Source organism: Trachypithecus francoisi, unplaced genomic scaffold (genome assembly GCF_009764315.1).
Source record: "Trachypithecus francoisi isolate TF-2019V2 unplaced genomic scaffold, Tfra_2.0 Lachesis_group2, whole genome shotgun sequence".
NCBI lineage: Eukaryota > Metazoa > Chordata > Mammalia > Primates > Cercopithecidae > Trachypithecus > Trachypithecus francoisi.
The window spans coordinates 85,003,276-85,579,991 of NW_022681465.1; the positions used below are offsets into that span (position 1 = coordinate 85,003,276).

Consider the following 576,716-nt stretch of genomic DNA (forward strand, 5'->3'; position numbering starts at 1 on the left):
TAATTTTGCTAAACATTACTCTGAAACTGTTTTTCCACTTCGATCCTTAGGTCTTTATGAACTTCACTATTCCCAAACAAGCTTTCAAAGATAACATATGTGTCCTAAGAACTGCAAGGGCCCTGAGTTTGTCTAAATAAAATACAAGAATCCAGTGCAATTTTAATTTTCAGTTTAAAAGAACCAACTCCAGAGTGAATTGTTAATAAGGTATAACAATGTGTGTGCGTGTGTGTTTTTTAACAATTAACCTTCCCGAATCCAGTGCTTACAAATATAGTGTTTTGTTTTTGTTTTTGTTTTTGTTTTTTTCTTGAGATGGAGTCTCACTCTAGTCTGTCGCCCAGGCTGCAGTACAGTGGTGCAAACTCGGCTCACTGCAACCTCCGCCCTCCACCTTAAAGTGATTCTCCTGCCTCAGCCTCCTGAGTAGCTGGGATTACGGGTGCCTGCCACTGCGTCCCGCTAATTTTTGTATTTTTAGTAGAGTCGGGGTTTCACCATCTTGGCCAGGCTGGTCTTGAACTCCTGACCTTGTGATCCACCCTCCTCGGCCTCCCAAAGTGCTGGCAGTACAGGTGTGAGCCACTGCTCCCAGCCTGCAAATATAATTTTTAATTTACTGTCAGTCTGAGAAAAAGGCTGGGATAAGATAATCCTCCTCAAATAGTCACTAGCCTTACCAAATTCTGTGTTGTGGGCCTTGAATCAGCCTTCAAATATTTGATGCTTCCTTTTTTTTTTTTTTTTTGAGATAGAGTTTTGCTGTTGTTGCCCAGGCTGGGGTGCAGTGGCGCTGTCTTGACTCACCACAAACTCCACCTCCCGGATTCAAGTGATTCTCCTGCCTCAGCCTCCTGAGTAGCTGGGATTACAGGTGTGTGCCACCACACCTGGCTAATTTTGTATTTTTAGTAGAGATGAGATTTCTCCATGTTGGTCAGGCTGGTCTTGAACTCCACACCTCAGGTGATCCACTTGCCTTGGCCTCCCAAAGTGCTGGGATTACAGGCATGAGCCACCGTGCCCGGCCCAAATGTAAGTTCTAAACATCCAAGCTTCTCTAGGCTCATTAATGACCAGTCTCATGAATCTTGTACTGAACTAGAAGCAGAAAAAGGATTTCCATTATACTGTTACAAATGGCTACAAATATGGAGGACTCATTATGTGGAAAGTATTATACTGTGGTTCTATATGTGTGGTCTTTGCTCTCACCATATTCCTGCAGAGTGAGTATTACTCCAGTTTTCCAGATGAGGAAACCAAATTGTCTAGAGGTTCAATCATTTGTCTACATACCAAATAATGGAGCATATTTTAAACTAAGGCTGCAATGTATATGTTCTCCTTCTTATTGAAGAAGGTCCCCATCCTGCTGAAGAAGAAAACCTGAAACTTCTTTTACTACCTCTATCTGCCAGGAAGATGGAAGGCTAAAGAGCTCTTTCTCTTCCTTAGATTTTGATCATCACTGATTTCCTCCCTGGAATAGGAGAGTCGTTATACTCTGAAATTTGTATATGCACGATATGGATATAGGGAATATAAAATATATGTACTGTGTAAAGGACATGGGTGCCTTGTTTTGTGTGCTTAGGATGACATTTGATTAAACAGGTGAAATGCAACCATTTTCGTATATGAAATAGCATCCCCCTTTAAGACAACAGCCTTCTCTGAAGCTTCTCTTAAAGCTCTCCTTGGATTATTTTTATTCTGACTTGACAGGAGCTACTGGCTACACACTCAGTGGGTAGGGATGAGAGCCCCAGACTCCAGTCCTGAGTGCTAGAGTATGCTGAGGATTATACAGTCTTCTTGAGGTGGGAGTGAACTGAGAACTCTGCAGAAGAAAATAGCTTTTCCTTCTGGCTAATAGATGAAAAGAGTCACCCCATCACATCAAAGGTACCCATGTTCATCTGCCTACAGTGAGGCTGTGGCCATCCATCTGCGATGTCACCAACTTGGCAGCTCAGCCAGCCACATCTGGAAAAGTTAAGTGCGCTGCAGAATTAACACATGTTGGGGAATGTCCTCAGCACAGCGTACTGACAACAGGCTAACAAAATGTCTTCCTCTATTTGCATCAAACCTAATAAGTTACTTAAAAGTTAAAGATTCAAGGGTTAGAAAAGTTATTGAAGAGACTATGCATGTATTATAGCCAACAGTGATTCTTTGAAAAGTAAAACATGACAGGCCCAGAAGGGTTAATGAGATCCATAAAAAGGGTGACCAGTTCATGGGAAGCCAAGAAGGGATCTGTGAGGAACAGGTGTGTGCACCCTAAGAGGACAGAGGCTTTAGGTATCCCTCTTGGCCAGCACCTAACACACCACACAACTCTCCATCTATCTTATCATAGTCTGAAATCCTTCTGGAGAACTGAGCATGTGCACTTTCTGAATGACAGCCCATGTACCCTAAAAAGTTATCGTAGCTCCTCTCATCACCCTGCATTGTTTCAGTTTTCTATGTCTAAATTCCCAGAAAACCCCTCAAATCAGGATCCATGCTTTAAGGCTTTATATATGTATTTGTTTTTGTAGATTTGACAGTCTTGAGCATGGTGCCACATGAAAGACACCATGTAGTAAACTCCACTTGTTCCAATTTGGCATCAGATGTGACAGCCCGGTACAAGGACAATGGAAGTAGAAAGATAATCCTGCAGTAGCTCTGACCTTGTTTTTCTATAAGGTCCTCAGCTAAGGGAAGGATTCTCTCTTATTCTAAAGCCTTCTCAAATGTTGTTCTTTCTGTTCATCCATCCATAAGCACTTTCTATTAATTTAAAAAGATAAGCTTTCTCCATGGAGCCCCAAAGTTCCCAGCACACCCTTCCTGATATGTCCTCTTGGGAATTTTGGAAAAGAAAAGGAAGTTTATGGCTGGGGAAGGGGTGTGCAAAAGAAATTCCTTTGCCTTTCTAAAAAGTCTTCTGACTGTGGGGGCAGCTCCACGGTGCATTTAGCTCTCAGGTTCCTCTTCCATCCTTGCTCAATCTCTGATTTCCCTGTGCTCTTTTCAACTGCTCTGTGTTTCTTTTCAGGAAAGAGTCATTTGGAGAACCTTTGCCATGGTGTACTTCACCCTCCACAGGGAGTTGGTAAGGCAAGGAACTTTGTCAGAGGTGAAAGTTCAATTTAGGGATTGGCTGTTGACTCTAATTCGAGAGAGAGAGGTCTGGTAAAACAAAACAAAACAAAACAAAACAAAAACCAGTAAGACAAGACTTTCCCTTTTTCACACATGGACTGAGAGAAGACTCTTTTTAGGAAAGCTCAATTTGATCAACTTTCTTTTCCTAAGGAACTGTGGTTGAATCTAGCTACCTAATGGAAGGAATGACTGAACAAATGCTAAATGAGGCCCACGTGAGTGGTTAAGTGGCAGAAGTAGAATTCAACTCTAGATCTCCTAATCCAGTTCCCTGGTAGTTTTGCATTATTTGGCATGGCCAGTGGGCTGTGTGTGGTTCCCTAGGGCCATACCACAGTACGTACCACAGCTGAAATAGATGAGCTCGGCCAGGAGGGGTGGCTCATGCCTGTAATCCTAGCACTTTGGGAGGCCAAGGTGGGCAGTTCACCTGAGGTCAGGAGTTCAAGACCAGCCTGGCCAACATGGTGAAACCCCATCTCTACTAAAAATACAAAAAATTAGTCGGGCATGGTAGTGTGCACCTGTAATCACAGCTGCTCGGGAGGCTGAGACAGGAGAATCACCTGAGCCCAGGAGGCGGAGGTTGCAGTGAGCCGAGATCGCGCCACTGCACTCTAGCCTGGGTGACAGTGCAAGTGAGACTGTGTCTCAAAAAAAAAAAAAAAAAGATGAGCTCATGGAGGTCTGAGTAGCTCCCCTTTCTATACCTATGTTTAATCTAAGGACATGATTTTATTTGAAGAAAGAGTTTCATAGTGAAATAAAGATTGCCTTGTCTATGCCATGTGACCTCCGATTTTAGGAAGATTCTACTAAGATAAACTCTGGAAACTATTCTCAGGTAGGTCCGTGTGCACTAGTATCCTTACTAGAGACCTGGTCTGGTTCTTTTAGTCCAAAAAGCCATATCGGAATAAAGAGCGTTTACCTTTGGGCCACTGATTCACACACATGTGAATCAATGTCCCCCTGAATGACTGAAGAAGTTCTAATTTGTCATTTTGCCATTTCTGACAAACACTGCTGAGATTTTAATATTTATTCTCTGTAAGAATGGCAGTGTGGTTCTGAGTGTGGGCTTTGGTCAGAAACCCTGGGTTTGCAGCTGGCTCTACCACTTACTATGTCACCTTAGGCAACTTAAAAAACAAATCAAAACAACAAAACAGAATAATATTTTTAAAAAATCTTTCTGTTTTTTAGGGCTGAAGATGAAGTGAGTTAACATGTTTAAAGCACAGAGTAAGTGCTCCATATGTATTTGCTGCTATTGTTATTGTTGTTGTCATTATTATTTGAGGGACCCATGCAGAGGCCTTGCATCATTTCTGGCATCAAGTTCAAAATGGGCTCAGCCTCATCATCCAAAAGCTCTACATTCTTGGCTTAGGCCAGTAAGTTGTTGCTGTCATAGGTAATGATATTTAGAACAGAGCTGGACCCACAATAGCATAAGCCTGGTGGACTCAGTGTATGAGTGATTCACCTCTGGAAAAGAGTAAGCTGGCAACCAGCTCCCACTTCCCCAAAGTGGTGGTGGAGCTAACAATGGCAGCCAGAAGCACTGTTCTCTCACCAGCAGGCAACTGCAGTCATTCGATCTGCTGTAGTTGGCTCAGCTAAAACTCACACTTCCAATTTTCACACTATCTGTAAACTTTAATTCGAAAGACTTTTCTATTTAATATCAAACAAGTGAGAAAAAAATCTCATCAGCTCATCAGTGCTGTGCCAGACTTTCATTGGGATATGGCAGCAACTGGAACTCAGCTGTGCAGAGAACTCAGTAGGATTTCTCAAATGGCTGAGTGGAGAGCAATCCATCAGCTTACTGAAATCTCACATGCCATTTGGTTTAAATATTAAGGTTCCTTTGAGAACCAGAAGGGAGGCAGGATTACAGTCTGTTAGCCTGGGCTCCACATGCTGCAATTGTCACAAATATACCTCTTTTCAGCAAGAGGGGTCACTGCCAGCCCCAACTCCACTTACCAATCAGGCCTGGACTTCCACATCCCCATCAACCTGTCCCTGAGATTCAACCCATAGTACAGACTGATAAACAGTCCAATAGGCCGGGCGCGGTGGCTCAAGCCTGTAATCCCAGCACTTTGGGAGGCCGAGACGGGTGGATCACGAGGTCAGGAGATTGAGACCATCCTGGCTAACACCGTGAAACCCCGTCTCTACTAAAAAATACAAAAAAGTAGCCGGGCGAGGTGGTGGGCACCTGTAGTCCCAGCTACTCGGGAGGCTGAGGCAGGAGAATGGCGTAAACCCAGGAGGCGGAGCTTGCAGTGAGCTGAGATCTGGCCACTGCACTCCAGCCTGGGCGATAGAGTGAGACTTCGTCTCAAAAAAAAAAAAAAGCAAAAACAGTCCAATAGAAATATAATGTGAGCCACCACTGGGAAGCACATGTCATTTTAAATTTTCTAGTAGCCACAGTGCAAAAAAGTAAAAAGAAACAGGTGAAATAAATTTTAATAATATATTTTATTTAACGCAACATATCCAACATAGCTCCATTTTATCATGTTACCAATATAAAAATTAAAACTGAGATATTTCACATTTTTCGTGCTAAGTCTTTGCAATCTGATGTGTGTTTTATATGCACACACACCTTTGTTGGGGCTAGCCACCTTTCCAGTGTTTAATAGTTACTATATTGGACAGAGCAGGGCTAGGCTGTGGACTAGATTAATTCCACACATTGCACTACATCTCGAAGCAGCAGGCCAGTGGTGAAAACACCCAGCTGAGTCTGAGGAAGGGTCTTGAGAGGCTGAGAAGAATTGAGAGGACCCTGTGAAACAGAATCTGTCACCACAGCTCCTTTTGAAGTTCATTTGTTTGCAATAACTTTTATAAACATCATTGCCCCCTCCCCTTTGTTTAACAGTTTGGGGACCCTATTTATCTCTGATGGAGAAGCGTATTATTTTCTCAGCTGCAAACCATGTTAATTGGCCAGTACATAGATAGGAATGTGGAGTAAACACCCCTAATACATTTAATGCTTTTAATGACTTTTCCAGCCCCATACTGTAGATATTGTATGGAAGTGGGAGAGGAAGTCCCCTCTTCCTGCTTAGGATGACAAGCCCCTGTCTACTGCAAGGAGGTGGTGGGGTCATAAATGCATTCTAATGTGAATGCATTTCAAAATTTGGAGAATCCCTTGTTCTTTGCTTTTATCTGACACTCAGATAACTTGGATGATTTGGCCAGAGTAACCGCGAAAATGCAAGTTATCAGGAGTCTTCGAGACAAGATAAGGATGGAAGGTTGTTGTAGTGCATAGTGGCATTTGGTTAAAGCATTAATTTTTTCTCAGGAGAGTCACTCTGCCAGTTGCTTTTCCTTCCATAACACTGCCAGTCTTTCAGCTCTCAGGTCACTGGTGGCCTGATCAATTCCAAGGGACAATAAAAAGGTCTTTCTTTTCCAAAGTGGGAGAAGATCGGTTGTGAAGAAGAAGGAAAGGCAAAGGGGAAAAACGCCGACCCAATCTCTGGCAAACCAATTGTAGGAACAAATACCTATGTGAGTTGAAGATCTAGAAATTGGTTTCCATAAAACTCTCCTGTCTTGTGCCCACTGGAACATCTTCCTAAAACACAAGGGTAGGTATAACATAGTTTCATGTCTGTTGGCTTAGAGCATACTATAATCTTCTCCACTGAGTCATAAACTGCTTTTCTTCAGAGTCCTCAGTATGACCCTGTTCCTTTTCCTCAGATCCAAATCCTCATTCCAGTTCCAGAAGGGTTTTTCCAAAGGGCAACACAGCAGTAGGGCACACAGAGCCCCAAGACTACAGAAGACCTGCACACTCCAACTCCCAGGCAATGCTCAACCGCAACTTCAGGAAGAACACACCTATCTCGGATTGAGTTTATTAGCACCTAGAAAAAACAAATTTCCCTATTCTGAATTCTCCTTCATAATTGTTCACCCTCTTCTGCCTTTTGCTGCCCACAAACAATTAAAAATAGTGATGGTCAGAATTGCCTGGGGAGCCTGTTAAAATACAGACTCCTAAGGCCTCCCATTCACAGAGATTCTGATTCAGTACATCTAGGAGCATGGCCCAGGAATCTGCACTAAGAGTATTTCAGGCTTTTTTTTTTTTTTTTTTTTTTTTTGTCAGTTGTCTAGAAACCATGCCCTTGGAAGCCTTGCAGGATGTCTGCTGGAATAATGCTATTTCAATGTCAAGAGTATAATGTCAATATCAATGTGTAGGGTTTTTTTTCCGTGCATTTAACAGGTAGTGTTATGATTTCAAGATTGTGTTGTATTCAAGGAGGTGTACTTATGCATCTTCCTGATCCCCAATAGACAAAAAAATCATTAAAAGGATCTATTTTTTTAATTCCCAGAAGTTTCAAAAACCATCTTAGAGGGCAGCCAGACTTCATCCTGGGTTACCAGAGCAAGGTATCTGCTCATTACATTGCCCCTTGCTGGGAAGCATCAAAGGGATTGCCATGCTCCTGTGGCCTCCTTCCAGGAGTTTCTTATGCTTTGTACCATGTGACCCTGCTATCCTGGCCATAGTTGATGGGACTAAGGATGGGTGCTCTATCTGGAACCTGCATCTATAAGATGGCAGAGACTTATAAGTGATCAGTCCAACAAGAGTGCTCTGCACTAGAGAATGACTGGCATATCTTCCCTCTCAGTTTGCATGCATCACAGAAAGGGGAAGTCAGCTAAGGGGAGGTCAGCAGGCAAAGTAGAGTACACAGCAATGCTGTATCAGCATCATCATATGGTGGGACACCAGGGTGAGCAACTGCAGTAACTCACAATTTAGTGTGTAAGAGCTACCATACTATAGCCATTGTAAGAGCTAGTATTTATTAAGCATCTACTACTGGGCAGACAAAGTGCTAAGTGTTTGTCTTTCTTTCTTTCTTTCTTTCTTTCTTTCTTTCTTTCTTTCTTTCTTTCTTTCTCGTTCTTTCTTCTTTCTTTCTTTCTTTCTTTCTTTCTTCTTTCTTCTTTCTTCTTTCTTTCTCTCTCACTTTCTTTCTCTCTCTCTCTCCTCCCTCCTTCCCTCCCTCCCTCCCTCTCCTCTTTCTTTCTTACTTCTTTCTTTTTTCTTTCTTTCTTTCTTTTTTTTCTCAGAGTATTTCATTTGACCCATATAAAGACCTTATGGTTATGTGGTATGAATTGTCAACATTCCAGCTGGGCGCAATGGCTCACGCCTGTAATCCCAGCACTTTTGGGTGGTCAAGGCGGGTGAATTGCCTGAGCTCAGGAGTTCAAAACCACTCTGGGCAACATGGTGAAACCTTGTCTCTACTAAAACACACACACACACAAAATTAGCCAGGCATGGTGGCACACACCTGTAATCCCAGCTACTCAGGAGGCTGAGGTGGGAGGATCACTTGAGCCTGGGAGGTGGAGGTTGCAATGAGCCAAGATCATGCCACTGCACTTCAGATGGGTGACAGAGTGAGACTCTGTTTAAAAAAAAAATTGTGAATATTCTCATTTTACAGATGAGGAAACTGAGCCTTGACAAGGTTAACAATTTGCCCAAGGTCAGCAAGTAATTTCAATGCTGAAATTCAAACCCAGTTAACTTGTTTCAGAGCTCATATGTGTATTGAGGACAGGGCTGGCTACACAATTTGCAGAGACGAGTGCAAAATGGAAATGTGGGACTCCTTGTTCAAAAAACTGGGAAAAAGTGACATTGATATAAAGCCTTTTCTTTTCTTCCAAGGTTTCGATCTTGCCTAGTCACGGTTATTTCTATTTGCTAGCCAATGTCATTCTAAATCAAGAAAAATGACACATTAAAATTATTAGCATAAATGTTACCATTCATCTTTATACTGTGTAATGTCAGTTTTAAATGCCAGTTGTAGTTGTAACTCATAAGCAGAATCATTGAAATTGCACAATTGAGATTTTATAGCTCATACATACATTTGTATTTTGCACAAAACTAACTCATCTGTTTTTTATTTTTGGGTTTTTTTTTTGACACAGTCTCACTCTATCGCCCAGGCTGGAGTGCAGTGGCACAATCTTGGCTCACTGCAACCTTTGCCTCCAAGGTTCAAGTGATTCTCATGCCTCAGCCTCCTGAGTAGCTGGGATTACAGGTGCCTGCCACCATGTCTGGCTAATTTTGGTATTTTCAGTAGAGACAGGGTTTGACCGTGTTGGCCAGGCTGGTCTTGAACTCCTGACCTCAAGTGATCCACCCACCTGGGCCTCTCAAAGTGCTGAGGTTACACACGTGGGCCACTGTGCCCAGCCTCATCTGTTTTTATTTGACTTCTTGATACATGCATATTACACCAACACTCTACTTTTGGCTACTGACAAGTAAGGAAGGAACTGAAAAGAACAGGAACTAGGGGTTGTCCTGTCTCCCCCTTCTTTCCATGGCATTATTTTCAGTGTAAGAGGTTGGTTAATACAGGGAAGTTAAACAGATTAGAAGGGATATGATAGGCAGCCTTGTTTGTTGGTGTTTCTTAGAATGCCATTGCCTTCTTTCTGCATTTGAAACAAGTTCAGATTCAGATGGAAAGCATGGCCTCTGAGGGATGTCAGTGTCCTCTCTTTCTGGTGATAGACTCAACACAACTACTTTGTATTGTTTTGAGTCTTGCGGAACTCTTGTGCATCACGGGCCCATCCACCGACATTCTGTGCCCAGGGGACATTGGAAATGCTGTAGATGAACAGGCAGACAAGAACATGCATATTGCAATATCTCCTCTATTTGCATGAAGGCTCCATTGCCCTGTGGACTTTACTTATAATACAACACAAGTGCTATAATAAACTTATGAAGAATTCCAAGATGTTGACAGCAGAGCATTAAGCCAAACACAGGGCCCTTCTGAACACAGGACATTGTGTGAATGCGTTAGGTCAGTAGGCCCCAACCTTTTTAGCATCAGGGACTGGTTTCGTGGAAGACAATTTTTCCATGGACAGTGGGAGAGAGGAGTCAGGGGTGATGGTTTCAGGGTGAAACTGTTCCACCTCAGATCATCAGGCATTAGATTCTCATAAAGAGCATGCAACCTAGATCCTAGCATGCACAGTTCACAATAGGGTTCATGCTCTTGTGATAATCTAATGCTACTGCTGATCTGACAGCAAGTGGAGCTCACGGGTAATGGTCTCCTGCTGTCCACCTCCTGCTATAAGGCCTGGTTCCTTACAGGTGAGTCTGTGGCCCTGGGGTTGGAGACCCCTGTACTAGGTTGCACACCTGTGAAGCTGCACCTGAATGGGATAATGACTAGTAGAGAAGTTTTTGTCATCTAGCTGTTGTTGGATGATATAAAGTCCTACTGCCTCTTGAAATATGCAGTTCCTGTTAGCCCAGCAGCCCAGTCATGCAGCCTCAGAAATGGATACCTGCCCACTTTATTTGTTTTTGGGTTTATTCGTTGGCTTATAATTAAATCCCATTATCTGAGGCAACTAGAGTGTGTTCAACAAAGCACTTTCTGGGAAGCTTGTGGGGCTCCTCAGACCTCTGGAACTCTTCCATGAGTGGGTGGGAATAGCACCCTGCAGAACCTTTGCTCATCTGCCAGTATCATGCGGTTCACCCAATCACCTCTGGAGGCATCCAAGCCTGTGTTGGTTGTTCAGGATCAAGGGGCTGTGGAGCGATGGGTTGGTAACAAGGTCAAGGAGGCTGGTTTTCATGTTCTTTCTTCATTACCTCAGCTCCTCAGTTTGGCCGTAGTCATTTTGTTGTTCCTTCTGACAAATGTTCTCCTGCTACACCTCTCATATTAACACATTTCCTTGCCTCCCTGTTACCTGTGACCACCCTAGAGCTTCTCCTTTCAACCCACTCTCTGCCCAGGCTGCCTTCCCTAAGTAAATGTTTTGATTATGCTGCTCTTCTTTAAAGCATTCAGTGGGCCCCCACTGCCCACTACATTTCATTCCATTTCCTCATCCTGGCTTCAAGGCTCTCCACAATTTGATTTCAGCCTACCCTCCCCTTTGTGTTTTCATTCTCTCCTTATGGGCAAGGGACTACTATGTATGATCTCTGCCTCTTTTGCACCTCTACTCTTTTTCCTTTCTCCCCCTCCTTTCACATTTACTTTCTATACTGGATTCATCACAAGTACATAGTGTTTATTTGTGTCTTTCCACTCTACAAAAACATATATAACATATATTGCATAACTATCCTGTGGTCAGCATCATGTAAAGGTGGAAGGGAAGTGTTTGAGTAAAACAATTTAGTGCACAGAATTAAATATTGTTGGCTATGTGCAGTGGCTCCTACCTGTGATCCCAGCATTTTGGGAGGCCAAGGCAGGCGGATCACGAGGTCAGGAGTTTGAGGTCAGCCTGGCCAACACAGTGAAACCCTATCTCTACTAAAAATACAAAAAAATTAACCAGGAGTGGTGGCAGGTGCCTGTAATCCCAGCTACTTAGGAGGCTGAGGCAAGGAGAATCACTTGAACCTGGGAGGCGGAGGTCGCAGTGAACCAAGATCATGCCACTGCACTCCAGCCCCAGTTGACAGCGTGAGACTCCATCTCAAAAAATAAAAAGAATTAAATATTTTTCAGTTCTCCTACTTCCCCAGAAAATGATGACCAAAGCTGTTTTGTTTGTGTAAAGTCTAGCTAGAATGTAGGTTATCAGAAAAGCAAACCAAAACAAGATTTCATTTTCACCTATTAAATTAGGATAGATGAAAATAATTCCGGCCAGGCATGGTGGCTCAAGCCTGTAATCCCAGCACTTTGGGAGGCCGAGGCAGGCAAATCACGAGGTCAGGAGATCGAGACCATCCTGGCTAACACAGTGAAACCCCGTCTCTACTAAAAAATACAAAAAAAAACTGGCCAGGCGTGGTGGCGGGCGCCTGTAGTCCCAGCTACTGGGGAGGCTGAGGCAGGAGAATGTTGTAAACCCGGGAGGCGGAGCTTGCAGTGAGCCGAGATCGTGTCACTGCACTCCAGCCTGGGTGACAGAGCAAGACTCCGTCTCAAAAATAATAATAATAATCATAATAATTCCATAGCCCAAAGTCACAGGTAACAGAGAAATAGGGGAACCAGCCTGTAATCACTGGTAGGAATTATGAATTGTTACAGCTCAGGAGGGCAACTTGAGAACTATGTCTTAAAAACTTTCAAAGTGTTTACAGTTTTTGACCCTGGAATTCCACTTGTAAGTATCCATTCTACAAAAAGCATCAAGGAATGTGCACAAATATTCTTATACAAAGACATTTAAAACAGACATCCAAACATCCAACAATATGGAGCCAGTGCAATAATGGTATTGCTAAGTGCTAGGCAGCCATTAAAAATCATGTTTTAGGAAAAAATTCAACAGCATGGAAAATGCTTCTAATATGTTAGTAAATAAAAAGCATGTTCCAAAATAATATGCATAGTATGACCCCCATTTTATAAAAGCACATAAAAAAATTAAAAGGATATACATCACAGTGTTAATGTGATTCTTTCTAGGATTAGTCATTTTCTATTTTCTCCTTTGTATTTTCCATAATGAACATGAATCTCTTTTATAATCATTGATGGTAAAGCTCACCTTTTTGTAATCCCAGCCCAATATTTTAAAATATATGACTTGGAACCCTTGTCTTCAACTTGAGGTGGTTAGCTATTTACAAATATTTATGAGATGTGCTGTAGATTTTAAAAGAAAACGAAGAGACATAAGCATTGTTCTTCTGTGACTATAAGTGAATGATGACACAGAAAGTAGAACCAATGACCTCTGAAGAAATAATCATATTTAAATAGGAAATATTTAGTCCTGAGCACTATATCAGATTAAATTTACTTGGTTTTACCTTTCTTTAATACATATAGCTCAATGCCTTGCACATAATATACATTCAATCAGTGTTTGTTGAATGAATAAATCAATGTGTGGGCAGTTGAATGATGAAAAATGGAAGTTCTGATGCTACTGGAAGGAGGTGTATTTACTTGATCTACAAAAGCTCCATGACCAGTGAGACTGGGTTTCCAAGACCAATGTTGTAGCCATTATATAAATTCATTGGCTGTAAAACCTCACCATTTGCACCTCCCAATCTACCTCAGCTCTTGCAGAGCTTTCTACCTCGGAAATGCAAAGTAAAGATGCTTTCAAACAGACATTACTGGAATCATCATCGTCACCATTTATTGAATGTTTCCTGTGTGCCAGACACCATGAGAAGCACTTTATGTGCATGATTTTATTTAATCCTCATTATAACCCTGTAAAGAAGGCATGTGATCTCCACTGTGGACAAGAGAACTGAAACACAAACATTTAAATGTCCAGTGTCATGTAACTAGCAAGGAGTCCAGCCAAACTCTAAGCCAATTCTAGGTGACTCCAAATACTGGGATTAGTCACCATGCTACAAACCTCATTCTTGGAGTGAGGACACAAATTTTCAGTGGTGATTAACATGCCAGATGGACACATTTCTTTTTTTTTTCCTCTTATTTTCTTTTTCTTGGTGTTATCTTTAATTTTAGCTATTCTGGTGAGTGTGCAGTGCCAGTTCATGGTAGTTTTTATTTGCACCTCACTACTAACAAACTTACTGACCAATTGGATATCCTCTTCCTTTGTGAAGTGCCTGTTCAAGTTGTTTGCTAATTTTTCCATTGATTCTTTTTTTTTTCCTTAGCAATTTACAGGAGTTCTGAATAAATATCCTGGTAACAGTCTTGGGTTTGTGTTGAAAATATCTTCTATTCTGTGGCTTGTCTTTTCACTCTCTTCATTTTCTCTTTTCTTTCTTTCTTTTAAAACTTTTTGGGAAAAATGTCAATTACATATTTAGAGGCATGAAAGGGGGTAGGGGAATGTCAGTTCCACATTTAGAGACAGAAAACAAGGTATCACTATCCTCCTTCACCATGATTTGGCTTTAACAGCTGTCACTCACGAACAATCTTACTTCATCTAATCCCTACCTACTTCTGTTTCTCTCTCCACCTAATAGATTATTTCGAAGTAAATCTTGAGCATCATAATATTTCATCCATAAAGATCTCAGTATGTGCCCCTAATAAATAAGGACTCCTTTAAAAAAATACACAACCACAATTTCATTATCATGCCTAAAGGAGCTTAGTAATCAAGGATTTCTTAATTCATAAAATATTCAACAAGTGCTTAAATTTCTCCAATTGTCTCAAATTTTATTCTTTTATATTTTGCCTGTTTGAAACAGAATCCAAATAAGCCCCATACTCTGTAATTGGTTGATGGAGCTCTTCATACCCTTTTAATCTACAGATTTCCTCCATTTCTTTTTTCCATCTTGCCATTTAGTAAACCAGCTCATTGTCAGTCAAATTTTCAATAGTCTGGATTTTGATTATTGTGTCACCATGTGTCATTTAACCTACTCCTCTGTTTCTGTATTTTCTACAAATTGTTAGATCCAGAGGGTTGATCAGACTCAGGTTCAATTTTTTGGCAAGAATACTTCCTCGGTGGTATTTCATACTTCTATCTGGAAGCACATAACTATGCCTGGTTGCTTCTGTGACATTAGCAGATGCTGATGACCACTGCCCCTTATTTCATTAGGAGCAGACACCCAATTACAAACCACACATTTTTATTAATCACTGATATTATATGACTTCATTGGATCCTACTGTTTTACTTAAAAATTGGTCTGGAGGCTGCATCAGGGGAGAATTGCTAGAGCCTAGGAGTTAGAGGCGAGCCTGGGGGAACGTAGGACCTTATCTCTAAAAAATAATCCTAAATTAAAAAATAAAAAATTTGGGTGATTCTGGCAGGGCGCGGTGGTTCACGCTTGTAATCCCAGCAGTTTGGGAGGCCGAGGCAGGTGGATCACAAGGTGGGGAGTTCGAGACCAGCCTGGCCAGTATGGTGAAACCCTGTCTCTACTAAAAATACAAAAATTAGCTGGGCGTGGTGGCAGATGCCTGTAGTCCCAGCTACTCAGGAGGCTGAGGCAGGAAAATCGCTTGAACCCAGGAGGTGGAGCTTGCAGTGAGCCGAGATCGGGCCACTGCGCTCCAGCCTGGGAGATAAAGTGAGATTCTGTCTCCAAAAAATAAATAAATAAATAATAAATAAATAAATAGGGTGATTTGAAATTAACAAATGGAATGGAAATAGAGAGGTTTCTATTTCAGTTAACTTTTGTGATCTGACCTGAACATCTGGGCCAGTAAATGGCATAAGGGATGTGTCATGGTTCTCTAAGGGTCACATCCAGCACGGGGCTTAAGACTGGTGAACAGGAACAATATGGCCTTTAGGTGTTCAAGGAAATGTGAACAGTGTTGGTATAGATTTTGTAAAAGTGTTCTAAATCCAAAATGTGTTAACTCCTGCTAAAGGAACGACTTTGCCCAAGTACCATTTTGGAATAAACCATGGTGTAAAGGGGTCTCTCCAAGTTCCCAGTCCTCGATGACAGAAAATCAAAGCAGCCTCTTGAAACCCAGTTAAAACTCCGTGCTACCTTCCTAGGTCGAACAATAACAACGACAACAAAAACCCAGCATGTTATATGCTTACAGGTTACTGCCTCTGTCTGGGCATGTGAATCGTGGCAGACATGCAGCAGCCTTAACTGTTAGGTGGAATAAAACACAAGAGACTACTGCTGAATAAGAATTTTCCTCTTGCAGATTCAACATTCAACATTTCAAATATAAGTCATTTGTTTGATCAACAGACAGGATGAGACAAGGCTGTTCTAGAGGAGGCAAAGCCCTTTGAATACAGAGAGGATGAAAAGAACAGTAGGTAATTGACAAGAGTTTGGTTTTGCAATTTGGAAGCACCTTTGTGTGCTAGACACACGCTTCAGTGTTGTAGCACAAAAATAGCAAAAGAAAAGGTACTAGCTTTACAAGGTTCTATTTACAAAGATGCTTAAAAAGAGGCAAGATCTTCACTATGGTTAGATTTTTAGTTTTATTAATGGTCGCAGAAGCTAAACAGCATTCAAAAACAATTCTAAATTAGAAGGGCTAAAAACCAGAAAATAGGACCAAGAACAAATTTTTTTTAAATCTAGAGACTGAAATTGCAATTTTAATATAATAAAATCCCTCACCCCATCTAATTCTCTATGGTCGTAAAAATAATCCAATTTAACTGGTGTTATAGGAATTAAAGTCCTACAAAGACAGAGACTAAGTATGTCATATTTACTGCTATAAATCCCTGGTACATAGTAGGTGTTCAACAAAAAGCGTGTTGCATTAATGAATAAAGTCCTAAAAGTGTTAAAACCAAAAGTTCCAATTGTGAAATAAAACTGTACAATGCTAAGTTGAATCTCGAGAAGCTGTCATCTCAAAAATCCTGTCGAAGCTGCTTAATAAAAGTGTTGCGTTGATGCACTCCATGTCTAGAAAGTTGTAAAACAACTGGAGAAGGTCCAGAGACAAACCTGACTTGCTCCAGATTACAGAGAATGACAGCCAGACTTACTGTTTGCATTCTTTTCTCTGCCTTTTGGTGAGCCGTTTCCATTCTAACAAAATCTTCTCATTTTTAATATTTATATGTCTAATGATTTAATGTCATACCACATCACTCTGGACTTCGAGGTGCCCTGGACACGCATTTTTCTGATTTACCTTTACACGAATTATATGCAAACTGGCCAGAAATCAATCATTTCAACAAGAACTTTTCAGGTAAGAATTGTGGTCTTACTTCTCTCTCCAGAAATAGCCTTCTTCACAGACTCCGTTTAAAACCAGCTCCCTCCACCCCCATCTTCTGTAAGCTTGTCCAGACATGGGGTACATCATTAGGCCAGGTCTTCCAATCATTCCCTTGCTTGCAAAGCAATCATTTATAGGCGTTTGGTGTTTTGTCTGACATCTGTTTGATGCTGGAACTCTAGCCTTTGTCTCAATGAATCACTTGTCAGTGAAAGTCCATTGTAGGCTGGATTTCACACTTTCAGGAGGGGTTTGCCTGTGATGGAAGTGATCTTAGGCTTTTTGAAATAACCAGCTCCCTCCGCCTCCCTATATTCCATGAAGAAACAGGAAAATGAGAGAGTCTGGGGAACCTGGTGCTTATTCAAGGCTTATTTTGATTTGTTCCCTTGGGTCTGAGCCAGGCTAGCACCTCTGGGGACTACATTGCCAACTCACCTCCATGGTTGAAATGTTGCTGCTAGAAAAAAACCAGGCTGAAACATTCATGTAGGATTTTTTGAGAGCATCAGATAAAAGGAAGAGATTTTTGAAAAACAAAGAAGGAAGGAAAGAGGGAATTCACCATTATCTAGTAGTTTGCAGAAGATCGTTTTTTAAAAGTGCAGTGGAATGGCTGTACCCACCTTGGTCTATGTCTAGCTGGAGCAGTGGGAATAAGGTGTTGGACTGGATTATAAACCTGGCTGAGTCTAGCAAGGCATTACATCTAGAAACCACTTTCTTTATTCTCCAAGCAGGGTACAAGTGACTTACAAGGCATATATGGTAAGTGAAGTTTACCAGGCCCACACTATTCCCTTGTAGAAAGTGATTATTCCTCTAGAACGCCCTATGGGAATTCCTGTGTGCAGTCAGGACTTGAGAAATAGAGCAAGAAAGGGAAGGGTCAGGCTAAGCCTAAGAACACTGTAGTTGGCCTTTCTAAACCAGGAGCCAGTGAATACTGTCAGGCCTCTGAGCTCAAGCCAATCCATCGCATCCCCTGTGACTGGCACGTATATGCCCAGATGGCCTGAAGTAACTGAAGAATCACAAAAGAAGTGCAAATGCCCTGCCTCACCTTAACCGATGACATTCCACCACAAAAGAAGTGAAAATGGCCGGTCCTTGCCTTAAGCGATGATATTATCTTGTGAAATTCCTTTTCCTGGCTTATCCTGGCTCAAAAAGCTCCCCCACTGAGCACCTTGTAACCCCTACTCCTGACCGCCAGAGAACAACCCCCGTTTGACTGTAATTTTCCTTTACCTACCCAAATCCTATCAAATGGCCCACCCTTATCTCCCTTCGCTGACTCTCTTTTCGGACTCAGTCTGCCTGCACCCAGGTGAAATAAACAGCCGTGTTGCTCACACAAAGCCTGTTTGGTGGTCTCTTCACACGGACATGCATGACAAATACAATACGTTTTGCAGAGCAGAGCTGGAATGTGAGATGAGATTATAGAGAAAAATCTGATAGAAAAATAATGGGCTTTGAATTTCTCTTTGTTTCGTAAGGAAAGATGCTAAACAGGGCATATTGGAGAGATTCTTCTTCGTGACTTTTAACTTCTTTGCTTGGTTTCACAGTAAGTCACATTATGGAGAAGTTGTTACAAACAGATGAACCCCAAGGAAGGGAAGTCAGAATTTCCAGATCCGATGAGACAGTGGGTGGAAGAAAAGCTTTTCATTTAAAGTTTTAATTCAAAGAGAATAGGAAAGGGGAGGGGAAAATGACAATCCATCTGAGGCTTCTAAGGGATCCTTTTCATGTTCCTAAATGAGTACAAGGGGGTATGGGGTAGGGTGCCAAACCTTGGGCTCATCAGTCACTTCATGCATCTAACTTGAAAAACATCTAACTCTGAGATGCACATAATTTAATCATGCTGATTCACTGGTGACCAAAAGCTGTGAGCCCTTGGGAGCCAGGAATTCCCAACATGATGTGGTAATGCATTTTACAGCATGAACTTCAAATCTCCAGGACCCAGGCTGGGGAACAAGACAGGGACTCTACATTCTAAAGTTTCTGCATAACAAAGACAGACCCTCCCTTCTAAATGCATTGAAAATGAGGGATCCCAAAGGGCAACTCTCACTTCCAGCCCCACCACCCCACATACCTTTTCATTTCTGTTTGCACCATTAGGTCAGGAGGTTAATGAAAATGCACTCTAAAGTTATAAAGAGGATGAAGCCAGGCACGAATATTAGATTTCCATTCAAGTCTGAATATGCAATCTGGACATGAAGAAAACCCCATTTGCTTCAAAATCTTACAGTTCTGTTCACATTTACTTGGATAGGACTGAGATTCTTAGGAAGTTGATAACTGCTAATTGCCTGCCCTAGAAATAAACCTAGGAATGAAGGTTAGATCCCAGCTTAGAAGTGAAATGTTGCAAGCTCTCTGTGTAGTCAAATACTAAGTGACGATAATGTTGCATTTGGGAGCAAGCAAAAGCTGGGATTTAAGTTTTTCATTTTCAATTATGTATTTTTTTTCTTTTTCTTTCTCTCTTCTTCCATCTATCTACTACTTGATTTTTCTTTCTTATTCTCTTTTTTTATACTTTCATCCTTAAGGACGGATCTGTAAATGCACAGTATTTCCTCTTGAGTCACTTAAAAATATTTCTTAACAACAGCATCAATCACCATTAAATGAAATAATTCACTGCACCAAACTTTGCTACTCAAGTTAACAGCAAATATTATAAAATAATCCTTTGATTGAAGGATGATGTTTTATAATAATATCTTGAGACTGTTCACACACTCCGAAGGAACAGCTTCCATGAGAGTAAATTGCTGCTGAAGACAAACCAACTGGAAAAGATACTTGCTTTTTGTTTTGTTTTGTTTTTTTCTTTTAAGGTTTTCACAATGGCTTCAAAGGAAATGCGAATTAATCATTTGTTTTGGCCCAAGAGCAGCAGAACTTATTTTGGAGACAAACAGGCAACACAAACGTAAACGGAAATCTGGGACTCCCAAATGCTAAAGCTGAAAGGAGTTAGTCTGAAAACATCAATTCTACTCAGCGTTTATTTTTCATTTGAAGATAGTGGAAATCATAGAAATCATGGACAATACAAGTTGGTCTTGCCTGGCAAATGTCCACATGAATCTGTTAGCCTTTAAGTACAGGTACAGTAATTTTTAATAGAAAGACAGGGCAACATGGCAGTTAATTAGCAACCAATACTGTCAACTACAGTGGATACAGTGTTTTACCATATAAATTAATTGCCATTACAAAAAGGCAACTGCTTTAGCTAACAAGGTACAAAAACTGGAAACGTCCATAAATATAACAAGAAGCTAGGTGAAGAAATACATAACAGACTGTTTTTCCTGTATAATATTTGAATATGCAAACCAAGACACCTGTGGCACTTTACATGAAAGTAGGAATAGGACGTACACTCCCACCCCCAGCCATCCCACCCACCCCACCACCCACCCACCCATCCCCACCCTTTCAGGCCCCACCCCACCCCCACGTGGATTTCCAAAACCTGGCAAATTCTAGGGTTACAAGGACAGGATGCCTCGCGGAAGCAGCAAGACGGCGATCCGACCTGCTAGACAAAGAGGGAGCCTTATTGACAGTTGTAAAGCATTAGGCGTCAGACAGAAACTTGTCAAAAACAGCTGTTGTTGGGTACTGATTGATAATGTTTTCATTCTGACGGCTGAGACGCTGCAGACAGTCGTGGGTCTGAGGAGAGGCCCATCACTGGCGCACACATGAACACACACACACACAGACCACGGGAAGTCATTTAACAGATGGCTTAGGAGCACTCAGCCACGGCGTCTTAAAAAGACAACATTCTACATTTAATGAACTTGCAGGGAAAGCAAGGCCTAATAATCATTTATTTCTCATAGAAGGTGAGCACAACAGGACAAAATAAAAACAGGAATTGTGTAACTGCTCATCGGAATAAAAGTTTTGTGCTGCTCACGGATTACACAGTGTTAAAAATATTCAAGGATGCTGCAGACAAAATCGTATACGAATCACTATGGATCCTTCCTGATTCATGGCATTAAAAAAAAACTTAAAGAAGTGTTTGATGTTTCAAAGGTAATGATTTCATTACAATCACAAGATTAAACCACAAAAACTATATTTAAATGGCATTAAGGGTCTGAAGTCTATCTTTTGGAGAATTACCAGGTATTATGTCATTCTGTAATATAATGTGAGTCTGTGGTATTTGGGTATCAGTCTATTTTACTTAAAAGTTACAAACATGTTTTTATCACTTGTGTAGGGAGCAGTTGTTTTTTTTTTTTTAAATCATTTGGCCACTTAGTATTTTAAGTGGTTAAAGTCTACAAAGTATGCCAAAGAATATTTCATCTATGAACCTCAATATGCATAGATTTTTTCCTGATTTAGAAAAGATCAAAGGTGCTAAACCTTAGCAAAACTGTACATTTATCCCTATGTAATTTTATAATTTAAATTAAATGGAAAAAAACTAGTTCCAGACTGAATCTGAGTCCTAATATTATTTACTTGCTGCAGCCCCAGCACAATTTTAAGAGCACATTGAAACCCCTGAAAATAGAGGTTTATAATAGAAATACTGATAAACCTTTAACTACTAGAAGGCATTAACAGACTCCAATAAACTATAGTAGCATGTAATGAATGAATATATAGATGATTCTGTCTTTGTTATCTTTGTCAAATTCATGCCAGCTTAAACCCTAACCAGTATAAATTATACTTTTTCTGCCTGTTTTTAAAATTTTTATCTATTATTTTAAAAATTATTTTCTCTATTTTAATCAAACATTTGAAGTTTTTAGAAAAAGATACCTATGTTACATTGCAGCTTGACTTTATGCAGGCTCATCTTTCCATTAAAAAATATTTGAGGCCGGGCGCGGTGGCTCAAGCCTGTAATCCCAGCACTTTGGGAGGCCAAGACGGGCGGATCACGAGGTCAGGAGATGGAGACCATCCTGGCTAACACGGTGAAACCCCGTCTCTACTAAAAAATACAAAAAGCTAGCCGGGCGAGGTGGCGGGCGCCTGTAGTCCCAGCTACTCGGGAGGCTGAGGCAGGAGAATGGCGTGAACCCGGGAGGCGGAGCTTGCAGTGAGCTGAGATCCAGCCACTGCACTCCAGCCCGGGCGACAGAGCGAGACTCCGTCTCAAAAAAAAAAATTTGAAGACTCGACTCAGTCAAATGCAGTCTGTGATGCATGCATTGTACCTAAGTTTCCTCTAACTGTTCTCAGAAACTGAAACAATGTCTTTGCTCTTAAAAGAGAGGAGACTTCAGATATAATCAAGAAAACATTATGCAACTTGTCTCTTAAGCTCTTCAGAGCTAATTTTACTATGGCAGGATATTCCTTCCTGATAAGGGGATAATTAAGTTTTTGATGCTCATTTTTCTCTCATAGTCTATAAGTTCAGTATACAAAAAATAATAATGATAATAATAAAAGTAAGATAAAATAAAACAAAACGCCCAAGAGATCTTGAAAATAATATACATATTTTGTGGAGTCCCAGTCACATAATACTCCACTCCCAAACCCAGAAAAAAGGATCAAGGTCTTGTGAGTCTTTTTGAGTTCTTCAAAAGGGATTTGATTTCCATAAGCCATGAACTCCATCCGTTTTAGCATAGAGTATAGAAGAGATGCTTAGAACAACAGAAGGAAGAGACATGCGGTGAAGATAATTAGTGGTAAACAGAGAATAAATTCTCTCTCAGTAGTGTGTGCTTGACGTTAATGCCGATGATAATTCATCTGATCTACAGAATATTCACTTTAATAGAGAGACGAGAGTCTGAAATGACCAGAGAAAAATAGATACTGAAGCCAATATAGTCTTGATACCAAAATAAAATTAAAATGAGAAACTAACATGGTAGGTTCAAGGCCTTTGGGAGCCTGTTTTCTTTGCCAGATTTCACATTCTTATAGCTTCATGGTCTTTTTCTTCTAACAAATTAATCAGCTGAGAGAAGCTGTCTTTCAGTGCATCCATGTCGTCCAGTGAGCAGGGCTGTAGAATCCAGCGTTTTCCACGTGCAAGTGGTTCAAGTTCAAAATATTTTTTGATCTTAAGAGGAAAAAATAAAGATAAATAGGTTATTAATCATATCAGAAACTTTCTCATATCAAAATTCTGAGGGACAAAGTAGGGGAATTTTAAGGTGGAATTTATATGAACTGTGATGCCTATGACTTTGCAGTGTGGATGTCTGTTCACAGCTGTTGTTATAATGTGGGTTATATATTGTGACCTGGGAGTGTTTTCTTTAGAGGTGAATGATCTGCATGCAAGCCACCATTCCACCCATACATTTAGCAGCATGGGAAGTCTGATGAAGTCGGAGAAAAAATTATTTGCACTATGGCACTAGGTAAGACACACTGCAGATACCAAAAGATTCAATTTAATCAAAATAATTAGCAGAGTAGCTTTCACTATCTCACCTTGCTGACTTATTAAATTGGTGATGACTTACAGTATGTACTATATTGGTTACTCAAGACGCAATTATTTTGATCATCAAGCACATAACACAACAAGAATCTAATTTAAATAATCTTTTTCTCTTTCTCTCTTAAATTTCTAGTATCTGTTTCTGGGACATGATAGCGTGTTTTCTAGGAAAGGATAGAAACTGCGTGTATGTATGTATATACAAACTTACATAAATTTACATATATGAATACAATCGTCTAGTTTTTTTTTTTTTTTTCTTTTTCAGTCCTGAATTTTCTGGGATGGAAAAAGCAAGAACTTATAACAGGTATGTGCTTAAAAACCTGTTCAATTAATAACCAGTCGGCCAGGTGTGGTGGCTCATGCCTGTAATCTCAGCATTTTGGGAGGCCGAGGCGGGTGGATCACGAGGTCAGAAGATCGAGACCATCCTGGCTAACAGGGTGAAACCCCATCTCTACTAAAAAAAATACAAGGCCGGGCGCGGTGGCTCAAGCCTGTAATCCTAGCACTTTGGGAGGCCGAGACGGGCGGATCACGAGGTCAGGAGATCGAGACCATCCTGACTAACACGGTGAAACCCCGTCTCTACTAAAAAAAAGCTACAAAAAACTAGCCGGGCGAGGTGGCGGCGCCTGTAGTCCCAGCTACTCGGGAGGCTGAGGCAGGAGAATGGCGTGAACCCGGGAGGCGGAGCTTGCAGTGAGCTGAGATCCGGCCACAGCACTCCAGCCTGGGTGACAGCGCGAGACTCCGTCTCAAAAAAAAAAAAAAAAAAAAAAACAAAAAATTTAGCCGGGCGTGGTGGTGGGCGTCTGTAGTCCCAGCTACTTGGGAGGCTGAGGCAGGAGAATGGCATGAACCTGGGAGGTGGAGCTTGTAGTGAGCCGAGATCGTGCCACTGCACTACAGCCTGGGCGACAGAGTGAGACTCTGTCTCAAAATAAAATAAAATAATAAAAAATAAAAAGCCACAAGTCACTCTTACTATATTGGCCAGCATATTGACTAATGGCATTTAGTATTACCAATTCCTGGCTGTGAATAAATAGGAAATTATTATGGCTTCTAGAAGTATTGATGATCTTCTCTCAAAAGGTATCATAAAACACAAAATTCAGGAAGCTCCCCACTCATACACACTGTATCATACAAAACTAGAACATTATATTTATTGCCCAGCAAGGTTTTACATAACATCAAGCACAGTCAGTAGCAACATCAAAAGAGACACTGTTCAAAGATGCTCTTGGCTAGCAAATTTCATTCAATCTCATGTGTCATGAAAAATTCCAGTGTCTTACCTTAGTCAATACTTGACCTAGAAAAAAAAAGTATCTCCAGTTTAAATGCCATACTCAAATACGGTTTTATTTTGCCAGTACCAGTGCAGACTACTGTTTGTTGACAGTAGAAATATGCCATCCAAATTGGTATTAATATGTTTGTACATTTTTTCATATAAGCCAGAAGACATATATCTCTCTATATAAGAAATACTAAGCCATTATGCTAATTTAGGAACCAGAAATATGCTAACATTTTATAGTTCAAGTGTGTCCAAAAAGTCTTCTTATCAATGTCCGCAAGTTCATAATAAACACTAATTTTCTTTTTTTTTTTTTTTTTTTTGAGGCGGAGTCTCGCTCTGTCGCCCGGACTGAGTGCAGTGGCCGGATCTCAGCTCACTGCAAGCTCCGCCTCCTGGGTTTACGCCATTCTCTGCCTCAGCCTCCCGAGTAGCTGGGACTACAGGCGCCCGCCACCTCGCCCGGCTAGTTTTTGTATTTTTAGTAGAGACGGGGTTTCACCGTGTTAGCCAGGATGGTCTCGATCTCCTGACCTCGTGATCCGCCCGTCTCGGCCTCCCAAAGTGCTGGGATTACAGGCTTGAGCCACCGCGCCCGGCCAATAAACACTAATTTTCAAAAAAACCTGTGAGAATTACAAGATCCTCATTAATTCTGATTCTGAAGATTATGAGCATCTCATTTGCAGATCAGAAAATGGGAACACAACTTCAGAACAATTTTTTGCCCGAGGTATTTTATAAATCATGTTAAGAGGATTCTTTTTTCTTTTTTCTTTAAGATAGGGTCTCACTCTGTCACCCAGGCTGGGGTGCAATGCTATGAACACAGCTCACTGCAGCCTGGACCTCCCAGGCTTGGGCGATTCTTCCGCCTTAGTCTCCCGAGTAGCTGGGACCATAAGTGCATGCCACAACACCTGGATAATTTTTAAAAAATCTTCTGTAGAGGTGGGGTCTAACCGTGTTGCCTAGGGTGGTCTTGAACTCCTAAGCTCAGGAGCTTCTGCCACCTCAGCCTCCAAAAGTGTTGGGATTATAGGTGTGAGCTACCATGCCCAGCTTTAAGAGAATTCTTGTTTACTGAAAACACAAACTCCATTCTTTTAGCTTGTTTTCTTTAGGGCACTGAAAACAATTGACATCCAAGACAATCTGAAATTCCTGGTGCAAAGACCAGTATCAGAGACCAACCCAACCCTGCAGAGGGAAGAACTGCCAGTTAGCTGAGCAGGGGGCCATTGGCCAACAGGGGAAAAAAAAGTAGGGAGGAGGGACTGGTAGGGAACCCTGGCTAAGTCCACCCTTAGAAGGAGGTGGGGGCTGCTCCAAAGAGCTGAAAATCAGAGCTGTTGGTCTTGTTGCTTCTGCCACAATGTAAGGCTGCAGGTTGTGTCACCAAGCTCAGAAATTGGGACCACTGTGCTTATGATGCAATCTAGTATTTGATCAATAATGCTTCCCATCAGATGAAGTATGCAACATCCAAAATCTACTACATAAAGGAAGTTGTGCCCTTGCTACATTTTATAAACCCAAATCCAAAAGGACAGCATTTTAAGTATTGCTAATGACTGAGAAAAGGGCTGGTCATAAGAAATTCAATAACATTAAAATAATAATTGATAATAACAGGAAGGCATCTCATTAACAATACTTCCTCTGAGTGGTTAATTTAAAAATCATACATAATTGATCCTGGTAGCATATTTACAGTTAATTTGAAAACAATGTTGGATTAAAATAATCACAAAGTATATCAGTAACATGTGATATTTTACAATACCTACCAGACATAAAACAGTGAAGTTTAGCTATCTGTTAAAGGTTGGTTTCTAGGCAACTGAAAATATAGTCTATCACACAGGCACACATGGAAGATAATACAGATGTCTAAAGGTAGACATGCTTCAGAAGTTGTTCCTGCTGAATACTAAACATGAGAACAAAGTGGAAGTTACAATGACAGAGTGGTCATCAGATAAAGGGGCCTAGTGGTGTTAAGCTAACAAATATGGCTGGGTAACTTGAGATTTTCAGATCCATAACCTAAGTGGGTATCTAACGCTGCCATATTCACTCCACTGGCATCCACAGGATTCCACACAACTCTACATTTATGATATCAATTTATAAACAAGTTTTGCCATTTCACTAATATTTAAGTACAGTGAGTGACTGTTGCTGGAACATTTATTAGCTTTTCATTACTTGGAATTTCATGTTTCTAAAAACAAATACTGTGGTACAGAGAGGAGAAGATGAGGACTTTATGTTCTAATTCCGACTTTTTTTTAGCATGACTTTTTTTTTTTTTTGACAGAGTTTCACTCTTGTTGCCCAGGCTGAAGTGTAATGGAGCAGTCTCGGCTCACTGCAACCTCTGCCTCCTGGGTTCAAGTGATTCTCCTGTCTCAGCTTCCCAAGAAGCTGAGATTACAGGTGCCTGCCACCAGGCCCAGCTAATTTCCGTATTTTTAGTAGAGACGGGTTTTACCATGTTGGCCAGGCTGGTCTTGAACTCTGACCTCAGGACAATCTACCAACCTTGGCCTTCCAAAGTGTTGGGATTACAGGCCCGAGCCGCCATGCCTGGCCTAGGATAACATTTTTATTTTGTTATCTTACATTGATCTGATCTGAACTTCAAATTTTACTTTCCCTATATTATTACAGTAACAATTACAGTCACATTTGAATTGTTCACCATTGCTTTTTTGTCTTTATATATGTTGATGTATACATTTTAAAGAATAGTGTTTAACTTTGAACAACGTAAGTCATATACTTAACATCTGACATTATTATTAAGGTTTAAAAAAAAAAAAACTGCCTGTGATGCAAGGATCTATTTTTTATGATGGACATACATTTTTTTAAGGTCATTTACTTATCAAAATGAACATTTTAAAAATGACTGAAGAGAACATGAACCTAAGTCTTTTGACTACTTTATCTGTTGCTGAACTAGCATGGTTAAGTGAAAACTTCTTGAATAAGGAGATAGTGATTGTTTCACATTGGCCTTTGGAGACGACACTTGGGAGAATGACATCAGAATACAGCTGTCTGACAACCTGTGGTCATTTAGCTATTTTCAGGATAGCCACAGAGAGTGGGCATTTATTAGTAGCCATGTGTCCACCCTAGAGATAGGAAAACAAAGCTACCACCAGCAGCCAACCTATTTTAGCCCTGTCACCAGAGCCTTTCTCCACTCATGCCACTGCCGGCTGATTGGCATGACTGCATTCCATTATTCACACATCGCATTGACTGTAAAGTCCCAATATAACAGAGACAACTCGGCACCATCTCACTGTTGCTAATGTTTGTAGCAGCTGTTAAACCTGAGAGACGTTACATAGCACCGGAGACCCATTCGTTGGGTAGGAGATGTCCTTTCTGTTTCCTTGAGTAGTAAAATCACAGTATCATCCTTTCCTAGTTCCAGGATCTCTAATGGGGTAACGATGCTCTCTGATTTCCCTATCATGCCCTTACCTGAGATTCTAAATTTTGACTTCCAGTTCTTGCCAACTTGGTGTGACTAAATTTCTAGAAGGCATGTGAACAGTTTTGAACTTCAATAACAGGTCTTTCCTTTTTAAAAACCTGCAAACTTCATTTTATTTCTAATGGTAGGCTGCTTGTTTTTCCTCTGTTTGTTATTAAACCAATAGTGTGTGCCCAGAGTTGACCTAGTTTTCCTGTAAGCACTCTGGGGAGCAGGGGGACAGAGCAGTCCAGGAAGGGTTTACTTAGTGTTTGTGTGTGAAAGAGAGTCAGGTTCTCAGCTCAGATATTTATAAACAGAGCTTTGACCCACAAGAACGTGTTGTGAGACATGGAGAGCCAGGGTGTGTGACAGTTCCTTACTGCGTGGGACTCTGCTCTGCATCATAGAATACACCACCCCTAGTTCTACTGAGTTAAATGCCATTGGCAACAACCAGTCATTGCTAAAACTGAAAACAACCTGCACCCTCCCAAGCCCAACACATTCCCTGGGGGGTCCTGTCCGTTGGGAACTGCTGCTCTTGCCATGTGAAATACAGGTACCTCTCACCCTGTATGGGGCCATTAGCTTATTTTTTCTGCATAGTCACCACTGGAGATGGCAGCTGGATATCTGCTTTCCCACTCTCCCCCAGATGCCCCGCTACACACAATGCCTATGTTCCCTCTGTGAAAAACTAGTGGATTATAACTGACCCTTCTAAAGCCTGCGAGGCAGTTGTGGTGGGGTGAGGATCTATCTAAGGAGCTTTGGAAAGTTTTGACCTAAAAGTTGGCTTCCCATAACTTCATTCACTCAGCTGCTCTGTCCTGAACGAGACTGTGGAGAGTGTGGGAAGGCAGCTCGGGTGCCAGCACTCCAGGTGCCAACAAACCGGGCTCCACTGAGGACAGAATGCTGCAAACTGAAAACAAAACAACAACCGCAATGGCCTGAGAAGAGCACTGTCCTCATCATTTGTATTATAAGAGTACAAGGTTTTCCCCCATGGGCTTTTTAGTGATCATAAAAGACTGTTTAATACTGCACAGTTTACTAAGGGCTTTTTCACTTATTTATAGCCCTTGGACTTACTTCCACTGGAAGGCAGAAAAGCAATGGATTCCAGTAAAGAGGGATATGATTACTTAGACTAGTTCTTAAATCACAGAACTCAATTTGAATAAAAAGTATCTGGATAGAAGACTATTAAAATAAACTTTAAAAATAAAGGCACATTCTTTCTTTATCTCTGGAAAAGGAACCAGGTCTCATGAAGGAGTCTAGGCTGACAACTTTAGCTCCTTCAGACTGATAGTGATAAGTCAGCTAATGAAGATGACTGAGTGAGTAATCAAACCAAATACAAAAGGCCAGGAAAAAGAAGTACAACTGTGGGATGTGACAGGGAGAAGGGAAAGCTGGAAGATGATACAAGAGAACCTGACTGTTAACTGTCTCGAACCACGTGGAGCTATTACTGCTTTCTTGTAAGTTTAAATACACAGTGTCCATTGCATAGCCTGTATTTTTCAGAGATCTATAGGAATCATGGTTTTGAGATGGATTCACATTGTTCTGTTATTTATTATTATTATTACTTTTTTTTTTTTTTTAATTTAAGAAATAGGCCCTTGCTCTGTCGCCCAGGCTAGCGTGCAGTGGCACAATCATAGCTCACTTCAGCTTCGAACTCCTGGGCTCAGGCAATCCTCCCACCTGAGTCTCCTAAGTAGCTGGGACTACAGAAGTGTGGCATTATGCCCAGCTAATTTATTTTTTATTTTTTGTAGAGACATTATCTCATTTTTTTCAGGCTGGTCTTGAACTCCTGGCTTTAAGTGATCCTCCTGCCTTGGGTTCCAAAATGCTGGAATTACAGGTATGAGCTACTGTGCCCTGCCTATACTGGTTTTAAACTCTCTGGTAAAAGTATGGTCTTGCTCCAATTAATAGGATGCTAAAAGAGACTGAATGGAGGCAAAATTTTGTAAGACCTTTTCCATGACTGTTACAAAGAGAATGGGACTTTCCTTGTCTATGTCCTAGCACCTTTCTTTAATCACTAGAGTAGATAGACCTATTGTGTGAACATGTCACATTGGGGGAAAATACTTGCATTGAAATTTTTCTCAGTGGTATGGTGGGGTCCATTGATATAGGGCTGGCAATAGCTGATTGGGTGCATTCTCCTTCCAACTCCGGGTACACGGATGTCAAATTGTACAAGTCATGAACGTGGCCATGGTTTGAGTATTTATACCATAGAAACCTGCGAGTACAACAAATCAGGACTTTTTTTCTTTTTAAAGAATTACATTTAGGCTGGGCATGGTGGCTCATGTCTGTAATCTCAGCACTTTGGGAGGCCTAGGCGGGCAGATCACGAGGTCAGGAGATCGAGACCATCCTGGCTAACACGGTGAAACCTTGTCTCTACTAAAAATACAAAAAAATTAGCCGGGCGTGGTGGCGGGCGCCTGTAGTCTCAGCTACTCGGGAGGCTGAGGCAGGAGAATGGCGTGAATCTGGGAGGCGGAGCTTGCAGTGAGCCGAGATCACACCACTGCACTCCAGCCTGGGCAACAAAGCCAGACTCCATCTCAAAAAAAAAAGTTACATTTACCATCACACTACTGAGTGTATACATCTTGTATGTGTATTTGCAAAAGGGCCCTCCCGCTTTGCTGCCTTCATTACAGAGGCTCATGAAGCCGGCTTAACTGGGTAACCTTCAACAAAGTCAGAGAAAGCCATGCCCATGCCATGGCTTCAGGACAGGGTCTGGAGATAAAGTGGCAGGGCATCATTAAGATTCTTCAGAGTGCATTCTTGGCAGCTTGTTCAAAGAAAGGTTAGTTTAGAGAGCAGCACCAGCTGTTCCTCTTTTCATTGCAGGATTTTGAAATCCTTAGAAAGGTACTAAATATGTCATTCAAGGCAGAAATAAATGATACAAATAAAAAACCAATTTGCAACAGTCCCCCAAATATTATAACACAGAATGGATATTATTTACTTTTTACTGAGTGCTTAATAAGGACCTGAAAATGATGACTTGATGTTAACTAATATCACAATACTACTTTGGGAGTGCATATTTATTTCAAAAAGACAGTAAGTATAAAAGCATAGTTCTCATAAGATGCTTCTTTCTTAAGGATACTAAAGTTCAGTGCAGCCTACCTGAATAATTGAAAACCAGACAAATAACTGCAAGCAATCACCTGTAACTGAGCCTCGCTCTTACTATAAATCTTCTTCCCCAGTCAGTAACCTCTGCTATGTATACGGTGTTATTTGTTGTGATGATAATTGTGTAGAAACCCAGTCTTCCAAGGCATGGGAGAACTCAGTATGTCCCAGAATAGCCAAACAAAATGATCCCATTAGCTTTGGTGGTAGGACCTAGGATCCGGAAAACATTCTCGTTTTTGCTTAATCTGACTACCAGGAAGTATAGAGCAAACATGTCTTTTTTCTTTTAATTATTATTTTTGGTATACCTTAGGGGCTTGTTTTATTCTTCTATCCAACAGGCTGACTTGTAGATAACCACTGTGAGAGGCACAGTTATGTATGGGTGCTTCTTGCCTTCAGGGCCTAATGAAAGACATCCAGTATTCCCATATCTGTACCCTTCTCTACTCCAGTTATTCTATCAGGCCTTCTACAGCCTGAGGGATTCCTGCATCCAGCCCTTTGCTCCAATGACTGCTTCCAACCCAAGGCTCCTCCATCCACAGGTGGAAAGGATCAGCCTATAAATACTCTCTCATCTTTTAAGACCAAGCTGACGTCCTCCTATCACCTCAAAGGGATCACTTATTATATAGAAGCAACTTTTGAATTATATAGAAGGTGTCTTAGTCGCAGAGGCCATCGTTGGTTGCCTCCCCATCACCCAGGCACCATAAATTCCCTGTAAATAAAGTTTTATTAGAACTCAGCATACTCATTTACTTAAAGTATTATCTATGGCTGCTTTCACGCTACAGTGGCTAAGTTGAGTAATTGCCACAGAGATGGTATGTCCCACACGGCCTAGAATATTTACTACCTAGCCCTTTACAGAAAATAAAAAGTCAATCCCTGGCCTAAAGCATTCTGCAGCCTTCTGCTTTGTCTAGCAGGGAGGCCCAAGGAGTGCTTGGGAGGAGCCTGGGGCATCAGGCTTCCTGTGCCTCAGTTTGACCTCAAATTGCTAGACTTCCTCTTCCCTGCTTTAGTTCACACTTTAGTGGGACAGAGGATTTGGGTTTTCCAGCTTGGCCGGGCTCCAGTTACGACTTCAGATGCTTTGAATTGTAGCCAAGCTGGCAGCAGGGTCATCTCTCATTAAAGAAAGCCATATTTTATTTCCTCTCTGTGTTTAGCCTGTGTTTCTTTCCTGTATGTAGAGACTTGTTAAAGACCACAAGAACAAGCCAGGGCACAGGAAGTTTTCTTACCAACTCCCCTAGTACTGCTCCCCGTTAGGCATGTGATCAGTGACCTGTTAGTTTGAGGCTTTTGGTGCCCTTGAGGATGACTTTTGGTGTACAGCAATACTAGTTATTGTTACTTTGCAGTTTTGAAAAGGAATATACAGTTTGTTAAATTTACAACATCTGAAGCCTAGCTTTTCCTCAAGTTTTTATGTTACACTTAAAAATTTTAATATTCTATCTACATAGCTTTTCAATTTTAACAATTACATTTATGGTGTCTTTGAATACTCTTTAGGTCCATTTATAAACTAAGTTCATTTTTAACTTCATTTTATAATTCCATTTGTAAGTTTAATATGTTCAGTTTTCTTTTTAAGCATTTCAGCTGTTTAACAATCAAAACATCCTCAAGTGGTGGAGAATCTTAAATTTTTTTCCATGAATTTTATAAATTCAATGACTCTCAAGTTCTGGTACATTCTAAATTAGAATCACAAAGAGAATCTACCAGTTTGATCTATGTGTAACATATACTTCAAATGAAAGTATTAATACTGTGGGGTTAATTATTTTATCACTTTAATTTTAATTTGTAATTTTTTTTTTTTTGAGACAAGAGTCTTGCTCTGTCACCCAGGCTGGAGTGCCATGGCACCATGTCAGCTTGCTGCAACCTCCACCTCCCGGGTTCAAGTGATTCTCGTGCCTCAGCCAACCGAGTAGCTGGGCTTATAGGTGTGCACTGCCATGCCCCGCTAATTTTGGTATTTTTGGTAGAGACAGGCTTTTAATGTGTTGGCTAGGCTGGTGTTGAACTCCTGACCTCAAGTGATCCGCCTGCCTCAGCCTCCCAAAGTGCTGGGATTACAGGCGTGAGTCATGACGCCCAGCCTATTTAATCATTTTTATACTCTTAATGTTAAATCTTCCAGGGTAAAAAGGTAAATCTTCCTTTTCATTAAGGAAACAATTTGCCATCCCAAATGAAAGGGGTTATAATTCCACATAACTTGAGGTTCCTATCTAATTGAACTTGGGTTGGGATTGGTTTCCTTTTTTTCAGACGGAGTCTCGCTCTGTCGCCCAGGCTAGATTGCCATGGCGTGATCTCGGCTCCCTGCAAGCTCCGCCTCCCGGGTTCACGCCATTCTCCTGCCGCAGTCTCCGGAGTAGCTCGGACTACAGGTGCCTGCCACCATGCCCGGCTCATTTTTTTTTTTTTTTTGAGACGGAGTCTGGCTCTGTCGCCCAGGCCTGAGTGCAGTGGCGCGATCTCGGCTCACTGCAAGCTTCGCCTCCCGGGTTCACGCCATTCTCCTGCCTCAGCCTCCCGAGTAGCTGGGACTACAGGCTCCCGCCACCACACCCTGCTAATTTTTTGTATTTTTAGTAAGAGACAGGGTTTCACCGTGTTCGCCAGGATGGTCTCGATCTCCTGACCTCGTGATCCGCCCGCCTAGGCCTCCCAAAGTGCTGGGATTACAGGGGTGAGCCACTGCACCCGGCCTGAACTTGGGTTGGTTTTCAATCAAAATTTTTGGGGATACTCATTGACAAGTCAGCCCTTTCAAAAAATAGTTATTGTAACAACTCTTTGAAAATTTCGGTCTTCAAAGGGGGTTGTTTGCTGCTGGATACAAGTTATCATTACCTACTTCACTGTCTACTCACAGAAGTGTTACTCCTGCCTAAGATTCTAGGTAATTTCTTCCACTACTTGGTTGGACTTTATGTTTCTTTAGCACATGTTTTACTATCTTTCCATCTTGCTCTACAGATATTCCATGTTCTTTTACTGATAATTTGCATACTATAAAATTCATCCTTTTAAAGCATACAATTCAGTTGCTTTTAGCATATTCACAGGGTTGTGCAACCATCATCACCATCTAATTCCAGAACATTTCTGTCATTTAAAGAAAAACACCTGAACCATTAATAGTCATCCTCCAATTACGCTTTCCTTCAGCCTTTAGCAACCACTACTCTACTTTGTTTCTTTATGGATTTGCCTATTCTGGACATTTCATATAGATCAAGTCATGTAATATGTGGTCTTTTGTGTCTAGCTTCTTTCACTTAACACAATGTTTTCAATGTTCATCCACATTGTAGTATGTATCAGTACTTCATCCCTTTTTATGGCTGAATAATATTCCCCTGTGTGGATATATCCCATTCTGTTTATCCATTTATTGGTTGATGAACATTTAGGCTGGTTCTACTTTTTGGCTATTATAAATAATGCTGCTTTTTATGAGCAGTTTTGTGTAAACGCATGTTTTCATTTCTTTTGGGTATATATCTAGGGATGGAATTCCTGGGTCATGTGTTAAATCTATGTTGTCAAATGCTTTTCCTGCATTTGACATGATCTATTAGCATGTCTGTATGATTGTTATCTTATAGTCTATTAATATAATGTGTTGCACTGATTTTTGTATGTTGAAACAACTTTATATCTTGAAATAAACTATGCTTGATTATCATATATATAATTCTCTTTTATATGTTGCTGGATTCATTTGTTAGTACAGTTGATCCCTGAACAACATGGGGGTTGGGGTGTTGACAGCCACACAGTCGAAAATCCACGTATAATTTTTAAGTCACCCAAAACTTAACTACTAATAGCCTACTGTTCACTGGAAGCCTTGCCAACTACACATATTTTGTAATTGTAAAAGGGGATCATTATAAACTTCTTCACTGTCTTCATGTTAAGTAGGCTGAGGGGAGGAAGAAGAAGAGAGGTTGGTCTTGCTATGGTGGCAGAGGCAGAAGAAAATCTGCATATAAGCGGGCCCACACAGTTCAAACTCATGCTGTTCAAGGGTCAACTGTATTGGTTGAGAGAGTTTTGCATCTATATTCACAAGGAATATTGGTCTTTAACTTTTTTTGTAATGTCTTTAGTTTTGGTATATAGTAATCAAAGTGGCATGAGTTGGGAAGCATTCCCTCCTCTTCTATTTTTTGGAACTGCTTGAGAATTGGTAAATATTCTTTAAATGTTTGGTAGAATTCAGCAGTGAAGCAAGGGTCCTGGGCTTTTCTGATGGGAAGGGTAATTCAATGTTTTTACTTGTTTTAGGTCTAATTTTGATTTCTATTACTTCTTGAGTCAATATCAGTAGTTTGTACCCTTCTAGGAATTTCTACATTTAATCTAGATTATCTAATTATTTGGCAAACAATTTTTTTTTTTTTTTGTATGCCTTCATAGTCCTTTAAATTTCTTTTTTTTGGTTTGGCTTCTGCCCGCCCCCCGCTCTCCCCTCCATAACAGACCTCACTCTGTTGCCCAGGCTGGCGTACAGTGGCACTATCGTGGCTCACTGCAGCCTCAATCTTCCAGGCTCAGGTGATCCTCTCACCTCAGCCTTCTGAGTAGTGAGGACGACAGGTGTGTACCACCATGCCTGGCTAATTTTTGTATTTTTTTTGTAGAGATGGGGTTTCATCATGTTGCCCAGGCTGGTCTCGGACTCCTGGGCTGAAGCAATTCTCCTCTCTTGGCCTCCCAAAGTGCTGAGATTATAGGCATGAGCCACTGCACCCAGCCTGCCCCTTTTTATTTCTGCAAGGTTGGTAGTTGTGTCTCTTCTTTCAATCCTAATTTTAGTAATTTAAGTTTCCTTCATTTTTGCTTTGTTAGTTGATTAAAGATTTGTCAAATTGGCTGGGCGTGGTGGCTCACACCTGTAATCCCAGCACTTTGGGAGGCCGAGGCAGGTGGATAGCCTGAGGTCAGGACTTTGAGACATGGCCAACATGGTGAAACCCCATCTCTACTAAAAATACAAAAAATTAGCCAGATGTGGTAGTGCATGCCTGTAATCTCAGCTACGTGGGAGGCTGGGGCAGGAGAGTCGCTTGAACTTGGGAGGCAGAGATTGCAGTGAGCTGGGATCGTGCCATTGCACTGCAGCCTGGGTAACAGCGTGAAACTCTGTCTCAAAAACAGATTTGTCAATTTTATTGATCTTTCAAAAAAACTAACTTTTGGTATTATTGACTTTCTCTATTGTTTTCCTAATTTCTATTTCACTTATTTCTAGTGTAATCTTTATTATATTCTTTCTTCTGTTTGTTTTGGTTTATTTTGCTCTTTTTTCCCCTACTTTCCTAAGGTTGAACAAACATTTAATTTTAATGGCATTTTAAGAGCATTCTGTTAGACCTTACTCCCATATATATTATTATGTTTCAATTTCTAGCTTTTTTGATTGATTCAAGCAAATGAAGTTCTATATTATTTTCCTTGTTTTCTTATCTGGCACGGCTATACTTCTTATAGGTGTTAAAAATAAAATCCAGTTGGATTATGTCTCTCTCACATTTTGATTGTTTCCGTATTCAGAAGAGTTAATGACATATTCCAAGTTACAACAAGAAAAAATGTAAATGATCTGTTTTTCAATCAGCAGATAGGACTTCTAACCTTACAAATCAGGAACAGAAGAGTCCTCCTTACTTTTTTCTTCCCTACATCTATTTATCCAATTCTACATTTTGGAGTCCACTTGTAGCAACCACTTCTAGTGACAAATTACGAGTAACTGAATGTTGATGTTTGGTAGAATTAATTCAGCAACCCCTTCTAGTACCAAATTATCAGTAACTGAAGAGGCCTGTGGTTGACAGAAACAGAATGCCGAACTTAAACTGGCCTAAAAAGATGAAGAGGATTTATTTGTTTATAAAACTGAAATATCCCCTGCTACTGTGGGCCCAGTGGATTCAGAAGTTCATAAGGTCATCAAAGCTGAGGTTCAGTTTCTAGGTAGCTTCTGCAGGATACAAATGCTGAAACATAGCTGATACATGAAGAAATAGCCAAGAAAACTGCAGAAAAATAGGTGTGACTGAACCACAAATCCCTGAATCAAGCTATGCCAAAGGCCTGCAATCCATGAGCTTTTTAGTTATAGGAATGATTATACTCTCCTTATAACAGGCATTATAAATAATTACTGTATAAATTAATGGGTTAGGCTATCAAGACTCAATGCAGATGAAGCATCTCCACAAGTCTCTGGTGAACTTCATTTTCAGTTACAGCATAATCCAGACTTGGATAATTATCCCTATTTTTTTCATGTGTATGAGTTCTCAGTTCCTTGAGGGCATAGACAATAAAAAAAAATTTTGTATTCTCTAGCGTTCTCAATATAATATGAGACACAAAGAGGATACTTATTTGAAAAAATAGATTTAAAGAGCTGAGCTACAATGAAAAAGACAATAAAATAAGTACTATATTTCATTCCATGTTAAAATGTTAGTAAAAGAAGAAAATTGAAGATTGGAGAGAAGTTACCAGTCTTCCCGATTAATCAAGCCAAGATTTCATGAAGGAGGTGGGATTTTACATGAAGAGTTTCAAAACTGTAGATCTAATTGGTTCAAATGATTACACATATGCCTACGGGCAGCTGCAATGAATCGTGTTGCAAACAGCAAAGTAAACAACCTATCCTGGAAAAGAGAACCACTCCAGAAATCTCAAGACCCACATAGGACACTTATGTTTTGAGCTATTCCTTTAATCTGTGTCCAAACAAAGCATCTAATTCTTATTTCAGAGAATGGAAAGCTCTGACATATGTAAAAAGAGAAGCATCAGTACACTTGTCTTTGCATGCAGGTGCAAGCAACAGACTTCTCAATACCGTATATAACATAGTCATTAATTACAGAGGCAGCCAGGTTCAAGAGCACATCATGTTCTCTTCCTTTTTCTCCTCTCCTCCTCTCCTTCCTTTCTGTCAATCATTTCCATTCCACTCTTGCAAAACAGCATTCATTTTTGGTATCAAGTACTTTTAGGGTATTCTACTTGATTTTGTATCTTCTGTTTTGGGGTAATATGTGGTTATAATTTGACTTCACTTCAAGAAAGCAAATATTGTAAGTAGGAAGAAACCTTTTCAATGAAAACCTTTCTCCTGGCAACAGAATAAGGTTGTTTGAAGAGTCCTACCTATATGTCTGCAAGCTAACAAAGTATGTACTAGGCAGGAAAGGGAGTTAATGAGTGAAAGCCCCAAACACATATCAGAGACAACCAATTAGCTTGTCTGAAACACAGGCTTGTAAAGCTATCAGTATCTTATAAAATGGTCTGCTACACACGAGTAAAATGTTGTTTAAATGGCTTGCTTAACTAGATGCATTCACCATGAAATTGATTCTTTTAAGTTTTTTTTTTTTTTTAAACTTAATATCCATTAAGTGTGCATATTGAAACGGCTAGGCGGGTGGGTGGGTGGGTGCACATCCTGATATTACAAAGTGCAGGTTGAAGATATGAGTTCCGTATTTTATGAGCTTAAAAAGTATATGAAAAAGAAAAACAACTCATCATTACCAACAATTGTGTCTGCCTCAGTAACTGAAATGTTTCAATACAATTGGATTATTCCTCCTTTGCCTTGCTAAAAGCTTCAACTGGGATGGCTAGATGTGCTCTGAGGACATTCCAGTGCTGAGAATTTATGCTTTTGTGTTACAGCAAACAATGTTTTCCCACCATAGCCTTTGATTCTGCAAAATAGCATGAGAGGAAGAAGCCCCTGAGCCTGGTATTTTTCAAATCCAACATTTTCCTCGGAGTGAACATCAAATTACGTCCCTCTAAGACCTTACAAAACATTTGAGGTAACTTAACATTAGCTGACAAATGAACAATTCCCGATTCTATTTCACATCCTGAATTTTCTTAAAAATCTACTGTATATTTTAAAATGGATTTTTGGCCACACCTCATATTCAACTTTTTCTGTTATACAAGGCTCTGTGCCACAAATACACGACAAACAATTGCTACTTGATCAGACAACCAGGAGAACGTGATTTGATTTTGTCGAGTCTAGCTATTTTCCCTGCTTATCCAATATTGGCACCCCTTGTGCACTTTATTAAATTACTGTCAACTGGCCAACTCAAGGGATTCTCTGACTCAACAAAATATTAGGGAGAAATGTATTTTGTCAATGGTTACAGACTGTTAAAGGCACAAATACCTTTTAAAAACAGTTTCTATACACAAGGTTATTTGGCTTTTGTAATGGAATATATGTCCCCTGTCTCAATCTCGCAGCTGTCGGGTATGAAAAAACAACAGCAGTAGTAACAAAGCAAAACGTTAATATATGGAACCCAAATAAACATGTTTAATATTGGCCTTGTGGTACTATGGCAGCACTCTGTCCTAACAACGACAACATTTAGATGCTGGAGCAGATTCAAATTCTTGGGCCATAAACAGGAGACAGACAAATATGGCAAGCCACGCGTTGCTCTGCCACCAATGGAGGGTGCCAATGGCCCTGTCCAGATGCAGAGATATTCAAGGGATGTGCCTGTCAGCAGTTTGTCCTCTGGCTACAGCAAGAAGCCACCATGGAAACACCAGAAGGAAAAGAAAAAACAGGAAGGCATGCAGAACTAGGGGAAAGAGGGGCAGGGAGCTGAGGCAGAAAAAGCTGACAGAAGCCTCAATAGCACATCTGAGCAAGGACAACAGGTAACAAATGGGCTTGTAAGCAGGTACCATGTTAGTCATGGGAAGAGAATTTCTTTCCCTGCTGGCAATACAGTCAGGAGCCTAATATCCTGGCAACTGAGAAATATGAGCTTGGAAAGAGGCTTGCTGGCCGTCTAAAGAAAAACTAAGTGGTAATCCGTCCCGAGGAATTTTAGCCAAAAAATCCCACACAGGACTAGTTGAGCTCAGTATAAAGCCTGTGAAAGACATGTCTCAAGAACATTCTAATCAGACATGAAGAGAACACCAGAAATAAAGGTTCAAAAAGCCATTGACTGGGATTTACCACAGCATTGGGAGTGTGGCCTTGGGTCGTAATTGTCATCCATGACTAGTTAAAACACTAGTTCTAAACCAGGGAAAGGAAAGGCAACTGTACCTTCCCAGGGGACATTTGGTAACGTTTGGAGATTGTTTTGGTTGTCACAACAGGGGGTGGGGAAGCAGAGCAGGTGGTTACTACCGGTATCTAGTGGGTAGAGGCCAGGGAGACGTGGCTAACATCCTCCAATGCATACGGCAGCTTCCCCTCTTACCTCAACAAAAAATTATCTAGCCCGAAAGGTTAATAATGCCAAGATTGAAAAACCTTGCTCTGAACTGATCTTCTAAGGCAAAAATCAAAGAACAAATCCCTGTTAACAATTCAATCCACAGTTTAGCAGAACAAACCATCAGACTCACTCCCTGGAACCAGGAGGAGATTTAGAAAGTGGACTGAGACGGTAGACCAGGAGCTACGTCCAGGAGCATCACAGGTCGACAGCTCCTATTCTCCATGCTTCTTTCTGGCTCAAAATGAATAATCAGCAGCTCTTGGGGGGGGCCAAGTCAGTACAACAAATTGGGCTGAAACAAGTGTGCCAAGGAAGTAGCCACCTTTCACTCAGTCTACACAGTCACTGTTTTGGGCTCTGGGGATACAAAGGTGAACATAACAAGTCCTGGCCCTTATGGAGCTTACATGGTAGTCGGTGAGATTGACAGATATCAAGTAACTAAGTAAAGTCAGGTAGGAATAAGTGACATGAAGGAAAAGAAAGTACCACAGCAATAATAACATTTGCTATACAACTAATCTGAAGGAGGGACAGAAGGCAATATATGGGTTAAATATAAAGCAGCCATAGATAAGGACAAATCTATAGTTGGGTTCAAAACAATAGCGCATAGAGCTATGATAAAAGCTCTACTGATTAGTCTCCATCTAATCACCTCGGATCAACTGACTCTTCATTGTCCTAGACAAGACAAATGATTGACGTTGCCTACACAGTGAATGTTCGTGACATGCCACCCAGCATCATGGTAATTAGCTGGTGGATGTTGACAACTGGCGAGCTGCTTTTTAGTATGTCTGCTCATTTCCGTCCCTAGGTTGCTTCACAGCTCTCAAGATGGCAATCATATTTGTTATCAAGTAGTATAATTAAATGTGACACCAACAGATAAAATATGAACTTGAGAATTTCTATTTCTATGAAAAACTAAATGGAATGGTCCAAAGAACTTAATAAAGGTGAGTCACTAAAACCAAACTGCTATTGGACTGGATTTAGATAAAATAAGTACAAAGGACTGAGAGGGAAAGATGCAGATTGCTTCCCAAGTATCTTTAACTTATAGTTCCATTTTAAAGAAACAGAAGCTGAAAACTCATAGGTAATGGCTGCTTAATAAAAGAAATATAACACACAACTCTGATTAGTGGCCACACATTCAGATAAAAGGCCTTGGCCCAACATTAAAAGATTAGTACCTTTGGTATGTTTAAATTAAAATAAATTATTTAGGGGGTATGTGTGTGTGTGTGTGTGTGTGTGTGTGTGTGTGTGTGTGTATTTATTTATTTATTTTCAATGACTTCCCACTTCAACCGGTTCCTTTTATTTTAACCAGGCTGGAGTGCAGTGGCACAATCTTGGCTCACTGCAACCTCCACCTCCCGGGTCCAAGAAATTCTCTGCCTCATCCTCCCGAGTAGCTGGGATTACAGGCACTTGCCACCATGCCCAGCTAATTTTTGTATTTTCAGTAGAGATGGGGTTTTGCCATGTTGGCTAGCCTGGTCTCGAACTCCTGACCTCAGATGATCCGACTGCCTCGGCCTCCCAAAGTGCTGGGATTTACAGGTGTGAACCACCGTGCCTGGCCTTTTAGTTAGTTCTTGATTAACTATTCAACTACCAGTTCAGATCAGGCCAGATGAGTGGGCTTTTAACTTCATGTTCTGCTCTAAATTTCCAGTCACACTTTTCATCATGTCTGAATCAAAAGCATTCTCAGAGGGGAAGTCATTAACACCCACTTTCAGTCTGAAGTTTAGAGTGTTACATAAAAGCATGTCCACTGTCAGAATCAATACTAGTGTCTATCACCTCAAATCCTTTTTTGTGTGAGTCGAGTATAAATAAATAAAATTAAAATACTCAAATCCACACTCATGTGCACACCCCCACACTCCTACAGTTTCCTATAGAAATATACATCTCTATGAAAGCATATTATGGTTATAATTGAAAACCTTGTTACTAAATATAATGTTAGTTAAAATATTAAACATAATGTTATTCTGAATGTATTTGTAAAATATTTTCTAAATAGAACTTATTCTAATTTTCTAGACCCAGAACAGAAACAGAATTATATTATAAAGTATACCCACCAAGAAAATGTCCTGAGCTTTTCTTAGCCAATGCCCTGATTACAATCTTCCACACGACATTTCTTTAGAGAACAGGTAATCTTAGTGCTTTGCAGAATAGTCGTATTTTACCTTGAAATTATCATCTGTTTCTTTCCCACACTTATCAAATTCATTTTTCCTTTGGTAAAATGCCAATTCCAGAACAGCACTTAAAAACAAAAACCATATAATTCCAGTGCCTGACAAATGATAGCCTGTACCAATGATCTATTTTTAACTAGAAGTGTTAATAACAAAATAATACTAAAGGATACATGTAAATGGCATTTGCCTTTATGTGTTCACAAACTTACTTTTAGTTCCTGATACCCTGTCTTCATCACATTTAGCATAAGGGGACTTATATGTCAGAGTCCTTGAAATAGGGTTTGTAAATCTTAGGTGCCTAGTCACAGCATCTAATCCTTCACTGAAGAAAAGGAAAAGATGTGGCTCTAGAGAAATCAGGATTTCCTTGTCTGTTTGACTGTAGCTTCTCATCTATCCATACAACACATGTAACCTGCACACTTTTTAGCAAGTCAATTATAGCTTTCATAAAACATACGGAAATGCCGAAATCTCTTGCAGTCGCTGAAATACCTGAATTCTGACTTCACATATGAAGTCACAGACACCAAATATGTAGTAACCTACTTACAGGTTGAACTGCTGTTTGGTACCATAAGAAGGGACAACCTTCTGCCAATCTGATTTGATAAATCTTAAATGTATCTGGTAGGTTGCAGGGCTTGGATCAGTAACAAAAAGCATTGTACTATGGGATGGGGGTTTGACAGGTTCCAGCATGACCACTGGCCCTGTAAATCACCAAGATATGGTTTACCTCCTACAAAACCTGGGGAAAGAGAAAGAAATGGAAGCGATTAAGAGGTACAATATAATGGGGGGAAGTTCTGCACATGAGGTGGATGTGGAAGTGAACTGAACTCATTATTCTCTTTCTTGTTCCTCTCACTTTCTCACAAAGTATGTTATTAAGCAAAGGACTTATTCAAAGCACTAAAAGACATAACATATTAACTAACACTCATGGAGGAATCTAAAAGAGTTCCCTAAATGAGCAAATCACTCTGTCCTTATAGGCAAGTCTCAATTTGCAATGGCTTGCTATCTTAATGGTTTTAATGAAATATTATAAATTAGACTCATAGTTTAAAGAAATTCATTTGTGCTGCATCATAGATGTTTAAAAATATTTCTATATCTGCACAAAGCATAAAAAGCTCTCTGGAAAATCATGAAACCCTTGCACACTCAATATTCCTCCCCACCCCACTCCTTCCCATCTGCCAGCTGGGTTTCATTTTAAGAATTTCACACTGAATATAAAGTGCTATTTTGACCATGTGGCTCCAGAAATGTGAATTTATAGTCTATTCAGCTTGTACGCAGGTGATTGACAGAGAGGGGATTAACCAACTGGATGCGATGAAGCTGCCGCCTCTTCCTTCAGGTTACTCTAAGTTTCCATGCAAGGATGGCCATCCTTGCATGGAAACTTAGAGTAACCTGAAGGAAGAGGCTAGCAAGAAGTACAGCTTCCTAGCAGGGGACTTACTTTTCATTTAACATTTAACATGGCCACCAGACCTTGAAACTATTTTCTCCATGTTACTATTCCTCCTACATTCCATCCATTTTCCCATCTGTAAAATAGGAATACTGAAGTTGGCTTTCTTAGACATACCTTGTGGTGATGTCCTACTGATACATGATACATATCTATAATTACTGGTCTTCAGGTTTAAGAGTCAAGATTTTGACAAGTGTGTGTGTGTGAGCATGTATGTATCCGGTTTTCTTGGGTGGGGGGAGACTAGAGGGAATGGGCATGGAGAAGAAGGCTGAAAGGTTGGCTTAGAGTTCCTTAATATATTCTTACTCTCTGTGTGAGCAATGCCCGATAATTCAAATATGGAAGAGACCCTCTACACACAGTATTTCAGATATTGCTTTGGGCATCTAGAAATGTTTCAGATACCATTGCTATTTAAGATTGCCACATAAAGCAGTCCTATTTTTTCAACAGTTAACTATCTTGTTTCAGACTTCTCATCCTCAAGCATCATCACAGGCAAGAAAATGATGTCATAACTATAGACAATAGTCCCCCTTTACATACAGTTCGCTTTCCATGGTTTCATTTTCCTCAGTACAGTATAAAAAGATATTTTGAAAAACAGAAAGAGAGACCACATTCGTTTTCATTACAGCATGTAGTTACAATTATTTTATCATTAGTTACTATTGTTAATCTCTTACTGTGCCTAGTTTATAAATTAAACTTTATCATAGGCATGTATGTATAAGAAAAAAATAAAGTATCTATAATAGGCCTTCTGTATCCGTGGTTTCCACATCTGTGGATTCAACCAACTGTGGATTGAAAACACTGGAAAAAAAATTGACATGTACTGAACAGGTAACAATTTTTTTTCCCTCATCATTATTCCCTAAACAATAGAGCATAACTAGTTATGTAGCATTTACATTATATTAGGTATTATAAGGAATCAAGTGATAATTTAAAGTATATAGGAGGATATGCATAGGTAATATGCAAATACTACACCATTTTCTTTCACTGACTTGAGCATCCTCAGATTTTGTTATTTGAGACAGGTCTCAGAACAAATGCCCCATGGATACTGAGGGACAACTGTAAAGGGTTTGGTACTATCTATAGTTTCAGGCATCCACAGTGGGCCTTGGAGTGTATCCTCCGTCAATAAGGGGGGATCCACTTGTATTCAGATTTCAAAATGTTTCTTTTTTGCAACTTTAGGTCATGCTGTTCCTGGGATTCTGTACACTCACTAAATGCACAGGAAGTAATACCATAAACCAGATGACTTCCCTATTTGACAAAAGATCAATGAAAGGATATTCGAGTGTTGACTTTTGAGAAGGGTGTGTAGGATGTATTCAGATTTGATACTGTGACACTGGAGCTAGTCTCAAAATTAATGAGCGTATCTAAACCTGTATTATATACACAAAAGTTGGCATCGGATGGAAGATGACATCATTTGAAAAACACATGCTTATCATATCCCATCAAGTTTGGTCCTGTTCAGAACAGGAAAAGTTCCATTTATAGGTGGAGTCTTCGGCTTCTAAATTATTCAGGAGAGTAATAACAATGTTCCCCTCCCTTCCCTCAAGACAGAGCAAACAAACAAACAAGTACACTATAGAAAATCAATTATAATTAGGGGAAAATTGCTCCTGCTTGCCAGCAAAAATAAATATGGCTCCATTGAAAAAATCACTAATATTATACATTGAAGTTTTAGACACATGCTCCGAACAATTAAGAAAATTATTTGAGCACAGAAAAAGGTATGGAAGAAGCCACATCAAACTGATAACACTGGATAATAACCTTGGGGATTAAGGAGGGAAAAGATGATTAACTTTTACATATCTTTATGTATCTCTGAATAATTGGACTTGAAAAAATAAGTGACTATAGTTTTTGTATTTTAAAAAAAACTAATAAAATAAAAACATACAGGCTGGGCACAGTGGCTCATGCCTGTAATCCCAGTACTTAGGAAGGCCTACTTGGGCGGATCACCTGAGGTCGGGAGTTTGAGACCAGCCTGATCAACATGGAGAAACCCCGTCTCTACTAAAAATACAAAATTAGCTGGGCATGGTGGTGCATGCCTATAATGCCAGCTACTTGAGAGGCTGAGGCAGGAGAATCGTTTGAACCTGGTAAGTGGAGGCTGCGATGAGCCAAAATCACGCCATTACACTACAGCCTGGGCAACAAGAGCAAAACTCCATCTCAAAAAAAAAAAAAAAAAAAAAGGTGAAATAAAATAAAAATATAAAAACATACACACGAACACATCAAAGAGCAGAAAGAGAATTAGAGAATTTAAGGAAATAAAAATACACTGTATTCAGAGACACATCCAAGAAGGTAATCTGGCTCACAGTAGAAGCCCCATAAACATGAGTTGTATGAATGTGAAGCACACAATAGCTGACAATATAAACATTCTCCTCATACAATAGTATCTACTTATGTAACACAGATAAATATAGTTGCTTTTTAACCATCATAGTTAAGAAATATGGATTTTTATCTTATCTAAGCACTTTGGGGATTTAAATTTTAAGTCAATAATAATTTATAAGAGTTTTTTTCTGGAAGGTGAGCAACCTTTCAGGCAGGCCAGAAGACCCTCAGGATTCTTAACTTTCACAATGAAAATCCAACAACTGCCCACAGGGCTGCAATGTTTATATGTGGATTTTCCATAATTAGTGGCACCAGCTCTTCAGGCCTGGACAGGAAATAAAATCTCCAACTCCCTGCTCTTTATCAGACCTCCTGGGAAAAGTAATCTTTAGAGAAGATCATTGAAAGGGCCAGATCATCCATCTTCCTCTTCCTCTACAGGATGTCTAATGCTATCCTTGAATGAAGCTCAAGTATGTCCTGCTGAAGGCTACCAAATCACTTTATGGCATTTTAATACTAGGGTCTCAACCTTACTTAATGCCACTTTAAGGAAAGGACACAAGAAATTCAAAACTAAGCTTACTATAACAATGTTGTGAATTACTCATCAGATCACTCAATGTCTTCTACAGAAAATGTCTTCTTAGAATTATGCTCGAACAGCTTTTATTTTCCCTGTGGAAAACACACTCTCCTTCTTTTCCATAATGAGAAATAATATGTCGCAGATCATGATTCCCCTGCCCTTTCATTTTTCAAAAACCCAGAGCAACAAATAGGAAACTCAATTGGAAAAGTGATTCCACTAATTGGAGTAGGGTTGAGCATTATTATAGTTGCCTTCTCTTTGTTCTGATCTTCTTGTATCTCAATATTTTATTTTTACTATTTTCATGTGAGTCACTTTAAATACTTTGTAGACAGAAGCAGTGGACTATACAGACAAAATAAAAATAAAGTAATATCTCCATCTGGAGCTGAACAATAACATTCAATTATCTCTTCCCTTGGCATAATTGCTTAACAGAATACACCAAGCTTCATTGAAAGTCACCAATCTCCAATCATTCTTACTATTTTGAGGGCTGCTTAATTTTACCATGGAGTATGGACTCCAGTTTTATCAGAATTGTCTTGGTATGAGAAGCTTCAACTTAAGTTCACTCATTTAAAAAACTTTAAGAATATCACAGTAAGAAAAAATTCTTCAGTAGGTCAAGTACCTTATAGCAAAATCCAAGGGACTGTTCAATTGTTTTATTATATAAAATGAATGATGCTTACAACGTCATTTTTTCAGAATCTTTCCTTCCTTCCTTCTTTCTTTCCTTTGTCCTTCTCTCCTTCTTTCCTTCTCTCCCTCATTCCTTCTCCCCATGACTGTGATATTTTCAGGTGATAGGATTTTAACTGGACTGTAGAGTTCTTACTATCTTATAGATCAGATGTTAGATGTCATCTGGCATTTTTTTAATTGTTTGTTTCTCCAAAGTACCTTTAACTTTTTTTTTTCAATAGGCTTTTGGGGAACAGGTGGTGTTTGGTTACATGAATAAGTTCTCTAGTGGTGATTTCTGAGATTTCGGTGCACCCATCACCTGAGCAGTGTACACTGTACCCAGTGTGTAGTCTTTTATCCCTTACCACCCACCATCCTTTCCCCCAAGTCCCCAAAGTCTAATATGTCACTCTTATGCTTCTGTGTTCTCATAGCTTGGCTCCCACATGAGTGAGAACATACGGTCATCTGGCATTTTTAATACCACATGATCAAATCCAACAACACTCTCCAAAATAATCTTTCAGGGTAGTGATGGTGGAATCTCAAAACAGTAAAGTTAAGGTATCTTTAGCCATAGGATTCTGGCCAAACTGTGAAATAAGTAAAATCTGCCTTTATTTCTTTTTCACCTTCCTTTCCAAGAATTCCTTCCAGCAATCTGAAGTCTCTATATACCTTACTATGTGTCAGACTTTTTTTTTTTTAATGGAATACTTTATGAATTTGCATGTCATCCTTCTACAGGAGCCACGCTAATCTCTGTATCATTTCAATTTTAGTATATGTGTTGCCAAAGTGAGCATCACACACTCTTTTAAGATTGAAAATATACATATTAACTCATGAATCCTCATGTCAGTCCATTGAGGAAAGTACTATTATTATTCCATTTTTCAAAGCTAGGACACCAAAGCTTAGACAGGTTAAAGAATATGTCCAACCTATGGAGGCAAGACACAATGGTGGTGGTCTGGTCTGAGAGCCTGTATACAGTAGAAACATGTGCTTGGTATCTAGTATGCTGCACACTGAGCTAACAACAAAAAAGCGGGTTTCAATGAAAAACACTGATTAATAACAGGAAGTGAAATCCAACAGTATGTAACTTTAGGTATTTATAGTAGGGTTGGGATGAGATTTGTTGCAATGCCTCCTGAAGTCCCTTAAAACTCAGTCCACATCAGCAGCCACTCCTTGAGAGTATTGCAAGTAGAACAAAGCATTTTAAACCACAGAATCCTTTCAATGTTTTTATATTTCTCCACTATAATCCTGCAGCACCCCTCCTCCAAAGGGCAGCACCGAATGAACGGACACATGACACATTGATACGATCAAGGTTGACTGGTGGCTTCCCACATATCATGTGGGGTCCCCAAGTGGCTAAAGATTGGTAGAGTATTGTGGAACCCTCAGCGATCTGGATTCAACTTAGACATTCATTCATTCAACAGATATTCAACAGGAACCTACTGTGTACCAGACACTCTTCTACAGACTAAAGATAGAGTGGTGAACAAAGCAGAATAAACCCAAACTTCTAGCTACTTATATTCTAGTGAAGAGAGACTAAATAAATGTGATAATGGCATAAAGTACTAGAAAGATGAAGCAGGAAGATGCATGGGAAGTCTACAATTCAAAACAGGGTGGTCAGGCCAGGCATGCTGGCTCGCGCCTGTAATCCCCGCACTTTTGGAGGCTGACGCAGGAAGGTCATTGGAGGCCGGACTTCAAGGCCAGACTAGGCAACAGTGAGACCCCGTCTCTACAAAAAAATTTTTTAAAAATTAGCCAGGCATGGTAGCATGCATCTGGAGTCTTAGCTACTTGGGAGGCGGAGGTGGGAGGATTGCTTGCGCCCAAGAAGGCAAGGTTGCAGTGAGCCATGGCTGCACCATTGCATTTCCCTATGGGCAACAGAGTGATATCCTGTCTCAACAAAACAAAACAAAGCAGGGTTGTCATCTCTCAATACTCACAGATCCTATCGCCTTAACTTTCTAGCCAAACCGAGTTCAATCACTCCTTGAACTCACTTTGCCCTTCCCAAATATGAGCTCTTTGTCCAAGACATTTCTTTTTCCTAGAAGGCCCTCTGTCCTGTGTCATGTGAGGGGTAGTTTAGTTAGTTAACTGGACTGAAGCCAAAACTACCTATGTTCCAATCCCTTCTTTATTACTTACTAACTGCTTGACTTTGGGTAAGTCCCTTAACTGCTCTCTAGGCCATAGTTTTCTAATTTGGAAAATGGGTATAATAATAATGACAAGAACAATAACACCTATATCACAAGGTTCATTGTGAGGCTCAATTGAATTAGAATATTAAAGTGCTCAGAATAGTACCTGGCACTTCTACTACCATGACCTCAACTAAATTTCTATCTGTGCTTAAGACCCAATTCAAATGCTACTTCTCAATCTCTAATCACAATAGCTGAAGGTGAGATTTTCCTTCTCTGAGATCCTGTAGTCCCTTGGTTTTATCACTCTAATGGCATTTAACCTGTATCATTGCAAGTATTCACACTATCTTGAAGTACAATTATATACATGTGAAGTATAATTATTATATGTGTATGTATATTTATAAACAGCCTCTTCCCTCCTGAAATTACAGCACCTGAGGGTTTAGAATGAACATAAACTTTTCTTCTTCTTCCTATCTCCTCTTCTCTTCTGTGAGTGTTTTAATCAGTTCATTATTTATATATGCCAGAGAGTGGATAGGAAAAGGAAAGGGAAATGAAATTAGCAAGTGCACGGGCCCACACACACACACACACACACACACACTTTATAGTTCTGTATTAGTTCATTACACTTAAATCTCCCAATTTTTTTGATCTCCTTCTCTGAGGAAAGCTTGGTGGTACAGCAGTCTATCCTCCAAAGATTCACAATCCAAATCGTGTAGAAAGCCTTAAGGAAAAAAAAAAATTCCTCTCACTTAAACAACTTAAGCCCCAACCCTACTTGAAACTATGCTTTAAAGTGCTTGCTGTCTCCCCAAATATACCATGTATTAATTTTCACACTTCAAGACTGCTACTTATCCACCCGATCCATTCTGGAACCTCCTTCCCTTCCCTTGTCACTTCTCTTGTTTGCTTTCCTCGCTCTCCCTTCCCTGAATAATTGACTGCTCCCTCAACCCAAGTGATACATAAACATTTGTCCATTCGTTTTCCCTCTTCCTTGCTAGAGTGCAAATTCTTTGGGATGAAGACAGACCTCAAGGCTCAGAGAGCTTTGCCCAAAGCAGACCCTCTCACTCATCTTGGCAAATCCTGCATCTGGAGCAAGGCCTGAAGTGGGGCAGATGCTCAGAGTGTTCAATGAATGGAACTGAATGAGCTGCTAATGAGAATAGACAAAGGAATTTCTTTTCTTTTCCTTCCTTTCTTCCTTCCTTCCTTCCTTCCTTCCTTCCTTCCCTCCCTCCCTCCCTCCCTCCCTTCCTCCCTCCCTCCCTCCTTCTTCTTCTTTTTCTTCCTTTTTTCTTTCTTTCTTTTTTTTTTTTTTTTTGAGATAAGAGTCTTGCTACTTCCCCCAGGTTGGATTGCAATGGTGCGATCTCAGCTCACTATAACCTCCACCTCCCCGGTTCAAGCAATTCTCCTGCCTCAGCCTCCCAAGTAGCTGGAATTACAGGCATATGCCAGCATACCCAGCTAATTTTTGTAGTTTTAGTAGAGACGGGGTTTCACCATGTTGGCCAGGCTGTTCTCGAACTCCTGACCTCAAGTGATCAACCCACCTTGGCCTCCCAAAATGCTGGGATTACAGGTGTGAGCCACTGGGTCCAGCCAGTCAGTCAAAGAAATTTCAGTCCCTTCTTCCCTCCCTTGTCCTTGCCTTCTGAGCAGAGATGCTGGGCACAGAGCTAACCAAACCAAACTACTGGAGGGAGGAGAGACACAAATACTTCCTAAAACAGGCTGGACAGGAGGATCTATAGTTTTTATTAATTCGGTTTGTTGGGGGCTTTATCACACACAAGGCACTGTGCTGTGAGAGAGAAAGACAAACAAGACCTGATACTGCCCTCAAAGTGAAGGGAAGAAATGTAAAATAAGCATCCCTGTCAAATTTACCCTTTTTCTTTAGAATGATGTTGATCCAAGACAAATAGTCTTAACCAGGGCAATATATATTTTAAATTTCATTGCAGTAAGAAAGAGAAACGACTTGATTTCAAGTCAGTTTTTGATTTGTCAGGTGAATTTAAGTGATTAACCTCTTGGTTCCCAATTTGGCTTCTATTCCAAGGTAGAAATTCTAAAACTTTTTTTTTTTGAGACAGGGTCTTGCTCTTTCACTCAGGCGGAATTGCAGTGGCATGGTCATGGCTCACTGCAGCCTCGACCTTCTGGCCTCAGGCAATCCTCTCATCTCAGTCTCCCGAGTAACTGGGACTGTAGGAGCACACTACTGCACCTGGCTTTTAAATTTATTTTTATTTTTTTCAGAGAGACTGTCTTGAATGACTGGGCTCAAGCGATCCTTCTGTCTCAGCCTTCCAAAGTGCTGAGATTACAGGAGTGAGGCACTGCACCTGACCTGAAATTATAAAACTTACTCATAAAATACCCAGAACAGATTTAATTCAGAGAATACCTTAATCTCAACGTGGCTGTGTCCAGGCGAAGTCAAAATGTAATACAAAAAAAAGAAGTAGAAAATTAGGTTCCAACATAGACACCAGGGCTTACTTGAGGATGGAGGGTGGGAGGAGGGTGAGGCTTGAAGTACCAATTGGGTATGATATTTACTACCTGGGTGACAAAATCATTTGTACACCAAAGCCCAGCGACACACAATTTACCTGCTGCGGGGAAAACAATCTGCACATGTAACCCCCTAAACCTAAAATAAAAGTTGGGGGAAAAGAAAGAAAGAAAGAAAATTAGGTTTCAGAACACAAAGTATTATTATTATTATTTGGAAAGTGCCTACTAAGACAGGGAGGGGCAGGCAACATGTTCTTCAAGGCATCACTACCAAGCCTGCCCAGCAAATACACAGCTAATCTAGAATATTCTGAGAGAAAGATAAGGGTACAGGGAATCTTATATGAAACAAGAAAAAGGCCAGATGATTGATACAGCCTCCAACATAATTTCCCCTACAGGCTATTAACAACACAAGAAGGCCCAAGGCATTACTCTGAGCAAATTAAGACCTGACAAGTCATGTAGGAAACTCTTTCAAACATCCCAACATTTGATGTTTTACCATTTCATTTTACTCTGCATATCAAAGAGATGGCTTGCCTCTAGCCTAGACCTCTGATATTCAGTAATCACTCTATTCACATTTACATGAAGGAAACCACTACAAAAGAAATACACAAAGCTTCAGTTTACTCTGGATTCAATATCCTACGGGAAGACAACAGTTTTCATTTCCTTTCCTTGCTGGAGAACAAAAGCATCAGATAGGAAAATCTGTCCTTTTGGAAAAGGACCAGCCATTTGTTCTCTGGAAGTCCCCTGAAAGTAAGCAGATAAGGGAAAGTGGATATCTGGACTTGCCTGAGAAAAGCCTTTTAGGTCCAATTGTAGCAACTTATTTGAGAGCTGCAACTCATTAAGTGTGTCTCTGATATCACTTCAGATATGAAGGTTAGTGAAACATACCAATAGATTGAATCATCAAAAAATTCTCCTAGGAATTTGAACACAGAAGATTTGATGGAGAATTACTCTATTGGCTCAAGCCTGGATGGGCCCCTAGTGGAGATAAGATACAGACACCTTTTCGACAAGGGTTTCATTCTTCAGAAATAGAAGCTCAAATTGAGAACATTCCCTCAATCCCTCCACATTATCATCACAGTTTATTAGGCATCTACATATACTCCGTAGGCACTAACTAAACACATAAAATCTAAAGTCTCTGCCTTCACAGAGCAGACAACTTAAGAAAACAACCCCACCTCCTGCTCCCATTCTGGGGACTACACATCAGAAAACAGATCTCTTTTTACAAATGCGACCAGTTTATTTCCTTAAATCCTTATTGATTCAGGAAACAGTGCTCTTCAAGTCTCTGGCTTGAGAAGAGCAGTTAAGATTAACCTTTTCTGATACTCAAGCTGCTGGATATCTTCTTTGCATTGCCTCTAGAAGGATTTAACATTGCTCTAATCCCTCATTTATCAAACTCCTTCACCAGAGGGGTGAAGGGGGCTCTTTTGCTCCCTAATTTATGAGTCTGCCAGGAATACCTTGGCAATCAAAACTGAAGCTGCATTCCTCAAAACGCTCGTGGTAAATAGACACAAGGCAGTATTGTGCTTACACATACTGCATATTCTGAGTTATCTATCTTACACTCAGGCTCAAAGAGGCTCTGAATTTCCCATTCTTAGAAACCATACGACCTATGCAATAAGAGCATATGGCCATGAGATAGCCGAGGCTTCAATCTGTACCACAGCCAAGAACACTAGATGCCCAAGCGTATAACTACTAATGAATTAAGAAATAATGCAGATAAGTTGTCGAGAGAAGGAAAATATAGAAAACCAATTTAGAAAAAGCAGATTTTATTTATTTATTTATTTAGACAGGGTCTCACTCTGTTGCCCAGGCTGGAGTGCAGTGATGTGATGATAATTCACTGCAAATTTGACATCCTGGGCTGAAGCAATACTCCTGTCTCAGCCTCCTGAGTAGCTGGGACAACAAATATGCACCACCATGCCTGGCTAATTTATTTATTCTTTTTTATTTTTTGTAGAGATGGGAGGGTCTCACTATGTTGCCTAAGCTGGTCATGCACTCCTGGGCTTATGTGATCCTTCCACCTTGGCCTCCCAAAGTGCTGGGATTACAGGTGTAAGTCACTGCTGCCAGCCGGAAATCAGACATTATAAAGGTATCTGGCAATTGGGTAATAATCTAAAAATATTTACATAAATGTGATAATGAGAGATGAGGGTGATTAGATTTGGGGGGACATGGAAAATAAAGCTTCTCAAACTCAGCAGAATTTCAACAATTATCCAACATTGACAGGCTTAAAAAACACAAATAGGGACTGCACACTAATAAATATGAAGCTCCTAAAATCTGGTTTTAAGGTAATGCCCTACAGACCATTGACAGTTAGCAAACGAAATGAAAGAGTCTGACAGTTAGCAAACGAAATAAAAGAGTCTGAGCATCTGGAAGAAAAAGAGATGACATTTTGAAATATATCCTGTAATTTGGTGAGGTTGACAGTAAACAAACAAACAAAAAAACTGCATTCTTTTTGAAGGTCCATTAAACTTGAAAAGTAACAACACAAATCTACAATCTAATTACACAATTAAAATTAGTACAAGGAGATATACAATTATTTTTTAACTTCTGGATTTCTACTGGACTTTTTGTTTCTTCCACTGGTTTTGTCTTTCACTGGGAAGGAAAAATTCAGTGGTTTATCTTATAAACACCAGGTGCAAGTGAACATTCACTGGGCAACTGTACAGGACATAATACACCCCTCATAACACCTCCCTATCCAGGCTTTTGTTATAGATCACTGCCAATCGCTGTGAAAACAGGAACCATATTGCAAAGATCAGTAGTCATACAGTTTTCCTTAACAAATTCAAATACTACATCGTAAGTCTAAGAGGTGTGTGCCAAAGGTGTTATCCAATATATTGAGTAGTAAATAGCAAAGCCCTCCCCATCAGATTTTCTCAACTTGGAAGGAATTAGGGAAGCCATTGAAATGAATGCAGAATGGTTTGCAGAACCGTAAATATTCATGGTAGAATCTACAAATGTAACACCAGCTACTCCTTGTAAAATTATCTGTGCTCCTGCCAAGGGAACTCACACTCCAGTGGAGTGCAGAGGAGTATAAATACATTTACCTTTCTTATGAAGACAAGAAAAAAGATCAACCTAGTGCTTTCTATAAACAATAATACGAGTGGGAAGAAAGTGATTGAGGGAAACAAAACAGGATGGGAAAGGGAAAAAAGGAAAGGTTTGAGTATGCCTGTGTGTGCACTTGGAATAAACAGCTCCGATTAAGGCGAAAGACCTGCAGCAGCTGCTGCCATGGTCTATTTCTATTGAATGGCAACAGGGAGGGAACAAGGGGTGGCAGACGGAGCTAACCTTTATTGAGCACCTACTATTCCATGCTGGGTCCTGGAATACCATGTGTTTGGATCAGCCCACTCGCTTCTTAAAGCAACCAGGGACATTGATGTTTGAGTTGTCGCTTTTGTTCCTTTTATCAGAGCTGTGCAACTTGAACTAGAAAGATCACTGTCCTGCCATTTTCTAATCATGTAATCTTCAACTGACGAGACAGTAAATGTCTTTAACTTTCTAATTTTTTTTTTTAAATAAGGGAATAACAGCTGTCTTTGAAGGGTTTGGGTATAGATTGGGCACAAATGTAGGTAAAGTATTTAGCACGGTGAATGCCCAGAGTAGGTGCTCAAAAATTGGTAGTTTTATGAATAAAATTTATAACTACTTAATAGAAAGCTGTAATTTGTGAATAACATTTTTTAAAAAATGAAAGTATCATGCTAAAGCCCTGAACAATCCTTCCTTCCCATAAGTACCTTCATAACTTTTGGGGCTCTATTTTACCCAAATTATTATTTTATTTTTGGTAGAGTAGCACAATTTTAGAAACTTTCCCCTCATATGTGTAGGGTTGGAAGGTAATTGAAGACATGATGAAAGGGTCTCACACTATGTTTTTCATTCTTGGTTTCAACTTGGTGTATATCTTTCTTGGTTGCCTTTCATAATATATGTTCTTGTCATTTTGTTAATAAATGGCTCTTCAACACAAAGTGAGTGCTTTTATGGGTTCTGGATAATTTGTACAGTCACTGAGCAACTGCCAAATGGTGAGCATTATTGTGGTTGCTGCCTGGTGCTTCTGGAATTTTTTTAAAAAAGTATCTGCCAGCAGGTGCGGTGGTTCATGCCTGCAATCACAGCACTTTGGGAAGGCTGAGGAGGGAGGATCCCTTGAGCCCAGGAGTTTGAGACCAGCCTGGGCAACATAGTGAGACTGTCTCTATTAAAAAAAAAAAAAAAAAAAAGGGAGCTGCCTACTTATGACATGCCAGGCACTGTGGTAAGTGCCTTAGATAACTGTGGCAGAAATTGCTAGTGCACAGCAATATCCGTGTCTTCCTCTTCTTCTAAGGCAAAAAGCTATACTACACTTCACAGCTTCTGCCAGGGTTGGCTGTGGCCAGGTGACTGACTCCTGGGAGTGGGGGCACAACTGATGTGCACAACCTCCAGGCCTGGCTCAAACTAAACTTTTGTGATGTCCCCTTTTTCTGTGCACAGTCCTTCTCTCCCTTTTCATAAGTGGTTGAATAAAGTGGCCCCAAGGACCTAGAGGAGAGCAGAACAAGATAGAAGACATCAGGGTCCTTGAATAACTACAAGGAGCAGAGTGCCCCCACTGATCATATTGGACTGTCAGGTGACTTACAGTGGCAAGCCATCGAGACTGTAGGCTTTATAGCAACTGTATTACTCTAATACAGAAACATTTTGCCACTTAATTCTCATTACAGCTCTGTCAGGTAACGTATTATCACCTGTATTTAACTCATATAGGAACAGAGGCTCAGAAAGGTAAGTCACTTGTTCAAGAGCAAGCAGCTAACAGGTGAAGAAACTGACACTCTGCCCTTGCTCAGTGAAACTTCAGGACCCATGCTCTTACTGATGGTAGTCTACTGTCCCCCTAGTAGCTACTGTAACTATGGAAGTACAAAAACCTATGTGATGGACATTTCCCCTTTTAACCTTGAACTTACGTTTCAGTAATAGAAACATTTTATTTTCCCATTAATTATAATGGAGAGTAGCAAAAATTAACAAGAACTAATTTTTGTAGATGATTTCACTCAGTGAGTGACAGAATAATGTGTATAAAATACTAAAAGCACAAGGCAGGTGGATCACTTGAGGTCAGGAGTTCAAGACCAGCCTGGCCAACATGGCGAAAGCAGTCTCTACTAAAAACACAAAAATTAGCTGGGCGTGGTGGAGGGTGCCAGTAGTCCCAGCTATTTGGAAGGCTGAGGTGGGAGGATTGCTTGAACTAAGGAGGCAGAGATTGCAGTGAACTGAGATTGCGCCATTGCACTCCAGCCTGGGCAACCAAGAGAGACCCTGTCTCAAAACAAAACAAAACAAAAAATCATTAAAAGGAGACTGCTAGACTGCTCTGACTAAAGCAAGGCTGGGGTTGCCAGGAATGAGCAGTTTGACAATCACTACGTGCCATCACATCGCTTCTCAACCCTGAGCTATTCAGATTTCTTTTGTTTTTAAAACAAAAAAATGTCTAATTCAGTTCTAGAATTCAGTTTTGCAGACATACCAGAGCTATGCACCGAAAGTTAATGTACATCTTGAAAGCAATATGTACCTTAGCGACAAGGTAAATCCATCAATATCTGCTTATCAAACTACTTCCTGTTTTACTTAACTTGTAGAGTAGCACCATGTGTTCTGTCAGTTAATTATTGACCCTCAGCTGGCAGCCACTTGGTAATGAAAAGACTGTCTTCTGGTATGCCTTAGTTTGTGTTTCTGGTATGGCCATCTCAGCTTCCATTCTCTCCTTTAAGTCTGAAGTCTATATTCAGCTCTGTTTAGTTCAATTAACATTCACTGTTCCCTAGCCTGTGTTTAGTAATGAGGACACAAACAAGGTTCAGGCCTGGTCTCTGCCCTAGGACCAGGAGAACAATCCAATAGTTCACCACAAAAAGATCACTGTTCCAGTTCAAATAGTCCTTGCATGTCTTCTTATTTTTTAAATGACAATGACTATATTAGCTTTGAGGCATCATTCTTGAATGTCCACTAACTTTCTGTGTAGATAATGTTTAGTACAAGGGGAACATTTAAGATATTAAAGATGGGGTATGTCATGGACACTAACCAACCAGAATGAATGTTGGTGGCAGTGCTGTAGCGCAGTTCTAGAGGCTCTCTACCAAGCCAGGAGTTACTGCTTTGGTTGTGGAATTGTGGAGCAGCCCAAGAGGTCCCAGAGGGGAGGAAACAGGTGGCATTCAAATGGATGGGCTAGTATGTCAATATCTTAACAAGCAGTACATTTGTAGTGATGCACATTGATGGAACATTGCTTGACTTGTGAACACCAACTCCATAGGAAAAGGACAGCCACTTTTCCATCTCTGCTGACAACTGAGCTGTGTAGATCCTGAACCAGAAACACAAGAGGAAAACAATCTGAAAACTGTCTATTCCCTTGAACACTTTCACTTCCCTTTATGAGCATTTCAAGTAGAGCAACACTCCATAAATGCTGCTGACTGACTGATTGACATTTATTGAATAACCAGTGTATACAGAATATGTTCTGAGAAACTTATACAGAAAATACCAGTGACCTATACATACTCTCATTTATTTTGATGATTTTTAAAAAGTGGCCTTTTTGAGGTGAGTCTATATACCCTAAAGAAGTCTTCTCAAGACACAGGGAACTTCAAATTCAGGGCAAGCAAGTTTTGGAAAGTGACTGCCCCTTCATCATTCGGGCTCCGGTCTTCGACGGCTGCCACTGGTAACGGTCAGCCAGGATGGAACTCCTGAAACTCAAAACAAATAATCACCTCCCACACCTGAAACAAGGTCCTTTTGCCTCTCCAACTTGAAACACAAGTTTGTATTCGTGGTCTGATTTTTGAAGACCATAAAACTTTACATCTGCATAAAATATGATGCAGCTGCTTCTGAGGGGCAGGCTGTTCCCTGTCCCCACCCCATTGTCCCCTTCTTGGTGAAAGGCTACTTGGTAAAATGATCTTTGAGTACTAGAGGTGAATTATACCTCCTGTACAATTGCTGGATGTTGTCGGATGCACAAATATAATAGGTTGTCAAGTGCACAAAGCTTTCTCAAATAAGCATGATTTACCTAAAGGCATCTCCTTTACTAGTAACCTAAACTGATTCTTTTCAACCTAAATGAAATTCTTTCAGTTCTGGTATATTCTTGAGCATGTCAAAATAAAAATCTCATAATATGTAAAAAACTTATCAAGTTTTATTTTTAAGCAATGTATTTTTAAAAATCTGATTATTTTTCAGACCAGGTAAACACCGTAAAGTTAAAAGACTTATAACAACTTGTAATTAAAGCTTAAGATCTGATCTGAAAAACCACTGAAGGAAAATTTTCAATTAGAAAGCAGAACGTTGAAGATAAATGAGACATGACTATAAGTTCTCTTCCTGGCGTTAGACTATGAGTTAGACTATGACTTTCAGGAAAAGGAGGTAATAAAAGTGTCGGGAGAAAGGTATTTGTCTCACATTGTGTCAGATTTCCGAAGGCCCATGAGCACCTTGAGAAGTAACAGCTGGGAGGAGCAGACTGAGAGCTTTAGCAGCTTTTGGAAAGTTGCCATTATGTCTCCTTAGCTTTCTTAAAAAGCATTCATTTGGTGTTGTCTTTTACTTTTATTAGTTTAACAAATTTTAGCAGATTGTCACACAAGCCACATTATGGGAGATATTCCCAATTTTGTTGATTACTTTTCAAGCCTTTCTTAGTGCTACTTTAATTATTCTAAACAGCACTTGAAAACTGTTTAGATAAATTGAAAATAAGATTCATTCCAAAGAACTGATATGGAAAAGATCTTAGAGTCAGAATTTTTGAGCCAGAAGGGCTCAGAAATCATCTAGTTCAACCTCTCATTTCACAGTAAGGAGACTGAAAATGACTAAAGCCAAAGTTGGCTAGGAGGGTTGAGGGCATGAACCTAGACTCCTAACATTTAGTCCAATTTTCTTTCTACTCAGTGCCAGTTCCACACTGTTTTTCATTTTTCATTCTCACTCAAAGGCTGCTCACCGGAACTCCCCCTGTCCCTCCTCCCAACTCTGGGCAGCAACCAAACTGTCTTTGGCCTAACAAGGGTGTACAGGGACTTTGATTCTCTCCCAAGAAGGAGGTATATGCATTCATTTGGCTCTCTCCTTTTTATAGCTCCTGCTCTTTCTTTCAATTCTTATCAAATACAATGTAATTTGGGAGCCCCCAATACCTCAATCAGTATTTATAAATTTACAGAGAAGGGAAGGAATTACATTGAAATTAGAAAACTGTTAAGTTAGACATATTAGACACAATAAAGAATTCAACTCCTTCAAAAAGTGCTTATAAGCATCTTTTAGCATTTTCACAGAAGTCTCCTACTGCCTTTAATAAAATCTGTTTCCTCCCAAGCTTCAGTTTTCTTTTCTTTTCTTTTTTTTTTTTTTTGAGACGGAGTCTTGCTCTGTCGCCCGGTCTGGAGTGCAGTGGCCGGATCTCAGCTCACTGCAAGCTCCGCCTCCCGGGTTCACGCCATTCTCCTGCCTCAGCCTCCCGAGTAGCTGGGACCACAGGCGCCCACCACCTCGCCCGGCTAGTTTTTTGTATTTTTAGTAGAGACGGGGTTTCACCGTGTTAGCCGGGATGGTCTCGATCTCCTGACCGCGTGATCCGCCCGTCTCGGCCTCCCAAAGTGCTGGGATTACAGGCTTGAGCCACCGCGCCCGGCCCAAGCTTCAGTTTTCAAGACAAAACTAAAATTCTTTATTTGTCCTATATTGCAGATACTTCAACTTTTTTCTTGAATTTTTATTTGTTTGTTCTTGTGCTACTTCCTAACTTGGGACATCTAAAAACCTACAGTTTCATAATTCTATTTTTATTTTATATATATATATATATATACTTTTTTTGAGATGGGGTCTCGCTGTGTCACCGACGCTGGAGTGCAGTGGTGCAATCATGGCTCACTGCAGCCTCAATGTCCAAGCTCAGCTGATCTTCCCACCTTAGCCTCCCATGTAGCTGGGACCACAGCTGCATGCCACCATGCCTGGCTACTTTTTTTATTATTTATAGAGATGGGGTCTTGCTGTGTTGCTTAAGCTGGTCCTGAACTCCTGGACTCAACTGCCTTGGTGTCCCAAAGTGCTGGGATCATAGGCGTGAGCCACTGTACCTAGCCTTTCATACATTAAGTGAGGTCTGGGGCAGGGTACAATGGCTCATACCTGTAATCTCAGTGCTTTGGGAGGCCAAGGCGGGAGGATTGCTTGAGGTCAGGAGTTTGAGCTGCCTGGGCAATATAGCAAGACACTCATCTATACTATACAAACACACACACACACACAGACACACACAGACACACACACATATATTTTTTTACTGGGCATGGTGGCATGTGCCTGTAGTCTTAGCTACTCTGGAGGCTGAGGCATGAAGATTGCTGAAGCCGAGGAATTCAAGGTTGCAGTGAGCTCTGATCATACCACTGCACTCCAGTCTGGGTGACAGAGAAAAACCTTGTCTTTAAAAAAACAAAAATAAAAGCAAAAAAACCTTTGTTTTTAAGCAGTGAAATCTGTTTTTCAAATGATATCTTACAAAGAACTTAAATATGTGTTGTAAATATAGGAGGAATTCTCTGACTGAAACAAGGGTTAGGGTCTACCAATTATATATTGTTATGAACCTCTATGTCCTTAGTCTCTTTTCTTTTCCTTTCCTTTCCTTTTCTTTTCTTTTCTTTTCTTTTCCTTTCCTTTCCTTTTCTTTTCTTTTCTTTTCTTTCCTTCCTTCCTTCCTTCCTTCCTTTTTCTCTTTCTTTCTTTCTTTCGTTCTCTTTCTTCTTTCTTTCTTTCCCCTTTTCCTTTCCTTTCCCTGCCTTCCTTCCTTTCTTCCTTCCTTCCCTCCCTCCCTCCCTCCCTTCCTTCCTTCTTTCTTTTTTGCTAACTATACACTGAAATAAAGAAAGACATTTTAAAAACATCTAAAGAAGATACATCATCACAAGCCAAGTATCTTATTGTATCAGGCAAACAAAAACCACTCCAGTTATTCCAAGCTAAGGAATGTAATACAGAAAACTGGTTACATAGGTGATAGAAGTACTAAGAGTCTCAACCAAGATAATAAAGCCATCCAGAGATTGCAGGAAGCCACTAATGCCCACAGGGCTGCAGGAATGTGGGGAGGAGGTGTCTTTACTAGATCATAGAAGTCAGGGCCCTCTGGTGAGACCTGGGACCATGCCACAGGGACTTTGGTTCTTTCCCAAGGAGGAGGCATAGGCATTCATTTGGCTCTTTCCTTTTGATAGCTCCTGCTCTTTTTTTCAGTTCTTATCAAATACAATGTAATTTGGGAGCCCCAAATACCTCAATCAATATTTATAAATTTACAGAAAAGGGAAGGAATTACATTCAAATGAGAAATGCCCAGTGGAATCTGGGACCATGGAAGAAAGGGCTGTCTAGTGGGAAGACGAAACCACGGAGGACATGCAGCCACAGTGGGAAAAAGTCCCCCACCCCAGCCACTTCATCCAAAGCACAGACAGGTAACAATATCTCTCATTTCTCCCATACTTGTCCTTCTTCCCCTCAAAATTCTGTCTGTGCCTCCCTGGCCAGAGCAAATCAGAAGCACAATGGTCAGGGAGCCTGGGCAATGCAGTTGATAGGAGAAGGGAAAGGAATTGACATGATAGCAAATTGACAGTGATTGGCTTCCCCTTCTTCAAACTGTTCTACACCAATCAAAAAAACCATTCAGCTGAAACCGATATCCAATCTTACAGAAATCCTTCTGCCAACCAGCTTCATGAGAATGATTCTCTGCCATCCATGCTCTTCTTTCCCTCTACTTTGGTTCACTAGAGGATACTATTCTGTATGGACCTATGGAATAGGTTTCCAAAGGAAGTTATTCAATGGGCCAGGAAAACCCCCCACAAAATTCAGCAGAACAAGAATACAACATGCCTCAAGGTAAAGACCTCTCATGTTGAACTATTTGGTTATACCTTCAGTCACCAAGACCTTTTTGTTAAAAAATAAAGTCCAAAAGCCTCTCCAGCCCCAATATCTTCCTCCATTTTAATTTTACTTTTATTGTGGTAAAATATATATAACATAAAATTGACCATTTCAACTATTTTGTAGATGTAAAATTCAGTGGCATTAAGTACACTCACATTGTTGTGCAACCATTTCCACTCTGCATTTAACTGTTAATTTTCTAACTTGCAGTAAGGGTGTGAATAGGAACTCAACACAGCAAAGATGGACAGAATTCCTCAAATTTCTAAATCCTTCTCTTTTGATAATTTCATCAGCTTCATGTTTCTAAAGAATGGAGCCTTGACATTACCGATATTGCATGTCTGTCCATCTCACTCCTGCCCAGCTCTGTGCCTTGCCAAGTCACAAATGAGGATGGACAGATACACACACACACACACACACACACATATGTACGTATGTGCACTGCCCTTACTTTTTCACCCTTCAGCTAAAAACTCTCTTTCCTAAGTGGTTATTCATTTGGCTCTGTTATTTCCTGCTTAAGCACCTGCCCTGGGTCCCAATTCACCTCGTCTACAATCACCTCTTGAAGCCTTTGGAATAAAGTTTCCCTAGGTCTGCATCAAATTTCCTTCCCTAATTTTTGGCACCGTCCATATCAACTCCGTGCAGCCCTGTAAGTACTGATCACACACTTACTATGTATGTGTCTAGGACCATGTTCTGTTTTCTGAAAAATGGTATGGACAAGGAGCTTAGGGTCTTGGTAGCTGTGTTTGGGACTTCAAAAATAACATAAAAAATTGAGGATGAAGGATCAAGTATAGTGAGGTGAAAACTGAGCATCACTGAATCAAAAATGTATTATTTGAACGAGGGTTGCAGCAACTCAAGGCAGTCTGTAGGGAAGTGGTCTCTGAACTCCCAACAGGCTGGGTTCAAAGTCTGACTTTGTCCTTTACTAACTCTGTGACCCTCGATGTTCCTTTCCCTTAACCACCCTGAGCTTCATCTTCTCCATCTGTAAAATGGTGCTAATAATAACATGTATCTTTAAGGCTATTGTGTGGACTAGGTGAGAGGTAAGGAATTTATTTAGCTCAGTGCCTGGCAGGTAGGAGGCACTGCATAAATGTCAGTGAATATTATTGACTTCCACCCTCATTCTCAGCACAGAGCCAGACTGATGGTAACTAACATTACTGGAGTCTTCATGGAGGAGACAGGATTTGAGATTGACTTTTGATTAGAGTTCAGATTTGGATAGCTGACTTTGAATGCCAGAAAAGATTCCTGGAGAAGGGTATGATTTATGGTTGCGTAGGTAGTTTAGATATTAAATCAGGGCAGTATTTTAGGATTAGCACTTGGATTAATTTTTTTTTTTTTAACTGCAAAGTAAATGTAGGTATTTTGGTAGAAAATCAGTGTCTGTCACTGTTCTAGCCATGATCTTTCTAAAAGGATCCTTCAGCTCCTTAGATCTTTCTTTATACTTCCAATTCTCCAACCTTGCTATGAAGTGTAGATAAAGGATTAAAATTCAGCAGATTGCTTCAGGTTAAAGAGAGGAAGAGGCTTTGCCAAATACTCTTTGTAAGTGTGAGGCACAAATTGAGACTCCATTCTGAGGACTTTTACAAACAAATAGAGCCAGGTACCCAAATTCTACTAATTATATTGATATTCATTTGTAATCATTCCCCCTCCCCTAATGTCCATTCATATTAATCCCCTCGCCCTCAAGTATATGGACGTATTTATGGGATAAACTTGAAAAAAATTTAACAAGGACATTGTTATTCCAGGAAGTGGCTGTCGGGTGATTGGTTCAAGAATATTATACAATGCTCAGCAGAGCTCCCACAGAGCTTCTGTGCTGTCTCTTCTCTCACTTCCAGGTGTTTATACCACATAAAACTCACTGCATTAACCAATGCCGATTCCACATTCAGCATGAAATGATTTCCTACTGTGAAAATGGTGTCATCCAAACATCCACAATAGCTTGGAGGTCTGCTTTAAGACTAAATGAATTTGCCAGTTTGTATAGGGCCCACGTATTTATACTTTAGCAAAAGCACTATAATCTTGTTTCTGAAATTTGTTCTTTTCTTCTAAAACAGAAACACAGAGAACTAAAGAAAGATAATCCTTAAAGTTTTTACAAAGTTAGAGGGAAATGATTCCATTAGTTTCACTTACCAAAGCCATCTAACTCTTTGTTTAGATAAGCATTCCAGATAGAAAATAAGTTCCAAAAAAAAAAAAGAATACATAAAAGCATGCAGATTGGTTAGATAGAAGGGAAAAGGGACAGAGGGAGGAAATGAGGGTAAATATTATTTTTCCCTCAATGGGAGTATTTTAAAGCTAAATGCCCTGCCCTGAAAAGTCAAGAGTTATGTAAAGTATTGGTGGTTATAGTTACTTGAGAAAAGTACAACCTGAATATGCATTTCTCTTATGGGTCAAACAGAAGTCACGATAACTGTGTATCCTTTACACTACTCCAAGATTGTTATTTAAAGATGAGCATAGTGAAAACTTTAATAATACCCTGTGATTTGTCCACTACCCATGTATGCTAGCAAATAATGATTATAAATATTTTTGCCAATGAACTGAATCAGAAATAGGTAACAATTTTAAAAGCAGCTTTTCTGCTATTGTGCAAGATTAATGCCCTTCTATTACATTTAGTTCCAAAAAGATAATTCTCTTATCTGACGGCATTATAAAAGCAAAGTATTTCATGCATGGCAGTGTTGAGGAACTTGGTCATGGGGGACAGGGTGAAAGGTCCAGTGGACTACCATAAATGTGTGGTTCACACCATCAGGGTAGATATACCTGCTAATCTAGCTCCTCAAAGTTCCCCCTACAAGGCAACGGTGTAGCAGAATGCAAATGGGAAATAAAGGTACAGGAAAGCTTGGACTCTTCTATTGCAGAAAAGGAAAGAAAGCCAAGGATGGGAGTTTAGTGTGGGCACACTTGCTGCTAACCTGAAGTGCTCTCTTTACTTATGCTCTGTTCTTAGGAGGGGCTGATCATTTATTAAAGGTTCTTTTTATATTAAACACTAATAAGAAGCCAAATAATTTATAGGGAGTTTCATATTAAGGCTCAATGATATTAAATACCCGGAGAGCCTCGCATAAACAAAGATGGATTACCAGCAATGCTCAAAGTAAAATTTTTATACGATAATAAACAATAAAACATTTTCATAATAAATCTAAAAATCACATACACACACAAGTTGCTTCTTCCCATCCAGTATATACTGTGATTGGTTACCAGGGAGGGGAAGTAAAGAGGCAGACACACCTTTTATTATTTTATCTCTTCAATGTTACCTAAAGACCTCCATCTTAACCAAGCAGCCTATGGCTTCTCCTCCTGTTACTAAAAACCTGCCAACATTTCTTGGTCACCTGAGAGTGTATCATCAGGGAAGCTTGAATTTGGTCTCACCAAACAGTCTGAGAACGAAAGGGTCACTTGAAAGAGATGAAATTTCCCATCCATAGATAAACCTTTCTGCATATAATGTAACTTTCAATAAGCCTGATGAATACTCTGTAAAAATAGATATCACTTCTCCTAGATGTAAGAGAGATATTTATTAGAAAGGGGCAGAGGTATTGTTTTGGGATTAGAGATCATTTCAAAGCGAAGTCAGTACAGAACACACTCTAGGTTGCCTAACGCTCCAGGGGAAATATTTTCAGAGGTCGATTAATGCACATGCTGACTAGAGAGGACATTCCTATGAACAGGAAGCTAAGGAAGAAACCACTGTTTCCTCTACATTATCCAGCATCAGATCTCTGGACACTGTTAATTCAAGTGGTTTCCCTAGAAAAAAGATGCAGATTAGTAGAGGGAATTAAGCTGTATATATACCAATTTAATTTCATGAAATCAGTTTGAAATAGAAGTAGTTTAGCTAACTGGAAAGACTGTTACAGATTCTCTGAGGAATTCTGGGCACTAGATTCACCTTCCATGATTTTATTTATTTTTTATCTATAAAGGATTCCTAAGAATACATGATAATGTTCTTAACAATTGAGTCAAGGGAAAGGTTAAATTAATGCCTTCATCCATCATAAATGGTGGTTATAAATAATCTCAGAATTAAATCCTTATCAACACAAATGTATAAAGTCAGCTTTATTTGGTCTACAAAGAGGAAGAAAAGAGTAACGATAGCTATATAGTCTTCATGTATGCTGTTAGCAAACAGCATATATATTATTATGAAAAAATGTAGGGAAAAAAATCTCCTCAATTTCATCTTTCCTCCAACCAGGGTTGCTGCTCCTAGCCCAATAGGCCACATGCTGCATGACACAGGGGGCTATTTATACCAATTATTGTCTAAATGATGTTCTTACCACTTAGAAAAGATGTACATAGGACACAAACAGTTTGTTACCATTTAAAGCAAATTACTGCCATTTTATTTTCCTGAAAGATTTAAGGAAAAATTAAGTAATTTAATCCCATCAAGGTAGGTGGTGTGCCTGATGCGGTCCCTTACAAATCATTAGAAAGCTTGCTTTTCTTTGTTACTATCACATTTAAGCTTCAAGAATAGTCTGTGTTAGGCAGGCATGACCAAATTGTTATCTTCCTCCTAAAGGAAGCCACAGAAGTCAACACCTTTATCAGCGCCAATCCTACCTCTTTCATCTTTGGTACCTTCACTTTCTTTCACCATTTACCATAGGAATAATATAAAAAATTATGTACCTTTTCCCACATAGTACATTGCTACTTTCTCAACAGCATAAATACCCAACTAAAACCAAACGAAATGAGAATAAGTAGGGGTCAGACATTTCATTTCTTCTTATGTTAGCCCACAAGCCTCTCTTTGTCTCAACTCCAGTAAGTAGGTTTTGTTTGTGTTTGCTTTTTTCAATAACGGTCTTTCAAGTAAGCCTGTAGGCTAGAGGTTTGGGCTTGGGACCTATATATCATCTGTATTCCCTGCCCATCCGGCACAGTAGTTATTTAATTCAAAAAATACTTGAGGATAGGCCAGGTCTACCCTAAATCAGTTACTGGCCTTAGGCTGCCACTCACATTTATGATTATTTTAAATAATGCACAGTTTCTAGAAATTAGTTCACACCTTGCTGGGTCTGAAAATTTAGTATTGTAAAACTGGCAATTTGTATTAACTTGATAAACTAAGAAGGGACAGCCTCAGTGCCCACATATTGCTATATTACAGAAAAATCATAGCCACGAGTGTTTTCAAACAAATTTAAACCTTATAAGGAAGGGAACTTCCGCTTATTAAGAGAGAATCAGGATAAAGGATGCAGAAAACATATGCTTTTGGGGAAGGTGAGAGAAGGCAGTAGAAAACTAAACTTAAAAAGTTTTGGGTACAAATTCCCCCCAGGGAGTGTAAACCAAACGGAACTGAGCAACGCCCACCAGCCCCTAGCCCTGCCAACAGCTCCCCCTTCATAGGAGAGCCTTGCCAGTAGTTTTTTACCTCTGGCACAAAGACCAGTTACAAAATGGACCTACTATTCCCAATCCCAGGCTTTCTAAATGACAAATAAGCAAGGAAGAAAAAAACCTTCTAAGCGGATCACCATCTGGGTTGAGGAATGAATTTACGCCAATGAAGTGGTACTATGAAATTATAAACATTCTGGAAGACTCCGTGCCTTGATCAAGAGTACTGGGTGAAAGCCAAATTTGGAAACAGAAAGCAGGATAAAGCCAATGTTTGCGGTCTTTATCATTCACTGCTATATTGGTTATAGGTAACACTGGACACAGTGTCAGTGTGAAGTTAATGAAGCCTCTGAGATCTGAGCATGTGGCTGGCATTAGCAAAGCAGGCCACAGGGAACAGAGATTTGCAAATAGAGGTTAAATGTGAGATCCTCAAAGATGAAGGAGCTCAAGGAATTGCAGGGGAAAATGTAGAAGAGCTGGGGCAAAGGACAATTAAAGCCCCAATAATCTCCTTTCTCGTAATCCCCGTCATCTCTCAAATGTCTCCAAATTTACTGGGTGCAATAGGGCTTATTTGAAAGAAATCATATAAGCATGAAAATATAAGACCATAGTTATCACAGAGTCAACACTTTAGTTTATAACAATAATAAAATGAAAAGCTTTTATTTAGAATAGGACAAAGCATCTCTGCAGTTCTCTTTTGACATTATTTCTTGGGACAAACCTTAGAGCCTCCCCACAAAACAACAACCCTACCCAACTGTGCTTCATGCTCTCCAAGAATCTTCCAAGGTCAGGGCAAGGAGGTATAGGTAGAATTACTCTCTAAGAGAAGAATTAATCAAATCTCGAAGGAAAAAAGACACAGGACACAGGGAAGGTATAGTTTGAATAGCGTTCTTTCACAGATCTCAACCACCGGAGAAAGGTTTTCTATTATCAGTAAAGATGGAGGGCTGGGAGCGGTGGCTCACGTCTGTAATCCCAGAGCTTTGGGAGGCCAAGGTGGGCAGATCACAAGGTCAGAAGATCGAGACCACCCTGTGTAACACAGTGAAACCCTGTCTTTATTAAAACAAAACAAAACAAACAAACAAACAAACAAAAACCCCAAAACAAAAATTAGCTGGATATGGTGGCGTGTGCCTGTGATCTCAGCTACTAGGGAGGCTGAGGCAGGAGAATCGCTTGAACCCAGGAGGTGGAGGTTGCAGTGAGCTGAGATTGTGTCACTGCACTCCAGCCTGGCAACAAAGCTAGACTCTGTCACAAAAAAAAAAAAAAAAAAAAAAAAAAATAGGCCGGGCGCGGTGGCTCAAGCCTGTAATCCCAGCACTTTGGGAGGCCGAGACGGGTGGATCACGAGGTCAGGAGATCGAGACCATCCTGGCTAACATGGTCAAACCCCGTCTCTACTAAAAAATACAAAAAACTAGCCGGGCGAGGTGGCGGGCGCCTGCAGTCCTAGCTACTTGGGAGGCTGAGGCAGGAGAATGGCTTAAACCCGGGAGGCGGAGCTTGCAGTGAGCTGAGATCCGGCCACTGCACTCCAGCCTGGGCAACAGAGCGAGACTCCGTCTCAACAATAAATAAATAAATAAATAATAAAAATAAAAATAAATAAAAAAAGATGAAGAAAAAGGCCAGGCGCTCTGGCTCACGACTGTAATCCCAGCACTTTGGGAGGCTGAGGTGGGCGGATCTCACAAGGTCAGGAGATCGATCGAGACCATCCTGGCTAACACGGTGAAACCCCGTCTCTACTAAAAATACAAAAAATAAGCCAGGGTGGCGGGTGCCTGTAGTCCCAGGAGGCTGAAGCAGGAGCATGGTATGAACCTGGAAGATGGAGCTTTCAGTGAGCCAAGATTGTGTCACTGCACTCCAGCCTGGGTAACGGTGTGAGACTCTGTCTCCAAAAAAAAAAAAAAAAAAAAAAAGATGCAGAAAAAGCATTCAGACACATCAGAATGAACACTCAAAAAGCTTATCTTCAATATTCATTAAGTTTAAGGATTTCTCCTAATGAGAATCTATGCTTTCTTCTAAGTTGCTTAGTTCAGTTTTAGAAGATGACAGCTGATATAACATATTTTCACAATGACACCTGCAGGTTATTTGCAAAATCTGGCTTAAATAGCAATGACCAAGGGCTGAATCCAGATTTTCAAGATTCTCAAGGTTATGTAAATGACTGCTGTGTGGGCAGAATCCCTTAAACTCTAACTCAAAATCAGTCACTATTGGTAAAATAATTTTTCTTTTACTCTAACAATTTTCATAAAAAGGATACCATTAGATTTCACCTGGGGTTCTGTTGAAATATTGACATTATTATAGCTATTTTAAAAAGACTTTTTGATAGATGTTTATAGAAATGTTTCCTATGCTCAGTACATGCATACAGCTGGTCTATGAAATATTCCCTATGGAGTGTTAACCCTTTATAAAATCTTTAATTATTTGTTACAACAGAATATAATGAGATAAACTGCGTTTATATTCCTGCTGTACTTGGAGGTAGACATATCCACAGACTCTGTAAAGATAAATGCAGAATTCCCGGATGCTGGGAAAGCTGCCATTTAGCTCAAGGCTTCCTTACTGTCATTTCATGAGAAATCTTAAGTATGTAACCACATATCAACTTAAAAGCATAATTTTTATTGTTTAACTGAAATTCTAGGGAGGACAGCATATAAATTGAGAAAAAAAAATAGAAACCTGGCTACGCAGAGCTCTTAAATAAACTTGACAGCTGCCCAAAGACAGGAGATTTAAATAAATGTACATTAAACTCTTACCACTAGACACATACATCTTTTCCCTATAGTGTGTAGGAAGACCAGTTGCAATAGAAGGAGGCCTTGAAGGATGTTATTACCCATTCTCCATCTATTAATAGAATAATGCAGTAGTCAAAAGACTTTCAAAAGATAAAAGCATCATTCTCTCTAAAGTTTTTGGACTCCTGCCCAAATCACAGTCATATTTTCATATTTGTCAGCTCAAAGAGACTCTTTTATAATAGCAAATAAAAATTAAGTGTTCACACTGGGCTTCAAAGCAAAATTCTTTCAGTGATGATGCATAAAGCACAGTATACATCTTTCTTTAGGAAGGCTGACTGCCTCAAATTCAATATTCAAGCTGGTAACATCACAGAGATAAAGCATACTGGTACAATGACTGCTATGATCCGATTTTAAAAAATTAGGCTAATTATGCAGAAAAGCATTCTCATATGGGTGAATCCAGAGCCTTTTCCCAGAGGTGGCATTTTTCAGAAATGTCCTTAATAAAGACAGACATGGAACTGAAGAGTAAACAGTGATAAAAAGAGGAGGGAGGATCAAAATGAAGACTCCTTTAGCACTTGCTGGGTACACAGTAGTCTCAGAGTAAATAATGAAATCAATAAATGAATGTAAAAAAATCTATCAAATAATACAAGCCAATTGGGTGTTACTTGTTTCATGGTAAACATACTCACAGCCTAACACTTTTTCTTGGATTACTTTCCCACTTAGTGAAGGAGCTCTTTCTTTACACCCACTCTCATCCAGAAGCAGTATCTGCCAACCAGCACACACGTTTGTGCAGGACGGAAGTAATGATAAGTTGTTGACTTAAATAAGTTTAAATTATTGACAAAAAATAAAATAAACAGCAGAATACTATTCAGCTACTAGCCGACGAAAGCATATAATAGCAAGCCTGTCCTCTTTAGAGGTGTCTCGCACACATCATTCTGTTTCAGTAGAGTTGGTGGACTTTTACATTTCCCTACAGAGAGGCAACTGGAAATATCCAAAACCTCAGTGCCTGGGATAGTACCCAGAAGACAGTAAGCTCTCAATGAGTTATTGAGAAGAATCCTTTGAAATGTACTTCAAGGTTTTCTGGATTCCTCGGTAAACCTGGAAGTGTGGAGTGGGAGGAGTTTATTATTCACATCTGATCTGCATGTTGACAGCCATATTTCCCCAAAGTAAACAACAACAACCACAGATCCATACAATCTCTGAGGTTTGTTTTTTTGCTTGTTTGTTTTTTTTGTTTGAGACTGAGTCTCACTCTGTTGCCCTGGCTGTAGTACAGTGGTGTGATCTCAGTAACCTCTGCCTCCTGGGTTCAAGCAATTCTTCTGCCTCAGCCTCCTGAGTAGCTGGGATTACAGATGTGCATCACCACATCCAGTTAGTTTTTGTATTTTCAGTAGAGATGGGGTTTCACCATGTGGGCCAGGCTAGTCTTGAACTCCCAACCTCAGGTGATCTACCAGCCTCAGTCTCCCAAAGTGCGGGATTACAGGCGTGGGCCATCGTGCCCGGCCTCTGAGGTTTATTTGTAATCTCAGAGAAGAAAAAGGAAAAAAAAAGAAAATGAAATCATTTATGAAAGAATTAGTTTTCAGAGAGAGGTACATATATTGACACAATGAAACTATACCTATCTGTCTTCATGTTAGGCCTCTTTTCCTAGAAATAATGATTATAAATAAGCAGCAGGGGCCAAAGCTACATTTGTTTCACACTTTCACATTTCGTACTTTATGTTTTTTGTGCATTTACCCTCACCAACTTTATGATGTAGCTGTGATTTTGCCCACCTCACAGTTTAGCAATCCTCAGAGTTTAAACAATTTGCTCAAGGTCACATGGCTACAAAGTGGTAAACCTGAGTTTAAAACTCAGATGTCTGAGTCTAAAACCTACATGCATATATATGACACTACTGTCTAGCTTAGATAATCAGAATCTTGGGGTAATTGCTGGGTCTGGACCAACTTGAGTTTCAATCCTGGCTTTGCCACTTGCTATTGGTATGATATTGAGCAAACTTTTGCATCATTATCTGAAAAACAAACAAACAAACAAAACTTCCAAGATTACTGTGGGAATTAGAAACAATGTGTTTAAAGTATCTGATAGCTGCTCTGGTGGTTGTTGTTACTGTCATTATCATTACAAGGAATGTAGAATTTTGAAATTCTTTTGAGACTATCCAGTTTTCTCATTTTTTGCATGCATTTTATCTGCATATAACCTGAGGACAAGAGCCAGTTAAGCAGTGAGAGTTCCTCTGCTGGGGTTGGCTAGAGGGAAAAGTTGAGACCAGAATTCTGGTCTCCTGTTTCCTTGCCCAGTGTGATTTCTACCACCCTCTGCTACCTATCATTTGTTTTACTTTAAAAAGACTAAACTAATCCCAAATGCTGCTAATCAAATCCAAACCAAATAAGGAAAGAAACTGTTCCTCCTTTGCAGGGAACCATAAAATAGGAATGCAGAAAACACATGCTTTTGGAAAAAATCAACAGAAAAAAACTCAATACTCTTTGGGTACAAATTCCCCCAAGGGAACACAGACCTGACAGAACTGAGAAAACACCCACTGGTAGCAAGCCCTGCCAAGCATTCTCTATCCCTGGGGGCTCAGTGTCAATGGCTTTCACCTCTGGCATGGTGACCAATTACAAAATGGGCCTTCCATTCCTAACCACAGATGTCCTAAATGACAAATTAAGTGTCTGAGAGATAAAAGGTTATCAGAGAATAAGTACAAAATACACATGTGCACGCCTGCGCGTACACACACACACACACACACACACAGCCTGATGTGGAGTTTTAAAAAGTCTCATTTGGCTTTCATCATATTTACACTAGTTTTTCTTTGTCTAGCATAACTCTTATGTCAGTAGTTTAAACAACATTTAATACTTGAGAAAAAAGCCCTACGTGGACGTGCCAAATAAGTACAGTCATGTGTAGCATAACAACATTTCAGTCAAGGATGGGCTGCATATATGATAATGGGCATTCAGAATTATAACACTATAGTTTTTACTATGGCTTTTCTATGTTTAGATACACAAATACTTCCTATTGTGCTGCAGCTGCCTACAGTATTCAGTACATGCTGTACAGGTTTGCAGCCTAGGGACAACAGGCTTTACCATATAGCTTAGGAGTGTAGCAGGCAGGCTTTACCACCTGGGTATGTGTAAGTACACTCTGTGATGGTCACACAATGATGAAGTCACCTAAATGTATCAAAATAATACTAACACCAACCATGATGTGCCACATCTATGTGATCAGGGGTAGACTATGAAATGGCAAAAAAAACTAAAAAACAAAAAACAAAAAACAAAAAACGGGGTGGAGTGGGGTGGGGTGAAGTGGGTATGAAACACTTTAAGGAACTTCCCAGGCCAAACAGTGCACAGCCAGTTTAACCATAATATCGTCACTACTCTGGGGTAAACAATTTCCATGGCCATTCATGTCAACGTCATATCTGTGTTCATATTCATTCTCATGAGTGTAGAAATAACAGTGTTCATTATGAGAGATACATCACACTAAAATGCTAAATTAGTTTTCTCTTGATCCAGAGGCTTGTTAAAATCAACACCCTCAACTAATATGGGGTTCAACATTTAGAAGAACGTACAAACATGCAAATGTTTCATTTTGCTTTTACTTGTGTGGCTCTTCTAGTCTTTTGTGGGGGAGGGTGGTTAAAAAAGGAGTTTATCTATATTTCTCCTTGGTTAACATTCCGCTAAAGAGAAAATCAAAATTTTAAACTGACTTATAATGCCTGTGACACCAAGAATACTTAGTGAGCAATTAAACTATAGCACTATATGCCTACTTTAGGGAACTTCCCTACCACATGTATGGATAAATATTTTTACTTTCTTGTACAAAGAATTAACAAATCAAATCACATTTCCAAAATACTCTGCGCTCATTTTCTTACCAATAATCTTTTCAGTATTTTACATACATCAATCTTCTGTCCAAGATCTTCCAACTATCTCCTTTACCAGGTTGACATTTAAAATGCAATTCTGGCCGGGTGCTGTGGCTCACGCCTGTAATCCCAGCACTTGGGAGGCTGAGACAGGTAGATCACTTGAGACCAGGAGTTCGAGACCAGCCTGGCCAACATGGCAAAACCCTGTCTCTACTAAAAATACAAAAATTAGCCAGGTGTGGTGGCATGTGCCTGTAGGCACATGTTACTTGTAAGTTCCAGTTACTTGGAAGGCTGAGGTAGGAGAATCGCTTGAACCTGGGAGGCGGAGGTTGCAGTGAGCCGAGATCATGCCACTGGACTCCAGCCTGGATGACTGAGAAACACTTTGTCTCAAAAATTAATAAATAAATAAAAATGCATTTCTTATTGGTGCTTACAGTATGCATCACTTGGCAGTCTGGCCATATTAGTGTCAGTTTACGACACAAATTTGTTAGCATCATAAAATTACACTAAAATCCTTTAAAGTATTATCGATTTCCTCTAACTCGGTTACTGTGAAATCAACAAACAATCCATCACTTCCTCTTAGATTCTCACCCAAAAGATATCTTGGTTGCATTTCTTCTAGAACATCCTTCCCTCAACTACACAAATTAAACATATTTCAAGCATCATTAACTGATTAGGTTTACAAAGAGCTCTGAATGAGTTCAAAGGCACTCTGAATGAGTGAAAAGGCTATTGTTCATTTTCTTCAAGTTCCTTCACCTTTCCTTTCACTCGGGAATGAATGTTTTCTAATAATTTTTCTTATGAAAGTGTTACCTATCTTCTGTCTCTTCCCACAGTCTTATATTTCAGGCTAATACATGCATTTCACTTTCTATTTTACTGACATTACTGTTTGTTATAATATTATTAAAATTCTTCTCTTCACAAATTTTTGGACTGAGGAAAATATTCAGTCATAACATTTCCGTTTTGCAAACAGCAAGTTAGATGCTGGGCTGGGCGTGGTGGCTCACCCCTGTAATCCCAGCACTTTGGGAGGCTGAGGTGGGAGGATCACGAGGTCAAGAGATCAACACCACGCTGGCCAACATGATGAAATCCCGATTCTACTAAAAATAAAAAAGTTAGCTGGGCGTGGTGGGGTGCACCTGTAGTCCCACCTACTCCTGAGGTTGAGGCAGGAGAATTGCCTGAACCTGGGAGGCAGTGGTTGCAGTGAGCCGAGATCGTGCTACTGCACTCCAGTCTGGAGATAAAGCAAGACTCTATCTCAAAAAAAAAAAAATAATAAAAAAAGAAAGAAAGAAAGAAAAAGAAAGTTAGATGCTACATTACTCACTATTCCAATGTTCCTTACATTTGAAATCTGTAGATTAATAAAAGACTAAAATCAAATACAGATTCAAGTAAATATGAGCAGACATTTGCATCTTAGGTGTTACCCAGACAAAAACAAACAAACAAAAAACTCTGAGTTTTGCTTGAAAATAAAGTCCTGAACTTTTTTATTCTTTTTTTTGAGACGGAATCTCGCTCTGTCGCCCAGGCTGGAGTGCAGTGGCGCGATCTCGGCTCACTGCAATCTCCGCCTCCCGGGTTCACACCATTCTCCTGCCTCAGCCTCCCGAGTAGCTGGGACTACAGGTGCCCGCTACCACACTCAGTTAATTTTTTAAATATTTTTAGTAGAGACGGGGTTTCACCGTGTTAGCCAGGATGGTCTCCGTCTCCTGACCTCGTGATCCGCCCACCTCGGCCTCCCAGATTGCTGGAATTACAGGCGTGAGCCACTGCGCCGGGCATTCCTGAACTTATATTTTTATTTTTATTTTTATTTTGAGACAGAGTCTCGCTTTGTTGCCCAGGCTGGAGTGCAGTGGCACCATCTTGGCTCACTGCAAGTTCTGCCTCCCGAGTTCACACCATTCTCCTGCCTCAGCCTCCGAGTAGCTGGGACTACAGGCAGGCACCACCACACCCAGCTAATTTTTTGTATTTTTAGTAGAGACGGGGTTTCACCGTGTTAGCCAGGATGGTCTCCATCTCCTGACCTCATGATCCGCCCGCCTCGGCCTCCCAAAGTGTTGGGATTACAGGTGTGAGCCACCGTGCCCGGCCGTTCCTGAACTTTTAAAACTAGACCGACCAGTGCTATGATACTGCTTAATTCCCATAGGCATGTAGCAAATTTGTATTTTCTTAATTTGCTGAAAGAAAAAAGAAAAACACCATAACCTTTTCTCTCTACTTTTAAGCAATTTAATAAAATTAAACTTTGAAAGAGATTGAGTAGTAATCAAAGTTCCAAATATAGCTAAGAAAAAGCCAACTACTCTGGTGGAAGTTATATATATTTGAAGCATTTTTCCTCAATATAACATGGAATTAATAGGAATGCACTCATTATGCATGTTCTAGTATAACCTTAAATGCCCACAGGTTATTCCTAATTTTCTGAAGAAATAAAAGTCACATGGCATTTTTCTACGCTTAACAGAGAACAATGAAGGATTTTTTAAGAAGGGAGAGAAGGAAATATGCATACTTCACTTATGTCCATAACTTCTAGAGCTTTTATGTTTCATATGAAAAACAGAAAATACATTTCTAATGTGTCATCAATTCTTTTGAACTTCTAATAATTTGAATGTACATTTTATAGCAAATAGCTTAATGATCACATCATGCAGCTGACTTAATTCTCAAAATGTCTTTGTAGTTTTATTATTCTGTAAAAGCAAACTGTTTCACTGAAAATTGTACTAGGTCAAGCTTTTACAAGAAAAATATTTATTATATTGTCCATTTAAGCTTACCAATTAATTACCAAGTTTAGTCAATGGGGTTCCTTTGAACTGCCTGTGAAATGAATATTTTATTACTTATTATTATAATAATGAATAGATTTGAAAGATTTTTACCTTAAAACATATCAGTGGTTTATTTCACAATGTTATTTGTTAAACCAAAGCATTAGTCTTTCTTTTCTTCTACTTTTCTCCTTCTTCCCCTTTCCCTTTATTTCTGTACGAGTTTTTTTTTTAATATTTAAGATATGAAGAAATCCAACATTATGCATCATTAAACCATGGCCAAATTCACAATAAAATGTGCCTGCAATCCTTTAAAAAAAGGATTATGTATACAAAACTACGTGGAAAACTTGCTGTTCTCAGAAAAGAACAGAATGAAACAGATAATAAATAAATTTCTACATCCAAGGTAGATCTTTCTTTTAACAGGAGTTCGGGTAAGTTCATACAGAAAAACTCTACAGAATGGGCCTGTCATTAAAAATAAAGGAAGGAAGGATTACTGGGTTTAGATCATTTTCTTAAGAGTCAAAAAAGTTTTTCTAGGGCTTTGGCTAAGTACATGAAGATAAATGATGCCCAATTCTGGTTTTGCCAAATAACACAAGTCTTTTCAGAAACTACAAATTTCAGTGGCTCTGGCAGAATGAATATCAACCTAGGTCAATTCTCCACGAGAAAACCCACAAATTTGCCAGTCCACTTCACATCTCAACTATTAGATAACAGCAGGCAAGATGCATGTTCTTGATGGGCACAGTTGTTTATGTGGGGATTTTTCTTTGAGTTGTTGGTGTTTTCTCGCTTTCTTCCCTCCCTTCTTCCCTTTCCTCCCCTCCCCTCCACCTAATAGAGGGCCCACCTTTCCACAGGGTACTCACCTCTAGCTGTCTCCAGCATTAGAAAAGGAAGTCAGAAAGCTAAGCAAGGCCTGGATCAGGAGAGCTATTTATTCTAATGATGAGAAACCACCTCAGGGCTCTGGGAAGTGGCATGGTCTGATTTACCTATTTAAAAAACCATGAAAAGATTATGGGGCAGGCAGAGGTGAGAGTGGAAGCAGAGACGCCAGGCAGGAAGCAGTTACAAGAATCCAGATAGGAATGGTTGCGGGTTGCTTGGACTAGGGTGGTAATACTGTAGACAGGTTCAGGATATATTTTGAAGGTAAAGCCAACTGGTCTTGCTCATGTAGGCCCTGAGAGAAACGGGGGCCAGGGAACTGGGTAAATTGCGGGGTGGGTGGGGAAGGGAGGGAAGGATGCTACTTTGACTGAGATGGAAAACACACTGGAGGAGAAGTTGGGTTTGAGTTATGTGGGGGCTTCAGGAATCTTTTGACCTTAAATGTAAGATGGCATCAGACATACCAGTGGCACTAGAAGCTGTGGAAGCACGGGAATAATCTAGAAATCGGCCGAGAGCTTTGGCTAGAGATTTAAATGTGGGACTCGTTAGTTTATAGGCATCACTGGTGTATTTCAAACCATGAACCAAGGGCCAGGTGCGGTGGCTCGTGCCTGTAATCCCAGCATTTTGGGAGGCCGAGGCAGGTGGATCATGAGGTCAGGAGATTGAGACCATCCTGGCCAACATGGTGAAACCCTTTCTCTACTAAAAATACAAAAATTAGCCAGACATGGTGGCCCATGCCGGTAGTCCCAGCTACTCAGGAGGCTGAGGCAGGAGAATTACTCGAACCCAGGAAGCAGAGGTTGCAGTGAGCCAAGGTCATGCCACTGCACTCCAGCCTGGGTGACAGAGCGAGACTCCATCTAAAACAAAACAAAGCAAAACAAAACGAAACAAAACAACCATGGGAAAGGTGAGATGACCTAGGATATAAGTGTAGGTGGAGAAGACATATAAAAACAAAAATGAGGCCTGTATTCCACTATTTAGAAGTCAGGACATGTGTGTGATAAGTAGCCGCCAGTGATGAAAGTGCTTCAGGAAGGAGGGGTGGATCCACTGTGGATTGTGTAGCAGTTGAGTCGTGAGAGAACCGATTGGCGTGGCTTCAAGAGGGAAAATGGGAGGGGAGGAAATGGAGGCAAGAAAGAGAGAATAAATATTCTCTCCAGGGGCTTTACTATAAGTATGTGCTTGCAGAGCCAAGACAGAAATTTGCTGGAGGAGGACTGGTCAGCGGGGAGTGGGCAGGGGTGTTGGGGAAGATAAGAAGGGATTTTTAAAAGACTTTAATGGGCTATGTATATAATTTTAACATTCTGTATCCTGATTGGAATAATTCACTAGAGAGAAGAACAAACTGATATGCCAGAAAGAAAATATAACTTCAGTAGGTGAAAGGAAAAAGGATACGGTAAGAAAGTGTGTGCAAAAGGCTAGTAGATTTTCTTTTATTCTTTTCTTTTTTTTTTATGATTTTTATTTTCTCAGGGAAACAGAGAGTGAGGTCATCCATTGAGAAGGTGGAAGGGATATTGGAGGTTTGAGAAAGGAGGAGAAACTATGAATGAGTCCTTCCCAGAGAAGTGACCAGCTAAGATTACTAGAAAATGTGGGGCCCCTTGAGCCTTATGGTCTATTTAATAGGCCAGTCAGGAGTAGTATTGCTGGTTTTTCCTCCTGTCATGGTCAGTTTTTCTGATGCAGGTATGGAGTAAGTGAGTTGAAAAGACAGGGATTGTCAAAGACAGTGCTTAAACATGAGGTTTCACAGGTGGTACAGCTACTTATAATGGCCAAGTCTGGTTGAGAGTGGGTGGTTGAGGTAGAGTGAAAGATTTTTGGAAGGAAAGTGCTCAAGGAACTAAGAGAACCAAAGCTGGATAAATTTTCTACCTGAGAGCTGGAGTTTCCAAGAATGACAGACAGCCATGGGAAGAAGAGGTTTCAAACCAGTGCTCAAAAGTTTCTATGAATGATGGGCAGAATCAACAGGAAGCTGTACAAAATGTGTCCAGAAAGGTAGCAGGTAGAATAGTGCAATGGCTTAAAATTAAAAGGAAATGGAATTTTTAATTTCAAGATAAATGGTCTGGAAGTGGCAGCAAGGAACAAGAAAGACACTCATCTCAACTCTGGACCCCATGGTATATGGGTATGGGAGATAAAAATCACAGCAAGTGGAGGATAGAAAATGAATTAAGTTCCTTTAAGGGATCTTACAGGGCCTTAGAACTATATGGTAAACACTACCATGTCTGGCACAGAGCCACAATGGCTTAAAATTAAAAGGAAATGGAATTTTTAATTGCAAGATAAATGGTCTGGAAGTGGCAGTAAGGAACAAGAAAGACACTCATCTCAACTCTGGACCCCATGGTATATGGGTATGGGAGATAAAAATCACAGCAAGTGAAGGATAGAAAATGAATTAAGATCCTTCTAGGGATTTTACAGGGCCTTAGAACTATATGGTAAATACCACCATGTCTGGCACAGAGCCAAAAACACAACAGGGTTTGAACAAATACTTGGGTTTTAACTAAAAGGAGTTTAAAAGTATCAACTCTGTAGACAAACAGCCTGGATATGGGGCTTTAGGAAAAATCCACAAGGGAGTGATTAAACAGCTTGAGCAAGAGACTTGGAATATATGAGAAAAGGGATGAAATAAAGAAATGACCTGGCCAGGCACAGTTGTTCACACCTGTAATCCCAGCACTTTGGGAGGCCGAGGCAGGAGGATCGTTTGAGCCCAGGAGTTTGAGACCATCCTGGGCAACACGGTGAAACTTCATCACTACAAAAAATACAAAAAATTAGCTGAGTGTGGTAGAATGCGGGAGGCTGAGGTGGGAGGATCACCTGAGCCTGAGAGGTTGAGGCTGCAGAAAGCTGTGATCATGCCACTACATTCCAGCCTGCGACACAGTGAGACCCTGCCTCAAAAAACAAACAAACCAAAAGCAAAAAACGAACAACAACAACAAACCTGATCACCTAGTGAGTAGCTCCTGACTGCACTCTCAGCTATTTTCTATCCTAGTGCCTTATCCTTTTTCTTGATTTCTTTTGTTTTTTTTTTTTTTTTTTTTTTTTTGAGATGGAGTCTCACTCTGTCACCCAGGCTGGAGTGCAGTGGCGCGATCTCGGCTCACTGCAAGCTCCGCCTCCCGGGTTTACGCCATTCTCCTACCTCAGCCTCCTGAATAGCTGGGACTAAAGGCGCCCACCACCGTGCCCAGCTAATTTTTTGTATTTTTAGTAGAGACGGGGTTTCACCATATTGGCCAGGATGGTCTTGATCTCCTGACCTCGTGATCCGCCCACTTTGGCCTCCCAAAGTGCAGGGATTACAGGCGTGAGCCACCACGTCCAGCCCTTTTCCTCGATTTCTTTGCTGATTATTTGTCTGCTTGTCTAGAATTGCTAATTTTCTGATCCACTACAAATGTTATCAGCTTAACTACTATTTCTTTTGCTCGTCACTATATACCTAAGGCCTAGCAAAGTGTCTGGCACATACAATGTCCTCAAAGAATACCAAATGGGGGGTGGAGCAAGATGGCCGAATAGGAACAGCCCCAGTCTCCAGCTCCCAGCGCAAGTGACACAGAAGACAGGTGATTTCTGCGTTTTCAACTGAGGTACTGGGTTCATCTCACTAGGGAGTGCCGGACAATCGGTGCTGGTCAGTTGCTGCAGCCCAACTAGCGAGAGCTGAAGCAGGGCGAGGCCTCACCTGGGAAGCGCAAGGGGGAAGGGAATCCCTTTTCCTAGCCAGGGGAACTGAGACACACAACACCTGGAAAATCGAGTAACTCCCACCCCAATACTGCGCTTTACCAAGGGTCTTAGCAAACGGGCACACCAGGAGATTATATCCCACACCTAGCCAGGAGGGTCCCACGCCCAGGGAGCCTCCCTCATTGCTAGCACAGCAGTCTGCAATCTAATTGCAAGGCACCAGCGAGGCTGGGGGCGGGGCACCCCCGGCCATTGCTGAGGCTTAAGTAGGTAAACAAAGCCACTGGGAAGCTCAAACTGGGTGAAGCTCACAGCAGCTCAAGGAGGCCTGCCTGTCTCTGTAGACTCCACCTCTGGGGACAGGGCACAGCTAATCAACAACAACAGCAACAACAACAACAAAGCAGCAGAAACCTCTGCAGACGCAAACAACTCTGTCTGACAGCTTTGAAGACAGCAGTGGATCTCCAAACATGGAGGTTGAGATCTGAGAACGGACAGACTGCCTGCGCAAGTGGGTCCCTGACCCCTGAGTAGCCTAACTGGGAGACATCCCCCACTAGGGGCAGTCTGACACCCCACACCTCACACGGTGGAGTACACCCCTGAGAGGAAGCTTCCAAAGTAAGAATCAGACAGGTACACTCGCTGTTCAGCAATATTCTATCTTCTGCAGCCTCTGCTGCTGATACCCAGGCAAACAGGGTCTGGAGTGGACCTCAAGCAATCTCCAACAGACCTATAGCTGAGGGTCCTGACTGTTAGAAGGAAAATTAACAAACAGGAAGGACACCCACACCAAAACCCCATCAGTATGTCACCATCATCAAAGACCAGAGGCAGATAAAACCACAAAGATGGGGAAAAAGTAGGGCAGAAAAGCTGGAATTTCAAAAAATAAGAGCAAATCTCCCCCTCCAAAGGAACGCAGCTCATGGCCAGCAATGGATCAAAACTGGATGGAGAATGACTTTGACGAGATGAGAGAAGAAGGCTTCAGTCCATCAAACTTCTCAGAGCTAAAGGAGGAATTACGTACCCAGCGTAAAGAAACTAAAAATCTTGAAAAAAGAGTGGAAGAATTGATAACTAGAATAATTAATGCAGAGAAGGCCATAAATGAATTGACAGAGATGAAAATCATGACACGAGAAATATGTGACAAATGCACAAGCTTCAGTAACCGACTCGATCAACTGGAAGAAAGAGTATCAGCGATTGAGGATCAAATGAATGAAATGAAGTGAGAAGAGAACTCTAAAGAAAAAAGAAGGAAAAGAAATGAACAAAGCCTGCAAGAAGTATGGGATTATGTAAAAAGACCAAATCTACGTCTGATTGGGGTGCCTGAAAGTGAGGGGGAAAATGGAACCAAGTTGGAAAACACTCTTCAGGATATCATCCAGGAGAACTTCCCCAACCTAGTAGGGCAGGCCGACATTCAAATTCAGGAAATACAGAGAATGCCACAAAGATACTCCTCGAGAAGAGCAACTCCAAGACACATAATTGCCAGATTCACCAAAGTTGAAATGAAGGAAAAAATCTTAAGGGCAGCCAGAGAGAAAGGTCGGGTTACCCACAAAGGGAAGCCCATCAGACTAACAGCAGATCTCTCGGCAGAAACTCCACAAGCCAGAAGAGAGTGGGGGCCAATATTCAACATTCTTAAAGAAAAGAATTTTCAACCCAGAATTTCACATCCAGCCAAACTAAGTTTCATAAGTGAAGGAAAAATAAAATCATTTACAGATAAGCAAATGCTTAGAGATTTTGTGACCACCAGCCTTGCCTTACAAGAGACCCTGAAGGAAGCACTAAACATGTAAAGGAACAACCGGTACCAGCCATTGCAAAAACATGCCAAAATGTAAAGACCATCGAGGCTAGGAAGAAACTGCACCAACTAACGAGCAAAATTAACCAGTTAATATCATAATGGCAGGATCAAGTTCACACATAACAATATTAACCTGAAATGTAAATGGACTAAATGGTCCAATTAAAAGACACAGACTGGCAAACTGGATAAAGAGTCAAGACCCAAGGCCGGGTGCGGTGGCTCAAGCCTGTAATCCCAGCACTCTGGGAGGCTGAGACGGGCGGATCACGAGGTCAGGAGATCGAGACCATCCTGGCTAATACGGTGAACCCCGTCTCTACTAAAAAATACAAAAAACTAGCCGGGCAACGAGGCGGGCGCCTGTAGTCCCAGCTACTCGGGAGGCTGAGGCAGGAGAATGGCGTAAACCCGGGAGGCGGAGCTTGCAGTGAGCTGAGATCCGGCCACTGCACTCCAGCCCGGGTGGCAGAGCCCGTCTCAAAAAAAAAAAAAAAAAAAAAAAAAAAAGAGTCAAGACTCATCAGTTTGCTGTATTCAGGAGACCCACTTCACATGCAGAGACATACATAGGCTCAAAATAAAGGGATGGAGGAAGATCTACCAAGCAAATGGAGAACAAAAAAAAGCAGGGCTTGCAATACTAGTCACTGATAAAACAGACTTTAAACCATCAAAGATCAAAAGAGAAAAAGAAAGCCCATTACATAATGGTAAAGGCATCAATTCAACAGGAAGAGCTAACTATCTTAAATATACATGCACCCAATACAGGAGCACCCAGATTCATAAAGCAAGTCCTTAGAGACTTACAAAGAGACTTAGACTCCCATACAATAATAATGGGAGACTTCAACACCCCACTGTCAACAATAGACAGATCAACGAGACAGAAAGTTAACAAGGATATTCAGGAATTGAACTCATCTCTGCAGCAAGCAGACCTAATAGACATCTACAGAACTCTCCACCCCAAATCAACAGAATATACATTCTTCTCAGCACCACATCACACATATTCCAAAGTTGACCACATAATTGGAAGTAAAGTCCTCCTCAGCAAATGTACAAGAACAGAAATTATAACTAACTGTCTCTCAGACCACAGTGCAATCAAACTAGAACTCAGGACTAAGAAACTCAATCAAAACCACTCAACTACATGGAAACTGAACAACCTGCTCCTGAATGACTACTGGGTACATAACAAAATGAAGGCAGAAATAAAGATGTTCTTTGAAACCAATGAGAACAAAGATACAACATACCAGAATCTCTGGGACACATTTAAAGCAGTGTGTAGAGGGAAATTTATAGCACTAAATGCCCACAAGAGAAAGCTAGAAAGATCTAAAACTGACACTCTAACATCACAATTAAAAGAACTAGAGAAGCAAGAGCAAACACATTCAAAAGCTAGCAGAAGGCAAGAAATAACTAAGATCAGAGCAGAACTGAAGGAGATAGAGACACAAAAAACCCTCCAAAAAATCAATGAATCCAGGAGTTGGTTTTTTGAAAAGATCAACAAAATTGACAGACTGCTAGCAAGACTAATAAAGAAGAAAAGAGAGAAGAATCAAATAGACGCAATAAAAAATGATAAAGGGGATATCACCACCGACGCCACAGAAATACAAACTACCATCAGGGAATACTATAAACACCTCTACGCAAATAAACTAGAAAAGCTAGAAGAAATGGATAATTTCCTGGACACTTACACTGTCCCAAGACTAAACCAGGAAGAAGCTGAATCCCTGAATACATCAATAGCAGGCTCTGAAATTGAGGCAATAATTAATAGCCTACCAACCAAAAAAAGTCCAGGACCAGATGGATTCACAGCTGAATTCTACCAGAGGTACAAGGAGGAGCTGGTACCATTCCTTCTGAAATTATTCCAATCAATAGAAAAAGAGAGAATCCTCCCTAACTCATTTTATGAGGCCAACATCATCCTGACACCAAAGCCTGGCAGAGACACAACAAAAAAAGAGAATTTTAGACCAATATCCCTGATGAACATCGAGGCAAAAATCCTCAATAAAATACTGGTAAACCAAACCCAGCAGCATATCGAAAAGCTTATCCACCATGATCAAGTGGGCTTCATCCCTGGGATGCAAGGCTGGTTCAACATACGCAAATTAATAAATGTAATCCAGTATATAAACAGAACCAAAGACAAAAACTACATGATTATCTCAATAGATGTAGAAAAGGCCTTTGACAAAATTCAACAGCCCTTCATGCTAAAAACTCTCAATAAATTCGGTATTGATGGAACGTATCTCAAAATAATAAGAGCTATTTATGACAAACCCACAGCTAATATCATACTGAATGGGCAAAAACTGGAAAAATTCCCTTTGAAAACTGGCACAAGACAGGGCTGTCCTCTCTCACCACTCCTACTCAACACAGTGTTGGAAGTTCTGGCTAGGGCAATCAGGCAAGAGAAAGAAATCAAGGGTATTCAGTTAGGAAAAGAAGCTGTCAAATTGTCCCTGTTTGCAGATGACATGATTGTATACTTAGAAAACCCCACTGTCTCAGCCCAAAATCTCCTTAAGCTGATAAGCAACTGCAGCAAAGTCTCAGGATACAAAATTAATGTGCAAAAATCACAAGCATTCTTATACACCAGTAACAGACAAACAGAGAGCCAAATCATGAATGAACTTCCATTCACAATTGCTTCAAAGAGAATCAAATACCTAGGAATCCAGCTTACAAGGGATGTAAAGGACCTCTTCAAGGAGAACTACAAATCACTGCTCAGTGAAATAAAAGAGGACACAAACAAATGGAAGAACATACCATGCTCATGGATAGGAAGAATCAATAGATTCAATGCCATCCCCATCAAGCTACCAATGACTTTCTTCACAGAATTGGAAAAAAACTGCTTTAAAGTTCATATGGAACCAAAAAAGAGCCCGCATTGCCAAGACAATCCTAAGTCAAAAGAACAAAGCTGGAGGCATCACGCTACCTGACTTCAAACTATACTACAAGGCTATAGTAACCAAAACAGCATGGTACTGGTACCAAAACAGAGATATAGACCAATGGAACAGAACAGAGTCCTCAGAAATAATACCACACATCTACAGCCATCTAATCTTTGACAAACCTGACAAAAACAAGAAATGGGGAAAGGATTCCCTATTTAATAAATGGTGCTGGGAAAATTGGCTAGCCATAAGTAGAAAGCTGAAACTGGATCCTTTCCTTACTCCTTATACGAAAATTAATTCAAGATGGATTAGAGGCTTAAATGTTAGACCTAATACCATAAAAACCCTAGAAGAAAACCTAGGTAATATCATTCAGGTCATAGGCATGGGCAAGGACTTCATGTCTAAAACACCAAAAGCAACAGCAACAAAAGCCAAAATTGACAAATGGGTTCTAATTAAACTAAGGAGCTTCTGCACAGCAAAAGAAACTACCATCAGAGTGAACAGGCAACCTACAGAATGGGAGAACATTTTTGCAATCTACTCATCTGACAAAGGGCGAATTTCCAGAACCTACAGAGAACTCAAACAAATTTACAGGAAAAAAACAAACAACCCCATCAAAAAGTGGGGAAAGGATATGAACAGACATTTCTCAAAAGAAGACATATATACAGCCAACAGACACATGAAAAAATGCTCATCATCACTGGCCATCAGAGAAATGCAAATCAAAACCACAATGAGATACCATCTCACACCAGTTAGAATGGCAATCATTAAAAAGTCAGGAAACAACAGGCGCTGGAGAGGATGTGGAGAAATAGAAACACTTTTACACTGTTGGTGGGATTGTAAACTAGTTCAACCATTATGGAAAACAGTATGGTGATTCCTCAAGGATCTAGAACTAGAAGTACCATATGACCCAGCCATCCCATTACTGGGTATATACCCAAAAGATTATAAATCATGCAGCTATAAAGACACATGCACACGTATGTTTATTGCGGCACTATTCACAATAGCAAAGACTTGGAGTCAACCCAAATGTCCATCAGTGACAGACTGGATTAAGAAAATGTGGCACATATACACCATGGAATACTATGCAGCCATAAAAAAGGATGAGTTTGTGTCCTTTGTAGGGACATGGATGCAGCTGGAAACCATCATTCTCAGCAAACTATGGCAAGAACAGAAAACCAAACACCGCATGTTCTCACTCATAGGTGGGAACTGAACAATGAGATCACTTGGACTCGGGAAGGGGAACATCACACACAGGGGCCTATCATGGGGAGAGGGGGAGGGGGGAGAGATTGCATTGGGAGTTATACCTGATGTAAATGACGAGCTGATGGGTGCTGACGAGTTGATGGGTGCAGCACACCAACATGGCACAAGTATACATATGTAAGAAACCGGCACGTTATGCACATGTACCTTAGAACTTACAGTATAATAATAATAATAATAAAGAAAACAATCAACAGCATTTTCAAAAAAGGAAAGAATATCAAATAAACAAAATAGAGAAAAGCATGGTTAGAAGTAGCCCAATTAAGTTACCTTATGCAGAGACAGGCCGATATGGGTTCAATACTTCTTTTTTTTTTTTTTTTTTTTTTTTTTTTTGAGGCGGAGTCTCGCTCTGTCTCCCGGACTGGAGTGCAGTGGCCGGATCTCAGCTCACTGCAAGCTCCGCCTCCCGGGTTTAGGCCATTCTCCTGCCTCAGCCTCCCGAGTAGCTGGGACTACAGGCGCCCGCCGCCTCGCCCGGCTAGTTTTTTTGTATTTTTAGTAGAGACGGGGTTTCACCGTGTTCGCCAGGATGGTCTCGATCTCCTGACCTCGTGATCCGCCCGTCTCGGCCTCCCAAAGTGCTGGGATTACAGGCTTGAGCCACCGCGCCCGGCCGGGTTCAATACTTCTAAGGATCCCATCTTTGGGATGGAATTGACATTTAGAAAGGAAGCAGTGCAAAACAAATACTGATTCCTGGGCAACAGATCAAGGAGGCTGCAATCTTGTGAGTAGAGGGCTAAACAGCACTCGACTAAGGAGTAAGCTTGGAGTGGCTGAGAGAGATGTGAGTCAGCTCCCTCGTCTCTACTAAACCATCTTTAAAGGCCCCATGTGACCTCATTCCTAAAATGATCCATTCTGTCCACAGTGGCTTTTCATGTTCTGTACTTCCTGATCTAACAGACAATCGCTATTTCCACTGTACTAGCTTCTATATCACTATTAGGTTGCAGCTGTGAACACGGACATATTTGTTGTTTACTGAGTATGTACACGTGAGTTTAGACGTACATTGACATCAGACAGTTTATCTTTTAGATTATAAACTTGTAGGAACAGGGGTTTGTAGTCTCCTTAATGTAATCTTTGGTTCGTTAACTAAGTTTGTTTAGCTCAAGGGCGAAGGTTTAACCTCCAAATGAGTTACTAAGTTGTGCTTTGCTCCACTTTCTCAAACTACCTCCAACTCAGGCATTCTCAGCACACTGAGAAGTATTAAACCAAGACAGAATAATGTAAAAAAAAAAATTCACATTTGAATAAAAATTCCAAACTTTACAATTGCAAACACCATACATGAAAAAGAACAGCAGTGAAATTCCAAAGCACCTGAAAAATGAGTTGCAAAAACAAAAAGGTTTATATAATCTAAAATTCCCGACTGCAGAAATATGTAAATATATATTTAAACTTGAAATATATGGCCATTCCAATTAAATGTAAAGTCAAGTAAATTTATGTTAAAGTAAAATGTAGTGTTCTCATTCCACTAACCATAAACATAGAAGTTTAGCGCTGGGAAGGACCTTGCAGACCAGGCCCCTTATTTTGTAGATGAAGTAACTAAAGCCTAGAAGGGTTGCTGAGGTACCCAGCATCAGACAGCAGCACGAGCCGGCAGCACTGAAGTGGAGACACCACAGGCTTTGGAGACAGATCCATCTGCATTTGACCTTGATATTCCACCCTTTACCTGTGTGGCATTGGGAACCCTCACTCTTTCAAACTTCAGTTTCCTCTTGTATGAATGAGGGATCGTATCGCTATAGTTTATTGAGCAGGCCTGTAAAGATTAAAAGTCATAAACCTGAAGTGCCTAGCACAGAACTTTTGGGCTAAAATGACATAATAGGCTGGGCACCATACCTCACACCTGTAGTTCCAGCACTTTGGGAGGCCAAGGCGGGTGGATCACCTGAGGTCAAGAGTTTGAGACCAGCCTGGCCAACATGCTGAAGCCCCATCTGTACTAAAAATACAAAAAATTTACCCGGGCGTAGTGGCATGCACGTGTAATCCCAGCTACTCGGGAGGCTGAGGGAGGAATAATTGTTTGTACTTGGAAGGTGGAGGTTGTAGTGAGCTGAGATCGCACCACTGCACTCCAGCCTGGGTGACAGAGCAAGACTCGGTCTCAAGAGAAAAAAAAAAAAGACATAATAAATCCAGATTATAGAATCTTTCCCCTAACGGAATAAACTTAAAATCACTGTTAAAACATGGCCGGGCGCGGAGGCTCAAGCCTGTAATCCCAGCACTTCGGGAGGCCGAGATGGCCGGATCACGAGGTCAGGAGATCAAGACCATCCTGGCTAACACGGTGAAACCCCATCTCTACTAAAAAATACAAAAAATTAGCCGGGTGCGGTGGCGGGCGCCTGTAGTCCCAGCCACTCGGGAGGCTGAGGCAGGAGAATGGCGTGAACCCGGGAGGCGGAGTTTGCAGTGAGCTGAGATCCAGCCACTGCACCCCAGCCTGGGTGACAGAGGGAGACTCCGTCTGAAAAAAAAAAAAAAAAAAAAATCACTGTTAAAACAAAACAAAAAAGTCAAAAATATTATCAGAGACCACCTAAGTTAAGGAGAACATCATACCATAATCTGTATAAGTGGTGCCCATGAATAGAAGATTCCTAGGTAAAAAGGGATTGCACTGGAGGTGGGAAAGTTAGGTGGCCAAATTCCTGAAAACAGCCCCCAATATGGGGAAAATGGATCTAAGCTAGCATTTTGGCAGCCCAGGGAGGAGATGGAAAAATCTATCCATATGAAAAGCAAATCAGAACTCACCATTTTGGCTTTTTATGCCTGGGAAGAAAGGAAAAGAAAAGGGAGATGAGTCATAATCAAGCAAAGCTAATTAATTACAGCCAAACTCTATTATAACACTGTATGTAGGAGTCTAACACATTCAATCATGTATGTGGGATCTTATTGTTGCAGAGCTAATGAAACAAGGACAAGGGCTGGGATGAAGGGAAGGAGATAGCCAATTGCCATTTGTGTTAAATCTGAGTTGGTGCTAACATGAGGTTCGCTAGTCTGTATCAGAGTTTACTAGATCTTAAACAGTAAACAAAAGTCTAGCCAAAGAGAACAATAAATAAGGGTGTGTGTGTGGGTGTGTGTGCGTGTGTGTTGAGGGCTGGGAGAGAAGGAGAATTAAAGGCAGAAAATTCCCAGGTGAGGTTCCCTTCCCTGTCTGTGGATTTATAATGCCATGGTAAAAGCATGCAGGTTTCTCCTTTCTCCATTAGCTGGAAAGGGATAAAAACACTTGCTGGGGTAAGACAGGGTGTGGCAAGGGAAGGAGACACCTGGGGCTGACCTTCTTAGCCAAAACCAATGAAACAAATGGCTTGCTAGCACCTCTTTGAATTGGAGGAATAATCCAAAGCCCTATATCTCACTCCTCCAGAGATATATCTGTGAATACGTAGAGCAAACCCTGAGGCAGGGCATTTAATACAATTACTGAGGAAGAGCAAAGCCCAGATCCTACGAACAACTGGGATTGTAGGATCACAGCACACAGCCCAGTTCAACTAACTCTACCTCATCTCCAGCATGTGGGTCTTCAGGTCGACACCTCAAATTGAATGCAGCTCTGGGACAAGACCCCACGGTCTAATTAGAGAAGGTTAAAAAGCAAGACAAGGACAGTTCACCAACATTAGAGAGTGAAGAAAAGATCCTGAGTGAGTTGTTCATATTCAACTGAAGTTTTATAAAGAGAAAAGACTATGACAACTAAGCAGGACTCCCAGAGCAAAGAAAAAAATGAAGGAAAGGGGGAGGGCTGGGAAAGAAGCAAGAATCTAGTTTAGAAGAAAACAGCCCTCTCCACCTCCCCCCAAAAATCTCCATGAGTGCATTACACTATAGGATTACAGAAAATATAAATTAAATGAGACACCAGTGAAAGAACAATGAGATAAAAAGGGAGGTTGCAGAAGGAAACAATCAATAAAACAGTAACACTGTATAACTAATAAACAAATTAGAGAGAAAAGAAATAGAATAGGCACAGGTAAAAGATAGTGACATAGCAAAAACCCCTGGAAACTTGAGATAATGACAGTGAATATGTAAGACGATGATATACAATTTAAGGCCATTTGGGAATGGAGGACAGATAATGACAAACAAATGTAAGTGTCCAAAATGAAGCTGGAACTTAGTAGTAGGTTCCTTGGCAAATATTAGTAAACTTTACCTCACCTAACTCCCACCATCGTGTACGTGAAAACAGTGTTTTATGGTTCTTTTGGTCTTCTATATGACCACCTACAGAAGAAAACAATAAAAATGAACTGATAGGTCTTGTAAAATTTACCCTGATGTCTGTTTTGTAGTGTTAAATTCGGTATTTGTGTAACAGTGGTTCTCCTGGAGAAAAGCATTAGAAATTTGATCCTATACACTATTCTTATTCACTGAACAGAAAAGAGAAATCTGGAAGCAATCTGGTAATATAAAACTATTAGTTTATGCCGTTGGAGCCTTTATCTAACAAATTTCAAAAACAACTACAGTTGTTAAAATAGTGAAATTATTATTTCCACGTGGACATATATTTTTATTAAAAGAACAATTAAGACAGTTTATTTGATATATTTTAACACTTTTCATTAACCAGGGGTCATACACTTGCTAAAATACTTCTTTGGAAGCACAGGTAATATTCAGAACAAGAGCCACAATTGTGCCCACTCAGTATTCCTTCACATTGATCAGAACTCACTTCACTGAGAAGTACTGGACTAAAGGATTTAATGAGACATGCTGCTGAAACATACATGTACATAGCCCAGAGCTGAAGGATTTTATAACAAACTCATACACACACAGAACCACAAATCATTACCTTCACTGCCATTCTGAAGGGAGCTGGCACTTTAGTCATAAAGTTTTCCCTTAAGTTTAGAAGTGTCCCTGATTGCAAATAATATTCAATAAAAAAATTTATAATCTTAAAAAAGATACTGCTAAATAAAATAAGAGCCACATACTGCCTGCCACATGGAAGGTGCTTGATAAACATTAGTGAGATAAATACGCCTCAAGACTCACAAGACAATACAATGATTTAATTCCCATTAGATATAGTATTGTGGAGGACTCTAAATTTCTAAGTTAGCGCTCTTCATTTCATGTTGTTTATAGACTAGCTTTGTAACCAGTACTCTACTCAATATCTGGAGTGTTTGCAAATACACTAAAATAATGAAGAATAAGCCACTGTGTAATTAAATATGAATAATGAAGGCAGTGCTTATAATAGTTTGATTTCTATTGTCAAGTGGAAAACAGGAAGCTGCCTAAAAAGTTGCTGTGTTTGAAAATGGATCCTTTTACAGATTTATAATACAATCAAGGGACCAACTTTTGCAGTTTGTTGTCAAATATTAGGAGATGTAGTTTCTTCATCATTTGAAATGATGATATGGAAGACAGCATGCATAAGATCAAACATATTTTACTCAAAATATAGCATTAATGGGCTTCTTCATATTCCAAGGATGTGTCTTCTTAAACACTGGTTTGTTTCATGGTTCTAACTTTTTTGGAGGGCTTGACTTAATCCAAAAATACCGTGGCATGCCTGCAAGAGTTAACCTCTTATATTTTGAAATAGAACAAAAAGGGAACATATATTCTGACAGGAGAGTCTATTGTAATAGCTCAGAACACTGAACTTTATCAACTTGATGAAAGGTTTCTCCGAGTTTGAAATACTACAAGTAACTCTTCCAAAAGACTGCTCCATATGTGAAGAGTGAAAAAACAAATAAACTAAACACGACCAAAAACTTAGGACTAAAGACTAACAAGTGCATATGAAGAAGGAAAGTGCCTTTGCTCAAAGTCACTGTGCTAACAGAATTACTTGCTTAGTTCACGTGAAGATATTTGTTGGAATGTTAAGTGATGCAGAAAAAAAGGCACTATATGAATCTGAAAAATAAATAAGTAAAACCATAAACACGAATGTTGTAATTTGATGATTATGTGCAAGATCCACCAACTAGTTAAAGTATGTAGTACTCAAGTGTTTAAAATGGCGGCCTGGGTATGGTGGCTCATGCCTGTAATCCCAGCACTCTCAGAGGCTGTGGTGGGAGAAGTGCTTGAGGCCAGGGGTTCAAGACCAGCCAGGGCAACACAGTAAAACCCTGTTTCAACAAAAATTAAAAAAAAAAAAAAAGGACTGAGCTCAAGGTAGTGAGGAACCACTTCTACTAAGCCAGATGGAAATTGCTAAGAACAGACAGATGATGATGTCATGATGGCTGGTTAACTATGGGAGGAGCTGGGGTTGAGTTTCTGTTAACAGTAGGAGAAAAGAAGGACCTGAGCCAGAGGGGGAATCTGAGAAATTCTCTATTTTGGTGGCTAAGCTCACACAGTCTACTCACAGCTTTTTGTCATTTGAATACCAATGAAACAGATTACTTCTTCATTTGAGGGTAATCGTGAAGCAAAATTTCAACTCATGCTCTATCACTACCCATTCCAGGCCACAAATTAAAATAGCCTATTATTACTTTTATGCACACGATAAAGAGATCTTCCATCCCAGGCTTCTCCATGCCTTTTTTTTTCTAAGCAAAGTTCATGTAAACCAGTAGGTCACAGTAAATCCTAAAATGTATTCCCACAGTGAGATACTTGGAACATTTTCCTTCTGGATTTTATTAAACATAATGTTCTAAGCATTATGAGTGCTCTAAGGTATTTCTTGAATAATAACCCAAACTGCAGAGTGAAAGCAAGTGGCAATTAAAATCCCAGAGACAGACGGGAACACTGAGACTAAGAAATAACAGCATCTGTTCCTGACGATGGCTGGACTGCTGATCTAGCTTGGGGTCAACAAACTTGGCCTGAGGGCCAAATCCAGCCCACTGCCTAAGTTTTCATATGGTCTGCAAGAGCCAAGAATGGTTTTCACAGTTTTAAATGGTTGGGGAAAAAAAATCAAAACAATATTAGCATTTTAAGAACGTAAAAATTAGATGAAATACAAATTTCAATGTCCACAAAGTTTCACTGAAACACAGCCAGATTCATTTGTTTACATATTGTCTATTGCAGCTGGGTATGGGAGAGTTGAGTAGCAGAGACTTTGAGTATGGCCTACAAAGCCTATATTTACAATCTGACCCTTTAGAGAAAAGGTTTGCAGACCATGAGCTTGATCAGAACTTCAAATATCATCTGTGGTGAAGGAGCTGGTTTGTTCTGAGTATTTGTTTTCTAATCCATCATAGATCTGAGCTACGCTTTTGTAGAATACAAAAATCATATACTTTGGATGTTGCAGAGATGTCAGATTGCTATAAATTTCCTAAATGCTTACTCTCAATTTCTGTATTTATCTTCTTGCATACGCAAACATATTTTGTGGACTGGCACCAGTCTGCAGATGGTTCTGTGTATGTATTCTTTGTGTTCTCCAGATCACACAAATTTTCTAAACGCACTGATCTACAGAACACAAGAATACGTTCACAGAACTTTTTGGAAAACCTTACTTACTCCTTCCCTATATATTTTTGATATAATGACCACTAAAAATATCAGTTATTGCTTTGTAAATATATTAACTAGATAAAATTATAGTTTTTCCATGAATCTTTTTGAGAGTTATGCTTTATGCTTTAAAATTATAACCCTTGTTGCTTCCTTACTAGCTGCCACATTATATATTTTTACTAGTCTCTTAGACTTTAAATAAAATAAATTTTTTTTTTTTACGTTTTGTACTTTGGGGAATAACTCAAATTTCATAAACAAAACTCTTAGTACAAATGTTTTTTGGACAATCTGTGCTGTGATTTTGGAAATTGTGTGTGAAAAAAGAGAGTGGCCGGGCGTGATGGCTCACGCCTGTAATCCCAGCACTTTGGGAAGCTGAGGAGGGTGGATCACGAGGTCAGTTCAAGACCAGCCTGCCAAGATGGTGAAACGCTGTCTCTACTAAAAATAAAAAAAAATAGCCGGGTGTGGTGGCGGGTGCCTGTAATCCCAACTACTCAGGAGGCTAAAGCAGAGAATTGCTTGAACCTGGGAGGCGGAGGTTGGAGTGAGCTGAGATTGTGCCACTGCACTTCAGCCTGGGCAAGAGAGTGAGACTCCGTCTCAAAAATAAAAACAAACAAACAAACAAACAAAAAAGAAGAGTGAAAGAATTTGAGTCCCTGCACAGACAATAACTGTTTTTTATGTTTAAACTTTTAAAAGGTTGAATAGATTTCATCTAATGCTTGCATTATAATAGTAAAATTCCTTGATATGTCAAAGGCCACAAAAGTAATTTTTAGTTTAGGTACAAAATGTGCCTTGGGCCTGTTTTATATGATACTCCTTAGTTTTCGCACTGCATTAAAAAAAAAAAAAATGTATGTGTAAAAAATCATTTCCATGAAAGTTTTTTTTATTGGCTCAAAGTTAGTAGCAATTTACTTTCAAATTTCAATCTTTACCTCTCTAGGGAAATGCTTAATTCTACTGCAATTTTAGTTTAAGAAATGAAATAATTTCTAAACATTTTTAAACTTTAAGAAAGATGAAACTCTATTATTGTGCCAATGACTTTTTATTATTAGGTGTCAGATGATAAAACATTCAAATAAGAAACAGCACTGGGATTTCACAGTGTCAGTAGAAAGGAAAGTCTATAAAAAGAAACTCAAGGTGTGTTTCAGTATGTGAAAAGAGCAAATAATCCCTAAACCTGTTTTATTTGAAGACAAATAGGAAAATGCTTGCTTTATTTGTTGTTATAGAAGAATGTTGCTGCTAGCAAAGGATAAAATCTCAAAGCAGAGGGAGAGGGAATATAAAACGGCTGTAGATTAAACTCCTGCAAATGTCCACTTTATTACACAGCTCCACTGTCATAAAACAGACAAAATAGTAAGATATACTCATTCAGAACAGTGACACAATGTTTATAAATATTTATATGTATGCTGAACTAGACCATTACTAAAAGCTGCAGCTGGGGTACAGAAAGAAAACTAGGATTTGACTGGAGGCCTTATTTTGCAAATTACTAGGCTCCATGATCCTGTGGAACTTACTTAACCTTTCTGAGTCTCAGTTTCTTATCCGTAAAATAAATGAGATTCTATCTACCTTTGAAGAATTAAGGAGGATAATATACAAGACACATGGTGTCTTGTATAAGGCACCATGCAAATGTAAGGGGTTATTATTATTTAGTAGGGAGCTCAGATAATCTTAATACATATTACATATAAATTTTCTGTAAATAAGTGAACTTTTTATACAGTAAAGTAGATTGAGTTGTTTGTATACATCCTTTTCTAATATCACTATTTCCTGAGGCAGAGAATATATTGAGGTAAATCCTCATTAGAAAATTTATTACACAAAATTTAACCAACTGTAGTTGTGATCAGTGCTACTGATGGTCAGTGTGCTATGGGTGTGAAGCAGGAACACTTTTTCATATGAAGAGGGTGGAAGGCAAAGGTGGTAGGGATGGGTAGGGGCAGGGGTAGGGGCAGTGGGAAATATATTTTGTAATGCTGACACCTGAAGGAAGAGGAGGTGTCAGCCAAAGGAATGTGAGAGCAAACATTTTCTACATTTAATGAGGCAATCATAATTAATACAGATATATCAAAAGTTCTCTGATCCATCATAATATCTATTTGTTGATTCAAAAGTGACAAGCAATAATTATTACATAGGAGCCTTATGCTTTAATGAATTATCTATGATCACTTAGAAACACTAGGTTTTCCATTTCAGACTAAGTAGTGAGATGGTAATGGATTTTTGTTAACCTTATGCAGATGTACATTAAACGTATGGTGTAAGAATAGCATTCCATTTGCAAAACCTGAGATTACTGATTTTCAGATCTTTAGCTGAATACATATTGGTCCAAAGACTTCTCTGTTCCATATAAGCTATTTCTCATCTTCTACTTAAAAAAAAAAAAATCACCAAAGACAGGGGAGCTTTCTTGCATTCCTCTAAGTGGTAGAATTATCCTAATGTTTGGGAATCAGTCCTGGCATCCTTTAGTCCGGATAAAACATTTAAAGAATCATGGTATGACATACAGGCAAGGAAGACCCAGCTACTTCAGTAAGGCTGCTGTATATATCCTCTCTATCCATCATCTTCAAATACATTCCTCTGTCTTGGGATCCAAGCCCTCTGCCAAGGTGTAGAATTTGTATACTGATTTCTCAATATTTGGAGGTGATTAAGCTAAGCAGTTAATACAACAAAAGGAGAATAATAAGGTAATTACTTTCTAAGAATATTTCCATGTTCCATAGCCCAATTCCTCACTGGATCACCTGTCCACTCTTTGAACATCATGTCCCTGCCTTCTCCACTTCCCAGCCATTTCATGTCTACCACAGAACAGTTTCCTTTCACACCAAATGCTTGATAACCTGGAAAGCGAGTAGAAACTCATATTCAATTTTAAGGACTCATGTAAAGAGGTTAGGTTACTGAGAATCCACACAGTGCTAGGCCTCTAGATCAAATATTTTACATAGATAGCCTCATTTAATACTCAAACGGTCAGTAAAATTAGGCATCATTATCCAAAGTTTGCTTCCAGCATACTGCTAACTAGGACCACACTGCCGCTTTGCATAGGAAAGAACATATTCCTTTTAAAAACAGTTCTTAAGTGGAAACTATTTTATGAAAAGAGCATCGATCTAATTTCTGACCTCCACTCCAGTGTTTCCATGTTGCACCAGCTCTTGGGTAACATATGTGCCATACTCCAACATCACTTTCTGGAATCTGCCTAAGAAATAGCTCTGTGGGTGAAAGTCTCTATACTCCTTACAGCATTGAAAGGCACATCTCCTGCTTTAGATTAACTTTATAACAATGTCTTAGTTAACTTGAAGTTCATCTAACAAACATTTATTGAGCACATTTCATGTGCCATACTAGATAGAGACCTTAAAGAACCTGCCCCTCCAGCTAAGGATTGTAAGACAAAGGAAGAAAGCAGCACAGCTGGAAGACTCTACACCCTTCCATTCAATCCTGATACCCCAATAATTTTCTTCCTTCAACAACAATTAGGGTATTTTAGAAAAGGGTAAAATTTTTCGAACTAATCACTTTTCTGCCAAGCTAATACAGTCAGATTTACCATTCCCTCTTTACAGAGATTTATAAATATATAAATATTTTGCAAAGCATACATTGTGAGCTTACGGCAGTATTTTATTAGGATTACAACTGAAATTAAAACTCCAAAACTGGGATAGGTTTTACAGTTTAAGAAAGAATGTTTTGATAAATAAAACACACTTCTAAAACTTACATTTTAAAGAAGAGCAGGAAAGTTATGTTAGCAAAAATGGCAGAGTAGTCACCTCCAAGCACCCCATCTCCCAAGGAAACATTCAAAATTCAAGAAAAAGCTTTCAGAATTAACATTGTCAGAACTCTAGAAAACAGACAAAGGTTTACAGCAACCAAGCAAATGCTGAATCAAGAGAAAGACAATTTAAAAATGGTAGAAAAGCGCTATAACAATTGCATATGTTCTGGCCCAAACCTGTTTCCTGGCTCAGCACAGTCTTAAAGGTAACAGTCTGGATTTCCAGTGTGGGACCCTGGTGCCTGGTTCTGAAGGCTGCACAATGTACCTTATTTGCAAAGAATTGTTTTTGTCATTTCTAACCTATCTAGAGGCTACCTGAAGAACTTTGTTTCACCTAACTCAAAATACATTCAAGGTGGAAACTGCAGCTGCCTAGGACAAAAGATTAAAGTTGAGGCATATGAGTCCCAAAAATATGGAAAGGAAAGCTTTTTTTTTTTTTTCCAGAAAACAGGGCATTGAAAAGTGTCTGTACATACTGGAGAATTTACAAAGTCATGCACATACCCACAGCATGATATACGTTCAAAAAAGACCTGAGAGGTTTTCTTTCCCCCACCCCACTTCCTCTCTCTTGCTTGTGGCTCCTGGCATTCAAGAAAATCTCTTTCAGAACACTACCTGAATAGAAGCTAAAGGACTAGAGCTATCAGAGACCATGTATGATAAAGAATACAGGCCTTGTTTTAATAGTTTAGAAAAGTCACTAAACAAACAGCTGCAGCTTACAGCAAACAACAACAACAAAACCCTGAAGAAAAGAAAGACTGATTACCAGGGTTACCATGTTATAAAAGTCAAAATGTCCAATTTTAAACAAAAAATGTATAAGTCATGCAAAGAAAGAGGCAGTATGGTCCATTCACAAAAGAAATTAATAGAAAGTTCCCTGAGGACAAAAGGCACTAAACTTACTAGATAAAGACTTTAGGTCAGTTGTCTTAAATATGCCCACAATACTAAAGGAAACCATACACACTGCACCAAAGGACATCAGGAGAATGACATATGAACAAAGAGAGAATATCAATAAAGAGATAGAAATTATAAAAAGGAACCAAATAGAAAATCTGGAGCTGACATATGAACAAATAGAGACTATCAGTAAAGAGATAGAAATTACAAAAAGGAACCAAATAGAAAATCTGGAGCTGAAAACTACAATGACTCAAATAAAAAGCTCACTAGAGGGTTTCAATAGCAGATATGGGCAAGCAGAAAAAATAACCAGTGAACATGAAGATAGGTCCACTGCAAGTATTCAACCTGAGGAGCAGAAAGAAAAAAGGATGAAGAAAAATGACCAGAGCCTAAAAGACCTGCTGGACACTGTAACAGTGTACCAACTTACATATAATGGGAAGCCCAGAAGGGAAGAGAAAGAAAAAGACAATTTGAAGAAATAATGGCTAAAAACTCCCCAAATGTAATAAAAGAGACAAATCTATATAGACAAAGAAGCTTGGTGAACTCCAACAAGAATCAATGCAAAGAGATCTGCACCAAAACATCTAATAATCAAATAACTGAAAGCCAAGGAATTTTGAAACAGGGTATTTTTAAAGCAACACATGAGAGAAGGAACTTACCACATACTAGCAAGCTTCAATACGACTAAGAGAAGATTTATCATTGGACACTATGGGGACCAAAAAGGAGGGGGAGAACATTTTTAAAGTGCTGAAAGAAGAAAAAATGTTGACTAAGAATTCCATATATGATTAAGCCATCCTTAAAAAATAAAGCAGAAATTACAACATTCCCAGGAAAACAAACACTGAGGAAGTCTGCTTCTAGTGAACCTCCCTTACCAGAAGGCTAAAGAGACTTCTTTAGGTTGAAACGAAAGGACACTAGATAGTAAGTCAAAGCTATAACCAAGACATAAAGAATGCCATTAAAAGTAACCAAATGGAGCCAGGCATGGTGATTTATGCCTATAATCCCAGCACTTTGGGTGAATTGCTTGAGCCCAGGAGTTTGAGACCAGCTTGGGTAACATGGCAAAAGCTTGTCTCTACAAAAAATACAAAAATTAGCTGGGTATGGTGGAATATGCCTGTAGTCCCAGTTACTCAGGAGGATAAGGTGAGAGAATCAACTGAGCCCGGAAGGTCAAGGCTGCAATGAGCCATGATTGCACCACTGCATTCCAGCCTGGGCAACAGAGTGAGACCTTGTCTCAAAAAAAGAAAAATAGTAATCAAACAGGTAAATATAAAAGCTAGTATATATTTTAAATTTGTAACTCCTCTTTTTATTTTCTACATTTAAAAGACAAATGTGGCCAGGCGTGGTGGCTTGCACCTGTAATCCCAGCACTTTTGGAGGCCAAGGTGGGTGGATCACCTGAGGTTGGGGTTCAAGACCATCTTGGCCAACATGGTGAAAACCCGTCTCTACGAAAAATATAAAAATTAGCCAGGCGTGGTGGTGGCTGCCTATAATCCCAGCTACTAGGGAGGCTGAGACAGAAGAATTGCTTGAGCCTGGGAAGAGGAGGTTGCAGTGAGTGAAGATTGTGCCACTGACTCTGTCTCAGAAAAAAAAAAAAAAAAAAAAAGACAAATGCAAAAAACATTTACATAATTTTAAACATATGTCACCAGGCACAAAATATATAAATATAATTTATGAGTAAAATAGAAAAAGGAGGAGAACAAAGCTGCACAGGAGCAGAGTTTGTATATGCTACTACATTGGTATCAAGTAAAAGTAGACTGTTATAAATTTAGGACATTAATTGTAATACCCATAGTAACCACTAAGAAAACGTCTTAAAAAAATTACAAAAGGAAAAGAGAATCAAAACAGTACACTACACTAAAGCATCAACAAAACACAAAAGAAGGTAGTACTGGAGGAAATGACAAAAATGACATACAGAAAACAAATAGCAAAAAGGTTAAGATTCTTGTTGGTAGTTACTTGAAGTATAAATGGATCAAACTCTTCAACATAAAGGCAGAGATTGGCACAATGGAGTAGAAAACATCAGGATCCAACCAAATACTGTTTATAAGAAACTCGTTCTAGATCCAAAGACAAACATTGGTTAAAGTGTACGGATGGAAAAAGATACTGTATGCACATAGTGACCAAAAAACAATTGGTGTGACTAAAATAATATCAGCTAAAATGATCAAAAAGTTTTACAAGAGAAAAAAAGATATTATGTATTGATAAAAGGGTCAATTCATCAAGAAGATATAACAATTATAAACATATATGCACCAAATATCAGAGCTCCAAAGTGCATGAAGCCAACATTTACAAAATTGAAGGAAGAAATAGAAAATTCTGCAGTAACAAGTGAGGACATCAATACCTCACTTTCAATAATAAAAAGAATATCTAGATGAAAAACCAGTGAGGAAATAGAGGACTTGGACACCATTATAAACCAATTAGACCTAACAGACATACACAGAACACTCCAGCCAATAACAGAATACAGCATCTTCTCAAGTGCATGTGGCACATTCTCTAAGGCAGATCGTATGTTAGGTCACAAAACAAGTCTCAATAAATTTAAAGTACAGTAAAAATTATTACAATTTTAAGTTTTTTAAAAAATTATGTTTTATTTTCAAATGCATTGACTAATAAATGTATAATATTAATAAAAGATGCATAGTTAAGCCAAATGACTGCCAAGATAATACCTATGCAAATTTATGGGCAGAGAAAGGAGCAAAAATCCACCAAGGGCACTTTTTATCTATGTGCTAGGCAGTGGGGACACAATAGAGAATAAAACAAACATAAAATCTTTGCCTTCATAGAGGTCATATTTTGGTGGGGGAGATGATCTATATCTATATCTATATCTATATCTATATCTATATCTATATCTATCTATCTATATAAAGAAACAAAGAGCCTAGTTTCAGGTTCTAATAAATTTTATGTAGAAGATATGCTAAGGTAACTGTGGGAGAGAGTAACCTGGAGGGTTGCTTTTGCTAGGATAAAAGGGGTAATGATAATCTGCCCCTTTTCCTCTGGCACTAGCTATAGAGGTACAGTCCTGTCTTGGGACCTACACGCTTATTATTCCTACTACTTTCTGCACTGATTTGCACCTCTTTCTGTCTTTGATCATTTGTCACCTTCTCAGTGAGGCCTTCCATGCTCATGATCATTCAAAATTGCATTCTTCCTCCCTCCTCACTCCCTGCCCCACTGGCAACTCTCTTTCCTTTCTTCTTGCATTATAACTCCCCCCACTTAGCACTTATCACTATCAAACATAGGACACATTTTACTTTGTTATCTTGTTTACTATTCTTTTCCCTTTACTGTACTGAAAGTTCCAAGACAGGCACATGGCTTGTCCTGATCATGAACAGCAGTGTCTGACATATAGTAGATGCTTGGTAAATATTTGTTGAAAGAATTAATGAGTAGAGATGTCAAGCAGACAGATAGATACATAAGTCTACAGTTCAAGCAAAAGTGCTTGACCGGAAGATATAGGTTTGAAAGTCAAAGAGATTAAAATGGATATTATTTTCTTCAACATAAAGATGTAGAAATTGGTTCAGAAAGGCAAATGAGTATGTACAATGATACATCATCTTCTCATTATCTCATAAGCTGAAGCAAATCTAGCTGGTAGAAGAGATAAACATTTTCCTGGTGTATATTCTAAAGGGATATTAACATTTGAACATTTAAAAACAAGAACACTAAAACACAAAATGAAATAACGTATCCTTAACAGTGAATTTCTTTTTTCTTTTTTTTTGAGGCGGAGTCTCGCTCTGTTGCCCGGACTGGAGTGCAGTGGCCAGATCTCAGCTCACTGCAAGCTCCGCCTCCCGGGTTCACGCCATTCTCCTGCCTCAGCCTCCCGAGTAGCTGGGACTACAGGCGCCCGCCACCTCGCCCGGCTAGTTTTTGTATTTTTAGTAGAGACGGGGTTTCACCGTATTAGCCAGGATGGTCTCGATCTCCTGACCTCGTGATCCGCCCGTCTCGGCCTCCCAAAGTGCTGGGATTACAGGCTTGAGCCACCGCGCCTGGCCAACAGTGAATTTCTTATTGTGATCCTTGATGACAACTCAGGTCAATACAAAAGTAAATGTACTTCAATGAAAGAATCTTATGGCCCAAACCAATGAGGCTAGGGCACAAAGATTTCCTGGGCTCTAACTTAATCTAAGGATAGATTTCAGAATACCTATATAGATTTCAGAGATAGTCTATCCTCCTTTCTATTCTGCTCTGACAGGAGCATTCAGTTCAAGGTTGACCTCTCTTGTGGTTATTTTGTATCGCTAAGTGAACAGAGATCAAGATGTTTTGTAAAATAGGTGCCCAAGTTGCAAGGCTGAAATTTCATCACATAAATATCAATATGTCTGACTTGTCTTCTTGCCAGATAAGTAGCCACTTCACCTCTTTGCAGAGGTGACGGTTAAGTGACTCTTCCAAAGTCACAGCAAGTGGCAGAGATGGAGCTTGACCTCCGGTCTCTGAACTCCCAGCTCAGAGAGTATTCCACTTTCAATCATCTGTGCCCTTTATACTCACATAATAAAAGATATCAGGTCACATTTCTGGAACACTGTGGGTGGGATCCTGAGGCTGTTTTTATCTGTAACCTTCTCCAAAGCACCTATCATTACAGGAAACAGAAGAGGCTTGTTTTTGTCAGGGTTTCTTGTATCTTGTCCTTGTATCGCATGGTCCAAATGTCAGGGCTCTAGGCATCTGCCCTTCCCTTTACAATTTCTCTATCTACATCCAGTCACGGACTGGGGAATACCAAAGATAAATAGGGATTAGGATAACTGCTTCTATATGAAATGTTATGGTTAGGCTTGAAATTTTTTAAATCGCTATTTGGATTAGGAAAAACATTAATAATAAGTAGAGTCACAGACTTTAGAAATAATTATATCCACAAGGATCAAGCATGTGATCTTAAAAACAACAAAAAATTATTCCCTTGGGGGGACAAGGTGGGCAGATCACCTGAGGTCAGGAGTTCGAGATTAGCCTGGCCAATATGGTGAAACCCCGTCTCTACTAAAAATAAAAAAAATTAGCCAGGTGTGGTGGCACATGCTTATAGTCCCAGCTACTTAGGAGGCTGAGGCAGGAGAATTGCTTGAGCCTGGGAGGCGGAGGTTGCAGTGAGCCAAGATCATGCTATTGCACTCCAGTCTGGGTGACAGAGAGACTCTGTCTCAAAAAAAAAAAAAAAAAAATATATATATATATAAAATCATTTCCATTAATTTTATATTTTAAAAGTTACCAGCTGTTTGTGATGCAAAAAACACTTTTAAAAGAAAGAAGCTGTACCTAATCCCATCATCCAAATGGTGGAAGTGAAAATTAAATTTTAAAAACGGGGAGAAATACACACATAGGTTTACAAAATTCCAACAGTAGAGAAAGGCATGAAACACAAGATAAAAGCCTCATGATCATCTACCATCCCAGTCTCACTCTACAAATTAATTATTCTTAATTGCATGTATTATATTTCTGTGTTTCCTTCCAGAACAAAATATCTTTTATGTTATAGAAGTCCGTGTTGGCATGTATTAATTTAATGTATGTCTATTTGCAGAAAAACATACACAAAACAACCCATATTGTTCAGACTTCTATAGCTTGTCTTTTTTGACTATTTTATCCTGAAGGTCTTTCGAAAGCAGCACATGTTTTTTTCAGGGAGTATGTGGAGTTCTATACTACAGATGTAATGTAATTAATTCAACCAGTTCCCTACTGATAGGCATTTAGGTTATTCCAGTTTGTTACTATTATTAGTAACACTTCAATGAACATCTTTGTACACACAGCTTGGTGTACTTTCACAAGGATATTCTTAGGGAAAACTACTGATAGGAAGAGTATAGGATCAAAGAGAATGTGCATTTACAATTTTGACAGGTATTACCAAATTGTTCCCTAACATCCTTGGACAACTTGTACTCTAGCAAACAGTTGGAGACCATAATATCCATAATACTTTTAATCAACAGGCACATAAAATTAAAAGTATGATGTAAATATAAACTACACTTGTGTATGCTATCCCATGTACTCCATCTCTGGGGCTATCATGATTTACACAAGTAATTACCATTAAGTATAATATAATACATCTGGAACTTTATGTTACCAAACAACATTAATTCACTGAGAAAACAATTCACAGTCATTGCTATAGAATCTTCCATAAGAATGATCCTGGGATTGGAAGCCAGCCCGGTATCAATAATTGGAACCATACAAGAGTGTTGTGTGTGTCACTTTTTGAACAGTAAGTTTCATTTTGAAATCTATCTGAATCAGCTTGTGAAATCTCAAAACCAAAACATTTGTTCATCATCTCTACACAAGGATTGATCAGAAATATATAGTAAATGTATATTCCATTTTCCTCAAAAGTAATGAGAAATAATTCATAGTAGTGTTCTAGTTAAATGATGTGAATAGATTTCATCATTTAACTTTGATTCATTTAAACTGGATCAAAGGTCTAAAGGATATATGAAAATTTTGAATTTTAAATTATGAAGACAATTGTCCTATGGATATCAGAAGAAAGGAGACAGAAGGCAGTGGTTAAAAGAGAGTTATCAAAATAAGTTTTTTTTTTTTTTTTTTTTGAGACGGAGTCTTGCTCTGCTGCCCAGGCTGGAGTGCAGTGGCCGGATCTCAGCTCACTGCAAGCTCCGCCTCCCGGGTTCATGCCATTCTCCTGTCTCAGCCTCCCGAGTAGCTGGGACTACAGGCGCCCGCCTCGTCGCCCGGCTAGTTTTTTGTATTTTTTAGTAGAGACGGGGTTTCACCATATTAGCCAGGATGGTCTCGATCTCCTGACCTCGTGATCCGCCCGTCTCGGCCTCCCAAAGTGCTGGGATTACAGGCTTGAGCCACCGCGCCCGGCCCAAAATAAGTTTTTTTTTTAAGTGAGGCCTATAAAGCTAATCTCAGCTTCTTCATTTCCAAGTTATTTGACTTCAGAGAAATTACTTAACTCTCCAGGCTTTAAATGAAGTAATGAAAAGAAAACATTTAGCCCAGCACCTGGCACCTAGATAGTACCACATGAATGTGAATTGCTATTAATCTATAGCCACTATTACCCCAGTATTAACAGTAGGTCTGAAAAAGTAGAAAATAATGTCTCCTAGGATATAGACAAAAAGGTAATAAGGGATGGGAAGAATTTGACAGTAGATGTTTACTACCTAATTAGCACATTTATCCCCTTTCTCAAGTGAACAATGAACATGTTATCTCCAAAGAAGCAGATCACAGTGCAAGACTGTCAGATTTCCACATTATAATTGTGGTTTTCCGAAACTTTTGCAGACTTTGGCATGGTAAAAATACATCTTGAAAGCCTTATTCTGGAACTGAAGAATTTAAGTTAGTCTGCTTTGGGTGAAAAACAGTGTTTCCCAGTAGGATCCAGCACAGAAACTCATAGGGTCTTCTGACATGAAAGGCAAGGTTCAGCTTTATTTCTTGACCCAATTTTATGAATTTCATAAAAAAGAAATTCATACCAAATGAAAATTCAAGAATATAAAATTGACTCTAAAATGTAACTGGAGGCTGGGCGCAGTGGCTCAAGCCTGTAATTCCAGCACTTTGGGAGGCCAAGACGGGTGCATCACCTGAGGTCAGGAGTTCGAGACCAGCCTGGCCACCATGGTGAAACTATGTCTCTACTAAAAATACAAAAATTAGCTGGGCATGGTGGTGGACACAATGCTTCTCAGGAGACTGAGGCAGGAAAATCGCTTGAACCTGGGAGGCAGATGTTGCAATGAGCCAAAATTGTGCCATTGCACTCTAGCCTGGGTGACAAGAGCAAAACTCCATCACACACACACACACACACACACACACCACACACACACACACAGAGTAACTTGAATATTTTACATTCCTTGATAATTGATTGCCACAAGAATTCTGGAAATACTTAGTTCTTCTCAGCAATAAATTTGCCTTATTTTTAAATGCTCTCAATACGAAGACTCCCTTGATTTGACCTTGTAATTTCTCTTTTTATCTGAAGATTGCAGAAGAGAGATGGTAACTACATGGGCCACCTATTCCCACAGCTGAGGCCAACTGTGCAGAAGACTGAAGCCTTTTTCCCCAAGGAGCCTGGCTGTGGCCACAGAGTGCTTCTCAGCAAGTGCTACCTGTTCCTCCCCTATCTTAGACAGGAGGTGACACTCATTTGTCATCCCTTTTACAGAATATTCACTTTACAGGAAGGGCTCACTAAAATAAATTAGTATAATATCCCACTGTCATTTCACTTTCTATTTTTCCTTAAAAAGAAAAAATTAGTATCTTCTCCCTTGAGAAAGATGCCTGAAGATATTTCTATACTGGTTTTAAACACTTAGTTACTTAAACCAAAATTGATAGGCTCCTTGAGACAGTAGGGATTTTCATATTCTTCTAATCTTACTTCTTCCTAATGTAGAAATCCTTTCCATAACATCCTTGATGATTAGACACTGAATTCCAGAGCTAACACTCTAGCAATGTAGAACTGGCTGAGGAGTACCTCAGTAAAAGAGTAAAAGAGCAGTGGATGAAATGTTGGGATAGCTGGGGTTATACTCCCACCCCACTCCTGAAGGTAAGCCACTTATTCCATGTGCACCTTGTTTTTCTTTCCTCTAAAACATAGTTGTTATTTATTGGTCACTAAGATGCCTCGGAGGCCTGCCAGTTTGCAAAACATTTCGTAAGAAAATCTTTGTCAGAAAGTCCTAATTGTTAGAAATCTGCCTCCTTTAACGTCTGCCCAGGCCCTCTAATCTTGACTCTGGAGAGATTTAAACAAGTAGATTTTCACTCAATTGAAAGCTAGGTATCACATCTGCCAGAAGCATTCTTTCTTCCAGACCTCGCAGAGTCCTTAGAATATATTTCTTGTCTGTATATTATTAATATTTCCTTTAGTGTTTAATCAAATGATATAGTGGTTAATAGCACAACATTTATTCATGGTATTTTGGTGGAAGAAGATAAGTGGAAGGTTGAAGTTCTGCAACTCATAGTGTAAGGATTTTAAAGGCTTTCTTTTAGTAAAAGGTTAAACAAAGAATATTCTTTTGGCAATCTGCAACGGATTGACAACAGTTGACATTTAATTAATTACTATTTTTATGAGCCAAGGTTTTGCTCTTTGTAAGATTTCAAAATCCTGAGGTTGGGGGACTTGTGTTGAAATGCAGTGGAAGCCTTAGAGGCCACAGAAGACAGTTGGGTTTTTGGGCCTTGAATTAAATGGGCCATGGACTGTGTGTGCATTTTGGGATGCTATTTCCGTTTTTCTTTTTTTGCGGGGGGACGGGGGGTTTCTTATATCCTTGCTTACTGTTGGTCTGTCTGTTATTACTTCACACTGCTGCCAGCGGACTTGACTATATCAGTGAATCTTTCTTCTTCCAAATTTCCTGCTTCTAATCTACTGTGGGTTTGACAAGCACATAACCAAACATTTTAGAAACTTTTCTGATATTGAAGTAAATGGACTGAGATACCATTTTTCATCTATCCAGTTGGATAAAAATGTAAAATAATTACTACTATTGTGGGAGTGGGGAACATAGACAGACTCTTGTTCTGCTACAGACAGTGTATTAAAAGGTATTACTACTTTGGATAGCTGTGATATTGTGAAATATGTATTTGGTTTTCATCCCTATTTCCTGAAATACAATTTCTAAAATCTTTGGAATCTCCAAAGGGCTGTCTTTTTGGTATACTAATGCTGACTGCTAGCTTTAGGATGGGGCTGGTCACCAGAAAGACAAAGGCAGGATTAGAGGACTGGAATGTGCAGCCCCATGCTCCAACCTCAGGGAAGGGGAAAGGGACTGAACAGCAAGTTGATCACCAGTGGCAATGGTTTAAACAATCATGCCTCCGTAATGAAGCCTCCAGAAAAACCCAAGAGAACAGGGTTCGGAGAGCTTCTGGATGGCTTAACACGTGGAGGTTCCTAGAGGGTGGTACCCCAGGGAAGACACTGAGACTCCATGCCCCTTCCCTCATACCTCGCCCTATGCATCTCTTCATCTGTATCCTTTGTAATGTCCTTTATAATAAAACAGTAAATGTAAATAGGTGTTCCCCTGAGTTCTGTGTACTGCTCCAGCAAATTAACAGAACAAAAAGTGGGAGTCGTGGGAACCCCAACTTGAGCTGGTGATTCAGAAGTTCTGGAGACCTGGACTTGCAACTGGTGTGCTGTCGGGACAATCATGGGGACTGAACCCCAGCATGTGGGATCTGACACTATCTCCAGGTAGATAGTGGTGGGATTGAATTGGAGGCCACGGCAGAATTAATTGCTCACTTGGTGGTGAAAAGAACCCACACATTTGGTCATAGAAGTCTTATTCCGTGTTGACGACTGTTACTGTGGTGGTGTAAGAGAAGAGGCAAAAGGTGGTTTGAGAGCTTTTCCCAAACAATAGCTCTTTGGCAATCTATTTTAAAAGCCCTAAAACAATGCATCCCCCCAAATATGTGAGACAAATTCCACATGCAGAAATCTATCCTCAGAAACTAGATGTACAAGTACAGAAAGATGTACGAATAAGGCTTTGATTATAATAATGAAATGTTGGAAAGATCCTATATATCCACATTTAGGGCACCAGTTCAATAAGCTGTGTTGCAGCCATATAATCATGTCATGAAAAAATGATATTGCAGGTGTATAATTATCAACAAAGAAGTAGGTACATGCTAAACTGGAATATAAGTCAGTTCACATATTATAATCCCCCTTAAAAATAGTCATACATATTGGAATGGAAAAATCTGCAATAATATAGACAAATATTAGTGAAGAGTCAGTCTTCAGTATATTATAATTTCAGGTTTTTTTTAGTTTAAAATTTTTGTTTATTTGTATTTTCTAACTTTTCCAAAACATTACTGTTTTAATTTAAAGCTGGCTTAGACTTCCGTGTACACACAATGAATTCATCACACAAGTTATCTCTTCTCTCTCCAAAATTTCACTAGAATGACAATAAAAGCATGTAAAAGTATTGAGTGATAAGATCAAGCCAAATGGGAGAAGGCAAAAGCAGATGAGAGATTTCAGTGATGAAGATGGAGAGAAAAGTGGTTAGTCTGAGGATATGAAGGCTATAGTGAACTTGATAAAATTTAGAAACTGGATATGGGAGGAGGCAAAGGGATCACAAAGAAAATAAGAATTGGTGTTGGTGCTGCTATTCACTGCCTCTGGGAAAACAGGAACAGTAGGAAGGAAAACAATAGATAAAAATGGATCCACTTTTGGACATCTAACCTAAGACTTGTGAGGTGTCCAGTAGGGTGCTGGACACACAGAGCTGCCTTCAGGAGACAGGTCTGGGAATCATCTGCATGGGAGTGAGGCTGAAGCCAGGGGAGGACATGTGGTCATGCTGGGAGATTTGCCCAGTGATCAGAAGCCAGGGGATGAATCCTGGGGAACATCAACATGTAAGAAGCAGTGGAGGAAGAGCAATCCACAGAGGAGGCCCGCGACAAGTAACTAGACAACCGAATGTGGGGCCAAAGAAGCTATGAAGGAGGGAAATAGAGAAGTGAGGACCAAATGTGATACCAAAGAAGTAGTCCTGTAAAAAAATAGTTATTGTTCACTGATTGTGATGGGTGTAGGGTGAAAAGCCAGATTCCAGGGCTAGAGGAGTAAGGAGAAAATGGGAGGTTAGACATAGACAGTGTTTTCAAGAAGCCTGGCTGTGACTAGAGAAATGAGAGAAGTGAGTGGCAACTTGGGGGCATTAAGTTGACCTTAGGGTTCTGGTTTCATCTCTTTAATATAGGAGAGAGTTAGTACGCTGAAGTAAAATTATATGCACCATGATGTAAAATGATACTCTACAAAACTGGTTGTCTGAATAAATTAATATAGCTTTTAGATGATCGATCACTTTCAACAAGATAGCGAAACCTGGCGTATCTAATTTTTTGTTCTTAATTTTTCTTCTATTTTATAATTATCTAAGACAACATAAAAGCACAGATATTTAAAATGCCAAGCCAGTTTTGAACATTTGTGGGAGGATGAGGCCAAAAAACCCAAACAAACCCTAAAATACAGAAACATCTTCACTGAGACTGGGTTCATGAAGACATCTTAAAACTGAGCAGCATCATTTAATAGCCAAATCAAATACACACTCATTTTCTTGATAAATTAGATGTAACTTCAACTATCGCAAGAAAGTAGCCAGAAAGCAATATTTACTGTAAGCTGCTGTGTCCTACACAATTAGCAGCATCCTAGTGATCTGAGGGGCGGCAGTCTTGGGAGGGGCTTACCTCTTGATATAGAGCATTCATTCATTCATTCATTCATTTAATATTTTTAGTGGAGATGGGGTTTCACCATGTTGGCCAGGCTGCTCTCGAACTTCTGACCTTGTGATCCACCTGCCTCGGCCTCCCAAAGTGCTGGGATTACAGGAGTGAGCCATCGCTCCCGGCCCAATATAGGGCAGTCATTTAAACACATTTTTTGCTACCTGGGCACATCTTATATCTTTTAAAATACGCAGGCTGGGCGCAGTGGCTCACATCTGTAATCCCTGCACTCTGGGAGGCTGAGGTGAGTGGATCACCTGAGGTTAGGAGTTCGAGACCAGCCTGGACAACATGGTGAAACTCCATTTCTACTAAAAAATATAAAAAATTAGCCAGGTGTGGTAGTGGGTGCCTGTAATCTCAGCTACTTGGGAGGCTGAGGCAGGAGAATTGCTTGAACTTGCTAGGTGGAGGTTGCAGTGAGCTGAGATGGCGCCACTACACTCCAACCTGGGCAACAGAGCTAGAGTCCATCTCAAAAAACAAACAAACAACAACAACAACAACAAGAAAAGGCACATACGTGCTAGTGTCTTTAGTAACTACATGTTCACATAACAGGCATGCTTTGTCCACCACAGCGTATTTTTTAAAAACTGAAATACTTGCAAAAGTACTATTAGGTATTCAACAATTTGAATTCCCTAGTTAGGAAGATGGGGCCAAATAGTATCATACTTTTTTCTTTTTGGTAACTGTTCATGGCAGAACTTCAACTACTTTCCTCTTAATGTGGTGTTCTATGCAGTTAGTTTTTCTTTCCGTGTCTATCTTAGAAAGATGGATTCTCAAAAATTAAAAACATGTGACAACAGTGACTTCAGCACATTTTGCCAGGAGCAAAATGCAGAGTGAACAAAGAGAAAGACTAAATAATTTAGAAACATGTTCTGGTGAATCACAGAGAATTATCAAACAGATAAAACCAGGTCTGTTCCTGTTTTCAATGCTTAATATTTAAAAAAAAAAATTATTTCTGCTTTATGATCTCAACAAAACCCACTACAAAGCATGCAATGGGATAGTGATCTCTGAATTTTGTGAGTTGAAAATTTTCCTTAAGTGCCTAGAATATTCTGGAATAAGAAGGTTACGAGAAATTTTGTTTCAATAATAAAAATGTAAGTGGCTAAAACTATTTATTGTTAAAAAAAGAAAAAAAATCCCATGTTTAATCGAGAAGTTGTGACAGGAACATGTGCTGGGGCACTTAAAATACCATAAATTAAGATAAACTTTGCATTTATTGAGCATATGTAAATGAAAATGTGGTTTAACATCCCCAAACCTAGTATGTCTCTTGGCATACTGTAAAGGTGGTTGCATGCTGGATAAAAGGGAGCACCTCGAAAGAAGTGTCCAAAGTGTGGTGCATGTACAAGTATGCATCTAGTTTAATATCTCACAGGCTATAGATGAAGTTTGAGAGCAAACTCCCTCCAAATGATATCAAATATGGCTGCAAAAAATTTTGAAATAAATTTCCATTTTTTAGTTAAAAAAAGATAAAAGATAGCCAATGAAAACAGAAAATAAAAACTGTTAAACATAATTCAATGAGTTTAGTGCATAATAGTTCCTGAATTGTTTCAATAATTATTTTTTGAATGGTATACTGGTCTTCTGGTTGTGCCAACTCCAGGAGGGTACAAAAAAATCCATAAAATATCACTCAGCTTCTACCATATATTTGAAACCAAAATCACGTTTTCTTTGAATAAAGCTTAAACAAAGTTCGAGGTATTTTAATAGTTTACTTCTCTTCCATTCTCTCATCCTAAACACTATAGCAGAGAGTAAGAATGAGTGGGTGAGAAAGAGAAAGAAAGAGAGAACTCTATATTTATTTGCTGATATTTGGTCCTCAAAACTCTGGAACCCATTCTTAATGACACAGATGCTTGGTTTTACCTTCTTGCCCTGAACTACTCATCAAATGTTATTAACGGTTACAGAGAACTCAACGCAACAGACGATTTTGTGTAGATAGGCTGGAGGACAAGTTGACTTATTGGGCCCTGAAAGTTTTCCATCCCACCTTGGGCAGATGACTGTACAGTTTGCCAAACTTTAAAGTTATTATAACTAGTTTCACACAGATGCCAGACAAAACAGACAAGGGATTAATTGGAATGATCACAAATGCATTCCTTCTGAATAAATGAAAACACTCTGGCTAGTGCCAAGAGACATTTAAAATAGAAAACCTGAAACTAATCAATCAGATCAAGTTTAGCTCTTTTTGATATTATAGTTGGGAGACATTTCACTTTATAAATAATAGAAAAATACCTAGGGAGAAAAAAAGAGAGAGAAAAGTTTGATAGCATTAAGACGGAATTTTTGCACTGTCAAAGAGAAGCACCTAAGGAGACAGTATCTTCTGTGGCTAGCATTTTTAAAAAATTATAATTGTTAAAAGTAATAAACGATAAGAGTTATAAGTCTTAAAGAAAAAAGTGAAGACTCAAACTATTGGCTCGATTTTTAAATTATAACATTGAACAAATCAAAGTTAAAGTATAAAAGCCCAGAACAATACCGGGAGATGAGGGCTGTGGTCAGATGTTAGACAGACTATCCAAACAGCTGGAAAAGATGTTGATTCTCCTTGGGAAATTTGTAATGTATTTGACTCATGTTTTCATGGAGCTGTGGATTGTCCTAGGGGGTTTGAAAGAGAGAAAACTTGCCAAGAACTTTATCTGGAAAATGATAGTATTTTACCAGTTTTCCAATTAGACAACAAAAGCATTTAAAGAATAATAACAAAAATACTCAGAAGTGACTAATGCTATCTCTGCAGCACTAACGTTCAGGTTATATGACTAGAAATTATTGAGTACATTATCCTCATTCATTTATACACAGCTATTTCTTAAAAAGGCATCCACACACAAACACCACATGAAGTGATTAAAAAAGAAAGGAGGGCCTTTCATTACTTGAGTTGGATGATATGTTAAATTTCATATTTGGTGCACACACACTGTAAATAACGTGCTCAGTAACAAATCTCCTTATGCACGCCTTGGCATACCTACAGCTAGTATCTGATGCTGAGAGGCCAGAAAGGGAAGATTTGGTAACTGAATTCTTGCTGATGTGATGCAATTTTTTAGCTCTAAACAGCCCTTGCATATGCTTTGCTGAATTTCTTAAAGGTTTTTAATTGTTTGCTTCTCAACAATTGCAACGTTCATTTTCCCAAATAAGTCTAAAAGATGGATTAGGAATCATCTATTATGCATACTGAAATATTTATGGATGAAATAGCATGATACTTGGGATTGGCTTTAAAATAATCCAGTGTGGAATAGGGAAGTATGTGCGAATATAGATTTTAAAAGATTATCCATAAGTTTTTGACTGTTGAATTGGTGATGGATATATGGGGTTCACTACACTATTCTCTCAACTTTTGTAAAGGCTTAGAATTTCTTAATAAATTTGGAAAAAGTTAAAAGAAAAAAGTGGAAATTAAAAAAAAAAATCTCTTGGATCATGAATGTAAATCATTAGGCAAAGCAAAGCTTTCTTCATACTTTTAAATTTCCCAGATGATTAATCATCTGCCCACATTGACAGTCATTCTTCCTCCCTAAAAAAATATAGTTCCTTTATTTTGGATCATATTTTCAATACCACAATTATTTTGATTATTTTAGTTTGTTCCCCAGAAGCACATATATTATAGTAGAAGATATGCTAGACTTTGAGTCCGAAAACTTGGGTTTTAAAATTCCAGTAGTGCTATTTGTTAACCTTGTTATCTTGAATAAGTCATTTAATCTTTCTGGGTCTTAGTACAGACATCTCCTATGCTTGCTTTACAAAGCAAATATTAGGTTGTACCAGGGAACATTTATTTCTTTTTTTGTTCGTCAAAAACAGTTGAATTGTGTCAGTTTCATATGCATACAAACTAATATAAAACATTCTAATTATGACTTTCTTTTAGAGACTTTAAGCTAGAAATAATTGTCTTATTATACAGGCTTACCAACATCACAGGTCAAGGCATTTTCTGTGGAACATAAAACATGAACCTGTTTAAACAGTTAAATCACAAATGAGAATTAGTCTCACCCTCCAATATCAGCATTGTACTAAGATTTCAACGTCAAGGAGCATATAGGAATAAAAGCTATTTGATAGTCTGTCTCTTCCCTTCTGTTATGTACTGGACGTGATTTCAAGTTCCATACTAGCAGAGTTTCCTTATTATTGTGTTTGAGATGACCTAAAGATACTTGAAGACAAATTTCTAAAAATATTAAATACTTTTTATTCTATCATATCCAGCTTGTTTGTGCAACTGTGATATTACTTGGAGCAACCACTATAGAAAAGGCATGAGTGCACTAAATGAGTATTATTTACTAGTGATGACAATGATAGTGACAGCTAAGGGACTGCAATTTATAAGCACAGCCGAGTATGAGAAATCTAAGTATAAAGGTCCAAGAAATAAACAGAAAATAGAAATTTACAGCAGATAGAAAATTGATTTAAAGTTTTTTAACATCAAAAAATACAAGCCTTGGCAAAATAGTGAAGCCCTGTCTCTACAAATAAATATAAAAAATTAGGCCGGGCATGGTGGCTCACACCTGTAATCCCAGCACTTTGGAAGGCTGCTGCAGTGGATCACCTGGGTCAGAAGTTCAAGACCAGCCTGGTCAACATGGAAAAACCCTGTCTCTACTAAATATACAAAAATTAGCCAGGTGTGGTGCCAGGCACCTGTAATCCCAGCTACTCGGGAGGCTGAGGCAGGAGAATTGCTTGAACCCAGGAGGCAGAGGTTGCAGTGAGCCGAGATCGAGCCATTGCGCTCCAGCCTGGGCAACAAGAGCAAAACTTCGTCTCAAAAAAAAAAAAAAAAAAAATCAGGTGTGGTGTCACACACCTACAGTCAGTCTTCGCTACTTGGGAGGCTGAGGTGGGAGGATCACTTGAGCCTCAGCAGGCTGTGGTGAGCCATGACTGCGCCACTGTACTCCAGCCTGAGTGGTAGAGCAAGACTCTGTCTTAAAAACAAACAAACAAACAAAAAAACACAGACTTAAGTTAACTGAGGTTAAATGATGTTTTAGTTTCTGTGAGCGGGCATTTTTAAAAGGTATAAGCTGAAATGATGTGTGTGTGTGTATATATATATATATATATATTTTTTTTTTTTTTTTTTTTGAGACGGAGTCTTGCTCTGCCACCCAGGCTGGAGTGCAGTGGCCGGATCTCAGCTCACTGCAAGCTCCGCCTCCCGGGTTTACGCCATTCTCCTGCCTCAGCCTCCCGAGTAGCTGGGAATACAGGCGCCCGCCTCGTCGCCCGGCCAGTTTTTTGTATTTTTAAGTAGAGACAGGGTTTCACCGTATTAGCCAGGATGGCCTCGATCTCCTGACCTCGTGATCCGCCCGTCTCGGCCTCCCAAAGTGCTGGGATTACAGGCTTGAGCCACTGCGCCCGGCCTATATTTTTATATATGTAAATATAAATGCTTTATTTATATTATGCATAAATAATGCTATTTTCAACTATTTCTCCCTTTTGTATTTGTGGGCATATTATAAAGTCTTTAAATTTTTATGTTGACTTTGAGCAAGGCCCTGCCATTAAAAAAAGAAGAAAAAAGAAAACAAGAGACTAATAACAGAGTTTTGGGTCTGTCTGGGAAACTGATTCCACATAAATAACATTTCATATAAGCTAGACACTGTTTTCCCACAGAAACAAATCCCATGTTAACTTTTCAACTGATTTTTAAATTGGGTACAGCCTACCCTTTAGCGAGCTACTGTCATGTACCCACCTCTTGGCAAGCACATTGACCAGGTTGATCTGGCTGGAGAAGAAAGTGAGCACAGGCAGTGCCTGGGGGGCAGCTAAGTGGCTTAAGTGCCTGGGAGTGTCAATTAGCTCTCCTTTACTTGCGACTTTATCTGGAAAATGACATTTTTATGAGGTTACTAGGTGATTTTTTTTTTCCTCTCAATAATCTGACCTTAAATGTAATCTATAAAACACAGCCTGCCCCTTTGAGGAATTTCTCCCATGTATAGGGAAACATTAATTCTTTTTAAAGCAAACAAAAGTTTCTCTGTACTCATAGTTTTCTGCTTGGAAATCATGTATCTGTGAGCAAAGATCAAAAGCATAGATATTGGAAATAATGGCAGAATTCTTAAGGTCACTATATTAGATACTTTTAGCCTATCTTCTTGTCTAACATCATTTGTATACTTCAATCACTCAAGAAATATTTAATAAACATGACACTGTTCTAATAGTTAATAAAATAAAGAACAAAAAGTTATGTCCTTATAGATCTTAAATGTCCAATTTTTTAACGGATTAATGACTTAACCTCTGCTTTGCTGCACACAGAATTTGAGGCAACTCTAATTCTAGAATTAATTAAAATCTGGTTGAATCTTGAGAGAGTCCTTGATAATCATTGGGGATGTATCCAAGACCTAGGAGAGAAAAAATCTTCTGGCTTCTTTACTGAACTTCCCCATTCCACTTCTGTCTGTCAGGTGGTAATCAGTTATAAGAAGGTGGGCGGCAACAGTACAGAAAAGTCATCTGGTTATGTGCACCTCAGGGAGATGTAAACAAAGGTGCCGTGAAGGAGGCATGAGGGGAACCCCGGTGTATGAGCAGGACTGAGAGCGGTGGTTGTGTGGGCCTGATTACCAGGAAACCAACATCCTCTACTCCAGCCTGAAAATCTAACCTTTTTTTTCCTTACTCTTACAACCTCAGTCTTTCCTCCTTCCCATTCTAAGTATTTCCATCTTTTTCTGTAACCTTTCTCCCATATCAATTCATAAGAGAAGAACAAGAAATAGGTGGGCAGAAATGATGTCTGAGGGATATCCCAGCAGCTTCCAATTAGCTTTGTCACTAAGAACACCTCCAGTCACAGCAAGCTGGGACTTGATTTGGTGACTGTCCATTGCTGGAAATATCTCAGTTTCATTAATCTAAGCACTGTATTCAAAGAGAGCTTGAATAACTTACAAAGGGTCCTCTACTGTTACACTACTCCTCTAAGAAGTTCTCAAGGATCTTGGCCTTTATGGGCACCCTAAATCCTTGGTTAATGTTTGACATGGACATGATGTAGGGCAATAAGCAGCAGCATGCTAAGGACTGAAATGTTCAGATCTAATTCTGTTCCCTCTCTTGGCAATACTTGCTGACTTTATCTGACATTGGAAAGACACTAGGATCATCGAGGCCCATGAGGCATGGCAATGCTAAGGGTCCTATTGAGAAAGAATCTGAAACTGAAGAAATTAAAAGAAAAAAGTGTCATATGATTCTTCTGGGAAAGTACCAAAGCCAGTTGAGGCACAACCATCCACAAGGCTTGCAGGTGGGTGAGTGAGTAGAACATGTTGACCTGACCTGACTAAGGCTGCTGATAGGTCTAGGAACATCAGTACAGCTGGTTGGCCAGGATCCCTGGCTCTGCATATGTCATCTGGTTGTGTAGCTATAATAATAAAAATGGCAAAAAGGATATTAAGTGGCCATACCTTTCCATCAAGGAAAGCTACCCATTGTCACAGACTCATGATACCTTTAGGATTAAAGATTCACACTTCCTGGATTTAGCCTGTGTGCCATCAATGTTCTGTTTATCGGAAGGAAAGAAATTGATTTCCTGATTCCTTAGTTCATTCATCTATTAATAAACATTATTTAGGCACCTTCAAGGTCCCAGATACTAGGCTGTAGAGGCAGCAAAAACACAAATAAGACATAATCCCTGCACTGAGGGTCTAGTGGGGTAGGGTAGCAGGGGAGAGAGGCAACTACACGAGTATCAAAATAGCTGATTAAGTGGCAGGTCAAAGACGCACTAGGGCTGAGTCTAGAGTAGAAAGGAAGTACATGCAGGTAGGAGGAATAATATTTGCACGTGCTCCAAGACCAGGGCAGTGACACCACCCATTTAGGAAACTACAACATTTCACTGGGCTGTCACATGAGCCAGATGGCTCAAAATAAGTGAGGAGGGGCTTCTATGCTGTGCCAAAGAACTTGAACTTTTATATTAACGAATATGGGGAGCCACTTAACTTTAAGCAGGGGACTGAGATGAGTAGATTTCCAGCACAGAAAAAAATGACTTGGGCGAATGCGGAGGGGCAAGGCTGGCAAACAGCCCCAAACCATAGTCTAGAAGATTGCCCCAAGAGACTACTCGATGGAGGCATCATTCACTGAAATGGGACAAACAGAAAGAGAAATGCATTTGAGAGCAAATGAGCTCAATTTCTGGTATGTCGAGTTTGAGGTGGTGGTGCTGGTGCTTCAGAAATGTCAGTAGTTAGAAGGAAAGTTCTATACGTAGATCAAGGGATGCAGGTGTGGGGAGCTGGCAGCATGTGGGTATTGCTTAGTCCTGAAGAAGACGGACAGCCCCTTCAAAGGATGGTATCTTTGAGCAGTAACGAACTTCATGAATTTTTCTGCTGGAGCATTTATACCCAGTAGTGATTTGTCTCTGGGCTATAGTTAATATTTCATTTGTTCTTGTTTATAACAAATATAAATTAATTACCAAGAGACTAACAAAATAGTTTTGTTAACTTTTATCTCCAAATTATAATGTGAAAACTAGGAAATTCGAGGCATAGGTTAGAAAAATATCCCACTAAGAGTGTTTTGTTTTGTTTTAATGTAGCACAGTAGTCTTTTGCATAGTAATTTTTCCCACTTGGGGAACTAAAAGGCTGTCAGTAATAACTGCACTTCTGAGATGATTCCTGTTTAATCTGTAAGTTTTCCCATTAAATCTGTGTCATGAATACCCGGTCTGAGTTTTTATGGAATATAGATCAATATTACCTCAGAATTTAAGTCCATGCAATTTTGCCAAAACAAACTAACCCAAGTGATTGACCCCACTGATAGAAGATATCGTATTTTGAAAGATACCAGAACAAAATATAAGTATTTCAAACCAAGCTTTTTGATGATGAAATTAGAGCAGAAAAGTCTTATCAAGTCTCTGGAAACAAGGTCTGAGAACAATGAATTCAAGTCAGGAGAATCTGGTGCTCTCTATGCAATGCTTCCACTGGTGCCCTGTATGACCCTGGGCAAGTTCCCCGGTCCTCCCCACCCCCTGTTACCAATCTTCCTCCTTTCTATCACTGTGGAGTTTTATAAAGTATTTTATGTTCTTTAGATGAAAGATACAAAGCACACCACTTAAGTGGAAGGTCTGAGGCTTTTCGCCTATAACAGGAGGAAAGACTCACTAGCATAAAACCATCTAAGAGACAAAAACTTTATTTAGTGGTTTTAGTCTCTAGCTAACACCTAAATCCAAAAAGGTCTAGGTCATGTGTTCCCAAACATTTCAATGTAAAGAAAAGGGGAAAAAATGGAACCTAGGGAAGAATCAAATCCTACAAGTGGTATATTGCTTAGTATCCATACCCTGAGAAAATATATAATGCTTAAGTCACTGCCAATTCAGGAATGTTTATGGATATATTTGTATTTTTAATAATCACATGGTATTCACATATATTTTCATCTATATTTGAAATAATGGTATCTGTATGTATGGGACATAACTCCTCAGTCACAGGCAACAACTTGGTTTGCAAAGAGAATAAGAGACTCCTGATGTCAAATCTTAATGCCCACCCAGATGTTCTAAAGACTGAATGTCAAAATCTCTCCTTAGCTTCCCCAAAACTTGTTTTACTATCTACTCCCTGAGTCATCCATTTGTCACAGCAATTAAAAGAAATATCCCAGGCCAAGCATGATGGCTCAACACCTATAGTCCGAGAACTTTGGGAGGCCAAGATGGGAGAATCACTTGAGGCCAGGAGTTTGAGGTCAGGAGTTCAAGACCAGCCTGAGCAACACAAGGAGACCCTGGCTCTACAAAAAAAAAAAAAAAAAAAAAAGAAAAGAAAAGAAAGAAAAGAAGCATCACAGCAAGAGGTATGCTAAAGTCCAGTATTCTGAGAAACCTCCATACAAGAAAATACATACACACACACACACACACACACACATATATTTTACAGAAGGTAACAAAGTACCTCAATAAGAAAAGTGTATTTATAAAATATATCGAAAATCTCCTTTGTAAATACAGTGTTGTCTAAAATATAAAAGCATTATCATATAGTAAGTGGTTCAAATTTGTAAGGGTAGAATATTAACTTCCAGAACCACACAGGCATGGCTACCTTAAGAGATTTTGTGTCTTTATCAAGGGAATCAGTATTCTCACTTTACTCTGTGGGTCAGGTTACTCTGGAGCACTACTTGTTCTGAGTCTATGCTTTCAGAATGGCACATCTAGAAGTGAGTGAACTTGCTCTGTCAACAGGGGAAGCAAACATAGATTATTATACGTTACAATACCTACTCTATTTATCACTTCCTAGGTACCAGGTCTTTATATATATATATCTCATTAAAACTCATGGGCTGGGGCATGGTGGCTCACGCCTGTAATTCCAGCACTTTCAGAGGCCAAGGTAAATGGACTGCTTGAGCTCAGGAATTTGAGACTAGCCTGGGCAACATAATGAGACCTCATCTCTACAAAAAAAATAAACAAAAAAATTCACCGGGTATGGTGGTATGTGCCTGTAGTCCCACGTACTTGGGAGGCTGAACTGGGAGGATCGCTTGCGCCTAGGAGGTCTAGGCTTCAGTGTGCCAAGATCATACCATGGCACTCCAGCCTGGGCAACAGAATGACACCTTGACTCAAAACAAAACCAAAACCAAAACAACAACAACAACCTCACACTGTAGCAACCTCTTTTATTCTCTATTTTTGCAGAGGTGCCAGAAGCAGTCATAGGGCTGGAGAGAATTCTGGCTGGCCTAATTCTAAAACCCCACTCCTTCACTATACCAACACGGCCTCCCATTAAGTGACTGACACATAAAGTTGGGATAATTTTCCCCAGCAAGTGATGCCAAAATAATTTGTTCAGTATCTGCTTGGCAAGTCTGCCTCAGTCACAGTTTAAAGTCTTTAAACTCTTTTTTTTTTTTTTTTCTGTATTTTTCGTAGAGATGGAGTTTCACCATGTTGGCCAGACTGGTCTCAAATTCTTGGCCTCAAGTGGTCCACCTGCCTTGGTCTCCCAAAGTGCTGGGATTACAGGCGTGAGCCACTGTACCTGGCCTAAAGTCTTGACTCTAGCTTCTTTCTTCAACTACTGTTTTGAATGTACAGTTTATTTATTCCTTTGAGTGTTATTGATTTCATTGGCTAATAAACCCATGATTCCTAAATTATACTTTTTGCATTTCCTTATTTATCTTCTCCAACACCTATTTTGCAAAAATACCAAAGCAACTCAAAGACATATTTCATTATCTCTATCTTCCATTTTCCCATTTCATAGTACTAGTTTGAAAAGCAATCTGCAGTCATTATCTTAAGTAGCATCAAAGCAGTGCCAGCTTTGTGCTAAACACTTAATTTGCATTACCTTTTTTAGTCTTTATGATTAAGGTATTAAGTTGGTGTTAGGCCTCCATTTCATAGATGAGGAAAGAGCTCACACACAGCCAACAAGTGGCAAACATAGAATTTACACAGAGGTCTGATGGATGCTTAAGCCCTGAATTTAGGCTCCAATTTTAAGCATTAAACTATACCTACCCAGAATACAAACACAGTTTTTCTCATCAGAAGACACTAATGGTTAAATTAAAAGAGCTGGATGGAGACATGTGAGAAATTATCAGAATTTAATTCTCCATATCTGCTTAACTCCATTTGTTCACTTTAATTTACTTTTAATCCCACAGAGCTAAGAACTGAGGACTGTGAGTTATTCAAAAAGCCCTCAGATTTAAGAGGGAAGAGTAACAAGGGGCTAAGATTACAGCATTGAATCTTATTTCCTAAAATGAAGATAGTTCATCTCAAATGTTTAAGGAAAAGAAAACTCCAAATCAAAGCACCTTACTAATACACCCAAAGGCTTCTCTCAAACTGCCCTGTAGCAAGGCATGGTAGTTCATGCTTATAGTCCCAGCTACTTGGGAGGCTGAGGCCGTAGGGTCACCTGGGCCAAGGAGTTCAAGGGTGCAGTGAGCTATAATTCTGTTACTGCACTCCAGCCTGGGTGACAGAGTGAGACCCAGTTTCAAAAAAACAAAACAACGCAATAAAAAAACTGCCCTGCACCCTTGGCCAGAGGGAATTACTGAAGGAACCTGGCTGCACGGGGGAGTGGTCTAGATTCAAATGAACTTCAGTTATTTCAGAGTGAACCCCGGTTTAGTCACAGTGGCAGAGGAGAATCCCATATATCAAGAAACTGAAAATACAGTAACTAGATCCAGAAAAAAAATCCTACAGAATTTCCTAATCATTATTATTTAACTTTAAATATGGTAGTGAAAAATGAGAAAATAAATATTAGTAAACAATTAAAGAATATGTGAGAATGGTATTAATTATTGCCTTAGGACAATCATCCTTAGGTTGTATTAAATTTTATCCCAGGGCAATGCTGGATACAGGGTAAGCCAGAAGGCACCCTGAAGGTCAGTCATTGAATAAGAGTGAGAAAGACTGGAAAATCTAGTGCTGAGTCTTTCTAGGAGCACACAGGATTCAGAGAACACAGTCTGCAAGCAACTGATACTCTGTGAGCAGTGATGCATATATTTCAGTACAATTATAAAAACAATCACTCATAAGGATTCCTAGTTTAAAAACTCAAAAAACATTTATTTGTGATATCTGTAAGAACTCTTGAAAGAAATCATGCTGGGCGCTGTAGCTCACTCCTGTAATCCCAGAACTTTGGGAGGCCAAGGCGGGAGGATCTCCTGAGGTTGGGAGTTCGAGACCAGCCTGACCAACATGGAGAAACCCCATCTCTACTAAAAATACAAAAAAAAAATCAGCCAGGCGTGGTGGTGCACGCCGGTAATCCCAGCTACTTGGGAGACTGAGGTAGGAGAATTGCTTTGAATCCAGCAGGTGGAGGTTTCCGTGAGCTGAGATCGTGACATTGCATTCCAGCCTGGGCAACAAGAGTGAAACTCTGTCTCAAAAAAAAAAAAAGGCCGGGAGCAGTGGCTCAAGCCTGTAATGCCAGCACTTTGGAGGCCGAGATGGGCGGATCACGAGGTCAGGCTAACACGATGAAACCCCGTCTCTACTAAAAAATACAAAAAGCCGGGCGAGGTGGCGGGCACCTGTAGTCCCAGCTACTCGGGAGGCTGAGGCAGGAGAATGGCGTCATCCCGGGAGGCGGAGCTCGCAGTGAGCTGAGATCCCACTGCACTCCAGCCCAGGCGACAGAGCGAGACTCCGTCTCAAAAAAAAAAAAAAAAAAGAAAATAAAAGAAATAATGGAAGATTTTCAAAGCTAGGGAAGAAGCTTACACTTTTCTTATAGGCAAGAAGAAGCTACCTGAGGCTTATGAGTAGGGCAAGGTTTCAAGAGGGGAATCTTGGAACCAGGACAGAACAGTAAGGAGGAAGTAAGGAGAACCTGGATGACTTTGAAAGCCTCAGAAATGGAATGAAAGCTAGCTCAGGACTGAACACTCCCAGGTTTTCCCATTACTTGATATCCCCAGGCTTTTAAACATTCTTTTTTTTTTTTTTTTTCAATACTTTTCTGGCATACATACGTGTGCAGAACATGCAGTTTTGTTACATAGGTATACATGTGCCATGGTGGTTTGCTGCACCCATCAACCCCTCATCTACATTAGGCATTTATCCTAATGCTATACCTCCCCTAGCCCCCCACCCCCGACCAGTATGTGATGTTCCCCTTCCTGTGTCCATGTGTTCTCACTGTTCAACTCCCACCTATGAGTAAGAACATGAGGTGTTTGGTTTTTTGTTCCTGCGTTAGTTTGTTGAGAATGATGGTTTCCAGCTTCATCCACGTCCCTGCAAAGGACACGAACTCATCCTTTTTTATGGCTACATACGATTCCATTGTGTCTATGTGCCACGTTTTCTTTATCCAGTCTATCATTTTTTTATTTTGAGATGAAGTCTCACACTGTCGCCCGGGATGGTGTGCGGTAGGGCAATCTCAGCTCGCTGCAGCCTCCACCTCCTGGGTTCAAGCGATTCTTCTGCCTCAGCCTCCCGAGTGGCTGGGACTACAGGCGTGCACCACCACGCCTGGCTAATTTTTGTATTTTTAGTAGAGACGGGGTTTCACTATGTTGGCCAGGCTAGTCTTGAACTCCTGACCTCCTCATCCACCCACTTCGGCCTCCCAAAGTGCTGGGATTATAGGCATGAGCCACCACGCCCAGCCTATCCAGTCTATCATTGATGGGCATTTGGGTTGGTTCCATGTCTTTGCTATTGTGAACAGTGCCACAATAAACATACATGTGCATGTGTCTTTATAGTAGAATGACTTATAATCCTTTGGGTATATACCCAGTAATAGGATTGCTGGGTCAAATGGTATTTCTGGTTCTAGATCCTTGAGGAATCGTCACACTGTCTTCCACAACGGTTCAACTGATTTACATTCCCGCCAACAGTGTAAAAGTGTTCCTATTTCTCCACATCCTCTCCAGCATCTGTTGTTTCCTGACTTTTTAATGATCGCCATTCTAAATGGTGTGAGATGGTATCACTGTGGTTTTGATTTGCATTTCTTTAATGACCAGTGATGATGAGTTTTTTTTTCATATGTTTGTTGGCTGCATAAATGTCTTCTTTTGAGAAGTGTCTGATCATATCCTTTGCCCACTTTTTGATGCGGTTGTTTGTTTTTTTCTTGTAAACTGCATCCAGCGGTTTTTCTTATGTAAACTGCCAGTCATGGAATCAGTTGATTCCTAGTCTTTTTAGGATGGAGTATAGTATTATGTAGATAATAAACAGCAGTTTTTGTTAAGATAGAGATTGTATAATCATTTGGTAATTTAGTGTTGTTTATCCAATTTCTAGATTTTTACTGAAGAAACTTGTACACCTGCTTTGAGTTATCAGGGTGCTTTGCTGTACATAAGTATATTTTAAAAATACATTTTCTTTAATTGACTCAATCCTTTTGCATCTTAAAGGAAAAGAGCTTTCAATGTTGGATCTGCTCTCCAAATTTATGTTACCCCCTTATAAGAAACTTCTGAAATTTTCAGTTGGGGACTCTGGTCTCCAAAGCATGTGAGGGAAGGCTGCTTAAATCACACTATCTCAGCAATTTCACTTTCAGCCTTCCATTCTCTAAAAAGAATGCCAGAGAAGGTGCACTCTGGTTCACTCCTGTTTCCCTGTAACTGCTGCATTTTGACAATTTGCATTTTATTTTGGACCAGGGCTACTGTAACTGTAAATTGGTCTACTTTCTTTAATCTGGGACTAGCGGCAAATCATTTTTAATAGACTTTAATTCCCCCTTATAATGAGATATCTGCATTCGACAGTGACTCAACCATGTACTGCCGTAGGCTAGGGTGGATGAATCACAGAAAATAGACGGAAGAAACCCATTAGGGTAATCTCACGCAGCCGTCTGCCAGACTCCGGATGATTCCCAACAATAAAATTTCTAGGACCAGTTCAGCATACTTTTAATGTTCCTCCAAGGATGGAACTGCTAACCCTCCCACCACAGGCTGTCAGGTCATTTGGACAGCCTGCACTCCCACAGTTGTCTTCTCAAGCTTCCATTTATGCTCTCCTTATCCTCACCGCGCCCCATCTCACTACAGAGCTCGAGGTCCACCGAGGCTATGTGCACAAACTTTTCTTCTGGTCTGTTTGCAAGCACTCATATACTTGTAGAGTGACCGCCCTGGATATTAAGGGAAAACTGAACTATATATAAAAGAACTTCTTATACCTTTTAACCCCTGCCATAAAAACTAGAAAAGGACTCATATCATGGATTCATTCTCAAAGGCTGCTGTCTTTTATATGCTCTCCAGTTCTTTGTTTGGTCTAATTCTTTTCTTCTTGCGTTCCTCTGAACTCTCTCCAGCTGTTCCACATCTGGAGTTGAGCTGCTCATAGCTGAACACACTATTCTTGGTGTGGTCTTATTTGATGCAGATAAACCCTGGCTCTTGTTTTCCCTTCATCTCTCTTATCCTGCTTGCTTTTCCCTTTCTTTTGCTTTTTTCTTTGCTTTGAATCTATAAGCTCTGTTTTCGAAATTATGTTCTGGAGAGTTACTCAATTCAGTTCCATGGGCTTGAGAATAATGGTAATGACAAAAATCTCTTTTGGGGCCCCAACACCTATTTAGTTGATAGAGTGATGCCTTTTAGGATTTCCATTTCCCAGTGTTCTACAATTAACATCATCATCAACAATAACCACCTCCATCTTTTTTCAAGGCCAATGTATTACGTGGTAGTAATTATTACTTACCATAATAATTTCATTTCCAGCCAAATACATTATTTTACTTACCTTCTGACTGTTTATTTTCCCCTTGTGTTAATTTATATTTTTTTCTTTGCTAAGGTTAGATTATTCTGCCTTCAATTTACTGAGAAAACCCTTATTTATACATTCAGCCCAACTCCCCCACTTATTTCTTCATTGTCAAAGTGATTCCTGCAATCTTTGTAGGATTGAGAACTGAAAAGGACTGAACCTGTAGCTAGGCCACTTCCTTTGACCTTCAATTATCCTGCCAATTTACCCTCACATATGTAAAATCCAGCTTCATTATTATAGCAGGACCTAGTTAAGGGGTCATTTTTAAATATTGAACTTTCTACTTATCTACGTAAAAAGCTTACCATCTAAATTATTGACAAGCATGGAACAACTGCGTAGCCAGATTCTAGCCCATGTGTTTACATAGAGAGTGAGTACATGCAAATGTTGTACTCACAATACCAAGGCTGCTCCTAATTCTACATAATCAACCTTTTCCACTACTCCCCTCCTCCAAGAACAGCAGGTCTTTCTTCCCACATCTTCACTCCCTATTTGGTTGGGCTCAGATTTTTTTTAAAAACTGTGGTAAAATACACAACATAAAATTTACCGTCTTAACCATTTTTAAGTGTACAGTTCAGCACTATTAAATACATTCATAATGTTGTGCAACCATCACCACCATCCATCACCATTACTCTTTTCATCTTTTAAAACTGAAACTCCTAGGCATTAAACAATAATTCCTCATTTATTTCTCTGCCCAAACCCTGGTAACCACCATTATCCTTTCTATCTGTGTGATTTTGACTACTCTGTGTACTTGATACAAGAGAACCACAAGGTATTTCTCTTTTAATGACTGCCTTATTTCATTTAGCATAATGTCCTCAGAATTCACCCATGTTGTGGCATATGTCAGAATTCCCTTCCTTTTTAAGGCTTAATAACATTCCATTGCATGTGTATATATAGTACATTTTGCTTATCTATTCATCTGCTGATGGATACTTGGGTTGCCTCTATGTTTTAGCTACAGTGAATAACGCTGCTATGAACATGAGTATACAACAGATCACTCTTTTTTATGGTATTTTCAAATTTTCAAGTAGAGTGACAGACAAAATTAACCCCCATATACTCAACTTTAACATCCCCAAATCCAAAGGTGGCTCATGCCTGTAATCCCAGCACTTTGGGAGGCCGAGGTGGGTGGATCATGAGGTCAGGAGTTCAAGACCAGCCTGGCCAACATAGTGAAACATGAGTTGCCTCTATGTTTTAGCTACAGTGAATAATGCTGCTATGAACATGAGTATACAACAGATCATTCTTTTTTATGGTATTTTCAAATATACACAAAAGTAGAGCAACAGACAAAATTAACCCCCATATACTCGACTTTAACATCGCCAAATCCAAAGGTCCCCAGATTTGATTTTCTTGTTTTCAGACACTCAAAAGACAGCCTTCACTGCCTGATGTCTCGCTGTAAGAATTTTCCAGTGGGGCTTGGGGATGACACCCAGTGTCACTAGTCTTTGGATCTGATCACCACTAATTCCCTGTAACCACAGAACTAAGAGAACACATGTCCATATCCAATTGGTGTTTTATTTTTCCTCTCCTCTCACTTACAATTCTGCCAGAAGTTCTAAATAAAAGAATAGAGTACCTATCCACCGTCTTTCAACCCCAACTCTCAAACATATAGTTTACCGTGAATGTCATGTTTCTGCCTATGTTCTGGTAATTCTTTCAAGTGGTCATGACTTCAACTTTCAAATGGTTTCAGGCAAGATTTTAGAACAAACAATACACTGCTAGGGAGAAAATAAAAACCAGCAAAAATAAACCAAAAAGGCAATTGATAATTATTTTGGGAGAAATAATTTATTTTTCAATTTTGACCATCTTTCGTTATTTTGCTTTCATCAGACCTAAGAGTTCAGATAAGATACCTCTAATTTTAATGTGAGCTACAATCTGTGTTAAAATGTAGACTGCCAGTCCCCACTCCAGAGATCTGATTATACTGGTCTGGAGTATAGTCTAGGAATCTGCATTTTATCAAACACTCCAGAGGATTCCAATGCAGGTGGTCTCTGACTATGCTTTGGCAAACACTGAAGAAACAGATGAGGAACATGGAATTGTTGTAAGAATTCTGAAGAGAAAGTAATTTTTAAACTTGGGGTAATGAGGGGACAGCTTCAAAGAGACAGGATTTGAACTTTGCAGCTTTCATTCGTTTAGTCACTGAAGAGAAATTATTAGGCATCTGCTATGTATCATGTTCCACACTGGAGCTACAATAGTGGAGAAGTCTGGCAGAGTCCTTTGCTAATGAGGCTGAGAGTCTACAAGAGCAGGATTTCAGGAGCAAACAGAGGAACCATCATAAAGAGGGGATGGGATTAAGGAATATCCAGTACAATGTTGGGTAATGTTGAGAACCCAAAAGAAATAAATACACATTTATATCTAAGACTAGAAGGGGTAGGGTGGTACAAAAGAAGTTAGTAGAGCGGGAATGGCTAAGGCTTCAATGACAGAGACTGAGGATGGAAACTGTGCAGTGGAGATGGCTGAAAGGAAGTCAGCAGTTATCCCAAGGGCAGTAGAAAGCCCTCCATGGTGTCTAGGCAGGAACATGATATAATTTATGCCTTATGTAAGGAACTACTTCAATAATTATATGCTGACTTGCTTTGGAGAGACTTGTACCAGTGCCTAAACTGACACATTAATACAAAGGTAAGACTTTACATGAGACATGAGAACCAATAATGAATAATAAAGTATATAACTTTAATCTTAATTGTGGGCTATGGATTTAAATAGCAAAAGTACATGAATTTAGTATTTGGGCTAGTGCAATTTAGTAGGGCTTCATGGAAAGGCAGACCCTGGAATTCTGGGATGCCAATAGAGAATTTTAGAGGGGAGCCAGTGCTGTGGTCATTTTCAGATGTAGAGGTGCTGTCTTGCTACTCAAGGTGTGGTACTTGGATCAACAGCATTGGCATTGTGTGGCAATACTATTGTGTTAGAAATGCAGAATTTCAGGCCCTTTTAGATCTCCTGAGGCAGGACCTTTTTAATGAGATCACCATATAATTCATATGCAATTCAAGCTTGAAACGTACTGTGTATAGACGTCCAAATTGAGATGGGCTACACATAGTAAAAGCAGGATTTGGGGGTATGGTTGAAAGGCCAGGGCTGATAGTATTGACGTGAGTTAAGAGTGTAGAAATAATAACCTTTGCTCATAAAAATGGAAGACCTGTCAGAGTATAAAGACAAAAATAAAACCCCCAAACCAAAAAACAACAAACTAAGAAATCATGGGCCTATAGTTTGGGCATCTTTCACAGTGAAGGGAATGCACATAGTAAGAGGGAGAAAGCAGAAAGAACCAGATTAGTCAAAGAAAGACTAGAAGGGGTAGAGTGGTGGTACAAAAGAAGTTAGTCGAGCTGGAATGGCTAAGGCTTCAATGACAGAAACTGAGGACGGAAACGGCAGTGGAGATGACTGAAAGGAAGTCAGCAGTTATCCCAAGGGCAGTAGAAAGCCCTCCATGGTGTCTAGGCAGGAACATGACATAATTTCAAGATATGGCCCAAAGGTCCAAATTATGTTTTGAAAAGGTCATCTTTTTCCTAGAAGGTACGTTAACAATGAAGTATACTAGAGATTTTGTGTAAATGTAGAAATGAATATTGAACTGCTTCCAGAACTATGCAGCCAGGCTGACAAACTTTTAATTAAGTCCATTTGGATGGAGTCGGGTGGAGGGGGTGTCTTGTATTCATTTTCCCTTCATCTAGATCTAGACGCGTCCTTCCATATAATTTGCGGAAAAGGCTCACACATGCACATGCACACGCCCCATCTTTTTTCCAGGCCCAATCCTTTTAAGCTTTTAATTGGGCTTTCATCCCCAGACCCCTTTCACTTTTTTTTGAGAACCAACTCACACATTCTGAATTATCTTGAGTATCTTATCATCTTTAAAGAGAGTGAGAAAGAGAGATTACAGATTATGTGGCTAATGATTCTTAAAAAAGAAGGGAAGCTCAAGTTTCTTTCCATTTAGAATAGAGCTTTGGGTCCTTTCAGAAATAAACTTCTCTGAGGCTGGGTGTGATGGCTCACATCTGTAATCCCAGCAGTTTGGGAGGCCAAGCTGGGAGGATTACTTGAGCCTAGGAGCTCAAGAATAGCCTGGACAACATAGGGAGACGCCATCTCTACCAAAAAAAAAAAAAGTTAAAAAATAATTTGGATGTGTTGGTGCACACCTATGGTCCTAGTTCCTCAGGAGGCTGAGATGGGGGGATCGCTTAGGCCCAGGAGGTCTAGCTAGGCTGCAGTGAGCCATGATTGTGCCACTGCACTCCAGCCTGGGCAACCAAGTGAGACCCTGTCTCAAAAAGAAAAAAAGAAAAAAACAAAAGCTTTTCTGAGCCTAAGATATTTTCAACTTTATAGTTGAAAAAAACTGCATGGACAATAGCCACCACTTAAGTTCTTAGAAGAATTAAGTGAATTGAGTTATAAGTTGCTTTATTATAGTTCTTTAAGCATAACAGCTGCCCAATAAATGTTAGCTTGTAAAGGGTTAAGAATACACACATCATTTAGGAATAGGGAAAAAAAAGAATGAGTTGACATTTAATATTTATAGGGTGGTAACTTACACTTAGTATTGAATCAAGATCTTTAATTTATTATTGAATACATTTTGAGTGCCTAAAATGAGCAGGATACTCTCCAGAAGACAATTTCACAGCATATTGTCTGTTTATCTGAATTGTAATGTTAGACTAGCAAGAACATGAAGTAGGTCAGTTGAAGAAGATAAGCCTGTAAAGGATATAGAGGATGAGAGAGAACCTCAATACCAGTCCAGAGGTGCTGCTGATAGATGAGTTCCCTAGAATTCTAGAAGTACTACCAAGCATAGTGGTTAGTGCATAAACTTTGGGGAGGAGTGGTGAATTTCTGAAAGGCTGCAATCAGCTGAGATAAATACGGAACATCTAGTGAGAATATTTCAAGGTTATTCGGAGGCATCAAGAACTAAACACCAGGTGATCTGGGGCAAGTTATGTGTCTCTCTGAGTTTTAGTTTGCTTATCTGCAAGGCTGATGGGCTAGATAACCTCTAAATGGCTCTTGCAGATCTAACAGGATTTGGGGAGGAGAGTGGATAACCGAAAGAGCCAGGCCCAGTCAGTCAGACCTGGGCTGTAATTCTGGTTCTACCACCCACCAGGCAAAGTACTTAACATCCCTGGGTCCCATTTTCTCCTCTGCAAAATGGAGAAAATAAAATATACATTGTATAGCTATCAAAGGATAAAAGATAACATGTCCAAATTATCTGGCATTTATTAATAATAGACAACTCAATGAAGGGAACAATCATGTTATTCTATGATTGTGTGTTAAATGCACCTATGGCCAAATTTAAAGTGTAGTTATCAATTTAAAGTCTAGTTATCCAGTAACTGACTAAATGGTGATTCTTCAGATTTCAAAAACATTCCTCGCTTTACAAAAAAGATTTATCTCAGGCTCCTCTTAGAATTTGAGTCAATAATCACCCTGAGCATGAGATAGACTTCTAGGATATTTAGATATATCTACCCACTGTTGAATATGAAGTGTGATATCTTCATTCTCAACAAACCCTTACCAGGGAGGGGTGTGTGTGTGTGTGTGTGTGTGGTGTGTGTGTGTCCCCTTGTTTGTAAAGCTCGATGGCAAGTGAGGTTTATAAAGTTCTACGAGGTTTGATTCTCTGCTCTGGAGAAACTGACAATAACTTGTCTCTGTAGGAAGATAGGTGCACAATGCCAAAGAACCAAAAGCCTTATTTTGAAAAGAAAAATGAGAGCGACTCCTTCCACAGAATAGTGTGAATTAATTAGTGTTTATGAAGAATTTTGATATGATTATGCAAAAGGCACTTGGAATGTAAACAGTTTTAAGGGCACTTTGCTGTGTAAGACTAGATTAAGAACAGGGCAGTAATTAGCACTTTGGGAGGCAAGAAAAAGTTTTAAAGAAAGCACAGGCTGGGCACTGTGGCTCACGCCTGTAATTCCAGTGCTTCGGGAGGCTGAGGCGAGAGAATCACTTGAGTCCAGGAGTTCAAAACCAGCCTGGGCAATGCAGTGAAACCCAGTCTCTACAAAAATTTTAAGAATTTGCTGGGCATGGTGGCACACGCCTGTGGTTCCAAATACTTGGGAGGCTGAGGCAGGAGGATTGCTTGAACCCAGGTCGTCTGTAGTGAGCCATGATCACACCACTGCCCTCCAGCCTGGGCAGCAGAGCCAGGCCCTGTCTCTAAAAAAAATAATAATAATAGTTAAAAAAAAAAAAAAAAAAGAAAGCACAGACATAGATGTACCCTGCTACAAAGACAATATGTAAAACCCAATGCAATTGTTATATAAAAGAACGCTCTTAGAGTAGATTTTGTGCAGACGATAAGCCAGGTAAAATCTGGAAATATAATTTCTTTTTTTTAGTTCAGGGAAAGCCAGGTTCCTCGGTATAAGTAAATCTTAAATACATTTTAAAAAATACCAAATCAATTGAAAGTGCTAACAGCTGTACCAGGATGTAAATTCTTAAACAATTAGCTTCATTCCCAACAGGATCAAACACAAGCACACAGCCAAGATATTTTAGCTCCTAAGCTTGGTGCGTTCAAAGAGAATCTTGATTTGAGCTGAGTGTGATCTCCAGATGCAATACAACCTTTCTACACACAGATCTATGGGAAAGCATTTTCTAGAAACAGATGCACCTTGTTTAAAACCAAAGTTGTGTTTCTGAAAAAAGCTGGGTACAAATAGAATTTTAAAAAATTGAATCATATTTCAAATGCCCTGGGGATGCTCATATCATAGGGAACCCAGTTATGAATGTTTTTGCAAGAGAAGAATTATTTTATAAATTGAAAAAGCACCTCTAATTTATTTGCTGCATTGTTTTGAATTTTGTTTTCAAAATTCAAAAAAAATGTAAAAATTTGAAATTATGTGCTAATTATGTGCTTGCCTTTTTTGGCTTATTCTGAATAATTTAACAAAAAAAAAACACCATTTTTTTTTCTCTTTGAATGCTTGATTTTGAAGTACTTGCTTTTAATGTAGTCTTTTCATATAGTCTAATTCCCCTCACTCCCTACCCCCCACCACATGGGTATAATTCCATTTTTGAAATGGAAGCCAATGAGATAACTGAACTGAATGTACTGGAACTTATTTTGTGGTCAAATTTTAGGAACGCATCTGTTACATTTGGTAGGGAATATAGATTCTATTAGATCTAAGCAGAATGAAAGGGAACCAGGGTATGAGGTCTCTATTTGCTGTTGGATAGCTGATATAAAAGGAAATGAAGCAGGCCGTGTGCGGTGGCTCACGCCTGTAATCCCAGCACTTTGAGAGGCCGAGGCAGGCAGATCACCTGAGATAAGGAGTTCAAGACCAGCCTGACCAATATGATGAAACTCTGTCTCTACTAAAAATACAAAAATTAGCCAGGTGTGGTTGCATGTTCCTATAATCCCAGCTACTCAGGAGGCTGATATAGGAGAATCGCTTGAACCTGGGAGGCGGAGGTTGCAGTGAGCCGAGATTGCGCCATTGCACTATAGTCTGGGCAACAAGAGCGAAACTCCATCTCAAAAAAAAAAAAAAAAAGGAGAATTGAAGCAATGAGTGTAAACACCTTGGCTCTGTAGCTGACCCTATCAGGTGGGGAAGAACAGAGCAAAATCAGCAGTATGCTTCTGTTCACAAAATCTTATAGATGTGTTTGATTCAACTCCAAGACACCAAGTTTCAGAGTCAAGCAGATGTTCCCTAACTTTTTATATTTTTATTTCATTCTTAACTGCAATTACTTACTCAAGTATGTGTATACCTTTCAGGTATGCACAACTTCTCAAATCTTGGAATCAGATTGGATAGAGTTGCCTTCATTTCCCATACCAAATTGTTGCCATGCAGTACTTGCTTTTTATCATGTTAACCTCCAAAAACTCAACCTTAGAAAGATATGACATCATCAAAAGGAATGTAGCGCCATCTAATGTTGCAGCTGTGAACTACCTCAATCTAGCAATTCACTGGGTACTTGACAGATATCAAACATTGCTGTGTTTTCCTCTAAAATTTAAAACATCCCCTATAAGTTGACTGTGGTACCCTTGGGTGCCCTGGTACAGAGTTTGGGAACTATAAGTTTAAAGACAAGTAGACTTTCCATTTTCCTGAATGACTGAACAAGGTCATAAGACTTCAATACCTGCTCAGTATACACATAACACACACGGAGGAAATCTATACTTGCTTCTACACACATCTTATACCTAGTTAAAAGCACTGTCATTCCAGGTTAGGTTACAATTTTAAAGGCAATACTTTTATGGCAGTACCTACCCAAATACATTTTTAAACTCTATTCCATTAAATTTCACCTTTGCTTTCACAGATTTGTATCTAGCATGTGATTTCATTTAGGTTATACTAGGAAAAAAAATTTATTTTCTCAGATAACTAAAGTTTTGTGTTGTAATACAATCTAATATCTAGTACCAACAATGTCATTGACTCTACCATTTTAGATGCCCATCCATCTCAAATGTGTAAGGTATCACATACTCAGGCACAACGGCTGTACAGTATTGGTACATTGCATGAAAAGGTCACAGGCTAGGCGTGGTAGCTCACGCCTGTAATCTGAGCACTTTGGGAGGCCAGGGTGGGTGGGTCACTTGAGGTCAGGAGTTTGAGACCAGCTAGACCAACATGGAGAAACCCCATCTCTACTAAAATTATAAAATTAGCTGGGTGTGGTGGCACATGACAGTAATCCTAGCTACTCGGGAGGCTGAGGCAAGAGAATCGCTTGAACCCAGGAAGTGGAAGTTGCTGTGAGCCGAGATGGTGCCATTGCACTCCAGCTTGGGCAACAAGAGTGAAACTCCCTCTCAAAAAAAAAAAAAAAGTTTAAAAATGTGGCAATTTCTTTGTGGAAAAAAGGATACTACATACACTAATGTAGGAGGATGTTAAGTAGAAATGTATCATTTCACCTGATACACATTTTCCTCTAGGAAACACAGTGCAGATTGTTAATGATAGAATAATCCCACTCCTAGTCATTAGCCTTGGAACTAAACTGTTAAATCCCTTCTTTCCTTTGAACATAGCCTATTTATTTCTATTTCCTGTTGAGGATAAACCACTGATTGAGTCACAGAATGTACTTTTGGGCTGGGCACGGTAGCTCATGCCTGTAATCCTAGCCTTTGGGAAGCTGAGGCAGGAAGATCCCTTGGGCCCAGGAGTTCAAGACCAGCCTGGGCAACATAGGAGACCCTGTCTCTAAAAAACAAAGAAGGAATGATGAAGATAATGATGATGATGATGACAGTTTTGCAATCATCTCACAGTTTCCTTTTCTATCTTTGAAATCAAACTCTGTCCTTACATTGCCTATTCCAACTTTCTGCACCTTTTACCTTGCCTATTTCAACTTTCTGCATGTTTACCTCATATTGCTTTTGCCCTGGGGTTCTCCTCCCTCCTTAGAGTTTTATCTGTCTGTGCACTTTCTTTCCTCTCTCTGCTACTTTGCAAAAGCCTCCCACACAATTCTAGGTAATAGCAATTTAACAAAATGCCCTCGGGTGGAATAATCAGCCATCATGATTAGTTAGAGTCAGGTCCTGGCTGAATCTGGGATTAGGGATGGGTGTCTCCTCAGGACCAAGGCAGTCTACAGTCTCAGAAGAATAGAATTAAAGGGAAAATTCCAGTTTCATTAAGTGTGGCATTTTTTAATCAGCAAGTCACAGAACCTTATTACCAACATGGATTAAAATGAACTCCATTTTAATGGCAGTGTGTCCATTGTCAAGATATTTGTGGTTCACTATGGCAAGTAAGTTCATGGGTCCTAACCCAATCCGGCGGGGGTAAATGAATGAGCTGAAAGAGACTAGAATACCCACATTGATAAGCATATCACAATGTAATTACTGAAAAGATGCCACTTTGGGACCCTTGCTCTCTTCTCTAACAGATTTGTATTTTGTTACTTTTTAACACTTCGTCATATAGTATTCCACCTCAAGAATATTTTAGCTCATATAATGACATTTAAGAAAAAAATAGCAAAAAACCTAGAAGCCTTTTCCAGTGCCAAACTCCTTTAGAAAGTTTAGCTTCTGACTAATGCAATGATGCAATGTAATAATACCAAATTCTTTCATAATATTTAGGTGTAAGTGATTACTTGTGGAAACTGTAATGTTTCCTAACAAACCGAGTGTTTCAGGGACAGACCACCCAAATGTATTATTATATAAAGATGTCAGTTACATAATTACATGAGAAAACAACACATTTTACTTTTTTGTTTTTTAACAACAATTATCCTCCCTGGGGAAGAGAGGCTGAATTAGCTGCTTAGCAAAGTGGCTCCTAGGGGCTCCAATTAACTTAGACACATTTAAACTGGATCCTTGATAATGTACATTTAACATGAGGAAAATGAAATTGTGTTTTCTTCCTCCCAATCCCTCACTCATGTCTGAACTGACTTTGCTGAGACCACCAACAGTGTAGATGCATTTAAAAACTGCAACTCAAATCTAAATGTAGGCCATGTATCAGCTGCCTTGCTTTAAAATTTTTTAAAAATTATTTTAAAAGTCATATGCCATTAATACTAATATTAGCGCCATTTAAATGAAAACACACAAACACCAAATCAAACACCTATTTTTATTTCTTTTTATATGAGACAGGGGTCTCACTATGTTGCCATGGCTGGTCTCAAACTCCTGTCTTCAAGTGATCCTCCCATCTCAGTCTCCCAAAGTACTGGAATTACAGGCGTAAGCCACTGTATCTGGTCTAAACATCTACTTTTCTTAATGGGTGCCAAGACATTCTTTAAAAGTAACTGGGAGGCCGGGCGCTGTGGCTCACACCTGTAATCCCAGCACTTTGGGAGGCTGAGGCAGGTTGATCACGAGGTCAGGAATTCAAGACCAGCCTGGCCAAGATGGTGAAAACCCATCTTTACTAAAAATACAAAAATTAGCTGGGCGTGGTGGTGGGTGCCTATAATCCCAGCTACTCAGGAGACTGAGGCAGAAAATTGCTTAAACCTGGGAGGCAGAGGTTGCAGTGAGCCGAGATTGCACCACTGCGCTCCAGCCTGGGTGACAGAGCGAGAATCTGTCTCAAAAAAAAAAAAAAAAAGAAGGAAAAAAAAAAAAACTGGGGATATTTTAAAAATGATGTGCGTGTTCAGTTGCATTTAATTCAAATAATATTTTATAAACATCTGTCTACATTGGGGTGTGCAATAAATGATTTTAAAAATGACTATACTGCTTATGTATAAAACAGAGATATGTTTTAAATATTTGATGACTCACTACTCATAATTCTCAGCATTTTGGCAGATACTTATTGAGTGTCCAATGTCAGAACACAGAGTTACACTACTAAGGTCCAAATAAGCAAAATAGCTACACGTTACTCATCTTCAAGAGTAGTTTATCATAGTTTATCAGTAAGAAAATTTGGCAAAGGAAGAGTACATTTTCATTAAAATGCTCAGTGTTTCAATGAGGATGCTCCTGGCATTTAAGATCTAATTCTCCCTTTTCTGGGGTTGGCCTCGTCCTGGCATTTCTGGCCCCTGCCCACAAAATGCTAGCAGTAACCCCAGTTATAGTGATAATCAGAATATTCCCATACGTTCCCCAAAGTCCCCTAGGCAGGAACAATACTTTCTCCAGTCGGAAACCACTGACCCAAAGAGTCTCTAGCTTAAAACAGAAACAAAAACAGAGTAAGGATGAAATGTGCTAAAGCTTTATTATGTGATTTTAAAAAGCAGGAGTGGTTGAGTGTTCCTTAATAACTGTATATAACTTTACTTCCTTGTCTTTCAGTTTATTTGTAAAAGGTTTGTCTCCTGGGGGTTCATATATTATCAATAATTCTAATGGGCTTCTTCAGAGGAGGATGTTCAGGCAGATGTTCAGAAGGATGTTCAGCTAGATGGGTGAGCAAAAAACCCATTTTCTTATACTTTAGTTAAACTCAGCTGTGCCTCCTAGCTGGGGACAATGGCAAGGGAAATCAGACTGGAGACTAGTGTCTCCTGGGACTAATCTGACATTTATGAGGGAGCTTCTGGTTGAAGAAATGTAAGTACCAGAACAGAGCTGATGCATGTGTGGTCATACCCAACATTAGAACACCCCTTCAGGGTGGGTGCGGAGGCTCAGGCCTGTAATCCCAGCACTTTGGGAGGCCGAGGCAGCTGGATCACCTGAGGTCTGGAGTTCAAGACCAGCTTGGCCAGCATGGCGAAACCACGTCTCTACTAAAAATACAAAAATTAGCTGGGCATGGTGGTGCACATCTGTAATCCCAGCTACTTGGGAGGCTGAGGCACGAGAATTGCTTGAATCTGGGAGGCAGAGGTTGCAGTGCGCTGAGATCATGCCACTACACTCCAGCCTGGGTGACAGAGTGAGACTATCTCAAAAAAAAAAAAAAAAAAAAAGAACACCTCTTCAGTTTGTGACAGGCAGCTAACATCTAGGTCTATATGGCAAATGTTTTTCTTTTGCTACCTAAAAATAGGTTTCTGAGGCTAGTTAGGTGAAAGTCCCCTAGGTAGGAATGGTACTGTCTCTAGTTAGAGACTACTGACCCAAAGAGACCCTAGATAAAAAAAGAATAATGGTAGGCTAATACTTTACACCTGTACCTTACACCAGACGGCAAAAGGCAGCAGGAGCACTGGGATGGACACAGGCCCAACATATCTAAAATTATAATCTTCCTAGTTTTACAGATGGGAAGAAAGAGTTCAGAGATGTTGGATGACTTGCAGACATTCTGTGCGTTTAATAAACCTTCCTTCTCCTGTATCGTACAGCAAGATCTCTTTGCAACATTACTACCTCAATAGGGTGAACAATACATATCTCATCTACCATTTGACAAATTTATGCTGAAATGCAATTAGTTTGCTGAACCTTAGAAAACAACTCAACAAAGTTCTGCCCTTTACATTATAAATCCAGTTCATAAAAACCTTTCAAACGTTTTTCTCCAAATAGTCTGTCTTCTTCTTTATGTCCTGAGCTCAGAAGAGTTCCCTAATCTGAGCTCCTCAACTCTGGTCTCCTCATTCTTCATTTCTTGATATGTGCCCATCGCTAAGAGTTGTCTTTGTTTATCACTCTGGCCACAGCATTCAAAATCTCCAAGCAGAGGAAAGTCTCTCTGCTGCACTATCAATCTCTTTTCCTGTTTCTTAAAAAGCAAATGCAGGGTGCCTTTTATTTCCAGGTGACCCGTAGGCCTTCCCACACCACTTCTTGTTTCACTCTCCCTAAATCCTCATCACCTGATAGTTTTCAGTAACGCTCCAAATGGCAACAGACTACCTCATCTCAGCCCCATAGCATGAGAGAATGAAAGGGACCTTGGAGGCCATTTGATTAACAGGATAACAAGTGTTCTCTGAGAAGCTTTTCAGATTTTTTCAGTGGGCATCTAGGAGCAGGATGAAGGAGGTGGATAGGGAAGGGGGCAGCAGGCAGAATTTATGGTCCTCACCTCCAATTTAGCCAGAACAATTCCACTTTAATCTGTTTTTCTAATTATGCTAAGTACAATTTTATTTTAAAAAGAAAATAAAAAGAGGGATGCTGGTATGGAAATCTCCACTTAAAAAAAAAGAAATGTAAAACCACTAATCTATTTCCAACCATGCTGAGTCCTTTAAAAAGAGCCTGATGTAAACTTTGCAAAAATTTGTGATTAGCAAAGGGTCTTTAAATGCCTAGTCTCTTAGCAATCATACTCCCTCACCTTAAATACTGGCCTGCACCACCAGGAAAAGAGAAAATGTGATTTATTGTTGGATGTACTGGGAGAGGAAGAGACTCATGTTTGACTGCTGATTTTCCCATTAGCTAGCTGCTAAGCCACTTAACCTCCTCATGCCTCAGTTTCCTTGTCTGCAGAATGAGAGCTGGGCTCTACTCAAGCATTTTCTGGCCCCAAAATTCTGGGTTCTATGAACCAGATTTTTGTGAGGGGGACTGAGCCCTATTTATCTGGCTTTTCCTATCTCTTGAATAATGTATCATCTTTTCCAAAGGAGAAGTGTCCAGGGACATCAGGAAAAAAAAAAAAAAAAAAAAAAGAAACACAAGCTTTCATCCAGTCTAACACTAACACCAGGACTAATGGAATGTTTACAGACAGACTAGCTGGCCTCAGCCCTTTAGTTTCTCCCCTTTTATCTTTCTAATCCTCCTTTCAATCTGTCACCCCTCACATCTCTTTCCTTCCTTCTTAGCTCTGCTCAAATTTAGCATACCTTTAAGTGGCTACTGTATGCAAGGCACTGTGGTTCAGCACTTGGGTTATATAAAGATGAATAAGGCACAGCCCTGCACAGAAAGGGACTTCTGTAAGGAGGACAACTCTGGCAGAAACATAAAGGAAAGGTTAGAGATGCAAAATAATAAAAGTGGAATATTTACATAAGAGATGAGGGCATGAAAAGTATTTGAGAACTAACTGGGAGGTGAGAGAGAAGCTGTTCAATATTAATTCAGTGAGTCAATCAGCTTGTTACTTACTGAGCTGTGTTCCAGGCACTGTACTACATGCAGCAGTTACAAAATGAAAAGGCCTGGTCCCTGCTTATGGTCTAAAAGGAGAGACAGACATGGGAATTGGGTTCGGTGCCAACAAGAACCAGGGCAACACCAACCAGAAGAGGGATGTCCCAAAGGGCAGACATGAGTGGGAGGAGATGGAATAAGTACACTCCCACTGGAATCATGAATTGATTTAACATGGCGATGCTGAAGGGATGTGGGGCTAGTGGGGCACTGGTGCATTCACATTAAGCACACTCAGGGGAACATCTGGATCTGGAGTCAGAAGACAGTCAGAGACATCAACACTGAGATGTTGTCAAGAGTGGTGCCATGAAGTGGAAGAAATCTCCTAGGTAGAAAGAACAGAGAATGAAGAGAAGGCTGTAGGACCAACACTAGGTAAGTGTCTATCCTCAAGGAGTAGAGAGGAAAAGAAAACTGAGTGAAGAAGACAGTGAAAGGAAATGTAGTAAAACAAGCAGGAATGTGCAATGCTAAAATAAGCTCAGGAAGAAGGAAACTTCAAATGAAAAGAAATGTTCAAAAATAAGTGGAAGGCTGGGCGCAGTGGGTCACGCCTGTAATCCCAGCACTTTGGGAGGCTGAGGTGGGCGGATCACCTGAGGTCGGGAGTTCAAGACCAGCCTGGCCAACATGGTGAAACCCCGTTCCTACTAAAAATACAAAAAATTAGCCAGGGATGGTGGTGTGGGCCTGTAACCCCAGTCACTCGGGAGGCTGAAGCAGGAGAATCGCTTGACCGGGAGTTGGAGGTTGCAGTGAGCCAAGATCGTGCCACTGCACTCCAACCTGGGCAACAAGAATGAAACTTACTTTCCAAAAAAGAGAAAGAAAGAGAGAGAGAGAGAGAAAGAGAGAGAGAGAAAAGCCGGGCGCGGTGGCTCAAGCCTGTAATCCCAGCACTTTGGGAGGCTGAGACGGGTGGATCACGAGGTCAGGAGATCGAGACCATCCTGGCTAACACGGTGAAACCCCGTCTCTACTGAAAATACAAAAAAACTAGCCGGGCGAGGTGGCGGGCGCCTGTAGTCCCAGCTACTCCGGAGGCTGAGGCAGGAGAATGGCGTGAACCCGGGAGGCGGAGCTTGCAGTGAGCTGAGATCCGGCCACTGCACTCCAGCCCGGGTGACAGAGCAAGACTCCGTCTCAAAAAAAAAAAAAAAAAAAGAGAGAGAGAGAGAAAGAAAGAAAGAGAAAAAAGAAGAAAGAAAGAAAGAGAGAGAGAGAAGGAAGGAAGGAAGGAAAGAAAAGAAAGAAAGAGAGAGAGAAAGAAAGAAACAAAGAAAGAAAGAAAGAAAGAAAGAAGGAAAGAAAGAAAAAGAAAGAAAGAAAGAAAGAGAAAGAAAGAAAGAAAGAAAGAAAGAAAAGAAAGAAAGAAAGAAAGAAAGAAAGGCAGGCAGGCTGGGCACGGTGGCTCACGCCTGTGAAAGAAAGAGAGAGAGAGAAAGAAAAAAAGAAAGAGAGAAAGAAAGAAAAAGAGAAGGAAAGAAAGAGAGAGAAAGAAAGGCTGGGCATGGTGGCTCACGCCTGTAATCCCAGCACTTTGGAAGGCCAAGGCGGGTGGATCACCTGAGGTTGAGAGTTCGAGACCAGCCTGACCAACACGAAGAAACCCCTGTCTCTACTAAAAATACAAAATTAGCTGGGCGCGGTGGCATATGCCTGTAATCTCAGCTACTTGGGAGGCTGAGGCAGGAGAATCTCTTGAACTGTGAGGCAGAGGTTGCGGTGAGCCGAGATCGCGCCATTGCACTTCAGCCTGGGCAATAAGAGTAAAACTCCGTCTCAAAAATAAAACAAAATAAAATAAAATAAAAATAAAAATAAAATAAATGGAAGCAGAGAAGGGTAGGGCACAGTAGGGAGAAGAAAAGGTCATAAAATGTAGCAGCTAGTTAATAAAAGGCCTTTGAGAGAGAGCAGTTTCACTCATATCTATATTGAGTTCATGAGGGTCTTCCTTAGAAAAAAATTGGCAAAAAAGAAAAGCTACACTGCAGACTGATGTATTATAGATTCAAAGAACACTCTTTTCTTTTCCTCTAGTTTTTTTTTTTAAGTTTGGAGGAGGCTCGAGCAAGGTTTTTAGGCGAAGGAAAATAAATGAATCTGCTACAAATTCTCTCCCCTGCCTATTGTCCAACAAAAAACAAAAACACCAACTCTATGTTAGAAGTTTTCAATTTTTTGAAAACCTTTCTTCTGGTCACTAGCTGCATGTGGGGGTGGTAATCTACATAAGTAAATGGACATTGCGTCTGCCTGCAATAACGCCTGGATAGACTCTCACCACAACTGGAGTACATCTGGAATAATCAGTGAAATTATACTGAGTGAGGCAAACAGCCACCCTCCAAAAGGGTTGAAACTGAGGAAAAAGGAGAGACTGATGTCACAACTGATGTAGAAAGACGTGTCATAAATATTAAGACACCTTGGGTAGAAAAAATAAGCAAAAGGGTGTCAAATGCATGCCTCAAATCCAAGTCTCAATTGCAGTGACAGGTAATAGGTGATTGAGCTGCCTCTCACATGAGCAACTCGAGGTAACAGGTTATATAGTGCACAGATGCAGGTGTTTCTTTCAAGATGAATATTGTTTCTCCTAAGTGATGCTGGGAAGGTCAGCTAGAAGGGACAGTAGCAGTAAGCCAACAGAACCAATATTATTTCCAGAATCTGCACTATGTTAAGACACACACATATGAGTATGTATACATAAATGAATATGTACATGTAAATATATATTTATTTTATTTTATTTTGTTTTTTTGAGACAGAGTCTCCTGCTGTCGCCCAGGCTGGAGTGCAGTGGTGCGATCTTGGCTCACTGCAAGCTCTGCCTCCCAGGTTCACACCATTCTCCCGCCTCAGTCTCCCAAGTAGCTGGAACTACAGGTGCCCGCCACCATGCTCGGCTAATGTTTTGTATTTTTAGTAGAGACGCGATTTCACCACGTTAGCCAGGATGGTCTCGATCTCCTGACCTTGTGATCTGCCCACCTCGGCCTCCCAAAGTGCTGGGATTACAGGCGTGAGCCACTGTGCCCGGCCCTATGTGCCTATATATAAATATATATACGAACTGTATATACTAATTCATTTTACATGCACTGATTCATTTTGCATACATGAATTCATTTATTCCTCCTAGTTCTAGGAGACAAGTCCAATTATCATTCTTATTTTACATAGAAAGTGAGGGTCCCACATAGGTTAAATAATTCCCAGCTAATAAGACATCATCCAGCTAAAAAGCAGGACAGCAGTTCTACCCAAGTCCTAAGTCTGTGCTGTGTCAGTACTTTGACAGTCTAAATCCTACCTGGGAGAGATTAAGTTGAGGTCTGATTGATCGATAATTTATTCCCTTTCCTTAGTGTTCCTCTAAAGCAAAACCAAAGATAACATTTCCTTCTTTCTTTCCTTTCCTTCTCTTCTCTCTTCTCTTCTCTTCTCTTCTCTTCTCTTCTCTTCTCTTTTCTCTTCTCTTCTCTCTCTCTCTTTCTTTTTTTTTTTTTTTTGAGATAGGGTCTCATTCTGTCACCCAGGCTGGAGTACAATGGCGTGATCTTGGCTCACTGCAACCTCTGCCTCCGGGTTCAAGCAATTGTCCTGCCTCAGCCTCCAGAGTAGCTGAGATTACAGGCATGCACCACTACACCTGGCTAATTTTTTGTATTTTCAGTAGCGATGGGGTTTCAACAGGTTGGCCAGGCTGGTCTTGAGCTCGTGACCTCAAGTGATCCACCCTTCTCAGCCTCCCAAAGTACTGGGATTGCAGGTGTGAGCCACCGTGCCCAGCTCATTTTCCATTTTAAAAATACATCATCAATCCATTAGAAAAAGCCTCCTGAGAAGGGCTGTCCATATTTCTGTGTACCAAAACCCTGGATGGCAAATCCTGCACTAAAGTTTAACAAATGACCCAGCCTGTCTCTGTGGTACATATAGTAATCACCATATTTCTCCAAGTCTGCTACTTCCTCTGAGTTTTTCATACCCTAGTCTCTGTCTTCCCTTACAAGAAATAAGCCCTGTCCCTAATTCCGAACCAAAAAAGGGAAACGAATAAAACATATACCTAACAAAACATATCCATTTTGATCTGTACAAGCTTGTTCAAATTTCTCTATATAAACCCTTCCTTGACAAATGGTTTAGTGCTGACATATTAGATTTCATAGGAATCACCTCTGTACCAGGGCTGGCCTCATGAGTGTGTGATCCACTGTGCAGTCTCTTGAGACCCCACTTTCAAAAGGGGCCCAGGTTCAGAAGGGCTCTGGGCTTAGATTAGTACTCTGCTGTTACTATCTTGAAATTCTTTTTTTTTTTTTTTTTGAGGCGGAGTCTCGCTCTGTCGCCCGGACTGGAGAGCAGTGGCCGGATCTCAGCTCACTGCAAGCTCCGCCTCCCGGGTTTACGCCATTCTCCTGCCTCAGCCTCCCGAGTAGCTGGGACTACAGGCGCCCGCCGCCTCGCCCGGCTAGTTTTTGTATTTTTAGTAGAGACGGGGTTTCACCGTGTTCGCCAGGATGGTCTCGATCTCCTGACCTCGTGATCCGCCCGTCTCAGCCTCCCAAAGTGCTGGGATTACAGGCTTGAGCCACCGCGCCCGGCCGAAATTCTTAATAATTTTATCTTTGAATTTGTGTTTTGTAAGTGAAGTCAGATGAGCAGAGGATAAACCTTTATATTTTAGTACTTTTAATGGTACTTTTTGCCCGACTTTGAACAATGGGATTTTTATTTTGCACTATGCCCTGCAAATTATGTAGCCAGCCCTGCCTGCAACCCTCTCCCCGAGAAATGGGTTGTGTATGCTTAGGTACTAGACTTACTAATCCACCCTCCCTTTTATTCATTTCCTTGCATTATGTACCTACATTATATATACCGTTGAGGGGAAAGCCACTATCTTTTCCATCTCTATCACAAGCTCCCCATATCCTAGTGCCTAACAGAGTGCTAAGGATGCAGAAGGTACTTGAAAAATATCTGTAAAGTCAATACTCTACTCTAGTTAGACAATTCTCAACCACTCCATGATGACCACAATTGAATCTTTTCTTTTTTTTTTTTTTTTTTTTTTTGAGGCGGAGTCTTGCTCTGTCGCCCAGGCTGGAGTGCAGTGGCCGGATCTCAGCTCACTGCAAGCTCCGTCTCCCGGGTTCCCGCCATTCTCCTGCCTCAGCCTCCCAAGTAGCTGGGACTACAGGCGCCCGCCACCTCGCCCGGCTAGTTTTTTTTTGTATATTTAGTAGAGACGGGGTTTCACTGTGTTCGCCAGGATGGTCTCGATCTCCTGACCTTGTGATCCGCCCGTCTCGGCCTCCCAAAGCGCTGGGATTACAGGCTTGAGCCACCGCGCCCGGCCCTGAATCTTTTCAAAACTTCAAAATCTATCTGGTTCCCAGAACACTATAAAGTATCAATCTCTTTATTCTATGGAAAGCTACAAAAATAATTACCTCTCTTTATAGGCTTGTAAAGAAACAACATTTCATACTAATACAACAATAATAAGTGTATTAGGTTTGTTTTTAAGGGCTTTATTTTCTTTTAACTTTTTGTTAAATCTGAGCATCAAAGCATTTTTTGAAAGTTTACTGTTCCAGCATCTTAGATCCCTAAAGATAGCAACTCAACTAACTTTTCCTAAGGGTTGAATGCTGCTTCATGCAATGCTTAATTTGAGTCAACAATGGCTGAGGGAACATCCTTAAATGCTTATCTCAAAAGGGGCGAATGTAGCTACTGGCCTCTGGCAATCCAAAGGAAAATAACTGAGGTCAAGTTCTGTCTTAAATTCTCAGCACCATTACACCTTGTGCTATTGCTAGATTCTCGTGTTGGCCCATTTTAGGCTCTTAATAATGATACGATTTATATCTCATGACTCAAATTCATTACAGATGGACCATACCCAAGATAAATGCCACAAGGCGCAAACAACTCTTCATCTACTCCACAGCTTCCATGGTTGGAGTCACTGGACGCTAAAAAATCACTTATATGAAAAATACAGATTGAATTGGTTACGTATCTTACAAGACTTCAGGTTCAACAGTTTTCTTTTTCCCATTTTGGCAAGCATAGAGATAGAGAACTCAGAAATGTGTCCTTGGCTACTAAGAGGGGAGGCAGATCCAGGACACACATGTAATAAAGCAAAGCCAATTTAATAATGGTGCCCTTTATCCAAAGATGAATGAAAGACATCAGTTGTCCTCTAAACATTAATGGAGGGACACAAAACCAAAAGGCAATGGTTGAGAGGCAAAGGAAGTGACCTAGAGAGAGTAACAGCATGGGTATTCAGTAGTCAAAATAGTGGAGAATTGAGAAGAGGAACTTGGGTTTGGGGAGGTGTCATAAGGGTAATAAGAGTGTCAATTGCAACTTTTTCACTAGCTTAAAAGAAGAAGTTGTTGATGTTTACCATTAGTTGTAATAATCTAAGAAGGACCAAATGTACACTGTGTTGAGATATTTTAGGCAGAGTAATCAAGATATAGAGAGCATACTTTATTCACACTGTGACTAAACCTAGCACACTGCCAAAAAATAGGATTTGGAACAAATTTTGGAATAAAAACTACTCATCTGTTTTGCAAAAAGAAATCAGAAGCAGCACATCAGTGTAATCAGTAATTTTAAACTTGCCTATTAAGTCAGGACACTGATGGCTAACAGATGCATATATTTGCAAATTTCTTCAACAAAGTTGACATGCTCCGTATCACAGGTCTCTTCTTGCTGCCCTGGAATTTATGTTTCTGAATTTCTAACAGTGCTCTCATTGCTCATGATTCTGAGTATCTCTGTCATTTCAGAGTTACCCAGACTGGTTTCTATTGACCAGTCAAATTCTGCATTGTGAGAAAGCCCAAAAGTAGGCCTTTAACCAGGCCTTGACAGTTAATAATTTTCTGAGTTCAATGCAAATTGAGCAAAAACGATTGGCCATTAGTAGTAGTCAATGGAAAAAGCCCTGCTTTAGTCTGGAGACTAAATGTGTAAACACTCTGGGCTGTACCTGAAGCACTGTGGTGGAGGGCCTGGACTTCAAAATATATTCGGAATGAGCAACTTAGAATGTAGTTTATGAACTAGTTCATTTTGGAAGTTGCAAAATATATTCGGAATGAGCAACTTAGAATGTAGTTTATGAACTAGTTCATTTTGGAAGTTGCACAGCGGGGAAATGTGGTATTCACAGTCGAAGATTTATCTAACAGTGACAGTGAGAATGGAATAATGGAATAACGACAGGTAAGTATGAATGAAGCTGTATCTTTTTGCTTCAAATTTGGCCAACAACCACACATGAGCTGGGAATACCATGGCTACATACCACAGTCCCCTACATCCTCAAACTGGTGACATTTATCAGCCAGTCATTCCTCACAAATGTGGATTGTTATAGACAGGAGTTATGAAAAGGACATGCACATTGAAGATCCACAATTCTGCTGAAGGTCTTTCATGAGAATTTTGAAAATTCCCTTCGAAATCAAACTGTTTTCCCCCAAACAATGCCTGAGCTATGAAAACAGGTTTAAGCTGCCAAGGAATTCACCTGTAATTTTTTGTAGTCTAACGTCTAAAGGACTGGAATGGAATGTCAGTCAGAAAAAAAAAAAAAAATCTATATCTATATCTATATCTATATATATATCTCCTTTGGCCTGGAATTACACTTGAGAAATTTAGACACATCTTTCTTGTGCCACCTCCTTTTAAAAACGAAAAACAAACACCAAAAAATACAGCTAATGAACATACTTCATTAGAAACAAAAGAAATACAAAAAAAAAAAACTGTTAGAAACAAAAGTAAGTGTATCAGTCAGCAACTTTAAATACAAGAAGCTTACAGACTTCCCAAACTAAACATGAAACGTATTAACATGAATCTATTAACAATGTCACACAAGTGTGAATAAAAATCTCTCCATCTTTTCTGCTAGTTTCTCACTAACTCCACCTTAAAATCTCACAAAAGCCTACTTTTATATTTCCATAGAAAACCTTCCTTCAGTAATCAATTTCCTTGCCATCGCTTTGCCACTTAAGTGACAGGAAGAACTTTGTTTACTACTGGACAACATTCCCAGCACTTTATGTATAATAATTTCAAATTTACACACACAAAAACCAGTAAGGTAGTCAAATATTCTTGGCCAGACATGGTGACTCACACCTGTAATCCCAGCACTTTGGGAGGCTGAAGCAGGCAGATCACGAGGTCAAGAGATCGACACCATCCTGGACAACATGGTGAAACCTCGTCTCTATTAAAAATACAAAAATTAGCTGAGCCTGGTGGTACATGCCTGTAGTCCCAGCTACTCGGGAGGCTGAGGCAGGAGAATCACTTGAACCTGGGAGGTGGAGGCTGCAGTGAGCTGAGATGGCCGCACCACTGCACTCTAGCCTGGTGACAGAGTAAGACTCTGTCTCAAAAAAAAAAAAAAAATTTTTTTTCACCACGTTACAGATGAGGAAGCTGTAGAACAGTGAGGTTGAATAACTTGCCCAGTGGCTTCGGTGACAGATCTCGAGTCCACACTCTTACCCACTTATGTATTAATTGCTGCCCCTTTATCACAGAGCCATTTGCACTTACTGGTAAATTATTTTAGAGTTTGGTAGAGCTATATTTAGAGGACATTCGATAAATACTGCTGGATGGTTACAAATTTGTAGGTAGGGGTACGTGCATCTGCGATTACATGTGATTGTGTGTGTGTGTGCCTGTGTGTGTGTGTGCCTGTGTGTGTGTGTGCCTGTGTGTGTGTGTGGGGGGGTGTGCCTGTGTGTGTGTGTGTGTGGGTGTGTGCGTGTGTGTGTGTGGGTGTGTGCCTGTGTGTGTGTGGGGGGGGGGTGTGCCTGTGTGTGTGTGTGTGTGCCTGTGTGTGTGCGTGCCTGTGTGTGTGTGTGTGCCTTTGTGTGTGTGTGTGCCTGTGTGTGTGTCTGTATGTGTGTGTGTGCCTGTGTGTGTGCCTGTGTGTGTGTGTGCCTGTGTGTGTGCGTGTGTGTGTGCCTGTGCACCTGTGTGTGTGCCTGTCTGTGTGTTGCGTGTGTGTGCGTGTGTGTGCCTGTGTGTGTGTGTGCCTGTGTGTGTGCGTGTGTGTGTGCCTGTGTGTGTGTGCGCCTGTGTGTGTGTGCCTGTGTGTGTGTGCCTGTGTGTGGTGTGTGTGTGTGCCTGTGTGTGTGTGCCTGTGTGTGTGTGTGTGTGCCTGTGTGTGTGCGTGTGTGTGTGTGCCTGTGTGTGCGCCTGTGTGTGTGTGTGCCTGTGTGTTTGTGTGCCTGTGTGTGTGTGTGCCTGTGTGTGTGCGTGTGTGCCTGTGTGTGTGTGTGCCTGTGTGTTTGTGTGCCTGTGTGTGTGTGTGCCTGCGTGTGTCTGTGTGTGTGTGTGCGTGTGTGTGTGTGCCTGTGTGTGTGTGTGTGTGTGTGTGTGTAGGATGGGTTATAGCTGAAGTTTGTTTCAATGAGTTCACATACAGAAGAAATGTACATTTTGTTGAGGGCCTACAATGTACTAAGTCAGCATATTGCGTTTTCTGCTAACTTAATCATCAAAACAATCCTGCAAAACAAGTGTTCTCTTTCTAGTTTTTAAATTCTAATGTGTGTTTTCTTTTTATTTTTTCTTTTGAATTATTATTATTATTTTAAATAGGATGAGGTCTCATTATATTGTCCAGGCTGCTCTCACACTCCTGAGCTCAAGTGATCCTCCTGTCTCAGCCTACCAAAGTGCCAGGATTACAAGCATGAGCCACCACGCCCAGCCCGTGTTTGTTTTTTAAACAGATATGGGAACTGAGGCTTAGTGAGGTTAAGCAAACTATTAAATTAATGTCACACAGGTAGTAGATGGCAGAAGACAAGATACCCCTGCTCCAAACATACCTTCTGGTGTCATATACTATTTGCCCTTCTGTTCTCTTTTTTAGTTCCCAAAGACCCAGAGAGCTCAATTGTTCACAGGATCCAGTCTGTCCCCCAGGTGGTTGTACTTCCAATGGTAAAGCATATAATATTTGTCTCATATTTTAACACTTTTAAGAATGCTTTATTGGCCGGGTGTGGTGGCTCACGCCTGTAATCCCAGCACTTTGGGAGGCCGAGGTGGGCGGATCACGAGGTCAGGAGATCGAGACCATCCTGCCTAACATGGTGAAACCCCGTCTCTACTAAAAATACAAAAAAAAAAAAAAAAAGAATGCTTTACTGGGCCAGGTGTGGTGGCTCACCCCTCTAATCCCAGCACTTTGGGAGACCAAGGTGGGTGGATCACCTGAGCTCAAGAGATCAGGAGTTCAAGACTAACCTAGCCAAGGTGGTGAAACTCCGTCTCTACTAAAAATACAAAAATAGTCAGGTGTGGTGGCACATGCCTGTAATCCCAGCTATTCAGGAGGCTGTAGCTGGGAGGAGGCACGAGAATTGCTTGAACCCAGGAGGTGGAGGTTGCAATGAGCTGAGATCATGTCATTGCACTCCAGCCTGGGCAACAAGAGTGAAATTCCATCTCAAAAAAAAAAAAAAAAACTTTATTGACTGTTTTTGTTTACATCTCCCAAGTACTGGCAAACCCCTTTAAATTTAGAGGCTACTGAATCCAGAAGCCTGGTTCCATTCATGGTCTTAGTGTAAACACTGTCTTCATAATTGTGGCCACGGTTGTTTCTGGGCTATAACTGTGGTGACATTTCCTAGATATACCCCAGAAATAACTTTCTTTTTTGAGACGGAGTCTTGCTCTGTTGCCCAGGCTGAAGTGCAGTGGCGCAATCTCGGCTCACTGCAAGCTCCGCCTCCCGGGTTCACACCATTCTCCTGCCTCAGCCTCCCAAGTAGCTGGGACTACAGGTGCCCACCACCACGCCAGGCTAATTTTTTGTATTTTTAGTAGAGACGGGGTTTCACCGTGTTCGCCAGGATGGTCTGGATCTCCTGACCTCGTGATCTGCCCACCTCGGCCTCCCAAAGTGCTGAGATTACAGGCGTGAGTCACTGCGCCCAGCCACCAGAAATAATTTCTTAGCTCTGCTTTCCAGAGTGTCTGAAAAGCCACACCAGAAAAATTAAAACACAAGAACTTCAAACAGTTTGACCATAAATCACTGTAAGAAATATTTTGATATTGAGACGAAGTACACATGGATATATGTGTGTAATACATATGCACAAAAAAGATTTTTTTTTTTACAAAACAATGTGTTCTCTTATAACAATTGAGTTTTTATTTTTAATTTTTTTAACATGAAATCCACAAAAGTCTTTACATGACTCCCTAAGCACGCTGCAACCAACAGTTTGAAAAACAGGGATGGAGAACATATTGTTCCAATTTTAATTAATATTTTGCACAGAATGGAATAAAAAAGTCTTGTTCAGGCAAAATAAATAACATTTATTGATTTCCTTTCATTTATTTGGTCTAAGTGTACTTAAAATGAGGCTGTCATTGTTGTCCATGAGGTGGGGAATAGACAGGTTCCCTTTTCACTTTTGAATTTTGTACCAGCTTTAGTGAATTGTCCATTTGAGAGTTAGGTAAAACAAAATTTTTACTCTTCTGAAAGTCAAATTTTTAATTGGGGCTGGTTCTGCCTTGCTTGATTTCATTTTGTTCTGAGTGTTTTAAGACTGATTTCTGGAAAATGGTTTTTGAAAGAAGAGTAGCGAAACTTCAGTTTTGTGGTTTCTAGAGCATAATTCTCCATTTTCTAAAAGTATTGATCCACCTTGGGGCTCTTTTTCAATCTAACGCACTTTTGTAATCCTCTTTGTGTTTTCAAAATGGATAGCCAATGGTGTTTTGATAAACTTGGTCAATTTCTTTACTACCCTAAAATGCAAGTAACTGGACTTCTAGATTTAAATGTATTCATCTTATTCAAGTAGTATTTCAACAGATTTTCTCCCTATAGCATCTTCAGTTTTTGTCCCCTCTAAAATGGCATGTGATCCTGGCCTTGGATAAAATATTTTTATCTTTAAATCGTAAAAGAAAGAGGGGCCAGGCACGGTGGCTCATGCCTGTAATCCTAGCACTTCAGGAGGCCCAGGTGGGTGGACTGCATGAGCTCAGGAGTTCAAGACCAGTCTGGGCCACATGGTAAAACCCCGTCTCAGTTACTAAAACACAAAAACTTGGCCAGTTTTGCAATGAAAAGGGAAACCAGAAGGTAGCATAGGAGCAAAATATTGACGTGTTAACAGACTGATCATTGCTGCCACTTTCCTTATAGACCTTCTTTTTGAGAAATGCACACTTGAGCCAAAAGAAGATGTCCTGAGTCCTCTATCACTTACATTCTTTCAAATCAAAAGCAGCTCCCAATGTTAGGGGGTCTTGTCTGCCTTCACCATTTGAAAGAGGAAGCGGGCCGGGCGCGGTGGCTCAAGCCTGTAATCCCAGCACTTTGGGAGGCCGAGACGGGCGGATCATGAGGTCAGGAGATCGAGACCATCCTGGCTAACACGGTGAAACCCCGTCTCTACTAAAAAAATACAAAACACTAGCCGGGCGAGGTGGCGGGCGCCTGTAGTCCCAGCTACTCCGGAGGCTGAGGCAGGAGAATGGCGTGAACCCGGGAGGCGGAGCTTGCAGTGAGCTGAGATCTGGCCACTGCACTCCAGCCTGGGCGGCAGAGCGAGACTCCGTCTCAAAAAAAAAAAAAAAGAAAGAAAGAGGAAGTGTAGATTATATGAAAACATCATCAGTCTCAGGAGAGAGAGGGTTAAATTCTGCAGGAGACGCAGACCTTCGGTACATCAGTGAGTCATGGAAAAATGCAGAGACCGGCTCCTGCTTTAGTTCTGCTGTCTCTAAAAGCAGCTATGTTTGATTGTCCTGAAGCTGATATAGCATTTTGTGTCAGAGGAGCTAAATAACTTCTATAACTCAGAAACAGATTTTTTGTTTTTAATGTCGAGAAACTTGTTTAAATGCCAAAAGTCCTCTGGGTACATATATGAAATTTTAAAACACTACATGTAAGAGTGAGGAGAGATGAGGAACCACCTGAGACAGAAATAGTGAGAAAAAGTATCTAGGGAAAAGAAGGTGTGTCTTAATAAATATCAGGCAGACTGTGAAATGTGTATACGAATTGCATTTTAGAGTCTATCTCTTTAGGTGTTAATGCATTGCTACTACTAAATGCATTATTAAAATGGTGCCGATTGCTTAAACCTTTCTACCCAAAGCACTGGATTATGTTATCCAAAATTGCAAAAATACAAACAAACACTTTTCATAACAAAAGTTCTCTCAGACTTTTGACCTCTCTCTTTCTGGCATTACATGAAGCTAGAACTTGTAGGGGTTGGAGAATGTGGCCTCTGATCACTAACCAGGGTTTTCTCTTTACACTGGTTTGTTTACTTATTTCTTCACCAAAGCCAGGGAACGTCCCTTTAGCTACTGCAGCATTTCTAACAGATGCGACAAATCACAGGGGTGTATTTTGACTGCTACTCTGTCATGTGAACAACAGAAACATTGAAACTTTTTCCCAGTCCCTGAGCTTCATCCTTGTTTTCCCCAAATATTTGTAAACTGCTCCAGAGAATTCTTCTTTTAATATTTTAATCTTCTTTCCTCTGCTAGATTGAAATGTTAACGCTTATGTTAATAAAATAAAATTCATTAATTGGAAATAATTTTGCATCTCCATTATATATTTTGGCATTGTCATTTCCGTATTGTGGCTGATTGGAGGTCCGAGAAACAATTTATTTTAATGTAAGATTACAGAACCAGACACTAGAAACTATTTCTATATTCATTATTTTAAGGTTTTGAAAGTGAGCTGATCATTTTCATTAGAATATCCTGGCAGTAGCATTCATGTTTCATTATAAATAAAATGTCTATTAGAATTCATGAAATATAAAACAAAATGTGCTTCATATTATATATGTAAATACAAAGGTGCCTTAATTCTCACTGATCTTTGACAGCCTAAATGAAAGAGCTCCCTGCATTTCTGTGTATTTGCCATCATCGTTAAAAGGCCACGAAGTTGCTTTCGACTTTTTAATCATTTGGGAGAAGGCAGAGGCACTGGCAAGAACTTCAGTCCAAGTAACTTAGCAAAGTTTGTTGCCCTCCTTTTCCTCCACCCAACAACCTAAAATTACCAGCTTTCCACAAAAATTGTAAACTTTCTAACATTCATTTCATTCACTCAAATACAGATTTGCAGGTTTTTAAAAAAATCATATTATTCCAGCATCACTGATTTGTTTAGTTATGAAACACCCCACATTCTATAGAAAGTAACACTTAGGCTTTGTATTACATCTGCTAGGTAGGTAACTGTTTCAGGTCAAAAAACATTATCCTGAACTCTCTGGCTGCTGCAGGCATTCCTGCTTACAACCCTATGGACTGCGAATATTGTGCACAAACTCTTTTGTCTTCAGCCCAAGAGATGGAATTCAGCAAACATGCAGTTGAATTTTTCTATAAGAACAATAATTGCTGCACTACTAAATCTTGCAACTTCTATATTAAGACAAACTTGATGAAAAATGGGTCAAAATTTGAGGCTCAATATCAGCCTCATCTGGCAACAGAGCCAATCCTCAGTAATCTATGGAAATGGCAGGCAGGGAGAGTAGGGAACATCTCCAAAACCCATTTTAGCAATAGTCCAACAGTTCCAGTTATCGGAGCTCTTAACAAAGAGCAAAATTTAAGGTTCTTCCTCAATTCTCAGGCCACCCTGGAGGTGAGGTTAGAGAAAGGGAGGAAAGGGCAGGCTCCTGACTCTCTCTTTACTGAGGAAAAACACAAAAACAAAGACAGAGAGGAGGAGATTAAGACCAACACACGAGGCCACAAAGAAAGGGAGAATGATGACTGTTTTGAAGCGACTTGCATTCTTTTAGCAGACCTGAGTGAAAGGAAAAACACAAAAACACTGCCCCACTCACTTCATTTCTTCCTGAAGGGCAGACTCAACAGGACTAAAAATCTCCTCAAACAGGAGATTTGCTAAATAATCTATGCATAGTAGTAACATTCACCTTACATTTAATAATTACTTTATGAGTGTCAAAGCAATGACAGTGAAGTAAAACAAGTAGATTGATTTTTCAATAAATGAGCTACAAATTTAAGGCTTCAAAAACACTGGTCTAAAAAAAATTGTCAAGAAAGGCAATATTCCAATGGATACTGTCACTGCTAAACAGTCTTATTTCCATTGGAATTATTTAGAGAGTCAGTTAACAAGACATTCAAGACAACCAGTCTCAATGTCTGGTAGATATCACCTCATCTTTGACCAAATCTGGAAGGGAACCAACATGATTCAAAATATTCACCAGACTTGGCTCTGAATAACTGCCAGCTAAATAAAAAATAATAATAACCTGCAATACAAAGCCCAAGACTGTCCAACACCAAGGACATCTAAAGATGACATTGGTCTCTGAAGAAATTATCTCATTATTTTCTTGATCCCAACAATGACTCCATCAAATCAGTAAAATAATAATAATAGCCGGGCGCGGTGGCTCAAGCCTGTAATCCCAGCACTTTGGGAGGCCGAGACGGGCGAATCACGAGGTCAGGAGATCGAGACCATCCTGGCTAATACGGTGAAACCCCGTCTCTACTTAAAAATACAAAAAACTAGCCGGGCGACGAGGCGGGCGCCTGTAGTCCCAGCTACTCGGGAGGCTGAGGCAGGAGAATGGCGTAAACCCGGGAGGCGGAGCTTGCAGTGAGCTGAGATCCGGCCACTGCACTCCAGTCTGGGTGGCAGAGCGAGACTCCGTCTCAAAAAAAAAAAAAAAAAATAATAATAATAATAAAAAAATCAGCTCTCACAAAGACTGTAGAAGAAGTCCTAGTGAAGCAATAAAAGGCCAAATTAGAAGACAGATGTCTGGCCTCTGCCAGGAGTGGAAGAAGCCCTCCGTGAGCAGGTTTCACGATGCAAGGTCAAGTCTCCATGGTGAAAATCAGTGTGGTTTCACAGAAGTTGGCATATAAGGAATTCCATCTTCAGAAATACGTACTGCGAATTCAATATCCAGAGTTCTATACATTATGGCTTTGGAGATTATAAAACTGTAAAATTTAAGTGTTTCACCAAACTTTCACCATTATTACCTCAAAAAGTTATATTATATAGAACTTCAACTTTCTATGACCCGTTTCAGTAATGTCTGCTTCTCTTAAAATGAGCACATTTCTCCTGTTATCAGAAGAGGCTGGTTTTCGTTGTTGTTGTTTGTTTTGTTTTTAAATAAATAACAGAAAAAGGTGTCAGTATTTGGAAATACTATTCTTCATGGGTAGAAACTTGATAGTGATTACATAGGTGGTTAGGGTGAAAAATCACATGAGTTCCATTTTTAACTTATTTCCTAGAACATTTAACCTAAGACAACCTAAGACACAGAAGTTAAAAGGCTTGCTAAGTTAGAAAATTCAGGAGGGGAAGCTTGAATGCAGGTACTCTAACCAAAGGCAGTGGAGGAAATGCTGGTAAACTATGGTCTTAAAAGAGCATAAGGGACAGGCACGGTGGCTCACACCTATAATCCTAGCACTTTGGGAGGCCGAGGCGGGTGGATCTCAAGGTCAAGAGATCAAGACCATCCTGGCCAACATAGTGAAATCCTGTCTCTACTAAAAATACAAAAATTAGCTTGGTGTAGTGGCACGCACCTGTAGTCCCAGCTACTGGGGAGGCTGAGGCAAGAGAATTGCTTGAAACCGGAAGACAGAAGTTGCAGTGTGAGCTGAGATCGTGCCACTGCACCCTAGCCTGGCAACAGAGCAAGACTATTTCTCAAAAAAAAAAAAAAAAAAACACAGCATAAGTGTTTAATAGACAAACCAATATTATAAATTTAAGGTAGCATTTCTAGTGATATCTAACAAATTACCATCACTTTGTATAAAAATAACCACAGAGTTTAAATACACTGTCTATATGTGTCCTTAAAATGGCATGCAAACATTAAAAAATCCTTTTATAGCCTTGTAACATTTCAGATCAAATAATAGCTCTGAAAGAGATGAGAGAAAATACTGTCCATCCCTTTAGATAAGCAAATACTGAAATCTTCCAGAAATATAACTGGCTGATAGCCCTCCTCATGGTTGTTATTGTTTTGTGGGTTCCATGCTTGTATGCATCCCATGAAGTCTCTCAGTTCCCTGGTTCTTATTTGGTCATTCTCCTTCATATCACTAAAGACAATAATTAAGTTTTGTCTTGAATGATTGAGGACTTGCATTATTACTCACTGGCTGCATTTAACCCAGGCTATGCAAGTTGAAAACAAAAAACAAAAAAGATTATTTCTTTTCTTTCTTTCTTTCTTTCTTTTTTTTGAGACGAGGTTTTGCCCTTGTTGCCCAGGTTGGAGTGCAATGGTGAGATCTCAGCTCACCACAACCTCCACCTCCCAGCTTCAAGCAATTCTCCTGCCTCAGCCTCCCAACTACCTGGGATTACAGGCATGAACCACCACACCCAGCTAATTTTGTATTTTAGTAGAGATGGGGTTTCTCCATGTTGGTCAGGCTGGTCTCAAACTCCTAACCTCAGGTGATCCGCCCACCTCGGCCTCCCAAAGTGCTGGGATTATGGGTGTGAGCCACCACGCCAGCTTCTTTTTTTTTTTAGATGGAGTCTCTCTTGCTCTGTCGCCAAGGCTGGAGTGCAGTGATGCAATCTCAGCTCACTGCAACCTCCACCTCCTGCCTCAGCCTCCTGAGTAGCTGGGACTACAGGCATGCACCACCACACCCAGCTAATTTTCGTATTTTTAGTAGAGACGGGGTTTCACCATGTTGGCCAGGGTGGTCTTGAACTCCTGACCTCAGGTGAGCCACCCACGTCGGCCTCCCAAAGTGTTGGGATTACAGGCGTGAGCCACCACACCTGGCCTTCTTTCTTTATCCTACTTTTGAAAATTCAGTTTTAAGGCATCTCTATTAGTTTTTAAAATTGACTATAGAAAGTTAATTTCACTTTACAAGTTAAGAATAGGCAAGCTGATGAATTTAAGTTGGAAAGTTTTATTTCATACAGGGTGAGCATCCCTAGTTAGAAAATCTGAAAAATCTGAAACCACCTTCTCAAAGATTATGACAGTGAGAGAAGTCTAGCATGACTGATTCCATCTTGCTTCTAACCTCACACGCTGGCTGTCCTCACTCATTCCCAGGCACAGGCCAAGCTAACCATTGGAGGAATTTAGTTTAAATTTTAACTTTGAAACAATGACGATACTAGTCGCTCCCTAAAATTGACACTTTCCTTGTTCAGGAACTGAAACTGCCTCTGTAAGATTAATTTTGAAAAGTCACAAGATTAGAATTATGGGAGGGGCCTGAATTCTGGTAAGATGCAGGCATAGCTTACCTTTCTATAAGGCACCAGAGGTCACAAGATTTGTGACTTCCCCATTTGCTACTACAAATAACAGCACTATTGTAGAACTCAAGATTGGTCCTTTGAGATATTTCTTCATCCTGCATCCTGGCAACTGACTGACTCCATCTAGATCTGTGACTCATGACTCAACAGGTTCTGTGGCCCCCACCCACAGGCTGACTCAGCACACAAGGACTGTTCTCCACACCCTTATGATTTCACTTCTAATCAATCAGCAGCACCCATTCCCTTGTCCCCTACCACCCAACAAACTATCCTTGAAAAGCTCTAACCTCTGAAACTCTGAGGAGACAGACTTGAGTAATAACTCCCGTCCTTCCACTAGGCTGCCTTGCAATAATTGAATTCTTTTTCTAATGCAATAATGACGCCTCAGTGAATTGGCTTCATCTGCACAGTGGGTAAGAAGAACCCGTTAGGTGATTACAACATCTGAAATGTTTCAAAATCTGAAACTTTTTGAGTGCTGACATGACACTCAAAGATCATGCTTAAAGTTAATGGTTATTGGAGCATTTTGGATTTCAAATTCTCAGATTAGAGATGTTTAACAAACAAGTGAAGGATCACAGGGAACTTCACCCCAAAACACTGCTCCCTGGTATAATGAGTATTTTGAATTAAAGGCCCTTGGAGAACAACAGACACTGGAAGAGACTTTTTCTCACTCTACCTAAAGACCCAAGGGACCCACAAGGAGAACAACTATTTTTCTTCTCCTCCTGTTATCTTGTACCTATTGCAGAAAAGAAGACCAAAAATGTAAGGACACCTGCGCAGACCCAAAGAGAACTATTTACAAGTTAATCTCTGTTCTTCATCCATTCATTCTCCCAAGTAGTCATTTATTGCCTTTCAATAGAATTCCTCTTGTCCTGCCTCCCATAACCTGTTTTGCCAGGACCCAAGTCCCCATTATTTTTATTTTTATTTTTATTTATTTTGTGAGATGGAGTCTTGGTCTGTCGCTCAGGTTGGAATGAAGTGGCACGATCTCAGCTCATTGCAACCTCCATCTCCTGGGTTCAAGCAATTCTCCTGTCTCAGTCTCCTAAGTAGCTGGGATTACAGGCACATGCCACCATGCCTAGCTAGCTTTTTAAAATGTTATTTATTTTTTATTTTTTAAATTTTTAATAGAGACGGGGTTTCGCCATGTTGGCCAGCCTGGTCTCAAACTCCTGACCTCAGGTGATCCACCTGCCTCGGCCTCCCATTCTTTTTTAATCTCAAGATGGTATATAAGCTTCTGAGCTTCTGAACTACTTTAGGGTGTACGTAATCACTCTGTGGTTCTGCCCTGTGAGAAAGTTAATATATTTGTGTTCCTTTTCTCTTGATCTGCCTTTTTGAATTGATTTCTCAGTGAAACTCCCAAGGGTGAAGAGAAAGTTTTCCCTTTTCCCCTATATAAGTGAAATACAAATATTCCTAAACCCAGGCCGGGTGTGGTGGCTCACGCCTATAATCCCAGCACTTTGGGAGGCCGAGGAGGGCGGATCACCTGAGGTTAGGAGTTCGAGACCAGCCTGTCCAACATGGAGAAACCCTATCTCTACTAAAAATACAAAAAACTAGCTGGGCATGGTGGTTGGCGCCTGTAATAGCTACTCAGGAGGCTAAGGAAGGAGAATCGCTTGAACCCAGGAGGCGGAGGTTGCGGTGAGCCAAGATGGAGCCACTACACTCCAGTCTGGGTAACAAGAGTGAAACTCCATCTCAAAAAACACAAAACAGGGCCGGGCGCGGTGGCTCACGCCTGTAATTCCAGCACTTTGTGAGGCTGAGGCAGGCGGATCACCTGAGGCGGGGAGTTTGAGACCAGCCTGACCAACATGGAGAAAGCCCGTCTCTACAAAAAATACAAAATTAGCCGGGCATAGTGGCACATGCCTATAATCCCAGCTACTTGGGAGGCTGAGGCAGGAGAATTGCTTGAACCTGGGAGGCGGAGGTTGCGGTGAGCCGAGATTATGCCATTGCAGTCCAGCCTGGGTAACAAGAGTGAAACTCCGTAAAAAAACAAAACAAAACAAAACAAAACAAATATTTCCAAACCTGAAAAAAATCCAAAATGTGAAACACTTCTAGTCCCAAGCATTTTGGATAAGGAATGCTCAACCTGTATCAGATATTCAGTTTAAATATCTCCCTAACATCCATACATAAGTTACTCTTTTATTTATTTATTTATTTATTTTTTTGAGACGGAGTCTCGCTCTGTCGCCCAGGCTGGAGTGCAGTGGCCGGATCTCAGCTCACTGCAAGCTCCGCCTCCCGGGTTTACGCCATTCTCCTGCCTCAGCCTCCCGAGTAGCTGGGACTACAAGCGCCTGCCACCTCGCCTGGCTAGTTTTTTGTATTTTTTAGTAGAGACGGGGTTTCACCGTGTTAGCCAGGATGGTCTCGATCTCCTGACCTCGTGATCTGCCCGTCTCAGCCTCCCAAAGTGCTGGGATTACAGACTTGAGCCACTGCGCCCGGCCAAGTTACTCTTTTATTAAGCTGAACATCAGGTAGGCTTTTAAGATTATAAATCTTCATAAAATGATTATGGATATTAGACTTACAGAACTTTAGAGTTGAGACACTTTTTAATAATGTTACCTTAATCATTTTACTATTGACATGGCAAACATTTTAGATGGTCACAACACATTTAGTTGTCCCTTAATTATGTCAATCTTCATTTTATTAAATAATTATGTATATTAGAAAACATATTGAGGTGTGGGTGTGTGTATGGGTGTGTTGCTGATGCTCAGGACACACCATCCCAAAATATAACTGTCAGAGACCAGAATGTGCAACCCCAAAATACACCTCTTTGGCATCTTTTGAGCTGGTTCTGAAAACCTATACTTTCATAAAGGAAATTTCTATCTCTAAAATAAATCTACATTAGTAAAGTAACTGTATCAGGAAGAGGGCTGCTCTATTACCAGAGATACTTTATCTGCATAATAATACAACTTTTATTCACCATACAACTCCATTCCTCATCCTTCTGTAACTTGTGTTACCACCACCCAGAAGGCCTGAGCCCTTTTCCTTTCTGTAGCTCAGGATGTTCTATAAACTTAAATCATCTGACCTTTCCCTTGTCTCATATTTTGTGGAACTCCTTGGCGGATACAGGTAATTAAAGTGGTTTTTTCCTGTTAATCTGTCTTCTGTCAGTTCACTTCTTAGGCTCGGTTGTTGAAACTTCAGAGGGTAGAGAGAAAGTTCTCTCTCCCCTACAGTGTTTAATACATAATTTGCTTTCTTTGAGTTTTTTCCAAGTGTTTGTCGTTCCCTGTCAAGTAATCTTCATGAAATCCCTGTGAAAGAGACAGTAAGTAGACAGTGAAAAAGGGGCAGTCATTGATGCTTTCGGCTATGGAATGAGTGTGGGACAGGTTCCTCTTGCAGGCCAGCTTCATGGGTGTGCCACCTTGCAGTCACCGGCCACAGGACTCATAAGGGCCCACGCTTGCTTTAACACTCTGCTGTCACTACCTTGAAATTCTTTATTTTTAAATACGAAGCCCCACATTTTCATGTTGCTTTAGGATCACAAGTTACGTAGCGTTTCTGCTCCCCGCCGCATGACAATTAATGAACCTCTAAAGAGCTGCAAACAGTAAAATTGGGCTCCATGTTCTTCCTCAGGACTCCACTTATTGATGCGTGCTGAGAAGCTCATCACAGCATGCTACAGACCTCGCTCAAATACAACCTTATTTTCCCACCTCAGTACTGTCTATGTTAACCTCCTCATGCTACACTTTACATATAGAACATTCCCTCCGACTTTTCTGAGGAGTCAAATGCCTTGTAATATCTTCTAAAATACCTTCTCAAAATATATTCTACCATGTTATGCATATACTGTCATCTATTTCCCTCCCTCTTGTTTAAAACAAATTTCTGAGAATGGAGAGATCGATTTCATGGTTGGAAAGACCAACTCCCTAAATGATGATAGGCCAAAGAAAAGCAAAGACAACAGCAAAGAAAGTGAATTTGCCAGCATGGTAATCCTGGTGCGTCCTCTGCTTTTTTCTCAAGTTCTGGCATTGGATTTGCTCTGTCTTTGTCACCTCTGCCCTGTGTTGCATCCAGCTCTCTGTTGAAACTGAAACATCATAACAACAATGAGGATAATAGTATGTATGGAATCTTCATCAGTATATTTGACCTTAGAATCACACCCTTGAGCACAAGAGAGAGCTTAGGCTTGACATATTTCCCTAAAATGATATGTGTGTTCACTCACATGCAAACATGTGCACCCCGGCCGGTCATTTTTATATTAACTTCAAATGAACTGTCATGAAGTGGAGTGAGGCCTGAATGTGCTTTGGTGTTTTCAGCTTGGTATGTGTCTGCCAGGCTCTCCTGGTTCTAAGGCATTGGCACAGAGCTGTCTCACCTCCAGTCCCAAATATAGCTCCACAGACTTACCAGGGGCTCTGCAGTCAGGATTCTCTAGGCTATTATGATGATAGCTTCACTACTAGCTGCATTGTTACCAGCTCAGGTTGACATTCCCACACCACCCGGAAGGAGCATGTTCTGTCAGAGTTTCTGGGGGCAATCAGTGCCTTTGTGGAAAAAAAAAAAAACCCAAAAAACCAAAACAAAACCCAAACCAAACCAAACCGAAACAACAACAACAACAAAAACTCACAATAAACCCTCCCAAAGGGAAGGCTAGAAAAATGAGCCAGAGGCAGTAACCAGGGTCTTTTGAAAACTAGTTTTTAAAAGGCCTCCTTTTCCTTCCCATTCCATCTGTTCTCTAACCCTTCCATTAACCCCCAGAGTCTCTTGTTCTTGCTCTCTTCCCCAGAACTTCAGCAATAGACAAAAGACACTCTCACTTCCTTACACGTCAAGAAAATCGGAATGGACTTGAGTATGGCTAAGGCAAATCTGAGGAGGAAAATTAATAAACCAGCACACTACTAGATAGATACCATAAACAATTAGGATTTGCAGAATAATTCTAAAATAAGAAAAAGGGGTAAACACTTTTTTTAATGCGCAGCATTTAGAACTACCGCAATATCCATACAATCACTAGGTTTGTGCCTGCTGAGGAAGCACATTCCACACGTTCATCATAGTTTTTAAAAAATATCTGGATTCAAATCCACTGGATTCAAAACACACCACTAAGTTTACCTGTGTTTTGGTTTACATAAGCACAAAAACTCTAATGCTTTACAAAACCATTAGCTCAAATGCACATATTTTTTTTTCTGTGAATTTCACTTTAAAGGTTTAGTGGATCGATTTATAATTTGGTGCCTTTTGTCTTTTTCAACAGTATGTCATTAAGTCTTTAATTTGGCGTTTCCTGTAGTCTGCAGTAGGATATATGCTATTTTAAATCCATGGATTGCAGACATAGATGGTGGGTAAAAATCTGTGAACCATAAGTAAATTCTTATAAGGAACATACAAAAAAGATTGTTCTTCAGTGAGACTTAAGCCATTACTTTTTTTCTAAAGAAGAAAAGGCACAAGTTAAGAAAAAGGCACCGTCAAAGACCTTCTGCCCAAATGTGCATCTCCATGAAGTTTCCTGCTGAGTGCATATGAATGCACCGTGATCTGGGAAAAGGATCCAAATAGGATTTCAAACATCCAAAAATTTTAACTCAAACATTTAGGTATTTCACCATGCTGCTATTCATTCATTCACTGATTTTTTTTGTCTTAGTTTAAAGAGATGCTAAACAAAAGGAGGCAAGCTCTACATGTATTTACATTCCAAAACTAAGCTCCCTTCACCATCCCCCAAGTCTGTCATCCCTTCACAGCTAAACAAACCGTAAAGTCTAGTCTTAACTTGGGGAAGAGAAGTAACAAACATGTAAGAAACTTTCTCCCTTTTCTTCAACAAAACAGAATTAAGCACCCAGAGTGATTAATCTATTATAGCTCCCAATGCTGGTTTTTTTTTCCTATGATCTGCACAATTTAAGATAATGCATGTAAGCTAAATTAAGGAACAAGATCAGATTCTTTACTAACTTGGTACTATTGAGTTCTTTATTCTTAAACAGTTTTTTGTCAGCGAAATGCGTTGGCATCTTAACTACTAAATTTAATGAAAAATATGTATGTTAATTTATTTATAAAATTGATGAATTTATTATCATAAAGTATAAGACTTTCTGAAACAGCCTGAAAAAGATAAACAGGTTTTTTTTTTTCTTTTTATGTTATAATGTTCCTAACCCAGTTGAGAAGTATCTAAGTTTGTCGTCTAACTGTGAAGGTTTTTCCAAGTGATTTTATTTATGCCCTTATCCATATATGTCAAAGGTAAGTAAATGACATATTGTTTAAGTAGGTTTACATTTGCTTGGAGATAAGGCTGAAGTAATTAATTCTCTGGTAGTTTTTATTTTTAAGAGGGTCTACATTATTATTTTGGAAGCTTTATCTTAACAAATGATCTGAGAATCTTCATATCTACTTAATGTAGCGCTTGGTAAAACTACAGAGGGCTACACCTAGAAATCTATTATTTGTTGGAAGCATTTCTTAAAAGTCTTCAATTAATATCATATTGAACAACAGTTGAGTACATTGGGGCCATGAAGTCACTGAATTATTTCAATCTCTGATGTATTTACAAATTTTCAAATTTCAAATTTAGATCTTCTGCATATGCATAATTCCAGAAATGTAATAAACTACATCCTAAATTTGAAAAGGAAATGTGAATATTATGACATTCTAATGCTCATGCCAATGTAGCCTTATACAAACATACACTTGATTCTGTAAAAAATCTAGAACAAAAAGTAATATTTATAATTGGGTTGTTATAAACTGAAGAATCAAGTAGGAATTTAAGCACCATCTATTTCCATTTTTAAAAAAACTAGACTTATACTTTCACTGCTTTTCACAACATATCTACAAAAGCATTAAACTCTTTCATCTACAGCACACTTTGCAATTTTTCTCTTCTTCTCACATCTGAAAAGCAAATTAGCAGTTCTCAAATGTGATGCTACAACACCAGTCAAAAATGTAAGCTCTGAGCTTTGTTAAAACTAGTCTGACAAAAACTAAATATATCTGTAGATCTAAAAGAAATAAAACCAAAAAAGTAAACATATGAAGTATTAAAGTTACTTATAAATGGAAATACCTGAAATATTAAAATGAGATTTTAGAAATCAGTGGTGACCCTCTCCCTCTCATACTGTCTGTGGAGACTGTGTGGGGAACCGAGACTGGCACTGGGGTAATGATGTGTCCTTGTCCCTCCTTACAAGGGCAGTGTTAGAGGAGGCCTACTAGTTAGGACTTTCACCAACACCTTGCATTACCAAGGCCACCCCACTGCAGTGTCAGTAGAGACTATACTCAGAGCAGTAAGAATCCCTACCTCTCCCAGAGTGGGGGTATCATGGGAAGGCTGGTAAGGAGCCTGAACTCCTGCCCCTGCCAAGCAACAATGAGGTATCCCTACCCACCAGATGCCAACAAAGACCTAGTGGGTAATCCAGACATCCAACCCCATCCAACAAGTAAAGAGGTAGAGCAGTATCAGAGGACATCTACTAAACAGAAGGTCTTAAAAAGATCCATCCAGAATTTCATGAAATAATAGCCAAACTGTCTAAAATGTGATAGAAAATGACTTGTTATACCAAGAACCAGAAGCATCTCAACTTGAATAAGAAAAGATAGTCAGCTGGGCTTGGTGGCTCACGTCTGTAATCCCAGCACTTTGGGAGGCTGAGGTGGCCAGGAGGTCAGGAATTCAAGACCAGCCTGGCCAAAATGGTGAAACCTTGTCTCTAATAAAAAATAAAAAAACAAAAATTAGCTAGCCGTGATGGCGGGCACCTGTAGTCCTAGCTACCCAAGAGGCCGAGGCAGGAGAATCGCTTGAACCCGGGAAGCAGAGGTTGCAGTGGGCCGAGATAGCGCCATTGCACTCCAGCCTGTGTGACAGAGTGAGATTTCATCTCAAAAAAAGAAAAGACAGTCAAGAGACACTAACACCAAGACACGCATATCAGAAATTTCAGACAAGGATTTTTTTTTTTTTTTTTTTTGAGACGGAGTCTAGCTCTGTCGCCCAGGCTGGAGTACAGTGGCGCGATCTCGGCTCACTGCAAGCTCCGCCTGCTGGGTTTACGCCATTCTCCTGCCTCAGCCTCCCGAGTAGCTGGGACTACAGGCGCCCGCCATCTCGCCCGGCTAGTTTTTTGTATTTTTTAGTAGAGACGGGGTTTCACCGTGTAGACCAGGATGGTCTCGATCTCCTGACCTTGTGATCCACCCGTCTCGGCCTCCCAAAGTGCTGGGATTACAGGCTTGAGCCACCGCGCCCGGCCTCTGACAAGGATTTAAAATCAGCCGTCATAAAAATGGCTTAGGGCCAGGTGCGGTGGCTCCCAGTACTTTGGGAGGCCGAGGCAGGTGGATAACCTGAGGTTGGGAGTTCGAGACCAGCTGACCAACATGGAGAAACCCCGTCTCTACTAAAAATACAAAATTAGCCGGGTGTGGTGGCACATGCCTTTAATCCCAGCTACTCAGGAGGCTGAGGCAAGAGAATCGCTTGAGCCCAGGAAGTGGAAGTTGCTGTGAGCCGAGATGGTGCCATTGCACTCCAGCTTGGGCAACAAGAGTGAAACTCCATCTCAAAAAAAAAAAAGAAAGCTTTAATGAGCAATGATAAAGCAGCATAAAACAAAAGAAAAAATATAAAACACCAGTAAGTAGAAGATGTAAAGAATCAAATATAAACTTTAGAACTAACCAATACAATAACTGAACAATACAAAAGCTCAGTGATGGACTCAATAACAGAATAGCGAACACAAAAGAATCAGTGTACCTGAATTTCTCCAGCAGAACAAGAGAAATTACTCAACCTGAACAACAAAGAGAAAAAGGCTAAAAACAATGGACAGAGCCTCAGGAACCCGTGGGACCATAATCAAAGATTTTGTTTGTGTCACTGAAGTTTCAGAGGGAAAAAAGAAAGAGGGTGTGGCTGAAAATTTCTTCTAAGAAACAGTGGCTGAAAACATCCCAAATTTGTCAAAAAGACATAATGATTGAAGAAGTTTATAGATTGAAGAAGTTTAGAGAACCTCAAATATTTGAAAAAAACATGGAAATCCATGTCAAGATAAAACATAATGAAATTTCTGAAAAATAAAGACAAAGAAAAAGCTTTAAAGCAGCTAGACAGAAAGGGATACCTCATCTAAAGAAGAATAAAAATTAAAATGACAGCAGATTCCTCCCCAGAAACCATAGGAGCCAGAAGGAAATGATGCAACATTTTCAAGTGCTGAAAGAAAAGATCTGTCAAGGCAGAATCTGATTCTTAGTGAAAATATCCTTCAGAAATGCAGGGGAAATCGAGACATACTCAGATGAAGGGAAACTCAGAGAATCTGTCACTGGCAGACCTACCCTAAAGAAATGGCTAAAGAAAGTTCTCAAAATGGAACAGAAACGATAAAAGAAGAAATACTGGAACACTGGGAATAAAGAAAACTGAAAAGAGCAAAAATATGGGTAAGTATTATTGGGGCTCAGAAAACGTCCCAAAGTATGGTGCTTTGGCATCCTGAGTACTTTGAATCAGGGTTTCTCTGACCTTCTCCTCGCCCTCCTCCAGTCCCCTGCTACCCCTGTCTCTCATCTCTTGCCCCTCTTTCCCTCCCAAAGTGGAGGAAGGTGCTTTCTCTGAAGTTCCCTTATCTGACTAAGGGAAGTTCCTCCAGAAGAAATGCAATTGCTTTGAGCCCCCCTCTCTATACTCTTATCAAACAGAGAAGATAAGCTCACAGGAAAGGAGACTAACGGTCAAAACCACCTATTCTGAGGATTGCTGGCTGAGAGACTTTATCCGTATAACAAGACAGCCTTTGTTCATCATACATTTTTCTCCCCTCAAACCCCCATAACCTGTTACCACCTCCCACCAGAAATCCCAACCCCTTATTTCTTTCTGTAGCTCAAAATGCTATTTAAGCTTCGACCATCAGGCCTTTTTTTGAGTCTCATATTTTGTGGGGCTCCGATGTATATGCATGTAATAAATGTGTATGCCTTTTCTCCTGTTAATCTGTACATTGTCAGCTTTACTCCAGAGACTCAAATTATTGAATCTTTGAAGAATGGAGGGAAAGTTCCCTTCACCCCTGTGCCCTTCTCTCTTTAGATATATCATGTTTGATGGTTGAAGAAAAATTAAAACCCTGTCTGATGTGGTTCTCAACATTCTCAAAGAGGAGATGTAAAGAAGAATAAGTAGAAATCGTTGAACTGAAAAATGTAATAATGAAATTAAAAACTCAATGGATAGGCTCGACAGCAGGATGGAGAAGTCAGGTCAGTGAACTTGCAGACTGTAAAACAGGAATTACCCAATCTGAACAACCGAAAGAAACTGGACTGAAAAAATAAAAAAGTATTTAAGACAATTATATTATAAATGAGGAGGGTAAAGGGATATACAGAGAGATAATAATTTTTACATTGGACTTGAATTAGTAAAATGTTGACACAAATTGGTTGTTATAATACAGTGTAATACCTAAAATGACACTAAAAAAACTAAACAGACACATCTAAAAATATTACAGATATATGGACATGCAATTATAAACAAACTTCAAACAACCCTCAGGAAGGCAGGAAAAACAAAACAGTGAAAGGTAAAGAGATGGTTAAGTCAAAAAAGCGAAAAATGAAATGGCAGACTCAAGCTCTAGCCTTTCGAAGATGGGAAATATAGGTTGACTCTAAAGGGGTAGGACTTTATCTTGATCATGGTGGTGATTACCCAAATCCACATATGTGAAAAAAAAGACACAGAACTATATGTACACATTATACTACTGGGGCTCAGAAACTGATACCCCAAAATATGGCACTTTGATGTGCTTAACTGAAGAAGAAGCCTTAGGTCTCTCTGACCTTCCTCTTCCCTTCCCTCTCTCGATCCTCTGTGTCTCCCAAAGCGCAAGACGAAGTTACTCTCTGAAGTTCCCTTATCTGCTGAAAGTCTGGACTTGCCAAAGAAGAAAACAATCACCTCTTGTCCCTTCCCTGAAATTTCATGAACTGAACTCCTATCACAGGAAGAAAGACTGAAGTCTGTCAACACACCTGAGCAGATTTTTGTCACGAACCATTGTCTGCTCTGCTGGCCCAACAGACTTTGTCCTAGGCCACTGCATGTTCTTCAAGGCCACTGAATTCTCCTAAAAATCATTTACTACTCTTGTAAAATCATCCCTACTTCCCCATCACCCTTTCCCCTGAGAAGGACATATAACCATCAGTACCCACTATGTGGTAGGTTAATCACTCTGGGATTCTTCCCTGTGTGTGTTAATACATGTGTATGTCTTTTCTCCTATTAATCTGCCTTTTGTCAGTTGATTTTCAGTGAACCTTCAGAAGGCAAAGGGGGAAGCTTGCCCTTGGCTCCTACAACACCAGTTTCCTGACTTGGATGTTGTACTATACGGTTTTACAAAATGCAACCATGGAGAAAACTTGGTGACGAGTACACAGGACCTTTCTGAGCTATCTTTGTAACTTCCTGTGACTCTATAATTATTGCAAAATAAAAATCAATGGCAGTTATGTAACATGAAGTTACCTGCAGGTAATGGTACTTCTGTAGATTTATGAAGAAAACCGAATTCATGGGTAACATGTACTGCGATGTTAGATTTATCCATAACTTTTAATACTTTGTATTGTATAAAAACTTAGTAAAAAGACAAAATTTTAAAATTAATATCTGATACAATTTTTCTTGTTGTTTTACAGTTGATATGGTACTAACTCAATTCATATAATTATTATATCTCCAGGAATGACATGTATAATGAAGATTCCTAAGCAAGCCTATGAGTTACTTTGCAAATATTCAAGAAGAATGTATTTATGTTCATCATAACACATAACCCTATTTCCTCATATCTAAACAACATATGGTTACTCATATTCAACTAGAACAGCTAACAATAACAACCTATTACTCAATAATCTGAATAAAGAATTTGTAGTGTCAAGAAAAGAGATAGATACAAACACATATGTATATCTATAGTTAATATAAATACTCACAGAGTAAAGTATAACATATAAAATCCAGAGGCTTTTGAAAAGGCAATTCAAGAAGAAAAAAACATTTTTATATGCATTTACCAAATAAGTTAATGTTGAATAAACATTTCATGAAGGGTTCAACATAAAGTGATACAAACAATGATACAGGTAGGTTTTATATGTGTATTTGTAGTATGTGTGTGTTTATGTTATATATACACATTTTTTAACGTAAATTTTCTACACTTTCATTTAAAACCAATAAAGATAAAGGAAAAGTAGGGCTGATTTGATATCTACAGAAAAACATGAGAGCACTTTCCTGCCACTAAATGGAAATGAAACAATCCTTTCTTTGTGGAGCAAATGGAAAGTGAGGATAGCGACCAAAAACTTAAGTTTACCCTCACCTGAGTTTTCTTACATCTGCTAGTTGAATACACACATATGATATGATTATAGAGAGACAAAGGGACCAAAAAAAAAAAAAAAAAAAGCAAACAAGAGTCACATAGTGAAAGCACTCCCCATGCCAAGAACAGCAAACCTAAAATAGCATGGCTTGTGAAGGCAATTCTGTAAGGAAACAGAGAATTTAACTCAATTTCTTAAAATTAATTGGAACCTTGAATATAAGATGCTGGCCTGATAAAGAACCTGAGGCGAATTTCTAGTACATCATAATCACATTTCATAAACAAGAATTTAAAAATTGGAAAGTGCCATAACCAAAAGACATGTGTTTCTTTCTGAACAAAAGCAATACCAAGTGATAAGTGATAATCACTGCTTTTCTTTCCTCAGTTTAGTGGGAAAGATCCTATGCTACTGTCAAGTTATTTGTTTGTTTGTTTCGGTAATTACAATCTGATCATATTAGTGAGAAAGCTATTTCCCAGGGATAAATGGACCAGGAAGGGATTTTGAATATTTTAAGCTATTAGAGCATCATCGTATAAGAGTAATAATTTCCGGGAGGATTTTACTCGCCTGGGATAGTGTGCATCTTCTTGGAACTTTTTCTTAGAAATATTTATAGAACTTTTCAAATCATAGGTATTATTATTTCTTAAGGTGCCTCTTTGGGAGGAATATTAGAAATACCAGCTTCCTATAATAGCCTCTACCAAGAAGCAGAGGGCTTCATGGGATAATTTCTAAAAATGAACCAAGAAAACCTAAATACATTTTTAGTACCAAGGTGATGGCCATTTATCAGAGAAGTAAATAATTTCATGTGTTAAATCATTTCCTTATAGTTTTTCATTAGTAACTGAGTTTATGCTGAATTTTTAGACTCACTAGCTTGTTTCAACTTTGACTCATATTAAGTGTTCAAGAAATAATTGTTAAGTGAATAAAAATCATATACTAAAAATCACATACTAAAAATCAAAGTCTATCTTATAATCTGTCACATACCAAAATTATAGCTTTCAATGTATTTTATTTCTTTATTTTTTGAGACAGGGTCTCACTCTGTCACCCAGGCTAGAATGCAGTGGCATAATCATAGCTCACTGCAGCCTTGACCTCTCAGGCTCAGGTGATCCTCCCACTTCAGCCTCCTGAGTAGCTGGGAATTACAGGCGCGCGCCACGACGCCCGGCTGATGTTTGCATTTTTTGTAGAGACGGGGTTTCACTGTTGGCCAGGCTGGTCTTGAACTCCTGGGCTCAAGTGATCCTCCCACCTCAGCCTCCCAAAGTAGTGGGATTATAGGCATGAGCCAGTGTGCCTGGCCTATACCTTTCAATTTATAATTCTGAGTCTGAACATTCAAGAGAGCCAAGGGAAATTTTCTTGAGATTGTAAGGAGTAAACTTCGTAATCCAGTTACAGAAGCTAAGTGGGACTGCAGGAGACATGGGTAGAGCTGAGGCCTACCATCATCACAAATATTGCCTTAGCCATTATGGCATTATTTTTGGAACAACACCTGTTCCTGAAGAATGACATGGAGAGACACCAATGAATAAGCCACATTACACATTAGGGGGCAGGACTGGGCATTTGAGGGTTGTGAGAAACATGTAAACCGAGTTGCCAGAAGGTTACTAGGAAGAATCTTCTCTAGTTCCTACTGACAGATGTGTGTGACCACTTGATGCAAAGTTCTCTTCTTAAAGATATAAGCTTATACATGATATAAACTCATGCACATGTACCCTAGAACTTAAAGTATAATTAAAAAAAAAAAAATAACAAAAAAAAAAAAAAAAAAAAGATATAAGCCACATGAACATAGCTATGGAATGTACACAAAGGAATAAGATTTTCTTTCTGGATATGAGGTCTCACTTGTGACTAACTAAAGTGCATTTTGTTATTATTCTTCCCTTACTATTCATTTTAAATGAGTGGGTTTGTGGTGTTTCTAAAATTTTAATTGAGTGCCTTTGGCTTATAATGCTCTAAAGTGTAAACAGGTGAAACTGGGAAAAGAAAATGAATTATCCAGGATTTCTAGACAGTAGGATCCTATTGAAAGTCAGTATGACCAAATATTTTGCACATTCCCTCTGCCACACAAGACAAGCAATAAAGCTGTGCGTATAGAAAGTTTTTGAAAAAAATTACATAAAATCTTGTCTTAACCAGTTGGAAGGCAATTGTGAATGGTAAGATTCCTCTCTTTATTAATTACTTAAACTTCCATAATGAAATTCAGGTGTGATCCCTAAGGCTCTGCAGCCTAGCACAGTTAAATGAAGTGCAGAACACGGTATTTGCCAAAGGGGAATTAATTATGTTAAGAGATGTATACTATGAATACCAACAAGCCTAAATATGTGCTGAATAGTAGAAAAGTTAAGGGATAAACTAGAATTTTACATTATATAAAATTCCACCAACCTCACAATCATGACCCATCATCTGGTTGAATATTTTTGGTTTTGTTTCATTTTTACTTTTACCATTTTGATTTATGCTTGCACCAACTGCCACATCCAACCTGGCCATCTGCAGCACATGGGACCTTTTCTCATACCCTCCCTTCCCCAGTATTCCATGGGGCCTCTTATTTAATCAAAGAACCAAATACTAGCCCTCAGGTCAAACAATGAGAACAAACTCATTCCCTGTGTTTTGGGATGAACATTCCCAGAAAAGAGTCATTATTAATATGTATATCAACCAGTTAGTAATAGACAGTATTTCTGTCTTTTCCTTTTTTTTTTTTTTTTTTTTTTTGTGACAGAGTCTTGCTCCGTCACCCAGGCTGGAGCTGGAGTGCAGTGGTGCGATCTTGGCTCATTGCAAGCTCCGCCTCCCGGGTTCACGCCGTCCTTCTGCCTCAGCCTCCCTAGTAGCTGGTACTACAAGCGCCGGCCACCACGCCTGGCTAATTTTTTGTATTTTTAGTAGAGACAGGGTTTCACTGTGTTAGCCAGGATGGTCTCGATCTCCTGCACTCGTGATCCACCTGCCTCAGCCTCCCAAAGTGCTGGGATTACAGGCATGAACCACCACACCCTGCAACAGTATTTCTGTTTTGGGGTAGCAGTGATAATTTATATAAATGATGAATCATTCCAAGTTCCATAACCGAAATCGGTCAAAAGATTAAATTATTTGCAATCTGCCCCACGGCCATATGTGTTATAATTGTACACTCCTTTCCTAATACTAAGTCCCATAACAACCTCGGGGCCTCAAAAGCTCTTTCACTAATTTGAGTAAATTTTCTCTTTTCCCATTCAAAATTCACCTTCTTAACTCACCATCAAGGGGATGGACCAGGTTGAGGGGAATCTTCTCTTTAGTTAAAAAAAAAAGAAAAAGAAAAAGAATGCATTAACATTTTCTAAGTTTCTAGCAAAGTGTTAGTTTCCTCAGATTTTTACCAATATGTCAAAAGTTGATTTTTAATAATCTGTTCTACCCAGCAGTTAATTGGCAGTCTATCTATTGAAGGCAAAGAGCAGAAATGAATGTCTCTCTCTGAATACACTAAGTGTAGTCAATCAGAATTACTAAGAATTGGCCAGGCATGGTGGCTCATGCCTGTAATCCCAGCATTTTGGGAGGTCAAAGTGGGAGGATCGTTTAAGACCAGGAGTTTGAGACCAGCACGGTCAACATAGCAAGACCCCATCTCTGCAAATAATAATAATAATTAGCCAGGTATGGTAGTATGCACCTATAGTCCCAGCTACTTGGGAAGCTGAGATTGGAGGATAGTCTTAGCCTAGGAGGTCAAGGCTCAAGGCGGCGGTGAGCTATGAGGACTCCATTGCACCCAAGCCTGGGCAACAGGGTAAGACACTGTCTAAAACAAAACAAAACAAAACAAAATTACAAAGAATTCGAGGTGTAATTAAGAAGGCAGCAAATAGTTGTTTTACATTGCAGGCTCTTGAGTCAGACTCTCTGGGTTCGAATCTCAGCTCTGTCTTTTATTTGTCCTACAACCTTGGGCAACTTCCTTAAGGAATTTTCTCAGATGTAAAATGGGGATAATTATAGTAACTACTTCCTCGGGTTGTCAGGAGTACATGAGATAATGTTTGTTAAGTGCCTCTCACAATGTCTGGAAAATAGTTAATTTATAAAAACAGTTACCACCACCACCACCACCACTACTACACCTAGAGAAGCATGCTAAACAGAAGACACAATACAGCTCTCAAAGAGTTTACAATCTCAATTTGGAAATATTAAAAACCTCCATTCTCTAAAAATATGGTAGATATATTAAACATATACAATATATGCAATAAATACACACATATCATACCTTCAGTGAAATATAAATAATAAAGTATTCATATTCAAATGGCTTCTGAAAGTAGGCTGGGCATGGTGACTCCTGCCTGTAATCCTAGAACTTTGGGACGCCAATGTTGCAGGATCTCTTGAGGCCAGGAGTTTGAGACTAGCCTGTGTAACACAGAGAGACCCTGTCTCTATAAAAAATAAAAAGAATGGCCAGGTGCAGTGGCTTATGCCTGTAATCCCAGCACTTTGGGAGGCCGAGGCGGGCAGATCATGAGGTCAGGAGGTCGAGACCATCCTGATTAACATGGTGAAATCCCGCCTCTACTAAAAATACAAAAACAAAATTAGCTAGGCGTGGTGGTGGGCGCCTGTAGTCCCAGCTACTCGGGAGGCTGAGGCAGGAGAATGACGTGAACCTGGGAGGTGGGGCTTGCAGCGAGCCAAGATAGTGACCCTGCACTCCAGCCTGGGTGACAGAGCCAGACTCTGTCTCAAAATAAAATAAAATAAAATAAAAAATAAATAAATAAAATAAATAAAAAGAATTAGCCAGGTGTGGTAGTGTGTGTCTGTAGTCTCAGCTACTTGGGAGGTTAAGGTGGGAGGATCACTTGAACCCAGCAGTTTGAGGCTGCTATGAGCTATGATCGTGCCACTGTATTCCAGTCTGGGCAACAGAGCAAGACCCTGTTTTAAAAATGGACTTCTGAAAGTGAGTCAGGATATAAGTGGAAAAATACCTCCTATATGACAAGCAAAGCCAAAGCAGCAGTTATGTATAAGACACATAAGGGCTTCAACACAGAGTTTTTGGAGGCGGGATAATGTTTTAAAAAATAAATAAAAGGTTGTGGACTGCTCCATAGAAATAACACATTACTACATATTGTAACTATCATTTCTTAAGAGAAAGGACATTAACGAAAATGTTGGAAGGACATAAGATCAGAATTTAAGTCATTTCAATTTTATGTCTTTGGTTTTTTATATTTTCAACACTGAAACAGAGACATGTGATAGGGAGTGACTCAGGAGTGTGAGAAAGCTACCTGAGCTGACAGCTGAAGCCAGATATACAAAGATCTGAAGCAAGGTAATTCTGGGAAGCATCATCAGCTAATTCAAAGGTCCTGAGGCAGCAGTGAGTTTGGCTTGTGCCAAGAACAGAGAGGGAACCAGTGGGATAAAATAAAGCAGACAAACAAGCAGAAGCAAGATTACATAAACTCTTAAGTTGGGTTTGATGGGTTTAAAAAGAGACGTGACATGATATCAAGAAGAGAATGAGAAGGAATCTCCTACCTGCTAAAGGGCAAAGAGCACTAAAATGGAAGGAAAATCAGCTCTAATATTAGAGCTACATTAACGTTGAAAGTGCCGTTCAAGCTAATGAGAAAACTAGGAAGTGATGATGGTTAAAAGGATTAGGATGATTTAGGTCAACATGTTAAATTTAAGAAGAGAATGTGACACAAACAAGGAGCCACCTGGAAACACTTTAAACACAAGTAGCACATACTGAGAGCCTGCTTACATCTATACACGTGGAAGCCACTATGTACAGGTGGTACATGTGTACAGGTTGGGACAAGATAAACTCCCCCAAACCAGGGGAAGTCTAAGATCACGGTTAGAAAACTAACAGATTTAAGCTTTATTATTGAGGCACTCAAAATGAGAAAAAGGTTTTGTGCCGACAAAGCATTTTTTAATACTAAAACAGACATTTAAGACTATCTAGACAAAAATTAATACCTGTAAGCCACTCTTTTGCACCACTTTGGGAAAGATAACCCGATGCTCAGACCATTAAAGTAATGCCATCTAGTTCCTGGAACTACCAGCTCAAATGTCATCTTGGCCACTCAAAGTAGATGAATAGACGACATTCTATTTCACGATGGGAAGATTTGGGAAGAGGTCTTAAAGGAAACATTCAAGTTTTATCTTGTGCAGAAGCAGTGTAGATAGAACACATGGCACTTATGAGAAAAGAGGATTGTCCTATTCTAGATAACATTTGCCCAGCTGTAGAGGTACTACCCTGGAGGGAACAGGCCATGCGACCTGTTGCTTCAGTGATATAATTCACTTGATAAATAAAGCTATGTTATGGAAAGTTTATTCAGAGCTGCATCATATAAAGGCCCACCTGAATGCGCCCCATTCCACCAAAAAACAAATTCCAAAATATACCACCATTCATGGAGAGAGTGCTTGACATGCTCTTATTGTCTTTGTTGTCTAAAAAATAATTGTCTTTTCCCCGGCCAATAGCTATTTGTTAAAGTAAAAGTGGTCACCCTACCAAATTGTTATGTAACTACTTCTGGAAGTATTTCTACACTGTAGGCAGGCATAACATAAATTTCTGAAGTAAAACATAATTTGGTGGGTATGAAGACATACTTTGTAAACATCAACTAATAAATAAATACACTTGGCCGGGCGTGGTGGCTCACGCCTATAATCCCAGCACTTTGGGAGGCCGAGGCAGGTGGATCACAAGGCCAGGAGATTGAGACCATCCTGGCTAACACGGTGAAACCCTATCTCTACTAAAAATACAAAAAATTAGCCGCACATGGTGGTGGGCGCCTGTAGTCCCAGCTACTCAGGAGGCTGAGGCAGGAGAATGGCGTGAACCCGGGAGGTGGAGCTTGCAGTGAGCCGAAATCACACCACTGCACTCCAGTCTGGGAGACACAGCGAGACTCCATCTCAAAAAAAAAGAAATACACTTAAAAAAAAACAAAAAAAGAGACAGGTCTTGCCCTGTTGCCCAGGCTGGAGCACAGCCGCACAATCATAGCTCATTATAACCTCAACCTCTTGGGCTCAAGCAATCTTCTCACCTCAGCCTCCTGAGCAGCTCAGACTACAAAAGCACATGCCACCATACCCAGCTAATTAATTTTTTTTTTTTTTTTTAGAGACAGGGGTCTCTGATTTTGTTGACAGGCCAGTCTTGAACTCCTGGCCTCAAGCAGTCTACCTGCCTCAGACTCCCCAAGTGCTGGGATTACAGGTGTGAACCACCACACCTGGCCTAAGAAATATACTTTCTGAATGACTTAATCTAAAATATTAAAATTCTAAAAAGTCAAAACATATGCACCCTTTAAAAGAAAATGACTTCTGGCTGAGAACAGAGGCAAGACAAATATAGCAAATGAAATAGGTTAATTAAAAAAAAAAAACCTGTCAGCTAATTAAATTTTTAAAATACATTTTAAGTTCAGAGACATACTGAATCATATTCCTCAGTTATCCGCAAGCGCTTTTGATAGTTTTATGAAATCAGCTCACAAGTTTGTTAAACTCACATTAAGAACTCAATCCCGATGAATAGTTATGATATCAAATAAAGGAACTGTCTGGAGGAAGAAATGTACAGACACAGTAATCAAATTCTCATACAGGATTAATGAATGGCATGTAAGCCAAAAGATGATTCATCTTATTTTAAAATTAATTTTAAAAAACTTTGATTATTTTAGAATAAAACACATATCCTTATAGGTTTCCTTAGGCAGTGTCAAAATTAATTAAATGTATTCATGATATATTAATACTTGGTCATCAGAAATGTAACAGAAAGGGAAAACATAACTCTTTTGAAGAGTATACCTCATCTTTTCCAAATCAAGATGAGTCAAATGAAATTTGCACAAATTTTCCAAACAAAGGACTATTCAGGAACTAGACATAATTACTAAATTAGTAAATCTTTAAAAAAATCTTAAGATAATGTAATGATAAAGCCCACTTTTAAATATGAGAACTATTTCCAATACAGTGTCTATTTCCAATACATTTTTTTTTTTTTTTTTTTGAGACGGAGTCTCGCTCTGTCGCCCAGGCTGGAGTGCAGTGGCCGGATCTCAGCTCACTGCAAGCTCTGCCTCCGGGTTTACGCCATTCTCCTGCCTCAGCCTCCCGAGTAGCTGGGACTACAGGCGCCCGCCACCTCGCCCGGCTAGTTTTTTGTAGTTTTTTAGTAGAGACGGGGTTTCATCGTGTTAGCCAGGATGGTCTCGAACTCCTGACCTCGTGATCCGCCCGTCTCGGCCTCCCAAAGTGCTGGGATTACAGGCTTGAGCCACCGCGCCCGGCCCATTTTTTTGTTTTAATAGAGTCATATTTGAACTATGTTTCTTTCAATAGAAATTGACGAGTTTTTTGAAACGCAAGTCCATTAAACAGTGAGTTAAGAAAAATTACTTGAAAAAATTAGCTAAAGTCTCCCCTACTTACTTACAAAGTGAGAAAAATAAAATTAATATTAGCCTGAGGTGAGAGGATCACTTGAAGCTAGGAGTCTGAGATCAGCCTAGGCAACATAGCAAGATCCCATTTCTAAAAAAAGAAAAAATAAACTCAGCATGGTGGTGCATGCCTTACAGAGTCCCAGCTATTCAGGAGGCTGATGTGGGAGGAACACTTGAGCCCAGGGATTAAAAGTTGCAGGGAGCTATGATCGCACCAATGCACTCCAGTCTGGGCAACAGAGTGAGATCCTGACTCTTAAAAAAAAAAAAAAAAAAGGATTTTGATCAGATGTAAGAAACATTCTGGGAATCAAAGAAAAACATCAAATTATTCAAAATGAAATATCCCTCAAGTAAATTACAAGTTTAAAAGTGACTGCACATTATTTGCAATGTTTTTAAAATTTCAAATAAAATTTATCCAATAAATGACTTTATAGTCTTATTTCTGACACCAGTAATAATATCAATATGTTAAATAAAAATGCTTTTTATTTAAAATAAGATTTAAAATATATAGTGCATCCAATTTCTACTTCTGCATTTCTACATATTCCAATACTGACTGAAGGCAAACACCTCACTTCCTTCAGTGTTTACCCAGATATGATAAGAACTCTGAGGGTATACCAAGAGTAGGACTCTGTTTTCCTTCAAATCCATACCTTGTTCCTGTGAACTCACTTGGGGGGGAAAAAACTCTATACTTTGTATAAGCTGAATGAGAAGCACCTGTAAAGACTGTCAGATAATGTGGCAGACGAATAAAAGGGCTGAGATGAGCTCTATTTTCAGACTAATACAAACATAATTATTTCAGAATCAATTATATTTATGACTAACTTTTTAAAGTCCAAAAATGTAAAAAATGTAATGGTATTTTGCCATGAGAAATTTGAGTCCCAAAATTAAATAGATTTAGTGTTTTGTTTCCTATACTAGATTACATATCAAAAATGGTTTTAGTGGGGGTTGTAAAGATAAGCAATTTTAGCACATCTTAATAAATCCAAAGACACAAAGTTCAAAGGGATGATTTTGTTTTTAAATGCTAATTTACATAAAGGCAATTCATCATATATAAGGAAGAATATATTTTCTTGTTTTACATCTTTTATAATTAAACCTGAGAAGTAAAACTGTGGGGAATATAAATGTGTTATAAAGGTTTTTATTTGCCAGAAATTAGTCTATTATTAGGTTACAGAAATTTTTAGATTTTAAATGATATTGAGCCTACTAAGCCATACATTTTTTTTAAATCCCCACAATATTTAAAACTTTTACCCTTGAAAGAAAACACACTACCGTTTCAACTATAAGCAAAGTTGTCTCCAAGTACTAAATGCGTATTTCTTAAACACTTAAAAAAGTTAATAAACATTTTAAAGAATATATTTATTATGTTTCCAGGAAATATTCTGTCCTTATGCTTTCCACCCTTTATTTCTCTAGTTGGAATACATTGAACTTAGAAATATGTCCAAGGTAAAGAAAAAGTTTACATAGTTTTCTATGAAAAATGATGACCAATACAGAAAATTTAGTAAATATATGAATGAAATATAAGAAAGTAATAATTTATTTTTTATTTGCACAGATTAAGTTAATCTACACTGAAAACTAGCCACTGAACTAAAAAAGCAATAGCTAGAAAAAGTTTATGTGATATCTAATGCCTCCACCCTAATTATCACTAGGTTTTACCTGCCGAGTAAAAATAGACACTCTAGAAAATATTTCAAAGGTTTTAGTATGCTTGACCCAGGACTATTGACAACCACTGTGAACTTCAGGGATGATTATGGTATTTAATAATGAAATGTTAAGTACACCTGAAAATGGATGATAGACGCTTTTAAAACTTCATTTGTTTTTACCTCCATTTCATTTGAGTCCTTATAGTCTTAAAAATATTATATTTGCAACTCAAGGGGACATCATAGTATGCTAACAAGCTAAAACAAACCTACCATTTATTTCCACTGTTTCTTGGCAGCAATATAATGATTTTAATTTGAGGCTTTCCAAATTCTGCAAACATTATGGACCTTTCATCAAGGTATTAGATTATCTATCCTAATCTCCAAACTATTACATATCTTAGAAATAATTTTTTATTTAGTAATCCATTTTAATTGTCTAATCTATACCTGGAATTGAAAATCATACTTTAATTGCCAACTGAATATATATGACCTATGTAATTAATTTAATACCCAGTAATTTATAGCTGATTATAGCAATGTATATTTTTTTTTTTTTTTTTTTTTTGAGACGGAGTCTCGCTCTGCTGCCCAGGCTGGAGTGCAGTGGCCGGATCTCAGCTCACTGCAAGCCCCGCCTCCTGGGTTTACGCCATTCTCCTGCCTCAGCCTCCAAGTAGCTGGGACTACAGGAGCCCGCCACGTCGCCCGGCTAGTTTTTTGTATTTTTTAGTAGAGACGGGGTTTCACCGTGTTAGCCAGGATGGTCTCGATCTCCTGACCTCGTGATCCGCCCGTCTCGGCCTCCCAAAGTGCTGGATTACAGGCTTGAGCCACCGCGCCCGGCCAGCAATGTATATTTTAATAAGAGCATGTACAAGTGAATGTAATGAAATTGCTGTAATTTCTAAAAAGTTTTTGCTTATTTATACCTTGCTTAGAGTTAACAGGAGAATTATATTTTATCCAAACATTATGCACTGTAATAATGGCATAATGAAGACAGAAGACTCTCCTGGCCTAATCTGATTCTCTGCAGAGCAGATGTAGTTAGTACTTAGCAGTCTAGACTAAATATAAGGAGATTTATTTTAAAGTGCATCGTTACCAATACTCTTGTGATGGTCACAAGATGAACTTAAGTTTACTTAATTATAATGATAAATTGTTAAAACATATATAAAATCCCAAACACAGGCATTCCAAAAATAACAGAGAACTAAGTTCTATCAAAACTCAAGTGTAAACCTCATGTAAGTCATTGAAAACAATGAAATACCTTAAAGGAAATTGAATTATTGAACAGTGAAATAAACCAAAATTAGAATGATATAAATAAGACTCCCATTTGTTTCCATCTCACTCTGTGAATTTACATATAAGATTAAGTGATAAACTAATACTTATAAATATAATTTTTAGCTTAATAAAACAGACTGGTCTTATTTGTGCATATATATATACACACACACACAACATTCACAGATTATATATATATATATATATATATATATATATATTATATATATATATATATATATATATAACATTCACAGATATAAAATAAGGGACAATCAGATACTAAGACATTTGCTGTCTTTGGAGAAATCATCATCATTGCCATATATTCATACCCCATTTCCAAATTATAAATTCATTTGGAAAAATCAAAAACTTGCATCATATTGACACAAAAGTTAACAGAGTTGATCTGTGCCTTTACAATTCTTTTTAAGGTGTTAGATGCACCAAGCTCTTCCTACATGCCTTGTAATTTCAAAACGTACTCTAAGATGCAATAAAGTTCTTAGTGATCAAAATGAAGCACTGAGATTGCCAGAGATTACAGGAGACCAACCACTAGGTCTCTGGGATTCCAGCAATCATGGTGACAGGGAAGAGTTGCCACTTGTCCACTCTGTTATTCATGTATCTACCTACTCACCTATGTACCTACTCACCTATCCACCCATGTACCTAGGCATCCACCTACTCAACTAAATACACCCAATGTTTGTCGTATTTTGTGACACATGGTTGGGATAGTAAGGCTGCCCATGTCTTCAGAAGTTCACACTTTTAAGAAAGGAAAAAGGACCTAAAAAATAGGCCGATGAAAATGAAGACAGAAAAGAGCAAAAGAAGGAAAATTAAGACCATAGTAGGGAAAAATAAAAAGTGTAGAATAGGTTATATACATCTTGTAAAACAAGATAATCATTCTTACTTGTTACATTTCTATCACTCACTTATCTCTTAGATAATGAGGTTTCTACGGAACATAATATAAAATGACATATTAAAGAATATGATGACATCAGGAGAACTGAACTGTAAAGTTCTCTGAAAGGCAAATAGTGCCGGGCGCAGTGGCTCACGCCTGTAATCCCAGCACTTTAGGAGGCCGAGGCAGGCGGTTCACCTGAGGTCAGGAGTTCAAGACCAGCCTGACCAACATGGTGAAACCCCGTCTCTACAAAAAAATATAAAAATTAGCTGGGCGTGGTGGCAGGTGCCTGTAATCCCAGCTACTTGGGAGGCTGAGGCAGGAGAATCGCTTGAACATGGCAGGCAGAGGTTGTAGTGAGCCGAGATTGTGCCACTGAACTCCAGCCCGGGCAACAGAGCAAGACTGTCTCAAAATAAATAAATAAATAAATAAATAAATAAATAGGCAAATAAATTAATAAATGCAGTTAGAAATGGATAGAAATTTATTTTGAAAAATGTATTTACTTTTGAACTTTTGTCCGGTCCACTGGAAAAGAAGCCACAAAAGATCATACACAGTGTGAATGCAAAATTATAAAATTGTGTGGTTGAAACTGTAATGCATTTATTCCAATTTTAAATAAGAAAGGGCAGATTAGACATTTCACTCATTTGACAAGCATCAGCTTTAGTCCTCTTTGGATTTATTCTCCTATAATTCACAGAAGAGCTCTGACCAAATTCTAATTTTTTGTTCTTCAATATTTCTTATCTTTACATTTTGTCATGCATTAAAATCATCTTCGGACTTGTCTGGCACCGATGGCACATTCTTCCTGGCTAACAGCATTTTGCAGATATTAATCATGTTTTAAAAGTGGTCAAGGACATATCAGCAATGCACTTTGTCCCTCTTTTAATAAAAGAAATTTCATACTTAAACAGGTGAACTGGCCGGGCACGGTGGCTCAAGCCTGTAATCCCAGCACTTTGGGAGGCCGAGACGGGCGGATCACGAGGTCAGGAGATCGAGACCATCCTGGCTAATACGGGGAAACCCTGTCTCTACTTAAAAAAATACAAAAAACTAGCCGGGCGACGAGGCGGGCGCCTGTAGTCCCAGCTACTCGGGAGGCTGAGGCAGGAGAATGGCGTAAACCCGGGAGGCGGAGCTTGCAGTGAGCTGAGATCCGGCCACTGCACTCCAGCCTGGGTGGCAGAGCAAGACTCCGTCTCAAAAAAAAAAAAAAAAAAAAAAAAAAAAAAAAAAAAAAAAACAGGTGAACTATCACATACCTAAAGTTCCAGTGGGAAGAGAAAATCAAATATCAGGTCTAACAAGGTATTTGTTAATAAGAGCAACAATAGGATCTTGAAAATACAACCATAATTTTCAGAAAGTACACCTAAAATTTTTGCAGAAAGTCATATTTCTCTTAGTTTTATCATGAAATAACAGCACCTAAAAGCTTGGATTCTATATTCATTGTTGCCACAAAGTATAAACAAGGCATGAGAAACAGTAATGAATAAGACTGGTCACAGTAGAGCTGCTAACTGCATTCATTAAATCCTCAAAGTCAAATACAGTTTTTACCACCATGTCCAACAGAGCTTCAGTGTTATAATGAAGTTTAGTAATTCCTTTAAACTACCTGTGAAGGATGTAAAGTATCTTCTAAAAACTTGTAGGTGCTATTGACATAATAAAAAAAGGGGGAGGGTCTTGTCTAAATCATGCAGGGAAATTGCTCTATAACAGTTTTTATAAATTTTTTATGGTGTAGTTTTTATAGTGCATCTATAAAATACACTGAAATGTGATGATCAAATATTGTTCAGCTCCCAACATGTAGAAGGCTAACAGTAAGGATCTGTCTTTGTTTTTACTTTGTAACTCCTATTGTCTGAGCCAGATTCTCCTCAGGACCTTATTTTGTTGTGATTACTGCAACATCCCTGCCAGCAAGTGTAGAGCAGACTTGGTCACTTTTGCTGAAGTCAGCCAAGAAAATATTCTATTAGACAAAGTAATATACGCCTCAAAGGCTTGGAAGCCAAAGGAAAAAGTGAGACACATACAAGACAATAACATATAAACCAATTAGCCTCTCAGGAAAACCATCCTCAGTCTCATCAAATTGTGTATTATCTGGCAATATAAATTGAAAATCTATTTATAGAGTAGTCAGGCTAAATCTCTTATTGCTAAAACAGAAGTAGTAAGGGTCAAAGAATGCAAAATCCTAGGAAACACAATTTTTTTCCAAAGGTTGTTTAATATGCCTTTGATATAGATTACTTTATTGACAATGGTTCTTTTGTCTTTCTGAAAACTACAGCTGCACAACAACTAGGTCACCTTGAATTTCAAGTACAAAATTGCCCTATAAATTTAATTTAACATCATATTATCCATAATTACGATGAACAGGAGGCAGGTGTGACCCTTATGGTTAAGCTAGAGGGACCAAGGACAGGATAGGTTAATAGACTTGCTCAAGGCTCCAGGGTCTGAGTTGACTACAGGCTCTACATGAACCACAAGTATGACCTGGCTATTAAACTATTAATACAATCACATGCTTCTTTAAAGAGTAGTACTTCCAAATCAAAGAAGTTATCGGTTCCATTATTGGATAGTACACTCTTCAGCCCAACTCTGAGGAACTTTATTTTAGCGTTGGATGGCATCTTTCAACATTTCATAATTGGAATTGAGAGCATCCATAGATGGCAATGAGAAAAGCAAGCAATCTGAAATTGACACCCATGAACTCTGAATCAGGGAACTCTGAGTTGCAGAGAGAAGAAAAGGCAGAGCAAGGAGTTGAGGGCTGTGTATCCAAAGGATTGTTTGGTAAAAAGGATCCTTCAATAGATCATTTATTCTAGTTGGGAATGAAAGAAAAGAGTGTTTTTTTTTTTTTTTTTCATTTTGTTGTTTCTAAATGTAATTAGGGCTACCATCAAATAATGGGATTTTTCCTAATATAAGTAGTATACTTCATATCATGAAAACGTTCTAGGTAATGTGACAGCCTATCTTGTTGGTATCATTATCAGAGGGGTACCTAAATTCGGAAGGCAGTGAAATGATACATGGAAGATCTTTAAATCTAAGCTTCTGTAATTACAGGTCATGGAGTCTGGCAGAAAAGGAGACAAAATCAGAACTCAGATCTATGCAGATTAGCTCTCTGTCCTTCCTTTAATAACTGCACTCTTGGAGCATCTGACTGACAGGTCTCTACCCCAATCTTTCTACTCCGACTGACCTTACATAACACGTAGGGTTATCTAATACAGCTGATGCTATTTATTTAATAAAAAATATTTGATAACTTTTAAGTCCTCATAGGACAAAGCCCAATCCGTCTAAAGTGACATATTCTGGTCTACACACCTGAATTTACATGGTCTTCTACCACAGTTCTCTAACTTTCCTGAGAGTGCCTCAGGTGTAACCAAGCGGGGGTGGGAAGGTGTAACACGGCTAGCAGCTGTGACACCAGGCCTTCCTCCCTGCTTGGAGAAGGCAGCTTTGCTTTTATCTCTTTCTCATATATATAGATCACGTATATACGTTTCATGTATATAGGTTCATTAAAAAAATGAACCTATATTCATTTTTTAAAAACGGTATAGCTTTAGAAAACCACTGCTTCAGATACACCAAGGCATCATGGCACCTCTAACAGTACAATTAAGTACTAACTACATGCCTCCCTGCCTTTAGACACTATTTTCACCTCATCCCTTCCTGGCAAATGCCTGTTCATATTTTGGGGCTCTAAAACAAGCACAACCTTCTCTGTTTCTTCAATTCCCGAGGCTGAATTATTTGCTCTTTCTCTTCTCCCATTCTATACATGCCTCTCTTTTTAGTACTTTATACTTTTAAAATAGTTTTAAACAAGCTCATCTTTCCCATATACAATTACCTTCCCAGAGCTAGAGGTATGCCTTACTTATCTTTTTATCTGCACACTTTGCACAGTGTTTTGGATATAGCAAGCTCTCAATAAGGGTCTGAGTGAATGGTAGTCACTGGTTTTCTTTCTTTTCTTTTTTTTTTTTTTTTTTGAGACGGAGTCTCGCTCTGTCTCCTGGGCTGGAGAGCAGTGGCCGGATCTCAGCTCACTGCAAGCTCCGCCTAGCGGGTTTAGGCCATTCTCCCGCCTCAGCCTCCCAAGTAGCTGGGACTACAGGCGCCGCCACCTCGCCCGGCTAGTTTTTTGTAGTTTTTTTTAGTAGAGACGGGGTTTCACCGTGTTAGCCAGGATGGTCTTGATCTCCTGACCTCGTGATCCGCCCGTCTCGGCCTCCCAAAGTGCTGGGATTACAGGCTTGAGCCACTGCGCCCGGCCGTCACTGGTTTTCTTTCTTTTTTTTTTTTTTTTGAGACGGAGTCTCGCTCTGTCGCCCGGCTGGACTGCAGTGGCCGGATCTCAGCTCACTGCAAGCTCCGCCTCCCGGGTTTACGCCATTCTCCCGCCTCAGCCTCCCGAGTAGCTGGGACTACAGGTGCCAGCCACCTCGCCCGGCTAGCTTTTTGTATTTTTAGTAGAGACGGGGTTTCACCGTGTTAGCCAGGATAGTCTCGAACTCCTGACCTCGTGATCCACCCGTCTCGGCCTCCCAAAGTGCTGGGATTACAGGCTTGAGCCACCGCGCCCGGCCCCGTCACTGGTTTTCAACCTGTAATCTTTCTCATTCTAGGATTAGAATCTGCTAAAGATTGAGATAATTATGTAATAATAACCATGGTAATACTGTCCCTATATTTTCCAGCAACATTTTTCACAATCCTTGAATTGGAAATATGAGCTTGTGGTCAATGAGATGGGTAAAGGCTGGAAATTTCCTTTAGGAAGTGATCTCCAGATACATGATGATAGAAGTCATGGAAATTAGATTTGTCTCTCCAAATATCAGACCACATTTCCATCATAGGGAAAGAAAACATTTACCACCACGGGCTGAGCACCATCAAGCATATTGTATATATCATTTCATTTAATACAACACTGAAAACAAATTTGCTCTATTATTTTTACTTTATAAACAATGACCATGAAACTTGGAAATATTAAAATAATTCAGGCTCTTAATAAGAGAAAATTCTAGCCTCGGGAACATGGCAAGACCCCATCTCTTAAAAAAAAAAAAAAAATTAGCCAGGCCTGGTGGTATGCTGTGGTCCATGATCCCAGCTACTCAGGAGGCTGAGGTGGGAGTATTGCTTGAACCAGGAGTTTGAGGCTGCAGTGAGCCATGTTCGTGCCACTGCACTCCAGTCAGGGTGACAGAGACAGAGAGTCTATCTCAAAACAAACAAACAAAAAACTCAGAAAATTCTATCTCATCACTCCTATTGCATCATGACTACTAGTTTACTCACTCATTAATTCACTCACTCCATTTATTGATAATGAAATTTATTAAGCACATTAGATGTGCCTTTAACATACAAAAGTTTCTTGTAAGTACGTAACTTGGATAGATTCCAAATATTCAATTTCCAGGTCCAAGCTGCTTTGGAATCTAGAAACAGGCCATTATTTAATTTTTTTTTTTTTTTTTTTTTTTTGAGACAGAGTCTCACTCTGTCGCCCAGGCTGTAGTGCAATGGTGCGATCTTGGCTCACTACAACCTCCACCTCCCGAGTTGAAGCAATTCTCCTGCCTCAGCCTCCCGAGTAGCTAGGATTACAGGCTCTCACCACCATGCCTGGCTAATTTTTTGTGTTTTAAGTACAGATGAGGTTTTGCCATGTTGGCCAAGCTGGTCTCAAACTCCTGACCCCAGATGATCCATCCGCCTCGGCCTCCCAAAGTGCTGGGATTACAGGTGTGACCCATTGCACCCGGCCAAAACAGGCCATTATTTAAAGACACATTTTGAATTTAAAACAAGGTAAATATGCAATTTTTAGGGGAAAAAACATTGTATCCGTCATACATAATATTTATAAAATACAATGTGCCCAAGATAGGAGGTTTTATATTCAGGTCATTTTCTTGAGCTAGTTTAAATAACAGTTTTTTGTGTGCCTTTAAATATTGGTCTATATCTTGTTTGCAAAATTGTGACCATTACATCTCTACAAACATTAGCCGATATCACATAACAAAATTTTGACAATTTCACAATTTTATTCCTTTTGACAAAATTTTATTTTAAACTAGTTTAACAAATGTAAGGTGATTTTGGATTTAAGATTTCCCTATTGGTTTTCTTTTAAAATGCACCTCTCTGGCTATGATTTCAGCAAGCCAAATTTCACACTACACATTTTAGGAGTTTCTTCAACTCAGAACAATTGCAGTAATCCCAGTTATATCACTACGTCTTAGCTCAAGGATTTGGCTATACCACAAGTTATATAATGTTCCCAGAAATGTAATTGCTGAGAAACAGTCAAAACTTGGTTCATTGTACCTTACCTGTATCAAACATGGCATTCCTACCCCCAATACCAGTATTATAAAGTAGTTCCCTGGTCAGAAAACACAAAGCATACCTTTAATAATTGGGACACACACACACACACACACACACACACACACACAGTTGGGCCGCCATTTGTTCTAAGTATAGTTGCATAACAAAGCTGATTGCTTTAAATGCTGGACTAAATCATGCTGATTGCTTGGAAGGCCTGACTACAAGAACACTGGAGCTAAGAACTGTATTTTCTTCATAACCTTTAGTTAAATTTGTCAAACGGAACTCCAAAATTCTCCTAAAGATTCTAGTTCTGTCTCCTATTCATTTATTGTAGATGTTAAAGTGTGACTAGATGCACGTCATATCAGATACAGATTGTTTAAATAACATGTGACGGCAATTCTATTATGTGTCAAATAGAGATTTTTGGTAATCAGGCAATCATTTACCTTAGAGCAAACAAGTTAGAAATCAAGAAGGAAAAAAAAAGCCACCTTAACATGGCTATCATTTCATTTTTGGCTGTCTAATCTTTAGGTCATAGAATGAGAGTGGGGCAGAGCTTGCCAAGGTTGTAGGTTCAGAAATGACTTAGCATCTACCTCTCAGTCAACAGAAGGCAATGAATTCCAGTCACCATTTCTCTGTACAATTTCTCAGTGGACTACAAAGAGCCAACTCACTTGAAGGAAATGCTAAAAACAGAATAAAAGAATAGTCACCATCAATTACTCTTAGTTTTCTCTTTCTGTCCTACTTGATTGGTATTTCCTGCATTACCTATGACTGCTTTCTTTCCTCATGGAAGGGTACTTATTAGAATAAGATTATAGCTGTAATAAAAAGAACAGTTCAAAATATCTAAATTTTCACATAGTCCAGTGTTCTCATGCAGACTGGTTATAAACAGATCTATAAAAATTGACTAAATTGGCCGGGCGCGGTGGCTCAAGCCTGTAATCCCAGCACTTTGGGAGGCCGAGACGGGCGGATCACGAGGTCAGGAGATTGAGACCATCCTGGCTAACACGGTGAAACCCCGTCTCTACTAAAAAAACTACAAAAAACTAGCCGGGCGAGGTGGCGGCGCCTGTAGTCCCAGCTACTCGGGAGGCTGAGGCAGGAGAATGGCGTGAACCCGGGAGGCGGAGCTTGCAGTGAGCTGAGATCCGGCCATAGCACTCCAGCCTGGGTGACAGACCGAGACTCCGTCTCAAAAAAAAAAAAAAAAATTGACTAAATTATATATTCTTTTTGATTGAACTAGTATGTAGTAAGTCCTAGAAAGGAGAAAAGAAATAAAAGTATTAATAGTTCTTGACCATAAGGAACATACAATTGGATTAAAAATAGAATGGGTTGGGCATGGTGGCTTATGCCTGTAATCTCAGCACTTTGGGAGGCCAAGGTGGATGGATAACATGAGTTTGAGACCAGCCGGGCCAACATGGTAAAACCCTGTCTCTACTAAAAACACAAAAACCAGCCAGGCATGGTGGCATGTGCCTGTAATCCCAGCTACTTGGGAGGCTAAGGTGGGAGAATCACTTGAACCCAGGAGGCAGAGGTTGCAGTGAGCCAAGATCATGCTACTGCACTCCAGTCTGGGCAACAGAGGGAGACTCTGCCTCAAAATACATAAGCAGAGAGAGGGAGAGAGAGAGAGAGAATAAAAATAGAATGAAAGTGTTTGAAAAATTAAAAAATCAAGCAAAATACAAACCAGTTTGAATAAAAAAAAAAAAGACCAGGACATTCTACGATTAACTGCTAGATTAATGCTAGAGGCAACAGAATGTCCTAGGGATTTGGAGAGGGAAATGATCATGTTAGAATGATGGGTCAACAATTACTGTAGAGCAATGGAATTGACTTTATTGATTTTTAAAGGAATGGCTAAATTCAGATAGGTAGATGAAGGGCAGAAGGGGAGCCACATGGTGTGAAAATGCAGGGCTTACTGGGGACAGCAAGTAAGCCAGATTGGGGCAACAGAGTTCAGTTAGGAAGGGAGTGGATGGTTAGCATGGTATGGCAGGCCAGGGCCTGATGGGGAAGGCCTGGACAGCTGTGCTCAGGAGTCTCAACATTCCCACTGAATGCTCAACATGCTCGGTCTTTATCAAGGGCTTTCCATTTACACTGTCATGCTGCAATCTCTCAGTAATCCCGGGAACTGAGACTTTGGATCAGGAGGGTTAGTGAGTTGAAGAGACTTGCTTGTTAGTGAAAGAGCCAAAATTCAACCTCAGACTCTGGCTCACAAAGTCAGTGGTCTTGCTGGTGGGGACATGGGAATTTCTTGAGTAAGGGAGTGAAATCAAAAATTTAGTATTCTAGGAGGTATACACTAGCCAGCTGGTACTGAGGGACTGCATTAAACAAAACAAGTCAGAAGTAGTTCCACTGAAAGGTTCAAAATGTAAGGGAGATTGACTTGTTCATGTAAAAGAGATCAGTGGAGCTAGACTGATACTAGCATGCCAAAACAAATCAATCAATAGCTCGGTCATGCTAGTCTCTCTGTGTTGGTCTCATTCTCTCCTACTGCATGTTTCGTGTCTCCCCACAACATGGTGGATGTGGGGCTGGGGGTGGGCAGAGAAGAAAGTAATCATCTTAGCCACAGCAGAAAAAGAGACAACCCCTATTATAATATCTTCATATAAAATCTTAGTAAAGGACTCTGCTAGACCATCACTGTGGCCTGGAGGTAGAGTACTGACAGTGACAGCACAGTTGAATTAAAAAATTGTGGAGAGAGTTGCAGACTAAAAGAATATAGAATGATCTTCTCAGGAGACACTGAAAGAATGGATGGAAAGACAACAGTTACTCGCTATAACCAGTACGCACTGAAGGCACACTGAATTACCAAGGCAGAATAAATTCTTCTACGATTGAAGACCATAAACATGGCATGGGTCATGCATTTAATTATGTTATCCTGAGTTAATTCGTTATCACATAATGGAGCTTGCATTTTTATTCACAGATATGTTAAAGTTATATGAGTATTGTGTGCCATTCTAATGATATGATGATTTCCAAATATATCCTATATCTTTCTCCTCTACTGGTTCACGTCTTGTTTTTAGAAATTACTTTAGGAAAGATGATTTCAGTTTTGTCTCCCTTTGTTTTGTTTCTGTTTTTGTTTTGAAAGGGGGTAAAGTTATGTTGCCCAGGCTAGAGTGCAGTAGCTATTCACAGGAGTAATCCCACTGCTGTTCAGCACAGAAGTTTTAACTTGCTCTATTTCCAACCTGGGCCAGTTCCCCTCTCCTTAGGCAACCTGTTGGTCACCCCTCCTAGGAGGTTACCATACTGATGCCAAACTTAGTGTGGACACCCAATGTGCATGATATACTACAGGCCAGAACTCTTGGGCTCAAGTAATCCTCCTGCCTCAGCCTCAAGAGTAGCTAGGACTATTGGCACATGCCACCTCATCCGACTTATTTGTTTTTAAAATATGCTACTTTTTTTTTTTTTTTTGAGACAGAGTCTTGCTCTGTCGCCCGGGCTGGAGTGCAATGGCCGGATCTCAGCTCACTGCAAGCTCTGCCTCCCGGGTTTATGCCATTCTCCGGCCTCAGCCTCCGGAGTAGCTGGGACTACAGGCGCCCGCCACCTCGCCCGGCTAGTTTTTTGTATTTTTAGTAGAGATGGGGTTTCACCGTGTTAGCCAGGATGGTCTCGATCTCCTGACCTCGTGATCCGCCCGTCTCAGCCTCCCAAAGTGCTGGGATTACAGGCTTGAGCCACCGCGCCCGGCCAACATATGCTACTTTCATACTCCATTACTGTTCATCAAAATTATATACATATATATAATATATATATATATATTTGAGATGGGGTCTCACTCTGTTGCCCAGGCTAGAGTGCAATGCCATGATCTCAGCTCACTGCAACATCCGCCTCCTGGGTTCAAGCAATTCTCCTGCCTAGGCTTCTCAAGTAGCTGGGAGTACAGGCACCTGCCACCACGCCTGGCTAATTTTTGTACTTTTAGTAGAGATGAGGTTTCACCATGTTGGCCAGGCTAGTCTCGAACTACTGACCCACCTTGACCTCCCAAAGTGCTGGGATTACAGGTGTGAGCCACTGGGCCTGGCCAAAATTCTATATTTCATGTATATATTTCTTTCTCTCAGCCTTCCCCAAAGGAACCATTTGCCTGTTACCAGGTTGACTATGGTATAGAAAAAAAACCCAAAAACCAAAAACCAAAAAACAACAACAACAACAACAACAACAAACAGACATTTGGGGATTACTGGCCCTAAACTGACACATTCCAGGAGATCCGAAACATCACTGTGGCCCACCAGTCAGAGCAGGGGCTAGTGGAGGTCAGGTGATCAAGGAGTTTTAGCTCAGGTCAGTCCTATAGTGGGTGCAGTGGGTCCCTGAACCCATCCTGTGGTTATTTCCCCAGTTCCAAAATGTATAATTGGAAAAAAAGCTACTGAGAAACTAGCAGAATCCCTATAGGGGTGGGGAATATAGAATGTTTCTTACATTAGAATCTTCTCTACCTTCCATTCTGGGTAGTAAAACAAATATCTAGTGTGTTCAGAATTAGTCCTTTGATTTCAAAAGTAACTGCCTATAATGTCTACATGTATACCTAAGATATGGACATAGAGAAGCAAATACTATAATGCCTCTTAAATTACTTATTTTTTGTTTTAAAGACAGGGTCTTTCTCTGTCACCCAGGCTGGAGTGCAGTGGCATGATCATAGCTCACCACAGCCTCAAAATTTGTGACTCAAGCAATCTTTCCACCTCAGCCTCCCAGTAAGTCCCTCAGCTGGAACTACAGGCATGAGCCACCATGTTCAGCACTACATATAGGTATCTTAAATCCATATTATCTATATTTATCTTAAATATACATTTTAAAGGATATATCTTAAAGGATATATCCTATGGTTTGGAGGTATCAAGAAGTAAATACTCTATTTTTTCCCAAAGTTATTTTATAAGCAACTAGAAGCTAATCCAATTAAATTAATCAATAACAGGCAAACCATTTGGTGACACAGAGATTTTGTTTTTGTTGTTGTTGTTTGAGATAGGGTCTCACCCTGTTGCCCAGGCTGGAGTGCAGTGGCACAATCTCGGCTCACTGCAACCTCTGCCTCCCAGACTCAAGCAATCCTCCTACCACCACCACACCTCACTAATTGTTTTGATTTTTTTGTAGAGATGGGGTTTCGCCATATTGCCCAGGCTGGTCTCAAGCTCCTGAACTCAAGTGATCTTCCCACCAAAGCCTCCCAAAGTGCTGGGATTATAGGCATGAGCCTGAAATATAGATTGTAATCTTCAGCTTGCATTTTGTTCTTCTAAACAACTTGTTTTCAATAAGAATGGGCAGACAAGTTGAAGCCACCATTTATTGGCACAGATCATTTATTGGTGTGTTCAGATGGTACTGTACTAGCCTTCCTCTTCCCCTCCATCCTCCTAGCCATGTGCAGGGAATTTTCTCTTTTTGTTGGTTAACACTCTTCCTCATCTGGATTGCCTTCAACTATGTGACAACAAAGAACTCAAGCACCAAAATAGCAGCAGCTACATATCCTCTGCATGACAGTGTAATTTCTTCTGCCTTAAGGCTGTGTCTAGCACTGAAATCACAGTCTGTTTACTTCGATCTGGTGCTACATTACAATGGGAGGGATTTAACTCTTACTTATAAATACACAAGGGAATCATCTCTCAGCTCTGTTTAGCTTAGAATTAGAGATGGAATTGTGCAGTTCTTGTTGCTGCTGAGCCAGTCACTCCATTGAGCAAAAACTTACCTTCCTATTGTACTAGACAAGCAAGAATACTGTGCTGTCTCTTAAAATGCTCTGCAATATAACTATTAGAATCAACACAGAAAATTTTTGGTGGCTAGGGAGTACAGGAAATTAATCTTGAAAGTTTCCCACTTGACTTGAATGTCTGAATGTCTGACTTTCTCTTTAGATGCTTCCTGCTAGGGAAGGAGCACTTCTGAATTAAAGAATTTTGCAAAAGAAAATTTGGCCAGGGATATTATGTGAGTGTGTCTAAAACTGGGGATTATCAATACATGCTAAGTGAATATAAGGCTTTATAAACCAGTATTTTAAAATTTCATGACCAGAAAAAGTAATCTTTAACACCATTCTCTTACCCATGATTACTTAGTAATCTCCGTGTCTATGAAATTCTACCTCTGAAATATCTCTTTAGCTGTTTCCTTCTCTCTATTCCCAATTTTATCTTTTAGGTCCTATTATCTCTTGTCTGAATTTTTAGAAGAGTCTACTAATTTAATCCTCTGCTTCTGGTCCTTTCCCTATGTTAACTTTCTAAATTATGAATATAATATCACAAATTTGGCTTAAATGTGATTTTTAACTATAAAGTAATTTAAACTGTAAGTCATATAACTAGTTTGATGATACTGTAAAGGTAGATATAAGATATTAATACTACTACACAGAGACCCATGAATCTATCCACCCATGAATTTCTCAAGAATAGGCACTTGAGAAATATCTGCTTAATGAATTAGTAAGCTTTCCATTGTTGGGCTTATGAGAAGCCGACATTTATTGAGCATCTCCTTTGTGGCGTATGCATCAAGTCTCCAGCACTTGCTTGATCTTTAGCTAACCCTGTTGTTTTAATGATTTTCTCACAAAGAAACAGATGAGGCAGGCATTACTCTCATTTTAAGTATGAAGAAACTGAGGACCTAAGAGATTATGTAACTTTCTCAAAATCACAAGACTAATAAATAGCAAGGCTGGAGTTTGAAGTTAAGTCTGAATTCTTAATCAACCCGCACACTTACAACATGCAGCTCAAACTTTTTTTCTTGTTCCTTTCCTTTAATAGTTTAACATACTATTTGATATATACAAAAGAATACATGTAACAAACATAAATTGCAGAGCCTAAAAATAAATACTAAGTATCTCAGTTTTTAAAAGTGAGCAAAAGGCCGGGCGCGGTGGCTCACACCTGTAATCCCAGCACTTTGGGAGGCCGAGACGGGTGGATCACCTGAGGTCAGGAGATCGAGATCATCCTGGCTAACATGGTGAAACCCCGTCTCTACTAAAAATACAAAAAATTAGCCAGGCGTGGTGGCGGGCGCCTGTAGTCCCAGCTACTCCAGAGGCTGAGGCAGGAGAATGGCATGAACCCAGGAGGCGGAGCTTGCAGTGAGCCGAGCAGTGAGCCGAGTTGGAGCCACTGCACTCCAGCCTGGGTGACAGAGCGAGACTCCGCCTCAAAAATAAATAAATAAATAAATAAATAAATAAATAAATAAATAATAATAAAAAAAAAAAAAGTGAGCAAAAGATAAATGACAAGTCACCAAACAGGCAAGTAAGCAAGTAAATGATGCTCAACATCATCTGACATTAGGGAATTGCAAATTTAAACAAAGAATACCACTACATGTTTGCTAAAGCAGTTAAAATTCAAAACAGTACCACCAGCAACTATTGGGTGCAAAGCAAATGGAATTCTCATTCATTGATGGTGAGAATGCAAAATGGTACAACCACATTGGAAGACAGTTTAGCAATTTCTTACAAATATGACCCAGCAATCATGCTACTAGGTATTTACTCAATTGATTTTAAGACTTACGTTCACACAAAGCCAATATGCAAATGCTTGTAGCAACCTTATATTGCTACAAAACTAGAAGCAATCAAGATGTCTTCCAATAGAAGAACTGACTACACAAACTGTAGTATAGCTATATGATGGGATATTATTCAATGATAGAAAGAATGAGCTATCAAACCACAAAAAGATGAATTTTGAATGTATATTGCTAAGTAAAAGAAGTCAGTCTGAAAAAGCTATATACTGTATGATTCCAATTATATGACATTCTAGAAAAAGCAAAAATATAGAAGTCAAGATCTGTGGATGCCATGACTTCAGGGTGGGAGAGACAAATATGTAAAACACAGGGGATTTTTTATGGAGGTGAAACTATTATGTATGGTACTCTAAAAGTAGATGTAAGACATTAAGCATTTGCCAAAACCCAAAGAACTTTATAGCACAAAGAATAAATCTTAATGTATGCAAATTAAAAAAACATTAACTAGAAAGTTGGGGGAGTCTAAGATGAAATGCAATCTAAATATATTATAAATAATCTAACTATATTACATTATATACAACTTCCCTGAAAAGTACTGGGGTATAAAGTGCAAAGTAACTCTGGAAGAAAGTGAAGTCTGTAAGACTAAAGGCAAAGGAAATTGTACATAAGAATTGTTTCCCACAGGGGTATGGATTAATTTTGAAACCATTATATATGTATACTAAAATTAAACAATTGAGTAAATGGATGGTGGATAGTGTGAGCCAGGTTTCTCACTGTAAGAAATTATGTTTCTTACTGAGAGATTACAGATAAGCAAGGGTAAAAATGCTAGAATGATCCTTATGGGAATGAATTAGAGCTGAAGACCTCAATATGAACTCATATTTAGTTTAATATACAGAGGATTACATATAAAAATGTTTTTATATGTATATACATGGGCCAGCACACACACATGCGCACACACACACACAAGCACACATGCACACACACAGAGCTTGCTCTATCAGCTGAGGTCTAGAAGCAATAATACCCCAGTAGCACACAGGGCATGCAGATCTTGGTTTCTGATTCCATTTTCCAATGAAAGGAACCAGGGCTTTTTCAATAAAAGGCTGATCCTATGTCTGCAGCAAGAAATACCCAAGATGAGTGTGGAGCCTCTTACAGTGTCAGAGTTAGGAAGAGTCCAAAGAAAAAAAGTCACCTAAAACGCCACAATGATGAGGCTATGTCAAAGGAACGTAGGAGCTAACTAAAAGAACATCCCATGCCAAAAATGGAACAATCTAAGCAATAAAACAACAGAGTACTGAATTATAATCCAAAGTATAAACCAGGCTTGATGGCACACATCTATAATCCTAGCTACTTGGCAGGCTGAGGCAGGAGGATCCCTGGAAACCGGGAGTTTGAGACTAGGAGCAATATGGCAAAACTGCATCTCAAAAACAAACAAACAAACAAATAAAACCTCAAAACAAAACAAAGTATAAAATAAATGTCCATGAGTCTCTACTGACATAAGTAAATAATTGAATAAATCAACAAATAAATGAGGTAGAAGAGATAAACCTACTATGTAGAAAAATTCCAAATAATTTATGTAGATATTCTACCCAAAAAGAAGTAAAGCATAACTACTCTCTAAGTATGGCTGTACATATTGACCTGTTTCCAAACAGTAGAGTATGATAAAGGAAAAAAAAAAAAAAAGAGTGGCTCTAGAGTGGAGAAACTTGACAAACACTACCTCAAGCAGGTGATCAAGGTTTATATCAACAGTGATAAGTCATGTTGATAGTATATACCCTTGATATGATGTGATGTAGCACTATACCTCTGGGAGCTTTCTTCTAAGTGTAATCATGAGAAAAACATCAGACAAATTCCTACTGAGAGGCACTCTATAAAATACCTGACCAGTGATCCTCAAAACTGTCAAGGTCATCAAAGACAAGGAAAGTTTGAGAAGCTGTCATAGCTAAGCTAGGCCTAAGAAGATGTGAAAACTAAGTGTAATGTGGTATCCTGTATGGGATCCTGGAACAGAGAAAAGCATACATAAAAGCTAAGGAAATCTGAATACCATATGAACTTTAGTTATAAGCAATGTATCAATATTGGTTCATTAATTGTAATAAATGGCCCCCAACTCTTAACAGAGGAAAATGGGTATGGGATATACAAAACACTCTGCACTATCTTTGTAATAATTCTGTATATCTAAAGTCATTCTAAAATACAGTTTATTTAATAATAAATAACTAGCTATGAATGTACCACCCAATTACAAACTAGAATATTACCTGTAACCTACACCCATCCTCTGTGCTCCTTCTTCCCCCCTACTTCCTGTACCTCTCCCTCACTTAAATAAATCACTATCCTGAATGGTGTACTTAATATCGTTCCTTGTTTTAGCACAGTTTTATTACACATGTATGCATATATACCTTTAAAGAGTTTCCTTATTTTTGAGCTTTATAAAAATGGTGCTGTACTATCTTCTGAGACTTGCACCAGTGGATTATTTATAAGAAAATTTACTGTGGCACTCTTTATGAAAGAAAAATCTGGAAACAAAGCAAATGTCCCAGACAAATAAGTAGTGGTATAGTTGCACAATGAAATATTACACAAAAGTGAAAAATATAAACTACATTCAACAAAGTGGATGAGCTTTAGAGAAAGAATACTAGACAAGAAAAGGTAAAGGTATTTTTACTTTATTTTTTATTTTATTTTACTTTTTTGAGATGGAGTTTCACTCTTGTTGCCCAGGCTAGAGTGCAATGGCGTGATCTCGGCTCACCACAACCTCCACCTCCCGGGTTCAAGCCATTCTGCTGCCTCAGCCTCCCGAGTAGCTGGGATTACAGGCATTCATCACCACGCTTGGCTAATTTTGTATTTTTAGTAGAGACGGGGCTTCTCCACGTTGGTCAGGCTGGTCTCAAACTCCTGACCTCAGGTGATCTACCTGCCTCAGCCTCCCAAAGTGCTAGGATTAGAGGCATGAGCCACGGCACCCGGCCAGAGAAAAGGTAAAGGTTTTAATCTGATGCAAAAGGCCCTTTGCTAAATGGCCACAATCTACCTCATCTATCTCACTTCACCAAATCTATATCCAGCCACACCAAACTTCTCCCTGTGACCCAAACATTCCACGCTCTTGGACACCCACTTAGCTTTTACTTTTTTAAAAAGGCATCTTGTGATACAATTCATATACCACACAATTTATGCATTTAAAGAACACAGTTCAGTGGCTCTTAGTACATTCAGAGTTTTGTGACGATCACCATAATCAATTTTAGAATATTTTTATCATACTACAAAGAAACATCATAATCATTGGCAGTCAAATCCCATTTCTTGCCAATCCTTACCCTCTCCCTGGCCTTAGGCAACCACCAATTTACTTTTCGTGTCTATGGATTTTCCTTTTCTGGACATTTCATCTACAGTAAACGGCATAGTATGATAGACGTTCTTCACTTAGCATAATGTTTCCAAGGTTCATCCATGTTGCAACATGTATCAGTTGCATCATTCCTTTTTTTTTTTTTTTTTGAGATGATTCTTGCTCTGTTGCCCAGGCTGGAGTGCAGTGGCATGATCTCGGCTCAACACAACCTCCATCTCCTGGGTTCAAGTGATTCTCCTGTCTCAGCCTCCCAAGTAGCTGGGATTACAGTCATATGTCAACATGCCTAGCTAATTTTTGTATTTTTAGTAGAGACGAGGTTTCACCATGTTGGCTAGGCTGGTCTCAAACTCCTGAACTCAGGTGATCTTCCCGCCTTGGCCTCCCAAAGTGCTGGGATTATAGGCATGAGCCACTGCACCTGGCCTATCATTCCTTTTTATTGCCAAATAACATGCCATTGTACGATTATACTCACTTGCCTTTGTACATCCAGTTTCTTCTGTCACTGGCAGTTTTTTCTTGCTCTCTGTTTGTCAAGTTCCTATTTACCCTTCAATGCCCAGATCAGAGATTACTTCCCTAACTCCCATGGCCCTCCACTGAAATATTATTACACTTGTCACACTGTATTATAATTACCATGTGTATTTCTCCTCCTCCACCTACTAGTGAACTGTGGGCTCCCCAGGTGCGGGGACAAAGCTTTGTGCATCTTTGGGTTCATGGCAGTTATCAGAATTTGACCAACTATATCTACTCAACAAATGTTTATTGAATTAGTGAACGAGTAGGTTTTCTCACATTTGTCAATTTCACACTTATTATATAAAAGGAGTATGCATAGTGTAGAAAGTGTGTACAACAATGCAGGGTTACTATGGTCTCAAATCTGGGTTCACATATGAGTTCTGCTTTTGATAACTCAATGGTCTTGGGTAAGCTGCTTAATCAGTCTAAGTTCCATCTGAAACATAGGGATAATATCACACTCATATGGTTACTGAATTTAATAAGTTATGTTTGTAAAGAGTTTAACCCAATAGTGGTAGCAAACATTGTATCACCATTAGCCAATTATTATCACCAACAATAAAAGCCATTAACAGAAGGGTTGGGGAAGGGGCGGGGACCTTTAAGAAGTCTGATCCAGGCCAGACACAGTGGCTCACACCTGTAATCCCAGCACTTTGGGAGGTCGAGGCGGGCGGATCACCTAAGATCAGGAGTTCGAAACCAGCCTGGCCAACATGGTGAAACCTCGTCTTTACTAAAAATAAAAAATTAGCTGGGTGTGGTGGCGTGCCCCTGTGGTACCAGCTACTTGGGAGGCTGAGGCAGGAGAATCACTTGAACCCAGGAGGCAGAGGTTGCAGTGAGCCGAGATCACGTCACTGCACTCCAGCCTGGGTTACAGAGTAAAACTCTGTCTTAAAAAAAAAAAAAAAAAAAGTCTGATTTTCAAATTCTTAATTTTACAAATAAAGAAACCAACACCTTGTGGAGTTAGAGGGGATGCCAGAGGCCACTTGAGGAAGGAGCATGGTGTAATGGAATAATCACATACCATGTGGCACAACATACCTGATTTTTGAATCATAGCTCTGCCTTTTAGTAACTGCATATCCTTGGGCAAATCACTGTTTTCCAAACATCAATTCCCTCCTGAGTATATGGGGGAGTACAAATACCTAGCTCACAGATCAGCTTTGTGAAATAAATGAGAAACTGCTTACGCAGTAGGCTTTTGATAATAGTCAAGAACACAAACATACACACGTGCACAAAAATACATGAACACACACATACAAACAGAATAATGCAATAACAAATTAATAAATGGGAAGAAAGAAAAGTTTTAGAAAGAAAAATGTATAGTCTAATAAAAAAAGAGGATAGAAATCACCTTAAAAGGAAGACTAAATTTTGGGAAAAGTGATTTATAGTCAGCCTGCAGTAGGAACAGCATCTTATAAATATCAGTGGGTAAAATAATGTGAGATCTTTAGGAATAAAAGATGTTTATAAAATTAATCATTGTTCATCTTGCCCTCTCTCCGAACTGGCTTATTTTAAACTTTCTAGTATTTTCTGTCTGATATTCCTGGAGCAGAGCTGAAGAAAATAAATGTTCTTTCTGAAGCCTCTAAAAATAGTCCATCAACATGATTTTCCTTCAAAAATGAAAACCATAAGACTGGTAACATATTTAGAGGTGATGGGGTAGGTTTTAACACACAACTGTACCATTGTTTAAAAAGTACCATCACGTTCTTTTCCTTAGGATGTATTTGTCCATTTACTAAACATTATAAATGTAGTAGCATATTCAAATTGTAATAACCCACAGAAGTTGTACAGCACCATTTAAAGCATACTATGGATGGGGCATAAGTAGCTCATGCCTGTGATGTCAGCACTTTGGGAAACTGAGGTGGGAGGATCGTTTGAGCCCAAGAGCAGTCTGGGCAACATAGTGAGACCTAGTCTCCACAAAAAAATATTTAAAGGCCGGGCGCGGTGGCTCAAGCCTGTAATCCCAGCACTTTGGGAGGCCGAGACGGGCGGATCACGAGGTCAGGAGATCGAGACCATCCTGGCTAACACGGTGAAACCCCGTCTCTACTAAAAAAATACAAAAAATTAGCCGGGCGAGATGGCGGGCGCCTGTAGTCCCAGCTACTCGGGAGGCTGAGGCGAGAGAATGGCGTAAACCCGGGAGGCGGAGCTTGCAGTGAGCTGAGATCCGGCCACTGCTCTCCAGCCTGGGCGACAGAGTGAGACTCCGTCTCAAAAAAAAAAAAAAAAAAAAATATATATATATATATATATATATATATATATATATATTAAAAATTAGCTAGGCAAGGTGGTATGAGCCTGAGTTTACCTCCAGCTACTCTGGAGGCTGAGGTGGGAGGATGGCTTGAATCTGGGAGGTTGAGGCTGCAGTGAGCCATGGTTGCACCTCTGCACTTCACTGCAGACTGGACAATAGAGTGAGACTCTGTCCCTGCCTAAAGAATAAAGTAAAACAGTATGGGCCCACAAATAAATAAATGATCCCAAAATTTGATAATACATGAAGATCTCAAGAAACTGTGAAGAATACACAGTGGCATTTTACCTCTGTCTCCATTAATCTACTGGTTCCTTTTTTTTTTTTTTCCTATTCCAGACTACTTTTTTTTGTTTTGTTTTGTTTTCTTTTTTTTTTTTTTTGAGACAGAGTCTTGCTCTTATCCCCCAGGCTGGAGTGCAATGGCACAATCTGGGCTCACTGCAACCTCTGCCTCCCAGGTTCAAGCGATTCTCCTGCCTCAGCCTCCTGAGTAGCTGGGATTACAGGCACCTGCCACCATGCCCAGTTAATTTTTGTATTTTCAGTAGAGATGAGGTTTCGCCATGTTGGCCAGGCTGGTCTCGAATTCCTGACCTCAGATGATCTGCCCGCCTCGGCCTCCCAAAGTGCTGGGATTACAGGTGTGAGCCGCCGTGCCTGGCCAAGTCTGATTGATTTTTTAAAAGATCCCTCACACTTCTTTTTTTTTCTCCAAATTTGTAGCTTGGCTGTTTTACATGAAATAACTATTAAATAAACAATATTTGTTGAATCTTACTTTATACCAGTCATTGTTCTAGCAACTGGGACCAAAATAAATGGAGATCCTCCTCTCCAGGAGCTTGTGTTCTCATGAAGTGTGATAAACAGCAAACAAACAAATGAATATGTAATATGTGAGAAGGAAATACATGCTATGAAGAAAAAGTCTTGAAAACAGCAAGAGAGTGAGCTCTGGGGAAATCTGGGCAGAGGGAAAAGCACAAAAGCTCCGAGGTAAGATTACCCTTGTCAGGTTCAAGGAGCAGAAGAGGGACAGTGTGGCTGGAGCTGAGGGAGCGACAGGGAGAGAGCTGGGAGATGAAGTCCAGGAAGTGGTGGAATCCAGATCAGATAGAGCTTTTGCTTTTCCCCATGGGAGTCATAGGAGAGTCTTGAACAGAGGAGTGATATCATCTAACTACAGTTTCAAGGCTCCCTTGGGTTACCGTGAGAGAATAGCATATAGAGAAGCGAGGGGGAAGCAAGGAGAACTTTCGAGACCATTGCTGTTGCACATGAGGAGTGATGATGGAAGCACTGGGGCTGGTGAGACGTCATTAGGTTCTGAATACAGTTTGAAAGGATAATTTTAATTGCACACCCTTGTTCCATTGGTCACAACATGTTCCCTTTTTAAACTGCAGTCTAAAAGCCACCTTCTCCAAGAAAGGCTTTAAATAACCTAATGGTCTCCAAGCCACTTACATAAACTCTCCTATTTTTCCTTAATCTGTACCTGCAAATTGCTTTTTTTCTTGTATAGACTAGAGGTCATTGGTGTCTTAGCCTAATAGAAACACAGGAATTAAATCAGCCAAGTGATATAACATGGCTACTTCCTAAGAAATGACAGTGGAGTAGGCTTAAAAGGCTCATCAGTCTAGAACACTCTTGTCTGATTAGGGCCTCCATTGCAACAACATCTTCACTGTGAAGTGAGACAACCTTGAGAATACAAAGTGATCAGCCAGAACTCATCTTGTGGGTCCTCTGGTGTTTTTCCAATTTTTCATTCAACATAGTGCATGGACTTCGATGTTCAAGTGACAGCTTAACCAGTTGTATTTAAATAATGGCATGAACTTGTTCATCACTTGGTTAGAAGACCAGGATGCAATGGCATTATGGCATTTATACAAAAACCACAGAGACAGAAAACAATATTTGAGAAAACGTGAGAAAGAATACAGAAAGGTCTGGAAAGATATACACAAAAGTTTCAATGGTTACCTCTACCGAGTGGCAGTCGGAACCAGGATGAGAAAGCAGGGTGATTGAAGGACACTTTGCTTGATAGTAATGTACAACCTACTTTTGAGAATAAATTATTCTTATTGTGTAGTTAACTTTTGAAAGGGTCCATTTTAGTTATTTGGCTCCTTCAGTACGATTGAGGTAGATGGAATTCCATAATGTGTAAAAAAAAAAAAGTTTTATTGAGCATTAATGCTTGTATTTCATATTCTACTTATAACAAAATATTGGAAATAGTTAAAAAGTTCCTTTCCAAGCTGATATTTAGATTCATGAAAGGAACACTGGCTATGCTCACAACATTTTGGACCTTTGGTGATAATGAATATAAATTTTCTTAATAACTGATACCCTCTATCACGTTCTATACTGATATGGTTTGGCTGTGTTCCCACCCAAATCTCATCCTGAATTCCCACATGCTGTGGGAGGCACCCAGTGGGAGGTGATTGAATTATGGGCACTGGTCTTTCCTGTGCAGTTCTCATGACAGTGAATGAGTCTCCTGATATCTGATGATTAAAAAAAACAAAACAAACAAACAAACAAAAACAAGCCCAGGTGCAGTGGCTCAAGCCTGTAATCCCAGCACTTTAGGAGGCTGAGGTGGGAGGATCACGAGGTCAGGAGTTCAAGACCAGCCTGGCCAACGTGGTGAAACCCCTGTCTATTAAAAATACAAAAATTAGACGGGCATGGTGGCGCATTCCTGTAATCCCAGCTACTCAGGAGGCTGAGGCAGGAGACTTGCTTGAACTGGGATCCAGGAGGCAGAGGTTGCAGTGAGCCCGGATCCTGCCACTGCACTGTAGTCTGTGCTACAGAGCGAGACAGTGTCTCAAAACAAACAAACAAACAAACAAAAACCACGGGAGTTTCCCAATGGGGTTTCCCTGGACAAACTCTCTTTTTGCCAACTGCCATCCATGTAAGATGTGACTTGCTCCTCTTTGCCTTCCAACATGATTGAGGACTCCCCAGCCATGTGGAATTGTAAGTTCAATTAAACCTCTTTTTCTACCCAGTCTCAGGTGTGTCTTTATCAGCAGAGTGAAAACAGACTAATACTACAGTAAATTGGTACCAGTAGAGTGGGGCATTGCTGAAAAGATACCTGAAAATGGGAAGGTGACTCTTGTTATGTTTTAGCAAAGAGACTGGCGGCATTTTGCCTCTGCCCTAGAGATTTGTGGAACTCTGAACTTGAGAGAGATGATTTAGAGTGTCTGGTGGAAGAAATTTCCGAGCAGCAAAGCATTCAAGAGGAGACTTGGGTGCTGTTAAAAGCATTCAGTTTTAAAAGGGAAACAGCGGCCGGGCGCGGTGGCTCAAGCCTGTAATCCCAGCACTTTGGGAGGCCGAGATGGGCGGATCACGAGGTCAGGAGATCGAGACCATCCTGGCTAGCATGGTGAAACCCCGTCTCTACTAAAATACAAAAACTAGCCGGGCGAGGTGGCGGGCGCCTGTAGTCCCAGCTACTTGGGAGGCTGAGGCAGGAGAATGGCGTAAACCCGGGAGGTGGAGCTTGCAGTGAGCTGAGATCCGGCCACTGCACTCCAGTCCGGGCGACAAAGCGAGACTCCGCCTCAAAAAAAAAAAAAAAAAAAAGGGAAACAGCAAAATGTCTGAAAAATTTGCAGCCTGACAATGTGATAGGAAAGAAAATTCCATTTTCTGAGGAGAGATTCAAGCCGGCTGCAGAAATTTACATAAGTAATAAGGAGCCAAATGTTAATCCCCAAGACAATGGGAAAAATGTCCCCAGGGCATGTTGGAGGTCTTCACGACAGTCCCTCCCATCACAGGCCCAGAGGTTGAGGAGGAAAAAGTTGTTCCGTGGGCCAGGCCCAGGGTCTCCCAGCTGTGTGCAGCCTAGGGACTTTGTGCCCTGTGTCCCAGCCACTCCAGCTGTGGTAGAAAGGGGCCAACGTAGATCTCAGGCTGTGGCTTCAGATGGTGCAAACCCCAAGCCTTGACAACTTCCACGTGGTGTTGAGCTTGTGGGTGCAAAGAAGTCAAGAATTGAAGTTTGGGGCTGGGCATGGTGGCTCACACCTATAATCCCAGCACTTTGGGAAGCCGAGGTGGGTGGATCCCCTGAGGTCAGGAGTTCGAGACAAGCCTGACCACCATAGTGAAAACCCATCTCTACTAAACAATACAAAACTACCCAGACATGGTGGTATATGCCTGTAATCCCAGCTACCTGGGAGGCTGAGGCAGGAGAATCGCTTGAACTCAGGAGGTGGAAGTTGCAGTGAGCCTAGATTGCGCCATTGCACTCCAGCCTGGGCAACAAGAGCGAAACTCCATCTCATGAAAAAAAAAAAAAAGAAGAAGAAGAATTGATGTTTGGGAATCTCCACCTAGATTTCAGAGGATGTATGAAAATACCTGGATGCCCAGATAGAAGTTTGCTGCAGGGGCAGGGCTCTCATGGAGAACCTCTGCTAGGGCAGTGCAGAAGGGAAATGTGGGGTTGGAGTCCCCACACGGAGTCCCTACTGGGGCACCGCCTAGTGGAGCTATGAGAAAAGGGCCACCATCCTCCAGACCCCAGAATGGTAGATCCTCTGACAGCTTGCACTACACGCCTGGAAAAGCCACAGACACTCAATGCCAGCCCATGAAAGCAGCCAGGAGGGAGGCTGTACCCTGAAAAGTCACAGGGGTGGAGCTGCCCAAGACTATGGGAACCTACCTCTTGCATCAGCGTGACCTGGATATGACACATGGAGTCAAAGGAAATAATTTTGGAGCTTTAAGATTTGACTGCCCCACCGGATTTCGGACTTAAAAGGGGCCTGTAGCCCTTTTGTTCTGGCCAATTTCTCCCATTTGGAATGGCTGCATTTACCCAATGCTTGCACCCCCATTGTACCTAGGAAGTAACTAACTTGCTTTTGATTTTACAGGCTCATAGGTGGAGGGGGCTTGCCTTGTCTCAGATGAGGCTTTGGACTGTGGACTTTTGAGTTAATACTGAAATGAGTTAAGACTTTGGGGGCTGTTGGGAAGGCATGATTGGGTTTGAAATGTGAGGACATGAGATTTGGGAGGGACCCAGGGCAGAATGATATGGTTTGGCTATGTCCCCACCCAAATCTCATGTCGAATTCCCATGTGTTGTGGGAGAGACCAGGTGGAAGGCGATTGGACTATGGGGGCCAGTCTTTCCTGCACTGTTCTCATGATAGTGAATGACACTCATGAGATTTGATGGTTAAAAACAACAACAACAACAACCAGAAGCTTCCTTGCACAAATTCTCTTTTTCCCTGCTGTCATCCATGTAAGATGTGATTTACTCCTCCTTGCCTTCTGCCATGATTGTGAGGCCTCCCCAGGCATGTGGAACTGTAAGTCTAATTAAGCTTCTTTCTTTTATAAATTGCCCAGTCTCAGGTATGTCTTTATCAGCAGCATGAAAATGGACTAATGTATATATACCATAAGAAAACCTGGCAAGAAAGTTAAAGGTTAACAGGAGAGGTAACAGAAAACATGAGCTGAGCCCAGGAATGAAAAAAATGGGGAATGGCATTCCTCATAAGGAATCCCACAAAAAGAGACAGTAAGGAAATAAAATGGCCAGTGGAAGATGTGAATTTTAGCAGACGCTAAAGACAGAGACATCCAGGACTTGTAGAATCGTAGTTTCAAGAAGTAGTTCCTCTGGAGTTGCTTGTTTTCTTCTTTTATGTTTAAATTCCCAGTTATGCAATCTAATTTCCTTAGCTCTCACAATAATCCTTTCACAGTAGGATTTCACAGTAGAATCATTTTACATAACTTCAAAAAGAAATTCTTCATACATGAGGCATAGGATGTCAGGAAGAGAGAGGGGAAAAAACCCCTAAACAATGGGTAACAGTTGATAATAAATCCAGTACAAGGCAAGGCATCACGAGGATGCAGCATGTCTTCCAAGTACAACTGCCTTATGCCTTGACAGACTTTGGGCTGGTGACAAGTTAAGGGGTCTGTGGCTTGATAGATGTTTCCTAGGAAATGAGGATTCTGCAGGTGGTTTTCACCATGCTGCCAAACTGTTGTGGGAAAAACAGATTTAGGGAAACTAATGAACTTCTTTATCCCCATGCTTCCCTGTGTCCACCAGAGCCACACTCATTCTGCAATCCCTGAGTCCAGCTTATGGGCAGACATAAAGCAGCATGCTTACCTGATATAGTAAGATGAGCAGTAAATCCAAAGCTTTAAATGAGGTACAGCTTTCTCACACAGCACAATGGTACCCTGATGGCACAGCACCTGAATTTAATTGCTTTTACTACTTTGACTTTGGTGTTGAGGAGCACGGATATGTATGACAAACTCATAATTCAATACTGTGAACTCATTTCTTGTCATTATGTTTCACTTGAAACTGTCTACATGAATTAGAATAACTCATTATTTTTTTTCACCCAAAGGGTTTGCCTGCTACATCTTGTTTTTATTTCAATTAATTTTGTGTCTGCTGGACTAACACAAATTACCACTTCCATGTCTTGCACTTTTGATGTAAAAATAAAGCTAATTTTGGAGGTGTTTAAAGCTTTATTAATATGTATATGGCCATTAGCAGCGCCTATGATGTGAGCAAGCTTCTTTCTAAAACTTAGAAATTCTCCTTCCAATACTGATTCTGAGCTACAGCATTCCCACTCTGACCACATCATTTTTAGCATTTTTCTTAGGGCACACAGAGGAATTTCACACAGGGTCATAGAAAAGTTGGTTTGGGTTTTCCTACCATTTATCTTACCCATTCTGCTTAGTGAGTCAGACTTACATAATACATTTCTTTCTCTGATTTTCTTCAGAAATCCAGAGGCAGCACTTTCTCCCACGGAAGTGCATGGGTGCTGTGTAACAACCAAGCACTATTCCGCCTCTGTTTCCCTTCTCCAGCCTGGACTCAGACTGGGCAAGCAAGAACATTGTCACGAGTGTTCTAATATGACACTGAAATACAATGATGAGATTCTCTCTCAAAACGAAGAAAGGATGCAAAGGACATGATCCATACTAAATAATGTGGCCTATGACTCCCTCTGCACTCCCCCGTCAGTTCCCCCAACCTTAAACAAACAAAAAAACCCACCAGTGCTTTCAGCATAGTAGGTCAGCTAAAGAAGACCAAAGAGGAAATGTGGCCATCCATTGGGAATAATAGGTCCTGAGGCTAACCACATATAACGGAACAAGTAAAAATAATTGAATTGTGCTTAGAGAAATGAGGACTGAGAAAAAGGCAGTGTTGCAGTAGTCTTTGAGAGTATGAAGCTATACAGCCAGTTTTCCTGAATATTTCTCCCAAGTCTTCCATTTTCTGGATGTGTGACCTCAGGCATGTGATTGGCCCACTCTGTGCCTTAATTTCTTCATTTGGAAGGTAGGGATAATATTTGTACTGTTCTCCCTGAGGTTTTATGAGCACTAAAAAATCTAAAAAAAACCCCCAAAAAACAAAACATTTACTTAGAACAGTGCCTGGCACATATTAAGTATAGTCGATCTTCAAACAACAGGGCTTTGAACTGTTTGAGTCCACTTACACGTAGATAAAGAAATATAGTATTAGTGGGTTACAAAACCCTCATAGATGGATAGCCAACTTTTTGTATACTTGAGTTCCACAGGAACAAGCATGTGTGGATTTGGAATGGGGTGGGGGTAGTCCCAGAACCAATGCCCTGAGTATACCAAGGGTCAACTCTACTCCATAAACATTTGCTGAATGGAAGGGTTTGGACAAACTAAGTCAAACATTAAACTGAAGAGCAGATAAGATATAATGTACATTAAAATGACAGGATCTATAAGCTATTTCTAGCTACAACTACAGAATTAAATACATTTGAGAAGTAAAATGCAAAATAAAGGAGTTTTAATAGTTTTCTGCTATTAAAAAAGGGAAGATTAAGATTAATTAAACTAATCTTTAAGGTAGGTATTCCCATCATGTTTAGTAATAATTTGTCATTAATGCACATATATTAATCTGGCATCTTTCACATATTGCTTAGAGCTATGCTAGCAAATATAACAGCCATTAGCTACATCTGGCTATTGACAACTTAAAGCATGGCTGGTCCAAACTGAGATGTCTTGGCTGGGCGCAGTGGCTAATACCTGTAATCCTAGCACTTTGGGAGGCCGAGGTGGGCAGATCACCTCAGGTCAGGAGATCGAAATGAGGCTGGCCAACATACTGAAACCCTGTCTCTACTGAAAATACAAAAATTAGCCGGGTGTGGTGGCATGCACCTGTAGTCCCAGCTACTCAGGAGGCTGAGGCAGGAGAATCACTTGAATCCAGGAGGCAGGGTGGTTTCAGTGAGCCGAGATCGCAACACTGCATTGTAGCCTGGGCAACAGAGTGAGACTCTGTCTCAAAAACAAACAAACAAACAAAAGGAAACAACCAAAAAACAACAACTGCAAAAAACAAATTGAGATGTGCTATATGCATAAAACGTACATTACATTTCAAAGACCTAGCATGAGAAAAATAATGTAAAACCTGTCATTAATAATGCTGATTACAAGCAAAAGTTATAAAATGGGTTAAATAAAATGCAATGTTAAACATAATTTCACTTATTCTATTTATTTTAACATGGCTACTAGAAAATTTAGATTATGTACGTGGCTCACTTTTGTGATCTGCATTATATTTGGATCAATAAGGAATATAAACTGCACTATTATTACCACTACTTCAAACTGACAGTTATTGAGTTCTTATTCTGCTAGATGTTTTAAATACATTATTTCTAGCATCACCATACCCCTATATTTTCTCTCCTAAGATGAGATGTTCTCAGGGTGTATATTGCCCCAAATCACAAAGCTACTAGTGTCAGGGGAGGAATGAATCCACATCTGTCTGAGTGCAAAGGCTGGTGCTTTCTCCTACACCAGAGACCACAAGGAACTAGAAAGGCCAAAGCCCCCATTTGCCAACAGAAAAGGTAGGAAAGGAATTCACAAGCAACATAGTGCACATATGGAAAGCAAAAATGTAAATTAGAAAAAGTATATACATAAGGAGGCCATTTGCCATGTTTTCATAAAAATTTCAATACAGAATTAATTTAAAAGTGCTAAATCTGATACCTAGTTAACAGCAGAAAATGCTTAGATGTTGTATGACACGAACAATCAGAATACAACACTATGCATACACTTACCTCAGCTCTGTAAAAGGATCTATGTATCATGAAAGAAGACTGACAGGGACATTCAAAATTGATAATATCTTTGAATTAAGGCAATTCAAAAATGAGCAGGTGGGGTGGGGACTTTGATCCTCAGGGGACATTTGGTAACATTGGGAGATACTTTTGATGGACACAACTCAGGGGGTACTACTGGCATCTAGTGGACTGAGGCCAGGGATTCTTCTAAACATCCTATAACACACAAAACTACTCCCCAAATTGCTGAGATTACAAAATCTTGTCATAGGGTAATGGTGTCGTAATTTCCTCCTCTGCTTTCCACATTCGATAATGTTAAATTGTCTTACTATACAAAAAATGAAATTAAAAAAATATAAAAAATTATTACTAAAAAAGCAACGGAAACTAAAGCATAATCGCCAACATAGAAGGTTATTTTATATATGGGGGTAGATGCTAAGTAAGAGAGGAGGGTCTCTTAATATAGTAGCAAATTCTTTCTAAGTATTTCTTAGATTCACTAAAAACAACATCTGAAAAGTTTATCTGCAATTACACGTAGATTAAAATTTGGCTGTGTTTCTTCAATCACTACTTGCCATTGGAATGACGGTTTCAACATCTAACAGGAAATTGGCACTCCTTTCACTGTTGGGATAGCATTTGCTAAACATCAAAATATTTTTTCTCACTCCTTTGAGCAAGTAGGGCTTCACATGGGTGTTATTATTACTGAGACTGACAATATATGCTGCTATTTACACTGCATTTAGGAAGAGATGGGAAGAGAGAATTTTTCTGACAGTTTTCTTCAGTATCTGCATCATTATGATAAAAACCAGAAGTTTAAAACTCACACTTGTATAAATTCTGTTTAAAAACTACTCATTTTGTGAGCTTAACTACTTGTACTAACAGATTACCTGATTCAAGATTACACAAAAGTAAGTATACATGCCATGCTTGCAGGCATGAAAGAAAGGAAATCCGAAAGCTGTTTAAATACTCATCTTTTTCTTCATTCATTCACTTACATCAAAAAGGGAATTTCAGAATAAAAATATCTACAGGAAGAACCTATTTAAATAGATTTATTGATGCTATAAGGAAGGCCTAATCACAGTCTATGAAATGCTTGCGCTGCATCATTTGACCAGAGAAAACTCAAGAGCTCTTTTACTCAATATAGCCAGAGCAATGAACCATTTAGTTTTTTCCTCTCAGAACTAACCATCGTCTTTGTTATCTCCAGTAAACAGCACGCTGCCTGGCACATAGTAAGCACTCAATAAATGTTAGGTGAATAAATGAACATTTATAAAATCATACCATGTTCTATCCAGAGTTGTGCCAAATCTCCTGACAAGAAGTCATATTTCAGTTCCCTTTCTCCTAAGTTTCATTCACACATTCATTCACTCATCAAAACCTTACGACCCACCTGTAAGCTTTTATAGCATGTCACACATACCACCTTTAGGATATTTATCACTTGCTGTTTAAAGGGTCTGTATGCCTATCTCTCCCACTGAAGTGTCAGCACTTCAAAGATAGAGACCATGTCTTGGCACTTTGTTCTCTGATTTAATCTTCAATAAAGAGCTGAGGAAAGGAAAATAATGGTTCAGAGAACTTGTCTACAGTCTCATAATTTAAAAGTGGTAGGGCTATGATTTGAACTGAGGATGGCTCACTCCAAACTATCTTCTTTCCATTTTACCAGACTGTAGAGAAAATGAGAGTGAAGGCAGAGTGTGGGATGAGAAGAGTGTGAATTAAGATAAAACAGAACAAAGAAGCTTTGGAAGCTAAGTAAGACCCATTCAGTGGGTTCTATTGCATCCACACCCAGGAACAGAAAGCGCAATTCAGAAATCAATATGGACAACTGCAGAGACCTCAGAAATAGTCTATAGAAAGTCAATGTATTTAACATTTATGGAAAATCAACCACGATCATTTGGACCAATATAGGTGAACTTTTAGAGGGGAAGAACTGAATCTCTTTTCTGTTTATCTCTAATTTATAATTTGTTGGAAGAATGAAAGACTATATGACATAACCCTAGTGAAAGAGATCCCAGTCCTGTAGAGTGACCAATAGATGAAAGAGGTGAGATAAATCCTATTAATAGGCAGCAAATTATCAGACTGGAAAATTAACCAAAAACAAAGCAGACAAGAGATTGTGCAGTAAATTTAACCTAATTGGAATTTTCCAAGTACGGAAATGCTTATCAGGGTCGTGCCATCTCAGTGTAATGATACCCTGAACAGGCTCTTAGTAAGTACAATATGTTAATATTAGTTTTATTTGTTAGAGACAAAATGACAGAGTAATTAGGAAAATGAGTTCTGGAGCTCACTTCACTGCTTGAGTTTTTAGCTCAGCTCTGCCATTTCCTAGCTATCTGACTTTAGGTAACTTAATAGTGCCACTTGTTAGTAGATTAAATGAGAGCTATGCAAAGCAGAATAGTACCTCGTATAATACACATGCTTAATAAATGTTTGCTGTTAATTGCACTGTCATCTTCAAAATGTTATATTAACACATAAATTTTTAAAGAATCATGGGACTTCAATATGACATTCTAAAATTACTGAAAGTGAAAATATATATTTTTTAATATTTGGATAAATCTAGAAATCTGAAACATTTTCATTAATTCAAAATTAATGAAGTGAAGCCAAACAAATATGGATGATGAGGGTAATAATGATGATAATAGTAGTAATTCTTCTAAAACATAATTTTATGTATTATGGTTTGAATCTTTGTCCCCTCCAAAATTCATGTTAAAACTTAATCCTGGCTGGGCTCAGCAGCTCACGCCTATAATCCTAGCACTTTGGGAGGTCAAGGAGGGTGGATCACCTGAGGTCAGGAGTTGGAGACTAGCCTGGCTAACATGGCAAAACCCCGTCTCTACTAAAAATACAAAAATTAGCTGGGAGTGATGGTGAGCAGTAGTTTCAGCTACTCGGGAGGCTTAGGCAGGAGAATCACTTGAACCTGAGAGGCGGAGGTTGCAGTGAGCCCAGATCAGGCCATTGCACTCTAGCCTGGGTGACAACAGAAAAGCTCCGTCTCAAAACAAACAAACAAACAAAAAACCCGAAAAAAACAAAACTTAATCCCAAATATAACAGTATTAAGAGACAGAGAGGGCTTTTTTTATTTTTTATTTTTTCTGAGACGGAGTTTCACTCGGTCGCCCAGGCTGGAGTATGGTGGCGCAATCTCGGCTCACTGCAACCTCTGCCTCCTGGATTCAAGAAATTCTCGTGCCTCAGCCTCCCGAGTAGCTGAAATTACAGGCACTCGCCACCACATCCGGCTAATTTTTGGTATTTTTAGTAGAGACGAGGTTTCGCCATCTTGGCGAGGCTGGTCTGGAACTCCTGACCTCAAGTGATCCACCCGCCTCTGCCTCCTGAAGTGCTGGGATTACAGGTGTGAGCCACCACACCCGGTTGCAGGGCTTTTAAGAGGTGATTGGTCATGAAGGGTTTTGCCCTTATGAATGGAGTAGCCCATTCATGGATTAATGGATTCTCATGGGAGTGGTTTAGTTATCAAGGGAAGGGGTCTGTTATAAAAGTTGGTTTGGCTCTAGGTTCAGCCCCCTTGCCATGTGATGCCCTAGGTTACCTCAGGACTCTGAAAAGAGTCCCCACCAGCAAAAGGCCCTCACCAGATGTGGCTCCTCGATCTTGGGCTTCCCAGTCTCCAGAACTGTAAGAAATACATTTCTTGGCTTGGTCTGGTGGCTCATATCTGTAATCCCAGCACTTTGGGAGGCTGAGGTGGGTAAATAACCTGAGGTCAGGAGTTCAACACCAGCTTGGCCAACATGGTGAAACCCTGTCTCTACTAAAAATACAAAAAAAATTAGCCAGATTTGGTGGTGAGCGCCTGTAGTCCCAGCTACTTGGGAGGCTGAGGCATGAGAATCGCATGAACCCAGGAGGCGGAGGTTGCAGTGAGCCAAGATCGTGCAGCCACTGCACTCCAGCTTGGGCGACGGATTGAGACTTCATCTTAAAAAAAAAAAAAAAAAGGAAGAAAAAAATTTTAAAAAAAGAAAAAAAGAAAGAAATACGTTTCTTTTCTTGGCCAGGCACAATGGCTCATGTCTGTAATCTTAGCACCTTGGGAGGTCAAAGAGGGAGGATTTCCTGAGCTCAAGAGTTCGAGACCAGCCTGGGCAACATGGTGAAATTCTGTCTCTAAGGAAAAAACAAAAATTAGCCAGGTATAGTGGCACATGCCTGCAGTCCCAGCTACTTGGGAGGCTGAGGTGGGAGGACTTCTTGAGGCAAGGGAGGTCAAGGCTGCATTGAGCCATACTCATGCCACTGCACTCTAGCCTAGATGACAAAGTGAGACCCTGTCTCAAAAAAAAAAAAAAAAGAAAGAAAAAGAAATACATTTCTTTTGTTTATAAATTACCCAGTCTCAGGTATTCGATTATAGCAACAGAAAGTGGACTAAGTATGATTATGTGTGTGTGTGTGTCTGCTTAAAATGGTATCTTTAGATATACCAATAAATAAATGTTTTTAATCAGAAAGAAATGATGGGAAGCCTGAAAATATACACATTGAACATCTCAAATTTCAAAGAAGAAGAGCAAATCATTTTCATAAGACTTCAAAGTGACAGGGAATCACAGGCAACATAAATAACAGTTACAGTTCAGTCTAAATCAGATTTTTTTTCCCCCAGAGCCAGACCCAACCTCAGCATTCAAGTAGGAAACCTGGAAGTCCCAAAGGAATTTTTGGTATGCTAGTGTTCAGAAGTGCTTTTTGGTACATTAATGTTCAAAACCTCCTACCGAACTGTGTCAGGGAAAATGGAAGCTGATTAGAAAATAAGAGCTCCCGGCCAGGCACAGTGGCTCATGCCTGTGATCCCAGCACTTTGGGAGGCCGAGGCAGGCGGATTATGAGGTCAGGAGATCAAGACCATCCTGGGTAACACGGTGAAATCCCATCTCTACTAAAAGATACAAAAAAATTAGCTGGGCTTGGTGGCGGGCGCCTGTATTCCCAACTACTCAGAAGGCTGAGGCAGAAGAATCGCTCAAACCCGGGAGGTGGAGGCTGCAGTGAGCCGAGATCGCACCACTGTACTCCAGCCTGGCGACAGAGTGAGACTCCATCTCAAAAAAAAAAGAATAAAAAAAAAGAAAAGAAAATAAGAGCTACACATTTGCTATAATAATAATAATGAAATAGACATCCCACACCCATAAACCTGCCATTGTATCACTCTTATTGTTGTTAGGACATTTGCACTGACACTGGGCCAATTTTTGTTTAACTATAAGAGGTTTCAGGATATGTCTTTAAAAATCATACTGTGTACAAGACAGGTTGGTTACCATCAGACACGATCACTAACAAAACAGTTCCCCATCATCAGTCCTACCATCTGTCCTCCCAGTTTTCTCCATACACGGGCTTGGTTGAACAGATTTTGAACTGGTCAAGGTCACTGCACAGCTAGCCTCCACAGATGGGGACAGTGTGAAAAACCTAATTGCAGCTGTGGATAAACACAAACAAGGACACACATGGTTGGCAATATCCCTGTCTAGACTTGATGGTGGCTCAGTGTCACTAAGCACAAAAAACAAGGACATAGTTTCAAGGTAACTATCTCTCAGGGATAGTACAAATGCTATCATCGTGTGGTCTAAATGTCTCCGAGATATTTAAGTATCAATTTAAGAAATGGTAATAGACAAGTAATATTTCCTATCATACATACGTTCTCTCAAATTCTTTAGGGAAAGAAATGCCTTTCTTAAACAAAAAGATACCGCCTGGGAATCAACACAGTGCCATACTGCATGTGAATGTCACAAGCATGGCCTGCACACAACACAGAAGATATTGCATTAGGGTAAAAATGAAATATCCTCTTTCCACATATTTATTTCATATGTATCAAAATTTCCTTTTCCCACTCCCTTTCCAAAACAAATTACTTGGTTAGAGACTTTACTTTGTTTTCGTTTCAACAAAATTTAATTGGGTACATACATCTTCTATTCTATACCCCTAAGACACTTATCAAAAGAGAATCTCACTGAAGATGGTATCCTAGATTTCCCCCTTGAAATACATATGGCCCCCGGGAAATGTGGATTGTCAATGTCTTTTCTAGACACTCAACATGTCTGGTCACTCAGGTTTAAAGCCAAATTGGTTATGCATTACTTTTTGAGAAGTTGTTAAAACTTAAAATAAGTTATCAAGTCAGTGATATTTCAAAAGATTGTTGATAAAAAAGAACATGTAACTGTAACCATACTGAACAGTTGATTATAGAACGACATGTCAGTGCACATATGGCAGTCGGATAAATTATGCACATCTGGATTACTTTTGGCAAGAAACACAGCTAAGTGTCTAAAGCCAAGTTTAGCAATCTGTCACTAACAATATGTACATTTATTTTAAAATGTCAAGGGCTCAAAGTCATATTTTCTATTTCTTCATAAACTTTCCAGCTCTTCGTAAGACAGCAAACAGGTGACAAAACACATTGCCTAAACTGCCAAAGGCTGTATAAATAAGGGGTAATTTTGAACTTCTCACCACATATATAAGAGGACTCAAGGTCTGAAACAAACTCATGTGTTGTGGGATATACTGACACACAGGTTTCAAGTGAGAGTGTTACCATTTCACTTTAGAAGTTGGTTAGAAAATGCTTTCATTTAAAGATATGGCTGGCTTACATGGAGTAGTAAACAATATAACACTCTGGGGAAAGCAAATGGAAATAGTCTGGTGGTGTCTCCTTATAAAAGGAAAAGACCAGTGTCTCTGTGATCACCTCAGATTAAGTTTCCTTTTTTCCACTGCCAATTACTGACATCATTTAAGCCCCAAAGAAATGTTTTCCTACTTCCAGTCCCCTTGATTAAAAGAAAAGCCAAGAGACATGAAGGTGGCTCTCAAACTAGCAGTAACAAGAAACTTTACAATGGGATGTATGAACAGCAGCCAGGTGGGAATGTAGCAGTACCTGTAAGCACAAAACTCATCTTGACTATCATGCTGCTTCCTAGTTTTTCTAGCATTCCAAGCTTCTTAACAGCTTCAGTAGGAATGCCAAGATATGTCATGGAGACTGGGTGGGGTCCCGTCATTCCAGGTGTTGCCTTCCAGTCTCATTTGTGTTGGCAGCAAAGAAAAACCAGAGTGGAACTGTTTTATTTACGGAGTGATAGCTGAATATTCACACTCTGTGTCAGCCTTTCTTCTAGCTCACCAATTTGATAATTTTACTGTTGACTAGCATCTTTACTACATACCAGATCTAGATTATAACATGTTCAAATGGTGTGTGTGGTGGGAAACCCTGTGTCTCTAAATCATACAGATTGGTATTCAAACACCAGGTCCACTGCTTACAACCCAAGCTTCATCTAAAGGAGCATGATTATGAAGCACCTACTTCACATTGTGGTTATAAGAACTAAGTGCCTAAAACCTAGAGAACATCCAAAAATATTGGCTATAATCCATTTCTGTTCCTTTCCTCCTTCTTAAAGTGACAGACTAATAAACTCCACAAACCACAGATTGCCAATAAAATGCTGTAAATCCAAGAGTAAGGTAATAAACAACTGAGAAGAAGGAAGAAGAATAAAGAGGATAAGATCCTAAGAGGAAAAGATATTTAACTTTTAATTTGTGTCTGCTTTCCTGCTTTTGTAAAGTTTGATGAATAAAGCTATTGAAATCTATGTAAGCTTAAGTGTCTTTCCCTGATGCCTGATGAAATAAATAAGACAATTGCCTGTGTTATTAAGAAAAGGCACATGTTTTCAGAATTGTCAGTTTCTATCATTCATCAAGTCAGAGAGATTTTAATTTAATAGTATTAGAGGCACAGTGAAAAATACATCTATTTCTTTCTTAATTTTGATATTTTCTATTTGACTATGAAGCTTAATTTTTAAGTTATGTCACATTAAAAAATGCTCAAATAAAAGACACATACAAGAAGGTTAAAGAGTAAAAAGATTTTTAAATTAAATGAGTCCATTTGCCCATATTTCACTTCCCTAGGCCTCAATGGTAGCAGTCTTCACATACTATTCATGTTCTTTAGTCTTTTACTCCCTACACCTCTGAGAAATTTTATATCCCCACAAAACACAAAAACTCTAGAAATACAAATTAAGAGAAACACTTACAGAAAAACCCAAAGCAGATCTGACAGAATGATTCTTAGCACTGAATACAGAAAAGAAAAAAAAAAAAAAGTCCTGGCCTATCATTATACTGTACTACTTTAAATGAGTTAAAGTCTCCTGGTCCAAATAAGCTATTATACGATAATTTACAATTTAGATGGTTAAATGAATGTTCATGATCTTTGCCAAGTTCAGGAGAATAATTCAGGGGGTTCTTTCCACCCTAGGAATCTGTTATTGTCACTAGACAAACAAGGTAGACTTGAGAAAAAACTGATATACTTTCCCCAGGTAGACGTGAAGCTTCTTCATATTGAATTACAGATGTGAAGTTTTAGCAAATACGAATTTCCATAATTTTTCTATCATGTTCATTTAAGATTTTATTCACAAGGCAGCCAAAGGCAAAAAGCAAAAACAGAAGTTAGAACAAAACAGTCTTTGGGTTAATAATATATATTCCTTTTTTTTTTCCTTTTTTGAGACAGGGTCTCACTTTGTCCCCCAGGCTGGAGTGCAGTGGCACGATCTTGGCTCACTGCAACCTCCACCTGCTCCACCTCCTGGGTTCAAATGATTCTCATGCCTCAGCCTCCTGAGTAGCAGGGACAACAGGTGTGCACCATCACACCTGGATAATTTTTGTATTTTTAGTAGAAACGGGGTTTTGGTATGTTGGCCAAGCTGGTCTTGAACTCCTGGCCTCAAGTAATCTGCCCGCCTTGGCCTTCCAAAGTGCTGAGATTACAGGCATGAGCCACTGCACCCAGTCATATATTTACTTTTCAATCAACTACCATATAGTTCATGTGGGGTTTTAAAATTGCAGTAATCTTGGATTTAAGCTATAACCTTAATAAATACCATATTAAATGTGGTAAAATGAAGAGTACGGACTAGGTAAGATCTAGAATCAGAAAGACCTGGATTTATTCACTGACTCTGCAGTTTGTCTTTTAACACATTATACTACCTTATATGTATTCATAATAAATTCTGTATCTGAATATGTGTGTGTACATGTGTAAATGATACATACACACACACCACAGAGTTGGTATGACGATTAAATGAGTACCCAGCACAATACTTGGCAGACACTCAACAGCAAACTAAGAAATCAGGATAGTATAGCAGGTAGTGTGATGAAAAATTATAGATGCATATCATAATATACATTAATATTAAAGCCTTTCTGATAAACTATTTGAAACAGTGACAAAGAACATATAGAAACTCTTTGATATGGTATTCCTCACTGCAGAATTAAATCACAATGAAAGTAAGAATCCTATAAAAATCACCTTCCCAAGGCCAAACTTACATTTTTAGCTGACATCTCTTGTTACAAAGGTACTAAGTTCTAACAGATCGTGGAGGTGTATAATTACAACACTTAAAAGATGAAACTAAATGAAAAATAAAATTCACAGTGTTAATAGAATCCAATGTAGGAGTGCTTTTTTTTTTTTTAATCCCCCAGACTATGTACAAAACATCCGTGGAGGAAGACATCAGCATAATTCCTAAAAAGGCTCCTGTGATCATCACCAGAGGCCTCCAACCACTGGACCACTGTAGTTGCCACATAATCTGTTTGAAGCAGATTCTTCCTCTTAGCAGTTGCTGAAGGAGTGGTGACTTCTTATTAGATTCCTGTATGATTACATATTCTGTGCTATCCAGGATGTTTCAAGTAACTCCGAAGATATTTAGTTGTGCTTCATCATCATAAATGAAGACTTAACAGGGAGAAATTAAGAGTATTGATAAATTTTTCTTATGTCTGTTAACATATTGTCATTCATTTACTCAAGTTCTTCAAACTCTGACCTCCTTTTGGTTGAAATGCAACAGGATGAAGGATGATACTTTCTCAAACTGTGATGTTTATTTAAGGATATCTACCACTCAAAGAAAGAAAGTAAATGTGGTAGGAATATCATGAAAATAACACAGAAAACATAGCTCCAGAGGAGCAATGTAAAAAGTGTCTTACCAGGCCCAAGTAGAAAATCACCCTCTTGGCCGGGCGCGGTGGCTCAAGCCTGTAATCCCAGCACTTTGGGAGGCTGAGACGGGCGGATCACGAGGTCAGGAGATGGAGACCATCCTGGCTAACACGGTGAAACCCCGTCTCTACTAAAAATACAAAAAAAATTAGCCGGGCAAGGTGGCGGGCGCCTGTGGTCCCAGCTACTCGGGAGGCTGAGGCAGGAGAATGGCATGAACCCGGGAGGCGGAGCTTGCAGTGAGCTGAGATCCGGCCACTGCACTCCAGCCTGGGCGACAGAGCAAGACTCCGTCTCAAAAAAAAAAAAAAAAAAAAAAAGAAAATCACCCTCTTTAGACAGTTCATTAAACTTTTCAGAGATTAATCACTAGAGAGATTACAGCATTGGCTATGAAATTCATGGAAGCATTCCCCTAGAAAAATGAAGGCAGACACGTAGCCATAAATGTAAAGAACTCTAAAGGAAGCAATCTTCCAAACAAGTGTTGAAAAGGTCTGAAGGAATTTGGTTGTCTATGTCAGCCATTATATGGGGAAACATGATGCTCACTGTTCTAAGGAGAAAAATGTTCAAACATTTATACTAAATGTTGCCCTGGGGTTCTCATTACTTAATTAACATGCACACATAAAGTCTGGAGTGTGTACAACAACAACTAGCCTTAATAATGGGTAAGTTGCTTCAGCCTCTTTTTCTTCTAATATTCTATTTTAAATTGTGAACCTTAATCCAGGTAAGCTGTCTGTCATTTGGCAAAGATGTGAGGTTTTTCACCTCAAGAAAGGGTAGGTATGTAGGGCAGTTCTATCATGACCTGATTTTTAACTACCTTTCAAGGGATATCTTACGATGTGTTTGTGAACACTTTGGTGGATTCTGGGACCTTAAGACACCATTCATTTGAAAATATGTAATTAATAAAGTATTGTGGGAAAGATGTGTGAAGACAATGTCTTTCTTGAGTTATGCTAATTTGATTACAATAAATCTAAGAAAATTCTAAAGTAATTATTTCTTCCAAATAACAGCATTTCCAGTATTTAAAGGACTGTCTCCACAAGAGTCTTCTGAATTTAATTTATTTTGTCTATTATAATACCGTCTAAAGTTTAACAAAAAGCAAGCACAATGAGTTATTCCTAACACCCAAATTGATGAGGTTTTCTCATTACTGAATCGCATCTGCTCCTAAGCATGCTTACATTGTTGTCAGTTGAAAATCCTCAGAATAGCTTGTGCTTACTCCACGGGCTGGTCTGAATAACAGCAAAGTATGTAGAACCCATGACAAGTCAGACAGTAGCAGTACTACACTCTCTGTATATAATTCATTGACCAACACCATATGAGTGAAGAAACAACACGAATGACCACACACAGAACCTTCAAGTCACTAAATGATACACAAGGAAGCTCAGTAACTCCTTCGGGGTAAATTTTATTTTAAATTTCTATTTAGACACATATGAGAAGGTATACTAGTACTCCACATACTAGTTTTAAAAGCATTGGCCCACGGCAAATATTCAACCCTGACTCTATCCTTACTTCATGGGATGGCATAAGACAGGAGTATCCTCCAAAATTTCTGACCTCCCTAACATTAATAGCTAAAATGACTATTCTCGCTAAAGTAACATTGACCGAACATTTCCTAAACAAAACAATTATAATGAGCATCATTGCCAACTACCAAAAACATCTTAATAGGTGTAAAATATTAAATCATAAATAAAAATAATCACATATAAGCTAACTCACTATCCTAGTAAACCTTGATAGCATAAAAATCAGCTTAATAATTATTAAATTTTATTATGATTAAGTGCTATTATAAATAACATGCTTGTTTTAGTAGTAAAGTATCACTTAACTAAAGTGATAAAAAGGGGAAAATAACTATTGAAATGAATTACTATCAATACCTTATTTAATTCAAAAGAATTCAGTGATTTGTGCATTTCGCTAAAACATCAAATTTAATTTACTGTTATTTTTAAAAAGTAAACAAAATTTACAGATTAATAGCAAGTACTTAAAATTTTACAATTTTAAATTACAATTTATATAAAAATAAATGATCAGAATAAAGTCAGATGCTGGAATAGTCATGCATGTATTAATGCCTATATTATACCATTATTTTTAGTTCCTGAAAATAAGTTGGCTTTTTGTCATCTCATCCCTTTGCTATGATTTTGCTGGATAATTATGCATTGAAGTTCATTACTCACAGCATCCATTGTTGAACAGAATCAAAATCACCCAACCCAATAACCACAGAATAAAGAATTGAAATAAAATTGGATATAACCATGGATCTTAACAGAAACAAGTAACAAGCAAATAGCGCCCAATATTAAGTGCTAATGCAAAGTTCCATTGCCTTCTTTTCACTTGCAAACCTACATAATGTCAACATTTTCTGAAACTTATTTTGAATAACCCCTCTTATTTTCAAGTATAGGAAAATTAAGACACATTGATGAGAAAAAAAATTCTACCATCCCCCTTTCTAAATGTTCTTTTCAAATGAACAAGCTAGATAGATACCTGTAGAAAATTGGGCAGTGAGTACAGGCAGTGATATAACTGTATTAGAACACCAAAAATTCAAAATAAAAACAAATTTAAAGATGCATATTAAGGCCAGGCGTGGTGGCTCACACCTGTAATCCCAGCACTTTGGGAAGCTAAGGTGCACAGATCACCTGAGGTCAGGAGTTCCAGAAGAGCCTGGCCAACATGGTGAAACCCTATCTCTTCTAAAAATACAAAAATTAGCCAGGCCTGGTGGCACATGCCTCTAATCCCAGCTACTTGGGAGGCTGGGGCCAGAGAATCGCTTGAACCCAGGAGGCAGAGGTTGCAGTGAGCTGAGATGATGCCATTGCACTCCAGCCTGGGTGACAAGGGTGAGACTCCGTCACTCATACACTCACACACACACATACACACACACACACACACGGATATATATTAATTTAATCACTTAGTCCTTTAGGAAATAACCTTCTATGAATGCTATGAGCACTTTCTATAAACAAGGCCCAATATTAGGTATATCTGAATCACCATGTACTTCCAAGGTAGTGTAATCATTTTCAGTAAAACATAGGACATAGGAATTCTAAAGTTGAAACAGCTTTGGGTATTCTGTTAAATAGGAATATTCTTGAAGATTAACAATTTTTAAATATTGCACAAGAGAGAGGTGAAGAGTTGAAAGGATTAGAGACAGAAACAAAAGCCATCGCTGCTAAGCACATAATTCATTCAGTGTTGCTGGTTACAAATGATATGGTATTCAAGTTATTTTTTCAAGCTTTTGATTTTTATGCATAATTTCTTCAAAGATGCCTTTGGGGCTGGACAATTTCAGCCAGTAAATTATTTTTTACATAAGCATTTAGGTACGGCTATAAAATCATTTTTGCTTATATCATGTTCTCATCATCCCCAAGAAAAACCCCATCGTCCCCAAGAAGAAAAAGGCCTAAAGTTTTGCGTTTTTAGATTTTCTTAACCTCATCTGAAATAATAAGAGAAACATGTTAAAACCAAGTATTTGAGTATTAATAACATTCCAATAATTTTAATTATTAGATTTAAATATAAATTTAATAATTCATAAAATATAAATATCAAACAGGGAGTACACAAAACCCTGAGAAGTCTACTCATCAGAGCAAATTCTGCTGAGTGCCGTGAAACTCCCCTCTCCTTTAAATGTCACAACAGAGGAGTGAGGACAATTCTCTTCATTCATCAGAAGAAGATGGGGACCTGAACGTTTTCTAAATTTCAAGTCTATAAGCATCTTAGTTTTCTAGGAAGTCCACGATCAAGATGCCAAATGGTCAGTTTCTGGTGACCCCTCTCCTGGCATGCAGATGGCCACCTCCTAGCTGTGTCTTCACACAGGGAAAAAGAGAGCTCTTTTACTCCTTCTTCCTCTTCTTTCAAGGCCACCAACTCTATCAAATGAGGATCTTACCCTTATGACCTCATTTAGCCTTAATTTACTTCCTAAAAACCCTATCTCCAAATATAGTCATATTGGGGGTTAGGACTTCAACATATGGATTGGGGGAAGGGCACAAGTTGGTCTGTAACTTAAATAGAAAATTACGTCCTATGTCATTCATGAAAGCATGCATTATATAAAGGATTTTTGTGTCTAGTTATTGGTTCTTGTGTGATGCCCGTTTAGCCTAGTTTGAAAATTTTTAATAAAGTAGTTAAAAGTATTCAATCTATTTGTTTGAGATAACTTCTTCTATGGGTACTAATCTAAAGATGGAATTGTATCATAAGCATATTAAACTTGAGAAAGAAAGAACTGAAACAGTCCCTTACCACCACTCCATCTGAACTTATGTTCTGAAGATGAAAGACATGAATCCTGATATGTTTTGCTGTGTCCCCACCCAAATCTCATCTTGAATTGTAATCCCCATAATCCCCACGTGTCAAGGGAGAGATCAGGTAGAGGTAACTGGATCATGAAGGTGGTTTCCCCCATGCTTTTTTGGTAATAGTGAGTGAGTTCTCATGAGATCTGATGGTGTTATAAGTTGCTTTTCCCCCTTTGCTCAGCACTTCTCCTTCCTGCTTGCTGCCTTGTGAAGAAGGTGCCTTGCTTCCTCTTTGCCTTCTGCCACAAATGTAAGTTTCCTGAGGCCTCCTCAACTATGCTGCACTGTGAGTCAATTAAACCTCTTTCCTTTACAAATTACCCAGTCTTGGGCAGTTCTTTATAGCAGTATGAAAACAGCCTGGGCATGGTGGTTCATGCCTGTAATCCCAGCACTTTGGTAGGTCAAAGTGGGCAGACCACTTGAGATCAGGAGTTTGAGACCAGTCTGGCTAACATGGCGAAATCCCATCTCTACTAAAAATACAAAATTAGCCGGGAGTGATGGCGGGCACCTGTAATCCTATCCCAGCTACTCGGGAGGCTGAGGAATGAGAACTGCTTGAACCCAGGAGGCGGAGGTTGTAGTGAGCCAAGATTGAGCCACTGTGTTCCAGTCTGGGTGACAAAAAAAAAAAAAAAGGGGGGGGGAAGGAAGGAAAGAAGGAAGGGAGGGAGAAAGTGAGGGAGACAAATGCAAATCCCCACAATAGGTCTCAGTTCTTGGGGGTTTCTCATGATGAGAACACCTCCACCACAGTGTGTGATTCTAGTATTTAAAAACGAGTATTTCTTTTTCATCCTGACCCTTGAATGCAAATCAAATACTACATCTTGTGCGTAACAGGAGAAACAGGAAAATGCTCCACTGTTGGAAGAAAACTACAGCATGAAAGTTCTAAAAGATTTTCAAAGGAAATTTTAACTTTTTATGATTTTTATTCTTATAGGCTTTTTTTTAACCACCATAATATTCACTGTGGTTTTAGAAGTTTTGCCTCTTCAAAAACCACATATGCATATGTGTGTATAGACAGACACTCACATTTGGAAGGAAAAAGTCCTGGTAACATTTTTAAATTATCATCATGAAAAAGTATCTCTTGTGGCTGCAAGCTGAATACATTCTATCTTCCAGAGATACACTAAAGACACATCATCTAATCAACCACTACCAAGCTAAAACAGGAAGAAGCCCTCACACCAGTCCCTTGGCTCTCCTTTTTCTCTGTTTTTCTCCTGTTTGTTTCTGAGTGCATATTTCTCTTGTACCTTTAATGCTCAGAAGGAAGATGAAGCTTCAGCTAAGGCCTACTTTTTCCTTCTCAAGCCCAATATTTAGATGGGAGAAAATCAGGTGCAAAATCACCTTTTGATTATATGCAAATTCATCAATTTTATCCATTAAATGGGATATTAAGGAAATAGGGGCTGCTGAAGAATTGGGCATAGTAAAAGACCTAGATTTGAACTAATTTTGTCATTTTATTTCTGACTCTGGAGGAGTGGCGACCTTTGTTGAAAATAAGGGGAAGGCCGGGCGCGGTGGCTCAAGCCTTTAATCCCAGCACTTTGGGAGGCCCAGATGGGCGGATTACAAGGTCAGAAGATCGAGACCATCCTGGCTAACACGGTGAAACCCCGTCTCTACTAAAAAATACAAAAAACTAGCCGGGCGAGGTGGCAGGCGCTTGTAGTCCCAGCTACTCGGGAGGCTGAGGCAGGAGAATGGCGTAAACCCAGGAGGCGGAGCTTGCAGTGAGCTGAGATCTGGCCACTGCACTCCAGCCTGGATGACACAGCGAGACTCCGTCTCAAAAAAAAAAAAAAAAAAAGAAAAGAAAAGAAAAGAAAAGAAGGGGAAAATGAAAAGACAGATGAGGCCAACTTATCTTCACATTTTAGAATAAAAATAAGGGAAACATAAAGAAAAACATGTAAGCAAATGTGGTATGTTTAAAGGTTAGCATTTCACACAATGCATTTATTTTTCTCACTAGTTATGTTTCACAATGGGGCTTAATTTACCAAGGAAGAAATAACCATGATGTCTTTCTACTGTCTAGAGAACAAATCAAAGAATTGTATTTCTTGAGCGATGCCTTCCAATTAAAAAAGAATAAAGGAAAGAGAAAAGCTCATATATTCTGTTGAGTGTGTAGCAAATACATAGTACCACTGTGGCTATTTAAACAATTGAGGCCAATGGAACTAAGGAGAACTTCTAATGCAGCTGAGATTGATTCGATGGTACACTTTAAGTGTTTTTAAGTATTTTTCTTAAATATTCTATGCAATAGGGATTGAGTACTCATTTGACTAACTTATCGCGGGGTGGTTGTGCAAGAATTAAATGTGCCTTGGCTGGATATTGACAATGAAATGAATCTGAATATACTTAAATGTGATATATACTGTTGTTTTGAGTCAAAAGTTTTTTATGAGAAAATATCACCAATTAACTAATATCAAAGAGAAAATGTCATTTTCTCCTCATTTAGATTCTTTTAGGAATACATTCACTATATTTACCAGTGCAGTACCTGTCTTTATTAGTAATAGATGTAAATGTTGGTTCTCTGAGCTGTCAAACTTTCAACTCAAACTTCCTAAAGTAAATCGATGACTATAACACACGACTATAATAATGTAGAACTGTGATTTCTGCACAACATCTACTAAGTTTTGAGTACCATTTAATCTGGGAGTTTTTCTGTTTCAAAGGACAACAATATTTCAGAAAAGGTTTATCACTGATCAGTTGTTCAATATTCAACAAAGACTTATCATACATATGCTAAAATTAAATGGAGTAGGGAGGGGGCTGGGGAATTAATCATACAGAAGAGAAGATGACTGAATGATCTATACGGGGGTAGTAATCCCCACACTGCCAGTGTTTATTCCACAGCCAGGGTGCCACGGGAACCAAGCGGCTGAGTCGCCCAGTCTTTGGGAGGAGTCTCATCTCAGAGGAAACCAGGAAGTCTTCCAAGAGGACCACTGGACATTAGCCAGGCTAGGGGCGAAGGGCAGGGGCACTGCAGGCCCCTGGAGTCCTCTTGTACAATTAGCTTAGCCAGTGGGCTTGACACTCTCAGCCTGTGGAACCAAACCCACAAGGGTTGTAGAAGGCCTTTCAGGACACCGTATGCTTCAGAATAGGAGCAGATTCTCAGTCCACAGATGGTTCCTGATAGAGTGGCTGGGTGGGGTAAGACTATTCTTGGGCTCATCTAATCTTAGAGATCTGGAGACTCCCAGAGGGGTGGAGGAGTAGGATACTTTCGGGGCCACTACAGTGGTACTGACTTTCTTCAAAAAAAAAAAAAAAAAAAATTGAGAGGCTATAACTTAAAGTGATCTAAATTTATTCATTTTTAAGGGAAAAAGCACAACAGAAAGAACAATCAGTCTACCCTTCCTCGTCAACACTGCCCCTCGACATCTCCCTGGGAGAAGCTGTAAGACTGCCATTGTTTTTGTACGATCCCCAGGATGCATAACGTTGTGGGGAGCCTTCACATTGCCCTCTCCCCTCCAGAGCTAGGTTTGTCTGTGGCATTAGTGCACTGAAAGCTGAGGGGTAGGGTTGGATACTCTCTGGAGGACAAAGTGCTAATGCTCAGTAATTCTGAAAACATATGAAGACAACATTGCCTACCTGCCAAGGGTGTGGCACCATGTTCTGGCAAAAAAAAACTGCAACTGATTTCACTCATCCAAACAAATTCTTAGGGTGTAATGGGAGTTGAAAAACATCATCTTGGAAGCTACTAAAGGGACAAATATGATATGAAAATGATTGGGCGGGAGAGGTCATATTTATGAATCCTTAGTGAGGCTGTTTTATGGTTCAGATATTATTGCTTTGGCTAATGTCTGAGTATATGTATACACAGATTTTAATAAAAACAACCATGAAATTTGAGAATCCACTTCACTGAAATTATAGAACAAATATATCTTGAATATACATTTTGGGTCAGGCTGAAATCATTCACTTAGGGTGAACTGAAATGACACTGCTACCATGTCTTTTCCCTACAGAACAGGGAAAGAAAGACAATAAGAACAAATGAATTGTTTAACCCTGTGATCTTCAGAACGCTTAGCAAGCTACTGTGAATCAAAAGACACTACAGAACAATCTTTGGCTTTACTTGACAGTATTGAACAGGTCTTATAATTCTATTTATCTTATCTATAGTCCTTTATTTTACTCCCAATGGCCTCATTTCCTTCTCCTTTGCTATAGTTTACAGCAAAGCAATTTGAAATAGCAAATCAAAATATTATCCGAGGACAAAATGTAATAAATCCAGAAATTGAGAATAAGTTTTTTAAGAAATTTTTGTTGCAGTGTGACTTAGCTGTGACCCCCAAATATATAATCAGTGGTTTCATGTCATTGAATGTACAGACTAAAATTACCAGTTGGCGATGAATTAGAGAGGAAACATGGGTCCTTCACCACAAATATTTTTATTAGTAGTGGTTTAAAACATCTGGCAGTTGTGTGTAAAATATTTTAAAATTCCCTTCAGCTATCAATATGTAAATTATTGCAAAATTTATTAGGCTAATACTTTCTAACTTGTACTCTTAGATACAGAATAAAAATGTTCTTGATATCTGGAACACTGCAGTTGCTTCCACTGTCTTTGGCAGGTTTTCACTAGGAGAATGGTCAGTGCCATAGGTGGTAACCATGGCTTAGAAGAAAAGAGAAGAGGTAGATGGGTCCCAGGACAGGCAGACTAAAACACCTATAGTCTCTCTTAAGTGTCCCATGGCTCCGGGCACCACACATGAGCTTTTTTTTTTTTTCCTTTTTTGACGAAGTTTCACTCTTGTTGCCCAGGCTGGAGTGCAATGGCGCTATCTCACCTCACCACAACCTCCCTCTCGCGGTTTCAAGCAATTCTCCTGCCTCAGCCTCCTGAGTAGCTGAGATTACAAGCATGCGCCACCACGCCTGTCTAATTTTGTATTTTTAGTAGAGACGGGGTTTCTCCATGTTGGTCAGGCTGGTCTCAAACTCCCGACCTCAGGTGATCCGCCCGCCTTGGCCTTCCAAAGTGCTGGGATTACAGCCATGAGCCACTGTACCTGACCTCTACACATAAGCTTAGCATATGGATAGTTCAGCTAATCTGGGACAGGTCCAATGAATACTTCCATAGTTTGTCACTTTGGAAGTTACAAGCTTTTTTCAAAATCCCCTTTAATTGCTTATTAGTTCTATAGTTTTATAAAGGCAAATAGCCTCATCCTGCTCATAGGAACTTTAGGGAAGTGTTTTACAATCTCAAGCCTTCAAGACATTGAGGCAATGAGAAGGCCTTTTTTTTTTTTTTTTTTAAGTATGTGTTTCGCAGTAGCTTAAATAGACATTTACCAGATGTAAATTTTCTCAGGCTTTGTGTTGAAGAGATTTCTTCAAGTGGTGATTGTTGACTCTAACTGCAGTGTATTTTATGGTCTCTCCAGATAGAATAGGAGGGAAAAATGAGAGTATTAACCCTTCCTCTACTTGCTATTAGTTAATCCTAACAAATACTCTATGAAACATACATGCTACACACAAAAAATACACACTGGCCCACTATACTAGAAGTAAAAGAAATCAGAATGGGTTAAAAAAACAAGGCAACCAGCCTAATGATAAGTACAATGAATTTGGCCTTTATTTTTCTAGGCTCTGGGTTTGCTTTTCACAAAAACTGCAATCAAGTTCCTGTAGGCAGTTGACTTAATGATTTGAAAACAGTAGGACAAACAAAACATGAAGCCATATGGGAGAGATGAGGAATTTATATATGCAAAGTCAACACATACTTTATGGCTAAATAATTTTCGTGTTTTTAATAATTTAAAAAATGTTCAAAGCTGAATTAATATTTTCATGTTAAAACTGGGTAAGCAGAAGTAAGGTGTTTAAGAACTCAGAGTCGCTGGGTACGGTGGCTCACGCCTGTAATCCCAGCACTTTGGGAGGGCGAGGCAGGTGGATCACGAGGTCAGGAAATCAAGACCATCCTGGCTAACACGGTGAAACCCCGTCTCTACTAAAAAGAAAAATACAAAAAAAATTAGCCAGGCGTGGTGGTGGGTGCCTGTAGTCCCAGCTACTCGGGAGGCTGAGGCAGGAGAATGGTGTGAACCCGGGAGGCAGAGCTTGCAGTGAACCGAGATCGCGCCACTACACTCCAGCCTGGGCGACAGAGAGAGACTCCGTCTCAAGGAAAAAAAAAAAAAAAACTCAGAGTCATATAACCTATACATGGTACTGCTGAGATCTTGGGCTGCAGCTCCTGGTTTCTATACTAAGCCGTATTATTATGCTACTTTAGCAATTTCCAGCCCTAGATCTCCTTAATAACAAAAATCAAAAGCATGTTATGGTTAGATCCTTTGAATTCTGCCACTTTCAGGAAGTAGCACCTCTGGTTTGGATAGCTAAAAGGAATAGCAGAGGTAATAAGCCACAACTGCACTTACCACAAATATTCCAGTCTTTTAAAGTATAAACATGTGACTCATTTCCATTGGCATTCATCACTTTCACAAAGACAACAATGGAAGAAGCCATTAACACTGCTACATCTACAGACAACAAAAATGAAACTAAATGGCTCCAAATATATATATATTTGAGACAGAGTCTTGCTTTCTTGCCCAGGCGGGAGTACAATGGCACGATCTTGGCTCATTGGAACCTCCGTCTCTTGGGTTCCAGTGATTCTCCTGCCTCAACCTCCTGAGTAGCTAGGATTACAGTCACATGGCACCACACCTGACTAATTTTTGTATTTTTAGTAGAGATGAGGCTTCACCATGTTGGCCAGACTGGTCTTGAACTCCTGACCTCAAGTGATTTGCCCATGTTGGCCTCCCAAAGTGCTGGGATTATAGGTGTGAGCCACTGTGCCCAGTCGACTCCAAATATTAATAAGCATAATCAGGGTACTGTATTTTGGATATTAGCTGATTAATTGTACAGTTACAAAAATATGATGCATTCTAGGAACTCTCCATTAAAATTTTCCTGTTAAGATAGCAAGATATACTGCCAACTAACATGGCTGTTTCCAGAAAGCATATGGGAAGGTGATAAAGAAGGGGCAAATAATAGAGCAAAACACAAAAAGACCAAGAGAAGAAAACAATTAATTCTACAATTGGGGAACTGTCAGGACAAAGATATGTATAAATTAAGATAAAGGAATGTGCAGTATGCAGTGCTGACTGAAGAGGTCATATAGGATTGTCAAAACTGGGCTAGATATATGTGACTAAAATGGCAGAAAATGTGAAGTAAAAGAAAACCTGCAAAATGAAATTAAACAGAACAAAGACACATAGTATATACACATAGTACCTTAAAACAAAATTGAAAAAAAAAATCATCTATTTGACCGTTGAAAATAAGCATTTTCCCATCCTTGCCATTGTTAGCATGAAAATGATTTTCTAAGCTTGGTCAGAGGTAGAGTAACCTGATGAAACAATCAAGGCAAAACCCATTCTCAATGTGAAAAGTAATGAGGATTTTAATCAGTTCGTGTCCGAGGACAACAGTGGGCAGCACAGCCCCAGTGAAGCATAAACTCCTAGCAGACAAGAAGCTTCCTGAGGGCAGCTATAATTTATTGTTTACATGGAGGCCTAGCAGAGTCCTTTTCATACTGTAAGTGTTCTATGAATGTTTGTTGAATTAACTTCTACTTAAGTAGCTCTCTTTTCTAATCAGCCTTAGTAATCAAGTAGTTTATTTAAAAAAAAAAAAAAAAAAGTCCAAGTATTTTGGAAGTCAATTTTGTAGCAGCAAATTCGGGATGGGACCAATGACCTACAAATTGAGCTGCAGCAAAATATTGGCTGGGAACAAAGTCGATCCTAAAGGTGGTTTTGTCAGACAAAGTGCGACAAATCTCACTGAAGAGCAGCATGCATATGGAGTCTTGTCCCACATGAACGATTACTTGAAATCAGTGATAGAATCTCAAAAAGAAGTAATTTGGTAATGCAAAGTGACGCTATTCAAAGCGCTGTAAAAAGATAAGCAGGCATTCTTCTAGTTTCAGCTCCAGTACCACCCCCCCCCCCCCCCAGCAAGCTAGCTCAGCCCACTGCAGTCCATAACGGTTTTGCCAACTGAACTCAAAGCCCCATTAATGCAGAAAATAATTACAATCTACCCTTGTGGCATCTATTAACTTTTCTTTAATCATGTTTTGTCTCTTCAATTAGACTGTAAGTTAATTAAGGGTAAAGAGTTTCAGACATTTCTTCTGTAGCCATCACATCTAACACTATACAAGGGTGATTTAATATTAAATAATAAATTTAGGTAATTTACTACATTAATAGTTACTATTAATAGGAAAAAAATCACATAATCCTCCCCATAATTATGGAAAAGCATTTGATAAATGTCCTCATCCATTCATAATAAAATTCACTTCACAATAGAAAAGGATATCTTTTACAAAAATGTCTTTTACCTACTACCAGATTAAAGGCATTTATCTATTTAAATAAGTAAATATCCCACAGAAAACATCACACTTAAAGGAAAATTGTTGAAAGCATTCCTTTTGTAAGCCAGAGGAAGTCAGGAACACTTTCACCAATCCTATCCAAAAATTGTTTGGGAGATACCAGTCAATGTAGGTAGACAAGAAAAAGTAATCAAAATAAGACGTGAAAAGGAAGAAAGAATTTTTCATCTGCTAATGAATATGTGTAGACATGTATTAATATAATATTCAAATGAATCATAAGGATTAAAAGTCTAAGTTTTCTGTCTATAAAAACCAACATACAAACGTACATCTCTTGGCCAGGCGTGTTGGCTCATGCCTGTAACCCCAGCACTTTGGGAGGCCGAGGCGGGTAGATCACGAGGTCAGGATCGAGACCATCCTGGCTAACACAGTGAAATCCCGTCTCTACTAAAATTAGCAGGGCATGGTGGCTGGTGCCTGTAGTCCCAGCTGCTTGGGAGGCTGAGGCAAGAGAACGGTGTGAACCCGGGAGGCGGAGCTTGCAGCGAGCTGAGATCGCGCCGCTGCACTCCAGCCTGGGTGACAGAGCGAGACTCCATCTCAAAAAAACAAAAACAAAAACAAATGTACATTTCTTGTATTTTACAGGAACAATTAGAAAATGTCACTTTATGCACAAAGATTTGCAAAATTTAAAAACCCAGATAATACCATATACTGACAAGGATATAAACAAATGGAAATTCTTATCTACTCTGGGAAACTTCTTGGTAGTACCTAATAAGGTTGGATATGCCTATATCCTACAACTCTTTCTATTCTTAGGTACATACCATTGAGAAATGGTTGTACATATACAAATGTTACATTCATTAACATTCATAGCATCAGTGTTTGTAATATCCAAACAATGAAAACAACCCAAATGTCCATCAACAAAATGAATAAATCAATTGTGATACACTCAATATGATGGAATATTATACAGCAATAAAGATGAATAAACCATAGCCTCAGAGATGAGTATGGATGAATCTCAAAATAATAACGAACAAAAATAGAAAACCACAGAAGAATGCATTTAATATGATCCCCAATTTATATAAAGTTAAAAATATAAGACGGCTATTACATATATTATTTGGAGATGTATACATGGGTGGCAGAAGTATTGAAAAGCGAAACAAAAAAACAGGCAACACAAAATTCAAGGCAGTAGTTACTTCTAGGTGGGGAGGCAGAGGATTCATGCAAATGAGAGACTCAGAGAATAATACAGCACAGGGAGTTTTCTATTTCTATTTCTTAATGTGGGTAGTGGAGACATTGTGATTTGCTCTAATACTACTCTTTAAACTACAAACATTTTACCTCTTTTATATATCACAGAAAAGAAGGAAGAAAGGAAAGGGAACGAAGGAAAGGAGGAGGGAGAGAGGGGGATAGAAAAAGGAAAGATAAAAAAGGATAATTATAAAATCCTCGGAATGCTAAGGAAAAGAAGTAAGCTTGCCATGGGACTCTTTTAAATGAAAGTACACATACTTCTACAAACACTACTGTAGCAAGAAATATGTGCAACACAACCGCAAGAGGCTATAACAACACAGCACACTTAGGGCTGAGATTAGACTCCTTTCACTAAAATTGATGAGTCATTTGTCATAATACAGATGTTTTATGGCTGAAAGGAATGACTGAAAACACTGGTATTTTCTTATGTAAAAAACAAGAGTTTCTCTAGATTAAATTTCCTCTAAAATTTTTAAGTACTAGGTTGAAAACCAGAGGAATCTACTTTCACTTTTCTTCAATTATTTGCAATAAAACAAGAATATCTATCAGACCATGGGGAAAATCTTTTTCTCCCACACTCTGGAAATCTAAAAGGTACTACTTTTATGTACTACCATCTACCATAATTAAGTTTAATCTAAATTGCGCTATTGAGAGGTGAAAAAGGCAATTAAAGTGTCAACACTCCCAAGGCCAGCCAAACAACCTTTTGGCAAATGCTAATATAAATGTTTTCATAACCTATGTTTTTTAAGGTCACTATTCAGATTCCATAGTTATACATATCTCTGTTTTCAGAGACTTTATTTCTCAGGTTTTGAAGGGCTGGAGAATGTTACTCAAACATAAGGTCAGTAAAGAAATTTGAAGCTTAGAAATCTCCTATAATGCTACAGAGCTGTAGTCTGTAGCAGTACTACAGGGCACTGCTCACATGCAGCAAGCAAAGGTGGGGCATGGGGAGGAGGAAGAAAACAGATCCAGAGACTGTATGCAGAGCATCTGTTCCAGCAACCCAGTTGTGGGCCTTCTCCTGGACCAGTAAAACTCCATCTGGTATGGGAAGCTAACTGTTCCCCAGGTGGTGTGCCCACCTGTCAACTGACAGTTGGGCTTGTGCCACTGAGAATAAGGGCAGACACATTTTGGCACAGGACTTTGGAGCGTTTCTTTAACTTAATGGCTGAGCAAGACTTGAGATGAAGAGATGAGGAAACACAGAAAAAAAAAAATGCAATGGGCCCTGCTGGTCCCAGGCATCAGCTAGGGAATCTAGGTCACGCCTAGAACAGGCGTCTGATGGGGTATGCCACAGAGGGCGGAGACTGACAGGGAACAGTGCCAGCCTCTGCCTTTTTGGGCTTGCCAGCCCTTGGCAGGGATTCTGGAAAACGAGACATCCCAAGTCAAACGCATTTCTGCACATTCCTCTCCCTCTCCTGCCTCTCGCTACTTACATGTGGCTAATAGACAGACTGCTCAAACTGAAAACATACACACACCCCCCCCCCACCACCACCACCAGGATATGGAATCTATACACGTTCATTCCAGAATGTTTAGGTTGAAAATACACGTACAAATATAGTCTCCTGGTGAAGCTCTGTGCTGTGTATTTATTCCAAGTGATGTCCAAAATCTTTCTGGAATTCTTTTGGCATCTGGGTTTAGAATCCTTGGCATATTCTTGTCAATACCCTCAGTGACAAAAGATGTTTTGTTCTAAAGCGTACATTTTATTTACCAGGCCTATGGAATTAGATGCTCCATCAATCCATATTGAATATAAGAATAAATGGATGGATGAAACAAATACATACCTATAGTTCTTAGACAAATTCCTAATTAAATGGGTGACCAAGCATGGAATGTACAATTTTTTAATTTAAAAAAAACAAACAAAAAATAAAAAATAGAGATTTTCTTGTATGGCTCATATGGTAGAATCCAGAAGACCATTTCAGTGGAAGAAAAGAGACCGCTGAAATAACCAGAGAACCACTCAAGGTGATCCTGGATGTAGAGACTACTAACCTTTTAATCTTTGCATTAGTCCTGAAAGGGTTTAGATCTATTTGCTCCTTGTCTTCTCCTATCCTCTAGTCCTGAAATCACCAGGGCACCAAGCCTCAAGAGGCTGCTCTCTCCCTTACTGGGCTGGGTTTCTAAGATATCTCTGACCAGATCTTAGAGATAACTCAAATCCAGAGGATCTTTAGGCTGATCTTTATTAAATCCTACACTGATACTAATTTTCAAACCTAGATGTATTTTAAATAGGAAAAGAAGACCCAAATTACATCATTTCAACTTACCTTATTTTTTCCTGTAAAACAATATATCATAAATTTTAAAAGTCTCTGTGCTTAGAAGAAGGCAGCATTCATACATTTCTGGGGTAGCTTTTAAAGAGTCTTATTGCTTCACAGTTACATCCCATACACATACATATTATAGGCACATTTACATGTGGACATATAAAGGAAGTATTCATAAAGGATGGGTGATGAACAAACACAAAGCCATGCTTTGATGTTAAAGATGCAGTCCTTCACTGTTGAGAAGGATGTGTAATTGAATTCTTGGTAATTACTGAGAATGGTGTCTATTGTTGAATGTAGAGTGCTCACAGAAGTCTTGTCTAGGGAGTTTGCTCTGTTCTAAGGTGAATTCTCCATAGCTCAACTCAAACATGAAAGGTGTCCTGGCATTGAGCCAAATGCCTAGGCCAGGGTGTTCTCTGGATCCTGCTGGGGTCACTGAAAGACCAAAGCAAGCACCCCAAACCTGGCCTGACATGAACCGAGAAAACTTGGGCAGCATTTGGCCCCAGGGTAAGGATGTGACAGAGCCTGCTCACTCTCCCTGCACACACTTTGGCACACATTCAGCAATGCTCTATTTGATTGCTATCTTTCCCTAATAGAGAGCTAGGCTTTTAGTGGATGTTCTGATTCTCATAATGCAAAGACAGAAGGTATGTGTGCAGGTCTCCAGTAAGACTATGCTTCCTGCACATAGTCTACCCATTAAATGACTGATTTGGATTTCTTGCAAAGATTGAATGCTGGAGGTAATTTAATAATTTAAGTATAATATAAATATTTAAAGTAAAAAAAAAGAAAAAAGACTGATTTGGGTTATTAAACTTTTTAAATATGAAAGTGATTTCTGAAACGTGCAAAAATGACTTTTTTCTTACTTAAATGCCACTATTACACAATATTTAAGTGATTTTGCTATTGCTGGGAAGTTTAGAATGCATCCTGATGAATATCAAGGGTCTGCTATAAAAACAGATTATCTTAAATATAATTCATGTGGATGCAACACACACAGTGTTTAAAATCCACATCCTTAAGTGCAGATGTGTTTTCGGTGTGGTCTCAGAGTGAAGGTTTCTATACAGGGTTTAGTCTGAGAAACAATTCCGGAAACAGATGAAAGGCATTTCAGATGATTACCCTAGAGACACAGTGGTTCGCAAGTCTTGATGCATATATGCCATACTGGGCTAGTAGATACATTTTTGACATTTACCACCTGCTTAGCAAATGTCATACCAGTTCATTTTGATATTCACCAAATTTGTGACTTCCTAGATCAGACGATGTTGAGTCTTACAAGTCTTTTATTTGGATTGTCTTAAAAATTGCCATATTTTCCCAATACCCAACAGGACTTCAATTTCTTAAAATATAGAGGAAAAAAAGAATAATTTTGCTGATTAAATCCTGTCAGAAGTACATAAATTCTGTTTTAAAACAACAATATTAAAGATTTTTAATTAGGAATAAAACATGGAAATTCCCAACAAAGATCCAATATAGCACAAAAATAAACAGTAATGATATAGATACCACACGAAGGTAAAATAACAGTAACAAAAAAGACACGGGGGTATATAATTCATATATGTATTTTAAGTAATTACTACCATTTTCTCTTAAATGCCCTAATAAAATAAAGCATTTAAAGAAATACTATAATACCTTAATAATAATTCATTACCATTATCTACATGGTTCATTTTATCTACCTTTAAAAGAGAATTACTATCACTTTGCTATAAAGCAAACAGTTCTGAAAACTGCCCACTTGGAACACTACACAATGACCAGGCCTGGGTCTGTACTGCTCACTACTCTACACCCAAGACACAATGCACTGTTTGTCCCATCATAAGCACTGAATAAATTTGTTCATCTGACAAGTATTTACGAGCATCTACTATGTTTAAGGAGCTGTTCTAGGCACCTATAAATACAACAATAATCAAAACAAAGATATTTGCCCAATGGATATTTGCTGACTTGATAAAAGTTAGATCAGTAGCCTTCTTTGAATATCAACTACTTCTGACATAGAGATGTGGCACAACTATAAGAATGAAAGAAGAAGACATTGTGAAATCAAGACTTGAAATTCTTCTGAGAACTAAGATATATTTTCTAATGCCTCTGTCCTTCAGTGGGCCTGCAGCATTGCACAGCACAGAGAAAAGGATTTAGGAATTCAGTGTCACTTTGAGGTCATATGAGTTGATCTAAAATCTCAGTTCATCTTTCCTCCATCATATGTTACCTGGGTCATAGAGGGCATGAATTTAATAAGAGGTATTAAAAAAACGGAACTACTATCTAATAACAAGGCTGCCTTTTAAACTCTGTAATAGTTGTTTCCCATTTATGCATAGGAAGATGCATATTTAGAAAATTTATAGTTCTTTTTAGAATGGCTAACAATGACCAGAATATGACATGTTTTGCAGCCCCATGCCTTTTCTTAAACTGTTCCCTTTTTCCCCCAAAGACCCTTTTCTACTGTCCTTTTCCCTTCTCATCTCTTGTTTGTTAAACTGATGAATGAAAAAGCACATGAATGAATGGATGTTGAGAGCTGGTAAAGGCTGGTTACAGCCAGGAAAGCTTAGGGAGGAAGCTGGATGTTTACAGAAATGGCTTTAGGTGTCATTAGTTCTGTAACGAAGTCCTGTGTTATTTCTGAAAACAAAGATAGACAGAACAGTAAGTTAAGCCCAAATCAGCAGGCTTTCTCCCCTAAGTACTAGAATACAATAGTCACTCTGTTTCACAAATATATAAAAACACACTTGGCTTAGTTTCTTCAATATATTACTCTCATTTCAGTTGAGCTCATTTGTAAAAAGGGTCCATCTGCAAATTAGCAACTGGGGTCTGTCCAAGTAGTAAAAAACATCCAAGAGAAAAAAACTTGAACAAGACTTCAAAGTAAAAAAAAAAAAAAGAAGAAGAAGAAAAAAAAAAGAAAATTAGATTACATTTTAAAAATCAAATAAAATGTTTTCATTTTTTTTTTTTTTTAATTTAGTGACAGGAGATTGTTATGGTAGAATGAAAGAGCATATGATACAAAGTCCAAAGAGTTGGATTTAGGTCAGCATTAGAAGTTGGATCTTGCATAATTTATTACTTCATTCTTGTGGACCTTAAGTCTTTCATTTATAAAATAGATAAGGAGATAATACTACATTTCCCAGGACAATCCAGAGAAGTGCCTGATACAATGTATGTGAAACATACTTACCACTGTTCACGTTAGTTCATATTAATTTCAGTTCCTCCTCTGAGCTCCCTTGGTACTCTTTACATATTTCCAGTGGCTTTTACAATATATTGTGATTATCTGTTATATGTAGGTTATTAATCTTTGTACCTGTCATTCTGTTATTCATTTATATACCTCCTTACATAATGGTGGCACACAATAAGTGTGCAAAAAATATTGTTTGAAGAGAATGAACACAAGTTGTTTTGTTAAATGAATAATGACATTTCATTTAATTTTATCCTTTATTTATTTTTTAGAGACAGAGTCTCGTCCCGTCACCCAGGCCGGAGTGTACTGGTGCCATCTTGGCTCACTGCAACCGCCAACTCCTGGGTTCAAGTGATTTTCCTGCCTCAGCCTCCTGAGTAGCTGGAATTACAGGCACTCCCCACCTCACCCGGCTAATTTTTGTATTTTTAGTAGAGATGGGGTTTCACCATATTGGCCAGGCTGGTCTCAAACCCCTGACCTCAAGTGATTCATTCGCCTTGGCCTCCCATGTGCTGGGATTACAGGTGTAAGCCACCATGCCCAGCCTAATAATGACATTTTAAAAACATGGAAGTATGCTTAAAATTCTGAACCAAGGTATTTTTCATCTTTGAAAAAGTTGCTTTTGCGAATTCGTAGATAGGCAGGCCTATCTACAAACAGGACAGTTTTCTATAGCTAAGTCTTCATATATTGGTTACTATGTAAGGCTTAAATTTGGTCTATTTAATGTTGAACAAAATTCTTAATCCTGTTGAACAAAATTATTCTTAACACAGCCAGAGTACCTGAATCAAGACTATAGGAGCAGCCAGTCCATCTTTGTCCACGCTTGTTGCACAAAGAAAACAAGTTACATACATTTTATAGCTCTAAGGCAACAACTACCCATGGAGTAACTTATGTCTAACACAAGCCAGGCGCAGTGGCTCACAAGGTCAAGAGATCGAGACCATCCTAGCCAACATGGTGAAATCCGATCTCTACTAAAAATAGAAAAAAATTAACTGGGTGTGATGGCATGCGTCTGTAGTCCCAGCCACTCGGGAGGCTGAGGCAGGAGAATCGCTTGAAACTGGGAGGTGGAGGCTGCAGTGAGCCGAGATCATGTCCCTGCACTCCAGTCTCATGACAGAGTGAAACTCCGTCTCAAAAAACAAACAAACAAACGACAAACTTATGTCTGCCAAACCAGCCAATAACATTGCCATTTGTTTAGGCTTCCATTTTTATCTCAAACACAAGGTTTTAGATTCTCTATCTTAACTAAAATCAAGAAGCTGGTACTACCAAATGTTATCTAAATCTATAGGGAGATGACTTTTAATTGGCTAGTCTTACAAAAATGATAGTCAAATAAAAGCATAATTGTGATCAGTAACTGTAAAACTGTAGTATATAAGCTACAAAATTCTTTTGAATGTGAAGAAGAGAAAATTTTACATTCAAGTAGATCACTTTTAGGTTCCTATAATAACATTTAAGCTCGGTAACATGCTACCAGAACCTGGTTATTTTTTGGTAAGCCATCTTTTTCATCTAAAAGGAGTAAAAGAAGAAGAAAATGTAAAATATACTCATTTAAGCTTAAGGCAGAAGAAGGCAGAACTCTAAAATCTAATTTGGTTTGACCAATTAACATTCTGATTGTACTCTACAGGGAGAGCATACGAGGTGTATGCATGCACACACAGACATCGGTGCTGATGTGCAGGGACAAATTTCAGAGCTACCTCCCATTATGAGGACATACATTCACAAACACACTCTTACGGCATTTCCAAATGGAAAGCATGGGCACCTCATCAAGGGTGGAACATAGGGCATAAAAAAGTACAACGACCTTGCTGGGTTTGGCTTTTCTTTCACATCCAAGTTCCTTGTAAAATAGGCCAATCATGAAAGGATGTTTAAAACTTGTAGCATTAAAAAATAATCTAGGGTCATATAATTATTTCATAAATATATGTAAGACTGAGGAAAGTTGGATGCTCCTCTATTTGCTGCGATTCAAAGGTAAGTGAAAACCAACTTTGGAATTAATAGCTTTCAGAGATCTGAAAGCTTTCTAATACCAGGATTTTCAACGCTGCAATTTAACGACAACCCTGCTGTTGGCCTTTTCTGACCTGTTGTGAAGTAAATCAGGCAAACTAATGTGGGCTAACAAGTCTTTTTCACACTGTTCGATCCCCCTGCTTCTCTTTTCTCCGCAGACATCGCCTTTCTCCCACTCTCTGTCTAGCCATCCTCCGTCAAAGCACACAAAATGGCCACTGTAACCCTGCATCACTGCTCATTAGATCACAGGTTAGTCAAGTGGAACTGCCCGGGGTTCCCAAAGGAGAGCTATACTTCAAAAATCTGTCCATGTCAAATGAAGAAAAAAACCCTGAGCGTGGGGTCACCCAGATCAATGATCAAAAGAAACTGAGAATGAAGGGGGAAAAAAGCATACCCTCGTTTTTGTTAAAAACACACACAGGTCTGATTTATTATAAGGAATACAGAGATACGATGGGGTTTCCTCCTCTTCTGCCCTGTTTTCATTTTTTAACTAGGTAATTTGTTTTAATCAGGTCCTGTTGGTTGTTAAACTTCAGACTTTGGAGAGTCTGCAACTAATCCTTAACATTTCCCCCAAAGAAAACCTATTCTAGGAAATCCAGTTTTAAGGAGGACTTTTAAATGTTTCCAAAAACACTTGAAAAGCAATAAAAGTAATACAAAGTAATCCATCTATAATGCTTGAGAAGATCCTATTTAAATCTGAGAGTAAGAGTTGGTGTGACATACACTTTAAAATAATCCGAGCAACCTCTTGAGCCTTCAAAGAAGGGAAACAACAATCTGTCAATCACGTCAGGAGCACACACAAGTGACATGCTATAAAAAGGCAGATTTCTGGGTTTTGGTGAGGCTGCAAAGATATGCAGGTAGGCTTATACCTTGTTTAATCATCTCCCTCATTTCTTCTACGCTATTCAAAGTATAACATTCTATATTTGCATTTGTACTTATCTGGAACACCTTAAAGAACAAGACTATTTAACAATAATATTTGTACATATCTGGAACACCTTAAAGAACAAGACTTGGTATCAAATGTTACAAGTGAAAATCAAAAGATTTGGTTTTCCTGGTTTCCTCATAACTAGAGAGAAAAGCATATTTTATCGGCTAAGGATTAAAAAAAAAACTTCTGCCTGGAATACTGCACATATGAATGGAAGTAAAATAAGTTAACTGTTTATAATTTAACCTAACAAAAGTTGTAAGGGTTGTGTAAGGGCTTTATAGCTTTGCAGTGTTTTCTTTTTTACATTTGGAATTTATTCTTCAAGTACCCTCAAAGGGATATAAATATATTCCTTTGTGATGAAATTAAATTTTTTTTGTTTGACTTTTGTGTATTTAAAAAGCACTCCCATGACATTTACTCTATACCAGACACTGATATAATTGCCTTATGGAACATTAACTCCTTCAACCCTCATAACAACCCTGTCAGGAGGAGGGGGAAGAAAGTAGGCAGCAACCGTTAACACTGAGTAAGACTCTCTATGTGCTATACTCTCCTTTAATCCTCACCATTCACTACGAGGTAGGTTCTAGGATTAGCCCCATTTTCCAGATGAGAAAACAGACTTTTAAGTTTTTGCCCAATATAATTTAGATGGTCAACAGTAAGAAGGACTTAAATCCAGAAGTTCTGACTTCCGAGTCTTACTGTTTGTCATCTCCAAACCAAAGTGCCAAGTTAAATATTAATCAAGTTAAACTTGGGTATATCATGTGACCCCGTAACTCCAATTTTACATGTATTCACTTGAGAAATGCTTGCATATACAAGGAAACATGTACAAAGATATTTATCAACAGCTTTGTTTATAATCACAAAAATCCAGAAAGAACTTAAATATAAATAAAACAGCAGAACATTTTTTTAAAATGCTGTAAGGCATCACTTACATAAATTTTTATCACAGAAACCATTATTGTATATTATTTAGAGACACATGCATATCCTTTCTTCTGAAGGAGAAAGGATGCAAAAATGATGAGGAAGGGAAAGGAAGGAGCTTTAAATGCAACTTTCATGATTTGTTTCTTTAAAGAAAAGATCTGAAACAAATATGATAAAATGTTAACATGTTAATGGGTAATGAATTGGATGGGTTTGTCTGATATTTTCTATACTTATCTACATGCTTGAAATTTTTCATAATTAATAATAATTAATAAACACAGTATGACTGCTTAGATGTTTACTTCATGCAATCACAAATAAATTGTGAAATTACTGTACGTAGTTCCTCTAAGTCCTCTCCCTCATTTGACTCAGTAAACTGCTAAAAATTCATACCTTGGTAACAAGTTAGAGCTTAAACTATTAAAATTAATTTTCTTGAAAGTGTTTTAGAAGTACCATCTTTAAGAAAATCACTGATTTTGAAGGAATTTAATGAATTCAAATATGGACTATATTAATAAAGAGTCCACGTTTCATTTTGCTGCTAAAGAAAATTCATTAAGTTGGCATTTCTAACCTTTTGACATTCAAAGTTGAGTAATAAAGCAGCCTGGTTTCAGACTGAGAGTTGTAAATTAGAGCTGAACAGGGCACTTGAGGAGAAAAGTGAATGACTTTTCACTGTATACCTTTTTGTAAAATGGCACCACATGGCTTTATTAATCATTCAGGCTGATTATTTAAATAAGATTAAAGATTTAAAAATTATGTAATATCACATGGGGATTCAAATGAAAATGATAGAAATACATTTTCTTCTTTTTATGAGACGGAGTTTCGCTCTGGTTGCGCAGGCTGGATGGAGTGCAAATGGCACGATCTTGGCTCACCGCAACCTCGGCCTCCCAGGTTGTCAAGCGATTCTCCTGCCTCAGCCTTCAGAGTAGCTGGGATTACAGGCATGCGGCACCACGCCCGGCTAATTTTGTATTTTTAGTAGAGACGGGGTTTCTCCATGTTGGTCAGGCTGGTCTCAAACTCCCGACCTCAGGTAATCTGCCCGCCTTGGTCTCCCAAAGTGCTGGGATTATCGGCTGGCGTGAGCCACTGCGCCCAGCCCAGAAATATATAAATATATTTTCTATAGACCCTTAGTCATACAATCTTTTTTTTTTTTTTTTTTTTTGAGACAGAGTCTTACTGTGTCGCCGGGGCTGGAGTGCAGTGGCCGGATCTCAGCTCACTGCAAGCTCCGCCTCCCGGGTTCACGCCATTCTCCTGCCTCAGCCTCCGGAGTAGGTGGGACTACAGGCGCCCGCCACCTCGCCCGGCTAGTGTTTTGTATTTTTTTAGTAGAGACGGGGTTTCACAGTGTTAGCCAGGATGGTCTCGATCTCCTGACCTCGTGATCCGCCCGTCATACAATCTTAACTGACAGAGGATGGATCAAGTAAGCTCATCTACAATTCTTTACAAATGTATGCATATTTGTAAACAAAATGAGTGAGAGAAGAGTTGTTATTATAAAAATAATTGTGGTGAAAGTAAATCCACAAATTACAGCCACATCTCTTCCTTTAATATCTTAAATATGATATAACTTTAAATAGTACATATTTTTCAGTTCAGCATTACCATGGCTAAAGAAACATATGACAAAATTTTGACTAACTAGAGTACAAATAAAAACAAGTAATGAAAGAATTATAATTTTTGTATTCCATTTTTAACAGATGAAATTACAAAATCACAGATTCATATTGAGTGTTTTATAAAAAAGCAATGTCTAGAACCTAAAAGTCAGTCATTGCTTCAACAAAATATATTTTCTGCATCTACACTGCTAGAACTAATGTTCTAATCGAAGGGCTACTACAACATTCAGAATAATTAAAGAAGACTGTATTTCCCTAGAGCAGAAAACTGTGCTAATACAGTTTAAAAGATTTATTAATATTGAAAGAAAACAAGGAGCTTCTCTGGTAAAGAAAAATAGATGTGCTCGCTTCGGCAGCACATATACTAAACTTGGAACGATACAGAGAAGATTAGCATGGCCCCTGCGCAAGGATGACACGCAAATTCGTGAAAAAAGAAAAAAAGATAGCGATAGTGCTCAAAAACATTTCCATTAACAGTAACAGGCCATTCATTACTCAAGAAACCTGGTGACTTCATGCTTTGCCTTAAAATCTGTTGTTGTTTTTTTTTCACTTAAAAAATGGACTTAATTTGCTTATTAACATAAAAGTCATTTAAAAGCCAGCGTTAAGAAAACAGAAAGATGTCCCAACTTATATTTAAAGAAAAACATCAAAGTTAATATACAAAATTAGTATCCAAAATATGCAGAAACATATATTTCCGTATTTATGGTGTCTATTTAAATAATTTACATATTAAATAAACATTTAAATAATTCAAATATTTACACAACTCCAATAAATTTGACAAACACTATTTTATTTTTTGAGACAGAGTGTCACTCTGTCACTTAGACTGGAGTGCAGCGATGTGATCTTGACTCACTGAAACCTCTGCTTCCTGGGTTCAAGTAATTCTCGTGCCTCAGCCTTTCGAGTAGCTGGGATTACAGGTGTGCACCACCACGTCTGGCTAATTTTTGTATTTTAGTAGAGAATGGTTTTCACCATGTTGGCCAGGCTTGTCTAGAGCTCCTGGCTTCATGTGCTCCACCCGCCTCGGCCTCCTAAACTGCTGGGATTACAGGTGTGAGCCAGCATGTCTGGCCCAATAAATACCACTTTAAATGAAACTATATGAAAACTGAGTAAAATGTAAATATTTATATATAACAGGAAAGAAAGTGTTCTTTCTAAACAATTTGTGCCATGCTTTGGAAAATCGGGGCATTTATCTGGACACAATGATTTGCTTTCCCATAATAATAATAACAACAGTAATAAAAATACTATTTAGTGCATATACATTACACCTCCATCTCAAGATTCTTTTTGGCCTATTTTTCAGGATCCCTCTAAGGATTATTCAGTATTGTCTTCAATGAAATATGCTAACGCCTGATGAGAGAGTATTTTTCTTTTATAGCACAGTTAACAACTGTAATTCTTCAACCAGCTGTTCTCTAAGGATTCCCCTGACAAGCTCTTATTTTCATTGCATTATTTCTTTGTTCTCCTTGTCTAAACTATACACAAGTTACCCAGATTTTCCACTCTGGCCCCTTTCAAAAAAGAATTGCTTTGGCTTGACAAATAATTAGTCCTAACCAGTATCAAAAATAAATATTACAAATTCTACGTGCTAAAATTATATTGTTCTATGTGACTTCTAAATTGTTTCACAGTTCATATGTAGAACCTTCTTCCCATAAGGCTCCATTGATTTAAATTCTCATTTATGAAAACAATCCCAGTTATTTTATGGAGCTAGTTACCATCTAAACATTATAGATCATTCTTATAAAACCCCATAATCTTATGTCAGGTGTAGCATGAACTCTAACTCTATTTATACTGTGTTTAGGGCAACTGAATCCAGATACTTGAACATATTAAGATATAAGCCTAAATAAAACAAAATTAAACCCTACTTGACTCTTCTCCTTTGTAACCTAGTAAAAAAAACTTGCAATTTTTTTTTGTTGTCAAAGATTTATATGTGTACCAATTTAGATCTTGGAATTTCTACTAAAGAAGGTAATTACCACTTCACTGTTAGATACTGTGATATTAAACACAGCAAAGACCATAACAGGGCCAGTCAGTTGAAAGTTATGTGGTACCTTCAAAATGAGATATTTTTCTTCATTAGACCTTTGTAGTAGACCTTCTTATTGGTATTGAAAGTGTGTATCATATCTTCACTCAAAACTACTAGATAACCTTTTTTCATGATATAAATCCTTGAAATGGTTATGTGACTTTTGAATTAATACAATCATGGCTGAATACAACATTCTATATAAAGAGATATTATTAAAGAAAAAGAATGAGAGATGGTAGATACCAATAAACAAAAGTGAAAGGAGGTGCTATAAACAAATTACTCAGGTGTGGATTAGTTCATTTCCGAGCCTATGTACACTGAAAGAGTGGCCACTTCTAAGTTGCATTCAGTCTATTATATGTACCATTGCACATGTCCAGTTCTTTGTTTTCATCAAAGGCACATGCAATTCATAGGTAAGGAAAAAAATAAATAAACTGGCAAGCAGAAAAAGCCTGTTTCTAAGTAGGAGAGTTTTCTATTCATCGCAAAAGATAAAAGCAGGTATCTCTTATTACATGTTTTTGTTCTCAGAGGAACAAGGCCAAAAATATGTGATTTTTGTATTTGTGCTAACACAGCAGAACTTTTCAAAGTCATTGCCAGAAATGGACCAGCTTTCTTACCTGTTTTTTCCATGCTTTAAGTTAGGGATGTCTGCCACATTATGAACGTTGCTGGTTCCCCCAGACTTCTGTAGTCTGGCTTTGCTGTGATTACTGGTCAAAACCTTTAATTACAGTATATAGTTTGTGCAGCTGCCTGGAAATTGGTCTCAGGGTCAGTGGCTCTTCCCGTTCCCCTCTTTCCATTCTTTTGAAGCAATATTGCTGAACTGAAGGCATTGTTCCAGCTTTCTGGTGTGCCCTGTCTGCTGCACATTATGAATAGCTTTGCAATCACTCTAGCAATTGGTTCTTCAACTGCCTTTAGGTTGTCAATTGTAATTCATTGGCTTCAGGCACCTTTTCTCTTTTCATTCTCTTGAGGTCTTTTACTACTTAATTTGCAATAATATTAGGGAATGTCTTCTTCAGACATGTCACTAATGCCTTACTGATTATGAGGCTGGGGGTACATTTGACTTTCATACATTCGCCTGTTAAAATGTTTCAGTATTTCCTTCATCTCTGTGACTTGTGATGCCAATATCTGCAGTGCCTTGCAAAGAAGTTTGCTTAATGCTGAAGTCTTCTCTCTAAACAATAATCTAAAGACTCCTCCTTAAGATATTCTAATTGGGATTAATTTATATAATTAGTTATAGTTATTTGTATAACTTCCCAAAGACATAATTTCTCATTTTTATAAGAACTAAGATTTCATATTTTCTTCCCATATTATGCTCTATTCTCTTTTTTAATACATAAAAATTATAATTTTAAGCTCCACACGACTCAGAGATAGTGAAGTAGAAATCAATGGCTATGTTTTCAGAACCTTTTAAGAAGACCTGTATTTACTCCTCAGACATGTTTTTAGAGATCATGTAAGAAAACATTAAAACTATTCAAAATGAGTGCCAATGCTTCTGCATTACAAAATCAACAGGAAGTTTAGTTTCTGTTTTTTCAGGGGAAGGAATAAACAAATATATCTCTTGATCTATTCAGAAAAAAAGTAAATCATTTGTGCATTATGTCTCAAATCCTTAGTTCTGGATAAACTCCAACAGAGTAACCCTTCTCATTAGTCTCAGCCATCCCAGAGCAACCAAGGGTATTTTAAAGCAGACACTATGTAATAATAATAATGATAATAATTATCATAATGATAATAACTAACGCTTATTGTGCTTTTTATCTTCAAAGCACCTTACTGACATTAACTATGTGTCTATTTTCAAATTAATTTACCTCAACAAATGTTTTATTAACTTTGTAAGCTGTGGAATGTGTAGTGACTGAGTCCTCTTTTGCAAATAAAAAAATAAATGAAAGGAACTACAGGACAAGGAAAGGGTACCTTAAACTTTTGCCTCAAATCAGTCATTGTCTTTGTGGAATGAAGATTAATGAAATGCTAATTTTTATAAAATATAATATTAACATACAGATATAAAGTGTGAAGATCACCACTACAAAACAAATACATACTACTTCAAAAGGATCAGAAAGTAGCCAAATAATATTGTTTGGATAAAATCAGTCTCTAACTTTACTAGTTATGATTCATTATTATAAAATATCTAAATATGTATACAAAGAAAACGTATTAAATATAAGAATTTTTAAAAATCCTTCTAAGTTTCACTAATGTAATAATAAAAGGCTACTTTTTTTTATTTGTTTGTTTGTTTTTTGAGACAGAGCCATACACTGTCACCCAGGCTAGAATGCAGTTACCTGATCTCAGCTCACTGCAGTCTCCACCTCCCAATTTCAAGAATTCTCCTGCCTTAGACTCCCAAGTAGCTGGGACTACAGGGGCGCGCCACCATGCCCAGCTAATTTTTCTATTTTTAGTAGAGACGGGGTTTCACTATGTTAGTCAGGCTGGTCTCGAACTCCTGACCTTCAGTGATTTGCCTGCCTCAGCCTCATTTGTTTTTAATAAATTGAATTCATCACTTTAAAACCATGTCATTATGTTCCCTTTAGAGCTTCATTATGTTACCAGTCTCTATGTGATAAATCTAAACAGGAAAAAATAGATTTTGATGCTAGCAAACAAAATAAGCTCTATAACATAAATATAGCAATTATTTAAAAATATATTAAAAGAATATTATTTGGTAAAGATGTCTTGCCAATTTCTATGAGGGATTTTGGAAAGGGAATAGTACCCTGATATGGTGTTAAACAAAGTCCACAAATAGACAAACGCAAATGTAGAAACATAAAATCAAACATTTGTAAATATGATAATTAACAAGTTGAATCTTTTTAAAACTATGTATTAACATGGTTAGAGTGGTGAGGATTCGAGGAAGATGTGGTTTGTAAGCAATATTAAAAGGTCAGGTTTGGTGTTTCAGGAAAATAAAAATTTTTATATCCAAGGATAAAAATAGATTCATTGGCTTGAGTAAAGAGAGAGTAAGGAAATCTGGATAAAGTTGATGGTATGAAGCCAGTAAGAAAGGATGTGTGGTAAGATTCAGAGGTAGTCACTCTTTCAAACAAAATACAGTTATCCCTTGGTATCTTTCGAGGATGGGTTCCAGAACCTCCCATGGATACCAAAATCTGAGATGCACAAATCCCTGATAGCAAATGAAACAATATTATCATATAACCTATGCACATCCTCCCATACACTTTAAATCATCTTTAGATTACTTATAATACCTAACAATGTAAGTGCTACTTACATAGTTGTTATACTGTATTATTTAGGGAATATTGACAAATAGACTGTACATGTTGAATTCAGAGAACGGTGCTTTTCCCTGAATATTTTCAATTGGTGGTTGGTTGAATACATGAATGCAAAACTCACAGATATGGAGGGTTGACTGTTTATTGAGCATAGAGACATAAACAAGCCATAATTCCCGTCCTTCAACAAACTTACAACCTTAAGGAGTAGACAGAAAAGTTATAGGCAAAATTCCAATATTATGATTTGGATTAGCCCAGGTTGCCAAGGGAAATCAGATGAGAGAGCCCAACTCAGTCATGGGCATTCAAGAAGGCTTCCTGATGTGATATATAATCTTGAGGGGGTTGTATTACTCAATTTTTACACTGCTGATAAAGACATACACAAGACAGGGAAGAAAGAGAGGTTTAATTGGACTTACAGTTCCACATGGCTGGGGAGGCCTCAGAATCACGGTGGGAGGTGAAAGGCACTTCTTCCATGGTGGTGGCAAGACAAAAATGAAGAAGGAGCAAAAGCGGAACCCCCTAATAAATCCATCAGATTTCGTGAGACTTACTATCACGAGAACAGCACAGGAAAGACTGGCCCCCACGATTCAATTACCTCCTCCTGGGTCCCTCCCACAACATGTGAGAATTCTAGGAGATACAATTCAAGTCAAGATTTAGACAGGGGCACAGCCAAACCATATCAGGGGTTTTCCTAGTGAATTAGGAATAGTGAGTGGTAGATAAGCATAAGTGAGTGAAGAAAAAGGAATCCAATGCACATTAACATATAAGATCTGTGGAATTTCATTCGATTCCAGAAGGAATTAAAAGATTTTTAATATTAGAAGGTTTTAAAATATGGGTATCATGAAAAATTGATAGAAAGTTTGCTTTTTCTGCTCTGTGTTGAAAAATAGTGAGAAATGAGGAGCTCTGGGGGTGTAAACTATTAGGAAACTCTGAGAAGCACTGTAGAGGAAGAAGTGGGAGAATGAGACAGTGAAAAGTCTAGATGTGGAGAATAAAAAATAGTAAGAATTGAAAGAGGCTTCAAAATGTTCACTTTACATAAAATGAAAATATGTATGTGACTGAAGAAAGGAAGACAGTGGAAAGGAATGAGGGTTTTAAAAGGGAAGACAAAAAATTCCTTTTATTATTATACATTGCCATATTTTGAGATGTATTACTTTCTTCCCCCACCTAAATAATTTGTTTGATAAAATGGACCCTTCTTACATAATGTATTTATTCATGGAAATTTTGCTTTTGTTGGACAAGGCACATTTTAATCACATTGCTTGGTGGATACAAGAAACACAGGTATACAAAGGAAAAAATAGTGAGATCAAGGTGGCTAGACATAGAATCAAGAAAACCAGGTATACCAAAATGAATTTTCTCAATGCATATAGAAAAAAATGAATGAATGTATAATAAATAAAATATTCTGGCTGTTTTAGTACTTTCAGCTTAAAAGTTACTCTTCAAAATTCACTTAAAATAATGACATTTTTGTACCTAATGAAATGATTGCTAATTCAGAAATATTTACTTCTCTTGAAATAAATATTTTCAAGAGATAGCTGAGTCATTCAGTGGAAAATTGACTTCCAAATCCTCTCATTGTTTCCTCAAGATTTAATTTTAACAGCGTGCAGTACATCTGTAAGGAATGAACAAAAAACAGTTTGTATCTCTCATATCATTTTAGAATAAGTATACGTCCCATAGGGGAATTTTCAAACTGCTCACACCATAGGTATGTACACTGTTCCATGTGAAATCAAATCAGTATTCTAAAATGCTGCCAAGAGGCAGGTCAAGGCACTTGGAAAACTCTTAAGATTTAAAGTATATGACACTTTCCAATGATTATTTTACAAACATGTTTCTCTACATATACAGAAAGTAGTATTAAATTAAGCTAAGTATTTTACATGATTTAAATACTGCTTTGCATTTTTTAATAAAAGATTTGTCACGTGAAGTCAGAGAAGATAGTACTTCATAGAATTACCAAAAAAGAAATGATCTGTTATCAAGCAATATAAATATAAAATAATTTAAAGTATAGTTTATTATCTAGGGACACAGATTGCCCAAGAACTTCAGTCTTTCAAAACTCTGATCCCTTGTAGAAAGGAAAAAAAAAGTACACAATGTAGAACTAATCATCTATAAATAAGTAGTTATAATTAAACGTGATAGTTAAATACCATAGAAACGTATTAGCACCCTCTTCCAGAAGATGTCTAATACTAAAAAGTGAAAATTGAATAAACAAACTATTCATGACACAGAGTAATGAATGCATTGTTCAAAAAAATCTGAATATTTATAACCAAAATAAAACATGGTCTAAAAAACCAGTAATGTTTATATCATTACAAAAATACTTGCAAATACTTTTCTTGCATATTTTGTTTTTCAAACATAACACCAAGGTTGATGCACATCACAATAACAAACTGAATTAAAATTGCATAAAAATTGAGAAATGGCCTGATCACAAATTTTAACTTTAATATTGACACCCTAATTTAGAAGCTGTATTTTCCTGTGTTAATGGGCCCTGGCACCAAGAGTCATTCAATCTTATAATTCTGCTTCAAAACTCTGTTTCACAGTCTTCCTATTTCTCAATTAGTATTCACTTTAATAGAAAATATTCAACAAATAGTTAACACTGTACTTTTGATATACTATTTCTGAAAAAGTTAAATACTTTTGGATTAAGGATATAGACAAACATCACATCAGATGACGTTGCTAGAAAATGAAGACTGTTTCATGTTAACAAAACGTGTCCTTTTATAAGACAAAACAATGTCCAATAAAATGAAAATAAGATTTTAAAAAACAGGAGGTAAAAGAATCATAATCAGCAACTGTGTAGAAGGAAAATAGGATTACATTTATTGGCTACTATATCAACTTAACTTCTCATAAAATCCTCCTGATCTATTAAATAACTTCAGAACTGAAGTATGCTCTCCTATGGGAGTTGTAAAACAAATTAGATACAATTACAATTCAATACAAATGAGAAACCAACCTATTTACCCTTAAGATTTCTCTCATTTTATAGCTTTATTGCTTAAATTAGATCAGAATTTTCCCTAATGTATCAAGTGGGCCTCTTGACAAAATTATAAATTTTTCTCGAATGCTTTCTATAGAGAAAAATAGTTGATATGAGTAAATTCTGGAAAACTGTGGTAACTACACCTCCCCAAAGTGAATACAACAAACATCTGCTGCAAGAATTGCTTGGCTTTCAGACAGTATGTAAAGGGTGTTCTTTTTCTTAGTGTTTTGTTTTTTTTTTTTTAAGCTTGTTTAAAAATACATGTTTTCACTATCAGCTCTCAAGTCATAAAATCTTAAAATTCTGGTAAGTTAAACACAGGTCATTACCAGGTATATTACAGAAAGAAAAAATACGTAATGTACAAGACTCCACTTGCTTCTGAAAGGACAAGAAAATAATTGGGCATGTTGCCCTCTGTCTGTGGGTTATATAGTAATTTTAACTATTGTCTTCATTTCTTAACTCAGTGCTCCACACATAGTAACACTCATAGTAAGGGAGGGGACTACATATATTAACTTCCTTATGATTTTTCTTCTCTTTGGAGTCCCACTGATAATTCGACTTTCTCTTTTGAATTTCACTGGCTTCTCCCCACTTCTAAAGTCAACAGTATCCTGATATGCTCATCAAGCAATAGTGTGTTTGCAAAGATTCACTCCAGTGACAGGATAAATTATTGCACATTTTCTGCATTAAACATAAAATGTAATAATTTTAATGGAGTGAGAAGAAGAATCAATAGCCTTTATGACTGTTTATCTTTTCTAACTGAATCAGAGTTTAGTGCTTTTTGGTAAGTTGAATGCATCTTCCTTGATTCTGAGAAATCAGAATTTTGCCTAAAATTCACAAGTATTTTGCAGAGTAAAACATCATCTTCTTAGCATTGGGAAATTCCATAAAACATACACAAATTAGCAGGTGCAAATGAATAAAAATGCTTATTAGCAATAGGGCACAGGATGTGCAACACCTTTATGAAAGAGAGAATAAAAAGACGACCATTATCTAAATATATTTCTAGTAACACGTGACTTTGCTCACTTTTCAATCTTTCACTGCCTCTTCTATAATACCAATGCCTGCTCCCAACCACTTTAAAGTTATTGTTTACAAAATGTTTAAGATTCAGTTCCACAACTCCATTTTTATGCTAGCAATAAGGTATTGATTTAATTCTTAAAACATTCCTGAGAGCACTTCAACAAGGCATTTTAATACACTACACAGAGAAACTTCTTTGTCATCAAGAAACGGGAAAAATCTAGGACGTATCCCTTTCTTTTTAGGCCTGACCCAAAGTAAGTATAACCATGTCACTGTGCTTCCATAAACTTCAAGACCTATAATGGAATTTGCCCATGTATCCCATTAAAGCAGTCTAAAGTGTAGACATGCACCTGTTTGGTATATGTTTATTTAATCACGGGGGAAAATGCTTTACTTAAAGCAGTCCCCATATTTGGATTATGCAAATTCCATTACAAGCAAAAGTTTTGAGAAAAGTAAATTTAAAATGGATACAAATAAAAAGGAAACTCAAAGTCACATATGCTCCAGTATACACAAGTTTAGAATCATTTTCAGACCATATCTATGACAACACTACATTTATAGCTATCAGTCTTACTGAAAGATGAATCACAAAAAGAGGGAAAAAGATATTTGCTCTTTACCTAGGAAAGATAGCCAGTCAACACACACAAGGAATACTCAGAAGTAATTAATTGCTAAAAGCTTCCTTTATTCAATGTGATCATCTTTCATTCCTATGGAGGGTAACCATAAGTCATATGTTAGGTTTAAAGATACATTAGTTTCAATTACATGATGTCTAAGGAAAACAGATAAACAGGTTCATAACTTTGCAAGCAAAAAGAAAATCTTTTTTCAGATATTGCAAATAACTTGAATAAAGTTATCTGAAGTTAAACTTGTATCTATGTTTTATCAATATGTATATGTATTATGTATATATTACACACACACATACTGTCTACATGTAGTAGTGCACACATACATATTACCAGATTTTTCAGAATGAACAGCGGAATAACAATGCATCCTCAGCAAACAACCTTATAATAATAAACTACCCATCATAACACACTATTGCATCTACTCTACAGGCAGAAAAACTGATGCTGTGAAGTTAAAAGATTTACCGAAGGTCTTAAAAGCACATTAGGAGACACCATCATTATAATGCTGAAGATCTTCACATTCATGACTTTCTGAATAGATTTTCATTGCTATTTTTTATTTAATTACTTAATATTATCTATAAGGTATTTTGCAAACTCTATTCTTTAAAAGGTGCTAGGTACTTAATGCTGAATGAGGCAACTAAAGTGAGACACAAGCTCTTTCTGTTGAATAATAGATCCTTGCCTTTTTTTTTTTACCATGCTTCTAAAATTTGAATGAAAACTCTATTTACTTGGTTTATATGGTTCTTCTACTTAAATGTTTAAACTTCAAAGTAAATTATCCAAATTAATCCTATTAACTTATCATAATAAATTGCATTATTCTCATTTTATAGGTGAGAAGCCAGGCACAGGAATAAGGCTATCTGCTGTGGGTCACACGCTAAGTGTGAGGGAGGTCTGGAGTTAGAACATGTTATGTTCTTGGCTGAAGGGCAAGATTGTTCGTATTAATCATCTTATTCCAAAAATCACTTGAGGAAGCACGCAATTTTCTAAAGCAGAGGGGAAAACATATCCAGAAAGTTACAAGTATAAAGGAATACATCAAGAGTTTTGATTTCACTGTACTTACATTATAATTCACTGTAATTTAAGTTTTAAAAACTATTCACATATCTCATTACTTTAGTACCATGAATCAGAGGATCTGTTGGCTGAGACACTATTTGCCCACAATGCTTTTATAGGAGAGATACAAGCTAAGAAATAAAATTAAATGAGGAAGATAAACATTGGTTCCATGTTGAAATGTATTTGATGGCATGGAATTTGCAAGACAAGACATCAATTTTCAGCCTAGCAGATTACAGAATAGGATCCATGAATCCTAGTCAACATTGAACACTTCAGAGGAACAAGAACATGACATCTGAGGGCAAGTAATGCATGGGAGTACTCATGATGTGTTCCTAGAAAAGCTGAAGAAGAGAACGAACTAAGTCCACAGGTTAAAACAACATTAAATAACCAGGCCTTTAGCCTCTTAGAATAGATGAAAAATATAACCAGAAACATCTTCTAACCATTGCTAAATAGCTAGAAAACTGTGCTCTCCAAGTAGGGTTAGGTATGTAAACAAGTGCTAACAGATTGATATAGGCTTTCTGCTTCCTATGAAAACTAAGGTTTCATGTTGAAAACAGCATAACCAGCACATTCCTAATTATATGCATTTTTCCAGGTTCCAATGTGGCAGCAAAAGTACAAGCAAGGAAGAAGAAGAGTTGTCATATTAATGAGACATACCTCTTGTACTGAGCGAGCTGCTGGCTTGTCTTGATGATTGGCCAATATTAAAAAGGGTAAAGTGCATAACTGTGGATGCTGAAGAGCTGAGTGCAGCTCATTTCTAGCAGCTTCTAAATCATCCTCTGAAGAGGCACTGTCTAACACAAATATTACCCCTTGAGATCCTTGGTAGTAGCGGCTCCAGTATTTCCGGATATTATCAGCCCCTGTCAAAAACAACACAAATTTTCGTTTTAAAAAGAGCTTTCAGCAACTGAAGAACGTTCCCAACAGTAATTCCTACTGGAAAGCAATGTATCTTTTAAAAATTAAGTGCTAAACTCTGTGGTATGGATTAAAACAGGAATTTAGAAAAGTCAGAGATCATAGTGGATAGGAACAAAGAAGGCAGTAGAGCCAATAGGCAGATTTGGCCTTGAAGGAAGACACAGTATCTAAGCCATTCTTAATGACTTTTATATTAAAATGTGTGTGAGAGAACCAGGATAAAACCTCCTAGACTTAAACTCAAAAAAAAAATTTTCAGACTTTAATAGTCTCGAATGAACTATACTCTCTACAAATTGAGACTGAATCTGACTCAGAGAGCTGCATGACCTAGACATCCAACAAGGCTTCTTTCCAAACCATTAACATTACCTTGGTGATACTTTTTAACAGAACTGCTTGCTGATCAGGACAGCCTTGTTTAATTTCACCTAGAGAGCTATCAGCACAATAGCTCTATGTGTCAAAGTGCTAAAGTTTGTGAAAAACTAAAATCATGGCCTTTGATACATTTATATGAATCTGGCTTCCTAACTCATGAGGAAAAATAACAGATGACAAGAGCGCACTTATGGTCTCAATGAGATAAGATGTTTATTAAAATATATATATTTATATATGGAGAGGCCGGGTGTGGTGGTTCACACCTGTAATCTCAGCACTTTGGGAGGCTGAGGCAGGTGAATCACCTGAGGTCAGAAGTTCAAGACCAGCCTGGCCAACATGGTGAAATCCCTTCTCTATTAAAAATACAAAAATTAGCTGGGTGTGGCCTTGGGCACCTGTAATCCCAGCTACTTGGGAGGCTAAGGCTGAGGCAGGAGAATCGCTTGGACCCGGGAGGTGGGGGCTGCAGTGAGCCAAGATCGTGCCACTGCACTCGAGCCTGGGCAACACAGCGAGGCACCATCTCAAGAAAAAAATAAATAAATAAAAAAACGGAGAATCTCGTCAGACAAGGCATGTCATGTATTATTCCTCTTTGTATTTCCATTATATAGCACAACACCTAACTCAAACTTCAGTACTGGAATGATGAAAATTGAGGGAATGAGGGAGTAAAAGTACATACTAATTAAGCTTTACAAATTTGAGACTAGAACAAACTCTAGAGATTATTTAGTCCAGCTCTCTGAGGAAACTGAAGCAGAGAGAGGTAAAGTAAGTGATCCCTTGTCATGTATCTAATAAATCACAAAATTGGGATTTGCATGAGTTGGTATACAATCTACCCAGGGAAGGCACAGGCATTTCCCATTACATCACGGTGACTGCTTTCATTACTTTCATTCAAGAATAGGAGGGGCAATATGTGTGCACGTGTAGAAAAGGGGTGCTACTGGTTACATAACGACAATTAGATTTCAAGGAATTTCACCAATTTATTGGATATGATCAAGTCCTAACCAGTTAATAACTGTATTTTAGTCATCCACTGAACATCTAGCTCCTATGTTTGACATACTATGTTACGTGTTAGGGAAACAGTGGGGACTGCAGTTGGTGTGGCCTCGCTGGCAAGGGTCACCTGTTTGCTTCTCTTCCCAACTCTGTGCTCAGTGACATCCTGTTGGTAGCTTGAAATCTATCAGGGTGAAAGTACTGTCACTATGGAAATCAGCAAATCCTACATATCAAGTCTGTTCCTCTCCCAGAGAGCCAATACACCACTGATGACACTGAGTGGCTTATATTTTCTGGGAGAAATAGAAAAGAAAACTCCAAGATTATAATAGAGTACAATGAAGTGCTGTCATAGAGGCACTCATTAGGTCTTCTGGGAGCAAGAGATAGGCATTTCACCCAAAATGGGGCAATTCTTTTTTAATTTCATTTTTTAAATTTGAGATGGGTTCTACTATGTTGCCTAGGCTGGACTCAAGACTCAAGTGATTCTCCTGCATCAGTCTTGTGGGTAGCTGGGACTAAAGGCACACACTATGGTGCCCAGGGGGGCAAATGTCTTGAAAGAATAATATCAGTAGCCAAACAGCTCCCATTCATTAAGCACTTCCTATCTTCCAGGTACTAAGTGTTTTAAAAAGAAAAGCTCATACAATTCTTACAACAATCTAAGGAGGGAAGTATAATTGACTAAGGCTTTGAAACCAATTTTCAGGTCCTAAAATCTATGATTTCACCATTATACTACACACAAAAAAACTAGGTATATATTTAATAAGAGGATCAAGGACATTTGATGTTGAGCAACGTTAAATATGTGAAGACACGGGATATGAGCAGGGTTGATGCATATCAAGCAGGGTCCAACTAAGAAAACAAAGCAAAAATAAAGAGGGAATGTAAGCCAGAGATCATTTAGTATAGGGAATTAGTGGCTTAGGTGGTGGTGGAACTAAGAAAACAGCAAGGGTACTGAGATAAGCAACATCTTAGGTCAGGTTCCCTAGACACAGAGGCTGAGATGGCATTTCTTGTACACCTGATTTAGAGGGAGTGCTGTCAGGAGAAACTAGAAGTGAAAGAAGTAGGCTAGAATGGGAGAAGAAGCTAAGCAAAGATATTGTTTCAGAAATCTAGCCTCAGCTTGATGCGATGAGGAACTCTACAGCAAGGATTGAACCACAGAAGTTGTCTAGTCCAAAGGCAAGGGGGCTGGGCTATTACCCTTGTATAGTCATTAGCCACCCCTGGGGAACAGGAGGGGGATGGGGCATGATCTTATAATCTCCGAAACACATTTGGTTGGGGCAATTATTGTCAGCCAAGGGCAGGCCTCTGGAGAAGGGTACAGGTGTGAGTCATTACCAGCCAATACTCGCAGCAGCTGGGAGATGGATGCACTGGCCCAGTAAAGGAGATCCGGGTAGGAAACCAATAGCATCTGGTACAGGCTACATCCAGACACTACCCATATGCTCAAGAACCATCCATAAGCTGGAGGGACAAAACTGGAGGCAGTGTTACCCGCTGGTAAGTGTTTAAAACAACAAAAATAGTGTGCATGTGTATCTGTACACAAGCTTGTTGTAAATTTCACTAACACAAAGGATGTGCAGTGCACAGTTTTCATAATAAGAATCAATGCAGCATGCTTTATTGTAAATTCCACATAGCCAACGAATGCCCACAGAATGCTCCATTGAGTTTGCATCCATAGCCAACTAATGGCTGCAATTGACCAACTAGTGTAGTTCTGACATGAATGGTGGCTGCTCAAAGTGTTTTACGTATATTAAATCACTTACCCATGACAGTCTAATGACTCTCATGAGGTAAATACTGTTATCAATCTCGTTTTATCAACAAGGAAACCAAAACACAAAAAGATTATGTAACTTGTCCAAGGTTACACACCTAATAAATACATTTAGGTCTAATGTGATCAAAATAGAGGTCATGGACTAAAAGGGCAATGAGGTTAAATAAAGAACTATATTACCACATAAGCTAGGAGAAAAGAAATGGAACCCTATTGGAACAAAAGGTAAGTAAATGCCTACATACATTAATGGAAATATGTCCAAAAACATTTCCCAACTGGTTAATTCAATGGATAGTTATTAAGTACCTATTCCATCCATACAAGTCTCTGAGCTAGAACCTAAAGAGATATTTAGAAAGCCATTATTCCTCTTAACTGAAACCATCAAATCCTGTAAAGTAATACAAATTACAATGAGGCCTGCAAATACAGCAGGCAGAGCAAATATGTCCACACATTAGATGGTGTCCAGTGAGTCAGATATAAAGAGAATTTGGTTGCATGTTTTAATAGAGCTTGTCCCTTGGAAACAAAGGACACCTGGAAATTCAACTTCTGCAGTCAACTCTTTCAATGAGAAACTATGTTTTCATTTGCCACATTTAGGAGTACATATGGTACCTGAAAATAGTGAGACATACACAAACACACACATACAAAAACCCAAAGAGATATACCATAACTTTAAAAAATGTCTCTTATATGACATAATGTATGAATAATATATTAATAGTGAAAAGACACTTTTCTTTAACCTCCTGCCCAGTCTTGTGCCCAATCTTAGCATTCCTTTCATCATCAACAATGAACTTGGAATTCTACATTCTCATTTTGCCTTCTGCACATGGCTTTGGTCAGCAGCAACCTAACCCATACTGAGACCAGGGCACTTCACCAGCAACGAGGTGAAGAGTGGTATACAGTTGTTCAGTCCAGCTTAGTGGGCCATGGTTTAGTCACCAGATTAAAATAAAAATTGGCTGTGTCATCAACCCAGCTGACAGGTGTTTTGAGGAGTGAGCCTAACTGGGAAGGTTAGGGAAACCTGTCTGATGCCCACATTCTCAATCCCCAAACCAAATCCAAAAGAAGTAACAAACACAGGAAGTGACATCTTATAGCAGGCTAAGGCCACTCTTAGTTTAATGACTGAAAATGCCATGCTCTGTGTCACTTAAATTACAATTGCAACATAACATGGTTAAAGAGGAAACTCAAACCTCGCCTATGGTTTATACAGTTAGATTAAAAAGCAAAGGGGTTAGTCCTAACACTGTTGGGGTTGGGTGAGGGTGGTGCCAAATGCCCTAATTATACATCCAATGTTGCCTCACTAAAAGTTGGAATAAACACTTGGGAATCTAAGCTCATCAGGAGGGCCAACCAGGAGAGTCTGGCTCAGGGTACCACAATAAGAGTAGAGGGAGAACACAGGAGCATAACTAGTCCTCATTGTGTAAATTCATTTCTGTGGCACACTATAGATGTTAACAACATCCTCTCATTATTCATTAATACATCCATCCAACAGATATTTACTGAGCACCTGGCACCATTCTAGGTGCTGAGGAAACAGCAGGAAACAAAACAGACAAAAATTTCATTCTTTATACTACCCACAGCGAAGCCAGCCTATCATCATAGAGGTTAAAAATCCCAGGTACTCATCTGGCCAACTGAGACCTAACAAAGGTCTGCAAAGGTCTGTGGAGAACCTCTGAAAAAGACTTAGCTTCTCAACAAAAAGAGATGCCCAAAGAGAGCCACCTCTCTTACAGTTTTTAGATATCATTGAGTGATATGCTGAATCTTTGAACAGCATCAGCCTTCTAGCAACCTTGAAGGAGACATATCTACACACTGAGGGTGTCAGAATAGGAAAACAGATAGAGCCTGGGTCCTCAAGCACATCCCTGAGCAGCAGAACAAACCACCCACATACATTATAAGGACTCCTTATTATGTCAGCACAATAAATGCCTATTACTCAAGCCAATTTTAGGAGAATTTGCAACCAAAAAGATGCCAGGTTCCCTCATATTAAATTAAAAGGCTATGAATAGGTTCCTTAAAACAGTAGTTCTTTGAAAGATGTAACCAATGAGTTTAAAAATAGGGATATTCAGGAATCAACAACAAAAACAGGTACTCAAAGTTATCCCTGTGGAAAATCTGATCTGTAGACCACTGCTATCCAGTTAAAATTTTTGCAGTGATGAAAATATTCTTTTTTTTTTTTTTTGAGACGGAGTCTCGCTCTGTCGCCCGGGCTGGAGTGCAGTGGCCCGATCTCAGCTCACTGCAAGCTCCGCCTCCCGGGTTTACACCATTCTCCTGCCTCAGCCTCTGGAGTAGCTGGGACTACAGGTGCCCGCCACCTCGCCCGGCTAGCTTTTTGTATTTTTTAGTAGAGACGGGGTTTCACAGTGTTAGCCAGATGGTCTCGATCTCCTGACCTCGTGATCCGCCCGCCTCGGCCTCCCAAAGTGCTGGGATTACAGGCTTGAGCCACCGCGCCCGGCCGTGATGAAAATATTCTACATCTGCGCTTTCCAGTATGGTGGGCACTAGCCGCACATGGCTATTGAGCACTTGAAATGTGGCTAGTGTCACTGAGAAACTGAATCATTTGTTTCATCTATTTAAAGTTAAAACACCACATTGGACAGTGCCGCTCTAGACATTTCCATAAGTGACTGCTGACATAAAAGACCACAAGAAACCACTAAGACAGGAGCAGATACAGAGATCTCATTCTGTCTTTGAAAGGAAGAGCACAGGGCCTTGCTGGTATAGGAGGGGCTGCTGTCACCCCTATCCAACTGTGGTTCCCCAGAGGGCAGTTGCTGAAGGACTCTGCAACAGGCCAACCAAGACTGCTGCCAGCCACACTGTGGTGGCGGAAGAGTCAGGGTGAGAAATTCAGCTGTTCTCCTCTTTCCATCATCTTACCACAGTCTTAAAAAATAAAAGTAAGTAAGAATAAATTACTTCTGGAAAACTCAATGGGACTGGAGACCCATAAACAAGCCAGTTTTGGAGAACTTGAACTGTAAATGGGTATTTGAATCCTAGTGAATGTTGTAACCTTAGAACACAAGTTACCTCGCAGTATTGTTAATACTTTAAGAGGAATGCTTCCCAGCATGGGAGATGAAAAGGAGAAGGAGGAGAAAAGCAATACTTTTCAATTATTTTTAAACTCCTCCCATCTGCAAAACCTCAGTCTTTTAGATTGGTGATTCTTTGGACTTTTTTTCATCTTTTAAACAGACTCAACCTTTTTTTTTTTTTTCTTTTTAATAAACAACTAAGAATTCAGGCAGGACTAAGACACACATATCTAAACTCAAACTTTTATTATGGACTTTCCCACCCACACAACAAAACAAGCCAAAATATAGGAAAGTAAGTTAAGCTCTCCCACTAAATAGTCAATACAAACTTTGTATTGGGTACTGATTCTGTTGGGTATCAGGACAGTATAAAGGTTCATAAATAGGATAGAATCAGAAAGTATCCCAAAGAACACAGGTTAATGTACTTTGTGTTTTTAGTACAGTTCTTAGCACAGGCTGTATTATGGCTGTATTATGGCTGCATGTTTTCAAATACTACTAAAGGACTCTGAGAAAGGCCTAACTATGAGTAGGGTGAAGTTTCATTGTAAATACGTTTAAGGAATTCTTAATATCAGATGTTGAATGAGAGATTCCTTGCAGAACTGGGTATGTACCAGAAACATAAAAATTAGTTGCTAATAACTGTACTCAAGCCACCACCATCAACCAAAAAGATAGATTCTTTGTATAGCAAAGAATGATTTGCTTGGTAAATTCTACATTCTATGTTTGAGAAATCAGAATAAGTATTCTATAAAAGATTAATTCATTAAAAACTATTGAATTTCCATTATGGGTAATACTGTTAGCTGTGGTCAGAGTATGGTGATGAATCAGACACGAAAATGCACAAAACTCCCATATAAACTTCCAGTGTAATCAGGAAGATGATATAAAGATTGAAATCTAAAGGGAGATGTACTTTCCTATTTCACTTTTCAAACAGTCAAAAAACTAAGTGTCAAAAAGACAATGGTTACTGTTAAGCTGAAGAAAACCAAAGTCCCCAGACTACAGTGAGATCTGCTGTGAATATCCACATAGGAAATAAAAGATGATCAACATATAGTCATCACCCACTCCTACCACACCTACATACCACATTGCAACTAACCTTGTAAGGTATTTATATACATCATCTCATTTAACCCTTTAGGCTTTATTATCCTCATTTAATGGAAGAAAAAATTGAGACAAGCATTTTGCTTGAAGTCCAGCAAATAAGTGGCAGATCTAGGATTCAGACTCTGGATTATCTGACTCCAAAGACCATGTGTTCTTTTCCACTACATGGTGCTACTTCCCAGAAAATGTCAGAGGCTCCAGTGAAACGGGAAGGGACAGAATGTTCTATTCAAATGAGCATGCATGTTTAAGAGCCATAGGCTGTCAAGAATGGTTAAGATGGATATTGTAGAGAAGGGGAAGACAAGGCATCCAATGAGGTTAGTAGGGGGCAGCAGAGCATAACCTTGGAGGAAATTAGGAACAGGTGGATTATGGGGCACAGTGAGAAGTATGAATGTGAAACACAAAATCTGAGTTAGTGACAAGTAAATGGCTAGTGTGGAAACAGAATATGGATGGCTTTGTAAGTCAGGCAGAGTGTCTAGATTGGATTCAGAAATTAATAATTATTATCGAGTCCTGAGGAAAACTACCTGAGGTGGTTTTGTGTTGCTTAAGGACTCTGTCTCCCACTCACTGCCTGTTGATACTTAAGTTGAACAGTACCACCCACCCATACCTGCACTTCCTCCAAGTCCAAACTGCCAAGCACAAACAAATACCTGCCACGCTCCTGGATGTATGGCTAACTGCAAAACCTGAAAGATTAGTTTAGTAAGGTATTTCTATATTTATTAGAAATCTACCATAAGAAAATGTTGTGAGAAAAGAAGAAACAAAAGTTCTTCCTTCCTCCAAAAGCTAGAATATAGTCAGCAAAGGAACCTTATTTTGCCTTATTTTGAATTCCCCCAGTACAAACAGTTTGAGAGGTGACTATAAGAAACACTAGTGGCAGAGTTGGACGTAAAACAGAGAAAGAGATAATAATGCACAAAAGGAGGGTTTATTAAGCCAGAGACCGCTGTGGGTAACAAGAGTTTAATCTTGCTGGAACGCTGGGAGCTATAGCACAGAATAGATGCTAGGGGTGCAGGGACTGCGTCTTAACCACCTCTCCTGACTCTGCCCCCTTGCCTATCAGTGGTGGCTTCAAGGCTGTTGAGGAGGGCAGGTTTTAATTTCCCAGCACTTCTGGTTTGCCCAAAGCATCCAAGCAAAGCAAACTGCAGTAGTCAGAGACCCCCCACTCCCACCCTGAAGGCAAAGGCTATGAGAAGGCTTCTGATACCCATGGAAATGGAGTTATGGCTGGGACAAACAGGGCCTCCCTCAGCTACCCAAAGAAAAGCATTTAAGTGTCACTTTAGGCTGTTTGGCTGCTGGTGGCTCTATAGCAGAGAGCACAAAAAATACAATCCTTATTACTGGAAGTAAAAACTAAGACTTGGTTTATGTAACATCCATATACTTAGCAGAAGACAGCCAATAAGTCTGCAATGTTAAGCAGTGGTTCTCAAAAGGTAGTCTTCAAGACCCTTTCGGATGGCACAGGCGATCAAATCTATGTTAATAATTATACTAAGACATTATTTGCTATTTTCACTTACGGTACGAAAGCAGTGGTGAGCGAAGGTACTCAGCACTGACAGAGGTACTGGCAACAAACAAGTAGTCACTGTATTCTTGACTAATCACATACTTGCAGGGGCAGAAAAGGCCAGTTTCACCCAAGAATTCCCTTAATACGGCAGTAAATTATTATTTTATTAAATTAGATCTTAAACACACCTTTTAAAATATTCTGTGACTAAATGAGAAGTAAGCAAAATATATTTTTGCTACATACCAAAGTAGACAGTTAATTTGACAATAAGCACCTATACAACTGTTTGAGCTGTGAGTTACTTCACACAACTCCATTTTTACTTGAAATTTCAACGGACAAACTACGATTATTCAGATTTGAGTATTTGATAGACATTTTCTCAAAAATAGATGTGCAAGCCTGTCATTTCAAGGAAAACAAATGATAGTATTTGTTGTCAATGATAAAATTTGTTTTCAAGCAAAAGCTAGAATTTTAGAAAACTTGTTTCTGCTAAGTTTTGAGTGAGTTCGACAGCTTTTCAGTGATGAGACTGGTGGTGATATTAACAGACAGATATTCATAAAGTAATCTGTAAACACTTGGAAGCTCTACACTACTCAGTGAACCAATATTTTCAAAATGACCAATGCATGATGTTACAAAGCCATGCATAGATTAAAAACACATTCAAAGTACAAGAGAGACCAATGCAAGTTAATTAACTGAGTACAAAATGTTCGCTGATAAGGTTTTCAGATTCCACATTACAACTGATTAAGAAACAACCACCTGTTGAAGAATTTCAGTGTAATATCAAAGAAGACAATCAACAGTTACCTAAAAAGGTTATTAAAACATGCCTCCCTTATTGAGTTATCTATGTGAGACTAGACTTTCTTCATGTACTTCAACCCAAACAACATATTAACAACAGATTAACTGTAGAATCAGATACGAGAATCCAGCCCTCTTCTATTAACCAGATTTAAAAGATTTGCCAATTTTCTCATTTTTTTGTTTTCAAAATTGTTTATTTTCATTAAAAATGTTATTTATATTGTTATTAGTTTATTATTCTTTTATAAAAATTTTTAACATGGCTTTAATTTCTGACATGGCACATATACTCATTGTCTTTAATATGAGAAAGAGACATTTAAGATCTACTGAAATTTATGCATAAATTTAGAGTTACTTTCTAGGAGGAATAAAAGTCTTTCTTTAAACTGTCTTTATTCTAACTTTGGCTGACTCAAGTCCCAAGATAGAAGAGCTGGAGTTGGGAGGGCAATCTCAAAACTAAGAGGTCCACTCTGGAAGCATCCTAATCTCCTTGGTACCATTATATTAGAATTCTAACCCAGTGATCACACACTTTAAGGCCTAGAAAGATTACTGAATTGTGTGTTGCCCAGGAACTTTAAATGGCATGCCTTCCAGGAGATTCCAAGGCAGGTGGTCCTCAGCCTACCTTTTATAAAACAAAGTTCTACATACCATACAAGCTGATATGCCAGTTGCCCTCTCCTCACCTTATCCTTCCTCAACACGTATTCTAAATGTCTGTGTGACTCCAAACACAATTTTACATCATTATCTTCTATGTCAATTCCTAACAATAGTATTGAGGACCATGCCTGCATTCTGACATTGGCCCCTCCTTTATGTTCTCACTATGGTTCATGCCCTCATCACCTTCCAGCTGGATCAGTAGGATGGCCTTCCCACTGGTCTTTGCACAACTCCAGTTAAATTACTCATACTTGTGGCTATGGTTTGAATGCCCTTTCAAAAATTAAGCGGTAGAACCTTTAAGAGGTGTTTTTTTTTTTTTTGAGACGGAGTCTCTCTCTGTCGCCCAGGCTGGAGTGCAGTGGCCGGATCTCAGCTCACTGCAAGCTCCGCCTCCCGGGTTCACGCCATTCTCCTGCCTCAGCCTCCCGAGTAGCTGGGACTACAGGCGCCCACCACCTCGCCCGGCTAGTTTTTTTTGTATTAGGTGGGGGGAGTTTTCCGGCCATAGTTTAGTAAGGACGGGCGCGGTGGCTCAAGCCTGTAATCCCAGCACTTTGGGAGGCCGAGACGGGCGGATCACGAGGTCAGGAGATCGAGACCATCCTGGCTAACACGGTGAAACCCCGTCTCTACTAAAAAAATTCAAAAAACTAGCATTTTCGTGTCTGATTCATCACCATACTCTGACCACAGCTAACAGTATTACCCATAATGGAAATTCAATAGTTTTTAATGAATTAATCTTTTATAGAATACTTATTCTGATTTCTCAAACACAGAATGTAGAATTTACCAAGCAAATCATTCTTTGCTATACAAAGAATCTATCTTTTTGGTTGATGGTGGTGGCTTGAGTACAGTTATTAGCAACTAATTTTTATGTTTCTGGTACACACCCAGTTCTGCAAGGAATCTCTCATTCAACATCTGATATTAAGAATTCCTTACACATATTTACAATGAAACTTTACCCTACTCACAGTTAGGCCTTTCTCAGAGTCCTTTAGTAGTATTTGAAAACATATACAGCCATAATACAGCCTGTGCTAAGCACTGTACTAAAAACACAAAGTACATTAACCTGTGTTCTTTGGGATACTTTTTGATTCTATCCTATTTATGAACCTTTATACTGTTCTGATACCCAACAGAATCAGTACCCAAGAAAAACTGAAAGCATAGAAAGAAAAAGCTGTGGGAACAGTTCTGGGGAAGTGTTCCCTTCGGTACTCCTGCAAAAGCCAACAGCTGACTCCTTAGAAGACCCACAGATGCCAAGGTGATCACAACTTGCATAGTTACAAATGTTTACTAAGCAGCTAATTTTTTTTTTTTTTTTTTTTTTTAAGACAGAGTCTCGCTCTGTCACCCAGGCTGGAGTGCAGTGGCACGGTCTCCGCTCACTGCAAGCTCCGCCTCCCAGGTTCACGCCATTCTCCTGCCTCAGCCTCCCGAGTAGCTGGAACTACAGGTGGCCGCCACCATGCCCGGCTAATTTTTTGTATTTTTAATAGAGACGGGGTTTCACTATGTTAGCCAGGATGGTCTCGATCTCTTGACCTCGTGATCCACCCACCTTGTCCTCCCAAAGTGCTAGGATTACAGGCGTGAGCCACTGCGCCCGGCCCTAAGTGGCTAATTCTTGAGCTACTGGCATGACCCAAAAGCAAAACACTTCTGCGGTATTCTAGAAAATCTGGTGGCCAGACTAGAAAAGCTAGTGGGAACAGCTTTGCTGCAATTGACATTGACCAAAGCAATAAATTAGGAAGAGCCAAAATGGAGACTTTTGTGGCTGATAGAAAGATATGTGTTGCATACCCAGGGTGAAATAAGATCTTTTAATACCGCGGAAATGCTACTGCGTTCTAGCACAACTTGCCAATTTCCCCAACCAGTATTTTTTCTTTTTTATCAGAAACTTTAACTTACCAATCCTGTGACAAAACTGACAAAGATGCAAGAGGTTCTAGATTAAGACAAACTCATGGAAAAAGTTAAAAAACCATCTAATGTCTCATCCTACATAGCATGAAGTATAATTAGAGTCACATACTAGAAGCCTTGATGCTCAAAAGTAGAATATTAAATTTGTCCCTCACTTTGAGTGTTTTTTCTTCTGTGACTAATCAGACTTCAAAACAAGTTATTACCATATTTACTCACATAATAAAAACTTAAGAGAAGTATACTTGCTCTACAACATACGATTCCATTCACATTTGTTCTTTCATCTTTTAACTGTCTCTATGACATTCTTGTTGGAAATGCTTATCAGAGCTCCTAAAATGAGAGTTCCATTTCTCCACCTGCCCCATTCCCTTTGTTCTAGTTGTTGTCACCCTATTGATGACAGAAGGTCACCCAGCATCATGTTCTGGCTCAAGCATAAAATAGTGAATGGTAAAGGAACAGTCTAGATTTTAGGGAGGTGACATCAATGTTTAATTTTGTAATGTGCATAAGCTAATATACATTATAATTTGAATTCTGTAATTAGATAAGCCAATGCACTTTACAAATCATAAATAAATTTGGGCAGCTCTAAGTTTAGGGATCAAGTATGTTCCAAAACTTTCCAAAGCTTCTAATTTTTTTCAGAATTCAGTACACAGTTTTCCTTGAAAACAAAGCAGTGAATCTCAGGAGTGAGATTCAGCCCTGAAAGACAGAATGATGGTAGAGTGATTAACAGCATGGACTCTGATGTCAGGCTTACTGAGTTCAAAGCCTGACTCTGCCACATATCATCTAACACGAAAACTCAGCTTAATTGTTCCAAGCCTCAGTTTCCTTCTCAATAAAAGAGAGGAAAATATTAATACTTAGTTACCTCATAGGATTGTGAGGATTAAATAACTTTTTTCACACAGTACATAGAATATGTTAACTGCTCATAAGTGTTTACTGTCATTTTGTTGTGGACGTTACTATTATTATTTGGCCACCATTTAAGCCTAAAACTCACAGAACTACTGAACTAAGAACTAACTCAAGTTAGTTCAGTACCTGGAAGTAAAAGTCTACCAGATGCTGAACAAAAAAGGCAAAGAATAGGTTTTCTGCAATTCCTGAGATAACCAATATTATAAAGAATAAACCAAAGTTTTTATCTGGGACAGACCCTTTTTTTTCTGTTCAAGTAACTTTCTCTTATGTCCTGTATCACCTTCAGCCTCAGTATTTTATAATTTTCCATTTCTTCCTCTCTCATTGCTGTCTAGATTTCTTCCCTTGACTAACACCAAATAAGAAATTTCTCCCCTTCAGATGAAAATGCATGTTCCTTCAGTACAGGTGTCTTCAACTAGACTTGAACACAAACAGCATGTTTAGTCATGTTAATATTCAGGTGATACTCTTATGAAAACCAAAACAGATCACTAATACAAACTGGTTTTGTCCGCATGTGTGCACGCACGCCTGTGCATGTACGCATACATTTGAGAGTTGATATTACCTACAAGGCTGACATACAGTATACATACACATACATATAAAGCTATTATTACACTTTACGACATTTCTCTTTCTTTTGTTATAAAGCACAGATAACCAAAAATTGGTACCATTTTTTTTCAGTGGTTTACATAATTGGATGAATAAGAGCTCAGCAGCATGGGTTAAGGCAGGGGGTGCCATTTGTAGGCAACTACTCTTATTTTTTTCTGTCAAGTAGATTTTTAAATAAAATATAATTGGCTTGTGAATACAAGAAAAGCAAACACAAATCTAAGCACAAAATGGGTTTTTTCTTAATTATTCTTGTAACTGTTTATAACCCACTTTTTCACAGCTTTTGCTTAAGCATTCTAATTTCACCAGTTACCTGTCTCCATAGCTCTACTAATCAACTTTCGTAAAACACCCCAAGATTCTCGTTTGTCCTGTTCATCACTGTGTCTCCCGTATCTATACAGAATCTGGCACAGAGCAGGCCATCTATATTTATTGATTAAGTTAATTAATGAATGAATGGGAAGTGATTATGTTAACTATTTACCCATCAATTCAAGGATAAGAAGTCTCATTTTTACATAGTCTAAAATAAACTCTTACATCCTCTCTTCCTTTTACATTTCTTCTTTTTTTTTTTTCTGAGATGGAGTTTCGCTCTTTTTGCCCAGGCTGGAGTGCAATGGTGCAATCTCAGCTCATTACAACCTCTGTCTCCCGGGTTCAAGTGATTCTTCTGCCTCAGCCTCCCAAGTAGCTGGGATTACAGGTGCCTGCCACCATGCCCAGCTAATTTTTTGTATTTTTAGTAGAGACAGGGTTTCACCATGTTGGCCAGAATGGTCTCGATCTCTTGACCTCGTGATCTGCCTGCCTCGGCCTCCCAGAGTGCTGGGATTACAGGCATGAGCCACCGTGCCTGGCTCCTTTTGTATTTCTTATCTGAAATACTGTTGCTTATCTGTGAGCTTCTTTCTAACGTGGTACAGTCCCTTTTTTTCTCTTCTCAGAAGCAAGCTTCCCCTTTGTGCTTGAAATTGCCATTTTAAAGAGGATGCTAGTAACATGATCATCCTATTTCAGACAATTCTAAATGAATACTTTCTATCAGTGAAGCTGGATGAATGAACCATTAAAATCATGTCTTAAGGTGATCAGACTTCTCTCTTTACACAATTACTATATATTAAAACAAGACTAGCCCACTCCATCACGTATACCATCAAGCAGGTTTCTTCTATCTTATGCTCTGGAATGCATCTTACTGTCTCAAGAGGCAAGTGGAACTCTCAAAATGAAATTAATTTTAATTAACTTTAAAATATAAATGCGAATGTGTCATACAGCACTTGGAAAGAGAAGGTTATACGAAAGACAGTGTCACTGCATTAAAGGAGTAGGGATCAATGCACTAGCCAAAAAGAAGACAAATGACTTTGAAACATTGCCTGAGGTTAAGCACTTCACTTCCAAATACAGTTTCCCATGAAGAACACACTCAGGAGAAGAGGGAGAGAGACAGTGTAATTTGAATGATGTTACACCTACTGTCTAAATTTTATTTAGATGAGGATAGTTAAAAACTATATTTGCCTGAGGACAGAGAAGAGGCTACATGAGAAGACACATTTATTGGGTATCCAGTAAGGTTCCACAATGCTGAATTTTCTTACAATTCTAATAATAGATTAGGACTCATTTCATAGTTAACTGATAAGAAGATATCACTCTTTCATGCTCTTCTTATTCTAGACAGGTTGAAACGGTTACAGGGCAACATGTATAAAAGTATGTTACTCTGCTTAAGCTCGTAATTCAGACATAGGATCAACATCCATTTTTTAAAAATGTGTTTTAAACACATTTATCATAGGCTTGCTGCTGTTCTGAATATTTTTTCTTATATACAAATGACTGGCCACAGAAAAAAATAGCAAAGAAAAAAACGCATTATCCAGCACACCTCCATCCTTTGGTTTGTATCCTTCAAGATTTTGTCTCTTCCTTAACTAAAAAAATGAGGATTTTGCTACAAACCTCAAAAATCAGATCATTCTATTCAACACACACACAAACATAATCTTAGCAAAAATCAATCTAAGGTCATGCATCCTTGTTAATAATCAATACATAAGAAAACTTTAGAATGACCCATATTTTGTATTTTCATAAAGCCAGAAACCAATATTTTCTTTCTTTACACTTGCCATAATGGAGTCATAGATGCTCAGTGATTTTGGATTTAAATAAGGTTAAGAACAGCATAAAGTCATCCCAAGCTTACCCCACAGAAATGTTACATGGTGAAGGCTACCCCTTTCATGTTTGTGGCAGGTAGACTCTAAGATGACCTCCAGTGATCCCCACTTCTTGATATTGACACCTTGTGTAATCTCCCCTTGAGTGTTTACTTGGCTCGTGCCTTGCTTCTAACCAAGAGAATGTGGCAAGGTGATGGGATGTCACTTCCTTGAATAGGTATCTTCTGTCTTGCTATCAGATTCTCTCTATTGCCTTCCCAGTAAGCAACTTTTGTTTGTTTGTTTGTTTTGTTTTGTTTTGTTTTTTGAGACAGAGTCTCACCCTGTTGCCAAGACTGGAGTGCAATTCTCCTGCCTCAGCCTCCTGAGTAGCTGGGATTACAGGCATGCACCAACACACCCAGCTAATTTTTGTATTTTTAGTAGAGACGGGGTTTCACCATGTTGGCCAGGCTAGTCTCAAACTCCTGACCTCAGGTGATCTGCCCGCCTTGGCCTCCCAAAGTGTTGAGATTACAGGCATGAGGCACTGCACCCGGCCCCAGTACACAAGTTTTTATGAAGCAAACTGCCACACTAGAGAGTCATACATGGCGAGGAATTGAGTGCACTCTCTCACCTAGCAACTGAGGCTGCTAGGAACTGAGACCCTCAGTCTAACACTGCCCCCACAAGGAAATGAAATCTGCCAACAAAAACAAAAATTAGAAAGAGATCCTTTTATGGATGAATAATATTCCATTGCATGGATATATCACACTGTTTATCTATTCATCTGCTGATGAGCATGTGCGTTGCTTCCATCTTTTGTTTATCGCGAATAATGTGGCCGTGAATATTGGTGTACAAGTTTTTGTTTGAACATCTGTTTTCAATTCTTTTGCATATATTATCTACAAGTGGAACTGCTGGTCAAATGGTAATTCTATGTTTAACTTACTGATAAAACGTGTGTTAAGTCCCTAAATTTGTAGTGAATTGTTACAAAGTAATAGATAATTAATGTAAAGTTTAAAATGAATTTGCAGCTAGGTAGAAATTCCCAAATGTGAATTAATGAACTACAGGGAGAAAAAAATAATAATTTACAATTCGTCTGATTGGCAACTCATGATTCCCCAGTCAATAGTATTTACTGCATTCTCAAAATATTTCTTTCAAAAGCAACATTAAAAAAATTGCTATGAGGCTTTGCCGGGTGCCATGTGTTGCGCTGTGCTGTATTGCAGAGATTTTTTTTTTTAGAAAAGAAAAGGGCACAGTCTCCACCCTCAGAGTGCGCAGATTTCCAATTAAGAATTACTTCTGCTGATATTCTCCAGAATTCTGTTCATCAGCTTATTTCTTCTCTTGTTGTACATCCTCTTTGGGAAAGTCTGTCTCACATTGTTTCATCCACCTCTAACATCATGAAAACACTCAGTTCAAACGCTCTCATCTCATTTTCTCTTGAGCACCCATACTCTTACTTCTTGTATCATATACTCCCTTCTAGATATTCCCCAGGTATTTTAAACTCAACTTGTCCCCAAATAAACTAATTCTTGCTACGCACTCTTTTCCAGCCCAACCTCTTGAATTCCCTATCAGACTTAGCAGCCAAGACTGAAACTGTGAATCTTAAGTCATTCTTTACCCCTTATCTTTTATTCCTAATTGTCAGTCGTCAACTGCCCAACTTACCTCTCCTCTATAACCCAGTGTAACTGCCAAGCTCTTTGACTCTTTTAAAACTTCTCTGCTATGATTTGAATGTGTCCCCCAAAAAGCGTGTATTGGGAAGTTGGTCCCCAATCCAACAGTGTTGGGAGGTAGGGCCTAATGGAAGTTGCTTAGGTCATGAGGGATTCACCAGCACAAATGGATTAATGCTGATTATAAAAAGGCTTCAGGCTGTGAGTTCAATCTCTTACTCTTCTGCCTTCTGCCACGGGATAACACGGTAAGAAGGCCCTTGCCAAGTGCCAATGCCAAACTTCCCAGCCGCCAGATCTTGAGCTAATAAATTTCTGGTCGTTATAAATTATTCAGTCTCAGGTGTTTTGTTACAATAGCACAAATGGACTAAGATGTTCCTCTGGCTGTTTTTCCTCTGCTATACTTATGGCTTATCTAGACAATTCCTATGCATATTTCAAGCCTGAACCCAAACATTATGTCCTTGTGAAGCCTTCCTTAATTTTATTTTTTATAAGACTACTTTCTCTATCCATTTTGATCCTGGAGCAAATTGATTATCTCTTCAATTTCAAAAGCTAGACATATAACAAAGCATCAGTTTTTACATGCCTAGTTCTTTTATTTCTGCACTTATGTTTTGAGGCCATTTTTTCTGGATATTTTAGGTAGCTAATACAGGAATCAACACATAATCTTCACTCAATTCATATGTGCTGAATTTAAAATAGCTATCTGATTTATATTATAATTCACTTAATCAACTAACAAGTACGTATTGAGTAGCTTCTATGTATCAGACGTAACACTAGGCATAAGGAATATGGTGGCAAACCAAACAGACATGACCCCCTGCCTGACTCATGAGCTCATAGTCTCGCAGGTCACTGAATTGATAATACACTTATGACACTATGTCATTTAGGCTTCAACCTATCTCTGAGCAACACAAGTATTTCCTATATTTACTATCGTGATTCTTTTTTTTTTTTTTTTTTTTTTTTGAGATAGCCTTGCTCTGTCGCCCAGACTGGAGTGCAGTGGCGCGATCTCGGCTCACTGCAACCTCTGCCTCCCATGTTCAAGTGATTCTCCTGCCTCAGCCTCCCGAGTAGTTGGGATGTGTGCCACCACGCCCGGCTAATTTTTTTGTGTTTTTAGTAGAGATGGGGTTTTATCATGGGGTTTTACCAGGATGGTCTCAATTTCCCAACCCCATGATCCGCCCACCTTGGCCTCTGAAAGTGCTGGATTACAGGTGTGGGCCACTGCACTTGTGCTTACTATTTTGATTCTTAAATAAAAACTGGAAAATTAAATTTCTTTTTAATGAGTTATAAGTAAATTTTATTACCATCATTAGCACTGCATTAAAAATAACAAAAAAACCAATCCCCTCCTGATATCTTTCAACATACATGACTGTTTGTATAATACCTAAGCCTAAATATTTAATATCTAAATCTGAACATTGATAGGATGCCTCAACTATCCAAAACACAGCTAAAAATTAGGAATCATGAGGCAGCCAACAGAAATGTCTCCAAATTAATAATCTAAAGCTCACATGCTTAACATTCTAAAAGTCCCTCAGGACCGCACAGAAATCTGGCATAGAAAAAAAAGTGATCACACTTAATTTCTTGGCTCCCTATTCAGAGCATATTAGAAGTAGTAAATCATTATGTGGGTGATGTAAGAGAGAGAGAATCTGCCAGAAACAGGCACAGAGACAGTAGCAAGAAGACATAGCTACAACAGAGACTAAATCAAGAAATTAAGAAATTAAACGAGAAGAGATAATAACTATGAAAAAAAATAAGGCACATAACAGAAATTAAAAGCACAGCAGTTCAGATTTAATGTAGCATGCAATAGCCACCCACTTTCCTAATAGTATTGTAGGGTTTCTGATGTCCATCAAATAAATGATGAATTATATTCCTGGCATTTTCATTTATTATCATTTGAACATATAAATGTAACGAGGAAAGTCTGATGAATGCCATTACCAACAATCCTGTCTAATCCAGCCTCACCTCACTTCCTCCTTTCTATTATTTTAAAGCAAACCATTAATATTACATACTTTCATCTGTAAATATTTTGGTACATATCTAAAAGATAAGAATTCTTTTTTAAAACATAACCAAAGTACCATCAATATATGTAAAAGAAATTAAAATCAATTGTAAAGTTTGTAGTCCATTTTCAGCATTAAAATGTCTTAAAATATTGGCTGGACCATGGTGGCTCATGCCTGTAATCCCAGAACTTGGGGAGACCAAGGTGGGAAGACTGCTTGAGCCCAGGAGTTCAAGACTAGCCTGGGCAACACAGGGAGACCTCATCTCTACAAAAAGTAAAAAATCAGCCGGACATGGTGGCACATGCCTGTAGTCCCAGATAATTGGGAGGCTGAAGCAAAAGAATTGCTTGAGCCCGAGATGGAGGAGCCATGATTGCACCACTGTACTCTAGCCTATCTCACAACAAAACAAACAAACAAACAAAACCATAAAATGTTTTAAAATATTAAATCAAAATTTTTTTTATATTCTCAATGTAACTGGTTAAATGTCAAGAGAGATTTTTAAAAAGTGTTCTGGGAAGCACTCTCTTTGCTAACGCAACACCCAGTGAAGATGTGGCATCATTAAATTATGATATTGAAACTTCATTCTTTAATCAAGGAAAATCCTTTTATAGAAAATCTTTAAAGAAATTTTGTTTAGTCTACAGTAGCTCTTTCAGTTTTAAAAGGTAACAATTTGATTTATTATTATTTGACGGTCATAGACTAATTCCCTGAAAGTATCAGAAACAATATATTGTTAACTTATTAGGAGATCACAGGCTATCTTGAGAAAACTTCATGTCAAAATTAGTTGTATTAGTACTGAGATGTAATTATTCTTCAAAAGGATCATAAAATCAAAAACAAGTAGGGCAAAACAAATACAATGATACACACCTGGGAAATAAATAATTGGTCTTGGGTAGCTAAAACTTTGGTAGAAAATTAAAGAACTGGGGACACAGGTACATAATCATCTCTTCTTTCAATTAAAAGCCGTGGTTTGAAGAAAACTTAAATGAATGGGACTCTAGGTAGTTCAACTGGAAACTAGAAACTTATTTGGCACATCTAAGGAAGGATGTGTATGTACGTGTGGAGGGGAGAAGATGGGCAGAACACAAAACAGCTTTAAATTGAATTTGAGAGAGAAATGTCTAGATAAAATCTGAAACTACAAATCTTATCTTCTTCCTAACTTAGATGTGCCTTGGAAGGATTACAGAAGTGCTGAGATCCCTGCAACTCTTGGGGTGTCCAGTGGGACCTGGGGCATGCTCTCCCCATCTCTTGTCATCACCTCTAGCAGTAAGCAGTTTCTGTTTATCCTAATATACCATTAAAATATCATCATTTTCAATGTCTGATAATGTGAAAAACTTTGCAAAGCATTAGTCCAAAGAGCTTATTAGCCTGTCATTCAAGGCTCTTGATGACTTGACCCAAATGACCTTTCTAACCTTGAATCTTTTCACACCATTTATGAAACCTTGACACTGGCCAAAATGAACTGCTCGTGTTTTCCCCTTACACCCTTTATGCTTCTCAACTGCTGTTGCCTCCGGTTTGAATTTCTCCTTCTTCTGGGAATCTACTTTTTCCCTATCTTTATATTTTCAAGTATAATCGATTCCTAAGCCTGCATTAAATGCCACCTGTATCACAAAACCCTTCCTTTTACTGTATTTGTATATAATCTTTTTTCCTCCACTAAGGAACCAGAGTAGTCGATTATCTATAGTTTTTAATGTCATGCATAACTTTCTATTTTGTACCATTGTTACTTATGTAAAATGCTTTTAGTTTACCAACTAGAGTCAAAGCTCTTTGATTGCTTAATTCAAGTAAATTTACTCCAGCATTTTCTGAGAAACTTTTATGTACCAAGTACTATAGTAGGTGTAGAGGATATAAAAATTAGTGTGGCTACACTATCACCAGAATTATTGAGTATTGTTTTTAAAATTCTAGCCAATATCATAAGGCACAAAACTAATGTAAGAGGTACTGCCACTGGCAAGGGGAAAAAGTACGATTATTTACAGATAAAAACCCAAAATAATTAACGAGAAAAGTATGGCTCCATAAGGTGATAAGAAACAAAATTTAAATGTTTTCAAATATTTTCATAATACATTAAAAAACATTTAAAAATCCAGCCATTTTAACAAATATTTTAATATACCAATATGTACGTGGAAAAATATCCCAATATGTATATGGATGAACACACAAACACATATGCATGCAGGCACACACACAAAATATTTCTTATACTACCAAGAGATCGAGACCATCCTGGTATAAGAAATATTTAGTATAAGAAATATACTAAATATAGTATATTTTAATTCTTTCCAAGAATTAAATTTTTTAATTCTTATATATAGGAAATTATATATTTCTAATATAGTATAAGAAATATTTTAATTCTTTCCAAATTTAATGAATGTTTATTAAATACATTTATGCATTTAATATAATAAAAATTTTAATCGTTCCAAATTTAGTAGCGAGTTTAAAACATTACCAATCAAAATCTCAAGGAAATCTTTAACCCAAAATTTCACCTGGAAATCATTAGCCCAAAATCTTTGATCCAAAATTTCACTAAAATTAGTCATATTTTTAAGAGAAAAACAATCAATAGACATAAATTACAAAGGAGATACAAACACAAATAATTTTAATTTATTTAAAAAATACAAATTATAATTACATGGTACTTTTTTTTTTTTAAGTGAAAGCAGTTTATTAAGAAAGTAGAGGAATAAAAGAATGGCTACTCCATAGATAAAGCAGCCCCGAGGGATGCTGGTTGCCCATTTTTATGGTTATTTCTTGATTAGATGCTAAACAAGGGGTGGATTATTCATGCCTCCCCTTTTTAGAACATACAGGGTAACTTCCTGATGTTGCCATGGCATTTGTAAACTGTCATGGCGATGGTGGGAGTGTAGCAGTGAAGACGACCAGAGGTCACTCTCATGGCCATCTTGGTTTTGGTGGGTTTTAGCTGGCTTCTTTACTGCAACCTGTTTCATCATCAAGGTCTTTATGACCTGTATCTTGTGGCATGGTACCATTTTTCACTTATCCAACTGCCTAAAAAAATCTAAACGATGATCTGCAACAACAGGAAAGATCCAATAACAAAGATAATACAATGTATTTCTAATAGGAATGTAAATCTACATAAATTTTCTAATAAGCAGTTTTGTATTATGTATCAAGAGTCTTATAATGTTTTAATCCTGAATCTTCTGTTTTTAATATCTAATCTAAGGAAATATTTAGAAACTCAATTCAAACATATACTTTTAAAAGAAAATCAGATAAATACTAAGTGTCAGATCTATACCAAATTACACAGGACAACACAGGCATATAAAAGATCTTGGAAATGCCTAACAAGGACATAGATACTGCAGGTTAAATTATTTTATCATTAATCATTGGAAATTGCCAAACCATATTAAAGAGTCAAAGTTCCACACAAGTCAGATTCAGTTAGGAGTACTGACAGATGTACTGATAAAAATTAATCGATAAGGAGGAGGGTAGATCAGCAATAAACCCCGAGGAGAGACAAAGTGGCAAGTGCTGGCAGTACCCCACACAAGTATTGTTCATAGCCAAATACGTGACTTGTCCAGTCTCGGTAGCAGGCATATTGCTATTAACAGACACACTATCAGAGCCAGATGCCACTAGACATGTGGCTGCTACAAGGTCCTCAGTTCTGAGAAATGTATACCTTATTCAGCTGACAATTTCATAGCAAAGAAGGATAAGAAAACAATGACAAATCTAAGTCTCCAAACTTAATTGTGACCATCAAAGAAGAAACGGTTGCAATGTTATTCTAGAGACTATACTACCAAAAATGATCATTTACCCTAGACTGTAGAAAGGATTTCGACCTAATAATTGGAAGAAGATGAGAAGGTGGAGACCATGAATGGTCCTCCTAAAGAGGAAGACAGTTAAAGGAGGATGAAGCTATCAGAAAGGCAAAGATTAAAGGCTAAAATGAAGTTACACTTGCAAAAACGTTAAGACCAGATAAGCAAAAAAAAAAAAAAAATAGAGAGGGCATAAAAAGAATAACTTTGGAAAGAGTTAAGAGGAAAGTAAATTTGCAGATAGGAGAAGGAGAGAGTATATCAAACTTCTTTAAGTTAACTCAAGTCTCCAGATCCAGACAAATTACATACAAGACAGCAGAAAAACTCAGATGTAACTGCAAAACTGCTCTGAGCAATGTTATATAACCCTGGAGAATGGGAAAGTTACCAGATGATTGGTGATAGGCAAATATTGCCCCAGATTTAAAAACTGGGATCATTGTGAACCACCATGGGTTCACTAAGAATAAGTGTTTCTAAATAATTCTCAGCTCCTTTTGGACTGACTTGCCAGGTTGGTACAATTTGGGGAATACCATAGTATAGGATCATTTCAGGAAAGTATTTGACAAGTCTCTTACAGTATCCTTGGGCAAGAAAGAAAGAAATCAGCTGGCAGTAGTTAGGTAGCTTTGTAGCTGATTTAACTGACATACCCCCAAATTCATGGATTTGTGCCAACATGAAAGGGGCTAGGTCTTCTATGATTTGCAACCAACCTTGGTTTTCACAGCACTTCACGCATAACTCTATTATAGCAATTATCACTCCATTACAGTTTTATAATTACATGTCTATTATTTCCTATAGCCTGTGAGCTCCCTGAAGGAATGATTACTTTTTTTTTTTTTTTTTTTTTTGAGACGGAGTCTCGCTCTGCCGCCCAGGCTGGAGTGCAGTGGCCGGATCTCAGCTCACTGCAAGCCCCGCCTCCTGGGTTTACGCCATTCTCCTGCCTCAGCCTCCCGAGTAGTTGGGACTACAGGCGCCCGCCACGTCGCCCGGCTAGTTTTTTGTATTTTTGTATTTTTTAGTAGAGACGGGGTTTGACCGTGTTAGCCAGGATGGTCTCGATCTCCTGACCTCGTGATCCGCCCGTCTCGGCCTCCCAAAGTGCTGGGATTACAGGCTACTTTTTTTTTTTTCTTTTTTCTGAGACAGAGTCTCGCTCTCTCACCAGGCTGGAGTGCAGTGGTGCAATCCCAGCTCACTGCAACCTCTGCCTCCCAGGTTCAAGTGATTCTCCTGCCTCAGCCTCCAAAGTAGCTGGGACTACAGGCACGTGCCACCACGCCCAGCTAATTTTTTTGTTTTTAGTAGAGACGGGGTTTCACCATGTTGGCCAGGATGGTCTCGATTTCTTGACATGATGATCTGCCCGCCTCAGCCTCCCAAAGTGCTGGGATTACAGGCATGAGCCACTGTGCCCAGCCAGAATGATTACATTTTATTCATCTTGTTATTTCTAGCAGGGAGCATGAGACTAACACAGAGCAGACAGTTTGATACATGTTTATACATTTTAATTGAATTAAAAAGCTGAAAACATTATTTTAATATTTACAGATGTCTCAAAGCTGAAAGGAATTGCTAGTATGTTGGATGATAAAAGAAAAAAGCCGAAAAGTTATTGACAAGCTGGAACAATGAGCCAGTGCTTACACAATGAAATTTAATAGAGATATAAGTAATGTCTGGTACTTGGAATAAAAAAAAATATCAACTGAAGAACACAATGGGAAAGACATGACTAAAAACAGCTGAATGTTTTGACAGCTTATCCAACATGGGCCAGTAGGGTGCTATGGTTCATGTTGTTGGCATGAAAAGAAAAAGAGAACCTAAAAAGAGATGAGCATCACTGGTCAGACTACATCTACAGCATCATTATTCTAGGCACATATTTTACAAGGGACCACTACAATTTAACACTTCTCCAGGAGACAAGGAGGATAGTGGTAGACCTGGAGACGACATCATAGGAAAATTAGTTGAAGAAATTGAAGATAATTAGATTGAAAAATTATCCTTCAATATCCAAAGAAGATATTGAAAAAATATCTTCTTTGAAGAGCTAAGATTATTTTAACAACGAAGCAGAAAGCTGCATTTTAGTAAATTATAATGAATGATAATAATGAAAACTCTTCAAACATGGCATACATACATGCTTTCTGAGACTGACTTCCTCACCATGCAAGTACTCAGTTTGGGACTGTGCAGTCCAGTCACATGCCAGAGATTTGAAAACAGCAAATTCCTATTTGGTGTAACAGGTTTGAGCAAATAATATCTGATTTAACAAATATGGTTTCACTTTCTTTTATGAGATAAAACTGCTGGAAGGTAGAATGCTATAATAGGCCTCAAATAACTTGTAAGTCTCATTTCTGAAGGAGACTGCATACCCAACTTTTCTGTCACTGCTTCTGAGAAGGACAGATTAGACCACTGCCAACTGCAGCAAATGCACCCATAGCCCACTCTGGGTTCCAGAGTGATGGTAGAGGGTCTGGAAGACACTGCCGTGTCTCATGTGGGGCAGAGTTTCAAGACAGCAGGAGGCAAGAGAGATCAGGAACATCACCCTGTTATTCAGGTAAACTGTAAAAGTATATAAAAATATATAAGCCATCAAGAAGAATGAATTTCTAAGCTTTATTCCCACTCTCTTTGTATACTGACTCCCAGATTCACTGACTCATTTAGTATAATTTTATCAGCAAAAAAAATTTAAAAATGCCTACCAAACTAATGGATAATGTATATTTAATATGCAGTTTTTCTAATCATCCTTCAAATACCTTCAATAGCCAGCTACATCATGAGAGATAAGATTAATTCAAATTATAAGGAGAATTCAAAAGTGAATTAAAATGTGACTTACAACCAGTAAAATATAAGCAAGTCAATTTTTCAATGCATCTTGACTAAATGTAAAATATCATCTGTTTTTGTGACAAACAAGTCTGTACCATTAATCATATGCTTCCAGCTGCAACAGCTCACATTCAAATTAAAACCATGAAATAGCAGCACAGTGTCAAGATTCACACAAATTGATCTTTTAACAGATTGTGAGGGAAAAAAAAAAAACATACATTAAAAGAAGAATCTGGAGAAAATGTTACACAATAAAAACATCTGAAAGAGCTTAAGCACACAAGATAGAATTCTGGTTTTTGAACTGCATGGGAATTAAATGTTAAACAAAACTCACAGCCTGCTCTTAAACAACGAACACATCATAAAAAATAATTCTTTTTATAGCTACAGAGCTGACAGTTTTGCTGTTTATATCTATCCCAGCATACAAATCCATAGTACTGCCAGGACTGTCCCCTCTGACTTTACTGGGAAGCTAGACAGGACAGTCTGCCTGGGTTTCTTTTTTTTTTTTTTTTTAAGTTTAGTTCAGTTTGTGTCCAAAACTGGCCCAAGAATCATCTCTTCTTCAGTCACTACACTCCTGCCTGCCAGTTGCACAGCTCCAAACATTTTCCTTCCAGCTACAGATATTAAAATGTTTTGTTGTTTTAAAATTTGATTTAGAACTGCAGCAGATAACTGTTTTGTTTTTTGTTTTGTTTTTTTTTTTTTTTGCTTCAGGCTCCCCTAGGTCAGCAAGGCATAGTAATGTTCAAACAGTGCAATAGCAGCCACTGCACATTAAAAACAAGGATGGTGCCAGGAACCAGCAAAGTGATATATTCTAGGTTAGCCATGTCAGGCATTTTCCAGTCCCAGAGCAAGTTTCATATGGTCAGCACATGGGCCAAATGATGCACATGGCTGTCCTGCACTTGCCCCTTGTGTCCTCCTCTGGTGACCTGCCCCATTGAACTCCCTGGACGAGATTCCCAGTGATGCTATGCAAAGAGGAAATGTTCCTCTGAGAGTATTTTCTGCATTAGGGCTCACATTGGATTGTCATGAGACTTTACACTTTTAGGATATAACTTGACATGCCACAACCTTTTCCTCCACTCCTCAGTTGACACCTCTTTAAACTGGCGGCCTAGCCCTAGCCTACTACACATAAAAATGATAACAGCGACTCTGCCAATCAAGATTAATACTTCAGCTTCTCTAATAAACCTGGGGTAGATACCATGATACAATATATAAAAACGAGAAAAGTAAAAATTAAGAACTTTATCTCAAAATTGTGCAGGCTCTTACCTACTAGATTTCATTATCTTGTAACCATCATTTCTTTGTTCTTTTGTTCCTTGTTCACAGAGATATTGTTTCAGATAATAAATGGAGGAGTACGTAAGATTTTAATTTCATCACAGCCTATAAAGAATATTCCCAATGAAATTTAATGTGAACTTTAAATTGTATATTATAGTTGTGCATGGTGGGTTTCAGAAGCTTTGAATCCCGTAACATGGATTTTAAGAGAGAAAGTTTTTTGTTTTTGTTTTTCTTTTAAAGGAAAGTAGGATGAGGAAATAATCTGAGCAGAACATTGTAGTGACTAATCACTTACAAAAGAGAATCTTAGAATCAAAGTATGCCTTAGAAATGGTCCGGAAAATATGTAGCTAAATCAATTAACTTAATATGTATTGAGACTTCAATGTTTACAGAAAATTTGGAGTGAAACTTTTTATAAAACCGCTAATTTTTTTGTAATGCTATAAATTACTTAATAAGACTTACTAATGTATACATCTCTATTATTATATTAAGGATTTTCTTCCAGAAGAGTACCACCACACATTTTAAAATAGGAGGATCTCGATCCAGGTACTGTGGCTCATGCCTGTAATCCCAACAGGAGGCCAAGGTGGGAGAATCACTTAAGGCCAGGAGTTCGAGGCCAGCCTGGGCAACATAGTGAGACCCCATCTCTAAAAAATAAAAATAGAAATTATCAATGGAACAGGATAGAGAACGCAGAAATAAAGCTAAATACAACCAACTGATCTTTGACAAAGCATACAAAAATATAAATTGAGAGAAGGAAATCTTATTCAATAAATGGTGCTGGAAAACAGGATAACCAGATGTAGAAGAACAAAACTGGATCCCTACCTCTCCACTTATATAAAAATCAATGCAAGATAGATCCAGACTTAAATCTAAGACCAGAATCTGTAAGAATTCTAAAAGAAAACCTAGGAAAAACACTTCTGGACATTGGTCTACGCAAAGAATTTATGACTAAGACCCCAAAAGCAAATGCAGCAAAAACAAAAATAAATAAATGGGACCTAATTAAACTAAAAAGCTTCTGCACAGCCAAAGAAATAATCATCAGAGTAAACAGCCCACAGAATGGGAGAAAATATCTGCAAACTATGCATCCAACAAAGGACTAATATCCAGAATCCACAAGGAACTCAAATCAGCAAGAAAAAAAAATCCCATCAAAAAATGGGCACATGACATGAATAGATATTTTTCAAAAGAAGATATACAAACAGTCAACAAACATGTGAAAAAATGCCCAATATCAGTAATCATCAGGCAAATGCAAATTAAAGTCATAAGATATTGCCTTACCCCAGCAAGAATGGCCATTATTAAAAAGTCAAGAAAAATAGATGTTGGTTTAGATGAGGTCAAAAAGGAATGCTTATACACTGCTGGTGGTAATGTAAATTAGTTCAACCTCTATGGAAAACAGTATGGAGATTTCGCAAAGAACTAAAGGTATATCTACCATTCGATACAGCAGTCCCACTACTAGATAACTACCCAAAAGACAAGAAGTCATTATGGCAAGAAGACACCTGTATACACACGTTTATCACAATTCACAACTGCAAAGATATGGAACCAACATAAGTGCCCATCAATCAATGAGTAGATAAAGAAAATGTGGTACATATACACATGGAATACTATTCAGCCATTAAAAAAGAACAGAATAATGACTTTTGCAGCAACTTGCATGAAGCTGAGGTCATGATTCTAAGTGAAGTAACTCAGAAATGACAAACCAAATACTATGTGTTCTCAGTTATAAGTGGGAACTAAGCTATGGGTACGCAAAGGGAAACAGAGTGGTACAATGAACTTTGGAGACCTAAAAATGGGAGCCTGGGAGGTGGGTGAGGGATACAAAACTACATATTGGTTATAATGTACACTACTCAGGTAATGGGTGCACTAAAATCTCAGACTTCACCAGTAAACAATTCATCCATGTAACCAAAAACCACTTGTACCTCAAAAGCTACTGAAATAATAAAAATTAAAAACTAGCTGAGCATGGTGACATCCACCTGTAGTCTCAGCTTCTTGGAAGGCTAAGCCCAGGAGGTGGAGGTTGCAGTGAGCTGAGATTGTGCCACTGCACTGTAGCCTGGGCAACCGAGTGAGACCCTGTCTCAAAAAAAAAAAAAAAAAAAAAAGACTTTTAAAAGTATTTTAAGAATGTTCAGAGATATACCTAAGGACTTTAAGCATCTTTTCTACTTTTCTAAATTGAAAGCATAATCATTTTAGATCTTAACCAATCACCATTTAAATAAGTTTTCATCTGCTCCAGTAGAGATAATTTAGCCCTACAACTTGATAAATGTTTGCAAAATAGACAACTACATATACAAGAGTAAAAGCAAAGAAAGTCCACATTTGAAACCTATCAATGTTACTATCTGACTACTATCCATTCTTAAAGTCCACAGTAGTCTGACAACTAAGTGTCCAAGAAGTTTCCTCTGCGTTTTTAACTTCCTAGATTATAGTAGGCCTCTCTTTACTTACTGGGATTCAGTCTAATTAGTAAAAGGGTGATTAATTGATATCTAAATAAATTTAGAAGATTTTGAAAGAAAAAGAAAACCAAAACAAGGCAGCAAGTGCTCTGTCCCTTCTTCCTAAAGTATGACTTGTTTATAATAATATGATAATCTCACCACCAGTTCTGGTTGTACCACCAACTGTGATTTTCAAATAAAGGGTTTAAGTGTGTGTGTGTGTGTGTGTGTGTGTGTATGTGTAGACAGACAGATAGACAGACAGACAGAGTGTGTGTGTGTGTGTATGTGTAGATAGACAGACAGACAGACAGACAGACAGATAAATAGATATAGATATACTTACAGAGCCCACATTTAAAATCTACCATTATCTTAAAGAAAAAGAACATGATAGTGCTGGCTCTCACTCCATGGAGATCACTGATGGCAAAGTACAGAGTGGGAAAACATATTTATGTTTTACCCGCTTGGCATATTATAAATAGAACAATCTCAACCAGGCATTTTGCCAAGACTTGGAAAAATGAAATGAGGCATAACGCAAATGAAAAATAGAATTACTTTTTATGCCAATATAAGGTCTGGATGGAAAACTTTAACCAAAGATATGGTCTGGATATGGTAAGACTTGTAGAAGATCAGCCGAAGAATATGATTTGAAATTGCAAAGATTCTTGAACAACAAAAAATGGTATTTCATCACACATACACAAAAAACAAACTGTCTAGTTAGGAATTATGTTAATATATTTCGGAAGCAGATGCTTTCTAATATATTTTTTCACCTTAATATCATTACTGTTTTTTTTCCCAACCTGCTACTTTCTATAAGATCTGCACTTTGCCAAATGCAGAATCACCAATGTGAATAATTATTATAAATATAACCAAAATGGTTGGGAAGAAAATGTTGTATCACTGTGGTTTTGAGTATCACCATGGCATGAACCACAACTGTGTTATACTGAGAAATCTATTACTCTTTATATAATGAATCTGTCATATGTATTTTTTTATTAACTGAGTCCTAATGTATATTGGAAGCAGATGCTTTCTAATATATTTCTTCACCTTAATGTCATTACCGATTTTTCCCCAACCGGCTACTTTCTATAAGATCTGCACTTTGCCAAATGCAGAATCACCAACGTGAATAATTGTTATTATAAATATAACCAAAATGGTTGGGAAGAAAATGTTATATCACTATGGTTTTGAGTATCACTATGGCATGAACCACAACTGGGTTATATTGAAAAATCTCTCTTTATATAATGAATCTGTCTTTTTTTTTATTATTATTAACTGAGTGCTGCTATACACAGACAGATCAATCTGTCTTCTGTTATTAGCACTAAGACTTTAAAAGTCTACACATTAAGTTGATTGATTTGATAATTTCTTTATCTTAGAGTTTGAAGTGCTTACATATTCAGTCTTTACAATTCAGCTATATATGATTATCTAGAAACTGACACTTTTCTTTCCGAGTCCTTTCCCAGTCACTTTCATTTTTTTTTCCAAGCTTTTTTTACCTTAATCGGTCTAAAATAACTTTTCACTGGAAAGCAATCCAAGAAAAGGGCCCAAAGTCTCCACAAAACACAATTTCAATGATTTTTAACTGGAGACAATTAAGAGTATCTTTTAATTTTGCAAGTTATAGAAATATTTTTAATAGTTTTAGTTGGTATAACTGACACACAATAAACTGCAGATATTTAACATGTACAATTGGACAAGTTTTGACATATGTATACATGATGAAACCATCACCATAATCAAGATAATAAGTATTTTCAGCCCCTCAAAGTTTTCTCATGACCCTTTTAATCTCTCTCTTTCACTTATTGCCATATTTTCCTTCTCCCACTCCCAGGCAATCACTGGTCTTTCTGTCAGTAAACATGAGTTTGCATTTTCTAAAATTTTATATAAATAGAATACAAATTTATCCCAGTAGGAGAACACTATTCTATTTTGTCTGGCTTCTTTCACTGCACATAATTATTTTGAGATTCATCCATGTTGTTGCATGTACCAATAGTTCATTCACTTTGATTACTAAATAGTATTCTATTATATGGATGCACTACAATTTGTTTATCCGTTCACCAGTTGATGACATTTGGGTTGTTTCCAGTCTTGTGTTGCTACAAATAAAGTTGCTATGAACATCTGTGTATAAGATTTTGTGTCGATGTAAGTTTTCACTTCTCTTAAGAGTGGAATGGCTGGATTATCAAATTTGTGTACATTTACCTTTTTCAGAGACTATTAAACTGTTTTCAAAAGCAGTTGTGCCATTTTACACTTTCACCAGCTCTACAGCTACAGTAAGTGGAGGAGTTAGGGTGTGAAGACAGCTTGGCCTGATTCCAGATCCTATCTTCTGTCGGCTGCATTTTTTTCTAAATTAGACATTAGCTTTGGCCAGAATTTGGATTGTAGGAGATGGAAATTTAAAGAGTGGTATGGGGGAATTTGGATTATAGGAGATAGGAATTTAGGGAGCAACATGGAGGAGTTAGTCTAATGGCAAAAATAAAAGATGCTCACAGCCTGGGGAACTGAGTAATTACTATCTCATTGGTACCTGGAGCTAACTTAGATGATGGAGACAAAGTAAAGATCAGTCAGAAAGAACATCTCAGAACAGGGGACCAAACTGAGCCACGAGGGCCAATCAGTGAAAGCCCATGCTCTCCTGGACTCACCTTGCTGGTCCATTCATGCCTGTGGCCTCCCTCTCCACTGACCTCCCATCACCCCCCATAAGGACAAGATGCTGTTTACTTTCCATCCTAAATGACTGTGGTTCCAGGAGTTATTAGGAGGCCAACATGTTCCATGCTCCTATGTTAATAGTGTGGGGATTAAAACTAAACAAAGGAAGCAAGCATCTGACAATAAATGAGTCTACTGGAAGTGAAAAAAAAAATCCAATTTACCAATTTTCCTTTTATGGATCATGCTTTGCTGTCTAAGAAATCTTTGCTTAGCCCAAAGTCACAAAGATTTTCTTATATGTTTTCTACTAGAAGTTTTATCGTTTTAGGTTTTAAATTTAGACCTTGGATCCATTTTGATTCATGATACAAGACTGGAGTACTTTTAAATTTTGTTGGCTGTGCCATTATTTTTGTCTATTTGCTATTAATTTCTAATTTTACTGGATATTAACCAGAAAACACATAAAATATGGTCATATGTGTAAACATTTTATGGATAATTCAAAAGAACATATGTTTTCCATTTGAGTATAAAAATATACAATTATTAGATCAAGTCTGTTAATTGGCTATTTAAATCCTTTATATATTTTTATTTATTTGATCTGCTGTCTGCTCAAATAAGGAGGGCTAAATTTCCCTACTAATTATGGATCTGTTGACTTTTTTTTTACATTTCTCTTAGTTTTAGTTTTACATGGTTCAAGATTATGTAGTTAAATATTTAAAGGTTCATGATTACTTAGTTATCTTAGTATATCAATATGAAATCTTTTTCTTTAATCTATTTAATGATCTTTCCTTGAATTCTATTTCATCTCATATTACTTTACGTACTTTCTTTTTTATGGCCTTTTTTAAGGGTATCATTTCTATCTCTATATTTTTACCTTAATGTACCTTTTTTTTTGTATAAGTATCTTTTGTCACCATATATAGTTGAATATGTAATATTTTATTCTATCCATATTTGAAAAGGGAAATTTAATCTACTTACATTTATTGTGGTTATTGATACAGATATAAGTGTTTCCTATTTATCACAACTTTTTGGATTGTTTTATTTCTATCTTTCTTGAACTTTGCTAAATGTATCAAATATTCTTTGCTTTTTCTCCTTATAGTATATTTCCTTTCTTAAAAAATCTTTATGCTTTTAAAAAAAAGTTATGGAAAAAAATTCATGCAATATAGATAAAGCAAAATTTGTATTTGATTCCAGTGAACTCTTACTCCATTCCCTAAGATAATTTCTTATATGAGCTGAATATGTAAATTTTGAAAACTTTCTTAAAAATTCATTTACGAATATATCATCCTATTCTTATTATCATGTTTATTCTTAATTGCCTTCAAGACACATAAACTTCAATTTTTTTTCTTTTTTAAATTATAATCTATAACCTAAATAAGAAAAGAACATAGTATACTTTTATGCTTCTTTCTCTTTACCTGACCCTGCCATCTTCCATGTTAAAATCAGAAATAAAGCTATTTTATGTGTGCATGCGTGCATGTGTGTGTGTGTGTGTGTGTGTGTGAGAAAGAGAGAGAAATCGTAATTAATAGTTTCCTTTTGTTTATAATATTTCTAAGAATGGTTCTTTTCTTATTAATTATATTTGGAATTGACAGGGCTCATTACATCTGAATATTATTTTTTTCATATTTGATGCTTTTTCCCCTACTATTTCTTTGATAATTTTGTCCTTTCCAGTTTCTCTTTTCTCTAAGAGCATTACAGGGATGCTAGAACTTCTGTAACTATTCTCTATGTCTCTTGAATTTTTTCCCACATTTCCGAAGTATTCTTTTTGTATGTCATTCTGAAAAATATTCCCTAGTTCAATCTTTCATTTCCCTAATTTATATGTGAGTTGTATTAATGAACATTTTCATTTTAAAGTCAAACTTTAAATTCTTAATATCTGTGCTTGAGTCTTTTTCATGAATGCATCTCTCTGAATGTCTTCTTCTGATCACTCTGTTACCTCTAGGTCCTGGAATATTTTTTCTTCTCATTTTTCATTTGACATCTTTCTTTCATGGTACTGATTTTCTTCACATTGTGGTGTGTCATAATTATATGCTCATCTTTTGTTTGAGAATCTCTGTGTGCCAGCTCTTTTGTTTACCATTGTCTGTTTCCAGTGATTAATAGGGACAGACAAGTGGCTTGTCTCCTGTGTGGGTGGGCGTTCTAACCCACCTGGCATTCAGCACATTACTGAGGCACTGCCCTACCTCTCTGGGTCTAGCACCCACACTCAAGGATTTAGTTTGTGGGTAAACACAGCTGCTATCCACTAGTTAACACAAGGAGAAAAGAAAAATAAAGGCACAGCTCCAAATGTGGAGCTCCAATTAATAACTCTGATGAGCCCTTTGATTAATAATCCTGACGAATTCCTCTTTTATTTCATGTTTCCATTGTCTGTACCTTAAGCTTTGTCTTGCTTTCCTTTCTTTGTTGAGGATTTAAATCTATTTTTGTTATTGATTTAATTTATTATTTGTTTGTTTTCTTACCATTTTTGTCATAAAATACAATTTCGGCTATGGAGGAAAAATACAAAGACATATAAAAAAAGACATTTAAAAAAATCAACTTCCAATTTTCAATCATGTGCGCTGCTTAAATTTAAGGGCTTCACATACTTGTACTAACAGTGATAATTAACCTTACATAAATTCTTCTCATTATTGCTGCTCACAATGATGCCATAAATACCAGAGAATTTCAAGATTAAAGTAATCAAGCATCTTCAGTAGAATCTTTCAATGATACTTTGGACCGCAAGAAATTAAATGCAACAAAATTTTTGATTCCTCAAAAGAATGCTACTCAGATCTATTTTAATCAGCCTTGAACGTGTCAGAGAATCAACCTAGTTTGTTAAGTGATAAATAGCTATAAGGATATTACCTCTACAACAGTTGTCGAGCTGCCATTGCATTTATAGGAATCTAGTGAAGTTTATGTTTTTCTGAGAACTTCCATAATGATTATGGTCAACATCACTCTACCACCAAAGTATACAAAGAAACAGGCTCAGAGGATGGTGTATGTGTGTGCTCTGTGTGTGTATGTATGTGTGTGTGTGTGTGTGTGTGTGTGTTCACCCACACCTGGGCATGGCAGGGATTGCATCCTCAGGGCCTGGCATGGAGTTGGTGTTCATTAAATATCCACTGAAATGAATTAAGTAACAATAACAAAACAATCTTTTGCGTGTGAAGGGTCTAGCATTACTCTTGCCTCTTGGGTCATAATTTGGCAAATTTCCCTCCAGCTTGAAACTGCTGAGATATTTTATACTACAGTACAGTGAATCCTTAAGATTATGGTTTGTCTTTCAATGATTCATAACTCTCCAATCTTGTTTCATCTGTAAACTAAACTTACTGTATCTCCATGACTTTTGTCTCATCTGTCCCTTTTCCTAGACTCTTTTCCTCTGTGAAGTCTCCTTTCTCCTTCCTGTATGATCCTAACTGCATCTTATACTCAGTCTTGTTACAGGACTTACCACACCAAACTGTAATGCTTCTCAAGGAAAACACCAGAATCACAGGAACTTTGTCAAGTTAGTATTAGTTATTTTTTATTTTATGTATATACCCTGCCTCACACCATACACACAAAAAGCTTTGAGACTTATCCAAATGTTTACTGTACAAAAAAAATAACAATAATAATAATTGAAGAAGGTAGAATAAAAGAAAAATAGAGTGAACAATGCTACATAATCCTGTACAGAGGTTAGAGGTAGGATCTACGATTTGTAGGGGCCAAAGTGAGATAGATACTATGACTTTCAAGATAAAAATAAACTAGTTATGTTATACTTAGACAAGAGAAGTGCTATCAGCATCTTCGGCTGCTGGAAAAAAAATAAGTAGCCTTGGAAAAGTTAAGTGCGCCCTGCCCAATATCCCATGGCTTGTTTTGTTAAAGAGGAAAATACTGGTCTCTTGACTTCCAGTACTGTTGCTGCAATATCACACTGAAACTAAATACACAATGAAAATTAGTTGCTATTATGGCAATTCCTGGGAGAAACAGAAATACTTATTCCCTTGTGAGGGATAGGAAGCTAAACTAAGAACCCATCACAAATGTTCTGTGAGGCAGTTTAGTAGAGTTGGAAGATAGGAAATGGCCTGATGGCCCCTGAAGAGGAAACAGTGGTGCAGCAGCAACCTTCAGAGGCACATGAGATCTCCATTGCCGGGGGGGTCAAAAGGCTGGAAAAATCATTTCTGGAACATTCTACATGTATATACAGTCTTAGAAAAAGCGGACCCTTAAGTGCTATACTAGACTATGGCTGGGAAGATAAATTTTTAAAAATTTCCTAGGGCACTTCTCCAGAAGAAAACAAAAATTAAGGTCAGGTCTACCTCAGCCAGTAACAGACTTCTGGGCCCCTAGATTCATTTATTTGGCTCTGCTGACTGTTTGGCTCAGTTTTCCCTTAGCAAGTGTAAAAAACGCTTAAACACCACCACTCTGGGATCCTATTCAACCAATTCAGATAGCTGTGGCCTTTTAACTCACATCCAAGTGACTTGGCTTTATACCAATATCATTTCCCCTAGTATAGCCTAAGCCTAAGTGAGAAAGTACACAGCTCAGGGAGCCAGGAGTTAACTGGCTGTTCCCATTCCCAAAAGGCCTGGTTCTTTTCCTTGATAAGGAAACAATACTACAGCAAGAAGTTGCAGTCATTCAATATTACATATCACACTAGATCCATGACTATAAAAAGAGAATTAGTGGAAATACCACCATCTATTCTTAAAGCATCTCTCCAAGGAGCTTTAGATAATTTAAAATTTTCTCTTTCAGCCCAATCCCTTGGGAAATAAATTGAGGTGCTGTATTAAAACTTACATTTTACATATAAGAAAATAACAACAAGAAATTCAATTGCAGAGAGTGGCAGAGGATCTTGAGGGTATCCTCTACTTGCTGAACCACATTTCTTCCTTAGAACTATATAACAAATACAGAATATATATATATTTACTTGTGTGTAGCTGCCTGTGATTTACCTATAGTAAGGTCAAAGGCATTCTATGGACATGGTTTTCCTTGAGCCCTTCTTCTGTGCTGTCATTTTCCTTTGCCAGGGACATAGTTTCTCACCATCCCTCCCATGGACACCCATGCCTGGAAATGTCTAAAACACTTTTCGAATGGCAAGTTGCTTTCTCCTATACCAGCAAGAAAGTTTTGCAATTCCACCTGTCCCTCAAAGCAATGTGGCCACAATAACTTCTGCAAGTCTGTCTGCCTACGCTGTTTATTTTTCTGATATCCAACCAATTTATTGGTTTATATCGTCTTTACGTCTCCTCTGGCTTTGCAGTGTGGCATGACTCTCAGAGCCAGTGATTACATTACATTCATAAGTATTTAGCTGGAGTTTTAAGAAATGAGAGATGGTAGTGGGGATCTGGAGGGGGATGACGCATAATATACATGGCACTGTGAAAATATATAAGATAAAAATTAAAGAAGTCTTCTTCCCTCTAAAGTAAGATTTAATAAAATGAGACTCTGAAGAAAGAAAGTTTTATTTTGGTGAAAGACATCAAATGGCCTGTGTACAAAAGACAGAAACTAAAAGAAACAGGCAGCAGTGCCCCCTGGGTTGCCTGTCCTGTATAGTTTCTGGAGAAATTAAGAAATGCAAATAACCTGGGCAGATTAACAGCACCCAAAGATAACTAGCAGGCCACAAACAAACAGCACCTTTCACTATGAGGAGGCGTATTCCTCCAGGCAAACAAAGAAATAGGACAGAGTCAACATCTGTTTCATATAACAGCTTGGCTGCTGACAGAAGAAACCTTAAAAAAAAAAAAAAAAGGTTTAGCTGACAATCCACAAAAATCATTCAATCACTATTGCACGGGCCGAAGCAAATGAGTAAATGAACACAACTTGCACTTTATATATTACTCTTAAAAAGTTGTCTTTTCTTTATAGGAAGAAAAAATTAAAATGAAATGCAAACAAAAATCTTCATGAACTTTCCCCTTTTGATTGACAACAGGCAGCAATGAATACTAAACCATAAAGGACAGCTGGCTGCTTTTCAGCTTGTCTTTGCCTTTCTTGATGTCAATTGTGAAGACACCACTTCCAAACAGAATCCTGGGTAAGGATGGTGGCTGGGATGGGGCATGAGGAGACAATTCAGACATAACACATTAGAATATTAGGGGAAGAAAACAAGTCATTTGACAAACCCAATCCTGGTTCCAGAATTCAGTTAGGGAGTATTATGATGTCTGGGTCCCTATCAATAAATAATAACAAACCAAACATGTTAAGAACTAAAAATTTCCATCTCTGGATTCTAACAATTCACATATACAATTTCAAAATCAAGAGAAAAACATTCATGACTGCACAGAAATCTGTTTGTAAATTTAAGTACTGGACATTTCTAAAATGCAACATTATCAGAGCTGTGACATCACTGCAGTGTGGACAACTGCTTTCGACTCAGCTAAATGCCAGATGCTTCACTTACTTTCATAATGCGGTTAAATTACATAAGCCAAATACAAAAGGAAAGCAATTAAGAGGAAACGATAGAAGAGATTTTCCAGGTGAGATGTGAAAACAGAAGGAAAGGTGATGAGGCGGAGCAGGACAAGATCAGTTGATATTAACCCATGTAGAGTGCCAAAACTATACTAGGTAGCTAAACAGAGACTCCAATAAGGGCCTTTTCCAGTTGCTTCTCAGTTTAAACAGGTGTAATACCTTGTTTAAGTGGAAGAGAGGTATGACCACAAAGAGAGAAAAAAAAAAAAATCAATACATGATTTGCATTATCTCTGACCTTGGAAAAAAAGGCTTTGTTGAAAGGTGTCCTTTATTGCACAGAATTGAGAGGTGACAAAGTCAGAGCATGATCATTATAAAAGTAAATCTTCCATAATGTTAGCTATAGGCCAGGCAAACTCTCAGTGCTTGACCTGCATTTACTAATTTAGCCCTCACAAGGATTATATGACATAGGAACTATTATTATCTCACTTTACAGATAAGGGAATAGAGATACAAGAAGGTGGTAGACTTGCCTAGAATCACACAGAATGTCTGTGCTTTGAAACAAGTCATCAGAAAGAAGGCAAATTCTTTAAAGATTAATCCATCTGTCCATTCAGCATCCTTGTTAGGTATCTCGTACAATATCCAGAAAAATAAAATAATCTAGAGCAAGACAAGTAGAGTAACTAATTAAAACTAAAAGAGAAGGGATTGAGATTAGCTTCACCAAAAACCTCCTGGATAAAAGACTATATAGGAAAACAAAAAGTTCACGAAGTAATACTATAAAATGTCCTACGTAGGAATCAGGACTAATACCCAGCCTTGCTAATAGCTTGGATGATATTACAAAACCCCTTCAGGTGTGAAAGGGACTAAATGGATATCTGTTCTAGGCTTCTAGGAAGTAATAGCTGACTTTAAGGAGAAGTCAAGTATCCAAGAGCTTCCCCGGCACCTTTTACCTGGTTTATGCAGGAACAGTGCTTGTTTTGACACTATAACCACCACAACTTTTTAGAACTGAGCCTGGCATGTAATACATGCTCAGCAAATATTTGCTGAATGAATGAATTACAAAGAATAAACGAATATAACTGTGAAATGTTTGTGGAAAGTTTTAGATAGTTTGGAAAGCACAGGTAAGACTTTGATTCAGAAGGTGTCTTGAAGAAATCAAAGGAGGGGAGCAGGATTACAGAACCAGAAGTAAGAACCATAACTGAGCAAGAGTTTGATGTGAAAGATCTCTAAATAAGAGAGTGTGAGAGAGAAAATGAATGATAAAAGCAACAGCAATAATTAGAGATTAAGTCCTATAAATGTTTTTGAGCAGAGAGCAAGGTATTCGTGTTTTGTCAATATGGTATTTTACGGCCAGGCACAGTGCTTATGTCTGTAATCCCAGCACTTTGGGAGGCCAAAGAGGGTAGTTCATTTGAGGTCAGGAGTTCAAGACCAGCCTGGCCAACATGGTGAAACCCCCGTCTCTACTAAAAATACAAAAATTAGCCAGGTGTGGTGGCTCATGCCTGTAATCCCAGCTACTCGGGAGGCTGAGGCAGGAGAATTACCTGAACCTGGGAGGCAGAGGTTGCAGTGAGCCGAGATTGCACCACTGCACTCCAGCCTGGGCGTCAGAGCGAGACTCCACCTCAAAAAATAAAAAATGGTGTTTTATCAACACACTGTTAACAACAACAACAAAAAATACCAAACCAACATGTGAAGACTTTAAATCATGCAAATAATAATGATATAAACAGCAGCAAATAACGGGTGGGAGCACTTCCCTTGTGCTAGGCCCTGGGTGAAGTGCTGTAGTTATAGAGTGCACTGGTTAGACACAAGAGCTCAGATTGATTCCCACCTCCTGCTCCAAACGACCGTGGTCAAATCATCATGTACAGTGTCATCTTAACTGTGAGATAATAACAGCATCTACTCTATAGGCCTGGAGTTGCAAAGATTAAGACTGGTAGGGGTTTTGAAAAGTAAGGAATAAGGGTTGAAGACGATGATTTAGAGCTCCAATTTCACAAAAGGACAGGCATAATCACTGCAGCCTGAGGGTGTGACAGGTAGTTCAGAACAGGGCATTCTTAAAATAATAAAACAGAAATGGCCTACCAAAACACTGGGCTAGACTATCACTGTGTCATAATTTACCTCGTACTTCTGCACTTAATTTTCCCTTTCATTTCTTTATTTTCAAAATTTTCATTAATTTCCTATTTCTCTTTTCATGAATGTCTCCATCACTGAATGATGAGTTCCCTGAAGATGAAGGCTGTGCTTAGATCTTTCATTCTCTGCCCCTAGGACCATGCTAGACCCATAATTAATTGTGGTAAAATGATCAAGTGAACAGTAAGAAAACACTACATGAAAAGAAACTGATGTGAATGAGAATTTTAAGAATTTTTCAGGAAAAAGATATAAAAACACTTTCACAAAACAGAAAATTGGTAAGAGGAAATAATAATTTATGTAAGTAATATATATTCAACACATACATAATATATTCACACATAAACATATATTTGTGAGTGCAAACATATAGTTTGTCATTAATATCCCCAAAGTGACTTTCACTGAGTGTAACTCCATTATTCATTGTTTCTTCACCCCATACCATTCTTCTAAATAGATAATGAACACAGGTTTATGCGCTTCCCTATTCTGAAGAAGTGAGAAATTTAACTTGATTGGGAAGGAGAGTGAAGAGGAGCCTTGGAACTATCTGAAAGGGGCAGAGGAAGGACATTAACAGAGAGAACAGGGGCCATGCTGTTCTCCTGAATTAACCCTAGGATAAGGAGAACTACCTGGGCATTCCTCACTAAGAATTCATTACTGTCCCGGCTCTCAATCTCTATCTTTACCACCTATCTTCTTGAGGTCCTCCCCTGAATTCAGAATTTTTCTCTGATTGACAATATGATTGAACTCTGATTAGCCCGTCTTCTGAGCAACCGTCCACTAGTGAATAAAACTTCGTATCTTCACACATTGATTCTAAAACATTTAAATCCCTCCTCCCAGAAATTCTCAGTCAAGCAGCTCCCTCTCAGACAGTGTGATTTCAGTCAGTCGTAATTCCCCCTAAACACACATACACCTTATTTTGGGATGATCCCCTTCATATCTAGGATACACTTTAACTCCTAGGAAAGCTACACTTTACATGGGTTAGCCTAGCTTCTCCTGTGTTCCTGGTTGAGACATAACCTAGTACCTAGTCTCAAAAAATATTTGAGGAAATGACTGAGTGAATGAGCTGTCAAGAAGTCATCCCCTTAAGTGCTTGCCCCCAAGCACGTGACACAGGATACACAATTGGATTCTACTCAGAACATCCCCTCTTCTTTCAGACACTCTGTCAACCGGAAACAGAGCTATTAAAGCTGAGGAGGTAAAAGAATCTATGCTTAAGCTAGAAATTTGCTCTTCAATACTAACACATGCTAAAAACTTATGTATCACTAGCCTGGAATGACTGTTATCTGCTCTGATCCCTGAGGCTCTGCCTTTTACCTGCCTCTCTTAACCTCATTATAGAATAGGTACCAACTAAAACATAACCACCAAATCCTATGGTCTCCTCTCCATTGTAATTTCCATTTCAGCAACTGTCAGGGCACAGCTCTTTCAGCAGAATTAAACCTTGTCTGAGAACAGACCTATTTCCGCCTCTAGTCCCCTAACTTGATCTTTCATTGTACTGAATTTTGATGGCACAGAGCCAAGCTTACAAATTCCTTGGTGTTCACTTTTATAAAAACTGTCCACATACAGTTACTGTTTGTTTCATCCAAGTAAACATCATATATAATAAATGCCTTATTAACCAACCAATAGTTTCTTATACCTGGAAGGTGTTCAATAAAAGCATTGTGTCCAACCTAAAAATAAAACACTTAGTAACATCCATATTTAAAATCCATACAATTCTCAAACCATACATATTTATTCCATGGACTTTTACAATGTGTTCTCTGATTTTTAAATATCCATAGGTAATATTATTGTCACCAAGGAATAAACCACCAGAAGCCACAGAGCAAAAAAAGCATTTTTTTATAAACCAGGGATCTGGAAATTTTAAATAGGAGAAAGATTATTTTGTTTCATTTGAATGTTCTGCCAGGTGTTTGTATCTCTTTTTTGAATTAAATTATACTAACTTCTAGAAGTTAATTTATCAATAGTTTCTGAGCAACCATTGTATTTAAGGTTTTAAGCCTATGGCATGGTTAATATGCCATACATTTATTTTTCTTAAAAGTCCAATTATAATTTAAAATATTCAACCTAATAGAACACAGTCTTTTAAAAAACTTTGCATAGAAAAATTATTACAAGAACATTCATGTTTTATAATTTTTGGAGTCAAAATGACAAAACCAAATGTCTTAAAGAAAAATTGGAATGTATTGATCATGGTTATTTTATATATCAATGCTATAAAAGCTAAAAGTGAATATGAAACTGACTGGCAGAAGTGAACCTGTCCTACATGTAGCGAACTAAAAACAGACACCTGAAAAGATCAGCCAATACTTTATTAGATAAAAATAAGAAGGTACCAAACACTATTAAATGGCATAAAGGTGGTGTTACAATTTCATCAAGCTAAAAATAGGTCACAGTAAGAATGACCTTAAGGGAAAATAAACAAAACAAAACAAAACAAAACAAAACAGGGTAAGGCCAATATCACAAAGTGATTAAAGTGATGGAAGATAACTCTCTTCTAAGCCATTAAACTCACCGATACCATACTGAACTCCAGAGCACTTAATATTTTCATGTGCCATTAGAGAATTTAGTGGGTTCACTGAACTGATTGATTTCTTTGTTAATCTATTTACATGGGTTAAGACCCTGACTAACATAAAACACAACCAAAATATGCGAGACAGAGACTGTAATGAAAGACTGAGTGACGTATGGTTTGGGGTACAGCCTATCCGATAAATGTGCTTGGCCAGCAAAGAACCTATTGGCAAAGATTTATTATCGGAACCAATACAATCTAAAAAGACCTAATACAATAAAACCTGCAGTATAAACACAAATTACTCTAAAACACAAATCATTTCCCTGTATAGTTGATCTTCTGATGATATTAAAATTCTCTTCATATGTTTTATTCAAGAATTTTTTGAACAAGTAAAAGAAATGCGTATGCTGCACAAATTGCCAATAGTGTAATTCTTTGATTCATTAAACAAAACCCAAAGTTTATGTTATTTAGAGCTCTTCAACAATTTTTAAAATATATACAAAGAGAAGGAAATATTTCTAGGAAATATATAATCAAGATAAAAATGAACCACCTACTAGAATAAGTTATCATTATGTTTGAATTACATATAATACAGTATTACCGAATTAATAAACATTAAGGACATAGAAATGATTTTAAATGTTATACCTCCAAGTTCTTTTACATTCAAGATGGCATTCTGGAATGGCACTGCTTTAATACTAAAACCTAAAATTAGAAAACAAAAACATAAAAAAGGAATTAGCAACTTAACTTTTAAATTAAAATACTTACGATGCTCAAATCTTCTCTTTTTAGGCTGGTTAAGATTTACTTTTTGTAGCTGATATTTATACTAGAAACACATAATTTCCAAGGTAAACTGATAACTGAATATTATCTTCTACCGTTATGAAAACATAGTTGTGGCTGGGTGCGGTGGCTCATGCCTGTAATCCCAGCACTTTGGGAGGCCAAGGAGGGTAGATCACGAGGTCAAGAGATAGAGACCATCCTGGCCAACATAGTGAAACCCCATTTCTACTAAAAATACAAAAATTAGCTGGTCCTGGTGGCACACGCCTGTAATCCCAGCTACTTGGGAGGCTGAGGCAGGAGAATCACTTGAACCCAGGAGGCAGAGGTTGCAGTGAGCTGAGATTGGACCACTGCACTCCAGCCTGGAGACACAGTGACACTCCATCTTAAAAACAAACAAACAAAAAACATAGTTGTGTATTACGGCAATATACAACACTATCCCTTTACTTCAAAATATTGTCTTATTCTTTAATATGTAATGTCACTCTGCAACTTTTATCAGATGTAAGAAAGGCATTTGAAAGTATAGAGAAATTTCAAAGAAAATATTAAATCTGTGAGGACCTCTGCATCTAACTTTAATTCTTTTTTTTTTTTTTTTTTTTTGAGACGGAGTCTTGCTCTGCCACCCAGGCTGGAGTGCAGTGGCCGGATCTCAGCTCACTGCAAGCTCCGCCTCCCGGGTTTACGCCATTCTCCTGCCTCAGCCTCCCGAGTAGCTGGGACTACAGGCGCCCGCCTCGTCGCCCGGCTAGTTTTTTGTATTTTTAAGTAGAGACAGGGTTTCACCGTATTAGCCAGGATGGTCTCGATCTCCTGACCTCGTGATCCGCCCGTCTCGGCCTCCCAAAGTGCTGGGATTACAGGCTTGAGCCACCGCGCCCGGCCCTAACTTTAATTCTTAAAGTTAATGTCTTATAATTCTTTCTCACATATAACTCAGCAACCCTAGAAATTAAGGTACTTAAATTATAACCATTTCATATTAGAATTACACATTATTTATGTTAGTAATATGTCATATATCTATTTTTCTTAAAAGTACAACAATAATTATCCACTTATGCACAATCATTTTATAATACATGTAATACAAGATTTGTATTATGAGAATATATTCAGAGTATATAGTTCTATGATTAACCATATATTTACAACTTTACTACCATTCAAGACAATAAATTCAGCTGTGATATATGCAAGTGTGCATATACCCATTCACGCGCACACACACACAAATATATACACTGATTCTTTCTGAAGGATCCACAAGAAACCAGAGCTAATAATGACTCTCAGGAAAACTGGGAATCTGGAAATTTTAAATAGGAGGAAGATTCTTTTGCTTCATTTGAATGTTTTGCCATGTACGTATATTTCTTTTTTGAATTAAAAGCCCTATGAATTTCTAGAAGTTAATTTATCAATAGTTTCTGAGCAACCATTCTACTTAAGGTTTTAAGCATTATTTAATATGTATAATTTTAATATTAAAAAACAGGTTTTCAATAACTTAACAAGACAAATTATGAGTCTTTCATTTGAGGTAAGTTATGAAAAAATATATAAAGTATTATATGGATAAAAACAATTCTTTTAAATGGCTTTGTTTTGCTTTATAAAGAAGGAAATCATTACACACCTTCTTAGTCCAGCCTATCTTTTGCACTTCTTTGCTGCATGTTATCCCAGTACTTTAATAATCTGTACATTACCTTCCACCTAAGGTAGTATGTAGTATAATGTCTGAAGAACTGACTTTGGGGTCAGACAGAACTAGGTTGAAATTCTAGCTCTGTTATTTATTAGCTCTATGAATGTGGGCAACCTACTAGCCCTGCTTGGCTTTCTCATCTATAAAACAGGAATGATAACATCTACTTCATACGGGTGTTATAAGGTTGAGATAATATATGTGTTGTGTTTATCACAGTGCCTGGTGCACCATAAGCACCTAATATATGATTGCTGTCATTATGTTTCCATTGATGCTTTTTCATTGATGATTTAATCATTAGGTCTACATATTTTCTGCCTGCCTGTATATAATTACAAACTCGATTCTGGGTGCTCACTTATTAATCTAAGTATGTAGCTGGAGATGTAAAAGTTACCATTGAAGGAAAAGTACTTTTGTTGAAGTGATGAAGTTGTCAACAGCTGAAATTTGCTGCACAGAAAGTACGGAAAATGTTCATTGGGTCCTCTAATAAAATCTTCGAAAACATACCCCTTCCTTTGTGGGCTTAACGCAGATTGACACAGTCAGCACAGCATTATGGTTAATGGTGCATGAAGTCACTGAATCTTAGTAAATGAGCAGGAGGAAAGAGGAGGCAGTCCCATGTGGCTGAAACACTGGCATGTACCTGAGCCTGCAGGAAAACCTCTCCAGGTGTCTGGCCTCTGGGACATTAAGGAAAGTCAGTGCCAATCATAATATTCCTGCTGGCACAGAAATTCGCCTGCAGGAGAGTTGGATACTTGAATGTATCTACCTACCTCACATGGGTGTTATATGGATTAAAAGGCAATGATTGTGAAATCCTCAAAATGAAAAGCTCTCTGCAAATATTAAGCAGTCTATTAGCGGATATGCTCAGGACAACTCAAGTGTAGATTTTCTAGAGAAGTAGGACAGGCACAGGCCTCAACTTTGAAAAGAAAACAGTTATGGAGTACACCTCCAATGTTTAATCTGCTTTGATTCTTAAAAGCTGACAATATGCAGGCTGTCAAAGGGAAGTAATATCCTTCTAGAAATTGCTGCACCTATGTGCAAAATACAACTTTTGAAGTTTATTAACCCAACAGGCAGATTAAGTCTTCATAATAAGGTTGACTACTAAAACGTCTTCAAAACTTCACGCTAAGCAAAGTATCCCAGCAATGTTATTTATAGGCATATAAATGTCCCAACAAAATACTCATAAATGTTTTCTAACCAAACAGAACTCGTGTAGTTAGATTTATACGGCAAAGGTATACACAGTCATCCATGTTGCTGTCTCCGTATTATTTTTACGGTTTAGCTTCAGTAATTAATGTTCAAAAGACCAAGTCTAGATAGACTGATTAGTCCAGAAAATAAGAAAATGTACTATTTATAGAACAGAAACAATGTTTTTTTTCTATTTTAGTCATTCTAAACATTTGAAAGGATTAAATGGAACTAAAAATCTGAAGTCATACTTTCAGTTCACCAGAAGGACAATCAAGAAGGGAAATTATTAGACTTATTTTTTTTTCCTTTACATCAGGTTGGATGAGGCCAAGGGGGAGAATTAATATAATACTTAGGAGGGACACCAAAGGTTAAACCATCAAAATACCTTTCTCAAAAGAGTTGCTTTGAGGAATAAAAGCTACCAGACAGCATTTGCTCTATAGGAAGAAAGTCTGGGTTCAAATTCTTCCTCTTCCATTTATTAACTGTTTGACTTTGAGCAAGCTACTTTGTCAGGGAAGCTTTCTCTGGTATCCTCGAACTAGACTGATTTTTCTGAGTCCGTATTCTTTATTCAGTCCTCTCCTAGGTGATTTTCACAGTTGTAACTACATGTTGGTTGATTTGTTTTATATTTGCTCTCTGGCTAGACTGCAAGCATCCATAATGAAGAAACAAGCTAGTGTATCCTACAGGTCAGTGCTTGGCACACAATAGGATCTCAATACGCTAAGTATTAATATCTATTTCCTAATTTAGCTGCTATAACAATCCTAAAGTTAATATCAGTACTACTGTCCTAAGAAGAAAGTGAAGCTTACAGGCATTAAGTGCTTTGCCAAAAGTACTAAGTGTTGGCCGGGTGCGGTGGCTCATACCTGTAATCCCAGCACTTTGGGAGGCCGAGGAGGGTGGATCACGAGGTCAGGAGTTCGAGACCAGCCTGGCCAAGATAGTGAAACCCCATCTCTACTAAAAATATAAAAATTAGCTGGGTGTGGTGGCAGGTGCCTATAATCCCAGCTACTCAGGAGGCTGAGGCAGGAGAATCGCTTGTACCCGGGAGGCAGGGGTTACAGTGAGCCAAGATCAGGCCACTGCACTCTAGCCTGGGCAACAGAGTAAGACTCTCTCTCAAAAAAAAAAAAAAAAAGTATTAACTGCTATATTCAAAACTTAAAACCAGGTCTCATCACCAGAGCCCCACACTGTAGTGTCTCCTCCATATACCAACAAACTGAGAGATTCACACCATTTTGTCCAATTTTGAGCCTAAATACTGGTGAAGTCAACTTGCCAAATTCACATGTGCCTAATAAACCCACTAATTTGCTGTCCTCCCTGTTTATAAATAACCCAACACCTAATAAACCCACTAATTTACTGTCCTCCCTGTTTATAAATAACCCAACACAAGAAACCCAAATAAGGGTTTTCAGGTCTATATGACATTGCTTTCTTAATGAAATAAAAATAATAGCATGAGTTTAGAATGTACATTTCATAGAAATAATAAAATCAACAACTTAGGAGGGAGGGAAAATGTTCAACTGACTCATCCATGACAATGTAACTACTCTCTGGCTTATTCAAACAAGAAGTGTCCTACGATGCTATCTTTAGGGTGTCAGTGTGCTAACATGACAAGGGACTATCCTAGGAGTCTGAGCCACAGCTCTTAGACTCACCAGCCATACTTTTGTCTTGCCTTGGCCTTGAATTCCTCATCTGCAAAATGAAGACTAAATTGGCTCTTTGAGATTTCTTCATTTTAAAATTAGGATTCCATTATTTATATTAACAAGGAGGAGGAAATAAAAGTAACCACTGAGTCAATCATCAATGGCCTGTAGTATTTGGCTGAAGGCTTCATGGGTAAGTCTCCCCAGGCTCCATTCAAACAATTTGATGGCTGAAGCCTAAGTTACGCAGTCATTTTTTCCTGGCCTATCTAAGCTACATTAGTAAGACTGAAACCTCCCCTAAGATTTAACCCCACAAATTTTTAATAAATATATGACTTAGTAACTCTTTGGGGAAATAATTGTTTGCATAGCCTTTCAGTCTTTGTTTTGCAATCCTTAAATCCAACAAAACCTGTGAGACAAGAAAGATGAATTTGAAGTTTTTCATGCACTGAAAGCATTCCTGGAATTGTAACAAAATTAGTTTTGGGAGGAAGGTTAGTCTATTTTTATTCATTGTGTGGAACACACAAGTATTTCACTTGGACCTACAGACTGAACCCTCCTCCCCTTCCCTGCAGTCTGAGTGCACGCACACAGATACTTGTGTGCTTCTGAAATTCCTGGGTCACTCTAAGAATTGCTGAAGGGAAAGACATTCTACAGACCTGGTGGCTTTGACCTGGACCAAGGGCATGATTTATGCCACAGCAGTTCTGTGATGTCTGGACAACAGACTAACGAAATTCTTCTAACTATGATTTCAACATCATAAAAGGCAATTTAATCTACTGGCATTTATAAAACACAATCCTTTAAAAGATAACAAAATCTGACTTTCTAACTTGTTTCTCTTGTTGGCTTAACGCATTTGAAGCTAATACTGAAGTCACTTAAATGTCTTCTTCAAATTTTCATGAACATTTTCAATCTTTTTCAAATATGGTATATATCCCTAGAAGATGTTTTCAACCTTTTTCAATTCAAAGTGTTCAGTTTTCTCTAGGTTATTCTCCATGTAGCATCAATATATTACCCTAAGCCTTTAGATTCCATTCCTCTGCTTTAAAAAAATAGCGAACATTTATGTCATCTACAGTTTAACAACCCCTCTTATCAACAAATTCCTCATATATACAGTAAAGGAATTCAGTCTGGATAGAGTTCACTTTTCTTTCCAGACCAAGGTGCAAATTACTCAATTTTTCTCTCCTCACCAACAGGTCCTGCTCTCTGGAGGATTTCTTGGCTCTCTGAGTTTTGACAATTTAAGTATCTTTTAAAAATTATGTCATGTCAGAGGTGAAAAATTGCTGAAGTTAATAAACCAATAAAGTTTGAATTCTCTTTCTGAAGAAAAGGCAGACATTCTCGCCTTGCTGAAATTAAACATCCTTCTCATATGTTTTCATTTTATGAAACCAACTCTGAAAGTAGACTCTCTTTTCCAATGTTCAAAACTCTTCAATAAATATTTCATTTTTAATTGGCTTTATATTTTCAAAACATCATAGAGAAATAATTTAAAAGAATAAAAGTTTTACCCATAATTCAATCACATCAATAAAGTACACTGTTACTCTTACAGTTTTTCTCCAGTTTTTTTATTCAAATGCATAGTTTTCCATGGTTTAATTTCAAAAATAAATGTAAATCTAATTTTTAATTTTTAAATAGAAAACGGAATATATTATTCTAATCTATAATTATTTTGATCAAGTTACCATAATGTAATTAACAAACTCCCTTGTTGTATGGCATTTAAACTATCTTAAAGTTTTAGTTACAATACAAAATGTTGTAAGAAAGTGCTTTATGCATATAGTTTCCCTTAAGTTACTTACTTAAAATAAATTGCCAGTGGCATAATTACCACGTCTGTGAACATTTTCATTTTCATAACTTTTGATTTATATGAAAAACTGCTTTCCAAGAAAAATGCTTTCCAAAAAAAGGGATATCATAACAGTCATAATGTAACAACCATAATGTCACCTGTAATACATGTGCATACCAATGCCACTACAGTCTTATCAGCACTGACTCATCTCATAAAGAAACAGATTTTGGTAAATTTAAGTATAAAACTAATGTTTACTTATTTATTCTCTAGTAAAGTTAAACTTCTGGTAAAGTTGAAACTTTTCCATTAATTTGTTTGCCATTTATTCTTTTTATGAATTTTCTCTTTATAGACTTGGCATAGTGTATCAATTAGATTCTAGATGTTATTTGTAAGGGTGGTTGAATTACCTAAGAGGGTCAGCCATATGCTTGTCTGTAATATCTGATGGAAATATTTCCAACAGTATTTTTTTATATTTATCTTAATTTTAGCTTTCCAATGGTTTTAAATTTTTATATAGTTAAGTTCCTTGATCTTTTCCTTGTGAATGATTCACTGGAGGCCTAGTCCAGCTATTCTGCCATCTTCCACACTGAGTGTCTACATACACATGTGGATTTCTGACTTCCTCAATTCTTTACCAAGTTACCTTTATTACTATTGGAATTTGCTGTTTATTTCAGTACCCTCCTTCCATCCCCTTTGTTCTTCTTTACTTTTACACACACACACACACACACACACACACACACACATGCACCTGCTATGAACAATAAAAAGAACTCTGGACCTGGGCAGTAAGTTTGAAGATGTCTGGACCTGGGCAGTAAGTTTGAAGATGTCTGGACCTCGGCAGTAAGTTTGAAGATGTCAGCAATGCCCATCTCAAACTCCAGCACTGAATAGTTGTGAATCCCCTGATAACTAAAGTCAGCCTGTGGGACCTCCTCTGCTGCCTATCCGCGAACCCTTCTCTACCATCAGTAACTTGTTTCTCCAACATCTTGCCCTCCTTCTTTCACTATAATGAACACACAGACCCAAAGAACAAGCATCTACCCCTCTTCTCCGACATCATTACTTCCTGCCTCCCATGCCAACTCAGCCTTTATCACTACAGAGCCCTCTCAGCAAATCATATGGAACTTTACCTTTGTTAAGAAGTCTTCTCCATGCTCCAGCATTTCCCTGCACACTTTTTCTCCCTCCATACACTAGCAAACAGAGCTTTTCCTTCTCTTATCAGCGCCTCTCAGCACAAACTTTGCTTCCTTCTATGCTTTCAGAACACTTCATCGTAGCCACTTGTTAATAACATCCTACCTGAGTTACGACGTTTACTTATATGTGGACCTCTGCATTCCGACCTACCAGTTTTCAGGGAGTTTGTTCATCTATCTGAATGAACTCAATATTTGGCTAACAGTTGTCCACCGCACCCTATCTGCTTCTATTCTTATGGGTAACATTCTTAAAACTAATAGCCACAGCTATCCTCTAAGTTTTTGACAGTTTTTCAGATCTCTAAAACTATCAGTTCTAATTCACATCAACCATCTCCGGTTTATAGCAAAGAGTTGTAGTTTCAATTAAATTTTCTACTTTAACAATCATGCCATCAACAAGTAAGTTTTTATTTATTCTTTCCCAAAATGAAACCATTTTATTTATTTTTCTTGCCTGATTTACTGGCTAGAATCTCTACCACAATCTTGAATAGATGTGGTGAGAACAGATATCCATGTCTTATTCCTGATCTGATCAGGAAACAATTCACTCTTTCTCCATTAACTGTGACAACAGCTGTAGGGTTTTCACAGATGCCCTTTAACAGTTGAGGTAATTCCTTTCCATTCCTACTTTGTTAAGAGTTTTTGTCAAAAATTGATGCTGAGATTTTTTTGTTTTTGTTTTTTGCATATATTCACAGGATCAGTTTCATCTTTCGGTTTATTGATATTGTGAACTAAGTTGATTTTTGAATGTGCAACCAACTCTGCGTTCCTAGAATAAATGTCACATGGTCATGACATATTATCCTATTAAAATATTATTGTTGAATTTGATTTGGTAGATTTTTGCTTATAATTTTTGTATCTGTGTCCATGAGGGCTATTGGTATGCAGTTTTTTGTTTTGTTTTGTTTTGTTTTTGCAATGTCTTTGTGTGGTTTTGGTATCAGCTTCATGCTGGTCTTAGGAGTTGGGGCATTTTTTCCTCCTCTTCAATTTTCTGGAAGAGATTGTAAAGAATTGGCAGTATTTCCTCCTTAAAATGTTTGGTAGGATTCACTAGTGAAACCAACTAGACTTAAAAAAAAAAAAAGGAAAGAAAAGGTATCAATTTCTTTTTTTTTTTTTTTTTTTTGAGACGGAGTCTCGCTCTGCCGCCCAGGCTGGAGTGCAGTGGCCGGTCTCAGCTCACTGCAAGCTCCGCCTCCTGGGTTACGCCATTCTCCTGCCTCAGCCTCCCAAGCAGCTGGGACTACAGGCGCCCGCCATGTCGCCCGGCTAGTTTTTTGTATTTTTTAGTAGAGACGGGGTTTCACCATGTTAGCCAGGATGGTCTCGATCTCCTGACCTCGTGATCCGCCCGTCTCGGCCTCCCAAAGTGCTGGGATTACAGGCTTGAGCCACCGCGCCCGGCCAAGGTATCAATTTCTTAAACAGATATAGGTCTATCGAGGTTTTCTATTTCTTCTTGAGTGAGACTTGATGGTTTGTCCTTCAAGGAAATTGTCCATTTTCTCTAAGTTGTCAGATTTATTGGCATAAGGTTGTTCATGATATTCCCTTATTAACTCTTACTATTTATAGAATCTACATTGATGTCACCTTTCTTATTCCTGATATTGGTTACTTGTGTCTTTTTTATTTTTTCTGATCAGTTTGGCTAGAGTTTTATCAATTTTACTGACCTTCTCAAAGAACCAGCTTTTGGTTTTACTAATTTTCTCTATGGCTCTTCTATTTCATTGATTTCCACTTTGATCTTCATTTTCTTCTGCTTATTTGGGTTTAATCCATTTTTCTTTTAGTTCCCTAAGGTGACAGCTGAGGTCATTGATTTGAGGCCCTTCTTTTCTGAACAGATATTTAGTGGTATAAACTTTCCTTAAAGTCCCATTTTATAGGCACCACAAATTCTAATATGTTGCATTATCATTCAGTGCAAAATCCTTTATAATTTCTCTTTTGATACCTTCTTTGATTCATGGGTCATTTAGAAATAAGTGAGTTTCCAAATACTGGAGAATTTTTTTTTCTTCTTGTTATTGATTTTTAATGCAATTCTATTGTGGTCTGAGAATATATTGAACATAACTTGAAGCCACTTAAACTTATTTAGACTTGTTTTCATAAACCAGGTTATGGCCTAATTTGGCAAATATTCTATGTGTACTTGAAAAGAATGTCTTCTGTTGCTGGGTGGAGTATTTTATAAAATGTTAATCAAGTCAAGTTAGCTGTTAGTGTTGTTGAAGGCTACTATGTACTGGCTGATTTTCTTTCCACATAATCTATAAATTATTGAGAGAAATTGAAGTCGCTGATTGTAATTGTGGCTTTGTAAATTTCTTTCTGCAGTTCTATCTTTTTTTTTTGTTTCATATATTTTTAAGCTCTGTTAAGTACATAAATGTATAATACTATTACAGTCTCTTGATTAAATGATCCCTTCATCATGAACTTCTTTATCCCCAGCCTTATTCATTGCTCTGAAATCTACGTTGTCTAATATTAACATAGCTACCCCAACTTTCTTCAGACTAGTGTTAGCATGATGTATCTTTTTCCACCTTTTTATATTTAACCTATTTGTGTCTTTATACTTAAAGTTTGATTCTTAAAGTCAATATTTGGTTGGGGCTTGGTTTTTTAAAAAAATCTATTATATCAATCTCTGCCTCTTAATTAAGGAGTCTAGATCATTTATATTTAATACTATTATTGATGTTTACGTTTGACTGTATCACCTTTCTACTTGTTTCCTATTTGTTTCATCTATTCTTATTCCCCTTTTCTTATTTTTCTGCCTTCTTTTGGATTGTTTTCAATACTTCTATTTCATCTCATTTGTTGCTTTTTTGGTTCTCATTCTTTGTTTTGCTATTTTAGTGGTTACTTTGGGGTTTGTAGTACATCTTTAATCAGTCTACCTTCAAGTGTTAGTATACAACTTCACATATAGTATAAGAATCTTCCAATATTGTACTTCCCTTTGTCCCCATGACCTCTATGCTATTTTTCTCAGGCATTTTACTTTTACATGTTGTTCACGCCATAATATGTGGTTATTACCGTTGTTTAAAGAGTACCACTTAAAGATATTTAAATAATAAGAAGTAAATCTTATATAATTATTCATATAATTTGCATTTCTATCACTCTTTATTCTTTTATATAGATCCAGATTTCCATCTGGTATCATTTTTTTCCTGACTCAAGGACTTCCTTTAACATTTCTTATAATGCTTATCTGCTAGCAATAAATTCCTTCAGATTTTGTATATCTGAAAAAGTCTTTATTTTTACTTTCTTTTTAAAAGAGACTTTTGCTGGATATTAGTTGACAGTTTTTTCCCTTTCGGATGCTGCTCCAATGTCTTCTTACCCGCATTTTTCCAGTGAAAAAATGTGATGCCATCCTTTTTTTTATTCTTACTCATGTAACATCTTTTATCTGCTTTTAAGGTATTTTCTTTGTACTACTTTGTTCTCAAGAGAAAAAAAAAACAAAAGGATGTGTGTTTATATGTATATTTATATGCACATATAGGTGCATGTATAGATATAAATATATATAATATATAGATATATATAGATATCTATATATTTATATATATTTATATCTCTATATGTGATATATTTATATATAGATATTCTATATATAGAAATTAATAGAGATAAATATATATCTATATATATCATATATAGATATATATGATATATATTTATATCTATCTATATATAATATATACATAATACATATACAGAGAGAGAGAGACAGAGAAATACTTTAAGAAATTGGCTCACACAATTATAGTTGCTGTAAATCCAAAATCTGAAGCTTGGGTTTGCAGGCTGGAGACCCAGGAAAGAATCAATATGCAGTTCAAGTCCAAAGGTCATTTACTAAAGAATTCCCTCTTGTTCCAGGGAGGCAAGTCTTTTATTCTATTCAGGCCTTCAACTAGCTGGATGAGGCCAAACCAAATTATGAAGGACAATCTGTCAAAATCCGCAGATTTAAGTATTAATTTCATCCCAAACTACCCTTATAGAAACATCCAGTCTAATGTTTGACTACATATTTGGGCACTGGGACCCAGCCAGTTACACATAAAATTAAACATCCATATTATTTATCACTGATTTTGAACAATTTTATTATGATGTGCCTTGGTATAGTTATATTCATGTTTCTTTCTCTCTCTCTCTTTTTTTCCCCCAAGAGATGGGGTCTCTCTCTCTCTCTATCACCCAGGCTGGAGTAAAGCAGTGTGATCACAGCTCATTGTAGCCTCAAACTCCTGGGCTCAAGCAATCCTCCTACTTCTGCCTCACAAGTAGCTGGGACTACAGGCGAGCACCAACATGTGCAGCTAATTTATTTATTTATTTATTTGTAGAGATTGGGGTCTTACTATATTGCCCAAGCTGGTGTCAAATGCCTGGCCTCAAGTGATCCTTCCATCTCAGCTTCCCAAAGTATTGGAATTATAAGTATGAGTCACTGTGCCCAGCCTTGCTCATGTTCCTTTTGTTTGGGGTTCAATGAGCTTCTTGGATCTGTAGGTGTAGAGTTTTCTTCATGTGTGACAACGTTTCAGCTATTATTTCTTCAAATATTTTTCTGTCCCTTTCCACTCACCTTCATGGACTCAAATTACCCTAGCTTAGGTTTAAAGTTGTCCCACAGCTCACTGGATGCTCTTTGCATTTTTTTCTCTCTCAGATTGTCTCTATGAACAGATACAATACAGTGATAATAACAGTTTTAATGACCCCCTTTGCTACTTCTAATATTTATATCAGTTCTGGGTCAGTTCCAATTCGATGATTATTCTCACTATGAATCATGATTTCTGGCCTCTTCCCATGCCTGATAATCTTTGACTGACTGTCACACACTGTGAATTTTACCTTGTTGAGTGATGAATATTTTTTCTTTAAATCCTATACAGCTTTGTACTGAGATGCATTACCATTACTAGACAACCATCTGAGGTTTTGGGACTGGCTAATACTATCTGTCATGTGAGTCCAGAGTAGAACTCCACTTACGGCTGACCTTGCCAAGTACTCTACCCAGTTCCTGGTGAGTTATAAGTTTTCCAGTCCAGTCCATCTGGTGATTACAGGCATAGTTTTCAGCCCTGTGTGAACACCAACCACTGTTTCCTCTAGTCCTTTAAGATGGTTCTTGCCCTGGCCTTCGGAAGTTTCCTCACATGCATGGATTGAATATTTTGCTGAATACTCAAGGAGACCCTCTGAAAATCTCTAGTGTTCTCTCTCTGTACAACTCTTTTCTCTGGTACTCGATTCTGTGGACCTTAGCCATCTTGGTCTCCCCTTGCTCTCAGCTTCATCTCTTCAATGCAGGGAGTTCACTGAGCACCACCTCAGTTCCCTCTGGAACTGTGCCACAGCCTGGGAACTCTCAAGGCATTAAGCTGGGACAATCACAGCGCACATCTCATTTGTTTCTCATCTCTCAAGGATAACTGTATTTACTGGCTTGAAAATTGTTGTTTTGTATATTTCATGAGCTGGTTGTTGTTGTTCTTCTTCTTCTTTTAGATGGGAGAGTAAACCAGTTCCAGTTATTCCATCTTACCAGAACAACAAGTCCTCACGCATTCTTGGGCTCACTGCCCTCTCTTGAGCATCTTCAGTCTCGCCTTTTCCCCTGATGACCACTCTAAACCTCTTGACTACTAGCATGCTCGTGAGACATTTTCTTATAGAAACAAATTTTCTTAGCACTATTTTCTCTTTTTATGTCAACCTTCTTGAAAGAACTGTCTATATTTCAAAGAGTTAAGGAGTGAAAATGATGGTCTACCCCTTAATTCCTTTGCTTGCTCTTCATCCCCTCATTTCTCAGGTTGGTTTCCACTTCAATACTCTAAGGAAGCTGTTTCTACCATTGGTTATTAATTAGCACATTGTCACCACATCCAATGACCTTTCTCAGATTTTAGACTTCTGTTTACCTTTTTTGACTGGTTCTTTTGATTTCTTGCCCATATTTGACTTAAAGGATATTATATAGAACTGTCTGACTTATATTCCTTATCAAAAGCAGATGCTGTAACGTAAGCTCCAAAGAGCAGGGTTGTTTGTACATTTTGTTAACTGATATATCCTCAGTCCTTAAATCAGTGTCAGTCACATAACAGGCATTCAGTGAAATGTGGAATGAATTAACAAAATATAATTGGTGCTTAGCACCTTTCTTCCACTTTCTACCCATTACCCTTGGACAATCTCATCCAAATCCACGACCGAGTTGTCTCTCAAATCTCTCTATCTCCAAAATCTCTCTAGTCTGCTTGTCTTGTAGCATTCGGATCATTGTTGGATGTCCTGTCAAACCTCAAAATTAGCATGCCCCAAACTAAACTCATTATTTTTATCTTAAAACTCTCTGTCATGTTCTCCCTACTTTTTTTTTTAACAATTCACCAAAACACAAAGCTATAAACTTGATTCATATTTGATTGTTTTATCTTCCTTTCCTCTCGAATACCCAGCATAACTGTTACTTTTACAGTAGCAGTAACATCCCCACAAGTATTGTCCCTGCTGGATCACCTCTACATCTAACGGGTCTCCCCCAACAGCTTCTCTAGTCTCTCGCCTTAGATCCCAACATACCCTAAATCTCTGCATGCTGTGTCTTAACTCAGTAAGACCACTAATCTTTCTCTGAATACACCTATGCTTTCTATCCCCAACTCTCCTCACCCCATTCCTCTCTGCTTAGATCTTACCCATCATATGAGACCCTACTCAAATGTAACCTTAACTATGAGCTTTTTTTGCCCCTTCAGATTAGAAATGATCACTCTCCTCTTTTAACTTTCATATTTACACCATTAAGTATACCACATATCACATTCTGTCTTAGCACAGAGCCTGGCGTATATTAAATAAGCAATATATGTGAACTGTTTTTATGAATACACAACTTATCTACCTAACCTGGGTGTAAACTTCTTGATGGCAGCTTCCTCCAAGGAGGCCTCCAAAAATGCATTATGCCAGGTTCAGAACAATGACCACTCAAAGAAGCTTGATATCCAAAAAATTAGCCAACCTAATAACTAATTAATCAGAAAATCGACTAGCACACAATGATTCTGGTAAAACATATTATTAAAAAATGTAATAAAAACAAATACAAAACATAACTTACAAGTAATAAAATTATATACAGACAACCTTTTACACTATAATTCAAAACTGCTCCTCCAGCCATAGTGCTGGAAGATAACTCTGATAAGTGAAGAAAAGCATACTTTGCATTACTCTTACATATATTTTAGAAGCTATTTTCCTTGAAAAGAATTAAGCTAATGAAGTTTATATAACTTCATTGCACATTAGTCAAAAGATATTCACAGTTTTACAAACAACCAATAAAGTACATACTTCCATCAGAAATCCTAAACCTTGGATACCACTAAACTTCACGTGAACACCTGAACTGGCATCCTATCTCTAGCTGTATAACAATAGCCATGTCACCATACCTTTGATCTTCAGGTAATTTAGAAACAGAATATGGAAAAAGATTCCTACCTGTCATATAAGGGCTGTTATAAGGCTGACAGAGGACTATATAGATTCAATTTACTTTCATTTGCTTATTAATTTAACAGACATCTGTATCCATGCTCAAACCTTGTGCCAGACTCTGGGTATACAATACCACATACAATGCTCTATCCACCCTTAGGAGATTCTAACCCAAGATGGGGAGATGGGCATGTACACAAAGCAGTGCTACAGGCACTAACTGGGAGAAATACAGACAACGCCTAGTAGGGAGAGGAAGGAGTACTCAGTTCTGTCCAAGGAGAAAAGAAGGTAGTCAGAAACAGCTTCCTGCAAAGAGGCTACACATGAGCTCTGCTAATCCTCTCTGGGATCTCTCTACTCATTACAATGCCCTTATTCTTCCCCTCATCCTAAAACCAAGCGATGTCTCTATTCCTTTAACAGCTCCACAGTTTCTTATCTCAATTCTAAAATCGGAAAAGTTCTCAAAACCTGTACTTTCTCTCTAGCTTACTTGCTGGCAAAAGCTGACCTGAACTGAAGTAAGGTTCTTGATCAACAATATCCTTTCTACTTTTTGCAGGAAATGCTAATTAATAATTCCATCATCCAATCATCACCTAAGCCAGGAATTGAGACAGCCATGGCTTTCTCACTCTCACTCTCTGAACTCAACTGCACTAGGCTTTGTCAATTCTAGCCCTCAAATATGTATCCTACTTATTCCTTCCTCTTCTTCCCCCTGTAACTGCCTCAGCCAAGGCCTTCATCATCTCAGTCGCACCATCTCAGTAATCTTCTGACTCCGCCTTTAACTGCACTACTCACAATTTAGCCTCCACATCATGGCCAGTTTGATTCTTCTCAAATGGACATCTGATCATGTAGTTTCCTTGCTTAAAACAGTCTGATGTCTCTGCACTATCTACACAAAAAGCCCAAACTCCTGAGCACAGTATGAAAGGTCTGCTAAGAGTCAGCCACCATTGAATACAATCTGTCTCCTGGCACTCTATTAAACATACACTGCAGCCACACAGAAATGCAGTTTCTAGGGGTTGCCAATCTGTTTCACACTCCTTGTCTTCACACTGCCCCTCTGCTCCTAAGTCCTCTTTCTTTTCCACCCCCTCACCTTGTTTCTTGTACCAGACCTACTTGTCAACTTCAAATCTAACGTAGCAAACCACATCATGCATCCTTCCCTTCCCCAGGTCCAGGCAACACTGTCATGCCCCTTCCTTCCACGCCCCGTCGATTTCTGGATGTGAACTTAATGTTTATGCAGCCAGTATACTGAGACTCCTGGAATGCTGAAATCATTGCTTATCTCATGTCTAACATTGAACCTAGCACATAGTAGATGCTCAGAATAAGCTGGCTGATGAACAATCTTTTCAACTTTCCAGACAACGTCTCACCCTTTTCCTTCCTTATCAGCTCTCTCTGCACAGCAGCTCTGTTCTCCATCTCTTACAACTGTTCTTCCATTATTTCCTCTAACTTACACTCTTCTTTCCTTCTTCATTGTCAGAAGAGAAAGAGGACACACTTGGGAAGTGAAAAAAAAAACAAAAACCCTAGCCATTTCTCACTAATAACTTGACACCGAAAACATTTTGGACCTGATAACTCTTTGCTATGGGGGCTGCCCTGTGCATTGTAGGATGTTTAGTAGCATCACTGGCCTCTATCCACCAGAAGCCAGTAAAACCCCTGCCCACAAATGTCTCCAAAATGTCCCCCTCAGAGGCATAATCTCCCCTGATTGAGAACCAGTGCCCTAGACTGACTTTGCTTGGCTCCATCAGGAAGCAATAGGGAAAGGCTGATGGATGACCTCTTGCACTGACTTTCCTCCAGGTGAAAAATGACGAGGGAAGAAGATTCAGACTACATCAGTTTACTGTTCAGGGAGTGTGTGGCCAAGAAACATAGGCTGGAGTGACACTTCAAGGAAGGAAAGTACTCCACGGACCCAAGATGAATCCATTTTGTCATATATCAGCGTTCCAGATTTCAGGATTCATTTGTATTAATATTTTCCCAAGCTTCATTTATTTAGTGCCACTGAAATGACCTGCTAGAGGGATACAGGATACAGCAGTTTAATGCTATTAAATCCATTTCAAATCTTTTTTGAAAAAGAGATAGTGTTTAAAATTAATAAACTGACTAAAGCATTACACTATAAGTAGAAGGGAGGGGAGGAACCACGTAAATTGCACAGGAAACCAGGACATCTTGGGATGAGAAAGAAGAAGAGACAGAACCCCAGTACAGTACCCACCTGTGGTCGACACGACGTTCTCGGGGCTTTCACTGCAGAGTTTGGACAACAGACTGGTTTTGCCAGAGCCTGTGAGGCCTATGCAAACCAGGTCATATTCTGGTCGTGCAGGTGGTGGTCCCTTGCAGCAAAGTGCTCTAAAACACTGCCAAAAGAAGGGGGGAAAATGTTCCTTTAAATGAGAGTGTGGAAATAAACCTTAGTCACATTTAAAATGACTGACTAAGTATTAAAAAGTAATTGAATAAACTATTACCTATAAGGAAGAAAATGGTAACTTTAGAACAGTGAAACCTAGAGACACCACTCTAGCCAAGTGATCAAAGTTAACATCCTTAGTTATGAAATGTTTTTCTACTTCATGGCTGCCTTCCTGCTATGGCAGGTGCACTGCAAAAAGCATGACATCATCCCACAGCTTTCCTGCCAAAACCACACAATCTGAATCTAAGCATGAGGAAACCAGATAAAGCCAATCTAAGGAGTATTCCATAAGGCAACTGGGCTGTTCTCCTCCAAAATACCAATGTCTTAAAAGTCAAAGAAAGACTGAGGAACTGTTCCACGTTAAAGAAGACTAAAAAGACATGATAAAAATGCAATACATCTTGGACTAGATCCTAGATCAAAAAGGAAAAGAAAAAAGCCATAAATGACATTATTGAGACAATAAGTGAACACTGAATATAGACTGCATATTAGATAAGAGTACTGTATAAGGTTAAATTTCCTGAATTTAATCAATGTACTGTGGTTATGTAAGAAAAATCATTGTTCTGAGAAAATATTCTAATTATTTATAATACCTCTAAGTATTTAGAGGTGAAGGGTCTTGATGTCCACAATTAACTGGCTCAGAAAAATTCTAAATCTCCAGCTCCATCTTTATCTGGTGAGGAGAGTGATAAAGTCAACATGGCAAAATGTTAATGACTAGTGATGCTCAGTGAAGAGAATAGAGGAAAATTCCTTGTTCTGGTCTTACCACTGATATTATTTCAAAATACAAAGATTTTTAAAATCATTAAACAGAGTCTCTGTACATACCATTGCCTTTCTGGCCTTTGTTAAATTCTATTTCAGGTCAACCAGCCAGGGTACTATGAACTGTAGTATAGTTTGTGCACTACACAAACCTGTTTGCTCTGTAAGAGTTAAAGACAAGGGAATCTGGGCCAGGCACGGTGGCTCACGCCTATAATCCCAGCACTTTGGGACCAGTCTGGCCAATATGGTGAAACCGTGTCTGTACTAAAAATACAAAAAAAAAAAAAAAAAAATTAGCCAGGCATGGTGGCAGGTGCCTGTAATCCCAGCTACTCAGGGGACTGAGGCAGGAGAATCACTTGAATCTGGGCGGCAGAGGTTGCAGTGAGCCAAGGTCACACCACTGCACTCCAGCATGGGCAACAAGAGTGAGACTCCATCTCAGAAAAAGAAAGGAAAGAAAGCAAAGAAACAAAGGAAAGAAAGGAAAGAAAGAAAGAAAGTCAGCCAAGAGGATTTGGGAGACAGGGTATCATTCGTGCAGCTTTTGATCGTTCTACTTATCCATAGGGGACAACGATGTGCCAGCTTATAGAGCCTGAAACATTTAGACCCTGGATGATTCATGAGAGAAAGAGGGAAAGGGGGAAACAGGGAGGAAAGAAGGCAGATCTACTCACCTCTGGGTCATCTGGAGATCATGAGAGAAGAGACCTATAAAAAAGTCTGTTGATTCATCTCACTCAGATAAAATCTGAATCCTAATTGGCTGTCATACTCTCGTAAATGAAGCTTGATTATCTCTCTCCCTCATTTCTCACATCTAATCAACAAATCCAGTTCATATGACCTTTGAAGTAGCTCTAGGATCTGTCCACTTCTGTCCAGCCCAGGCCATCATCACCTGGGCAACATCAATATCCTCCCACTAGGTCCAGTATATTTGCGCTTGTGCCCCCTATTCTCCACACTGCAGCCACTGGATTGCTCATAAACAGAAAATCTGACCATACGTGCTTAAGTCATCCCAGTGACTTTGCCCAGCTCTCCAGCCCAAACCCTTACCATGGTCTACCCTACACTCCATGATATGCTCCAGCCAAACTCACAAGTCGCATTGCCTTCACTCCCCTAGATCCTCCAGCCATTACCTCTCTTACCTCAATTGAGGCATCTAATATGCGGTTTCCTCTTTCCCCTATTCTGGACTTAGCCAACACTTCATCAATTTTAGGTCTCAACTTAATCATCCAGTCCTCAGGGCAGTCTCCTCCAATCCTAAGATTGTGTTAGAATTCACGTCAAGCTCTACAGGGCTTTTGTAAATTCGTTACACAGACAATTGTAGTTTCTTACTAATCACCAGCCTGTAAAAACCATGTCTGTCCCCCTTCATCTCAGTACCCCCAGTGTCTAGCAGAGAACATGGCATAGAATCTACCCTCAGCAGATAATTGTTGAATGAAGAATGAACGACACTTAAATTTTACCTAAGCAAAGGAAAAAGAAAACAGAGACTAATAGGATGCTTGAATCTATGCTCTCTGGGCCCTCCACGCTTCAAGAAAATAATGTCAAAATAAGAAACCCTGGACTTTTTCACTTCACTTCAATGCCATTAGTTAGCCTAGTTCCCTAAATAGTGGTTTTGGTGTACAGGATCAACTTTATTGGTAAATTAGAGCTTCTTTTTGTCCTAGATTCACTTTTCCTCCATTTTCAAGAGGTTCTGCCTGCTTCTGGTAAACAATTCCATGACCCATATTCTTCGTGGGTTTATTCACGCTAATTGTATTTCCTCTCAGTCTTTTCAAGCCTGAGGAGTCCTACTTATTTCAGTCTGTCTTCATCCTATGAGATGTTCTTCTCTGACCTTCCTTTAGTTCCAGCACACCCTCTCCCACAAGATTAATGACCATAACCACTAAGAGCATTCTAGACGCCAACACATCGCGTCGTGGATTCATATGAAGGCTGGCTGATACTGTCTGACTTTTACAAGCTTTTTTATAAAGTCTGTCTCCCAGACTCAGCATGAGAGTTTTTCTCAGAGATAGGTTTATTTATGTACGAATCTATTCCCTCAAAGATGGCCACTGGCTAGCAGCTGTTCAGACTTAGAAAAGGTCTTCCACATTCAATTAGGACAAACAATAAAACTAGTCACAGAGTTTCTTTTATTGGGCTGCTTTGGTCTTGTTTGGGGTTCAAGGAGGAGAGATCCCATTCCTGCTCTAGAGGCCCTCATTCTCACTCAGCTCCTTCCTCTGGACTATCTCCTGGAGGAGGGCTGGCCTGACGATCATAAATCTTAAATATTGCATGAAACTGTATGTGACTGATTGCTAGAGCATCCTGCTTAAATTATTCATGTCATTATCACTCATATTTTTGCCAAACACTCCAGAATTTCATCTTCATGTTCTTTTTAAAATCCAGAGTATAAAAACTTTGTAGCCAACTCCATTCTATTTCACCTGTTTATTCTAGATCACCTAAGGCACTTCTGACATAAAAGATGATTTCACAATGATAGCAGTGATATTCTACTCCACTGTCTTTTCTCTTCTCTCTCTTTTTTTTTTTTTTTTTTTTTCCAGATGGAGTTTTGCTCTTGTTGACTGGTGCCTGGGCTGGAGTGCAATGGCACAATCTCAGCTCACAGCAACCTCCACCTCCCGGGTTCAACTGATTCTCATGCCTCAGCTTCCTGAGTAGCTGGGATTACAGGTATGCGCCATGACGCCTGGCTAATTTTTGTATTTTTAGTAGAGATGGGGTTTCACCATGTTTGCCAGGCTGGTCTCAAACTCCCGACCTCAGGGGATCCACCTACCTCAGCCTCCTAAAGTGCTGGGATTACAGGCGTGAGCCACCATGCCCAGCCTTCTCTTCTCTTTTTCTCAAGACGATCTCTCTCTGTCGCCCAGGCTGGAGTGCAGTGGGGCAATCTCCACTCACTGTAACCTCCAAATCCCCAGGCTCAAGCAATCCTCCCACCTCAGCCTCCCAAGTAGCCGGGATTACAAGTGTGCACCACCACACCCAGCTAATTTTTGTATTTGTAGAGATGCGGTTTCACCATCTTGCTCAGGCTGGTCTCCAACTCCTGAGCTCAGGCGATCCACTCACCTCAGCTTCCCAAAGTGCTGAGATTACAGGCGTGAGCCACTGAGTCCGGCTTCTCTTCCCTTTTTTTTTTTTTTTTTTTGAGACGGAGTCTCGCTCTGTCGCCCAGGCTGGAGTGCAGTGGCCGGATCTCAGCTCACTGCAAGCTCCGCCTCCTGGGTTCACGCCATTCTCCTGCCTCAGCCTCCCGAGTAGCTGGGACTACAGGCGCCCGCCACCTCGCCCGGCTAGTTTTTTATATTTTTTAGTAGAGACAGGGTTTCACCGTGTTAGCCAGGATGGACTCGATCTCCTGACCTCCTGATCCGCCCGTCTCAGCCTCCCAAAGTGCTGGGATTACAGGCTTGAGCCACCGCGCCCGGCCTTCTCTTCCCTTTTTATATTCTCACCAGTGATGTCATCTCCAGTCCCATGGTTTCAATCATATAACTGAATGTCATAAAGACATCCAACATGACATCTCCCCCTGCACCTCCCCAAGCTCTTTCTCAAAGTCCAGGCTCTGTAGTTTCAGTTGTTCTATAAGAACCCAAACCAAAACTGAATAAAACAAAAGCCTCTCCACAAAACCACGGCTATGGAACTTAAAGGCTACATTGATAGTTATTACAAGGCAAAATCTTCTAAATAAATCACAGACTCTTAGAAATCAACATGTATTTGAAATGACTGAATAAATCATCCTATGGGTAACAGGAATAGTGTCAGATTTTGAGTCAACAAGATAAAACTTTTAAGAGTATGCTACTTCCAATGGGGAAGGAATGGTCATGTTTTCTGAGTCAGTTCCTAAAACTGTAAAGAGTTTTCATTTGTTTTTTGTTTTAAAACTTAATGAAGCTTTGGATCCTATAGTCAATTTACTTAAAATTACTCATTTTGGCCTCTAGACTATACTGTACCAAAGTTCATTGTATGTGTCTCCTACAGCAGCTCTTGCATTGTTAAGAGTAAGCCCTTTTCACTGGCGTACAATGCAAAACACAATGCTGTCGGCAGCCCTGACAGCAAGCGGCAAACTCAGGCCTCATTCCCAGGCCAGACACTAAGGCATTGTGTAACTCTGCTCAAGCCTCATAAACCTATCCATGCTTCAGTTTCCCCATGATTAACCAGTAACGTTTTAACACTCTCTGCCACTTCCTTTCTTCAGGAGGATGTTACGAGGCCTGGGTGCAATACATTATGCTACTAAGAAAGGCACCATACGGGTAAGTAACTGCTCATCACGATGTTCATTTTCCCAAGGTATCTTAGGTGATAGTTAGCTTCCTTAGACAAGGGCCTGGCGGCCCAATATACAGCCCAGACTGTAGTACCTCCAATAGCCCACAGCAGCCTCCACATGCTCCATTCTATCCCAGTTCAGCCCAAGACACTAAACACACACCACCTGTCCCCAATCCCCTGGTAGCAGCAAATAGAGAACAGAGCCAGTCTGAATATAAGTATACCCTCTGGGGGACCAACCAAGGTCATGGTCTCCATTGCCTAGACTGCTTCAGCTCACAGGCCTTTTCACACGGGGACAGTTATGACTCGGTCTTTTTTAAAAGAACCCAGTGTATCCACCATATTATGTCAGGACACAGGATGTTTCCCCATTCTGTGTACCCACAAACTTCTAGTGCTGTATTTGAAGAAACGGTGTGCCTAGGTCTTGAGAGAGGGCAAAGACCAGAATCACCAGTAATAACTGACTATATCGTAGACTTTGGACAAATCATATAATCATATAATCAACAGCTGAAATAATGGATTAGCTTAAAAGCAGAAGCAAACCCCTTAGAAATATGTGCTTAAAAAGGAAGGTGACTACAAATACTGGAAAGAAATGAAAGCAAATGATAAAATTACTAGAGTAAAATAAGGACTTGCATTTCAGTCTGATGACCTAGCACTAAGACAGCAAGATGATCTTAAAATGTCCCCATTTGTGTTGGGAACAGAAAGAAGATATTTATTTCCTGAACAGTGCCAGACATTTGGTAGGTCTAGCAGAGCACTGTACACAATTGGTACTTGATGAATAACCCCTCATGTCAACATTGCAAAGCACTAATTAAGCATTTAATTATACATTTCATTTTCCTCTATATTTCTACCTTAATGACTCCAGCTACCCTCCAAATCACCACTATTCCTTCATATGATCTGAGCACTTAACGTTTCTATGCCACCCTGTTCTTGTGCACACAGAATAAAAGTTCCTCCCTACTTTCCTACTTGGCAAACTCCTACTCAAAGTTCTGTTTAAAGGGTACCTCCTCTGAGAAGTCTTCAATTTCCTCAGAAAGAAATAATCCTTTCTTCCACTTCTTGGTCCTGTACACACACTAGCACTACAGTTAATACTATGCCACATGTATTCTTTTCTAAGATTCACTGGCTGATAGAAATATGCACATAGACGCAAAGGCATATCCATTCTTGGTCCTATTATAGGTTCAAAAAGCTTAATTTTACAGCTACCAAGGGGTGGCCAGGCACCAAAACAGAGCAGCAAAGTTGTTCTACAAATATGATGTGAATCTAGCTCAAATATAGATGAGAATCTAGCTCAAAATCCTCCCACTTTGGCACTGGCCCCTGCATTGCCAGTATTTCCTACCATCCTGTTTCGCTAAATTCCCAGCCCTTTGGGACATGGCATATGTTTCAATTGATGCTCTGTTTTTCATCATGAATACATGATTTTATTCTGAGCATGATTTCAATTTGATTGAAGCTCTGTATAGTTGCTGGAAACTTTTCTTCAGTCGGCTTCGGGACCTCCCCACAGCCACACTACCCAAGCCCCACACTGTTTCCTTCTCATTTCAATACTGGTCTCGCCGACAGAAACACAAGCTCTCCTATGACGGCTCACCAGGTCTTTTTCTATGTGGCCCAAGGGTGGGGCCAAGCACTGCACTCAATAAACACTTGTTAGATTAACAAAACATCCATGAGTTGGTACCTAAAGGGAAGAGAAAAATCACGCATAATTTTAAGTGGATATATTTCTCACATAGTTGGCTTCCAAACCAAAAAGAGGCAGCTATTCATTCTGACCCTTCTCCAACTTTCATAATGAAGAAAAAAAAAGCTTCTAAAAATAAGTCAATTCCTAGACGTGTTTTCTAACACTAAGCATTGTTCAATGAGTAAAACATTAAGAAGTGCTTAAATATCTAAAATGACTTGATTTAGAACAAAATATTTTCCAGGTTAGTAACTGTCAGATATGGCTCTGTCTTTTGAAAATGCAAACCCCATACAAAATACAACACGCTACAAAATATGTTACAGGATTTGTCAGAGCTCCTTGAGCTCTGTAGGAGACACTGGGGACAGGTGTCCTCATAAATTAAAAATAAAACCGTATTGAACACCAGATATAAGTGACTTATGGGTATTAATGTATCCATTCCCTAAAAAGTGCTATATGATTTCAATTTAAAGGGAGGAAACTGAGGCTCAAAGAAGTTAAGTAACTTGCCTATGTGGAACAGGATTCAAACCCTGGCAGTCCGGCTCCTGAGCTGTTTTCCAAACTTCTGCAATGATAAGCCTCTAATTTCCGAGGGCATGTCATGCACAGGAAACTTTAGATCCATTCTGTGTAGATAGAGGGCAACAGAGAGATAAGAAAATGTACCAGAGAGCTATTAAGTGGCAGAGCTAAGTTTCATGGCACAGCTAGGGCTTGAGCCAGGGTTATTCCGCTCCGGAGCCCTGGTTCATGCCCTCAAGTCAGGGATTAGAGCATCAGAAGTGGGGTGTTCCGTTCTTTTGAGGGAGTGAAAGAGTGCTTTAAGTAAGTTTGCCTGTGTAACTGAAGAGAAAAACATCGGGCAAAGGAAGGCAAAGATACAAGTCTTTGTATTGCTTTTTTACTTGTACCAGCAGGTTTATGGCTAAAGTATCTCTCATTCCAGGCAAAAGGGGCCTGCAGCTGTCTTGGAGTTAGAGGAGTTGGGTGAGAAATAGCATCATTAAGGTTCTTGCCCTGCTGAATTAGAGAGCACGGGAGGAAGAGGAGAGGAGACTGATTGGGATGGAAGAAAAGGGGGTACCAAAGTCCTGCTGGCTTCTCTCTTTCACACTGTTTGCTTCTTTCATTTAACCCTTTTTTGTCCTCTGGAAAGGACAAAACTTATGTATTAAGAGAAGCCAGTCAGGTGCGGTGGCTCACGCCCGTAATCCCTGCACTTTGGTAGGCCAAGGTAGGTGGATCATTTGAGGTCAGGAGTTCAAGACCAGCTTGACCAACGTGGTGAGACCCTGTCTCTACTAAAAATACAAAAAGTAGCCAGGCGTGGTGGTATGTGCCTGTAGTCCCAGCTACTTAGGAGGCCGAGGCAGGAGAATTGCTTAAACCTGAGGGACTAAGGTTGCAGTGAGATGAGATCATACCACTGCTCTCCAGCCTGGGCGACACAGCAAGACTGTCTTGAGAAAAAAGAAAAAAGAAAAAAAAGAGAAGCCCATGTGAGCTGCAGAGATTTCCAATCCTAAGCATAGCAGTAAGGAAAAAAATCTCTTTTGAAACAGCCTCAAATTATATGCATATATAAATTATACCTTAAAATATATGTGTATATAAATTATATCTCAATAAAGTAAAATAAATAAGCAAATACTAAATAAAATATGTTGGAGGAGAGTATAGGAGAAAATATATGAATAAACTGGGTTATGCAGAATGGCATGTGAAGGAGAAGGTCTATAATGAGCACGCACTCTCTCAGCTAATCCTATCTTTCTAGTTGTAAGAAGAGAAACAAAAATCAAATATGCTTCGATGTCTTAGGGTGACTACTGGTTCTTGCAAACAAGTTCAAAATGGCATCTATAGCAAGAGAAATAATAAACAGGGCAAGGGAGTGCTGTGAAGAGGCCCCTGGCTGCCAGACAGAAGACTTCTCCATGTTCCAAGAGCAACCTATGTTTTGAGGTGGAAATCCTGTCATCCTTTAGACCCTAGTGGGAAAAAAAACAACAAATTGTTTTTACAGAAGGTGGGTCAAACCTTTCAGCCATGTGGGCTGCTGGGAGCACACAGATGAAGGCTTTGGACTGGAATTGTCCCAGGGCCGAGGCTTCTGGCCAATACATCACACTGCCTCAGGACACTAAGTCTGTCTTTGCCTTCCCCTTTGTATTTCTCAATCCACATTCCTTTTTGGGGTGAAATACTCCATTATTTCTGCTTTGTTCTGGGCTGTCTCCTGTCTCTGTCCCTATTAACTCGTGGCAACAAAAGAAACAAACAGAAGCAGGGGATTTCATGCTTAGCAGCTATAGACATTGGCCTCACGGCTTTGCAGAGGGGCAGACATCTGAGACTTTGAATGGAAGAGAGTGCCGCTGCGCTGAACCAGACCTGGGGCCCACGTGGCTCCCAGTCTGCATCAGTCATCCCTGATCAGTGGCTTTCAAGAGTCTCGGTATGTGGAATTCAAAATGAACCAAAAAGGGAAGTTTTAAAAGTTAGGGCATGTATCTGATGATTCGATTTAAAGAAATGAGTTCAAGATTCTCATATAATTCCCAGGTATGCATAATTTCACATCTTCTCACACTGGAAATAGATCAGAGGAATAGGATTTTTTTTCTTTTACTAGGAAAGGATACTAAGTAAAAAAACAAATGTTTCTTTTTAAAAAAATCTAATTATTACATTGTAATGGCTTGATGGGAAAAAATCAATTTTTATAATAACAGAATTATGCAATAAAACCAGCAATAAAATACCCAGGGCATGAATGTCTGTAATGAGACCTAAGCTTTATATGCCACATTCACAAACATCTCCAAATCAGGGCCTCACCTAGGTCAGTTTCAGACCATGTACTACTTTTTCCTAAAGAGCAAAGTAATACCGTTTAAAGGAAAGTGAATGAGAAACTAATGCATTTTACAGCAAATCTCTTTTTTTGGTGATTACCTGAACAGAACATTTCTAAACAGGAAGTAGGGCATAAAAATACACAAACACTTTTAACATTCCTTACCAAGGGCATTTTCTATATTTTATGCACTTGAGAAGGGTCAGGACATGGAAACATTTAAAAGGAGCTAGGTGGCCGGGCACAGTGGCTCATGCTGGTAATCCCAGCACTTTGGGAGGTCAAGGGAGGATGATCACTTGAGGCCAGGAGTTCGAAACCATCCTGATCAACATAGCGAGACTCCATCTCTTCAAAAGAAAAATTTTAAAATTAGCCAAGTGTGATGGTGTGCACCTGTAGTCCCAGATCCTGGGGAGGGTGAGGCAGGAGGATTGCTTGAGCCCAGGAGTTCAAGGCTGCAGGGAGCTATGATTGTGCCACTGCGCTCCAGCCTAGGGAACAGTAACACTGTCTTAAAAAAAAAAAAAAAAAAAAAAAAGAGAGAGAGAGAGAGGGCGAGAGAGTGCTAGGTTCCATAAGTAGACCTTCAATTGGATTTAAATATCACCACAAAAATCCCTAGGAGGAAAGATCTCAATAAAGTAGATTCTTTCCATTCTTTGTGCTTTTGGAACTGAAGCTAGAAAGGCTTCTAACAAAAAAAAAAAAAAAAAAAAAAAAAAGGAAAACAAACCAAAATCATTTTTCTTGTAATCCCTAAAAGTGGAAATCCTATTCTATCTATTCTTCACTTAACAATCTTTTAGGCTCCATAAAGATGGAGCTCAGTCCCACATATTCTACTAGTCACTAGTTCCTACGGATCTGTCCAACTTTGCCTCTATTACTTCCCCATTCCTCCCAGACCCCAGTGCCTTTCTTTGTTCAGGACATCACCACAGTCCTTTGGATAACCACACTATCTTTTCTCCTAACTGGTGTCATTAGCTCAGGTCTTATCCTACTTCAATTCAGTCTCCAGAATACTATGTTTTTCCCCTGACTTAAAACCTTTGGCCGGGCGCGGTGGCTCAAGCCTGTAATCCCAGCACTTTGGGAGGCCGAGACGGGCGGATCACGAGGTCAGGAGATCGAGACCATCCTGGCTAACACGGTGAAACCCCGTCTCTACTAAAAAAAAAAAAAATACAAAAAACTAGCCGGGCGACGTGGCGGGCGCCTGTAGTCCCAACTACTCGGGAGGCTGAGGCAGGAGAATGGCGTAAACCCAGGAGGCAGAGCTTGCAGTGAGCTGAGATCTGGCCACTACACTCCAGTCCGGGCGACAGAGCGAGACTCCACCTCAAAAAAAAAAAAAAACAAAACACCTTTCTATAGCCACCCACAGCTGTTGGGATAAAGTACAGACTCCTTATCCAGGCAGACAAGGAGCTTTATGATCTGACCTTTGCCTTCATTTCTAGCATCCAATAGTTGTTATGCAGACCACGTGAAATAACGTCTATAACAGCTAAAACATGGTTTGACACACAAAACTTGATAATAATATTAATCATTATTTTTCCCACCATGTACATGGCCCTCAAGGCAATCATATGCACCTCCATGCAGTTTCTGATCCATTCTCTTTCCTGCTCTATGTCAGCAAAGGGGCTGACCCTCTGCTTATACATCCTTCCTCAGTATTTTCCTCTGGCTGGCTCTTAGTTATCCTTCAAAATTCAGCTCAATGATTATTTCTTGCAAGACAACTTCTGTGACTCTCAGACTGATTTAGATGACCTTCTCCAAACTCCCTGAGTACCTTTTCTATTTCACTGTCATAACACTCATCATTCTGTCAAGTACAGTTGATTTGTCATCCATCTTCCCCCACTGGACTTAGAGCACTTGAATGTAGGCGCTACTTTTAATTCAACTTTGGACCATCAGTGTCTGACCAAGCCACGTGGCCGGATGTGCTCCTCAGTGATGTACGTGGCTATGATTAAAAGCATAGTTAGACAAGCCTGAAATCAAACCCTATGGCAATTAGGACAAGTTACTTCACTGACAGCTAATCTAGAAAATAGGGATCATCTCACAGGATTGCTGGGAGTAGCAAATAAGGTACCGTATACAAAATGCTCAGCACAGTACTCAATAATCAAGAGGTGTTATTATCATCATGAGTGCTAATATTAGATTTTTCACTTACAATAGTGTTTTCCCAAAGAAAACTTATTTTTATGACCACACATTAGGGATTCTTCTCACAGTAGATAATTAAAGATGATTCAGGGTTTGGGCTTATTTTAACATCAATTTGGTCAAAGATCTGATATGATATGCCAATCCTAATGGTGGCTAATGACATACAGGCAGTCCTTTTGGTTTGCAATAATAACAACAATTAAAAGGTCATAGTATGACACATAGTGGGACAATCGTTGGATTTTTTTTCTTCCCCTAAAGGTGAAAACCCCTAAAAACACACTTTCAAGGATTACTGGTCTATCCTACCAGTTAAATCAACTCTCTTTAAATATAAATTTCTATGTAGACCTAGACAAAAGCATAACAGAGCAGAAGTGTCCGTAATCCCTGTACATCCTCAAGTCACATTGCTTTAACTGCTGACAAAGACAAATGTTTACTATGGTCTAGCGCAGAGAAGCCAATACAGTGAGCGAAATGCTATCTCGCCTCACACATCAACACACGTGCCAGACAGGTTCTGATTGCAAAGTCTGTTATTGGTGATGAGAGAGGCAGAGAGGGCACAGCTGGATATTTCAGATCCACAGCTGAGCTGGCAGCAGTAGGATTTCAAGTCATCTTCTCACTTGAAAAGCTGGAATGAATCTGTGAGAGTTATTTAAAGGTGTGCTTTATTAAAGAAGCACTTTCTGAGTACTGTCAAACTTCACGAGCAAAAGCTGAACACATAGATAAAGGCAGATCTATGTGGGGTCACCTATTAGATGTCAACTGATCTCTTTCAGCACCCACAAATCACTTATTGAAAATGAAATACCAAAAAAAAAGTTTCCCTTCAAGATTAAATGTAGCACGTGGACTTAATTTATATTACTAATGCTTTTAGTATTTGCTTTATATTATTCCCTGAAATTAGTACGGGCACAAATGCCTTAAATTATGTTTCTTGAATTTATAGCCCAAATTACACAGATTATACAAGTATCATATATGGATTCATGAAGATATTAGAGAGGCTCCATGGGCCTTATACATTTAACTAGAGCTTTACTAGAATAGTCTCAGTAGTATTCACTTTTATTTTTTATTTTTTATTTTTTTGTCAAACAAAGCACTCACTCTATCAAAGGAGTTCTCAAACTACCAGGAAAATATGATACTTGAACATCCCAAGTGTTTCTTAAAAAGAGATATCCTCATTTTCCTTTTGTACAAAACAGGGTTCAGATTGCAAATAACAAAAAAGCAATTCATTGGAAGAATACTGATAATTCACAGAATTGATGAGAAGGCTAAAGAACAGCAAGAACCAAGGCATCCCAAGGTAACATTATTATAAGTTTAGGAGTTGCCACTTATGCTAACTGCTTGCCACCCTGCACCAAACTCCACTGCAGCCACCAGAATGACATGAGAAGGCTCCAACCCCGTGCGGTGTGCTACTGAGCTGGGGTATCTAACCAGCCAAGCCTTGCTGGGTCTCATGCTGGGGCCCTGGCTACCAGGTTGTTGAGGAAAAAACTGCTGCCCCCTACCATCAGCAATGGAAGGAGGGAACCCTGATTCCAAGTTCTTGTGGGATTTTGTCCAAAGCAGGGCAGCCAAAACCAGTATCAACTATACATTTGGTCCACTGGCCCAACAGACAGCAGAACTTATCTAATACTACAACTGAAGGACATAAAACAGAACATATTTATTCATCTTCCAATTCCACAGACTGATTCTGACGGAATGTGCCAGAGTCTTGGGAATGGCTAAGAGTCAGTCTGAACCAAGGCAGGGGACAGCATGAGGGCTGGTAGAAAACCTAGAGTGAATTTTCCTGAGCAAACACATTTTGCCCTCTCAGTGTCCCACTTGTTATTTAATACTCAGCTCTCCTATTCTACATGTACTCCCTTCTCCCTTTTTATTTTCCTAATGATAAATTATTACATGTAAGAAGATGAGGCTGGCTGTGAATGTAGAGGAGGCAAATGCCTGGCAGTTCTTAAGTTCATACTTGCATATTTTTGCTTTCCTTTCACCTTCAATATCTTATGGGGAGAAAATGGGACAGGACATACTTGAAGCCGTGTGTAACACCTAGCTTTTGTTAATTAAACACAAAAACTCAGTGGGACAGTCTGAGCTATTGTTTGTCACTAGCAGTGTGGATAGGTATAAACTCCTTAAGGATATGTGACTAGCCATTCTTTTCTTTCTTTCTTTTTTAAATAAAACCATTCTGGTTTTCAACATGTTTGTCTAAGTAAGGTACAATCCTTCAAGTCTCCCTTTTCCAATTTGCAAATCACACCATAATTGTAAAGCAACTGTTACAACAAGAACAAAAAAACTACTCATCTGGAACATGCAACAAAAAATAGAGCAGTCATATTTATGGTTAGCAATAAATAAATAAAGGTCCTTGGCTAACAAACTCAGCTTTCCCAAAAGGAAAAAAACCTGAAAGCTCACAGTAAACTATCATGTTAAGAAAAAGCAGTGGGGGAATGGGAGTGGGAGGTAAAGGATTAGGTAAAGGCATGTGTTTTATAGAAAAGGACATTAGGCCTCATTTGCTTGGTGAATCTGTGGAAATAATTTATGATATTCTATACAAGGAATTATGACTCCATCCTGAACAGACTGCTTATCTCCCCATGGCTCTTCATAAGCAAGAAAGGGCATGCTCATGACTCTTTGACTTTAGTGTTAACATTGATTTTATAATTACAATAATATTGGATACCAAGGTCCTCAAGGGAATTATTCATGGACAAATTAGAGACAGTATTTGCCAGAGATAAAATATTCATCACCAACAGAGTACATAAAATGTATCTGAGAGGATCAGGGCTCACTTGGGACCTACACAAGAGGAATAAGACATCACCAGAAAAATGCAAGAACTCTCTGATATGTAAAAATCTGAAACAAAGAATGTCAGTCTTAACAAATTCTGCACACATTAAAATAAGACCTCATTGTCACATAATCTGGGGGCATTCTGGTAGGGTGAGAATAAACAATTGCCCTGAAATTTTCTTAGAGGGCTTCCAAAGCAAATACATAACAAGGACCCCACAGCTCTCTTTTTAATCCTATTAATTTTAAATTTCTGACATCGCAAACTTCTCTTTGCCTAAGGGTTATGTCTCAAGCTAACCATTTTTGTGTGCAATCTTTAAGGTTTTCTATATGGTTTTCTACATATAGGTTCATATCACTGGCAAAGTCAACGTCCAAAAGTCAGTTGCATGTCTGTACACTGATAATTAACAACCTGAAAAGGAAATTATGAAAATAATTCCATTTATAATAGCATGTAAAAGAATAAGACACTTAAGAACTAACTTAACCAAGGAGGTGAAAAGCTTGTACAATAAAAGCCACAAAACATTGCTGAAAGAAATTAAAGAAGATACAAATAAATGGAAACACATCTTATGTTCACGGACAAAAGACAATAATGTTAATCTGTCAACACTAACCAAAGGGATTCAATGCAATCCTATCAAAATCCAAATAATTTTTTACGGAAATAGAAAAACCCATCCTAAATTCATATGGAATCACAAATGACAAAACAATCTTGAAAACAAAGAACAAAGCTGGAGCTCCAGACTCACACATCCAGATTTCAAAACAAACATACGGTAACAAAAAGAGCATGTTATTAGCATAAACACAGACATATAGACCAATGAAATAGAATAGAGATCCCCAAAACAAACCTTTGCATGTATGGTCAAATGATTTTGGGCAAGGGTGACAAGACCATTCAATGGGAAAGAATGGTCTTTTCAACAAATGGTGCTAGGAAAACTGGATATGCACATGCAAAAGAATAAAGTTGGACCCTTACCTAATGCCATATACAAAAGTTAACTCCAAATGAATAAAAGCACTAAATGTAAGACCTAAAAGTATAAAAAACATAGAAACATAGAAAGTTTTTTCTTAGAAAAAACATAGGACAAATGCTTCATGACTGAATTTGGCAATAATTTGTTGGACATGATACCACAGACACAGATGAAAAAAGAAACAATAGGCAAATTGGACTTTATCAAAACTAAAACAGTTGGTACAACAAAAGAAAATGTCAACAGTGTAAAAAGGCAGTCTATAGAATGGGAAAAAATATTTGTAAATCATATCTGTAATAAGAGATCAATGTCCAGAATATGTAGAGAACACCTAACACTGAACAATAAAAAAAACTCTGTTCAAAAACGGACAAAGAATTTGAAAAGACATTCCTCCCAAGAAGATAAACAAAAGGCTAATTAAGTATATGAAAAGATGCTCAATATCACTAATCATCAGGAAAATGCAAATCAAAACTACAGTGAGGGCCAGGTGTGGTGGCTCACACCTATAATTCTAGAACTTTGGGAGGCAAGGCAGGTGGATCCCTTGAGGTCAGGAGTTTGAGAACAGCCTGGCCAACACGGTGAAACCCCGTTTCTACTAAAGATACAAAAAAATTAGCCAGGCGTGGTGGTGCACACCTGTAATCCCAGCTACTCAGGAGGCTGAGGCAGGAGAATTGCTTGAACCCAGGAGGAGGAGGTTGCAGTGAGCCAAGATCACCCCACTGCACTCCATCCTGGGTGACAGAGTGAGACGCTGTCTCAAAAAAAAAAAAAAATTTTGGTGAGATATCATTTATTAACACATCCATTAGGATGGCCACTGTCTTGGTCTGTTCCTGTTGCTATAACAAAATATGTAATTTACGAAGAACAGAAGCTTATTTTCTCACAGTTCTGGAGGCTGGGAAGTCCAAGATCAAAGCACTGGCATTTTGTGTCTGGTGAGAGCCTTCTGCTACATCTTCACATGGCAGAAGACAGAAGGGCGAAAAGGGCCTAGCTAATTTCCTGGAAGCACTGGATAAAGGTATTAATCCCATTCATAAGGCCATAGCCCCCAGACTTAATAACTTCCTGAAGGCCTCACCTTTTAATACCATCACATTGGGTCTTAGGTTCCAACATATGAATTTTGGGGAGGACATGCACATTCAAATCATAACAGCTACTATAAGAATAATGGAAAATAACAAGTGTTGACAAGGATATGGAGAAATTAGAACCCTGTACACTGCTGGGGAGAATGTAAAATGATACAGCAACTGTGAAAAACAATATGGCAGTACCTCCAAAAATTAAAAGTAGAATTATCAACTGATCCAATAATGCCATGTCTGGGTATATACCCCAAAGAACTGAAAGCAGGATCTGGAAGAGTTATTTGTACACTCATGTTCATAGCAACATCATTCATAACAGCTAAAGCACGGAAGTACCCTATATGTCCATCAACAAATAAATGGATAAGCAAAATGTGATATAGACATATAATGGATTATTATTTAGCCATAAAAAAGAAGGAAGTTCTGACATATGTTACAGCATGTTTCAACCCTGAGGACATAAGACTAAGTTAAATAAGCCAGCCAGCTATAAAAAGGACAAACACAGTTTGACTCTACTTACATAAGACAGAATTAGTCAAAGTCATAAAGACCAAATGTAGAATGGTAGTTACCAGGAAACAAGGAGGGGGATACAGAGAGTTATTGTTCAATGGGTATAGAATTTCGATGTTACAAGATGAAAACGAGTTATGAAGATGTATGGTGGTGATGGTGGTGATATAATATTATAAATGTATTTAATACCACTGAGCTGCATACTTAAAAATAGTTAAGATGGTGAATTTTATATGTATTTTACAAAACTAAAAAAAATTTTTTTGAAAAAAAAATCCCACAACGATTTATAACTCATCCCAAACCTATTCCTCCTGAAACTTTCCTCCTTAGTTAACAACAGCTCCATTTTATCAGTTGCTCAGGCCAAAAACTCTAGAAAAATCCTTGGCACCTCTTTTTCTCTCAAACCACACATCCAATCAATCAGAAAATTCTGTCAGCAATAGCTTCAATATATATCCAGACTCCAACTACTTCTCACCACCTCTACCCTTACCACCCCAGTCTAAGCCACCATCATCTGTTGCTTTGATTATTCCAAAAGCCTCACATTGGCTTCCTGCTTTCACTCAAACCTCCCTATAGTCTATTTACAGCACAGTAGCCAGAGTTATCCTGTTAACATATGTCAGATCAAGTCTCTTTTCCACTCAGAATACTCCAAAGTCTCCCATCTCACTCAGGCTAAAAATGGAAGCCCTTATAGCAGACTAAAAGGTCCTACAAAAATCTGCCTCTTTCCTCATTCCTCCCCAACTTCTAATTATTTCTGTGACAATATCTACTACTATTTCTTCCCTCAGTCAGTTGCTCCAAGCAAACTGGCCTTCTTGCAGTTCCTGACCCACGCTCAGTAACATCCAACTTCAGGACCTTCGTACTTGCCATTCCCTCTGCCTAGAAATCTCTTGCCCTAGAATACACATGATTCATAGTCACTCCTTTATGTTGTTTGGGTCTCTACTCACGTATCACCTTTTCAGAGAGACCTGCCCTGATACATGTACCCTAGAACTTAAAAGTTTGTTTTTTTTTTTGGCTCATACCTGTAATCCCAGCACTTTGGGAGGCCGAGGCGGGCAGATCACAAGGTCAGGAAATTGAGACCATCCTGGCTAACACAGTGAAACCCCGTCTCTACCAAAAATACAAAAAATTAGCCAGGCGTGGTGGCGGGCGTCTGTAGTCCCAGCTACTCGGGAGGCTGAGGCAGGAGAATGGCGTGAACCTGAGAGGTGGATCTTGCAGTGAGCCACGATCGCACCACTGCACTCCAGCCTGGGTGACAGAGCGAGACTCCGTCTCAAAAAAAAAAAAAAGTCAAAAAAAAAAAAAAAGTGCAACCCCTCTCACCACCACATGTTCTATCCCCCTTATGTTTTCCCACAGAACTTACTGACTTCTTACTTACTCAGTAATTTACTTATTTTTTTGTTTATTGTCAGTCTTCCCTCACTAGAACATAAGTCCCTTGATGGCAAGATTTTTTACAATTGTTTTACTGAATTATTTCCTAACCTTTTATCATCTGACAGAGGTTGATGGAATTCTGTATTCTAGCCACATTTTTCTTGAATGGAAGGAACATACTTCCTTTTCAATCACATTCTATTAAATTTGGCAAATCTTATACTTTTATGTGACTCTTCCTGTGTTTTGTCTTCCCCTAGAATTATAACACTAAGGTCATGCTAATGACAAAGAGTTGGGGTGGGGGACGGGTCTAAACAGTTTTATTTTCTAATCTTTACAAGAAGACACAAGAGGAGAAACCAGTCTTTTGAGAGAAAAAACAGAAAACGTTAAGTGTCATGGAAGTAAGAAAACTTAAGTGTTTCAAGAGTGGGGAGGTAAGCAAGTAAGATGAATGCTTCTAAGTAGTAGTTGGATCAGAACACACAGATAACCATTGTATCTAGAAATATGGAGGATATCGGTGATCTTCACCAGCACCATCTTACTGGGGTGGTAAAGACAGAAATCAAGGGTATGTATTTAGGTCCAGTGACACTTTTCATTTGACATGTTTCACATAGGATATTCCTTCCATTCCCATGGCTTCAACTATTTTGATGACTTCTGAATCCCATATTGCTTCAACGTCCCATTCTGCAGAGCCAAACTAGAGTTTTTAAACTTCCTGTTAGACATCTCTATCTAGATATCCCTTCGGTACTCTCAAACTAATAAAAATCCAAATTCAGTATCAATCCTACCACCCACAAAAGAAACTTCTTCCTTTTTTCTATATTTCCTGTTTCAGTAAATTGCTGCATCATCCAATCCATCACCCAAAGCTTATCCTCAATCCTGTGTCTCTCACAATGTCTAAAATTGATGCAAGTCTCCTATTTGTATTGATTTCACCTCTTAAATATTTCTGTAATACTCTAATCCAGGGGACCTCAACCCCTAGGCAGCGAACTGGTACTGGTCCATGGCCTGTTAGGAACCAGGCCTCACAGCAGGTGGTGAGCAGCACGGGGGCAAGGGAGCACTGTGGCTTGAGCTCCGCTTCCTATCAGATCAGCTACAGCATTAGATTCTCATAAAAGCGGGAACCCTACTGTGAACTGCACATGTGAAGGACCTAGGTTGCTTATGAGAATCTAATGCCTGATGATGTGAGGTGTAACAGTGTCATCCTGAATCCATGCCCTCTACCCCAGTCGATGGAAAAACTGTCTTCCACAAAACTGGTCCCTGGTATCAAAAAGCTTGGGGACCTGTGCTCTAAGCTATTCCTATTGTTTTACAATAAAGCCTTCATTATTTTTATGCCAAAACTGTAACTACTTCAACTTATGTATTCTACCTAGCTCAATAAATATTTGTTGATTTTCTGAAATAGCTCATATGGCTCTGTTATAAATTACTCAGATCTAAGTTTATAAAATTAATGCTGCCCCTTAAAAAGCTTGGTTGAACTTTAAAAAAAAACAAACTGAATAACTGGGGGCTGGGATATCATGAATGATAATAACTGTAAATAAAAACATACCAAAACAGTTCTGTTGGACGTGGGTGTCCCCTGGGAGACTATGGCAGCGAACACTAAAATCCTTATCGCCATGCATTGGAATTATTCCGACTATTACTTTCTTTAGTCCCTTCTTTTCCACCCAGTCTTCTTTGACAACATGTTTCCCCTTCATAATTTAGCTCTATACTGTCTAAAAGCTGTAACTTCAATCGAAGAACCTAAGCATTTTTAAAGCAAACAAAATACACGACATAAATTATTATCAGAGGCATGGACCCACTGAGATGTTCATTTTGAACAAGAGGAGATAAGTCATTCCTGGGAGAACATAGGCAAGGATAAGAGATTATTCAAGCCTAATATGCAAGGCTCCTCACCTCTCCGTCATTTTTATGAGACCCACAACATAGTCTTAACCCCAATAACCTCCGTAGGGCCTCACCAAGAAAGGATAGAAAAGACCTCAGAAGTATTTTGGCCCTAAAACATTTTTGAATCAAGCTAGAGAAAGTTATGAAACTCACAGTTGTCATACTTGACTTGCATCCAGAAACACAATTCAAATGAAGCATGTAGTCTAAATGGTTGATAGTTTTCAGCTGGCTGTACTTTCCAGCCACCTAAAATGAAAAATCTAATCTCACCCTGATAAAAATCTTTGACCTGGCAAAAAAAGAAACATATACCTTTGTGGTAAAGTGAGGAGAGGAGGGAGGTAACAGAAATGGTAGAATGACTTTACAGGGTTTTGACTTTTAAACACCAATATTTATAGATTAAAAACTGTCTGAAAGGTTAAGCTTGGAAAGAATCTACTTCAGATACCTGATACAGCACAGGCACAAAATGAACCATGTTTGATCTAACTTGTACCATGGGAGAATTTTACCGTTAGCTTTACCAACTTCCCAAGAGGACTTCTAGTCATGTTCCTTAAAATCCCAAAGGTCTGTGTAGTGAGGTATCCCACAAAGAGTAGGGTGTCCCAGTCCTCCTCTACTAGTAGATGGAAATGACATGGAGATATCGCGAGACACTCAGGATGTTTATTTACTCAGAAAGTAAATCTACGTTCCTTTTGTCCAACAGGCAATATTATTCTTATTTCTCAAGGCCCAAGGTCTGTAACTACTTCTCCCCACTCAAGGCTTACACTACATTCTGTACTCTCAAAATACTTAGTTAATGTTGCTAATGTGCTATGTATTTAACTACATACAAGCCAAATTAAGCCACCTGTGGTCAATATATACCTGGGCAGCAAGGTTCAAGATAGATCCTATATTCAGACTATCATCAATGCAAATACAGAAAAAAATCAATCCAAACTTTACTGTATTCATCCTTTATTCATTAGGAATCATGCAAAAAGCTCACATGAGAATTTTTAAAGGTTACAAAACATGGTAATAGTTTAAATAGCTACAACAATAACTGAAGGCCCCACAGTCATTTCACAAGCTAGAGAAGGAAATAATTTGCTCTTCCCACTAATCTCACAGTTGGCCCAACCTCTGATAGTTCAGGAGATCTTTTTTCTGTTATCTCTAGTCCACTTATAAGCATATATGAGGACACACACTTAATTTGTTTTTCTCTGTTTTTTTCTCATGTCTAAAGTAATACTTGGAATGAATAAGTTGATCAATCAGAAATGTGTAAAGGAAAAAAGAAACGTCCCGTCATATTGAACCCTCCTAGAGATAGATGATCAGTGTTCAATCCTTCAACTTTTCTGTGCATATGCTAATATATATGCCTTTCTCTTTTCTTTTTTTAGTACAAAAATGGAATCATAATATGCATACAGTTATACAACTAGCTCATTATTTTTCTGACAACTATATATTAGTCCCATTTTAGGATGAGAAAACAGACCCAAAGAATAGGTGATTTGGCAAAGGTGACTCAGCTTATAAGTGATGGAGTGGGAATCAAGCCCAGAAATCTGACTGTAGAGTTTGACTGCTCCCCTTCCAAACAGCGGAAAAGCTGTAGCCCATCTTCTCCTGTGTGCTACCAAGCAAACCTGTGATATTCTGATGAACATGCTAGCACATATTCATCAAAACAGAAGAGGATTCTACCTGATTCTTTTTAATGTCAGCATAGAGTTATACTGTATGCCTACCCCGAAATTTATCAGTCTCCATTTGGTGGCTAAATACATGGTTAATTTTAAACTATATAGAATTTAGATTTTTAGAGCTAGAAAATACCTTAAAGAATATGTTTTATGGAATCAAAAGTTCTCAGGATAGACAAACATACTAAACCCCAAATCTTGAAGCATATTCATCAAAAAGATCACAGGTTTCCTTGGTAGCAGACAGGAGATGGTAGGCTGCAGCTTTTTCCACTATTTAGAAGTTGAGTGCTCAAATTCGAGAGCCAGATTTCTGAGTTTGATTCCCACTCCAACACTTACTCAGCCACCTTTGCCAAATCACCTAAAACACTGGGCCACCTTTGCCAAATCACCTAAGTTATTTGGTCCTGTTTTCTCATCCCAGTAATGGGACTAATATACAGTTGTTGTCAGGATTAGATTAGTTACAATGTAAAGTACTTAGAGTATTGACTTAGAAATAAAGCAGTAAGTACTAATAATAATTATTATTATTATTTATGCCATACTAGTTCAAGCTTACCTTAAAAAATTATTAAAATTTCTGTTCTTGGTGTGGGTAGAACAGAAAACACAAACTTTTGGTTGTTACTTGAGATTTTGCCATTTACACATTCAATGCTATTTCTTCATTATTCTTTCATTATTAAAATATAAAACTGTGATTAAACAGCTGCAGTGGGATATACAGAATTATAAAGGATTTGAGTATATTAAACTGAAATAGGATTCCAAACAGAAATGTGAACATATATTTATGCTAGAATTGTTTGTTATCTATAGAAGCCTCCTTCAAATGAGAAATGGAAGAAAACAAGAAAATAAAAATCATCAGTCCTACTGCATTTTCATTCATATGAGTTTCACAACAAAGGATGAAAACTTTAAACTCTGAAGACTATACTAGTCAATATATATTGATTCTTCAGTAGTAAAAACACCTGAGATATTTTTGGGAAACAGATATGTTCATTTCAGCTCTTTACAACATATAGATTTGTACTTCCTTTCACATTCGTGGTATTTGTTTTAAGATTTTTATTTTTTTTTATTTTTTTACTTGAACACACTAGACTGAAGTGTAGTAGCAGAGTCCAAATTGTTTGAACATCTTTCAGCTGCAAGAACACAACATTATCAGGCAATTCATTGTAAAAAAAAGCAGCATGAACTTGTCTGGGTGTTCTCCAGGTAATGAGAAATATCTCATGAATGCCAGGGAAAGAACTTTAAATGACTGCTCTTTTAACACACCTTTCAGGCAAATGTCTTAAGGCCAGTGTCACAGAAAAGCACCTGAGCGGGAGGGGGTGCCCCTGCTTCATGATCACACTAGCTCTGAACATAATTAAAACTAATCCTTTTACCTGCCTACATTTTTTACAAGCACTCTGTTCAGTACAGTACATAAAAAAGGTCTGCATGTTTTGCACCAAGATTCAATCAGTACTTCAACATTTGGGGGGGAAATGCAAGTCCAAACAACAGCAGCTCATTCACTTATTTAAAACATTCAGCTATTTTAAAAGGCTTCGAAAACACAGAGCATAATGGTGTACCAAAATGACAAGTCCTCATCGGAGGCACTGCATCCAAATTTGCTTACCTCAAGCTTTGAGAAACAGCCAAGATATGAAAACTCTAGAGAAGGAAAAACTTATGCCATGACTTGCATTAAGAAACAGGCTATAGAAACAACAAGCGTTTACAAACCAATTGAGGGTACTTATGTTACCCAAGGAAGGATAATAAAAAAATTATCTAAAAAGTTAGTTGATATAATCATAAACTAACACCCTAAAAGGGTTACCTGTACTAGAGTTAGGCAAAGGTCAGTGTTGCTCTGTCCTCACATTCATGGTATAACTGAGAGAAAATACAGGGAATATCTTCACTTAGGTCACAGAAAATACATTTCACCTAGCAATAAGCACTTCAGCTGTTGATGACAAACTTTTTATATACAATTTTATCCATCTTTCCATACTCTATCACAGATAGGCGAAAACAACAACTCAATAAACTGAATCACAATTATACTTCTTCTGCAACACTTCTTCTCACACTTTATTGAAACGTCACTTGTTATAACAACAAAAAGCCTACCTTCTCAACGAATTGGATTTACTTTCACCACTTTTTTGCAGCTCAGTCGGATGATCAAGATACATATAACACCTATGCCCTTTGTCTCCAATTAAATCCCTCATATTCAGTGGGTTAGGGAAAAAAAAAAAAAGTTGAGTGATTCTATTTATCTCAATAGCTTTCCTTGGTTTTACTCTCAGTTCAAATCTATGGCTGACCAGAGAGAAGACCAGAGCACAATATCTCCATGGCCTTAGTCCTGACTCCATAATGAATCACTTTGAGTTTCTTTTCCCAGGTGCACCTCTTCCCATCCTTCTCAATTCCTTCACTCTATACTTCACCAACTACCCCACACCCACCTCACTCTACACCTCACCAACTACCCCATATCCACCACATCACCATGAAAGGAATAAGCTTTTGTGTTTTCAGAGCCTGAGATATGAAAAAGATTCTTTGCTTGGTCAAACTTCAGTCAGGCTTCCGAACCTTCTCCTAAACCAACCCATCTGTGCACTTCTTTGTGAAGTCCCATTTTAGCAAAGAGCCTGACTAAGTCAGTTCAGTGAGAACCCCAATATCTAATTTGATCATCCTTCTCCACCATCCCCCCGGTGATGTCTGATCACCCCAGCCAGTCTTCTGCAAGAATCCTGTTAGGTTGGTTTAGCCAGAGTCCCCCTTACCCCTTATGTTTCTTCTTAGTACTTTTCCATCCACTGACCCCCACCCTGCTCTTTGGCTATAAATTCCTACCTCCCCATGCTATATTTGAAACTGAACTCAATCTTTCCTCTTGCACTGCAAGAACCCATTGCAGTGGTCCCTATACCTGTGGTGATGGTCCTGAATAGTCTTCCCGGCCTTTATTGAGCATCACTGAATAATTTTTCTTTAACATGTAACCCAAAGTCACAATGCACCATCTCCTTGATCTCCTAACTTTAGTAACTAGGGCCTCTTAGAAAACCTCAAGTCAGAATTTAAAATTATATAGGGATAAAAATCAAGTGACGAAGCTATGTAACTGGCATGAAATTCAAAGCAAGAAGGAATTCCCTCACAGCCCAAAAACATGGGTACCAACTAGAGTATATGGCACAAATAAATTCAAAATTTGACATTTTAAAAGTCATATGAATGAGCTCTCTCTTTAGCTCAAGTTTAATGACTCCTGTCCCTTTAAGAAGTTTATTATTTATTTCTTAGGCAAGTGTAATTAAGAAACAATCACCTATATTGTCGAATAATCAAGGTAGAAAAATTATATTTGTATAATTTGTGTGATACAGCGTATGGTAGGCAGAATAATGGCTCCTCTAAAAGATATCCATATCCTAACCCCTGGAACCTGTGACTGTTACGTTACATGGCCAGGGGGCATTAAGGTTACTAATCAGCTGACCTTACAAATATTATCCTGAATTAATCCAGGTAGGCTCAATGTAATCACAATTGTCCTTAAGCAGAAAGGAGAAGTCAGAAGAGTCAGAATCAGGGAGATGGCATTGTAAGAAAGACTGACTATTCACCACTAGCTTTGAAAATGAAAAGGAATTCAGGCAACCCCTAGAAGCTGAAAAAGGCAAGAAAAGACTGCCAGAACTGTAAAGTAATAAAATGGTGTTGTTTTAAGCTACTTAGTATGTGGTAATATGTTATATCAGCAATACAAAACTAATACAAGTGGGATACCAAACAATGAATAATAAAGACCTAGCTCTTTCCAGTTATATAAAAGGTCATTTCATATGTAATTATCCTTAAAGTATTTGGAGGGGAGGGTGTTGTTTTCTTTGTACCTATTTACAAGGTTTTCTAAAGTCAAATTATTATCTGAAATATCACCTTTTATGAAGAAAACCAATAGAAAAAAGTCTTCATAGATTTCTGATGTGCCAGAATATATCCAATACATAAGCAATATATACCAGAAGTCCTAGGGAAGCACCATTTTTCCACTATAAGGATAGAAAAAGTTAATGTCATTATTCCCCATTCTATGCCACGATTTCAGGAGGTTCCCTATTTTCCATGTACTTAGATAAAGCTCCCAAATTATCTTTAAATAATCCTAGCTTGTTTTCTCCTCACAACTTGGCCTCATTTTACTCTCCTGAATCAAGTAAGTCCCATCCCACTCCACCTTTACCATACTCAGCTCCACACTCCCCGCTTCACTGTTAATACACATTTCTTGGTGTAAACCTCAGAGGCTACAAATCAGCTTTAAAACAACAGAAAATATAATTATCCCTAATCAATTAGATACAAAGAGTTTTAATATATTTCAAAACCAAACTGAGCAACATTTAACTTCTCTTGGTCACTCACCATTAACCTTAACTATATAGCATATAGCCAAGAATATCAACTTTTGTAAAAACAAAATATTTCACAGCATCACAACTCCCCTTTCTCATCCATTGGAATAGATTCTGGATAATCAACTATTTTATATTTAACACTATTTGATGTCTTTTTATAAGCACAAATTAAATAAAAATAATAATCTCTTGTTTTTATTTCCTTCTATAAAGTCTGTGAAAGTATGAGAAACTATCCAATGACTAAAGTCAATTCTATAAAATTATATTTTGGGGGATCTCCATGTCACACACACAAGCTTCTACTTCCCCTCACTAACACTGGCTTTAAGACTATTGAAGATAATTTTAATCATGACAACATTTTTATGTATGTGTGGAATCATCAGCTAGTACCATTTCATGTAAGGAACCACTGTTGATCATTAATGTTTTCAGTAATCCATAGTGAACTGAGGAAAACCAAGAACAAAAACGGCTGGTCGGTTTGTTTCCCATAAAACTACCTTTTTTCAATTTAAAAGGACTTATTTATTCAAAGATTATAATCTTCCTACAGGCAGGGGCAGGAGGGTATTAAAGTCATGAACTCAACTTAGTAATAGTCCCTGAGGGTTGTTTTTCTAATGTCCTTATTGGCAAACTAAGTTCCACCTTTGCCCACCCGCCAAAGTTTTTTTGTTTGTTTTTAATATTATGGTTCTATAAAATCCAAAAATCTGGAAGCTGCCACCTAAACAACTTTGAAAATTTGAGTGGTAAAGGACATAGTGGTAAGTTACATACAATTTTCTTTTCGAGAGAGGAAATCAACATCTGTGTTTATAAAATGTTAACCAAACCACAACATATCTTTTTGTGATAATTATATTAATAACAGTGAGAGTGAAGACAAGACTGAACTTTTCCATCCATGAAGACACATGATGAAAAACAAATCACATATAACTATTATATATGCCAGACTCCATTCTATTTGCTGTAATTCCCACAGGAGACGTGCAGGAATTCTGCACTGCCCATGTTTTCAGGAATTAGGACTTTGACTTTTCCTTCCCTCTCCAAGTTTCTGCTGAGAACCCAGTCTTAAACTGTCATAAATAAGGTAAGACTTTTGGCAGATGTACACTGCTTTGAATTGCTCATCTGTACCTATATTGCCTAAATATGAATCTCTATTATCCCCTTGGCAATTACATTAACTCCAGACGGTGGCCTTCTTAAAATCCAGACAAATTACCCAATGCCCAGACTTCTTTCTAGAAACTAAAGATAATGCACACAACTCTCTAAAGTTTCCAGTCAGATCTTGCACTTTTTTCTCAACCTCTTTACATTTCAGTGCAGGATGAATAAGAGTTTAAAACGTAAAGGAGCTGATGCTTAAAAGCACACCCTAGGTATTTTGGATCAAAGGCCATAATCAAAGGATCAGTTCTGAAGATTGTACTGATTTTGGAGCAAACAAAGCTCATTTAGTAGTTATCGCTCAGAATCCAATCCAGGTATTTGTGTAGCTTGTGCATTGTTTTTCATAGCAGTACCTGGAGGAATGTATAGTCATTACTAAGAATCATCTTTGCTATCAATTCCCTTGCTTTTATTTTTTTTTATTTATTTATTTTTGAGATGGAGTCTGACTCTTTTTGCCCAGGCTGAAGTGCAGTTGCACAATCTTGGCTCACTGCAACCTCTGCCTCCCGGGTTCAAGTGATTCTCCTGCCTTAGCCTCCAAAGTAGCTGGGATTTACACGTGTGAGCCACCACGCCCAGTCTCCCTTGAACTTTTCTAACTCCCTTGGCTGCACACTCCTCAAAAATCCCAACAACTGCTATGGCATGAAGAGCTCTCACTTTGGATGAAGTACTTTCCAAGCACTTTGGAAGGATTATTGCATTTAATCTTCGTAACTCCCCTGGGAGGTATATGCTTTACATCAGGCCCCTGTGACTGTAAAGGCATCTGCTCAGAGATCGCTTGCCCAAGATGACACAGCTAATAAGATCTGGGATTTGAACACAGGTCTAACCTGCTTTCAAAAAATAAATAAATGAATAACCACTGCATTGCACTGCCTGTTAGGGAAAACCCACCAGGGAATAAAAAGGTATTCGAGTTAGTTTGTTCCAAACAGAACAAAAGTTTAGGGACTACCCTTAGCAAAATACCAATGTCCCAGAATCATTGCCTCTCCTTACTGGTTGGCCCAGCTGACACTTACTGAAGAGCAGTTCTTTGCCTTTAGAGTAGAACCTTCCAGAAGCTGAGGGCTCTGTTAGTTAAACTATTACGCTAGAATTCCAACCAGCAACTGAAACCTGATACCATGTTCATGATTAATCATTCAACAAATCTTATTTGAGCACCACCATAATTAAGTAACTGTTCAGTAATTGAAATTCTGCTGTGGAGGACTAAATACGTGAAAGCCATGTTCCTGTCCTCTAGGAACTACTGGTCAAAGGCAAAGTAAAAACAAAGACTGTTCCAGAAACAGTAACTAAAGTTACCTGATGACCACCTCTAACTTCCTTGTCCTTTTCCTCAAATTCATAATTTTCTGGGGAATGGAGAAGGAAGACATGAACACTGTTTAATACTTAAAAAATATCTAGTGGAACAGACTAAATTGTCCTCCTTCCCCCTTATTCTTCCTCTGGTTTGGCCCTTTCTCCTCTACCCCCAGAATCTATATTTTTTCTTTGGCTAATCTAGATTAGTGATATCAAATTAAGAGAACTGGACAGGAAAAACAAAACAAACCAAACAGCGGGAGTAATAAATACATTATATTGATCTGGCCCAAAGTCTACGTCTGTTTAATCCTAGTCGTTACGTAGTTTATGTAGAGTTGCAAGAGGGTAAAAAACTAACCCCAGCACCTCAAATACTATAATTAGGACTTCTCAAAGCTTGAAAAGGGTGCCAGTAGGATCAACTTTCTGAGTTGGTACTCTTCATTCATTCAACCAATATTGACTGAGTACTCACCAGTACCAAGAGCTAGATATTTATAGTGAACAAGGAAGACATTCCCACAGCCCTCATGGAAGTTATAGTCTAGAAGGAAAGTCAATATTAAACAGAGTCAGAAATGCATGTTGAAATACTGTCAATGAGAAGCACCGTGAAGGGAAAGAACAAGGTGTCTCTTAAAAGTTTACCAGATTGTATACCGTGATACTTCAAAAAGCTGAGAGGGAAAGAAATCTAAGAGGTAAGTGATCCTATTTAGATGAAGAGTTAGGAAAACCCTCTGTGGGGGATAAGAAAACAAAAACTATCTTAGCTGAAATAATTAGGAGTTAGCCAGACAAAAAATGAGGAGAACAACATATCACAAAGAAGGAACTATAGTTGTGTAAGCCCTGAGGGGAAAAAGAACTTGATTTGTCATGGAAACTGAAAAGGCTAGCATGGTCAAGAAGTAGCCATCAGGGAAAGAGGAGAATAAAAAAACACAAGAAAATGTAAGGGCAGCCAACCATATGAACACACCTAAACCAGAAGTCTTCAAATGACTTCTAATAATGTCTCTGATACAAAATAATAATGAATATACAAAGCCCATATGTAAAAAGGTAAGCGATTAAAATACAATACATTTTCAAAATTCTCAAGTGACCAAGATTTGTAACTGGAAAGGCTCATTTAGTCCAATGAGCCCTACATCTTTCAAATAAGAAAGGAAACCCCATGCCCATGCATGAGATGCTGTCATCCTCTCTGAATCTCCTTTCTCAAAGCACCCAAGTTCCTCTAGCAGACAGAGGAGTCTTGTTTGTCCTGAAGGGTTGTTCCACACCACATGATGACAATATCGTATACAAAAGGGACACAGAAGCCACTGGACGGTAGGTGCACAGGATGTGGCACGATACTAACTCCCATGGACCCTTTCAATATGCAAATGTATGTGGGTATCTGTCTGCACAGGGAGACTAAGAGAATTTTAAAAAGAGGCCAAACTGCACTTAAAACCCCTCCAGAAGAGACGTTTTACTTCACTCCCAATGTTTCCTCTTCTTAAAAACATGACAGTCGCCGGGCGCGTGGCTCACGCCTGTAATCCCAGCACTTTGGGAGGCCGAGACGGGTGGATCACGAGGTCAGGAGATCGAGACCATCCTGGCTAACACGGTGAAACCCCGTCTCTACTAAAAATACAAAAAATTAGCCGGGGTGGGGTGGCGGGCGCCTGTGGTCCCAGCTACACGGGAGGCTGAGGCAGGAGAATGGTGTGAAACCGGGAGGCGGAGCTTGCAGTGAGCCGAGACTGCGCCACTGCACTCCAGCCTGGGCGACAGAGCGAGACTCCGTCTCAAGAAGAAAAAACAAAACACGACAGTCATAAGCATCTAAACACAGACAGAGCATACTTCTATGGAGTCTTATTCCTGTTCTACAGAATTGTTCACACTGCACCTACACTTTCTGACCAAACTGCCTGTTGAGAAGACAATCTGTAGTTACACAAACGAGAAAAGACTTCTGATTAAAGTGGCAGGTTGAACACAGTCATTTAGTTCCACTTTCTCCTAAAATTGCACTAAAATGATTTTAAAAGACATTTTTTAAAAAAAGACAAACATACTTGGATATAAAAAATAACCACAACATTTTGGAAACTAGAAAGCAGAAGAACGGCCGGGCGCGGTGGCTCAAGCCTGTAATCCCAGCACTTTGGGAGGCCGAGACGGGTGGATCACAAGGTCAGGACATCGAGACCATCCTGGCGAACACGGTGAAACCCCGTCTCTACTAAAAAAATACAAAAAACTAGCCGGGCGAGGTGGCGGGCGCCTGTAGTCCCAGCTACTCAGGAGGCTGAGGCAGGAGAATGGCGTAAACCCGGGAGGCGGAGCTTGCAGTGAGCTGAGATCCGGCCACTGCACTCCAGCCTGGGCGACAGAGCTAGACTCCGTCTCAAAAAAAAAAAAAAAAAAAAAAAAAAAAAAGAAAGCAGAAGAACAAGTGGTAACTGGTCCAGCAGACCAGAAGCTGACTCTAAACAGGCAGTGAAAAAAAGGTGAGACACAAGACAGTTTGCTCCCTAGGATTCCCAAGAAGCTCAGGAATGGGTGGAATCCAAAATCCCTTATAAATGGGGATGAAGGAGGGAATAAAAACAAGATGATTGGTTCAGATCCCTTTAAGGACTTAAGAGTTCTACATCCTCTCTCCGATTTCACAGAGCTGGGCAACTGGCCCTGCCACCCTGGTAGAAGGCTACACCTTTTATTTTCTGTACTGAAGATCACCAGGCACATATTACAGCAGGAGTAATGTACAGAAAAGGAGAATTAAGTGAAACTTTAGCATAGTGAATATTGAGAGCCCAACGCCCTTTTTCCCCCTTGTTTCCCCCACCACTGAGGCCCAGGCTTACATTCTCCAGGTGGGAGCCTGAAAGATTCTTCTTTGGAATATCTAACCACCCCAAGAGAGAAAACCTAAAGGTATGTTTATTGGGAGCTCTCTGATAAAACAGCCAAATACCCATGGGAGAAACACACAGTAGGTACATCTCACTCTTGCACACAGAACTCTGAATTAGCTGCATATGCTCCACCTTTAAATATAAATAGACAAGAATTGCCAAGCATCTAACAAAAGTCACTAATATGAAAGACAGAAACCTAACACAGGAAAAAAACTTTTTTTAACTTGGGGTATGCAGTTACCCCATACAATGAGATGAAAACCTAATACATATATACATGCACATGCACATACACACATACACACACACACATATATTCATACACCAAAGCACACCATGAAATTTCAGAAGACTGGAATTGCCAAACAGAATTAAAAACAAAATCATCACCACCACCAGAAAAAGTACTTCAGATACAAAAGTTCAGGATCAAAACAACGATGGTGCTCTGGATAGCAACAGCTAGAAGCTTAGAAATAAATGGCTTCATGACTTCAAAACTATGATGGACAATTATTTCCAAGCTAGAGTTCTATACCAACTAAACTATCAGTCATGAGTCCAATAAGCAAAATCTCAAGAAAACCGACTTCCAATGAACTTTGGAGTAAGCTAAAGAACACAAAGACCCAGAAGCCAGCAAGCATCATACAGAAGAAAGGGTCCCCTCAGCATGATAATTCAGGGGGCCCCCCCAGAGACGACAGCCATGCAGTAGGGCTGGTCAACAACCAGTCCAGATTGGAGTAGATCAGAAGCTCTGAGAGAATGTCACCAAGAAGATGAACTAGATAGAATTTTATAGCATACCTATTTGAAATTATTAAGAGGAGATTTATACAACTCAAGAGAGACTGAATATTGACTGAATGATGAGGACATAGCAAACTAAGAAAATGACAAACTATGACAATGACTAACTCAAGAGAAAGTGGAGTTGAATAAGGGAGAAATCATAATATGACAGCAATGAATGGCATTTATAAAGGCATAATAATATAAACAAATGGATTTACCCAAAATGAGAACATTAACCACATGGGCAGAATGAAGGAGTGGGGGAAAGTAAAGACGTGTGTTGGGGTGAATGGGGAGAGAAAAGAGCGAAATCCTCAATTTCCAAAGCAGAAGCCAATAGACAATGCCTAAACCTGAAAAATTAAGAAGTAGCTATATAAGTATGTTAACTAGAATGATGGAGGTAAATATAAAAAGAGGGAGAGAGAGAGGCTAAATACAGTAGCTGAAATGGAGAAAGCTAGAGAAAGAGAAGTTAGAGAGGGCATTTGAAGGGAGGGAAGGAAGAAGAAGTTGACCATTGACCACTGGTTTTCACATAATAGGCTCTATAAGATTATTTGATCTTTTAGAAAATATTCATGTATAACCCTGATTAAAAAAAAAAACAACAAAATAATAAAAAGCCAAGAAATATGGACTAGAATTGAATATTCACTTCTGTCTCCCTTATACTATTAGAAAAATACGTATACCTGTATTTTATAGCACAAGTAGTACCATTCTTTTTAAAGGACTATTTCGAGGTCTTCTTTAGCTTAAAGCCATATAATGAAAAAAAAAAAAAAAATCATTCGCTTCAGGTCATTTCTTGTACCTAAACATTGGTCAGACATGCTGTATAAAGAGGTTAATTTTTGAACAGTTACTTGCAAAGTCAACATTCTTCCAGCGTGTTTGAAACTGACAGCCTTTCTTATTTTTTATCTCTTATTTATTCACAGCCTACCTTCTCTCTCAAAGAAGTAAGACAGCTATCTTTTTCTTACATGGCAACATTCTCTTCAAAATATAAAGATACACAGTGACTTAGAGGATTATAGAATGCTAATAAGAGAGAATAGCTAAGGAGTTCTTTGAAAAAGGACAAAAAAGGGAGTAAATGGTAGAAATAACATTAATTTATTCTTTGTGTGCTAATATTTGGCTTGAATACAATACCAAAATTATTTTCCTTAGCGTCTTCCATGAAAGCTGAAAAGGCAAAGAGGCGTAACAAGTAAAATTAACAAAAATATGCTTTTTCTTTGTTACTAAGTAGTTCTTCTAAAAAGCAAGAGTTTCTTTGAGACAGAGTCTCGAAAAGCAAGACTTTTTTTTTTTTTTTAGTGGTAAATTTATTTTTTAAAAAACTTTTTAAAATTATACTTTATGTTCTAAGGTGCATGTGCACAACGCACAGGTTTGTTACATATATATATACATGAGCCATGTTGCTGTGCTGCACCCATTAACTCGTCATTTACATTAGGTATATCTCCTAATGCTATCCCTCCCCCCTCCCCCCTCCCCACAATAGGCCCCAGTGTATGATGTTCCCTTTCCGGTGTCCAAGTGTTCTCATTGTTCAATTCCCACCTATGAGTGAGAACATGCGGTGTTTGGTTTTCTGTTCTTGTGATAGTTTGCTGAGAATGATGGTTTCCAGCTGCAGCCATGTCCCTATAAAGGACATGAACTCATCCTTTTTATGACTGCATAGTATTCCATGGTGTATATGTGCCACATTTTCTTAATCCAGTCTGTCATTGATGGACATTTGGGTTGGTTCTAAGTCTTTGCTATTGTGAATAGTGCCGCAATAAACATACGTGTGCATGTGTCTTTATAGCAGCATGATTTATAACCCTTTGGGTATATAAATCCCAGTAATGGGATGGCTGGGTCAAAAGGTATTTCTAGTTCTAGATCCTTGAGGAATCACCACATTGTCTTCCACAATGGTTGAACTAGTTTACAGTTCCACCAACAGTGTAAAAGTGTTCCTATTTCTCCACATCCTCTCCAGCACTTGTTGTTTCCTGACTTTTTTTTTTTTTATTATACTTTAAGTTCTAGGGTACATGTGCATAATGTGCAGGTTTGTTACATATGTATACTTGTGCCATGTTGGTGTGCTGCACCCATCAACTTGTCAGCACCCATCAATTCATCATTTATATCAGGTATAACTCTCAATGCAATCCCTCCCCCCTCCCCCCTCCCCATGATAGGCCCTGATGTGTGATGCTCCCCTTCCCGAGTCCAAGTGATCTCATTGCTCAGTTCCCAACTATGAGTGAGAACATGCGGTGTTTGGTTTTCTGTTCTTGTGATAGTTTGCTAAGAATGATGGTTTCCAGCTGCATCCATGTCCCTACAAAGGACGCAAACTCATCCTTTTTTATGGCTGCATAGTATTCCACGGTGTATATGTGCCACATTTTCTTAATCCAGTCTGTCACAGATGGACATTTGGGTTGATTCCAAGTCTTTGCTATTGTGAATAGTGCCGCAATAAACATACGTGTGCATGTGTCTTTGTAGTAGAGTAATTTATAATCCTTTGGGTATATACCCAGTAGTGGGATGGCTGGGTCATATGGTACATCTAGTTCTAGATCCTTGAGGAATCGCCATACTGTTTTCCATAATGGTTGAACTAGTTTACAATCCCACCAACAGTGTAAAAGTGTTCCTATTTCTGCACATCCTCTCCAACACCTGTTGTTTCCTGACTTCTTAATGATTGCCATTCTAACTGGTGTGAGATGGTATCTCATTGTGGTTTTGATTTGCATTTCTCTGATGGCGAGTGATGATGAGCATTTTTTCATGTGTCTGTCGGCTGTATGAATGTCTTCTTTTGAGAAATGTCTGTTCATATCCTTTGCCCACTTTTTGATGGGGTTGTTTGTTTTTTTCTTGTATATTTGTTTGAGTTCTTTGTAGATTCTGGATATTAGCCCTTTGTCAGATGAGTAGATTGCAAAAATTTTCTCCCATTCTGTAGGTTGCCTGTTCACTCTGATGGTAGTTTCTTTTGCTGTGCAGAAGCTCTTTAGTTTAATTAGATCCCATTTGTCAATTTTGGCTTTTGCTGCCGTTGCTTTTGGTGTTTTAGACATGAAGTCCTTGCCCATGCCTATGTCCTGAATGGTACTACCTAGGTTTTCTTCTAGGGTTTTGATGGTATTAGGTCTAACATTTAAGATTCTAATCCATCTTGAATTAATCTTCGTATAAGGAGTAAGGAAAGGATCCAGTTTCAGCTTTCTACTTATGGCTAGCCAATTTTCCCAGCACCATTTATTAAATAGGGAATCCTTTCCCCATTTCTTGTTTCTCTCAGGTTTGTCAAAGATCAGATGGCTGTAGATGTGTGGTATTATTTCTGAGGACTCTGTTCTGTTCCATTGGTCTATATCTCTGTTTTGGTACCAGTACCATGCTGTTTTGGTTACTGTAGCCTTGTAGTATAGTTTCCTGACTTTTTAATGATGGCCATTCTAACTGGTGTGAGATGGTATCTTATTGTGGTTTTGTTTTGCATTTCTCTGATGGCTAGTGATGATGAGCATTTTTTCATGTGTCTGTTGCCTGCACAAACGTCTTCTTTTGAGAAGTGTCTGTTCATATCCTTTGCCCACTTTTTGATGGGGTTGTTTTTTTCTTGTAAATTTGTTTGAGTTCTTTGTAGGTTCTGGATATTAGCCCTTTGTCAGATGAGTAGATTGCAAAAATTTTCTCCCATTCTGTAGGTTGCCTGTTCACTCTGATGATAGTTTCTTTTGCTGTGCAGAAGCTCTTTAGTTTAATCAGATCCCATTTGTCAATTTTGGCTTTTGTTGCCATTTCTTTTGGTGTTTTAGACATGAAGTCATTGCCCATGCCTATGTCCTGAATGGTATTGCCTAGGTTTTCTTCTAGGCCTTTTATGGTTTTAGGTCTACCACTTAAGTCTCTAATCCATCTTGAATTAATTTTTGTATAAGGTGTAAGGAAGGGATCCAGTTTCAGCTTTCTACTTACGGCTAGCCAGTTTTCTCCACACCATTTACTAAATAGGGAATCTTCTCCCCATTTCGTGTTTTTATCAGGTTTGTGAAATATCAGATGGTTGCAGATCTGTGGTATTATTTCTGAGGACTCTGCTCTGTTCTATTGGTCTATATCTCTGTTTTGGTACCAGTACCATGCTGTTTTGGTTACTGTAGCCTTGTAGTATAGTCTGAAGTCAGGTAGCGTGATGCCTCCAGCTTTGTTCTTTTGGCTTAGGATTGTCTTGGCAATGTGGGCTCTTTTTTGGTTCCATATGAACTTTAAAGTGGTCTTTTCCAATTCTGTGAAGAAAGTCATTGGTAGCTTAATGCGGATGGCATTGAATCTACAAATTACCTTGGGCAGTATGGCCATTTTCACAATATTGATTCTTCCTATCCATGAGCATGGAATGTTCTCCCATCTGTTTGTGTCCTCTTTTATTTCACTGAGCAGTGGTTTGTATTTCTCCTTGAAGAGGTCCTTCACATCCCTTGTAAGTTGGATTCCTAGGTATTTTATTCTCTTTGAAGCAATTGTGAATGGGAGTTCATTCATGATTTGGCTGTTTGTCTGTTATTGATGTATAAGAATGCTTGTGATTTTTGCACATTGATTTTGTATCCTGAGACTTTGCTGAAGTTGTTTATCAGCTTAAGGAGATTTTGGGCTGAGACAATGGGGTTTTCTAAATATACAATCATGTCATCTGCACACAGGGACAATTTAACTTCCTCTTTTCCTAATTGAATACCCTTGATTTCTTTCTCTTGCCTGATTGCCCTGGCCAAATTCCAACACTATGTTGAATAGGAGTGGTGAGAGAGGGCATCCCTGTCTTGTGCCAGTTTTCAAAGGGAATGCTTCCAGTTTTTGCCCATTCAGCATGATATTGGTTGTGGGTTTGTCATAAATAGCTCTTATTATTTTGAGATATGTCCCATCAATACCGAATTTATTAAGAGTTTTTAGCATGAAGGGCTGTTGAATTTTGTCAAAGGCCTTTTCTGCATCTATTGAGATAATCATGTGGTTTTTGTTTTTGGTTCTGTTTATATGATGGATTATGTTTATTGATTTGTATATGTTGAACCAGCCTTGCATCCCAGGGATGAAGCCCACTTGATCATGGTAGATAAGCTTTTTGATGTGCTGCTGGATTCGGTTAAAGCAAGACATTTTTTAAGGTACCCACTTCAAAATATACTGTAAGATTCTGTGACACAGGCATCACCACCATAAAATTCTCCCAATCAAATTATAATTTTCTTTTTCATGAACTATATTTCTTAAGCAAGGCAAGAACATTTAAATAAAAATGATGCATATTATCTATTATTTTACTGTAATCCACTCACTTTCCAACCAATTTGCTTCGAATATTCTCTTGGAAACTTGTACTTCAAGACAGTGGCTTAACTCTAATGTTATTTCTACGAAATGATAAATGTATTGTGAAATATATTATATTTGATTATCAAGCTAAAGCATTGCAAATGGCCATCACAGAACCCAAATTAACCCATAATATTCTATCCCCCAGAATAGTCCTCTGACAACAAAGGATAACTGTCCTTTGAGGCATCTGGGCCTTAAAAATTAAAGGGCCATTCTGACTGAAGTACATTGATTTTCCAAAGGAAGTTTTGTTGCTGTTGTTGCTGCTGTTGCTATTATTTGAATTGACTAATCCTCAAGTGGGTTCTAGCCACCCTGAAGAATATTTACAAGTAGAAACATATTAGAATTAAAAGAGACCTTATATGCCATATAGTTCAATCTCTTTTCCTTGAGATGCAAAACTGTGGCACAGAGAAGTTAATTCAGTTGATAAACAACTCATGGTTAATTCAGTCTCCTAGAACCCAATCTAGTGCTTTTTCTGCAATAACACATTACATAGTCTGCAAAACCAGTGCAATTACTACCTGATACTGTCAGCAAACAAAATGAAAATACACATATTTTAATAAGTAGTTTTCGCTTATTTTGGTAGTCACACATAAGAAGATGTTGTATCTTCTACACAAAATGAAACTAGGATTATCTTTACTGTTCAAAAGACAGACTGTCCAATTATAGCTATTACTGAACTAGAAATGTATTTTCAGTTTATCTTCCCAAATCAAGTTAGTGGTTTGTTTGGTGTGCACAAAGTATTACAAAACGTCACAGAGTGGGGGCTATTGCAGGGTTTTCTCCTGCTCCCACCAGACCACAAAAGGCAACAAGTTTGGAGGGGACAGGAGGGTTGGCAGCAGAATACAAGGAGCTGGAGAGCTGTTCTAGCGGTTCAGGTTTTAAGATCCATGAATAAACTCTACTCACTGAGTGAAAGCCCTGGCCATTTTATCTGACCTCCAGAAAATAACTCCTTGGACAGTTAAAAGATTGGAATATCAAAGAGCTGATGTTAGTTTTAGGTAGTACTTAAAAGAAACACTTTTTTTTTTTTTTTTTTTTTTTTTGAGACAGAGTTTCACTTTTGTCACCCAGGCTGGAGTGCAGTGGTGCGATCTTGGCTCACTGCAACCTCTGCCTCCCAGGTTCAAGCGATTCTCCTGCCTCAGCCTCATGAGTAACTGGGATTACAGGTGCCCGCCATCACGCCTGGCTAATTTTTTGTATTTTTAGTAGAGACAGGGTTTTGCCATGTTGGTCAGGCTGGTCTCGAACTCCTGACCTCAGGTGATCTGACCGCCTCAGTCTCCCAAAGTGCTGGGATTACAGGCATGAGCCACCGCACCCAGCCAAATGAAACACTTTTATGTTCTCATCTTACTTTTAAAAAGTATATGATAAAGATAATCAGAGAGTCCAGGAAGGAAATAAAGAGGAGTAGACAACATCCAAAATGAGGAACACATTCATCTGGAGCACACCTACTTAACCAGGAAAGAGTAATTTGAGTAGGAAGAAATGCCAAGTCACTAATTGGTTTAAGGATCTCGGTTATTGGTTGATTCCATTAGTAATGTGTCTGGCTACAAGTAACAGAAAATTCATGTTAGGTGCTTTAACAGGCATTGCCAAACCTAAAGGGCCAGAGAGAAAATATTTAAGACCTGAGGGCCATATAGTCTCCGTCGCAATTACTCAACTCCGTCATAGCATGAAGGCAGCCACAGTCAATACATGGCTGTGTTTCAGTAACACTGTCCTTACAAAAATAGGCAATCGGCCAATGGGTCATAATTTGCCAACCAGTGGTTTAACCAAAATGTCAATCCCTGGTTTAAACAAATGAGACTTAATTAAAAAGAAACTGGTCTTTTCTGTAAGGTAGTAAGAAGGGTACATCAGCTCCAGATGTCACATTTCTGTTTAAGAAGAGAAAAAGGGAAAAGGAAGGTAGAGGGGACTCGGCCACATCTGTCCCTTTTCACAAGAAAGCAAAAAATTTCCCCAAAGCACCTCAAGCAGACCCCCTTCCCCATAAGACCACTAGTCCGAACCAAACAACACAGCCACATCTAGTTGTAAGAGAAGTTGAGAAAACAGGGAACACAGGAGTCTAAGTGGCTTAGACCAATCATAGTTCATTCACTGCCTGGGGCTAGACACATTGCTGCCTCAGACCAGGGTATTTTAGCAAGAAGGATAAATGGTTATTGGGTGTACAATGAACAGTGTTTGTCCTATTGGACTTTATTTTTTCTGTTTTCTCTATTGGTATAATCTGCTCAAAGAAAATATGCTTTCTTAGCTTTGAACTAATTAGTCAAATGGAGATTGAGAAAGATTAAGCATGTTTCGTGGTGGGGGTGGGGAAGAAGTAAGAGTGAATCAACCAGTAGCTACCTAAAAATAGTGATTTATTGGGGGGGGGGGAGATGAGGAGTGAGAAATCCGAATGGCAGTCCTGCCAGCCCAGTTTTATGACCTTAGCCAAAACACTTACGCTACCCATGCCTCTGTTTCTCCAACTGGAAAAATAAAGTTGTTAAATTAGACGTCTCTAAGGTCCCTTGACACACTAACATCCTATATCTCCTTTAAATATGTTGTCTGATCAAGCAAACATAGCATAATGTATCCAGTTAAAATTTCCTTCTAAAAATAGTAAAGCTCAAATCACAAACGTGGAGGATTCCCAGGCAGAATAAAGTTTTAAACCAAAGAAGAAAAAGGATTTTATTCAAATAACTTTTCACACATTGCTAAAACACTGGCATTCCATTCAACCCTTCCAATTTCTAAGAAAACACACGTGTAAGAAGGGTAGTTAACTTTTTTAAAACACTATAAATGTGTCTTATAAAAATTATACTGTTTCTTACAACAAACTTAAAATAGTTCTCAAGTCCAAAACGGTAACTGTTCTAGCTAGACGACTAACTGAGGATGCTCGAGTCACCCCCTCCACTGCCACAACCCCAAATAAGCAGTGCAAAAGATAAGGTGGCAGGAATTAGGTTTACTCTTGAGATGCTCTCTCAAATAACCGCCCTTTGAACAATGCACTGGAAATTAATCAAAAGACAGTCAGGACCACTGAGTTTCCTTAAGAAACAGGCTTTTCAAAAGGAATCCAAATGAATAACTCTTTTAGCAGTTTGAGAAAAACAGGAATAAAGAAGGAAGACAAGAAGAGAGGCAGGAAGGGAGAGGGAGAGAACGTTTTGGAGGAAAATTTTGTTTAGCAAAAATGTTCCCATATTTTTCTGAGAAATCTTCTAGTTTTATATCCATATAACAGAGATAATCAAAATCTTCAATAAATGGGTCATAGTTTATCTTAAAAAAACCCCAAAAACTAAGTGAAAGCTCTAACACTCTAAGAAATTACTGCAGAAAAATATTTTAATTTAGTACCATTAACTTGATATTCAAAGATCTGAAGATGGATAAAACTAAAAAAATCCATGAGTTTATTGTTTGGAAAGAATGTAATCTTTTGAGATTTAATGTCATCTTTTGAGATTGTTGAGCAACAATTGTTTTTGCTACAACTTATAAGATATACTTACAACTAAATTTGAACACATACATGAGAGGGAAGTCTTTTAAAACAGGCCAAAATAGCAGTCTCAAATAGAGTAATCAAATGATTACTGCATGGCAAGAGCAAAAAAGAAAGGAAGGAAAGGAGGAAGAGACAGAAGGAGGGAAAAAAGGAGAGAAAGAAGGAAGCGGGGGTGATAGAGGGACTACCACACAGAGATGCAGGGGCTGCTGCAGGTTAACAAGAAGCCTTCAGCTCCAGCATTTCATAGAGAATACTTTATTCAGTAACTGATATAACTTTGCTACAGCCACTGGAGTCGATAAGAAATATCCTTCCAGTAAAAATTCTGCAAGGATTCTGCCCTGTAATAGAACAGGCAGCAGTTCTCAATCCTGACATACCAAAGGGGTTAGCAGGAGTTTCCCCCAAATGCCCATTCTCAGACAGATGAAAGAACTTCCTTTGAAAAATGCTGGAGCTTTTCACCTCCGCAAAGCCTGTTTCCTTACCTATTGTTCTCCGTGGCCATCTCAGCGTTTTCATCAGCTCCCAGCCTCTTCACTATTTGTCATTTGCACCAACATACGATAGGAAAACACATTTTCAGACGTGCCTCAGCATGTCCAGAATGAGATGCACCCTCACTACTAAGCCGCATTACATGAAAAGGTGTGAAATGCACCGCTTGACCCACTTACACAAAAAGATGCACACACCACATTTAACGTGAAATGTCCTGAACACTTCCCGTGGCCATTTCCATTCTTCTGGCTTCATAATATCAATGATTAAGAACTTAAGAAGGTTTGGGTCATATTTATTTATTTATTTTAAACCCTCATGTCTCTCACTTTCCTCGCAGGAACCTGTGACTCTTGCATAGCACAGTAGCTGTGACCCCACATTGGAAGGAGGTATGATCAAAGACAGCCTGGCCAGACTTGGGAAAACATTTCCACTGAGAATGGACATGCTGCCTGTCAAAAGGTTATTCCCACCGCGTTGGGGCAGCAGATCACGTTACTCCAGAGTAACAACATGAAAGGGCAAAATCTGGCCATAGTCACCCACATACGTGTTTTTCTTTCCAACAAGGGCAAATGGGAGACACCAGCCAGAGCAGAACATCCTTCTTATCACTTGAGGGGGTTTGGGGGTGGGAAGGAGGCCTTTCCCTAATCAATACAGCTCCTAAGCCACAGCCACTGTTTAATGCCTTTTATATTTTTCTTTTCATTCAGAAACAGCTCACATTCAGTAAGACTTTTCTGTCTTAAACTTTTTTTTTTTTTTTTTAAATCCAAGCAATCACAAGCTATATTCTGTGGAAGACAAAATAACTTTGGAGGCGTAAATCTTAATGTCAATGACAGGAAGGCTTTGGTGAACCATTACCATAAATCTGACAAACGCTAATTTGATGGGTGGCTGTATCTGTCTGCTGCACGGCCAGTCTAGACAGTCTATTGAGAAATCCTAAAACACAACTGTTTGTTCCCTGTAACACCATCTGGATATGGCAATAAGCGCCGACCCAGCGCCATTCACACATGGATCAAAGCACATGCTAATGCTATCATGAAGTCATACACATAAAAAATTCAATCTGAGAACTCGAAGCAATTTTCCTAAGTCTTCAGTGAAGAAACCCCAGACTTAGTGCGACTCAAGCTAAGTGTGCGAAGGGGGGAGAGGGGGGAAAAAAGGAACTGAATATTTAATGAGCTTGGGCTTCCAGAGGAATGTTAGGCCACCCATTGTATTGGAAAAGGCTCATGTCACACTTCAGTCATGGTACCCGTCAGGGTGCCCCTTTACAAAAATTGATCTGAAGACCTTTGTAATTACCTGTTTCAGTCAGGGGTGGGGGACTGGGGGAGTGGATTCATCACAAGAAATAAAAGAATGGATCCAAGGTGTAAATCTAACATTACATTATATTGGTCTGAGCTGGTAGAAATTTTCAATATTGCATACAATATTAAAAACCTTTCTCATTAAACTGCACTGTGGCATTAGATCAAAGAATCAAGGGCCTCCTATTGAACTCTTTTAAATATTACAAACATAAGAGCAAGTCTGGCTGTGCATAAAATAGAAACAAAGCCAATTTTTTTTGTCCACCCTCATCCTATAGCTGGCTGGAGAGAAACATTGCTTGAGAAATCTATTGTAAGTCAAACAGGAAGAAACTTTACTTCTCCCAAATATTTAACAAGGCATAAATGAATACTAGTCTCCAGGATTTCGCTTTGACAGAAAATTTTCAGTAAATATGTTACTCCTTCCAAACGTTAAGCTACTCTTTCAAAAAGTATCCCTCAACAGCACCACTTCAATCGCAAACCACAGAAGCAGTGGTTTCATCCTCACCACCCTGTGATCCAAACTTCTCAAGGAAATAGAAAGTTCTCACTACACGGGGGTTTTATTCCACTGTGTACTTCTAAAGTAACTTTGACTCATGTGCTTCTTGGCTGGCTTATATTGTCTATCAGCATCTGATGGAAGAACATAACTAACAAATATCTTATAGATTTGTTATGACTACACTTATCTCTGTTTGCTGAGAGACACTGCATATGTTATGTCCCAAATTTCCACATACTCAGCATAGCTATGTGCAAATTCCCACCAGCAAATTTTACATTATAGCAGTTAAAATAGTTGTCTCTATATTATGGATATATGTATGTGTACACACACACACAACTAAATCCCCAAAATGTACTAATCATTCCATGGAGGGTGAGTAAAAAAGATAACAGAAAAATCTGTCGGGAATTACATGCTGTAACTAAATGCTTCAGCTAGCACAGGTTGCGGCTTATGCTGAAAATTTTTAGTTTATACAGTAGTTAAGAGAATATATATACCTTAGACCCATAGAAGCTAAGCATAAAATGATAACTGAAACAGAACCCGTCTACTCAGAGCACCCAGATGTTTTACCTCTTTCTATTCTACCTGCTAATGCCTTTAAAGGTAATAGAGAAGAAAAAACATTAATATTACATTTTAGTTTTTTAAACAATTTAAGGTAAAAACAAAAACCATATTAAGTCTCTAAATAATCATTTTACAATTCTAGATAGAAATTAGGTAAAGAAATTAGAAAACAAGAGATAAACAGTTAAGCCACAGTTTTCTTAAAATTCAGTTTGATTTAAAAGGAAGATTTCTCCTCCCGAAGTATTTTGTAAAACAAAATATATTTATCTTTTCCAATGGGATTTTAGTAGGACAATGTTTGTTTCTTTAAAAAAAAAAAAAAAAGGGAGAAAACACTACCAATTTCACCTCCCATCCTATATGAAATCTTCCCTAAAAATATCTTAAAATAAGAGAAGTTCAGGAAATATGCCAATTGCAAATCTACTGTAAAAGACTCCATTTTAAATGATGATCATAGATTGTTAGTTGCATTTAACCTAGAAAATTAGTTACTATAATGTGAATCACAAAGACAAACAGAAGAGCAGCCTATTTTTCCGTAATGCATGTTTCCTAAGGGACCTACAAAAAACTAATATAAGAAGGTAAACCACCCTTCCCTAAGGATAGCATTACTCCTGACTCTCCAAATAAAAACTGTAAAGATACTGGCTTTCTTCATCTACAAGTTAGTTGTATATGCCAAAATATCGTAGCAGAATTCAAAAGTATTCCATTTGCAAGGCATACATGTAGACCTGTAGGAATAAAAAGAAATAAACATGTTCATACAAATGTACATCTCAGATGATTCACCAAAATGATCAGGTGTTACCCTCGGTAGAATTAGGGGGAAAAAGGAGGATGCAAAGTAAGTGAGAAATTGTAATTATTATTGTTAACTATTTCATATATTTATATACCATTTTACAAATATAATTAAAACTCTATATGTCATTCTCTATGTTGGACTAAATTATGACTAAGAATATGTCGTCTACCAGTAATGGCTTTCTTTCAGGCTGTGGCTATAATTCTGTTAAGTTTAAAAGGGAGAAAAAAAAAATCACCCAAACATTACTTAATGTAACTAATCAAGCATTTTCAAAACTAAGACTGGGAATGTAATGTTAGGCAGTATTTGCAGGGATTAAAAAATTTGTAGTAGAACAGTACTGCCATCTACCGATAACTTTTACCAGTGCCTAGGAAGTGTTACCAAGAGCAACCTCCCATTTATTTGTGTCTGACCCAAGGAAGACTTCAGAGACACTATGCAAGTAACCAGAAAGAAGTAACATTCAGATTGGCCACGGTTTTACCTCTGACTTTTAAAGAGTTAATATCTTCTCTCTTTCTTTTCAAAAAGAGCATGGTTTTTTAAAAAAATGTTTGAGTTGTTAAAATATAGTGACCCACGCAATGAATACTTCCTAGTAACTAACATCCAGCCAAGAAGACGGCTATGCCTATTGCTACAGAATGCTCATGCTCCTACGACAAATCTCCTTCAAAGCAGTAATACACTGTATCCTGTATCCCTGATGCAGAATTAGATTCACTACATCCTCTAATGACAAAAGCAGATCACAAAACTTCATAAGCAAGACTGGATGTATTTATTTATATGTCAATCATAAAACATCCATATTACCACCCAGGAATCACTTTATTTGGGGTCACTGTGGGTCCAAGTCTGGCACTGGATTCCTGTGGTAGCATAAAAACTCCTTAGGGTTTAGCTTGGTGGGGAAGTCATGGAACACCCCGACATCCCAGATTTGACGGAACTCAGTAAAAATCCATGCATACCAAAGACAGCAATGGCATCACCAGCAGGAAGAGCCTTCTATAATGCTCAAGAAGATACCAAGTAGATGCTTTACACAAGTTCTATCGATTTTGTAGTTTAAAAGTAGATGTTGAGTGGGGAAATATGCAACATAAAGACTCTTTAACCTATATGATGGAGCAGCTGAAGAGGACAGCTAGTCTTCTAATTGTGTACATGGATGCTGCATCCCATTAATAATGTAAATATATATAATTTTTGTCTATGGATTTTAACATTTTATGGAAAAACTGCTACTGCTGGGTTTTTTTGTTTGTTTTTTTTTTTTTTAAGACAGTAATCTGAAAACAGGTTACAGACAGAAAACATGTAAATGACAGATTTTAAAAAGGATTTAGTCGGCACTAACATAGCCCTTTTAGGCCACATAATTGAAGAACTCCAAGGAACCACAAAATAAACCGAAAACCCCAGACATAAAGAGATCCACTTATTAATTAAAAGCAGCTCTCTTTCGCTATTAAAATAAGGTTGGCCATGCATACTTTATTGCTGTCACAGTCTCACATGAGGCAGTATTCAAAACACATAAAAGTAAAGTTGAATAGTTCTCTATGTAGGGAATGGAGTTAAGTCATGTCTGCTTGCACAAAACTGTTTTGCAAAGCAGCCATATATAGAAGATCAGGGTGGAAGAAAAAAAAAGACTAAAATGCATCAAATCTCAAATTCAATGCCTTTCTTTGGTAGGGACAGTGAGGTGTGCTATGGACAACATGAGTTGAATCAAGAAAGGCCTAAAATTTTCCTTGTTTTAAAACTGGAACTAGAAATCAAGACAATCACTGCAAAGAAAGAGACAGGGAACTAATTAAATAAATTAGAAACTAATTAAATACAAGTTATTTGGGGACTTTTTTTGTAAGTCTAGGTTTTGTTTTTAAACACAAAAAGTCTGTATCGTACTGGTTTATCTGTGAGAAGAGGCACTGGTCACAAAAAAAGAGAGAGAGAGAAAGAAAGGGGGAAAAAGAAAAGAAACAGAATGACAACAGTAACTACCAATATTTCAAAATGTGGTTGTTAAGAATTTCTAAAAATCACATTTCCAAAAATCACAGAAATACTGTGGCTAAAAAGTTCATTCCTCAAACTAACTGTTCTTTAAAAGCCATGGGCAACCATATAGCAAAATCTAGAACTAAAATGAAAAGGACATAATGTGTCCTTCCATATTTAATATTCATTTCTTCATGAAGTGGATAATCTATTGGCATCTTGAAGAATAAACATATTTCTTTGCAATGACTTGCTGAATGTCAGAGCCTAACAAGATTATTTATGGTCTTTAAAAAAGTATGGAAACAAGAAATTCCTATAACAGATTATTAGAAAAAAATACTACCACCTTATTTTATGGGTTACTAATAATCATGTAACTATTCCAATTGTATGGTAACTGCCATACAATTACAATGCCTAGTTATGTATGTCTCACAGATTATATAGTACTAAAGAAAGTTACCTGTTACCTTATGTAGACATTTGTGGTTGGCAGATGTGGAAAATACTTCACCATAAAGATCAAAATTGGCTTAAAAATTGACCTAGCATATGAATGCGATTTATTTATGTCCACTCCCCTCCCCCACCTCAGTTTTGTTTGCTTTTCCTGTGGATGAAAGAAGGAAAAATAGAAGCTTCTAAAGAGATACACAGCTTTTCAGAGTCAATGGTTTATCTAAGTGGAGTCAGCTACTGAACTTTAGTCAGCTGGTTTCTCCCTAGAGCACGTCTTCACTGAAGTTTCTGTTTGACATGTTTCATTTCCTTGGAAAATTCTAGCATAAAATGCACCTATTACTGGTCTTAAGTTAGAAACATTCTTCTTGCTGGATTTTTTAAATATAATAATCACCTTAATTTTTTAATATAATAAGCACCTTCACACTCATCCCACGTTTCATGGTACTAAGAGACCTTCAGACGCTGCGTGCTAGTTCCACTTTCCTACAAGTTTGTTTACTAGTGAAATTAAACAGTCAATCCCATTTAATTTATCTCTGAAATCAGCAGTGTTCCCTTGCAAGAGATAAGAGACAACGCGTGTCATATAATTTACTGGGAACTAACTCATGGTGACCAATAAATTGTGCAGTCAGCCTGAAGCACCCTCTTTGCCGTAGTGAGATCCGCAGAGCCGACTCTAGTCCTGGCACTAAGATAGATAAGTCCTAAGAGTGAAATCAGTAGACATGTGTCTTTTTTTTTCCCCCTTTAATTCTGAATAAAATTCCAGAATTTAGGGAGTGAAAAACACTTCCCCCAACCCCCGCCAAAAAAAATCTGACATTTTCTTTCTGCCGAAAGTCTAATTTCTCTTTCCCCAAATTGCTTCACCATATGGAAGGAAAGAATCTCCACCTTTTATCTTCAATCTGTATCACAGTTTGGGCACATACAAGAATTTTGTGTTCACTTTTAATTTTCTTGCTAGTTAAGAACAACTAACAACTTTCTTGTATGTTAGGACTCAAAATATGTACCTCAAGAGTTGTGGTACATTTCACACAGGTCAGAAGACAAGCATTATGGAAATGAAATGATTTTATGATGACTTTGCTTTAATAGGGGTTTTACACAGGGGCTTTCCTGGGAAGATGTCCAGGCAAATTGTGTCCAAAGCCCAGAATGAAGGGAAAATTCACCTTGATGTAACATAGTTGAAGAGGGATTTGCTGATTTGTCATTTTAAATGAAACACAAACTCCAATTCCAGCCCAGTTATGACAGCATTCCTTTGTCCTCTTACTTAAGGGATTTTTCTTCTTCCTTTCTTTATTTCTTTCAAATCCTACAACTGAGAAACCACTCAAGAAGATGGGGTATATATACACACACACATACTTCATACATACATCTGTACATGTACACACACATCCATTTTCAAACAAGGGCTAATAAGAGTCCAGTTGTCTCTGAGATAATATATCCAAAACAATCCCACTCTTCTTAAGCATAAACTTCACACAAAGAACTAGATATAAACAAGCCACATTTAATAAGGATAAATAAAATCTCTGTCAAGCTTACAACAGGACCAAAAAAAAAAGAAGTCATGGGGGCCAGAGAAATAACTTTTAGATGATTTGGCCAGAAATATGCACACGCACACACACACACACCCCGCATGCTCATGTGTGCATGCACGGTGTGTGCGCACACATACACAGCTTTTCGTTTGGCACATTTTTGAACAATGAAAAGGCAAGAGAAATTTAAGTGTCTTGGGAAATACTCTTCCTGTGCCAAATAAGCATAAACAAAATAAATTCTAAAAGCAAATTTTAAATACTAGAGGATGGAAAGTAAAAATGAGCCAAGCTGGAGTGGAAATATCAATCCTAAAAGAATCAGAAAGCAAGTTTCTCTTGAACCCCAATGAATCTCACATTTCTAAGAAGCACAATTCAGTTATTTGAGTTGTCCTTTGAACAAAAATTTAAACTTAAAGAGATAGTATAATTAAGTTAGCTACCTGGGATTTTATTCAAAAAAGTGATACTGATTATTTTCCCCAAAACATCTAGGAATAGTGTGGCAACAAAGTGGCACTGTGTTTCAAAAGGAGCCCCCCAAAACCTTCAAAGCTGAGATTCTATTTAGTCAACGATTTGGCTAGGACTCACCACATAAAAAACAAAACACAACCAAAAAAAACAAACAAACACACTTGAGCAGCCTGTTTGGACATTGTGGTACTTGTTCCAGAGAAGTCATCAGAGTGTTCTAGGAGCTTCTCGTCTAGGTTAACACTGACACTGCTGGTCAGCAATAAATCAAAGCTATGCTCGTCACACAAGCACGTAAAATCATCACCTTAAATGGTATGAAAGTATTTGTGCTGTTGGAAGGTAGGGAATGGGGTGAGGGGAGGAGCAGGGATAAGGATTCCTTCTTTCCCATTCCACTCTCGGGTTCTCTTGATCTTCCCAGGGTGGAGGAGCAGTAGGAAACTGTTCACCCACCCAGTTACTGTGGGAAAAAACTGGAGGGCCCTAGTGAAAAATGGGAAAACTCTTCCCCACACCTTTATCTCAAGCCTTGGCTTAATACTTTCTTTTTTTTTTTTTTTTGAGACGGAGTCTCACTCTGTCACCCAAGCTGGAGTGCAGTGGCGTAATCTTGGCTCACTGCAACCTCCGTCTCCCGGGTTCAAGTGATTGTTCTGCCTCAGCCTCCCAAGTAGCTGGGACTACAGGCACGCGCCACCATGCCTGGCTAATTTTTTTTTTTTTTTTAAGAGACAGGGTTTCACCATATTGGCCAGGCTGGTCTAGAACTCCTCACCTCACGATCCGCCCACCTTGGCAAGGAGACAAGTTACTTGAGAGTCAAACTGGGCCTTAAAATTATCACGCATCATGTTATCAAAAGGCAGTGACTGTTGGAAGGGTAAACGTCCTCCCTCCTCCTTTCACAAGAACACTAAATCATCCTGCCACCATGTACAAAAATATAAATAAATCAAGTACTTACATTTTTTATTAAAATTTACATCACGTAAAAAAACTATGTCCAAAATGGCTTGGTTAAAAAAGACCACCTAGGAGATGTCTGTGTTCAGATTTGTTAAAATGTAGAGATTTAAAGAACTAAAATTCTTTATGAAAGAATATTTTCAATAATGTAACGGTGGCTTTCTTGCGGCGTTCAGAGCTCACACACAGCAGGCCGTGGTTTAGGAGTGAAACTTTAATGCAATTCCAGAGTCTCTTTAAATAGGCCACTTCAGAGACAGAAAAGGGGCTACAGGTTGATTGACAATTGACAAACTATTTGGCCCACTAGGCATAAACTTCTATTAGATTATTGGGGCTTTCACAGATAAACTTGGTAACAGCATTATCTAAATATGAAAATAACAATCAATTTTAAGATTCTCAAATCAGAGCTTTAAGAAAATAGATCCAAACAGCATATGACTAAGAACTTACTGTGTACTAATCAAATGGCATAAAAATACTTGCAACACGGTCATTTTGAAAAATTTACAATCTACCTCCATGGTTGGTCTGAACAACAAACTTAACACAAGGCAGAATGGACTGAATACTCAGAACAAATGGCAATTATGAGAGTGCTGGGGTTGGGAAGAGCTTCCTTGACTTGAGTACTGGAGGTACATCAGGAGCAGGTTATAAGAATGCTGTGGCATTTGAGCAGCACCCTGAATGTTGGCTGCATTCTGAGCAAAACGTATGCATCAGTATAAGCAGGAGAATAAAAATTCAGGGCATCATCCACAAACAGACAAGCCAGAGCTTACATCATATTAGGATGATGTGTGCTTGTGGCGATACAACATAGGGACACAATGAAAGTTAGGTTTTAGAAAGTTAAGACTCAGCGGAACGGAGTGAGGAGGAGCGAAGGCAATCACAAGGAGGCCGGGGTAACTGTCCAAGCCAGAGGATATGTGGGCTGAACTCCAACGGCAGCAGTGGGAACGCATCGTGGTGACCCTCACGCAACTGAAAGGAGATAACATCTGACTGCATGGCAATGTGAAGAAGGGGGATGAGACAAGGATGACAAGGCAGATGGCATCACAACTGAGACAAGGCACAGGAAATGGAACTGATGGAAGGTAGAAGGAGAAGGATTTAATCTTGAAGAATCCAAGTTTGCAAGGCCAGCAGGACAGACACATGCATAGGTGGAATTACAGATTAATTAGTTGATTGATTGATGGATTTCACATCTACTATCCAAAAGAATTTCAATGGCCCAACTATGTGAATCCAGAAAATTATATGGAAAAATATAAATAACTATAAATCAGCATCTGGGCTCAATGAATTCAGAGATTGGATTGTGAAACTCAAGAGGGATCTAGGGACTGAAACTTTTTGAAAACTTGGACATCATTAGTGTAAAAATGATAGTTGTCACCAACCCTTGAGAGTGGGAGTGGTGGGAAGGGAAGGGAGAGAATATTCATTTTTTTACTTTATAACAAACTTCTATTGTTTGAATTTTTATCAACAGCACATACTACTTTTTGTGATCTTTTAAAAGCCAATGTTTTTTTGTTTTTTTGTTTTTTTTAAAAAAAAGGCAAAAAGACTGAAGCCATAGGAACAGGCAGTATCACAAACTGACTTCTCAAATATGTGCGGTTAATATACACAAGCACTCAGGTGGGCACTGAGAAATACAAAGGTGATTTCAACCCGAGTCCTGTGTGAATCTAATGGGAAAATACAGGCACCAGAGTCAAACAGGATTCAAGCTCCTCTCCGACTAATAGTTACATAGGTGAATTCTTAAATTTCCTCAAGTTTAAATGTTCTTCTCTAAAAATGAGGCAAAAAATACCTCATAGGGTTGTTGTAAAGATGAGACAAGTTAACGTAATTAAAGCCCCTAAAGGGCAGCATGTGGCACACACTAGGTACTCAATTAAGATTCCTTGATTTTTCATCCTTCTGCCAAGATGGAGAAACTCAAAATTTCAGTCAGGTATAAAAAAGAGACTCAAAAGAAGTGGTCAGAGAGACCGTAGCCGAAAAAAAAGATGGCACCAGGTCATGGGGACCAGGGGAGAGAAGCAAAGTGCCTTTATCCATCCACTCAGCATAAATGTACTAAGCATTAAGACCTGCTGGAGTGGACAACTATGTCAAAGGTGGTGGAGATGGTGAGAAGTAGATTATTTGACAACTAGGAAAGAGGTCCTTGCCAACTTGCAAGAACAGTCCCAGCAGAACAGCAGGAGAAGATACTACTTGACCAGAGGGCTAAGGAATGACTGAGTGGTGAAGAGTGACAGTAAGAAGAAGTGGCAGTTCTTCGCGAAATTTGTAACTAAGGGAATGAGAGGCTCTTGTGAAGCAAAGGTTTCAGGAAAGTTAAGTAGCTCATAGGATAAAAGGAGGAGAGTCTGTGGAAAGGGAGAGAGTGATGGCAGGGAGGAGATGGCAGAGTTCATTCACAGTGTAAGGCCCTGAAGTTGACGAGTGGGTGCCCAAAGTGAGGAGGCTGACCTTGGGAAGCAGTAAGGACACACCACAACATTGGGAAGTGAGTGTGAGAAGTAGCCTGGAAATACAAAGGTTCAGGTGTAAAGCAGAGCTGAAGAAATTCAACTGGATTTCCATCTACCTTCTCATTGAAAAAGGAAGCAAGATTACCAGCAAAATAAGGAAAGCTGATGGAAATGGGACCCCAGGGTGAAGAAGGATCGAAAACTAAAAGGACTTCCCAGGAGCAGTGATGTTCCAGCAGAGGCAGGTGGCACACATCAATACTAAGCTTTTAGCCCAATGCAATTGGGCTAATGCGATTTCCTCCAGTGATTTTCAGTGGCCTAGGATATAGACATGGGGGGAGTGGGAAGGCAGTCAGAATAGTGGGCAAAGCAGAAGTTAAAAGGGCAAGGAATTCTAAGGATACCAGTGAGCAAACAGCTGACACGGTGGCCTGGGGAGGTCAAGGCCTGAAGGTTGAGCAGAGAAGGAAGGATGAGACTGAGTGACAGAAGAAAAGTGGCAGGTGGTAAATGGCCATTAATTGGATTTAAGATGAGGAACAAGCAGGTTTAGAAGAAGTGAAGGAATGAGTAAGTGAAAGAACAGAAGGCTGTGACTGGAAGACAGCTCCAAGCTTGAATCCTTAGAAATGAGGCAATTCCAGGCCATGCAAAGGGTTGAAGCTGGCTGATTGAAGGAAATGCAGAAATTCCTGGAATCAAGAGGCCAGACATCCAGCCATTGATGACAATGGAAGCCGTGGTTACTTATGATAATATCAGAAGACCAAGCTAGACAAAAAGGAAGAGATCCAAACGAGGAGAAAATGGGGGAAACAGAAAAAATATAACTTTCTGAATAGATTAATTTCAAAGACTGTTAAAAATAATCTTTCATTACAAATAATGCCTTGCTTTTAGTCTAAGTCTTATTAAAATCAAATAAATAAAACCTTTAAAATCCACAGCAGAAAAAGCCATTCCACTATTTATATGTCTTCAACTGAAGCAAAAATCAAGGATCGACTCTTTGTTCTTCAACTGAACACATCTGATATGTTTTGGCTCTGTCTCCACCCAAATCTCATCTTGAATAACTGTAGCTCTCATAATTCCCAAGTGTTGTGGGAGGGGCCCAGTGGGAGATAACTGAATCATGGGGGTGGTTCCTCCATTCTTTCCTCATGGTAGTGGGTAAGTCTCATGAGATCTGATGGTTTTATAAGGCATTTCCCCTTTCACTTGTCTCTCAATTCTCTCTTGCCTGCTGCTGTGTAAGACATCCCTTGCTTTTCCACCACGATTGTGTGGCCTCCCTAGCCATGTGGAACTGGGAGTCAATTAAACCTTTTTCCTTTATAAATCACCCAGCCTCAGGTATATCTTTATTAGCGGCATGAGAACAGACTAATACACTAATTCAAACAACATGGCAAAGTAACTGGTAACAACCGAAGAAAAGAATGCTGCTCCTGTAAGCACTGAGGCCAAGTTGTCTGAGCTCACCTTCTGCCTTCATACACTGCGGGAGGAGGAGGCCTGGTGACAGGATCCCTCCACAGCTTGCTCAAGCACAGGTGAGCCACAGCACATCCTCCTGCAGCAAGCAAGGTGCATGACTAACACAAGACCTAACCTCATTGCCTTTACACAGCTCTTTCATATCCATTATCTCTCTTAATCCTCACAGGCTCTCTGGGAGGCAGGTATTACTATGAGCAGCTTTTTGTCAATGAAAAAAAAGAGACTTCTGGGCCAGAAGACTTGCTCAAAGTCACTGAGTCTGGCAGAAACCAAGGCCCTCCCACTCCAGAATTTAGCCCTTTCCACTAAATCCCACCAACTGAATCACTGTAAGGGCCAGATGCACAGGAGACAGCACAGTTCAGAAAGGCATGAATACTTTGGGGTCATTCTCAAAGTCACACAGGGCAGCTAAAACATAAGGCAAGGTAAGCAGCATCAACAGGTATTCCTTAGGGATACTTCAGTTGCAACTGAAGGAAAAGACAAGTTTTCCACATTTGAGCACACTGAACAAGTGTCAGTGTGCTCACAATTCATGAGAAGACAAGAAAACCCAGAGTCTACAGAAATAAAAAATGACAGAATCATCATTTCAGAGCTGTAGGTACAAAACAGTAAGAGGTCTCTGGGTGTGCAGAAGGAGGTAACATTTTCTGCAGAGTAACATCTTTTCTGAGAAGAGACTGGACTGGCAGAAGCAGAAGATAAGAGGATGGGTTGGAAAAAACCACAACGTCTTCTTAAACCAAGAGAAAGACAAGATAGAAGTAGAGAAGGAAACTTGGGACCCATATGTCTGTAATGCCAGAGGACCCTGGGCACCTTACTGTTTGGATGAATGGAGGCAAGATGGCGCACTTCCGGGTTCTTCACCACTAAACTCCCCGCACTCGGGAAGAGTACCGGCCGACGGCGCAGGCGCGAGCATGACGAAAAACCAAGGAAACCGAAACTTAACTGGGGAAATAGAAACTTACCCAAACCCAACCCCCTGCTCCACCCCTGACCCACCCAAATTCCACCCCTGTCCTGCCCACAGACCTCTCACCCTAGACCTAGCACATAAAAGGACACACCCGATGGACGCCAGCCACGAACTTCCTCAGCCCCCATTCCTGTCGGGACTGCACCAGGAATTTCGCCCGAGAGCTCCACTGGGCGACTCCCTCGGCCTCCTTTGCCAGAGACCAACGGACCTCACCCCCACACCTTCTTCCCTGAAGCTGGATGACCAAAAATAAATTTGCAGTTTTGCTCCTAGCCTTAACTACTCGCTGGTTCTTTGGTACTCGCCTTGGTGGTCCTAGAAAACAAATCAGGTGGTGCCGAAACCCGGGAGGAGACCCCTCCTCAGGCCTCTTAGGATTGAGGAACCTCCTCCTGCTTCCACGCTGCGGACGGACCAGGACCTGAGACCCGCTTCCCTCATTCTCACAGCCTCTCTGGGGTAAGTGCCCTTGTCTCCTCTTTACCTCCCTCGGCCAAAAATCCTGCGCAGGTCCGAGGCCCACTTTTGAGCCACCAAGTGGCTCGGGAGATCTGTTCAGGACAGAGACGTCCACCTGAAGGTAGTCTCCACCTTGGCTCCAAGAGCCTCCAGTCTGTCTCTGGTGGTTCCAAAGGACGCTTTGAAGCCAGGCAGAGAGATCCACTTCCATTCCCATTGCGTAAGTAAAGAGGAAACAAATGGGAAACCCCCAGTCCAAAATTTCGAAGAGCACCCGCTTAGGGTGCCTCCTAGCCAATTTAAAAACCTTATAGCTCGAACAAGACCTTAGGAGGAAGCGGTTAATTTTCCTTTCCACTGTGGCGTGGCCCCAGTACAAACTAGACAATCAGTCTCAGTGGCCACCAGAAGGCACCCTAGACCGCAACGTTCTGATCGACCTCAGCAATTTCTGCCAGCGACTAGGCAAGTGGTCTGAAATTAATTACATACAAGGCTTTTGGGCCTTACGCTCTCGTCCTGACCTGTGAAGCCGGTGCTCTTTGGCCCAAGTTATGCTAGCCAAGGACGCCAGCTCACAGAAACCTGAAAAAGAGGAGTCTTCATTCCTTTCTGTTCAGCCGGAGGACCTAGGGTTTCCTTCCACCTCCGCACCCTCACTCCCGCCCTATACTCCTCCTTCTCTCCCCGCTCTCTCCACCCCCTCCCTTCCTGCCCAGACTCCTCCTCCTTGCTCCTCATCGACTGGTAGCCCGCTCGCTTCCGTGCCCCCTTCCACGTCCTCAGCCGGCTGCCTAGGGTCCCCTATCTCTGCACACACCCGCTCTAAGTGCCCCGCTGACACCCCCACTCCTGCCCCACACCCTCCTACAGTGTTAGCGCCTTTGCGAGAGGTAGCTGGGGCAGAGGGGGTAGTCAGAGTACATGTCCCTTTTTCACTGGCCGACCTTTCCAAAATTGAGAAGCGTTTAGGAGATTTCTCAGCTAATCCTACTATATACATAAAGGAATTTAGATACCTTTGTCAGGCCTATGACCTAACTTGGCATGACCTCCAGGTTATCCTAATCTCTACCCTAAACCCTGAGGAGCAGGAGCGCATCCTAGTGGCCACCAGGCAGCACGCCAACCAACTACATTTAACTGATGCCGCCATTCCACTAGGGGAGCAAGCAGTCCCCTCGGCAGACCTAGACTGGGACTACCAAGTAGGCCAGCCTGGGCGCTGTAGGCGAGACATAATGGTCCAGTGTTTGTTGGCTGGTATGCAAACGGCCTCAAACAAAACTGTAAACTTTAACAAATTAAAAGAAATTATTCAAAATCCAGAAGAAAATCCAGCCGCATTCTTAAACAGGCCGACTGAGGCTCTAACCCAATATACCCGGTTAGATCCGGCCTCCCCCACAGGGGCCACCATTTTGGCGTCTTATTTCACTTCTCAATCAGCTCCTGACATTTGCAAAAAACTTCAAAAGGTAGAGGATGGTCCTCAGACACCAATACAAGACCTAGTTAAATTAGCCTTTAAGGTCTATAACTCCAGAGAGGAGACGGCTGAGGCACAGCGGCAGGCTCGCCTCAAACAGAAGGTACAGCTCCTAGCGGCGGCTTTACAGCCCAATTGTAACCCCAAACCAGAGAGCACACACCCCGCAGACTCCAAGGCTACAAAAGGAGCCTGCTATAAGTGTGGCAAGGCAGGACACTATGCCAACAGGTGTCCACAAGGTCCCCAAGCCCCAACGCAGCCTTGCTATAAGTGCAAGGCATCAGGACATTGGGCCAGTGAATGTCCTAACCCTCGTCCACCAGCAACCCCCTGCCCTGCTTGCCAACAAGGAGGACACTGGAAGTCTGATTGCCCCACCCTGAAAACAGGTGCCATGTCTCAACGTGACCCCCTTTCCCAGGATCCTGGGAGCTCCTTCCAGCTCCCACATCTGGACGACGATAACTGAAGGTGCCGAGACTCGGGGACCCCCATCACCCTCGCCGAGCTGCGGGTAACTCTCCTGGTAGCGGGTAAGACAATTAATTTTTTAATCGATAGCGGGGCTACCTATTCTGTTTTGTCGTCCTTCTCTGGACCTAGCCTTCCATCCAATATCTCCGTAGTAGGAGTAAACAGAAAGCCATCCACCCTGTGAAAAACTCCCCTCCTTAATTGCTGCCTGGCCAACAACTACTTTGCGCACTTGTTCCTCATTATACCCTCATGCCCTACCCCCTTACTAGGCCGAGACATCTTGAGCACCTTAAAGGCCTCCATATCCATTCCCACCAACTCATCCACTCCCCTTCAATCCCCTCACGACCTGTTGCTCATGCTTTGTGCATGTGCACACGTTCCTCCTATGTCATCCCCACCCCCCATCTTCCCTATTCACCCAGGTCATAGCAGCCCACCACCCACCAGTTCTTGTCAAGCTTAAAAGATCCCACTCGTTTCCCAAACCGCCCCCAATTCTCTCTCTCTCCGACACATCTACAAGGTTTAAAGCCAATTATCACGCGGCTACTTAGCCAACATATCCTTGTCCGCACCCATTCCCCCTGTAACACTCCAATACTTCCAGTCAAAAAGGCAGACGAAACGTATAGGTTAGTACAGGATCTTCGGCTGGTCAATGAGGCTATCCGGCCAATGCACCCTGTAGTTCCCAACCCTTACACCCTTCTGTCCCATATCCCCACCAATTCTACTTATTTTACTGTGCTAGACCTTAAGGGTGCTTTCTTTTCCATCCCCCTACACGCAGACTATCAGTTCCTTTTTGCTTTCACACGGGAAGACCCAGACACACACACCTCCACTCAACTGACGTGGACAGTCCTCCCACAAGGGTTCCAGGACAGCCCCCATTTCTTCGGTCAGGCCTTAGCAAAAGACCTTGCCTCCTGCCCTCTCACTACTAGCAAAGTTCTGCAGTATGTAGATGATCTCCTAATCTGTAGCCCTACCAAACAAGACTGTCTTCTAGACACTGCAACTCTCCTCAACCATTTAGGCTCACTAGGTTATAGAGTATCTAAACACAAGGCCCAAATTTCTCGCCAAACCGTCATATACTTAGGAATTGAGATCACCCCAACAACCCGGTCACTAACTACCGACCGTATGGCCCTAATACGAAACCTTCTTCCCCCTCAAAATGCAAAAGAAGTTCAATCCTTCCTAGGTCTAATAGGCTTCTTCAGACATTGGATCCCCAATTTTGGAATCTTAGCCAAACCTTTATACACCACAGTTAAAGAAACCCCACATGGGCCTTTGTCCAACCCCAAGTTAATCTCGACTCATTTCACCCTCTTAAAAGCTTGCCTTCTCTCACAACCCACTCTCTCACTGCCTGATTTTCAGCGTCCCTTCCAACTCTTTACAGATGAAAGGCAAAAAGTGGCAGTTGGTCTCTTAGTCCAGCCTGTCAGCAGCACCCACTGCCCTGTGGCCTATCTATCCAAACAACTAGACCCAACTTTACAAGGCTGGCAACCCTGTCTGCGTGCATTGGCAGCGGCAGCCTGCCTGACCCAGGAAGCGAAAAAGCTCATTAGAGGCAGTAATCTAACAGTCCTCTCCACACACCGTCTTCAGGATCTCATCTCTCATAAAAGTATTGGCCACTTAACTCCATCTCGGCTCCAACTTTTCCATCTCTTATTCATAGAAGACCCCACTGTTACTTTAGAAGTTTGCTCCTCTCTAAATCCAGCCACTTTACTGCCAGACCCTCTTAAACCAACCCATACTAAACATTCTTGTCCTGAGGTCCTGGAGGCTCAACCCCCCAGCCACCTACACTTGTATGACCGGCCCCTTCAGAATGCACAACTAACCCTATTCGTGGATGGCAGCTCCTTTATCAACCCTCAAGGAAACAGACAGGTAGGATATGCAGTAGTTACCTCCTCCACAGTTTTAGAGGCAAAACTCCTACCACAAGGGACCACATCACAGCAGGCAGAACTCACTGCACTAACCAAGGCACTCCTCCTATCAAAAGGAAAAACAGTAAACATATACACAGATTCTAAATATGGTTTCCTAATTGCACACACCCATTCAGTCATCTGGAAAGAGAGGGGGGTTTTTGACCACCTGCGGTACCCCTATTATCAACAAAAACCAAATACTCAAACTACTAGATGCACTGTCGACACCTTCCAAGGTAGCCATTATACATTGTAAAGGTCACTAAACTTCATCTAACCTGGTAGCAGCTGGCAACAATTTTGCTGATGCCACTGCCAAGTCAGCCACCAGATTTTCCACCCCCAAGCCTCCTTCTGTCTGTTTTCTCTACCCCCAGTATGCCCCTAATTACACTCAGGAAGAAAAGGCTAAACTATTACAAAATCCAACAGCCAAACTAACTACAGACGACTGGATATATATTAATAACAAATTAGTCATTCCTGAAACACAACTCCATACCATTCTAACAGACATACATAATTCTTTACATATAGGACCCAAAGCCTGATACAATTTTCTACATCCCCTCCTCCACTGTCCAACACTACAAAAACATTTACTTACAATCAACCAGCAGTGCTCCATCTGCCTAAAGGCAAATCCTCAAGGTGCATTGCGTAATCCCCATCCCAGCCACCAACTCAGAGGACACCAACCAGGCGAAGATTGGCAAACTGATTTCACACATATGCCAAGACATAAAAAATTCAAATACCTCTTAACCCTTGTGGACACATTTTCAGGGTGGATAGAGGCCTATTCCACCACAGGAGAAACCGCTAACATTGTTGCCTCAATACTCACTGAACATATTATCCCTAGGTTTGGCCTCCCGGTCACCCTTCAATCCGACAATGGTCCAGCATTCATCTCCAAGGTAGTCCAACAGGTGGCAGCCCTCCTACAAATCACCTGGAAACTCCACATCCCTCATAGACCTCAGTCTTCTGGTAAGGTGGAAAAAGCTAACGGACTCATCAAACAACAGCTCACCAAACTCTCAATTGAAACCCGGTAGTCGTGGGTAACTCTCCTTCCCTTAGCCCTGACTCGGCTGCGGGCAGCACCTCGAAGCCCAACAGGCCTCAGTCTGTTCGAATTAGTCTATGGACGGCCCCTAACCCTCCGGCAAATACCTTCCCTGCCCACCCCTTTGGCGAACTACCCCCCATATCTCACTCTTCTCAGACAACTCCTATGACAACACGCTGAGTTAGCACACCCCCCTCCAACAGACACCTATAGCCCGCATATCTCTCTCAGCCCAGGAGACCAAGTATACATAAAAAATATCCAAGCCAAAGACCTACAGCCCAGGTGGAAAGGCCCATACACTGTCCTCCTGTCTACACATACAGCAGTAAAACTCCTAGGACACACGCATTGGATTCATATTTCCCAGCTAAAAAAGGCCCCCACCGAGAACAATCAGTGGACATCAGTTCAACTTTCCCCCACTCGCCTCAAACTTACAAAACTTTCTTAACTATCTCATGCTCCCCGACCCCTGGCGCTTAGCTCGCTTTCTCACCATCCTCTACATAAACCTATCAGACTTCCAATACATAACCCCAGACCCATACCTGCCTCCAGACAATAGTCCAGAGCAGTGGTTTTCCCGCCTCCTAACCTTCATCGAACACCTTCAGTGGCAAGGGACACTCTGCGAATACACTGAAAATGAAGTCTTATTTTATACTTATATTACTGTCTTACTCATACACTCAGACCTTTGCTAGTCTGCCTACTGTATGACAATTTTTCATCACTGAAACTTGGTCACAATACAGCCGAACACACTCAGTGGTACATAGTTCTGCCAGTTGTCCTCTTCAAGGCTGTCAAACTTCTCTCACCCTACATTTTATCCTAAGTAGCAGTCGGAGACCCAAAGACTGTGGATCCCTTTGCTTCCTCTATGATCAGACAGAAGACAACTGTAAAAACTACTGGCAAGAAACAAATTTAGGATGTCCATATAGATATTGTAACATACATTATGCCAAAAACCCAGACGACATCCTCACTCAAAGCCAGAATGGGTCCAGTTGGCTAACCATCCGTGACCCTTGGGACTCCCGGTGGGCTGCAGGGGTCAAGGCTGGCTTTTACAACCAGCCTTATCACCAATATCCCGACGCTACTCTCTTAATTAAAAAAATTCTAGTCCAACAGAAGGGGCCCTTAATTAATACTGTCCAAGCCTTAGTCAACTTAACCTCAGCTATCCAAACTCACGAACAAACTCTACATAATCAACTCCATTCTCTGGACAATAGAGACCCCTTCTCATGGCTCACACTTATCCGCCAAGGGTTAAACTTAACCTATACTGTTAATATAACCAATCTCTCCCATTGCTTCCTCTGTGCGGCTTTAGAAGGCCCCCCCTTAGTGGCAGTCCCCTGCCCATGGCCTTCAACACCACTGGTCAAACATCCCACAATTCACTCACACTCCAGGCACCACTGTACCAAAATCCAAATAGCCCAACCCTTCCTTTTTGTTATTCAACCCCAAATTCATCCTGGTGTAATCATACTCAGGCGCCCAATGGAGGCCAAACAGCCTCCATTGGAGGCTATTTCTGGTGTAACGGGTCTCTCTCAAAAACTCTTAATCATACAGCCATTAACCGATCCCTCTGTGTTCCCGTGTCCTTAGTCCCCAGTCTAACTCTATACAGCCAGGCAGAAGTAGCAGAGCTCTCCCAGCAACTTTCTACGCCACTACGCCACCTTCATCAAAAACGGGCTGTCTTTCTCCCCTTAGTAATTGGAATCTCTCTGGCCTCTTCTTTAGTGGCCTCTGGACTTGGAACAGGAGCACTTGCTTACTCTGTCCAGTCAGGTAAATCTTTACAGGCTCGCATACAACAAGCCATAGAAGCTTCAGCTGAGAGCTTAGCCTCTTTGCAGCGTCAGATTACTTCAGTGGCTCAAGTAGCTGCCCAGAACAGACAGGCTTTAGATTTACTTACAGCTGAAAAAGGAGGCACCTGTCTCTTCCTCGGAGAAGAGTGCTGTTATTATGTCAATGAATCAGGTCTTGTAGATACTAACATTCAAACTCTCAACAGAAAAAAAACTGAGCTACAAAGTCTCAACACTCCAACCATACCAGGGCCATCCTTCTGGGTTCTGCCCATAATACAACAAATGCTCCCATTCCTTATCCCCATATTAATCCTCTGTCTTATTTTATGTTTTGCCCCCATTTTGATCAAATTTCTCCGTGCCAAAATTCAAGAAATCACTCGCGTCACCTTCAACCAAATGCTTCTTCATCTGTACGTCCAAATACCAACCATAGACCCCAACCTTAACGACGCCCCTTAACAGCAGGAAGTAGCCAGACATACCATGGCGCCCCTTATCACCATTATCAATAAAAGGTTGGACTGTTTGGACAAACGGAGGCAAGATGGCGCACTTCCGGGTTCTTCACCACTAACCTTCCCGCGCTCGGGAAGAGTACCAGCCGACGGTGCAGGCGCGAGCATGATGAAAAACCAAGGAAACCGAAACTTAACTGGGGAAATAGAAACTTACCCAAACCCAACCCCCTGCTCCACCCCTGACCCGCCCAAATTCCACCCCTGCCCTGCCCACAGACCTCTCACCCTAGACCTAGCACATAAAAGGACACACCCGATGGACGCCAGCCACGAACTTCCTCAGCCCCCACTCCTGTCGAGACTGCACCAGGAACTTCGCCGAGAGCTCCACCAGGCGACTCCCTCGGCCTCCTTTGCCGGAGACCGACGGACCTCATCCCCACACCTTCTTCCCTGAAGCTGGATGACCCAAAATAAATTTGCAGTTTTGCTCCTAGCCTTGCCTACTCGCTGGTTCTTTGGTACTCGCCTTGGTGGTCCTAGAAAACAAATCACTTACATGAAAATTAGCAGAAATGCAAATTATCAGATAGCTAATTTCTAAGGTCACCTGGTGCCAAACATACTACAATTCCAGTCTCTGCCTCACACATCTCAGATCCCTAAAAACAGAGGCAAAGGGGACAAAAATTATCTATAGAAAACCTGGTGTCCACTAAGCCTGGCAATATATTCTATGACAAGCCACATTTTATCACAGAATACTACAACCTGAAAAGGTTCCCTGAGATGCATACTGCTAATTTAAAGAAGTGTTGAATGAAAATTGTAACTAAATCACCAAATTCTGCATAAATAAGGGGGCAGAATAGGTTCAATATTCAGGACTAGCTCAAACAGGTGAATTTACTCAGATAACTGGGGAAATCTCATCTTTTAAAGTCCTTATTATCATGAGGACTGACCACCCCCCTAACAAGACAACAAAAGAGAAAGTCAATGAATAATGATGATGTAAGGTCATTCTCACCTCCTCCATCACTGTTTCTTGGAGTTTTTAATCAAGTTTTACAATAAAAATTTATAGCTATCTGAAATAGTTCTAACCTCTTCCACAAGTAGTTTGCTTATTTGTTCATCCTTTTCCTCCAGCCCATGTAAATACCAACACAACCTTTACTTTCATGGTAAGAAAAATATTCCCTTTAATGAATTTCAGGAATCAGGAAGAAAACTGCTCTAGTCTCATGGATCTCATTTTAAGGATTCTAAGAATTCTTCACTTAAGAGATCTGTTTTCCTTATTCCCCAATCTCCTTTACACAAGCTGTGCATTTTTAAAAGGAGATATCATGGTATTACTTTAAAAGCACCAAACATAGCATCCCTGAAAATAACATGTTTCCTGTTGGGAGAAGCATGTTAAGGTGTCTGCGAGAGACTTCCAGGGTTTATTCTGACCCGTGTTTCTGGGGGACATCTAGGACACTCTAGGAACACAAGGGCCCCTCTTTCCACTTTGGTTGTCACTAGTCACACAGATTTTCTTACTACTCATTGCTTGACTGAGTCATCTCAATTCATTAAACATTCTCTGAGCTATGGGCAAGACTTCACCCATGGTGACCTATCCTTTACACTAGATTACCGAACTAAAGCCTTCCTAGAAAACAATGCTTGGGCAGTAGCAAAAGCCTGCTGGGTTGGCTAACGACATCAAGTCATAATAATAGGATCTCAAGTATGTCTTTCTTTTTAATTTTTGTTTTCTTCTCTAGCAGTTACAACATGCACCTTGAGATGGTAAGAGTCAAAGTATTGACTGAATGTGCCTGCCCCCTGGTGGCTGGTGGAGTGAAGGACACACCGTAGAAATCCTTCGGGTACCTGCATCAGAATCAGACACAAGAGAGATATGGAAGCAAGCACACAAATCAGAATTTGCTGTATTGGAGTATTAAGAAGATCTGGTATAAAATGAAATAAAATAGAGTTCAAAAGAGGAAAACATTACTAAGAAACAGTTTTAGAGACAAGTCACCAAGATCTTAGCTTGAGATACACTAACCTAGGCTCCTTCTGCCAAATTATGAGCAACTATTGTGCTAAGATGTGCACCTGTTGTTGTCCTAGCTTCTTCCAATTAAATTACAATCTTAAGATTATTGTCATTCGGCAGAAGGAGTCTAAGTTAGTGTATCTCAAGGTAAGATCTTGGAAAATGAAACACATTTTAACTGTGGTCATGGCTCCACACTATCAGGGCTCCCTCCAGGACATGGTCTCAGCTGGCTCTGGCTGATTCTGATCCCCATCTGCAATCTTACTTCCCGTTCTCCCCTTTGAGGCCAAATTGTCCACAGTGACTTTAAACCTGGATTCATAAACTCAAATGCCTTCAGGGCAGGCAAAAATCTAAGCCTATGAGGCAGCAATATGAGGGAGTAAAGGAGACTGAGGAACAACGAGACCTGTGGTGACTAGGAACATGGCTTCCTAATGGCATTCAAACTCCATTGTTTAAAATTAACTTTACATTGCCCAAAACACATTTCTAGAGCAGTGCTCACCCCTGTAATCCCAGCACTTTGGGAGGCTGAGGCAGGTGGATCACAAGGTCAGGGGTTCAAGACCAGCCTGGCCAATATGAAACCCCATCTCTATCAAAAATACAAAAATCAGCTGGGCATGGTGGCTGGTGCCTGTAGTCCCAGATACTTGGGAGGCTGAGGCAGGAGAATCGCTTGAACCCGGGAGGCGGAGGTTGCAGGGAGCCCAAATCGTACCATTGCACTCCAGCCTGGAGACAGAGCAAGATTCCACCTCAAAAAAAAAAAAGAAAGAAAGAAAGAAAGAAAACCAAAAAAGCACAAAGAAGGCCGGGCGCGGTGGCTCAAGCCTGTAATCCCAGCACTTTGGGAGGCCGAGACGGGTGGATCACGAGGTCAGGAGATCGAGACCATCCTGGCTAACACGGTCAAACCCCGTCTCTACTAAAAAATACAAAAAAAAAAACTAGCCGGGCGAGGTGGCGGGCGCCTGTAGTCCCAGCTACTCGGGAGGCTGAGGCAGGAGAATGGCGTAAACCCGGGAGGCGGAGCTTGCAGTGAGCTGAGATCTGGCCACAGCACTCCAGCCTGGGCGGCAGAGCGAGACTCCGTCTCAAAAAAAAAAAAAAAAAAAAAAAGCACAAAGAAGCAAGAAGAGAATGCCCTGAATGGCCTTTCCCAACCACCAAAGACGTACACCCAGATGCCTCAATACTGTTTCCTCAAATGCCATGGGGCTATGTCAAAAAAATATGTATCTTTTCAATGAACCAGCTCCCGCTCATGATTTTCCCATTTCTCTCAAGGAAATGATCATTTTCCCAGCCAGCTGCACCTGGAAAAGGTGTCATCTGGACCCTCTCCTCCCCTGTGAGGTATGAGCAAGTCTTCCCTGTAATCCTGTCTTCTTCCTCTGTGCGCCCTCATCCAGGCCCTCACTCCCTAGGGCCTTTTTCTTGTTCCTATGCATCCAGCATTTTCCCTTAGATCCCAGTATAATAAATTACTCAAATGTGTGCAGTCCTTTGCAGTTATAATGTGCTTTTGCAGTATTTTCTATTTTAGTTTTATTTTTGAGTGATATTAACAGCTTAGTAGGTAAGCAAAAAAAAAAAAAAATAGGAGATGAAAGAAATATTGAGAGGAATTAACCGATTTGGCCATTGCCACTAGAAAATCTTACTAATAACATTTTTACCTAGATCAGTAGCCCATTTCTCTCTCCCTTTCTCTGTTCCTCTTTCTCTCTCTCCCTCTTTCCCCTGCTCTTTCTGATCTCCAGCACTGTATAAGCCAGTTGCCTGGGGAATGTTTCCACCTGGATATCCCCAAAACACATTAAACTCATCATGTCCAAAACCAAATGCATCCTTGGCTCCTCTCAACTTGCTGCTCTGCTCTTCTCTAGTTCAGTGAACAAAGGTCACCCACTTAGAAACCTGGAAGTCCTGACTCCTCATTCTCCTTCACTGACCCACCCAGTCACCAATTTTCAATAGTCTACAAAACTATTAAACTGCTTCTTGAAACCAAGTTTCTCTCAATCCCCACTGCCCACTTCTGCTACCCTCATTCAGCCTATAACGTCCACTTCTCTGTCTCTCTCACAACACTCTTAATCTGCACAGCCCCAGTCAATCCATCCCTCACACTTCACCTTGAATAATCTTTCATTCTGCTTCTTACAACATTTTGATGTCTCCCCAAAACCCTCAAAATAAAAGCTAAGCTCCTTAACAAGGCTGACAGAGCTCATCAGCTTCTCTGGGTGGTAACTCCTTATCTTAGCTTAGGCTACCATGACAAAATACCAAAACCCTGGGTGGCTTCAACAACAGAAATGTATTTTCTCACAGTTCTGCAGGTCGGAAAGTCTAAGATCAAGGTTTGAGAGGGTTCAGGTTCTGATGAGGGCTCTATTTCTGGCTAGCAAACGATCACTTTGTCCTCACATGGCCTTTCCTTGGAGCATGAGTGTGGAGAGTGAGGGAGCTTTCTGGTGTTTTTAAAATAAGGACACTAGTAGTATCAGATTAGGGCCCCACCTTTAAGACCTCATTTAACCCTAATTCCCTCCATATAGACCTATCTCCAAATGCAGTCACACTGGGGGACAGAACCTCAACATATGAACTTGGGGAGACACAATTCAGTCCACACTCCCTCTCCAATCTCAAGTGAAGACCTGACCGCTTACCAGTCTACACTGTGGCCACACTTCTCACTGTGCTGTCTACCTCCAAACCCTCGTGGAGCCCTCTCCAGAACCCTCTCCTTTTCCTTAGGCTCCCTGTGCCGTTTGCTTAACTAACCCCTCATTCTTTAAGTCTCAGTTAAGTCTCCATAGTCTTAGTTCCTCCAGAAAGTCCTGCAATCTCACTTGCAAGCCCTTTCCCCTCTGGAATTAGAGGCCCTCACCAAATGTTCCCATGATCCTGATCACATTTGCCTGTATGCTTTGCTAGATTCTTGGCTCTTTGAAAGCAGGTACTCAGGCTGTCTGTTCACGGCTGCATCCCTAACATATCCCAAGAGTACTATTAATACATAGTGCTCTTTCAATAAATATCATTGTCAAATGCCATTCTCAAAAAGGTAGGCAGAAAAACAGGAAGAGAAGGAGAGGCAGAGTAAGCAATGGCTCCTTACTATCTATGGAAAAAAGTTTCCAGTTGTTCTAACATTAGAAGTTCCCTTCCACTGGACCTCAAGACCCTAAGTTCATATTTGAAAGGCTGCACAGGAGAAAGCAGGGTCTTATGCTGCCTTTGGGGGTAAAAATAGAACCAACAGGTAGAAATATGGGAGAAACAGGGCAGAGTAGGAAAGGCAGGGGTGCTTAATTAAAGATGCATGCCCACCTACCAGGAAAGCCACAAAAGAGCTTCTCAGAACTTGTGTTCAGGGACCTCTCAGGTCTGTTCTGCCTTCAAGACATATACTTTTCTCTTCTGATTTCCTCTATTCCCACAAGAGCCAGCAACTGGAGCCTACCCTCAGTCCCTTGTTCGGCTGACACTCATGTTCACCCTTGCCCTCATATACCATCCTTGTTTGCAATGGCTTCACAACACCCAGTCCTATGCTCCTCCTATTCCAGCCGTTTTCAATGTGTGCGTGGACTCCTGAGGGTCCCTAAGACCCTTTCAGAGTATCTGCAGGGTCAAAACTAATGTCCTCATACTAAGACATTATTTACCTCTTGCATTGTGTTTGCATTAACACTGATGGAGAGTGAGTGAGTGAAACTGCTGGCCCTTTAGTGCAAATCATGCTGGTGGCACCGAACTCTACCAGCTGCCATTGCATTTTACATAAAAATGGCCTTGATGAAGCAGTAAACTATCAATTTTATTAAATCTTGACACTTCACTATTCTGTGTGATTAAATACATACAAAGCATTTCTGCTCTATGTAAAACTCTAAGGGTTGTCTCAAGGAAAAGTACTCGTGAACCTAACTAACTTCTCTTTTCGTGGAACACCATTTTTACTTGAAAAAATGACTTACAGGCAAACTATAATTATTCAAACTTGGGTATTTCACAGATATTTTCTTAAAAATAAATGAAGTGGGCATGTCAATTCAAGGAAAACAACTGTTAGTATTCGTTGCCAGTGATAACATTCAAGCTTTCAAATGAAAATTAAATTCTTAGGAAACTTGTATCTGCCACCATGAACTTGACATATTTACAAGGCTGATATTGTGTCAACATTTGGAAGATTTACATAACTAGATGAACCAGTATTTTCCAAGACCAATGCATAATATTACAAAGTCATGCCTGAGCGAAAGAGTCTTTCAAGGTCCAAGAGAGACTACTGGATTTTAACATAACTAACTAGAATAAGTTCACTGATATGGTTTCAGGTTCCACATTGCAACTAGCTCCTAAGGAACTACCATTTGATTGTTTAGATATAGAATCACAGAAGACTATTCACAATTATCAGAAAAGGCTATTAACATATTCTTTTCCAACTTCATAGCTGCATGGGGTTGAATTTTCTTCACATACCTTAACCAAAACATACAACAGATTAAATGCAGAGGCAAATACGAGACTCTAGCTGCCCTCTATTAACCCAGACATTAAAAAGATCTGCAAAGAGGTAAAACAATGCCATTTTCTCACTAATTTTTTTTTGTTTTGGAAAATATAGTTATTTTTCGTTTAAATGTTATTCATATTAATATGTAATGGGTTTATTTATTTATTTATTTATTTTTGAGACAGTCTCGCTCTGTGCCAGGCTGGTACAATGGTGAGATCTCAGCTCACTGCAACCTCCGCTTCGCTGGTTCAAGCGATTGTCCTGCCTCAGCTTCCCAAGCAGCTGGGATTATAGGCACATGCCACCAAGCCCAGCTAATTTTTTTATTTTTGTAGAGATGGGGTTTCTCCACGTTGGCCAGGTCTTGAACTCCTGGCATCAGGTGATCCGCTCATCTCTGCCTCCCAAAGTGCTGGGATTACAGGTGTTAGCCACCATGGCTGGCCTGTCATTATTGTTATTTTTAAATGCATTAGTAACAAAAAATATTTTCAAAGGGGTCACTCTTTTAATTGCTAGAACATTAAATATCAATAACCACATTAATAAAAGCTATTTGGGAGCCTTAATAATTATTAATGGTGTAAAGGGGTCCTGAGACCAAAATGTTTGACTTCACCAGGTGTTTGAACATTACAGATCCCATCTTGCCCTTGAAGCTTCCCTAGACATCCCCACCCCACTGTGCTCCCTTCTGCATCCTACTATAACATTCACTGGTAAGGCCACTATTTTGATAGGCATATGGTTGCTTTATATCAATGAATTGTGCTTTTGTATGATAGTCTCCTGGTGTCCATGTTTAAGAATTTAAGGGACTTTGCTTTCCAAAGTTGTTAACCCAACTAGCTCTGTGAAAATGAAACAAAATTATGGACTTAAATTTCTGCCTGTGTCAAAAAAGAGTAAAATGCACCCTCTAGTGGACTTGTGAGCTCACAGAACACAACAGAAATTTATTGGATTGTCAGAAGAATTACAACTCCTTCCCAGAAAATTCAGATTATAAAATAATAATATATGAGCATAGGGAAATTAATCTTAATTTTTTGATAATATGTCTTTAAAAGAGCTAAGAAAATGTGAAACCAAATCTAGTTTGAATGTAGTTCATAACTAAAAGGAAAAGTGAACCTGAGGTCACACACAAAAAACTTCTTTCTTAAATTCCTATGAATTGATTATACATCAGCTATCCAAAATAATCTCTTCAAATTATGTCTTATTAACTAATTATAACTTCAAATATGTAGAAGCATTAACACTGATAAAGTCGGGATTATTATGAGTTCAATTTCCAAATATTAAAACTACACTCAACTTACGAGCTGGGCATTCCAATGGCCTTCACAAAAAATCTGAAAAAGGACCTTTGTCCTTTTTCAAACGAAAAGGATGAGAACCAATACTTGGGGTATACTTTTAACTCTGTATGTTAATTTTAAAAGGATTTAATTCTATGCATCTTTCTCCAGGAGGACATAAGAAAAACGGTGTAAAAATACTCTCAACCTTATCAGATAAAATAATGTAATGACATGGAAAGAAGTCTGAAATACATGGTTAAACTAAAAAATGTAGTCACAGAATAATGGGTGGCATGATCTAATTTATGTTTTAAAAAATGTACACATGTGTACCCATGTTTGTAAGCACATATGCATGTTAATTCTATAAACTGTTTTTTTTTTTGTTTTTTTTTTGAGACAAGGTCTCGCTCTGTCACCCAAGCTGGAGTGCAGTGGCTCGCTCATGCCTCACTGCCTTGACCTCCTGGGCTCAGCCTTCCAAGTAGCTGGGAATATAGGCATGTGCCACCACACCCAGCTAATCTGTATAATTTTTGTAGAGACAGGGCTTCAACATGTTGCCCAGGCTGGTCTCGAATTCCAGGGTTCAAGTGATCTGCCTGCCTTGGCTTCCCAAAGTGCTGGGATTACAGGTGTGAGCCACCACCCCAGGCTACAGTAAAGTATTAACATTTGTTATTTCTGGAAAGGAATATGCATTAGTAGCAAAAATAATAGAAGGGCATTTGACTATACTTCTATACTGTTAAGATGCTGTGAGCATTTTTAATTCAAAATAATCAAATATGGAATTTTTAAAGAAATTACAGTTATAATTCATTCAAAGCACTGTATGAAATGGAATTGTTATTTCACCAACTAGGACATTAACAGGTTTGAGTAACAATATGAAATTTGATGTAGCTATTTAGTTTTTAAATCATGAGACTGGTATTTAGAAAAGAAAATTTTTCAAATGCCTTTATCACCAGAACACAATGTCTGATTCCTCTGATGATAATGCAAGCTGAAGTGGTATATAAAATCCTCTCTGCCATTTTTAAACTCTGGCAGAGATAGCTACTCCTTCTAACTGATAGTGTCTGACCAGATAACTATTTTCCTTTTTAAACTCTCAAATTCTATAATTTCTGAAGTGCTGAGATACTGTCATAGTTACGGAAGCATATTCTAGCTTTACGTTTTTATAGATCTAGCCTTAGCCACACAGCCTGGTGGATACAGGTACTTTAAGTGAATAACTGGCTTTATTAATCTCAACTGGAAGTGGCCGAGTTGAACTAAAACTAAACACAGACACACACACACACATACACACACACACACACACACACACACACACAAATCAGTGGTATTACCCAACTACAACCACTAAGGAGCGCACTCACCCGATTTTAATTTGAGCATCAGACACGAAAAGACAGAAACAATATGTAAGCTTCGTCTGTTATTCTAATCTGAACACACAATATCTTTAAGTCAACAACTTAGGTAGATGGAGCAGACTGGCCAAAAATAAATTTCTATTGTCAACACTTCTATGAAATTCTGCTGGCTCCTTATAATGTGCCAGTGTTTCACTCTCTAATCATACATTGCCCAGTGCATACATTCATTCAAACAAAACTCTTATTTTCTTCAAGTAATTAAAACTCTTTCATCTTTTATCTATTTTTCAAGCCTACTTCAATTGATATTTATATTTAGACATTTGTCTAAAGTGAAAAGTGTCCCACCAGAGCATGTTGAACCTTGGTATCTTCCTTGTGAATAGAATTTAGCTGGACACATAGCCACTCAACTAGAGAATGCAGTTTCCAGACTCCTTTGCAGCCAGGTATGGCCATAGGACATCATTGGAACATGAGTGAACATGATGTGTACAAAGGAATTGTTTGCTCTCCTTTTCTACTCTTTTTACTTCTGATATGGTTTGGCTATGTCCCCACCCAAATCTCATATTGAAATGTAGCTCCCATAATCCCCACGTGTTGTGGGAGGGACCTGGTGGGAGGTAATTGCATCATGGGAGTGGCTTTTTCCCCTGCTGTTCTCGTGATAGTGAATAAGTGTCATGAGATTTGATGGTTTTATAAAGGGGAGTTCCCCTGCAAATGCTCTCTTGCCTGCCGCCGCCACGTAAGGCATGCCTTTGCTACTCCTTCCCATTCTGCCATGATTTTAAGTTTCCAGAGGCCTCACCTGCCATGTGGAACTGTGAGTCCATTAAACCTCTTTGTCTTTATAAATTACCCAGTCTCTGGTATGTCTTTATTAGGAGCATGAGAATGACCTAATACAACTTCCCTATTGGTAGAGCAGTACCCTGAACTATTAGAACATTATACAATTATCTTAATAGAAACAGTGTGCTGACAATGCATAATTAGACAGGTACATGAATATACACACCAAAAAGGGGGAATACATCTAAGTATATACGTGGAATAACTAAAAAGCAGGAGCATTTTATGTAAATTAGTATTGTCTATTTAAAAGGAAAGAAGACTATTAATAAAGCCAGTAAAAACTCATCAAGAATAACACAATCTGAAACCTGGCACAGCGAATGTAAACTGTGTTTTTAAGACTGTTACCACCTGAGGGCACCACTTCAGCTGACTAGAAGAAATGAGGGCGATCCTTTGTAGAATTTGTCTTGAATTTGCCAAACCTTCAAAAATAATTTTTTAGCCAAAAATGATGTATCTATGGTTAACGTAGCATGTCAAAAAGCGGGAAACAGATGGATGACTCACCAAATGGGGCTGGGCAACCAACTAACCATATGAGGGGGAAAAAGCAAAGTTGCATCCCTACTTCACTACTTACTCTAAAATAATTCCACAGGGATTTGAATTTTAAATATAAAAAACAAACACACAAGAGTACCAGAGGATGTTTACTACAATAATAATTTTTAAATCTTTATACTTTTAGGGGCGGGGAAGAGCATTCAAAGGATGAAGGAAAGCATCTGACCATTCTTTCCATATCACTAACTCCCCAACATCCTTCCTGGCATTATGGTTACCCCACCCCTGAGTTTAACAAAGTTAAAAAACAAAATGGGAGTGGAAAAAGAGGGAGCAACCCGGTCACTTAATTTTTCATGCCAAAGTCACTCAATTTTTTATAAGCCCAGATTCAGGGGTTGACACTTTGTGCCCGGGAAGCACTGCACGTGACCCCAGCACTACTATAGCTCCAGTTTCTGAGCCTGAAATACTCTTTACCCTAAACCTGGCCCTAACACACACAAGAATCACAAAAAAAACAATAATAAAGAACCCAGCAACTGCTGAAACCCTGAGGAAGCTGACAGTGAGTGACCCCTTCCTGACTTCTAAAACCAGCTCCAAGTCAAGTCTGTGAACCTGAGTCTCGCAGGATGCCCCCTTTTTCCCATATCACTCTGCCAGAGAACATTTTTTAGGAACATAGAGCACTAGAATGAGTGGTTATCTCTAAAGCCATCTTAAGTTCATATTCTTCAGCAGCCCTGATTCAATAACCTGACCTTGACATTAAGCCAACTTCACAGACCAACTGTCACTTCAAAGAACAAGAAAAACCTTGAGCAAAGGTTAAATGAAAAGTGTTTTTCAAATGACTCGCAAAGGAAACAGATCAGGTTGTTGTAATAAAGAATGTAATCAACACATTTCACGAGCTAAAAAAGTATCCTCAGAAACAGGAACGCTTGACCCAGGGTAGACTGACTCTGTCAAAGGTTTGGGGCCTGATGTTGACGACTGGCAAAGAGAGAGATGAAATGAACTAACTCATTTTGACATTCAAGTTAGAGTTTTCTAATCTAATCCATAGCAATCATCCTGAGATAAAATACCAAGGTGCCACTTTTATAGTCATTGATGGGGAACGAAACCATCAATGACCCTTCTAAGTAATACAGCAGTTGGTGAATGACAGAATCAAGACTCAGATGAGGTCCTCTGACTCTACAATCAAAGGTGTTTGACTCCATCCTCTAGCACCCTCCATGGTAGAAACAACATTTAGGTCAATTTATAACATCTGAAAAAGAGAGACTAGCTGTACAACTATTAACAGATAGGAAATTGACTTACCTTGGGCAATGACAAGGGAAAAGGCTTTTATGAATGCCTTTTTTTTTTTCTGGAAAAGTAACTAACCCTATTATCCTAGGCATCAGATTTTAAAAATGGCACCTGAAGTATATAGTTCAGGTATCTCTTCCATAGTAAAATAATGGTATGAATCAGTTGGAAAGGACGCTTTTCCACCCCCCAAATGTTAGTTTAGCTAAGGTGATACACTTATGTGAGTAAAGGCCGGGCGCGGTGGCTCAAGCCTGTAATCCCAGCACTTTGGGAGGCCGAGACGGGTGGATCACGAGGTCAGGAGATCGAGACCATCCTGGCTAACACGGTCAAACCCCGTCTCTACTAAAAAATACAAAAAACTAGCCGGGCGAGGTGGCGGGCGCCTGTAGTCCCAGCTACTCGGGAGGCTGAGGCAGGAGAATGGCGTAAACCCAGGAGGCGGAGCTTGCAGTGAGCTGAGATCCAGCCACTGCACTCCAGCCTGGGCGGCAGAGCGAGACTCTGTCTCAAAAAAAAAAAAAAAAGATTTCTGTGAGTAAAGAATCACCTGAAAGAAATGCTCAATAAATCTTTGATTTCTCTGGATTGGCATAAGGGAGTCTGTGTCCCCGCAGAAGAGGCTGCCAGGGGTTCCCCAATATATATTCTCCTCTCCTTTGTAGTAAGAGAACTGGGTACATAGGCTTATGTGTTTTCCAGCCTCACTTGTAGTTAAGTGTGACCACATGTCTATGTTCTGAAATATGAGGACAAAAAGAGGTTAAATTCTAGAATGTTTCCTTAAAGAATGGCGGCATATTTTTTGCTCTTCTTCCTTTCTACTGTCTGAAATGTGGGAGTGATGGCTTTAGCTCAAATAACCATTATGGACAATGATGTTGAGCTACAGTTGCAGATAGTGAAGCAACAAGATAGGAGGCTGGGTCCTGGAAGGTTAGGAATCCCCACACTAGCCCTAAACTATTTACCTGCAAGTATGTTTCCCTGAGACAGAAATAACTTTCTAACTTGTTTGAGCTGTTGTTCTCTGGAGAGCAGAACTTAATTCTAACATATCACAGGCCTGGCGCGCTGGCTCACGCCTGTAATCCCAGCACTTTGGGAGGCCGAGGCAGGCGGATCACGCAGTCAGGAGGTGGAGACCATCCTGGCTAACACGGTGAAACCCCGTCTCTACTAAAAACACAAAAAACTAGCCGGGCGAGGTGGCGGGCGCCTGTAGTCCCAGCTACTCGGGAGGCTGAGGCGGGAGAATGGCGTGAAGCCGGGAGGCAGAGCTTACAGTGAGCCGAGATCACACCACTGCACTACAGTCTGGGCAACAGAGCGAGACTCCATCTCAAAAAAAAAAAAAAAAATCACCAATAATTTTTTTTGCTTTGTAATATTCAAGTTATCAATTAGCTCAAAAAGTGTCATTAAATCATCAAAATTTTAATTTACTTCAAATTATAAAATATTTCCCACAAGCACATGTCTGAGCACACATGCAGTAGAGTGGGAACACTTGCAAAATTGAAAAGGATCAAAAGTCCCACTCTGAGGTACGTCAAGTATCCTTGATCCACGCTTGCACAGAAACCTACTTATGTCCTTTTTACAACACCTAAAAGATTGTGTTGCCTAACATACTGTATTGCAGGTGTTCATTTGTGAGTTTACCAACACCATTCCCACTCCCTGCCATCTAGACTAGGAAGTTTCTGGTTCACCATCAAATCCTCAATGCCTAGCATTGTGCTAGGCAGTCAAAAAACTGGGTGACCATGTGAAAGACTGGCCTTCACAATAAGGACCCTTCTCATGATTTGAAATCCTCTCAAAGTACAGGTTGAAGATCCCTAATCCAAAATCCACAATGCTCTGAAATCTGAAATGCTCCAAAATCCAAAATTTTGTGAGGATCAACATGACGCTCAAAGAAAGCGTTGAAGGTTTTGGGATTTCCAATTTTTGAATTGGGGATGCTCAGTTAAAGTATCTGCAACAATCCAAAAGCCAAAACACTTCCGATCCCACGCACTTCAGATAAAAAATACTCAATTGGTACTAGTTAGATATGGTACCAAATGAGTTCTGAAATTACTCACATCCCATCAGTAATCTGACAATAAATAAACAGTCATTTTAACAAAGTTTCCAAACTTCTGAATTATTAATGACGCTTAATACTATATAATGACACTTAATCAAAGTCCCAATTCTTAACTATGTTACTAAAAATAAGCCTGCATATGTTTATACTGTTCTGTCCATAAAAAAAAAGAAAAAATAATAAGCCAGCAGAACAACCAGTACCAGAATTATATTTAGATTACCCTGGTAACCTAGCTTACCTAGAAAAACCTAATATCTAAAAAATCCCTAATCTAGATTACCAGAGTAATCTAAATATAATTCATCCAATGGTTGTGGTAGTAAAAAGATCACCCTGTATGTCATTATTATTCAGAATCATAAGGAAATAAACCACTCTACATAAGAATATTCTTTCTAAAATGTAATATACTCAGCCTTTTTGTCTTTTATTTCTTTACCTATAGAATGAAGATAATTATAGTTACTTCACAGGTTCTTTTTTTCCAAGACCACATGATTTTTAATGTGCTTCTCAAATAATACTCTCTCAATGAAAGGTAAAATAATAGTGTTTATTAAATATTTTGCTGCCTTCTTAAGTAGAATAAATTAAATGTAATTCAACTTTTTGTTATGACTCATTACAGTGGGTCATCTTAAAATAACTAATTATATAATTCCGTGTTAAATCCGATGCCTTATATAATAGGCATGTGTAGACAAGATATGTAGCAAGCACCTAAGGTTTAAAAAACATGAGCACATCTTGAAATTGACAAAAAGTCATATTAAATGTTCTCCTCTTTCAAGATTTCAGGATGTTGCAGAAAGAATGCCATAACTTCTGGGGGCTCTGTCATCCACTGAGTTTGAGGACCAACTAGAATAATAATTTTGAATCTGTATTTCTTTTAAGACTAATCTTAATATCTAAATCATAAAGGACTTGACAGAAGTATAAAGGAATAGCCTCACCTATAGCCTGAGCCATATACAAAGACAGAAACTGGGCTGAATGACCTAGTCAAACACTGCACATAGTCTGGGTAAATACCCCAATTCCGGATGTCCTTACCTATCCCGATTAGCAAGATGGCCCAGCAATGCCTCCTGAGGGACCTATGTGCCCCTCCTCTTCTCCTGCATCACTCTTAACTTGTACACACACACACACACACACACATAATTAAGTTATAATTTACATGTTAAATCCAGATGGTTTGAAGGGCTAAATGGTAAAGTAATAATGGTAACAGCAATAATAACAAGTATTTAGGGAATATATAGGGAAGTATTTTTACAATTCTGTATAGGTAAAGGCCTTCTATACCCTTCTTCTTCAACAGTGCCTTGATTGGTCCTAGGGGACCAATTGCTCCCACTCAGTCCACGTGGTTTGGGCCGGGATGAGCAACCTCAAACTCCGAAGATGAGCATGGGTGTGGGCCTGGCCAATTATAGCATCATACACCCTCCTGGTCACAGGGTCTGTTCATGAATAGGACACATAACCGAAGCCAAGGCAATCAGAGGAAATGAGACTCTAGAATAAGGCTTCTGTTGAAACTACTGGGAACAAATATTTTCTTGGAAGTGTTGCCGAGAGGCTAGAATGCAAACGCAGAGCTCTCGGCAGGCATCTTGCCACCAGGAAGGGAAGCCTTGTCTGAAGATGGAGACAGCATAGAATGCAGTGGACTTGAAAAGGGGGTAAGGTAAACAAGTCAGCTAAATGATGTCGCTCGTGTCAGAACTGCCTAAAGCTGCACTTACCCCTTTTTTTCCTAGGTCAGTTTGCAGTTTGGGGCTGCAACCAAAAATTATAATGAACACACCTCCTTAGAGCATTCCAAATGAAATTAAAATTGTAAAATTCACAAAGGAAAAAAAAACTCTTTGCTCATACCTTTTCAATATAGAGAATATATATCAAACTCTGAATACCAATCCCTAGATGTACACAATCTTACTAACTTAAAAATGTGACTGCCTGTCACAGTATGAAAAACATCCTCCTGTAAACATCGCTACAACAATGTTTGAATCCTTTAATTATTTGAAGATTACATCTCCAAGTATCAACAATAATAGAATATTATTACCTGCTTAGGAATAGGCAGATTCAAAAAGATTTTAAAAGCAGGTGGCAGGCCATTAAAAACAATATGACAAATCATTTCTATAAAACTATTATTAGTGTCATGAAACTGTCCTGGTAGTATCTTTTGGGAAATTACGCACCAAAGAATTCCTGAAAATATGCTGCTAAACCTTGATCACAGCCTTTTGTAAATAGATGAAATCTAGGAAAACTCAAAAGCCTGTTATTTGTACAAATATAACATATTCAAGCTAACAAGCTGAAATTATCCACCCTTTGTATTCTCCTCATCTGCATAGACTGTGTTATAAACAAATCCTTGCTAGTCTAGGCACCAGTTGAAATCCCCCCCTCCAAAATGGAGGCTATTGAAAAAAGGCTTTTAATAAGTTGTAGCACAGATAGAAACACATGTAGGTGATGACTGATAGCAAAGTATTAAGTTTTCTTTTAATACTAAAAATTCAAATGCTTACAGTCCAGACAAAACAAAGTAGGGACCAAGGAAGTGGTTATTGATGACCATGTAATGAACCTGAAGGAACGAGTCCAAACCAAAGGGGGCAGCAGTCACTCATGAATACATCCTCCCAATTCTGATTTTTGAAAAGAAGCTAGAAAACAAATTTTGTGTGAAATATCTTGATATCCAAAACATGTGGCCCATTGCCCTCTAAAGTATTTTGCTTGACACACAATTTCTTAAAATTTGCCAGACATTTAAGATCTAGAGATTTCACACAAAGTTTTGTAAGTGACTGTTGCCGCCTTGTCCAAGATGTAAGGATGAGAGATTCGGACCTAATCTCTAAAGAAGCTCAAAGTTAGGACTGAGCAAGTATGGGCTGGAATTTGAGCAACGATCAAAGAGCAAGTATCCCAGCAGTTATGCACAAATCTCTAATTCTTAGATCTTAGACAAGTCATCTTCCCTCTCTGGGCCTATTTCCATAAAATGAAAAAACCAGATTAAGTAATAATATGAACATTTCCTTCAGCAATACAATGTTATCATTCTATAAGAAGTCCCTAAAATAGCATCCCTATAAGCAAAAATTCTAGATTTCATCCATATCTAATTATGTACAAAATAGTTTACAAAGGAGAAACACTCACTACCTGTTCATATTAGTAAACGAGTGTGTAAAATAACTGACAAACTAATGTGCTTCACAGACCTGTGTATTAAGTAGCTTCATGAATTTTATGAAGTTTTTCATGTCAAATACCATTAGAGAAAGCACACTCAAACTCAAAATCTCACAATCACACAGAAAGGGTCTTATCTGTAGGAAACATGGAACAGAACTACTGAACAAAATAAATGTATTTTAATACCACTCCCTAAAACACGAGAAGGAATTCTCTCCTGTATACACCCAAAAGTTTTTCTGAAAAAGGGGGAAAAAAGGTGAAATCACAAAATCAAACACAATAAAGGTCAAGCTAAAGAATCATCTAGACAGGCAGCAATACCATAACTTCCTGTTTTAAATATAAAGTAATGGGCTTTCAAATCAGAAATGCAATTTGATAGAAAGGCCATTCTACCAGGCTCTGGAAATTGAGTCCAAGGCGGACACTATCTGCCTCTCTCCAGCACTGTCCCTCCCCATCATTATTACCATTAATGATTTCCGTAATTCTACACATCAAGTAAACAAAGAAAAAGGTAACCATAAAAAAAAAAAACAGAAGGTTAATCATAAGCATTTATTAAAAATTATAGCACTGCTGGTTTTTTCAGCATTTTTAAATTTGAAAATTTTGAAATTAAAAGTATAATTTTAATGTTATTAATATCAATATTAATTTTCAATGTGTGCTATTTCTAAAATGAAAAAAATACTCTAATAATGACCCCAAGTAAATTTTCTTTATGGAACCAGAATCAATTCAGCAGGAGAGGAATATTCTTCTGTCTGGGTATAATTATGTTTGGGACTGCCTGCATTAACTTCAATCTTCCCTCCCACTATCTTTATAAATTTAATTTTATGATAGTGTTCTATTCCTTTATCTTACTTCTCTAAGATAAGCTCTAAAAGAAATCTTTAAGAATGTTTTATAATATTCACAAGAAATTAGTAATTCTGGATTTGTAACTAGTAACCACTGAATCTTAGCAGGAATTATGCAAAAGAAAATCTATGGAATAGTATGTGTCAAACAAATAGTCATACTTTGGTTGCCTTCTTCAACTGGGCAGAAATCAGACTAAGTGAAAAATTTAAAAAACTCCTTTCTGGTTAAATGAGCAGACACTTTTTGAATTAACAGAATTCTAATTTTTAAAATCTCTTAAAAGAGACAATCTGATGTATTAACAAGAGAACAAAACAGAAGCCTGGTGATCTGAAATCAGGTACCAACTGGTGCTACTGCTAACTGGCTATGATGTAACTTCAGGCAAGTTCAAAAATGCTCCCTGGGTCCTGAGCACTCTTGCTCTGTGAAATGAGGATGTGGACTTTTTTTTTTTTTTTTTTTTTTTGAGATGGAGTTTTGCTCTGTTGTCCAGGCTAGCGTGCACTGGCGCAATCTCGGCTTACTGCAACCTCCGCCTCCTGAGCTCAAGTGATTCTCCTGCCTCAGCCTCCCAAGTAGCTGGGATTACAGACATCCACCACCATGTCCAGCTAATTCTTGTATTTACAGTAGAGCCGAGGTTTCACCACATTGGCCAGGCTGGTCTCAAACTCCTGACCTCAAGTGATCCACCCACCTCGGCCTTCCAGAGTGCTGAGATTACGGGCACGAGCCACTGCGCCTAGCCTAGGGTGTGGACTTCTGAAGTCCATCATAATTCTATGATAAGCCCCTTTCTGATAATATTGAATCCATTTGATGTGATAATTAAAACAGGTCAAAGAGTTATCAACACTGCACCCCTCTGTCAGCTCTTCATTGTATATCCACCCAGGGGAAGTGTCACTGATAGGTTTCCAAGCCTTAATCTTTTCATTCATAACAATGTCCCAGAAACATTAGGTGTGTCCTAGAAAGTCTATAAAGATCTTCACTCACTTTTTTTAAAACAAAACTGCCTTCCCTTCTTCCTCCTTTTCTTTTTCTCTGTCAAATTAAAATATTTCCCTTAAGGTGAACTTCACAAATAAGGGTCTACAATCTCCTCTATGCTCCCTTATTCTGGGTTTTCTTTTCATTAACATGAAGCTATTCTCATCTACACGATCCCTCCGACGAGCTTGCCCACTCCCTAACATTTCAGAAGACACTCCCAAAGCTCTTGCTCTATAGCCCCAACCTATCCCCCAAGCTTCAGACTCTCATAGAAACTACGTGTTGTACAAAGCCACATGGACATCCCATGGATGCCTCAAACTCAACATGTCCAAAACCAACCTCCCCCAAACATGTTCCTCCTCCCAAATTCTCTATCCCACTTCACAGCACCTCATGCTCACCACCATCCCCGGCACCCAGCCAGAGTCGGCGAATCTACCTCACCACTCCTTCTTCTCTCTGACTCAACACACATGATACACGGACAAGGCTTTTATCTTTTACATATGTTTTGAAACTGCCCCCTTCTCTCTCTCTATCCCTGCAACCATCATCAAGTTCAGGTAACTTTTCTTTTATTCACATGTTTCCATCAAGCTTATGTACTTACCACCTCCTGCTTGGGAGGCAAAACCTCTTTTTATATACAAAGCGTATATACACACAGTACATAAAACATATACACAGTATCTCTGTGGTATTAAAATGTCATAAGGGAGAGGATGATTAAGAAAAAAATGTCTAAAAAGGCCAGGATGGTCAGGGAAGTATAATGATGAAAAGGTTGAGAAATACTACAGTTATTAGATTTATAGCTCCTTATCAGCAAAGACTGTATAAATGTACCTGACAAAAGCTCTAAGATAAATAATTCAAATTAAAATAATTTGCATTTTTGTTTTCTCCAAAAATTTCTTTTGTATCTTGGATATTAAGTGTAATTTTCCCCCTGCCAAAGGGATGATGCCACGGGATAGTCGTGAAGGTGAAGAATTTCCTATTAAAAGTAACATAGAAATTAAGGAGTTAAAGTTGTTTTTTTTTTTTTTTTTTGAAGGAAATTGTTTTTTAAAACACATTATAAAATATGTGTGAGAAAGTAGGTAGGACTGAATTAAGATTGAATAGTTATTTATATCTGTTTCCTGTTTAGCCTTTTGACAATGTTCAGCTCCATATTTTATAGTCGGCTTTGGATAAGGCTTCCCAGAATAACCTTGATGTGGGGTCGGCTGGTAGGGAGGACCCCAGAACTACATCCTGCAATTCACACCCTATGAACGCATACTCTGCTAAACTCAACAACTTCAAAACAAAACCCAAAATGTCACTGTCCCACTGTCCCATTTCCTCTGCAAACCCTGTTTTCAAACTCTAAAACACAAAGAATGGGAGGAAAGAAAGAGAAAAAAAAAAAAAAAACCTGAACATGTTTAGAAACAAAGGCACATTGTGAGGTACTATTAAGAGTCCTCTCATCTTTTTTAAATTCAGCCAAAAATTCCCCTTCAAAATCTGAAAAATGGAACAGGTGAGTCTATGAGAGAAACAAATATCACATTAGCAGCATATTTTTGATGTGTATAGAACATCCTTACTCAATATAACATACTAATTTATGGACAAATGCTTGTCAGGTTGGGCAGTTATAAAAATGAAAACCTCAAGTCACAGAAAAAATAAATAAAATGAAATAATAAAAACCTAACAACAGCAGAGCAACTTCCATGAATGGGGAGACTTGGTAAATGTGAAGGAGAAAAAGATGATGGAGCTTTTTACAGCACGGAAGACAAAAATTCCTAGCTTTGGAAGGCCTCTGAAACATGAGGGCACATTTGATTAAAAAAAAAAAAGATAAAAACAATAAAGGGAAGAAAGCTGATGGTAAAGACCAGATTCTTAATACACCATCAAAAATGGAGGGCTCCTAGTAACCTGCTATGAACTAAATTGTATCTCCCCACAAATGTATATGTTGAAGCTCCAACCCCCAGAGTGATGGTTTCTAAAGATGGAGCATTTGGGAAATAATTGGGTTTTGAGAGGTCATGAGGGTTGTCTCACTCAGAATCAAAGTCAAACCAACAAAACTGTCTTTTACCATGACCAACAAGACCATCTCTCTTCACCATCCTATCCCACCCCACCACCAACCTTACCCATCTCCATCTTCTCTTTCTCAGGCTCACTCTCCTGCAACCATTCTTGGCCTCCTGACTGTTCACTGACTAACCAAGGTTGCTCTGATTCAGGATCTTTACAATACTGTCTCCTCTGCCTAGAAAGGACTTCCCTCCACTGTCTGCATGGCTTACTCCTATAGCTTCTTCTCTTACAGGGAAATAAATTTCTCTGACTCCCATCCCATACACTCTTTTTTCTCACTGCCTTATTAATCACCAGAGCCCTTACCATCATCTGATATCCTTTCATTTACTTATTTGCTAATAGTAGGTCTTCTCTACCAGAATGTAAGTTCCATGAAGGCAAGAATTTTGTCTGGCTCATCAGAGCAATGTCTTACACATACCAGGTGTTCTTTAAATATTTGCTGAATGAGTTTGTCTTGCTCATCTCTGAATTGCTAGTGCCTGGTGCTAGCTGTGTATATGTTGAACGAATGAGTATTCAAAGGAAGCAAGTCATGGGAATAGATGAATTCACTCTTCAAGTCAGAAGAAGAGAAAAAGGCCAAGCATGGAACACTGGGAGACTGGTAATACTTAAAAAATGAGACTGACGGCTAGGTGTGGTAGTTCACGTCTGTAATCCCAGCACTTTGGGAAGCTGAGGAGGGAGAATCACTTGAGCCCAGTAGTTCGAGATCAACATGGGCAATGCCGTGAGACCCTGTCTCTAAAAAAAATAATAATAATAAAAAATTTAAAAAAAGAATCAGTGACAGAAAAGAAGCCAGTGGAGGAGACAGAAGAAGAGCAACAGAAGAGCAACCCAAAAATCAGAAGAAAAATTAGGATAGCGTATTGTGGAAGCCAAAGGAAAAATATCAATAGTGTCATAACTTGGCAGACAGGATGGGGGCTGAGAAGAAGTGGATGCATATAAAAGTAGTTGAGCTGAGGTAGTAGAGTCCAACTATGACCCAGTTGCAGTTGGCTAAAAAAAAGAAGTGGAGGTAGAACTGGCGATGTACTTCTCTTTTAGAAAGTCCATCAGTAAAGAGAAGGAAGAGTCAAATGTGCAATGGCAGGGAAATACAGCAGAGAAGGTATTTTTCAGAGTAGAAGACACTTGAGTCAATGAAGAAGGAAAGAAAAAAGAAGATAGAAGAAGAAGTGAAGATAACAGAAAAAAGTTCAGAACGGAATGGGAAGAGCAGAGGTAACCAATTAACTTTGGGAATAAGGAAGGAGAGAGAGAGGTAACAATATACAGAAACACTTGAAGGAGAGGAAAAATGCAAGAATTCCTGTCTCTAGTTTCTGGGTGAAGGAGTTCATGAGGTCATTTCTGAGAGTAAGAAAGGAGAAGTGTGGTTGTGGTTAAGATGAAAAAAAAAAATCTTTAACAGCTGTAGGAGAAAAGAAGGAAATCAATCCCTAGTTGTCGAAGGAATACACAGAATTCCTAAGGCACAACAGAGGAGCCAGGAGAGCTTGTAAGTCATTAATCAATATCAAAGCCGACCAACAGGGCTTTAGTGGTTTCTGTCACACAGCAATTGGCAGCCTGCCAGGAGAAAAACCGAGTTAGAGTGGCTGTGCCTGGAATTGCATTTCAAGAGTCCTGTGGAGAATATATTCAATGACTGGTCACAGGGTGTGTCAGGCCATTTTTGCATTGCTATCAAGAAATACCTGAGTTTGGGTAATTTATAAGAAAAGAGTTTTCTTCCTGTACCGTTCTGCAGGCTGTACAGGAAGCACAGCACTGGTATCTGTTTCTGGTGAGGTCTCAGGAAGTTTACAATCATGGCAGAAGGCTAGTAGGGAGCAGGCCTGTCACATGGTGGGAGTGGGAGCAAGAGGTGGGGGTCGAGGGAGGCACCACACACCTTTAAACAACCAGATCTCCTAAGAACTCACTATCATGAGGACAGCACCAAGAGGATAGCACCAAATCAACCGTGAGAAATCCACCCCTACGATCCAACCACCCCTACCAGGCCCCACCTTCAGCACCAGGAACCACACTTCAACGTGAGATTGGGGGGACAAACACCCAAACCACATCACAGGGCTTCTGGCTGAGTAGGAAAATAAAAGCAGTAGGTGTGGGTGAGGCTGACAGAATTGGAGAACAGGGAAGAGATCAGATTTTCAAAATCAGCATGATGATGAGAAGCAAGTTTAGTTAAAGTTGGATAAGAAAATATCTGATTTTGCAGTCTCTGAAGTGGGAAGAACAAGGTTCAGTAAGTTCTAAGGAGGAGAAATGAAGGTTGCTAAGAGATGAAGGTCTATGATTTTGGTGGTCTTGATGAGAGACATGACGGTGGAAAGAGGGAGAAATACAGGGACATGGGTAGTAGGGACGGGATCAAAAAGAACACCAAGAGCTGGTAACAAAGGGCTGTTAAGAGGAGCAGAGTCCACAGGTCCTGGGGGCAGCCTGGAGGGAGAACCATGTTGGATGTGAAATGAACTGGAAATCCCACATCTTCTGATTCCAGAACAACCCAGCTCTGGAGAGATCTAGCCTTACAAGTAGGCACAACGAAGGTCACTAGGGTCACCATTTTAGTCTATCTGAAACACAATTCACTCTCTGAAAGAAGTTATAAAAAGCAAGGTCCACCTCCTAACAGTGACAGGTTAACCTTATTTAACTAAATATAGTTTTACTATATTTAGTAATCTACCTTCAAATGCTTTCAATCAAATTTTATATTAAATTAAATCAGCCTATCTTCCTAATTATTAAGCATGGCTTGGAAAAGCTGAAGAAAACACAACACTGCTAATTTGCACAGAGGCTTAGAAAGTGATTCACTTGAAAGCCCCTCCCCTAATTTAGGTAAGAAGGAGGAAGAGAAGGAAACAATGATGTAAAGCTTTAATTACTGGCTAACACTTTTTATGATAAAACACACACTGCAAAATTCTAAGGTGGCCAAACAACTCTTAAGCATGCTCTGAACTTTAATGCAAAGAAAGAGATGCGTCTGTAGGCTTTTGACAAATATCTAGGTATTTTCATTTAATTTTCCTACTCTTGTTTGTTGAGTATGTTTTTCCACAAACAATTAAATTAAAGAAAGCCAGGCTTTTAAAAAAGCAATTGAATATTAGCATTAGTCAACAGCAACAGTTTGTAATATGGTATTTCCCCTGCAGCACCCAGAGATGGCAGAAAACGGAAGCTGCTGATAAACTGTACTGGCATCTTATCTGTACCCTTACTAGATTTCTAAAGTTTATTTAAATGGTTATTCTGTATCTGTGTCTCACAAAGGGATGTCATCAGAACTGCCACCTAAGGAGCTATTCCTAAAGACCTCAAACCTACTGATTCAGAATCTCCAAGAATAAGGCTCCAACAAGTAGATTTTATCTTCCTCAGTATCTACCACACTATCCTGTTGAAGAACACCTGTAGTTTAATAAGGTAAGCATGAAATGTCCCCAATTAAGAACACAATCAGCTTTAACAGCACTGGTTCTCAAGCCTTGTCTGCACAATAGAATCACCCTGGAGGACATTAAAAAAATCCCAGTGCTAGGCCACACCACAAACCCATTAGCACATCAGAATCCCTGGGGTGAGACCTAGATATTGGCCTTTTGCTGCCCATAGGATTCCCATAGTCAATCAAAGTTGACAACCAGTGAAGCAGAGGACCACCTCAAGCAACTGTTTAATGAATAAATGAAAAAGACTAATTTATAATTATCTCAATTTTTCCCTATTGAACACAAGAAATGATACTCCACACTATCAGCAACACGCAGATAGGATCAAAGGGCTACAGACCTTACAGTAACTGGAGAGATTATCTATGAGTCATCAGACAGACATCAGAAACCAAACTAAGCAGGTGGCAATGTGTTAGGAAACTCCTGAATGCATTTAACATTTAGTAAAAGGATCTCGACATCACTCCAGGTAAAAGGAATGTGGATCTAAGGTAAATTTTCTTTATGGAAGAGACTGCCTCATTAAGTCACCTTGTGCAATCCAGTTCATTTCTTCAAACCTTTCTGTTGCAAAACAGCATCAAGAAAGTTCTGAAGTCCAGGCTTTAGTACTTATTTTGTTCTTTTTAAAAGGAAAACACTTGCTGCTTAGAAGTTCACCTATACTTTTGCTCCCTGGACGTTCTGAAGTTTCAGCAAACAAGTCTTTACTAAAGATACCATGCATTTAACAAAGGACAAGATTTCTCTCACCAGTTTAACCACCAGCAGAGTTCATGTCACAGGATGAGGGTCCATCAGGATTGGTCAAAATGATGTCTAAAAGGAAGAAGCTGAGGCAAAATTAACATATGGAGCTTATTTGGGCCAAGGCTGAAGACTGCAGCCAGGGACACTTCCAAGTTGCCTTGGGGGTGCTCCAGAGAAAACAAAAGAGAACAAGTTTGTTTTGTTTTGTTTTTTTGGAGACAAGGTCTCACCCTGTCACCCAGGCTGCAGTGCAGTGACCCAATCTCGGCTCACTGCAACCTCTGCCTCCTGGGCTCAAGCAGTCCTTTCACCTCAGCCTTCTGAGTAGCTGGGACCACAAAGGTGCGCACCACCATGCCTGGCTAATTTTTTTTATTTTTTGTAGAGACAGGGTTTTGCCGTGTTGCCCAGGCTGGTTGCAAACTCCTGAGCTCAGGCGATCCACCCGCCTCAGCCTCCCAAAGTGCTGGGATTACAGGCATAAGCCACTATGCCTGACTGAGAGGTCAAGTATTTTTTAAAAAGCAAGAAGCAGGAGAGGGGACAATTACAATCATTGTTCACCAGGAATTCTTATTGTCTTACAAAAATAACATTGATTATTGGCTACACATTATTGAACTATAGGGTATATGGCATTTCATGGCTTCTCGGCAGCAGTCAGCATAGCAGTCAAATAGCAAGTGGCTTCAAGAGGAGCAACGTGACTGCTATTTCATTCCAATGCCTCTCTTGGGCCTGAAAATTTAAAGGGGCTCATGTTCTTCAAATAATGGATTATGAAGCTGGGTCATACCACTTCCACAGGGCACCAAGAGTAGCCCAAGTAATCAACATGTAACCCCATGTAATCAACACCAGCCCAGGGAGCTGGGAGTAGAGGTTAGGAAGATTGAAGAACTGATAAAAACAAAGTACCACTAAATGAAAATCTACACTCACTGAATTCAAACACAAGTGGGTTCCCTGCCAAGCCTCAAGAGAAAACTGGAGATAGGTTAATTTTAAAGTTACAGTTACTTATGTAATTGACTTAAGGGATCAGATTTTTTTTGAGACAGGGTCTCACTCTGTCACCCAGGCTGGAGTGCAATGGCATGATCACAGATTCCTGCAGCATCGACCTCAGAGCTCAGGTGATCCTCCCACCTCAGCCTCCCAAGTAGTTGGGACTACAGGTGCACACCACCAGGTCCAGCTAATTTTCCTATTTTTAAAAGAGATAGGATTTGCCATCTTGCCCAGGCTGGTCTCAAACTCCTGTGCTCAAGCAACCCTCCCGCCCTGGCCTCCCAAAGTGCTGGGATAACAGGCATTAGCCACCATGCCCAGCCCAGATGATACATTATAAGCACTTACATAAGGTTAAGAAACCAGTGAGATTGTTTTCCTAAACTAAAAGAACTTCCACAAATTTTGGCAATCTTTGAAGATCACTAACAAGTTTCTTAAGACATGGGAGCACTTTAAGATAGGAGCTGGGGGGTGATGAAATAGAGCCAGAAAAACTGGACTCTATTCTGCACAAATTTTCTTTCAAAATTAAGAAAATCTTTTGCACATTAAAAGAAGGATCTTCAAACTGTTTCCGTGGATCACCGATTCTCTGTGCCTTGAACAGTCATTCCACTACCCAAAATCAGATAATGAAGATCCTTTGTCAGCTAACACAGGAGAATAGTTAAGACGACTGTTGTCAATTTCATGATGCACTCACATTTTGTAACCTTGGGTACTTGCTATATAGCTTGTCTACACAACCCTTTATTATATAAGGAGTCTGACTTATTACAAAATTATACATTAGCTATTTGAAGCTTTTTTTTTTTTTAACGTTTTGAGGTATCACATGAAGAATGCTAAAACTTCTAGGGGCTCTGTCACCACTAAATGAATTTGAGGACCAACCAGAGCAATAGTCTGTGGTCTATATTTTCTTTCATGACTAATCTTAATACATAAGTCATAAAGAACCTGACAGGAGTAAAGGCATAGTTTCTTTTAGTACGAGAGTTCTAAATCACAAAGACCCTCATGATGCTTTTATGAAAAGGTTCCTTTCAATTCCCTAGCACTTTGTCTGGTGTCTGGCATGTAGTACACCCTTCATAAAGTGGTTTGACCTGAAGATGGAGACATAAGCACTGTTAAGTGTGTCCTTACACAAGTTATGTGGCTGGCACAGCCTTGCTTTCCTCATCCAGAAAAGATCAACAGGGGAGAGGGGCAGGGGATAAATGTTATCACAAAATTGTTTACATAAAGTTTAACAGGAATTTAGGATTTGCAAATCATATTAGTGAAGGTTTCTTTTTGCATTAGAGCAACTGTGCTCTCCTTTCTGCTTTGGCCACTAGCAACTCTAAATTGGTTTCCAGTCTTTCATAGCTCCGTGCTGCGCTTTTAAATCCTCACTCCAGTCCCGTTGTGATCTGAATGTTTTTCTATCATGCCTGTTTAGAGACAAGATCTGGAAACATGGGACAGAGTACAGCTAACCACCTTGGCCAATTATAGGCATGACCTTGTAACCTTGTTTTTTCATTACTCCAATCCTTCAATTCCAGGAACTGATGTTCCCAGGAAAAACGAGTTACTGAAATGAACACACATATAATTAGTTTAGAGAATGTTCCAAACTCTACTCCACGTCATTTTTTTTTTTTTAATCTTGCATTTACTCTTTGTTTTAAAGGCTGGAAAAGGAAGTTTAAAAGGAAAGTGCCAGAAACAAACGAGAATGTTTAAAACATACAAATCATCCTATAAACATTAAAAATTTTAATTCACTGGTAGTAAAAGATGCAAATTAACAATTACTTACTATTAACTCAATAAATCCACAAGATACTTTATCTTAGGTAGTGAAGATTTTGTTTCGTCTCACTTTAAATTATAACATCTAGAGTTGAGATAAGGAGGTGAAGAAAAGGATAGTCTCTCTCATACTAAGCTGGTGGAAGTATAAACAACAGGTTGAGCATACCTAACTGGAAAATCCAAAATCTGAAATGCTCCAAAATCCAAAACTTTTTGAGCGCTAACATGATACCACACATGGAAAATTCCACAGTTGAACTCATGTGATGGGCTGCAGTCTAAAACAGTCAAAACTTTGTTTCATGAATGAAATATTTTAAAATATTGTATAAAATTACTTCTAAACCCTCAAAACTACACAAATACATGTAAATTAATATCCTCCTGAATGATTTTGGGGTTAACAAATCAAGATGGAAATTTAAAAATTCTTCAAGATAAATGATAGTGACACAAGTTTTCAAAACCTCTGGGATACAGCAAGAGGAAAGTGCTAAGAGCAAAGTTTATAGCACTAAATGCCAACATCAACAAGTCTGAAAGTTCACAAATTGACAACCTAACATCACACTTCAAGGAACTAGAGAAAAAACAAAAAACCAAACCCAAAGCTAGCAGAAGGAAAAAAAAAAAAAATAACAAAGATCAGAGCAGACCTAAATGAAACTGAAACACAAAAGATTTATAAAACAAAAAGTTGGTTTTCTTAAAAGATAAAACTGATAGACCAGTAGCTACACAAACCAAGAAAAAGAAGAGAGAAGGTTCAAATTAGTTCAATTAGAAATGAAAACGGAGACATTACCACTGACACCACAGAAATGCAAAAGATCGTTTGAGACTGCTATGAACACCCCATGCATACACACTAGAAAATTTAGAAGTAATGGATAGATTCTTGGAAACATATGACCCTCCTAGCTTGAATCAGGAAGAAATAGAAACCCTGAACAGAACAATACACACAGTAAGATCAAATCAGTTATTTAAAAAAAAAATGCCAACAAAATAATCACAGGACCAGGCAGATTCACAGCTGAATTCTACCAGACATTCAAGAAAAATTGGTGCCAACCCTACTGAAACTATTCCAAAAGACTGAGAAAGACGGAATCCTCTCTAACTCAGTCTGTGAAGCCAGTATTACCCTAACAGCAAAAGCAGGAAAGGATGTTAACAAAAAAGAAAACTACAGATCAATTTCCCTGATGAACATAGATACAAAAAACCTCAACAAAATACTAGCAAACAAAATCCAACAGCACATCAAACAGACAATTCACCATGATCAAGGCGGGGTTCATTCTAGGGATGCAGGGATGGTTCAACATATTCAAGTCAATAAATGTAATTCATCACATAAACATAGTTTTTAAAAAAAATACGATCATCTCAACAGACACAGTAAAAGCATTCAATAAAATCCGGCATCCCTTTATGATAAAAACCCTCAACAAACTAGGCATAGATGGAACATACCTCAAAATAATAAAATCCATCCATATATGACAAACCCACAGCCAACATCATACTGAATGGGGAAAAGTTGAAAGAATTCCCCCTAAGAACTGGAACAAGACAAGGAAGCTCACTTTCACCACTTCTGCTAAACATAGTACTGGAAGTCCTAGCCAGGGCAATCAAGCAAATGAAAGAAATAAAGGGAACCCAAGTTAGAAAAGAGGATGTCAGACTATCTCTGCCAACAATAAGTGAATTCAGTAAAGTCTCAATTTACCAAATCAGTTTACACAAATCAGTAGCACTGCTATACACAAAAAGCGACCAAGCTGAAAGTCAAATGAAGACCTCAACCCGTTTTACAGTAACTACAAAAAATAAAATACCTAGAAATACACTTAACCAAGGAGATGAATGATCTCTACAAGGAGATCTCTCTCTCTCTCTCTCTCTCTCTCTCTCTCTCTCTCTCTCTCTCTCTTTCTCTCTCCCCCTCTCTCTCTCTCTCTCCCTCCCTCTCCCTCCCTCCCAAAATCCAAGCTCAGCAGACAGATCAAAGCCAACAATTCACCAAAGAGGAACACACCCCTAAGGAAGCCAACATTTGACTTCTGACCTGAGCTGCAAAGATAAACTGGGCCAAATTTCTCTCCATTAGGAATTCCTATTTGGAAGCCAAGTCGTGTTGTAGGCTCTGGATCTGAGGCGCTATGAATCAGGGTCAGGACCAGTGACCATGTGGAATGTGGAGCCAATTTCAACATAAATAAGCAGATATGTCGTTTAATGTATTTTTATTTTAATCATATACTACTTTCAAAATTAAAAGCAAATGCAAAAACTTTTGGTAAGAAATAACCCAAGTATCTGATTGCATGTCAGAGAAGAGGATACTAGTTTCCTGTCGGTGAATACCACCTGCATCTATTCCAAGCCCACACAAAGAAAGTGCTGGAGGCAAAACAGGGATAGGTACTTGTTTTCAGACCACAATTGTTGGTTTCTGCTTTCCTGTTGGTTTTTTTCAAAGCTGCATATAAACACAGGAGTATTGACTTATTACTGCCATAACAAAAACACCTTGTATTTGCAAAACATACTTCAGTGGAGGTATGGGAACTGTTTTGTAGACACTGGCTAAGTCAGACACACAGTCACAGAACCACACGGGCTGCTGTGCTCAAAGCACTTTAGAAATCAACCCATCCTGGCCAGGAGCAGTGGCTCACGACTGTAATCCCAACACTGAGGGAGGCAGAGAGGCAGGAGGATCGCTTGAGTCCGGGAGTTTGAGATCAGCCTGGGCAACATAGTTAAGATGTTGTTTCTACAAAAAAAAAAAAAAAAATCATGAGTGAGGCATGGTGGTGTGTGCCTGAAGCCCAGGCTACTCCGGAAGCCTGAGGTAGGGGGATCGCTTCAGCCTGGGAGGCCAAGCTGTGATTATGCCACTGCACTCCAGCGTAGGCAATGGAGTGAGAATCTGTCTCAAAAAGAAATCAACTCATCCTCCCGTTACAGATGGATACTCATGGAGGGACATCGAGTTTTTACGTTATTCATGTGCTATGTCTGTCTAATCCCATTTTTTTAAGGGATCTGAGGCAGCTTATAATCATAGAGAAAATCAAGGTGCTGGGAAAAGAGCAAATACTAATCCTTAAAGAACTACACTCTAAGATACAGTCCACCTTCTCTTGGAAGGAAGTCCTAGAGCACAAGCTGATCCTAATTCAAATATAATTCCCATACTGTCCCTAGAATAGCTCCAGAATATACAAATTCCCCAGGGCACTTAATTCTTGCTGGGGCAAAAAGTCCCCAATGCAGCTCAACGTCCTCTGGAATAATGGAAAGCCACCTAGAACAGAAGTGGAATGGAAGGAGAGGGACGTGAAATGAAAAACTTAAGATTCTCCCTAAGATTCAGTGATCAAGCCAAAGCTGCCAAGAAACACGAAGATTACAGGCCCAAAGCACCCACCCTGAGCCCCTCCAGGCTAAGCTGAGATGGGGAGACAAGGGCAGTGTCATGGAAAGGGAAGAACATGACACCAGAGGTGGTTGCCTCAGGCTCTGTAAGGAAAACACACGTTTTGAAACATGAGCAGCCATGTAGACCAATTCAAAGAAAGGGGCAAGACTGTATTCAGTCTGGACAGCTATTTCAACCCTCATTGTCCAGTGGAGACACTCTCAATCCAGCCAAACTATCCTCTTGGCTCTCAATTTAGGACAGAGAGGCCTACAAGTGATTGGATGATTAGAGAGCCTAATACGGTGCACCTATGATCATTCATCTTGGACCCAGCATTCATCAGGCCTCTAAACAAAGAACAGAATAGCCTGGGGTGAACCATGGGCAGTCACTCATTTGAATAGACAGGACTCACTCACCCCCCCCACACACACATACTCACATATGCATACACACATAAACTTAACCTTGGGGTTGGCTACTGTCAAACAGTTCTGTCATCCATTCCTGATGATTCATGCCAGAGGAATAGATATATAAGTAAACTAGAAAACTACAAATCATCCCTAAATCATTTCTTTCCAGGAATGAGGATGTGATTTTGCAGCAGATCAATATTTCTATTAGCTTATTTATCTCACACATCTTCTCCTTCCCAATACTGAAACTAGTTGAAATTCCCTGAAGTGATGGTAAGTGAAAGAAACAGGTTAGAGATGAGTGGAAAAAAGAAACAGTCCAGGATTTTAACAGATTTTCATGGTTGGGAGGTCATCAAAATTCAGACATCCAAAAATCAACCATATCTATAGACCCCTACACTGCAGGGGAGGTAAATGACTACAACAACTTTTCTGTATCTCAGAGAACATACAGGCATAAAGAATGGCCAAGTAATGTGCTATCTGACAAACAGGACAATCAGTAGTATATAACATTATCGCATGGTCTTACAACATCATAGCAAAATTGTAACACTGCTTTACAATGAGCAAAAACCCTTTTCATTCCTGGTCAGCAACTTGACCGTTATACAGATACCCAATATTTAAAAAATCATGGAAAAGGATGTCTACCCAAAACACTTAGAATTTCCACCCCTTTTACTGTTACAACTGATTCGGTTAATACAGACAAACAGGAATGCAGGAAATGCTAGAATTCATTCAACAACCTGAAATAATTTCCCCAAATAAACTCTGAATGTGTCAGATTTCAAGAGTGATGCAAACCATTGTCCAAACCCATAGTCTCAGAGGAAAGCACATTTATTAAAGCACGTTAATGTTCCCCTGGCCATGCTACCGTGAGGTACTCAGCATGCGCATCTCTAACAGTGCCACTCTGGAATGGACATCCTGTGCTCTGCACTCTTCTTTCTTTCTTTGTCCTACTCCTACTCAGAGCCACTCTGAGCTTCAATGCAAACCAGATTCTCTGTACTAGCAGGAAAGGAAGAACCAGGGTAGATAGGATGAAAGTATGATTCCCTCAACCATTATCATAACAATTACATAGGTACTAAGTCACCACTCTATTTGACGTTACAGATTCATTAAAATGAATTCCATAATTCCAAATTGTTTTCTTTTGACATGTCTATGCTGTTCAGAGTCTGGTCTGTCACTTTTGGTACCTCAGGAACTAATTTAAGAGTTGAACAAGTCCTAGAAGCTCCATTCATATTAACCCAACTCAAAGATCACAATGCTCCACGTAGACATAAATGCCAAGAGATCATAGGGCTCTAGTTAGGCTGACTTACCACTTAACAAAGAAATAAAAGTCCTACTGGTTTCAACCCTGATTTGAAAAAATTCTTTATAAAATGCATATTTTTCCTATCTCAAGAGGGCAGAGTGCTCTAAACAGGATGAAACTCTCTACAGTGACTCGAGGAGCATTCTTCTGAACACAGAATCACAGACATCTTCCACGCTACAGTCCAGCCCTCTTGTTTTACAGAAGCAGATTAGGATGAGTGACAAATGTGTCCAAAGTCATATGACTATCTGTTGGCACTTACATTCCTATACTCAATCATTAATTGACACCACCAATCCCCCAGGTATCCCAATCTCAGAACTTGGAATATAGCCTGGATAATGAGTAAATTCCATGCTTTTCTGGATAGGCTTTAACAGTATGAGCCAAAGAAAAAAAAATTAGTTCCCCCCGCTTCTGATCTAAACCCCTAGAAGACAGGCCAGTAGGTAGCAGGTCCTGCTCTCATTTGTGAGGAATGAGGGGCTGCAAGTGGGGAAGTGTGAGAATGTCATAGGGAAGTATGAGAATGATAGAGGTTAACTTCACCATGAGTTTCCTTTTAGACCCAGTAGGAGAGACATGGTACAACTGGTCACTAACATCACAGCAACACAGCATTGCCTGCCACATCGATCCTATGGAAAGATACCAGGACTATGATATTCTATAGGTATTAACACTTTCTTCCTTGCCAGCTGCACCCATTAATAGACCACAGTTTGTTTTTAAGTGATCTAGTACTTATATTTCACGATCCAGTTGAACCATGGGAATTCACTAGGTAGGATTTTTGATAAGGTATCTCACCCTGCTCAAATATATTAAGCTAACTCAGAAAGGTCTTCTAAAATAATCGGTAGATTCCTGAAGGGTCAAGATGCTGTCCTGCTTTCGGGGCCAACCACTTTAAATGACATATAGTAGATACTCAATAGTTATTTGTCATACTGAACTGGACATATGTTGGGTATGTTAATATTGGGACTAAATATGCAAAAAAAAAAAAAAAAAAAAACCCAGAGAACTTCAGAAGTCTAGGTTTTATTATTATTATCATTTGTAATGATATAGCATATGTACTGAAAATATCCTCAGAGAATATCTAGTCAAGTCCTTTATACTTATACAGCAGAAAATTGAGGCTCAGGACAGATAAGTGAATGTTTCCATACTTACCTGTTATATGGGTTACTGAATCAGATCTTACACACACACTCCCCCCCAATGACCACACCATTTTTTCGGGAGGGTGAGGGTCATTTGCTCATATAATCTAGGAATGAACAAGCAAAAATTCCAACGACATGCTGATGAGCTTGGTTCTCATCAATTTGAAGTTTCACATTAATGTGTTCCAGAGGATAATGTGCTAAGTGAAATTAATCATCCAATTATTTAGTTAGTAGACTAAGTTTATCTGGGATAACGTATGTTTTCAATATAAGATCTTTGCTAAAAATCATTAAATCAATGGAAAAATATGAACATTTGAAATAAATACTCACATGTAAGTAAAGGGCCATTTCTCTGAAGGATCTGGTATTTCAACCTTCTAATTTAAGAAGTCTATTTTCCTAATAAACCTTTTGGTATATAAAACATCCACCTCCCACACACAATCTTAGATTAAAATGTATATTCCTGTCTCTTAACAACATTTTCATCCCCAAGATCCAAGCCACCATGTAAACCTCTGGTTTCAATGCTGCTTTATAGCCAAGACTGGACTCTTAAGAAGCACAACTGGGAGTTATTTTAGTGAGAATTTCATTCAAACTCAATGTTTTTCAGAAGAGAAGGCACAGATTATACAATACTTTACCCAAGGTCATTCAATTAAACAGCAGGGCCTGAATCAGAACCTGCCTTTGTGATCCACAAAACTGTCTGCCTTTATGGAATTGATTTTGAGACTCTCAAAGAACCTATTACTGAAGAACTGCCTCTTCCCTAAAAAACTGATCAAACTCCAGTTACCTATTTTCATTCCTTTGTTAATAACTATATTTCTACTTCATATGCTATGGCTAGAGGTTGCTAGTTCTGTTATTTCTTCTTGTTGTAGCTAATAATTATTTTCTCCTATCTCTCTTAAGTGAAATAATGGCAAAGTGTATTGATCCTTTCGCCAAGCAGAGCTGAGAGCCCCTTCTTGTACTCCTCATATGATCTCATTAAAACAAATACTTTTCATGTTCCAAACTTTTAAAAGTTTTATCTAATTTCTAAATTCACTTATTTTTTCCCCACAAAAAAAATTCCATTTGTATTTCTTTTGTATTAAAGGTTTAGACAGGAAACCAGATAATGAAATTCAGTGGAATGAACAGCACTTTAATTCTGTTTGCCGGGCACTAGCAACAAAAAGTATTTGGGAACATAATAGGCACAAAGGGAGTCACTGGGCAGTAAAAGTTCTGGCTTATCTTCTCATCCAGGTTGAATTCATTTGGATGGGGTGGGAAAGTAGGATAACAATATGGCAAATTTTCCACTTTGCTGCCACCATTGGTGGGAAAATGTTAAGGCAGAGACTGCAGGCCCTGTAGCATAGTACAGTATTTTAGAGTTTTTCTTTAAAAAAGTATTAATCACAGGCTGAAGTGAATTACGCATTTATAAAAACTAGAAATGCAAAAACATAATTCTAATATCACTAGTGGTTTTGTAATAACAAAACTGTAATTAATAATTTGCATTTTGAACCTGTGCAGATAAACCTGAAGTCGAATGGCAGTTCGAATCTCCCTTAACCACTGTCACTGTTAACAAATAAAAAAAGAGTAGATAAAAGTAAGACACAATGAAGCAACTTTTGTTTAAAGATTTTTCTCCCCCTACGGTGTAGACAGAAAAACAAAAGGGAGTCACATAATTTAAAAGATAAGGGCTGAAGGGGAAAGGGACCATTTTAATCATAGAGTGTAAAATAATAAGGAAGATGCATGTATGTATGCTTCCTAGCCCATTATTGTCTATAACCCTATGTTTCCACAAAGAAAGGAAACAGGAAACTGGAGCAAGCCATCTATTGAACCAATGAGGCCAAAAGGGTAAAACAGCAACCCTCTCCATTTGGATGACTTCCAAAATTGTATCCATCCATCTGAAAAATGATCATTGAATGCTTACTTTGGATGAGGCAATATTCTGAGCAACAGGGATAGAGCAGTGAACCAAACAGACAGCAACCCCACCTATACAACCCCCCATTTCTAACACTGCTTTTAGGCTGCAAAAATGTATTTCCAACACGGCACCTCCAACTCACACACTTAGTTGCAAGATCATCTTCTTCGCTCCCCAAATTACTCCTTCTATGCGTCCCCTGTCACAGTTAAAAGCATTATCATCCACTCATTTCTTCTGACCACCAAATTGTTAAGTCATGTTAAACTCCAACCTCTCCATTTTTACCCCTACCAACTCCTTCAATATATCACAGAATACCTGATTAATGAACATCTACAAAGTTTCTTGACTCTGTCTCCACCTTTTCATTCCCTCTACCATTAAGGACCTAATCGTCTTTTGCCTAGATTACTGCACAAGCCTCCTGAGGATTTTAGGTCTTCCCTCTGAAAGCTGCTCAATACATCCTCCATTTCAGTTGATGAAAATCACATCCTTTCTCCCCGCTAAAAAGCCCCCGTATGAATCCTTGACTCCTCTCTTCATTCTTCCCCACATCCAATCCACTAGGAAATTCTATTGATTCAGGCTCCAAAATATATCCATATTCTGACCACTTGTCACCTCCACCCCTACCACACTGGTTCAAACCAAATTCAATTCTACAATAGCTATAATATCTCACTGGCCTCCCAGCTTAAATCTTGCCCTAGATTAGTCTATTCTCAAAACAGCAGCCAGAGTGATCCTTTAAAAATGCAAGTTAGTCAATATTGTTCCCTACTCAAAACCCTGTGAGGCACCCCCAGTCACTCAGAGCAAAAGCCAAAGTCCTTAAAAAGGTCTCAAAGCCCTAGATGATCTGGCCTCTTATTTCCTAACCTCATCTCCCCTGTTCTCTCAATCACTCACCCTACTCTTTCAGCTCCAGCCATTGGCTCCTACAAATTCCTCAAACACAGAAGTGCTCCTATCTTAGGACCTTTGCATAGGCTGTTCCTTCTGCCAGGGACCTTCTTCCCTATATATCCACATGGCTAACTCCCTCACTCCTTCAAGACTTTTCTCAAATCTCACCTCCTCCATGAAGCCTACCTTGACCACCTATTTCATAATGCAACTTCCTCCTACGTACTCACAACCCCTTTATCATGTGCTATTTTTTCCCCAAAGCAATTATCATCTAACATACGATATGTAGTTTACTTACCATCTTTATTGTTTACTGTGTCTCTCCCCATTAGAATGTAAACTCTACAAGGGGAGAGATTTTCTCTTTGTTCAGGGTTTTATGCCAACTGCCTCAAGTACCATGCCATAGTTAAATGTTCAATACTGACTGAATGAACCGACTGATCACCCTGGTTGCAGGATCTTTGCCCCAAGGTCATCTTTTTCAAGCATGGCTCATGACATCAACTCCCTGCTGTAATTTTTTTTAAATAAAAATATAAATCAGACTCCCCTTAAAAAAATCCAACTCTTTTTGCTGATTCCTTTCAACATTTTTGCTTTAATACCACTTTTAATGTTTTTAGTACAATTGTTGTATTTTACAAAATACTCTTCCTGAAATGTAGTGGTTGTCTAGCCTTCTGCACGACATTTTAACTCACCTAGTTTCCTTTAGGAAGTTATTGACTTTAAAAGAAAATCTGTTTGAGCACGAGTGCTGCCAGTTTAAAGACTACTTACAGGACATTTTAGGGGACATAAAAACAATCTTAAATAATCATAAATATTAAAGTAAGAGCACGGTACACTTTCAAAAATTCTGCCAGCCACAAGGTTCAGCCAATGGCAACATCTATGAGCTCTATTCAGGCACTTTGCAATTGAATGTATCAAAGTGATTCTTTTTAAATTGAAGAGGGACTCTGAATTATTTCAGATTTTGCACTTTTATGGTACTTCCTATCATGCTCTTTCAAATTTATATAAAAAATGTAACTATTGTAGCTAAGTTTGCCAAGAAAATGTCAATGAAACAAAGGTTGTTATAGTCAGATTTTCTGTTTATGTTTACAAGCACATCTATTCCACATATTTCGAAACACTTGTATTTAGACAGATAAACTTAAAGAAAGCTCCTTAACACATTTTATAAAACACTACAAACTGACTTTGTGTATGAGTTTTAGAATGATGGCTGACACTTACGAAGCAGTTACCATATATCAGGTTCCATATCAAGCCTCGTTTAACCTCCATCACAACCCTATGAGGTTGGAACTATTACTATTCGTATTTACAGATGAGAATGCAGAGGTTCAGAGATGTTAAGTGACTTACCCAAAGTCACAGAACTACTAAATACATCCAATTTTTATTTCAGATCTCCTGTTCTAAACCGCTCCATGTCAGGCTTACTGCTTTGCCTCGCACTTAAAATGTATGAAAGAGAGACAGACTAACTTCATTAACTGCCAGTTGCAGCAACACCTTTTGAACCTAAGCACCTTAACTAGTCCCAGAGTCATAGCAGCCATATTTGCATAACAGAATCCCACCTCAACTGATTAGAACAGGGTTAGGAAAATCCACCTCTTGGGAATTCAGAGTTGTAAATGAGAGCAGACCTCTCCCCGTGGCTGCACATAATAGATGATCTTGGGACCAGCTTCCGCCTGCTTTGTAGGCAAAGTAGCAGGAAAAATGTCAGTTTGATGAGAAAGAAGCAGATGTGTGGAGAAAAATCACAAAGTAGAGACAAAAATCCCAGAGTATGTCACTAAGACCTCCTGGTTTTGGTTCCAAGTCTTCCTGAGTATGGGTATGTCCTTGCTTTTGGATTTCATGAGAAATCCCAGAAACTGGAAAAATCTATTCTCTATCTGTATTTAGTGGTTTAAGTGGGTTCCTGTTACTTCAACTAAAAGTTTGGTTATTCAATATTCAGATCTCGGTTTATACATGGGGCTGAAAACCATATAACCTTCACTGAGCAAAAAGAAAACAGAACATAAAAGGATTTGAAATGTCAGTATTTAGAAATATAGTCAATTATCCTAAAGAACAAATCATCTTTAAAATAACAAAATTGTGATAGTCTCAAGACATCAGGAAAATGCTTTTATCTTGGAGAGTTAGAAGATGAAATGAACTTACAGGAAAACCATGTGAGATACTAAAACACAACGAGCAGCAGCAATAGAAGATGACCCAAAAAAGCAAGCTTCTTGCCATCACATTACTAACAATAAAATGCACACACACGTGAGAAGCAAAAAATAATTGGCTCTATTTTCAGGCAAAAAGTAATTTCCATATATTCCCTGTATCTGTGTCCAAAGATTTTAGGCAGCAGAATCATCTAAATATTTATTAAATGGTGGATTCCTGGATCCCAACACAGAGCTATAGAAGCACTCCCTGGGGATGGAACTGTGTTTTTGTTTTTGTTTGTTTTGAGATGGGGTCTCGCTCTGTCTCCCAGGCTGGAATGCAGTGGCACAATCTCAGCTCACTGCAACCTCTGCCTCCTGGGTTCAAGCGATTCCCCTGCCTCAGCCTCCTGAGTAGCGGGGACTACAGGCGCCCACCACCACACCCGGCTAATTTTTTGTATTTTTAGTAGAGACGGGGTTTCACACTGTTAGCCAGGATGGTCTCGATCTCCCGACCTCGTGATCTGCCCGCCTCAGCCTCCCAAAGTGCTGGGATTACAGGCATGAGCCACCACGCCTAGCTGGAGCTGTGTTTTAAAGCAGTGCACCTCGAAATTGATTGTTTCAGCATCCTCTGCACTAATATTCTGAAGCTATATACTTATACTCACTTATCCCTTTTTAAGATGACATCTAGTTTGACAAGTTGCATAAGGACATAATTTCCAACCTGTTATAAATATCCAGATTTATAAATAAAACTGTTAATCATTCCCTTACATGGATAAAAAGCTAAGTATCACAGAGATTTGAAAAACATTACTTATTTAAAAAAAAAAAAAAACAAGCTCCTCTTCAGTCGTATATCCTTTTTTAATTTTTTCTTGAATTCACACATCTTTTCCATACCCCAGCAGAACTTCAATCACATATTTTTATGCTTGTAAATCTTTTTTTTTTTTTTTTGAGACGGAGTCTCGCTCTGTCGCCCAGGCTGGAGTGCAGTGGCCGGATCTCAGCTCACTGCAAGCTCCGCCTCCCAGGTTTATGCCATTCTCCTGCCTCAGCCTCCCGAGTAGCTGGGACTACAGACGCCCGCCACCTCGCCCAGCTAGTTTTTTGTATTTTTCAGTAGAGACGGGGTTTCACCGGGTTAGCTAGGGTGGTCTTGATCTCCTGACCTCGTGATTCGCCCGTCTCGGCCTCCCAAAGTGCTGGGATTACAGGCTTGAGCCACTGCGCCGGCCCGTAAATCTGTGTTTTGTTCTGTTCTGTTCTGTTCTGTTTTGTTTTGTTTTGTTTTGTTTTGTTTTGTGACGGAGTCTGGCTCTGTCGCCCGGGCTGGAGTGCCGTGGCCGGATCTCAGCTCACTGCAAGCTCCGCCTCCCGGGTTTCCGCCATTCTCCTGCCTCAGCCTCCCGAGTAGCTGGGACTACAGGCGCCCGCCACCTCACTCGGCTAGTTTTTTGTATTTTTTAGTAGAGACGGGGTTTCACCGTGTTAGCCAGGATGGTCTCGATCTCCTGACCTCATGATCCACCCGTCTCGGCCTCCCAAAGTGCTGGTGCTTGTAAATCTTTTACTGATCACTCTATCATGCTCCCCCACAAATGAACTGTGTATATAATGGAAATCTTACAACTTACATTTCCTGTGACCATAAGTTTTAAATATTTTAAAATTTTCTCTTATGGACTAAGTTCCTAAAATTATTATTGGTCCACAATTGATATACAATAAATGCTGATAAATCCATTACAGTATAAAAAGTAAAACTTTTCAGTAATACATCTCTTAATGAGATGAGTAGGTTATGTTTTTATTTACATAACATAGAGGATTTTTTTTTAATTTATTTTGAGATGGAGTCTCACACTGTCACCTGGGCTGGAGTGCAGTGGTGCAATCTCGGCTCACTGCAACCTCCACCTCCCAGGTTCAAACGATTCTCCTGCCTCAGCCTCCTGAGTGGCTGGGATTACAGGCGCCCACCACCATGCCCAGCTAATTTTTTGTATTTTTAATAGAGACGGGGTTTTACTATGTTGGCCAGGCTGGTCTCCAACGCCTGACCTCGTGATCCACCTGCTTTGGTCTCCCAAAGTGCTGGGATTACAGGCGTGAGCTACAGCACCCAGCCTTAAGATTATTATTTATCACTAGGATGAGATATAGTTCAGCATCAGTTCTATTCCTATTTTTCATATTTTTTAATGTAGACATAAAATATAAGAAACCTGCTCTCATAAATAAAATAGGAATACAAGTATAGCGACTGTGAAATCATTCAATTCCTTGCACTTCTTCCTAGCTATGTAACAAAAAATTACGTATGAATTATCAATATTTTTAAAGATCAGCTGACAATTTGAGTATATTTTATTTTATCGAAAGCAAAGAACTGAAAATGGTTTGTTATCTGGTAATATTAGAGTCACTCACTTTCTCAACACCAATACCGTATTTTGAGTTTTTCCTTTGGCTTGTGCCCTGGAGGTTTTTATATCCAAGGCCAATGCACCAAGATTTAGGATGAGAGAGTAGTGCCTTTCTCTCCTAACTGAAAATAGAGTAGCTGTGAAAGGGATAGTGATAAAGTAGAATCCATACAAATGAACACTGATTTTCTTAGACTTCTATCACTGCTTACCTACCATAACTTAGAATGCCCATGTATCCCCAGGGGCACATGTATCCTGGTTTCGACACACTAATTGGGGCTCTGTTCATTCATGCATTCATTCCACAAACATGTATTAAGCACTTGCAACATGCCAGACACTTATCTAGGCACTGGAGATACAGCAGTGAACAAAACAAGAAATCCCCTACCCTCACGGCCCTTCTAAAGGAAGCACACAATCTGTTAGGTCTGTGTTGGGTGCTACAGCCACCTGCCTGAGCCTCCTGTGGCCTGCTGTTCTCTCTACTGCAAAGAACTGTATTCCCACTGTAATACTTAATTTGAAATGCCAACGAGACTGGATTAAGGAATATCTAGCAACCTGTAAGGCACTGTTTTGCGATGTGCCTGGGATGGTGTTTCCAGAGGAGACTGGCATGTGAGTCTGAGTGGACTAGGTGGGGAAGATCCACCCTCAATGTGGGCAGGCACCATCCAATCTGGTGGATGGTGGTGAAGACAGTACAGAAACAGGAAAAGGTGAATGTGTCATTCTATCTTGTCCCCTGCCTTGGACAACAGAACTCCAGGGTCCCAGGCCTTTGGACTCCAAGGTTTACATCAGTGGCTCCCTGGCTTGCCCGGCCTTCAGCCTTGGACTGAAAGTTACAACATTGGCTTTCCTGGTTCTGAGGCCTTGGGGATTTGAACTGAGCCACACTACAAGCATCCCATCGTCTCCAGCTTGCAGATGGCCTGTTGTGGAACTTCTCAGACTCTATAATCGCATAAGCTAATTCCCCTAATCAATCCCCTCTTATATATCTAAATAGTGGTACAGTTGTCCCTCAGTATCCATGGGGAATTGGTTCCAAGACCTCCTTCAGATATCAAAATCCACAGATGCTCAAATCTAGATATAAAATGGTACCATATTTGCATATAACCTGTGCACATCCTCCTACATACTTTAAATAATCTCTAGATAACTTAGAGTACCTGATACAATACAAATGCTATGTAAATAGTTACCCTGTTTGGGAAACATTGTTTAGGGAATGACAAGGAAAAATGTCTACACATGTTGGGTACGAATGCAAATTTGTTTTCAAATATTTTCAATGGTGGTTGGTTGAATTCATAGATACAGAATCTACTCACCATCCTTTTGATTCTCTCTGGAGAACTCTAATACGTCAACTTAGTCTACAAAGAGCTAGGAAGTGCTTACTACATGCCAGAACCTTAGCTAAACCCAAAAGAATAGAGAGGATGCAGACTGATCCTACACACTATACAATAAGCATAAAGCCTCTCATTCAGATTCACCTTATGCAATATGTTAAGTCACTGTTTAAATAAGTTTAAGTTCTACAAAGCAAAGACCAAATCATCACCAGGGTCAAGCAGATTCTCCTCTGCATATATAATATTAATCTACTGGCTATGCTTAACATTTATTTATTTATTATTTATTTATTTATTTATTTAAATTTTTTTTTTAAGACACAGGGCCTTTCTCTGTTGCTCCGGCTGGAATGCAGTGGTGTAATCATAACTTGCCACAGCCTCAAACTCCTGGGCTCAAGAGATCCTTCTGTCTCAGCTTCCTGAATAGCTAGGACTATAGGTGTGTGCCACCACTCCTGGCTTTTGTTGTTGTTGTGTTGTTGTTGTTGTTGTTGTTAATTTTCTGAAAACCAGGTTTTGCTATGTTCCCCAGGCTGGTCTCAAACTCTTGGCCTTAAGCAATCCTCCTGCCTTGGCTTCCCAAAGTTCTGAGATTATAGGTGTGAGCCAGCGTGCCCAGCCTTAAAGTTTAAAACATAATTTTGTCCCCAAACCATGGATATGAGTAAACCACATCCTTGGCAGTGACTGCATTCTAGGATAATTTTTAATCATTGACAAAAACACATTATTCTTCCTATCAAGAAAAAAAGTACTAGTTCTGAGGATAAAACACTAAATGTTTGTCAAGAAAACAAAGTCAACCATCCATGAAAAGAAAGTACACAAAAATGTACAATTCCTAGGGTGGAAATTTCCATCAGTCAGATATACTCTTGGTGAAAATCAAGGGCCACCATGTCATTTAAATTGCAAAATTAAAAGTATTTTAAGTTCCTAAGTTAAATAACCCCAAATGTTTCTTATCAAGAAAAAAGCCTCTCCACCTAAACACACAGCTACAATTTATAATTACCAAAAGAAACCTCACAATGGCCCTTTGTAAAGGATGATCCTCATGTAGCTAGTCAATTTCCCACTCCCTCTTCTGTGGTGCCTTTTTAAATTATCATTAGGACATCTACAGTCGGAAGGTAAAAATCATTTTTTCCTACATGAAGTTAATATAGAATACATAATTAGAACTTATTTTCCACTTGTGGTAATATGCTTGCAATTCGATAGCCACTATTTCGTACCATTAATCCCTGAAAGTAAAGGCAGCTAGCAGAGTAAGGAGACCTCTCAGAGTGACACAGAAGAAAGCTGGCTGGACCACGTGGAAGTGGAACTCTTAAATCTGCCTTCAAAAGTGCAACAGTCTAGCCACAAGAACTACCTAGTATAGAATTAACATTCTAATCCAAACGAGAGGAAAATTCTAAGGTTCCATCTTGATCAAAATATTATGATTATAAAAACATTCCAAAGTTCAGCAAACCATACTAAACTTACATAGTCCCATATCCAAACTCTAAACATGCTATAAAGATACAATAAAAAATAGACTGTGTAGTGAACAAATAAGAGATATAGTAGGCTCTAAATAGGGTACAGTCCATAAATTTGGGGTAAAGCCAGAAATTACCAGCCTCTGAAATTTCGGTTAATTATGAACTTAAAAAATCAACATCAATGATGGGATAAACTGGCATCCTGTGCTCCTGCTGAGATGCGCTGAGAAGTATATGATGTCACCTATGGAATATTCCTGTCCAAAATGTTTAATCTCAACCTAATCATGAAGAAACAATTAGACAAATCTAAACTGAAAGAAATTCTGCAAAACAACTGGCCTGGGCCTCTTCAAAAATGTCAAGGAATAAAAGACAAAAAATGTTGAGAAGTTATTCCAGATTAAATTCAATAAATTCATATGGAATACCTACTATCCAGATAACAACAGTGTGTGGTGGCTAAGAATGTATCAAATTCTGCCTCAAAATCCTATCTCTACCAGGTGGAAAAGACATCTAACCATGCCATGTCCTCTCAGTAAAATGAGGATAATAATATTACAGTACCTTCTTCAAAAGGTTATACCTAGTTCAGTGAGCTTGTCTATAAAAGCCTTAGCACAGACACAGCTTAACCCTTAATAAGTGCTCGGTAAATGTCAGTGGTGATCATGACCGTGATGATGGTGAAGAGCCACCAGATGCTGGGGGAGGTGAACAGAGAAACTGGCTAACGTCGTCACTGTCCTCACAGTGCTTACAGTGAGATGTGAGTTAGAGAAAAATGACCAGGCAATTCTAAGACAGTGCAATAGATGTACTTTGGCTGATGAAAGGCTCTAGAGTTCAAAGGAGGCCGTTAGGTCTTTCTAAGCAAAGAATGCTGGCATTGGAATCCAGGTAATGACAGAGAGGCGTGGCAACTAGGGTAGGAGAGATCAAACTTGGGGACTGCTAGGATGATGAGGCAGGAGAGTACTATGGATTGAGTCTAGTTCCTGGCTTGGCAGCTGAATGGGCTGTGGTGCCAGTCACTGAGAAAAAGGAGCCCAGGGCATGAGCAGGTTAAGGGGCAGAAAGAGAGTGGGCTCATGCTGGGTCAGACTCAACCGAAGGGCCACCCAAGGGGACTTGTGCTGGAATAACAAAGGCATGTGGCAGAGAAGTCCTGATCTTGAGAGAAAAGGATACATTCTGCATTCCCCAGAATAAAATACCTAAACCAAACAGATTTTATCTTGTTCTTGCCTGGACTCTAATTTCAAAACACGATAAAGAAAAATACAGCAGTCCTATCAATCTTATGTATTTCACAGTGTAACTATTTTACTGTAAAAAAAGAAATTAGGAGGGATATTTGTGGCTCTCAATAGGTTCATTAAACCTAAAATCCTAAATTCCCCTGCTAGAAAGGTGGTATGTTAGCCAGATGTTCTCACTCTACTTGAGAACATTATTTTGCTTACTAAAGGTAAGAAAGAAAACATTTAGGCCAGGCATGGTGGCTCATGCCTGTAATCCCCAGCACTTTGGGAGACCGAGGCGGGTAGATCACGAGGTCAGGAGTTCCAGACTAGCCTGACCAACATGGTGAAATCCCGTCTCTACTAACGATACAAAAATCAGCCAGGCATGGTGGCGCACACCTGTAATTCCAGCTACTCCGGAGGCTGAGGCAAGAGAACTGCTTGAACCCAGGAGGCGGGGGTTGCAGTGAGCACAGATTGCCCCACTGCACTCCAGTCTGGGTGACACAGCGAGACTCCATTTCAAAAAAAAAAAAAAAAAGACCTTTATAAACTCTCATTTCCTAGGTTATAAAACATATAACCCCTCACCTATACCCACCGAAATAAAACTGCCAGGAACAACTCTAACTATGTGTGTTCATGTGCCTGTGGGCAAAAATACATATACTATATTGATATAAAGAAAACACTAGATTCAATCTTGGCCCATAGAGTCTCAATTATCAATCCAACCAGAAGCTAGATTTGCCACACAACACAAAACCAGTCTTGCTGCCACACTATGTGCTCATTCAGTGTGAGCCTGACAACGGCTACAGGCAACACTGACTCTCTGCCTACACACTGTCTTTGAGGTACACTGCACCGTCTGTTGGCTGAATCTCAGATCAAACTGCCTTAGCTCATTCCCTTGTGAAAAAGATGACTGACTGTCCCCAATATCCATTCTATATGCCCCCTTAGCAGTAGAACCCCCAGAGTCTTGGATGCTTACTAGAGTTCACCTTTCCAAGCTTCTTTGGTAGTCGTGTATCATCACGTGCCTTAAGTTCTGGCAACTGGGATGTGAGGGGACGTGATGTCTGTGATTTCCAGATCATGCCCACAGAAGGGAATTAGTTGGTCTCCACTTTCTCTTTCCCGCAGAATAAACAAACATACAGGAGTGGTGAACCACCTGCAGCCTGCACATGAGCAGAACCACTGAGGCAATGGAAGAACAACAAGCTAGAAAGAGCCTGAGCTCCTGACTCATGAAGCAAAGAGCTAGATTCCAAAGTGACTACTGGTTTCAATTTAAAATTTTATATTATTTTATTACTATTTTTAGAGACAGGTTCTTGCTATGTTGCCCAGGCTGGACTTGAACTCCTGGGCTCAGCCTCCTGAGTAGCTGAGACTACTGGCACACACCATCATGCCAGGCCAGCTTGGATTTTTATATGACAAAATTATTCTACTTAAGCTACTATTATTTTGGTCTTTATAAAAACAGCCAAGCCAACATCTTAATTCAGTTCCACTCAAATCATTAAAATGTATGATTATGCAGAATTTATGTAATTAAGGTGTGGATCACTTTGTTTTAGAGTTTTTCATTCCTTTATAATGACTGCAGACATCTCAGCATTCCACACAGTTTACAATAAATGCTTATGCTGGAATCTCCAAGGGGCATAATAAACAGGTACTGTTAATACCACTCCCCACCAAATGGTCATATATTAAATCTGCTCTTTAATTTGTTGCTAGAACCAGTATTTGCAGAGTGCAAGACTTCCAATCTATCTGATAAATTTTTAACCTTGGTGTTACATATGATGACAACATTCTACACCCAGCATTAGAACTAGGCTATGCTGGTTTTCTTTTTTCTCTAGGAGAGGACAGATTGTACTAAGTCCTAAGATCGTACTAGGTACAGATCTAAGTACAGATCTGTACTGTACTAAGTACAGATCGTACTAAGACAGATTGTACTAAGAGGAAAGTATACTTTCCTCTTTGATGTTTATGGTAGGCAGAATAATGTCCCCCATAGAGTCAATTACCATCACAACCCCAAGACGTTCATTTCCTAATCCCGGGAAACTGTGAATATGTTATTTTACATGGCAAAAGGAACTTCGCAGATATGATTAAGGATCATGAGATGGGAGATTCTTCTGGATTATTCATGTAGGCCCAGCTTCATCACAAGCGTCCTTATAAAGAGGGAGACATGAGTGTCAGAGTCATAGAGGAGATGTGATAATGGAAGCAAAAGTTAGAAGTATGCCATTGCCAGAAGGGGCCATGAGCTGAGGAATGCAGATAGCTGCTAGAAGCTCAAAGGGGCAAAAAAAGGATACCTCCTGAGAACGTCCAGAAAGAACACAGCTCAGCCAACACCTTGATTTTAGCCCAGTGAAACCCACTTCAGCCTTCTGACCTCCAGAATTATAAGAGAATCTATGTTGTTTTAAGCCACAAAGTTTGTGATAATTTGTTACAACATCCATAGGAAACTAATACAGTGTCCTTACATGTAGTACTGTATATTGTAATAACCCAACTGAATTAGGGGGTAGGATTTGTCCAGACCTAAAGAGCTAAATGAAAATAAGCAATTTTAATAATATACAATCTTATTAATAATATTGTTACTAACATTATCAGTAGTAATACTAATAATAACATACAATTGTTTTGCCTTTTTATTGTAATCACAGTTAACTCTCCCTGCCTCCCTCCCCCAGCAAAAAAGAAGTCACAGAAATTGAATATGAGTAGGTACAAGCAAATCTGGTAACTAGATAAAAAGGATGATTTATACCCACTAGCAAATGACTCTTCATCTCAAGATGAAACTAAATGCCATTTTTACTGTTACTGTTTTGAAGGATGAATGCTTTCTCTGCTAGTAAAACACATTCAATAATTTCTGCAAAGGCCAAAGAAGAATTCAAAGAGTTTTTAAAGCTCTTATTGATAACCAAAATCTCTAACCATGCAGGATATTCTCCTGGTATTATTTAGTTCAAACCTCCATCACTTGCTTCAATTTTAGTTCATGCAGCTGTTGGGTACAGAAAACCAGTCACCCCTGTGACTTTAGTGTGCTTCAAACAGTACCATTCCTGGAGAAGGGCAAGATTCACCGGTCCTAGCTTCATTCATCTGCTCCATTCAATGTTGGCCAAAAGGGTCCACGACCCACAGAAAGGTCACTAGAAGCAAAAATTATCACTGCTCCCTTAACCTGCTTCTTGTCGGCACCAGCTAATTGCCCACCATTGTGCTTCTGGCTCCATGATGGTTGTATTACAGCTCCCAACTCAGAGAAGTCTCGGCGCAACACCTTTGGAAAATGCTTACCCTGACATTCCTGAGAGAATTCCAAAGCAATGCTCTTGTGCGTCTCTCTGGCCTGGAGCTCATCTATGCCTGACTGTAGAAGGTTTACTTCAAGATCACATTCTTAAGCATGGCCTGTTTTCATTGCCAGGATTTCATAAAATCATAGAACCACAATTGTACTATAAACTCTTGGCCTGAATTTACGTCCCCTCCTTCCTCCTGAACAGAACCAAATGAATGTTGCTTAAGACCCAAAACAGATCCATATAACAGGACTCCTTTTGTTTCAGAAACTAAATTACTTCTTTGTGATACATCCCTACATTACATTAGGATAATAACACTCTCTCCTGTGCTGTAAGTAGAGAGTTATCTCCTTGGAGCAGATGCTTGGTTTTAAAGATTGTTTTGTTTGTTTGTTGCTTTTTATCTGCTTCCCTCTGTCTCAATTTGTTCTGGGCTTTGGAAGCCTTCATATCTCCACCACCGATAATGTCTAAGTTTTTCTACCTGTACCTTAACTTTCCTGCCCCATCTTCTTGAGTTAAGGCCCTTTAAATAAGCATCACTGCTTTTCAGGGTCTGGAGAAAGGTCTGTCTACTCCAAACCTCAGTGGGAAAGGTGGACGGCATGCACCGGATATCCTTTGTTGTCTCTGAGTAATGATCTTTATTAAACCTTTTAATGGTAGCATACATTCACCTGTATATCACACACTTAACCTAGGAAGCTTTCAGTGTCTCTGTCCTATATATGTTCCAATTTGGTCTTGTTCACTTCAGATATGGATTCCTAATATGTAAAATATATTGCTTTTTGCTCCTTAACTTCTTAGTATTTAACTAGCTGCTATTTGGCAATAACATTAAAAGCACCTAGAAAAACAACTCAGCTCAACAATCTAACACTATTTCTCATCCCATAAACCAACCCATAATCTTTTTAGGTTTCCTCTTCTACTTTTTGTTTTACTTATAACTCAGCATTTATTTCCAACAGGAGCTAATAAGAGTTTGTTTTTGTTTTTGTTTTCTGGTTTATGTTAGCTGTAATTTACAAGAATTTTTTTTTCTCCTCCCTGTGTTAATCTGCCAAAACAAAACACCTTAGACTGGGTGGCTTAAACAACAAAAATTTATTTTCTCACAGGTCTAGAATCTAGAAGTCCCAGAGCAGGGTGCCAGCCTGGTCAGTTTCTGTTAAGGGCTCCCCTCCTGGCTTAAAGACGGCCACCTTCCTATGTCCTCACACGGCAGGCAGAGAGAGAGAGAAAGAAAGCCCTTTGGTGTCTCTTCTTATAAAAGCACTAATCCCATCAGGAGGGCCCCACCCTCATGACCTCATCTAAACCTAATTATCTCCCAAAGGCCCCATCCCCAAACATCATCACATTAGGAGTCAGGGCTTCAACATATGAATTTTGTGTGGGACACAATTAAGATCGTCACACTCTCTCCTTTTAGGACCGATTTTTATCTGCCTTGGAATGAATCCATGACCAGCCTTTCTTCATTAAATAAGCAGGGACAGAGACTGAACACCTGTGAGGTCTCAGGCTCAGGCTCAGTGCTAGGTATTCAAAGAGGCATACATACAATTTCTGATATCAGCAGTTCCAATATTACCAAGTTATAGATGGAAATACCTTATTGTGCTGGCTTACTGCAGCAGCCATGGAAATAGGCCAGTCAGAGCTCCCTTTCTAGAGAAGCACAACTAACTGACGGCCTCTTGCTGCCACAGCATCAGGTCTACCATGGTATTCATGCAGACATTGTGTTTCTGTTGGGCTGCCAGCCAGCATCCAAGTGTACAGAGGTACTAGAATCACTGCTGTTGTTGCGAAACTCCAGCAACAGGCACCGTTGCTTAGGGAAGCCCTATCCATCCAGCCAAGACTTCTCAGGAATACATGACATTGTAAAATTCTTCCCCATCCCTCCTTCCTTCCCACTCTTCCTTCACAGATGTCAGACCTACAGCATGGTCTAAAGGCTCTCTCTACCTTTTGTGGTTTCCTCCCTCTTTCCACTTCATGAACATTCCCCAACTTGGGTGCAAATCCCAACTTGGCACCTGCTTCTTAGAGGAGCTGGGAAAATAGACTCAGGAATTAACTTCACATAAAATAACTAAAAAATGTGTTTAGCTTTCAAGTAACCTATTCATCTAACCGGGGACAAATACTCATCTGAGACAGCTAAAACAAAAGGTGATAGGAGACATAAGAAAATCTGCTTTTTCTTACATTCAAACAAAGGCAAAACAGAAAATTATTCTCCCTATAACTTAATATAATTGGACATACAGCTATTGAGCATTTGCCAAGGGCCAGATGTTGTGCAAGGTATTGTAAAGGCTATAAAGACAAACACAAGATAGACTCCCTGCCCTCAAGGAACTTACAAGCTGCACTCCTATCTTTTACTCAGAATTTTTACATCATTTATTTTAAACAAATTCCTTAAGCATTTTGTGCACACATATACATGTTCTTCTGTACAAAGTAGATGAGTAAACAAGATTATTCACGTAAATATTTTTAAGTCCTTACTTAGAAAATAATTTGGTCTTTAAAAGTAAGTATCACTATATTTCCCATCTACAGTCTCCAAATCCCCTCCCTAGGCCTCTAAAGGGAAAATGTCAAGACATTTTATCACTTAATCTGATTAGAAAAGTCCTTCATGCTCATCTACATAGATACACTCCAAAATCCCAAGTTAAGAAATGAGCTCAAGGCATTTGGGTCAACTGACACAGGCAGGCAGAAAAAAAATTTTAAATCCCCAAACATCTTAAAACATTTATTTTTGTTGTTGTAGTGTAAATATCTACATATAAAAAGTATATAAAGCAAATATATAAAGAACAACATAAAAAAACACTGTGTGCTCACAATTCAAGTTAAAAACCAAAATATTACTATAACTTTTTTTTTTAGACTGAATTTCGCTCTTGTCACCCAGGCTGGAGTGCAGTGGTACGATCTAGGCTCACTGCAACCTCCACCTCTTGGGTTCAAGCGATTCTCCTGCCTCAGCCTCCCAAGTAGCTGGGATTACAGGTGCACACCACCACGCCCAGCTAATTTTTGTATTTTTGGTAGAGACAGGGTTTCACCATGTTGGCCAGGCTGGTCTCAAACTCTCCACCTCAGGTGATCTGCCTGCCTTGGCCTCCCAAAGTGCTGGGATTACAGGCATGAGCCACCGGGCCTGGCCTACTATAACTTTTAAAGCACTTTTTCTTCCCTCCACTGCTTTAGAACAGTTACTCAACCTCACACTATTGACATTTTGGGCAGATAATTCTTAACCAGAACATTTTGGATGCTTAGCAACACCCCTGGCCTCAACCCACAAGATGACAGTAGCATACCACCACCATCACCACCAGTTGTGACAACCAAAAATGTCTCCATATATCCCCCTGGAGGGCAAAGTCACCCCTTGTTGAGAACTACCACCCTAGAGGTAATCATAATCTGAATTTTTGCTTTTATTTATAGTTTATCAACATATGTAACCCTAAAACAATGTATTGCTTAGTTCTACTGCATTTGAACTTCATAGAAATGAAATTGTACTCCATGTGTTTTCCCGTGACTTGTTTCTTACATTCAACATTGTTTGTGAGATACATCCACGGTGTGTTATTACAAGCTGTAATTCATACAATCATGTTTTCATGTATTTTTGCTGCTGTATTGTAATCCATGACTCTCTAATTATTTAATCCAATCTATTATTGATGGACATTCATATTACATCTAACATTTTGCTTTTATGAATATTTCTACTAGGAACCTTTCCTACACAGGTCTTCTGGTAATTACACAACAATTTCTCTGAGCTACATACATAGGAGTAGAATTGCTCAGTCACAAGATATGCTCATGTTCAGCTTTATGACTTTCCAAAGTGGTTGTATAAATTTATACCCCCATCAGCAGTAGAGGGTAATTGCCATCACTCCACATGATTTCCAACACTAGGGTCTTCACTTATTTTTCACAACATGTGGTACCACAAAAATATACATTGCTTACCGTGTAAATCCCAATTCTACAAACAGCAAATGAGATCTGGATACATTCAGACATTTTCTATAAGATTAAAATAAGAATAAGAGATTACAACAAAATGTTTGTACCAAAGAACTGTCTTCATTCCCCTTGCTCTTGTTTCCCTCTTTAAAGAAAATCTGCTATATTCCAACATCTGTTTTATGAGCAAGTGGCTGAATTTCTTCCATCTGTTTTCTAGGCTAACTCAAATAAGATAGGGATAATAAAGTCTGGGGCATATGGCTTTATCTTGGGACTATAAGGCAGATACTTTGACCTCTAATACAAGAGCATCATTTAAGGAGTGTAACTTACTGTAATGGTTTCATTTCATTTCTTTCAAATCTTGCTCTAATATCCCATTTTAATGATAAATATTTGGCTGCTATAAGTAGCTTTTTAAGCACTTCTTTTTCAGTTCAATTCTTATTAGATCATAAATGTCTACAATCCTTATAATAGATAGAAAAAAATCTCTGTAAAAAGGAAACACTCATAGTTAAATGCTGAAAGTTATGAATGGGCTAAATTTTGACAGAAGATTGAGGTCCTTGGTCTCAGAATACAATGGCAGTACTCAACTTAGAATTCACAACTTCTAACTCCAAAATCAAATTCAGATTCCTAAAACACATGCCCACTCACAAAACCATGCATACCAAACATGACTACTGGTTTCTTTTCCTTTCTTTAGAAAAAGTTATTTTCCCCAACTGAGAGAAATATTTTTAGCACATTAAATTAGTATGTAGTCAAAATAACCCTAACTTTATACAGTCGAACACTATTATTATGGTTTATTGTTGACAAGTTAAAGCTTCTCCCTAAAGTTTATAATGTCATAAATCTCAGCAATCATGGTTTTATCCATTGTGGTAAGGAGGCAGAGATATAGGATCCCTGGCTTTCTGTGGGAGCCAAAAGACTTCCAAAGATGCAGTCCTTGAGGAAGACCAACAAGTCGCATCAGACCCATTCTGCCAAAGGCTCTTGCCTCTTCAGACAATATCCACAAGAAACTGAACTCTGTATGATTGAAGGAATTTGATAAAGAAAAGACTGGAAAGCCAAAGGCTATATACATGGATATTAAAAATAAAAATTACAGCAATGGAAAATCAAACTAAAAAGACAATCTGTTACGTGAAGCACTTAAACTCAATCTAAACCTTCAAATAATTCCAAACATTCAATGGTGCTATTGTTCAAAACAAATAGCTGATGATTTCGTACTGGGGATCATGATCACATCTATTATGAAGTTATTACTATCATGACTGTAACACTATTGGTTTTATTTTGAAAGAAACACACTACTGAAAACAAACTAGGGCCATGTCCTGGTGTCCTCAGAGCCCAAGACTAAGAACGCTCATTACCTTATCCAAGATCATTCTTCCCATCTACCTTTGGAAATTACCCCAAATTGTACCTTTTAACATAATAGTGAATGACTGAACAACTCTGAGTAAGCTGGAAAAGTTATTTTCCCCAATTGAAAGATTACTGTCCTATTTTATGCCACCTGGAATAAAAGATTTACCAGCTTTTCTTGGAGTTAAGTGTTGTCCTGTGACTAAGTTCTTCAAAATGAGATATAACTGAAAGATGCTTAAAGGGAACCGACTCTGAGAAGGGCCCCTTTTTGCTCTTCTGCCTTTCCCACTTCTTTTCCAGGCTATAACAGAGACTTAATGTAGCTCCAGTGACAATCTTGGATTGTGAGGGCACAATGAGAACAGTGGACACATGAAGTAGAGCATACAGATAAGAGAACCCAAAGATGCAAATGACTGTGGAGTTGCCATTCCCCCCTCTTCCAGACTTCGTATATGAAATAGAAATCAACCTGTAATTTTTTGTTTCCTGAGACAGGGTCTCACTTGGTTGCCCAGGCCGGAGTACAGTGGTACAATCTGGACTCACTATATCCTCAACATTCTGGGCTCAAGTGATCCTCCCACCTGAGCCTCCCAACTAGCTGGGATTACAGGCTCATGCCACTGTGCCCAGTTAATATTTTAATTTTTTGTAGAGACAGGGTTTTGCCATGTTTCCCAGGCTGATCTCGAACTCCTGAGCTCAAGTGATCCACCTGCCTCGGCCTCCCAAAATGCTGGGATTATAGGCATGAGCACCGCGCCCAGCCCTCTAACTTGTTTAAAATTGTTGTGTGCCTCTCACAGCCTAATCTAATCCTAAGCAGTAGAGAGCAACATTTGTTTTTAAAAAGTAGGTATCCCCAGTGCCATATGAAAGGGCTCTAGCACCTATCATGAGAGAATAACTCTTTTTATGAGCTTCATCTTTTAAAGAGGGAGAAATATTTACTCTTTAGTTACTAAAAACCTACTTTCCACTCCTCCTCATATTCTCAAAAAGTACAAGTATTGTTGTTGGGATTGTTAAAATTATTACCCTGAAAACCCTCAATTTATTTTGTGTAACTTTTTTTCTGACTAACCATATTACCTCACTCTGTCTAACCTCTAATCCTTACAAATACTGCCTCATCCTTGAACATCCGACCTCAGGCTAGGTGGCATGTCTATTGCACCAGCTTGTAAATTCATTCTAACAATAATGTTCTCAACAACAGCCTCTTCCCTCTAATTACTAGGAGTCGGATACATAGAGATATTTAAAAACATAACCAAACTTCCTTTGATCACAGTATATGAACTGGTAATAAATTTTAAATAATTATATTATTTCCCTGTATAGATGCTATATTTGCAAGAAACTATTTTAACTGTAAACCCATGAGACATAAGGCATAACTTGGAATGAAGGATAAGTAGTTAACTATTCCCAATAAAAGAATGACTTTCTATCCCAGATAAACTCTGGCCCAGTAGCCTCTACAGTGATATTCACAAATCTACCTCTAGACTTGCCTGAGGAAGAAGTAAAGAATATTATCTCAAAAACAAATCTCATCTTCTTTGCTGCCTCATGTAATAAAATAGCAAAAAAGATGTCAAAAACAAGACAGGTTGGTTACAATCTGTTTAAGAGAGGTCTATAGAAAAAGAATGCCTAAGACAGAAAAAAGAAAAAGAACACTAAATTTGAAATTAATGTGATTACTTACAGTTTATTGTTGTTTCCCCTAAGAAATTTCAAAGGTAAGCATGAAAATAAAGGAGAAAACAAAACTTCAACAAGATGGCAGAAAATTAATGTTATTTACTATACAGTCCAAAACAATGATATCAAGGTATAATTTGAGTTCCATCAGAGGGCTAATAAACACAATTTTCTTTTAGAGAGCTATTTTTTATACTCAATATAGTTGACAGTTCTAATTTTGATGTCCTGTGCAATCCCTCATCCTGATGCAAAGCAAGATGACAGTTATATTATCTTCTCCTCTATAATTCTGCTTGATGAAAATTAAAAAGTTAAGACAGCCAAGCCAGTTCTTCAGAGTCCTGCAAGTAGTATGTTAAAACTGGTAAAACAAGAAAGGGCGTAGGGGAGTAGTAAAACCCCTTTGAATGAGGCCCTAGCTTGGATCATCTATTTCCAAATAAGGTTAACAAAGATCCAGCATTTCCTCTCAATAGCACACAAATGGGCTGAAGGCAAAGATGCAATATAAATGGGGGATACAGAGAGTGATAATCGGTTCCAAGGTACATGGGAACGCTAAAGTGCCGCGTGGGTGAAATCCTCTCCGAGTAAAGGTCATGTCTGTCAATTATGCTTTAGTCACTCCTCCAGATTGGAAATAAACACTTGGAAATGCCACCTACTTCAGAACTGGCATCTCCTTCTGTTAATATGGTCACTGAAAACATTAACAGTGCATTATTTAACAACTCCCTGAGTATACTCAAAAGTAATTTCCCCCAAATGGGAAAAAAGTAAGTTTTTTTTTTTTTAACTAATTACAAAATAAAATGAGGATTTGTTTACAAAATGTAGAGCATTTTGCTCCTCAGCATATATTTTATAGCTTCTTCAAATTAGGAAAAAGGATGATGATAATCTACCCAAAGAGAAACATTTGCAATCTAAAGCAAAGCTAATAAAATTGGCTTCTCAACATTTTCTAAAAATGTTTTCAGTGGTAACAGTGCCAACAGCATCCCAAGAGCATCTATACTTCCAAGCAATCTACAAATGTCCATGCATGGAATATGTAAGAGTTCAACCAGTATTCAAAACGGAATCACTCCTCTCCCTATTAAAAAATAACAATCGCCGGGCGCGGTGGCTCAAGCCTGTAATCCCAGCACTTTGGGAGGCCGAGGCGGGCGGATCACGAGGTCAGGAGTTCGAGACCATCCTGGCTAACACGGTGAAACCCCGTCTCTACTAAAAACTACAAAAAACTAGCCGGGCGAGGTAGCAGCGCCTGTAGTCCCAGCTACCCGGGAGGCTGAGGCAGGAGAATGGCGTGAACCCGGGAGGCGGAGCTTGCAGTGAGCTGAGATCCGGCCACAGCACTCCAGCCCGGGTGACAGAGCGAGACTCCGTCTCAAAAAAAAAAAAAAAATAACAATCATCATCATTAGCACATGATCTCTTTCTGAAATTCAATCACAAAGATTTGAAAAGCCATCTAGCAGAAATAAACTGAGATTTGAAAAGTCATCTAGCAAAAATAACCAAATGAAAGCATAAATCATCATATCAGAAGTTATAGATTTCATCCAGCAAAATGTTAGCCCATCTTCTACAAAGTGTCACTAAAAAATAATATGTAATATCCAGGCAGATTTTGGCTGAAATGCTGAAGGTAAGAATAGTTCTCGTTCTCAAAATTCTGTTTCAAAAGTATGGAGGGAGAGAAATCCCCTTCTAACTTATCAGAGTAAAATAATGAGTACCACTTATCTTAGAGAATTTATTCCTTCACTTTTGACCAGGCACTGGGAATTTTAAAACTCAGTCCAAAGAAAGAAAACGAAAAAAAAAATTGCAGGGCTTTTTTTTTTTTTTTTTTTTTTATAAGACAGGGTCTCACTGTGTCACCCAGGCTGGAGTGCAGTGGTACAGTCTTGGCTCGCTGCTGCCTGGACCTCCTGTACTCAAGCAGTCCTCCCACCTCAGCCTCCCAAATAGCTAGGACTACAGGTACATGTCACCATACCCAGCTAATTTTTTTGTAGAGATGAGTTCTCACTACGTTGGCCAGGCTGGTCTCAAACTCCTGGGTTCCAGCGATCCTCCCACCTCGGCCTCCCAAAGTGCTGGGATTGCAGGAATGAGCCACTGTACCTGGCCCAGAGCATCCTTAATGTGGCAGGCACTTCTAGGTAAATGTTAAGTATACAAAGATAAAGAAGACCAAACCCTAGCATCAGTGATCTTCCAGTCCAGGAGAAAGCAGTAATTAAACATACCCGTGCCCGACAAGTACAAGGTAAATGTGTTCAGCACAATCAGGGGTATGCACAATGGGCTGCAGGGAAACAGAGTAGAGGCATCGAACTCATTCTTATAGGCATGTCAGGAAAGACTTGGAAGCATCTCCTGAATTTTGAGTCTCAAAAGATTGAGTTATCCAAGTTCAAAGGAGCAAAGAAGAAAACAGCATTCCAGATAAAAGTGAAAGCAAGAAACATCCCATAATGTGCAAGCACCTGAGGGTTGCTAATGCATGCCCTAGACACCTTCCTAGTCTTTGCAAATAATTGCTTCTCGGTCCGATATCAATTATTGATAACTATTAACTGACAATCTACATACTACTTAAAATGGATTCATATCAATGAACAAAACATCCTCATTTTAAGACTTATCTCTAACTCCCTGCGAAAGGAATTTCCATGTGTCAGGGACTTAGCATGGTCACATTATAGAGTCCGTTTTGCCTCCCCACCCTTTTAGATGCAAAGGCCCACAAGCAAGACGCCACAGCTGATTGAACTAACAGGCAGTTTAGCCTTAGTAGCTGACCAACAACCATGGTGTGGTCTAGCAGGAAGGGCCAGGCTAACCTAATCATATTCTCTTTCTCCTAAATTTGAGTTGAAAAATACTGAAAAGATGAAGCAGTTCATAGTGCAAAATAAAACTGAGGGAATACAAAAAGCAAAGCTATTAAATAACTTCATAACCATGAAGAATCACGGCAATCTAAATTTACAAAGCCACAAGTATGAATAAAAAGAAACTATACGAAAAAGAAAAGTTATGCAAAGCAGAGAAGAATAACAACCCTGCTAATAACCCCAAGAGAAGTAGACCCAGAGAGAAATCGGTATGTGAAGAATGACTGAGTGTAGTTGCAGACAAGTCTGTTTCTTAGTTAAAAAATTATATTCCTCAGTTTCCTTTGCAGCTAGGAATGGCAGTATGATCAAATTCTAGTAAATGAGATATAATCAGTAAGTCTTACAAGTCTTCCAGGAAGGAAGCACACTCTTCTTCTGCCTTTTCTCCATCCAGCTATCTGGAATGCAGAAGTGATGGCAGGAGCTCTGGCACTAATTTTGGACCATAAGCTTAAAGTCTACATGCTTCTTGGAGCCCTAGTGACTTCTGGACTTACTTGCCTGAGCAAAAAATGAAATTGTCAAAGCCACTATATTCCAACCAATTCCAGTCCTAATTGATATAGTGGTTGAGAGAATGTGACAGAACCACAATTTGAACTCAAGTCTTTTGGACTTGGGGGCCAAACTCAATCATCATGAGCAAGTGCTACCAAATAAAGTCAAACAAACTGAGTAAAGCAGGTTTACAGTTTACATGTATTTTATGATTCAATAAATCATAAAAGTCTGACTGCCAACGGCCAATAAAAAACAAAAACATGCTGATGCAGTGTCACTCACCTACCACAAATAACACTTTGGACAAGCCTCTTTGACTCTGTAGCCTACCCAGACATATAAGGTTTTTCCCCGAACACAAGTACCTACAATAAGGTATATGGGCAATAAAAATTGAATATAGGCACCAGCTTCTCATGGATGGCAGAAACCTATCAAATTCAGATTTATAATGAATAGAGGAGATTTTCAAGAGCACACAGGATTCTGGAAAGCCTGCAGCACATTTTGTAAGGAAGTCAGAGGTCTTTCTCATTAACTTCAAGCAAAAGAATTTTCCATACGTCATTAACAACTAGAAGAACTCAGCCTGGGCATTGTAACTCCCTAAACCACTGATGCCCCAGTGTGGCAAGTGTAGCATAGAACGGCAATTCCTTTGAAAGGCTCAAGGATTTTAGATGCCCAAGCTGAAGCACGAATGAACTTGGTATTAATTCTCTTCATTAATTAAACAATTTCATATTTGCATTGACCACCTACTTTGTGCCCAGCCATGTCCTATCCTGGGGACTGAACAGTGAGCAAAGTCCCTGCTCTTATGGAGCCTACACTCCAGTGGTAGTAGCACACAAAAGAACAAATAAAATCAACTTAGATGGTGACAAGTCCTATGAAGAAAAAAATAATAATAATAAGAGAATGTGCAGGAGAGGGTGGATTTCAGACACTGCTATTTTTAAGAGCAGATGTGGTCATTCTAACAATATTATAGACAATAAAAGAGATGCCAAAAAAGCTTTCAACAGCTTTGCTTCCCAAACCCCTTGCGTAGGCAAACACAGTATTCTACCATAAAAAGTCGCAGCATTAGACACTCAATTCAATAATCCACAAATATTTATTGAGAAGCAGTTCTGGGAGACATTAAGAGCAAATCTAACAGCTTTGGGTGTTAGACTCTCTGGAATCAAATCCTATCCATACAACTTACTATTCGTAGGAGCTTGGGCAAGTGTCTTAACCTCTGTGTATCTTAATTTGTCATTTGCAAAGTAAGGATCATAGTAGTACCTATTTCATTGGGTACTAAGAGGATTCAATGAGTTATAAAAGGAAACACAGTGAGCTCCAGATTTGTATTTTGTTTTACATACTTGGTAATTGACACATAATATATATTTTAATTGAATATCTACTATGTTCCAGGCACACAACTTCCTCTAAGCATTCGTATAAAGGGGCCCCAGACACCAGGAAGCCCCAGGGGCTGCACTCTGCCATCAGCTTCTACAGATGCCTCGCATTCACCTGCTGTCACCTGCATTACCAGGACTAACTCCTGTGACTTCTTACTGCAAATACTGTAACCCAGAATGGTAACTCTGAGATTCCCCAAAGGAGTAAACATTCCAAATCCAAGTTTGGATTGTTTTGCTTCAGTTTTGCTTCAGTAAGAGAGATCTTACTACTCTGTCTCAACAGAGCCAGCAACTGAAGCAAAACAATAAACAACATCCATTTTTAGCCAAGCGTCACAATATTGTCCAGATTGGCAATGCACGATGTTTAAACTGACAAAGTTTTAGTCTACATTATATAAAATTATATCAACTACCACTCAACATTTTTTTTTTTTTTTTTTTTTGAGATAGAGTCTTGCTCTGTCACGAGGCTGGAGTGCAGTGGCGTGATCTCGGCTCATTGCAACCTCCGCCCACCTCCCGGGTTCAAGCGATTCTCCTGCCTCAGCCTCCCGAGTAGCTGAGATTATAGGTGAGTACCACCACATCCAGCTAATTTTTCTATTTTTAGTAGAGACGGGGTTTCACCATGTTGGCCAGAATGGTCTCAATATCCTGATCTCATGATCCGCCCTCCTTGGCCTCCCAAAGTGCTGGGATTACAGGCATGAGCCACTGTGTCCAGTCTCACTCAATATCTTAATATTCAATAATATTTAATATTTTTAATGCTGTTATAATGATAGGTATCTACTTTGCCATGCATTGTCCATTAGGCACTTAGGAGCAAAATTAATTAGAATCACAAGGAAAATTACATTTATTCAATTATCGAGTATGAATTCATCTTCCATTCCCTATGTTCCATTCCTTTTCAATATAATTAAATGAACACAACTTTTCAGCACTGTCCTTCTACTAAAACCTTATAAATCATTGTTTAGGGATTCTTCCATTGATTTATCTTTTTAAGTCACTTCTTTGGGCATGATCCCTACATTGTCAAATCTATATTTAAAGTCCTCAAAATATTCAAATGGCCAAGTCCTTTTACTGAATCAGTACTTCTACATTAACTCACAAAAATTACTGTACTGCCAAGAAAAGGCTGACTACAGGAGAATGTGTAGTCATTTAAACAACCATTTAAAGGTTCAAAAAGATTTCTATTTGCTTATTAATTAGACAATCTCAACTTTTCCTCTTATTTTTCTGACTGTGGAGGGAAAAGAAAGGTAAGCTTTGAGGTTAGACAAACCTGAGTTTGAACCAATCAAGAAGTCACATTAGAAAACTCATCCATCCAAGGACAGACAGTCCTTGGTTTCCATGGGGGATTGGCTCCAGGACCCTCTGCAGATACTAAAATCTGTGGATGCTCAAGTTCCTATAGAAAATGCTGTAATATTTGCATATAACCTACACATATCCACCCGTATACTTTAAATCATCTCCAGATTACTTATAATACCTAATACAATGACAACATTGTGTAATTATTAGACTGTATTTTTTACTTTGTACTATTTTTTACATTTTTTTGTTCAAATATTTACAATTTGCAGTTCATTGAATCTGCAGATCTAGAGCCTGCAGATACAGAGGGTTAGCTATAATAATACTAAAGCTACTAACACTATTGAATTAAATAAGCAAGCATCAGGTGCTTAGCAGAGGGAAGATAATTTCTCACACCTAGTGAATCCAAAGCCAAGCCACCCACATCTACTACTGGAATGTGGATGAGTCTCCTGAACAGGCCCCACTAGTTCCCATCCGATCCCTGTATAATCCATCCTCCACTCAACAGCCAGAGCAAGTTTTCAACATGTAAATCTGGTGTTATCACCTCCTGCTTAATCTCATAGTTTAAGAGCAATCTTAACAGAAACCCAACTCCCAGTCACAACCGCCAGGCCCTAGGACATCTTAACTGGGCTCCCCTGGGGCTTGGGTTCAGAGCCAATTTCTTTGAGCCACTCTTTAGTATCTGATACCCCAAGCTCTGAGATTCCTATGAGCAGCTATACCACTGTCTCATACTTGCTGAGGACAAATAGCCCTAGTCAATACGCTCAGGGAACTACCTGGCATTTTCTGTAAGTCCCAGGGATCCCTGTGCCCAACTCAGGTGGTAGTATCTACCTACTTTTGTCCCCAGGGACCCACCCTATTTCCCTTTTCTTTTTCAAGGGATTCCACTTTTTCCTAAGTCTTGTAGATTTTCTCCTTATCCCATCCCTAAAGCCTAGCTGCCAAGTGGCACAAGCCCTCCCTCCCTTCCTTGCTGTTATGTTCTTGCTTCTCCAAAGGTGTGCACGTGGCCCTTCTTTATGAATGGGTTTTAGTGCTAAGGACTAAAGGGAACAGATATGTGGAGGGTGATATAAAAATCTAACAACTAAAAGCAGTATAGTCATTGCCTATGTTTCTGACGTGTCGTGTGGATAAACAAGCCACTGAAATACCTGCCCTCCACCTGTTATCAGCAAGCGGATCTCTCCAAAGCCCTCCCTTCACGCTCAAACCAGAAGGTTGAATCACAACCCATGAACCAGGTGAGCTATAGCCCCTCGTAAGTCCACTCCTTTCAGACGAGCAGTTTGCATTTCTGAGGGCAGAGTTTCTATTCAAGCATTTCATTAACATGGTGAATAATGTCTAGTAACTATACCTATAGAAATCGAGTAGAATCACACACAATTCAATTTAAAAGGACAGCCTTATCTTACAAGTCACAAGCGAAGCAAAAAAAGGCATTTACTAAGGTTCTCCTATGCACTAGGTATTTTTATACTGTCATCTCACTCAGCGCTCACAATGTAGGTATTTCCAGACCTATTTGTCATATGAAAAAAAAACTAAAGGATACTAGCCTGAGGCTAGTAAGTGGCAGAACGTAGACTACTGCCTAGGTCTAATTCTAAGCCAGTCCTTTTCCAGCTCTGCAACCCCACACGGTGTTGCAAAGAGACAGTTGGATATTCAAGAAATACTTTTAAGTAGAAATTGAATTTTAATTAGAGACTGAAATGAGAAACAACATATTCAAATGTACTGTATATAAAATTTTAACACACTGGAAACCACCCACGCATAATTCATGCTGCCAGAGTAACCTGGAGTGGGGGGGAGAGATCAAGCCTCACGACAAAACCTATGTTCTGCCTCCTGACTGAAGATCAGCTCAACATTGCACAGTGAGCTACTTTCCAATCTGTAACATTTGCAACTACGATTCTGTTGGAATCCTGTTCTTCCTTGATGCTACACCAAAAAGAGAACAAAATGCAGAACCAAATAAACTATTTGATAAGCCTCCAGTTCTCAACCATGTCTAAATGCAGTTTTTGTGTTCATCAAAACAGCTTCACTGTCCTCACTGATAATATACAATAATAATAAACATATAAGTAAATATCATAAACATATGCTTGTAAAAAGTCAAATATATTAAAATATCACTTGTTTAATAGTTCTGCATAAAATTAATTGGAAAAAACTCCACTGCCTAAACGACAAGAAAAGAAACATGTTAGTTCCTCCCCTATACCACAATGTTTTCTTAAATAACTCATAGTAAAGTGAAGAGAGATTGGCTGATACATTAGGACCAACCTAGAAGGAAAAAGTTGAAAGGAACTTTGCATCTACTTGAACCTCTCACTCAGTGCATGAACTCCTTTCTATGATGTCCCTAACAAGCAGGGAGCCAGCTTCTGTTCTGTCATTTCCTACTCAAGGAAGATGAACAAATCTTAAGAGAATTCTTCTTTACCTGAACCAATACCTGGCCTTCCTGTGATCTTGACCTGCTCAGACTCATAGAAGACATTATGCCCTTCAAACAACTAAAGCTACTGATTACATCATCCTTTTATTATTATTATTATTTTTTTTTTGAGATGAAGTCTCATTCTGTCACCAGGCTGGAATGCAGTGGCACGATCTCAGCTCACTGCAACCTCCACCTCCTGGGTTCAAGCAATTCTGCCTCAGCTTCCCAAGAAGCTGGGACTACAGGCGTGTGCCACCCATACCAAGGTAATTTTTGTATTTTAGTTTCACCATGTTGGCCAGGCTGTTCTTGAACTCCTAACCTCATGTGATCCTCCTGCCTCGGCCTCCCAAACTGTCTTGCTCTTCTTTAAAGGTTCCCCCCAAGTCCAAAAGCCAAAACTCCAATGCCAATGAAAAATATCATGCAATAACCCAGTGGCTGGCAAATTACAATCTGTGGGAAAATCCAGTCCACTGCCTGGTTTTGCCAACAAAGTTTTGTTGAAACACAACCACATCCATCTGTCTGTCTATTATCTATAGCTGCTTTCAAACTACTAAGTCAGAGTTCAGTAGTTGAAAGAAAGATGTATGTATTTTATGTTCAGTGTTATAGGCTACAGTCTCAGTAGTTACAAGGGTCATCCCTGTATTATTTAGGATGCCCAAATGCCTGCCAACCATTAAGCTCCCAAAAAGTATTTGCTGAGTAAGGAAAGTCAGAAAAGGAAAGAGGATGGTTAGGAAGAAGGGAAGGTAGGGCTTTTCTTCTCCGAAAACTAACTGAAATCCAGCCTTATAGAATACTTTAAAACCTAACAGATCCTTGTCTTGCTGCAAGATCTTTTAACACAGGGCTACATAGCAGAATTAAAATCGAGGACCTAAAGTGACTATGTTTCATTTCAGGCAAATAAACACTGATTAAAATATCATTTAATAAAACAAAAGTCCTGGTTAATTTTGAATGCATGGGAAAATACTACTCACACTCAGTGTTAGAAGCATATGTATTTGTTATTGTTGCTACTGCTTATTGTCTTAATATCACTCACTGCAATTATATAAAGCAATTGGGATAAATAATCTTTCCCTCAGATGAACTCTTATGCACTCTGGATTTGGGGAAACAGAAAAGAACTACTTTAAGACAGATGAGGAAAAGACTGAATCGTCAAGTAAGCTTACTATAACTCTTGATTCTTCATCTCCTTCCTGTTTTAATAATCACTCATTTTTACGATGGTTTATTCAAGACAACCTTTGTAGAAAGTATTAAAATATGCATCACATCTTGCATAGCTTTTATAATTTCAACTTTTTAAGCAACTTGTTTCATTATACTTGTGTTCTCTTACAAAGAATCTGATGTGAAGTAAGAATTAGCAACTCAAGATCTTTCTCAACACAGAACCAAAATTTTTACTGAGTCCATTTTATGAAACTACTCCAAGTGAATATTAAGCTCACATAATTAATTATTTATGATAAAACTGGAAGAACTCAGAAGACATGAAATGGAAAATATTCACCTAAGGGTATTAACAAAGATCCCCAGTATAGTTAGGTATTCTGCCCAAATAATGACATAATTAAACTAAAACATCACTAGCACAGGAATCTCAGACTGTACAAAAATTGCAGCCTACATCCACAGAAATAATGAGGAGGGGCTGCACTCCAGGCTTAAAAAGTAATGCTACCCACAGCCCACGGCCAGGTCAGTAGGGACCCTGAAAGAGTCTGGAAGTGCAAAGGAAACCTAGGAGCAATCGAGTGATCCCATCTAAATGACCCAACCTTTAAAATACACATAGAAATCCCAAGAAATCATAGCAAAAAGTATGTTACACTGAAAAAAATTACTGGTGAACAATACAAAATATACATTTCTATACAAAATGAAACAAAGAGAGGAATCCAATAATCCCAAGAGGTTTTCTACTTTAGCCCAGTGACTTGAAAAAAGAACCAGTCTCATTCAGGAAACATTCAAAATGACCAAGAACAGTGACATTACCCAATAAATCGTCTCAATGCTCCTTCCTCTACCATACCCTGCCTCTCAGAAAACATTCACACAGGAAGAAGGGGTAAAAGAGCTGGCCAATAAATCACATGCTCTGCTTCTCAAAAGCAGAAACTTGACTTTCAAATTGTTGGACTCCAAAGAAATAGGAACTGAAGGCTCCAAACAATAACAGAATTCCAGAGTAGCACCTCAGAAAACTCGTCTAGTCAGTTCAAAGAGAGTCGGCTGGTGTGGCCAAACACAGATAACAGCTGTAAGCAGAACTGGCCTGAGGAGAGATGTGGGCCACCCTCTTCCCTGCCAGGGCCTTTCACCCTGTGAATCAGAAATAGCCACCACTTAAAACACCAGCAAGCAGCTGCAGTGTCTTTAACCCAGTTACCCTACACTATGCTTATTAAGCAGAGGCAGGGAGACTTTTGAAAGGCTGGTATGGAGAAAATGAATCAAAATGGAGTTAAATCTTTTTGGTGACAACAGTACCATAAGTCTTTGTTTTACATACAAACAAACACTTTTCTAGTACTTACAGAATTAGGCTCTCTTTTAAATGCTTTATATATACATTAACTCAGTTCTGTGGGGTAGGTATTTAATACTATCATTACACCCACTTTGCATAGAAGGAAACAGGCACAGAGGCTGCAGAGCAGGTAAGACACATGGCTATAATGCAAATGCAGGCAGTCTGGCTGTGCCCCTAACCCTTATTATGTGCAGCATCTCAGTCCAAACAAATATTTACTCAGCACCTGTCATGTGTACTTGTGCTAGGTTCTGCGCATATTAAGAGGCCTGCAACCCAGCCCTGCACTATGCCACAATGTGCTCTGTCCTATAACACAGAGAGCAACAAAGGCCCGAGGCAGCGTCATGGCTAGCACATTAGGCACCTCTGTGCCAGTTCACAATGGGTATCTGGGCAAGCCAAGCAGGGGCTGGATTTCAGCCCCACTTGCCCCCTTGGCCAGGCACTTCTGTGCAGTGTCTAACAGGCCTCACTGTCTAAGGCAGCCCTGCAGTGGCCCTGGAAGGACGCTGCATTCTGTTTTGGTAGTGAAAGGTTGGGAGAAGAGAAGTTTAAATAATGGGAGGAGAGAAAACTAAAAATGATTTCCACAATACTATGCTCCTGATCCTTTTAATTAGGTAGAAGTCAGGATCACAGAGCCCATTTTAGCTTTACTAACAATGCATCCAGATTACTATACAATTGTTCCAGACATAACATATGAGGGCTAACCTCACAAACTGCCCTAACAAAACAGCCCTAAGCAGGCTGCCCACAACAAAACAAACTCCAGGCTCCAACAACTGCCTGTGACCAGATTTCAGTCCTGTTGGAAAGGCCTCGGCCTGGGCCATCTTCATTAGCTTCTGGACTCAGCACTTCAAACTATGAGTTCTCTGCCTTGGGAACCTGAAACTGGCAGGACTCAAACCCAGGGACCCCTCCAAAGAAATCCAGCCCTGTGATAGATCCAGACAGCAACTGAGTCTCCTGAGGGGGTCCAGTCTGCCCATTCACCAGGAACCAGAACTCCCCTGGTAGTGCAACCCCTCTTAGTAGAAAAAAAATAGGCCAAGAGTCTTAAGAATCCAGTAATTGAGCTGTGGGTTTAGTAATCTGAATGAGGACCCTCTGTAGCACAATTAACCTGGGCCTAATCTTCTCCCAGCTCCCTAAACCAGGGAACTGCTAGATGAAATAACATCTTTCATGTTAAGGTCATCCTTACTGTACACTGCTCTGTGCCTCCCTTCCAATAAGCCCATCTCACACTAGTACCTGCCCTCCCCAGCCTTTCCATAGAACCCTCTGCCACAGTGGTGGTGGTGCATTAACTCTGCAGTACTCGTTAGGAAGAAGGGCTTTGGAGCCAGATTTCTTGGGTTTAAGTCCCAGCTCTGCCTCTTAACTTGCTGTATTTCCTTAATCAAGTTCCTTATTCTTTCTACATTTCAGTTTTGACATCGGAAAAATTGAGATGATACTGCTAGCACCTACCTCACAGAGTTGGTTTAAGGATTCAATAAGTAAAGCCCTTAGAAAGTATCTACCAATATAAATACTGTGATTGCTTTTTTGCTATTATGAAGAACAAGAAGAGGCAGGAAAGGAGGAAGTAGCAAGCACTAACCTAAGAGTATGTGTATTATTTCAGTTACTCTTCACAGCAAATCCAAGAGGAGGTTCCTCTTACTGTCCTCACTCTACTAATGAGAAAAGTGAGGCACTGAAAAGGCAACTAACTTGCCAAAGTTACACAGAATAGTTGGTGAAGCCAAGGAGTTCAACCCAAAGCCCGCAGCACTCAACCATGAAACAAACTCCTCTACATCCACAAAAGCTCTGTTAAATGTACCCTCTATCTTGTGGCCTAACTCAATCCCTTGAAACCACCCTCTCCCACTCTTGGGCCACGACCGTCCCACTCCTTTCAAGACTCAGGACAATACACTCTATCCAGTGTTCTCTACTGCTACTTGTTAATGATGTCAACCAACCCTGCCTCATTCACTAAGGATTTCTGATATCTGGCTCAGTCTTTCACTCAAACACAAGCCCTGCTATGGTCCTGGTGACTTCCTCCATGAGGACGATCCATCTGACACTTTGGCTGTATTTCCTCTGCTGCCTCGTGACCTCCCCATCTTTTACCTGCTGCCAGCCATAGCCGCACCCTGGGGCCTCCCCTTGGAGAGTCTACCTCTGCAGTCTTCAATTCACACCCCTATTGTCTGACCACATTGAACTTTCTTTCCCTCCAGTTTTCTGACTTGTTACTCCTTACAACATTTATGGTTCAGCCTTATCAAGATAACCGTCCCTTCCATCTTCTACTTTCTATTTGCTGTTCTTTCCTTCCCTTCCAATAACTCAGATCTCAGTCTATCATTTCAAACATTTTCTTACCAGTGTACTAAGTTTCTGCACCCCATTGTCTACCTATGGATTCACCTTAGATTAGGAAAAACCCTAACCCTTACCAATCTAATTGCCCACCTTCTTAAAACTACATCTAGACAGCTACAAAGGCTACAAGGAAAGAAAAAAGAAATCACACAACCATCTAAATGTGTACCAAGTCATGGTCTGTGACTTTAGCACCACACAACTACCAACCCTCTGTGTCCCTGGTCATCCTCAGCCCTCAGTCTTCACTGCAGCTTCTTCAATCCTCCTCAGCTAAAACCCCTACCTGACCACATTTCAGTCACTCTTGGCAAAACGACCTCACATTCTACTTCACCAGCACTGCGCCATCTCTAGTCCCATTTAAGGAAAGCCACCCCCCAACCTTCCTGCCCCTCCAGTTCCAGCCCTTTCTCTTCTCTTTCCTGGTGAATGTCTCACAAAACATTCATTGGAGCAGCATCATCTCCTCATTTCCCACTCCTCCACTAATCGGCACCCCCAGAAGGCCCATGACAGCCCTCTGGCCAAGGTCACCACTGACATGAATTCAGTGGTCATTTTCCAGTCATTATCTTCCATGATCTCTGGTCAACGTTTAACAAAATTGGCCACTGTTGGCCGGGAGCGGTGGCTCAAGCCTGTAATCCCAGCACTTTGGGAGGCCGAGACGGGTGGATCACGAGGTCAGGAGTTCGAGACCATCCTGGCTAACACGGTGAAACCCCGTCTCTACTAAAAAAAACAAAAAGCTAGCCGGGCGAGGTGGCTGGTGCCTGTAGTCCCAGCTACTCGGGAGGCTGAGACAGGAGAATGGCGTAAACCCGGGAGGCGGAGCTTGCAGTGAGCTGAGATCCGGCCACTGCACTCCAGCCTGGGCGACAGAGCGAGACTCCGTCTCAAAAAAAAAAAAAAAATTGGCCACTTTCTCCTTTTGGAAAGTCTCTATCCTCAGCCTGCTTGACATTACACTCTCCAGGTTTCCTTTCAGCCTCTCAGTTCTCTTTCTCCCAGGCTCCTCTTTTTGGTTGTTGTTGGTATTTTCTTTCTTTCTTTCTTTTCATTTTTTGTTTTGAGATGGGGTCTTGTTCTGTCACCCAGGCTGGAGTGCCATGGCATGATCATGGCTCACTGAAGCCTCAACATCCCAGACTCGGGTGATCCTCCTGCCTCAGCCTCCCAGGTAGCTGGGGCCACAGGTGAATGCCACCATGCCTGGCTATCTTATTTTTTTGTAGAGACAGAGGTCTCACTATGTTGCCCAGTATAGTCTCAAACACCTGGTCCCAAGTGATCCTCCCACCTTGGCCTCCAAAAGTGCTGAGATTACAAGCACAAGCCACCATGGCTGGCTTGCAAGCTTCTCTTTGGTTCCTTTTCTTTTGGTGATCCCATAAAAGCTGCATGTGTACTACATGCCAGCAGTGGCTGAGGCCATATGCATCCTCAAGTCTTTTCCTTTCCCACACAACTGAACCCTCATGCACGGCTATGGCTTCAGCTACCATCTAAGTGGTTGCAAATGTAAGCTCAGAAGTTAACCAGACCTAGGTTCAAATTCTGGCTCCACCACATCTTAGGCACAACACTGAATTTCTCTAAGCTTCAGTTTTCTAATCTCTAAAATGATAATAGCAAATGTATATCATATAAATAACACTGAGCACTGTGCCTCCCGTAAAATATTAATAATATAGTTGCAGTAAGGCCGGGGGCGGTGGCTCAAGCCTGTAATCCCAGCACTTTGGGAGGCCGAGGCGGGCGGATCACGAGGTCAGGAGATCGAGACCCTCCTGGTTAACACGGTGAAACCCCGTCTCTACTAAAAAATACAAAAAACTAGCCGGGCGCAGTGGCGGGCGCCTGTGGTCCCAGCTACTCGGAGGCTGAGACGGGAGAATGGCGGGAACCCAGGAGGCGGAGCTTGCAGTGAGCTGAGATCGCGCCACTGCACTCCAGCCTGGGCGACACAGCGAGACTCCGTCTCAAAAAAAAATATATATATATATATAGTTGCAGTATGTAACAATAAATGTTAGCTATTAGCTTTTTTTGTTTTGTTTTTTTGAGACGGAGTCTTGCTCTGTCGCCAGGCTAGAGTGCAGTGGCGCGATCTCAGCTCACTGCAATCTTTGCCTCCTGGGTTCAAGCAATTCTCCTGCCTCAGCCTCCCAAGTAGCCGGAACTAAAGGCGCGCACCACCACGCCCGGCTAATTTTTTGTATTTTAATAGAGACAGGGTTTCACCATGTTGGCCAGGATGGTCTTGATCTCCTGACCTCATGATCCACACAACTCGGCCTCCCAAAGTGCTGGGACTACAGGCATGAGCCACCGCGCCCGGCCCTAGGTATTAGTTTTAACTACATCTCCAAATCTCACCTCTGAGTTTCCATTTACCTATGTGAAATCTCAAGTTGAATTACTGCACAAGCAGTTCAAACTCAGTCACTCTGAAATCAAACTTCTCCCTTTCCCACCCAACCTGCTATTTCTTCGGGATTACAGATCACAGTGCATGACCCCATTACCCACCTCAATACCTACGGTGGTTTTAAAACATGTCCAAAAATTCTTCAACCTTCCTCCCACTAAGAGATATCTCTCTTCTGCCCTTGAACCTAGCAATGCCTTTCTGACTATCTTGATGAAAAGAACACAGTAAAAGTGACACTGCATCACTGTTGAGGACTGGGTAGAAAAGACCAGGCAGTTTCTGCCAGTTTCTCCTGGTACATTTGCTCTGTGAGCCTTCAGCCTAAATATGAAAAGTCCAGCTATCTTGAGGCCATCACACAGAAAGACCACATGAAGAGGGATGACCCAGGGGGCCACCCTTGTCCAGCACCCAGCTGTTGAAATGTACCTAGCCCAGATGCCAGGCATGTGTATGAAGCCTTGAGGTGACCCCACCCTCCATCTGTTTACAACTTCATGAGGGATCCTGGACAAGAACTGCCTAGTTGAACCCAGTCAACCCCCGATTCACGAGTAAAATACATTGTCATTGTGTTAAACTATTGTTTTAAGGTGGTTCATTACTCAGTATTAGATAACCAGAACAATGCTCAAACCAAAAACCTAAGAATTAGCCCTGAGATCTATTCTGTTGTCATCTTCCACATCCAATTACAAAATTCTGGCAATTCTTAAATGCTGCCTGAATCCATCTACATTTCTGCATCCGTCCTGCCCCTTCCTGGTTGTGAACACCATCATCTCATTTCTGGGTCAGGACATCTTCCTAACTAGTCTTGCTCCAGTCTGCCCTCCCTTTCTAATCCTTCTCTGCACTGCAGACAGATCTGACCATGTCATTGCAGGCAAACATTTAGGGTTTATATGACCCTAGCTGGGCTCTGCAGCTTCATGTCTAGCACTGCTCCAAACCCTGCTCCAAAAACACAGAACCCCTGGAGTTCCTTGAAGTCATGGGGTTACTCACCCCCAAATCTCCGCACAGCTATTCCTTTTGCCTGGCTCTGGCCCTGCCTGTCACTGGGCCAACTTTACTCAGCTTCAATGTTGCAGATGTTAAAAGACTCCTCTGGGAAGTTCTCTTTGGCCCTGGAATCTAGGTTAGGTTCCCTTTCATGTGCTACTCGAGTCATCTTTATTTCCCTCCAGATAGACTATGCTACTCCAAAATGTAACTGTTTATTTTTCATCGTACAGGAGCATAAGCACCTTGAGGGCAGACCAACTTCTTACTCACTCCACTTTTTTTTTTTTAGGGAAAAAAGCAAATTTAAAAAGATAGGACATTATGTTCCAATTCTGGTAAAATTCTTAAAGCACACAAAATGATACTATATATGGTTTACACCCATATGCATATATGATAAAAAGCCAAAAACATGCATGAGACTGTTACTTACTAACCTCGGGATAGTGGTCACCACTGAGAAGGGTGGAGGAGGAAGCATGCAGGGAACAGGAGTCTTTAGTTTCATTTAAAGATCACCAGAGTTTTGAAGTCAAAATGGCAAAATGTTAACACCTGTTCAATCAGGAAGGCAGGTACACAGAAGTCTGTTATATTATTTTCTGTACTTTTCTGAGTGCTTAAAATAATTCATAATTAGAAATAAAACTCTGAAAGAATTGTATTTCTGTTTAGCTCCTGACTCCATGTCTACACTGATTAGGAACAGGTATAGACCTCCAATGCCTCAATCAATGGTCCTGGAGCGCCTCCAGATTGTCATTCCCTTCCCCGAGAGAGAGGCCAGAGCAGCAGCTCTCCTGTTGAAAAAAGAATGCAGGGGAATCCCTTTTGGAGAGACATGGACACAATTAGTGGGATAAGTCCTCAACTCTGAAAGCAGCAGTCTAGGTACAGAGGAACTTGATAAATGAGAGTGGCTTGCAACTCTAGGTACAGAGGAACTTGATAAATGAGAATGGCTTGCAAATGCAACTTTTCAGATGGTGAGTTACTATCAAAATCATGTAGAAGTGTTTGGCTCTATGAGCCACAGGGCAGAACACCTACCTTTATGCACAGTGAAGGAGAAAGTGGGTAATCAATGAAAATAAAATCAATGAGCAGACTCCCACCTCAAACACAAACCCATACAACTTTCCCAGTGGGAGCTGCACTGTCACTGAGTTCCCAGAGGGCCTCTCACAGGCAACCAGGTGACAGAAACAATCAAGTGACGCCTCAATTTCCAGAATTGTTATCTATGGTTCGCATAGTCTCTCTCACTCGTCCTCCCAATAATTATTAATTATAATAGGTAAGCAGCACCAAAGAATGCTCACGACCATGGGCTTAGAATCAGACAAGCTCATACCCTGACCCTGACCCTCCCCTAGTTATGCAATTCTAGGCAACACTCAACCTTTCAGAGTCTCAAGTTTCCTCTTTTCTAAGTTGCCATGTCTTTGTAAGTCAGCAATACCTGGTTAACAGGACTATTGGGAGGATTAAATTTGGTGATCCAAGTAAAACACTCTGCACTGTAAATGGTACACAGTCCTGTATTTACCAGACACCAGACTAGATTCCAGTGATAAAATGGTGATTCAGATGGTCAGGGAACCAGCAATGATGCAGGTTATAGACTCAGATGCCAGCCATGTATTTAGTGCTAGAAATCTGAACTGGCCTTATAAATTGTGGGGCCCAGTGCAAAATGAAAACGCAAAGCCCTGTTCTAAAATTAAGATTTTTTTTTTTTCAGGATAGTGACCAAAGAGCAGTAAACCAAGCATGGGGCTCTTCTGAACCCAGTGGTTGCACGGCTGGGAAGCCAGCCCTGCTAAAAGTAGATGTGCCTAGGTACTTTACAGACACTCAGAAAATGAGGGTCAACCAGAACTGGGCTTCTTAGACTCATCCAAACACCTGGGGCATTCGGAGAGACGACAGGGGAGAGCCACGTCATAACACAGGGGGCTGCAGGATCCAAAGTAAAAGCCCCTCAATAATTTAATTTGTGGGAGGTATCAGAGGAAATTCCCATTTCTTGTCACCAACAATAGTTACAAGACCTTCCCTAATAAGCTTTCCTTCTCTTTAGTCTACCTTAGAAATAAATCCTTTATAAAGTTAATACCATCAAGAGATTTTGCCCAGCTGAAGTCCAAAAGCAACAGGCTGCTTATGGTCTAGTGTCTGCTGGGAACAGCCGACTTCCCAGGCAGCACGTGGCAAAGGAACATAGCAGTCTCAGTACCTCTTCAAAAGAAACGGGGCTGAGCACGATGGCTCACACCTGTGATCCCAGCACTTTGGGAAGCTGAGCTAGGTGGATCGCTTGAGGTCAGGAGATCGAGACCAGCCTGGACAACATGGTGAAACCCCGTCTCTACCAAAACATACAAAAACTAACCACATGCCTATAGTCCCAGCTACTCAGGAGGCTTAGGTGGGATAATTGCTTGAACCTGGGAGGCAGAGGTTGCAGTGAGCTGAGATCAAGCCACAGAACTCTAGCGTGGATGACAGAGTGAGACCCTGTCAAGCAAGCAAGCAACCAAGCAAGAAAGCAAGATAAAGCAAGCAAGCAAGCAAGAAACAAACAAACTGGGGCTTGGGGCAGGTAGGAATGTGCCCCTGAAAGTGACACTAGGGGACTGAGTAAGGAGATGGCACCACTGCACTCCAGCCTGAATAACAGAGTGAGACCCTGTCAAAAAAAAAAAAAAAAAGAAGAATGGGGGGGGGAGGAGAGGGTGGTGGGGAGGGGAGAAAAACGAAACGAAACAAAACTGGGGCTTGGGGCAGGTAGGAATGTGCCCCTGAAAGTGACACTAGGGGGCTGAGTAAGGAGGTTGCCTGAAAATCTGTATGTGGTCACCTGATGGAACATTAGATACTGAAGATCACCTCAGTGACTGTGACCAGGGTAAGGAGACTGTAAGGCAGGAGTTCCCAGCACACAACATAGTTCTCTTCCTAGCCAGCCTTCTCTGTAACAATCACCTGCCAGAGTCCTTGGGGACAAGGGCGCATCAGCCAGCCTGCTCATGGCCACTGCTTTCTTTAACATAGCAGTGGTCAAGTACCACTTTTCTGTACCTGTTTACTTAAGAAGCAATATACTAAAAATTCTGAGTGCATCCCAACTGCTTTAACACCAAGCTGCCTGAGCCTCTGCCCAACACAAAGGAACTACTTGTAGGTAGAAGGCAATGAAGAGGGAGGGCCCTAGGCCACACGCGCAGTTCAACTACTTGCTAGCTGTGTGAACTTGAGGAAATTACACAACCTCCCTGAGTCTCAGTTTAATGCTATTACACATGCAAAGCACTTAGAACACTGACACAGAGTAAGTGTTCAATAAATGTTAACTGATTTTGCCCTCCTAATTATAACTCATATGCTTATCTCCTCTCACCCCCCACCCCAGCACTGCCCACATGCCAACAAGCATGTGGCTTTGACATCTTTCAGAATGCAAGTCCCTGGAGGGCATGAATCAAGGTCCCTATGTGTCCTCTCCTAGGGCTCATACTGTTAGACTAGAGCCACAGAAGTTTGGGAACCAGACCTAACACCTTTGTAGAAAAGTTCCTACCTAATGGTATGGATTTGCTCAAAACATTTTTGCTAAGTGAACTCCATATATGGTAGATCTGTTTATTGTGCTCAGATAATTTTTTATCTTATAAATTATTAAGAAAGGAATATTTAACGTGACTGCCTAATCCAGTCGACATTTAGACTAAAAAGTGTTTGACCTACGTTATCACTTAACAGTTAGTCAAAATAAATACAACTTACAATGTTCATAGATATTCAGAGTTTAAAACAATGTACTTTTTTTTATCAATAAAGAAGTTCAGTTCACAGATAACTGAACATAATATGAAATCACAAATGTACCTTCACTCCTCTTTTCAAGTAGGATCCTTGACAATTTCATAGTGCCTGTGGGCTCTCCCTTTTGTAGCACATCATGGGTTTCTATTGTTGGTTAGTTAGCTGGTTTTTATCTGCAAATGGTGAGAGATTTGTGATGATCGACCCAATTCTCTGCAACATCTTCGCCACTGACACATATATTTTTATGATGGCAGATACAGCCTATAACCAAGAAACTAAATAGGCCAGGTCTACCAGTCTTTACAAAGAAATCTTATTAAACTAACCTTATCAAATCTAATCTTATTAAATGCCAAACACTGGCCAGGCGCGGTGGCTCATGCCTGTAATCCCAGCACTTTGGGAGGCCGAGGCAGGTGGATCACCTGAAGTCAGGAGTTTGAGACCAGCCTGGCCGACATGATGAAACCCCATCTCTACTAAACATACAAAAATTAGCTGGGCATGGTGGTGAGTATCTGTAATCCCAGTTACTTAGGAGGCTGAGACAGGAGAATTGCTTGAACCCAGGAGGCAGAGGTTGCAATGAGCCAAAATCACCCCATTGCACTCCACCCTGGGTGACAAGAGCGAAACTCTGTCTCAAAAAAAAAAAAAAACCCCAACATGGTACAGTAGTTTCCCCTCATCCATGGGGGATATATTCCAAGTCCCAGTGGATACCTAAAACCACAGATAGTACTGAGCTGTCATAGAACTAACTAACATAGCACATAGCACACTATATTTTTTCCTATACACACACACCTATGATGAAGTTTAATGTATAAATTAGGAACAGTAAGTGATTAATAACTAATAATAAAAGTGAACAATATACTATAATAAAAGTTGTGTGAATGTGGTCTCTCTCTCTCTTAAAATATCTTATTGTACTGTACTCACCTATTTTGAGACCTCAGTGGACCATGGTTAGCTGAAATTTTGAAAAGTAAAACTGGATGGGAGGGTGGGGGCTACTATATACAAATGCAATGAATATTAATTGACAATTAGCATCCAAGACTTATCAACCATTTTTACTTGTCACATTTTCAAGTCTAAGTTTATATTTTAGTTCACAATAAAACACATAAAATGAGAGAAATGTACTAGAAAGCAAAGAAGCACATCAGAAACTACCCCCTCCCCTATGTGCCTTACTTAACCTGTCCTGCCACAGGTTCCTCTAGAGCCACACACCTGCCAGTCCTGCAGCCAAGGAGGATATTATAGCTGAGGGCTCATCCTCCATGACTTTCAGGGCCATGCACAAAGTAGGGGCTCCATAAATATTTGTTGAATAGATAAATTATTCAAATGGGTTTTATTTTCATAGCTTTTAAAAGAATCTTAAAAGAGTCTTGTGACTTCCTGACTGTTGCTTACAACTCCCAGTATTTCCATAAATTGAGACTAGTTTAAAAGGTATGTCAATACCACTAAGCAGTAACAGTCATTCTACAGGACGTATAAAAGTAACATCAGCAACATAATTACAATACATTAATGTCTTTTTTTGTGTGTCTTGAGACCAAGTCTCACTCTGTCGCCCAGGTTGGAGTGCAGTGGTGTGATCTCGGCTCACTGCAACCTCTGCCTCCCAGGTTCAAGCAATTCTCCTGCCTCAGCCTCCCAAGTTGCTAAGATTACAGGCGTGCGCCACCACGCCCAGCTAATTTTTGTATTTTAAGTAGAGATGGGGTTTCCCCATGTCAGCCAGGCTGGTCTTGAACTACTGACCTCAAGTGATCCACCTGTCTCGCCCTCCCAAAGTGCTGGGATTACAGGCATGAGCCACCTCGCCCAGCCATACAATTATTAACATTTTATATTTGAAAAGCAATGTACTGTTTACAAATGGCTTTCCCTCCACTATCTCATTTAATCATCATAGGTATTACACAGAGTACAACCAATTCTACCACTGTTGTTTTGATGGCACAAAGGGAAAAAAGGTTAATTCCAGATCAACCATCACAAGAGTCAAGACAGAAAATTTTGAACTGAAAGGAATCTAGAAGTTGATCTTGTCCAAGCTCCCAGGAAAACTCGAGAAATGTGTTTTGCTCTTTCATTTTAACTGCACTATTTTCTCCTACGTTATTCAAAAAGCTTTGCACATTGTATTACTAGTTATACCTATGAGAAGAAAGAGTAAGATGCTGGTACTGCCTATTGGGACAGCAGCTAAATGTTTACCCAAAAAACCTGGCAGATGTAAACAAGGCCTTTAAACTCCATCATGAAAGGGGAAAAGTTGTGTGCCCTTCAAGGAAGAATCACTCATCAACAGGAAAACAGAGATTTTTATGTTTAAATTGTCACCCCGGCTAAACGGATTATATCTTGATCATCTTCAAGTTAAAGAGTAAAGGATACATCCTACATTCCCCAGAACAAAACACCTAATCCAAACAGATTTTATCTTGTCTCTGTTTAAAAACTGGTGAAAAAAAGCAGAATTTCCCTTTCCATTTCATATGCATCTGATTCAACAAATAAAATATCGGGCCCTAACTATTAATACATGCCAACAATCAAGTCCGGCACTGCACCAGGTGATACATCTAATTGATTAGGATTAGCACATTTCTATTCTTTCCCTGGACTGAAATCAATAAAACCCTGTCTTAAATATTAAAGTACTATCCCTGTCCCTCACCTTGACTGTCACTTCTGAGAACATTTGTTTTAAGAAATCAACAGCGACCTCGAAGATCAGTAGAGCTTCTTCATCTGTTTTAATAACTCAATCCTATTAAAAGGATTAATCCTGTTAAAAAAAAAAAAATAGCACCTCCACCTTTCTCTCCCCTCTTCCTTTCCACTCTCCTCCAAATAAAAAGGTTAAGTGGTGACATCCAGCCCAAAGAACAATGAACAATACACACACCCACAGCTCTCTCTTCCAGTTTCCAACAGGAACAACACAAGACAGTCAAATGCTGATTAAAAAGAAATGACACACACCATTATTCTTGTCAAGTGCATGGAAAGGGAACTTACTCTAATCCATTCAGCAAAATCCGGAGTCAAACTTGGAATGAAAGATGCATTTTTTTTTTTTTCTGCAAGGTAAGTAAAAGAACTCAGGAATTTTTTTTTAATAAGATACCAGATGCAAATAAATTATTATTCCTCAGAAATAGGGCTTTTAATAAACACCACACAGAGTATGCATAAGCAAGCAAATCAATCCGAAAGACAGGAAGAGAAGAATAATGTGTGGCACATCATTTTCTCTCAGTCGATAAGCAAAAGTGAACACAAAAAAGCCATCTCGGGAGGGCTAATTTTTTGTTTTGAGATGGTTTTTCTGTTTGTTTCCATCCAGTTAAATGCTAAAGAATTTTCTTAAATCTTTTCACAGGGGACACTTGGCACACTCACAAAAACGAAACTGTTTCCTTTAAGATTTCTTTTCTCACCTCCAAAGAGTAGCCAGTGGCTTTTATGGGGTTGGTCACTGCACTTGTGAATTTTAGACGGATAAAGTGGCAAAATAATGATTTTTTTAAAATATAAAAGTAAAACTAAGATGTATGGCAGGTAAAACTTTCTAAAAAGCCAAGTCAAATTTGGGGCCTGCTGATTTTGACACAAAGCTGTTAGTAAATTGGCAAAGAAATGAATCTGCTTTTAGGGTAACCTTGAGCCCAGGGAAAATAAAAAAGCCAAGTCAAAGTTGTGACCTGTTGGTTTTGACACACAGCTGTTAGTAAATTGGCAAATAAATTAATCTGCTTTTAAGGTAACCTTGAGGCCACAAACATTCATCCACTCACCTTAAGACTATACCTATCTAGAGGTTAGCCTGAGTAATTAACCAGAGTTATCAATTTTGTTTTCACTAATCATTTTGATAGGTTTGACACCTCAAAGATGGCTTTGTGATGCAATTTATAAATTTAAAACACATTCAGTAAATAAAGAAAATAATAAAATGTCAGAACCACCTGATTTTCTTTTTTAAAAACTAAGTATTCAAAATTAGCTTTTAGTAGTACAGGTAATGTCACTCTTTCCTACTTGGTAATTATCCCAACAAACTTTAGCTTTAATTTACGCAGACTGCAAGACAAAAACCATGTATTGTAATATATAAGATAAATTACAAATTAAATCAGTTATTTAACTTAGAAAACAATCTTCTGGACACTTTGGCAGCTCTCTTAACTTACAGGGCACCTTGTATTGTGAAGAATATTCATAATCAGACAACCCCTTTAACCAGCCACAGTACTGAGTGAATAATATCCCTTTATAACAAAGATAAAGGAAGTTACTGCCATCAACAAATGAACAACAAAACAGAACTTGAACTCAGAATTTTAGATTCAGCTCCATTCACAAGGCCATGCATTAACTGCAATCACCCTCCTTTCCCACCAAGACCATCAAGCTCTGAAGCATTAGGAGAAACGTTTTCTTTATGGACACTAAAATAAGCCCAATACACAGATGACAGTACAAAGCCGGTCCGGCGTTACTTGGCCATCAAAGCATGCACAGACTTTCTCTGTAGAGGCTTAAGTGTAATTCCTAGAAGGCACTGGCAAATCTCTGCCAGGCAGAGGCTCTGCAGTCGAAAACCGAGTGCATGTGCTCAACAAGATGACAGGAGGGTCAATGTTTCTACCCGTCTACTTCAACCCTGCATGGCAATAGCGGTTCTGCCCAACATGGTAAACACAGTCATCACATAGGATCGAACACAGTCCCTGTAAATGAGGATCCCCTTAAACGCAAACAAGCAGCTCTGGGGAAACATAATTTCTGCTCGCATAATTCCACTAAGACACACACAGAAGTCCATTTTTAAAATGATGTTCGGTCCCAGTACTGTGCTGACACTTTTCCCACCTAACTTCTCAGCACAAGCCTGGCCTAAACAGCCGGGTTCCAATCCGTGCACAGTGGAACAGCGGCACGCACCCAAGACCGGAATGGTGGGGCAATACCTGTCCCTACTCAGTCCTGTTCGGACCAGCCTGAGAGGTAGTTTAGACCCGTCTGCTTTATGGTAATGTGCTTTTAAAACCCCGCCACGACCGAGGTCATAGCTTTAGAGATTTAATAACAATCAAATGACCAGGGCTGCTGGGCACTTAGTGAGCCATTCTGGTTATGGCTCTTTAATAGCACCTGGAGTTCTGCTCCAGGGAGAGCGGAAAACTCCCGCTCCCCCGGAAAGAAAGTCCTCTGCGGAGAGCGCAGAGGGAAGCCAGGAAACCGATCGCGGGCAGGGGACGCGCCACCGCAGCCGCCCCATCTCTCAAGCAGCCCCAACGCGACCCTCGCCCCGCAGCCGTGCTGGCCCAGGCCGCACTTTTACCTGTCAGCTCCACCACCCAGCCGCCCTGGAGGCTGCCCCTCCGAGTCCAGGGCACGGCTTCCGAGCCGGCTGCGGGAGAAAGAACCCCAGAGGCATCCTATCCCAAAGAAAGAAAGCAAAAAGGCTGCTCCTCAAGGCAGGGGGCCATCGGGCACGCCGAGATCCGAGAGGCGACATGCCACCCCTGCCATGCACCTACCAGATAATCCATGTACAGAAACGCCTCAGTTATCCGGAGATCAGACATCCGGCAGCCTAAAGCATCCGGAACGGCTCCGAACCCGGAAAAAAAAGCAGCGTCTCTGGCTGCGAGCGAGCAGCTCCTGTAAAAGCCAGCAACAGCGAAAATAGCCGAAAGCAGCCGACTAGCCGGAGATTACACAAGGGGCGCGGCGATTGGCCAGACGGGAGGGCAGAAGGAAAGAGGCGCGCTCATTGGCTGCGGCGTCTATAAAAGTCAGGCCCCAGTCGGTGGAAAAAGAGAAACGCGGGAGCGGCGGGGGTGCGGGTTAGCGTTCGCTGAGCGGAGGAGCCGGGATTGGGGCAGTGCGGCTGGGGTGGGGGCGGTGCAAGCGGAAGAAAGAGCCAAGAGAGCGGAAAAGCGACTGGTGCTGTCGCCGCCCGAGTTTTGTGTTTCCACAGCTTCCCAGTTGGGTACAGCGCAGCCGAACTCCGTGTTCCCAGGCTGGAGAGCCTTGGTGTCCCCGCCTACCCCCAGTAGGAAGCGAGCGCTGTAACGTGGGAGGCGTGGTCGCCACTGATCATCTCTCTCCCCAGAGACCCTTCCTAAAGGCTTTGCCGCCACGAGACGGCACCACCGGGAAAGAAGTATGTGGAAGTGTACCCCGTAAACAGGCAGTCCTGTATGCGACTTAGAGGCAGAAAGACCCTCCGCACTTTTATCATTTGAAACTAAGGCGGACGATTCCAGCCTGGTGTTCCTGAGTACACACAGGCCCCCCGCGCAGCCGGAGTTGACCGAGGAACCCCTCTTCCAACCCCTGCGTAGAATGCCAAACAGTCATCGGAGAATTCGCTTTCCTCCACGTGAAAAGGAAAAGAAAAATATTTGAGGACTCGCAGTAGTCACTTGTACTCCCCAAACACGGGAAGAAGTGATCAATGTGCATGCTTGGAGTCAAATTACACTCAGCACAAATCCAACGCCCCCGAGTCAAATGAGCAATAGAATCTCTGCAAAAAAAAAAAAAAAACAAGTAACAATATTTGTGACCCGATATTATTTCAACAGGTAAAAACATCTATAAGATGCATTTGGGACTTGTGCATTTCCTGGTAATGTCAACATCGCATTAAGCTAGTAGGGTTAGGCAGGGAAAGCCTGAATCGGACAAGAAACTGGCTTTTTTTTTTTTTTTTTTTTGAGGCTATAAATAACCAGACTATGCCAGACACAGCTATGTACTTAAGCTCAGGTGATTGGAGTGCCCCCCCATTCCCACCCTCAGGGCTTAGGGAGAATGGAAGATAAGGTGGATGCTCTCACCTGTATTAATAGTTAGGGCTTGCATACATACAGTGAAGTTTCAAGAGTGAAACTTCATCAACTGAACTCTTTATGAAGTGACGGCCTGACTGTACACATGATGTTTTGGGAGTTGAATTTTTACTTTCCCCTTAACTTGACACTTTTCTTTTTTGTATCCTCAAGAAACAAATTTCCGTACCGTAAGTTTACCTGAGACTACCAAAACAGTTCTGTTAGATAACCATGGCATTCACCCTAAATGTGTATGTAACCAATAAGGGCGAAGCAGCCCCCTAGAGGGAGCTGTAGGTTGGTGAGCCAAGTGATTTTAGGTATGCTGTCTGATTTCCTAACCTGTTTGCTCAGCTGCAAAACGAGAATTCCTACCACCAGAAAGTTGTGAGTGTTTGGGCGGGGGCAGGGGGCGGGAGGGGTTGGGGAGGTTGTTTTTGTTTTTTTGAGACAGGGACTCTCTCTGTTGCCCAGGCTGGAGTGCAGTGGTGCGATCTCGGCTCACTGCAACCTCCGCCTCCCAGGCTCAAGCATCCTCCCACCTCAGCCTGCAGAGTCGCTAGGACCACAGGTGTGCACCACTACGCTCGTCTAATTTGTTGTATTTTGGGGGTAGAGACGAGGTCTCACTATGTTGCCCAGGCCTATTTCTAACTCCTGGACTCAAGCAATCCGACCGCCTCGGTCTCCCAAAGTGCCATTAGTTCCAATTTTGATTTTCCCTGGCATTCTGTTAATTCAAACACATGTAGGTTTAGAAGAGATTTTCACCTAGATTTTGGAGGAGATGGACGTCCATAAACCTATACTCTTCAGCACAATTTGTTTGAAACTAATTTGGAAAACAAAACCTCTCAATGAGCAGAAATAGTCGTGGAACATTTTTTGTTTGTTTTGCTTTTCGTTGTGAATAAGCACACTTTAAGATAAAGGGCTTGAGTTAGCAAAGGGACACCTTTTGGTCCATTGTCTTAGTGATAAATGATGTGTTGGCTACAGCCGAGTCAGGCTTTTGAGAGGCCTGTCAGTCTCTATGCGGAAGAGGATAGCCACTCAGGAGCAGGTGACTTCTGCCTTTCCTTTAAAAGTTAAGCTTAGGGAAAGATAGTCCTGAACAGGTCGTTAGGATCAATATGGTTCTTGCTGCCTCTAAGAATTAGTATACAGGGCCAAAGCAGGGAGATGAAAGAATATGTTCAAGGAAAAGTTCCAAAGACTGTACCGTAATATTCACTTTATTTCACACAATTTGCACATTCATTATGACTGGTATCAATGAAAACCTTGTAGTCAGTGTAATGTGTTAAAAAATCACATATTGCATTTTAGGAAAGAGTCCTTATAAAATAACAGCAACAACAACAACAACCTATAGATTTTGAACTCCATACGGAGCACATTTTTCCAATTATATGTTTTCTGAGATGTCAATGAGTCTGCCCCTACAGAGGAAAGAGGCTAACTTGACTGAATTGGTATGAACAGATAATACACTACCCACTACATGAAGCTGCAGTCATAGCTGATAGGGTTTGGTAGCAATAGAAGCAATCGCCTCAATACCTGCTTTTTAAAAGAGTGTAGAGAAGTTAGAATGCATTTAATCAACCTACCATACTGTATGGCAAATAACAGACTGCCATCCAGAGCAAGACATGATCTCATTAACCTAGTTCTGCCCTTGCTGTCAGTAAAAAGAATGACCCTCTTCCAGATGCATAAGAAACATGTAAACTCATGAGGCAATTGCATTACTGCATAGGTTTTGAGGAAAGAGGCTGATATGGTTTGACTGTGACCCCACCCAAATCTCATCTTGAATTATCACGTATTGTGGGAGGGACCCGGTGGGAGGAAGTTGCGTCATGGGGGCGAGTCTTTCCCGTGCTGTGGTCATGATAGTGGTAAGTCTCATGAGATCTGATGGTTTTATAAGGAGGAATTTCCCAGCACGAGCTCTCATTCTGTCTTACCTGTCGCCATGTAAGACATGTCTCTGCTCCTGCTTCACCTTCTGTCATGGTCGTGAGGCATCCCCAGTCATGTGGAACTGTAAGTCCGTTAAACTTCTTTCTTTTCTACATTGCCCAGTCTCAGGTATGTCTTTATCAACAGCGTGAAAACAGACTAATACAGAGGCCATCACTGTTGCTTGTCAAAAGCAAAATTATTTTGACAGTCCATACTCTAAAATTCCATAAAGGCTGCTGGCTAGCCAAATTTGTATGAAATTTTTTTGTTAAACTGTCACTTGCAAGAAATGAAAACAGAAATGCATTTTTGCAACTTGGTCCCCAACTTTCCAGAAAATTCAACATATTAGTGGTTATTTCCAGCTATTCTTTTGTTGTTTCCAAGGAGAATACTGCCTTCACTAATTTTGTATCATGCATACACTATCTCACTGAAACTTTTCATAAATGTTTAAAGGATACATAAAACTATTGTAAAAATGTACTACTGTGTTAACAAATCCTTTATTAGTTACTACTATTATAAATATTACAGTGAATGTTTGCTTATAAAACTGTCCACATCTTATTATCCTAAGAACAATTCCTAGTAATAGAATTACTAGTACAAAGAGTATGAGCACTTACTCTTTTTAATTTTTTTTTATTTTTATTTATTGAGACGGAGTCTCGCTCTGTTGCCAGGTTGGAGTACAGTGGCACAATCTTGGCTCACTGCAACTTCTGCCTCCCGGATTCAAGTGATTCCCCTGCCTCAGCCTCCCAAGTAGCTGGGACTACAGGCACGCCCGACCACACCCAGCTAATTTTATATATTTTCTTAGTAGAGATGAGGGTTCTCCATGTTGGCCAGGATGGTCTTGATCTCCTGACCTCGTGATCCGCCCGCCTCAGCCTCCCAAACTGCTGGGATTACAGGCGTGAGCTACCATGCCCAGCTGAGCACTTTTTTTCTTTTTTTTTTTTTTCTTTTCTGAGACGGAGTCTTGCTCTGTTGCCCCTGCTGGAGTGCAGTGGCGCAATCTCGGCTTACTGCAAGCTCCGCCTCCTGGATTCACGCCATTCTCCTGCCTCAGCCTCCCGAGTAGCTGGGACTACAGGCACTCGCCACTGTGCCCGGCTAATTTTTTGTATTTTTAGTAGAGACAGGGTTTCACCGTGTTAGCCAGGATGGTCTCCATATCCTGACTTCGTGATCCACCTGCCTCGGCCTCCCAAAGTGCTGGGATTACAGGCAGCCGAGCACTATTAATACTCAGTTTTGACCTAGTTTATATAGTCTTCTTCCTTCTACCCCGCAACGCCAAAGTAGAGAATGATTATCTTGTCTCATCTTTGCCTTAATATTATTCCTTAATAGCTGAAAGATGGTATCTTTCATTATAATGACTCTTAAATCATGGACACTTCTTTTTCAGAAAAAGTGGTCAGATCTGCAGAGGTCATCAGGCACTTTTTATCACTTGCCACATCTAATAACTCCTGTGACTTTAAAATTTTCTCCTGAGTCCTTTTTCCCTTTCTCTCCAGTGGATGTCTTGACACCCACCTCTGATTTACCCCAGTCCTCTTCTCTGCTTCCTAAACCTAAACGAAGTATTCACTGTGTCCCAGAAGATGATCTTCATCAGAACAGGGTGTCCCCACATGAAGCTGCTAACAGAGCTTGATTCATAAATGGAATCAAGCCAATGATTATTGAATGAGGTCAGAGGTTGGAATTAGAATAGGGTTTTCTTCTGTTAGCATGGTGACCTACTTGCAACTCAAACTAGAGGAAAACCCTCAGTGAAATGGCTAACTCTGAAGTTTTTAACCTAAAATATATCCATGTCAGTTTAAACTTGTTTTCTCTCATGCAAGTAGATCTTAAGGCCTTATATGTCTATTTTTCAAAGATCAGTTCTGGCAGTCATGATGAAGATTTGTCACTACTTAATTAGATGAACTTGGGCAGGTCACCTGTTCCTTCCAGGCTCCTGTTTACTCAGCCAGGGGATAGAGTTCAACTAATCACTACCATGATTAGGGATCACTCAGCTTTTCCAAAAAGGCTTTGCTGGGTCTTGGGGTTTTAAAGCAAGATAAGACATCCACTGAAAATGGTAAATAATCATACAAGGGAAATGTAACTAGACCTCACAACCAACCACTATTCAAGCACCAAGTATCAAGAAGCTATGTAAATCCCTCTCAATACCAACCCCAGCGAGTTCATTTAATCTCTTAGATACATTTCCACATTGCTGATTGTATTAATATCCTATTCTGCAAGCCAGTTATGAGCCTTATGGGACTAAAATAAAGGTGTTAGAAGGGCTAAAAGAGTTAATAGATAGATGGAGGCCATTAGTGAATCACACTCATTGCAATTGGGCAGCAGGTCCTTTCTTGAATGGTGAGTCTCCTTTTCTGCCACACACATGTGTCTGAATCTCCCTCGACAGCCTGGCTTGACACCTTGCATGTAGCCCTGGCACCATTAAAGATTGATTGGTTGCTTAGAGCATAGACCTCACTATTTACAGCCAACCTCATTGTGTCAATGTGTCACTGCCTGAGCATACTTGTTAATACTTCCTGACACAGTCAGCTCCAAGTGAGGGAGAAAAAGCAACAAATCCATTAGGCCTCATGATCACCATGCTGAAATCTCACAGCAAAAATCACAGATAAAATAACCTTCCCAAGATCACACATTAAGTAACAAGAGTTAAGGATTTTCTTTCCATAACCCTGGAATATCTATTTTTTACCTATACTACTGTGGAAGTGACAAGATCTTGGGATCAATGTGACAAGAAAATAAAGCAGGCCTAGAGTCTACCATGAAGAAACTTCCAGTTATCAGAAATAACAGGACAAAGAAAGGCGAACAGACAAAGGCCTTCCCGATACAAATGTGCACACAGTCAACCTGGTGCCAGAGGAGTTACTAAAGTGTTTAAGGGATGAGAACTCAGTGAGGGTTTGCCAAAGTTTCTGGAATTCTAATAGAACTCTCCAAGAAAGAAAAAATTTCTCTTGGAGGATTTGTGAGGGGAACTTTCCAGATGGGAAAACAGCATATAAAAATCAATAGTCACAAATTGGGGACAAGGCATTATTTACTTAAAAGAAGATGAGTGTTTGAGCTCAAGGTATAGGAGGTATAGACGGTTTAATTTGGGGGAAAAACTGGTGCAAGTCAGGGTTCACCTAGGAGCTTCTCTGCAGATTTTTGCCTCCCAACTCACCATGTGGTGTTGGTGGAAGTTGATTTGCAGCTCCATCCAGTGTAATTGCTCCCTCATTCTGGTCCCTAAGACTAGCATAAAGATGTGCCAACTACAGAGGGAAGCAAATCCCAAAAAAGTGTTAGGGCACTTGCTTTCTTGCCTGCTTTTTTTTTTTCTGAGACAGTCTCGTTCTGTCGCCCAGGTTGGAGTGCTGTGGTGCGATCTCGGCTCACTGCAAGCTCCGCCTCCCGGGTTCAAACCATTCTTCTGCCTCAGCCTCCCGAGTAGCTGGGACGACAGGCGCCTGCCACCGTGCCCGGCTAAGTTTTTGTATTTTTAGTAGAGATGGGGTTTCACCACGTTAGCTAGGATGGTCTCGATCTCCTGACCTCATGATCCGCCTGCCTCGGCCTCCCAAAGTGCTGGGATTACAGGCGTGAGCCACTGCGCCCAGCCTCTTGCCTGCTTCTTATGAGATCATCACTTATTGGGATAATATAGAAACTGTTCAAATTGCTTTCTTGTAGGTATTCCACTGACAGTTGGAAATGTCTTGAATGTTCCTGATTTATAATTTTGATCTCTTCTTTTAAGGCTTACGTATAAGGAAGCCTTAATCCAAGCTGGCACTTGATTCAAAGCAGCTTGCAAGGAAATGAGAAACTCAGAAACAAGAAACTATAAAATAAGGCCAATGAAAAAAGTGGCTATCATGTACCATCTAGATAATAATGCTTCCTATCTCATCCAGGATTGTGATTCTGAATCTATGTTGTTTAAATTGAGAAAGACAGGCATGTAGGTACTCTGCACAGGCTAATATGGATTCATTCACTCTACATACCTATTTAACACCTACTATATATTGGGGATGCTAGAGAAATATTATCCCTGTTCACATAAAGCTAAGTCTCTAGTGATTGGAGACAGGAAAGATATCAACTAGTGATAAGTGCTATACAGAATTAAAGACGTGCTGGTGAGTAACAGGGAAGCATACTCTAGACAGTCGGGATGGCATCTCTGGGTTGTGCTAAGTGATACAGTTCAATAGAACTTTCTGTAATGATGGAAATGATCTATGCTTGTACTGCCCAGTATGGTAGCCATTAGCTACACATGGCTATTGAGAACTAGAAATGCAGGTAGTGGATACTGTATTGAACAATGAAGGTGTGCAGTAAAAATATGAATGGAGGTCTTCCACTTAAACATGATGTATTAAATGTACTTGCTTATCTCCCCCACCCTCACCCCTCCAGGCCAGTAAAGGAATAAAGAGATCTACCAAGACAGAATTAAAGAAGAGACACCAGCATATAAGAGGTCAACCACTTAGGAAAACAGAAAGTGGATAGAGAAGTAGCAACTGATGCAGCAGAACAGAGAAAGCTGAGCTGAAGGCTAAGTTCAAGAGGCAGGGGAAGCCAGCCAGAAACAAGCTGATTCCTGCTGCAGAACCCTCATCAGTTCAGCAATAAGCACCACCTGGTTCTCTGAGGTGGGAAAGACTGAAAACACAAAACAGCTTGTGAACCTTCAAAAGGAGTAGTTGAGCCACCGATGTGCCTCTCTCCGTGAACCCAGGTCTCCGTCCCAATGCAGACCAGAGTGAAAATTTACTCCTGAGGTTAAACTGGAGAGGGCTTGAACTCGGGAACACCAGGTAAAACTTAAAGGCAAAGAGAAATTTCGTAAAGTTGGAAGAAAGCTAAGGAAATCGCTCTCTCAAAACTATGGAACAGTGAAGCAAAGAAAATTAAAATATCAATTGGAAGATTTGATACCCAATTAGATGTTTCAAGAAAAACAAACAAAAACAAAGGCATTGATGGGAAGAAGCTACCAAAAATTCTAGTAAACATTCCAGAACTGAAGACCATGCATTTCTAGAGTGAAAAGACACACAAGTGCTCAGAACAATAAATGAAAAAAAGAAAAGTTCCATTACCATTAAATAAACAACTATTTAAAAGCCATCATGTGGAAGCACTGTGCCAGACAAGTTTACCATCAAGTTCTACCAAACATTCCCTAAACAAAATGTTCCAACTTGAAACTATTCCAGGGTAGAGAAGGAGGGAGTGCTTGCCAGATAATCTCAAACAACTGTAATAATCTTGATACCTGATCAAGGACATCAACAATTATATATCAGTCTCACTCACAAACACAGATGGAAAAATACTGCAAAACATCCAAGAAAAGTAGGAAAAAAAAAAAACCACATCGTGACTAAGCCAGGCTTAACCTAGGAATGCCAGGCGTTCTTAACATTAGAAAATCAGCTAACTCTCCACATTATCAGATTAAGGAAGAAAAATCAGAATCACCTCAACATATACAAAAAAGAAACCATTAGAAATTAAATATCCATTGGTATTTGTTTTTTAGAGCTGCCATAACAAAATACCATACACTGGGTAGTTCAAACAACAGACATTTATTTTCTCACAGTTCTGGAGGCTAGAAGTCCACGATCAAGGTTTCAGCAGGTTTGGTTTCTCCTGAAGCCTCTCTCCTTGGCTTGCAGATGGGCACCTCCTTGCTGTGTCTTTTCTCTGTAGTCATGGACCCCTGGTGTCTCTCTGTATGTCCAAATTGCCTCTTCTTAGGACACTAGCCATATTGGAGTAGGGCCTACTCTAACAGCCTCATTTTAACTACCTCTTTAAAGGATCTGTCCCCAAATTTGGCCACATTCTAAGGTACTGGATGTTAGGGCTTCAACATATAAATTTGGGGGAGACATAATTCAGTTCATAACACCATTTATGGTTGGCAATGTAAGAATAAAAGGGAATTTATTCAAATTGATGAAGGGTATCTACAAAAACACTTAAAGCAAACATATTCAGTTATGAAACTTTAAATGTGCTTTAAGGTCAGAAACAAGACAAGGGTGTCAGCTATCACAGCTTCTATTCTACATTATACTGGAGAACCCAGACAGCATAACCAGAGAAGAAATATAAACAATAAAGAATGGAAAGAAAGAGACAACTCATCAGAAGATTGTGGTTGTGTATGTAAAACACAAATCAATTATTAAAGTTAAAATTAAATCTGTTACTCCTTAAAAATCAATATAAAATGAATTATATTTCTAGTTACTTAGCAACAAAGTTAGGAAATGTGTTTTTAAATGTGTTTTCTTAATGACCTTTAAAGTAGAAACTTTAAAAGCACCTAAGAATAACTGTTATAACTTTAAGATTTTGAGAGAAGTTAAAAACCTAGAAAAATACAGAGATATGCTGTTCATGAATGGAAAGACTGTTTGTAGAGATGTGAATTCTCCCCAACTTAACTTATAGATTTAAAACAATAATGTTTGAAATCACAGAGCACACTGTATAGAAACATTTCTTAACTGTTCTTAATTTGAGGGGAGTGCCCTCCTTTTTGTGAGTGAATTGCCAGTCTTCTGCATATTTCTGTTGGCATTTACCATACTGTTTTGTGTATAGTGGTTAAGAGCCCAGATGCCAGTCTGCCTGGGCTTGAATCTTGGCTTTCCCTCTTTCTAGTTCTGTGACCTCAGGCATGCTACTTCATATCTCTGTAACTTATTTACCCCATTTTATAGGTAAGGAAACAAATAGCTACATCATCAACCTTCTGGATTATTGAGATTAATAGTTAATGTCATAAATTAGAATAGTGCTGGGCACATAGTAAGCATTATGTAAGTGTTGGCTGCTGCTGCTGCTGTTTTCGTTCTCTCTCCCACTAGTTGGAGTTCCTTGAAGGAAGGAAACAGTGTCTCATTGGATTGTGCCCCTTTGGAGCCTACTTCAGTGCCTGTTACATAACATACATTGGCAGTGGAGGCCGGGGATGAGCCACTGTCCTGAAGTGTCATATTTAAAGAAGCCTTATTCAGTGGCATAAAGTATTTGAAAAGGGAGTCCATTTTCTACTTATTTTGAATATTAAATGTCCAAAGCATGACCCATAGCACTTGTAAAAGTACCGGTATAATTATTTGTCCTTCACTTCTTAGCTGTTCAGAAGCTTTTTTTCACCAAATGCCTGAGATTCTCCCAACATATTATCATGGTACTCAAGGTACAAAGGGTTGAATGGACCTGACACCTCAGCTCACAGTACCCTGTATTATCATTATTGGTCCACTACAGGGTTCCTCTCTCTCTTTAATTATTTCTTTTAATCCCTCTTAACTACTTCCTTTTCCTTCCTCTAACAGGAAATCATCCCAATATGCCTGATGTGCTTTTGCTACTTTGTTACCTGTCAACATTGTCCATGATGTCCATGGTTGAACAAAAATCCTTGCATTTGATGTAATCTCTTCACCAACTTTGAACTTAATGGCTGATGCTGCTAAAGTTTAAAAAGTCCTTTCCTACCACAAAATCAGGAGGCCACAGCTTCAGTAAACTTTATAGCATTCCCTTTCACGTTTGGGTCTTTTATCCATTTTTAGTCTATCTTTTGTATGTGGGGTTAAATTGAGATTATGTCCATCTGTTTAACCAGGTTTCCAAAACCATCTGCTAAACAATTCATTCTTTTCTCCAGTGAGGTGATGCCAACCCTTAACCTACATAAAATGCCTTCTATACATGACTCTACCTCTGAGCTCTCCTCTGTTTTATTGATCTGTTTATTCTGTGACAATACAGAACACATCACTCTGTTTTTTTCTTTTCTCTCTAACCTTACCACAATTCCTTTTATGTATATTGGCTTCATTCTCAATACTGCAAGAAAGCATTTTTGAAAGCAAAAGGCAAAGCACTGAGATTCTAAGTTCAGGGTTCTCTTTGGCAGGAGACTGGGGGAGTCTGTGCGCACCCACACCAGTAAATACGTTCCTTCCTGAATGCATTGATCATGGCATACTACTGGTCTCCTTTTCTGCTCTTCCCTTCAAATGTGCCTTTCCATTCAGTACTAGTCTGCAAGGCCTATAATTAAACAAAGGAGGAAATCCTTGTGATTTAATTTTGCTTTCAAAATAAATTACTTTAAAGTTTAATACTCCAGAAGCAGTTTTACTTATTTATTTATTTATTTATTTTATTTATTTTTGACACAGGGTCTCACTTTGTCACCCAGGCTGGAGTGCAGTGCTGTGATCACAGCTGACTTAACCTCGATCTCCTGGGCTTCCCACATCAGCCTCATAAGTAGCTGGAACCACGTAATGTTTAACTTTTTTGTCAATACAGGATCTCGCTATGTTGCCTAGGCTAGTCTGGAACTCTTGACCTCAAGCAATCCTCCTGCCTCAGCTTCCCAAAGTGCTGGGATTATAGGCATGAGCCACGGGGCCTGGCCCAGAGACAGTTTACTTTTATATCAAATGCTTAAACCTGACGTTATCTCTTCTTAGAAGAAAAAGAGGGCATTAAGAAAAAAAATGCATAAGAATTAACTATTAAGTATCTTAATAATTAATTAACTAATGGGTTCATGAAAGATACTAACACATTCATGAGAGCCAAGCTTTTCCAGTGCTTTCCCTGTCTCCTTGCCATGACCTTGAAGTCTTTGCCTGCATCTTGTGTTTAATGCCATGCCATACAGACTGATTCATTCTAATGCTTTGTCCTTGAGAAGCTTTTCTTCAAATAGGAGTCTCTAACATAATTGTGGTTTTTCATGTACCTGAGTGGTGTTGAATTCTCTGGGTGAATGAGAGCTAGAGAAGACAGTACTGTATGCTTGCAGCCAAAGTACATCAGTGAATCACTCTTTATAAACAGTCAATGGACATGTTCTGGACGTGCTTATTCCACCGAGGCTTCTCTTTATTCCCTTTGTGCATGTGTATGTTCTGGTACACGTTATGGCTGAATGATGGTATGCCTGTGTTACTATTAGACCTCCTGGAAGACATCAAGGAAGAACAGCATGCTAGATATTATACCGTATCTTTCTACTTCTCAGGCTGCCTCCAGGGGAATAGTTCAGAGAACAGAAGCAATTTGGAATTGGTAGAAATCATTCTGGCATTATAAAGGGCATCATAATGTTACGGACTAAGAGGTTCGGCTAGTTTTCTTAATAGGAACTGAAAGAAGCAATGGACCAAGGCATGTGACTAAAGAGTAATGGCTAACTTACCACACCATAATCACATGTGGTGGCACAGCTATTTCATATAATTCTGATCCAGTTAGCTCAATGGTTAGGATCAAGCTTTGGCAGAAGACAGACCTAGATTTCAATCCCAGGTGCTTTATTAGCTGTGTGACCTTGAGAAGCATACTTGACCTCTGAAATTCAGTTATCTCATCTTTAAAATGGAAATTAACAACAGTATAGGTAATTTCTTCAAGGTTGTAAGGATTAAAAACAAATACGGCCGGGTGAGGTGGCTTATGCATATAATCCCAACACTCTGGGAGGCCGAGGTGGGTGGATCACTTGAGGTCAGGAGTTCGAGACCAGCCTGGCCAACATGGTGAAACCCCATCTCTACTAAAAATACAAAATTAGCTGGGCGTGGTGGCTCACTTGTAATCCCAGTTACTAGGGAGGCTGAGGCAGGAGAATCACTTGAACCTGGGAGGCAGAGGTTGCAGTGAACCAAGATTGCACCACTGTACTCCAGCCTGGGTGACAGAGCTAGACTCCATCTCAAAAAAATAAATTAATTAAATAATTTTTTAAAAAATAATAAAACAAAACAAATATACTGAACACTGAAGTGCTGGCTATCCTCTGTACTGAAAGCCTTGTTGGAGGAATTATGTTTTTATAGACCGTGCCTTTAACTTAGTCTGGAGAAGTAGAAGAATCCTGCTTCCACCATGGACTTTTAAGGATCTCAGGAAAATTACTCCACTTTGGAGTTAGAGTATCATCTTTAAAATGTTGATGAAATAAAGGAAAGCAAGCAAAAGGGAAAAATAAAGAGCAATAGAGAGATGATGGCTTTGTCTGTGGGGAAAAGAAAGAGAGATCAGCCTGTTATTGTGTCTGTATAGAAGGAAGCAGACATAAGAGACTCCATTTTATTCTGTATTTGAGATACTGTTAATCTGTGACCCTACCCCCAACCTTGTCCTTGCAAGAGACATGTGCTGTGGTGACTTAAGGTTTAAAGGATTTTAGGCTGTGCAGGATGTGCTTTGTTAAACAAGTACCTGAAGGCAGCTTGCTGGTTAAAAAGTCATCACCATTCTCTTAATCTCAACTACCCAGGGACACGTACACGGCCAAAGGTCACAGGGACCTCTGCCTAGGAAAGCTAGGTATTGTCCAAGGTTTCTCCCCATGTGATAGTCTGGAACAATGCTGCTAAAAGGTTTATGGAGATGTTTGCATATGTATATCAAGGCACAGCATTTTCCTTTGAACTTATTCATGTCGCAGAGATCTTTATCCATATGTCTTACTGCTAATTTTCTACCTACAATGATCCTATTATCCTGCCACTTCCTTTTCTTTAAGATGGTAAAGATAATTATCAATAAATACTAAGGGAACTCAGAGACCGGTGCCAGTGTGGGTCCTCTGTAAGCTGAGCACCGGTCCCCTGGGCCCCACTTTTCTTTCTCTATACTTTGTCTCTGTGTCTTATTTCTTTTCTCAAGTCTTTCGTTCCACCTAACGAGAAACACCCACAGGTGTGGAGGGGCAGGCCACCCCTTCATTTGTTGATTCTTCTTTGCAGCGTAATTCAGAATCAAAATAAATGGTAAGATGGGCAAGTCAGGAATAGTAAGCTGGCTTTGTGTGCCACTAAGCTCTGTATTTTGTGTTACCTATATGGAAGCCATAAGATGCATCCATAGGAGACCTCTGCTGCAGCTAAAGTGAGTGATCAATCATTAAATTTCTCAAACGTTTCAACAGACTGCTTGGTTCATTTGCCCACTTCCATTGATATAAACCATGCCTGCCCTCCAGCATGGTTGAATGGTAGGTATGTAATGTACAAGCTTTAGTTGTATGTTACGTAGTGGACACAACACTATGTCGCCATGTGACAGATGGCAGTGCGCATAAATGGAGGGTCACTGCACTTCTCTTTGGTAGCAGAAATATCTGTAGAGACCATACAACTAGGTAGAGCTCTTGGTACTTGTAAGTAAAATAACAGATAAATTATTATATAAAATAGCTGTGTTGGAAGAAATACTTTGAATCTCAAACTCCTAGTCACTTATTTTCATAGATGTTCTCCATTCAACATATTACTTTGATAATGTCTAGACGACTAGACTAGAAGTTTCACGCCACACACAAAGTATCCAGATGAAAGTGATGCTTTGACTGAATTACCAAGGAAAAATATCAGCTTTTGTCTTATGCCAGTAATCCTCACTGGTCCTCAACTTTTAGGATATATTTAGAAGAAACAAAAAGAAAAAGAAAAAATGTTGCCTGGTCCATACTAGTACAGAATGTTATTTACTAATATTAAGTGGGAATTCAGTTTACACCCTTTAAAAAGTATTACATCTCAGATGTCAAACTCTTCAGTATGAAGGCCAGAAGCTCAGATAACTCAATCATGTCATAGCAGGATTAACAATTTTGTTTTGTCAGAGAATAAACAATTAGTTTTTACCACAAAGGGACACTTCAATAAGTTAACTATTTATGGTAGAAAAGGAAATTACAGCGATATTAAGACCATTTGCAGCTCCTATTCAAAATTAAGAAACTCGCTATTGCATTGTTTATCTCAACCTCAACATTCTTATGAGAAGTCATTAACAGTCATTAGAGGTGTGGTTATTATGCCCGGTCAGGGAAGCAGTGGGGCTCTGTTTGCCCAAACCTCTCAGGAAAAGGCTACAATTACTGTGTAGATACAGGAATATCACAGTTATGAGTGGTATTGTTCATAGGGCATTTCACAAGACAAAGCAATAGTAAAATACTTTATGATATCAAAGGTCATTTTGTGAAAATAATTCAAGCTGTGGCACATTTTTAAAATTAATAGATGTTTTTAATAAATTGGTACCTAGGAGGGATTCACCATGTTCATTGTGCTTGACAAGTTCAAAATTAAGCAAGTTAAATCAGCTCCAAAGAAAAAAGGCTGTGTAGGCAACCCATCAGATGACTGAAAGCTGGGGTAGTCCCTCCAGTGGGCGAACTGCTTATGCTACCTGGATAAACTTCTGCTCAGAAAAGGCTTCTATTGAAAGAACTATAGGTGTGAAATTTATGTGCATTTGTAACAGTGTTCAATCGCATGCCTCATCAAATAGGGTAGTTTAACACTTCGTGCATAAATTTGCATCAGATTGATAGCGTCAACTAATTGGGAGAAAATGACAGTTAACTATGAAGCTGTCCTGTGTAATAGGTGTTGTGCAATGCAAAAGGGTCACAAAAATCCTGCCCTCTGTTCCTAGTGGGATGCAGGATTACATGGCAATTAACAATGTGAATTCTGGAGACAAATTCCATGCAAGTTCCAACTCACATTCCACCTTTTATTTGGGAAAGTTATTTAACTTTTTGATGCCTTCATTTCCTTACCTGGAAAGTGCTGATAACAGAACCCACCTCTACACAAATTGTTCGGATTAAACTATTTAATACGTGCAAAGCTGTAAACCACTTAGAATGGCACCTGGCATATAGTAAGCCATCAAAGTAATTTTTTTTTCTTACCCATAATTGTTAAGGATTACCTGGATCCTAGCAGAAGGGAAATTAAGGGCTAGATTGTGCAATAAAAATAAAGTACTACTGGGGCCTATAATTCAAACCCTGGGAAAGAGGTAGGATATAGAAGGACATGAGCTAAAGAACTTGGTTTATTTAGGGGAGGGGATGGCAAATTCTAAGGGACTGAAAAAGGCAGAATTAAGCATGACCTTTTATTAAACAGCCTGACTGGAGTGGCAAAATCAGGTTGTGAGATGTGTCCAGTTGATGGAGGGCTTGAATGTTATGGTTGAGGAGATCAGGCTCTGACAGGAACCCACTATAGTCTCTTCAGGTAATGTTCTAAAAATAGTACTAACTCCTAGAAAACATGATAGAATGTAGGGGAAGAGTCTAGAAGCAGATATTTCAGTTAAAAGGCTTATCTAATAATGCCTAGGGTGAGGTTCTGGACCAGGGTGATAAGCATAACTGGAGGAGGAAAGCAACTGCTAAAGAAAAAATAGGAAGCCTTGAAACAATTAGATATGGGGATCAAAGGAGAAAGCAAAGACGTCTCTAGGATCTTGAGAATGCCTCTACTGGCTAATATTTTACTTAAATGAGATAAGGCAGTAGTTGGTAGACGGTCGAAAGAGAAGGGACTTTAGGAGTTGGCCTCACCCTTTGTATTTGAAGGTTTCCAAATCATCATTTGTGAAAGTGAGAGTGAGAAAGAAGGGGTCAAGACTCCTGAGTATTACAAGGACATTTCCTGGGTAGCAGAGCTCCACTCAGCACAGCTGTTTGTGATTAGAACCACCTGAAGGATTATCAGCTTACAAGGGCTGATACTAAGGCAGAACAAGAGCTGCAAATAAGCCTTCTGGGGTCAGAATAAAAAAAGCTGAAGTCATTTAACAGCTCTTCCATTAGTGTGGACTTTGTTGCCTATTTTACCTTAATGATTGGATTGAGTATCATGTTATATATTTCACAAAAGGTAATTCAATGTTCAAGTACTTTGAAAGTATTTAGAAGTACTGCCTATTCTCCTCAATTCTAGAAAGATCCTCATAGACTAGGCAAAGCCTGGACTAAGCAACCTAAATTCTCTTCCCACTAACCTGCTTAACGGATCTGGGTTCCAGTTTATTTTTTTCACCAATGTGGGATTTTCAGCACCTTGTCTTCCTTGGCTGGGGAGAGCCTCTGAAGGGATTCTTGTTATTGGTTCTGCAAATGAACTGCTCCAGCTAGGTACAGGCTAAAAAAGAGATTTACTCTCCCATGTTCTACCTCTGATTCCCATGGCACAGTAGGAATTGCTCTAGGTTCCTTGTTCCCAATGAGCCCTAAATGCCTTTTGTCCCACATGTAGCTGACATCCTCAGTTTGCTCTCTTCCACACCCCGTTTCTCCATTCTCTGACCCACCCTACTAGCTGCATTCCCCAGACTCCCTTGCCAGTGGGAAACATCAGCTGGAGACAAGGAGGCGGGAGTTGAAGAGGGGCTGGAGTATTCACTCCTGGCACGCCTGTCCTGCTATGGCATAGTGTGGCAATAGCCGCATCCCTCTACATCCACAGCCCTTGTTGGCGGCCCCTTTAATGGCTCTAGCTCTCAGTAGACTGTGATAACATTGTTTCTGTCCTTCGTGCCTTCATGCATGGAGGTGGTAAGGGCTCCCTCTGGAGCTAGTTCTTGGTTGTTGATTCCCAGACCCCTGTTCACACCAATGTAAATAGTCCTTTTATTAAATTCTCTTCCAAAACCCCAGCTAAATGGTCTTCTCTTTCCTACCAAAATCCATTCTTTGAGGAGTGTACAGTGATGAAAGCAAGCTGATATAATCAGATGTCCCACATGAACATGTAATATCACAGAGCTTTATTTTACCTGGGTACATTTTTTTCCTAAGGGTTTAGGTATGTAACTTTATGCCTGAAACTTTTGTTAAGAAGGAATATTTTTAAATGGTGTGAGACATCATAAAACAACTTAGTTTTTAAAGGGAAACTATAAGTCAAATTCATTTTTATTTTAAGAATTTGCAAATTACAGACTTGAATAAGTGTATCAAACATTCCTAAACAGGCTAAACACTGTTACAAGTACATAGAAAAAGGGATTTATTATAGGGCTAAGACCTTACATAGTTGTGGGAACCGGTGGAAGGGTCTATGCAAGGCTGCTCTCTCTGCATCTGGTGTTGAGCCTGAAGTTGCTCTAAGTCAGAAGTCAGCCAGACCAGGTGGGAAGAAAAGTAAAGATGAAGTGAAAACTCCTGAGAATGAGCTGGAACTGTGAGGATGAACTGGAATCCACATCAGTCTCAGACTGTCCTGATGCTGCAGGTCACTTGCAGAAGAAGTTGGCACCTTTTGCCATAGAATAACACATGCTTTTGGCCTAGGATTTGGCGAAGCTAAAGGAATTCTGGTACCAGAAATGTGGGCCCAAGTGCTGCTTTAGGTAGACAAGGTGAGCAGCTTGCCACCATAGTGTGTACAGGATGCCTGGCACCCTACATTGACTTGCTTTTTCTTTTTTGAGACAGAATTTCACTCAGTTGCCCAGGCTGGAGTGCAATGGCACAATCTTGGCTCACCGCAACCCCCGGGTTCAAGCGATTCTCCCGCCTCAGCCGCCCGAGTAACTGGCATTACAGGCACCCGACATCATGCCCGGCTAATTTTTGTATTTTTGTAGAGATGGGGGTTTCGCCATATTGGCCAGCCTGGTCTCGAACTCCTGACCTCAGTTGATCCGCACACCTCAGCCTCCCAAAGTGCTGGATTACAGGCGTGAGCCACCGCGCCTGGCCTCCTACATTGACTTTCACAGTATAAAACAATACAGCTGCAACCTCCCTTCTGCATTATAAACGTTCCACAAATTTATCCTATGGGCAGTGCTAACTCAGAAGCATAAAGATAGGGAAATTCTGGAATTTCCTATTTTTCTAGGACAGCAAATTTGTTCATTCTTCTTTTAGCTGAGTCATACTCCCCATTGATATCCTGTAACTTATGCTGAGATATAAAAGTAATGACTATTATATCAGAAGTAGGGGAATGGGAGAAGGGAAGAAAAATGTACTACATATATAGACACATTCATACCAAAATTAGGTAGAAATACTCATAACTATTATTGTCCTTGTTTCTGCAGCCATTATGTGGTTTTGTTTTTTGACTATATCTACTCTATATTCTCTCTTCCCTCGAAAATGTTTAATCTTGTCCTAGATCTTTGCCTATTGGGGTGACCCAATCCCTTCACATTCCTGAAGGGTCTGAGCCACTTGCTGCCCTAGGTAGATTGGGTTTTGGAATTTCCTACGAATATTAATCTCAGGATATATCTATTACTTTCCTTAGGGTGCCACACAAATTACCACAAACTGGGTGGCTGAACACAACAGAAATTTATTCTCTCACAGTTTAGGGGAATATATGTTTGAAATAAAAATGTCAGTAGGGTTGGTTCTTTCCTGGGGGCTCAAAGGGAAAAAAATCTGTTCTCCCTCTCTCCTGGTTTCTAGCAGATGCCGATAATGCTCAGCATTCCTTGGCTTGTGGTAGTAAAACTCTACTCTGCCTCTGCTGTCACATGCACATCTTCCATCTTCCTTCTGTGTCTCTTCATCTCTTCTCTTCTTTTTTCTTATTTTTTTATTTTGAGACAGAGTCTCATTCTGTCACCCAGGCTGGAGTGAAGTGGAACAATCTCAGCTCACTGCAACCTCCACCTCCTGAGTTCAAGCGATTCTCATGCCTCAGCCTCTCAAGTAGCTGGGACCACAGTGCACGCCACCATATCTGGCTGATTTTTGTATTTTTAGTACAGACAGGGTTTCATCATGTTCACCAGGCTGGTCTCAAACTCCTGGCCTCAAGTGATCCGCCTGCCTCAGCCTCCCAATGTGCTGGGATTACAGGCTTGAGCCACTGCACCTGGCTTCTTCTCTTCTTATAAAGACATCAGTCATATTGGATTAGGTCCCACCATAATTGAGTATGACCTCATCTTGCTTATATCAGCAAAGACCCTATTTCCATATAAGGTTACATTCATAGGTACCAGGGGTTAGGACTTCAATGTATCTCTTTGGAAAAAAAAATAGTTAAACCATAACAATATGGAATACCAAAATATACCACAGGAAATCTGCGTTTCTGACATACTCTTCCTTCTCTCCATTCTGTAGTTGTGAATGACTTAATTCCACCGGATAGTCAGGATCAATCATCCTAGTCAGTAAAATAACCCCCTCTTTTGCCCGATGATTAACTGGCATGAGGAATACAAAGTCACTAAGCTGTAGTCACAACTTCTAATTTAATGGAACATTTTCTGTGTTCTTGGTAGAAACATCCCTCCCTTGGGAATTAAGAACCCTAGATTAGCATAGTATAAAGTTATGAATCAGGAAGCAAATTTTTGCCAGTGAATCACCAAAGATAAGATGAGCCATTCCTTTTTCCAACCCTTGATTCCACAAGTTCTGGCTAAGGAAAAAATAGCACAATCTGGCTTAGACTACATACTGCATCCTGGAGGATATTCCTCCAGCACTACAAGGTGCTGCCATGCAGCTAGTGCCATAACCGAGTCTTCAGTGGCCATTCAATCGTTCTTTAAGGCCACTTGCTTCAGGATGATGGGAAACATGATAAGACCAATGAATTCCAAGACCATGAGCATATTAGCATACATTATGTGCTATAAAACAAATTTCTTGGTCAGAAGCAATGCTGTGTTGAATACCGTGAAGGTGAGTAAGGCATTTCATAAGTCTACAGATGGCAGTTTTGATAAAAGCATTGTAGGCAGGGAAGGCAAATCCCTATCCAGGGTGAGTATCTATTCCACTGGGAACAAATAGCTGCCACTTCTATAATGGAAGTGGTCCAGTGTAATCAATCTGTCACCAGGTGGCTAGCTGGTTCTCTCCATCTCCACACCTGGCCTAGGAATGGTGCCATATCAGGAGTTCACTGTTGGACTTTGCCATTGGGAGATTGAGCACTCAACAGCAGCTATAGCTGGATCAGCCTTGGTAGAAGAAAAGTCATATTGTGAGCCCATACAGAAACTTCATTCCTATCATGAGTCAGCACTCACTGGGCAAGGCAAAGAATGGCTGATGGAAAAGACTGACTGACACCCACAGAACAGGTCAGCTTGTCCACCTGATTATTAAAATACTCTTTTTCTGAGCTTGCTTTTCAGGGAGCATTGACATAAGACAGAAATATCTTCACACTCTGTGTGAATGCAGTTTAGTCACATACTACATTCCCAGACCCCTTTTGTCAGAAATTTTCTAATCATGTTCCTTTTCAGTCCCTGACTATGCACCTAAACCATTAGCTATTGCTCATGATGAATGTGGACCTCTAGCCATCCCTTTTTCTGGATGAAATAGGCAACCAGACATACTGCTCAAAGTTCTGCCCACTGGGAGGAAGATTTTCTTGAAATACTATCTTTCAGAGCCACCCCGGGATAGGGCTGTAGTGCTGCAGTCCACTACTTTTGGGTGTTGGTGGCAAATCATGCAGAATTTTCTAATTTTTTTTCTTCTTTGGTCAACTAGCCATAGACAATCCTCAGGAAGCTTTAGATGCAGGTTAAGAGGAAGGAGGCTATGCTGCAGCCATAGACATCTGGGCTACTTGTTCATGCAACTTACTTGTGTCTTCAGCATCACTGATGACTAAGGAGTCTTGTCTTGAGCTAGGGAATGGGGACATCTGGGGAATGTCAGGAGTCTTTAGGCTGAGTTTCTAAAGTTACCATTTCTAGCTACTTGTCTCCTAGAAGGGGCAAGGGATGTGTTAGCCACTGCTCTACCCTACTTCTAAAGCCCTGCTATCATTTAGAACCTCCCCCCCACCCCCCCCAACACACAACCACCAACATAACTCTGCCTACTTTGCACTCCTCCCCACCTATGCCTCAGTCATTGGGAGTAGAATTCTACTGGAGCAACTAGTGGAAGAACTTCTCAGTCACTCTTTGTCAGAGTAAACGTATTGTGGGTGAGGCGCTCCAGTGGTCTCATTCTGTAACTGTATAGATTCTGACATGTTCTGCTCCCTTTCTCCTTCCTAAGGGAGGTTGGGGCCACATCATGGTGAGATCTCTTAGTGTTAGTTTGTCCTTCGGATGTAGTAACACCATCATTTGCCTTTCCCAACATACCTCATGTGGAATCACAATTTCTTCTGTCTGCTGTAGATTCTGTCTCAGCTTTACATGCGTCAGGCCTGTAGGAGGCCCTTGGGTCTGGCCAATGGCTGGGGTGTTGGCTGAATGGACAGTGAATGACCACTGAATGGAAAGTCGGTGCTGTTTTTCTTTGGCATCTTAGAAGCTTATACTGAGTTTGGTAGGACTCACTGCCAAAGTATTGCCTGGTCTGGAGAAGGTAGAGACAAGGAAGAGCTGAAATTTCTACTATTTCCTACTAGCATCATTTATCTGCCATAAGATGCCAAAATGCAGGGTCCCAGATTTGCAAGGTATGGAATTAGAGCACAAGGCTATTGAGGCAGGTCTGCATGTGAGATGGCCCCACCATTGGCTCACTATCAGGACCTGCTCCAAAGAGTCCATGGATTGTAGAAGAGTCACTATCACATAGTTCATGGACCCTGAAACCTTCCTGCCCAATCTCCATTCTCCTTAGATCTGCTAAGATAGTCTTCATCTCTATTGCACAGTTTTCTGTAAAAAACCTTTAAAAGGGACTGGTACTTCGAACTGACAACATAAACAGGATGGTTATATTTGGGTGTGATTCTTAATTTAAAAAAATTTAAGCTCGTTAGTATCTTCCAAATTGTCTGCAATTAAAACATACTACTTTTCTAAGTTCTCCAGGAAGGTAGGGTTTAAGTAACAATCAGCTTCTTGGCATCAAACACTTGTGGCCTATTTTTCTTGAGTTAGACTAGGAAATGGTACTCCATATTCATTGCTTCCACCCACTCGAAGTTCTGATTTCTCCCCAAGCCTTTGATTGGTGTGTAGCAAACCTAGTTTGTTTTATCATAGGATGGTTGTTTCCATATTAAATTCTAGTTTGTGATATCCTGTATGTTTTAGAACCAAGGTGACTTTAAAAGCAGAGCAAGCTAAGCCTAAATAATACAATCCTAGGAAAAACAGGGATGGCTTACTTCCTAATTCTATTCACTTTGACTAAACATCTTGACCATATCTCTAACCCCAGAATTTTTAGCAGAAAAAAAAAGACTTGACACATAATGAGAGGGACTAACTAAAAATCTCATAGACTGAAGTTGTCACCACCGTTTTTTTTTTTTTTTTTAAGAGAACTAGCTTAAAGGTATATTTCTTCTTTTTTAAAGCTTATGGAAAAATTCTTGTTGCATATGTGTTATGGCAAAACAAAATGCAGGCATGGAAAAACAACTGACTTTAAAAATAGCAAAATACTTGAGAGCCCAGCTTGAAGTCATTAGAAGCAGTACAGCTGGGGTCAGTTTATAGGTTTCTGTTTTTAATTTGCATAAATAGTCTAGCACTTGGATGGAACAGACATCCAGCTGCCTCATCAGACTGATCAGCTTTTTAATGGACTCCCAGATACCCAAAAGCTGCTGGGACTTTTGGTCAGGGCAGTGCTAGGAGTCATGATAAGCCTGAAAAGTGAGATGTATTCTACTTTCCTATACAAAGGAAAACCCAGAACTTCTGATAATGTCTTTTTTCTACTTAGAGCTGAAAGTCTTTTGAGTTCTGCTAATGACAAAAACTTCCACTCCCACCTCAAGAACATCATTAGTATGATAACACTTCCACTGCCCAGACTGATGGGGCTAGAGGGTCACACTGCTAAACCCTGAAATTTGAAAAACAAAAAAACACCAAAGTATGCCCCCTAGCTTAAATCATATAGAATGGTAGCAGTGTTCCACGTCCTTTTAGCTGATGGAGTCATGGTCTCATAGTACAGCACCAACCATTAATTCCATAAACATAGAGCATGTCCTGAAGTCCCGGGTCTGATATTGTGGACAGGTGCAAGATTTCTGGAGAAAATATATATTATCTTGCTTATAAAATAAGATTATGTATTTAAAATTTCATATATATTCAATCTAAAAGAATAAAAGAGCTAAGAGAAAGTGTATGATTAAAAACCAAGTGACTGATAGGGAATTTCAGGAGAAAAAAAGAAAAGAATAAATCAGAGTAGTCAGGGATGGCATAATAGAATCGGGACTTGACACAAAACACTTATTTAACACTTTGTATGAAATATGCTTCTGAGAACTCACAGGTGAAATCAAACCCAGATCCTGGCCTCTCGATACTTCTGTGCTTTTTGGGTGTACAGTTGCACAATGGACATATAAAGTACAGAGTGACAAGTGTCACAGTCAGTAACAGACACAGGACTTACCTAACCCACCACAGCCAGTACCCACAAGCACCACTGGGAGTTGGAGGACAGACCTGCTCTACCTGTGACCTCCACCAGTGGTGCCCACATACGTTGTCAGTGGCCTGAGGACTGACCTATCCTACTTGCATCCATGCACCCTTTGCACCACTGGCATGCATGCACTCTGTCCGGAGGCCTGGGAATTGATCCACCCTGGCCACAGCAGCCAGCACCCATGCACAGCTTTAGGGGGGACCTGACGACAGGCATGCCCTGCTCACTGCCACTGCTTCCAGTGCCTGCACACATTGTCTTGAGGCTTGGGGATCGATCCATACTGCCTGCCCCCACTGTTGTCCACACTCACCATCCAGGGGCCTAAGGACATTTCTTCTGCACCCACCACCACCACTGCCAGTGTCCACGCATGTTATCGAGAGGCCTGGGGATCAACCCACCCCCACTTACCTGCACCAGTGTGCAGTGTCCAGGGGCCTGGGGATACCCCTGCCCTGCCCACTGCTACCAACACACACATGAACAATCTAGGGGCATAAGAAAGAACCCATGCCACCTGCCACTGATGCCCACACATGTCTCCCAGGGTCCTTGGACTCAGCCACTCAGCCTGCCACTGCTGCTGCCAGCACCTACCTGCCTAAACGACTTGGGGGCCTGGAGATGGGTCCATGTAGTCCACTGTTACCACTGCTGGTGTCTATGTGCACTGTTCCAGGGCCCAAAGATTGGCCTCCCACTGCTATTGACACCACTGATACCACATATGCCACCAAGGGGCTGAAGACCTACCTGTCTGGACAGCCCACCTGACATCCCCATTCTCAGCAAAGCCTTGCCACAGCCTCCACTAACAACCACTGGATAAGCCAGTATCTGAGGAACTCTCATATACCACGCTGAGGCTGATTACAGCTGAAGAAATCATGTGGAGAATACACTACTGCATCTATTCAGAATCAAATCCAAACCACCCTACCCAAGTAACACTGTAGATAAATCTATAGGAAAAAGTCATTCCCTACAAAAGCCAATCCATAAAATCAGAAGAAGTGACTATTATACCAAAGTTGCAGATATTAATGTAAACACCCAAGAGATGTTAAAAAGCAAGGAAACATGGCACCTTCAAAGGAACACAATTATTCTCCAGTAACAGATAACAGCAAAAAGAAAATATATGACATGCCTGGAAAAGAATTCAAATAATAATATTAAATAAATTAAATGAGATAAAAGAAAACACAGATAAACAACACAACAAAATCAGAAAAACAATTATTTGAATGAGAAATTCAACAAAAAGACAGATATTAAAGAGAATCAAAAAGAATTTCTGAAACTGAAGAATTCAATGAATAAAATAAAAAGTACAATTGAGAACTCCAACAATAGGCTAGCTCAGGCAGAAGAAACTTCTGAACTTGAAGGCAGGTCTTTTGAAATAGCATAGTCAGCCAAAAAAAAAAAAAAAGAAGAAGAAAAGAAAAAAAAAAGAATAAGAGTAGTGAAGAAAGCTTTTGACATACTGTAAAGCATTTAAATATTTGAATTTTGGTAGTTCCAGAAGAAGAAAAGATGGGCAAAGGCATAGAAAATCTATTTGATGAAACAATTGCTGAAAACATCCCAAGTCTTGCAAGAGATATAGACATCCAGATACTGGAAGCTCTAAAATCTCCAAATGGATTCAATCCCAAAAGGTCTTCCCCAAGTCATATTATAGTCAAATAGTCAAAAGCAAAGACAAAAAGTTAACTTTAAAAACATTAATAAAAAAGCATCAAATCAAAAATATGACTATCGGCATTAGAGTAACTGTGGATTTCTCAGTAGAAGCCTTATAGGCTAGAGGAGAATGAGATAATATATTCAAAGTGCTAAAAGAAAAATTACTGTCAAGCAAGAATACTATTCCCAACAAAGCCATCTTTCAAAACTGAAGGTAAGGCCGGGCGCGGTGGCTCAAGCCTGTAATCCCAGCACTTTGGGAGGCCGAGACAGGCGGATCACGAGGTCAGGAGATCTAGACCATCCTGGCTAACATGGTGAAACCCCGTCTCTACTAAAAAATACAAAAAACTAGCCGGGCGAGGTGGCGGGCGCCTGTAGTCCCAGCTACTCGGGAGGCTGAGGCAGGAGAATGGTATAAACCCGGGAGGCGGAGCTTGCAATGAGCTGAGATCCGCTGCACTCCAGCCTGGGCGACAGAGGGAGACTCCGTCCCAAAAAAAAAAAAAAAAAAAAAACACTGAAGGTAAAACATTCTTTCCCATGCAAGCAAAAACTGAGGGAATTCATTGCCACTAGACCAGACTTACAAGAAATGCTTAAGGGAGTTCTACATCTGGAGGTGAAAGGATGACATCTACCATCATAGAAACCCACCAAAGTATAGAAATCACTGGTATTGCAGATACACAAATGAGAAAGAGAAAAGAGTCAAATACTTTCATGACAAAAAACTACCAAATCATAAAGGAAAACAATAAAATGAGAAGAAAAGAATGGAGGATATACGAAACAATCAGAAAACAATTAACAAAATGACAGGAGTAAGTCCTCACCTATCTGTAACAACCTTGAATGTAAACAGTTTAAATTTCCTAGTTAAAAGAAACAGACTGGCTGAAATTTTTTTTTTAAACCAACTCTAGCTGCCTATGGGAAATTCACTTCATTTGTAAAGACACACAGAGACTGAAAGTGAAGGGTTGGAAAAAATATACCACACAAACAAAATGCATGCAGGATTAGCTATATTTATATCAGAAAATCTAGACTTTAAGTCAAAAAACAAAAAGTGACAAAAAAAGGTCATTATATAATGATGAAGAGATCAATTCAGCAAGAGGATATATAATTGTAAATATATATGATAATAAATATTATCATAGCTAAAGAAAGACAGACCCCAATATAATAAAACCTGGGGATTTCAACACCCTACTTTCAGCAGTGGACAGATCATCTAGACAGGAAATCTACAAAGACACATCTGACTTACTCTGCACTATAGACCTGGCAGACATTTACATAACATTTCATTCAGCAGTTGCAGAATACATATTCTTCTCATCAGCACATGGAACATTCTCCAGTATAGAACATATGTTAGAACACAAAACAAGTCCTAACAAATTTTTAAAAATCAAAATCATATCAAATATCTTTTAAGACTATAATGGATTAGAACTACAAATTAATAACAAGAAGAACTTTGGAAACTGTACAAACACATGGAAATTAAATGACATGCTTCTGAACATCTATTGGGTTAATGAGAAAATTAAAAAGAAACTTAAAACATTTTTGAAAGAAATGAAAATGGAAATACAGCATACCAAAACCTTCAGAATGCAGCAGAAATAGCCCTGGAGAGAAGTTTATAGCAATAAATGCCTATATCAATAAAGCAGAAAGATTTAAAATAAACAACCTAATGCTAGACCCCAAGAACTAGAAAAGCAACAACAAACCAAATTCTAAATTACTAGAAGGAAATAAGAAAGATCAGAGCAAGACTAAATTAAATAGAGACTAAAAAATCATCACAGAGAATCTACAAAACGAAAACTTTTTTAAAAAATGAGCAAAATCAATAAACCGCTAGCTAGACTAATCAAGAAGAAAGAGAAAAAAAATGCAATCAGAAATGATAAAGAAGACATTATAATTGATACCACAGAAATACAAATGATCATGAGAGACTATTATGAACAACTACTCTGTACAAATTGTAAAACTAAGACATGGATAAATTTCTGGACACATGCAACCTATCAAGATTGAACCAGAAGAAGCAGAAAACATAAACAAATCAGTAATGAGTAATGAGATTGAATTAGCAATAAAAAATCTTGCAAAAAAAGAAAAGCCCAGAATGAGATGGATTCACTGAAGAATTCTATTAAACTTATAAAAAATAACTAACATGAATTCTCCTCAAGCTATTCCAAAAATTGAAGAGGAAAAGTTTTTTTTAACTCATTGTATGAGGCTAGCATTATCCTAATGCCTAAACTATACGAAGACACAACAATGAAAAGAAAATTGCAGGCCAATATTCCTGATGAACATAGATGCAAAAATCCTTAATAAATTCTAGCAAACTGAATACACCAACACATCAAAAAGATATTATACAATGATTAAGAGGGATTTATTACAGGGATGCAAGGATGGTTCAACATATGCAAATCTATAAATGTGATACATTACATCAACAGAATGAAGGACAAAACCATATGATCATATCAAGAGGTGCAGAAAAATCACTTGATAAAATTCAACATCCTTTCATTATGAAAACTGTCAGCAAATTAAGCATAGATGGAATATAAATCAGCATAATAAGGGCCATATATGACAAACTTACAGCTAGCATCATACTCAATGGGGAAAAGCCAAAAGTCTTTCCTTTAAGAACGAGTATAAGACAAGGATGACTATTTTTACCACTCACATTCAACATGATACTGGAAGTCCTAGCCACAGCAATCAGGTAAGATAAAGAAATAAAAGGCATCCAAATTGCAAAAGAGGAAGGAATAAAAACTATAAAACATTGATAAAAGAAATTGAAGAGGACACAAACAAATGGAAAGACATCCCATGCTCATAGATTGGAGTATTAACACTGTTAAAATGACCATATTACCCAAAGGAATTTACAAATTCAATGCAATCCCTACCAAAATACTAACAACCGTTTTCACAGACATAGAAAAAATAATCCTGAAATTAGTATGGAGCCAAAAATGATCGTAAATAACCAAAGCAATATTGAGCAAAAAGAACAAAGCTGCAGGCATCACAGTACCTGACTTCAGAATATGCCACCTAGCTATAGTAACCAAAACATCACAGTATTGATATGAAAATAGATGCACACATCAATAAAGCAGAGTAAAGAACCAAGAAATAAGTCCATGTATTTGCACTCCACTGATTTCAACAAATGTACCAAGAACATACAATGGGTAAAGGACAGTTTCTTCAATAAATGGCACTGGGAAAACTGGATAATTATATGCAGAAGAATGAAACTAGACTTTGATCTTTCACCATACACAAAAAATCAAATCAATGTGGGTTAAAGACTTAAATCTAAGACCTGAAACTATGAAACTTTAAGAAGAAAATATTTGAGAAATGCTCCAGAACAGTGTTCTGGTCAAAGATTTTTTGTGTTAAGACCTCAAAAGCACAAGCAACCAAAGCAGAAATAGACACATGGGGCTATATTAAACTAAAGGTCTTCTTCACAGCAAAGTAAACAAACAACAGAGTGAAATAAAGGTAACGCAGACTAAAATTTGGTTTCCATTTTGAAGGCTGGGAAAAGTAAAAAAAAGTATTTTGTAGACTGAGACAGACTATCAGGCTCAGTGGGCAGTGCATGTAACATAGAGCAAAGAAGCCTGGGGATGAATGTTCTAAAATGCCTGCAAATTAAAACATGGAGATTGCTGTAACATCAGTGCTGTGAGAGAAGTTTTTGCCAGTATCTCACTGCCACACAGGGTAGTCATTGTCAAAAGCATTATTGCCTAATATGAAGGCAAAAGATATACCCACATTGCATTTTTAAATAATTTTAAATTGTATTATTATTATTATTATTATTATTGAGACATAGTCTTGCTCTGTTGCCCAAGCTGGAGTGCAGTGGCATGATCTCAGTTCAAGGCAGCCTCCACCCACTGGGCTCTAGCAAGTCTTCTGCCATAGCCTCCCAAGTAACTGGGATTATAGGCGCACACCACCACGTCTGGGTAATTTTTGTAATTTTAGTAGAGAAGGGATTTAGCCATGTTGACCAGGCTGGTCTCGAGCTCCTGGCCTCAAGAAATCCACCTGCCTCAGCCTCCCAAAGTGCTGGGATTACAGGCGTGAGCCACTGCACCTGGCCCCTGCATTGCATTTTTTAATACTCCTGGGAGATATGATCAACCCAGCTTCTTAGAAAAACATACAATAAAACACCACATATTTTGATAGTGAATGAACTGAGAAAGTTAAAAAAAAAAAAGAATGAATCATTGATTTTTGAGTCATTGATTTTTTGTTACTATAATCATTTTTAAGTGTATAAGTCAGTGGCATTAAGTATATTCAGTGTTGTACAATCATCACCACTATCCATTTCCAGAAGAATCATCGATTTTTAAAGAGTAAAATTAGGACACAGGAGCTCAAGTCTGATATCTCTTTTTGGATGGATTGATGCAGCAGAGAAATTTTGATAAACTATGCATGGGGAGAGAGCCTAATGCTGGAGCTTTGTTTTTCCTAAGACTCAATTGCTCCAGCTGGTGCAGAATAACTCCTCACCTGCTGCACATGCTGCTTTTTGTATTGAATGGGAAGGCTAGGACACCAGATACTCACCACATCCAGCCATTTTCCAGTGCTGCTGGTGGACCCAGTATCACTTGATTTCATAGTCTGCTCTCAATGGAGGGCAGCCTGCAACAGGGCAATGCCAAAGGAATTGCTGTGCATTGCAGAGGTTCTAGCATTTTCAGAGCTACAACTGTCTTGGTTTTGGTTTAATCCTCCAAAACTACCCTTTTGCTGCATGCAGGCCCCACCCCCAAATTAGTAAAATTTTGTAGCTAGAAGAGATCCTAGAGATTACCTATTCAAAATCTATGTCCAGTTACAGAATCAAGAAGCCTGTTCAAGGTGATGCAGCAGAGGAAGCTGGGTCTGCCACAGTCCAGGTCTTCCTCCAATGTCCTGTGCTTCCCACAGCTGCCGCACACATTCTAAAATTAAAATGAGTGAAGTCTTAAAACATTTTTCTTTTGCTTTATTTTGAGTAACCAGATGCTACTGGGAATAACAAAAGCAGGGGTAGAAATCTCTAATCTGGTGGGATTTCTTTTTTTCTTTCTTTCTTCTTTAATTTACCACATGTTGACCCTGACATTTTAATAAGGACACAGGACACAGTGACTTAACAATACAAAACAATCTAACCCAGATGTTGATGGTAGACTCATTTCTGAAAGCACAGGCCTGAGAGCTTTTTTCAAAAGTGGGAAAAATGTTGGGATCCTAGAATAGCAGTCATAGCCCCCAGCTAAAATGTCCTTGTCAAACTTGCAACCAAGGTTATTGGTGACACACAGAAATTATTTATATTTAATTGTTTCTGCCCATTCTCATTTTCATCCCTTCTTTTCCCTTCCTTTTATGGCTCACCTTCCTACATTTCCATTATTTCCCACCCTCTAGGTTCCCCGTATCATCTCGCTCATCCTTCGGTTTTCACGTCTCCCCATTAGAATATTCTGGCTTGGTCTGTGTTTCTGAAAAAAAGCATCTCATCTCATATGACTATTTCCTTATATTTCTTTCTACTATCAAAATATCTTTATACCTTTCTCCCTCCAAAGTGTCCTTTATTGACTTCCTAAGACAATAATTTTATAATATAATCAAAATTTGTGCTAGCAGAGCTACATTATAATTTTAGGAGTCCATAGACACCCCAGGGGGGGCCCTTCCTCAGCAAAAAAAATATTTAAAATTACATTTTACAACTGCATTGGGATAAAAATAAATATAAGCCAAACACGACTTATTATCATACTTTCATTATTATTTTTTCCTCCAATTTTAAGATAAATTAAAGTAAAAATTATTTGCATGGGCTTGTAGGCCCCTGGCACTGTGCCCCATGGGCTGGCTTTGGGCCATCCAGGTGCCCACTCTTAGGAAAGTTTCATTCTACAAATACAGACATAGAGATAGATCACGTAATAGCCTTTGCTTTTTACCTGCGCAGTAGCTACAGCCCTCTGTGTCTACCTAACTGTCAGAGGTCATTTCCATAATGAATGGGGGCTGAAAATGCCAGATGCAATTGGCCCTCTGTATCCATGGATTCTGTATCTGTGGGTTCCACATTTAAGGATTCAACCAACTCTAACAAAAAATATTCAGAAAAAAGTCATCTAGACCGGGTGCGGTGGTTCATGTCTGTAGTCTCAGCACTTTAGGAGGCCAAGGCGGGTGGATCATGAGGTCAGGAGTTCAAGACCAGCCTGGCCAACATGGTGAAATTCCATCTCTACTAAAGATACAAAAAATTAGCCAGGCATGGTGGCATGTGCCTGTAATCCCAGCTACTCAGGAGGCTGAGGCAGGAGAATCACTTGAACCTGGGAGGCGGAGGTTGCAGTGAGTCGAGATCACCCCACTGCCCTCCAGCCTGAGTGACAGGGTATGATTCCATCTCAAAAAAATTAAAAAAGTCATCTGTACTGAACACGCACAGACTTTTTTCTTGTCATTACTTCCTAGATAATAAAGGATAACAACTATTCACATAGCATTTATATTGTATTAGGTATTGTAAGTAATCCAGAGATGACTTAAAGTATACAGGAGGATTTGCATAGGTTATATGCAAATACTATATCATTTAATATCAGGGACTTGAGCATCTGTGGATTTGAAGATCCACAGGAAGTCCTGGAACCAATCCCCCACAGATACAGACGGACAACTGCACATACTTTCTCAGCCCCTCCTGTATCTAAGGTTTGGATATACAATCAAATTCTGGCTGTTGAAATTTCAGTGAAAGTATGATGATGGCTTGTTGGAAAGTTTTTTTCTTCCTTAAATGTACAAGTTCCCACAGTTTCTATTCACTTTGGGACATGCATAAGCTTCTGCAGCTGTCTTGACATCATGAGAGACCACACAGATAACAATCTGAAGATGGTAGAGCAAAAAGACCTAATTTTAGGTTCTTCTTTTTCTTTTTAAATTATTATTATTATTATTTGGGACAAGGTCTTATTCTGTCACACAGGCTGGAGTGCAGTAGTGTGATCACATCTTACTGCAGCCTTGACCTCCCAGGCTTAAGGTATCCCCCTACCTCAACTTCCAGAGTAGCTGGGACTACAGGTGCACACCACCATGCCTAGCTAATTTTTTTCTATTTTTGTAGAGACAGGGTCTCACTTTGTTCTCCAGGCTGATCTCAAACCCCCAAAGTGCTGGGATTATAGTCATGAGTCACTGCTCCTGACCTAATTCCAGGTTCTTGATCACATTGTTGAACTACTTAACTGGCTGTGAAACTACCTACTTCTGAACACTTTTATTAAGTGAGATAATAAATTCAAATTTATGTAACTTTCAGCTGGGTATTCTATTACTTGAAATTTGTTACAGACAACAAGAAAACAAATATACACACTAGAAAATTTCAGATAAAGTCTCACAAAAACAAGTCAATAACTCTTCTAAATTTTAGCAATAAACATTTAAAAATAATATTTCCAATAATACAAATCATAATGAAATCTAAGAATAAATTTAAGGTATATGAAGCATATGCAAATTGCAACTTTACTGAGAATCATAAAAATACTTGAATAAATGGAGAGATAGCATGTGCTTTTAAGAAATTATTCAAGGCCAGGCTTGTTGGCTCATGCCTGTAATCTCAGTGCTTTAGGAGGCCAGGATGGGAGCATTGCTTGAGGCCAGGAGTTTGAGATCAGCCTGGGCAACATAGCGAGACCCTGTCTCTACAAGTAAACAAAAAAATTAGCCAGGTGTAGTGGTGCCTACCTGTAATCCCAGATACTTGGGAGGCTAAGGTGAGAGAATTGCTTGAGCCCAGAAGTTCCAGACTGCAGTGAGCCATGATTGTACCACTGTACTCCAGCCTGGATGACAGAGCTAGACTCTGTCTCTAAAAATAAAATAAAATAAAATGAAGAAATGATTCAGTATTGTAAGATGACAATTCTCTCTATTGAGTTGTTTTATAAGCCACTGTTTAGAAATGAAACAGTGAAATTCCATATAAATTGCCTAAGGTACTTTTTGTAAAATGTTTATTGAAGTATAATATACATACAAAAAGTACATATATCTTAAGTGTGCAGCTCTTAAGTTTATCTGAAATAAAAATGGAGAGAAACATCGCATAAAATTTCAATAGAAAGGAACTTTACAATGTTTTAACTAGCACTGTACTATAGAAATCAGCATAAAAGAATAATAACCCTAAAATCAAGCTCTAGAGTGCATATATAAGTGTGATAAATGCAGCATTTCAAATTAGTGAGTTAATGGATTTTTAAAATGGTGTTAGAATGACTGACATAAGTATCCCACTGAATGCATGAATTTAAAAAATAAATGTAAATAAATGAAACCCGAAAATAACTAGAATAACATGCAGTTTAAAACTCAGGATGAATAGGCATGACATCAAAAACAGAAGTCACAATGGAAAAGATCAATAAATTTATCTACATACATTTAATACTTCTTTATGACAAATATCATAAAGTTAAAAGAAAAATGATAAACTAGGAGAAAGTGTTTGCTATCTTGATGTTTGAGCTGGTGTCTTTGATAGGAATAGGGTATAGTCCATTGCTTGCATGTGTAGATTCTAGAGTCAGATGGCAAGGGTTTAAATATGAATTCCCACTTACCAGCTGTCTTAGGTTGGGTTTCCTAGGAGCATTGGGTGAGAGAAAGATTCTTATACAAGTGACTTATTGAGAAATTCCTCTCTAGTAAAACCTAGAGAAGTGAGGGAAGCAGGACAGGACAGGAGAATAAACTAGGCAAAGGTAAAGATTCAGTTAGCTACAAAAACAAAACAAACAAACAAAAACCCACAAAAACAAACACTTCAAGTCCTATAGAAGTTAAAGGTGAGGAAAAAATAAAACCAAACTTCAGACAAGTTAAATTTAAGGGCCAGGCACAGTGACTTACACCTGTAGTCCCAGCACTCTGGGAGGCAAAGCAGTAGGATTGTTTGGGCCCAGGAATCAGAAGCCAGCCTGGGCAACATGGCAAAACCTCATCAATACAAAAACACAAAAATTAGCCAGCTGTGGTAGTGCATGCCTGTAGTCCCAGCTACTCTGGAGGCTGAGGTGGGAGGATTGCTTGAGTCCAGGAGTCTGAGGTTGTAGTGAGCCATAATCCCACCACTGCACTCCAGCCTGGGCAACAGAGAGAGACCCTGTCTCAAAAAAATAAAAAATTAAAAACATTTAGCCAAGTTTATTTGAGCAAAAAAGTACTTCATGAATTGGGTAGCACTCAGAATCAGAAGTTCAGAGAGCTTCACCCAGCAACTTGGACAGGTAGTATTTAGAGACAGAGAAAGAAAGTGATATACAGAAACAGCTTGATTGATTACAGCCAGCTGTGGGTTTGCCTTATTTGAGCATGGTGTGATAAGGCCTTATATGTACATGGTTTGATCAGTTGGCAGCCTATGATTGGCTGAAGCTCAGCTCTGGTGATTGACTGAGACACAGCTATTTGTTCCAAGAATATACTCTTAAGCTAGGTTACAGTTTGTAAGTTAGATTGCAGTTTGCCATTTAGGGACTCTCAAGATATAAAGGCAACTTTAGGCCAAATTTAATTTATTTTCACAAGCTGAAGTCTAGCCTCAGTCCAATCTTAATGAAAGATTGGGGCAAACATGGTAGCACTTTGCGGGTGTCAAAGCAAACTAAATATGGCCTGAGAAGGACTCCATACTTCTATATTTGAGTCTTGTGGATGAACTGTAACCTAGCTTAATAGTCAGACAAAATCAAAAACCGAACTTAGGAGTATGTGGCTGTAACAATAACTGAGTTTTGGCTTATCCCAGCTGCCATTCTTCAACCACTCATAGACCGCTAAGTGTTCTGTGTTCCAACAAGGCAAACACCAGCCTGTAACCAATCCACCTGTTTTGTTTTGTATCTCACTGCTGATTTGTGTACATCATTTCCCGTTTTTTCCTGTAAATCTTCTTCCACCACGTGGTTGTGTTGGAGTCTCTGTGAATCTGCTGTGATTCTGGGGGGGTGCTGGTTTCGTGAATTGTTCATTGCTCAATTAAACTCCTTAAAAATTAATTCAGCTGAAGTTTTTCTTTTATCAAATGGCATCAGAAGCGGGATCCAAAGTAGAGCTTCTAGCGACCCCCAGGAGCACTGAGTGAACACACAAGGTACCTGTAGGACCCACTTGTGTCCATTGATCTCTCAGAGTGACTGGGGATCATGGGAAAGGTCCCTCTCATATTTTGGAGCTCCATGGAGTTGTATTTTGAGCTCTCAGAGTTTCTTTCAGCAAATTTCTGATACAAACTGGGTTTGGAAGTCGTGACAGAAATAGGACTGGGTCCAGGAACAGATCTGATCTTTTGTGTTGTGGCCTGGCACCCAGGGCTATGAAACAGTGAGCTGGGTCACTAGGGCTGCTCAGGGTAAGGGAAACCAGAAGCCTAGCATACCAGCAAAAAAAAAAAAAATTTCTTACCATTCAGATTTCTGTCTTCCCTCTCTCTGAGCAAACCAGTTGAATGAATGGTAAAAACCACTGTTTATTCTCCTCTGTAAAGTTTTGATTAATGCAAAAAAGAATTCTGAGACTAGTCTTAAGCTGTAGTGAATCTGGTGTATTTTGTGCTATGAATTTATTTTTCTGTGTGGCGGGGTACCTCAGGATAAAACATGGGCTTAGGACCCTATAAGCTCACTGTTCAAGATGGTCCAGCAAGCTGGTCAGTAACAAACTTGGCTGCAGGTCCCTGAAACAAACAAAATACTGGATGAGATCTCCATCTTGTTTTATGCCCTTGGGAGCTTGACCTTGTAACCACATGGCAGTACTTTCTCTTGGCCTCTGTTTTTAGGGTTCATGTCATAGTTAGCTCTAAAAACTATCTTGAGTAGTTAAAAGCCTTTGCAAGCTCAAAATTATCTACTCTCAACTTCTTCTGGGGAGGGAAATGGAGACTGCCCTGTGTTATAGCCCAGTAGCTAAGGTTTCGTCCTTTCACAGTGGCTGTCTGGGATTGATTCCTGGCTTAGGAAATGAGTCCTTTCTGATTTGATATTTGCATGAACTTGTTGATTCTCTTCTCTTCTATGGACTGTCTTAAATTTTTCTTTCTCGAAGCACCTGGGAGGTTAACTTTGGTAAAGTTCAAAAGCCAGAAATATTGGCCATTTGGCTTGGTTAAAGTCAGGTATTAAGAAATTATAAAAGGACTTTAAAAGGATATTATTATGGTTAAAAGTCAGCTTAATTAAAAGTGGTATTCAAGCTCTAACGGCCTGGACTTCTTGGGAAAAACAGGAGGCACTAGAAACCCTTTCTTGGCCCTGTTCTTCTAAGGACTCCACCATAAAGCCCATAACCAATTAAGAAACTTAAAAACTGGCAAATGAAAAATCTTATAACTACTGTAGTAATCTTCTGTCTGTGTAGTTATATATGTGTTGTGTGTGTGATGTTTATATAAAGAACTCTAATTAATTGGCTTAAACAAAAATAAGTCATTAAATCAAATATTTTGAAAGAAAAATAAAAACTGTAATGCCTTTTAGTTTACATAACTTTACTAATCTTTGGGAAATAAAAACAGCTTTAAAGATTATTGGCAAAATTAAAATATTTGGTCTAAATTATGCAGGTCAGATATTAAGTTTACTAAATGCTTTGAGGTTATAATCAGCTTCTTTGACTTTTGAAAATTGTTCAATTCACTTACCTTGGATACAATAGATTCTAGATAAGGCCTGAGGACATGTGGAATTAGCCTTACACCCCTAGCTATGCAAAGAAGGTTGTAAAGAAAAGAGATTTTATATAAGAAATTATCTTGTATGGTAAATTCTTGTCCTAAAGTAAAATGACTGATTGTTTAAAAAGAGGGATGTTTAGGACAAGTCAGAAAGTCCAAGCATATCAAAGATTGTCTGCATAGGTTGTAAAATAATTTATGAAAGGCATTTATCCAAGAAATGTATAACTTAAAGGTGATTAGGCCTCCTAAATGCTTCATAAAATGCTGCTATGGCTCTTAACTGTACAACTTGCCTGCTTAACAGCTATGTAAAGCCTGTGACACGTGGAGGTAGATGCTGGAAAGAGTCAGACTTTATCTGCATTTCTGTCTGGGTCCTAGGTTCCACATTGGTACATAATTAAAATCACTTGCTAACCAGTCTTTTCAGCAAAGGTAAAAGTCACTAAGGGTTAACAGTATAACATGTATTTGAGACTATTGAAAAAAGCAGTTTGCATGCAAGGTGTGTAAGGAAAGAAGAATATACTTTTGGTAAAAGATTATTAGAAGTAATGGGAATTTGAACTTTTTGCCTAGATTAAACAGTTAAAGGATTGTTTTAAATTAAATAAAGCTAAAGGTTTAAACAAGTTGTGGAAGGTTTATAAAAATTAACCTTGCAAAAAATTCTATGTGTGAAAATACTGACTAAATTTAAAGCGGTATTATTTGGTTTTTCCATAAATTGAACATCAAACAAGTTTTTCTTAGAGCACTAATCTGTTCTTTAACAAAAATAGTAAAGGGTTATAAAAGGTTTATAAAATTCTTACTTTATGGTCAAACTAAGATTGAATACATTTGTCTGTAAAGTTTTATTAAGACTTCGGTTTGACATCAATAATGCACTAATGCAACAGTGACATTTGGCTTATTTGGTATAAAAATCGTGGGAAGCGTTATCAAAATAAAAATAATGTTTTATCTTCAGGTTATATTTTAGTGAATGATATTAATATATTTTCCAAAATTATGTGGGATTTCCAAAATTCTATGTCTGAGTATATGATATCAATCATAATTAAAGTTATAATGTTAAGTTATTGTAGACCACAGAGATAACAAAATTTCCTTGTCCATTGTGTTTTTAACTGTCATTATTTAAACTTATTTCCACATTTAAGTGCTTAATGCTAATGCAGTTTCTAAAAACTTTATAAGCATGCAAAATCATAGAATACGGTGTCTTCTAAGAGGCTCATGAAAGGATGGAAAGAACCCTGAAAAGCACTCTTGAATAAAAGCTTCTAATAACTTTAAAATTATATCATGGGTAAGAATTCCCCATGAATTCCCCAAGAATTGGTCTGGATAAGAATTCCTGAAACCTTAATAAAAAGACTGACTGATTTATAAAACTGCCAACTTAAGTAGAACAAAAATTAATTAAATACCAAGAAAATACTCAGCCCAATTATCATGCTAAAGCAGCCAATACTAGATATGCAATTTGAATGAACTCCATAGTCTAAGTCAAATTACCTATGATAATCCATTAGTTATCAGTGCTATGCACCTAAATTGGTGAAACAACTGGTATTCATTCAGTGTTAAACATGGACTCATGAAGAACCAGGATGGCTGTCTTGTCCTTCCTGAGTCCTTAAAGATTTTGTTATTAAAGGTTCTGCATTCCATGACTTGTCATGGAAAAGATAAAATGATCCAAATTGAATATATTGGTGTGGTGATTTATGAATTGCAGAAATAGTTGAAAGCCAATGTTCGGTTCCATATTCATGGGAGGACAATCAAAGTTTCAGGTACATTTGGCTACTTGATGGGCCATTTAAACATGTATAAAGGAATTTTATTCAATTGTCATTTCCAGTGCATGTTTTCTGGTTATATAAAAGCTTTCCCATGTAAGAGGGCTGATGTTATAACAGTAGATTATTAAGCCACAGTGTATTTTCACTGAGTAAAGAAAGCTTTTTATGGTTCACTGAGGACAACCTCTTCACAATCTAGAGCCCAAAGATTGGACACCAGATGCCCAAAGATTTGGACACCCAAAGAGAACATCAGAAAAAGACCATCCTTGCCATTCACACTACAGCAAAACTTTGGGATCTTAAACTTTGGGTTCATAATCTCACAACTGAGAAGGGTCCCTCCACACTCTTGGAACTGTACACTTATTGTAACCCTGAAGGTAAAGCTAACCAGGACTGTTTCTTCCCAGAAGAAGATGGCATCCTTAATGTGAATGGTTTTCCCAGAATCACAGATCAAGACTTCTCTACTATCATGAAACTCTTACGTTTGAATTTTTTTTTCATTTCTTATGCCTCTATGAACAACAGAAGTGAAAAGGGGGTCTATTATGTGCACTTATAGGGTGTACCTTTATTTGTGAAGGATTTTGCAGCCAGCCTTGTACATGAATAACCTTTAATAGATAAAAGATGAAGGCCCAATATAGGTAAGAAACTTCAATGGTGCATATGTTGCCTCATAATCAGTCAAAACTCATGTTAACCTACATCATGGATTAAACAGAATATTGCCAGGAGTCCTTCACTCTTCTAGAAGGACATCATTTGTTAGGTCCTTTTCCCATGATTTACAATAAAAGAGGCAATAATTTAAAATGTCTCCCTCATAATAGGCTCTACAGCAATTTCTACTTTAAAGGCTATCATTACATAACAGACTTTAAACTCTCTTGTGAAAATTTTGTTAAATAATAGGATTAGCTAAACAGAAAAGTACCTGTGCAGCTGCTGACACTTGTGGCCTATGGAGAAATGTAGATTATAAAACTTCAGTTGTAGGGAATTAATGAAAAGACCACTTAGTCAAGTGAGTAGACTCTTTATCTAGCTTATTCTTTAACCTATTTAATTTTATGTGGTTTGGTTTATGGGGACCCTGGGTAAGGAGCATATTGCAAACTCTTGATATTATCCTCCTCACAGTCATAATGATAGTCTCCCCAGTACACTGTATTCTCTCAAAGGTTTTAAATGTTTGCATGCAGCAATCTCTAGAATGTCAAATGCTTTCTCTTCAACTGGAATGACAAAAGTTGAAAGAAATGTGTGACCATGAGGACAACGTAACCTGTGAATGATGTGCCAAGCCCGGAAACCCAAAACGGTGATAGCTGAGAGTGGTACTAAGGCCCTAAGTTGTGGTCACACTGTTGCCTAAGTAAGAACCTAACCAAAAAGGGGGAATTTTTTTAAAAAACAAAATTATGGAAAGCCATTATTTTTGACTGAGCTCATGGACTAGGCCCCAACAGACCAAATTAAATGGGGTCAGTCATGCTAAATGTGACATAATCCAAGACTTTAAGGAAACACATAAATCCTAGAACAGACAAGCTTTTGTTTTTTTCCTGTATACAGGCCATTCCAACATAAGAAGGTACCCTCTCTACTCAGTCCCTGTTCCCTCCTTGCAAAACCCACTGTTCTACTGTTCCCCAATGGGTTTCAAGACCGTATAAGTACATTTACGAAATGATAGTAACATCAATGACTAAAGTTTTGGTCAATCTCTCAAAATTGAGAAAATGACCAAAAAGGGGGAATTGTTAACACAAACTAAATATGGCCTGAGAAGGAGTCTGTACTTCTACATTTGAGTCCTTGTGGATGAACTGTAACCTAGCTTAACAGTCAGAACTTAGGAGTATGCACCCATAACAATAACTGAGTCTTGACCAATCCCAGTGGCCATACTTCAACCACTCATAGACCGCTAAGTGTTCAAACGATGTTCAAATAAGGCAAACGTCAACCTGTAACCAATCCAGCTGTTTCTGTACCTCGCTACTGATTTCTGTACATCATTTCCCCCTTTTTTTGTCTGTAAATCTTCTTGCACCACATGGCTGCACTGGAGTCTCTATGAATCTGCTGTGATTCTGGGGGCTGCCTAATTTGGGAATCATTCATTGTTCAATTAAATTCATTTAAATTTAATTCAGCTGAAGTTTTTAATTTACCAGGGTTGGGGTGTCCCTTTTCATAAGTCAGTCATTGGTTATTGGCCATCTTGGCATTTGAGCTCCCTTTGGGGATAATTTTCCAGAGAAGGATGGAAAATTGAGTTGTTAGTCACAAACAATCTTAGACCCTGGAGGATGGGAGTGCTAGATGGTAGGTGATTTAGGGATAGTACTAGTAGTATCTTCTACAATAATTTAGTTATCCTGATTAAGTTAATTAACTCTTTAAAGTTTTGTTTATGAGAAAAATTGTATGGATGCTATAGGGGTGTAAGGGAAATCACAAAAAATGGTTTCTGTCAGAAACATAGCCTAACGAAAGCACTCAAATGTTTGCATTTAGAGAGTATTATGAGCACAAATATTCACTAATAGCAAAGTGGAAAAATGAGAAAGACTGGTGCTATACAAGTGAAGACATACAATTGTCCAAAATAGAGAACTGTTTATTCTTTCACTGCAAACTTCAAATGTGTTACCATTTATTTCCTGTTAAAGATACAAAATCAAAGATAATGCTCAGTGTTGCCAAGGTGTCCATCTGGAAATGCAGAGCAATCTCCTACATTCCTATGAAAGATATAAATTAATCAGTTGTTTTCTGGAGGGTGTATTGGAAATCTATCTGAACCTTTTAAAACATGCAAACCCTTCTAACCTGGACATTCTCACTTCTAAGAATTTATCTGTGGAAAATTTGACCAGATACTTAAAGATACAAAGAAGCTTATAGTATTATTTGAGTGTTGAAAAATTGGCATTGAACAAAAGAGCTAACAAAATGGAAAGGCATAATGATGACAAGGAAGTTACTATAAACAATAATTGCTAATGGGAATAATGCTGTAATGAACATACACATGTATGTCTTTATAATAGAATGATTTATATTCCTCTGGGTGTATACCCAGTAATGGGATTGCTGGGTCGAATGATATTTCTGTGTTTAGGTCTTTGAAGAATCACCACACCATCTTCCACAATAGCTAAACTAACTTATACTCCCACCAACAGTACATAAGCATTCCTTTTTCTCCACAACCCTGCCAGTATCTGCTATTGTATGACTTTTTAATAATAGTCATTCTGACTGGTGTGAGATAGTATCTCATTGTGGTTTTGATTTGCATTTCTCTAAAGATCAGTGATATTGTGCTTTTTTTTCATGATTGTTGGCCACGTGTATGTCTTCTTTTGAGAAGTGTCTGTTCATGTCCTTTGCCCACTTTTTCATGGGGTTGCTGTTTTTTCTTGTAAACTTAAATTCCTTATAGATGCTGGATATTAGACCTTTGTCAGATGTATAGTTTGCAAAAATTTTCTCCCATTCTGTAGGTTTTCTGTTTACTCTGTTGATAGTTTTTTTTGCTTTGCAGAAGCTCTTTAGTTTAATTAGTCCCGTTTGTCAATTTTTCCTTTTATTTCAATTGCTTTTGGTGCTTTGTCATGAAATCATTGCCTGTTCCTATGTCTTGAATGGTATTGCCTAGGTTATCTTCCAGAGTTACTATAAACAATAACTGCTAATGTGAATAATGCTGTAATGAACATACTATAGCTTTGTGTTTTACATTTAAGTCTTCATATGGTTTGGCTGTGTCCACACCCAAATCTCATCTTGAATTGTAGCTCCCGTAATTCCCAAATGTCTGGAGGGACCTGGTGGATGGTAATTGAATCATGGGAATTCAGCATTGAATCCCATGCTGTTCTCATGATAGTGAATGAGTCTCATGAGATCTGATGATTTTGTAAAGGGGAGTTCCCCTGCAAATGTTCTGTTTGTCTGCTTCCATGTAAGTTATGACTTTGCTCCTCCTTCATCTTCCACCATGATTGTGTGGCCTTCCCAGCCATATGGAACTGTGAGTCCATTAAACCTCTGTTTCTTAATAAATTGCCCAGTCTCAGGTATGTCTTTATTAGCAGCATGAGAACAGACTAATACAGTAAATTGGTACTGGGTAGTGGGACGCTGCAGTAAAGATACCTGAAAATGTGGAAGCAATTTTGGAACTGGGTAACAGGCAAAGGTTGGAACTGTTTGGAGGGCTCAAAGACAGGAAAATGTGGGAAAGCTTGGAACTTCCTAGAAACTTGTTGAATGGCTTTGACCAAAATGCTGATAGTGATATGGACAATAAATCCAGGCTGAGGTGGTCTCAGATGGAGACAAGGAACTTGTTGAGAACTGGAGTAAATGCCACTCTTGCTATGCAAAGAGACTGATGGCATTTTGCCCGTGCCCTAGAGATCTGTAGAACTTTGAACTTGAGAAGGATGATTTAGGGTATCTGGCAGAAGAAATTTCTAAGCAGCAAAGCATTCAAAAGGAAGCAGAGCAGAAAAGTTTGGAAAACTGCAGCCTGACAATGCAGTAGAAAAGAAAACCCCAGTTTTTGGTGAGACATTCAAACCAGCTGCAGAAATTTGCATAAGTAACCAGAAGCCAAATGTTAATCACCAAGACAATAAAAATGTCTCCAAGGCATGTCAGAGACTTTTATGGCAGCCCCTCCCATCTCAGGCCTGGAGGCCTAAAAGGGAAAAATGGTTTCATGGGCTGGGCCCAGGGTCCCCTTGCTCTATGCAGCCTTGGGACATGGTGCCCTGCATCCCAGCTGCTTCAGCTCCAGCCATGGCTAAAAGGGGCCAACACACAGCTCAGGTCATTGCTTCAGAAGGTACAAGCCCCAAGCCTTGGTGGCTTACACGAGGTGTTGGGCCTGTGCATGCACAGAAGTCAAGAACTGAGGTTTGGGAACCTCCACCTGGATTTCAGAGGATGTACGGAAACACCTGGATGTCCAGGCAGAAGTTTGCTGCAGTGGTAGAGCCCTCATGGAAAAACTCTGCTACGGCAGTGCAGAAGGGAAATGTGCGGTCGCAACCCCCACACAGAGTCCCCACTGAGGCACTGTCTAGTGAAGGACTGAGAAGGGGGCCAATGTCCTACATACCCCACAATGGTAGATCCACTGACAGCTTGTACCATGCTTCTAGAAGAGCTGCAGACACTCAATGCCAGCCCATGAAAGCAGCCAGGAGGTAGGCTGTACCCTGCAAAACCACAGGGGTAGAGTTGCTCAAGGCTGTGGGAGCCTACCTCTTGCTCTCACACATCAGTGTGACCTGGATGTGAGGCATAGAGTCAAAGGAAATCATTTTGGAACTTTACAGTTTAATGACTGCTCTATTGGATTTCAGACTTGCATGGGGCCTGTAGCCCCTTTGTTTTGGCCAATTTCTCCCATTTGGAACAGGCATATTACCCAATTTCTGTATCCCCATTGTGTCTGGGAAGTAACTAACTTGCTTTTGATTTTACAGGCTCCTAGACAGAAAGGACTTTCCTTATCTCAGATGAGACTTTGGATGGTGGACTTTTGAGTTAATGTTGAAATGAGTTAAGACTTCAGGGTACTGTTGGAAAGGCATAATTGGTTTTGAAATGTGAGGACATGAGATTTGGGAGGGGTTGGGTATGATATGGTGTGCCTGTGTCCCCACTCAAATCTCATCTTGAATCATAGCTCCCATAATTCCCATATTTCTGGAAGGGACTCAGTGGGAGGTAATTGAATCATGGAGGGGGTCTTTCCCATGCCATTCTCATGATAGTCAATAAGTCTCACAAGATCTGATGGTTTTATAAAGGGGAGTTCCCCTGCAAATGCCCTTTGCCTGCCACCATATAAGTCATGACTTTGCTTCTCCTTCTCCTTCTTTCATTATTGTGAGGCCTCTCCAGCCATTTGGAACTGCGAGTCCATTAAACTTCTATTTCTTTTTAAATTACCAAGTGTCAGGTACATCTTTATTAGCAGTGTGAGAACAGACTAATATAAGTCTTCAATCCATCTTGAGTTGACTTTGTATATGGTGTAAGCAAAGGGTTCAGTTTCAGCTTTCTGCATATTCGCAGCCAGTTATCCCAGCACCATTTATTGAACAGAAAATCCTTTCCCTATTGCTTGTTTTTGTCAGGTTGGTCAAAGATCAGATAGTTGTGGGTGTGTAGTCTTATTTCTGGGTTTTCTATTCTGTTCCATTGGTCTATGTGTCTGTTCTTGTACAAGTACCATGCTGTTTTGGTTACTGTAGCCCTGTAGTATAGTTTGAAGTCAGGTAATGTGATGCCTCCAGCTTTGTTCTTTTTGCTTAGTATTGCCTTGGCTTTAGGTCTCTTTTTTGGTTTTATATGAATTTTAAGATAGTTTTCTCTAGTTCTGTGAAAAATTTCAGTGCTAGTTTAACGGGAGTAGCACTGAATCTATAAATTGCTTTGGGAAGTATGGCCATTTTAATGATATCAGTTCTTCCTATCCATGAGCGTGGAATGTTTTTCCATTTGTTTGTGTCATCTCTGATTTCTTTGAACAGCGGTTAGTAGTTCCTTTTTTAGAGATCTTTCACCTCCCTTGTTAACCATATCCCCAGGTATTTTATTCTTTTTGTGGCAATTGTGAATGGAAGTTCATTCATGATTTGGCTCTCAGCTTGATTGTTGTTGGTGTATAGGAATGATAATGATATTTACATATTGATTTTGTATTCTGAGACTTTCTATTATAAAGACACATGCACACATATGTTCATTGTGGCACTACTCACAATAGCTAAGACATGGAATCAACTCAAATGCCCACCAATTATAGACTGGATAAAGAAAATGTGTTACGTATACACCATGGAATACTACGCAGCTATAAAAAGGAATGAGATCATGTCTTTTGCAGGAACATGGATGGAGCTGGAGGCCATTATCCTTAGCAAACTAACACAGGCACAGAAAACCAAACACTGCAAGTCTCACTTATAAGTTGGAGCTAAATGATGAGAACACATGGACACATAGAGGGGAACAACACACACTGGGACCTACTGGAGGGTTGAGGGTGAGAAAAGGGAGAGGGTCAGGAAAACCAACTAATGGGTACTAGGCTTAATATCTCAGTGATGCAATAATCTGTACAACAAACCCTTATGACACACGTTTACCTATGTAACAAATCTGTACATTACCCCTGAACTTAAGTTAAAAAAAATTGTATAAAAATATGTTTCTTTATATGGAAATAAGTTCAAACTTTAATCAAAAATTAACAAATTAAGATTGTATTCAAACAATAATTTTTGATTTCTAAAAATGTGAAATTGGATGCACTAGTAGTGATTATTTTTGTGTGATGAGTTATCTGTACCTTCTTTGTGCTTATTTGTAACTTTCTGATCTTTTTACAAGAAACAAATAATACAGCAATAACTCTTACAAGTCTCAGGCTTCTTGGTAGGAGCTCAAGCCTGTATATACAAACCTATTTGAGGTTGATCTTTAACCATAATTCCTAGTTATTTTACTTGTTGCTAATTTTGCCAAACACAAATTTGTAAGTAAATGTTTAACATGTATTTAAAGTAAAAATGAAAACCAATCAAGTTCAAGAAGCAGATTTCCAGCTGGGTATGGTGGTTTGTGCCTGTAATCCCAGCAATTTGGGAGACCAAGGCAGGTGGATCACTTGAGGTCAGGAGTTCGAGACCAGTCTGACCAACATGGTGAAACCCCTGTCTCTACTAAAAATACAAAAATTAGCCAGGCATGGTGGTAGGCGCCTGTAATCCCAGCTGCTTGGGAGACTGAGGTGAGAGAATCTCTTGAACCCAGGAGGTGGAGGTTGCAGTGAGCGAGATTGCGCCACTGCATTCCAGCGTGGGTGACAGAGTAAGACTCCATCTCAAAAAAGAAAAAGAAAAGAAAAAGAAAGAAAGAGATTTCCTTAAGCACATAAACACCAATCACTGTGAGCAATAACTGCACATTTTTACAGAAGGAGGATAAAGAGGATCTTTTGTATAATAAAAGTGGTTGGTGAGGGAACTATCTTGGAAATTGCTTTGAAAATTGATTTACAGTCATTCAAGGAATTATTCCTTGAATGTACTCATCTTATTCTGTCTTTAGGCTCATTTTATATTTGGTAAACATATTGTATCAGTCAGAATTCTAACAGGAAACAGATGGCACAGTCAACAGGATAATTGAGGAGAGTTTGATAAAGGGACAGTTTACAAAGATGAGGGCAGAGCTCCAGAAAAACTGAATGCCTAGGCTGGCAGCATCAGAGAGTGACCATCCTGCCTGGGTTGAAAGAGCAAGAGGGAGGATCTATTATCAGAACCCTGAAAGGGCCACCCGAGAGAAACAGTGATTTCATAGAACAAAAGTTATTATCCTGGTCATGTAGGACAGCTGTCCTCCATGTTTTGGCTCAGCCTTTCAGGCAGCTTCAATCTCAGGACAGCTCCATATCAACACAAGCTTCCACAATCATCATGGCAGGAGAAGAGCCTGGATAAGAACATGCCAGCTCTTAAATGCTGCTAATTGGAAGTAGTGCATCACTTCTGCTTACATTCCATTGGCCAAAGCAAATTATTTGGCGTTGCCCACCCAACTTCAAGGGAGTGGGGAAGACAGTCTTCTTATCTACTCAAAAGCAAAGGAGAGGGCCAGGCGCTGTGGCTCATGCCTGTAATCCTAGCACTTTGGGAGGCCAAGTCGGGCAGATCACCTCAGGTCAGGAGTTCAACACCAGCCTGGTCAACATGGTGAAACTCCATCTCTACTAAAAACACAAAAATTAGTTGGGCATGAGTGCCTGTAATCCCAGCTACTCAGGAGGCTGAGGCAGCAGAATTGCTTGAACCTGGGAGGTGGATGTTGCAGTGAGCTGAGATTGCACCATTGCACTTCAGCCTGGGTGACAGAGCAAGACTCGGTCTCAAAAAAAGAAAAGCAAAGGAGAGCTGGAAACACTGGTGAAAACCTGAAAAACATAGGCCTAGAGTAACCCGTGTTCTTTTACATTATGCTGCATTCTTTTGTATGAGAAGGAAACTTTTATTGGACAATAATACGTGCTCTACAGCTATGCTGTCCAATACACTAGCCATCAGTCACATGTGGCTACTAAACACTAGAAATGTATCAAATCTCATTCGAGATGTGTGGTAAGTGTAAAACAAACCTCAGATTATGAAAAAACATAAAATAGTTCACTAATGATTTTAAAATATTGAGTACATGTTAAAATGATAGTATTTGATATCTTGGGTTAAACACAAATATATTATTAAAAGTAATTTTACCCAGTTTTGCTTTGTAAAATGTTGTTTCTAGAACATTTTTAATTACATATGTGACTTGCATTTGTAGCTTGCATTGTATTGCTGTTGAAAAACCCTGCTCTAAAGAGTCCTCTGGTTCCTAACAGGGTTCTTACTAGAAAGAGGTGAAGAATTACCAAACTCTGCTGGAATTCTCTAGAATAAATTTTTACTTTAATTGATCTTGGAAAAAAATGATTTTTTTCTTTTATCTTAGTGTCTGATTTAAATTCTTTTTTTTTTTTTTTTGTTGTTGTTGTTGTTGTTGTTGTTTTTTTTTTTGAGGTGGAGTCTCGCTCTGTCGCCCGGACTGGAGTGCAGTGGCCAGATCTCAGCTCACTGCAAGCTCCACCTCCCGGGTTCACGCCATTCTCCTGCCTCAGCCTCCCGAGTAGCTGGGACTACAGGCGCCCGCCACTTTGCCCGGCTAGTTTTTTTTTTGTATTTTTAGTAGAGATGGGGTTTCACCGTGTTAGCCAGGATGGTCTCGATCTCCTGACCTCGTGATCCGCCCGTCTCGGCCTCCCAAAGTGCTGGGATTACAGGCTTGAGCCACCGCGCCCGGCCTTGATTTAAATTTCTTTATACAAATTCAGTATCATTTTTTCCTCTCTTCCGTAAAGGCACAGCACAGATGGTTCAGAGAGACCATTATTCTATGTAAAGCCTTTTTTATAAAATGTGGTTACATGAAATTCAGTTTCATTAAAACAAAGGGAGCCATTCCACAAATATGTTGCTTTTCAGTTTCTTCGTTTTTCATAGATATTCAACTTGAAGTCTTCAACTTTTTTTTTTTTTTTTTTACTTAGAAGGAGAGTACAGAGAAGGCCACTCACCTTGCTGTTTCATATATATGTAGAGCTGAAATTATAAGGTGTTCTGAAGTTTTATTGGAAGTTTGGTCTAGCAAAAACTATTGAGTGTCCTGTGCCACAGATGTCCTTCCTCCCCTCCACCCACCCTAGACCCTTCTCCTTCCCCTACACCCATCTCTCCGCCCTGGAGACTGACTTGGGTGGTCTGTACCAGAAGCCTCTCATCTTTGACTTCTAGTTCTGTCAGCTAATGGAGAGTTTTGGCCAGAGAGTCAAGGAGGGAGGGGAGTGGGGTCAGATTGTCTACTCAGCTGGCTCCCTCTTGCAAGGTCACCTGGTGCTGAGCATCCAGAGGTGTCAGAAAAAGAGGATTACTGCAAATAAGCCAGGAAGAAAGGATTTAATATAGAAAGAAGAGTTAGGCAAAAGATGGAGGGCACTAGGATGAGAAGGTCTGGATGAGAGATTCAGAGGGTCAGAGAAATAATCATAGTCACTCTAGCCAGTGCGCTGGCATCAGGGCTTCCCAGTACGATAGAGCTCATAGAAGAGTCTACAAAGCAATGCATGCTTGGTTATTGAGTGGGACCCAGAAAGGGGAGGTTGTCAAGAAGTCTGGGGAAGCTGCCGCCAAGTAGGGTAGGCTTGAGGCTGATTGGGTGAATAGTGTCAACCCTCAGAGAAACATGCTATATTCAGAGCAAGTAGAGAGAGGGCCAGCGGAGGGGGCCTGCCAGGAACATGGCATCTCTCTGTCACTGTGTCTGACCAACATGACCTCCCAAAAGTAATGGTTTTTCCCTCAAGTTCACCTTCCAAATTTCATGTGAATTCTTCTCCTTGGCAAACCCTAACCTGAAACTATACTGGGAAGGGCATTCAGGAAACTGACTTTCCAGCCTCAGACAGGAGCAGAGATATCAAGCTGACAACAGTCTGGCATAGGGCAACTGTGTGCCATGACTGAGGGCCACGTTGCTTTAAGGAAGCCTCATTTTCACCACTGCAAGTTCTGGGGTTTGCCTCGGCTCATGCTTTTGGGCCTGAGATGTCCCTTTTCAGATGTTAGGAGTGGTAAAGCTTCCTTGGGTGAATGCCCTAACCCTTGTGATTCCCGAACACTCTGCCCTCCCCTGTGAATAATCTTGATCTGAGGGTGAGTCTGCTGTCTGCAGACTGAGAGCTGGTCCCCTGGCATCTTGTGGGAGGCTGTATTAAAACAAGAGGTGTTAGTGTCTCCGCCAGTAACTAAAGGACACAGGAGAGCAACATTTTAAAAAGAGATTTGCTCAAGTCTAGGAAAATAAAGCAGCTTTTCCTATTTTTCTGCCTGGTTTTTGTTAAGGCTTTACAATACCTTTTAGGTAAAACAAACTCTTTATAATATTACTGAGTTAAAAAAAGAAAGTTATCAGGATGTATTTCATATGTTATAGTTTATTCTTTAGCTAAGAAATATCAAGATTCCAATCACACATTAAGCTTAACATTCATGACTTCTCGGTCTTCTAAAGTGTACCTTGTACTTCTTTTGGATGGGAGGTTGAAAAACTTCCTTTGTTTCCCCATCTCCAGTTGTTTCTCTCATGAAAGGCTTAAACTAGATGATCTCAAGTATCCCTTGTATACTAATAAGGGATATGAAACATTCCCTGTTTCAGTCAAGTTTGTGGAATATATTGATTGGTAAGGAAAATGCATAGAGATCTTTTTGAAGTACTGGGTGGATATATTGTGAAATAAAATTTACTTTCCCATTTGACTAAGACAATGAGAGACAAACATTTTCACTAATACCTTTGAAAGCATTGTGTAAAAGAGTGCATGGTTCTAATAGAACCCCAGCCTTGTTCAGGAGTTGGCAAACAATGGCCTATGAGTCAAATCCAGCCTGCTGCTTGTTTTTGTAAATTAACTTTTATTGAAACAGAGCCATGCTTATCTGTTTACATATTGTCTATGGCTGCTTCCTTACTACCACTACAGAGCTGAGTAGTTGCAACAAAGATTATCTGGCCCACAAAGCTTAAAATATTTACTACCTGGCTCTTAACAAAAAAGTTTGCCAACGCCTGGTTTAAGTAATAAAATTTGTAAGCAGCTCTCTTCAAGTAAAATTCCCTCTCCAGATTTTTCAGAAAGGATATAACCTGAGATCCTAACAGTTGGCAACTTGAAGTACAAATAAATGTCTATTTTGAATGCATGAAAATTATAGTACCTCATATAACACGTCAGAGGCAGCCTGATAGCCCTGGGATCTAATCTCAATTTTGTTATTTACCAGTTGAGTGACCTTGTGCAAGTTATCTAATCTATGCTCAGTTGTAAAATCACATGAAAGAGTATATGAAGCACCCTAAATTTCTATCCAAAATAATCCAAAGTGAAGGATTATTGAGTATTAATTTTTACATTTTAGAAGGGGGAAAGATCTGAATCTATGGGGTTAGAAGGTTGGAGATGCATCATATGGGTATAGAACTTTGAATGCAATGTACTCTAAATTATTAAACAACCTTTTTCTTCCCGTTGTTCCCATAAAGCCACTCCTTCAACAGAGAAACTTGACTCTCTTAGGCAACATATTGGGAACTGTGCATAGGAGTGAGAAAGGCAACAGCAGAATTTAGAATGAATGTAGCCTGGCAACGGTGTGTACCGGGACCCTGGCCAGCAATGCCTCAGGATAGGTGAGCTCTCAAGCTATGAAGAACACTACAGTGGGCTCTGCAACTGGACTGTGCAATGGAAGCTTCCAGCTGTGGAGGCAAAAGGAAATTGATCTCTAAATGAGGAACAGACAACCTGCCGAGGAACACTTATGTTCCTCAAGTGTCAAACCTGGATCTAGAAGGGTTTAGAGACACAACCCAGAGGAAAGCCTCAAGAACACACAAAGGTTTTAAAAGACCATCCTTTTGTATTTACTTTCGGAATGAAAGGAGACATAAATCTAATTCTTCTCTTCTGGCTCTGTAAAGTGCGAAGTCCACCAACACACTTCAGCTTGAGCTGAAATTCAACAGATAAGAAAAGATTCTTTATGATTAATCAGACCCAGCATGGTTCTGGAACAAGAAAGAGACTTTATTTTCATTTTATAGATGGGGAAACTGAGGCTGTGAGCAGTCAGAAGCCCTTTGGGGTCATATAATTTTTCTGTGCAGATTGAGAAAGAGTCTCTGGGTCTCTGACTCCTGCTCTACTCTTCTTCTCTAGAACCCAGAACTTGGGTAGAATACACTGGACCTCCTCTGATTTACAACATGACCTTGGCATGCTGGGGAATCTCTCTGTAATTTTGTTCCCTTCTCTGTAAAATGGTTAGAATTCTTGTCTATCTTTCCACATAAAGATATTGAAGTTCAAATGAGATCACAGACAGGAAATCATGATTCAGTGGATTTGGCAGATGCTTATTTTCCTACATAAAATTCGCCCTCTTCTTTCTAATTGCTTGCAGCAATCTGCCCAGCTGCAGGGAATAAATCATGACTAAACCACTATAGCTATGGTAGTCCCATGCCCTTTTGCCAGTGGTTGGACTAGATATTTTCAAGTGACCCAGACTCCTCAATAAAATCTGGAGGAAAGCCTGAAATGGATTGTAGAAAACTCTAAGGATAGTCCTGTTATACCTGATGAAAGTCACAGGTGGTAATGTGCAGAAAAGTTTAAGTGTCTGCAAAGGACACTCTCAATGTGCAGTATGAAGTAAGATGGAAGACAGCAGGGGTGGAGCAAAGCATAAATCAGTTACAAACTCTTACACTGATCCAACATGTATTTATGGTGTGCCCATGTGTTAGGCACTGGAAACATATCAGAGAACAAAACAGACCAAAATTCCTGGGTGCCATGGAAGTTATATTCTAGCAAGGTGAAACAAGAGAAGTAAGTACAACATGCAGTATATTGGTGATAAGTGCAAAAGAAACAAATGAAGCAGAAATGGGGATGTGAATGAATTAGGGCATTGAGATTTTAGGTAGGGTAGTGAAGGATGTCCTCCTGAAGAAGGCAGCTTTTGCATAAAGCCTGAAGGAAGTGAGGAAGTGAGCCATGGTGGAATTTGGAGTCAGAGCAGCCCTCTCAGAGGAGACAGTGAGGAGGCTGGTGTGGCTGGAATGGAGTGAGCCATGGGGGAGGAGTAGAAATTGTGATTAGTGGTATTGAGAGCCATGTCAGTTGTGTGAACCCTCAAAAGCACTGTGGCTCTTACTCTGAGTCACACAGGAATCCAGGGGAAGGTTTTGGGCAGAGAGATGTGGACAAATCTTCATCTTAGCAGGATCTTTCTAACAGCTTTGTGCAAGTAGGCTGAAGAGGCACAAGGACAGAAATGAACCACATAGGAGGATATTTAATATACGTGAGAATCATTGGCAGCTTCAGCCAGAGTGGCAGCTTGGAAAGGTAAGAAGTTGTCCAGAATCTGGATATAGTTGAAGACAGAGTTGGCAGGATCTATCAAATATAATAGTGGGTTTTGAGGAAGTTGAGGATGACTCCAAGGTTTTTGATTTGAGCACCTAGAATGATGGAGTCTGGAAGATTATAGGAACATTAGGATTTGGAGGTAAGGCCAGAACCTTGCTTTTCATCTTGTTTGAGATGCCCATTAGTCAGTCATCTAAGTGGACATGTCAAGCAGGTCGTTGGATAACAAGCTAACAAATTGGGCATTTAATTGCATGGAAGAAACACCAGAAATGAGTCACGAGGAAGCGTCTGACTCGGTGTGTGAAAAGCAGGGTAATTTCTTCAAACCTCAATTTCCTCATCATTGAAATGGGAGTAACAACCAGTGTTGTGAAGGTTTGATAAGGTGATGAAAGGACCTAGCACAATTTTTTTTGAGGAATAAACAGTAAATAATATTATTAATTACTTACTATTTTTACATTTTCCTGCCTGAGTAGAATCTACAGAAAATTAAGTCACTTGACCTATCATTTAGTTTCCTTGTCCTAAGAATGAAAGAATCTCTGAGTATTTTTGATGGGCTTGGTAACTTACAATTTCTTATAGCTGTCACATAGGTCTGGGGTAAAGAGGCAATTTTTTTTCTCTTTTAGAGATGAGGAAACAGACTCAAGTAAAATAACTTTCCCAAAGTTACACAACGAGTGTCATCTTTGAAGATCAGTTTTTCAATTATTTAAACTTAACACATTGCATATTTAAGAACCTTCTCAAATATAGCTACTTTTTACTGACACCGATTTTTTAAAAATGAACATTTTCCCTCCATGTTGATAAATAATTTTTAGGAAGAGGTTCTCAAAATTTAGTTTTCAGAGAATAAAAGTCTAGAGTAGAGAATTCTTACCTACAACAGGAATTAGCGCAAGTATGGATGTTTCATAACAAATGATGATAACCCTCTGGGTTTACACTTATTGGATATATCCACTTGACAAATGGCATAGTGATTATACAACACTTCCCCATGTAGGTTGATCCAGAGTAACAAATGGTCATACTGCCCAAAGTAATTTATAGATTCAATGCTATGCTCATCAAGATACCATTGACTTTCTTCACAGAATTAGCAAAAGCTACTTTAAATTTCATATGGACCCAAAAAAGAGCCGCTATAGCCAAGACAATCCTAAGCAAAAAGACCAAAGCTGGAGGCATCATGCTACCTGACTTCAAACTATACTACCAGGCTGCAGTAACCAAAACAGCATGGTACTGGTACCAAAACAGATATATAGACCAATGGAGCAGAACAGAAGCCTCAGAAATAATACCACACATCTACAACCATCTGATCTTTGACAACCCTGACAAAAACAAGCAATGGGGAAAGGATTCCCTATTTAATAAATGGTGTTGGGAAAACGGGCTAGCCATATGCAGAAAACTGAAATTGGACCCCTTCCTTATACCTCATACAAAAATTAACTCAAGATGGATTAAAGACTTAAAAGTAAGACCTAAAACCATAAAAACCCTAGAAGAAAACCTAGGCAATACCATTCAGGACATAGGCATGGTCAAAGACTTCATGACTAAAATACCAAAAGCAATGGTGACAAAACCAAAATTGACAAATGGGATCTAATTAAACTAATGAGCTTCTGCACAGCAAAATAAACTATTATCAGAGTGAACAGGCAACCGACAGAATGGGAGAAAATTTTTGCAATCTATCCATCTAACAAAGGGCTAATATCCAGAATCTACAAAGAACTTAAACAAAATTATAAGAAAAAAAAAAAAACATCAAAAAGTGGGTGAAGGATATGAACAGACACTTCTCAAAAGAAGACATTTATACAGCCAACAAGCATTTGAAAAAAAGCTCATCGGCCGGGCGCGGTGGCTCAAGCCTGTAATCCCAGCACTTTGGGAGGCCGAGACAGGCGGATCACGAGGTCAGGAGATCAAGACCATCCTGGCTAACACGGTGAAACCCCGTCTCTACTAAAAAAATACAAAAAACTAGCCGGGCGAGGTGGCGGGCGCCTGTAGTCCCAGATACTCGGGAGGCTGAGGCAGGAGAATCGCGTGAACCCGGGAGGCGGAGCTTGCAGTGAGCTGAGATCCGGCCACTGCACTCCAGCCTGGGCGACAGAGCGAGACTCCGTCTCGGAAAAAAAAAAAAAAAAAAAAAAAAAAGAAAGAAAAAAAGCTCATCATCACTGGTCATTAGAGAAATGCAAATCAAAACCATGATGAGATACCATCTCACACCAGTTAGAATGGTCATTAAAAAGTCAGGAAACAACAGACGCTGGAGCGGATGTGGAGAAATAGGAATGCTTTTACACTGTTGGTGGAATGTAAATTAGTTCAACCATTGTAGAAGACAGTGCAGCAATTCCTCAAGGATCTAGAACCAGAAATACCATTTGACCCAGCAATCCCATTACTAGGTATAGACCCAAAGGATTATAAATCTTTCTACTATAAAGACACATGCACATGTATGTTTATTGCAGCAATGTTCACAATAGCAAAGACTTGGAACTAACCCACATGCCCATCAATGGCAGACCAGATAAAGAAAAAGTGGCACATAGACACCATGGAATACTGTGTAGCCATAAAAAAGGATAAGTTCATGTCCTTTGCAGGATCATGCATGAAGCTGGAAACCATTATTCTCAGCAAACTAACACAGGAACAGAAAACCAAACACCACATGTTCTCACTCATAAGTGGGAGTTGAACAATAAGAACACATGGACACAGGGAGGGGAACGTCACACACCAGGGCCTGTCAGGGGGTGGGGGGCTAGAGGAGGGATAGCATTAGGAGAAATACCTAATGTAGATGACGAGTTGATGGGTGCAGCAAACCACCACAGCATCTGTATACCTATGTAAAAAATCTGCACATTCTGCACATGTATCCCAGAACTTAAAGTAAAACAAAAATAAAAAAAATACATTAAATAAAAATAAAAATAAATAAATAAATAAAAGCTAGCAAAATTGTAAAAACTAAGTACCCACCGGTAAATGTTTAAATTATGCTTAGCCCTATCATGCTCTATGTCATTATGGAGTGCTTAAGAAAAACATAATAGGCCAGGCATGGTGGCTTACGCCTATAATCCTAACACTTACGGAGGCCATGGTGGGCAGATCACCTGAGGTCAGGTGTTTGAGACTAGCCTGGCCAATATGGCAAAACCTTGCCTCTACTAAAAATACAAAAATTAGCCAGGTGTGGTGGTGCATGCCTGTAATCCCAGCTACTCAGGAGGCTGAGGCAGGAGAATCACTTGAACCTGGGAGGCAGAGTTTGCAGTGAGCTGAGATCACGCCACTGCACACCAGCCTGGGTGACAGAGTAAGACTCTGTCTCAGAAAAAAAAAAGAAAAGAAAAGAAAAGAAAAACGTAATAATACAGAAATTGTGGTAAATAGAATAAAGGCAAGCTAGGACTAATATCATACAAGATGCTCTGGCCTACAGGAAATATGCATGCATTAGAAAAAATACCTTGTATTGTATTTCCTTTTATTGTGTTTCCTTTCGTGTTCCCAGTGGCTGATATTTCCCTATTCTTATAACAATCAATGGTTTGTGTGTTTACATGTGCAAGACCCTGCATTTAGTATTTTACAGATATCCTTATTTAAACATTAACCATAGGATGAGATTATATCTTTTTTTAAACCATTACCATGAATAATTTTATTTTTTTAGCACAGACTATTGTAAGTGGATGACCAGTTTTCATCCTTTTTATTTAAACAGCTTTATTGTGGCATATTTTACATATCACAGAATTCATCTATTTCAATACAATTCAGTGATTTCTAGTAACCTTACCAAGAAATGCAGTCATCACCATAGTCCAGTTTTATAACATTTTTATTTCCCTACTAAGCTCCTTTGTGTCTCTTTACAGTTAATCCCCCTTTCTACTCCCAGCCCCAGACAACCACTAATTTAATTTCTGTCTCTATATTGCCTTTGCTGGACATTTTATGGAAATGGAATTACACATTACGTGGTCCCTTGGTCTTTCGCACCTGGCTTCTTTCACTTAGTATAATGGTTTTGAGTTTTGTCTATTTCATAGCACATCAGCAGTTTATTCCTTTTTATTACCGAGCAAATCTCCCAGTATAGTGAATATACCAGCTTTTGTCTATCCATTCACCAGATGATGGACATTTAAGTTGTTTACAGTTTGGGGATATTATAAATATATACCATTTCTTAGATGAAGAAACTGTGGCCTCCAAGAAGGTCAGAGACTCTCCCCAGATTGCACAGTTACTCAATGTCAGAGCCAGGGTTTGGATCCAAGCTTACCCAACTCCAAAACCCAATCGCTCTGTTTATCGCTAGAATTAGGTGATGAATTTTGTCCTTTATACTTTTGTTTCTATACATCTTATGATATATATTTTATAATTTAAAATTTTGTTAGAACTGTTTAAATATCTTTAAATTATGACCAATAAATCTATGATGTGTTACCTCTTCCAGGGATAGTCAGATTTTGTGGATAAAGTGTTAGCTTTATTCCTTCAGTAAAGCTGTCACATTTCAGCCCTCAACAAAAGATCAGCAAAGGCAGGGACCATGGTAGCAGGCTACCCCAGCGATGTCTTGCAGGTTTACCTCTGCTGCAGCCTTCTGGACTCTGTGCTAGCACTGCTGTAGAATTGCTCAGGGTCCTCCTGGAATCATAAGCTATTCCAGGGCTTCTGTTTGAAGCTGAAGGTTAAAGATGAGGCCAGAACAAGCTGAGTGATAGGAATAAAGTCTTCCTCAATGAAAACTTTTTCTGATCAATCTGTCTTTTATGAAGTCAGACAAAAGTTGGGTAAATCCTGGTATTTTTACTTGTTTGTTTCTCAATGCTTGGAAGTGTTTTTCTGAGTATAGGCATTTTTCTGTGGGTCTTAACAGCAGTTACTCTTTATATATTTTTAATCATCTTAAAACACACATAACGTAAAATTTACCATCTTGGCCATTTTTAACTGTACAATTCAGTGGTATGAAACATATTCATAATGTTTAATAATCACCACCATCTGGTTCCATAACTGATTTTCATCTTGTAAAGCTGAAACTCTACACATATTGAAAAGTAACTCCTTATTTCTCCCACTCCCCAGCCCCTGACAACCAGTCTATATGTTTCTATGACTCTGACAACTCTAAATACTTCATAAAAATGAGATCAGGCAGTATTTCTTTTTGTGAATGGTTTATTTCACTTAGCATAGCATGCTCATAGTTCATCCATGTTGTAGCATATGTCAGAATTTCCTTCCTTCCTCAGCCTGAATAATATTCCATTGTATGTATATACCACAATTTGCTTATCCATTCGTCTATTGAATGGACACGGGCTGCTCCACGTTTTAGCGACTGTGAATAGTGCTGCTCTGAACATGGGTGGTAAGTTTCTCTTTGAGACTTTGTTATCAATTATTTGGACATATACCAAGAAGTGAAATTGCTGGATTGTATGGTTATCTGTTTTTAATTTGTTGATGAACTGCCATACTGTTTTCAACAGTAGATATACCATTTTGCATTCCCACTAGCAGTGCTCAAGGGTTCCAATTTTCTACTTTCTCCACATTCTCACCAACACTTATTTTCTGTTTTTTGACAGTAGCCTTTCCAGCAAGTGTAAAGTGGTATCTTATTACAATTAAGATTTGTATTTTTCTAATGATTAGTGATGTTAAGCATCTTTTCATGTGCTTATTGGCCATTTGATTATTCTCTTTGGAGAAATGTCTATTCAAGTCCTTTGCCCATTTTTGAATTAGTTTTTTTTTGTTGCTGTTGAGTTTATATTCTGGACATTAATCCCTTATCAGATATATGATTTGCAGATATTTTCTTCTATTTGTGCTTTGCCTTTTTTCTCTGTTGATATTGTCTTTTGATTTATAAAATTTTAAAATTTTCTTAAAATTCAATTATCTGTTTTTCTTTTGTCACCTGTGCCTTTGGTATTATATTCAATAAATCATTGCCAAACCGATGTTGCAGAACTTTTGCCCTATGTTTTCTTCTAAGAATTTTATAGTTTAGTTCTTACATTTAGGTCCTTGGTCCATTTTGAGTTAATTTTTTCATATGATATTGGGTAAGGGTTCAACTCCATTCTTTTGCATATGGATATTCAGTTTTCTTAGCATCATTTATTGAAATGATTGTTCTTTCCCCATTGAATGGTCTTAGCAGCCTTGTCAAAAATCATTTGATGATATATATGAGGGCTTATTTTTGTGTTCTGTATTCTATTCCATTGGTCTATTTGTCTGTCTTTATGCCAATAACATAGCAGTAAGTTTTGAAATCAGGAAGCATGAGTCCTCAGGGTTTGTCATTTTTCAAGAATGTTTGGCTATTTGGGGTCCCTTGAGATTCCATATGAATTTTAGAATGGGTTCTTCTATTTCTGCAAAAGAAGAAAAGTCATGGGTATACTGATAGAGATTGCATTGAATCTGTAGATTGCTCTGGGTTTATATTGACACCTTAGCAGTATTATCCTCCATTGCTTGAACATGGGATGTGTTTCAACTTATTCAGGTCTTTAATTTCTTTCAGTAATATTTTGTCGTTTTCATTGTACAAGTCTTTCACCTCCTTGGTTATTTCTTAAGTATTTTATTATTTTTGATATTATCATAAATGGAATTGTTTTTGTAATTTGCTTTGCAGATTGTTCATTGTCAGTATATAGACTTCCAACTGATTTTTGTATGTTGACTTTATATCCTACTACTGTGAAGAATTCCTCTATTAGCTCTAAAAGCTTTTCGTGAAATTTTTAGGGTTTTCTGCATATCATATTATCTTTGAACAGAAATGATTTTATTCTTCCTTTTTAGGTTGGATGATTTTTATTTTTTTTCTTGACTAATGTTTCAGGCTAGAACTTCCAGTACTATGTTAAGTAGAAATGGCGAAGGTAGGCATCCTTGCCTTGTTCCTGATCTTAGAGGAAAGGTTTTTGTCTTCTACCATTGAGTATGACGTTTGTTTTAAATTTTTCATATACGGTTTTTATTATGTTGGAGTAATAGGTAATAGGAATATCCTTCTATTCCTAGTTCATTAGAATGTTTTTATTATGAAAAGGGTTGATTTTTGTCAAATGCTTTTTCTGCATTTGTTGAGATAATTGTGGTATTTTTTCTTTATTATTTTAGCATGATATATTACATTGATTGATTATTATATGTTGAAACATCCTTGCATTCCAGAAATTAATGCCTCTTGGTACATAATCTTTTTAATATGCTGCTAAATTTGGTTTGCTAGTATTTTGTTGAGAATTTTTGCATCAATGTTCTTAAGGAATATTAGTCTGTAGTTTTTGTTGTCTCTTTGTCTGGCTTTGGTATCAGAGTAATGCTGGTCTCGCTGAATTAGTTAGAAAGTGTTCCCTACTTTTCAGTTTTTTGGGAAAATTTGAGAAATACTGGTATTAGTTCTTCTTTAGTTGTTTGATAGAATTCCCCAGTGAAGCCATCAGGTCCAGGCCTTTTCTTTGTTTAGGAATTTTTTTTTAATTACTGACTCAATCTCCTTACTAGTTATAGGTCTATTCAGATTTTCTATTTCTTTCTGATTTAGACCTGGTAGTTTTTGAGTTTCTGAGAATTTCCTCATTTCATTTAGATTATTCAGTTTGTTGGTGTACAATTGTTCATAGTACTCTCTAATAATCATTTTAATTTCTTAAAAAGGATAATGCTGAATCAGTAGTAAGTTCTCCTTTTATTTTTAATTTTAGTAATTTGAGGCTGGGCGCGGTGGCTCAAGCCTGTAATCCCAGTACTTTGGGAGGCCGAGGCGGGCGGATCACAAGGTTAGGAGATCGAGACCATCCTGGCTAACCCGGTGAAACCCCGTCTCTACTAAAAAAAAATACAAAAAAAAAAAAGTAATTTGAGTCTTTTCTCTTTTTTTTATCCATCAAGCTGAAAGTATTTCAATTTTTTTTTCTCTTTTCAAAGAACCAACTTTTGGTTTCACTGATTTTCTTTATTGTTTCCTATTTTCTATTTATCTCCATTCTAGTATTATTTTTTCTTTCTTCTACTAGCTTTGGGTTTAGTTGTAAAGTTAGGTTTTTGATTTGAGATCTTTCTTGTTTTTAATGTAAGTATTTATAGCTACAAATTTACTTCTTAGCATTGCTTTCCCTTCATCCCTTAAGTTTTTGGAATGGTGTCTTTTTAAAATTTATATCTAAGTATTTTCAAATGTTCCTGTGATTTCCTCTTTGTTCCATTGGTTGTTTAATAATGCATTTTTTAGTTTCCACAAATTTTTAATTTTCCAGTTTTACTTCTTTATCAATTTCTAATGTCATCTTGTGTCAGAGAAAATACTTTTTTGTTTTCAGACTGAGTCTCACTCTGTTGCCCAGGCTGGAGTGCAGTGGCACAATCTTGGCTCACTGCAACCTCTGCCTAGAGGGTTCAAGCGATTCTCCTGCCTCAGCCTCCTGAGTAGCTGGGACTACAGGCACGTGCCACGACGCCTGGCTAGTTTTTTGTATTTTTAGTAGAGATGGAGTTTCACCTTGTTAGCCAGGATGGTCTTAATCTCCTGATCCTGTGATCTGCCTGCCTTGGCCTCCCAAAGTGCTAGGATTACAGGTGTGAGCCACCACGCCCAGTCAGAAAATATTTTTTTTGATAGTTATTCTTTTAAATCTATTGAGACTTAATTTGTGGCCTAACATATAGTCTATTTTGGAAAATGCCCCACATGCACTTGAGAAAAATGTTCATGCTGTTGTTGTTGGGTAGAGTGTTCTGTATATGTCTGCTAGCTCTAATTCATTTATTATGATGTTTGTCTTCTATTTCCCTACTTTTCTTTTCTCTGGTGACCTATTCATTATTGAGAGTGGGCTACTGAAGTGTTCAACTATTATTGTAGAACTATTTCTCCCTTGAATTCTGTCTGTTTATGCTTCATAGATTTTGACAGTCTGTCATTAGGGGCATAAATGTTTATAATGATTATGTATTCTTGATATATTAAATCTTTTATTAATATATAATGTCCTTTAACTCTTGTAAGCTTATTGTCTGATGTTAATATAACCACCTCTGCTCTCTTTTAGCTACTATTTTCATGGAATATCTTTTTCCATTCTTTCACTTTCAATCTATTTGTGTCTTTGGATCTAAAATGAGTCTCTTGTAGACAGCAAATAGTTAGATCATGTGATTTTTTTTTAATCCCTTCTGCTAATCTCTGTCTTTTCACTAGAAAGTTTAAGCCATTTGTACTTAAAGTGGTTAGTGCTAAGGAAGGACTTACTTCTGTCATAATGTTATTTATTATCTGCCTTATAGCTTTTTGATCTTTATTTTCTGCATTACTGTCTTATTTTATGTTTAGTTTATTTTTATAGTGAAATGTTTACATTCTCATTTCCTTTTGTATATATCCTATAGCTATTTTCTTTGTGGTTACCATGGGGATTACATTTAACATCCTAAAGTTAAGACACTCTAATTTGATTTTATAAAAGTTTAACTTCAATAACATACATAAAGTCTGCTCCTTTACAGCTTTGCTTTTATCTCCTTAGTGATGTCACAAATTACATCCTTGTGCATTGTGTACCCCAAAACATAAACTGACAATTCTTCTAAATGCACCAATCTCTTAAATTATGTAGAAAACAGTGTGAAGTTACAAACCAACATTACAATAATTCTAATTGTTAGACTAATAATTGTTTTTTAAAATGTATTAATCTCTTAAATCATGTGGAAAACAAAAAGTGGAATTACAAAGCATTGTTACAATATATTAGCTTTTATCATTGCTCATGTATTTACCTTTATTGATATCTTTGTTCCATTATACAACTTTGAGTTACTGTCTGCTGTGCTATAATTTCACCCTATAGAACTCCTTGAGCATTTCTCACAGGGCAGGTCTACTAGTAACAGACTCCTTCAGCTTTTGTGTATTTGAGAACACCTTAATTTCTCCCTCACTTTTGAAGGACAGTTTTGCCAGATATGGGATTATTGGTTCACAGTTGTTTTTTCTCTTTTAGCACATTGAATATATTAGCCCACTGCCTTCTTACCTCCAAAGTTTCTGATTTGGAATTTGCTGACAATCTAATCGAAGGTCCACTGTATTTAAAGAGTTCTTTGTCTCTTGCTGCCCTCAAGATTCTCTTTGTCTTTTGAAAGTTTAATTATAATGTGTCTTGGTGTCGTTCTTTTTGAGTTCATCTTACTTGTAGTTTGGTAATCTTCTTGAATGTTTATATTCATGGTTTTCAACAGATTTGGAAAGTTTTCAGCCATTATTTTTTCACATATTCTCTCTGCCTCTCTCTCTCTCTCTTCTGCTTCTTGGACTCCCACAATATATTTGTTGGTCCACTTGGTGGTGTCCCACAGGTCCTTTAGACACTGCTTTTTTTTAAAAATCTTTTTCTTTCTGTTCCTCAGACTTGGTATTTTCTATCATCTTATCTTCAAGTTCACTGATTCTTTCTTTTGCTTGCTTAAATCTAACTTTGAATCCCCCTAATAAATGTTTAATTGTAGTTATATATTTTGGCTCCAGAATTTCTTTTTGGTTTCCTTTTAGGTTTTTAATATCTTTTTGATACTTTCATTTTGTCCATATGTTGCTTTCTTCTGCTTTCTTGACTTTCTTTTTCTGGTTGGTTGGTTTGATACAGGGACTGCTCACTTTGTCGCTCAGGCTGGAGTGCAGTGGCATGTTCTCAGATCACTGCAACTTCTGCCTCCCATGGTCAAGCAATTCTCCTGTCTCAACCCCCCAAGTAGCTGGAGCTACAGGTGTGGCCACTGCACCCAGCTTTTTTTTTCTTTTTTTTTTTTTTTTTTTTTGTAGAAACGGGGTTTTGCCATGTTGCCCAGGCTTATCTCAAACTCCTAAGCTCAAGTGATCCACCTGCCTTGGCCTCCCAAACTGCTGAGATTACAGGTGTGAGCCACTGCACCCGGCCATACCTTCTAGACTTTCTCCACATCCCCCATTAGTCCTTTGAGCATCCTTAAGACAGCTGTTTTAAAGTCTTCATTTAGTAAATCTGCTATCAGGTCTTTTTTGGAGGGAAGTATCTGTTGATTTATTTTTTTCCTTTGAAATGGTCACACTTTCCTGTTTCTTTGTTTGACCTTGTAATATTTTTAACTGGACATTTGAATCTAATAATGTAATAATTCTGGCAATCAGATTCTCCTCTTTCCCTGTGGTTTGCTATCGTTTCATTTGTTGTTTATTGGTTTTAGTTTTTTAAATTTTTGTAGGTTCTCTCTGCCAAGGATCAGCCTGAGGTGTAAACTTAAGGTCTTCTTAGGTCTTTTCTGAGCCTGCACCTTTCCCTGGGCATGTGTGGTCTCTTTCTAATTTTCCTTGTATTTGCAGTTGCTTTTGGATGTTCTAGTCTTTAATGTCTATTCCCTGAAAGTGGGGGAAAAACATGAAAGGAAGAGGAAGAAAGGACAATTGCCTTTTAAATTCCCTGGAAGTTACTTCAGCCAGAGATGGAGGGGTTGGCAACAATGGTGGTGGGGTTCAGGAGGTAGAACAACAGTGGTCCCTCTCTTCTTCTGCACCTCTGTGATCAGAAGCAGCAATCAGTGACTAGAATGGAAATCTCTGATGTTTGGATGACAGAGCCCTTTATGTTCACCCTAGCTCCTGCAAGTTTTCTGCAAGCTACTTCAAGGACATGTGTGCAACGTTACAGTCATGACTACCTGCCATGGGGCTGAAGGTAAGAGATGGGTAGCTGCTACTTTGCTAAGAGTTAAAATTGATCAGAATTAAATGTCCTTTACTGTCTAAGCTTCCTCTGGAGTTTCAAGCCTTCAAAATAGACTCCAGAGCTTCAAAATAGCTACATCAGACATATTTTGCCAGTAAAATTGTTGTCTAGGTGGGGTGATAGATTCCTGGTGCTTCCTACTTTGTCACTTCCTCAGAATCCTCTCTTTTTATATATGTTGTGTCACTAAAAATATGCATTTTAGTTAAATTTGAAAATACAGATCAATGTGGTATGGTAGCCAGACTCCAAGATGGCCCCCACCTCCAGATATTCATACTCTTAGACAGTCTCTTACTATATTATACCTGAGTTGTCTTGTATATACAATGGAATATGCAAAAGTAATGTGTTACTGCTGACAACTAGGTTATAAAAGATACAGCAGGCTGGGAATGGTGGCTCATGGTGATAATTCCAGCACTTTAAGGGAGGCCAAGGTGAGAGATCCACTTGAGGCCAGGAGTTTGAGATCAGCCTAGGCAACATAGCTGGACCCTGTCTCTACAAAAAAAAAAAAAAAAATAGAAATTAGCTTGGCATGGTGTCATGTACCAGTAGTCCTAGCTACTCAGGAAGCTGAGGTGGGAGGATTATTTGAGCCCAGGAGTTCAAGGCTGCAATGAGCCATGATTGTACCACTGGATTCCAGCCTGGGTGTCACAACAAGATCCTGACTACAAAAACAAACAAACAAAAAAGCAAAAAAAAAAAAAAAAAAGAAGAAGAAGAAGAGAGGCATTGCAGCTTCTATCTTGGTCTCTCTTTCTCTCAATCTATCTCTGTTGGGTCACTGGCTCTGGAGAAAACCATGTCATCAGCAGCCTCATGGAGAGGTTTCTGTGGTGAGGAACTAAAGCCTCTTGCCAGCAGCCATAAGACCGAACTTTGAAGAGGATCCTCTAGCCTCGGCTGCCACCTAAACTACAGCCTTACTAGAGATCCTGAATCAGAGCCAATCAACTTAATTGCTTCTCAGAAACTCTATGAGATAATAAATGTTTGTAGCTTTAAGCTACTACATTTGGGGGCAATATGTTATATATCAATAGACAACTAATACTTAGGGGGAAATTAACCCATAATTTCATAGCCCAGAAATTACTGTTAACATTTTGTATGTAAAATGTTCTCTCTTTTTCTGTGCTTTACAAATAGTTAAAAAATATGCATATAGAAGCTGTCGTGAAAAACAGTATGACAGTTCCTCAAAAATTAAACAGAATTACTACATGCACCAGTAATTCCACTTCTAGGTATATACCCTAAAGAATTAAAAGCAGGAACTCAAAGATATATTTGTACACCCATGTTTGAGCAGCATTATTCACAATAGCCAAAATTAGAAACAACCCAAGTGTCCATCTGTGGATGAATGGATAAACAAAATGTGGAATATACAGATAATGGAATAGTATTTAACTTTAAAAAGGATACATCTCTTTTGGGCATCTCTTCTCTCTCTGTCTCTCTGTGTCTCTATTTCTTTCTCACTCTTTCCCTTCGTCTCTTTTATGATTTTTAATTGTAGAATTTAAGAGCCTTTTTCTTTACAAAAATCAATCTTCAAAAAAAAGTGAGTGGAGTGGGGTACAGGAAAAATTTCTCTTATTTGATTTGTTTCTTCCCCTTCTCTAGCAGATTGAGAAGCTTTCATGCTTTCTCTCCAGTTAGCTTGAGATTTTATTACCAATAAAGTGCCACTCAGTGCTGTTCAGAGCCTTACACCATTTGTAGGCTCACTATGGGCACATTTGTATTGCCGATGTTCAATCTGTGGGTTAGAAGTAAAAAATGCTAATAGAGCCTTGAGAAGCCTCCTTGCGGTGATAAAGGTTATCCTGGAGGACAGAGGCATCCTAGCAGGCTGGCTCCCTGGGAACACAGATGGAGCTCAAGAGGAGTGGATTCAGGACGGTTCCTGTGAGTGGAGAAGAGGTTTCAAAGAGGTTTTTCTGAAATTTCATTCTCTGGTTTGTTTGTGTGCTGTACAGGTAAGATTGACCACCTGTTTGGGGCTGAGCCTCCCAGGGAAGATGTGCTCTGGCAGAGTCACCAGGGGGCAGGGTAATATTTCTTTCCATCACATTTTATTTTGCAGGTTTAGAAACTTGATTTTATGAGAGGTGCATAACATGGTTTGTTTATTTACCAAACTCAAAAGAGCCAGATTTGTATAAAGGGTCCAACTTAGAATTTCCACCAAACAGCACCTATCAGGTAGGCCGTGTTAACACATTTACTTATTGATAGGTAGTGGGTTGGGATTTTTTCCTCTTAGGATTTTGGGCTTTGGAGTCAAACATGCAAAGGTACAATAGCTTCTAATCTTAGAGAAGCTACTTGAACTTCAATTTCCTCCCCAGTAAACTAGAAAAAAAAATACATTGTAAGATTATGAGCAATACGTGTAATATAGTACATAAAGTATCTAGCACAGTTAGTACTGCTCGCAGTAAGCTCTTCATCTTTTTCCTCTTCCTAGATGAGATTAAGGGGTTTGTAACAGTCATAAAACCCAGGGCAGCCACCCACACAGGCATGTACTTAATAAGCCAGTCAGGGTGCTCAAGTCCAGCTAGGCCTGGCATGCTGTTCCCTGGACAGGGTTGGTATTCAGTCCAGCAAATGTATGAGGCATGTATGGTGTCAAACACTGTGGAGGACATGACAGTGTCCAAGTCATAGTTCCTGCCCTCTGAAAACACATGTGCATCCACAGAAGCCTACAGGATTTACCTTCAAGTGATTAAAATCTCACCCAAGACTTGTGCTTCTCAAAGTGTAAATCCTGGGCCTCTGGCAGCCTGACAGAAAGTGACTGTCACATTCACAGACTTCTTGCAGACAACGTAGGTAGTTGGAAAAATCTCTTAGAAACCCTAATTTATCCATATCTAAATATAAGTATATAGCATATAGTTTAAGGAATAAGGAATAGAACTCAAATAGTTTTCTTAACTTGTACCATTGATCTTAAAGAAAATTTAAAAAGCTATCATGGGGAAGGATCTGAAGTTTACGATAAAAAATGACAGGTTAAATCTCTCCTCCTGTTTGATTTGGGAACATGGGTCATCACCCTGTGATACACCTGGTGTGCTATGATTTTCAAGAATAAGGAATGTTAGATCTCACAGTTGCTTGCTGTACGGAACCTGAAAGTTGCTGAGGTCCTTAGTCTGCTGGTTGCCTCCCAGTCTCAGCATAGGTTGTGTTGGTGCCTGAATGATTTTCCCTATTCAGATATATTCTTGTTAACTCTGATATGGTATCTCTTTTATTTTGAGACAGAGTCTTAGTCTGTCACTCAGGCTGGAGTTCAGTGGCAAAATCTCAGCTCACTGCAGCCTCTGCCTCCTGGGTTTGATTCTCCCACCTCAGTTTCCTGGGTAGCTGGGATTATAGGCATGCATTATTACGCCTGGGCTAATTTTGTATTTTTAGTAGAGACAAAGTTTCACCATGTTGACCAGGATGGTCTTGAACTCCTGACCTCAAATGCTTCACCCACCTCAGCCTCCCAAAGTGCTGGGATTACACGTGTGAGCCACTGTGCCTGGCCCAGATATGGTATCTCTTGATGCCCCGTCAGTATCCTAGAAGTCAGGGTCCCCTGATCTCCTGGGCCTGCACTCCTATATGAATGGAGAAGGAAAGCAAGCTGTATGGTCTGCAGAAGTATTTGACTGACTAGTTTGGTATTCTTAAATTTAAATTCATTGTCCTTAAACAAGGTGCTAATGTTCTCCACATGTTATGCAACAGCACCACTTTGTTTTCTGCTGTGTTTCCTGAGACATTTGAGTTCTTCATCTTGGCTTTTTGGTAATCAAATCTTTCCCAGTCCAGCTGAATCTTTCTTTCTAGGCCTGTCAGTACCTAAAGTCCTTCCCTATTACCAGCTTGATAGTTGATATTCCTTGAGGAATAACCCAAGGTCTCTGTGCCTTTACTAGGTCTGTTTCTTTTTTTTTCTTTTTTCTTTTTTTTGCCTTATCAACTATTTTATTGACCTTTTTTGTTAATATGACAGTAGATGATTTTTTTTATACTTTAAGTTCTAGGGTGCATGTGCACAACCTGCAGGTTTGTCAGTTTCTTTTGGGTAGAATGCCTCTCCTGCTCCTTTGTCCAACCTGACCATTTTGTACTCCTCCCTGAAATTTCAATTTGCACATCACCTCTGTGAAGCTTTTCTCACTGAGTCTGTCCTTTCTACTCTCTAGAATTAGTCAAACCTCCCTCCCAATAGCTCCTTGCCGGTACTCCAACCTTGGTTTGTATGTGTTGGGAAATAAAAAAGCCAGAAACAAACTTAGAAGTTCCTTAAAGGTGTCAACCTTAAATAATGAGATTCAAAAAATATAACTAAGTATAGAGTTTATTCCAGTGCAAAGTTTGAGGATAACCACCCAGAAACATTGACTCCAAATGAATGCAACAAGCATTTCAAAGTGGAGAAGCTAAATTTCAGAGCATTGCAACGTTTTCCATACAAGACCAGTGCACACACACGTGGGCAGTGATTTGATTGGTTACAAACTGCTACATTCTAAGGAAGATTGCTTTATTACTCAAAGAGGAAGAGCAGTGAGCTGAGGGAGTCTTATCTCTGGGGAACTTTGTTCTTAATTATTTACAGAAAATAAAAAAGGCAGAAGTTGCAGCTGCATGCCACGTGACTTAAGCTGCATAGTCACATTCCTCTCAAGGCTCAGGATAACTTAGTTCTAACAGCTTTAAGTTTGAATTATTTTAAGTTTGAATTATTTAATTTCACAAAGACTATAGCCGTGTTTTCTCTGCTCTTCTTTCCTCAATGTGGGATCCTTCATGTCATTGAATTATTTATTGAACATCTATTATGTATAAAGCCCCAAAAGATAACTGATGAGGAGTTTCTTTATCTCAGAGTAGGATGGAGGTGTGAGGCCAGGGAGCAGAGCCTGCTTAGATGTTATCACTTTTCTCAGAGTGCTTAACTTGCTTCAGTGCAGCCATTGTTACTGCCCACTGGTGCACTTCTGAGGTTATTCTCCACCGTGCCAGAACCTCCCGCCGTCCTCTGCTAGGGGAAAGATGAAAAGGCATACAATTTACTTTTTTTAGTCTTTATACTTTGCCTCCCTCAAGGATGGGCAGGAGCATGTCTGACCTCCTGATGTGGATGTTGCATTTGGGTTGAGGCTGCCGGATTTACTTAGTACCAAATGCTCTCTTTTGCCTGACTTCCTGCCAAGCCTCGGTGCGTATAACCACTTGGGCAGTAACCACCCCCAGTGATTTGAACTCATAGGACAGTAGAAATATGTGAATCATGTTGCTTCAAGAAATTCAGTTATTCTCCAAGTTCTAAAATAAAATCTGGTGGATGTTTGTTAGAAGCTAGGTACTTAACTCTTCAGAAAAAGGAAAATCTGAAAAAAAAATATATATTTAAAAGTGGCCTAAGATGGCTGCATATTGGACATAGACAATAGAAACTAGGCCTACGAATTAAAGCTGAACCCTCAACGGCAAGACTGCAGTCTGTCAAATATTTCACTGACATGTACCAATTATAATACAACCCTACCTATCAGATACAGCACAAAGGCAGGACTAGAATCAATCATCCCTCTCTAGACCCTAAGATGCCCACACACTTGTTAACCTTTTACCCTATATACTTTAACCAGACAGTTGCTTTATCTTACGTACAATGTCTCTGAGCACCAATCAGAATTGTGAGAATGTCACCTTTGCTTCATTACCCCTTTCCCTCATTTTCTGTGTAATGGAATGCATAAATACCATGCCTCATGTAACCCACTCTGTGACTTATTCTCAGGTTGTGCTAAGTCAGTGTTTTCAGGGGCTATTTGTCCTCAAACTTGGCTAAGGTGAAATTAACTTAAAATTTTTAATGTTATAATGCCTTTTATTCGAGCTTTCAGTCAACACTTCAAGGGAGGGAAGAAAGACTAAATATTATTTATATACCTGTGTCTCAGATAGTCAGAAATGTAGGCTTTGGGATAAGCAATGGTCTGGAGAACCTGGAGGGAGAGACAATCAAGGAAATTGCAACCCTTTGGGCTTAAACGGAAGCTTCAATTAGAGAAGAGAGTTGAAATGGAGAGAATTTCTGTTGTCTAATTCAAGGCTGATGGGCTTCCTAAGTGTTTTAGGCTAGAATGAACTCACATTTGGAGAATATTCTGAGCTCTTTAGTAATATTTAAGCTATATTAGGCATCATCAAATATGTAGTCATTTAAAGATGTTTCACTCTTTTTTCCCTTTCAAAATTCTATTAGAGTTTTAAACGGCAAGAGCTGGGTTAGGGAGTTTCTTCATTTCTGCAAAATGAAGACCATTGAATTATTTCTCTCTGTGATGAACTGAAAAAAAAAAAAAATGCTGGGTCTAAAATCAAATTGTCTGCAAGTTTAAGACTTTGACCAGCTCAGATTCTGGCTATATTCGAATATTTGAGTCTGTTATCAGGAACATGTGCAGGCCTGCTTTTTACCTCGTCCTAGGAGTATTTTACCTTCTATTTCAAAATCAAGAACAGGGCATCCAACCCTGAGGGTTCCATTCCTGGCATATTTATGCCCCAGGCAGACTGAGAGAATAAAATAGACTTTTTACAAATGAAGAGATATCACGCTTTTTAGCCCGGGACAGGAAACTTCACCTGTTGCCAAGGCAACTGCAGAGTTCTGGCACTTAAGCTGGCTGCGTGAGTATCTCAGAGCCTCAGACGCCTCTGCTGTCACTCACTGTCAGACCAAGTGCAAAGGACTTGGTAGTGAACTCACAGAAACAATTAGACTATTTTTGAATTCTGAAAAGCAAGTGAGGACTCTCAGGACAAAGTGTACACATGGTACCTGCTATGGTTTGAATGTTTTTGTTCCTTTCAAAATACACATGTTAGAAACTTAATCCCCAGTGCAACAGCATTAAATGGTGGGGCCTTGGGGGAGGTGTTTAAGGCATGAGGACAGAGTGTTCATGAATGAATTAAAGACGCTATAAAAAGGGCTTGAGGGAGTGTGTTCTGTTCTGCTCTCGTGCCATGTGAGAACACAGAGTTCCTTCTCTCCAGAGGATGCAGCAACAAGCTGCCATATTGGAACCACAGACGGAATCTGCCAGCACCCTGCTCTTGAACTTCCCAGCTTCCACAACCATGAGAAGTAAATTTCTGTTCTCTATAAATTACCCAATCTGTGGTATTCTGTTACAGCAGCACAAAACAAAGACAATACCCTTTAAAGATAAACAATGGAATGATACTATAATGGTCGATACATGTCATTATTATTTGTCAAAATCCATAAGAATCTACACCACCAAGAGTGAACCCTAATGTAAACTACAGACTTTGAGGGATAATGATGTCAATGTAGGTTCATCACCTATTAGAAATATACCATTCTGGTATGAGATGTTCATAGTTGGGGAGGCTGTGTATGTGTTGTGGGGTGGGGGGCATATATGAAAACTCTCTGTACCTTCTGCTCATGCTTGCTGTGAACTTAAAACCACTGGAAAAAAAAAGTCTGTTTTAAAACAATTGACATCCTTGGGGCTGGGAGAGAAGGGGACAAGTCCAAAGGGCTCAAAGCCAGGCTGCATGGGAAAGTTGTATTAGTCTGTAGTGCAATAAGCAAAGAAACCATAGGTATAAAAGACCCAAAGAACACTCTGAGGCTGATAAGAATATCAGGCTGCTTGCTGTCTGGGGGAGAAAATAATTTGGCTTGCTCAGGCTGGAAAACCAGTAACATTGGAACAGACTCTTTCTTGTGGATGAAATTTGTGGATGAAATGTGGAAACATGCTGAGATTTGTAAAGGTTATGAATGAGAGAATATGGCCTTAAGAAAGGTGATGTTTTATATAATGATCTAATTAATGCAGACATCTATCCATCTCAGCCCCCTGCCTTGAGCCAGGAATCCTTACTCCTCCATGTCTATCCAGGGCCCAGACACTAGGGAATATTGTGCAACCACTTGAGCAGCTCCTGCAGCTACTGCTGTTTTGTTTTGCTCCCCTGCTCTTTCCTAGTCTCTGGTAACCATTTTTGTTGCAACTACTACTGTGGCCCTTGAAAACAAGGGGTGTGTGTTGTGCCAGAGAGTAGATGATATAAAAGTCAAAGTGAGAATGAGGCGTCTCCCCAATAAAGCAATTTTGGGAAACCTGGGGTTAGGGCTGCATATATCCACGTGCACACCTTGCTGCCACATGGGGTCCCTTTTCCTGCTCAAATAGACCAGTCTATTCCAATGTCTCTTATCTTGACCTTAATAAGCCAAGGATGACCTTTTTATGAAGTATGTACCTGTGGAAAACAGAGTGGAGCAATTCAAATGCTATTTTCTGCAGTTAGACTGCCAGGGTTAGAAGTTCAATTCTACCACTTACTAGCTGTGTGACCTTAAGCAAATTACTCAGCTGTAGGTCTCTTGGGTTATTGATCTGTAAAATGAAAATAATAATAGCACTGACCTCATTGTGAGTTGTTGTGAGAATTAAATGATGTAATCCATGTAAAATGCTTAGAACAGTGCCTAGTACTCTGTAATCACTGAAATTGGCTTATTGTTGCACTATTGGCTTTCTGGCTTTCTTTTGTTTAAAGTAAGGCATAGCTATCACATGGCTTGATATAATGCACTTGGGAATGGAAATGTTGAGCTACGTGACAAGGAACAATGTATTCTGGTACAGTTACATCAAGTTTCAATTTCATAACACAACTGAAAAAACAAAGTTTAAAAATCTTGACATTTTTCTAGGTGGTTGCAGTGACAAAAATATAACCAACACAACAGATTTGAATCCCTCTAGCACTAACACCTGCTTTATGAAATATGTTCCATGGCATGTTTTCTTTAAGAGGTCGAGAAGCTTTAGATGATAAATTCTGTCCTATAATTTTAAAAAAGACAACAGTGGTGATACATCCTGTGATGCTGAGAATGGAAAAATCTACTTCAACTTGGTTCTTGTACTGTGTCTTGTTTTTCCATAAGAAGGAGGAGATTGTCCTCTACCAATTTCCTTTATGCTTTTCTTGAGCCAAGACTGTGCTTGGCCATGCTTGTGAGTTGGCACTTAAAGTGACGAACCAGTCACTGGGAAATTGAAGCTCCTCCTCGCCTTCCCCCAGTGTGCTTTCCTTACCAATCAAGTGGGGGAAACGGCCTTCTGGATTATTATCTATTGGTTTGGAGGTAGGGGTGGAGTGTGGGTGAATTTGAGTCACATCTACATTTCCCTACAGAACCATTGCTTTTATTATGGTATTAGGAACTTTACAGATGTCATGCTACTACTAAGCTATTCTTGCTTAAAAATATTTTATTATGTTAATCATTGTGGAATAATGGTTTAAAATGTTTCTGAAGTTACTAAATGCCAGGATAGAAATCAAACTCAAAAGACTTATAAAAACATATGTAAAATTACTTGTCTAAGAGAACTTTCTGTGATGATGAAAATGTCTATCCTGTGCTGTATAATACGGTAGCCAGTAGCCACATGTGGGTATTGAGTACTTGAAAGTAGCATGACTGAGGAACTCAATTTGTAATTTTATTTAATTGTAATACATTTGAATTTAAATAGCCAGATGTGGCTAATGGTTACCATATCGGATAGTGTAAGTTTAGAATATAATGAAAAGTCACCTAACCTCTTTAAGTCTCATTTTCTTAGTATGGAACAGGTGTGAATTAGGCCAATGGTTCTCTCAATCTTGGCAGTACAATGAAATCACTCAAAGAATGTTAAAAGAATACTGATACTTGGGCCTCCTGCTGTATTAGACTATTTTCACGCTGCTGATAAAGACATACCCAAGACTGGGTAATTTATAAAGAAAAAGAGGTTTAATGGACTCACAGTTCCACATGGCTGGGAAATCCTCACAATCATGGTGGAAGGCAAAAGGCATGTCTTACATGGTGAGAGACAAGAGAGGCTGAGAGCAAAGTGAAGGGAAAGCCCCTTATAAAATCATCAGATCTCATGAGACTTATTCACTACCACAAGAACAGCATGGGGGAAACTGCCCCCATGATTCAATTATCTCCCACCGAGTCTCTCACACATGTGGGGATTATGGGAGCTACAATTCAAGATGAGATTTGGGTGGGGACACAGCCAAACCGTATCACCTGCCCAATATTGTTTAGTTAGTCGGAGGCATTGAGATTTTCTAAAGCCACTCAGGTAATTCTAAAGTACAACTAAGGTTGGGAACCATCACTGAACTAGATTACCTTTGGGTTCTCTTTCAGTTCTATAATACAATTCTATAGATTTAGCTACAAATTATACTAAATTTAGAATTCTATAAGGCAAATAGGACACTTATTACTAAAGCTGTTGCAATAGAAAACTACATATAGATGTTGGCTTTTTATGAAGGCTGTTTTTCCTAAAATATTTCTAAAATTTAATGATAGAAAACCAATAAGCCATGTTATTGTGGTCTATTCCTCTTTGGAGTTTTTTCTGACTTTCTCAGACCATGGCTTAGGCTACAGACAAGGAAGAGTCTATGTGTATGTACTTGTTTGGGATCTGACTGCAGCCTTGTGTCAAGGTTTGGCCATCTGCCCATAAACCTGCATGGGGTGACATCACTGAGTAATCCAAGCTGCCAGTTTATGGAGATCTCAGTAGGAGGTCTTCGGGCTAATCATTTAGAGCACCACACAGCAACTGCTGAGTTTGTATCTTCCCTGGGATTAGAAAAATAAAGTTTTTGGCCAAGTCATTCTCTCTTAAAGCTACTATACAAATGGTTCCAGAAGGTATCAGGACAGTTGTTCCCAGGATTTTTAAGGCCTGAAACAAATGTACATTTCTTCTAGCTAATAAACTCCTCAAATAATGAGTGAAATAGGTACAAGTACTCAGTTTTCTCTAAAAACAAAACAAAACAAAAACAAAAAACTATTTGATTTTAAGAGTTAGTTTGACTCATAACAAGATTTTGTTTTGTTTTGTTTTGTTTTGTCTGTGGACCTTGACTAATTGATATAATATTTCTATATGAGAGAACAGAGGACTACATATAAGGCAAATATTGGAGATTAACTAGGTGTTGGGGGAATCACTTTGGTTTGGCTGTGTCCCCACTCTACTCTTATCTTGAACTGTAATTCCCACAATTCCTACATGTCATGGGAGGAACCCAGTGGGGGGTGATTTAATTATCGGGGTGGGTGTTCCCTGTGCTGTTCTTGTGATAGTGAATGAGTCTCACAAGATCTGATGGTTTTTAAAAATGGGAATTTCTGGCCGGGCGCGGTGGCTCAAGCCTGTAATCCCAGCACTTTGGGAGGCCGAGACGGGCGGATCACGAGGTCAGAAGATCGAGACCATCCTGGCTAACACGGTGAAACCCCGTCTCTACTAAAAATACAAAAACTAGCCGGGCGAGGTGGCGGGCGCCTGTAGTCCCAGCTACTCGGGAGGCTGAGGCAGGAGAATGGCGTAAACCGGGAGGCGGAGCTTGCAGTGAGCTGAGATCTGGCCACTGCACTCCAGTCCGGGCCACAGAGCGAGACTCCGCCTCAAAAAAAAAAAAAAAAGGGAATTTCTCTGCACAAATTTGCTTGCTGGCAACAATGTGAGATGGGACTTGCTCCTCCTGGACTTCCGCCATGATTGTGAGGCCTTCCCAGCCATGTGGAACTGTAAGTTCATTAAACCTCTTTTTCTTCCCAGTGTCAGGTATGTCTTTATCAGCAGCATGAAAACGGACTAACACACGCTTTAACAAACTGCTTTATTTACCATCACTTTACAATAAAAGAGCAGAGAATGGACCAGTGTAACAGAACAGAATCTGGAACCAGACTCCATATGGGTTTACACATCTGAATGAAAAATGTGCTATTACAAATCAGTGGGGGAAAGGAATACTGGATAAATCTCACTGAGAAAATGCTTATCTCTACAGAAAAAGTGAAATAAAATAAAATTAGATTGCTATCTCACACCAATACATAAATCAATTCCAGGAAGATTAAGAATATAAATGTGAAAAGCAAAACCTTTAGGCAAATTATTCTCCAACTCTTAGGTCATACAGATAAGACAAAAATATCAGTGAAAAAGACTGAAATTTGCCTACACAAAACTTAAAACTTCTATACAGTAAGGTAGCAAAAACAAAATAAACACACACACACACACACACACACACACACAGAGACTGGGAAAATATGCTTGCAACCCATAGTTGATAAAAATTGAAGGTTCTTACAAAGAAAAAGTAATAAGATCAAAAGAAAAATGGCCAACCGAGTCACACAAGAGGGTATTATATTTGCCAGTAAATGTGAATAAGATGTACAACCTCTTTAGTAACCAGGTAAATTCAATTTTTAAATAATATATAATTTCAAACTTACCAGATTGGCAACAAGAATAAAAATTGACAATATCAAGACTTGGTAAGGATGTGGAACAATGGGAACTCTGAAACCCTGCTATTTGGAGTGAAATTGGCACAGCCACTTTAGAAAGCAATTTAACAATATCAGGAAAAGTTGAAGGTATGTAATAGCTATAATCCAACAATATTTTTGTAGCATGTATCCTGGAAAAAATTTTGTACTTGTGCACAAGGTGACATTTATGTAACTACTCATTAAATTATTCCTTATAAAAGCAAAATATTGAAAGCAAAATTGCCATCAATTGTAAAAATGCTAAGCAAGATATGGTATAATCCTGCAAATTAGTGAATTACAACTGTGTGTATCAATATGGATGTGTCTCAACATAATGTTGAGTGAAAACTAGTTATAGGACAAACAAAACGCTATTTATATAAATCTGAAAACAAGCAAAATAATACTATTTATTGTTTACAGCACTTAGATATGTATATAGTATAAAAACATTCATGGTTGCATTCACTTTGGGGGAAGGGGATGAGATTGGGGGAAAACACAGAGAGTTTCAAATATCTCTAAATTTTTTTTTTTTTTAAATCAAGTGGCACAGTAAGTTCACAGGTCTTCCCTATATATAGCTGAAATGTTAAAGTGCTTCACCAAAAAATAAACAGCAGGCTTGGTGCAGTGGCTCATGCCTGTAATTCCAGCACTTTGGGAGGCCGAGGTGGGTGGATCAACCAAAGTCAGGAGTTCAAGACCAGTCTGGCCAACATGGCGAAACCCCATCTCTACCACAAATAGAAAAATGAGCCGGGCATGGTGGCAGGTGCCCAGCTACTCGGGAGGCTGAGGCATGAGAATTGATTGAACCCAGGAGGCAGAGGTTGCAGGGAGCCGAGATCATGCCACTGAACTCCAGCCTGGGGGATAGAGCAAGACTCTGTCTCCAAAAAAATAAAAATAAAAATAAAAAATAGCTGCAGGTAGACCATCTCCCAAAGAATAATCAATGATAAGATTTTGGTGATTAAGGAAAGAAAACCACAAACTCACAGCTTAAGAAAGTGTACGATACTAGACAACATAACACAGTTACTGAGCTTATATGTGTAGTAGATGTGAACTTCTGCCCAAAATGCAGGTATGCAGGAAATAATTCTTTTTTAGAAAAATATTTTAACTTTTATTTAAGGTTTAGGCGTAAATGTGCAGGTTTGTTACACAGGTAAACTCATGACTCAGGAGTTTGGTGTACAGATTATTTTGTCACACAGGTGCTAAGCATAGTACCCAACAGTTTTTTTTCTTGAAACTCTCCCTCTTCCCAGCCTCCTTCCTCAAGAAGGCCACAGTGTCTGTTGTTCCCCTGCTTCTGTCCATGTGATCTCATTATTCAGCTCCACTTATAAGTGAGAACACGCAGTGTTTTGTTTTCTGTTCCTCTGTTAGTTTGCTAAGGATAAAGGCCTCCAGCTCCAACCATGTTCTTGCAAAGGACATGATCTTGCTCTTTTTCATGACTGCATAGTATTCCATGGTATAGATGTACCACATTTTATTTATCCGGTCTACCTTTGATGGGCATTTAGGTTGATTCCATGTCTTTGCCATTATGAATAGTGCTGCAATGAACATACACGTGCATATGTCTTTATGCTAGAATGATTTATATTCCTTTGGATATATAACCAGTAGTGGGAATGCTGGGTTGAATGGTAGTTCTGTTTTTAGTTCTTTGAGGAATCACCACATTGCTTTCTACAAGGGTTGAACTAATTTACACTCCCATCAGCAGTGTATAGGCATTCCCTTTTCTCTACAACCTTGCCAGCATCTGTTAGTTTTTTACTTTTTAATAATAGCCGTTCTGACTAGTGTGAGATGGTGTCTCACTGTGGTTTTGATTTTTATTTCTCTAATGATTAGTAATATTGAGTATTTTTCATATGTTTATTGGCTGCATGTGTTTTCCTTTGGAAAGTATCTGTTTCTTTGCCCACTTTTTAATGGGATTTTTTTTTGCTAGTATGTTTGTTTAAGATCCTTATAGATTCTGGATATTAGACCTTTGTTAGATACATTGTTTACAAATATTTTCTCCCATTCTGTAGATTGTCTGTTTACTCTATTGATAGTTCCTTTTGCTGTGCTGAAGCGCCTTAGTTTAACTGGGTCTCATTTGTTAATTTTTGCTTTTGTTGCAATTGTTTTTGGCATTTTTGTAGTGAAATCTTTGCCAGCTCCTATGTCCAAAATGGTATCCCTTAGGTTATCTTCCAAGTTTTTTATAGTTACAGGTTTTACATCTAAGTCTTTAATTCATCTTGAGTTGATCTTTGTATATGGTGTAAGGAAGGGGTTCAGTGTCAATCTTCTGCATGTGGCTAGCCAGTTATCCCAGGACCATTTATTAAATAGGGAGTCCTTTCCCCATTGCTTATTTTTATCAGCTTGTCAAAGGTCAGAGGTGTGTAGCTTTATTTCTGGGCTCTGTATCTATTTCATTGGTCTATGTGTCTGTTTTTGTAGCAACATGCTGTTTTGGTTACTGTAGCCTTGAAGTATAGTTTGAAGTCAGGCAATATAATTCCTCCATCTTTGTTCTTTTTGCTTAGAGTTGCCTTGGCTATTTAAGTTCTCTTTTGGTTCCATATGAATTTTAGGATAGTTTTTTTCTAGTTCTGTGAAGAATGTCATTGGTAGTTTGATGGAAATAGCACTGAATCTTTAAATTGCTTTGGGCAGTATGGACATTTTAACAATATTGATTCTTCCTATCCATGAGCATGGAATGTTTTTCCATTTGTTTGTGTCATGTCTGATTTCTTTGAGCAGTGTTTTGTAATTCTCACTGTAGAGATCTTTTACTTCCCTGGTTAGCTGTATTCCTGGGTATTTTATTATTTTTGTGGCAATTATGAATGGGATTGCATTCCTGATTTTGCTTTCAGGAAATAATTTTTATTTATAATAAAGATCGACCTCTTTTCTGTTTCAAGTCCCTATTCAGGCTTCAGTCAGTTGTAAGAAAGAGAAAACTGGTTTGAAGTGTGACCTATCCTGGTGAACACCTCTGGCTCTACTCTCCTGGCCGGCCTGACTGGTTTTCTGTTGTTGGTTGCCACAAGCCATGTCCTGACCATTTGAAGGGCTCTCTATGTTATTTCCTAGCCATACTTTGGGAGCAGAAATGCTTCTATGAGAATGTCTGCCCTGGCCTTGACTGCCTGGGCAGAGGTAGGGTAGTACACATTCGCTGCTATTTAAAAAATATGACTCTGCCATATGAGGGAGTTTAGAAAGAAAAAGGATATATGGGGGGAAAAAAAGTAGCTGCTTAGGAAAATAGAGCAAAATTTAGCAGATCAACAATTTTTAAAAGAGCTGACTTTTTTAAAAAAAGAAAAAGCACACATGCAAGATAGCTAAAACATACTACATTTCAACTCCATATCTTTTCCGAAACTTTGTTCCTAGCAGGTAATACATGGTAACTATTAAATGTGAACTCAAAAACAAATGTTTTGGAAAATAGGCAGATGCATTGGATGGTCTTCAGATTCAGCCAGAATCGTTTTCCCATTCAGACAGGATTAAGAAGTGGGTATTGCTGTGAGCAGACCTACTTGAGGATGAATGAGGCTCTGGGCCTTAGAAAGTTCTTTTTTTTTTTCTTGCCAGGTCCGAACTTGGCTGCTTTTTAAGAAGTGCCCTTCTGCCTCCTCAGCCAAACCTGAAGAATAGAACCAGGTTTGTCTTAAGGAGTTTGGCATACATTCAGGCCCCTCTTGGTACTTTAGATTCTATCTACTTTTTGGTATCTGCATATCTTTTACGACAGGAGACTAATTTCTTTTTTGTTATTCACAATTGGAGATATCTTTAAAGACAAGTACCTGGTGAGGAGATAACATTTGCTAAAACTTATTCTTACTCAGCCAGTGATTTTCCAAGTGTGGTCCCTAGACCAACACCACCAGCATCACCTGGGGACTTGTTAGAAATGCAAATTCTTGGGCTCCACCTCAGGCCTCCCTAATGAGAAACCCTGGAGGCCCAGTCTTCTAAAATTTGGAAACATCTGAACAATCAAACTAACATTTTCTCAAACCAAACCAAAGAGTTTTCTCTTTCTTACAACTGACTGAAGCCTGAAGAGGGATTGAAACAGAAAAGAAGTTGATCTTTGTTAAAATTAAACTGAACAGTCAAAGAAACAGATAAGAATAGTATCTCTTCTACCTCCCAGCCCTCTCATGCTTCCTAGGCCCAACTTGATTGGAGATAAAAGCTAACAGATAAAGCAGAGGAGCTTTGGGGCTGGAGGAGAAAATGTAGAAAGCACAGAAGTTGTGTTAGATGGTGTTCAGTGGGAACCGTGTGTGAAGGCACACCTATCCTTGGTTGCTCAGCAGAACAGTGTTGAAGCCAATGTTGCCATTTGCAATACGCAAATGCATAATTTGTTGAATGACTGACTAATCACTGACAACCTGTGTACCAAATACAAGAGAAACATGGATGGACTTCAGGAGTCTACTGGGAGAAAACAGGTAAGTCATCAGTTACCCTTGTAGCTCCTGTGGCCGTGTATCGGATCCTGGGGAAGCCAGATGAAAGACCCATAACCCAGACGTGGGGTTCAGGGAAGGGCTTGAGACCTAAAGCATGAGCAGCTGTCAGGTGAAGGGGGTGGGGCTCAGGGTTCAGCTTTCACGAGTTTTTGTTCTTAATAAAGAAGCTCTGTTTCTAGATGATTTATTAATCTCTGTCATTGCACACTGGACATTAAAAAATACCCAAGACATTTCCTAACTTGTTAAGAAGTGAAATGTAATAAGCATAACAAAACAAGTCAGCTCCTGATTTATTTGGGCCCTTGAGGCCTTCCGTTTGGCCAAATAACCTTTCACCTGGCTGCGAACACTAAATTTTAGATTTGAAGTTACGTAGGAAATTATACCCACCAAAGTCACCATATGTGATGAAAAAAAAATTACAGGATATCTTTGTAAAGAAGTTATAAATCATGGTTGCTTTTTTGATCACTGTTTCCAGTAATGAGTGGTAGTATCTTTAATTTATTCAAGGAGAGTTTTGTTGAATGATTTTCTTTGACATTCATTGAACATCCACTCCATGCCAGATGATACTGAGAGAGAAACTAATGCCACAGAGTCTTGAAAGAAGTCAGTAATTTTTAAAAAAGTTGTGTTATCAATAAGGAATAAGGCCCACTCCGAGGCTTTACGCATACTAGAAGGCCTCCGATACACACTAGGCCTTATTGTTATCACTTCCTTCTCATTCTTTCCACATAGCTTCTTTTGTGGCAATTTTCTCCCAAGAGGGATTTCCCTGCAGTGGACCTCCTCCCCAGGGGTACCTTCAGCCATCAGAACACCTAGCTTTAGATCTGTGCATCCCAAATTTCATCAAATCCAATGCCCATTTCTGTGGTAGGTACTTTGCTATATATACCTTTTACTATCTGGAAATGAAATAATTATAACTACTTTCTTTGTATGTATCTATTAGATTTCCATTGGTGTATTACATTAATTTTTCTTTATATATTTTCTTTATAAATTTCAGTATGTGTAGTAGAATAAAACCTCACTAGATTAAGATACAATGAAGTTATAGAACTTTAATATGTTTATAGACTCACCTTGAATGCTACAGCTACAAATGCAGACTGACAGTTGTGGTTTTCTCTAATTGTAACCACCTTGGTAAAATTCAAACAAAACAATGTATGATAGTCCCTCAATTTATATGGCAGTTGCAGTCCTGGAAATTTCAGTGAGTATTAAAGTCATACACAAATTCTTTCTTTTCTTTTCTTTCTTTCCTTTTCTCTTTCTCTTTCTCTTTTTCTTTTCTTTCTCTCTCCTTCTTCCTCCCTTCCTTCTCTTCTACCTTCCCTTCTTTCTTTCCTTTTCTTCTTTTCCTCCCTCCCTACTTCCCTCCTTCCTTCCTTCCTTCCTTTCTGCCTTCCTTCCTTCCTTCCATCCATCTTTCCCTTCTTCCCTTCTTTCTTTCCATAAAAGAAAACATAAGCCCTTTGCCTGGGTAATTATAAACAGGTTTCTCAGCAACATGAATGCACAGAACATTACAGTTCCCATAGAGCCATTCTTTGTTGTGTGGAACCATGCCTTTCACCACAGGCAGACTAGCATCTCTGGCCCTTGGCTCACAAAGACTCCCCACAATTTCCAAAATGCCTTCCAGAAGACAGTGAAAACCATCTTCTCCACACACCTTGAGAACTATTATTCTAGAATCTAGATGGATTTTATCTTCCTCTTTCTCAAACCAGGCTTGCAGCTAGCAGTCAAAATAGAAACATCTGAAACTCATTTAACGCAAATGTCTTTGACAACTTTATCTCTTTCTTCCAGGGATAATTTACCTCTTGCTAGAATAAATGCCTAATACAAGGTAGAAAATTATAGAATTCTAAAATTTAGCAGCAATTTTGATAATAAGAATTTTGCTTGCAGAACCTTCCAAGTCTCCTCTTGCCATTTGTTCTACCTACAAAGCACATGTGAGGCCCAGAAGGCGGTTTTTCATCCCTTTAAACTAATGACCATCAGGGCAGCAGCAGGAAGTTACTGACTTCTAGGAAGATGACATGGACCTTAAGCTAAGGCACCCGGGCTAGCTCTGAGGATGCCAAACTGTAAACTGTACTGAAATAGGTATTCATTCAGGGCCCCAAGGGAAACAGCACACTCAAGTTAGGATAATTCAAGGAGGTAATAATAAGGGGGTTGTTTAGAAAGCTATGGTTAGGGTGAGGAAAACCACAGCGATATTACTGTCCCCTGAGCCTGAAGGGATAGGGGAGGGAGGAGTTCCTGAAACCTCTTAAAAAACAAACAAACAAACAAAAAAAACAGCACTCATGGCTGGGTGCGGCAGCTCACGCCTATAATCCCAACACTTTGGGAGTTTGAGATGGGCAGATAACCTGAGGTCAGGAGTTTGAGACCAGCCTGGCCAACATGGTGAAACCCTGCCTCTACTAAAAATACAAAAATTAGCTGGGCATGGTGGTGTGCGCCTGTAATCCCAGCTACTTGGGAGGCTGAGGCATGAGAATCGCTTGAACAAGGAGGTGGAGGTTGCAGTGAGCCGAAATCGTACCTCTGCACTCCCACCTGGGAGACAAAAGTGAAACTCTGTCTTAAAAAAAAAAAAAATCACTCAGAGCAGAGCAGCTGCCTTCAGAGGACTCATGTACTTTACGGAAAAATGCAGTTAGTCTGAGGTGACCCTACATGAAGGGAGCTGGGGAACTCTCCTTCCTCTCTCTGTTCACTATTGGAGAGGAGAAAGCCAATGGGAATCTAGAAGGCAGGGAAGACTGTTGATGTAGGTCATGGAGGTCCATCTCCTGTGCAGGTGGGGAGAAGGTGCACAGTGAACCTGGAGGGAAAGCAGTCAGGTATCTGCTGTGCTGGACATTTTCTAACTTCTTCTACGGAACTTCTGGAATGGTAGCACATTGTGAATTGATAGTCTTAACCTTGTCCCTTAAGGTAAACTTATTTACCTACTTTTAACATGCATGGACATGACCCAGTTGAATGTATTGTGCATAGTATACAATTATGTTTGACAAATGAAAATGGAGCAAATTGTGCTTGAGACTATAAGTCAAGAAGATGAGAAGTATCTGGTCTTGGCCACAGACACAAGGCGATGAACAGAAAGTCATCATTTGAAAAGCATTGCAATAAGAAGTAAACGTGCTGCCGCTGTGGTGCTAAGACCTACCAACTTCAGAGGTTGATCTTTGTCAAATGCAGCCACGCTGACAAGCGCAAGAGAAAGTATAACTAGAGTGCCAAGGCTGAAAGATGAAATGCCACCGGGACTGGTCAAATGAGGCACTTAAAAATTGTACACTGCGGCTGGGCAAAGTGGCTTATGCCTATAATCCCAGCACTTTGGGAGGCTGAGGCAGGTGGATCACCTGAGGTCAGGAGTTTGAGACTAGCCTGGCCAACACGGTAAAACCCAGTTTGTACTAAAAATACAGAACAATTAGCTGGGTGTCATTGTGCGCACCTGTAATCCCTGCCACTCATGAGGCTGAGGCACAAGAATTGCTTGAACCTTGGAAGTAGAGGTTACAACGAGCCGAGATCGTGCCACTGCACTCCAGCCTGTGCAACAGAGCGAGACTCTGTCTCAAAAATAATAATAATAATAATTGTACACCCCAGATTCAGGCATGAATTCTGTGAAGGAACAACACCTAAACCCAAGAAGGCAGCTGTTGCAGCATCCAGTTTATCTTCAGAACGTCAACAATTCGTCATGCAAATAAATGTTCTAGTTTTACAAAATAGAAATAAAAAACAAGATGCAAAGCAGAGTTAATAGAAAACAGTTCTAGGAGATTACTGTTAAGATTCAGACTATGCACTGATGTTCAGTCCTTAGTAACTAGTGGCAACCCGGTGGAGAGGGAAGACCACAGGCTGTGGAGTTGGACCTGGGTTTGAAGACTGGCTTTGCATGCCTAGCAGGATGTAAGCTTGGCCCACCGACTTCACTTCTGAGCCTTGTTCTCCTTGTCTGTCAAGTGCAGGGGAAGGGTTAGTGAAATCTATCTTACATTTTTATGGACACTAATGAGATTGGAATGAAAATGAGACGCCCGTAAGTATCAGTGCCTCATAGGTACTTGGCCAGTGGTTTTCAAAGTATTGTTCTCAGACCAGCTGTATCAAGATTATCTGGGAATTTATAAAGGCATGGAAATTCTCCAGGCCCAGCAATCAGCATACTAAGCTTGAGAACTTTCTAGGATCTGATGAAGAAGGCAGGACAGATTTTATTAGATGTATTACACAAGAGGCAGGCAACTGTGCACAAAAAGACCCCACAAAAATACAGAAAAAAAACACACAAGAGGTGCTTCTTGTTTTGCTCTATGATAAGCTTATCTGATAAGTGAGAAGTCCTGTTCTTTCTGTAACTGGGTAGGTAAGTCTAATTTGGAGGCCAAGTATTAAAGCTCATTGTAGCCACATGTCTAAGCCACCTCCTCCAATTTAGCTTCTATCAATAATAAAGTTAATACTTTCATCTCTTTGCTTGATTCTTGCATTGCATCTACTTTTCAATTGGTTCTGGCAAGGGAGAGAAAAGGAGTTCTTTTAAAAATTATACTCTGTGATAGCCTCCACAATTACCCCCTAATAATCCCAATTCAGGTATTCCCACCCTCCCATGTGGTTCCAGAGTTAGTTTGTGTGACCAATGCAATACGTCATTAGACATTAGGTCTCTCTGTCTCTCATAGATCACTCATTCTGGGGGCAGCCCACTGGCATGTAATGAGCAGTCCTGTGGAGAGGTCCAAGTGACAGTAGCCATGTGAGTGACACTGGAAGTGAAGCCTGCAGCTCCAGTCAAGCCTTTAGAAGACTGCAGCCCTGGCTGACAGCTTGACAGCAACCTCCTGAGAGACCCTCAGCTTGAACAACTCAGCTAACCTGTTCCTGGTCCTCAAAAACTGTATGAGATGAAAAAAAAGTTTGTTTTTTTAGCTACCAAGTTTTGGGATAATTTGTTATTCTAATATATTTTTTAATACCTGGAAGTAAGGTGCTACCATAATAAATACCTAAAATGTAGGCACAGCTAGGAAACTAGACAGTGAAGGGAGCTGGAAAGAATTGAAGAAGCATAGTAGTGAAAGTCTCAAGAGTCTTGAACAAAACATTGGAAAAAATTTGGACTTTGACCAGGCTGCTGGTGGAGGTTTAAAAGAAAGTGAGAAAAATCTTGTTGAAAACAGGACAGGGAATCCTTACTATGGAGTGGCATAAATCTTAGTAATATGGTTGTCTGCAATAATCTATGTGGTGGAAATGTACCTGGTAAACTGGGTGATCTAATTTGCTATTCATAAAGACATAAAAATTCTCAGCTTTTACAGATGGTGAAAAATGCTAAAATTAAGAAATGGCTGAAGGACAGAGGTCAAATCCTGGGCACCATCATGGAAACATAATCCAAAGATGAAGCTGAAGTGTGACTATAAATCCTTTGTTATGATCTCAGGAAGATCAAAAGTGGTTCCTCAGAGTACAAGTTTAGTCACACAAAGGCCCTCTAAAGTTTTTAAGGCTATGACTCAACAGATTCTTTCAAAAACAGGGCTCCTAAGAAGCTTAAGAGCATAGTTTTTCAGCAGAATCACAAGGTGGGAAAGGGATTATCTCAAAGAGATTTTTGGGTGTGACTTTTGTCTAATGGAATATACCCCTAAAAATTCATAGAAGATTCACAAATTTTTAAAAAGAATTATATTAGTAGAAACATGCCAACTAGAACTCAAGGGGACAGAGACAGTATAAAATGAAAAAAGGCTTTTGTACTCACTTTGCTGTTTCACTGCAGGTTAAGAAAAAATTTCAGCTGCATACATGTACTAACTTTCATGAAAAAGAAAGAATAGCCAAGCATGGTGACTCACTCCTGTAACCCCAGCACTTTGGGAGGACAAGGTGGGAAGACCACTTGAGCCCAGGAGTTTGAATCAGCCTGGGCAACATAGCAAGACTCTGTCTCTTTAAAAAAAAGGATGACTCAGAAGGGGAAGCTAAGAGCCTCAGAGAATAACTCAAGCATAGAAATAGGACTAAATCCTAAGGCGCTTCCAACATTTGCCTGGCTGGATTTCAGAGCTGCTATGGGAACATAGTAGTATGTCCAGTACCTTCCCTTTTTGAATATGAATGCATATAGTGTTTATTCCTGTTTCACCATTGTGTGTTTGGTGTGTGTGTGTGTGTGTGTGTGTGTATCTATGTGTGTGCATGTTAGTTTCAGATTGAGAGGAACTACACACAAGGAACTAGAGTTAAGAAATTATACCTAATGAACCTCTGTGTACGTGGTCCTGATTTAAATGACAAGACTATAGACTTTGAGTTGATGCTGTAATGAGACAAGAATTTTAGAAGTGTTGGGATGGAGTGGATGTGTTTTGTATGTTGGAGGGACTTGATTCATTTGAGCCTAGAAAGCAGACTAGGGTAGCCAGCCCCCAAAATTGTCTCCTCCTGGTATTCATACCCTTGTATAATTCGCCTCCCACAATGTACTAGAATTTATCTGTGTGACAGAATATGGCAGAAGTAATGATATGTCACTTCTGAGATTAGGTTATAAAAGACATTGTGGCTACCATCTGTCATCACTCACTCAAAGGGAAGCCAACAATCATGCAATGAGAATCTCAGGTGATGAGGACCTGAGACCTGTTGTCAACTATGTGAATAAGCTTGGGAGCAGATTCTCCAGCCCCAGTCAAGCCTCAGAAGACTTCAGCCCCAGGTGACAGCTTGATGATAAGCTCATGAGGCAGAGCCACCCAATTAAGCCACTCCTGGATTCCTGACTCTGACCCTGACCCTAGAAACAGTGTGAGGTAATAAATGTTGTTTTAAGCTCTTAAATTTTGGGGTAATTATTTTAGGCAGCCATCAATAATTAATACACATCTCTAATGTATTTGTACTTACACAACATACCATGGGATCTCACAAAAGAGCAATTTTAAAGCTTGCTTGGGTAGCCGATATCTTTATTTTCAGAACATATTCTTCATGCATAAAGAAGCAAAGACTCTTGCCTTCAGTATAATCCTTTTGATAGAAGCAAAACTTAAGTCTGGCAGTATTCCTAATATATGTTTTTCACACTTTTACTTTATTTTAGGCAATTCTAAATAGACAAAATCAACTTGAGAGTGTTCTTGGATTTAATTTAGAAACAACCCCAGTTAAGGTCTTCATAAAACTTTTAAATTGGGCTGGCTTTTATTTTAGGAATATGAATGTTCTTGGAATTCTTCCAAATCTCTAAGCAATAATCTTTTACGCAATCCCCTTTATTTTTTTCTGAAAAAAGGAGTCTAGGTAGTTCTTTTAAGTTTTACTTTTTTTGTAAAGGTAACTTTAAAACACCCAGATGCCTCTAGACATTCAAGATCGAATGAGTCACTCACAACTACTATCTGCCTATGTTTCATATATTTTCCTGTGCTGTTGTGTGAATTTTGACGTTTTATTTTATCAAGAATAGTGGTGAAAAACCGATGAACTTTTAAATGATTCAACTCTAATATTTCCTACATTCTCCTTCCACAAAGTAAATACACAGTAATCATCATTCATTGTTACCTTCTCCATCTCACAACTGCCTTTCACCCCTCAAGTTATTGTGCATTTCACATTCTTGTTTTTCCCTAGGACTAATTTGTCCAATCAACTGGACATCTGTTTTTCTTCCCCCTTTTTTGAAAACAGGCTGCTTCTATGTTTTCAGAGCCTTCCTTTCTAGAACATGTAATAACTTGTTCTCAGACTACTTGTAAGCAAGACACTCTCTCTGAGGTTACAAGTCTGGAAGCACTTTCTGAGAACAATTAAAATATCTGTCTGCCTGTTAGTGCGTTCCATGGGAATGTTACACTGTTTGGGAAGAAAGCTTTGTGTAGGCAACAGTCACTTCTACATAGACAATACAAATGGCACCAAATGGCACTTCATTTTATTAACATTACATGTCTAGATAACTGACTGCCCTTGGAAAAATATATATGGAGTGAGGCAAGCTTATTAAAACCTAAATAACTCTGAAGATCTCTTACTTGGTCTGTAAACTTTCTACTCTTATAGCTCATGTATTTTCACAGGAAACAAAAGCCCTTAAGGGCCAAATTTCCACAACAAAACAGTGAATCCTTTCAGGATATAATCCTTCAATTCTTTCCTGAGTACATTTAGATTTTTTTTTTTTTTTTTTTTTTTTTGAGATGGAGTTTCACTCTTGTTGCCCAGGCTGCAGTGCAATGGGGCGATCTTGGATCTCGGCTCACTGCAACCTCCGCCTCCCGGGTTCAAGCAATTCTCCTGCCTCAGCTTCCCCAGTAGCTGGAATTACAGGCATATGCCACCACACCTGACTAATTTTTGTATTTTTAGTAGAGACGGGTTTTCACCATGTTGGCCAGGCTGGTTTCGAACTCTGGAACTCAGGTGATCTGCCCGCCTTGGCCTCCCAAAGTACTGGGATTACAGGTGTGAGCCGCTGCACCCAGCCCTTTTAGATAATTTTTGAATCAGGAAATATATGATGGTGATGACCACATGTGACACCCCAGCCATGAATAAGTTCTTGGCCTTTCTTTTGACTTTAACCTTATTCCTCCCTTTATTTTCTTTTTCCTACTTTCTTCACCTACTTCTCTGTTTCTCCATTTCCTTTTTCTGAATCACGCCATGATGCCATAAAGGAATCTCCTTGGGATCTGGTGCTGGATGCAGTCTAGGGGGTGCCCTTTGTCAGAAGAGGGTGAGTGGAAAGGAAAGTGGCCATAAGCAGGCTGGTCAGTTCCCAGGCAACCAGGGAGGAAAGACAGGGTAGGAATCTGAGGAGCCTCACCAGGGAAGCCCCAGGCCCTGGGTCCCAGCAGTTTGCCTTGAGCCTCAGGAGAGGTCCCATGAGGAGAGCTAGAACCAAGGCTCCACTTTCCTTTCAGTGCTGTGTTTTTAAACTCTCCTCATGTCTGACTAAATGTATATGGGTGGCCACATTGGAGAGGAACTAAGGGGCTCTAGGAGTTTCTCACCAGGTTCCTTTTGTATCTCTTTTCACTAGCGGAAGTGTCTGCTATGGGTAGGATTCCATCTGGGGTTCCCTTTGACCAAACTTCTGCAGCCAGTAGCACTGAGGAGGGCACTGGGGTGATAGGACCGACCCTGAGGCCCTGGTCACAGTACTCTGAAGTAGGAGTTCCTCTGAGGTGATATGCTAGGCCCTGGTTTATCAAACCTGCAATGGGATGTCTGGAAAAGCCTCTGGGGGGCTGCCAGGACTGCTTCTCAACATACCATGTGTTAACCTGCATTAACACTGAGCGAAGCAGGAACTTACAGTTTTCTGAGCTTGGCTCAGTTTGTCTGTAACAACCAGGCTGAAGTTTCAGGGGTGGCTCCGTTTGGGGTTTAACCTACAGACCACAGGGAGGGAACAATGAAAGACTAGTTGTGTTTATGTGGTCTGGCAGAGGAGGTGAAGAGAGCGCAGGATAAATCACTGAGTGCTCATATCAAAATATCTGCAGACTGCTCAGCTTGGTTGCTGTTGAGCTCCCTAGCTCAGCAGCAGCAGGTCAAGGACCAACACTTATCCTTGGATAATAATAGCTACTATTTATTCAGTCCTCCCATGTGCTAGATGACATATTAGGTGCTTTATGTATACAACTTTAGCAACTCTTTAAGAGAGATGATATTCCCATTTGTCAAATTTTAGAAAGCTAGTTAGACAGTCCAGAGATTACTGGTTTGTTCAATGTTAGGCTTCTAATAAGTGGCCAACATTTTAACTTTGGTACACAGTTATCTTTGCTGTGACATCATATGCATTCCTTAAAAAAAAAAAGTCACACTTTTCAGTTAGCAATATACTATACTTAAAATAATAGGGCTTATGAGAAAAATGGGGTTGGTGTTAGAATTAGGAAGTAAAAAGCGCGAGAGTGTGATACAAATAGAAATACTAGCATGGCTGAATCTCTGTAAACATTTGCCTTTAGCATCAAAGACAGCCCTTTGCAGCCTTATGTCCTGGGACTCAGGCTTCTTGTAGGTCCTTGGGGCATTAAATGCCAATAGAGAACATAGGCATCAACATTAGAATTCTGATCCAGGGTTTCAATACGGAGGGATGTCTCTTCAAAGCATCTTCAACTGCACTCATAGCTTCACTAGATATAATAGAAAACTCAGTGGCTGGTTTAATGGCTTCAAGAATCACTACCTCATTGAAGGTCATCACTGTATGGATATACAGGTTTTTCCCTAAAGTACTCATATATTTCTTAGACTTTCTCCCTCCCTGTAAGAAAATTTACCCTGATCACCTCAAATGATGTGTTGGCAAAAATCGCATATTCACCACCACAACTTTTGCATCATGATCTTCACTCCCCAGTTTGCCTGTCACTTATGAGATACTGTTTCATGAAAGGAAAGAAATGCTGCTTCAGATAGAACCAGCCTGTTTTAGAGCCCATGTGATTTCTTTTGTGTTCTAAAGAGTCCTCATTGGCCTTAAGGGAAGTAGACTGCCTGGAGCTTTGCTAACTGATAAAGACTATTTTTCCTCCCCACACAACCACCATGGCATGATGCTACTCAATGAAATGTACAGTAGTTTTTTCATTTCATGTAATACTGAGACTATATTAAGATTTTATGATAGTCTCAAATGCTTTTTACAGCTGGTTTGTTCAAATTAGGATCCAAATATGGCCTAAATGTTGCATTTGATTATTATATCTGCTATGTATTTTATTCTATACCCTTCTGCTGTTTTTTTTAATACAGTTGATTTGTTGGAGAAGCCCAACCTTCATACCACAGAGTATTCCATATTTGAATTTGGCTGATTGCTGTCTCATGATGGTTTTAAAAAGTAGTTCCTCTTATTTCCTATAAACTTATTGTTAGAGCTCAAACATGTTTAATTTGATTGGTATGAATACTTTGTAAGAGGAGCTTTATAGTCCCTATGGCATTGTATCTTGAAATACAGTGTCAAGGCCTATCTAACTTGAGTGATGCTAAAATTGATCAGTGCATTAGGAAGTGGCAGCTGGATCCCTCCATTATAATATTTGTCAACCATTGATTATCCTAGATCCATAGTATCTCACTGAAATGGAAAGATCATGATTTTCTAAGCTCGTCATTTCTTCTGCATTTGTTAGCTGGAATTCTGTGAAGTACATGACCTCAAGTCTTTAGATAAATGGAAATGCAGCTTATTAAAGAAAGGTAAAATCTTGATTCTTTCTTTTTTATCAATTTTGAGAGTAGGCCAGGAACGGTGGCTTCCACCTGTAATCCCAGCACTTTGGGAGGCCGAGGCAGGTGGATCACTTGAGGTCAGGAGTTTGAGACCAGACTGGCCAACATGGTGAAACCCCATCTCTACTAAAAATACAAAATTGGCTGGGTGTGGTGGCACACACCTGTAATCCCAGCTACTCAGGAGGCTGAGGCAGGAGAATTGCTTGAACCCAGGAAGCAGAGGTTGCAGTGAGCTGAGATCATACTACTGCACTCTAACCTGTGCAACAGAGGGAGACTTCATCCCAAAACAAACACAAAAACAACTGAGAGTAGAGTTGGTGCCCTAGCCGACTCAGATGGTGACCAATGAGTTGGTCCCTGAGTATTGTCGTGAACTACTGAATTTTATATATTTATGTTTCAAGCACTTACGTTGTTCCTTTTGGCTCGAATTGCCACAACTTTGCCAGCAGAAGCCTTTTCAGTTTAGGTCCTGTGTACTTTTGACATGACCTCTTTAAACTTTGATTATTTCCTTGCTTTCTGGCAGAAAAATATGTCTTACTCATCTTGTAAATGTCCTGATGTGGACCAAAAATCAACTGTTTCTCAAAAAGAATTTTTTTTAGTGGAGAATAATATTTAAAAATCACAATTCAGGCACTAAAGGGGATTTTACTCTTGAACAAGAGCTGATTGCAATCACATAGGTTTTTCTTGGTGCCATTTCAATTTTCTAGCTGTGCACTAATAGTTATAATTTTTTTTCCTGCAATTTCTTTGAGAGGAAATATCGTTATTACAAATATAAAACTTGGTATTCTTGACTCCATTTTTCCTTAGGAAAATTTTTTTTCTGCTTCTTTGATAACATAAGTATTCTTTAGAAATAAAACTATTTAGTTTAGCCAAATCAGTTAGAGGAGTGAACTGGTAGCAAGTATTAGGGAATACCCTAGGTATTTCAAAATGCTCAAATATGAGGTTTTGGACTCAGAAGCTATGCTTCAAAATTTGTTTCTGTTTTCGAATATTAACAAATTTAAAAGCATAAACATTTGTTCATTTTTTGGTTGCAACCTTAATGTTTGCCATTTCGTAGATTATTTTTGGTATATGGATATTAACTATTTTGTTTCTATCCTTGGTTCAGAAATCTGTTCATTTTATTTGTGGCTGTCATTTGCAATCCTTTAAATTAACATATGAAAAGAGATCCAGTTCCAACTTTATTAGTAACCAAATGATATGCAAATTAAAACAAGAATATTTTTATTACAACAAATTAGCAAAGACCTAAAAAATTATACTCCATTCCAGGAAGTTTTAAATGACAGTCTCACTTTTTAGCATGCCCTGCTATCATATTTCTGGGTTTTGGGTTTTTTTCTACTTGATGTGTCTCCCATTTTCTTCCTTCCTCAATTACAGTATCAGAGTTCCCCTCACCATGCCCTCTATTCTGACCTGCCAGGGTTGAGCAAACACAAAGATGCCCAGCATAAAATTCAGGGGCCCATGAATTATTCTCTGTAAAGGGCCAGATAGTAAATATTTCAACCCATGAGAGCTAAGCAGCAAAATCAAGATATTATGTAGGTGCTAAGAGTATGGTAGCTTACTCCTATAATCCCAGCACTTTGGGAGGCTGAGGCAGGAGGATTTCTTGAGCTCAGGAGTTTGAGACTAGCCTGAGCAACATAGTGAAACACCATCTCTCTCTAAAATATATATATATATATATATATATATATATATATATATATAGTAGCTTGCACCTATAGTACCAGCTACTCAGGAGGCTGAGGCAAGAGGATCACGTCAGTCCAGGAGGTTGAGGCTTCAGTGAGCCATGATCATGCTATTGTATTCCAGTCTGGGCAACAAAGTAAGACCTATCTCAAAAAATAAATAAATAAATAAATAAAAATAAAATGTAACCATTAAAGATGTAAAAATCTACTTTTAGGTTGGGGAGCTGTACCAAAATAGGCAGCAGGCTATATACAGTTACCAACCCCTGGCTTAGATACTCCTACCAGAAAGGACTTACTGCCCAGCTGAGACGAGGAGTATTATCTAACAGCCCCCAGCAATTAGTTTCATCATGGCCCACTCCTCAAACCACCCTGCTCCTCCTCTAAATCCATCCCACCTCTCCCAGTCAATCACTTGATCCCAGGAGCAAGGCCTAGTCTCCTGCCAACAGCCAGCAAGGAAAAGCAACCTGAGTCCTATAGCTGTAAGGAACGACATTCTGCCAACAACCAGAATGCACTAGAAAGTGCATTCTTCCTCAGAGTCTCAAAATAAGAGTCCAGCTCACACCTTGACTTGGGCTTTCTGAGCAGAGAACTGGCCAAATTAACCCCGATTTCTGAAGTATAGACCTATGAGATAGTAAATGGGAGTTATTTTAAGCTGCAAAGTTTGCAGTAATTTGTTATACAGCAATAGAAAATTAATAAACTGGGAATTGTAGTTTGCAGAGGATAACCCCTGTAACATGGAACAGACAGGGGAAAGACAATGAATGGATCTGGGAGCAGATAAGCCAATGGCCACACAGACCTTATTACAACTTTGTTTTGTACTTCCTTCAGCCTAGATGTTTTTGGCATATACAGCTCATTCTCTGTTGGCTCAATGAGTAGAGAGATTTGTGATGATCACTGATATGTTAGGGATTTCGGCTCATTATTGTTAGTTTTATTGGAGAAAGACTTTGTTAATCGATTAATGGCCATGTGAGCCTTTTCTTTCTGTCTGATTCTCTCCCTTCTGCTGTGGTGTTTGCAATTGAGGAACAGCTACTAAGAGGTGGCAGCTGCAGAGAAAAGCCCAGAGCCATACAGATGAGGCTAGGAACTCTGACTAGCACTGAGTATTTGAAAGAGAACTTGACAAAGGCTATCACTACATGTAGCAGATACCTGTGACTGCGTATAGGGAGTGAAGGAGACAGCCAAAAGTGCACTTGAGGATAACAAATGGCCAACCTCCACATGATCACTCAGGAAAATCCAACAGAACCCAGAAGTCTCACTTAGCTTGAAAAAATCCATTATTTTTTTCAGACAGAAGCACCTAGGGAAGCACAATGGCTGATTTCAGCAAGAGAAAGCAACGTAACAGTACAACTAAGCTTTGAGGGTCTCCTGATCAAAGATTTGTGAGACTAATAGCTTACAAAGGAAAGAGATGATGGCCCTTTTGAATGCCTTCTGAGTGCTCTTATGAGATGCACAATCTAACTGTGGTGTAAATACCAGCTATTGATAGTGGGTTTTGCTCGTCTGGTTTGTGTTACCACAGTACCAGAGGTCTGTATCTATTAGTGCTAGTAATGTATGGATGACGAGGGCTGGTCCAGACATCTCTGCAGCAATAATAAAAGGTAAGAAGATGCAGACAAAGCTGAATTTATTGTGTTTGAGAAGATACAACATTCAATTTCTCTGATAACCAAGCTTAATTGCACAGAATTATGAGACCTCATTAATGAAACCAAATATAGACAGTTTATATTAGTAATGGCATTACACTGATTATCTAATTTCAGAGTAAGGAATTAAAGGGGTCCAAATTAGGGATTATTCTGCTTTTACATAACACCTGTAGTCAGGAAAAATAAATAGCTCCTGTTATTAAACTAAAGCTTTTGTATACAAAAGAATGCTAGATAATAAATGTAGAAATAATCATGGAAATAGAAAATATTTTTGCAAGACATTATGAAATAATCAGTCCAAACAAGGATCAATAATGAATGCTAACACTGTTAGTTGAACAGTGAACAGAGAACCAGATATTCAAAAAGCACCAAAGTATCACCCTTAAAATAACAAGTAATGTGCTATTACTTGTTAATAGCAAATGGAGGAAAAAGTACCCTTTACCGTGGAGAAATATGGCTATTATCACTAGGTAACTTACTACCTGATTGTCCCACTATTAATGACGTTGTGTGACTTCTGAGATAATGCTTTATAAATTATATGACAGCACCTGTCAATAAAGTTTAAGAGATAATGTTTAAAATGGAAATAGAATCTAAAGGCTGGATTAGATTCAAGTTAAAGGAACTACAAAGCAGAGAAGAACAAATTAAGGGAAACTTGAACACATTCAGAATATGGGATAGAATAAGACAACTGTTATGGTCTCAAAAAAAAAGTTAATGACAAGGAAAAAAGGAAGAGGTGCTAGCTTAAGGGACTAAACATGCAAAACCAATTCAACATGGGATTCTTGAGTGGATTTTGGTTTTTAAAA

At 39.3% G+C, this 576,716-nt stretch overlaps 1 protein-coding gene, 1 long non-coding RNA gene and 2 other non-coding genes across 4 annotated transcripts; 1 reads left to right on the forward strand and 3 right to left on the reverse strand.

The window, feature by feature from the left end:
* Nucleotides 1-22,090: 22,090 nt before the first annotated feature.
* ARL15 (ADP ribosylation factor like GTPase 15) lies at nt 22,091-477,859 on the reverse strand. Its single transcript, XM_033179558.1, has 5 exons — nt 477,701-477,859; nt 329,920-330,064; nt 312,207-312,266; nt 266,571-266,779; nt 22,091-23,001 (listed from the first exon to the last, which is right to left on the reverse strand). The coding sequence occupies exons 1-5, from the start codon at nt 477,746-477,748 to the stop codon at nt 22,849-22,851; spliced, it is 615 nt and encodes a 204-aa protein (XP_033035449.1). The 5' UTR covers nt 477,749-477,859; the 3' UTR covers nt 22,091-22,848.
* On the reverse strand, nt 48,852-48,958 carry LOC117066207. The gene has a single exon (XR_004430194.1). It is a non-coding gene; the product is annotated as a U6 spliceosomal RNA (small nuclear RNA).
* LOC117066147 lies at nt 254,947-255,053 on the forward strand. Its single transcript, XR_004430148.1, has one exon. It is a non-coding gene; the product is annotated as a U6 spliceosomal RNA (small nuclear RNA).
* On the reverse strand, nt 445,004-477,692 carry LOC117065114. Its single transcript, XR_004429823.1, has 5 exons — nt 475,173-477,692; nt 472,185-472,294; nt 451,242-451,259; nt 448,130-448,186; nt 445,004-446,170 (listed from the first exon to the last, which is right to left on the reverse strand). It is a non-coding gene; the product is annotated as an uncharacterized LOC117065114 (long non-coding RNA).
* Nucleotides 477,860-576,716: the final 98,857 nt, after the last annotated feature.

Bases quoted from the DNA above. Each gene is read 5' to 3' on its own strand.
- ARL15 (XM_033179558.1), bottom strand. From the start codon at position 477,748: ATGTCTGATCTCCGGATAACTGAGGCGTTTCTGTACATGGATTATCTG. The intron at 312,267-329,919 runs GTGGGTACTGTA...TTCTAATTTTAG, and splicing joins GAACGTCGTGTCGACCACAG to GTTTTAGTATTAAAGCAGTG. The intron at 23,002-266,570 runs GTATGTCTCATT...TTTCCTCTTAAG, and splicing joins CAGCTCGCTCAGTACAAGAG to ATCAAAAAATATTTTGAACT.